General features: G+C 40.0%; 3 protein-coding genes across 9 annotated transcripts; 1 reads left to right on the top strand and 2 right to left on the bottom strand.

Annotated features, from left to right (window-relative positions):
* Positions 1 to 22,562: 22,562 nt before the first annotated feature.
* On the bottom strand, positions 22,563 to 45,738 carry zbtb41 (zinc finger and BTB domain containing 41). Of its 2 annotated transcripts, none has more exons than XM_072573895.1 (11): positions 45,662 to 45,738; positions 40,740 to 42,049; positions 40,003 to 40,210; positions 38,853 to 38,922; positions 38,560 to 38,707; positions 36,677 to 36,806; positions 35,166 to 35,261; positions 31,355 to 31,461; positions 30,856 to 30,961; positions 26,079 to 26,167; positions 22,563 to 23,579 (listed from the first exon to the last, which is right to left on the bottom strand). In XM_072573895.1, the coding sequence occupies exons 2-11, from the start codon at positions 41,872 to 41,874 to the stop codon at positions 22,927 to 22,929; spliced, it is 2,742 nt and encodes a 913-aa protein (XP_072429996.1). In that variant the 5' UTR covers positions 41,875 to 42,049; positions 45,662 to 45,738; the 3' UTR covers positions 22,563 to 22,926. The 2 variants fall into 2 exon arrangements, with proteins under 2 accessions (XP_072429996.1, XP_072429995.1); XM_072573894.1 differs by lacking the exon at positions 45,662 to 45,738 and adding an exon at positions 45,139 to 45,574.
* A 38,772-nt stretch (positions 45,739 to 84,510) lies between these two features.
* Positions 84,511 to 209,194, top strand: crb1 (crumbs cell polarity complex component 1). 4 transcript variants are annotated; one of them, XM_072573892.1, is made up of 13 exons: positions 84,512 to 84,740; positions 113,872 to 114,456; positions 119,263 to 119,458; positions 121,251 to 121,390; positions 125,598 to 125,780; positions 139,673 to 140,635; positions 142,990 to 143,540; positions 146,513 to 146,678; positions 158,355 to 159,261; positions 174,626 to 174,751; positions 177,407 to 177,533; positions 199,313 to 199,365; positions 201,330 to 201,485. In XM_072573892.1, the coding sequence occupies exons 1-12, from the start codon at positions 84,659 to 84,661 to the stop codon at positions 199,322 to 199,324; spliced, it is 4,038 nt and encodes a 1,345-aa protein (XP_072429993.1). In that variant the 5' UTR covers positions 84,512 to 84,658; the 3' UTR covers positions 199,325 to 199,365; positions 201,330 to 201,485. The 4 variants fall into 4 exon arrangements, with proteins under 4 accessions (XP_072429994.1, XP_072429993.1, XP_072429990.1 ...); XM_072573889.1 differs by lacking the exon at positions 199,313 to 199,365 and having other exon boundaries at positions 201,330 to 201,927; XM_072573891.1 differs by lacking the exons at positions 199,313 to 199,365; positions 201,330 to 201,485 and adding an exon at positions 201,767 to 209,194 and having other exon boundaries at positions 84,513 to 84,740.
* A 6,483-nt stretch (positions 209,195 to 215,677) lies between these two features.
* dennd1b (DENN/MADD domain containing 1B) lies at positions 215,678 to 515,858 on the bottom strand. Of its 3 annotated transcripts, XM_072573886.1 has the most exons (23): positions 515,603 to 515,858; positions 507,708 to 507,772; positions 411,981 to 412,024; positions 377,376 to 377,425; positions 375,476 to 375,595; positions 352,427 to 352,496; positions 349,888 to 349,968; positions 338,330 to 338,386; positions 335,947 to 336,000; positions 333,053 to 333,163; positions 314,636 to 314,736; positions 309,858 to 309,903; positions 299,538 to 299,639; positions 293,484 to 293,609; positions 277,019 to 277,120; positions 264,882 to 264,972; positions 263,992 to 264,032; positions 257,328 to 257,396; positions 254,556 to 254,612; positions 253,859 to 253,972; positions 228,258 to 228,331; positions 220,195 to 220,411; positions 215,678 to 219,630 (listed from the first exon to the last, which is right to left on the bottom strand). In XM_072573886.1, the coding sequence occupies exons 1-23, from the start codon at positions 515,806 to 515,808 to the stop codon at positions 219,088 to 219,090; spliced, it is 2,541 nt and encodes an 846-aa protein (XP_072429987.1). In that variant the 5' UTR covers positions 515,809 to 515,858; the 3' UTR covers positions 215,678 to 219,087. The 3 variants fall into 3 exon arrangements, with proteins under 3 accessions (XP_072429987.1, XP_072429988.1, XP_072429989.1); XM_072573887.1 differs by lacking the exon at positions 338,330 to 338,386 and having other exon boundaries at positions 515,603 to 515,857; XM_072573888.1 differs by lacking the exons at positions 411,981 to 412,024; positions 515,603 to 515,858.
* Positions 515,859 to 567,310: the final 51,452 nt, after the last annotated feature.

Raw genomic sequence — 567,310 nt, 5'->3', positions numbered from 1 at the left:
AAACTCAACAGTTCTGACAGCATCTGTGGAGCAAGAAACAGAATTGACTTTTCAGCTACCAGGTGATGCTTCCTTTAGGGCTGGTTAATCTGCTGAGTGTCGCTGGAATTTTTGAAAAATTTCATTTTGGGAGTTTTATTCATGAATTTCAGTTCTCAAAGCAGTTCCTCTAGATGACTTGCACTCACTCTGCTTCCATGGGTTCCAAGATAGCTGACAATGGATAAATTTGATAATGATCTGCAGATTCTGCCATATGTGGAGCAGTAAGTGCTTGCAGGTTTGGAGAGATGAGTTTCTCCTCTTCATATTACTGACAAAGTCTCTTGAGTTGTTTTGGTGTTGCCATAAATGAATCTTCTTCATTTTTGGTCAGTCAGAAGCCAGGGATGCCCACGAGTTAGAAGGATGTTTTGACATCAGGGATGACCTCCTACTGGTTTTGTATTGAGACCCATTTCCAATTGCTGCAGGAGTCTGTTGTTAAGTATACATGTGACAGCTACTGAATTTTGATGGATTAGTCTCTCAGTGTTGAGAATGTTAACTTCAGAGATACTTTGCTTTTGGATTGTCTTTCTTGTCATCAGATATGGAAGATCTTGTGAAGGTCATAGAGTTGTACAGCATGGAAACAGACCCTTCGGTCCAACCCGTCCATGCCAACCAGATATCCCAACCCAATCTAGTCCCACTTACCAGCCTCCGGCCCATATCCCTCCAAACCCTTCCTATTCATATACCCATCCAAATGCCTTTTAAATGTTGCAATTGTGCCAGCCTCCACCACTTCCTCTGGCAGCTCTACCACCCTCTGAGTGAAAAGGTTGCCCCTTAGGTCTTTTACATCTTTCTCCTCTCACCCTAAACCTATGTGCTCTAGTTCTGGACTCCCCCACCCCAGGGTCTATTTATCCTATCCATGCCCTCATAATTTTGTAAACCTCTATAAGGTCACCCCTCAGCCTCCGACACTCCAGGGAAAACAGCCTCAGCATGTTCAGTCTCTCCCTATAGCTCAAATCCTCCAACCCTGGAAACATCCTTGTAAATCTTTTCTGAACCCTTTCAAGTTTCACAACATCTTTCCGATAGGAAGGAGACCAAAATTGCACGCAATATTCCAACAGTGGCCTAACCAATGTCCTGTACAACTGCAACATGACGACCCAAATTCTGTACTCAATACTCTGACCAATAAAGGAAAGCATACCAAACGCCTTCTTCACTATCCTATCTAACTGCGATTCAAGAAGCTATGAACCTGCACTCCAAGGTCTCTTTGTTCAGCAACACTCCCCCGGACCTTACCATCAAGTGTATAAGTCCTGCTAAGTTTTGCTTTCCCAAAATGCAGCACCTCGCATTTATCTGAATTAAACTCTATCGGCCAGTTCTCAGCCTATTGGCCCATCTGGTCCAGATCCTGTTGTAATCTGAGGTAACCCTCCAATTTTGGTGTCATCTGCAAACTTGCTAACTGTACCTCTTATGCTCGCATCCAAGTCATTTATATAAATGACAAAAAGTAGAGGGTCCAGCACCGATCCTTGTGGCACTCCACTAGTCCACAGGCCTACAATCTGAAAAACAACCCTCCAATACTACCTTCTGTCTTCTACCTTTGAGCCAGTTCTGTATCCAAATGGCTAGCTCTCCCTGTATTCCGTGAGATCTAATCTTGCTGACCAACCTCCCATGGGGAACCTTGTTGAACGTCTTACTGAAGTTCATATAGATCACATCTACCGCTCTGCCCTCATCAATCCTCTTTGGTACTTCTTCAAAAAATCAAGTTTGTGAGACATGATTTCCCACGCACAAAGCCATGTTGATATCCCTAATCAGTCCTTGCCTTTCCAAATACATGTACATCCTGTCCCTCAGGATTCCCTCCAACAACTTGCCCACCACCATGCCAAGTCTCTGAAGCATATAGGAGCATGGGGCTCAATCCAGTTCAGTAAACCAAGACATTATTCTCCAGTTTGAGATCTTGTCCTCAGATATTCATTTCCTCTGTCAGCCAGAAGTGGAGCTAGCACATTGGAGACAACATTATATTCTAAGTTTGGTAGAAGATTTGTAGCTCGGGTGCTCATTGTTGTGGTTCTGTTCACCGAGCTGGGAATTTGTCTTGCAAACGTTTCGTCCCCTGTCTAGGTGACATCCTCAGTGCTTGGGAGCCTCCTGTGAAGCGCTTCTGTGCTGTTTCCTCCGGCATTTATAGTGGCCTGTCTCTGCCGCTTCCGGTTGTCAGTTCGAGCTGTCCGCTGTAGTGGCCGGTATATTGGGTCCAGGTCGATGTGTTTGTTGATAGAGTCTGTGGATGAGTGCCATCCACAGACTCTATCAACAAACACATCGACCTGGACCCAATATACCGGCCACTACAGCGGACAGCTCGAACTGACAACCGGAAGCGGCAGAGACAGGCCACTATAAATGCCGGAGGAAACAGCACAGAAGCGCTTCACAGGAGGCTCCCAAGCACTGAGGATGTCACCTAGACAGGGGATGAAACGTTTGCAAGACAAATTCCCAGCTCGGCGAACAGAACCACAACAACATTATATTCTGCCACCTCTGCCTGCTTTGATTAAAAGGAGGCTCCCAAAACCCTTCCATGTTTTCCAGGATTTTGGCAGACTGCTCAAAACTGCTATTCACTGGAGATCATAGTGTTGCTGTGCACATGGACATGGTCTGTTCCCAATAGCTGGGATGATGGTCACATATCCAGATGGTGGCAGCGGCCACACTGGGGCAGTCTGAACAAGTGTCACTGAACTCGAAACATCGACTCTGCTTCCTCTCCTGGTTGCTGCCAGACCTGCTAAGTTTCTCCAGCAATTTCTGTTTTGGAACACCCTTAGGTTCTAGAAGGTACAACAGAAATGTTAAGTCTTTCTTAAAGTGGTGGGTGAAATACAGATAAATCAGGTTACTTTGTCTTGAATGGTGCTGAGCTGTTTGTGTTGTTGGAACTGCAGGCAAGATGAACAGTGTTGTCAGGATTGGAGAGCCTTTTGGGAGTGACAAGGTGAATCACTGAAAAGAAGGGTATCACTTCACTCTTTATATAGCATTCTGTTTCTATTTAACATGTACATAATACTTCCTGTTGTAATTTGTTATGTTAGCACATCATGCTGCTCTTCACATACATTTCCACACTCTTCACCAAATCAGTGTTGGTCACCTGGTTTGAGAACAATGGTCGAGTGATATGAGTGATGTAGAGTAGATATGATGCTCTATGTGGTTAGAGAGTAAGGTGGAATATAATTCTGCATCGCCTACATATCTTTAGCTGTATTTATGTTGTACTTAGCTGACTCTTAGGCAGCTTTTGCAGCAGATGGCTATGGTACCTAGTTGTGGAAGAGATTGACCAAGACTATCAGTTTTGCTGCTTGAAAGTGCTGTATGCAGAGGTGAATGAATAGATTCAAGGAGAACACCTCCATTTTGTGATGATGAGTGGAAGAATTCTAATTTGAGCTTCAAGCATTGTACATTCTTTTATGAATTTGAAACAGAAATTTATGTTTGAAGTAATCTAATATACCTTTGAATATAAAGATAATAAAATGTTAAGTCAAAATGTCATTTCACAAATCCACGTTAATAAACAAATGTAATCATTTTCCAAAACTGTTTCAGAAATTTCAGTAAGCAGGATTTAGATTAGATTCCCTACAGTGTGGACACAGGCCCTTCGGCCCAACAAATCCACAGCGACCCTCTGGAGAGCAACCCACCCAGACCCATTCCCCTACACCTAACACTACGGGCAATTTAGCATGGCTAATTCACCTAACCTGCACATCTTTATTCTGTGGGAGGAAACAGGAGCACCAGGAGGAAACCCACGCAGCCACGGGGAGAACGTACAAACTCCACACAGACAGGTGCCCGAGGCAGGAATTGAACCTGGGTCTCTGGTGCTGTGAGGCAGCAGTGCTAACCACTGTGCCACCATACCATCCTGTACATCATTGACAGATACTAGAAAAATACAACACAAAAGAAGACTGTTCGTCCCTTTTGTATCTATACTAGTTCTTTGAAAAAGTGAACCAGCAGCCCTTAGTCCCACTCTTCCAAAGGTTAGTCCTCTTTAGTAAGTTATCACTGAATCCTATTGGGCAATACAATTAAATTATAACTTGCAGAGTAAAAAATCTATCACAAAGCTCCTGTCCTCACTTGGCTCTTATACCCATTATCTTGAAAATGTTTCTCTGATTACCAATTTTCTTTCCAGTTGAAACATTACTACATTTACTCTAAGAAAGTACTACATGAATTTGAACATCTCTCCTTTTGAACCCCACTGTTCTGCAACCCAAGTTTCTAAAACAGTATGACATGTTTCTAAAATGTTTCAAAACAAAACATGCATAATTAAGATCCCTTTTTTTATTGTTCACAATCTCCAATATTTTGACTACCTTACAAAATTGTGATGCCCAGAATCTATTTTGTCCAGATTTGTCATGGGTGTTTCAAATTCTGTCAGGGCTGAGATTTGTTCTGGCCTGTACTCATGAGTAAGATGTAGCAAAGTCAGTTGGTGGTAGGGATCTATTCCTCAGATGATAGCTGGCCAAATACATGCAATGTTAGATTAAATGGCAGAGCTTTTTGACCACAAGACTTTGAGTGAGATATGCTGAAGAACAGGACAAAATGAGAGTTGAATCACACTATCATCTTATAGTGTTGTCTGAAGATTATAGGTTATAGTATGTGATCATATAATTAGTAACTAAAATCCAATACAAAAAAAATCAAGTTGCACAGGATTACTACAAAGGTGTACACAGGCTATGTACAATGAAAGATTAGATTAGATTAGATTAGATTACTTACAGTGTGGAAACAGGCCCTTCGGCCCAACAAATCCACACCGCCCCGCCGAAGCGTAACCCACCCATACCCCTACATCGATATCTACCCCTTACCTAACACTACGGGCAATTTAGCATGGCCAATTCACCTGACCTGCACATCTTTGGAGTGTGGGAGGAAACCGGAGCACCCGGAGGAAACCCACGCAGACACGGGGAGAACGTGCAAACTCCACACAGTCAGTCGCCTGAGGCGGGAATTGAACCCGGGTCTCTGGCGCTGTGAGGCAGCAGTGCTAACCACTGTGCCACCGTGCCGCCCACGGTGTGATGAAAGATGTTTCAGATATTTGATATAGTTTTAAGAGTTTGAATTTAAAGTAGTGCCATGTGGAATTGCTTATTTTTCTGAAGAGTTTTTTAAAAAGTCAGCAAGAGAGGGGAAAGATATCAAAGAGACCTAAGGGGCAACGTTTTCACACAGAGGGTGGTACTAGTATGGAATGAGCTGCCACAGGAAGTGGTGGAGGCAGGTACAATTGCAACATTTAAGAGGCATTTGGATGGGTATATGAATAGGAAGGGTTTGTTACCTCAGTTACTAAGTGACCTCAGCAGGAGCATTTATTTGGGAAACATTCAAATCCAGGAGTGTTTTGGTTAGACATTTTATGGGTACTCATGTATAAAGAATTCACAGTTCACAGGAAAGAACTGGAGAGATCAGATTAGTAGAATTTCAATAAATGATATTGTGGAATAGTTTATCTGAATTTGAATTGCTGTAAAGTGATGATTTTGGGGAATAGATTGAAACTTTGTGTTGTTGGATGCATTAAGATTTTTCTGTGTTTTTAGAACAGCGTAGCTTTTTAAAAGTTTGTCTTTTGTCTGACAAACTTCTATCATTAAATCTGCAGTCTTGTGTAACCGTTTCAATGAATAAGCAACAAATTTAAAAATTTTGTAAAAGGTCTATCAGGCCAGATTTCATCGTGGGATTTGACTTGTCTTGTAATTCCATAAACTGGGACTCTAATATGTTTAAAATCAGTAAGTACCTTGTCACTCTCTGAGCATCACCTAAGAAAGCACAGACGTTATGGTGTAAACTAAATGATGGCATGAAAGATTGTCCCACTGGCATTGACTTAGTATTAGACTGTCACCCAGTATTTACTGCACAAATTGCTGACGGAGCCAGAAAAGAATATCGTCACTTCAAGTGGAGCTACAATTTCGAAATAGATAAAAGATTTTTCAAATACTTTGTTCAGATGTTGCATAAAATGATAGAACTAGATAAATGGACTTTAATTCCTTCACATTTATGAAATCACAAACATTGTTGCAATATGAGTGTTACTAGAAAATATCATAAATTATATAAAATTACTATTGTTTTGTGTCACTGCTTAAAAATGCAAAACGACAGATAAGAATATAATTTGGTATCTTTCAAAACAAACATTTTTTGAACTACTGTGGTTTGATATGTGGAGATAATTAGGAAGTATTTCTCTATATGAGCGGGAGGAATTTGGAACTCTCTTCTGCAAACATTTATTAGTACTGGATTATTTTTTTAATTTTAAAACTGTGATTGTTTGATGTTTGATAGTCAAGTATATGAAGAGATGTGGGCCTAAAAGTAAGGATATGGTGTTCAATCAAAAATAAGGGGCTAAATGGCCAACTTACATTCCCATGCTCATGTATTTTTAAAACTAACTCTCAGTATGTGAACATCTGTGACTAGTCTAGCATTTATTGCCCATGAATGTTACATGCTGCTTCTCAACCCAAGCCTGGAAGTTGTCCAGATCTTACTACTGATGGATGCAGATTGCTTCAATATCCTGGAAGTTATGAATAGTGCTGATCATTCTGTAGTCATCAGTGAACATCCCCATCTCTGATCTCATGAAATGGGGAAAATCAGTGATAATGGATCTGAAGATGCAATTGCTTAGGACATAATGTTGAAGAAGTCCTGCAGTGATGCCCTGTGGCTGAGATGATTGAGCTGCTGTAAGTTTGCTTGCTGAGTTGGAAGGTTTGTTTTCAGATGTTTCATCACCATATGAGTTAACATCATCAGTGAGCCTCCAGTGAAGCACTAGTGTTATGTCCTGATTTCTATTTATGTGTTTAGTTTTCCTTGGGTTGGTGATGGTATTTCCTGCGGTGATATCATTTCCTGTGTCGGTGATGTCATTTCTTGTTCTTTTTATCAGCATGGTGTGTTGGATTTGTCCGGTTTCATTTTTTTGGATGTCTCATCGAAGAAACCCAGCAAATCATCAGACAGACAGGCGCACCAACATTATGTAGGAAAAAGGAAGGAAATACACTCAATACACAAGAAAGGAAAGCACTAGAAGGACTCAAAAGATAAAAACATCACTATCCTACCTGCAGACAAAGGACGCTTGATGGTCATTTTAAACCAACCAGACTACATTGAGAAAGTAAACGCACTGCTTGCAGATACTAACACTTACCAACAGATGCGATAGACCTGACCCCACAACTAGAGAACTGAATCATAGCCTTAGTCAAACTTCAGAAATCTGGAGAATTAAATAAGACAGACTTCCAAAAATTGAAAGCAGACAGATCCAAACCACCATGCTTCTATGGATTACCTAAAATTCACAAACCCGAAGCCCCCCTCAGACCCATTGTCTTGCTACCTGGAGCACCAGTGTACAGATTAACCACGGAACTACACCAAAGACTCATGCCACTCTATTCTCTCCATTTCTAAACACCAAAGATGCCAAGATAGAAGCGGATGAAATAATGGTCTCCTTTGACGTAAGAGCCCTTTTTACATCCATCAACATCAACCTAACCAAAGAAACATTGACAACATGATTAGAAGTATGAAAGACACAGACAGCAAACACCACAAACCTCATTCGCAAGGCCAACATCGTCGAGCTAGTGGACCTATGCCTTACCACTCACTTCACTTTCAATAACAAAACCTACAGACAAACCAACAGACCACCTATGGAATCTCCGATATCAGGGTTCTTAGCAGAGACAGTAATGGAGAGGCTCTAACAACAGCTCTGCCAACCATCCAACCCAAACTTTGGGTCCACTACATGGATGACACCTTTGTCATCACTAAATGAAACAAATTAGAGGAAACCTTCAAGACCATCAATAATATCCTTTACAGGCATAAAATTCACAAAAGAGGAGGAAAACCACAATAAATTACCATTCCTAGATGTCACAGTAGAGCAAACAATCAGTCAATAGGGAACATCAAACCAGCATCTACAGGAAAACAACACATACAGACCAAATACTGAACTACAGAAGAAATCATCCCAACACCCACAAATGAAACGGCATTAGAACATTTATTTCAATGAGCCACTACACATTGCAGCACCGAGGAACACAAAGAGCAGAAGAGAACCATCTATACAGCATACTCAAAAAGTATAGGTACCCAATGAACATAGTCCATCGATTTCTCAGCAACAAACCCAAACAAGCAGACAAAACGTGCCCAGAAACCCTAGCCACTCTCCCCTACACCAAAGACATCTTGGAAATGACTGCCAGACCACTCAGACCTCTTGGCATCATAGTAGCCCACAAACCCACTAACAGACTAAAACAGCAGCTAATGAACTTAAAAGACCCTATACAGACAACAAGCAAAACAAATGTCATTTACAAAATTCCTTGCAAAAACTGTAACAAAAACTACATTGGACAAACAGGCAGAAAACTAGCCACCAGGATACATGAACATCAACTAGCCACAAAAAGAATGACTCACTATCACTAGTATCCTTACATACAGATGAGGAAGGACACCACTTTGAATGGGACAACACAACCATCCGAGGACAAGCCAAACAGAGACATGCACGAGAATTCCTAGAAGCATGGCATTCCAACTAGAACTCTATCAACAAACACATCGATTTGGATCCCATCTACCACACCCTGAGAAAAAAAAAGGAAATTACATCACCAACTCAAGGAAAATTTTAAACACATAAATAGAAAGCAGCACATAACACCAGTGCTTCACTGGAGGCTTACTGACGATGTTACCTAATATGGTGATGAAACATCTGAAAATGACACCTTTGTAATCATTAAAAACACAGAAATAGAGGACACACACCGGATCATCAACGCCACACTCACAGGAATCCGATTCACTAGAGAAGAAGAAAAGGACAACCAACTCCCATTCCCAGACGTGATGGTACAAAGAACACCGAACGGAGAATTCACCACAAAGGTTTACAGGAAAGCCACACACACAGACGAAGTCCTAAACTATGAAAGCAACCACCCCAAAACACACAAACGAAGTTGCATCAAGACACTATTCAAAAGGGCCACAACACACTGCAGTACACCAGATCTGCAAAAAGAGGAAGAGGAACACCTATACAAGGTATTCGCCACAAACGGATACCCTCGCAATTTCATCAACAGATGCCTAAGAGAAAGACAACGGAACGAGGACATGCCGCAACCCAAAGGACTAGCCACACTACCATACATCAGGAGCATTTCCGAACTGACAGCCAGACTACTGCGACCACTAGGACTAATCACAGCACACAAACCAACAGCCACTCTCAGACAACAACTCACCAGAACGAAGGACCCGATACCCAACATGAGCAAAACCAATGTAGTGTACAAAATCCCATGCAAGGACTGCACAAAACACTACATAGGACAAACAGGAAGACAGTTACCGATCCGTATACACGAACACCAAATAGCCACGAAACGACATGACCAGCTATCCTTAGTAGCCACACACACAGAAGACAAGCAACATGAATTCGACTGGGACAACACTACCATTATAGGACAAGCCAAACAGAGAACAGCCAGGGAATTCCTATAGGCATGGCACTCATCCACAGACTCTATCAACAAACACATCGACCTGGACCCAATATACTGGCCACTACAGCGGACAGTTGGAACTGACAACCGGAAGCGGCAGAGACAGGCCACTATAAATGCCGGAGGAAACATCACAGAAGTGCTTCACAGGAGGCTCCCAAGCACTGAGGATGTCACCTAGACAGGGGATGAAACGTTTGCAAGACAAATTCCCAGCTCGGCGAACAGAACCACAACAATTGTTCATAATCTGCCACAGTCCACGGCCTGTTGTAGCAATCTGCCTAAAGGCAGGTCCTCTGCCCATTTCTCCACATCTCACAGCCTTGCACTTTCCTCTTGCTCATTACGAGCCTTCCATTTTCAAACTGTCTAACATCATCAATCTCTAATATTCCTTCAGTCACTTTTTCAGCAGGCTCTCATTTCTTAGAATATGATCAATTCAACGATATTGCCTTTTTGTTTTATTCACTAAGGACCTTTCCTCCTGTACAATTCTGAAACCTTTTCATTGCTCTTGTGTGCACTTGTGTCACCTACTCCATTCTTCTCTGGAATGACATTTCACAACTTTTTCATCTTTAGATATCCATTTACGGTCTCGTTTTCAATCTTTCTACAACAAGACACTCCGATACTTAATTGTGATAGTTATTTCCTTGGACCTCTACTCAACCCTATGCTGAGCAGTTCTTTGCATATTTTCAGTTGCCATTCTATCTGTTATAATGGATTCTCTGAGCTGGCTGCTTCCATTAACCAAGACCTACTGGTCTTTAACATCTGACAGAAATATTTCCATAACTTCACTTCTACTGTTCCTCTTTGCAGAATGTCAAAGCAAATCACCTACTGGTGTCCTTTTATGATTCACCAGAAATCGTGAGGGACGTCTCTTCCTCACCTCAGCATTTAACATCTTCTGACAAGATGTTCCCAATTACTTAAATGACGATACCTGATCCACCTTTTGATGATTTATCTTGACTGCTACCTCCCACGTAGATGCATTATTTCTTCCAATATTTGTAATGGTTTTATTTTTTAACATTACTTGACACTTTGGATGCTGTCACTATTCCAATTATTCTATTCAATGGTATCTATAGATTTTCTGCTACACTAACCAGCAAGACCTGGTTGTCTGCAAATCCCATACTTCATATGACTTCCTTTGACACCTTTCTGTACTTCATCTAGTGTTTCTTTTATCACGGCTCTTGCATTGATGTTAAAGAGCGATGTTGACTATATAGAGTTTGTCTCACCCAATGCCCAGTTATACAAACTTCAGATTCACCGTTTGCTGTCTGATTGTTGCTTGTATATGCCAGATTGCTGCAATCATTCTTTTATCTTTCTGGCCACCTCCAACATTTTCAACAGACTTTGCCAGTTCACCAGGTTGAAAGTTTTTTCATGACTCTCAATATCAGGTCAACAATATGTTAACTCCTTGTTTGAAGTTCCACCTCACTTCCAGGTTTTGGTGGAAGCAATAGCATATGTGTTTTGAAACCATAATAAAGGAAGGAATTAGCACCCGATTCCCTTAAGAACCATTGTAAAAGGTTAAATCTTAGGATGAAAGAAGTATGGCATGTGGATGGTGTCATAGCAATGTCACTGGAGCCTTAGGTTGTTCAAGGACAATGGATCAAATTCCAGAATGGCAAATTCTAGAATTAATGTATGATTTGAAGACATCGGTGTTGGACTGGGATGTACAAAGTTAAAAATCACACAACACCAGGTTATAGTCCAACAGCTTTAGCTCTTTAATCAGGTGGTTGTGGAGAGTAAGATTATAAAACAGAGAATTTATAGAAAAAGTTTACAGTGTGATGTAACTGAAATTTTTGTATTGAAAAAGACCTGAATTATTTGTTAAGTCTCTCATTTTTTGAATGACCATGTTGGCTTCAGTTCTTTCATACATAAATTATGAAACTTTTTTAAAAGTTACATTCTCAAGTGAACTTTAACAATTGGTGCCATGTCGGCCCAGATAATGTATTGAAGGTGTGAGCTTCTCTGTGTGAGGCTATATGTGCCACAATGGTCAGGCTGATTCTAATCTAAAAATAGATTTACAGAATCCTATGTGGATTCATGCAGTTTTTGAGTAAAGTTAAATGTAATTCTACAAGTACAAATTCACTTCACAAACTTATGTGTATGTGTGTGTTGGGGGGGGGGGGTTATGAGTGTCTGTGAGAGAGTGTGTGTATGTGTGTGAGCATGAGTGTAAAGGGGTATAAGTATGTGAGGGTGTGTGTGTGGGAGTGTGTATGTGTGAGCATATGAGTGTGTTTGTATAGTGCAATGGGGTCACCTGTAGTGTGACATGAACCCAAGGTCCCGGTTGAGGCCATCCCCAAGGCTACTGAACTTGGCTATCAGCCTCTGCTCGGCTCGGCTCGGAATTAATGTAACCATTGTCAATTATTGTAAAAATTCGTCCATTCACTACTAGAAATAGCTAACTGGTACTTTGTGACTATAAACTGACATCAATGTGAATGACTAACTGCCCTCTGAAATGGCCTGAGACAAAAAAAAACCTGCAGATGCTGGAATCCAAAATAGACAGGCAGAAGGATGGAAGAACCCAGCAAGCCAGGCAGCATCAGGATCTGGGCCCCTCCCTATCCCTTCCATTGCTCCTTGCCACCAACTGAATTCATTCCTCCCATTGACCAACCAGGTTGTACCCTCTACCTGTCTTCACCTATCTCCACTTCACCACACTATCCCTGCCACCCCCTTTATCTGCAGCTTCCCCCACACCCAACCCCAGTACTGAAGGAGGGTTACACCTGAAACATCAACTTCTCCACCTCCTGATGCTGCCTGGCTTTCTGTGTTCTTCCAGCCTCTTGCCTGTCTACTCTGAAATGGCCTAGCATGTCTCGGTTGAATCAAATCACAACACAATCAAAAGAAGGGATGAAGCCAGACAGACTATGTGCCATTGACCTAGATACCAAAATGACATGTCAACACCACAAGTCCTGTTTACTTATTTTCCAAAGTTAGGAAATCTATCCAACAGATTATCACAGAACAATCTGTTACAACTGTTCTCACAGAATTATACCATATACATAAGACATCATTTCAGGATATGTCTTGTATCCAGAATTGGTGTGCAGTTAAGAGGCAGTTGCCTTGGGAGACCCCCAGAAAGTACGTCCTGTCCTATTGGCAGGACACACCCACCTGAGATGGCACAAACCGTCCTGAACTGAATTGTTTAAAGTTGATATAATGGTTTTCTTCAGCTTTCAACCTTTATGTTCGGAGACAATATTTAATGTTGCCTTGGATGCACATAGTCAAAGTTACATGCAATGCTCTTCACATGTCATGGTATTTGCCTTCACTAATGGAAATACTGTGCTCCTTGAAACATCTTTTGATGATTCTCTTACTGATGATGGCAAAGCAGTACATGTTGTTTATTTGGATTTTAGTAAAGCTTTTGACAAGGTTCCACATGGTAGACTAATTAGTAAAGTTAGGTCCCATTGAATTTGGGTGAGCTTACCAATTGGATATATAATTGGCTTAACGGCAGGAGACAGAGTAATGGCGGAGGGTCGCTTTTCACACACCATCAATTCACTGACCTTTCATCACAGGTAAGAGAAAGTACACATCTGATAGCTTTGTACCAATGGCTTGCACAGGATAAGCGCACAACCACAAAAAATTGACCTTTGAATTGAGTCCCATTTGAGTTCATCCAGATTACCAACTCTGGCCAGGTTTGTTGGCACCAGCCAGTACAGCTGCTTCACTTAAACAGGCTTTTCCTCGCTAAAATGCCAACACACTGGGTAAGCCAGCTTTTATTGCCCATCCCTAATTGCCCAGAGGGCAGTTAAGAGTGAAATACATTCTTGTGGACCAGGAGTCACATGTAGACCAGATCAGGTAAGGATGGTAGATTCCTTCCCCACGCCTGCAGCATGGATAGGTACCTGGGACTTCAATGTTGTGGCCATTTCAGAGACATGGATAGAGCAGGGTCAGGAACGGATGTTGCAGGTTCCAGGGTTTAGATCTTTCATTAAAATCAGGGAAGGTGGTAAAAACAGGGGAGGTATGGCTTTGTTAGTCAAGGACAGTATAATGGTGGCTGAAAGAACTTTTGACGAGGACCCGTCTACTGAGGTCGTATGGGCTGAGGTTAGAAACATGAGATGAGAGGTCACACTGCTGGGAGATTTTTGATAGACCTCCGCAAAGTTCTAGGGATGTGGAGGAGAGGATTGGCAAAATGATTCTGGGTAGGAGTGAAAGGAACAAGGTAGTCATTATGAGGGACTTTAACTTCCCCAACATCAGCTGAAAATGCTATAAATCTAGTACATCTGATGGATCAGTTTTTGTCCAATGTGTGCAGGAGGGTTTCTTGATACAGTATGTCGAAGGGCCAACAAGAAGAGAGGCCACACTGGATCTGGTGCTTGATAATGAACCAGGTCAGGTGTTTGATTTAGTGGTAGGTGAGCACTTTGGACAGTGTGATCACAATTTGGTTAAGTTTAGTTTGACGATGGAAAGGGATAGGTATATTCCGCAGGGCAAGAGTTATTGATGGGGGAAAGGGTAATTATAATGCAATTAGGCAAGACTTAGGAGGTGTAGAATGGAGCAGCAAAATGCAAGGGACGGGGATAATCGAAATGTGGAGCTGATTTAGGGAACAGATATTGCGTTGATACCTTGATAGGTATGTCCCTGTCAGGCAGGGAGGAAATGATAAGGTAAGGGAACCGTGGTTTACTGAAGAAATTGTATCTCTTATGAAGAGGGAGGCTTATGTGACGTTGAGACAAGATGGTTCAGATGAGGCGATGAGAGTTACAGATTAGTTAGGAAGGATGTAAAGAGAGAGTTAAGAAGAGCAAGGAGGGGACATGAGCAGTCTTTAGCAGGTAGAATAAAGGAGAACCCTAAAGCTTTCTATAGGTATGTGAGGAATAAAAGGATAACTAAGGTAGGAATAGGGCCAGTCAAAGACAAAAGTGGAAAGTTATGTGTGGACTTTGTGGAGATCAAAAAGGTGCTAAATGAATATTTCTCATCTGTTTTCACTCAGGAAAAGGAGAATATTGTAGAGAAGACTGAGATACAGACTATTAGACTAGAAAGGATTGAGGTTATTAAGGAGAAGGTGTTATCCATTCAAGAAAGTGTGTAAGTAGATAAGTCCCCTGGGCAAGATGGGATTTATCTGCGGATTCTCTGGGAATCTAAGGAGGAGATGATGGAGCCTTTGGCCTTGATCTTTGAGTCATCATTGTCTATAGGTTTAGTAGCAGAGGACTGGAGCATTGCTAATGTGGTGCCCTTGTTCAAGAAGGGCACTAGAGATGACCCAGGTAATTATAGAGCAGTGAGCCTTACATCTGTTGGGAAATATTTGGAAAGAATTATAAGAGATAGGATTTATAATCATCTAACAAGCAACAATTTGATTGGAAATGGTCACCGTGGTTTTGGCAAGGGCAGGTCATGTCTCTCAGTTTTTTGAGAAGGTGACCAAGCATGAGAGTGAGAGTAGGGCAGTTTATGTGGTGTACCTAGACTTCAGTAAAGCCTTTGATAAGGTTCCACATGGTAGGCTTTTGGAGAAAATATGGAGACATGATATTGAGGGTGATTTAGCAGTTTGGATTAGAAACTGGCTTTCTGTAAGAAGGCAACAAGTGGTGGTTGATGGAAAATATTCAGCTTAGAGTCTGATTACTAGTAGTGAGCTACAAGGATCTGTGTTGGGACCACTGCTGTTGTTTGTCATTTTTATAAATGACTTGGATGCAGGCATAGGTGGATGGGTTAGTAAGTTTGCAGATGACATCAAAGTCAGTGGAGTGGTGGACTGTGTAGAAGAATGTTGCAGGTTGAAGGGGGACTTGGATCAACTGCAGAACTGGGCTGAGAGGTGACAAATGGAGTTCAATGCAGATAAATATAAGGTGGTTCACTTTGGGAAGAATACCAGGAAGGCAGAATACTGGGTCAATGGAAAGATTCTTCAATGTGCAGAGGGATCTTGGTGCCCATGTATGTAGATCCCTGAAAGTTGCCACCCAGGTTCATAGTGCTGTTAAGAAGGCATATGGTGTGTTAGGTTTTATTGGAAAAGGTACAGAGGAGATTTACCAGATTGTTGCCTGGTCTGGAGGGAAGGTCTTGAGGAAAGGCTGAGGGACTTGGGTCTATTCTCATTGGAGAGAAGGCAGCGAAGAGGGGATTTGATAGAGACATACAAGATGATCAGAGGATTAGATAAGGTGGATAGTGAGAGTCTTTTTCCTAGGATGATGACGTTGGCTTGTACGAGGGGGCATAGCTGCAAATTGAGGGGTGATAAATTTAAGACAGATGTCAGAGGCAGGTTCTTTACACAGAGTGGTAAGAGTATGGAATGCCCTGCCTGCCAATGTAGTTAACTCAGTCCCATTAGGGGCATTTAAACAGTCCTTGGATAAGCATTTGGAGGATGATGATGATGATGATGATAATATAGTGTTGGGAGATGGGCTTAGATTAGTTCACAGAATGGCGCAACATTGAGGGCTGAAGGGTTTGTACTGTGATGTATTGTTCTATGTCTTCTTAACTAATTCTCGTTCTGTTGGCATACAGCTATTTGATCTATTCTTTGCCACCTCAGGTCTTATACCCAGCACAACTACTTAACTATTTATTCCTACTGGCATTTGATTGCTTTTCTTTCCTCCACTTACAAGAAAGATATGTAATAAATATTATTGTTTGGATTTTTAAAATAGAGACAGATGGGTTTTGTTTGTTTTGTGAAGGCAATCTTTTCAAAGAAATCAGAAATTCTTCTGGAAAAGTGATCTATTTACATCATTAATAAGAAAGCATACGTTAAAGTGCCTAACCAGATACTTGAGTGAAAATTGATGAAGTGTTCACACTGCAGAGTTTATGTTGGATAGAAAAAGAAGTACAGAAGACTCAGACACTTAGCTGAAGCTTAGTTCAGAAAAATCAAGGTTCAGTTTCATCTTTGGAGAAGAAGAGTTTTATTCCAGCAGGAGACAAAGTATTCAATCTAGAAGAGCAGCAATTCGAAAGATTTATAGAATTTCTAGGTTGAAGGAGTTGGTAGAATTTAAAGACAAGACAAAGTGCTGGAGAAACCTAGCAACTTTAGTGACATCAGAGATGTGAGAAAGAGTTAATGTTTCAATTCCAGTATTACTGTTCTTTAGCTCCACCTTGGAAGAAGTCAAAGCGGAAAAGGAATTTAACGCATCCAAACTGGAAGGAATCTTAAATCTATTTCAACAGTACACAAAGGAAAACCAGGAAGAATCAGTTAAGTAAAAAATTATCAAGTTAGGAGCAGTATTTCTCTTTGCTTGATTATTTGAAAAGGATAATCCTGTGGAAGGGATTGACTCTGTTTTGGTTTATCTCAGGATCTTTCAAAGATTTGCAAACAGACTTCCCTTCTCTTTTTCATTAAAATGAAATCTGCTATCTTGTGTCAACGTGTAAAGTTACAAGCCATCACTGTAACCAACTGCAAAAATAAGACTATCTTGTCAGATTTCATTCTAGAATCGGATTTGTCTGGTTTTACCATCAGCTGGGATCATAACATAGTCAACTATTTTAATTTCTCATAAGGAGTGACCTTTAATTCTTTATTTGTAGTCTTTTCAATTTTCTGCACCAACATTCTCACAGAAGTCAGTGTCCCTGTCCTCCCAGGGATAACAGGGTTGAGGTGGACATTTTATTTTTAAAAACTGAAAGAACTGTGGATCCTGGAAATCATACATAAAAACAGAAATTGCTGGTAAAATTTAGCATGTTTGGCAACATTTGTGGAGTTCTAAAGAGGGGTCACTGCACCCGAAAAGTTAACTCTGCTTTCTCACCACAGATTCTACCAGACCCAAGTTTTTCCAGCAATTTGTTTTGAGTTGTAAATTTGATTACCTTCAGTACAGTCATTTCTGCTACAAACGTGTTTCTTCAATGCAAATTGGCTTAAATGCAATTGAACATTTTAGACGTATTTGTAGAATAAGAACATTCCTTACCTGTATTGGCTATAACACAATTCTGGCTGATTAGTTTAAATGGCACGGCTATTGTGTGATATTCTTAATGTGAGATTACACTTTAATGGAACTGGCATTATAATCAGAACCTACTGTATTTTAATTCTTAACTGTTTTAATTTCTAGTCACAGCTCAGCAGTCATCTAAAAGGGTTTGCTTCCATACTTCCAGACCATTACCTCTGGGGTCTCCCAAAGATCTCTCCTTGTCTACTTTTTAATTATCTACATAACACCTCTTGGTGACTTGATCCAAAAATAATCTGTTTCCATTGACAATACCTGGCTGAAATATACGTCCATGTTACCTCATTCTGTGTCAAAAACTGCCTATCCAGAGTACTGGATCAACAGATGTCCTCAAAACAAAATATTGGGAAGACAGAAAACACTGTCTTCAATTTATTACGAATTCCATTCCTTTGCCAATGACACTCACTATCTCTAGTGACTAAGGCTGAACCAGACTTTTGTAACAATATTATATTTGACTCCAGGATAAAATTCCTGGAACATAGCTGCACCATCATGATTTTCACTTCCATACCTTGCTTCTGAAATCTTTGCACACATCTTAGAACTGCTATACTCAACTATCTTAACACACTTCTGAACAGCTCCCTAATTCTATCATTCATAAACTTGTCATAATCTAAAACTCTGCTGTGTATGTCCCCCATCATACATATCTCAACTCTACATCAGCTTCTGGGAAAGGGGCGTCTTGGTGTTACAACGGTCACCTTTGTTTCCAAATCCTTCTATGGCCTGATCTCTCCTTATCCCTAATTTTCTCTAGCCTAATATGGCATTGATATCACTACACACTCAACTTTGTTCCGCTTTTAATTGTTCTACAGCTGGAGTTTGTGCCTTCAAGCTGCCAAGTTCCTAAGCTTTGATATTTCATCTCTAAATCTCTCCAGCTCACTATACCCTTTCCTGGACACTACTTAAAAACCTATCTCAATCTTTTGGTCATCTGCCTTCATATCTCAAAGTGGCTGAGTGTAAAATAGTGAGAGATACTTGTAAAGTGGCTTGCATTTAGGGTGTACCTTCGAAGTAAATTGCATTTAATGTACCATTGGTTGATCTGAAAGAACTTTGAAGATACTTAAGTGGTATGATTTAGAGGAAACGGTACATGATAAATACTAACTTCTAAAAGGAAGTCCATTACTATAGAACTCTACACAACAACTTAGTTATAATTTCGTAAAGCTCAATGAGCAAAAACAAGTTGAGGCCTACAGACAAATGTAAAACACTATTGATTATTTAAGTTAGAGGGTCTGCCTTGCAACAGTTGTTTCTGTGCCAGCAAGGTTCAAAAGATCACTATTGATATAATTTGAGGGAACAACCAATGCTGCTGCGACACAAATTTTAAGGGGCTTCACAACAGAGTTGCTGAGTTAGACCAAAGTAAATTAACACTCCATGGTCTCCCTTCTTCACAACAGTGTCAGTTTTTTAAACTCAGCTAAAAGACTGTCATCTATCTTGAACTTCATTTCTTAGTTCCACACTAACTTTCATTACCTCACCCTGCAGCTACAGATTTATATCAAACAGCAGCTCACCCAAAGAGCTGTCATGTAGTTGTTCCTCAACTTGCATTTTGGTGCTATCTCAAAGTATCCACTTCAATGCTTCAAAAGCCACCACTTAATTATTCCAGGATGTACAATGTTTCTAGTATTTCAGCTGTGTAACACTCCAACATCCGTTTCTACTTAGTCCAAAAATGAAAAATATCTGGTCCTTTAAAGTGCACAAAATAGGGTTCTAAATAAAATGGTCTATTTATGAAATCCTTCTTGCTGGCTTTCCTAATGCAAACCACAAGTGAACTTAAATATTTGTAAACTTTAATATTCAAATTTTCCTTTATTAGTGCAGTATAATTAATGAGCTGGATTTTGCAGTGTTTGGACATCAGAGAGGCCACCAACTTCTGCAATGCACATGAACAAGAGTGCACTAATTCACTACTCCTGAGGGTCAGCTACTTTAAATGCCAGGGACCTAATATGAATTTTGGGCTAATTGCTCACTAAAAACAAATTAATTACATTAAAACTTTACAACACTATTTTCAGATATAAGCCCTCAAATTTGCAAATACTTAAATTAAAATGGAAAGATTTTGTGAAATCTTTTAAAATATCTGATACAATTTGTCAAAAAGTAGCTTTATCCTATAGGTAGATTTCAGATCTTTTAAACAGTTTAATACCTGATCTAATACTTCATTTTGAAAAAAAGTGTTGTAAAAAACTGATTTTCTGACATTTCCTTCCTTCTTGTTTGTGGTGTAATGACTAAACTGTGACTCCTGCCTGCCTGCTGTTAAGCCTCTTTGCAATCCAGAGAGAGAATCTTTCTTCAAGGCCACTGAAATTCTTGTCACCAGAACTGCACGATATGTAGACATTCGTTCAATGTTCATGGGAAGCCCTGCTGCTGCATGCAAAATTCCAGTCATTATTTCTTCAAGCCAATCAATTTTATTCAGAGTTGCAATTTTTTTTAAACTAAAGTGCACTGTGCATGCATTCTTTAAAGTATGATCTAAAATATTGGTTTTTCTTCCATTTCCAAAATAGTTTTTACTATTCCCTAATTTCACTTTAAAAAAATTTTTAAGCAAGGAAATTTAAAATGTTGCATTGGTTTTGTAAATGAGGTTTGTTCGATTCATTTCAATTTAACATTAAGTTAAAACAGGTAACTTTACAACTTAAAACTACTGTCAGGTATGTTTTTCAATTGGAAAAACCATAGATGTCTGTGCCATTAAGATATCTTGAGTGTCTGCATCATTGCCTTTATTTGACAACTTTTAAATGTATTAATGATATATCATTTGAAAATCCTTCATTTCCTGTTATTGGTAAGAGTCACAAAAGCAAGTACTTATGCAAAGCAAATATAGTATTTTTTTCCTCTGAAAAAGTTAAATGTTTTAACAAGTCATTTGGAAATTTATTACATATATAGTCTCTATTTTTCAATTCTGCATATGTGCCGAACGTTTGCAAGTTAATCGTGCACTAGGTGCCTCTGGTGTCACCGCTCTGAACTTTTGAGAATGGAATAATTACAGACCACATGCTCAGAAATGGCAGAAGTGATTGATCAACATTAAAAGAGTATTGCTCATCCTCAGTCTCTGCTGAAATATTGAAGCCCAGAAAAGGCTAGGAAGAGGAAATAATTCTGAAACAAATTAAACACACTAGGGAACAAACATTCTCTTGGGAAATACCTTTAACTGACTTCAATATGCTTCAACTGTTTTTAGTTTGGAGGATGTAAGTGTGGTAACGAAAACTGGGAAAACTTTCAAAATTAGTTGCAATGATAAGTTTTACAAGATTAAATACACAGCAATTATATTCTTTTTAAGACTGTAAACATTATGATTACTTCTTATTATAAAATACTACAACCAAGTGATAAACCACATTTTAAAAGGACTGGTATGAAATCTCCAAAATATTCTTCATTTCTTCCACCTGCCATTTCAGTTTTCAACTGAGGTACAGATTCTCAGCAGGTTTTATTAATCAGAGGCTCTTTCAATAACCCAGAAACTAATCAGTAAAAAGTCAACTGGGAGACTTCAGTAGCATTATAAGCAATTTTGCCCATCAATAAAAGGACAAAATAGGTTGCCATCCATCAGCTTACTTAGTGCTATTACAACAAACATAAATTTTAGATGTACATTTTGATGAGCTATCCTCAACTCTGCAGGTTGGAAAGGCTTGTGTGAAATAAAATCAAAAAAAGGCAGATGTTCCATGTTTTAGTGTGCTAGTTATAATTACTCAAATTAAAAATTAGTAGTCTTTGCCATGATGGATTCATCTGTAGGTTTCTTGTTAACATAACTTCCTTCTTTTCTAATTACAGATTAGCTTTTCTTGTGCGGTTTAAAATCTCACGTTTAGATGCATCATATTTCAGTTTATTTTGATTCACCAGCTGGTTTAATACTGAGATTTCTCATTTCCCATTTTCAGGTTATTTAGTTATCCAGCAGTTTCTCATAATGGAAAAAGTGAAATTTCAATATGATACCAAATACTTGTGTAAGAAAAGTTTTCCATTTTCTTTTTAATGGGACTGAAATGAACTGCAGAACCGCGAAATCCTTACACTGGAGAAAGAGGCCATTTGTACCACTAAGTCTGCACCAACCCTACTAAGGGCAGCCCACCCAGACTCTTACCCGAACGATGTAAGCCTACAGCTACTGTGTCTTATCCACTTAGCTTACACATCTTTGGATTGTGGGATGTAACTGTAAGAACCCAGTGGAAATCCATGCAGACACAGCAGAATGTGCAAACTCCACAAAGTCATCCGAAACTGGAATCGAACCTGGGGCCCTGGTACTGAGAGGTAGTGGTGCTAGCCACTGAGCCACCGTGACATCCAATGAATGCATCTGAGAGCAAGGTATTTTCTCAAGTGAAGCTTGGGAAACCTAGGTTCTTTTGAAAATGTTAAGAAATTTGGCATCCTTTTTGATAATATCAATAACTCTAAAATGCTTCTTGAATAATATATCAATAACTCTAACCATGATTAAACAAACAAGGATGACTGAGCCTAATGCTGAGCCAACTATTCAACCAAGAATGAAGACATGGTCAAACAATAAATATGATCAGTTTAATAATTTTCAATATTATTCTTTGGATTTGAATAGGTTAAATGTTTAAAATCATTCAAGTCATCTGAACCACGCCGAAGCATAATTTCAGTTATATACAAGCCTTGCATTGTCCCTCAGTAATCAGATTGGAAAGACCTGAAGCAAATGTAAACATAACAAATACATGTGTTTTTAAAAAATACATTAAAACATACCCAGGATCCCAAAATGTGGATAATTAAAGGAAAGCATACCAATTTACTACATAATTTGGAATCAATATAAAATTAGCTTTGACATAAAAGCTTGTCTTTTACTTTTCTGTGTAAGACAATGCCATCACAGAGGGTGTACTTGTTCATTACAATTAGTGGCCTGCATTGGAAATACTTTGTACTGGTGTACCTGTGTCAAGTCCAAGTAAAGTCCCAAGATATGATTGCTCTCTTGGATCTATAATTTGATCAGCACGAACAGGATGCACAATGTTGGCAGGTTGTGGTGTAAGAGTGTACTTCTCTAGAAATGCAAGATCTGTAGCTCTTTGATAATCAGTTTGCTGATGAGGCTGTTGGGAATGAAGGAGTTCATGAGATTGTGGTGCCAAGGTTGCAGCATGTTGAGCTGCATCAGACTGAACAGTACTATCAGCAATCTGTACTGGCACAAGGGTCACCTCTCCATGAACGTTCTGAATTGTCGTTTTGCCATCTCCTTGGTAAACCTTATTTTGATCCAAATAAGATTTTGCTTCAGTTTCGTACATTTTGCCATCTTGTGTAAATAGCAATTGCTGGGATACCATTTTCACTTCAGAAGCAGTCACAATTGATTGTTCTGGAGATTTAGTGCTGTGAACATGATCCATATGATACTTTAACTTATCTTTCCTTTTGAATGTTGCATTACAATGATGACAGTTGAAAGGACGAGCATCTGAATGAATAACCATGTGTTTTGTTAATGTCTTCTTAATTCGAAATGCTTGGTTACAAACTGGGCATTTATAGGGCTTTTCACCTGTAATAATAAAGAAAAACAGACCTTGACTAGGTTTTAATTCGAGACCTGACGTGCTTAGACCAATTTGCCAACACTAACCTATTCAGTACTATTGTTTTCCCAAAAGGGCGTCACCATTAGCCCTACAAAACCTTTCTGAAATGAAGTATATTGCTAAACTCAAAGCAAATCAACTCATTTGTGAAGAACTGGAATTCAATGTAAATTCTCAGGACCCTCATTAAAACTTTGAAGCAGGGTTAGAAATTTCTCAGAAGTGATGGCTATGCCTCTGCATGAGAAAGCCAATTTTCCATAGATGTTGATGGACATTAAGTTTAATCATTAAATCTGTACCTCAAGTCGGAAAAAATATAAATGATTTCACTTTTTCTAGAATTAGTAATAAGCAGGTATATATTCTGCATTTTGGGCAGTATATGAATAGTACTTTAATGTTAAACAAAACAAAATTATCCCATGCCTTAATGAGTTATGATGCACTGCATAATAGATTCTGCATCATAAATAGGAAGACAATTGCAGGTACTTGGCATAGATTTCTGATCTGACTTTGGAAATTCCAATGACATTATTCATTGGCAGGGCCTTGGGTAATGCAATTACATAAAGGCAGATGCTGAATTTGGATTCAGGAAGTATGTGATCCTAAAAGTTGCCAGGAGCCTTGATTAATATCTTTTAGAAATCTTTCCATTGCGAATGGAATTGTCCTATTCAGGGTCAGCAGGAGTTTAGACAGAGTTTGATCAAAGAAATGGCTCATACATCTTCTGGTGTCTTTCCACCTGCAGGGATAATCCATGCCATGTTATACTGAAGGACAGGAAATGGCCCACAATTTAGGCCTAATATTATGGAATATGCGCATTATGGCTGTTTGATATTGTTTTTGGCAAATATCAGACCCTAGAGACAGTCTTAGACATGATTTCTTATACTGAGTTCATGGAACTAACCTGAAATAAAGAAGAAAATGGTGGAGAAACACAACAGGTCTGGCAGGATATGTGGAGGGAGAAACAGAGTTAACAGTCAGATCGTTTCTCCAGAAATGTTGCCAAACCTTCTGGGTTTCTCCAGCACTTTCTTTTTGTTATAAATTTCCAGCATCTGCAGCATTTTGCTTTTATTTGAGTTTACTAACAAACTGTAAAAACAGATTTCTTGATCATTGTGGAGCAATTTGCCCATCCAGTCAAAATCCTTATTAAATTAGGGACAGAAATCACTAAGTCAGCATTTCCGAAAGATGAAACTACATCAGTGTGACCAAAAGGTTGATGAGATCTTCATACAAAACACCTTACAATCTTCGCAATGTTTCAACATGACAATGGAGAAAGGGTTTCGTATTGCTTGGCATTATGTGTCTATCATTATTAGTCTACACACTCCCAAGACCAAAATGATCATATCCACAATTCTTCAAAGAAAGCCAAGCCTCTATGAATACACTGCATTGTAATCTATAGTGATTTTGAATCTACACTACTGTGAAGATGATAACATCAAATTACAATGTTCAGAACAAGGAACTTTGGATCCTAAATTTAATACTCAACAACTGAAAAAAGGTAAATATGTTTGTCACTGGGTGCTGTGCCCAGGATATGTTTTATAATCCAGGTAACTGAACCAGTACTTACAGATCACTATAACTGCCATTTGCAAATTCCCATTTAAACAAATAACGTTCCAGATGTTCAGAGAACTCACTGAAAGTTCTCATCGTCAACCACCATATTTTCCACGGAAGGGGAAGAAAATGTTCAAGAAAACCACTAAGGGAAATGTAGAAAAATCTATGTTTTTGGCATAAATGTCAGTGAGGCTGACAACCAGCTCAGTGTGTGCTGATCAAAGTAGCTACAATTATGTTTTCCGTTGGGTATGCGGGTGGTGTTTAATTAAGGCAGGTTGTAACGGTTGTCATCATAAGGTACCAAAAGGTGCAAACAATACTCTTTAACAAGTATTTGTAATGTTACTACCTATGATACAAACTTTAGTATTACCCACAGGAAAATTACAGAATAATGATCTTCAGTGACAAAGCTCACTGAGTTTAAGGAAGAATGTTGGGAAACGTGCAGAAAGATCTGGTGCCAAGGATGAGATACATCTATAAATTTGGAGACAGAAGAGAAGCTAGGATTGGTGTTCCCAGATCAGAGAAAATTGAGGTGACTATTAATTAAAAGGTGTTCAAAACTGTGACGGATTTGATGAGAGGAGATAGGGAAAGATTGTTTCCACTGATAGGAAGGTTAAAATTCAGACCATATAGTTTAAGAAATTGTCTAAAGAACCAGAGGAAAGCAGAGCATTGAATTTTTTTTAATTCATCAAATTAAAGTCCAGAATGCAGTGCCTGAGAGGATGGTGGAGCAGATCGAATAACAACTTTCAACAGAGATCTACTCAAAAAAGTGTGAGGAGAAGATGGAAATGATTTCTGATTTAATGGATGTCACAAACATCTTATCAGGATACCTGAATGTGTCCTAAAATGCATATCCAAGCTTGACTTCCCTTTGAATTCTTTTTTGCAAACTTCACACTGATGAAGAGTCGCTTTATACCTGTAATCCATAAAGATAAATGAGAGGTGTTTTGTTGCCTTCATTTTAAAAAAAATTCCTTTCAATTCAATAATGATTTAAAAAGACATTTACAACAAAGAAAGAGGACTTTTTGCCAATAATGTCTGTACTGGTTGACAAAGATCAGACTGCACTAATCCTATTTTCGAGCTCAGGGGAACGCAAGTGAACAGTTAAATAGTAGAAGGGGGCTGCTTTCTCAGAAGGAGATAACGAGTGATAGGTTAACCTGAGAGTCACCACATCTCAGGCAATAGGAGAACCACAGAATCCTTACAGTGTGGAAACAGGCGCTTCAGCCTATTAAGTCCACATCGACCCTCCGAGAAGTAACCTACCCCAAACCATTTCCCTACCCTTTTACTCTACATTTACCCCTAACTAATGAACCTAACCTACACATCCCTGAACACTATGGACAATTTAGCATGGCCAATTCACCTAACCTACATATCTTTGGATTGTGGGAGGAAACCGGAGCACCCAGAGGAAACCCACGCAGAATGTGCAAACTCCGCACAGAGGTTAGAATGAAACCCGGGTTCCTGGTCCTGCGAGGCAGCAGTGCTAACCACTCAGCCAACGTGTTGCCCCAAAGTTGAGAAGAAAAGCCCATCACGGTAACTTCAGTTGGTGCGGCAAATGAACCCACGCTATTGGAGTCAATCTTCATCACAAATCAGCCATCCAACCAATTCAGTTAATATCAAAATACAGAAGAACCTCGATTATCTGAATATCAATTATCTGAATTTCAGATTATCCAAAGAAGATCTCAAGGTCCCGATAAAAACATTGCATCAAAGAAGTGTTTCCAACACTGATCACATCTTTTGTTTAAAAGTGAACTCGGCTTACTGAAACGCTGCTGAGAACAGCCCTGGACATTGACGAGAGCCCAAGCACCAAATGACTGACCGCTCATGCTCGCTCGCTCGCTCTCTCTCCCCCCCACACTTTCCCTGGAGTTCTATACAGGGGTTTACCCTTAAACCCTCCTTCCCCAGATAATCTCTCCAACATTGTCCTATACAGGGCAGAGGTGGAACTTGTCAAAACGTTGCAGTAAAAAGTTGTCTCTGTGCACTATTTTGAGACTCACTCCCCAAATGCAGCACCAGTCTTGCTGTAGGTGTCCAGTCCAGCAGCCCCAAAAGCAGGGGGATGGAGAGCGCTGGCAGGGGCTGATTGGGGTGGGATGGGCAGGGAGGATGGGTTGGACAGGTGGCGATGGGGGGCACGATGTGCTGCAGTCTAGACTGCTGAACAGGGAGCGGATTTAGCAAGTGGTAGCTGTGTCAAGCGCATTGAATTGATATGGGGGGAGGGGGGGAAAAAAAAGAGGAGGTGGCGGCTTCAGCAATGCTGTAGGTCCCTTACACACAAGTGTGTGTGTCTGCTCAGAAACAAACCCTGAGACAGAGAGGGAGTAAGGCAGGCAGAACGAGGAAAAAGGAAACTTCAGAGTCCTCGAGGAGAGGCACTGAATCAGTTATGCGAATAATCAATTATCTGAACAAAATTCTGCCCATCCATCTCGTTCAGATAATCAAAGTTTCTTTGTACTGCTTAAAATGTTATGAGTGTTTCTAACAACGACCCATTCAGGCATGAGTTCCACTTCCCACTACCCTGAGTGAAACAATTTTTTCTCGACTGTCCTCCTAGCCTTCCACCTCCTACCTTAAATCTACACCCCCACTTACTGATCTCTCTTCAAATAAAAAAAAAGCCTTCTTATGCACTTATGCTTCTCATAATATGAAACACCTCTGTCACATCCCCTCTCAACTTTAAATGCTCCAAGCACATTCAAACTTTCCAACCCAGGAACCATCTTGATAAATCACCTCTTACCCCCGCTGGAGCAATTATCTCCTTCCTACAATGTGGTGACCAGAACTGCATGCAGTACTGTAGCTATGGCCTATCAGGTATTCTATACAGTCCAGCATAACATCTCTCTGTTTGTATTCCATGTCTTGGCTAATATGCCTCTGGTGACCTTGCCGTATTGAGCCCTTAGTATCAAACAGAAGTCTCTTTTTTTTTTAAAACTTCTAACCTTGAACATAAATTTGCATCAATTTACATATTATTCACCCTACTTCAGTGGAATTGATACAAAACATAAAATTCATCCTATTAACAGGAACCATTCAAAGCAAATGTTTTTACTTTTCTTTTGCCAAAAGCATTGAAAACTATCATAGCAACTTTCCAGGTGTTGCATCAACAAATTCCTTAGCCACTAAGCGGTAATTCTGCACTTTTTTTTCCCGCACTGCACTTTCTGATTATATTGTGGAATTGCATGCACTACGTAACTGCTTCATCATTGGTTTGCTCACAATATGTCCATGTTAGATTCAAACTATTTCCACTTGTATGCAGTTGAAACAGCTTTCAACGCCTTCTTTTCCTTCATATTAGATTTCCTGTCTGATAAGCTATGCCTTCCTTGATCTCAGTCTGGCTCCCATTCAGGATATATTACCTATGTCATAGATGCCACTCACCAATTTACTACCAGAAGACAAATGAAATTATTTGACTCGCCATTAAAAAGACATATTTTCAGAGATTTCATGGTGCAGCAGTAGCATTAAACCTCTGAGGCCCAGGTTCAATTCTCATCTGTCCTAGAGGAGTGTAGTAATATCTCTGAACAGGGGGATTAGAAAATAGGTTTGAAAAAACATTAAAAGACATAATCTTTAAGGGTTCTAGTGGTGATGTAGTGTCCCTACCTCTAAGCCGTTTGGGGGGGGGGGGGGGGGGGGGGGGGGGGCAGGTTCAAGTCTCATCTGCTCCAGAAGTATGTAGTAACATCCCTGAACAGGTTGATTTGGAAATATCTTAAAAAGATCACCCACTAGCTTCAGCTCATCCAAATCTCAACTGCTTGATTTCTAGCGCACGCTAAGTCCCTTTCACCACTGCCTCAGTGTTACCTACACTGAGCGTTTGGTTACTTCCTTTGGCTGACTGGCTTGTCATTCTCAGTAAATTTACACTCAAATTGGTTCTATATAAAAGACAACATATGAAAGCAAGTTCATGTTGATTGCTGATCAGGAATATGCATCTAGAACAGAGTAGGAAAATTTCTTTCTACTCGCGGGTGGCAAGGTGGCTCAGTGGTTAGCACTGCACTTCACAGTGCCGGAAACCCAGGTTTGAATCCCATCTCAGGCAACTGTCTGTGTGGAGTTTGCACATTCTCCTCATGTCTGTGTGGGTTTCCTCTGGGTGCTCCGGTTTCCTCCCACAGTCCAAAGATGTGCAGGTTAGGTGAATAATCATGCTAAATTGCCCATAGTGTTAGGTGCATTAGTCAGGGGTAAATACTGCAATGAATCTGGGTGGGTTACTCTTTGGAGGTTCAGTGTGGACTTGCTGGGCCAAATGGTCTGTTTCCATGCTGTAGGGAATCTAATCTAATCTTGAACATTTGTTGCCTTTCACTACAATAGTTTCTGCTTAAATCGGTCAGACTGTTTTATCTGTGCATTGAAGTTTTTTGGCAATTAGAAGCATCATCCACATCTTGAGAAAGCCCTCTATAGGCAAACCTAAATAATTCTCAGAGCTTCAACTTTTCACAGATTATGGAGAAATGTCTGATAAATGACATGGAACTATATGGCAAACTCAATCATGGTCATCTAGACTCGAAAAGGTAGCTTGCTGTCTCTCCATGGATGCTGCCTGACCCACTGTGATTTCCAGCATTTTTTGTTTTCAGTCATGCTGAGTTATATCTCTACGTAAAAGGAATTTCTTTGTATTCTTTGGCTGTCTTGAACAACTTGATTAATCAGCATACTAATGAACTGCCTTCCAATTCAACATGTATTTGGGACAATTATCGACTGTCCAAGACTACAGCAATTCTTTAACTATTTTACAATCTGAACCCATTTTAACTCACCAGCACCTTCTCAGAGGCAATTAGGGATGAGTAAGTGTTGACCTTGGACAGCAATGCCCATATTCCAACAAATATATTTAAAGGACACATGAAAATTAATATACTTCATATAGACATGAAAATCTGTGTTTTAAAACTACTTTGTAATAGTGTCATCATTTTAGACATAATGTTCCATAGTCCCTAGTGACAGACAGACAATGAAACTCATCTTCCACACGCACATTAGTCCCTAGAAGATGCCAGTAGATAAATACTGCAATCTTGTAAAGACTGTATAACATAAGTCCGATGCCTTTACAAAATGAGGGAACATGGAAGATGGTTAGTTTGTGGATAAGAACTTTAAAGGTGGAAGGACGCAATTATGGAAATTAGTGGAGGTGTCAATATCATTTATAGCAGACCATGGAAAGTGACTAAAAGAAAACAGCATGTTAGGACATTTTTCTTGTGACATGTAAAACTAAGAATCAACAAACAGTTGAGGATAGGATGGGGGTAGTGGAGGGAGGGATGAAGAAAGAACGTGTCAGAAGAAATGAAGAAATAGGAGGAAAATGGGACAAGTGGAAAAGGGATTGGAGGGAAGATTTGCATTTAGTCAGAAAAATAAATGTAATTATCCAATCATTTGAATGATGCAATTTAAATTTCACTATTTTCTTTCTCCATAATTTAATTCACTGTTATTTCGACAATTAAGAAACTCTAACAGCAGTACTTGACTTACTTCTGCCAGACTTTTTCTCCCAAATGGACACTTCTGTAATGAACACTGAGATGATCCCGACGGCCAAAACATTTTCCACATTCTTCACATTGATGGGCTTTTTCTCCTATGAAGAGAAAACAGAACAAAAACTTGAACATCATGATGTGAAACCAGTGGCTATGAAAAGAAAAATTGCATCCTTTTATATGAACAGAGGTTCAATGCCAAAGGCAAAATAAATGTTGTAAAGACAGTAAAACATTCTTGTGGGAAACCACAACAGATGGAGTTGTTAAAACATCTAGTAAATCCATTACACTAAAAGGTTGTCTCTACATGAATTAAATAGGCAATGCAAGAAACAGGTTTGTGAATTACATTAGTGCTGACAGGGACATGGAGATACGGAGGGTGACTCTTCCAGCAAGCCAGCAAACAACAATTGAAGTGATTCTGGAGCTATCAAGTTATCCATTTCCCAATTGGACAGTCAACTCAAGCTATTTGAATACTTTACCTGAATGGGTTTTTCGGTGTTTTGTGAGATGATCATGGCGAATAAAGGTTTTTCCACATTCTTCACATTCATATCGCTTGTCATCATGGTGTACCCGAAGATGTAGTCTAGTTATAAGGTGCAAATTTATAAAATATTCAATGGTATTTCTTGTCATGACAAATGACTTTATGAATCTTAACAGCACATCAGAAATAAGGAATCAAAATGCTTTTTAAACGAAGAATGTTGGTAACCATTGCATTTATTATTATAAGTAAATTTTTATTTACAAAGATTTTAACACAGCTATTAGCTGCTCCTGTAATAAGTTTATGATATCAGATAGAACACAATATAACTGAAAATAATTGATGTTTTTTTAAATAAGCATGACAACTATCAGATTTCAGCTAATATCTCTAAATATTCATAGAATACACTCTGATATCATCACAAACTTGATTGAGTTTTTTTGAAGAAGTAATAAAGAGGATTGATGAGGGCAGAGCAGTAGATGTGATCTATATGGACTTCAGTAAGGCTTTCGACAAGGTTCCCCATGGGAGACTGCTTAGCAAGGTTAGATCTCATGGAATACAGGGAGAACTCACCATTTGGAGACAGAACTGGCTCAAAGATAGAAGACAGAGGGTGGTGGTGGAGGGTTGTTTTTCAGACTGGAGGCCGGTGACCAGTGGAGTGCCACAAGGATCGGTGCTGGGTCCTCTACTTTTTGTCATTTATATAAATGATTTGGATGAGAGCACAAGAGGTACAGTTAGTAAGTTTGCAGATGACACCAAAATTGGAGGTGTAGTGGACAGCGAAGAGGGTTACCTCAGATTACAACAGGATCTGGACCAGATGGGCCAATGGGCTGAGAAGTGGCAGATGGAGTTTAATTCAGATAAATGCGAGGTGCTGCATTTTGGGAAAGCAAATCTTAGCAGGACTTATACACTTGATGGTAAGGTCCGGGGGAGTGTTGCTGAACAAAGAGACCTTGGAGTGCTGGTTCATAGCTCCTTGAAAGTGGAGTCACAGGTAGCTAGGATAGTGAAGGTGACGTTTGGTATGCTTTCCTTTATTGGTCAGATTATTGAGTACAGGAGTTGGGAGGTCATGTTGCGGCTGTACAGAACATTGGTTAGGCCACTGTTGGAATATTGCATGCAAATCTGTTCTCCTTCCTATCGGAAAGGTGTTGTGAAACTTGAAAGGGTTCAGAAAAGACTTACAAGGATGTTGCCGGGGTTGGAGGATTTGAGCTATAGGGAGAGGCTGAACAGGCTGGGGCTGTTTTCCCTGGAGCATCGGAGGCTGAGGGGTGACCTTATAGAGGTTTACAAAATCATGAGGGGCATGGATAGGATAAATAGGCAAAGTCTTTCCTGGGGTGGGGGAATCCAGAACAAGAGGTCATAGGTTTAGGGTGAGAGGGGAAAGATATAAAAGAGGCCTAAGGGGCAACTCTTTCACTCAGAGGGTGGTACGTGTATGGAATGAGCTTCCAGAGAAAGTGCTGGAGGCTGGTACAATTGCAACATTTAAGAGGCATTTGGATGGGTATATGAATAGGAAGGGTTTGGAGGGATATGGGCCAGGTGCTAGCAGGTGGGACTAGATTGGGTTGGGATATCTGGTCAGCATGGACGGGTTGGACCGAAGAGTCTGTTTCCATGCTGTACATCTCTATGACTCTATACCATTAGATAACTAAAAAAGCATGATGATCAGCATGCAGATGCAAAAATGCTCAATACATGGCAAATAAAATTAAACATGAGAAATACACACATCCTACTACTGTATGCTGTCATTCTTAATGATATGCGAAGATATTGCTAGCTTGGTAAATTCTCTCTATCAATTTGATTCAGTTGTAGTAGGATTGACTAGGTAAATTTCACACTAATAAACAAGAATGTTAAAACACAAAATTAACAAGCTTTGTGCAAAGTTTAAAATATTTTAATCGTATCAATTACTTTCAGTATATTTTATTCATGGTCTTTTCAGATATATAAACAGACACACACAAAGTTCAATGAGAACTGCAGATCTCAATTCAATAATTTCCATTGCTCCTCTCAAATAGAAGGGACTGATATCAAGGTTTGAGGGAGTAGAAATTAGATCAGGAAACAAACGGTTGTGACATACCCACGGCAGAGTCCCCAGCATGAAGGGAGTGCTGAGGAAGGACTTGTCATAAGAGGCACAAGTCCTAGGGTGCAGAAGCCCAAGATCTCCATGAAGAGCAGAGACAACGTTGCCTTGAGCATCTTAATCTCATCTGTCCTACATATATACTATTTGCACTGACTTGAACTTACAAAGGACTGGCGAAAATATTTTATATATTTAGATCAAAAAGTTTATTTCAGCAATTATTTTAAATCAAGCCATTGGATGGGAAACCAAATGAGGAAAAATATTTGGTCAAAATTCAGTTTTACATCCCATTTAATGCTGGTCTTCATCGATTTCACTGCAGAAGGCAGGCAGGTTCAAAACCAAATGTTCCACCTGACCCTATACATTTTCCAGTCGGGGACAGTTAGGTTAAAACTATTAAATTTATAAATATATAAATAATGTTGAAAATGAGAGGATTCTGAGGCAGAATGCGCAAGAATGGGGATTGGGTTAATATTATATAAAACATAGAAGATTATAGCATTGCAAAAGGGCTTTCAGCCTACTATGTCTGTACCAACCATGATACCATTCTAAATTAATCCCATCTGCCTGGACAAGATCCATATCCCTCTATTTCCTGCATGTTCATGTGTTGTCAAAATGATTCTTTTACTTTGCTAATGTATCCCAATCAGTGCATTCTAGGCACCTACCGCCCTCTGCAAAAAAAACACACCTATCTCCCTTAAAGTTTCCTCTCTCACCTTAAACTTATGCCCCCGAATTTTTCGCATTTCACTGGGTAAACACTCAGAGTATCCATCCTATCCGGTGGTAAAAACAATGACTGCAGATGCTGGAAACCAGATTCTGGATTAGTGGTGCTGGAAGAGCACAGCAGTTCAGGCAGCATCCAAGTAGCTTTGAAATCGACGTTTCGGGCAAAAGCCAGGGCTTTTGCCCGAAACGTCGATTTCAAAGCTACTTGGATGCTGCCTGAACTGCTGTGCTCTTCCATATCCATCCTATCCCATCCATCTCATCATTTTAGATACAGGTCATCCTGATTCTGCTCAAAGACATGAATATCTATAGAAAAGTTGATTCATACAGAATCAATGCATTGTGGCATAAACATTCATGATTGCACAGTTTGTATCCATTATGGTTGTGATTAGATTGTTTACAAAGTACACAACAATCTAATCACAACCATGATAGTGAACGAAGTGTAAGCAATGCTGGCTCACTTCCACTCGCCTTCACAGGGCAGTTGCAGCATTAATGTGGTTTACCTACTGATTTCTTGGTCAGAAATTGTTTGCATTACACATCAACATTAAATGAGGATGAACAGAAAATATATTTTAAAAATAGTAACAAACATGATAAATTATCTTGAAACAATATTTAAGACACAAACCCAGAGTGCTTCACAGGACATTTTTTAAAAAAAATTGACTGTCACCTGTATTAACATAACGCTGAGTGGAAAACAAAATGCCTTAACTTGTTTGTGGTCCAGGTTTACTGTTTAAGTGGACAGTAAGTAACAGATGGACAGAAGAAATGCAGAATGGATGATCATTCTTGAGTTTTATTGGATTACATGTAGAAAAATATTTAAGTAGTGATTAGGCATCAGTGATAGATTTTACAGAGCCAGATGATTCTTGCATGTTCTTACCTGTATGAGCTACCATGACGGAAACTCTGTCCGCAAATGCTGCACAGATGTGGCTTTTCCCCACTATGGATACGAAGGTGTTCTTTTAATGTAGTTCTGTTCAATTTTTAAAAAAATAAGAAATAAATAAATTAAGGTTTCCTTAAAAATATGTATTATGTTGACTTTTGCCCTTTTCACTGCTGAATATTTCTGTAATTACCCTGTTTGTGAACAATTCATCTCAGTAACTAGTGGATGGATTTCACTAAACTGCATTGATAGAATATAGCCCAAGGAAGTATTGATTCGTGCTTTTGTGATGATCAGGATCCTGAATTCTTCAAAAGGATTTATTCACACTGGGAGATAGGACAAAATTTATATTTTTTTCAAAATTGTGTGTTCTTTTATCAAGAATGATGATTTTTAGAGTCATAGACATGAACAGCACGGAAACAGACCCTTCGGGTCAACTTGTCCATGCTGACCAGATATCCCAACCCAATCTAGTCCCACCTGCCAGCACCTGGCCCATATCCCTCCAAACCCTTCCTATTCATATACTCATTCAGATGCCTTTTAAATGTTGCAATTGTACTAGCCTTCACCACTTCCTCTGGCAGCTCATTCCTTACATGTACCATCCTCAGAGTGAAAAAGTTGCCTCTTAGGTCTCTTTTATATCTTTCCCCCCTCACCCTAAATCTATGCCCTCTAGTTCTGGACTCCTTCTCCCCAGGGAAGAGACTTTGCCTATTTATTCTATCCATGCTCCTCATGATTTTATAAATCTCTATAACGTCATCCCTCAGCATCTGACACTCTGAACAGCCCTAGCCTATTCAACCTCTCCCTATAACTTAAAACCTCCAACCCTAGCAAAATCCTTGTAAATCTTTTCTGAACGCTTTCAAGTTTCACAGCATCTTTCCAACAGGAAGGAGACCAGAATTGCACGCAATATTCCAATTTGTCGAAACAATGACAGTTTGTCAAAACTGTTCAGTTGACAGCTAGGTTTTCAGTGTATGTTGTTGGATGTGAATAGGCCTGAAGCCTTCTAGCAAGATGGAAGTTCTTAATAAAAACATTAATTTTTTTTAAAAATGCTGTCATTACACAGCATTAACCAGATTGGGAAAAGTCTCAAGGAAGAGCTAAATAATTATTATAATGCTATAACATTATTACAATTACAACATTGGCAGAGATCAGCAGAGTATCCTCTTCACTTATTGTATTATTTATTGATTTCCCAAATTAAGAGCATAGACTTCAAACTCACTTGAGAAAGAACAAAATAAGATGAATACTTACATAAAGATAAATAAATATTGTCCTTTGAACATGACTATACATTAATTGCATCATCAAGTATTAACAAAATAGCCTAATATTAAAGTAGATTTATAAATACTGTTTTTTTTTTGTTAAATTGTAAAAGTAAAAATTGTAGTCTTTTCTCAATGAGCTTAAAAATTGCAACTATTTGTATTTCATTTATTTCTAATAGCCATATCTAGTGTTACCTTTCCCTTACTGACTTCCCACAAATAAAGCAAGTCCACTTTCGTTTTCCTCCATGAGTGCACTCAATATGACGCTTAAGGTTCCCAGTGTCATTAAACTGGCGACCACAAATATCACATGGAAATGGCCCTAAAATGTGAAAAATAAATTGGTAGTGTTAGTTTCAAATTGTAAGTCTTGGATCTGCAAAGTCTGCAGTTCTGCAATACAAAGTGGTTAAAAAAAAACTGCATTAAATTGAACTCCGTTCAAATTAGAAAAATGAACCTGCCCTGACAGAATGATCTAGGCTGTATCTCTGCAGTACATCATCCATGCACTTTCTTTCCTTGCAGGGAAAAGGACCACAGTTTAACCTTTATTTTGGTGTGGCTGAAAGAAAGGATGATAAAATAAAAAAGTCTATTTATTATAATCACCGAACGTTTTGCTTCAATATTTTAAACACTCACTGCTGTCTCAGTCATCCTTTATTCGGTTATGTATTAAATTTGCTATCCAAGGATAACCTGAGAACAACCAAATATTTTGTTTTGAATATCTCCTTCAAATAACAAAGTTATGTTTGATAATTTGTATGGACTGTTAAATATGAACTTCATAATTTTACTTCACACAAAAGAAAGTGGAGAAACTCAATAGATCTGGTAGTACCTGTGGAGACAGATATAGATTTAAAGTTTCAAATTCAAAGACTCTTCTTCAGAACTTGAAGCATCACCAGACTTGACACATCAAACTTTCTCTCTCCACAGATGCTGCCATACTTGCTGAGTTTATCCAGTATTTTGTTTTGTTTATTTACAACATCCCTTGTCAAATTGGTTAGCAATCTACTCCTCGAGATCAGATTAAATAGCACAATAAGTTCAAAGGGTTGAATAGATTACTTCTGTTCCCTTGTATTTATATTCCTATGGCTGTACAATAAATGGGGAGGAGATCAAGGACAAATTGACATGATTCTTTATAAAGAAAATGACAAGAAATCTGATCTCAGAGTATCAAGTGGTGCAAAGTTGATAACAATGTCGATTGAATAGGCAGAAAAGAGAAACTTCAGTTCACTTTAAAGATAACAAAAGAGGTCCTAATTGTTGAATTTACTACATTCCCACAAATGACCGGCAGCACTTTATATCTAATGCAAGAACAGCTACTTCATTCTTTCTCATCCCAGTGTCATGGGATCTTTAAAGTTCACCTAAGCAGGCACACAGGACATGTGATTTGACATTTAGTCTGAACATCTAATTTCAAAGATACCTTTAACATGCAGCACACTCAAGAGTTCACAAAGGTTAAAATTAGCTATGTGCTCAAATCCATCAGGGGTCTTTAACCTATATTTGTACGCATCATAATCAAAAGGTGCCACCAAACTCAAAAGTATATTCACAATACAACAGGCTGAAAACTACATAATGTTTGCTCGAATTCACTTGAGATTTCTGAAAATTAGACAAGAATAATTAATTTTTTTTTGAGATTTCATACAATGTATGTTTCATATCATTGTTAAATGTAAGTACAAGCATTGGTTATTTGAGCCTAGGTATCTGAATTGTTACTTGTTAAATGCAAACTGTGAAAACTAACACAAATACTATATTTAATGTCATAAATTATTTATTGTACATGGGGCAATTGTTGACCCATAAGTCTAATAATTTTAATTAATGTATCCTTCAGCATAACTTCTGAATTCTAAAGATAAGCAGGTGTACAGAGCAAGAGTTCTGTAAGTATCAAATTATAACAATTAACAAAAAAGAATTTTCAGACTGAACTACAAAACTAGATGGTAAACTTTGAAGGAAACAATCCGAGGTTCCACAGCTAATTTTTCATTTAATGTTTTATCTTGCAGACTTTTCCATACCCAAATGAAACTTTTCCTGATGCTTAAGTCTTGCAAATCTCGATTTGAAATGTTCTTCACAATAACTACATTTAAATGGTTTGTCTTGTGTGTGAAGGATCCTGTGCTCCTCAAGATGAGGTCTCCTTGTGAAAGTTTTGTTACATACCTATGGCCAAATAAAAGCAATAGGGAATCATCACAATAAGTTCAATACTGCAAGACACAAACACAGAAGGGTCAGGGCATTTTATCTCAGTTACTACTTATGTACATTACTTTTTGGGACTTGGAGGATACATTAAAGGACTTACGTCACACTTCCAGGCTTCACTCTTCTTCTTTCTGGCAACAAAAAATTCTTGTACATTAGCTGGATGAAACCTGGAAACATTCCCAAACTTAATTAATTAGCACACTGTTGCCATCATAAATGAAAATAAGAATGAAAGCATTATTAAAAACCTAAACTATATTTTTGAAAATGCCTTCCCATGAAATCTGTGTTCTGAATCACAAATCCTCAACATCATAAAAAGATGCCTATTCTCTGTATTTCAGCTTTCCCGCTAATTGTGTTTGGTATTTTATTTTTTATATAAACTATACTTTATTTGGGGAATTATGAGAAGTACCTCGCTATTTCAGTAATTGATTTGGCCATACATCTCTCATCTTAGAACAGCAATAGTAAAACTTAGTAAAAAATAAAAACATACATTATTCAATATGGCCATAAAATGAGACTATTGATTGTACTATACATTAAAGCGCATTGTTTATTCAACAATTTCTGACAGATATATTGTTATTCTTTTCTGGTCTCTCCTGAATCTTTTGCTGGTTGTTTACTTCTGAGCATTAACAAACCAATATTCAATTGTACTGGAAGAGATACTGATGCAATCATGCAGTACTGAGGAAGCTCCGCAATACTGGAGGTAAACAGATAGAATATCTGTCTTCTCACACGGATGTAAATAATTTTGTGGCACTTTTCTATGTAGGCCCGTGTCCTTGCTAGTATTAATGCCTCAATGAACATTGCTGGAAAATTATCTGGTCATTTTCACACTGCTGCTTCAGAAAGGTGACTGTGCAAATTAGCTTCAGTGTTTCCTCCATCACAACTGTAACTACACTACAAAAACTAGTTTACTGGCTATAAAGTATTTTAGGACACCGATGAAAGGCTTTATCTAAAATTGAAAGGGAACATTTCTGGTACTATTTATTTAATAATAACTTTAGTGTTTGTTTGGGCATATTTGTTTTTATTAAATTGACAAATTATACAAAAGCTACATTTAAAAAAAAATTTGGTACTAACTTGACACATCCAAAAAATGGTAAATACTGTTTCACTTTTGACAATCCAAATATAAAATGGCTACCAGAAGGCTACAGGAAACTAGAGGGGCATACAAATATTTTAACAGGATATAATCAGCAGTTTACACTTACCTCCTCACATGCTTTGCCAATGTTTTTTTGCTGGCATGTAGCTTGTTACAGAATGGACATTTTTGTTCTTTTCTTTGAATAGCAACTTGCGCATTATGTTTCTTTCTGTGTGCAGTTAAGTTGGATTTGGTGGAGTAACGTTGACTACAAATATCACACTCAAAAGGTTTTTCTCCAGTGTGCACACGAGTGTGACATTCATATTTTCCTATAAAAGTCAGGATACAACATTAAGACAAAAAGATTCCAGTAAAAAAAAAAACTGGATTATGACTGATCATGTAAATGCACACAAATAAAGCAGCACAGTGAGCAGCATATAGCTTTCACTCTCAATAGCCCTCACTGTTGAAAGCTTTTGATCTCAGATATGCCATTACCAGGAGGTTCAGATACTACACAAAAAAATAGAAGGAGGCAACAGCTTGGAGGAAAGAGACCAAATAATTAATCAATAAATCATACAGGAAATAAAATTTCTAAAGCCTATGCTTTCATAACCAGTCTTTTTAGCTGGAGAATGGAGCACAGAGGGAAAAGCATAGAAATTTGTAATCTAATTATAATTATTCAAACATTTAATATTTGAAAATGAAATAATGTCGAAGTACAGAACATCTTTTGTATAAAATTTGAAATTATTACAAACTCAGTTTCCACAAGGGATGCATATTTACTGAATGGCAGAAACAGTCAACACAACTGACCAAAAGACCAGGTATTTTGATCTTACCAACCTATTCGATCAAACGTTTTATCACATTTGGGACAGTGAAGTGTTTTCTTGCTGCCAGTCTGTGATACGACTGGATCTAGTTCCCTGGGAATATTTTGCTCAATTTCTTCTGCATCCAGAGGCTCATCCTCATTGGTTTCTTCATCATTTTCTTCCTCTCTTTCAATTTCTTCCTCCTTTTCCAATTCTTCCTCAAATTTTACTTCAACTCCTTCCGTTTCATCTTCACTTTCGATAGCTTCACAATCATCATGTTTCTCTGCATCACTCCCATTTTTACTGGAAGATTCATCTTCAGAGACATCTGTGACTTCATTGTTACTTTTACTTTCAAATTTTGCTGGACACTTACGAGTGCGAGTTGACCACCTCCTTGTGGAGCGTGCCAATTTTGTTGGAATAGCACTCTCTTCTTGCACACGAACATGGTCACTGTGAGCTCTAGCAATGTGGTTTTCTAAGGATTTTTTATAACAGAAACTTTTACTGCAGAAGGTACATACATTTTGTAATTTGGGAGCAGGTTCAAGAGAATTCTTTTCTTCCAAACACTGATTATTTTCAGTGAAACTCTCTGATTGGGTTGACCGAGAGACATTTTCATTACCAGACAATAATTTAACTGCATCTATAATGTCTAAAAATTGTGCTGCTTCCAAAACTGATGGGATATCATTTTCCTGTATGAAGAATTCAGACGTATATAGAAACTCCAACAAGTGATGGAAAACATAGTAACTTACATGGTCCAATTGGATACTATCCATGTTTGGGTTTTTGCTTAAACAAGCATAGAAATAACTGCTCCCCACTGCAACGACCACCTTATGGGCACAAAAATGCTTTCCTTCTACCATGATAATTAAGTCACAGAAAGGCGATTGCTTGAGTCTATCATCGTTCATATATTTCAACAGATTTTTGTTATGTACCAGTGATCTCAGGTGTATAATAGGTGAGGATGGACCTAAAGGAACATCCAGATTATCTGCAACACTTGAAAGGCCCTGAATTGATCTGGGACCACAGCATCGATTTTCAAATTTTGCAGTCTGTAAATCTAAAAAAAAGTCTTTGCAAGGTGTTCCCATTAAATTTGAACTAGTTTTATAAGAATTGTCAGTATTCTGAGACATGATGTTTATGAAAATTGCAGCAGCTGTGTAACTTTTCTCAGTTTGCTGACAGACATTGGAACAATACTGGAGAACAAAAATTTGTTTCAATGTCAGTTGTCCTTGTAGCCTTTGTTGATATTAGATGATTTCATTTTGCAAAATTTTCTTAGTATAGTCACGATATTCATCGGGCCTGCAACAAAATCACCGAACCAGGTTATTACAATTAAACAAAACTGCAACATGTTTAAACTATATTTGTTAGATAGGCTCGTGCAATAAGTGAATACTACAAAAAAAAAACTGGTTAACTAAATTAAAAACAAGTCCGCTTATGCCAGGTTGGCAAATCGTACAATATTGAGACATGATGAGCTCGTGATCTCATAGTAAAGGAATCTTTAGGGCACAGTGATCATATTATGATTGAATTTCAAATTTGGTTTGAGGGTTAGAAATATTTGCCAGAAACTATTGTCTTAAACTAAATCAAATTGTGGAGGTGCCGGTGTTGGACTGGGGTGGATAAAGTTAAAAATCACAACACCATGTTATAGTCCAACAGGTGTATTTGGAAGTACAAGCTTTCGGAGCACTGCTCCTTCACAAGGGTAGCAAGTGGGATAAGATCATAGGACACAGAATTTATAGTAAAAGATGAAAAAGTGTCATGCGATGTGTTGAACAAACCTAGATTGCTGTTCAGTCTTTACTCACTTATAATGGGGATGAAGGTTTCGATTGATTAATATGTAAATCCCAGAACTTCTTTCAAGTCAGTCCCGAGATAAGGTAAGGTTTTATTTTTAAAAAGTGATATCTCAGCTCAGACAATGCATTAAAGGTGTGAGGTTGGAGTCTGTCTGTATCCCAACCTTGAGTCAGACTGGTTCTATTTCCAATGTAGGAATTTATAAAATGTCACATGGACTGACTGCCTACAGGTTGTGTGCTTTTTGAACAAAATAGAATGTATCTGCAAATGCAAATTCACCCCATAGACTTATATGTGTATGCGTTAGGTCTACCAAATTTACCAACTTTAGACAGGCGTAGGAAGAAACTATTTAATATTATTGCATACTGTGCACAGAGGAATATTCTGATGAATCGGGTGTCTGAGAACCCGCTGGGCTTGCTGGGATGGCAGAAATTAATTATGGAGCACATTCCCTTGGGCTATTTTACAATAATAGTGCACCATACAACAGACCATTTTTATAAGACATGGCAGCCCTACTTGAGTTATTTGGATATAGATTTGTCAGTTATCTTAACTAGGGCGTTTGTCTAACCAGGTTGGTTAGATTTGTCAAGCCCTGGAGGGGTCTCCTGAGGTAATACGGGTATATATACACAATGCTCCAGTTTCCTTTGTTTGGGAGCTTTGTGCCGAGCATAGCTGTTCTGTATTTTGTGGTTTTTATTTTTTTTTTGCTTTTCTTACTTTTTTTGGTGTTGCTTTGCACAGTGTTAGGGTTTGTTTGTTTTGTATTATAGGATAGGTTAGTAGTTGGTAAACAGTAGTTATATTGTAATTTGTGTTTTTTTGTTTTTATTATACTGATGTTATTAATTGTATTTTTCAATAATTCTATATGTTTGTAAAGTTAAAAAAATTGCAAATAAATATATTTACATAAAATATATACAATACTGCAGTTGGAGTAAACCTGTAAATTGTATTTATTTGTCGATAAACATTATTTCATTATGTATGTTGAAGAGGAAAGGATTCATTGTGAGTGGATTTAAACAGAAGTCATGAACCAAAAATACAAAAATTCAAAAAGAATTTAGTTAGTTTGTTAATTTATCACAATGGCTTTCTGAAAAGAATTAATCTACAATATAAAACCTAATTGAAATGTGGTGTTTAGGAAAGTTAAAGCTTTTAAACTATAACTGTAAAATAAATAGTAAAATAAAATGAAAATGAAATTTGAAAAGTTATATAATATTTTATAGTGTCAAGCCCATATACAGGAGATTGAAATAGGATTACTGGCATCTCTCTATGTTCTAAAAGTGTCTAAAACTTATAATTTGCAACATTTTCTGTTTTTAATCAGCTGAAGATCTGGCAATTGGAGACAGAAACACAGTGACTGTTTCAGGACCAAGTATTCATTGGAACCAGTACTGATGAAAAGTTATTCAATCTAGAAGATTATCTATTTCTCTCCCCACAGTTTCTGCCAGAGCTGCTGAATATGTCCAGTATTTTTATAACATTTTACATTTTCAAAACTGAACCTGAAGTATGTTGCTTTTTCTAAAGTGAATACGTTGTACCCTGAAACAAAACAAAGGACTATGCGCAAACTAAGCAGTCAAAAGAAACACTGAAATCTCACTGAAGGCAGCAATCTAGTTTGGGGGGATTATTTTCATAATGGAGACCACAAATAACACCTTAGAGTAGACTGGGACCAATAAATTGTGACCTACAGATTCCAATCTAGTTTGCACCTCACTGAAGTGGTAATACATCACAAACACCTAACAATCAACAAACCAGACCATTCATCCATTCCAAGCCCAATCAGGATTTGGAGATGCCAGTGTTTAACTGGATGTACAAAGTTAAAAATCACACACCAGGTGATAGTGCTTCCAAGTAAACCTGTTGGACTAGGGAGTAGCACTCCAAAAATAGTGCTTCCAAATAAGCCCATTCAGGTCCTCACCCAATACCCAGAAATGTGCATTCCAATGAAGAATAATGCCTGATGGTAACTAGCTCTCTGAATATACATTTCGATCGTCCTCAGCACAGACAGTAACTGAAGACCAACAAACAAGACATACATAGGCTTGCCTGATTTGATCAAAATACCAAATTACAACACCAAAGCCAAGAATCAGGAACCATCCAGAAAAATGCACACTAAATTCATTTTTAAAAATACTGTTTACAACGGAGGTACTGCTCAATCAGGAGTCAAAGCAGGGCTGTGATTAGTAAATAGGACTCGAGCAAGTTAGGACAGAATTACAGATGACCTCAACTTACACAGGGTAGAAAGACAAAGGTCGGTCAGAAGTGCGTTAGGAAAGTCAAAGTAGATGGGTTTTCGCAGAAAAATTAGCCTAAACATGGGTGGAGTCATTATAGAGTGGAAATAGACAAGCGATGTGTCAGAGGCTTATTTTGGAGTCATATGTATCACCAATATCACGAACAATTGGTTCAGTCTCAGACAAGCCGCCAAGAGGAGGGATGGAGTCAGCAATCTTCTTACAATCTCTCCGAATAAAAGTAGCTTTGCAAAAACCCACCTGCAGTACAGAACTGGGTTATGATTCTTCCCCCTCTCATTTCCGCCATCAGGCAGTCAGATTTTCCATCCCCATCAGATTTACACCAAAGTCAGAGAGCAGGTGGCTGGCCCACTGAAACCAGCAAGCCCAAGCTCAGTGCATCCCCTCATACTGATGTGAAAGCCATGGGTTGGTTGTCAGAGCCCCTCTGCCCCAGAAGGGCCCAACCAGAGAGGCACTGTTCCGCAAACGAGGAGAAGTAGTCTCTCAGGCCGCCAGCTCCTGCTCTGGACTGTGAGCTGGGGCCACCGCACTCAACTGACACTCCCGGACCACGGGACATAGCGCCATCCAACCTACTCCCGGATTAGAGTGCAGGAATCAGTAAAGGAATGGACCCAACACAGGCCCGGTCTCCCAGGAACCCCTTTCCCACTGCCGACCACCCCGCAGTAAACCCCTCTCTCATTGGTTGCCCTGCCAAGCCCCAAGCCCCGACCTTCGCGTTCCCCTTTATCCGTTTTTCTTTAAATTTTCAAACCTTTGTTTCCGCTCGTGGCCAGAACCCGAAGAAAGTCGAACTCCCGCACATGCGCAGTGGGCCGGCCGCCGGGCGGCCAGTGATCCTTGCGCACGCGCATTGCCTATCTGCCGGTCTCCCCGTCACCTTTGCCTCCTGCACATGCGCAATTGCCGGCTGCTGTATGTCAATCGTAGTGGGAAGATCATGCAGTGAAGTCCAGTCAGTTTCGGAGCTGTGTTACCCTGAAGTTGCGTTGGTAGCACCTATTGAATGGGTACATCATAGAAAGAGGAAAGTCATCAGGTCTTTGCATGCTATTCCTCGTAGACCTGTATATTCGTTCTCTCTTCAAGCAATGGTCTAATTTCCAATTTAAAACCACGGTGGAATCTACAACCATCACCTATGTCGGGAATTGCAATCCATATCCGAACAACTAATTGCCTAATTTTTTTTCCCAAAAAGGACATTTATCGTTTTGTCTTAGGTCCTTTTCCTGCACCTCTTATCGGGATCATCTGTTTCTTAATCCTTCAAGCAGTGATAATTGTTACTTTCTTTCCTCTATCAGGGTCCTTTTTGAAGCCAGTGCATTTGAGGAGATAACAAAAACTCAAAATATTGCAGGATTTGGAAACGCCGGTGTTGAACTGGGGTATACAAAGTTAAAAATCACACAACACCAAGTTATAGTCCAACAGGTTTATGTGGAAGCACTAGCTTTCGGAAGCTGCTCCTTCATCAGGTGATTGTCAAATGCTGGAAACAACCAGCAGGCCAGGGGTAAAGCAGTTAGCACTTAAAATCTGTGACCCTGCGTCAGAACTAGGAAAAGTTAAGAATAGTTTTGAACATTTGAGGACCATGGCTTAATTTATTAACTTTCCCTTCATTTTTGCAGCAAATGGAATCTAGAGTTAAAGATACCAGATATTAAAATATGCTTGCAACCCAAAATCAGTACCAGAAATAAAAAGAAAATGTTCAAAGTAGCATGGAGGTCAAGGAATATTTGATGGACACAATTTTAACTCCTTCAATCTATTTACAAAGCACTAAGAAATGCTTCAGACATTTTATTAAATCTTGATGTTGAGGTAAACATTAAAAAAATGCAAAGTCAGGATGTGATGGATGATGCCTTACCAGTTGTGTTTTCCAGAATATTCTGCTTTGATGTCTGATTTCTGGATCTGCATTATTTTATTTTAGCCCTTTTAAAAATATTCTATCATGGGGTGTGGGCATTGTTGGCAAAGCCAGCATCTATATGCCACATCTAGTTACCCTTAGTAAAATGGTGTAAACAGGCTTCATGAACCACTGCAATTTGTGGTTGAGGGTATGCCGAAACAGAACTTTTAAGAAGGAAGGAAGTTTCAGAATCTTGACCTAGAGAAAGTTGGAAGAGTTTGGTGATTTAAGTCAAGCTATTGAGTGAGTTGGAGGAGATACTGTAGGTGATGTTATTCCTGTACTTTACTACACTAAAATGGCAAGAGCAACAGAGATCACAGATTTGGACAGTGATGTCAAAGATGCTTTGGCAAGTTGCTGCAGTGCATTTTGTAGATGGAACATACACTTCCTCCACCAGCACAATGGCAGCAGTAAGTTTAAAATAATGAAAAGATACAGATCAAATGGGTTACATTTTCCTGGATGGCAATGAGGTTCAAGTGATATTGGAGCTGCACTCCTCCAGGCAAATAGAGAATATTATGTCATACCCTGACCGATGCCTTGGAGATAGATGACTGATTGATTAGAGATTCCCTACAGTGTGGAAACAGGCCCTTCAGCCCAATCAGTCCACACTGACTCTCCGAAGAGTAACCCAACAAGATCCACCTCCCTCTGACTAATACACCTAACACTATGGGCAATTTAGCATGGCCAATTCACCTGACCTGCACATCTGTGGACAATGGAAGGAAACCCACGCAGACACAGGGAGAATGTGCAAATTCCACACAGTCACCCAAGGCTGGAATCGAAGCTAGGACCCTGGTGCTGTGAGGCAACAGTACTAACTGCTGAGCCACTGTGCCACCCGCGATCTCTTTGTAATCTGAGTTAACCTTCTTCACTGGCCACTGTGCCGACAACTTGTGTTATCTACAACATACTTTAAGTTAGATTTCCTACAGTATAGAAACTACAGTATAGAATCCTGTTTTTTCAGGCAGGATTCCTGATGAAGGGCTTATGCCTGAAATGTTGATTCTCCTGCTCCTCAAATGCTGCCTGATCTGCTGTGCTTTTCCGGCACCTCGACTCTGACTTCTAACATCTGCAGAACTCACTTTGCCCCAGCCATTCTGATATACCAATTTCCTAATTCTAACCTTGTAAATAGAAGAATATTCAACAATTGAATGTGCAGTTCTCCCTTATGTGTTAAGCTCCTGTAAATTGGTTACCAGTAGGAGCATGCATTTCTAAATAAGGAGTAAATAATATTCCTTTAAGGTAATTTGCTCTACACACCTTAGGAAAAAGGAAATATATGTTTGATTTAGACATTTTCACACAGGTGAGGTGATACTTGTGTGAAGAGATGTATTAAATTGTTCACAATAATTGCAGTAGCAAGCTTTGCCATGAGAGAGAGCACTATTACCACATTATAGAACATTTTGTCTACTCTGCTACCTCTGGGTGGCAATGTTCAAAATCATAGAAGGTTCAAAACAAAAAGTGTGCGTGAAATAGAATCCACATGAGAGTGCAAAAACAATTGTGGTTTTGGAATGACAAATTGAATTTCTATTGTAGCATAAATACTTCTTCAGAAAGCAAGCTTATCTTTTGAGGAGTGGGGGTTCTGCATCCAGTTTCATTTCTAGCATCTTTCATGCCACACTGATCCAAACCATTTGCATCACATTAATTATTTTAGACTTAACTGAAGTTGTCTTTCTAGGACTACGAAAGAACTTTCATTTTAATTCCCAAACTTTGTCTTATTGATGAAAATTCAATAACTTATGTTAATCACTCAATTCTCTGCTTGGTGATAACAAATGTAATAGACTATCAGAAAGATTTTAAGAACAGTTAATGAACTTGGTTCCATTGACATTGATAAAAATTGCAACAGAAACTCTTGGTTCAACAGCTCTATACCTAAGCAGGATTTATTCCATATAATAAGGACATAAAATACTTCAACAGGTAAAACATGGTCAACTTTCTTAGTAACCCTATAGTAATCTCAATAGAACCATTGTTAAAATTTTTAAACATATCTTGTTGCAGTGCACAGATGCAATTCCTATGCTAGCAATAAAAGTTGAAGCACTGTTCTTTGTTTGGTGGATATTAATCTTCACTCCTGTTCTGCAGCCCTATAATAATTTTTATAAGTTATGTAAAGATAAATGAGTATTAGCCTAACACTAATTAGTATAGATCGATGTCTTTTCTCACCTTTTTCATTCTTATATCCTTTAATCATTTTGGAGAGATATCCTTCTTTGTGACAATTATCCATGCCTTTCTCCCTTTTAAGATCCGGATCTCATCTAATTGTATCTTCTTAAGATACTGGGAACAGTAAAAAGTCTCTCATCTTCATGATGGATTGCAATGTCAGCTTCCCACTCTATCCCTTACTCTTATTAGAAATGTAACTAATTGATTTTTTAAAAAATCCAATTTATATTGTCCACATTGTGGGCCCACCTGGTAACTTCATTGAAGCTGGCAAAACCAAGTACTATCAGGGTCAACAATAATAAATTGATGCAAAAATGTATTTACTGCATATTAAGGGGAAGATGTGTCTGTTAAAGAGCAGTGTTATGCATACATATTTTAAACAGGAAATCAGAAAATGGTAGGTATTGTAATGAATCCTTCACACCAAAACAAAGGCTGAAAAATTAAAGATCTAATTTTAACTGCCTCAGGAATAAATATACAATGTGTAGAAGCAATTTGCTTCTATTTGTCAATAATCTAAAAGTAATATGTACAAGCCAACCATTGTAAAGTACTGTGTAATATTTCTCAGAGGTCTTGAAGCTGGATAATTTATTTGTGATATAATCTCTTTCTTACTTCAGACACAGGAAAAAGCTTCCACAACTGATCCAACCAAGGTCAATAAACACATCACAGACTAAATAGTGTTGTGGTCTGCATGGCTAAGTTGCTGAAGTATACAAATAATTTGCTAAATAATCAGTAGGGATAAAAATATATTTTAAACATCTTCTGATATTGGACAACTTGCCAAATTAGCAAGAGGATTCAGGAAATTAGGTTATGATCACTTATTTCATATGTAGGTATGGAGAATAAGTTGTAACACTGACGTGTATAAATGCAGTCTGGTGGGTTACAAAATACTATTAGTTTTATACAGATTAAAGTGCACTTATTACAATTCCCATACTTTACTATGCAGGTGACTCACGTTATCTTTTGTTTTCTCAGTCTTTCATTGGCATTGTCTGCATTTCACCCAAGGCTAGCTCTACTTTGCTGAAAATGCAGCTCCCATACTTTTAACTTCTTATAGATTTAGCATGCCTTCATACATCTGTAGATCACATTACTTTTCCAATATGACAAAAGATTTAACCCTTAACTAATGGAAACTAATTCCACCCATTCACACCCAAAGTACAAGATGTTCCATTGTTCTCTTCTATTGTGATAATATGAAATTGAAGAGATTGCAGCTTGTACTTCAAGCTACATGCCTACCATGAATATAAATTAGTCAGATATTTGTGCATCAGCACTGCAAAGTGAACTTTGAATACACAGTCTGAGGAAAATGTATTTTTAACAAGCTCAAATAGCAGAACATATTCTATTTTAGAATTTATAACTTGATGGTAAATACAATTGACATCTGTGCAGGTTCAGTAAATTCATCAATACATACTTAATTTGCACAGTAAACAACCCAACATCTCAACTGGGCTTTAATTAATTCAATTAATTTATTGCCTGTTGAAAATGAGGCCAATATTGGCAACAAAATGCTTGATTTTGGTTGGAGATTTAAAATGAAACAACTGTAACTCCTCTTCATACTACCTTTATTTTTAAATAATAATTTACAAGCATAGGAGTATTTTATATTTTCTCAAAGAAGACAGGCAATTATTTTGTCCATTGCTGGTCTAAGTGTTTTTTCACCCCACAAGAGTTCATGATATAACCTGCGCTGCATTTTCTCATAGTAACAGTTGTCAAGGCAATCAGAGCAAAGCTCTTTTCAGCTTTGTCAAGGGTCTGAAGGTTTCTATGTTCAACAATAAAAAAAATCCATATTATCTTTACTGATTCATTGTAGCATCTGAAAGCTTTGCTCAATTTAAATTAATTGAATTATGGCACATTTTTTTTAAGAACATGTTATATTGTTGGAAATAATAATCTAATCTGAAATAAAACCAAAATAAGCATTAAAATTAATCTACAGAGGTTGAATAATTGATGCTTGTAATGTAAAGAGTTCAGTGCGGAAGATTCCAACATTAATTAATTCCTTTTAATATATTCAGTTAAAAATTACAAATTGTAGTCTATCAAATATTTCACAAAGTTACATTGTCTCAAAAGGAAGATCATTTTTTGGAATGTGTAACTTTTGTACATATTCTGCCACCTTGATGTTATGGTGACCCCTGACCCACACAAAATGAGTATGGAGTATTCATTATGATTAGCCTGTAATTATCCGTATACAGTTGTTCAGCATGTGTTGCTAGTAGGACATGGTTCTGCTTTGCCAGAGTAAAAACCAGAAAAGTTATCTTTCAATGTTATGTTCCAATTTCTGGTTAACTTAATTTCTTTTGGGTTGGAAATCCTTCTGGATAAGATGACTAAATTTACATGATAACCAATGACCAGATTGCCCAGTTTGTATCACAATCCCATTAAGATCTAGTAACTTTTTATTTAACAACAGATAATATTTGAAATCAGAAGTATTTACTAAGATTATAAAGTGTTAAGATTCCATTTCTTCTAAACCAAAAAAAAAAGGCTTTACCATACAAAGTCCCAAAAAAAAAGCAAATTAATCTACCATAACCAACATTTCCTCTCACATTCAGAAGTAACATGAATTATACATAAATTATCAAACAAACAAGGGTGAAATACAACAGATAAGTATAGATGGATATGATAAAATGAGATTACGGAAAAGTAGCTGTAGGGTGACTAGGGTCGCGAACTGTATATCTGGGGTATTCAATTCTTATGAAGGACAGACAAAAAAGGAAAAGGAAGTGTGGTACCATTGTTGGTTGAAGAGGAAATTAATACAATAATAAGAGAAGGATGGTGAAGTGGGATTTACTAAGAGCAAGCTCAGAAACACCTTGGGGCAGAAAATTGTGGGGAGGTTTGTATGTGCACCCCTAAACTGTAATGGTAATCTTGGGGAAATGCATTAAAGAAATTAGACATTCAAGCAATAAAATGGTACAGTGGTAATTATGGGCAACTTTGATCTGAATATAGATTAGGCAGATCAAATAGGTAAAATGTGCCACATAGGAAGAATTCCTAAAGACTGTATATGATGGTTTTCTGGATCAATATACTGAATAACCAACTCAAGAATAAGCCATCCTAGACTGGGAATTATATAATAAGAAAGGAATAATTAACAATCTAGCTATGTGTGACCATGGAGAAGAGTGATCAGAATATGATCAAATTTTTCATGAAAGGTGGAGAGTTACTTTGAGAGTGGGAGAGCATAAATTGATTTGAAATTCTGAATAAAAGGAAACTATAAGAGTGCGAGGTACGACCTAGCTATGATAAATTGTGGAATGTTATTTAAAAGGAAAAATAGCAGATAAGCAATGGCAAACATTTAAAAAGAGTGCATGGAGAAACTGCAAAATTGTTCAATCCTGTCAAGCACAAAATTGAAATGGGTAAGGAGGTCCAACTGTGGCTAGCAAGAAAAAATAGGGATATTATTGAATCCAAGGAAGGAGCAAACAAATTGGCCAAAAATAAAGCAGCAGAATTGAGGACAAAGTAGTTTAGGTTTCAGGAAAAGAAAAAGAGGACAAAGGGGTTGATTAAGGGGGAAAAATAGAATATGAGATTATACTTACAAACCGATTGTAAAGGTTTCTATGTGCAAAGGAAAAAAAATATTAGTCAAGAAAATGTCAGAAAAAGGGGAAGTTATAATAAGAACAAAGATAGCAGACGAATTAAATATACAGTTTGGTTCTGCCTTCATAGAGGAGGCCACAAATAACATTCCAAAAATGTTGGGGAACGTGAAATCTGGAGAGAAGAAGGAACTGAAAGGAAATGGCATTTGAGAAATTGATGGGATTAAAAGCTGATCGATTCCCAGAGCATGATAATCCACATCACTTAGAGCAACCCAAGAAATACTGGTGCATTGGTGGTCATCTTTCAGTATCCTGAAGAATCCTGAACAGATCCTATGGATTGGAGGGTAGCTAATGTAACCCCACTGTTTAGTGTGGTATTTAACACAGTCACAAAGCCAGGAAGCATATTATTGTTGTGAGCTGTCCTCAGTCCAGTCGAGAGAGATAGTCTTCACTCAATGAACCCCAACACAGTACATACAAACAAACAAACAAAGCAAAACAAAACCAACACCTTCTAGAATGAGAGATAGGCAGGTGTTTGGGAAGATGTGCAACCCAGTTGGTGATTTGGGGAGGTGTCCCACATAAGTGAATAAGCACCACAGAGGACATATAAAAAGGTTAGTAGTTTTAATGGTAGGGGTGGGCATGAGAGATGGGCAGTGCTTATCCAGATGCACAATGTCTGTCTATCTGGAGCTGCTTTGCACGATACTAACATTTGTCCAGACATTGCAGACAGAGGGAAATTGGCATCTTGCTTTGCAAACATGATCACCACTAAAGCCAGCAAACTTTGCTCTGATAACTTACACTCACCAATTCTGCTACTGTGCCCATCTCCCATTGAGGTTCATGCTCTACCCACTCTCACTTTTGCTGCAATTTCATCCATACTCGCACTCACACACCCCTATCCATAACACTACTAACCCTGTATGTCCTCTGCAGTGCTTACTCAGTTATGTGGGACACCTCCCCAAATGACCAACCTGACCACCCACTTTCATCTTCCCAAATACCTGCCTCTCTCTCATTCTAGAAGGAAATTGATTGATTGATTTTTATTTTGAGTAAAGAGGTTGAATGCTGCTCAGCATTCAACTCCTCATCCCTTATAAGTAGACAGTACTGATTGACCAATCTGAGCAAGCCGTGGACAGGTATCGGAGGCTGCCCTTACTGTCTTAAAACGGAAGACACTATTTTATGATGCAAATTACAGAATGGGCATAACCAGAAAGATGGAAATAAGCATCCAGGCATTTGTGAACCATAACCCATCTGATTGCTTAAAATCAACAGAGTGCTTCATAGTGCAGCAATGGGTATAACAATATGATTTAAACCTAACAATTGAAATCACAATCAAAATGATTGTGACAAAAATTTCAATTCAGCCCACACAGAATGAAATGGACATAACACAAGCTTATTATCTACGAACATACCAGTTTCCATAGTAATTTTATACTGCAAAGTTAACTGTCCTCGGAAGTCTGCTTTGATTGGCAGGTTCAAGTGATTTATCCCACAAATACAGCCAACACTTAAGAAAAGTATGCAGAGAGTTTAAGGGAAAAAAAAAAGAGAAGTTGAGAAATTTGAAACTCAAAACCTGTAATTACAAGTCAGAAATTAGGGTTGGTCACTTAAATCTTTTCACTTTTGAAATCAGCCACCAGCTATGACAGACCCATCTGTCCCATTTAGATTCTGAGAATTTCTAGCACTTTTTAGTTTGCCAGCACTGTCATAAGTTTCTGGTTTCTGGCACCATTTATAGGATTTCTACTGATATAGGATAATTTATCAAGTGCCCTATTTCCTAAATCTATGACTATTCGAAAAATAAAATTCCTCTTTTTGACTGTGCAAATACTTACATTTTGTGAAATCATACGTAACTCTGCATAAACTAGGTGTACTTCTGGTTTCCTCATTTTATTGTGTGCATTGTTTGCTGGAGATATGTAATGGAGTAAAGCCAAGTTGCCTAATATGGTCATTTGATCAAAAATTGAAGGGCTGACCATTCAGGTTCATCTATCCAGAATGACATTACCATTGAAAAATTTAAGGGCGAAGAGAATAAAATGAGGTAGTTAACAAGTTATAATTAGTGTGGAATATAAACAACAGGTTTGACCTTATGGTCTGTTTATGTGATGTAGATTTTATGTAATTCATCAACTGAAGGGGTAGAAAGCACATGCAAACCATGCCCAAAAGTAGGTTCAGAATTCATGATATGCCCATTATTATAGTGAAAAAAATCACAGTACAGTTCACAGAGAGGGAGAGTCTGCTCACATAGACAAGCTTTTGGACTGAACATGAATAAAAGGTATTAAGAAGGGAATTCAACTGTAGCTCTGGTAGCAGATAGCCTAGGTCACCCAGAGGTTCATTAGATTCCCTCTGCTCCACTTAAACATTGTACCTCAATCAGACTTCAGAAGTCTGCTTGTTGTCTTCAAATATGAATTTTCTATTTTGCTTCTTGACTCCTGTTGTGCTAGCTTGGGCATTCAGTCTTAGCAAGGACTCAATGCCAGCAGTTGGTGGGCAAGCAATTCTTAATCCATTGTACACACCTAATGCTGTTTGTAATTAACATTGAACTAATCTCTAATGTTTAGTTTAAAATTTGCAACCCTAACCAATGTTATAATAGAGTCTGCGCTAAAACTCCAGTCAGGCTTAAATAATTCAAGTCGTAGCTGAAATCAGTTCCTCTGTAGCTAGGTCAGATCAGACTTTCGTGTTAGGAAGAGATATAACTAGCAAACATAGTGCGACTTGTCACGTGAATGCAACTTACAAAGAAGTACAAACATTGGGTGATTAAGGGAGTTGGGTGGAAGAGATGAACTGCTCTATTACTTTTGCTTATTTCTAACTTTTTCAGCCTCCAGAAATTGATTCATATTCTGCTACAGGATAACAAGTTACTTATTTGATAAGGATCAGAGAGGTGATAAAGAGTTATTCTGTGCCTAAGGTTCACAATAGTATAGCAGCTGGTAGTAAGAATAATAAAATATTTCAACCATAACTTAAGTTTATTAAAACAATTGTGTAGTTAATTGTAACACCTTGAAGATGACAAGGCAGATTTAGGTGTCACAGCTACAGGATGTGCAAGGTCTTTAATGCTTGTTTGGTCCAGAGCAAACATGTTTGCACTCAGTATTTGAAGTTCCAGCAGATTTGGATCATAGTTTATGAGAATGAACTACAGATCGTGCAATGCATTAGGCAGAGGCAAAAGTTAACTCGACGCTTAGCACTAGGAAGTAGTCACATTTTTTAGAATAGAGTCTTCTGATCTGGTCAGTGTTCAGGGACAAGGAAGTGTATTGCAAAGGAGGCAAGTAAGGGAATCCAAAAAGCAAGATACTCAACACCTGCAATTGCCTAGGTTTGAGGTTCATTCATTCAGTTTGTTTGGATGAGAGTAGGGGTCACAGAGTGGATAAGTTAACTGACTGTGGTTCTTGGGTGCAGGAGTCAGGGGAGCAAAAAGGAATGTAGCAGTGCTAAAGGAGAGAATAATCAGAGAGACTGGAACCATTCTCTGTAGCAAAAAGTATGAGTTGAGGTGCCGTTGTTACCTATCTGATGCCAGGGTTCAGGACATCTGCTAATAGCTAGAGATGTAGTGGGGAGGGAGAGGCCATTCATTGAGGTGCATGTGGTACCAATGATAGACGCAGAATAACAAAGGAGGTTTTGCATGTTCAGTAAGAGGAGCTAGGCACCAAATTAATAAGTAGAATCTTAAAGGTCATAATCTCTGGATTATTACCAGGGCCACGTACAAATTGGCATAAGGAAAATCAGATTAGGGAAATGATTGTGTGCTTTGGAGACTGGTGAGGGAGAAGTAGATTTCAGGTTATGGGGAAGTTGGGAGAGTGTTGTACAAGCCCCGTAACAACAGCCACGTGAAGTGTAGAGCTTTTCAGAACAACATAGCAATAATCAGGGGAGATTTTAATTGACAGTGAGTCTGGAAAAAAAAAAATTAGGCAAAGGCAGCCTGGATGGGGTGATCATAGACTGTTTTCAGGATAGTTTCTTAAAACAGCATTTCTTGGAGCTGACCTGATTCTCCAGACCTGGTATTGTTACGGCAAGATAGGATTAATTAATAATCTCACAGGGAGGATGTCTGTAGGTAGCAGGGACCATAAGTGATTTGAATTCTGATTTAATTTGAGTGAGAAATGAGTGAGTAAAAGGTATTTGTTTCTGTTAATTTCAATTATTGTAATTATGAGTACATAATTCCCTCCAACAATTTGCCAAATTAGATTAAATGATAAATCAATAGAAATGCAATGTCACACTTTGAGAAGGATCTCTCTAGAAAAGGTATGTACCAACAAGAAAGAAAAATTCCAAAGTACAGTCCCACCAACCACGGTTAATCAGAAATTGCAATAGAATCAGAGATGCACAGCAAGGAAACAGACCCTTCGGTCCAACCCGTCCATGCCGACCAGATATTCCAACCCAATCTAGTCCCACCTGTCAGCACCTGGCCTATATCCCTCCAAACCCTTCCTATTCATATCCATCCAAATGCCTCTTAAGTGTTGCAGTTGTACCAGCCTCCACCACTTCCTCTGGCAGCTCATTACATATACATGCCGCGCTCTATGTGAAAAAGTTGCCCCTTCGGTCTCCTTTATAACTTTCCCCTCTCACCATAAACCTATGCAGTCTAGTTCTGGACTCCCCGACCGCAGGGAAAAGACTTTGCCTATTTACCCTATCCATGCCCCTCAATTTTGTAAACCTCTATAAGGTCACCCTTCAGCCTCCGACACTCCAGGAAAAACAGCCCCAGCCTGTTCAGCCTCTCTCGTTAGCTCAAATCCTCCAACCCTGGCAACATCCTTGTAAATCTTTTCTGAACCCTTTCAAGTTTCACAACATCTTTCCGATAGGAAGGAGACCAGAATTGGATGCAATATTCCAACAGTGGCCTAACCAATGTTCTGTACAGCTGCAACATGACCTCCCAACTCCTGTACTCAATACTCTGACCAATAAAGGAAAACATACCAAACACCTTTTTCACTATCCTATCTACCTGTGACTCCACTTTCAAGGAGCTATGTCTCTTTGTTCAGCAACACTCCCTAGGACCTTACCATTAACTGTATAAGTCCTGCTAAGATTTGCTTTCCCAAAATGCAGCACCTCGCATTTAATCGGAATTAAACTCCATCTGCCACTTCTCAGCCCAGTGGCCCATCTGGTCAAGATCCTGTTGTAATCTGAGGTAACCCTCTTCACTGTCCACTACACCTCCAATTTTGGTGTCATCTGCAAACTTACTAACTGTATCTCTTATGCTCACATCCAAATCATTTATGTAAATGAAAAAACGTAGAGGGCCCAGCACTGAACTTTGTGGCACTCCACTGGTCACAGGCCTCCAGTCTGAAAAACAACCCTCCACCATCACCCTCTGTCTTCTATCTTTGAGCCAGTTCTGTATCCAAATGGCTAGTTCTCCCTGTATTCTGTGAGAACTCAACCTGCTAATCAGTCACCTATGGGGAACCTTGTCAAACACCATACTGAAGTCCATATAGATCACATCTACCACTCTGCCCTCAATCATCTGAGTTTTTTTTGAAGAAGTAACGAAATCAAGTTTGTGAGGCATGATTTCCAATGCACAAAGCCATGTTGACTATCCCTAATCAGTCCTTGCCTTTCCAAATACATGTACACCGTGTCCCTCAGGATTCCCTCCAACAACTTGCTCACCACTGACGTCAGGCTCACTGGTCTATAGTTCCCTGGCTTGTCCTTACCACCCTTCTTAAACAGTGGCGCCACTTCAGCCAACCTCCAGTCTTCCAGCACCTCACCTGTGAGTATCAATGATACAAATATCTCAGCAAGAGGCCCAGCAATCACTTCTCTACACCCTCTTCCCACAGGGTTCAAAGGTACACCTAATCAAGTCCTGGGGATTTATCCATCTTTACCCATTTCAAGACATCCAGCACTTCCTCCTCTGTAATATGGACATTTTGCAAGATGTCATCATCTATTTCACTACAGTCTATATCTTCCATATCCTTTTCCACAGTAAATATTGATGGAAAATACTCATTTAGTATCTCCCCCATTTTCTGCGGCTCCACACAAAGGCTGCCTTGCTGATCTTTGAGGGGCCCTATTCTCTCCCTAATTACACTTTTGTCCTTAATGTATTTGTAAAAACCCTTAGAATTAAGGAGGATCCAATTTGCCAAAGCTGTCTCATGTCCCTTTTTGCCCTCCTGATTTCCCTCTTAAGTATATTCCTTTATACTCTAAGGATTCACTCAATCTATCCTGTCTATACCTTCCATATGCTTCCTTCTTTTTCTTAACCAAACCCTCAATTTCTTTAGTCATCCAGTATTCCCTGTACCTACCAACCATTCCTTTCACCCTAACAGGAATATACTTTCTCTGGATTCTCATTGTCTCATTTCTGAAGGCTTCCCATTTTCCAGCCATCCCTTTACCTGCAAACATCTGCCTCCAATCAGCTTTTGAAAGTTCTTGCCTAAGACCAAAATTGGCCTTTCTCCAATTTAGAACTTCAACTTTTAGATCTGGTCTATCCTTTTCCATCATTATTTTAAATCTGATAGAATTATCATTGCTGGCCCCAAAGTGCTCCCCCACTGACACCTCAGTCACCTGCCCTGCCTTAATTCCCAAATGTAGGTCAAGTTTTGCACCTTCTCTAGTAGGTACATCCACATACTGAATCAGAAAATTGTCTTGTACACACTTAACAAATTCCTCTCCATCTAAACCCTTAATACTATGGCAGTCCCAGTCTATGTTTGGAAAATTAAAATCCCCTACCATAACAACCCTATTATTCTTACAGATAGCTGAGATCTCCTCACAAGTTTGTTTCTCAATTTCCCTCTGACTATTAGAGGGTCTATAATACAATCCGAATAAGGTGATCATCCCTTTCTTATTTCTCAGTTCCACCCAAATCACATCCCTGGCTGTATTTCCAGGAATATCCTCCCTCAACACAGCTGTAATACTATCCCTTATCAAAAAAATGTCACTCCCCCTCCTCTCTTGCCTCCCTTTCTATCCTTCCTGTAGCATTTGTATCCTGGAACATTAAGCTGCCAGTCCTGTCCATCCCTGTGCCATGTTTCTGTAATTGTTATGTTATCCCAGTCCCATGTTCCTAACCATGCCCTGAGTTAAATCTGCCTTCCCTGTTAGGCCTCTTGCATTGAAATAAATGCAGTTAAATTTATTAATCCTACCTTGTCCCTGCCTGCTCTGACTGTTTGACTCACTTCTGTTCTCGACTGTACCAGTCTTAGATTGATCTCTTTCCTCACTATTTCCCTGGGTCCCACACCCCGACAGTTCTAGCAAATTTCCCTACCAGTACATTAGTCCCCTTCCAATTTAGGTGCAATCCGTCCATCTTGTACAGGTCACTTCTACCCCAAAAGAGATTCCAATGATCCAAAAATGTGAATCCTTCTTCCATACACCAGCTCCTCAGCTATGCATTCATCTGCTCTATCCTCCTATTCCTGTTCTCACTAGCTCATAGCACCGGGAGTAATCCAGATATTACTACTCTCGAGGACCTCCTTTTTAAAATTCTGCCTAACTTCCTGTAATCTCCCTTCAGGATCTCAACCTTTTCCCTTCCTATGTTGTTGGTTCCAATGTGGACAATGACTTCCTGCTGGCTCCTCTCCCTGTGAGAACATTCTGCACCCTCTCGGAAACATCCTTGATCCTGGCACCAGGGAAGCAACAACAAAGCATACAAGTTTGTCAAAACAGGTGACAGGTCAGAAGATTGACCAATATACTTCAAAAATCAAAGAATTCCTAAACAAAAAGGGAAAAAGTGGAATACAACAGAAAGCTAGCCAGAAATATAAAAACAGACATAAAAAGTGTAAATATTTTTTTAAAAAAAGAAAGAGAGCGTGTTAAAATTGATTCATGGTTCTATAGAAAGTGTGTCTAGAGAATTAATAATGGAAGTTAAGGAGATGGCAGATAAATTGTACTTGTGGTTTACATCAGTTTTCACTGTAGAGGATGCAAATAATATCCTACAAACAGCAATAGATCAGGAAGTGAAAGGAAGGATGGAACTCAGGAACATCTCAATCGGAGATTGTTGGAGCTGTGGGCTGATGTCATCACAGCATCTTAAAAGTAGTAAGAAATTAGATTGTTTCTAAAACTCCAATATATAAACTAATTATTTTGGGAAAGGTCCCCATTAGGTTGGAAGGTAGCTTATGTAACTTCTTACTTCAAAAACAAAAGGAGGGAGATAGAGAGCAGAAACCTACAGGTCAGTTAGTTAACATCTATCTTGGGGAAAAAGTTAGGAACTATTATAAAAGAACTGATATATGGGCAATTAGACCAGTTCAAGGCAATCTGGCACAGTCAATTTAGTTTTGTGAAGGGAAGTTATTTTTGACCAATCTATTAGCGGTTTTGAGGAAATACTCAGTGCAAATTACTGTCATAAATTCAACAATGTCTGCCAATAAGATTCATGATATAGGCATAAGTAGATCTTTCTAATGTTGGCAAGACGTAATAAGTGATATGTCCCAGGGATTAGTTCTTGAGACTTCAACAATTGTCAATTGTGAGTTGGATGAAGAACAAAAGGTTTGGTTGCCAGATTTGCTTATGACAAAGTTAAGCAGCAAAATAAGTTGGGGAGTCTACATAAAAAGACTGCAAAATGTTATAGCTAGGTTATGTGAATGTGTAAAAATCTGGCAATTGGACTATAATGTGGAAAAATGTGAAATTGTCCATTTTGTAGGAAGACTTTAAAAAAAAAACATGCTTTTTATTCACTCGGGAGATATGAGCATTCTGTCTGTGTTAACATTTATTGTTTAAGCAGACCCACAAATGAACAGTTAAAAATTTCGAATTCCCTCTTGGATGATGAATTAGTATTCCTCCATGTTGAGTACCACTTGGAAGAAGTACTGAGTGTGGCAAAGGCACAGAGGTCATCTTTGTGTTGAACCTCATGGAGATGGGAGAGATATTAAAAGAATATTTTAATGTAAGTTTTTACTATGGAGAAAGAAATAGAGATTAGAGAATTCAGGGAAATAAATATCATGTTTTGAAAACAGTTCACATTTCAGAAGAGGAAATGCTGGAACTCTTAGAAAATAAAGGTGGATAAATCTCCAGGACCTAATCAAGTATACCTCAGGGCAATATGGAAGGTAATTGCAGGGCCCCTAGTAGAAATATTGGTATCATCTATAACCAGGGGTGCAGTGTCAATGCTCAATACTATGCCTTCATTTGAGAAAGGCTGGAAGGAGAAGCCTGGGAACTATAGGCCTGTGAATCTGACATTGGTGGTGGATAAGTTGTTGGAGTTGATTCTGAAAGATAGGATTCACATGCATTTGGAGAGGCAAGGAATGATTAGGGATAATCAGCATAGTTTTATGTAAGGAAAATCATGTCTCACAAACTTGATGAGTTTTGATGAAGTAACCAAAAAGATTGATGAGGGCAGAGCTGTTTACTCAGACTTCAGTAAAGCCTTTGATAAGGTTCCACATGGTAGACTAATTGCTAAAATTAGATCACGTGGGATTCGAGGTGAGCTTGCCAATTGAATACAAAAATGGCTTGACGTTAGGAGACAGAGGGTGGGACTGGAGTGTTGCTTTTTGGACCGAATACCTCGACCAGCAGGGTTCCACAAGAATCAGTATTAGGTCCACTTTTGTTTATCATTTATATAAATGGTTTGGATGAGAGGATAGGAAGCATGGTTAATGATTTTGTGACTGACACCATAATGGTTTAGTGGGCATGAAGAAGGTTATGTAAGATTACAATGAGATTTGATCAATTGGGTCAATGGGCTGAGGAGTGGCAGATGGAATTTAATTTGGATAAATGGGAGGTATTGCATTTTGGTAAAACAAACAAGGGCAGGACTTATACAATTAATGTTCGGGCTCTCAGCCTAGAACAGAGACCTAGGGGTTCAGGCACATAATTCTTTTAAATTTGTTTCATATGTAGGAGGGTGGTTAAGAAGGCGTTTAAAATCCTTGCCTTTAGAATTTTCAGTCTAGGAGTTGGGATGTCATGTTGAGGTTGTACAGGAAGTAGATGAGACCTCTTCTGGAGTACTGTGTGCCATTCTAGTTGCTCTGTTATGAGAAGATTATTATTAAATTGGATAGGGTTCAGAAAAGATTTACCAAGATGTTGCTGGGAATGGAGGGTTTGAGTTATAACAGCAGCTGGGAATTTTTTCACTGGAGCGTAGCAAGTTGAGGAGTCACCTTATCGAGGTTTATAAAATCACGAGGAGCATAGGTAAAGTGAATAGCAAAGATCTTTTCCCAAATGTGGGTGAGTTCAAAACTAGGGGGCATACTTTGAAAGTGAGAGGAAAAAGATTTAAAAAGGACAGGATAGGCAACGTTTTTTTAAAAACAACACAATGGTTAGTGTGTTGAATGAACTGCCAGAGGAAGTGGTGGATGCATGTACAGTTATGTTTAAAAGATATTTGGATAGGTTCATGAATAGGAAGTGTTTGGAGGGACATTGACCCAACCCGAGCAGGTGAGATTAGTTTGAGAGCATGATTGGCATGAATTAGTTGGACCAAAGGGTCTGTTTTCACGTTTTGAATTACTATGATTCAAATATACTCTGGATTGGAGACTTCAATATCCACCCCTTTTCTGCTGACATCTATGTCCAGGACCCCATATTTTTCTGCCATGCTGAGAATTCTGAAAGCAGATGTCAGACTCACAATGAGCATTAAGTGTTACTGAAAAAGTGAAGGAAACATAACCAGCAAATTGAGAAGGAGTATTTGCTGTTTACAATTGGCCTCTTTGCCTTGCTTGGTGAAATTTTGTAGGTTCATCTTGCAAATCGTATACATTGCTACTACTCAGCATTGGTGGTGGAGAGAGTGAATGTAGTGGCAAACAAGTGGGCTGCTTTATCCTGGATGGTGTTGAATTTCATGAAATGTTGGAGTTGCACATATCCAGGTTAGTGGGGAGTATTCCACCACATTCCTAATGGTGGTTGGGTTTGGGGATTCAGGTGGTGTGTTGCTCACTATGATTTTTAGCTTCTGAACTGCTCTTGGAGCCAGAGTATTTATATGTATCACCTAGTTCAATTTCTGATAAAACCCTACTTTCAGCATCCTGAGGGATTACGATTGGAATGATGTGAGATTGCAGATATTTGAGATACTGAAGAATCTGATGTCTTCATGTATGAATTATAAAAGACTAACGTGCAGCAAGTAATTATGAAAGTTAATAGATAGTTATTGTTTATTGTGAGGAGAATCTTGTACCAAAGTAAGACTATTTGCTTCACTTGTACTGTGCACTGGTGAGGTCATATGGAGTATTGTACAGTATCAGTCACCTTTGTGAAAGAGCAAATTAAAGCATTGGGAGTGATTCAAAGAAGGTTTACTAGATTAATTCTGCAATTGGCAAGTCATCTTATGACAAAGGGCTCGACATGCTAGCTTTGTGTCTTGCTGGAATTTAGAAAGGCAAGAGGTGGACTTGATTGAAACACAAGATATTGAGGGATCTTGATAGGATGGATGTGTTAGATGTGGAGAAGAGATCTTGATTTGTGGAATAAGCTAGAATTAGAATATGGAAGAGTACAGTATAGGCCCTTTGGCTCTCAATGTTGTGCCAGCCTTTTATCCTACTCTAAGAATCAGACTAACCTACATACCATTCATTGTACTATCTTCCACATGTCAATCCAAGAATCACTTTAGTGTCTGTAGTGTATCTGACTCTACTACAGCTGCTGGCAGTGCATTCCATGCACCCACCACTGTGTAAAGAACCTATCTCCAATTATTTTAAAATTATGCCCCCTGGTGATAGATATTGCCACCCTGGGAAAAGGTCTCTAGTTATCCATTCTATCTGTGCCTCTCAGCATCTTGTACACTATCAAGTTGCCTCTCATCTTCTTTATTCCAATGAGAAAAGCCCCAACTCCCTCAACCTTTCTTCATAAGAAATTCCCTCCAGACTAGGCAGCATCCTCGTAAATCTCCACTGCACCTTCTCTAAAGCTTCCACATCTTTCATATAATGAGGCAACCAGAACTGAACACAATATTCCAAGTGTGGTCTAACCAGGGCTCTATAGAGTTGCAGCATAACCTCATGGTTCTTAAACTCAATTCCCTACTAATGAAAACCAACTCACCATATGCCTTCTTAGCAACCTTAAAAAGATGGGTGGCAACTTGGAGGGATTTGTGGACATGGATTCTGTTCCTCCATGCTGCCAAGTCTTTAACCCGGTGTTCTGCATTCAAATTCAACCTTCCAAAAGGTGAATGACTTCACACTTTTCCAGGTTGAACTTCATATGCCATTTCTCAGTGCAATCCTGCATCCTGTCAATGTCCCATTGCTAAAACAGCCCTCCTGCTAACCACAGCTCCATCAAACTTTGTCATCAACAAATTTACTAACCCACCCTTCCACTTCCTCATCCAAGTCATTTATAAAAAAAAAACACAAAGATGAAAAGGTCCCAGAACTGATCCCTGCAGGACACCACTGGTCAGTGAGCTCCAGGCTGAATACTTTGCACGTATTCCACCCTTTGTCTTCTATGGGCAAGTCAATTCTGTAACCAGACATCCAGATTTCCCTGTATCCCATGCCTGCTTAATTTCTAAATAAGCCTACCATGGAGAATCTTCTCAAACGCCTTGCTAAAATCCATGTATACCACATTCACTGCTTTACCTTCATTAATGTGATTTGTCACATCCTCAAAAAATTCAATAAAGTTTGTGAGGTATGACCTACCCCTCACAAACCCATTCTGACTATCTCTAATCTAACAATGGTTTTCCAAGTAATCATAAATCTTGTCTCTTAGAATCCTCTAATATTTTGTCCACTACTAACGCAAGACTGAATGGTCTGAAATTCCCAGAATTATCCCTCTTCCCTTTCATTTGCCACCCTCCAGTGGACAGTGCGGATGCAAAGATCATTGCCAAAAGTGCAATCTCTTTCCTTGCTTCCTGTAGTAACCTATGGGATATCCAGTATGGCCTAGGTGATTTATCTATTCTTAAATGTTTTTCAAAGTTTTCAGCACATCCTCCTTCCTAATAATTAACCTGTTCTAGCATTATCAGTCTGTTTCACACTGTCGTCAGAAACATAAAGGTCCCTGCCAGTAGTGAATACTGAAGCAAAGTATTAATTAGGGACCTCCCCTATTTCCTCCAACTCCAGGTGCAAGTTCCTCCACTATCCCCCGATTGGCCCTACCCTCATTCTGGCCATCCTCTTGTTCCTCACTTAAGTGGAGGACACCTTAGATTTTCCTGAATCCTACCTGCTAAAGCTTTCTCATGTCCCCTTCTAGCTTGCCTAAGTCCATTCTTCAGTTCCTTCCTGGCTACCTTGTAACCCTCTAAATGCCTGTCTGATCTTTATCTCCTCAATCTTAAGTAAACTTTCTTCTTCCTCTTGACTAGATGTTCCACATCCCTTGTCAACCCTGGTTCTTTCAACCTATCATCCCTTCTTTACCTCAGTGGGACAAACCTGTCCAGCACTGATTAGCAAATGTTTCCTAAACAACCTCCAAGTTTCTGTCATGCATTTCCCGGAGAACACCGGTTCTCAATTTAGACGCCCATGTTCCTGCCTAATAGTATTGTAATTTCACCCCCCCCAAATTTAAAACCTTTCCTATATTATCTGCTCCTATGCCTCTCCATGAGGATAATCAAAAGGTCAGAGTTGAGATCACTAATTACTGAAATGCTCTCTCACAGAGAGCTGACACCTGGCATGGTTCGTTGCCAAGCACCAAATTCAATATGGCTTCCCCTCTAGTCAGCCTATCTACGTATTGCAACAGGAACCCTTCCTGGACATACTTGACAAAAACTCCATCCAAACTATTTGAACTAAGAAGGTTCCAATCAAAATTTGGAAAGTTAAAGTCACCCAATCTGCTCCTCCGTGTCCCTGTTGCTATTGGGGGATCTATAGAAAACCCCCAATATAGTGACTGCTCCTTTTCTATCTGACTTACACCCAAATTGACTCTGTAGACAACCCCTTCTCAACGACCTCCCTTTCTGCAGCTGTGATACTATCCCTGATTGGCAATGCCACTCCTCCACCTTTTACCTCTCACCCCATTTCTTTTGAAACATCTAAACCCTGGAACATACAACAACCATTCCTGCCCCTGTGATATCCAAGACTCTAATGGCCACAACATCATAGTTCCAAATATTGATCAGTGCTCTGAGTTCATCACCCTTATTCCCAATACTTCTTGCATTAAAGTAGACACACTTCAACCTATCACACTGACTGCACCTTTGAAGTATCGAGTGCCTATCCCTCCTCACAGACACTCTGCACACTGCATCTGGCTGTTCACTACCTACACCTTCCCAAACCCCCTGCCAATCTAGTTTAAACCCTCCTGAAAAGCTCTAGCAAACCTCCCACCCAGCATATTGGTGCCTCCTACACCAACCCTGCAGCCACGTATTCATCTGCACTCACTGTCTACTTGCAGCCTCATGAGCACGTGGAGAAAACGAGGACTGCAGATGTTGGAGATCAGAGTCAAGAATGTGGTGCTAGAAAAGCACAGCAGGCCAGGCAACATCCAAGGAGCTGGACAGTAGTCATCCAAAACATCTGTTCTCCTGCCCCTCTGTCCTGCCTGGCCTGCTGTGCTTTTCCAGCACCACATGCTCGACTCACTAGCGTTTGGCACTGGTAGCAATCCGAAGAGATTATTACTCTGATCAACTTGCCTTCTAGCTTCCAACCTAACTCCCTATGTTCTCTTTTCAGGTCCTCCTCCTTTTCCCTACCTATGTCATTGGTATCAATATGTACCACAACTTCTGCTGTTCTGTCCCAGCTCAAGAATCCTGTAGATGTGATCAGAGACACCACTGACCCTGGCACCCAGGCGGCAACATACCATCTGGGAGTCTTGCTCGTGACCACAGAATCTCCTGTCTGCTCCTCTCACAATTGAATTTCTATCACTATCACTCTCCTATTCTCACCTGTTCCCTTCTGAGCCACACCTCCGCATAATAAAAAAAGTGGTATACTTATTAAGAGGGAATGGCCACAGGGGGTCCCTGCACTCTCTGCCTATTCCCTTTCCTTCTCCTGACAGTCACTCAGCTTCCTTTATCCTGTAAGGCAAGTGTCACTACCTCCCTATAACTCCTCTCTATCATTCCCCTAGCCTCCCGAATGATCCAAAGTTCATCCAGCTCCCTAATGCTGTTTGTGAGGAACTGGAGTCAGGTGCCCACCTTGCAGGCGAAGTCAGCAGGGACAACAATGGTGACCCTTACCTCCCACATCCTGCAAGAAGAGCATTCAACTGCCCTAGCCTCCATTCCTTCTGCTCTAAAGTTGCCAAGGGAGATTGATTCAATTGAAAAAAAAAAGCCCAACCTTACCAACTCTGCTCACAGTCTTTTTCTTTGGTTTGAAGAGGATGACTGGTGGGAAACACTACACGTGTAGTGTCTCAGGTTTAGCCACAGCCCAAATATATCAGGCCACATGCCCAGCAATCCCCAGGGGGTCACTGTTTAAAAATAAGAGGTCATCCATTATTTGGCAGTAACTACACACTGATCCAATTGTTGCAATTCCTCTATGTCTCCCTGTTTAGAGAGAGCAAGAACAGGACCATGCGTATGCAGTTGATAGTACCATTGGGAATCTAACTATTACTGGTAAAGCCATATGCCCTCTCTTCCTGTTTCTTCATGCTGAAGCAGAAAACAACAAGCTTGGAATTCCAGGCACAAATTGTTTCCAGCACCTCCCAGAGGCATCGCTGAATGGTGTACCAGGAAACATTACTTGGACCCAGGATACAAGAAGTTCAATGCAATTATAATCTTTACAGTCACCAATAGTCTCATTCTCACTTGAATATGAGGATCTAGATCATATTGAATGATGCTGGAACCGCCCCATTGCCTGAGGCATTGTTCCTGAATTAGGCATGGAAAGTGCTCCAGAACTTCCATGATAAGCAGGGTCTTCCATGAGAGTTTTCTTTCTTCCGCCATACCTCTTTCTACAGTCTTTGTTTTCTTTTCTGGTCCTGTTGCAGACTCAAAGGCATTGCAATCACATGTAGAGGAGTTTTACAAGAATGTTGTCAGGTATGGAGGGAAGGTCTTATAGAGTCATAGAGATGCACAGCATGGAAACAGACCCTTCGGTCCAACTCGTCCATGCCAACCAGGTAGCCTAACCTAATCTAGTCCCATTTTCCAGCACTAGGCCTATATCCCTCTAAACCCATCCTATTCATATACCCATCCAGATGAGTTTTAAATGTTGTAATTGTATCAGCCTTCACCACTTCCTCTGGCAGCTCATTCCATACACGCACCATCCTCTGCATGAAAAATTGCTCCTTTGGTCTCTTTTATATCTTTCACTTTCCCCATCTTGGCAATTCTTTTTTAAACCATCTCTCAACCAACTATCACTGCCCCATATATTTTACACTATTTTATTTTGTCTGATTTCCCCCTTATCTAACTTAAGGCCATCTAACCTATTTGCTGCATATATTATCATATTAGGAAGCTTTGAAAACAACGAGCAAACCATTTTGTTTTTTGTCCTGCTTCTATATTCTCTGACCTTTTAAGGATTCAAATAAATTAAATCTACTGCTTTACTGTTGTCTATTTTATTACCTCAAATTCAGTAAGTTTGGTCAAGCAAAAATTTCCCTTTTGAAATCCATGGCAACTATTTCTTATATTTCTAATTTCTAAGTGAATGAGACAAGGCTGAGGGACATGAGGCTGTTTTTGTTAAAGAGAAGAAGGTAGAGAGGTGACTTTATTGAGACATACAAGATAAGAGGGTTAGATAGATTGGACAGTAAAAACCTTTTTCCTCAGATGATGATGATGGCTAGCACAAGGGACATAACTTTAAATTGAAGGGTGATAGATATAGGATAGATGTCAGAGGTAGTTTCTTTACTCAGAGTAGTAAGGGTATGGAATGCACTGCCTACAACAGTAGTAGGCTTGCCAACTTTAAGGGCATTTAAATGGTCACTAGATAGGAAAATGGACAAGAATGGATTAGTGTAGGTTAGGTGGACTTCAGATTTTTGCACTGACCTGTGGAACCATCGAAGGCCAAAGGGCCTGTACTGCACTGTAATGTTCTATTCGAGATCTCACCTGTTGCCTCTTACTGTATGCAATCATTTCCAAATATAACCCACACTAACATTTTCTACACAGAAGTAAGTGCAAAACACTCACCTAGCATGGTTTGGTCAGGTCCTTTATGCTACTGAATGTTGTAGGTGATTATCACAGATATTAAATGAACATTTGCTGACAGAGTTGGGAAACAAGCATATCAGCTGAACATTTGGTATCATGATCGGACCAAAACTCAGGCGGTTGGCCTGAGTAGGCATGCCAGTATTAGCACTTTTCATAGCATCACATGGGCCAAACTGAAAAGGGATGAGAGTGTGGCAGAGCCATTTGAGGCCTTGGCTGTTAATTGTACATTAATTTCAAGTTCAAGTAGAGGACATTAGCTGTGGGTTCACATACTACAATGTAGGGGAACAGTTGCACAGAAACAGACCAATATGGTTATTTTCATGGGACACCTGTTCATAATTTGTATCTGTCATTAAAAGTAATTATAAAATGTGTAAAGATTAGGTTTAATTTTTTATCCTTTCAACTTAGAACATTTACAGCTTCTGTGGTGCTTTTCTATATGATCCTATCAAATTTTTCTCCATCATCATTTCAAATCCCTACAGTGCAGATAAAGGTCCTTCGGCCCAATAAGACCACACTGACCCTTTGAAGAGTAACCCACCCAGACACTCCCCTACCCTATGTTTACCTTGACAAATACACCTAGCCTACACACCCCTGAACACTATGGGCAATTTAGTATGGCCAATTTATCTAACTTGCACATCTTTGGAATGTGAGAGGAAACCAGAGGAAAACCAAGCAGATACAGAGAGTGTGCAGACTCCATACAGACAGTTGCCCAAGGCTGAAATCAAACCCAGGTCACTAGCTCTGTGAGGTAGCAGTGCTAACCATTGAGTCACTGTGCCACCCCAATTATCTACTTCAATATCATTAGGCAAGACATAGCAATTATCTATATAGTATAATGAGAACTTTATGGTAATGATGATGCTAATCTGTAACCCTGATCTCAACAGTCAGTGTTATAGATTCTGAGAAGAGATGAACAGAATTGTACTAGAAAGTTCAAATCAATATTCTGTATATTAACACGTAAAACAAAATCACAACATCTACTGAGAATGAGACTCGTAAGCAAGATAAAGGCAAAGGTTCAGCAAACTCAGGACATGAACAGTGTAGCTCGGTAGAGCAACATCATGAATGCAATGAAAATACCTAGTGTCCAGACCCCACGGTAGGCAAAATCCACAGGAGCAGAACAATACAGACTTGAGTCAATTGAAGCACTATGACAGCAAACTAGCACAAATCAGCCTACTCACTAGTGATGCATCTGATTTCACACAAAAGGCTGAGCAAAAAAAAAATTTAGGCATTCTCTATGCAGAGTAATTTCACTCCCCAAGTCATTAAATTTGCTAAAATCTGTTAGAATAAATGACATGATCAAGACAAATTAAAGCATTTCACCGGCTGTTTCAGTTTCTCTCCAGATCTGGTAACATCTGCTGATAATATTATTCCCATTTAGCAGAACATATGTCATGAGGAATTAAAAGGCTGTTAGTATCACCTGATACTAGTAATCACTCGCTGGTTTTATTTAATGAAGCTGTTAAATAGATCTAAAGGAAGCAATTAATACACATGTCTAAACAAATAAGAGGTCACATTCTCCCACTGCAATGGGTAATAAACCAATAGGGTATTTGCAACAGATTTCTCAATGAACACATGGTCTATCATGTTTTATTAGAGTTCAGCTGGTCATAACCAATGGCTTTCCAGTTTTCTGATTTGCTTATTTCCACATAGGTATATACCTCCCATTGAAGGATTCAATTGTTCTGCTCCATTCCACTCGTAAGGCTGGCCAGAACATAAATCCCAGGAAAGGGGAGACATTTGCAGAGCAATCTCAAAATGCTGCTTACAATTGGGTTCACTTTAGAATTCTAGACTGGTGGTGAAAAAGAAATTATTTAGTAATACCTCTTTATTAACAGTTTAACTGAATGCAAGCTTGCTTTGACAATTTTAAATGTAAGTTCTTTCAAGTGAAGTGGATAGTTACAGCCTGCACAGATTCTAAATAGTAACAAGCTGTCCAACTTTATTTGCAAGGAAAACAAATGGATCAAGAAAGAAGAAATTAAAATCTTGCATTTGTTTAGTACCATTCACGACCGCAGGGTGTCCCAAATATTTTACAGCCAAATGTGTAATGACATCTCTGAGCAGGTTGATTTAAAACTATTAAAGAGAAATTTCTGCAGTACAATCACTCTTGTAATGTAGAAAATACACCAATTTCTACACACTAAACTTTCACAAACAACACAATGATGATAAGATAAACTTTTAGTGGTGTTGGTTGAGGGATAAATTTTAGCCAACATGCTGGGTGGATCAGCCCTGCTCTTCTTGAAAGCACATAAGTTGCTTCTCCCACCTTTAGAATGTGAATAAATTGAAATCTTATTTCAATTATCTTTATATTTCTTTCAGATATTTTGGAACATTAATCTTTCTATTCAAACATAATTATGGACCCACTTGTGTTTTTACCCTTAGCAAGCAGTTGACTTGGTAACCAGTCACTAATAGAAATAAACTAATTTGATCGGTTTCCCATAAATTAAGTGTTAACCATTTATTTCTCCACAAAATTCATTAAATGAAATGGCCAGGAAGAATATAACAAAATTAAAAGTTTCCCAGATGAGGGTTGGCAACAGATTGTGAAAACAAGACTCAAATAACAAAAAACTACTATGGATACAAAACGATTCCCACATACATGGTGGAAATCCAATTAAACATCCACCAAAATGCTCTAAACAGACTCTCCATGGCATGTTAACATGTGCAACATTATTCATAGTTTTCTGTAAACAATACAAAATCACTTTGTACGGTAACAGTTTAAGGGTTTACCTGGATTCACACTGCATTATCCAATTTTTCAATGTCTACCTTAACATCTTGGTTGTTTTGTGTGTCTGAATTCCATTAGTGGCTGGCTGCATGCCAGGTTGTCTAGGCCACCCGCAGGAGTGGGCTCATGCTGTCTGGAAAGATAAGGAACAGCTACAAGTGCTCTTATTGTAATAGGAGGCAAAAAAAAGAAGGGAAATTAGCATTAAGAAGCAGCTTGGTCTCTGCCAATTAATTAAAATGTAATAATTATAAACTCCAAGCATGTGTCTGTTGCAAATGTCTGTCACCTGAACATAGTGAGCACATGGCAGAATGGATTTCCATGATTTAGGTGGCACGATGGGTGGTTAGCATTGCTGCCTCAAAGTGCCAGGGACCTGAGTTCAATTCCTGCCTCAAGTGACTCTCTGTGTGAAGTTTGCATATTCTCCCAGTGTCTGCATTGGTTTTCTCCGGGTGCTCCAGTTTCCTCCCACAATCCAAAGATGTGCCAGTCAGGTGAATTGGCCATGCTAAATTGCCCATAGCGTTAGGTGCATTAGTCAGAGGTAAATGTAGGGGAATGGGTCTGGGTGGAATACTCTTTGGAGGATCGGTTTGGACTTGTTAGGCCAAAGGGCCTGTTTCCACACTGTAGGGAATCTATCTAATCTTGATATAATTTTGAATTGGTTGGAACGGAGGTCATATTTTTGTGAAAAGGTGTATGTAAGGAAAACATGCTTCAAGCACCAAAACCAAACCAGAAGTTTAAGTTAAATATAAATAACACTTTTAAGTCAACAAAAGATCAAGTAAAAGTCAAAAGTTTGAATTACATATTGTGGTGATACTACAGCTATAAGAGATGTATTTTGACCTGTTTCTATTTATGAAGAAAGCTTGAGAAAGAGGTGAAAAGCAATGTATTCAAAGCCAATAAAGTAAACAGCTTGTGAGGCCTTGGGTTTTTAAAAAAAATGTTGGAACAATCGAAGCTGCCTGAATGGGTTGAGTCAAGCTTCCACAGCACCAAATTTTTAGTTTTAGCTTTCAGCAGTTGCTGAGGTCTTGAAGCTGGATGTGGGTATCTCTTATTCCTCTCTCTGTTACAGCTAAAAGCTGGGGTTCTCTTCCTGCTGGTAAAATTGCACGTGAGGCAATCTATTTTACTGAATTTGCCTGTACCATGGGTATGACTATGGGGTATTACTATATTGGAGTAGTTCATGAGTAGTTTGTGATTTTGTTCGGTTTTTCGATAGTGTTAAGTAAAGCCAATTACTTTCATTTATCTTTATTTAGTCTGTATTTTAACTGTAGTGTATGAATAAAGTGTGTTTTGCTTCAAGCCTCGTAGTTTAACCGATCAAATTTCATCCGGAATGCAACGCCTTGTATTTGCCTTTAAAGTAAGAAAAGGTTAGGGTCTAAGCTATCTCCTTGGTATGTTTTGATGAGGTTTGATCCTATCCATGCCAATATTGTCTCTGGTATCCATTTAAATTTCCCAAGCTGGTTGAGTGAGAAAAAGCAATAGGGTCAATTTTTGTCAGCTCCTTTAGAGACTAAAAAGCTTCCATGATGAAATCGATGTTACCTTGAGCTGAATTGCCTCTTTAGCTTGCATTGGGCCAAAGATGGATACCAATTCCCTTATTGGACTGGAGGATTCCATGATGAAGGGTAGCTGAGAGGCAACAGCAAGGGCATTGGAGGCTGGCAGTAACGGGAACCAAGTGTTCTTGTCTTAAGAGAAGACTGCAGTTTCATGTTCCACATTGTCAATGCAGTTTCCAGAATTGGATATATTGGGAGATCTCAACCTCTGCTAAATGGAAGTAGTTGAGGTAGCAGCCAAAGTACACCGTATGGTGTCTGCTGTGAATTTCTGTACCACTTCCACAGTGAAAAGAATGAGCTCCAAACTCCACATGATACCCTCTGCCACATTGGAGTCAGACTGCTCCCTGTTTCCAGCTAACACAAGCTGATGTGTTGCCTGGCTGCAGTGATTCATTCTATGCTAGTCCTGACTCCAAACCATTCTCTAACATTTGTGCTGTGCCGATATTTGAGCTGCCGGTTAAGATTGTACAATCAAGTGACAGTGCCTCCTCTTCAGTCCGATGAGCTTGTTCTCTTTCTTCCACCTGGACCTTTGAAGGCTAAGCCAACATCAGTTGCTGATCATCTGAAAACACAACAGCTTAAAGATAGGGTTGTAGTGAGGGAAGGGGCTCCTGGATAAAAACAGAAATTTCATAGTCACTCCATCTGGAAGTCCACCACATGGTGTATTCCAGGATAAGGAATGAGTGAGTGAAGAAAGTGAGTCGGGAAACAACTTAACCAACATCTTCAAAACTGAGAGAATGTGACAAGATGAGTGATGGACATTGAACTTCCAATTGAAGAAGGAGAAGAGGAAGGCCTAATATCAGTTGGAAAGGACTGATGAAAGGACTCACATAATCTAATCTAATCTAATCTAATCTACTCTAATATACAAGGATGAGAAAATGAATGAATGAATGACTGACAGGAGATGATGGAGAAAGGTGATCAACCAGCATATGGGTGAACCCAAGTAAAATGAGAGAAGTTGAAAGTAAGTTGAAAGTGTACCATTAAAAAAGAAGGCAGCCAAAAAAATCCAGTTAATTCCAAATGTTACCTACTCCCCTGCAGTGTGTGAAAGATGCTGGCAGCACCACAGCAGAGATGTATAGCACAGCATCTGCTCTAGGTCAAATTAAAATCACGGAAACAAAGCAACCTATTTAACATGTTGCTACCTTCTTTTGAAATAGGTACATGACACCTGCACCCAGACAAGTTAGGCTATCTACCTAATAAATTTTACAGGCATTAGAAGCAATGTGAAGCCCTGGCAATACTAGTCACATACAAGGATATCTTCACTCGCTTTGTGGCTTTGTCTTCATTGCTTATATTAATTTTCTACCGTCCTTTAGCCCCTACAACAAAACTTTTGGAACTTAGATAGCCAGTATCCTTTTGTTTTTAATAGTTCAAATACAAATTTCAACATTTCTCCAGTCATCTGAGCAGGCACAGTTATCACCTATGTAGCAAGGAAGAGGGAGTACATCTTTATTTACAAGCAAAATTAATTAATCAAGAGACAACAAAAGCATTTGAATCAGACAAAATGTAGATTCACACATTGCACAGTGGATTCTCTGTGCTTGTTTTAACTACATCTTTATTTAACATTGTGCACAAAGTTTAAAAACCAATTTCCATTTTCTTGAGAAGTACAGCATTGCAAATGGCTTCAACCACGACACATTTGCTGTTTTCTGATGAAGGGCTTATGCCCGAAACATCGATTCTCCTGCTCCTCGGATGCTGCCTGACCTGCTGTGCTTTTCCAGCACCACATTCTTGACTCTGATCTCCATCTTCTGCAGTCCTCATTTTCTCCTCCCTGTTTTTTCTTCTGACCCTCTCAAACCACTTCAATAAAATATACCAGTCAAGCTCCTGATCGCTAATGTCCAGTAGGATTTTACAACCCAATGCTCTCTATTTTCCTCTTCGACCTATTCCTGAAGGATTTAACAAACTTCACCAAACAAAAATCAGAATATTTTCAACACTGTCTCAACTCACACAATCTTCATCAACCTTCTGGTGTTTTTTTGTGCCTATGTCTGGCTTCCAATGTACAAGTAATTGCTTTAGTTCAGAACACAAACTCACCAGAAAGGATACAGTGCTGATGTGAGTTTGAGCATTTCTGAAAATCTATTTAACTATTATTTTGACCATAAAGAACATGAAGGGCAATTGCGAACTCCACAGGTAAGAAAACCTATGAATGTGGTTACAACTGGTAAGGATCAGTGGGCTATGAAACAATAATTTGCAAACTCTACAAAGGGATTTAAATATTTGCTTTTACTATTCAATTTACTCATGAAATGGCATAAAGTGCTGTGTTATTTGATCTCAATTAGACAACACTCACTTTTCTGTTATTACAAAAGACTCTTTGGGAATAATTCTTATTAATATTTCACTCAGATACACATGACCAATTAATCAGCCCCTAAAATTATAGCAGGATTCATTCAATGGCCCAGATTTGGTTTTCACTGGTGAATCATCAGCACTCACCATCGACCTTGGGAAGAAAAACTGACCATAAATGAATTTGTTTTCTGTGGTGTAGAGTTCCCACATGCTGACTCAAATATGAATCTGGTGCCAAGTCAATGGAATCTCCAGGCATTCAGAAAGAGTTACATCATCTGGCAAGGTAATCTGCCAATTATGTAGAAGGATTCTCATCAACAGCAAACATAAAATGAACTGATTGCCCTTCACCTTGTATATTTTTAGACAGTGAAATAGAGATTGGAACAAATGTGCTAGAACTGAAGTTTAAAACTTATTTTCATGTAAGCAAAACTATGGAATTTTCAATGATAATGGAATAATTTGACAATACACAAATTATATTAGTTTGTTAGGGCCATAAATATTCTTTAGAGTAGCTTTTACATATTAGATAGTTTAAATACCCATTACTGCTCATTAACAGGGCATTACATTTTAATTGGATGGGTTATTAACCCTAATTTTAGCACAAAGATGAGATTTCAGTGTTAACTAACATTTTGCTCTCTGTGGGACAGCAGCAAAGTTGAAAGAAGGGAATCGTTAACACCAATCGTCAGATTTTATCCCTTCACTGCCAGCACTTGGCCATTTCCTTCGAAACCCTTTCTATTCATGTACCCATCCAGATGCCTTTTAAATGTTCCAAATGTTCTAGCCTCCCCAACTTTCAATGGCAGCTCATTCCATAGAGTACAATGCCCTCTGCGTGAAAAAGTTGCCCCTTAGGTCTCTTTTAAATCTTCCTCCTCTCACCCTAAACCTATGCCCTCTAGTTCTGGACTCCCACACCCCAGGGAAAAGACCCTGTCTATTTACCCAATCCATGCCCCTCATGATTTTATAAACCTCTCTGAGGTCACCCCTCAGCCTCCGATGCTCCAGGGAAAATAGCCCCAGTCTATTCAGTCTCTCCCAATAGCTCAACTCCTCCATCCCTGGCACCAACCTGCTAAATCCTTGCTGGACTTTTTCAAGTTTCACAAGATCCTTATTTTAAAACCATAGGATGCAGTTTACCAATCCCATTAGATTTCTTCACACCTTTTCTCCAGTGATTGTGATAATTCTAAGTTGCTCCATATCTTTTCTTCACTGATTTATCATTACTATTGGAGTTCTTTTGATGGCTCCTGTTGTAAGAACTGATGAAGAACATTTATTCAATATCTCTGCCATTTCCTGGTTCCCAGTCTCATCCACTAAAGCACTAATACTCATTTTAGTAATTCTTCTACTATTTATATATTTCTACAAGCTTTTACTATCTGTTTTTATATTTCTTGCTAGTTTTCTCTCATACTCAGGTCTGATGAAGAGTTATCTAGGCTCAAAATGTTAGCTTGCTTTCTCTCCATAAATGCTGTTTGACCCACTGTGATCTTCAGCAATTTTTGTTTTCCGTACAGATTCCACAATCTGCAGTAGTTTGCTCCTTACAGGATAATATGTTGATTCCATTGTTAATGCTTGACCAATAAATGTTGCCCAGGATGCCAAGAAAACATTTCTGCTCCACACCAACTAGCACAATGAGATCGATATTACAGTGTCTCAAAGCCAGCAACCTCACAACCTAGGTTGGGTCAAGATGGAGATATTACTGGGTCTCGAGTTTGGCAATTTGGCAGTGGGCATTTCAATCAAACCAAGTTGAGTGGGGTGAAGAATCTCTCTGTGTATGGGTTAGACTGGTAAACAGTGGTGGAGTAAGTGGATCACTAGTCTGGAGCTTATACCTTACCAAATTATGTTTTTATTCTATATTATTTGTTTAAAATTGAAACTTGTCACATTGTAACAGAGTCTGTTTTCCTCACAATCCTGGTGTATGGATTTGAGACCGTTCCCTGTACGACATTTTTCGTAGAGATATCAACTGTCTCTTTCTCAAGTCATGATTTGGAGGTGCCGGTGTTAGACTGGGGTGTACAAAGTTAAAAATCACACAACACCAGGTTATAGTCCAACAGGTTTAATTGAAAGCACTAGCTTTCAGAGAGCTGCTCCTTCATCAGGTCATTGTGGAGAACACAATTGTAAAACAGAGAATTTGTAGCAAAAGTTTACAGTGTGATGTAACTGAAATCATATATTGAAAAAGACCTGTAACAAACAATCTGGGTCTTTTTCAATATATGATTTCAGTTACCTCATACTGTAAACTTTGGCTATAAATTCTGTGTCTTACAATTGTGTACTCCACAAACACCTGATGAAGGAGCAGCGCTCCAAAAGCTAGTGCTTCCAAATAAACCTGTTGGACTATAACCTGGTGTTGTGTGATTTTTATCTTTCTCGAGTCAGGATTATCTTAATCTTGTCAGATTTCCATCCTTTAATTTTTTTCTAGTCTGTTTTCCTGTATACTTTCTCAGGTAAGGACCATTATGACTGTTATGAGCTTCAGTTCCTTACTATTCACAACATGTTGCAAAATGACCAAGTAATACACACACACACACACACACACACACACACACACACACACACACACACACACACACACACACACACACACACACACACACGCGATATACGGTAGTTGTTGCATTTCAAATAGAATTGATTCTAGCCAGAAACTCCAATTAATTACTGGTTCCTCTCACCCAGTTTAGGAACTATCTGTAATGTCAGTCAGTGCATAGCTGCTGGCTGCTAAAAACAGCTGACTAATCCTTTATCAAATCTAGTCAGCTACATTGTGAATTTGCCTATTAACTAATAGGAGGACTGTAGCAAGCTGCCCAAAGTCTTCACACAAGGTGTACTCAAAAGCAACCACAGGATCATGGCCTCCTTCTGGTATCATGACATGGTCTTCCTTATTATGGCTTGTGAGTTGCCCAATGTTGTCTCCTTAAGTTCACTGATTGGGATCTGTTACTTTAAAAGTTGACATGAACTTCACCTGACAAAGGAGTAGCACTCCAAAAAGTTATGATTTCAAATACACCCCCTACTGGATTCTGGTGTTGTGTGACTTCTGACTTTGTCCTCCCCAGTCCAACACCAGCACTTCCACATCATGGCTACCATTAAAAGTTGATAAGAGAGGAGAAATGTTCTGATGTGGCATCTTGGGCAGGCCTGTCCCCCTGGCATCTGCTATTCTGGCCCATAATGGCACTAAAGTAATTAATATGAAGTGCTGTCCCTGTGTGACACACATCAAAAAATTGATTATGCAACTGTGTGCATTGTTTGTTCTATCAGTTTACCTTGGTGTCTGAGTCAATCGGAAGGGGTTCAAAACATAACTAGTTGGAGAGTGCCATGGCTTCCTCAGCTCTTAGCCTTATACCACTCTGCCAAACAAAATGGTCCAGAGGAGCTTCTTCTTTTCAGAGTCTTAATTTCTTAACGCTTTCCCACCTCAAATCCAGTAAAAGGTATAATCTGGTCATGCAAGGGCAGAAATGTTGAAGCTTGAAAGTGACTGACTTGTGGAAGGCAGAGGAAATCAATGACAATTAAGCTTGACAGGTATGAAATACACTTGGAGAGAAAGATATAGTTGTGAACACGTATCAATCAAAACATACATTTTCAGTATTCAGCAGAGTGGTACTCATATGTGTTCTTGTGTCCTTTTCATTGTACTATTAGCTGCAGCATTACGGATTTTTTGTCAAAATTATTACTTGTACACTGCAAAAATAAACTTCGATCTCATTTGCAGCATTGTTGTTAAACGTTTGACAAGGGTATAAATAAGCCAAATATCCACACCAAAATGCTGTTTCTCCTTCCATTCAGATGTATTAATTATATAAAATGCAATTCGAAATGTACAATTCCTCTGGGAGCACACATTTGTAGAACCAGCCTTGATGGCACATCTCTATTATATGAGAGATATTTTTCTCCAGTATAAATGTTTGAAAGATTTGTTCTGAGAATCTGTTTCTGTTTTTTACATTTGGTTTTGTAGTTTTACACACCCAATCAACTCAAGAAAAGAAAGATCTTTAGCCTTGGTAGATAAACTTAAGGATGATCCAATGAGATTTCCCAAGTACATGAAGTGCAAAATAGCAACTAGAGAGGGAATATAGCCTCTTAAAGATCAACAAGGTTGTCTTGTGTTGAATCTCAGGAGGTGGGCGAGATATCAATGAATATTTCACGTCAGTTTTTACTGCGGAGAAAGAAATGGAGGCTAGAGAACTCAGGGAAATAAATATTGATGTTTTGAAAATAGTTCATTTTTCAAAAGAGGAAGTGCTGAAGGTCTCAGCAAATGTAAAGATGGATAAATCTCTGGGACCTGATCAAGTGTATCCCAGGATGTTGTTAGGGAGAGAATTGTGAGGCCCCAAGCAGAAATATTTGTATCATCTACAAGCACGGTGAGGTGCAGGAGAACTGGAGGGTAGCTAATATTGTGCCTTTATTTAAAAAGGTTGAAAGGAGAAGCCTGGGAACTATAGCCATGTGAGTCTGACATCAGTACTGAGTAAGTTGTTGGAGGTGATTCTGAAAGATAGGATTTACATGCATTTGGAGATGCAAGAAATGATTAGGCATAGTCAGCATGGTTTTGTGTCTAGGAAATCATTTCTCATAAACCATTTTTACTATTTTTCAGATTGGAGGCCTGTGACCTACGGTATTCCAAGGCATTGGTGCTGGGTCCATTTTTGTCTGTCATTTATATAAATGATTTGGATGAGATTATAGGAAGTATGGTTAGTAAGTTTATAGAAGACACCAAAATTGATGGTATAGTGGGTGGTGAAGAAGGTTATCTAAGATTACAAAGAGATCTTGATCAATTGGGTCAATGGGTTGAGGAGTAGCAGGTGGAGTTTAATTTGGATAAATGTGAGATATTGCATTTTGGTGAAACAAACACGGGCAGGACATATATAATTAATGTTAGGATCCTGGAGAATAGAGAGTGTTATAGAATAGAGAGAGACCTAGAAGTTCAGAAACATAATTCTTTGAAATGTGCATCATATATAGACAGAGTTAGGGTTAGGCTTAGATAGTGTGGTAAAGAAGGTGTTCAGCTTGCTTGCCTTCATTGCTCAGACCTTTGAGTATAGGATTCTGGATTAGTGGTGCTGGAAGAGCACAGCAGTTCAGGCAGCATCCAAGGAGCTTCGAAATCGATGTTTCGGGCAAAAGCCCTTCATCAGGAAGGGCTGTAGGGAATTCCTGATGAAGGGCTTTTGCTCAAAACGTCGATTTCAAAGCTCCTTGGATGCTGCCTGAACTGCTGTGCTCTTCCAGCATCACTAATCCAGAATCTGGTTTCCAGCATCTGCAGTCATTGTTTTTACCTCTTTGAGTATAGGAGTTGGGACATCATGTTGAGGTTATACAGGATGTTGGTGAGGCCTCTTCTGTGTGCAGTTCTGGTTACTCTGTAATAGGAAGGATATTATCATACTGAAAAGATTCAGAAAAGGGTTCAGAAAAGATTTACTAGGATGTTTTCAGGAATGGAGGATTTGAGTTATAAAAATAGGTTAGATAGGCTGGGGCATTTTCACTGGAGAGAAGTGACCTTAGAGGTTTATAAAATCATAAGGGACACAGATCAGGCGAACAGCAAAGGTCTTTTTCCCTAAGGAAGTGGGAGAAACTAGGGAGCATATTTTTAAAGTGAGAGGAGAAAGTTTTAAAAAGAACGAGGGGCAATGTTTTATACAGAGAGTGGTTCCTGTGTGGAATGAACTGCCAGACAAAGTGGTGGACATGATTAGAGTCACAACATTTAAAAGACGTTTTGATAAGTACATGAATAGGAAAAGTATGGAGGGATATGGGTCAAATACAGGCAGGTGGACTAGTTGGACAGAAGTGTCTGATCCCACGCTGTATAACTCCATGACTCTATTCATTTTGGATTTATTTGACTTTGCGTCATCTCCTCTGAAGGAAACACTGAACATGAAGTAAAATTAATTTTTGTAGCAGCATTTATGGAGAGAGGAAAAACAAGGCTTTTGGATGCTGACCCTTCATCATAACTGGAAAAAAAATTAGAGATGTAGCAGACTTTAACCAAGTTCAGAGGCAGCAAAGGAGCAGGGTTGCAGAACAAGAGGACAAAAGGTCAATGATAAGGGAAGAGCAGGAGACAGGATGATCCAAGACAAAAATCAAATAGTAATGCAACAAGTAGAGACACAAAAAATGGATCTGAAGGAGTTATACATGGGAAAGTAAAATCGGCACCAACAACAACCTGAACATGTTAAAAACATTAAGTCTGGGAGGTTGTGAAGTGCCTAACCCAAGAGAATCTGCTTCTCTTGAGAATAAAAATGCTGGAGAAACACACAGGTCTGGCAGCACTTGTGGAGAGAGAAACAGAGTCTGATATGCCCTTCAAAACTGCAATCTGTCTATTGGAATCGATGTACCTCTGTCTCAAAAATATTCAAAGATTGTTTTTCCAAGACCTTTTTCTGGAGGTAGAACACTGTGTGGTCAAGGAGGAATGCATTAGAGAATTGAAACACCAGGAGATCGGGAACTGAAAATGAATTGAGTAACTCTGGAACACAAAGGCAGTAGGACAGATTGTTATTTCATAAACAGCAATAATAATAATTACATGGGTTTGATTACAAGATTTATCAAAGAACTCATAAGGATTGACACAGGTCCAAACATCTAAATCATCATTTCCAGATTGACATTAGGAATACAAATGAAATTCCAGAGGAACTCATAAAGTCATAGAGATGTACAGCACGGAAACAAACCCTTGGGTCTAACTCGTCCATTCCAACCAGCTATCCCAATCCAATCTAGTCCCACCCGCCAGCACCTGGTTCATATCCCTCCAAACCCTTCCTATTCATATACTCATCCAAATGCCTTTTAAATGTTGCAATCGTACTAGATGCCACCACTTCCTCTGGCGGCTCATTCCATACACGTACCACCTTCTGTGTGAAAATGTTGCCCCTTAGGTATCTTTAATACCTTTCCCCTCTCACCCTAAATCTATACCCTCTCGTTCTGGACTCCCCCACCACAGGGAAGAGACTTTGTCTACTTATCCTAACCGTGCCCCTTGTGGTTTTCTAAACCTCTGTAAGGTCACCTTTAGCCTCTGACGCCTCAGGGAAAACAGCCCCAGCCTATTCAACCTCTCCCTATAGCTGGTCATAATGTTCGGGCAGCGCACAGAGAAACAAGGGGATCCTTTGTTTTGCCGGGATTAAGACTGCGGACGGAAAGGGCAAACTCGAATGAACTCCGGTCCGCTGAACATTGAGATCTGTAGCGGGTTTGGAAAATCGCCTGGGTCCTTCCAATGAACTGGGAGAAGGTAGTGAGTGCCGCCTGTGGACTGACACTTCCACAGCAGCAGCAGCAACATCCCTCAAAGAGCTCAGTGCGGATGTCGGGAGAACACTGGGCTCTGGGAGAACACCAGGATCGGGTAAATCTCGCACTGCTCCCACAGCTACAGGATGGTTTCCTTTCAAAATGATGGCTTTCTGTAACACATCAAGAGGGAATAAAAAGCCCGCCAGGCCCCTGTGTTTGTTACTCTTCATCGCTGCCCAGTGTAAGTACAATATTATTTCTGATATTTAGCACGAACGTCATGTGTGGCTATCTCAACCTTCAAATAGTTAATTCCGCTTTCAGATATACCTGACCATTAAACACTAGAACACCAAAACAATTTAACTTTAAAAGGAAACACCTTAACTTCTGATCGACCGTAAGAGCGATGCTCTGGAGATGTCTTTTGGCGTGCGGTTCAGATTTGAGTTGAAACCTCAGCCAGGGTAAGATTGGGGATCTGTCTGAATGACATGGGAGGAGGCAACAAATGCGACTTTCAATTTGTGGGGAATGGTTTTGAGGGTGAACTCTGCCCATCCCGGCCAGGAGAGGGGTCTGTTTACATCAAAACTCGTCTGACTGAATACGGTATCATTTGGAGCCAGTTCACGAAAGAGCCAGGGGGAGGTTTGGAGTAGTTTGTCCCGCCCGTGTTTGTGTAATCTGGGTCACCTTCTGCCGCGCAGATCAAAGAAGGTGGGTTGGAACAAGAAGTCCAGGTTTGGCTGTTCTGCCGCCCCAATTTCTGTTTGAATCGTTCAAAGGCAAAAGAGCAGGTCTGCAGGATGGGCAGATGATGGAAAGAGAATAAATTGGAGCGCGATTTAGATGATAACGTGACCTGGTTGCCTGAGCCCACTGTTTCCCAGCCTCTGGGAGCTGGAGAAGTCAGCCAGTGCTTTAGTGCCGGAGATTTTGTTATCACAGGACGGGAAGGAGTTTGCGATTCATTTCACAAAAGTTTTGAGATATTAACGGAGACCTTTTTTTTTCCTGACACGCATCCTGCACTATAAAGATGTTCACTTCAAGTCGAATCGAATTCGACTACTTAGAATAAATTCACCCGTCTATCAATTTCCAATAATGACAGAGACCTAATTTGAGCTAATTTCTGAACATTTGGGAAGTTAGTATCTTATGAATTACTTGACTATTTCTTGAATCCTTCTTCTTGAGTCCGGTGTATTACTTGCCCTAATAGTCGAACAGACGTGGGGAATTACTTTGTTAAAGACATGGTGCTTTAATGGACCCTGTCTCTAAAGTGGACATCAGTGCGTATTCCCAAACTATCTCGTTTAGTTACCAAAGTGCTTGCATTCCAAACAACAGTTCCAGTTTCTTTAATCAGAATTGGAAGATTTTTTTTCCCTGAATTTAAGAAGATTAGATTCCCTACACTGTGGAAACAGGCCCTTCAGCCCAAGAAGTCTTCACTGACCCTCCGAAGAGTAACCCATCCAGACCCATTTCCCTCTGACTAATGCACCTAACACTATGGCCAATTCACCTAACCTGCATATCTTTGGGCTGTGGGAGGAAACCGGAGCAAACCCACGCAGACACGGGGGAGAACGTGCAAACTCCACACAGACAGTTGCCTGAGGCTGGAATCGAACCTGGGACCCTGGCGCTGTGAGGCAGCAGTGCTAACCACTGTGCCAATAGAAGAAACTAAAAATACTCCTCGTAGGGAGTAAGCAAACTATAGTGAGACCACATCAAGAGTATCTTGTGAATTTTGGTCACTTTACCGAAGGAGGAACATACTTGCATTGGAAACAGTTCAGGAAAGGTTTACTGAGCAGATTCCTGGAATGAAGAAGGGTTGAGCACATTGTGACTAGAGTCATTGAAGTTTACAAGGATGAGAGGTGATCCTATTGAAACATACAAAATCCTAGGGGCTTCACAGCATAGATGCTAAAAGGAATTTGTCAAATCTGGAAAAATGTGGATCTAAGCTTCAAAATAAATGATTTCCTACTTAAAATGGAGGTGGTAATGCTTTTCTTTTCTTAGAAGGTGATTAAAGCCTGGAATTGCCATCCCCAGCAAACAGTGGATACTAAGTATATTCAAGATTTGGAGATGCTGGTGTTGGACTGGGGTGAACAAAGTTAAAAATCACACAACACCAGGTTATAGTCCAACAGGTTTAATCGGAAGCATACTAGCTTTCGGAGTGACGCTCCTTCAATCACCTGATGAAGGAGCGTCGCTCCGAAAGCTAGTATGCTTCCGATTAAACCTGTTGGACTATAACCTGGTGTTGTGTGATTTTTAATTAAGTATATTCAAGACAGAGTTATATGGATTTTTGATAGACAATTGAAACAAGGATTAAGGTGAACAGGCAGGAAAGTGGATACAAGATGACAACCAAACTAGCCATCATTTTAGGAACAAATTACTGCAGATGCTAGAATCTGAACTGAAAACAAAAAGTGCTGGAAATCACAATGGGTCAGGCAGAATCTGGAGGAGAGCAAGCTAATGTTTCGAGTCTAGATGAATCTCCAACAAAGCCATCATCTTATGGCGTGACACGGCAGGTTCAGGGGGTGAATGGTATACTCGTCATTCTATGTCTTACATTCTTATGTTATCTTCTGCTTTGCTTTTAGGCAGTGCACCCTTTATCACAATAACTCACCCATACATACATTTCATCATGTTACTGCAGGTTCTTTTGCTAATTTCTTTAAATCTGTGTCCCATGGTTACTGACCCATCTACAACTGGAAACTAATTCTCCTTCGTTATTGAATCAAGTTGGTTTATTTTGTCGGAGCTACTCCCACACTGACCCTGTAACTTTGGCAGATGTTAGGGTGAAACCAAACCAAAGACTTGTGTTTCTATAATGCTGTTCACAATGTCAGGAACACTTGATACTTTATTGGTAAAAAAACTATCTTCTAAAGAACAATTTCTGATGTAATGTAGGGAATGGGACAGCCAATTTTGTGAACAGCATGTACTTAAATAATCTTTTTAAGTTATGTTGTCTGAGGAACAAATATAAGCCAGGACACCTGAGAGGTTTTCTTAGCTCTCCTGTGAGTCCATGGGATCATTTATGTGTAGGCTTCAGGTTTAACATTTCATCTAAAGGAAGAGCTTTATACATTACAGCATTGCACAGAAGTGCTGGACTAGATTGCATGTTCAAGTCTTTGGAACTGGGTTCTATTGTGAAACCAATACCTTTTTTTAAAGTAGTCAAAATTATAGATCTAGGTACCTACCAAGAGCATAAAGCCACAGGATTCCACAGTTTTGAACAAATAATGTTAAATTTATCATATAAAGTTAGAACCATACTGTAAGCTACATTACATGCACCATTTATGTTTTAAAATTCAAAATTACCCTGAGATAAATATGGTTAGCAGGAAAACTGTTAACAGGAAGACAGGAAAAGTGTGTTTAATAAGAAATACCCACCGAGCACAGATCTAATTTTGGAACTCCTCCAAAACCCACCTTGTCATGACTGTCACAATGGCTGCTTGTGCTTTGGTAGTTCACTCTCCCATTTGGATCTGCACTTCTGGATTCTGAAAATTGCACTCCAGTACCTACTAACAGGTACAATTTCAGCCTTTCTCTAGCAACTAGCTTCACCAAGCTGGCACTACTCCAAATTTCTCCAAATACTAACATTGTTTAGCTGCACATAGAAAATATAGGCTTCTTTCACCCTTGCTGTCAGTTGCACTGAGCTGTGAATGGCATATGTCTTCGCCTGAGCTGCCACAGCTTCTGGGTTTTTTTCCTGAGCCCTAGCCCCAATGTATAGCTGTACCTCCTGACTTCCTGGACTTCTTCTGAGCCCTAATGCATTGTGTCCATTTGGGGATCATCTCCTTCTGCTCCTACATACCTGGATGAATAGCAGGAAAAGGTATTCTAATTTCATCCAACTGATATCAGGGTTCCTTGCTCCTGGTATGGCCACACATTTTGCCATTATTAGAGGAGGTTCCAGACAAGGTGAAGTCTGAACCGTCACCATTCAGCTGCTATTCCATCTCCCTAACCAAATAGCAGACTCAACCCTTTCATACCAGACACCTGAGCCTATCACCCATACATTTGCCATCTTACTTCCGCAAACAGGTAGCTGCCATTTGGCGTTCACACCCACCCATCATACCCACTTACCAATCATGCACTTTCAGCACCTACCTGCCATGCTACCCTACAACCAACTGGCACCATACCTATTTATACATCTGTCATCCCAAACCCTGAACCACCAAACTGCCAATATAGCCTCTTCGCCCACCGATTTGCCACTCTACACCCCCATCCACTTACCTCCAATTATTTCTTTGCCCATCAAAACAAATCTTTATCATATAAAACTGTTCAATATTAAATTACCAATTGATAAAATGTTCATGACAATAACAACAATGATATTTCTCCCTCATATAGTGGCTACTGAACTTGTGTAGCATAAACCTAGAGATTCTACATGCACTTAAAAGTAATTCCTCAATGACTTAAAATGTTCTGGTTTCCCAGTTAGCTAAGTATTCCAATATCAAAAGATTGCAAACCATTCTCTCCCCTTTGCAATTGCTCTCTCTCCCCTTCACTCCCCGGTGGCTCAGTGGTTAGCACTGCTGCCTCACAGTGCCAGGTACCTGGCTTCGATGCCAGTCTTGGGCAACAGTCTGTGTGGAGTTTGCACATTCTCCCCGTGTCTGTGTGGGTTTCCTCCGGGTGCTCTAGTTTCCTCCCACAATCCGAAGATGTGCAGGTTAGGTGAACTGGCCATGCTAAAATTGTCCATAATGTTCAGGAATGTGCAGGTTTGGTGCATTAATTAAGCGTAAATGTAGAAAAGTAGGGTAAGGGAATGTGTTTGGGTGGCATACTCTTCAGAAGGTCGGTGTGGACTTGTTGGGCCGAAGGGCATGTTTCCACACTGTAGGGATTCTATGATTTACAACTCCTCTCACTCCTCTTTGTAGCTTCTCTTACCTGGCCCTTGGTAGAATCTCACTTCCCTCTTTTCCAGCCAACTCCACCCCACCCCACCCCAATGCAGCCACTCTCCCCACTTTTGAGCTCCTCTCTTGCATTCTTCCTGTTTTCATCACACTCCACCAACTCCCAGGGAAGCACTGGCCATTATCTGGCACCTTTTCCAGATAGCTCAGTTGAAATCATCAACTCAACAAACACGAGAGTACTTCATAGGTGTGGTCTTGCTGCTCACAACATCCTCATTTGTGCTGTGTAGGGAAGACAACTCTTGCTGGGCATATTACTGGTGGTATCATCGCATGTCTTCCAACTTTGGCCAGTCTTCCTTCCCACCTCTAATACTCATACAAATTATAGACCATTGGTATTTAATGAAAAGAAATGTTTCCGAGTTCCATGGTTCCATGGCAATTGCACAACTATTTGGAGTCTACTTGCCAACCAGTTAGCATCTCTTCTCGTGAAGTATAAAAAGGTTGTTTTCCCTTTAGATTGTTATTATGATTTATCCTGATGAGTGCAGGTTGAAAATCTTCAACAGAGCATGTATTCATTGAAAATTTCTTGGTGACTATAGCTGTTTATTTAGAAGATGGGTTCCATCCTGTTCGGACTGGGAAAATGAATCCAGCAGATTGTCTTTGATTACTTGTCCAAAAGCTTTCATATCCTCCCTTGAATTACTCATTTTAATATTTATTTCTAACGGTTCTTTGAGTGGGTGTGCCTTTCATAGTCATCAATGTTGAATACTCTGCATTTGTTGATGTCTCCCTGAAACTGCGATTGTTTTTGATGGGTGTCTAGACTGTGGAAGTTTCTCTTTACACACCCTGACACTCCTCGCTTATTCCCTTTATTTTCTCACCTCCATTTTGGAAGGTGATCTAGCATTGTGAAGCAGTCAATTTGCAACAGTTAAAAGGAACCATTACAAGTTTATAGAACTGTATCTTCAAAAAATAAAGAGTATATTAAATACATTATATGTGTGTGATTGTTAGAGTTCAGAAGCAGCATAATGTATGTAGCTATTGATTTTTAAAAAGCTTTGAAAATTTGTCAATGTTTTAATTCAGGACTTTCACCAATAGAGCCCAACTGAAGATGATGAGAGTTTTACACTTGTTTAATATATTTACCACTTGAAGAACTTAATGACTTTTAAAATAAGCATTTTTATTGCGCAGAAAGTTTGAAAAATCATTTTACCAAGTTGAATTAATGAAAGGCAATACAGAACATTATCATATACTTATAAGCAGCTCTATACAGAAATAAAATGGAACAAGTTTTTTGTCCTGCAATTTGTTCTGCATTGAACTGACAGTTCTGTTCTAATAATTGCAGCACTTGGTTGTCACGCTAATGCTTCTAATGGATCAGTTTAGCACCACACCAAAACCTACAGCAACCAACCTACCTTATGCTGCTAAGAAGACTGAAATAATTCTGTAGATCTTACGTTTTTTTTCAAAAAAATTGGCTTTTAAATTTCAGGGAGTTTCATGGAGCACTTCTCTTTGTGAGCTCTAGCAAGTTATCTCACTTAATTCTCCACTGCTCACCTGATTTAAGTATGCATCAGGACTCTATGGCACCATTTTCACCCTACATGCTCTAAGTTGGTGGCAAAATCCTTGAAATGCTGCCAACCTGGTCTGAATTAGCCATCTGGGTTAGTGTGATGTTGAGGAACAGACAGCAATGCCACAAGAAGGTCAATAAATGTCTGTGCAATGAAGGTTAAGTGCCCCCATTCTCTCTGCACCACCATAGACTCACTCTGATTCTGCTCTTATATCCATGTCTCACCAAGGCTCATGCTCTACCATTCTCAATATTGCACACAGCATCTTCCCTTTCACCAACATCATACCCCCAGACAATTATCCCTTCTTGCACTCTGCTTGACTGAAGAATGACCCCAACCCTTGGGTGTTCATTGTCCCTCTTGAACAATCAACAATCAACAGTCAGGAGTGTTCCTTCCCAGTCGGAAAACACTTCAGCAGTCCAGGACATTTGACCTCAGACCTTTGGGTGACCATCCTCCAAGGTGGACTTCAGGACAGGCAACAACGCAAAGTGGCTGAGCAATGGCTGATAGCCAAGTTTGGTACCCATGGGGATGGTCTCAACTGGGATCCTGGGATTCATGTCATCCTACAGGTGACCCCACTACCCTATGCAAACACACACACACACATACACACACACACACAACTCTCTCCCTCTCTCTCTCTCACACAGACACTCATAATCCCCCCCCACACACGCACACACACACATATAAGTTTGCGGGGTGAATTTGTACTTGCAGAATTACATTTTATTTTGCTCAAAAACTGCATAAATCCATGTAAGATTCTGTAAATCCCTGTTTTAGATTAGAATCAGTCTGAAAATTGGAGCACAGACATCTTCACACAGGGCACCTCACACTTTCAATGCATTATCCGGGCCAACATGGCACCTATTAAAGTTCGCTTGAGAATGTAACTTTAAGAAAGTTATGGAATTTATGTATGAAAGAACTGAAACCACCATGCCCATTCTCAAAGCTGAGAGACTTAACAAACAATCCAGGTCTTTTTCAATATATAATTTCAGTTACATCATACAGTAAACTTTTGTTATAAATTCTGTGTCCTACGATTTTATACTCCACAATCACCTGATGAAGGAGCAGTGCTCTGAAAGCTAGTGCTTCCACATAATCCTGTTGGACTATAACCTGGTGTTATGTGATTCTTAACTTTGTCCACCTCAGTCCAACACCGGTACCTCCAAATCTTGAATGTTCATGGCTGTCAAACATGACAAGGTGCCTAGCTTTCTGTACCAAAAGGCAAGGCAAGACAAAACAGATCCTGTGAGCTTTCAAGTTGTCACAAACCAAGTCAGGGCTAAGAAAGCAAGCTAAGACCCTTGAGATGTACCGTGTTCTGATGCATAAGTTGGATGCCTGCTACTGTGTGCAAAGTGGTCTTGTCAGAGTATTGAAGTGCTAATGCATGCAAATAGGACTCATGGTGCTCAGTAGTGAGATTCTCACCTCACTGGTAAAATCATGGATGGGAAATTGGGCTTTTTTTTCTTACCAATTGACACACCATTGCCCACTTCATTTAGGGGCTGGGAATATTTCCAGCCATGGTGTTTTTTCACAGCATTAGTTGAAAGAACAAAATAGTTACGTAACATTGACTGTGGTTATCAATTGCATATTGGGAATTACCATAAAAGATGTTTGGAATCAGTGTGTAAATGATGACTCAAGTCAGCTATGTCTGTGAAGTCGCATATATGAACTGCTTGTAGTGTGACAATACAAAATTTTTGAACATTCAAAATTGCACATGGACCATATGACAATAAATGAGATGGAGCAGGATAATGATAATTTTATTCTTTAAATTTTATCAATCTGAATGGGAGGAAAGTGAAACTCGACTTATTGTAGACAAGATCAATGACAAGTTTTAAAATCCTGGTTGCATCATTCACTGAGAAATACGAACCTTAAGATTACATTTCTGCTGCCCTTACAATTACAAAAGATGATAGAAATTTAGCAAATTCTACATTTCTGTATGGGGAGGTGGGGGGGTGGTGGTGCAGGATATCATCACACAATGCACCTTTGCTGATGACTGAAGTTGTCAGTCCTTGAGAGATCAATTCTGCCACATGTTCTACCTACAAAGGTACTAAGTGACATTGTGGATTGTCATTAGCAGTGTTGGTATCTATTACCAAGACACTATACCCATTGGCCATTGTGATGATGCACAGCAGCTCATAGGAGATGTTGATATTGTCCTCCGTCATCAGCTAGCAATTCCTGAATACAATAATCATTCTTTAGGACCTCCGTGTCATGCTTGTAAATATCCTTGACTGAGTACTTTGGGTGTCCTATTGGTCATTTGGGTCCCAATACCTCACCCAGTAGAAAATTCCTGGGTGTTGCGACTGTCTTCCATTCTGTGAACATGACTAAGTCAATGTTACCACCTCTGACGACAGCCCACAAATGTTGAAAGTTGTGCCTTTGTGAGGACTGCCACATTCATGATTGTGTCCTGTAATTATTCAGGCAGCCCCTGGCTTGTGGAAGGGTTGTGTTCTGGAGCATACTTATAAGTTGATTTGTTCGCCAGTCAGAGGACAATGCAGAACAATAGAAAGCAGCTGTTTATAAATGCAGGAAATGATCATATGTCAGGTCATTAAAATTAAAACCACTTATGGGAACATATTCTTAATAATAAGTTTTCATAAGTTGAAATTTTGTAAATTGCCCCCCCCCCCCCCCCCCGGATATCCATAGTAAACTACAGACAATTGGAAATTGTTGAACTGGTTTTCATGAAAGCTGAAAGTCATCCATCTTTCACAACAATCCAGCAAGGTGTGGAGGGCACAGCTCTTATAAACAGTGGGTTTGATCATAAGGGTCAGCTTAATGTTATTCCATACATACTTTGTGAGTTGGCCATTGGTGGTTACTGCCTCTCCTACACATTTATCAAGTTCTTCTTCAAGGCACAGATTGTCTGTCAACTTTGACCTGAGCCAAGAAAATTCGCTAACAATTTACATCAGGGTGTAATTTCATGTGTTTGCAGAGGACGTGCAATATCTGTCCCATCACCATGATTTTTTGACACTTATGGTCAGGGAGAACAAATCACAGTCTGGTGCAGAACCACAGTTCATAGCTTTGAAGACAAGGTGATTAGTGATACTGCCAAATGCTGGCACTTTACACTGTTGTTTGAACAGTTGCTACAGATTCAAGGTTTATCAGCAGTTTTGTTATCGATGAAGCTTGAAAGCCACGAAGTTCAACACCTGTGAAGCAGCAGAAGCATTATTTGCTAAAGGTAAACCTGCAACAAAAATTATTTGAGACCTATTGCAACTAAGATGACATTTGGAGTACTGCATGCAGTTCTGATTGCCCAATACAAACAAATGAAGTAGAAAGAGTACAGAAAAGATTTACTAAGATGCTACCTGGACTGGAAAGTTTGAGTTATAAGGAGAAGTTGGATCGGCTGGGAGTTTTTTTCCCTGGAGCATAGGAGAAGGATGACCTATTAGAGGTCCATAAAATCATGACAGGCATAGCTAAGATATACAGCCAACAGCTTTTTTCCCATGGTAAAGGAGTCTAAAACTGGAGTGTGTATGTTTGAGGGAAAGGTGCAAAAGGGTCCCAAAGGTGCAATGTTTTTACAGAGGGAGGTGAGTGTCTGGAATGGGCTGCCAGAATTGTTGCAGAAGTGAGTTTAATTTTGTCATTTTGTCAGCTATATGGATGGGATAGGTATAGAGGGATATGGACGCAAGCAAATGGGACTAGTTTAATTATGAAAACTGGATGGCATGGACAATTTAGGCCTTGGGGCCTGTTTCCATGCTGTAAACCTCTTTTTGACTCTATCTGCTGTTGATTCAATAGCTTAAATCCAACATCTAAAACACTGGTCAACCTGAAACTAGCCAAGATAGGATGATAGTACACAAATAAATCTGGATCAACTTATGCTCAGAAATCAATCTGCCAGTGACAATACAAGTCTGCAAATGATGTATGAAGGGATCAACAGGCTGTGGTTGCTCCTTTTGTCACCAAAATTACCACCTGAGAACCACAGATGATGAAGTACTCATCTCACAGAAGTAAACAGATGCCTCTCTGGGCTGAATACGGAGAGATGGACATCTGTCAATCTATGTTTGATGCTCTTCCATAGCTTGTGCAGGGGAAAGGTCACAGACTGCTGAGCCAACAGAACACCCAGCAAGGGTGGAATCCCAGCTAAACTATTCAGACACAGCATATAACAACACTTGCCACAATCCTTATAACTTCTTTCTCTGCTCCACTCCAAAGAAGATGCTTGATGCAAAACTTATACCATACAAAACGAAGGTGATAAAGGAGATTATGACCACATTAAGATTATAAATCAAAATATATTAACTCTACAGTTAAAAATTCTCAGTTGAATATCATGTGATACAAGTCTCCCACAAAAGCAATTTCTGTTTTTTTTTAATGAACTGGTTTCCATGTGCCTGCTATAAAATCTAATTCTAAAAAATTAACTTGTTGGCTGTCAGCGCACTTATGCTCCGGAAATTATGATTTCCAAAGTACCCTGGTGAACAGAACACTAAAATGAGGAGTAAATCTGAGAATCCATTGTGAGTATCAATATCAGTTCAAGTTAGCATGAAGTAGCTTTTTATGTAAAAGGGCAATACAACTGCAGATTGTAAAAGTGAGAGTTTTTAAACTCCCCTGATGCCAAGTCAAAAGTAAATGAGCTATTGCAAATTGTTAAATTCTTCTACTTCTGTACTTGGGAACTTGATATTTAAATGTTATGGTCGCACATGGGGCAGCCTATAAATGTAATCAATGTCTTTTCCATTTTCTTCACTATAAAATTCACATTATATTTATAACTTTCCTAAAATAATAGTTTACCCATGAATTTAAAAGCGTTTATGAATAAGGCAATAATTTCAACTAGTCACATTTTAATGCTGTTACTTATGCCTACATGCATTTAATATCATGTATGAATCATGGTTTTTGTATAATTATTATTTATAACATGATTAAAATTGTCAAAACTTCTTCATTTCATTTCTGTTGCTTTTAAAACATATGAATTAAACATGGATTTTACAATTGCTAGTGTGTTTAAATATATGATATATAATCCACTGAGGAGGAATTCTCCTCAAATGTTCATTAAATAAATCATTCTTTCTGATACAGAATTGTGTCAGCACTCTGGCAATACACAGGGAGAAGGAAAGCCTGACAAAGTGACAGGGGAAGGTGTTTGCTGTGGGTGGTCAATGTTTTCCTGCTGTAAGGTTGGCAGATGTGTCACTCTCGCAAAGGCCAATTCAGTCACTTAGCAAGTGAATTGGGGGATACTTTCCACATCCTCAGACATTGTACCTTTGCCCACGATGAGACTGTTGTGTGAAACCACCCAGTGGATTCTGTGCTACCCTCTCTTATGGATACTGTATGGCTCATGGAAGGGCCCCCAGACAGGAATAGCAGCTTCATGGCATTGATGCTGAGGTGCCTCAACATCCTTCCATCATCCCTTCCACAAAGCTCTGGAGCCTCCCTGCCCACAATCCAGCTTGTCCATCTTCAAGAGCTCCTAATCATTGAGGTGGAGTGGGGGGAAGGGTGTGATCACAGTTAACTTATAAAGGCTATTTGTATCAATTGTTCGATAGTTTATTAATTATGTTAAGAAGCAACAGTTTCAATATGATACATTAGTTAATCAGATAAAGAAGGCATACAAGCTTGAGAGTTGGGGGTGGTCTGCTGAGACCAAAGCACTAACAGGTTGTTAATGTGGAATTTGTAATCTTTTTAAAGCTGTGAAGGCAGAAACCTGCTCTCTATCCAAAATGTGAGGGAACTCTTCTCTGGATGTTCCTACTCATTTTCTAGTCCATTTTCATCTGGAGAAGACGGTAGCCTATCGAGAACTGCTGCCTTTAAGAACTGCTTGATGAGGACTGCCCTCTGCTTTTCAAACTTGGGTTGCGTATGAATTGTATGAGCCTATCTTTCAGCTCAGTAACGACTAAGAAATTAGACATTGCTTCCCAAAGGGAAAGCACAACACACGTGATGCAAAAGCCAAGAATATTGAAGACGAGCTGACTTAAATGCAATATTTGGATTTCAGGTTTTTTTTGTGGCACTGGAATACCTTCTAAGCTGGTCCTAATTGAGCATAAAGGTCTTCACAATTAGTCCATTACTGTTGACAGATGCTTGAATTCGGTTCCTTCTTTGAGAAACAATGAACAGGGCAAAATCAGCAAAATGTGGAATTTGACATTTTGAAACTGTCCCCATCCTTTTTTTGGGGGGGGCAGTGGAAGGTGTTTCTTGGGACAGTAAAAGGATTTTTAAGCCAGCATAAGAATTCAGCACCAGAATGTACAATGGATGCACGTATGGAGAGAGTAACTGAGCCAATTATTAGGGTGATACAGGTTACTGTAGCTTTGTGTCTGTGAAGTATGTGTGTGATCAAGTTAATATTAAGGTTGTTTCCAATCAAATCAGTATTTCTTTTGTTTATTTGCTCTCCTGTTGCCTTGCAGTTTGTCATGCAGAAGCACCCATAAATCCATAGTTTAACTTGAATCATGTGACACCGCATTATGAGTTCAGCATTAGAACATATGATGCATGGTACAATTTAAAATTCTATAAGGTAAACAGATGGTGCAGCAGAATTATCTTCCTCAGGATAATAAATTTGTTTTCTGATAATTCTTTTGTGTGGATTAACCCAATGTGAGTTACCCCAAGAAAAGTCAGTGATTAAGAATGGCCATTCATGTGATCAATGATGTTTCTTTAATCGTGGGTTAAATGAGATCTATTAGTGTCCAGTTGTAGTTAGTGACAGTCACTTTAATCCACTCAGTGTGCATAAGCTTATAAAAAAATGTGCTAAAGCATTGTTGTGGTGTCTGTACAAAATTTACTTCAATATGCTGATTGATTCAATCTGACTTTCAAATAAAAAGATATGGAAAAGTACTAAAATAAAAAAAATGAAAGGAAAATGGGAAATAAAAATAAGAGTGCTCTGAATACTCAGCAGATACAGCAGCATCTGTGGAGAGAGGAACAAAGTTAACAAGCGGATTTTCACTCCTGAGGCAGATAGCAGAGGTTGGGAAGTTTCCCAGCTTCCACATCTACCTCAGGAGAATGAGCCCTAATAATCATGGTTTCCACTCTGGTGAGTGGGCACAGGGATGGGATGGAGTTGGACCTGTTGCCTCTGGATGTAGATTGAACACAGTTGCCAGGCCTGTGAGTGCCAGAGAGTATGCATGAGAAGGCCCACTTTAGTTCTCAAAGATGCCAAGGGATTGAATTCAAGAGTCGTGAGGTGATGTTGCAGCTGTACAGGACTTTGGTTAGGCCACATTTGGAGTACTGTGTGCAGTTCTGGTCGCCTCACTTTAGGAAAGATGTGGAAGCTTTGGAGAGGGTGCAGAGAAGATTTACCAGGATGTTGCCTGGAATGGAGAGTAGGTCATACGAGGATAGGTTGAGAGTTCTCGGCCTTTTCTCGTTGGAACGGCGAAGGATGAGGGGTGACTTGATAGAGGTTTATAAGATGATCAGAGGAATAGATAGAGTAGACAGTCAGAAACTTTTTCCCCGGGTACAACAGAGTGTTACAAGGGGACATAAATTTAAGGTGAAGGGTGGAAGGTATAGGGGAGATGTCAGGGGTGGGTTCTTCACCCAGAGAGTGGTGGGGGCATGGAATGCGCTGCCCGTGGGAGTGGTAGAGTCAGATTCATTGGCGACCTTTAAGCGGCATTTGGATAGGTACATGGATGGGTGCTTAATCTAGGATAGAAGTTCGGCACAACATCGTGGGCCGAAGGGCCTGTTCTGTGCTGTATTGTTCTATGTTCTATGTTCTATGCCCTTGACAGCCTATCATCCCCATCCTTGCCCTCTCTATACCAACTTAATGCCAACTCATACCAATTCACCCATCCTTTGTCCTAACACCCTCCATGCCAACTCCTCCAGTATCCACCATGACCAAACCTCAGAAGCCTTGGGAGGATGAAATATAATAGAGGGTTAAATATCTATTCTAACTGTGCTGACATTAAAGGAAAACTCCCATTCATGAAAGTCCACTCAAAACATTAAAAGACCAGATACTTAATACCTTAAGGAAACAAACAGATGTGAATTCATAAATTAAAATCAAATGCAGCTAATTCTTTAGAAACATTATTGAACTGTGAATCTAACAGTCAATTTAGGAAATCCACTGGAATAATCCCAGATTGTGGAAATCAGCCAAAGTTTAATAATGATATAATGATAGTCCTCGTCAATAAACAGATCTTAAAAATGCTAGATCAGATTTTTTTTCAACACCCACTGGCATCGGTCTTCTCTTGAAAAAAACAAACTAAAGGGCAGGTAATGTAAATAATTTCATGGTTTGACAATTCTACAGACCGTATTCACACCTCATGACCATTTACATCTCCTTCATATATTCATGATTTCTATACTGCAGATTAAATCTCTTTGCATAGTGAAAGAAAACAGTTTTGTTTTAACTCAGCACTGAGTTCACATTGTCCTGCTGAATTTAGATTTCACTCATGCTTGAGTTGCACCTAGTCCCCTTTCATCTTCTGTGGGCGGCACGGTGGCACAGTGGTTAGCACTGCTAATTAACAGTGCCAGAGACCCAGGTTCAATTCCTTCCTCAGGCAACTGTCCGTATGGAGTTTGCACATGTGTGGGTTTCCTCTGGGTGCTCCGGTTTTCTTCCACAGTCCACAAATGTCCAGGTGAGGTGAATTGGCCATGCTAAATTGCCTGTAGTGTTAGGTGAAGAGGTAAATGTAGGGGAATGGGTCTGGGTGGACTTGTTGGGCCGAAGGGTCTGTTTCCACACTGTAAGTAATCTAATCTAAAAGTTAGATCTGACAGATCTAATGGTGGATCTGGATTCCATCTACCCTTTTTAAAGAGGCCAACATTGTCAAATATGACTCTTGCTTGGAGAAAAAAAAGTGCTCAGTTGGAAACAACTCTATCTCTCGCTGCAGATGCTTCAGACCTATTTCCAGCACTTTCTACTTTTATTTAGGAAAAGTACCAAGTTAGCTTGTATGGTCTATTCATAATAATATACAACAGAAAATTAGTTTGAACACAGCTGGCATTTCAAAGGTACTCATATAAACAAGATCTAATGGATGAATCAATTCATTGGTTGATCCAGTTACAAAGAATAAGATAAAGTAAACTAGGAGAAGGTGAGGACTGCAGATGCTGGAGATCAGAGTCCAGGGTGTGGTGCTGGGAAGGCATAGCAGATCAGGCAGCATCTGAGGAGCGGTAGAATCGACATTTTGGGCAAAACCCCTTCATCATTCCTGATGGAGGGCTTATGCCTGAAACGTCGATTCTCCTGCTCCTTGGATGCTGCCTGGCCAGCTGTGCTTTTCCAGCACCACACTCTTACTTAAGTAGACCAGCCAACTTCTGCTATTAGAAAACACTGAAGGAAAAAAAGATTGTTTTTCAGAAAGAAAGGTTACTACTGATTAGCTTAGTACTGGATATTATTTTATGTGCGTATTGTTTATTATGTATGAAACAGCTGCTTGATATTTCAAACATGAAAAGATATTTCATGAAAGAAATAACTAGGTCTAAGATGATGCTCAGATGAAGATCTTCATGACAAGGGAAGGACAGCCTGCTTATCACGCCAGAGCTACACATCTGCTTCATGGTGTCAGCTGGGCAATAAAATAAAAATGCCACATTTGTCATATTGTTTTAGAAGCTCCTTAGCCCATATTAATTACCCAAATGGCTCTTCTAAGAAAATTGGAGTATTATGGTCTAGGTGGGTGGCACACCAATGTTTCTGACGTACAGTTGTTATTTTGTTTGAGGATTAATATATAAACAACATAAACAGAAACGTAAAAAACAAATGGTCTGTTATCCTTTCAGCTTGTTTCTTTTTTTTACCCAACACTTTTTAAAAATGTGTTTTATATTGCGACACCATAAAAAGACACCATTGTACAAAGATTTTATTATATATTTTTTCCACCACCAGCAAAACACCCATGTGGCTATTGAAACATTGAAAAGCACAGCCTGTGAAGCTCAATGCTGTCATAGAAAAAATAAGGGGGCGGGGGAGCTGGTTCAGGGAAAAAAGGAAGAAACTAAATCAAAATGGAGTTGGAGGAGGGAGAAATAAAGCACTCCATCCTCTCACTAAAGGTGTCGAGAATATTGGTGGCTACCATGAGCTCCCTGTCCAATGACACCCAGGCTCAAACGTAACTGTGGAAGAGAGGCAGGCAGTTGGCAGAGAAGAATCCCCTCCACAGCCTGCTGCCCAAACCTGTTTATTGTCAGCCTGGCCAGGCCCAGGAGCAGATCTAGGAAGTTTATCTCAGTTGGCTGAATGGCTGGTTTACAGCACCAACAACATGGATTCAATTCCCACACCATTGGAGGTTGCCTTGTAGGATTACCCTTCTGAACCTCTTTGCTTTCCTGAGGCATAGTGACCCTCGGGTCAAACCACCATTGTCTCTCTGTCTCTAATGAGAGAGTAGCCATATGATCTGATAAATCTATGGTGACATTATGCATGCATCACATGGTGTTCTATTCTAAAGTTTCTACTTACAAGCTTTCTTTTAATAAATTAATTTCATCATAATTTATTAATATTCATAGCTTTTCTAAAAATAAATGGATCAAAGTATTATGAATGTCAAGATAAGTATAATAATTTTATCTTTCCTTAAAAAGAAAGATAAGAATGTCGTTTGTAGCAAGAAGTTGTCAGTGTATGCAAAAGAAATAACCTTGGACTCCTGACATACGTATGGTGGAACCAGACTATAATTGTAGCATCATTGAATGAGTGCCATAATTATATTGTCAGGATCTAGCTGGGGCTTCATTGAAGCACTCCTGACTTAGAGCTGGAATGTTGTAAATTTATGTCCTACACAAAATAGAGCACAAAATCTGGACAAATATTCCAATGCAAGACCAAGGGAGTGTTACACTTCAGAGTTCCCATATTTTGCAAGAAATGGCAAGTTGAGGCCCTATCTACACAGTCAAACACATATAAGACCTCTGATAGCATTATTGTAAATAAGAGCACAGGAGTCCTCCTTGGTGATCAGCCTAGGTTTTCTCTTTTAATCAACATCACCAAAGAAGATTCTGTTTTTGTCACATTGTTGCTTGTGGGAAACTATTGTGTGCAAACTAGTTGCCACATTTTCTGCATTCCAACATCGGCTGCGTGTAAAGAGTGCTTTGTTAGTTGAAAGTTGCTTTGAGATGTTCCAAAGTAGCTAAAGGTGGAATCTAAATTTAAGTTCTTGTCTTATTTTAAATGCAACTTAAATCTGGCATTGCAGATGTCAGCTGTCAACACTGGAACAATCAGGATTGTGCTATCTTATAGTAGGTACCCTTTCTTTCTTTCAGGGTCAGTTCAACTCTCACTCCCAAAGGACTGAATATAAGTTTGGTGTTAACGGGAAGTCTAATTGCTCTGCACCAAAGCTGAATTTATATAATGCGTATGTGGCATTGAGAGACAGGGTCAGCCAATATCCTAGTGCATGGTGGAGCAGGCTTGATGGGCAGAATGGCCTATTCCTGTTTCTGTTTTCTATATTGAGAATGTCTTGTCGAACAAAATCTGTAAAAACACCTCTGGTAATTTGTTCCAACTCTGTGCAGAATGGCAACCAGTGCAGGGTAATTTCAACCTGGCAGAAAATTCCATTTTAACAGCACCCAGGAATTATGATAGCTTTCCTGCAATCTTGATCAACAGTCTTCAGTTTCATTTTTAATTTTCAGATAATCATCCTCTCCTATCCTCCTTGCTTGTCAAATAACTAGGATTTTCTTTACGGTGGGAAGGCCAGTGGACAGGCAGGTATCTGAGTTGACATTCTTCTGGTTTCCATAGAAAGACAACAGATAAATCCATCATGGAAATACCACTTTAAAATGTTTTGAGCTTCTACTAATTACTTCCATTCACAAGATTTTTATTTTTGTCAAGAATAATCTGACAAACTCACAAATCCAGTTTTTAATTGTTTTTTTTTGCAAGATTATCTGATATGTCAGATTAGTTTTACTTAATTCAACATGAAATAATCCATCTGAGAAAAATTAAGCCCGACAAGCAAACATGACTTTTTTTTTCCCCGCATTAATGCAATAAGGGGATTAATCAAATACAAAATAACAAATGTGGCAACTTGAACACGGACCTGCAGCTTTAAATATAGCATGGATCGTTTGAATATCGTACAACAGGACAACGTCAAATTTGGATCTGTGAACAAAACGAAAAAAATTAGAATGGAATTAGAGGCAGACAGTAAACAGTGTGCACACTGAATCTCCCACCACAACACAAGAGGCACATCACTCACTTGACTCAAATCTTGCTGTGCTCTGGCATCGGTCCAGCTCATTATTTTTGAGTTTCAAGAGAAATTTCAATCTCCAACTCAAGTTAAATGGAATACACAGAGCTCTCCTCCAATCTCCAGTTCTGATCACATGGTCTGTTTTTAAAGCACTTCATCAGCACACAGTGACAATCAGCATTGAGCACTTTGTGCCTCACAGCCTGCATTGCGTATTTTGTTGAAAGCAGTTAAAAGACAGTGTTTATTGAAAATCAAATTGAATATTGTTAAAGGCTGTTGAAACCTCTATTTGCAGCAGTACGTTATTCTGTTCAGAATAAGATTCAAAAGAAACCTGATATTTTATCCAACGTCTGTTTCATATTCTGATAGCTGGTTTCTGGTACATATAATAGTTTCCTTGCAAAAGAAAACGTTTATATCAATGTTAAAGTGCCACTGCTAACTACAAAGGAATGTTATCGGGGGGAAACATGGTTCTAATTCAAGTGCCGGGATTGCTGCTTTTTGGCCATTCTGCATGTTTGTGGTGTTTCCATTTGACCTTGCACTTTAATGCAAGGTCATCTCATTATAATAAGCATTCAGCACTTCCAGCAATTAGCACTGGGTATGTTGAGAGCCCCACAATTCCAGAAGCAGATTATCCAAGAGCCCTTGAAGGGGTTGCTGCTTCTCCTAAAAGCACATTTGTAATATAGTGGTGGAATGCTTTGAGTCAGCTAAAGGTATGAAATCTGTGTTTTTTGAAGAAAACTGACTTAATTTTCAAAAGTTGCAGCGGACAGTTTCAGGGGCAGCTGCATGAGCCACCCTTCTGGATTCAGGAGGCTGGTTGCCTGGCCAGTGTACTCAGATTTCCATTCATGTTCATGGGAAGTACCAGACAGAGTCTGTGAACTGGCCACTTTAGAAATTAGGCAAAAGTGAGGACTGCAGATGCTGGAGATTAGAGTCAAGAGTGTGGTGCTGGGAAAGCACAGGCAGCATCTGAGGAGCAGGAGAATCATCATTTTGGGCAAAAGCCCTTTATCAGGAATGAGGCTGGGAGCCTCAGGGGTGGAGAGATAAATGGGAGGGGAGTGGGGCTGGAGGGATGGTAGCTGAGAGTGTGATAGGTGGAGCGTCATTTCCATAAATGACTTCATGCCCGCTCCCCCCACTACCACACCCACTGTAGCCACAGACTCTGCCTCCACTCGTAGCTCCAGCCCTATAACAATTCCTAGATCCCAACCCTGCCGAGTTTTCACCATCCCCCCCCAGACCTCCCCTCTACTGACGACAAATGATCAGTCCTCAGCAAAGACCTTACCTTCATCCCCATCTGCTCCCGGATCAATTCATTCAACACGTTTTGTGACATCGAACACTTCTTCCGCTGTCTCCGCCTCCGAGCTTACTTTCTCCATCATTCTCCCCGTCCATCTTCCGAGGACCCCTTCTCCCACCTCCAAAATGCTCCATCCACCTGGACACCCCATGCTGGCCTATTACCCACCCTCGATCTCTTTATTTCCATCTGCCACTGGGACTTTGACCGGCTCAACCTCTCCACCCACCTCACCCACTCCAACCTCTCACTGCCAGAATGTGCAGCTGTTCACTCCCTCTGCTCCAACCCTAACCTCACCATCAAACCAGTGGACAAAGGTGGGGGGGCGCAGTGGTAGTTTGGCGCACCGACCTCTACACTGTTGAAGCCAGGTGCTAACTTGAAGACACTTCCTCCTACTGCCCCCTCGGCCATGATCTCACCTCCCATCACCAAACCATCATCTCCCAGACCGTACACAACCTCATCACCTCAGGAGATCTCCTACCGACAGCTTCCAGCCTCATAGTTCAGAAACTCCTCACCGCCCAGTTCTACCTCCAACCCAAAATCCACAAGCCTATCCCGGCCGACCCATCATCTTGGACTGCTCCTGCCCCACCGAACCCATTTCCACATACCTTGATATTGTCCTATCCCCCCTGGTCCAGGAACTCTCCACATACGTTTGCGACACCAGCCATGCTGTCTACCTCCTCTAAGACTTTTGTTTCCCTGGCCCCCCCATGCCTCATCTTCACCATGTACATCCAGTCCCTATACACCTCCATCAGCCATGACCAGGGCCTCCAAGCCCTCTATTTCTTCCTCACCCAATGTCCCCACCAGTACGCTTCCACTGACACTCTGATTTGTTTGACTAAACTGGTCTTCGCCCTCAACAATTTTTCCTTTGAATCCTCCCAATTCCTCCAGATGAAAGGGGTAGCAATGGGCACCCGTATGGGCCCCAGCTATGCCTGTCTCTTCGTCAGCTATGTGGAACAGTTCATCTTCCGTAGTTACATCGGCACCACTCCCCACCTCTTCCTTCACTACATTGATGACTGTATCAGTGCCACCTCGTGTTCCCATGAGGAGGTTGAACAGTTCAACTTCACCATTCAACTTCACCAACACATTCCACCCCGACCTTAAATTCACCTGGACCATCTCCGACACCTCCCTCCCCTTTCTGGACCTCCATCTCCATCAATGGTGACCGACTCAACACTGACATCTTCTATAAACCCACCAACGCCCACAGCTACCTGGATTACACATCCTCCCACCCTGCCTCCTGTGAAAATGCTATCCCTTATTCTCACCTCTGCCACATTTGCTCCCAGGAGGACCAGTTCCACGAGATGGCCTCCATCTTTAAAGACTGCAGTTTCCCCTTATATGTGGTTGTTGATACCCTCCAGCACATCTCATCCATTTCCTGCCCTCGAACCCCACCCCCTACAACCGCAACAAGGACAGAACCCCCCCCCCCCCCACCCCACCCCGGTCCTCATCTTCCACCCCACCAACCTCAGCATTCATCACATCATCCTCCACCATTTCTGCCATCTGCAAACAGACCCTACCATCAGAGATGTATTTCTCTCCCCGCCCCTATCCATTTTCCGTAAAGACTGTTCCCTGTGCGACTCCCTCATCAGGTACACACCCCCCCCCTCCCCACCCCCCACCAACCCACCCTCCCCTCCCAGCACCTTCCCCTGCCACCGCAGGAATTGCAAAACCTGTGCCCACACTACCTGCCTCACCTCCATCGAAGACCCCAAAGGATTCTTCCACATCCATCAAAGTTTCACCTGTGTCACAAAGCTGGTTCCTTTTATTTTGTAAAAGCTGTTCCTTTTCTTAAGGATATTCTGTCCTTGATTATTTTTCAGAGGGGTCATAAACCAGGCCAGGCTCTGATCAGACTGGTTTGGTACAGAGATGAAAAGATTTTGAGAGACCTTTTGTTTATATGTAAGCAGATGAAACATCAGGCCAACGTGGTCATGTTTTAGAAGTGATCCGTATAATGAAAGGGGAGTGGTCAGCTCTCTAGCTGAGCAGTTCAGTCCAGAACTAGTTGGGAGTTCAACAGTGAGCTGTGTGGACCTTCTCTCTCTCTTTCTGTCCTGCTAACTTCAACCTGTAAGCATCTGTTCCATTCATGTATACTGGCTTTTAAGGGGTTTTGCTTATTGGGACTGTTGTCTATATTTGGAACAGCACAATTAAGTCCAGTTTGGATAGACTGAGTTCTGTAGGCGTTCTTTATTCTGTCCTTTGTGTTTCATTGTGTAATTTTGTGAATAAGTATCTATCTGTTTTAAAACCTAATAGTCAACCTACTCCAGGTAATTTACACTATCCACTTACCAAAACAAATTGCAAACTTATGGTCTGAGTTGCCAGCTCAAGAATGCTTTGAGTGGTCCAGCTGAATCCATAACAGATTTGGGGCTCTCTGTGGGATTTTAAATAGCGAGTGGTAGGTGCTAGTGTCTTTATTTCGGATATTGGTTTGGTTGGGCAGACAAAGTTTGGGATAGTAATGGTTCTCTCAGTCGCCAAGAGTTTTCTGGAAGTAGATGCGGTAACTTTGGAAGTTTTGCAAAAAGTGAATAAGACCAAACTGCAGGAATTCGCAGAGAAGCTGGAATTAGAACTGCCTACTTCTGTGAGGAAAGGAGAGAATATTAGAGCAGTAGCTCAGCATTTAAGGTTGCTAGAGATACCATCAAAATCTGTAGAGATGGAAAAAATTCAATTGCAAATGAAGCAGCTTGAGTGAGAGGCGAGAGATAAGGAAAGGGCAGCAGAAATGAAACAGTCTGAGTTATGATTAAAAGCAGAAAAGGGGGAAAAAGAGAGTGAGCAGCAGAACGGAGAGAAAAAGAGAGAGCAACAGAAGAGAAAGAAAAAGAGAGAGCTTTTGAACTTCAAAACTGACACTTAAAAAGGAAAGTCAGCTTAAAAGGCTGCTGATAAAGGCTGAGGATAGGCTTAATGAGGAAGAGAGTGAGGATGAGCAAGCCCCTGATAATCAGAAGTCCAGTAAGAAATTGTTTAAGTATGTTCAAGCCTTGCCTAAATTTGATGAGAAGAATGTGGAAGTCTTTTTCATCTCATTTGAAAAGGTGGCTAAACAAATGCAGTGGCCAGTGGCAATGTGGGTTCTGTTGATCCAAACCAAACTTGTAGGTAGGGCTAGTGAGGTATTCGCATCACTACCAGAGGAGGTATCTGGGGAGTATGTGGAAGTGAAAATGCCATTTTAATAGCATATGAGTTTGTACCAGAAGCCTATAGACATTTCAGGAATCTAAGGAGGGACCTTGGTCAAACCTACATTGTGTTTGAAAGGATCAAGCAGAGTGATTTCAATAGATGAATAAGAGTTTTAAAAATCGAGCAAACCTATGATGCCCTGAGAGAGGTATTTATTTTGGAGGAATTCAAAAATTCACACCTGAAGTAGTGCAAACTCATGTGGAAGAGCAGAGAGTTAAAACAGCAAAGTTTAGTGGACCTTATCAAATCGAGAGTCATAAAGTCATAGAGATGTACAGCATGGAAACAGACCCTTCAGTCCAACCCGTCCATGCCGACCAGATATCCCAATCCAATCTAGTCCCACCTGCCAGCACCCGGCCCATATCACCCCAAACCCTTCCTATTCATATACCCATCCAAATGCCTCTTAAATGTTGCAATTGTACCAGCCTCCACAACTTCCTCAATTGAGTGAGGTGAGCTACTTGATAAGGACTCCAGACAGGAAGAAATCTCACAGAATGTGTCATGTGAATATGCTAAAAGGTATTTGGATAGGGAAGGAAAGCAAGAAGAGAAGGTGTTAATGAATACAGCACAGAAGGAAGAAACAAATTCAGAGGATTCTGAATTGGAAATTCCTCAAATCAAATTGGACAATGAGGAAGTTGTCAAAAATTGGGACAAATTATTGAGTTACTTCCCACAAGAAAATCGAAACGACCTGAAAGAGCTATTACTATCAATTGGGGGAAATGTGGGAATAAACTGGGAAGTACTTAGGTAAGTTGTGCATGATGTAGATATAGGAGATGCTGTTCTGATTAAGCAACATCCTTATAGGCATAACCTTCTAAATTTGGCACAGGTTCAGAAGGAGATAGAGTGCATGCTCCAAGATGGCATAATCAAAGTGAGTTACAGTGACTAGAGCTCACCTATTGTCATGGTGCCAAAGCCAGATGGTACCCAACGGCTCTGTGTGGATTATTGCAAAGTCAACACCGTTACAAAGACTGATGCATATCCAATTCCACAGTTGGAGGAATGTGCTGAAAAGGTGGGACAAGCAACTTACATTTCTAGGTGGGACTTGCTCAGAGGCTACTGGCAAGAACCTCTATCAGAGAGAGGAAAGGCAATTTCGGCTTTCGTAGCCAAATGGACTATATCAATTCAAAGTTATGCCATTTGGTACAAAAAACACTCCAGCCACTTTTCAGAGACTGACTAATAAGGTCATTGCCAGATTACCCAACTGTGTGGTGTATATTGATGGTTTTTAGTCACTCATGGAAAGAACATTTACAGCATTTATCGGACTTATTTGATCGGCTTCGGAAGGTAGGCTTGGTGGTAAATCTAGCTGAATGGGCATTTGCCAAAGCCCAAGTCACCTTCCTTTATTGGACATGGACAAATGGCCCCACGGGATACAGAAATGAAAGTAATTGGGGAATTTCCCACAGCATCAAAAAAAAGTGGTGCTACGGTTCCTGGGATTGAGTGTATTTTACCAAACATTTGTGCCTAACTTTAGCAGTGTGGCTGCTCCACGTACTGAAGTGTTAAAAAACGGCAAGAAGTTTCAGTGGACAGTGGACTGTCAAAAAGCATTTGACAGCCTAAAAACTGTTAACCATTGCCCAAGTATTAGCCACACCTGTTTATACAAAGCCTTTCAAGGTGGCTATCGATGCTAGTGATGTGGGTGTTAGTGCGATGCTCCTGCAGGAGGATGGCGCAGGAATAGAAAGACCCATTAGGTATTTTTCCAGGAAGTTGAATGTTCATCAACAGAAATATTCAACAGTGGAGAAAGAGACTTTGAGCTTGGCACTACAACATTTCAATATTTATATTATCAGCAATGCATCTGAGACAATCGTATAACCCATTGCCATTTGTAGAAAAATTTAAGGACAAAAATGCCAGACTGTTTTGATGGAATTAGTTGTTACAGCCATTCAATTTGGCAATTGTGCATGTGGCTGGTCTTGAAAATGTGATTGCCGATATGTTATCAAGACTCGAATGAGATACGGAGGCATTCGGTGGTGGGTGTGCCATGGCCTGAATTTGCATGTAGTTATAGATGTTAATAATTAGTATAGTTTATATGTGTGTTTAAACCACTAACCGGGTTTTTGAAAGGTTTTTAAAAATGAAGCCATCTTTTGCTATTGATGTATCAAATGTATCCGTTGCTCCCGATACAATTTTCTCTATATTGGGGTGACAGGACACCTACTCGCAAAGCGCTTCAGAGAACACCTCCGGGACACCCGTACCAACCAACCCCACCACCCTGGGCCAAACACTTCAACTCCCCCTCCCAGTCCACCAAGGACATGCGAGTCCTGGGGGCCGCCTCCATCGCCACTCCCTAACCACCTGATGCCTGGAGGAAGAACGCCTCATCTTCAACCTTGGGACCCTCCAATCTCTTGGCATCAATGTGGATATCACCAGTTTCCTCATTTCCCCTCCCTCCACTTTATCCCATATCCAACCTTCTAACTCGGCACCGCCTTCATGACCTGTCCCACCTGTTCATCTTCCTGCCCACCTATCCACTCCACCCTCCTCTCCGACCTATCACCATTACCCCCACCTCCATCCACCTATCGCACTCTCAGCTACCTTTCCCTCAGCCCCACCCCCCTCCCATTTATCTCTTCACCCCCAGGCTCTCAACCTCATTCCTGATGAAGGGCTTTCACCCGAAATGTCGATTCTCCTGCTCCTTGGATGCTGCCTGACCTGCTTTTCCGGCACCGCCCTCTCGACACTTAATAAATAAAGCAAGCTTGTTGGCAGCTCGCTCTGAAGGCAGTACGTAATCTTCGATTGCAGGAGTTGGGAGTAGAGTCACATCATGGGGAGAAAGCAGTGTCATTGTGAAGAGTGTTCATTGGCACCAGGACAGAGGGATACAACAGTCACTGTTTGAATGACTGTGAGGTGGCCCTTTCAATGCCAGCAGCAGAATGACTGTAAAGTTGGCAACAGACACAAATTGCAAAGGAGCTTCAGAGAAGGAGAGCAAAGTGCAAACCAAGACAGTGATAGAAAGTGATGATACAGATCTGGCAAGTCCATCAGAATTTGAAAAGAGAAAGAGCAGGTTGACATGTAGATGGAAGACAATTTTTATGCCCAACCTCTCCTTTCTCTCCTCCTTTGGCTTATCATTCACTTCTCATAACACAACAGTGTAGGAAGTCTCCCTACACAGAAGAAGTTGTACAATTTGAAGAGTTTGTGTGCTTTGTAACGTTTGTGATGTTTGGCTGTCTTTACCCTTTGGGAGGGTTAATGGACCTTTTCACACCACTACACTGTTATATACCCCTTCTTGCAATTCTTCTCATATAACGTGCCACGCTCAAAAATAAGAATTTTTCAAAAATGTCCACTTGTGTCAAGGGGAGTTTTTTTAATGTAGGTATTGGGAATGGGGGAGGGGGGAGCGGAATTGAGCAGAACAGGTTCCGGCGAAGGGTCATTCGACTAAAAACATTTTTTCTGTTTTTCTCTCCATAGATGTTGCCAGACCCAGCATTTCTGTTTTAGTCAGACACCAACAACTTTATGTTCCCCTGCTACTAATAACCTCTTAGAAAGAACACATTGTTACAGAGTAAAAGACATACTACACAATGATTCCTGCCTCAAGCCTGTGTACATTAATAAAAGTTGGTTTCGGTTGGAATATGTTTCCCAAGTGCTTTTGCTACCAAAAAGACCCTTTATCGAGAAGGTATTTTTGGTCCCTCTGAAGATAGCTGTTATGCACTGAATTTATAGAGTACTTCACAAGATATTTGCTTCGTGGGACCCTGATGAATGAGTGTCTTGTTCTATCTAATTGTCTCCTGATAGGGGCTCAACTCCTTCTTGTGGTTTGCTTGACTCAGACTGTGTTAGGAGTGTGTGTTGTATGATGCTGCTGTGCAAGTTTTACCCTTGGATTGAAGAGTAGACACCAGCACAATTGCAGTGTATATTCCTCCTCTCCAGCATTCCTTCCTGCAGTCTTTAAAGCTCTTTAACTGACATTGATGATCAATAAAATGAATTATTAAAGCTGCCAGGTAACAAAAGTTCATGTTTATCGTTTTGGCCCGTTGGTCACAGTTAGGCTGAACATTCCTGGAACAGTCGCTGTTTTCTTTTCGGGAGTTAAATAATAATGGAATCCTAAGTGGTCAGTCAAATACACCTGCAACTGGGAACCCCTGCCGCACTGTAGAATACTCTTTTCTACTTCGGCTGTTTTCCAAGAAGTAATTAATGATTGTTTGGTCTTGATCATTGCCGCATCAGTGAGCTGCCTGATATGAATGCGTTCTGACAGAGAACTTCTGTGTTGCTCGACACATAAACGTTTAACACAATGGTTAGTTTCACTGTGACTAACCAAGCTATCATTGTCCTGGAAGCTGTTCCCAAGCCTGGCTACAGGCGTATGCTTAGTTCTGTTATGACCTTATTTGAAAACGTTGTTCTCCAAATGAAATTCTTGAGTGGCTTGACAAGATACGAAGATGTTTCTCCTGACTTGGGAGGCTAGAATTAGGAGTCCCCATCTCAGAATAAGAGATCAGACATTTAGAACTGAAATGAAGAGCAATTTCTTCACTCAAAGGGTTGTGAAGCTTTGTAATGTTCTATTGCAGAAAACTTTGACTGTCAAATATGTTCACCAGAAGAGATTCATAAATTACTGGATATTCAAGGAATCATTTCAGGACTTTGAGTTTAGTCCAGCAATGTGTAGCTGATGTAGATATTAGCTATGATCCTATTGATTGGCGCAGCAGCCCAGAGTTACTGACCAAATGACCTCTATCTGCTCCTATCTTACATACAGGTACCCAGATAGTACAATCAGACCTATATATAGATGGTGGTATTCTAAGGATAGATTCCAATATTTAAAATACCTGAAAGTGGTTTGTGTGGTGGTTTCCCCTGCACAATCTACAAGTAATGGAAGTCCGTCCATAACTATGCAAATGCAGTTCAGCACACAATTACAGTAACAGTGTCAATGTCAGTCATAGATAGGCAAATCAGACTTGGTGTAAATTGGGATACAGACAGCAGGGTTCCAGATCAGCTCAGGTTTGTGGAAACTGCAAGGTGGAAGACCAGCCCACAGATCATTGGAATTGTTGTTTCTAGTGGTAACTAAAGTTGCTAAGATCTTCAGCAGCCGCTGAGCTGAGACAGGGGCGGAGACTGACATCTCAAAGTGCTTCATAGTCAATGAGCCATTTTTAAATTGTGATCAATATTATTCAGGGTTGAGGTCTGGCAGCCCATTTAAGTAAAGCAAGAACATGCAAAATTTTGATGGTCTTGGCTGAAGAAACGTTGAACAGGTTGAGGCCATTCAGTCTGCTCAACCAGGTGCCTGAGCCCAATCCTATAAAATGTCACATCACCAACTTTCAAGCTCTATTCATAGTAAATACAAAATCGCACCAGATTATCTTGCATGGCCAACTATTTTATGAATGGTTCAGAATCCAAATATTACTTTTAATACTTACTGACTACTGTGAAAACTACCAACCTGCTTCCTTTATGGTAACCTTGCGCCATATTTTGTCATTTCTAACTTTGCCTTTTTTCTTCTTACCTTCTCTAGGTTTATATAGCACTGCAAATCTGAACAAGTGCCTCTCCAAACTCTGCGAAAACAATGCAACCTGTGAACCACACTCCAAGACCTACGTTTGCTATTGTCCAGATGCACCAGTGCCATTTACAGGGAAGAACTGCAAGGAGCTATATGACGTTTGCACTTCATATTCCTGTCTGCATAACGCAACATGCAACAGTGTTTTAGGCACAGTTGACTTCTCCTGTGATTGCCCTCCAGGTCAAATTGGCCCCAGTTGTGAAACCTATCTCGGCAAATGTGCCAACACCTCCTGCATGAATGGTGCCATCTGTTTAGATGAAGCTGCAGGCTCTAGCTGTGTTTGCCCACCAGGTTACACCGGCGCCAACTGTGAAACCAATGTGAATGAATGTGCATCAAGTCCATGTGAAAATGGAGCTGTGTGCAAGGACAAGATTGATGGGTTTTTATGTTTCTGTGTGCCTGGCTACCAGGGCAGACGTTGCGAGATTGAAGTTGATGAATGTGCGTCAGAACCCTGCAGGAATGAAGCCAGGTGCATGAATGAAATAGACAAGTATATCTGTGCCTGCCCACCTGGTCTGACAGGTAAAAAGTACTTTTTAGCCAGTCTGACTATTATTTGGTCAACTGTCTTGAAGGAATTCTGCTATTATCATTCCAAAAATGCCCATCTGAATAAAAAAAAATCACGTGTTTTCAGTTCTGGCGTTTAATTTGAAAAGTTAGCCTATTATTTCACAGAAAGTTCTTGGAATTTTACACCAAGAAAGGAACCATTTGGCTCAATGAGTTTTTGCTTCACTCTTTGAAGAATTATTGGTCCCATTCCCCTGACAGGTTTTATGTTTTCAGTTTTTATTCAAATAACATCTCAAAGTTACTTTGAATTTGCTTCTACTATCCTTCCAGCCAATGTATTCCAGATCATATCCCAGATTTAGCACATCATCTATTCATTAATTATTAAAACAATTACATAAGTCAATACCTCTATTCCAACAAGTCCATCTTGTATTGGTTAATAATTTTTAAATGCTGCAGGTATCTTTTTTTTTAAATGAGGTCTGTCAAATTATGTAAGATAGTCCAGTTACAAATTGTGCCAGTTAATTGCAGACTTTGTTTTGAAGTCTTTTTGATTCCCAACTTTGACAGCACCACTTGCATAATTCAGATGGGCAACATTGTGTCACTCTGCTTTTCACATTTCAGGGAGAAGAGGGCAAAGAATTCGGAGCTAGAAATTCCGAAGGCATAAATTTTAAAAATAATGAGGAGTAATAGACCCGCAGAAACCAAACCAAACTGCTGCGACGCTTAAACTCACTCAATAATTCACAATGACTGTATCCAATTTTTGATCGTTTCAGCAACACACACCATTACCTTTGTGGTCTTTTTCATAATGAGAGTCATCCAACATGCTTCTCACTCACTGGGGCCATGAATCAGGGAACTTAGGAAAAGAGAAGCTGTTCCCATTAGCTGATAGCACAAGGATGACAGGACATGGATTGGGGATGAGAGGAAGAACCTTTCTTATGTAATGAATGATAATAACCTGGAACTCTGCTCACAAGGGCAGTACAAGAGAAGATGAGGACGATTTCCAAATTAGATTGGATGAACTCTTGAGGGAAAATAAACTTGCAGGACTACAAAAATAGAACAGGGTAGGGGGAGACTGACTAGATTGCTGAACTATAGAACTGACATGGTATCAATGGGCCAAATGCCCTTATTCTGAACTGTAAGTATTCCATGAATCTAATTGCAGTTACAGCTGGATTGTACCCCAACCTATTTCTATAGATTCTTCATGGGCACTGCCCTGCCAATAAATATTATAAAAGGTGAGAAAGTACCAAGTAAGAATTTACTAGATTCACAAATCATCATTTTTCTATTTTTAAGAGGTACTACATAAATGCAAGTTACTGCGAGTATGCACAATTTGACAAAAGGGAATTCTGAGATTTCATCAACACTGACAATCAAAAGTAGTTTGCAGATAACATTAAAATAGGCAGTATCACAGACAGCGAGGAAATTGCAGCATGACTGGCTGGGAAAGTGGGCCGAGTAATGGCAAATGGAATTTAATATTGATAAGTGTGAGGTCTTGCATTTTGGAAAGTCAAATCAGGGTAGGTGTTCCATGGTGAATGGTAGGGCCTTAAGAAGTGTAGTGGAACAGAGGGACATGGGATTTCAGGTACATGGTTCTCTGAAAGTGGAGTCACAGGTAGACAGGGCACTGAAGAAAGCTTTTGGCTCACTGGCCTTCATCAGTCAGAGCATTGAGTACAGAAGTTGGAAAGTATGATGCTGTTCTACAGGACATTGGTGAGGCCACACTTGGAGTGTTGTGTTCAGTTTTCATTACCTTGCTATAGGAAGGATGATCCTAAACTGGAAAGAGTGCAGAAGAAATTGAAAGGATATTGCCACAATTAAACGGTCTGAGCTATAGGAAGAAGCTAGGACTTTTTATTTAGAGCATAGGAGACTGAGGGGAGATATTATAGAAGTGTATAAGATCATGAGAGGCATGGATAGGGGTTAATGGATGATACACATATGGAATGAGCTGCCAATGGAAGTGGTTGAGACGGGTATATTAACAACATTTAAAAGGCATTTAGACAAATGCATGGATAGGAAAGGTTTAGAACAGTATGGACCAATTGCAGGGAAATAGGGTTAGCATGGATAGACATTTAGTTCGGAATGGACCAGTTTGGACCAAAGGGCCTGTCTCCATGCTGTAGGACTCTATGACTGACTCTAATTCATAATGCCATATGTCCTATTATTAAAAAAGCAGGATAAATCCAACCTGGCCAATTACTACCCCATTATTCTATTCTCTATCATCAGTAAAACAATGGAGGGGGTCATCAAAGGCACAATCAAGTAGCATTTATAAGCAATCACCTGATTACTGGCACTCAGATGAGGTTTCACAAGGCCAATTGGCTTCTCAATTTATTAAAACCTTGGTTTGAACGCAGACAAAAGAGCTGAATTACAGAGATGAGGTGAGGTTGATTGCTCTTGATTCAATTCCTCCAACCACTCCCTTTCCGATATGACCATCCTTGGCCTCCTCCAGTGTCAAAACAAACCACAGCGCCTATAAGAGGAACAACACCTTATCTTCCGCCAGGGCACCGTATAACCTGGAGGACTCAACACTGAGTTCTCCAATTTCAAATAACCTCCCTCCCCATCCTCTGACTCCCTTCCCAGTCCCTCCCCCTCCCTGCCACCAAACATATTCATTCCTCCCATTGAGCAACCAGGTCATACCCTCTATCTGTCTTCACCCATCTCCACTTCACCACCCTGCCCCCGCCACTCCTTTTATCTGTGGCTCCCCCCCAGACCCACCCCTAGTCCTGAAGAAGGGTTACACCCAAAACTTTGATTTCTGATGCTGCCTGGTTTGCTGTATTCTTCCAGTCTCCTGCCTGTCTATTTTGGATTCCAGTATCTGCAGTTCTCTCGTCTCTGCCCTTGATATTAAGGCAGCATTTGAGACGGTATGGCATCAAGGGGACCCAGCAAGTCCATCAAAATCACAGAAACTGGTTAGAGTCGTATCTAGCACAAAGGAGACCAATCATCCTAATCCGAGGACAGCACTCCAGGAATTCCTCATGCTGCTGTCCTAACCCCAACCACCTTCAGCTGCTTCATCATGATCATCCTTCCATCATAAGTTCAGAAATGGGATACTCACTGATGAATCCATAACATTCAGCACCATTCAAACTCCTGAGGCACTGGAGTAGTCCATATGGATCAAGGCCTGATCAAGCTTCAGATTGACAGTGGCAAGTGACATTTATGCCAATCAAGTGCTAGCTGACAGCAATAACAAGAGAGAATCTAATCATCCTCCCATGACTGTTAATGACATTACCATCACTGGATCTTTCCCATGTCAACATCCTGGGGCTACTTCTGACCAAACATTTAACTGGACCAGACACGTAAATACTGAGACTAACAGAGCAGGTCAGAGGCTGTGAATTCTATGGCAACGTATCTCCTGATTCCCTGATGCCTGTTCACAATCTATGATGCAAGTTGGGTGAGTGCAACTCAAACCACACTCAAGAAGCTCAACACCGTCTAAAACAAAGCATCCACCTCAGTGGCAGCCCATCCACCACCTTTGACATTTACTCCCATTCACCATACTGGCAGCAGTTGTGTATGTACCATATACAAATGCAATGCAGCAACTTATCAAGGTTCTTCCAACACTACTTTCAAGCCCTCAACCTTCACCACCGAGAAGGACAGGGACAGCAGATGCACTACTGCCTGCATGCAGTCCAACATTCAGATTTGGAAATATACTAGTGTTCCTTGACTGTCCCTGGGTTAAATTCCTAGAACTTCTTTCCTAATAACACTATGGTTGTCCCTACACCAAATGGGCTGCAGTGGTTTAAGGAGGTAGCTCACCATTACTTTCTCTGTGGCAATTAATGATGAGCAACAAATTCTGATTTAGCAAATTATTGCATCCTGTGAAAGAACAAATTTAAAATGAAATTGGTATGGCCTAGCCAGACTCAAAGAGAAATTCAAATTCAAATCTTATTATACAAAATGAAAGAAGAGATGATAATATAAGGAATGAAAGCAATCCAGATTCATAAGGATCAAAGGCTCAGAGTACACCACATGTTTATATGACATGGTTATTTCGAAGAAGCAGTGATTACTTTATATCTCTCCTTTTATATTGTAATAGTATTAACTAAGTGTAAATATAAATTGTAGCTATTGCTACAGTTATACCAAAACCAGAGGTTCCCAAGCTGTCTGTTATTTACAATGCTTAATTCATATCTTTTTGTGTGTCTTATCATGAAGATGTTTCTTTTCTAAGTGCCATGATGATCGTCCCAGTCGCTGATGCTCTGTCCTATCAATCTCTTTGAGTGTTGCATCAGCTTATTGGAACTAATTTTGGAAACTACTATAAAATGGTAATACTGGATCAGCCTATTGTTCAGCACCTCTCCTGACCTGAATTCCCATTGATTTTCTGTTGTCATATTATTGTCACAGACTGCTTTCTCAGCGAAAGCAGTCGAGGCAGCAGTTCATCATGCTGGATGAGGAGCAAATGGGATTGAGAGAAGAACAACTTCCTTAGTCCTCCTGAAGTCTTCCTGTCCTTTTTTTAGACAATGGGAAAATTTGACAAATGTGAATCCCAAGTGGGATTCTAACCAAATCTCTACAAATCTTAGAGCTTCCAGATCACTGGGAAGTTGTAAGCTTAATTTAAAATAATTGAGGGTGTCCAATAGTTGACTCTTTTGGGGTACTATAATCATGTATTCATTATTGGGTTATGTATTGTAGGAATAAATTGTGAGCTGGAAATCAACGAATGTTTGTCACAGCCGTGCCTGAATGAGGCAACCTGTCACGACCACTTTGCCAGCTACAGCTGTACATGCGCACCAGGATTCAAAGGCAGGGACTGTGAAATAAACCTCGATGAATGTGCTAGTCAGCCATGCCAGAATGGAGGGCAATGTACAGACAAAGTAAATGGGTAAGTTATAAAATCAAGGCAACTGTAGGTACAGGCAACAGCCAACAAAGGACACCAGCTGCTCAATTCATGTACACATGGGCATTTACACCTGAATATACAGCAAATTGAATACAAAACAGTATGGTGCTCTCAAAAAGGGAACTGGGGTGTGTGTGAAAGGACAAGCAACTGTGCAACCCTGTAAGTGGTTAGAAGAATTTTAACTAAGGCATACAGCATCTAAATGGAGCATGAGGTAGAATATTGAGTCCATGTAAAATTGTGTGTAGAAAGCAAAGTAATGAAAGGGAAAGGAAAAATATACAAAGAGAAAGAGATAAAAGACAGAAATAAGTAAAAGTTGTGAAGGTCAATGGGTACATATCATAGAAGTACCCAGCTTCATAGGTTCTACATGTTTAAACGCTGAGACATGATATAACAAAACTTTAGGAGGAACAGAACAACTCAGGCAGCAGGTTCCTGATTTCTGGGTTTAACGGCAGATGTGGCTTGTGAAACTGGCTGTTTCATATACATTTTAATAATCGCAAACCTCATTGATATCCTCACTGTAAAATCCAAGTTCTGACTATTAATTGGTCACAGGGGGTACTACTCAAGTTTAACAAAATATTCCAAAATTTTCTGAACTTTGTGGTCATCTTGCACTTCAAATTTGCTGAACTTTTTTTAAAAACCTAAAGCAAAAATTTTGCAAGTTTGAACATAGAGTTTTCGAAAATTAAACATTAGGGACTTACAGATCTTGAATTACATTGAAAAGGCTATGATGCTGTCACTTTGTAGCTGTATAAAAAATGGAGGCAAAAGGAGGCACTTGGAAAATTTTACTTTTTGAGACAAATGGTTGCAAGTGTGAACTCAAAGTGTCAGCATTCAGTGCTTAATTTATGCCTTTAAAAGTAGCAGGAAGAAAGCATTTGCAAAATTCTTTTTATGTTTGGGACAAATGCAAACCATTTGTCACAGGGTTCACAGCATCAACTGCAAATGACATTGCTCTGTCTCCATTTGATTTACATGGGTTGTATCAAGGACCTGTAACCAGTCAGAAGGCGGTTGGCAAACACCTTTGCCATGATGATAGTAGTCATCTGGGATGCTGCAAATATATCTTATTTCAAACAAAGTCTGTCTGATGTGATAAGCTCCTGAAAGAGAACAAAGAGTGAAAGGGCTGATTGCCAGTCAGAACAGTTTACCTCAGTTGAGCTTCAGCAGAGGGCAAAGAATTATTAGTGTGTCAATAAATCATCATTTTTTTGTTACCTTCTGACTGTCTTTGATCAATTTTCATTAATTTCAAAATCTTTCCTAAAAACACTTGCTGTATCTTAGTTCGACTATTACTGCTTTAAGTGACTTAGAATATGGAAATAGTGAACTTCTGAATTTTCTACAGCTGCATATTTTCATGTATAGATTACATTTTATTCCTTTCAATGTGAAGTGGGACTACGTATTGTGTAATTTGGTAAATAAAGCATTGTCAATCTGCAAGTAATTCTGTTACGTGAGCACTGGGACATCGATAGGTGAAAGAATCTGGTTCTATTTGGTTTCAATTCAAAACTGAGAAGAATGATTGAAAATTTGCTGAGAGAGGAGAAAAGGTTTAAAATGTTGCAGTCCTTAGTCAGGCATAGATTACACCAAACAACCCAAAAATAATAACCATTGATTCCAACAATAGATTTCTGCCTAGACATTAAAAACTGTATTCTCACTGGTTACTAATCCTTAGCAATATCCAAATCAAACTAACACTATATTGATCATATTGCAGATATAGCTGTGACTGTGTGAACAGTCAATTCACAGGTGTACACTGTGACATCTATGTTCCAGCTTGTCTTTCACATCCCTGCCTCAACAACGCCACCTGTCAGGACAATATTGGAAACTACACTTGCCACTGTTGGACAGGTTTGTATGAACCCTTTAATTTATATGGCCAACAATATCAACAAAATTTGACTTACAACAAAAAAATTGTCTCATGCACATAAATTTACACAGACTTAAAATAAACTGATTTGGGGAAATTATAACCGAATAGTTTTGTGTGCATGGTGTGGTCATCTGTTTGGGGGAGAGGGAAAGGGATGAAATCTGGTGAGGCGAGTGAGACTGAGATGGGGAGGAAGAAAGCCCAAGGCCAGATGAAAAACTGAAGTAAATGAGGTGCTTAGATGCAGCAGAATGGAAGGGAAATGGGTGACTAGAGGCGATGGAGAAGGGTGATCACCATCGGCATTGTGACGACCCCAGTCAAATGGGAGAAAGAGGGTATTGTGTTTGTTCCTGAAAATGCTCAGATTGTTGCCTTGGACGACCTTGCTGCTGTTTTACAAATGGAGGGTGGAGAATTTTATGAAGGTGACTAGTGTCTCAGCCACCAGATAGGGAGCCAGTAATGGAACCCACGGTGCCTGTGAATTATGAGCACATAAAGTAGCTGACATGGAATCAAAACTTTTAGACTGGCAAGCCCTGCTCAGGCAGAGCCGCCTGCCTATTTGAGGCCCTTTTGCTGAGCAGCGCCACTGGGAATACGGTGTCTGCTGTGGGAAGTACATGCACTGGAGGCCCAGAGTCACAAAGCGATCCAGGCCTGAGGAAGTGATAGTGGGAGGAGTTTCTTAGGGCTCAGGTCACAGGGCTGGAGCTCCAAGATGTCCTCAATGTAATTCAATGTAATGATTGTAACAAGGTCATAGAATATGTGTTCCCCGATTGGGGCTGTTAATTTGGTCCAAGCTGTGATTAATCGATGGATAAAAAGAGGAATGTCAGAGATACTGACACTCCACAAGCTGACTCTGAAGAAACAGTTCTAATGTGGTGTGTAAATAAAAGCTGACTTGGTGGATACCAGCCTCTTTGGAGTTATTTCACTCAGCATCAAACTTGCAAATAACACATACTGATCTAACTTGTATACCTTAAAATGAAAGTCCATTGTGACCAGTATGTTTATTATTGATTTTTACCCGTTTTTCTCTCTGGACTTTCAGTGGGACCTAGCTCAAGTCCCACCATGATAGGGTCTAAAAATATCTGGGATTATGAGTTTAATGATAATCGTGAGACTGTTGTTGATTGTCAGAAAAACCAGCCTGGTTAACTGGTGTCCTTTCAGGAAGAAAACTGCCTAGATGTGACACGGGACCCACAACCATGTGATTGACTCTTAACTGCCCTCCTAGCAATTAGGGATGGACAATACATGCTGGCCTAGCTAATGAAGCTCACATCCTATGAACGAACACAAAAAAACTGACTCCCAACTCTTTTCACAATGTTGGCCCCCCCTCAATCAGCATTGAGTGCCTTTCAATGGGTGACCATTACTCCTATCACAACCCACCATATGCCTAGAACCATGGGAGACCATAAACAACCCAAAAGAGCCTCCTTGTCATGCATGGCTAAAGGCCCACTTGCCTGTCGAAGAGGTTTTTAAGTGAGCATTAATAGACAGCAGATGAAGACAGCTGTCCATGGGCCTTCTCACCACAGACTTAATCTGCGTGGAGGTGGGAAGGTGATAACTTTTCCATCCAACTCCATCCCACCTGACTAAATGACATTCCTACTTCTAAACACACTCAGGTGAAAGGGTATAAAATACTAGAAATGTGTGACCTGTGTTTCACTCAGGCAGACCAAGTTGTTGTAGTCACAGAACATGACTTTCCATTTGTATCTATTTGTAAACATGAAATGCTATCAGAGGGAAGGCAGGTACTTGACCTATACAAGGTGAGTCAGAAAGTGTGGTGCTGGAAAAGCACAGCTGGTCAGGCAGCATTTAGGAGCAGGACATTTCAGGCATAAGCTCTTCATCAGGAATGTGGGGAGGCCCAAGCGAGTTAAGAGATAAATGGAAGGGTTGTGGGGCTGGGGGGGAATGTAGCTTGAAAGGCGATAGGTAAATTCAGTTGAGAGGTGATGGTGATATCTCAAAGTGGGGGGGGGGGTGTGGGAGTGGATAGGTAGGAAGGAAGATAGATAGGTGGGACAGTTCAATAGGGTGGTGCAGAGTTGGAGGGTTGGATCTGGGATAAGGTGGGGGGGAGAGGAAATAAGGAAATTAGTGAAGTTGATGTTGATGCCGTGTGATTAGAGGATCCCAAGGCAGAAGATGAGGTGTTCTTCTTCCAGGTGTCAGGTGGCTAGGATTTGGCGGTAGAGGAGGCCCAGGACTTGCATGCCCTTGGTGGAATGGGAGGGGGAGTTGAAGTAGTCGGCAACAGGGCAGTGGGGTTATTCGGTGTGTGTGTCCCAGAGATGTTCTCTGAAATGTTCTGCAAGTTGACCACATCAATATTACATCTACCTACTTCTCTAGCAGTGGTTTAGTCACTGAGTAGCTCAGACACATAGCATGGGACAGTTCAATCCCTGCTCTGTGTGAGCTGGTTGTTGAGTGCAGGTCAGATTGACAGAATTGCTCTCAGTAGCATTTAATGTGCCTTAGAGGAGGAATGGAAGGCAGTTTGATCAATATAACATTACAGTCCTACTTCTTTGCAGCAGCTTTTTGAAATCAGTATATCACTGAATTAAATACCTCCTAAAATATTTTAAAGTTCATAATTTTGCATCTAAATTAAATCAGGATCCGGCTCAGTTCTACACCATAAGCTGATATATTGTAAAGTCTACAGTTACTATTTCAACAATGTCAAAGCAAAAACCACAAAATAAGTCCATGCGCATTTTGGATAAATGTGCATGTTGATCGATAATTCAAGTCTCACCTGCACAGGATCTGATTTTCTTTTCGGAATTTCAGATCAGAACACAGGTCCATTTTATGGAGTTCTTACAGACACTGGGCATATAGATAGGAGGATAAAGCTTATACGAATGTGTCTGGGAAACCTTGATTATTTTAAAACATGCTCGCAAACAACACAAGTACAAAAGGTGAATTTTATCATTTTAAAGAGTTACCTGAATCATGCAGCAATGTGAAATAAGAGCAATACTGTCTTGGTCTATCAACTCCACCATTATTAATATATCAATGTTACAGTGGGTGATTAGTAACATAAGCTGTTCCCTATCTCCAGAGCAGCCGTATGTCCTATATATCACTGCTGTGTTGGATTCTAATGAAACTATCAGCAAATGTGCATCTTATTGTTTGCCAATACTCAGACACTGTCAAAAGAACAAGTGAGGCTGAGCATTCACAAAGATAGGTTTGACAGAAGGATAGTTTTTGAGTTGAACTTTTCTTCTACTTCCCAGCCAGTACTACCAACACTCTCCTGCATCAATTTTGAAAAAAAAAACAAAGAAGTGTTTTATCCAGCTCAAAATGTAAGACAAGAAAGGTTTGTTTGGACTAAAACTAGCAGTGATGGTCAAGTATCATTCTGGGCATATCCTCTTGTGTACGTATACCTTATTCTGAGTCAAGGCTTTTCTTTTTGTGAAACGGTGAAACGTCACCAATGTAGCATACAGCAGAATGGAACATCTGATTCCTAGGTTCTGGAATAGCAATAGTGGAAGGGTGAGAGATGGAAGAATTGATGATTTTGTCACACAATACAGATGGAAAGCAGACATAGACTCAACAAAAAGAGGTAGAGACAATCAACATTAAGACAATTAAGACAGCAAGATTACAGAAAGGAGATTAAGAGACAATGTATTAAAAAGAAAAAGGACATGCAAGAAAAAGCAGAGGAAGGGTTGGAAATATGAAGCCATTCCTTGTTGCTGGGTCAAAAGAATTGGAATTGCAGAGCAGCATTGTGGGTGTACCTTCACCCCATGGACTCCAGTGGTTCAAGGAGGCAGCTCACTCCCACTTTCTCAAAAGCAATTAGAATGTGCACTAAACATGGGCCTCTTCATCCATGTCTGCACACCATGACCAAATTAAAGAAAAGGAAAATGATAAAAAGAACACCCATGCAGTTCACTGTTATTTCTGTAACTCAATTATCAAAAGTTTTTAAAAAGTTAGAATTTAGTTGCACTGCTCATCTTTTTCCCTTAAGCTCAATTTCACCTCACAACTCTCAGATGGAAATGATTGTCTCACCATGTGTTCCTGATTGGTCTATCAGTGGGAAAATTATTATAAATATGAATTTTGTGATTTATGCAGGTTTCACAGGGACACACTGTGAAATTGATATCCATGAATGCTTCAGTAATCCTTGCCTCCATGGAGGGGAGTGTATTGAGCTCTCCTGGAAGAATATGTATGGAATTGGACCAGAATTGCCTGCAGTTTTCAGCTATGAGCACGCTGCTGGCTACATCTGTAAATGTCAGCGTGGATTTACCGGTAAGCTCACATTATATTATCACAAAAGTGTATTCTTTGCTTTGTTCCCTGACAAATAATGCTCTCCTGTTGGTTTTACATGGTTTAGACATAATTAAAACTTGTTTATTTGCATGTTAATTTCACAATGCATTCATCTTTTTACTTAATGCTGCTGCCACAGTATGTATCGTGTAAAAAAAAAAATTGGATGTACATGGAGCTCTTTGCAGTGTAATTTATGGCCAAACACAACAAAATGTAGTTACGACCCTTTCAAGAGATAGTACAATAGCCAACGTAAAGCCAACAGCTAAAGTATGACAAACTATACCGGTCATTATTCCGTAACTCATTGGCTTGCCTCTCCTTGTAACCATCATTCAATTGGTGAGACATACCAAAGTTATATTGTTGGTCAGACTAGAACTATGGTAAAAGTTTGTACGGAATTAGTTATGTGAAAAAAAATCCCAAGTAGAAACTGGATGCAGTTCATTACAAAATAGATATGCTTGCAAGAGTCACTTGATATAAATGGATTAACTTCACTGTTTAGATTGTTAATGATCAGAAGCTCACTATATCTATATTCATCAGTGGCTTTATATCAGTGCAATAATTTAAATAGACTATAATAGTGTAAAACCTGTTTGGGGGATGTCTTGATTTAGTATTCCAAAGAACATAATCACTTTTACCTCAGTAGAAATATCCAAAAGAAGAAACATCTACCAAGAGTTCTCATTTACTTCATAAATCTCAGATTCTTCCAACTCGGCACCGGCCTCTGAAACTGTCCTTCCCACCTATCCACTCCACCTTCCTCTCTGACCTATCACCTTCACCCCCGAATTCATCTACCTATTGCATTCTCAGCTATCTTCTGCCCCAGCCCTACCCCTCTCCCACTTATCTCTCAGACCCCTTGGCTCACCCCCTCATTCATGATGCTTATGCTCAAAACGTTGATTCTCCTGCTCCTAGGATGCTGCCTGACCGGCTGTGCTTTTCCAGCACCACACTCTTCAACTTATCTCTCAGCAGAAGCAGATCACAACGTAGAACAAGCTCTTCACCCAAATTTATAAAATCCTAAACACAGATTAAATCAGCAGCAGCAAATTGAACAGTGATAAAACTATTGCAAGTTTAAAGAACCTCAACAGAGACACATCTTGGCTGAAATAGGAAGATTAAATCACTATTCAATCCCAGGATGACAAGACTAATTAAAATATTTCAAATGCTGATGAAAGGTATTTAAATAAATCTCAACGACATTACAAAATTGATTAGCTTCAACCTCTATTAGTGTAAATAGTATTGCAGGAAACTGGGTGAATTATGGGATTCCATTACAGCAGGTTAGTTAATGTTAATTGCAGATGGATGTTTGGAAGATCGACTGCACTTGGCCTATTGATGTGCCCTTGGGATGATTCATACTTATGTCAGTAATTAGTCAAGAGTTGCTAATCAACGAGAATAAAACAAGTTGGAGTACACAGGTGAGTTTGAACGCTACAGATGACAATCAAAGCTGTTAAAAATTTAACATTGGTTGTAAGAATTTAGCTTTAGAGTTCAGCTTTGATCCAATATGATTTGTATGCAGGACAGTGCAATGGATCATCTGATTTATTTGATGACTGTAACACTCATGACAGCAATTGCCACATGCTTGACCTGGAATTTCACATTGTGCAGTGCAACAACAGCATTTTCTATTGGCCTGGCAAAGCCAATCCTTCCGATGAATTTTGTGGTGCGGATTTCCTCTTTTTTTGTTGTTAGTTTAAATCAGAGACCAAGTCAAAGGGATCTCTAAGAAACTCAGCAGTCATGTTATCAGGCTGTATAGGCATTGAAGACTTCTCACAGACTGCCAGAGGAAGAGCTGATGCCTGAAGTGTCAACTCTCCTGCTCCTCGGATGCTACCTGACCTGCTGTGCTCTTCCAGCCCTCCACTTTTTGACTTCTCACAGACTGCAAACCAGGAAGTTAAAGACATTGATTATTCTTTTTTATGAATTCTACAGAGAGCAGTATAAAAGTTTGGGACATGCATGTCAGAAGCTGAAGCATCATAAAAAATAACAGGCAGAATCCTATAGGGGTCTGTGAGACAGGCTACAATGAGATGTGGGAAAAGTCAGGCAACAAGTATGGCAAAGCCCATCCTGATGGCTAGATCATCTCATCCATCTTTTATTCTTTTCACAAGTGGCACGGCAAGACTCGTTCAACAGTGGCAAGTACATATGGATGTCATTACTGAATGTTAAATGTCTTGTTGATGCCACAATTCAGACTCCTACCTCACCAAACAAACTAGACAACAGGGAAAAAAAAAGATGTTGCTGGACAAACTCAGCAGATCTGGCAGCCTCTGCAGAGAGAAACCAGAGTTAACGTTTTCAGTCCAGAACAGAAGAGTTCTGAGGAAAGGTTACCAGACTCTGATTTCTGTTTGCAGATGCTGCCAGACCTGCTGGGCTTTTCCAGCAACTTCTGTTTTGTTTCTGATTTACAACATCCGCAGTTCTTTCGGTTTTTTACTTAGACATCAAGAAAATCAGACAAGGAAACCAGAGTGGGTACCTGGGTGGACTGAGCTCTTCACTTGCTTCAAACTACCTCCATATTGAACACCGGGCAACACATCAGGCCATGAGCCATGCCAAATGTACTCCTCCTCCTCCTCCACTATGCGTGCTTGCATCTACCATGCATCATAACCATCCAGGCACTTCTGCTATGCAGTAAGGTCTGGAAGCACAGACTGGCGTTGCTGGGTGAAATTGAAAGAGTGTAGTGAGGGAAATTTATGCATAGGGGATGGGTAATCAGCTCGCAGACTGGACAAGGCTGTATCTCAGGGTTGATCCCTTGCTCTCTTAGTGCTCACTCACTTAGCCTACTTGCTCAGAGCATCCCTGCCATGCCATGCCACATAAAATTGGTGCAATCACAGAAACAGAATAGAATCCCTACAGTATGGAAACAGGCCCTTCGGCCCAACAGTCCACACCAACCATCCAAAGAGTAACCCACCCACACCTATTCCCCTGCCCTATATTTACCCCTGACTAAGGCACCTAATCTACACATCCCTGAACACTATGGGCAATTTAGCATGGCCAATTCACCTAACCTGCACATCTTTTATATTGTGGGAGGAAACCCATGCAGACACAGGGAGAATGTATAAACTTTACATTGACAGTCGCCTGAGGCTGGAATTGAACCCGGGTCCCTGGCGCTGTGAGGCAGTAGTGCTAACTGCTGAGCCACTGTGTGGCCCTAAAGCAGTTTGCCTTGCTGGTCAACATTCCCTGGTCAAGAGGGTGGACTTTTTGCTGTGTGCAATGTCAACGTCACACCCCAGCATATGCCAGCAGCTTTACACAGCAAACACACTACATATGTAGCTGACAGTTAGCGGTGTATCCAACTCCAAACAGAGTGTTCGTCAATATAGTTCATGGAGGCACCAGTCAGTCAGGGCTAGAAGGCAAAGGCATCCTCCCATATCAACCCAGGGGATTGCTGCAGTCTGGCAGGTGGTCAGAGAGGACTCTATCTCTGTAGTGAAGGGAGTGGGTCACATACAGTCTGTTGGCTTTCTAGCGGCAAGTCTAGGGACAGGGGTAGGACTGATGAAGCTGGAGAAATATATAGGCAACAGTCAGTGATCTGGGCACATCCTGCTCTGTAACATCACGAGAAGCACTGGGCCACATTGGCCTGAAGGGCGCATCCACAGAAACTATGGTGCAAGTGGGTACTGGGGGAGGAGGGGATGGGATTAGAGGCTGTAACCACTGTACTGACCCTCAGTATCTTACTGTTCAGGAATGGGGGCAGTCAATGACCACTCTGGACGTGGGCCAGGGTCTGGAAACAAAGTTCGTATATGGATTTGTTAGGCACATTGGGAAGGTGATGGCGACAGGCTCTGAGGAAGAGGATGTGGCTATTTAGTCAGGGGCCTTAGTCAGGGGTAATAGCCACATAGTCAGCGAGAGAGCCTTTGGCAAGGGACCAGTCTCTGTCATTTTCTGTCAATGCTGGATTTGAGGGTGTGTAATGTGTAGAAAGTGACTGCAATCACGCACAGACTGGATGGAGTAAGTGACCAAGCCTGTGATCGAGGGGTTGCACCAATGCGCATACATTGGGCCTTGAAAGGATAACAACATAGGTTACAGATCCATGAAAGGTGGAGCACGCAGGCTTGAAGGCTGTTTATTTCCTTATAACCTTGATCTTCTCTGGGTGTGGCACCTCCCTGGCAAAGTCATTGCTGGACAAACCTTTCACAGCTATGTCTTTGCACACAAAGAGTCAATGTTGGAAATGTTGACCCAGAAGGGCCAGAGTTGTCAGCAGCACCTAATGTCACATGTACCCATTGTTCCCTTTGTTTGCAGGTGCTGCAGTGAGCTGTTAGTGCAGATACCATCTAGTATGACTCATGAACCACCATGAACCATAGCTGGCTGATTTGGAAATGCATGGGCCCCAAGGTGAGGGTCATAGTGCCCCACATCCCTGCCTGCTGCTCCTGCCCCTCCCTGTGCATGGGGACAAACTCCCTGATTGCTGAGCCCACCAGGAGGCTGCTCTCCTGCCTGGGCCTGAGCAGGATCCTGGTCCCCTCCCAAGAGCCAGCGTCCTGGGCCATTCCTTCCTCGGCCAGCTGTGGGGCTGACCCAGTGAGGGGCTCAGCAGATTGGGAACCCCTCGCACTGTCCTAGTGAGGGGCTCAGCAGATTGGGTGCCCCTCACACTGTCCCAGTGAAGGGTTCAGCAGATTGGGTACCCCACACACTGTCCCAGTGAGGGGCTCAGCAGATTGGAAACCCCTTGCACTGTCCCAGTGAGGGGTTCAGCAGATTAGGAACCCCTCACACTGTCCCAGTGAGGGGCTCAGCAGATTGGAAACCCCTCGCACTGTCCCAGTGAGGGGCTCAGCAGATTGGGAATCCCGCACTGTCCCAGTGAGGGGTTCAGCAGATTGAGAACCCCTCACACTGTCCTAGTGAGGGACTCAGCAGATTGGGAACCCCACACTGTCCCAGTGAGGGGATCAGCAGATTGGAAATCCCGCACTGTCCCAGAAAGAGGCTCAGCAGATTGGGAACCCCGCACTGTCCCAGCGAGGGACTCAGCAGATTGGGAACTCCGCACTGTCCCAGTGAGGACCTCAGCAGATTGGGAACTCCGCACTGTCCCAGTGAGGGGATCAGCAGATTGGGAACCCTGCACTGTCCCAGTGAGGGTTCAGCAGATTGGGAACCCTGCACCGTCCCAGTGAGGGTTCAGCAGATTGGGAACCCCCCGCACTGTCCCAGTGAGTGTCTCAGCAGATTGGGAACCCTGCACTGACTAACATCACAAAAGGGGGCAGTTTGTGGGCTGGTGGCAGGTACAGCCTTTTTGCTGCTTCCTCTGCGTCGTCCGTACTCTCATCTTCAGAAGTCAAGGGTTCAGAGGCCATAATGTCCCCATGAAGCTTAAAGAACCTGCAAGATATAAAAGAGAGGTGTTGCATCATTGATAGTGGTGTGCAATGATTGAGAGTGGCAGCAGAGTTAATGGGTGAGTGGCAGTGGTGCGCAAAGTGGTACTTACTCATTTGGTGGGACATAGATGCCTTGATACCCCTGCACAAAGGAGGTCTTGATCTTTTTCCTGCAAGGGGTAGGATTCTTGCCATAAAAGGGAGGAGGGCTGAAATGTAGGGCACTCTCGTGTCTTGCCGATGGAGTGGGTACAAAGGAATACTGGGGTTTCTGTGGATATTGAGTGAGTGGCATGTTGTTCTGAGAATGGAGTATGGTAAGCTGGGGTGGAATTCAGACATGAGCGACCCCATGTGGGCACAGTGGGCAATTAATATAGTGATTTTGGATGAAAACTCATTCGGCCTTATGGTGAAAATCCCACGAAAAAATCCAACGCAATTCAAACTTGTAAGATTCAGCCCTACATTTCAGAAGTTCATATAAAACAACTACTAAATTATCATAATGAAAACAATTGACATAGCACATACGTAAAATGATTTCCAGGTAAAGAGTGGTCATTCAGCTTCAATTTTGACTTAAGTGCTCCTAGAAATCCACTTACACATCATCAACAAAGCACAATCACAAATATTAAAAAAAAGAGAGGTCACAGTAATTCTAAGCATTTTTTTAAAGACTGCAGGGATTCCAGTAACACATGTAATGCAGGCCTGTTTTGTGCCTGTGTAGAGAAGTCACAGTACTAGATTCGAAAGGATACATAATGAGCAAGTTGAATCTTCTGATCAGCTGTGTACAAGGTGCAGAAGCGGAAAGAAAAGACAGAAAATCTTAAACTTAGTTTCATAACAGCTTGAGGCAAACACTGACAATCCAGTTAGCTAATTCATTATTTAAATTGAAATCATTAAGAGTGGCCTTTTTTAATGCTCATCTGAATAATTCTGCAATATTTCACGCCAAAGTTAAAATTTGAGTGGCTCTAAATAGATATGTTATTTTAATGTAGAAATTGTTACATGTACATATTTTAACAATTTTACAAAGAGATCATTTGTGAGGATACTGTCAGTCAATGGCTCTCCAAAACTCATACTTATAACGTTGTACATAATTAATTTCTCTAGTCACAAGTGTAATTCTAATCATTTTAAGGAAGCAATGTCATTGCATCTCAAATGTTTGATCTGAACAGGTAGACAGTACCTTTGCATTAAAGGACAAGATTCCACCTTCCAATTTATATGTAAAAAAATTTAAATTTTCCTTAAAATTGACAAGCTAGCCTCTTATCAAATTGGATTCTTCCTGCATCTTTTTTTTTATTTCAAAAATATACTTTATTCATAAAATGATTTGATGGTCTGTACATTTGATCATGCCATACATATGTCCACATTTACAAACACAGATTCGAATTTATCCTTGTCATTTACAATCCTGTGCATTTTTCAATCTTGTACATATATTTGGCTGAGGCATCAGTAGAGCCCAAAAAAACGTCCGCATGGGCCCCCTGTTCTTCTTTAGGCATGCCGATCTTACACGGTGGTCTTTCCCCACCGCGCCTTGGCGGCAGCTGCCCCAAGCTTCAGCGCGTCCCTCAACACGTAGTCTTGGACCTTGGAATGTGCCAGTCTGCAACACTCAGTCGGGGTCAACTCCTTCAGCTGGAAAATCAACAGGTTTCGGACCGCCCAGAGAGCGTCCTTCACCGAGTTGATGATCCTCCAGGCGCAGTTAATGTTCGTCTCGGTGTGAGTCCCGGGGAACAGGCCATAGAGCACGGAGTCCCGCGTCACGGCGCTGCTCGGGACGAACCTCGACAAGCACCACTGCATTCCTCTCCAGACTTCCTCTGCATAGGCACATTCCAGAAGGAGGTGTGTGACAGTCTCGTCCCCCCCGCAGCCACTTCGAGGGCAGCGTGCGGTGCGGCAGAGAGTCCGGGCGTGCATAAAGGATCTCACAGGCAGAGCCCTTCTCACCACCAGCCAAGCCACGTCTTGGTGCTTGTTGGAAAGTTCTGGCGATGAGGCATTCTGCCAAATGGCTTTGACAGTCTGCTCAGGGAACCGCTCGACAGGATCCGCCCTCTCCTTTTCCCGAAGGGTCTCAAGGACGCTACGTGCTGACCACTTCCTGATGGACTTGTGGTCAAAGGTGTTTTTCCTCATAAATTTCTCCACGAAGGATAGGTGATACAGAACGGTCCAACTACTCGGAGCGTTCCGCGGCAGCGAGGCCAGGCCCATCCTTCGCAACACCGGGGACAGGTAGAACCTCAGTACGTAGTGACACTTGGTGTTTGCGTACCTCTTCCTGCATCTATTTCACCCATAAAGGAAGAACTTCCATTTATAAAGCACCAGACATGATCTCTCAAAGCACTTTACAGCCAATGAAACACATTTGAAATGTAATCGCAGGCATCCAATCTGCAAACATCAATGTGGTAATGACCAGATAATCTCTTCTAGAGATATCTGTTGAGGAATGAATATTGGTTCGGACCTGAGAAAGCATGGGTTTAGCATCTCATCCAAATGACGAAACCTCTGATAATGCAGATTACCAGCTCAGGTCTCTGAAGTCAAATCTTAACCCACACCCTTTGACTAAAGACGTGAGTGTTATTCATTAAGCCATAGCTGACCCCCAACAGCTTATCTATAACCGCCTTTAAAGAACAGAATGGTCAAATCTGTAGAAATGTACGAATGCAGATTTTTGTCGAAATTAAATGCTGATTTTATGGGGTTTTTTTGCCTGATGGAAGGAATTCTAGTTAAATTGGAAAGGAAAATGGAGGGTTCTTTTCCTGTCAGGTGACATGTTAAACATTTCACAATAACTGGTACTATCCACCTTTTTTGATCTTTTTATACATCCAAAAGTACTACTAATGAGGGTAATCAGGTAAAACTTGACACAGTACCAAATAAGGAGATATTACAACAGATGACCTAAAGCTTGTCTGAAAAGATAGGTTTAAGGAGCAAATAAAAGAAAAAAAAAGAGATTTAGAGAGGGGGAGAAGTCTAGGAAGGTAATTCCAGAGTTTAAGGATCTGTGAATGAGGATATGCCTTCCAATGATGGAGGAATTAAGACCAGTGATGGTGTAGAGTGATTGGAGGATTTCACCCTCTTGGAGGGTGTGGAACTGGAGGAGTTTGGACATATAATGAAATAAGACATAGAGAGATATGACAAGAATGGTGATAGTTTTCAAGATGTTGCTTAACCAGGAATTAATGCAGGCCAGCAAGCAGAGGAGAGATGTATAACATGTCGCCTGACAGAGGAGAGATGGCTTAGTGTGAGTAATGACACACACAGCAGACCTTTAGATTACTTCAGGTTAACAGAGCATACAAAGTAGAAGCGCAATCAGGAGTATTTGGATTTGACAACTCTACAGTCAGTGAAGGGATGGATGAGGGATTCAGCAGATGTGTTGAGTCAAGGAGGGGATGGAGAGTTGGGTGATATTATGATAATGGTGGAAAATGGAGTCTTAGTGGTGGTATAGATAGTCTGCTGTTCTACTTTGTATGAAGCATAACAATATAAAAAATGATTTGGAGGTACCAGTGTTGGACTGGAGTGGCCAAAATTCAAAATCACACAACACCAGGTTATAGTCCAACAGATTTATTTGGAAACACTAGCTTTCAGAGAAGAACCACCTAATGAAGGAGCAGTGCTCCGAAAACTAGTGCTTCTGAATAAACCTGTTGGACTATAATCTGGTGTTGTACGATTTTTAACATAGAAAGTAGGAGCATGAGTCGGCATTTGGTTTTACTCCACCATTCATTATGTTCAAGATTGATCGTTTAACTCAGTACTGAACCTGTTTGAGCCCCACGTGCTATGTCCAACTCCTTGTTGAAATCATACCATACTTTGGCCTTGACAGCTTTCTGTGGTCATGAATTCCACAGGTTCACCACACCCTGGATGAAGAAATTTCTCCTCATCTCAGTCCTTAATGGTTTACCAGGTATCTTTAGACTGTGACCCCTGGTTCTGGACACCACTGCCATCGGGAACACCTTTCCTGAATCTACCAATAGACAATAGGTGCAGGAGTAGGCCATTCTGCCCTTCGAGCCAGCACCTCCATTCATTATGATCATGGCTGATCATCCTCAATCAGTATCCTGTTCCTGCCTTATCCCCACAACCCTTGATTCCACTATCCTTAAGAGCTCTATCCAACTCTTTCTTGAAAGTATCCAGAGACTTGGCCTCCACAACCCTCTGGGACAGAGCATTCCACACACCCACCACTCTCTGGGTGAAGAAGTTTCTCCTCAACTCTATTCTAAATGGCCTACCCCTTATTTTTAACCTATGTCTTCTGTCTACTCCTGTTGGAATTTTATCAGTTTCCGTGAGATCCTCCCTCATTCTTCTAAATGCCAGTGCATACATTCCGCACTGATATTGGTTTGAGCTGAGGAGTTGGGAAAGAAAGCAGAAGTCTTTGGAAGTTGGCAAATATTAATGTTTATTTAGACATGGTAAAGTTTAACTATGTACAGGTCACCTGTCTCCTGAGTGATTCATCTTCTAGAATTTATGAGGTCTTACATTAGATCACAATGATAACATAGACTCTTTTACTTCCTTGTTCACAATAACCCTTTCTAATACAAAATATGATCAAAACCTCACTTTGAAGTAGATAGTTGTTTGGTATTTTAACATAATCATCTAATAATTTGTTTCAAGCAGAGTAATAACTGGATTAAAATAGCATACAAAGTAATTTGATGTTTGCAAACATATTAAGCAGTGTACTACCAGAAGATATTAAACATTCAAATATGCAAATCATGATTCACAATGTTTGCTGTAACATTATATCAACCTTTCAGTTTGCGGAAGTAAAAGTTAAACACTGATTAATTGTAAAGTTACAAACACATACGCAACATGTTTGTGAAAAACAGCTTTTAATAATGTATATATCTTCTAAAATCATTCATTCCTTCACTGGGCGTCCCTAGGAGATGAGGCGGACTCCCTTCCACTGTTCAGGCAGAAGATGGTTGTGTGAAGGGGTGGGTACCACATTCAAAGTAGAAGGATTGGAAAAGGGTGCACAAAGAAACTAAGATGATGGTCGGACTACCTAACAGCAAAGGTTGAACAAGTTGAAGCTCCTAACTCCATAAAAGACTGAGGGCTGACCTAACAGAGGTCATTAAGCTGGTAAAAGGGGCTGATATCATAGACCTAAAGACAAGATATTTTCATTTGCAGTGAACTAGTGACAAAAATATTCGATAGTCACTAATACTTTCACTTGAGAATTTGAGAAAAACTTTAGTACCCAGAATAACTGGTAGAAGGAGAAACCTTACTGAAGGAAAAGTTATGATAAATAGCAAACAGACATTCAAGGAGAATTGAGTTAAACAAATGAGAGGAATAGAGGGACATATTGTTGGCTTCAGATGAAGATGGTTGGGAGAGGAATAGAGTACAATCACCCATAGATCTGTTGAGCAGAATAGTCTGTTCATAAAATCTAAATGTTTTGTAAAACCCTCATTATATTTTCTGATTTGATTGCTACTTGCCTTAAGTGAAAATGGACAAAGATTTTATTTGGACCATTCCTTACAGGTCATTTCTATGGCAAATACAAGAGAGACAATACTAAAGTATAATTTAGCGGCTTAAAGTGTATTCATTCCTTATTTTTAAATGCTTCTAGTTTTGTTGTAGTTGATGGGAGCAACCTAAATGGGTCACAGAGACTGACTGCATAAAGTATTGTGTAAGCAAAGAATTTACTGATTCTTAAACTAAGCCTTGCTGATCTGGCTTTCAGAACATTTCACGCTGAGCTGAGTCAGCAGGCATTGCAAACAAAGGAACAGTATGTGCAGTTAGCACACAAGTTAACAATGAGAAATGAACTACAATCAACGGGTGTTCAATCGACATTGGACTGGAGATTTTTTGCATCTTATGGCAAAGAGTTTGAATGCAAATCTTTGTATTTTAATCACACTGGGAGCAATGGTCTCATCAGTACATAAGACTTGCTTCATTTTTATGATTGTCATCACAGGTAAATTTTGCTAAAAATATACTGTTCAGTTAAAACCATAAGACTAGCTACTAGTGCTGATAATTTAAAACTTGGAGGGTATGGGGAATAGCTGATAACATTACAAATAGACAGGTGACCTTTTAAAGGTTGTTGCATTATACATGGCTATTGTTACTTCTTAAGGTATTAAATTTTAATGTATTGTGCAAAAGCAATAAGCCAAAATTGATACTTTTAAGAAAACCATTGTTGCATGAATCTAGATGAATCATAATCACAGACGATTAGTATAGTTTGAGTTCAAAAATATTTACCAGTTTTAGAAATCTTCCAGATCATGGATATGAATTGCTTTGCTGTGTTATTGAAGGGGAAATGTTTTGTTTGAGATTAGCTTCAATTAATTTTTGAAGCAAGTATGTTATGTTCATAATCAAGAATCACCAAGATATTTGTCTTTTATGTATTGTAACTAATAATAGCCCAATCTTCATAATCCACTAAACAGCTTTCCCTTTAGTCTGGTAGGCATCAAACACATCATTTCCTGTTTCCCTGCAAAATGTCAACATTTTAACCTGGCTGGCTAAGACTACTTCTATTTCACCAGAATACCATTTTTGCAAATGTTGGATGTTGGAAATCTGAAATAAAAGAGGATGTTGAAATGGTCAGGTAGCAACTATGAAAAGAGAAACCTGGTTAATGAATCAATCAGAAATCAAGCTGAAATGTTAACTCTGTTTCTCTTTCCACAGATGTTGCCAGACCTCCTGAGTATTTTCACCATTGTCTGGTTTATGACTAACATAGGTCAGTTGGACGAAATAGCCTGTTTCTGTATGGTTCATTCTGAAAACATATGGATAGAGGTCACCACCAGAAGGCACTGCAGAAATTCTCTTTTATGCCTGCCTTTCCCTGTTGGTGCTGGGAGGTTCAGTTTTGTTGTGTTGCTAGTCCTTCTGTTGTTGTTGGGCTAGGCAATTAGAGTGAAAGTTGATAATTACTGGATGTGTAGGAGTATTAATGATCAGCCATGTCCAATGGAATTACGTATCCTGACAATCCACAACAACATCACATGAACCAGACAATAGGTCAAATAACATTTTTGGCCTAAAGTCAGCTTAAGGCTAGGATTTGTTTTTAAAAATAGGTTTAAGGGAACCAGAATTTCTATTGGAGTGTTTTCAGTACAGCTGAAATAAGTCAGAAGAAAATCCTAGCATATGATCTCCTGTTTAAGGTGCTGTTTTTAGAGACTCAACATTGTGAAAGCCTTCCTGAATTAATATCCTGCTAATGAAAATTCAAGAAATAACTATATACTTGCCATCATGGAAAGACGAGGAAAGAATATCCTTTTGTAAATACAGTTGAATAAATACAATATGTGCCTCTTCACCACCTTCTGAATTAACAGGCACACTGTCAAAAATGCAAATTCCAGGGTACTGCAAAAAAGATTAGTGTCATACCTTGGACATACCACCTTTGATATGTGCCTGAAGGAACTCTTTTACAGCTGTCAATAGAAGAGTTGAATTTTTTTAAAATGTTCAAAACCATAAGAGGAAATGTGGTAAACGTTTCCTAATCATCTGGTTCAGAGATATCATTAAACACTTTTGGATCAAGTGGGACTTGAAACCAGACAAGCTGGCTCAGAGGTAGGAACATTGCCACTGCACCACACATACCCTGCAAAATGTGGTATTGTAATACAGATACCTTAAGCAGTAAACCATTCGTGTCAGTCAGTGAGTAAAAATGGACCAAACATCTGTCATTACATAAAAGGTGAAGCATCAGATACTTTGGGTGTACCTTGTGTTAATTTCATATTGTCATTTTTTGGTGCAACTCATCACAAATTTGATAGAATTAATTCACGTACAACAGAAAATAAAAAGAATTAATACAAATTTGCACTTTATTTCATTTGATGACAAAATGTAGACATTTTAGTTAGAACAAATAGTAGACCAATCACTTTCTATTTGCCAATATTTTCCAAATTTACACCTCAATCAAATGACTATACTATTTTGCCTTTTTGCTAAGGAATCATGATTATGATGGTGTTGTGTACTGCGCACAGGGATACATGGTAAACTGATTGTAAAAAAAAATTGTCCTCAAAGAGAAGTTGTTGTACAGCCTGTATAGGTGTTATGGAAAGTTTATTTCCCATAACTAACGTGAACAAATGGTAAATATGATACATGAAGGAAGTGCATTTTGTGTACCCATATTTACAGACAATAGAAGACAATGGCGTATGCTTTGTTTTGAAGGTTCCCACTGTGAGATGGATGTTAACGAGTGTGACTCAAATCCATGTCAAAATGGTGGAACATGTCAGAATACCATGGGGAGTTACATCTGTCATTGCCCAGCAAGAAATGAACAAGAATTGTTTTATGGAGGCAAGAACTGTACAGACATTCTGACAGGCTGTGAAAACCATGAATGTCAGAACGGAGCGACATGTATCCCTTACCTAAAGGATGCACAACATAGGCACAACTGCCTCTGTGCTAATGGTTACACTGGTTTGAACTGTCAATTATCAACGACCTTCTCTTTTGAAGTCAGTGGATATCTCAGTGTTAAAACAGCAAATGCCAGCAAACATGAAGAATCAATGGATAAACCTCTCTACAGTGTGTTCCTGAGGTGTAGAACTGTGCTGTCTAGTGGAATTATATTTCGTAGAGGGAACAAGGATACATTTATGAAATTGGAAATACTCAATGGACATTTATTTGCCTCTTTGAAAGTGAGAAACCAGCTGGTTGCAGACCTTGAGATTTTTAAGAATGTTAGTGATGGTGACTGGCATACTGCGGAAGTGACATTAGGCAGTGACTTTTCTGTTAAGCTCTTGGACAATCCATGTTCTGAAGAGTGCATGATCAAAAGGTTTGTTGGACTGGAGACTAAGCAACTTGCTTCTGTGTTTGAAAACACCATCTTTGGGGGCACAGAAATTGAGCGTGGACATTTTTCAGAAGTCACCAATATCATCCAGCCTCAGCCTTATTTTATTGGTTGCCTCCAGGATGTGGAGATAGATTCACAAAGAATTGATATCGCAAATCTTTCCGTTCAGTCAACGCTGAATGTCAAACTAGGGTGCAACAAGGATGATTGGTGTCAGAGGAAGCCATGTCAGAGCAAAGGTCAATGCATTGATTTGTGGCTAAGTTACAAATGTGAATGCTTCAGACCATACATTGGATTTAACTGTTCAGAAGGTAATTAGCCCAAATAATATTTCAAGGTTTGAAGTTTCTCCTTTCCATTTATTTTGGCATTAAAAATCTTTGTGGAATAAGCTATTATACTGTCATTTAGGTCCTGAGATTTAATGGTAAAGTCTACTATGAAACAATTGATAAAGCAGATCAAAGAGCAACAGAAACATCCTCATTTCAATGTAAAATATGTGAATAGTTCTTTGATTATATCAGATTAATGATATAACAATTACAAGCTACATATTGTTCCATGGCACTACTGTCTAAGACCAATGTGTGCCCCATTGGTTAGGTATATCTTTTTAGATTTCAGTTAAGTCTCTCTCTAGTGCAAGCACATTGGCTTCTAAGCATATCTCAGTAAGAACGTACCTAATCTGCTCCACTTGTGAGTGGAATATAAAACGTGCTTCGTATCCTACATTATGCTTTCACACTTCAGTCTTCTTTGATTGACACTGTTTACTGGATACAAGTTAATATTTGCAGCAAAGATATCCAGGTACTACTGTAATATCAGGCCAGTTCTGCACGTGTTTGTAAACATTCATTTTCCAGCAACTCTTGCAACAATTAAAATATAATTATTCAAAGATATCTGGTATTATCATTAGAGCTGTCTAAATATTTGAATGAACTGCAGATGGATTTAAAAAGGTTTCAAGAAATTCCAAGCATTTTTAAACCTAGTTTTCCATTGCACGAAATGTGTGGTTGAGGATTTCCTCTGACCTTCTCCAGATTAATTGCTTTTTATTGAAGTGAGTTTCAAGCTATCTCTTATAGCAAGAGTATGACAAGCACAAAAAAAAGTAGTCCTAAATATGTTTGTCAGACCTGTCCATTTTCAATCCTTTGTCTTGCATTCATCAAGTTAGCCTAACCTTGTGTTCTTAATTCTTTTTCAATTCTGTAAGTTAATTCTGAGTCCCTTAATTCTCTGCACGAAGACTCTTCTTTAGCTGTTTTTTGAATCAATTATATTTAATCTTGCAGTTATGGTCTCTGGTTTTTGACCCCTGAACTTTGAGAAACAGTTTGCTAATATCCACCCTGTATGATTCTTTAAGCATTTCCATTACGCAGCTGTGTAATTAGCACCTTTTTTAACAAAACATTTTTCAAGTTTGTCTTTGCATTTCTTCATGCAAGTTTGAGTAAATCTGCATTGTAACACCGCCAAGGTCTTACATTTCTATAGTGTGGAGCCCATTCCCGCACTTTGCATTGCAACAGCAGTTTATTAAGGTTTTATACAGGCTTGTGATTAGCTCCCGGCTTTTGTATTCTAAACCTCCAGAGATGAAACCTAGAATCTATTAGCTTCTTTACATCATTAGCTACCTGATAATATTCTGTGAACCATATCCCTAAATCCCATTGTGCTTCTACAGCATTGAGCTAGTTTCATTTGGTGTTTGATTACTGCTGCATTAACCAAGATGGACCATCTCATATAAATATGAAATTTCATCTGCAGCTCCTTAGCTCATCCCCCTCTTATCAATATTCCTTTATAGTTTCCTCTGGTCTTTAAAATATTAACCTATTTTGGTTTCACCTGTCGTGGATGCTCCATCCTGTCAATCTAGTTGAGGAAGAAGGATCGGTCCTTGAAATTAAGGCAGAAATTTATTTTAGTTTACCTGGAGGAATATGAGTACCCTTCTGTGTTTCAAAAATAGAGTCTGGGTCACTGATTCGTTGGCCTTATCCTGTCACTATTATTTAGTCAAAGATGTCTAAATTTTAATCACGAACCCCACCAGTATTTACTATAATGCTGCCTCCATCCAGAACCATCACTTTGAATTGCATACCACTGACCTGTTGTTTCTATCCAGACATTTCAGATGGGCAAATGGATGATAGATAGTAGACGAGGTCCATGGATTAAAAAATTAGGTTCAACTTGATGGCATTGTTAGGTTTGATGTCACTTGCAGCTGCCACATAACCTCTCCCAGCTAAACTCCTGCCCAATATTCTACCAAACATTCAGTGAAGTCAAGAAAGGGGAGCAGTAGCTGTTTTTCATGAAATTCACAACCCATCCAATAGATGGCAAATCACCTTGATGCAAATACTGGGTCAACAAATCACATGGTGATAGTTAAATTCATCTTCATGGGCTTTCAAAACCTTCACTTCCATTTTGAGGGAATGATTGTATTCTTTTCAAATATAACTTGGAGGTTCATTTAGATGAAGTTAGTTACAATAGTCAGGCAATTATGAGGAGGTAACACTCTATTCAATGTGTTAGGACAGTTTAATATTTTATCTTACCACTGTATAAATGTACACATTTTTGTCCAGGCTTGTAATCTAATTTCTTTGCCTTTTATCAGAATTAATATCGGGCAGATTTGGCCATCAAGATTCTAAAGGCTATGCTATGTTTATCATTGATGACAATCCAGGTGAAGAGGTGGAAATATCAATGTTCATTCGCACACAAAAGCCAAATGGTTTGTTGCTTGTCTTGAAACATAGCCATACACCATATCTCCAGATAGGATTGGACACTGGCAAAATTGTTGTCCAAACTCACTTGTCCAAACCCCTCATAGGCGGTCACTTCACTCCTGACAGCCCTTTTCATTTAATAACAGTGAAGATAAAGAATAACAGTTTGGAACTTGTTCAGGATGGACAGGTGGTTGGTCACACTCATATTCTTCCGATTCGAGTTCAAGCTGGAGATGCACTGTTTGTTGGAGGCTTGCCAGATCGGTTGGAATCAGCTCATGACAGAAGAAACTTTAAAGGATGCATCCAGGACTTAAAAATGAACAACAAAAGACTGGAGTTTTATCCCATTGGTGTCTCTGAGGATTCCTACAGTAACAGAACACTTGTAAACGTAACAGTTGGCTGCAATGACGACAATGCATGTAAGGTAGAGTATATGGTTTTTCAACACACATCCTCTTGAACTGAACCCTTTATGCAATCTTGTGGATGCTCAGTATGAGAACAACAGATTTTAATGAAAATCAGCAAAAGGTCATAACCTCACGTGCAGAACAGATAGTTGTCATTCAGGTGGCACTGATAGAGCTCATCATTCAGACTCAGACACGGAACCCTTACAGGTGAACTTTAAAAAGCTCTATTAATATAACAATCTACAAGGCATAGTAAAAGCAGATATACTTCTGCAATCTTACAGTCACTGGCTGCACTCCCAGATAGTGTGAAATCACTGTGGTATTGTTGCCTTTGCACATGCTCAATAGCTATTCTTGGGTGAAGATACAATTAACCTTGAAATATACACAGACATTTTCCTTCTCCAAAAATCACCAGAGGATCACTAAGTAAAATAAAGGTGAAAAGCGGATTGTAACTAGAGGACTTTTTTTCTCAATTAAATCGTATTCATTTTCTCAAAACAGAGCTTACTACCTATGTGTCATGAATTAGAATTTGATCTCAAATCTGTGTTCTAACCCTGAATGCACTTAACTCCTGGAATGTCTTTCAGAGTTTCAATTTCTTCATCAATGAGTCTAAAGATTCTCTGCAAAGATTTTCGATTTACTGTGATATTAATATTTTAAACAAATATTAAACAACTGTCTTCCAAACAAAGTTGTTTTCAGTGTAATAATACAAGGGAATTATAGGCATTTTTGAAGGTCAATTTAAAAAAAATTTTTCATAAGATAACGACAATAGATTAGATTCCATACAGTGTGGAAACAGGCCCTTCGGCCCAACAAGTCCACACCAACCCTCCAAAGAGTAACCCACCCAGTCCCATTTCCCTCTGACTAATGCACCTAACACTATGGGCAATTTAGCATGGCCAATTCACCTGACCTGCACATCTTTGGACTGGGGGAGGAAACTGGGGTACCCGGAAGAAACCCACACAGACACAGGGAGAATGTACAAACTCCACACAGACAGTCACCCAAGGCTGGAATCGAACCTGGGACTCTGGTGCTGTGATGCAGCAGTGCTAACCACTGAGCCACTGTGCCACCATAAACAGGACAGTATAGCACAGAACCAGCCCTTCAGCCCATAGTGTTAGGCAGAAAATGATGCCAAATTAATCCAATCTCTTCTACCTGTCCTTGGTCCATATCCTTCCCTTAAATTCCAAAGTTGCTTGAGACTGTGATCAAACCCGGGTCCCTGACACTATGAGGCAACAGTGCTAATCACTGTGCAACCGTGCCACACTATATATTTTATAAATTACATTTCCTTGTTACTCCCTATCGCATTACCATCTTTAAGTTCTAAATATCATCCTCAGCTCAGCAATTTAGCTGGACACCTGGCCCATTTTAGTGCCTCAACATGGTACTGAAAGGTAGATGTTCCATCCTTGGCACCTCATGGCCCACTGTCAGTATTGTTGGAGAATCCAAAACAGTGTATCAGGCAGCCTGCCCTCCCCCGCCGCCAACTCCTCACCTCCCTGCCCCTTCCGCCAACATAAAGTGCAGCAACTCCTAATCTCAAGCATTCTCAAGATGTGAAATATGGCTGTCTTGGAAGAAAGGTTAAGCAGATTAGACCCATATTCATTAGACATACAATGAATGAGATGCAGTCTTCCTGAAACTTAAATTGTATGGAGAGATCTTGACAGGATAGATGCTACGAGGATGTTTCCTCTCGCTGGAGAAACAAGAACTATGGGATACAGTTTAAAAATAAGGAATCTCCCATTTGAAATTGAACTGAGGAGCATTACTTTACTCAGTGAGTCATTTGTCTTTAGAACTCCTTTCACAGAGAGTTAAAAACTTGATTTTGACAGGGGCATTTTACAGTTTTGACAGGTCCATTGACAGTTCAAATGAGCTTGACAGGAATGTGTTTATGTCCTTTATGCACATTTAAACCTGTTTTTAGCAGTTTATAAGGGTGGTTTAATAGTGGAATATCTTTCTAATGACAGATTTGACATGTAAACCTCCACTTCTGTACAGATCAAAAAGGGCAGAAAACTTTGGGCAAAGAGGGGAGGCAAGAAACAATGGAGAGGGAATCCAAATAAGTCCACTTATTTGTGGACTTTGATTGTAAGTGGTCAGTCCACTTAAACATCTTTGCAACATTCATTTTTGTTGCACTGCGGGTTTGCTGAAACTAAATTGTATCCCATTCCCAATAAAATAAGGGGCAATTTCGTAAGTTTCAACATGATAAACTCTGTGCTGTTATGAAGAGAGGTGACTTCCTGCCTTTGTTGTAGCAGCAAGGTAACACAGAGTTCCAGTAACTAGATTTGGCTGAGTTTTACATAACTGTAAGAGAGAGTCTAATGCTGAAGGGTGTACTCACTGATATAGTGAATGTGAAGTGAGAAATGCTTAATTATGGATGAGTAGCAGTCACTTCTGTTGTTAGCTTTCAGAATAGTTGTGCAATTAATTGTAGACCTTTGTTCACATCATATGCATCTATTATTGTGCTCACCTTAGGCTATCTTTATATACCAAACAGAGGATATATGATGTTGGATACAATTTATATTTTACATCCAGGCTGAGTGTAAGTTAAAGTTCATTCTATCAATGGAACATGGAATTGTCCATGGCTAATTGTATATTCAGTTTCAAAGGCACATGAGCTAATTAATACCTAAAACTAATATAAATATTAAAGACAAATTATGCTTAGTTTGTTCAGTGACTTCCCTGTTCCTTACAGGTGACATCAATTCCATGTATTGCAACAATAATACAATGCAAAGAAAGACACGGGAGCAAGATTTCAACTCAATGCAAAACCCATCCACTTACACATTGGGCCCTGCATGTAGCATGAAAAACATTATATGTTTATGATTCTATTGTTTTCCATTCTATAATACGTGGCTCACTTTCCTTTTGTAAATTTATCTAGTTAAACCTGTGTCTGAATGGTGGAACCTGCTCCTCCATCTGGGATGATTTTGTATGCAAGTGTCCTCCAAATATTTCAGGAAAAACTTGCAACTGGGTGAAGTGGTGCCAGCTTAATCCATGTCCTCTCTACACAGAATGCGAGTTGCTCACTGATGGATTTGATTGTAAGTGGACAAGTTTTAACCATTTTTGTATTTCAACAGACTGCTCTTGACAAAATATTTACATTGCTGCAGCAAAAGCGCTTGGTGTACAGGTTACAGTCATGGTTTAGAAACAGTGTGGGATTGAATCCAATGTGAACACCTCCACTTGTATTAATTATACAGTTTGTTCTCCTAACTAAGAATTGATTGCATGTGTGAGTATCATCTGCTGATAAACATCAGCCTGAAATCTCTTGAACCCTTTCCAACACAATAGGGAAGGTGATGATCGGGTGGTATTATTGCTGGACTGTTCATTCAGAGACCTGGGTAACGCCCTGGGGACCCAGGTTCGAATCCTGCCACAGCAGATGGTTGAATTTGAATTCAATTAAAAAATAAATCTGGAATTAGGTGTATAATGATGACTATGGAAAATCTGTCAGTTGTTGGAAAAATCAATTTGATTCCCGACTAATGCCCTTCAGGGAAGGAAACTGCCATCCTTACCTGGTCTAAATGTGACTCTTGACTGCCCTGTTGCCAATTGAAGTTGACCTAGCCAGTGATGCCCACATCCTATGATAAGGACCGTGGCTGCTTGTCTACCTCATGTTGTACTGATCCCAATTATAGGGTTAGAAATATTTTACATAAAGAGGGATCCTTGCTATAGTGGATTACCAGGAATATCGCAGTGGCACATTGCTTCTTGGTTGCATTATGTTGGGAATGTTGTGGCTGAGAGTGTGATTAGGGGAGAAAAGGCACCCACAAGTTGGACACTCCAGCTTCATGTATCTAAGTTGTATTTGACCCATTCCTTCCCATCTATCTGCTCCACCCTCCCCACCAACCTATCACAATTATCCCCCATCTGCATCGACTTATCACCTTCCCACCTACTTTCCCCCAGCCCCATCCCCACTCTCTATTTCCCTCTATCCCCCTTCCCCTCCATATTCCTGATGAAGATCTTATGCCAGAAATGTCGACTCTCCTACTCCTTGGGTGCTGCCTGACCTGCTGTGCCATGCTTTTCGACTTCAGTCTGACCATTGACAATGGATTTGGAAATTGACTTATTTTTATCGCTGGGGATTTCAAAAGTAGTGTGCATCCTTGCCAATGCTTGAAAAGAAAAGCATAAACCAGATGAATGGTAGTGAATACGCTAAGCAAGAATATGGTTCTCCCAGAGGCTGAACAATAGTTGATTCATTAGCTTGTCTGTATTTTCAGAATGACACCTCTCATTGGGGTGTTGGGAAAATCCTTTGAGAAAGGTATTTAAAAATAAGAACAAAGACATTATAATTTCTGACTGCTTTTCAGAAACAAGACTGCACAGGAAGTCAAACAGCAAGAGACTGCGAAGTGAGAGTGGTTCTATCCTGGGACTATAGAACAGAATGCAGAAAAGCTATTCTGTTCAACTTAAGTAAGACAACTTACAATGGATAGCACTGTGAATTCTTTTTGTATTTTGCATCACTAACCAAATGTGAGTCATACGAATTGAAGTAAAGACATTCTAAGGATAGTTGTTGTTCTACATATTTCACCTTACTGCAGAATAAAAGTGCTCTGCCTTGAAGCCTTCTTTGCTACAGTTAGTGATAGCTCAAACCGCTACTGGAAATATTGAGGGAATACACGTATAAAAGTCAATGGACATGACTATCAAAATTTGTAAAGGCGAGGTTTGAGTGCTATGTTTACCAGAAATCTTTGACATCTTTTGACGTCGGGTGGCACGGTGGCGCAGTGGTTAGTGTCACAGCTCCTGAGACCCAGGTTCAATTCCAGCCTCAGATGGCTATCTGCGTGGAGTTTGCCTATTCTCCCTGTATCTGCATGGGTTTCCACCGGGTGCTCTGGTTTCCTCCCACAGTCCAAAGATATTTAGATTGATTGGTCATGTTAAATTGACCATAGTATGCAGGCTAGGTGTGCTGGCCATGGGGTGAATAGGGTTGGCTGCTCTCCAGAGTGTCAGTGTGGATTTAATGGGCCGAATGGCCTGCTTCCACTCTTTATGATCATTTGTGTATCACTTAATCTAAATTGTGTCCAATTGCAATCAATCAGCTGTCATTTGAATCAGTTGAACATAGGCACAATTTGAACTCTCAAGTAATTATATTTTTATTTATTTAAGAGTCTCACTGGCTCAGCCAGCATTTATTGTCTGTCCATAATTGCACTTGAGAAGGTGGTGGTAAGCTACCTGTTGAACTGCTGCACTCTTTTTGATGCAGGTATGCCCACAATGTCGCAACTCAGAAGGAATAGTGATATATTTCTGAGTCAGGGTGATGAGTGGCACTGGAAGGTGTGTGCGTGTTTTGTGTGTACACGTGTTTATGTGTTGCTATGGACCAGAGCAAACCCCCTCAAAATTTTCAAAAGACAGTCCAGACCCTAAATTTTTCTTATTTTAAAAGTAAATGCAAAGTGCTGTGTTCCAGATGCAATTTGGTTGGTCAAACTACTGGATTCAAAGCAAAGAACACTTTGTTCATCCACGATAATTAAAATACAACAAAAGAAATAAGGAATTGATATGACTTAGCTCTATTGGAAAATTTAACAAAGTAATACAAACAGTTTTTCTGTGAGTCTCACTTCTGTTGTGGGCAAAGTCTTAGAGAGAATTGTAAGGGATAGGATTTATGAACATTTGGATAGGAATAATGTGATCAAGGATAGTCAGCATGGTTTTGTGAAGGGCAGGTCGTGCCTCACAAACCTTATTGAATTCTTTGAGAAGGTGACTAAGGAGGTAGATGAGGGGAAAGCGGTAGATGTGGTATATATGGATTTTAGTAAGGCGTTTGATAAGGTCCCCCATGGTAGGCTACTGCAGAAAATACAGAGATATGGCATTGAGGGTGAGTTGGAGGTTTGGATTAGGAATTGGCTCTCTGGAAGAAGACAGAGGGTAGTAGTTGATGGCAAAGGTTCATCTTGGAGTGCCGTCACTAGCGGTGTTCCGCAAGGATCTGTTTTGGGACCATTGCTGTTCGTCATTTTTATAAATGACCTGGAGGAAGGGTTAGAAGGTTGGGTGAGCAAGTTTGCGGATGATACGAAAGTCGGAGGAGTTGTAGACAGTGAGGAAGGATATGGCAGGTTACAGTGGGATATAGAGAAGCTGCAGAGCTGGGCAGAAAGGTGGCAAATGGAGTTCAATGTAGCTAAGTGTGAAGTGATTCACTTTGGTAAGAGTAATAAAAAGATGGATTACTGGGCTAATGGTAGACTACTTGGTAGTGTGGAAGAGCAGAGGGATCTTGGTGTCCATGTACACGGATCTCTGAAAGTTGCCACCCAGGTAAATAGTGCAGTGAAGAAGGCATATGGCGTACTGGCTTTTATTGGTAGAGGAATTGAGTTCCGGAGTCCTGAGGTCATGCTGCAGTTGTATAAGACTCTGGTGCGGCCGCATCTGGAATATTGTGTGCAGTTTTGGTCGCCATACTATAGGAAGGATGTGGAGGCACTGGAACGGGTGCAGAGGAAGTTTACCAGGATGTTGCCTGGTATGGTAGGAAGATCCTATGAGGAAAGGCTGAGGCACTTGGGGTTGTTTTCATTGGAGAAAAGAAGGTTTAGGGGTGATTTGATAGAGGTGTACAAGATGATTAGGGGGTTAGATAGGGTTGACAGTGAGAACCTTTTTCCACGTATGGAGTCAGCTATTACAAGGGGGCATAGCTTTAAATTAAGGGGGGGTAGATATAGGACTGATGTTAGGGGTAGGTTCTTCACTCAGCGAGTCGTAAGTTCATGGAATGCCCTGCCAGTAGCAGTAGTGGACTCTCCCTCTTTATGGGTATTTAAGCGGGCATTGGATAGGTATATGGAGGATAGTGGGTTAGTGTAGGTTAGGTGGGCTTTGATCGGCGCAACATCGAGGGCCGAAGGGCCTGTACTGCGCTGTATTCTTCTATGTTCTATGTTCTAATTAACTGTTCCAATAAAGCAATATCCCATAAACACACCCTTGGGAAAAAGGCAAATTCAGAACACAAATTGTCTCACATGCACCTCCCCATGGCAGGCAGAGAACTCCCAGCTTTTGGCTATAATTGAGAGAGTGAAAAAATAGCTTACACTTCTTCCTGACCCAACAGCAACTGCTGAAAGCTAACTAAAAATCCTGGCTCTGTAGGACCTTGCCCATATCCACTCATGCTGTTTTCCTGTTCCAATTTAAATAAAAACCCAGTGCTTCACAAGCTATTTACTCAAGTGGTTCTGGTAGACTACTCACTACCTCTGCTTTAAAACCTCTCTTCAAATGAAAAACTAGGACAAAATAACTTCTTAAAGCCATAGCATCATCACAATATGCATTGATGTTTTCTGATTTAAACTGACCAGTGTTCAAAAGTTCAGCACCTACATTCAGATTTCACTATTATTCACGCTTGAGGATGTTTATTGTTTGGCTCTTAACGTATTGACGTAAGTTTTCTTATGTCCTTGGCTATCCTGCATGTGTACAGCATTATGACTGTTTTGGATGAACATCAATGTTTTTGACTCAAATATTGTGCACTCGTATAAAATGACCTTTTTCACTTTGAGACAGCGCACGGTGGCACAGTGGTTAGCACTGCTGCCTCACAGCGCCAGAGACCCGGGTTCAATTCCCGCCTCAGGCGACCGACTGTGTGGAGTTTGCACGTTCTCCCCGTGTCTGCGTGGGTTTCCTCCGGGTGCTCCGGTTTCCTCCCACACTCCAAAGATGTGCAGGTCAGGTGAATTGGCCATGCTAAATTGCCCGTAGTGTTAGGTAAGGGGTAGATGTAGATGTAGGGGTATGGGTGGGTTACGCTTCGGCGGGGCGGTGTGGACTTGTTGGGCCGAAGGGCCTGTTTCCACACTGTAAGTAATCTAATCTAATCTAATCTAAGGTCTCATAATTAAACGCTACTGTTAAGAAAAGCACTGTTTGCAAGAACCAAGACCCTTAAAGAGTTTGCTGCCTATTACAGTATAGATAATGTTACTTCTCTGTTATTTAGAAATGTCTGGTTTAATTTTAAATGCATATACACTGACATGAAGAAACATTTAGCATAGTCATACATAAGTATGATATGAGAGTTTATGTTCATCCCAGAATTAAATAAATGGTTGAATGGTGAAGAATAGAGTTTGTGAGTCTAGCAATTAAGACACTGTATTTTAGTCCAAATAAATATTCAATATTATAAAGTACCTTCAGGGTTAGACCAAATGCTTTAGAAAAAAAGATCTTTTATTCACCAAGATTATGTGAAACAGGAAAAACGAGAGCAGGATTTCTTTATTTATGAATACTAACCTATTGCCTTGTTTCAATGTTCAAAAACAGCTAGAACACAATTATCTCAAAAAGAATAACTGTATGTGGATTAAATTGAATTTCTCTTCCCTCCAGAAACAGAAGTATCCCAAAGATCAGTAGATAAATTTACTAAATATATTAATCATTAGGTTCTTATATTGCATTAATGCTCTTAAAAAGCTGTAATGATGCACTTTGTTTACTCTTGCTTTCTTCTCCTCTAGCCTCCTTAACCCTAAATATTCAACAAGATTGTCTTGAGCCTCCAATACCTCTAACTGAAAGAACTTTTATCTGAGTCAGTAAATTATCAGACATTAGAATCCAACCTACGTCTGTGTCAATGTATTGTATACAGTTTGGTGTTTCTGGCCAGCTCATTGCAACTGTGATGTTCAGAACCAGCTTCTTCGAAGTGGTTTTTCAATCTCTCACAAGGTTGTGAAGTTAACAACTGCTGTTGGAAGGCCTTACAATGTTTCTGTCTGCTTCCCACCCACTTTCCAAAATTCATAAAGGCTGAGAGTGCCTTCATCATGGAAATTCATTATGATATACCAAAAGCTTTTGGGAGATTCCTATGGAAGCATACCATGAAAAACCTGGTAGAATATCTTCTCCACCCCTCTGTCCCCACCCCCCCACCCCCCCCCCATAATTAGAATGACCAGAAATAGCAGTCTAGCCCCCCTGAAGAACAACACAGATGCTCTGCATGACTACACAAGGGACCAGTTTAATCCTCCCCAAAAACATCTGGATCCTTGATATTCCAAGTTTCAGTTCCAGCTTGGAATCCGCCATTTAAGGTGAAATCAAGATAAAGGTGGGCAACTTCTAGATATCAGCCTCGGGTTACTCCTAATTGCTGTTGGGAATGGCTGTACCATTCCCATGATAAAAGCAAAGGTAATGAAGAAATAGAGGAGAGGCAAAGGAAGAGAGAGTCAATAAATGAATGGGCAGGAAACCAGTTGCAATCAAAGGGAGATAGAGTCCACAAACCCTTCAGTACAACTCATCCAGGCTGACCAGATATCCTAAATTAATTTTGTCCCATTTGTCAGCATTCGGCCTTCTAAACCCTTCCTATTCATACACCCATCCAGATGCTTTTTAAATGCTGTAATTGTACCAGCCTCCACCACTTCCTCTAGCAGCTCATTCCATACATGCACTACCCTCTGAGTGAAACAGTTGCCCCTTAAGTCCCTTTTAAGTCTTTCTCCTTACCTTAAACCCATGCCCTCTAGTTTATGTCTGCTACCCTGAAGAAAAGACCTTGACTATTCACCCTATCTTGCCCTTCATGATTTTGTAAACTTCTAAAAGTTCACCCCTCAGCCTCTGCTGCTCCAGGGAAAGTAGGTCCAGTTTATTCAGCATCTCCTTTTGGCTGAAACCCTCCAACCCTGGCAATATTGTTGTAAATCTTTTCTGAACCCTCTCAAGTTTTACAACATCCTTCCTATAGCAGGGAGACCAGAATTGAATGCAATATTCCAAAAGTGACCCAATCAATGTCCTGAACGGCTGGAATATGACTTCCCATTTCCTATACTCGATGCACTCATCAATAAGGTAAGCATACCAATCGCCTTCTTCACTATTCTGTCTACTTGCAACCCCACTTTCAAGGAGCTATGAACCTGCATTCCAAGGTCTCTTTGTTCAGTAACACTGCCCAAAACCTTACCATTAAGTGTATAAGTCGTGCCTTGATATGCGCCTCCAAAATGCAGCACCTCACATTTATCTAAATTAAACTGGATCTGCCACTTTTCGGCCCACTGGCCCATCTGATCAAGGTCCCATTGGTACTCTGAGGTGACCTTCTTGGCTGTCCACTACACCACCAATTTTGGTGTCATCCACAAACTTACTAAACATCTTACTCACTTCCACTGTTCACATTCAAATCATCGATATAAATGACAAAAAATAGTGGATCCAGCACAATCCTTGTGACACTGCTGATCACAAATCTCCAGTCTGAAAAGCAATCCTCCACTATTACCCTCTGTCACCTACATTCAAGCTAGTTCTGTATACAAATGACCAGTTCTCCCTGTATTCCAAGTGATCTAACTTTGTTAACCAATCTACCATGAGGAACCTTATTGAACACCTAACTGAAGTCCACATTGATCACGTCCACTACTCTGCCTTGATTAATCCTCTTTGTTACTACTTCAAAAAACTCAATCAAGTTAGTGACACACGATTTCTCACTTTTAAAGCCATGTTGACTATCCCTAATCACATTGTGTGAAACACATGTGGAAAGGGAATGAAAAGAAGATGATACAAAACACAAAAGAAAAAGCAGAAAAACCAAATGGCAGCGTAAAAAGATTATGAAGGAGGATAGCTTCCTGCAAATAAAGTTCAAACTGTCCAGACGAATGAGTAGGTAGATTGAATGCAGTTCTTCAGGTACACAATAAATGCAGGCATGAGTCCTCAGACATTGGTAAGTTGGAACAATTAGCTAACTGACATTTGGTGACTTCTGCCTTCAATGACTTTCCTTCACTTCCTCCTCTTCATTGATTTTTTTTTGGCAGTGGGATTGGCTTGAACCTTTCTTACCTTAAAATTATGTGACATTTAGCAGCTGGTGATGATTGGTTACTAAAGTGTACAGTTGCACCAACAATCCTTCCTGGCAAGTGAGTTGTTACTAACTAACTAACTAACACTGTACGCAGCACAATTTCAGTCCACAGCGTGAGGCTCCTTTCATGAACAGTCATTTGGTGTTCTGGAATTTTGGGTTAATGGCTCCCAGGTGTGGAGCTATGGTGGAGAAAGGGTGATGATTTGTCAAAACTATGACGCATGCTCTGATCTTCTGTCCAGTATCCCTGTCCCTTTCAAATAACTTTGTCAAAATAGACAGAAACATATAATCCTCATCTTGCAACCAGGAGATTTGTTTGCTTTATAATATTACTTTGGTGCAATTAATGAGCATTAATGGAAGCCTATAATCTTTAGAAAGATCATTGGGCTTGTGTGTAATGCCAGGATGATAGGTTGTCTACCATAAATTGCTGCCCAGTAAAAGCTCTGTAGCCTGATGACCCAAATGGAAGGTTACTATTGCCAGGGAGTGAAAAAAAAACTGTCCCGCACATGCACATGTCATTAGCTTGTACTACCAATGGAAAGCAATTTGGTTGATTCACCATATGTTCCTTCTGATGGTTTTGGAACAAGCCAGTTGTACAAAGTTTTAACACAATATTGAGCATCCTTGTCCGATTCTTGTCATCAATGCTACTTGAAAGTGAATGTCAAAGTGGTAACATACTCTGTCTTCTCTATGGAGCAGAGACAACAAAAACATTCTGCATACTCAGATGCTGCTGTAAAAATAGATGTGCATATAATGTCAAAGCTTTGTATGCATTTGCGTTTGCATCCCCTCATGTATTAATCTTTTTCCTTCAAGTCTGACAATAATATTTGAATCTACAATAGAATTTTGGTCCTCATAACTTTGCCATGGCTGTGGGTGGCAATTAAACATCATAATTAGTGCACAAATGCAAACACAATTCTAACAGAAAAATGAAACTGTACATTGAACTTTTAGGAAGTTCATATGTCAAGGCTGGGCTTTTTATTAAACAGTTATGGGTTTTTTTCATAGAGGTTAGCTATTCTATTGGTAGAAGGCAGTGCAAATGCAGAGAAGTCAACTGTGGGATCATTTAGCATATTATTCCAATGTGTTGGTGAGATTAACCTTGTATGAATGCATGGCATTGAAAAACCAGCAAACAACCTCTCTGAAAAATGCCCTGTGTTGAGCATTGAGTACATGGACCCAAGTTTATAATACCTATTACTAACATGCCACTAGCATAGCCTTGGGAAATGTATTCTGATGTGTCAAACATCCTGATGAGCACTGTCAAGCTATTCTACTGCTCTGAAAGTGAGACATGTAATTGATTTTCAGACTTGGCCTCCCTAATCAACATTAGGTAAAATGTGACAGTTGTGTAATGTTTGAACCCTTTTGCAAAATAATTACATTTGGATAGATGGAAACCCGCAGTAGCTATATACAGTCGTGAAAGTAGTTGATTGTTGAATCCATAAATTATAGTTTTAGTCTGTACTCGAAAACTCAATGTCTTCAGGCTCAAGATTTACTTTGCATCACTCTCATGCATGTGATATTTGGTAATGGCTCCAAAAGGGTTAATGTTGGAGACTACAATAGTCTTGAACAGGGTTCCCTTTAATTTTATCAGCTGCGAGTGCCTCCAAGGCTGAAGTGCAGCAGCAACTTCTGAAACCGGAAGTTAGTGCCACAAATGAGATGCCGATGCTGATCGTGGAACATTGGAGCAGCACCCAGCTTAGAGGGAATGTTAGTCTTCAACCAGCCTTAGGTGCAGAATCAAAGTGAGCAACCCAACATCTTAATGCGACATTTTTGGCACCTGATATTCTTTGTAACTATGTCTCAGTAGCGAATGCAACGTACCTATTCTTATCATTCAGTGAACTACATCTTGATGTTAAGACGAGTACCTTTTCTTGTTCAGATTGTATCAACATTAACAAAGAAACCCATAAACTCAGGACAGAAAAGCAGATTAGAGGGCTGTTGTGGTACAGCGGTAGTGCCCTCACACCTGAACTAGGAGGCCTTGGTTCAAGTCATGTCTGCTCTAGAGGTCTATAATAACACCTCTGAACATGTTCATTAGAAAATATCTCTAAAAACAGATTACAACCTTTTGTTTTTGTTACTGTGCCCTAAAAAGGGCTGTTGAAACTGATTAGAGCTTTTCTTTTAAAAGAGTAGAAAGGCAGATTAATGGTAACACATTTCCCCAACTCCACAGACATACAGCAACATATATTCAAAATCATTAACAGGCTCAGTCCCCATATTGCACCAATTAACGCTGATGACTAGATATTGAAAGAATATTTTACAGATGAGTTACAGGTTCTTATAAATTCCAGAATCCATTGCTATTTTTCACTGAAAACCCAGAACCAAGAATATGCTTGGTCAAAACTGGATCCATTGATCAAATTCCCAAATCTCATGTGCTGTGAAAACATGAATCTCCAGCAATAATTGCCATAGGGCCCATTAAACCTGCTCTGAGTCCAAAATTTCTTGCTGCAGGAGATGTTTCAGTTATTAAAGATTCTGGAAATTAAGGAGACATGTTGGAGGACATCTTCTAGACTTAACCAATTCAACATTCACAAAACATTCATGTCTACTTGTATATTGAAAATCTTAAATCTGCACGCAGGTCCACTCAACTTTTCCTATTTTTCTATCATAATAAAACTATTACTTGCCATGTCCATAGTTATAATGTGGTCAGACTGTAAACCCATCAGACTAATGTGTGGATGGTTAGTTTGTGATGCAACCAATAGTATGGGTTCTATTCCTGCATTGGCTTAGATTACCATGAAGGACTCTCCTTCTTAACTTCTCCCTTTACCTGAAATGTGGTGACACTCAGGTTAAACCACCTGCAATTGTTTCCCTCTAATGAGAGAGCAGCCCGATGGTCCTCAGGGACTATGACGACTTTATTTTTACAACATTGTTCCAGTACAGGCATTCCACTATGGAGACAACATGACAAGTCACTATTGCAAATGTGCCCATTTGAGTTCATGATACAAACATCAATGCAAAGACACTAAAATGGAAACAGAATTATGCTTGCGTGACACAGTTTGATTCTCTGCTGGCCTCCAGCCTCAGTCTATCTGACGATCATGCTTCATCATAATTCCCCATGTGCAATGATAAAGGAGCTTGTCTGGTTTTAGACTGAAACAATTCCGACTATAATTTGTCAGGAAAGACTTTTTCACAATCTTAACAAAACAAGAACAGTTCTCCAGTTTGTATTTAAATGCAATTTAAGTCTTCCAATAGAGTGGTCAGTGAAATCTATTCTATGGTAATCTACTAGCTTAATATATTTATGATACTATTCTTTGAAATGACTTCTCTCTGTAGAATGCTTCTACACTCACTCACTTTGACCCTTGCACATTACTGACTTCAATTCAATTTTGTTATCAATCCAGTTTGTTGAAAGGACAAAAGTTCCGTCTTCAAATTTGGGGATTCAGAAAATCAATTGAGTGTGAAAATCAGAAGTAATAGTTATTGTATGCAGCAATATTTAAACCAACATAATGAACATCTTCACATTTTGAAACTGTTCTATTATTGGGTCTAAGTTACAATTGGCCAATAACTGACCAGGATTCATGCAATGTCTGAAATACAGCTGAGCCCTTCAGTCCTAGCCTTATGACTTTGCTTCCTCTTGTTTTAAATACAGGTCTTGTTAATGCAACTTTTACTGGACGGAAAAGTGATCTGGCTTTCAGGGGAAATGGCAAGATCAAGCGTGAGCTCACCAATATTACATTTAGTTTTCGAACAAGGGACTCGAATGCTGTTATACTCCACGCTGAAAAGGAGCAAGACTTTATCACAATTGCTATCCAGCAGTGTCATTTAATATTTACGATGCAAAGTGGGAACAGCCTGGGAAACCTGAGTATACTCAGCTCAAGAGCAATAAGCGATGGTTTCTGGCATGATGTTACACTTTACATAATAGATCCCTTTCTTCAGTATTCCAGGTGGCAGATGGTAATAGACAAGAAAGAAGAGATGGTGACAAGTACAGTCATCAGTGGGAACCTGAACTTTTTGTTAGAAGGAACAGACATTTACCTTGGGAGCGGAGGTCCTAAAAAAGGAGGCAGCCTCGCAGGATGCCTGAATACGTTGAAACTTGGTGGTATCTCCTTACCATACTTTGCAAACGACAATATGCACATTATCCAGCCTCAACAAGAACAGTTTATAAAAATATCCTCCAGTCCTGTAATAATGGGGTGCCCGACGAAGAATATCTGTGTGTCCAATCCCTGTAAAAACAATGGGAGCTGCGAGGACATGGTCAGTTACTACCACTGTAATTGTGCTGCAGGCTGGACAGGTCTGAACTGCGATGTCAACATCAATGAGTGTGAGTCAGGTCCTTGCATTCACGGCAACTGCACTGACAAAGTCTCAGCATACAAATGTACATGTAAATCTGGCTTCAAGGGCACCAATTGTGAAATAAACATAGACAACTGTTGGAAGCACAAGTGTGCAAATGGCGCTACATGCATTGATTCCATTAACAGTTACACATGTAGTTGCCCTGATAATTTCACTGGAAGATTTTGTGAGTAAGTACAAATCAATTGTAAACTAATGTGCTCTTTATTTTGCAGCAGTTCCAGTCTTGAATGCAAACCAGTATAAAAGTAAATAATTCATTCAGTGACTATGTCCAAATGATAATTCCAGACACTTCCATCATTTGAGTGATTCACTAAGACTTTATACTCACTGTGACTCTGTGGTGCATTTGTATCTCATCGATACTATTGGGCATGGTGCATGCCATATTATTCACTAAAATGCAGCAGGAAGAAATGACAGTGTTTCCACCCACAATGCTTCAGCCAGGACCACTGATAATGATTATGATATTATTTCAAGCCCAGCCATGTACAAAAGATCAAGGCTATCTCTTAATATTGAAACTGGTATTTATCAAGTTAATATAGAAATAATATTGACAATGATTGGCTTAAGCCATCCATGTGATCACACCTGTTCTACCAGCTGTAATCTTGAGGTCATCAAAACGTCTGCTGCCCATGTCCTAACGCGCAGCAAATTGCATTTACGAGTTACCTCTGTGCTCACTGATCCTGTGCTGGTTTGTAGTCAAGCAACATCATAATTTTAAAATGTTCATCCCAGTTTTCCAAACCCTCTGTGCACCTGTCCTTCCCTCTCTGTGTAAACACTTCCAAATCTAGAAACCTCTGAGACTTTTGCATTCTTCTAATTTCCATAGGAATCATAGTCACCCTACAGCGTGGATGCAGGCCAGTTGGCCCATCAAGTCCACACCTAACCTCCAAAGTGTATCCCACCCACACCCACCCTCCTTACCATATCCCTGTAACCCTGCATTTCTCATGTCTGTGTGGGCTTCCTCCGGGTGCTCCGGTTTCCTCCCACAGTCCAAAGATGTGCAGGTTAGGTGAATTGGCCATGCTAAATTGCCCATAGTGTTAGGTGAAGGGGTAAATGTAGGGGAATGGGTCTGGGTGGGTTGCGCGTCGGTGTGGACTTGTTGGGCCGAAGGGCCTGTTTCCACACTATAAGTAATCTAAAGAAGTTAACATATAGTCGGAGGGAAATGGGTCTGGGTGGGTTACTCTTCAGAGGGTCGGTGTGGACTTTTTGGGCTGAAGGGCCTGTTTCCATACTGTAGGGAATCTAATCTAAAAAAACAACCCACCTAACCTACAAATCCATGGGCAATTTAGCATGGCTAATCCATATAACCTGTACATATTTGGAGTGTGGGAGGAAACCTACACTGACACATGGAGAATGTGCAAACTCCACACAGACAGTCACCTGAGGCTGGAATCGAATCCAGCTCCCTGGCAATGTTAGGCAGCAGCGCTAACCATTGAGCCTCCGTGTTCTGCTGAGCATCCCCAATTTTAATCATTGATGGCTGTGTCTTCAGTTGTTTAGCATGCAGGATCTGAGATTCTCCACCTATACATCTCCATCTCTCTTTTCTCATTTACGATACTCTCCAAAACCCACCTCTTTGCCCAAGGTTTTGGTCAGCTGACCACACGTCTCCGATATGGATTTGTCATTTTTCTCTGTTTTATAATGCATCTGTGAAGTGCCTTGGGATGTTTCATCATATTACCAACATTATATAAAATCAGCTTTTGCTGCTGTGACTCCTGTTATGATGTGAAATTGTGCAAAGTAAACGGTGCAGTTTTGGCAAACGGCCAGATGATGTTGCATTGTACGTAATTGAGGCAGAGCAATTTGGGGAAGGAACTCGAGAACCTAAGACTTTAGCAACTGATGGCCCATGCCAAAGATGGATAAAGGAGATGAGGGGTGTACAAGAGGTCAGAACTAGAGGATGTGAGGTTTTTGATGTCACAAATAGGAATTTAAACATTTGTAAGGGCAATGGGTGAATTGGACAAGGCACAGAATCAGGTCACCTGGCCCAACCTGTCCATTTACACTCCACTCGAACTGTTATGATCATTCCTCATCAAAATCTAGCTTTCTAATCTCCTTTCCCTTCTTTCTCAGATACTGACCTAGCTTCCCCTTCAACACATCTACATTTAACATACGAAGGGGAGGCATGAAGCAAACATGGTTGACAAGGGAAGTCATGGACAGCATAAAAGCACAAGATAAAGCAGACAATATGGTGAAGATTAGTGGGAAGTCAGAGAATAGGGAAGCCTTTTAAAAAAGCAATAAGTGGGGAGGACATGAAATATGAGGCTAAGCTAGCTAGTAATATAAAAGAAGGTTGCAAGGTTTTTTTTCAGACATATAAAAGGTAAAAAAGAACAAAGAGTGAACATTGGACTGCAGGAAATTGAGGCTGGACAAGTAGTAATGGGGAACAAAGAAATGGTGAAGGAACTGAATAGGTACTTTGCAACAGTGTTCTCAGTGGAAGACACAAGCAACTCACCAGAACTTCAAGAGAGTCGGGGGCAGAGGTGAGTGGAGTGACCGTCACTAAGGAGAAGATGCTGGGGAAGATGAAAGGTCTGATGGTGGATAAATCACCAGCTGGACAATACCCCAGAGCTCAGAAAGAAACAGCTGAGGAAATTATAGAGACTTTGGTGGTAATATTTCCAGGACTCGCTGGAGTCAGGGAAAGTCTAAGATGACTGGAAATGGATAACGTAATATCCCTGTTTAACAAGGGCGGGAGGCAGAAGACAGGAAACAATGGGGCGGTTAGCCTGACCTTGGTCATTGGTAAGATTTTAGGGTGCATTATTAAAGCTGGGATTGCTGAGTACGTTGAAGTGCATGGTAAAACGGCTGTGTCAGCATGGCTGCATCAAAGGGAGGCTATTCAAGACAAGTCAGTGAGACTTCTGTGAGGAGGTAATGACCACATTAGACAATGGTGAGCCAGTGGACATGATCTATTTGGATTTCCAAAAGGCCTTTGACAAGGTGTAGCACAGGAGGTTGCTCAATTAGATAGGAGCCGATAGGGTTAGAGATAATGTACTGGCATGGAGAGAGGATTGGCTGACTGGCAGAAGGCAAAGAGTACGGATAAAGGTGTCTTTTTCAGCATGGCAGCCCGAGATTATTGGAGTTCTGCAGAGGTCTGTGTTGAGACCATGACTATTCATATAATACATTACCAATCTGGATGAAGGAACTGAGGGCATTGTTGCTAAGTTTACAGATGACACAAAGATAGGAGGGGGGACAGTTAGTGTTGAGGTAGCAGGGGCACTGCAAAAGTACTTGGACAGGCTAGGAGAGTGGGCAAATAAGTGGTAGATGGATTACATGGTGGGAAAGTGTGAGGTTATGCACTTTGATAGGAAGAAGAGAGGTGTAGACTATTTTCTAAATGGGGAATGGATTCAGAAATCTACAGGATAAAGGGACTTGGGAGTCCTAGTTCAAGACTGTTTTAAGGCAAACATGCAAGTTCAGATAAATGTAATGTTAGCATTCATTTCAAAAAAGCGAGCATACAAGAGCAGAAATGTACTGTAGAGGTTATAAATAGCTCTAGCCGGACCACATTTGGAATATCATGAGCAATTTTGGAATCCGTATCTCAGGAAAGATGTGTTGGCTTTGGAATGGGTTCAGAGGAGGTTTACAAGAATGATCCTGGGGATAAAGCATTTGTCATATGAGGAGCAGTTGAGGACTCTTGAGTCTGTGCTCGATGGTGGTGAGAAGGAAAGGGGAGGGGGATCTGACAGACTCTTGCATAATACTGAGAGGCCTGGATAGGGTGATCAGGGAGAAGAGGTTTCCACAAGTAGGAGAGACTAGGATCCAAAGAAACAGCCTCAGAGTGAAGGGATGACCCTTTACAATTGAGCTGAGGAGAAATTTCGTCAGCCAGAGGGTGGTGAATCTGTGGAACACATTGCCACAAAGGCTTACAGAGGTTAAGCCATGGTGTAAATTTAAGATAGATAGATGGGTTCTTGATTGGTAAGGAGATCAAGGGTTATGGGGAAAAGAGTGGGATTGAGAAACTTATCAACCATGACCGAAAGGTGGAGTAAACTCATTGGGCTGAATTCTATTCCCACATCTTACAGTGTTATTTGCTTCAATGGTCCCTTAAGGTAGTGAGTTTCATATTCTAACCACTCTTTGAGTAAAGAAGTTTATTTTAAATTTCCAGTCAATTTTGGGATGACTCTCACATATTGAGAGCTCCTCTTCACAAGAAGGTCAGTTTTGGATTCACTCTTACAAAACCTTTGATCATATAAAACACTTCTATTAGTCATATCCTCATTTTTCTTTTCTCAAGAGGAAAGAAACCCAGTCTAAACATCCTTTCCTGATATGTACACCCATTTCTAGTATGATCCTTCTGCATCTTCTCTGCCTTTTTGTCCTTTTATTAATAATATAGCAATCAGGACAGTATTCAGAACTCTAAATCTGGTCAAACCAAGGTTTAGTGCATGCTTAGCTCAATCACCTTGCTTCTCAATGTTACCGTTCTAGAAATGTTAAATGTTACCATTCTAGAAATATAGCAGATTGTTTATTTTACCTCCTGCATGACATGGGATCTTTTAATGGTTGGTTTATTTGTATTCTGAGATTGTTTTGTTTGTCTCCCCCACCTAGACTTGCACCCTCCAATAAGTGACCTGATCTTCCTACAAGATTTTCCCATTCCCATTTATTGGTACAAATAGGATATAAACAGTTGAGTTTTGGCTGAGCATCAAACTGGCTTTACAAGTTTCTGACCCAACCCTGAGTTGATGTATTTTTTTTAGAAAGGGCAGACACCCTCATACACACCTTTTCTCACTCCACAAACCTTCATCCCATTTCTTTCTGCTCCACCCTATGTTCTCGAAACATTTAAGCGCTGCAAGTTGTATTGTCATGTTACTGCAAATCCCCCTCCTGGCCAAGCAGGTTGCTGTTGGAACTGGGCCATATGAACAATGGATTGCCTGATCAGACAAGTACTGAAAGATCTTTGTGCTGATATCTACTCCCAATTGAATGCAAACGTTGTTGGAAATCATATAAATCAAGTTCATCATGTTCTTGGCACCAGTTTTATCTTTTGATTACAGAAACTCAGTTTGAGTTTTACAAAATAGTCAGTTAGGCTGAAAACATATTTTAAAAATCTGCTCATTACTATTTGGGCTCTAGTTCTTTAGCTGGGTCAATTCATGGGCTCATAGATCATTAAATAATCTCAAGTGCTGCTATGAAACTGTGACAGATTTGATTAGTTAAGTGAAAGAAACCTTAAGCAAATCTTCCTTGATACACATATATGACCTATTTCAGAAGACTACGTCTCGTCATTAGCTCCCATTTGATTCATATAAACCATGATTAATATGACTAGGAAATTAAAAATATAATGTTTCTGGAATACCATTCTTAAAGAACACTTCCAGAAATCTTCATACTTCTTTGGAGCTGATTAGACCTCTCGTTGTTTTGATTCTGATATTTCATTAATATTTGTAATGTATTACAATTCAGGCTCTTCCAATACTGACTCTTATGCAAACAATCTGACAATAGCCAAACCATCACATGAAATCCATGTTCCTTCTTTTTTTGTAATCCTGAGTTATCGTAGTCCAAGGCTAATAATGGTTTTGATTAGATTAGATTCCCTACAGTGTGGAAACAGGCCCTTCGGCCCAACCAGTCCACACTGACCCTCTGAAGAATAACCCATCCAAACCCATTTCCCTCTGACTAATGCACTAATACTGTGGGCAATTTAGCATTGTCAATTCACCCTAACCTGCACATCTTTGGATTGTGGGAGGAAACCAGAGCACCCTAAGGAAACCCACGCAGACACGGGGAGAATGTGCAGACTCCACACAGACTGGAGGCTGGAATCAAACCTGGGACCCAGGTGCTGTGAGGCAGCAGTGCTAACCACTGAGCCACCATGCCACCCCTCTCAGAGATGGGAAAAAACAAGGTGAAGGTTGCACTAGTCTCCCATTGAAATGTAACTGGGTGGTGAAAAACAGTTAAAAACTAGATTTATTTCATCTAAACCCAATTATTTCCAGTCAGTTAATTGACATACCTGCTAGAATCATCGACTTTAGTAACACAAAGTGAGGAACTCTACCTAGCGATTCTCTGCTGCCTTGAAAAGCAATCCAGCTAGTACTAATTACCTCTTGATATATTATGCAGCAACAGAGCACTTGGCCCAATCAGCCTGTTGGAGAGAATTTTAAAGAGGAGTTTTGAGCCCCGTGTTCAGCAGCACAAATCAATCTTTATATTGAACTTCTTACCTCGCAACTTGGAAGAGGTCACTGGAGACAGACTCTAAGACATTCCATCTCTCCCAATGAATTACAGGATATTTATATATTATGCTTTACAATTGCTACATGCAGCATTAACACCACCACTTGCCACCTCCACTCTGCCCGTTATGCCCCTCCCTCGACATTTGCCAGCTGCATCATACTGAGGGACTACTGTTTGTTACCTTGTGAACCTGCAATTATTTATTTTCACGAGGTCATAACAACTGAATAATGTTTTGTAATTGCCCCCTTATAACACTATCTGTTTTCTGGTGTCCCTTCACGAGATTTTCTGTTTATACTCTTCATTATATATCATTTAGTTCTTGGTGTTTACACTATTTGTCCTCAATCCCCCCTGTTGATGGGATGAAGGTTTCTTTCTACTACTTACAGCTATTTGTCAAAAGGAATTCAACTAAATTCCTTAATGTTTGTTTGTTATTTGTACTTATAATTTCAATATATACCTACATATATAATATGTAATGACAATTACTTAAAGAAAACCCATTGATTATGGTGGGATCAGACTTTTCCTTCTACACTTTACTAAATAACAAGCTTTCTTTTTCTCATGATGATTTTTTAGAGACACTTCATTATCTGATCTGGTTGCCATGAGTACGAAGGCTGCGATTCTGACTGGAATTGCTGCTTCAAATAGTTCTCTTCATTCATGGGCAACTCCAACACAGTCATTTCACCTCCTCCAACCTATGTTGTTCCAAATTTATCTAAAAGCATCCAATAGTCATGGCTTAAGTCACTTGCTGTATTAGCAAGTTTCACATTCCCACTGCTCTCTAGACAAAGAGATTTCTCTTGAATTTCCCCTTTAATTTCTTGGTGACCACTTGATACAGATAGTCTCTAGTTTTGCTTTTCCCCATACGTAGAAATATACTGTGAAGCCATTTAGAAAGCATAATAATATTTATAGAAATAAATCTACCCTTTTCAACAAATGAGTATAGTGTATAATGGAGTTGAGTACAAAACAGGCTTTCATGAAATCATTCCAGTGAGTTAATGCCTTGCTAATCTAGACAATAGGAAGCGACAGTGATTTTTAACTTCACATGTCAGGCTATCAGTCACATTCCTGCCTTGAGCAGGGGTGAAGAGGGGTCAGCCTGTAAGGGAAGATCAGGCAGCGTTTGACTTGTGAGTTATTAAGTGGAAAGTGGAAGATTTCAGGAGAAGCTGAAGAGAGGAAGAATGGCGAAAGGGAACTGGCTTTCTTTCTGAGGTCTGAAGGAATACTTTTGTTCCACTTGACCCAACAATGCAATTTCTGACTTCCCCAAATGGCTCCTTTTCCTTTTGTCCTTTCCTTGATGGAGTGTTCATAATCCTCTGGGTAGAGAATTTCAAAAGTGATAACTTTTCAAGTGAACAAGTTACCCCTCATCTCAATCCTAATTGATTGACTTCTTATGTTTTAGACTCCCCAGTCAGGGAAAATAACTTCTCAAAGTCTACTCTGTCAGTCTCCTTCAGAATCTTGCATGCTTCAATGGGATTACCTCTTATTCTTCTAAATTCTAGGTGGTATCTCCTCAGCCTCTCGTTTTAAGTCAACTCTTTCATCCCAAGAACTAATCTAGGGAACCTCTGCTAAACTCCCTGCAAATAAATTATATCTGACCAATGAGTAGAGAAACCAAAACAATTCCAAGTATGGTCTCACCGAAGTCTTGTACAACTGTAGCCAATCTCTTACTCCCAGGCAGTGAAGGCAACTTCCCTTTTGCTTTCCTAATTACCTGCCATACCAATATGCAAACTTCTTTAGATTACTTACAGTGTGGAAACAGGCCCTTTGGCCCAACAAGTCCATACCGACGTGCAACCCACCCAGACCCATTCACCCCTTCACCTAACACTATGGGCAATTTAGCATGGCCAATTCACCTAACTTGCACATTTTTGGATTGTGGGAGGAAACCAGAGCACCAGAGGAAACCCACACAGACACCGGGAGAATGCACAAACTCCCCACAGAGAGTTACCTGAGGCGAGAATTGAACTCAGGTCTCTGGCACTGTGAGGCAGCAGTGCTAACCACTGTGCCACCGTGCTGTCCTTGTATAAGTGCTTCTTGTATAAGTATACCCAAATCTCTATGAACATCCAAATTTGTAAGCCTTTTAAAAGATATCCTACTATCATTCGTATTACCAAACTTCACACTTTCCCACATTCTAGTTCACTCCTCGAACCTCTATCATCCTCTTTGTACCTTCCTCATAGTTTACATCCGTATCTGACTTTGTGTCAGCAGCAAACCTGGACAGATTATTCTTAACCTCTTTACCCACATCATTAGTGCAAAATGCAAGGGGCTGAGGCTCCAGAACTGATCCTTTTGGCAACAGAATTGATACCACCTGCCAGTTTGAAAGTAACAATTTACTTATAATCTCTGCTTCTGGTCCATTAAACAATCTTCCATCCATACTATTTCCCCAACATCTGTGAACCTTTATCCTGTATTATAGCCTGTTGTGTAGCAACTTATCACATAATTGTTATCGTGCAGATAGAGTCCATTCAGCTCTTTGAGCATTTTGACTTGATGCCAAGCTCTTATCTTTTCCCAATAACATTGTACATTGTTTCTATTTCCTTAATCATCCAATAGTCTCTTGATGACTTAATTGAACCTGCCTCCACCACACTGTAAGGCAGCGGATTCCAAACCCAGACCACTTGGTGTGTGAAAAAAGCTTCTTCTCACTTCGCATTTTTTTCTTTTGCAAAACACTTTTAAGCTGTGCCCTGTGATTCTTGATCTTTTATGAACAGAAATAGAATTTACTATCTCCTCCATTCAGACGCCTCAAGATTTTGAAAACTTCTATAAAATCTCCCCTCAACCTTTACCTCCTCAGAGAAAACAATCACAACTCCTCTAATGTATCTTCATAACTAAAGTGTCTCATCCCATTCTTGTAAACCTATCCTGCAGTGTCTCTCTAATGCATTCACGTCCTTCCTAAACTAGAATTGGAATTAGCTTTATTGTCACATGTACTCACATGAGTGCAGTGAAAAGTTTACGAAGTTGATATTAGGGTCGAAGGTACCCAGGTACAGGATGTTAGGAACAAATTTTAAAAATAGAGAAATAAAAAGTTCAGCATTACAGTCCTTAAATGGACCGCACTGGGCCTCACCATCAGCCTGCACTGGGCCTCGCCTCCAGACTGTGCCGGGATCTCACCTCTGAGATCCACCTATGCTACGCTGTGGCCAAGCGCAGCCCCGCTCCAAGCACCAAGTTACACCGCAGCCAATGGTCCATCGACTTCCTGAGTCCAGGCTTAGGCCCTACTGAAGTCGAGAGTGTGGAGCTGGAAAAGCACAGCAGGTCAGGCAGCATCCGAGGAGCAGAAAAATCAACATTTCGGGCATAAGCCCTTCAGAAGGAGGGCTTCTTGATGAGGGACTTATGCCTGAAACATTGATTCTCCTGCTCCTCGGATGCTGCCTGACCTGCTGTACTTTTCCAGCACCATACTCTCGACTCTGATCTCCAGCATCTGCAGTCCTCACTTTCTCCTCAGGGCCTACTGAAGCCAAGAGTCCTCGATCTCATCACCAGTGCTGCCAATGACCCTCTGATGTTGCTCTGGCTTTCCCAGAACATCAAAAGGTGAAAGAAAAGAATAAGAAAGAAAAAGAAGGAGCATACGGGCTCAGGAGCCCTAACATTCCCTATCATGCAAGTGCAACCATCTTGAATCCAGAACAGTACACAATATTGAATGTCTTACATAAGTTCAACGTGATTTCCTTGATGTTGTACATGCTAAATCCTTATTTATGAAGTCTAGAATATTGGATGCTTTACTAACAACTCTCCCCATCCATCCCGTTCTATTTTTAATGACTTACGCACATGTAAACCCATGTCTCTCTGCTCCTGCACACCTTTCAGAAAAGTACCCTTCATTTTAAGTTTGTCTCCTTGTGATTTGTACTAAAATATATCACCTCATACTTCTCTGTAATGAACCTCACCTACCAATTATCTGGCCAGTCTAATTGTGTAAATATTCTTTTAATGTTTTTAACTGTTCTTCTAACACTTTATAATCTTCCCACATTTTATGTGTTATCTGCAAATGTTGAAATAGTCCCCAGCGCATTAAGATTTACATCATTTGTGTACGTAACATCTATATATAGAGAGAGAAAAAAACCAAGGGTCCCAATACTGACCTGTGGGAATTCCACTCTTCCTCCATCCCAAAAAGAAACACTAACCATTACTCTCTGTTACCTAAACAAAAAAACTCAAAAAACTGTAAATGCTGGAAATCAGAAGCAAAAGCATAAATTGCTGGACAAACTCAGCAGGTCTGGCAGATTTGCAGAGAGAAAGGAGAGTTAAAGTTTTGGGTACTGTGAGCCTTCTTCAGTTATGTTTTGTACTCTGTTTTCTGACGCTCAGCTAATTTTGCATCCACATTGCTACTCTTCCTTGTATTCTATAATCTGTGCCCATATAGCTCGCGAACCTATTGTGTGGTACTGTGTGGAATACAATTTGGAAGTCAAAGTACATCATACCAACAGCCTTGTCCTCATCAGCATCTCTGATACTTCTTTGAAAAACATCAGGAAATTAGTTTGATACAATTTTCTTTAACAAATCCATACTGATTCTTCTGAATTAACACACATTTTTCTATAACGTTATTAATTTAATATGGAAGAATTGATCCTCAAAGTTAATCTGAGTGATCTATAATTGTCAGGCCTATCTTTTCAACCATTATTTTTGAACAAAGGCATAATCTTCAATTTTCCAGACCTCTGACACGCATTCAGAGTCCAAGGAAGATTGAAAGATAATTACCAGTACCTCCGCAGTCCACTCTCACTTCCTTCAATATCACTGAATGCATTTCATCTGGCCATGGTTCTTTATCACCTTTAAGCACTGATAGGTTATCCAATATCTCCTTATCAATTTTAAACCCTTCCAACGACTGAGTTTCATCCTTTATCACTATGACCTCGGTAGCAGAAACCTCATAAAAACTGATGTTAACCTTCAGTTAAGACATCAGCCATGCCTCTCACCTCCATGTGTTAAACACCTTTTTCAGCCAGAGAGTGGTGAATCTAAGGAATTCATTGCCACTGAAAGCTGTGGAGGCCAGGTCATTGAGTATATTTAAGATTGAGATAGATAGGTTCTTGGATATTAAGGGGATTATGGGTTAGGGGGAGAAAGTGGGAGAATGGGGTTGAGAAACTTATCAGACATGATTGGATGCATATTCAATGGGCTGAATGGCCTAATTTCTGCTCCTATGTCTTATGGTCTTTTGATCCCTAATCACCTCTACTCCTTTTACCACCCTTTTGCCATTGATGTGCTTATTGAAGACTTTGGAATTTCCTTGTATGTTAGTTGCCAGTCTTTTTCTCATAATCTCTTTTAGTAAGTTTCTCTTATTTTCTTTCTCACTTCCCTTCTGAATATTCTGTGTTCAACTTGGTTCTCAATTCTATTTACTATCTGACATCTGTCATAGCACACCTTGCCTCCTTTAACTTAATTTCTATCTTCTTTGTCATTCAGGAAACTTTGAATTTGTTTGCATGTGCTGTAGATAAAGGGGAGCCTATAAACATACTATACTCTCAATTTCCAAAAGGCATTTGACAAGGTGCTACATTAAAGGTTATCAGTTGGATCTCTGGCGGAAAACAAGAGTAAATATAGGTCTTTTTCTTTTGGAAAGGAACAGATGAGTGGAGCTCAGGATTTTACAACTTATGATTTAGCTGAGGGGACTGAAGCCATGGTTGGTCAATTTTCAGGTGACATGAACATAGCTAAGAAAGTATGTTATGAAGACAAAATCAGGAGGTGGCAGATATATATAGATAGTTTGATTGAGTGAGTAAACACTGGCAGATGGAGTATAATGTGGAAAAATGTTCAGTTATTCACTTTGGCAAGAAGAATAAAAAAAAGGAGAGTATTAATTAATTAAACAGAGAATGAATGCTGAAGGTGCAGAGAGATTAGCTTTCTAATTTGAGTCACCAGGTTAGTAAGTAGGCACAACAATAAGCAAAAAGACTAAAGGAATGCTATCCTTATTATGAGAGGAATGGAACATAGAATTAAGGATGTTATGCTTCAGTTATATAAGGTATTGGCAAAGGCACATTTAGAATAATGAGTGCAGTTTTGATTTCCTTATTTAAGGAAGGATATAAATACATTGGAGACGGTTTAGAAGAACTTTACTAGATGATACCTGGAATGAGTGGGTTGTCAAAGGTTGGACAGACTGAGTTTTTTTTTCCACTGGAGTTTGGAAGAGTTAAGGGTGACGTGATTGAAGTATATAAGATTTGTGTAAAGATTTGTAGCTCGGGTGTCAGTTGTCATGGTTGTGGGTATGTTTGCTGAGCTGGGAACATACCCACAACCACAAAGTGTATAAGAATCCTGAATGGTCGCATTCAGGACAAGCCGCATATGAAAAAGATATTTTCTCTTAGAGGTGAATCCTTACCAAAGATTAAATTTAAGAGTCACCCTTTTAGGTCAGGGGTGAGGAGAATTTTTTTTGTCTCAGTGGGTTTGACAACTTTTGGATGCTCTGCCTTAGAAGTTGGTATAGACAGGATAATTTAATAGGCAGGGTCTTTTATTGTGGAGGGAGGTAGATTTTATTTGGCAAGAGAATCAAATGGTGTCGGGGTAGATTGGAATGTGAAATTTGAAACATAAACTTTTAAAAAATCTTGCTGGAGCAGGCTCAGGGGAGGGATGAATGGCCTACTCCGAATTCTTCTGTTTCCCTCACAGGATTGATATGCTTTCACTGGAAAGGATACCCTGAAGATTCACAAGGATGTCTCAAGAAACGGAACATTGCCTCTGAACACAGATTAAATATGTTAACTTTCCTTGGATAGAAGCAGCTAAATGAACATTTAGTTGAGGTATATCAAAAATGAGGCCAGATAGAGTGCATAGAAAGTGCCTATATCCATTAACAAAGAGATTAACAACAAGGAGAAAAAGATTTAAATAATTAACAGAAGCATTAGGGGCGAGTTGAGGGGAACACGTTTTCACCCAGAGAATGTTGGGGGCAGCTCAATGGCTGCAAGATGGATAGAAGCAGAAATTCTCATCGTGTTTCAAAACTGCTTGATATGTAGTTAACTGTAACTGACAGAGCTGTTGACCAGGAGTTGGAAAGTGGAACTTGGCTGGATATTTTTTGTTATAGTTAAGGAGTCATACAGCATGGAAACAGACCCTTCAGTCCAATCTGTCCATGCTGAATATATTTCTATTGCACTGTTTTCATATGCAATAGATGGATTGAGTTGAACGGCCTCCTCAGTGCCATAAACTTTCCCCATCTCTATTGCCCATCTGAATTTATAAAGGACATCATCAAAAAGTTTCCCAATAATAAACTCCCCTGCAATGTCCATTTAAGTTATGATCTGTTTTAACTAATTTTTAAGATTTAGTTCTAATGCTTCAGTTTAAATTGCATGTGATTTGGAATTACCTTCAGTAATTCTCATTCAAACTGTGTGACTGATCAACTCTTTCAATAAAGTCTGCAAAATAATGTTCAGAAAAAAAATTCTTAAGGTAGAATCAACTAAATATTTTAGATGCATAATATGGTTTAAGAAAATAATGTTATGCTTTTATTAAAGTATGCATATCTTGATATTGGGTGGCACAGTGGCACATACCCATGAGGAATCTTTTGGGGAATAGTCAATGTTGAAACTGGATGCAAAGTACAGAAAATGTTCTATACCTTTGCCATAGGTCCTTTGAAGTTAAGTCTTTTTCAAGTGAACTGAAGGCAGAAATCCAAAATGAAAAAATAATTTCTCAGAGCACAAGAAATGGAGATTGCAGCAGTAGTGCCTGAAGTTGAAATAATTTACTGGAAGTTTGCAAGTTGAGCAAATTTATTCATCACTGCAGAGGAAGCGAGCAAGTCATTATTGTACTATTGCATTGATCTCAGAAAGACTATAACTTTCAGGCAGCTAGATGTCACACAGCATTTGATATCTTAATACAAAAGGCCCCCAGCATACTCTGAGATAGTCAGTTAAGCAGTCAGCCAGTTGATCAGCTACATATATAATGTAACAGTAACTTAAGTAAATAAAGAATCTAGATTGTATGTAAGTCTGAGATATCATAACAGTGTACATAGTTAAAACTTAATAAACTTCAGGATATCTGTCTCAACAAGAGATTAGTCTTTGTGGTATATGTTAGCTGGGCTATCGCATAGGGGAGCCCTCAGACTATATTATACTGGCAGTGGTGCCCACACCAATATTGGTGATTTGTCGAACTTGGATCAGAAAAATAGAAATAAGGAATGGATGAATTGCCGTGCATGAAATCTGAATAGATACGGCTATCATAAAAATTACAGCCATGTATTGTTCAAGTGGCACGAATCAAATACAAAGATGGTGCATCTTCCCCTCACATGGAAGTATTACATGGTCACTAATGAGACATTGCCCACTGTGCATATTTTACCTGTAGTTTTGCCTACTACCACAAAGATAGGGAATCTATTGAATTCTCCACTACCAATATTCCTCACTTTTGTAAACAAAAACAGAGGCGATGAACATATTTGTATATGTAACTGAACAGATATAGTTGGATAAATATAGTATGGGGAGGCAATGGGCCTAATGATATTATCATTGGACTATTAATCCAGAGACCCAGGTAACGTTCTGGGTACCCGGGTTTGAATCCCATTATGGCAGATGGTGGAATTTCAATTCAATGAATATCTGGAATTAAGAATCTAATGATGACTGTGAATCCACTGCCAATTGTCAGGAAAAACCCATTGATTCACCAATGTCTTTTCGGGAAGGACTGCCATCCTTACCTGGTCTGGCCTACATGTGACTCCAGACACACAGCAATGTGGTTGACTCTTAACTGCCCTCTGGGCAACTAGGGATGGGCAATAAATGCTGCCTACTCAGCGATACCCTCATCGTGTTAAAGAAGAAAGAGAAAAAAATAATATAATCATAATTGGTAATTAAAATGGTAATTCATTCATGTTTTGTGTCATAGATATCCCAGATTATCTGCTACATTCTGCACTGAGGAGAAGAAAAATTGGACTTGCTATAATGGGGGAAATTGCACTAATGGGAAGACTACAAGGTGCACCTGTCCCATCGGATTTACTGGAAACAAGTAAGTGAAAAACAAGTTGGAAGTGCTCACAAATATTGTGGGGTCAGTCAGCACTATTGGGAAAGTGATATGTAGAACTAAATCACTTCCTGAAAAGCAGACCAGAGAAGGGAGAAATAATATTCAGAGATTAAGATTCCAAGCTGCTCTTATTACACTCAACTCTGAGCAACTAAGTTTAATCCAGGGAGTAGCTTGGTTATGGTTCATCTGCATAGCCACTCAAACAACTAGCAGTATTAGATACAAATACATGCAAAAAAAATCTGATAAAATCACAATTCAAAGGAGATCATTGTCTTCTAGAGATACACAAAACATGTAAGATCTCAGCAGCTTTTTTATGAATGCATAGTGTGCCATATGTTGAATGTCAATGAGCAGAGGGTAAATTTTTCACCTATTCTGAATAACTTCACAAGAAATATTGTTCAAAGTTTGTGAGAAGATTTGTAGCTTGGGTGCTCGTTGTTGTGGTTCTGTTCGCCGAGCTGGGAATTTGTGTTGCAGACATATCTTCCCCTGTCTAGGTGACATCCTCAGTGCTTGAGAGCCTCCAAACCACTGTAAGTGCCGGAGGAAACAACACAGAAGCGCTTCACAGGAGGCTCCCAAGCACTGAGGATGTCACCTAGAGAGGGGACGAAACGTCTGCAACACAAATTCCCAGCTCGGCGAACAGAACCACAACAAAGAGCCAACTGTTTCAGTTCAAAATTAAAATAGGAGTAAAGAGTTATATGATGATACACAAACCATGATTTCACTATATGCAATATAATTTTCAGTGGCTGTTTTATCAGAGGAAATTATAGTTTTCTTAGTTTTTAGATTTTTAAAATTAAAAATGTAGAAGGATATGTTTGATCCCAATTTTTCCTTCTCTCCTTCACTTACATTTTGAATGTTGCCACATGACCCTTTTAACTAAAGAAAGTGATAGCAATAACTTTCTCAATACCTACATGCTGAGCGTTTGGAGAAGGCAGTTCTGGCAGTATCGTTAGGATGCAGGTTAGAATTAACGTCAGGTTCTACAGTCATTGCCAGTTCCACTGTAGAACAGTTACAATTATGGGAAAGCATTGTCCCAGGTTTGTCAATAAGAAGGATTCGGATTATTGTTACATGTGTATGACGGACTTTAAAGCAAGTTGTATTCATATGTTTCTGTTAAAAATGCTGAAATTAATGTTGTTAACAAACTAACATCTAAGTCAGTGATTCCCAAATATTTTCCCACTGCAAATCCATTGAGATTTGAAAATTGTTGCAACCTCTCAGTGAGAACAGGGTTGGTGGAGAGTGTGTTGCTGGAAAAGCATAGCAGGTCAGGCAGCATCCAAGGAGTAGGAAAATCAACGTTTCGGGTCAGAGCCCTTCATCACTCTGATCTCCAGCATCTACAGACCTCACTGTCTCCTCCTTAGTGGAGGGTGGTCAGGGGTGGGGAAGGAGCACAGCAGGGGCCTGTTGGATGGGGAACACAGTTGTCGTAACTTGGTGAAAGCTTCAGAGCAGACATTCCTGCTTCGCAGCTCACAGCTAGAAATTTCAGCTGGAAGCTTCAATTGGAAACCTCAGCTGGGAAGCCCGAGGCTCGGTGTTCAAGTTGCTTTTCAAGGAACCTTTAACAATAAGAAACTTGCTGACCTCTCAAAAATCAATAAACATCCCAATCTTTTGGAAGAACCCTGTTCATTGGTAGAAGCTCTCTACCTTTTAGTGCTTCCTTGAGGTTGTGAACACCAGGAGTCAAAAGTAGAGCCGAAAACATTCAATGGTAGTCAGGGTTTCAAAGCAGTGCCGCAGGAATAAGCTTTCACTGGACTCAGTCGGTTAAAAAGCAAGAGGTGATTACAAACTACTTGAACACAAATTATGTAGGCCCAAATGAATCTGATATTGCTTACTCTGTACATTAACGCAATGTAAAAAGCAACTTCATAATTCATATCTGGCCTGATCTTTCTCAGTCAACCTCTGAGAAGGTGACAGAAATTGGAATGGGTATATGTGAACAACATAAACATTCAAGGTGATACTTACACTGTTATACAATTAAGTGTTAAACAGTATTGGTAAGCAATAAAGTTTAAGACATTCAGATCATATTGAGCAATGATAAGCCTAAAAAAAGTCTTAGATTCGAACTCACAATACTCTCCAATATAGCTATAATACAGTGGTTTGAGAGATTTATTAAAATAGCAACCAGAACGGGATCTTTCAGCACATTTTACCATCCATACCATAAAGAAGCAACTATATTTTTCTGAATGCCTGCTGTTATGCAGTCAATGCTAATTTATAGAAATCTTAATTAAGTAAAGTTAAGATTTACTTAATTAAGAATGCTTAAGCTGCCAAGTACACTGCAATTGAAATCACATTTTGCGTTCGTTTTCATTTTGTCTGAACAAAATCCAAAGGGCAAGCTGAAAACCAAAATGTTTGAAAGGCTTGCGACTTGCGACTATTGAGATACAATGCTAGATGCACTCATCAGGTCAGGCAGTAAGTAGCTCATTTACCTGAAATTGATGCTAGGTGATTCACCTGGAACACTAATGCTTTCTCCTTGTTTGACCTGTCATGTATTTCCAGTACTTTACCTTTTTTAATAATTGTTTTATAAATCTGGACATTCTGCAGATGTGAAGTCGACATTGATGAATGTGAATCGGACCCTTGTCTTAATGGAGGCTTCTGCCAGAACTTACCCAATAGGTTCCACTGCATCTGCGACATGAGCTTTGCGGGTGACCGCTGTGAGTTTGATGTAAGCGATCTCTCCTTTTTCATCTCTCTATTGCTCTGGCAGCATCTTTTTCAGCTTCTCTCCTACCTCGTAATACGAATGGACGATGAACCAGCAGTTGAGTGGGGTTGAAGCTCTTGACTAACCAAAGTAATATGTCAGTTTATTGAGAAAGGATGGTGCAATTATGAAATGCCAGTATTGCTCTTGATAATTCATATTGTTTGGAAACCAACACATGGACTGAATTTTTATTAACCCTGGGAAAATGCAAAGCCCTTCTTGGCTATCAAAATATAGAGCATATAACAGAGGTTATCTGGAGGAAATGATTTTCTGTAAACATTAAGCATTAGATATTTTAAAGCAGAATTTAACACTTGTAACTATAAGAATGAAACAAGATACTGTGGAGCCTAAAAGTCTGAAACAAAAACTGAAAATCTTGGAAATACTCAGCATCTGGAGAGAGAAAAGGAGTTAATGTTTCAGGTTATAGTTTGAAATTTATATCCTTTGGGACCTCTACAACTATTTTGCTTGCATTCTCTCTGCAGTTTACATGTTACCTTTGTTTTCCTGTAATTTTTGCTTTCAGATGGCATTGGTTCATCATTTGCACCTTCACAAGCCACATCCTTTGTCCTTTACCTGTCCCATTGCCATTCCCTTTGGCTTTGAACCAATAAGTAGTCGGCCAATTAATCTTTCTTCCCTTTCACCTTATTACAGACCTTATCCTGTGTTCTTTTACCCCAACTCCTCCATTTCACTTGCGTATGAACTATTATATCTCCAACATTTTCCGGTTCGAATGTGAGAAAATCATTCTGAAACATTGGGCAGAATCTAATGTCTCTCACTCCCACCTAGCACCAGAGAGGTCTGTGAACCAGCTGTGAATACAGGCCTTGCAAGAGGTACAGGGAGGAGAACCCATAATTTCCGGACTAATTTCGATGAAGTGAGAGCTAGGGATGGTTGACATTCCCATCCCGAGATAGGTGTAGAGACAGGGAGGCGCAGAAGGACTTGAACAGGCTAGGACTCCCAAGTCCCTTTGTGCTTCAGATTTCTGAAGCCTTTCCCCATTTAGAGAATAGTCTATGCCTCTATTCTTCCTACCAAAGTGTATACCTTCACACTTTCCTACATTGTATTCCAAGTGCCATTGTTTTGCCCACTCTCCAATTTATCCAAGTCCTTCTGCAGCTTCCCCACTTCCTCAATACTACCTACCCCTCCACCTAGTTTTGTGTCATCTGCAAACTTAGCAACAATGCCTGCAATTCCTTTGTCCAGATCGATAATATGTGCCGTGAATGGTCGTGGTCCCAACACAGACCTCTGTGAAACTCCACTAGCCACCAGCTGCCATCCTGAAAAAGATTCTTTTTTCCCTATCTCTGCCTTCTGCCAGTCAGCCAATCCTCTATCCATGCCAGTACCTTCCACTTAACATAATGGGCTCTTACTTTAATTAGCAGCTTCCTGTGCCTTCCTTGTCAAATGCCTTCTGGAAATCCAAATAATTCACAACCACTGGCTGTCCTTTGTCTAACTTGCTTGTTATCTCTTCAAAGAATTCTAACAGATATATCAGGCATGATTGCCCCTTAATGTAACCATGCTGACACAGCCCCATTTTTATCATGCACTTGCAAGTATTCTGCAATCTCATCCTTAACAATGGATGCTAAAATTGTACCAATGGTTGAAGTCAGGCTAATTGGCCTATAATTTCCCGTCATCTACCTCCCCCCGTTCTTAAATAACGATGGACCATTAATATTTTTCCAGTCTTCTGGGATCCTCCCTGATGCCAGTATTTCCTGAAAGATCACCACCCATCTCCTCAGCTATGTCCTTCAGAACTCTAGATACAGTCCATCAGTCCAGGTGACTTATCCACCTTTGGACCTTTCAGCTTCCCAGCACCTTCTTCTTGGTGATGGCCACAACATACACCTCTTTCCTTTATTGTCCTGAAGTTCTGGAATGGAGCTAGTGTCTTCCATCATGTATACTGATGCAAAATACCAATTCAGTTCCTCCGCCATTCTTTGTTCCCCATTACTGCTTCTCCAGCCTCAGTTTCTAGAAGTCCAATATTCATTCTTGACTCAATCTTAAGTTCTTCTATATCAAAAAAAAGCTCTCGTAACCTTATTTTACATTACTAGCTAGCTGACCTTGATATTTCATCTTCTGTCCTCCTTATTGGTTTTTAGTTGTTCTCTGCTGGATTTTAAAGGCTTCCTAATCCCCAAGCTTCCCATTAATCTTCAGCATAATGTATGCTTTTTCTTTTGTTTTTATGTGCTTGACCTCCCTTGTCAGCCTTAGCTGCCTCGTACTCCTCTCAGTATGCTGCTTCTTCCTTGAGATGAATTTCTGCTGTGCCTCCTGAAGTACCTCCCCAAACTGCTACTATTGCTGCTCTCCTTCCTTCCCTGTTGGGTTTCTCTTCCAATCAACTCTGACCAGCTCCTCCCTCATGTCTTTGTAGTTACCTTTACTCAATTGTAATACCGTTACATCTGATTCCAGCTTCTCTCTTTCTCGACCTGCAGGGTGAATTTTATCATGTTATGGTCACTGCCCCTCGAGGTTCCTTCACCTTAGGCTCCCTAATCAAGTCTGCCTCATTATACATCACCAAATCCAGAATCACATGTTCCCTCGTGGTTTCTACTATAAGCTACTCAAAAACAAACCCATCTCGTAGACATTCCACAAAATCCTTTCCTTGGGATCCACCACCAACCTGATTTTACCAGTCCACCTGCAAACTGAAAATCCTGCATGATTATTGTGCCTTTTTAATGTGCCTTTTCTATCTCTTGACTTATCTTCTGCCCCACATCCTGACTACTGCTAGTGTATAACTCCCATCAGGGTCTTTTTCTTTTACGATTGCCCAACTCTACCCACACAGATTCTCTACTTTCCAATCCTGTATTGCTTCAGGCTATCGATTTAATTTCATTTCTTATTAAAAAGGCAGCACGATCCCCCATGTCTGTTTGCCTGTCCTTTCACCAAATGAGGCTTTAAACTGGCCGGCTAAAGGCCATTGAGGAGCCTCAATCTCAGTTCCGCCAAAATGACATATGGACTGCAGAAGGCCCATCAGTGGCAAGGATCAGCCCTTTGTCCTCTATACTGGCCCTTCTCCACTCTTTGTAAGGAACTGCATGACTGACCCTGGTGACCTGTCACCACTCAACCCTCCTCCATGAGTTCCTTTACATCTGGTTCCTCATCCTGGCCCACTGCAGTTACAGTGGGCTGGTTGGAACCAAACGCATCAGGGCTCTCAAAGGTAGCCACAGCAGAATTGCCAGTCAAGCCATCACTTTGGCTTTGAAATGCAGCTCAATAACTCTGTTTCTCTCTCTGTAAATGCTACTTGATGCACTGAGTATTTCCAGCATTTTCTTCTTTTATAATTAAATGTTGGCTTATTTTGTTGTAGTTTGGAAATATTAATACAGTGATGCACATTGTATTACAATTTCCAGTGTGGGCAAGATAAAAAAGAGATAGTTACAGCAAATTTAAATTCTTGGTTTTTCCCAGGGTACACAGCTCAATGATTTGCACATGTTCAATTATTTCACTTTATATTGATAATTAACAGATAACTTGCCAGATTGTTCAGTTCCCTTTCAGCTAAAAGTGATTAACAATGAAAAATGAGAAAGGAACATGTTAAAAAATGATATTTTTCAGCTTATTTTTAAAAATTGCACATTTACAATTTTGAAGTTGAATATTTCTATAGATTTCTGAACTAGTAATACATTCTACTACATACCTTGAGTGCATAGAATCCCCTTTTCTGGGATGATACATAAAGCTCTCGTCAGCTTTTTTTTGTTTGAAAAGATTTTAAAAATGTAATAGTGCAAAATTCATGCAAAACTAACCAGCTTTTGCAAACTTGTGAAATATGAAGTACAGCGTAAGTGACTGATGTTATTTCCAAACATTTGATGTTTGTATACAAAGGTGTATATGTTAAATTGAATTACATAAAAGATAACAGCACAGCCACTCATCCCAGTTAGTCTATAGCAGTGTCTGTGTTCCACAAAAGCATCCTGCCATATTGCTTTATCTCAGCTCTAGAAGGATGTCGTACCTATTTATCCCTCTTTTGCACATCTACCTTCCACTTAAATGTATCTGTTACTGAACGCAGATCACTCCATATGATAACATATTCCGCATTCTCACCACTCACCCGTGAAAATATTTCCTCTTATACTCTCTGAGATTTATAAGATATTATCTTATATTTATGACTCAGAGCTTTGGGCTAACCACCAGTGAAAGATTTCCCCACATTTTAGCCTGGCAAATGTATGCATGATTTTAAAGATCTATTCATTTTTTCTGGAGAAATTTGCCCCAAGCTTGGTCATAAAAGTAAATTGAAGCAAAGAGTACAGAAGCAGTATAGTACTGTTATATACTAAAACAACTAAAATGATCTCCCAATGCCACATTGTACTTGAACTTAAGGACAGAGTAATGGGACATTAAGGATAGTAGAATAACTTCACTGGATGCCCAAAGCAGGATATACACCTTAACAGGATTGCATGTATAGCTCTTTCAAAAAGCCAGCACAAGCACTATTGGATGAATGACTTCCTTCTCTGATGTATATTGATATGATCTTTACTTTTAGCTATGGATGGTAGTTGGCAAAAAAAATATCTCAGAGAAAACAGGAAAACAAAATTAGACATAAACCATACTGCCTCTCAAACTCTAAACCTTTAATTCAATTCACAAACTGGCAAGGAAAGGAAAAGAGATCTAGTATATCTGAAATAAACACAAGCTTAGGTGCTACAGAATGAAGTCTAGTTATCTCAAATTAAATTGACCTTGAAATCAAACTCCTATCCGTTACTTATTAGCTTACTCACAGTCAATTTGACCATTAATAAGTCACAATAGAAAATTGACAACAATCATTTGAGACAGTCAGGTATTTAAAAAATGGAAAGTCAAAGTTTGCCTTCAGAGGTCCTGCCATGAACCAGACATGAAAGTGAGGTTTCTTCCAACCAGCGACAAGTAATTCTGTTAAAGCTATAAAACAATATACCAACTAAGAGATCTGTTGCAATGTCAGTCATGGAAATCCTCTGCTTCTGCTGCAATTATTTTATTTTCAAGAAAAAGGTTTGTGGATATATTGAGATTTCTGCTAACGCAGGTGGAAACCTTCAAATCACAGCTGTGTGTATTGCAGAAATTGATACAATCCAAAACTGTGCCTGAATCAGTGGCTTGACATGATAATTACATTTGAGGTACATGCCACAGCAATTTGCAGTGATTTTCACCTTTAGAGCATGGAGTAAATCTTTCACTTTAGATGTACTTCTTTGACATGAAATAATTTATTTTAGCATGGTTCCACTGAACTTTAAATAGTAAATAGCACAGAACAAATTAAGGCCTTCAGAAAAGTTCTTAAGCGGACGTATTTGATTCTAAAAGCTTGCTCACAAGATTTTACTTTAGCACTTAATCATAGAACAAGCTGAGCATCAGTATGAAGTTGCTTTCATTTAAATTGGAAGTATCAACATAAATTCAAGATGGAGTGGAATGAACTACCTCCTTGAGGGAGTTCTACTCCACTTTATTTAGTTCCAAGTTGAGCACTGATATCAGATTGAGGCCACATTTATTCGTAATTACAGCAACAACTGCAAAAACACTATAGTTGGTAACTAAGCACACTGCAAGTATCATAGTCCTATGAACTATGGAAATTCTGCCTGCAATTTGCAGTAATCAAGATTTGGAGACATCAGTGTTGAGCTGGGGTGTACAAAGTTAAAAATCACACAGCACCAGGTTACAGTCCAACAGGTTTATTTGGAAGCACTAGCTTTCAGAGCGCTGCTCCTTCATCAGGTGGCTGTACAGTATAAGGATGAAGGAGCAGCGTTTCAAAAGCTAGTGCTTCCAAATAAACCTGTTCAGTTATAACCTGGTGTTGTGTGATTTTTAACTTTGCAATAATCAAGGGCAAGTAAGCATTTGCAGTCTTTTGATGGTGGTTGTAATGAGCCAGCCAAGTATCTAAAACATCCGTCTAGCTGACCAAAATTGTCTTGATTTCCATTTTAACATTTTGTTAGTGGTTTAGAACTGATCAATAAGTGGTTTACAATTCTTATATCCTGTACTGAATGCTAGTCTTATTGCTTCTTTATTTTTGAACAAGATTCAAACAATAATAAATAAAATTGAAGCACAGTGGCTATTTTAAGCACTACCTCTACAAATATTCAAATCTCAGATTTAAAAATGTTCTGATCATTGCTTATTTCACAAATATGCATTTCATATATGCCTGTGCAATAGATATTTTATATTTTTTCCTGTTTTATAAGCTATATTTTTGATTAATGATGAATAATAAAAATGAAATAAATAAAACATTTTATGCAATGGCAGTGCAAACTGGAGGAGTTATATGGTAAATCTCCTCCTCTCGCTTCTATGTTCTTATATGTAATGGAGCTGCCCTGGTCAGAAAACACAGACCAAGGAAATTATGAAATGCACACAAAAGGAAATATGATCACTGGTTGATCAAAATAAAATTAAAGATAAGGGAATACCTAGATTGGGCTTGATCTAATCCCACAATTTCATATAGATTTACTGAAGTGCATTTTCAGAAACTTGATACAATACAGTTCCTAAATAACCATCAAATCTAAAAAGTAGGAATGCCTGTTGACATGATTTCTTAAGGGTTACAATTTATTGCTCATAACTAACTGCACCAATCATTTATAAAATTTCATGTCTCATCACTTGATTTCTCTGTGTATGTTTCTTTTGACTAAAACCTCATTATCATTTGACATAACTCCATAAGATCAACAACTCCTCTAATTTCTGATACATGATTTTGTTCTACTTTCTCTTTGTGTACAAATTCCAACTCTTTGGGCATTGCCCACTGTTGTCATATGAAGACTTAATAAATATCATCATTGTTATATCTTTGTCTCTCTGTCCTTACACTTTATTTAATGGAAACATGGATATGTTTGTTAAAGAAAACAAAAGGACGTTTACTCCATGCGAATGTACTCATTGTGGTCTTTTACTGAAATATCAGTAAAACCTTTGTCCACATTTCCAAAATTTCTTCCTGAACCAAACTCCTTTAACTCACGCTACTCTTTCTATTATTGCTAAGGGTTCAGGAAGACAATGGGAAAAAGGAATTTGAACAGATCATTCCTGTGGGGAACCAGCACTGGTACAGCAAGAGGGCCAGTGTACCCAAATTTCCTGTGATTCCATCACTCAGAAATCCAGGGTTAAAATTCTCTCTTGGACACAAAATTAGGTAGAAAGGCAAGTTGTGACAGGTACATAGACAGTTTACAGAGAGATATTGATAGGTTAAATAAGTGGGTAAAATGTTGGCAAATGGAGTAAACATGAAATTGTTCATTTTGGGAGAGAAAATAATAGAATGCTATTTAAATGGAGAAAAACTGCAGAAAGCTCTAACACAAAGGAACTTGGGGAGGGGGGTACTTGTGCACAAAACACAGAAAGCTAGCACACAGACGCAGCAGGTAATCAGGAAGCCTAATGGAATGTTGGCCCTTATTTTGGGGAGGGGGGGGTTGGCGTGTAAGAGTCGGGAAGTCTTACTGCAACTGTACAAGGTGCTGATGAGACCACATCTGGAGTGTTGTGTGCAGTTTTGGTCCCTTTATTTAAGGAAAGATATAATTGGAGGCAGATCAGAAAAGGCTCACTAGCATGATCCCTGGTATGGAGCGATTGTCTTATGAGCAAAGGTTAAGCAGATTCCATCCATTGGAGTTTAAAAGAATCAGAAGTGTTCTCATTGAAACATGTAGAATCCTTAAGGGGCTTGACAAGGTAAAGTTGAGAGGCCTACGCCTGTTCCTATTTCTTATGGTTTTATGGCTTGGAAAGGGGTTCTTGGTTATTGACGAAAGGTACTGAAACAATGGAATGTAATTCAACATACATATCATATTTATAATACTCCTCATTATACTTACATTGTTAAGACAATAGTGTGGTTATTGTAGGTCTAGCATGAAACAAGGGAGAAGATATTGTGAAGAAAGAGCCAACTATTTCAATTCTGATAACAGCAAGGTGGCATCAATGAGTTGAACATCACCGGATCCATGTGGGGGTAGGAAGATGATGATGGCTAGGGATGTTAATGATTCTCAAGGCCACGAGGGTTCAGTGATGTTCCAGGCTTGTTGCCTACCATTCAACAGGTCTAACTCAATCTCACAAAGGAGTAATATGTGACGTGTTTGTGGTACATCATGGAAGCTCTAGGTGCATTGTTCTGTATCCTGGGGTTACACTGAAGTATCAACAACTGCACCATTTTATTGATAATGGGAAGATTGATAAATAATAGGCTCATCCCGAGAATACCTAAGTTTCATTTGAGCATATATTGTGAATATATTACCATCAACAACAGTATACAGCAGCAGCAACAGCTAGACAAAAGGCTGTACAGTCGAACATTTCACAATCAGGGTATTTACATAACTTATGGAACTGCACTGAGTAAGCTGCTTGTTAACCATGAATGGTATCTCATGGCATGCTGCACAAAGGGATGCAACTTATTAATATCTACACAGTCTGTGACCACAACCAAATTTTGATTCAGGTGAATGCAGTTGTGAGGGAGCAGCTATTATACCATATCAGGGAGTCTTGTGAAAACTTGTAACTGGTTGAAAATAAGTTTGGTGGTTAGCTTTGCAGTGATCTGGGTTAACCACTTCAAAAGTGGCTCCTTACATATACCATTAAGCAATCTCAATAGATCTCATCTAATAACATGCAGTCATACACTTGTAAGAAGCAGTAATATTAGCAGATAGACATGGATTACCTTGTGCCTTTGTTGTAGTTACTTACACACAAGTGCTTTCAGTAAAATACAGAGGGTAGTTCAAAATTGCTGCAAGGATGTTTACAAGAAGAAAAATTGAACTTGTGCTTCTACTGTACAGTTCATGCACTGAGTATTGTACTTATTGTGGTTGTATTGGTCAAGTGTCAGTACATGTTTTTCTCACACTTCCAAAATTCCGTCCTTCCTTTATTCGCCAACAAGATTGAGAGATGTTCTCACACTAGAGCAAGATCGGTTCTACTGAGCTGAACTTTTCCCTGGCACTATGTTAGTCCAGTAATCTGTTGCAAATGGATCAGCGAGGAGGCTAAATTTAACAAAGGAGAAGTCAATTTTCATATTAACAAGCTTTCAGGCTAAGAATAGATATTAGCTTTAACAATTAAATGTTGTTACGTTCTGTAGTTTAAACTGGATTATTCAATATAAACTTAAAAGGTGGGAAGACCTGAGTAAGTTCTTTTATCCTACCTCAATATAATTATCATTAAGTTTTTGTTGCGAAATTCATTGCTTTATGGAATTGCAGCATCACTAGCAAGGGAAGATTTCTTGCCCAATTGCTGTTGGGGTGAGGATCAGGTGAAGACAGCAGATTTCCTTCCCTTAAAGGACACTAGATGTTTTACTTTTTAAACAACAGTCAACAATATTTTAATGGTCATCATTTCGGAGATTAGGGGCAGAATCTTGTATTTTTGATCCTGGATATGGAGTCTGACCTAAAATTAGGACAAACTTCCACTTGGTATTGGGTCATGTCTTTTCTCATGATTAGGTTCTTCTCAGTTCATTACATATGTAAGCAAACTCCAAATTTTATGCACAGCAAGTTCTGACCCCTGTGCCCTATTTAAAAGGCACTGTGTCTCAGTGATGCTGCAGCATCAGTACTTTGCTCCAGTGCCACAAATGGATGAATGCATTCACCAGGGTATGAACTACTGGCTACTCAATAGTTCATGCTCCTAAGAGCATGAGTTAGCATTGCAAGGTCACACACAAGGTTGGGTATCAGGCATCTCCATCAGATGCTTCATATACAATCCAACATTCTAATAACAGAACTGAAGAGTCCTGCTCTAGAACCTGCTTTACCCTATCCAAGTGGGGCAATTTTCCACATTGTCAAGTAGAAGCCACTGTTGGAGTTGTACCAGAACAACTTGGCTAGGGTATGGCAAGTTCTGGAGCAGAAGTCTTCAGTTCTGTTGCTAGAATGTCATCAGGGCCCGTTGCCTTAATGGTATTCAGTTCCTTCAGCATTTCCTGATGCTACCAAGTCAGGTGGATATCCAGGAGCCAATCCAAAGCCTCCTTAGCCCTTTTCTCCTTTTCCAGCTGTATACTTCCACTCTTTGAATGGGGAGGTATGAATTAGAGGTGTCTCCCTGTCACCATAGCTAACCAAATCTTCCCAACTTAACTTATAGACTCTGATACTTCGTTTCTTTTTCCATCCAAATATGAACTCCTATCTGCATGCTGCATGGTGAACAATTAAGACTTGCTGTCTCTATCACTCTGGTCTCTTTCTATTTCTTCTTGATTTTTTGGAAAGAAACTGCAGTCAATTCTTATAATAGCTTCTCTGGACACTTTTTCTCTCAAAGCCCATCTCAAAATGAATCACAGGAACCTTCTATCCAGGTAGACACACTGATTAACTATTCCCAAAACCATCAGCTCCATTCTGTTCTGGAATTGCATAGACAGTTTAAAGTGTATCGTTTACAAAATCTGACATTTATAACACCTCCCTGGAAATTGTAGACGAACTGTCTATAAACTGTCAGTACATTTGCTCTGGTCACTGCTTATTGTGTGAATATCTCACACTTCCTTCCCAGTAAAACAACTTGGGCCCACCTTTCTCCTTTAGCAACCAAGTCACCCAAGCTTGTTGCCAGGCAGATTTCAAATCAGTTCACATGATTTCCTTCATTTTGGGTCATAGTGCTTCCAAGGTGCCAGAAATTTTCATTTGAAATTATTTTGGAATAGACCCATTTTCTGAATTAATTTCATGCTCTAGCCCATCCTAAATGTGTATAAACAGGCAACTGAGATTAATGGATTGTTTTTTATAACCAGCTGACATAGGCATATTGGATGGAAGAACTTCCTACTGTGCTGTCTAACTCAATTTAGTGTAGTATGTTCTATATATTACAGTCAAAGGGTGTGCTATTTCTAACTTGTCAGTGAATAGTAATAACTGGTGCACATTGTGATCTTCACAGTTAACCTTAGCTTTGGCTTTTCGCATCTATCTGCAACTCTATGATGACTGTTCTCTTCGGCTGCTTGTTCAACTTCAAATCCTTGATCAGCCAAACCTTTTTTTCCAAAGTAACATTTGCCCTTATGCTCATCTACCAGGTAAAACTTCAGACTATTGTCCTCAATATGTATGGCCTCAGGGCTGTATTTGCCTTGGTGAAAGTTATCAACCTCCTGGATATTACAACTGACCAGAAACTGAACTGGATTAGCCATATAAATACTCAGGCATCAAGAATTGGTCAGGGACTGGGCATTCTGTGGTGGCTTACTCACCTCCTTACTCCCCTGGGTCTGTTTGCCACCCAGAAGGCAAAGTCAGGAGTGTAATGCGATATTTAGAGGAAGAGGCAATGATAAATAAAGGCCTGATAATCCCCTATTGGTAGTCTTGCTCGATTCTTAATCCAGAGACCCATCTCATGTTGTGGAGATGCAGATTCGAATCTTGCCATGACAGATGGTGGAATTTGGATTAAATGATTTTTTAAAAATGGATTAATCTGAAAACCCTTGTTGATTATCAGGAAAGTATCATCTGGTTCACAAATGGCCTTTAAGGAAGGTAACTGCCATCCTTACCCAGTCTGATCTAAGTGTGACTCCAGGTTGAGAGTTAACTGTGCTCTGGGCAAAAAAGCCTAGCTAATAAATGTTGGCCCAGCCAGTGACAACCACAAAATTTCTGCATATACCTGACTGAGTGCAACTCTAACAACACATAAGAAGAAGCTTGACAACTTCCCACAGTCCAAAGATGTGCGGGTTAGGTGGATTGACCATGGGAAATGTGAGTCATGGGAATAGGGTTGGCAGTAGGTTTGGGTGGAATGCTCTTCGGAGGGTTGGTGTGGACTCCATGAATCAAATGGTCTCTTTCCACACGATGGGATTTAATGATTCTACAATGTGCTAGATAAAACAGACCGCTTGATCGATAGCCGAGCAACCACCTTCAGCATTCACTCTCTCCATCGCCAGCAGATACTGACAATAGTGTGTATCACTACCTGAGACATTGCAGCAACTCACCACTGTTCCTTTGTGAGACCCCTCCAAACTGCTGACCCCTGTCATCGGCAAAGACAAGGACAGTACTTGAGTGGCAAGTCCCATCAGCTACAAGTTACCCTCCAAACCACACCACACTCTGATTGGAAATATCCCTTTATTTCTATTTGATCAAAATCTCAGAAATATTTTCTCAACAGTATTCTGGGTGCACCATTTACTGCAGCAGGTTAAAGCAGGTGAGTTATCATGAGCTTCTGACAGACAACTAGGGATGGGCAATGAATACTGACTCAGCAGTGACACACACAGTTGAAGCAGCTTCACATCTCATTTCCATTCATGCCAAGACTAAATTTTGTGTACATTGTGAATCAACTACAGTGGTAGTCGTACAAATGAAAGCTAAGAACATTTTGGGTTTCTCTAATGTATCTAGACATAGTTGGTGAAAACAGCAGGAATATTAAACATTTGATCCATTTTATTAATTAAACATTGCCTCTCCTTTGAGCTGCAGGTACAGAGTTGAGGTATGTTTTTCCAATACAATTTGAATAGTTAGTCAGGTCTTTAAAGAATTACAGAGCTGCTTAAGACATCCTAGGGTATCTGCCCATGGCTCAAAATATCCATTGAAGAAGAACGATGAACTTTTGTTCAGACCAATTATTGTCACTGTGACAGTCATCGTAACACATGTGGAGAGGATTTTTAATATAAACAACACTCCTATTCTGGAGAGGAAAACACCCCTCAGATTCAAATTTTGAAATTTAAAAATTAATATTACTTTTCAGGCAATCCAAAGACAGCAATGGGGACCTAAGAAGAGATTACACCACAGGTTAAGGTATTAGCTGCAGGGTTCAGGTGTGGTTGTAACCTGACACCTGACCAGGTATCGTACAGTGCCGTATAGGAATTGCTAGTTTTTGAAAGCTATAAACAGAAACTAGCAGTAATACATTAAAGCAGTTAACTGCAGAGAAAAGGGATATGTTTACAATTAAGCTCACATTTTACTAGTTTGAGTATCAACAAAGCATTAAGGATTAGTTAGTTGGAACAGAGATACCTCGTATCATGGAGTTCTCAGGGTGAAGCAGTTTTTTGCATCAAACCAAAGCACAGGTATTTTTAACGTAGTACAGAGAAATTTTAATTTAAAGCTAGGTTTCCAGGACTAATCGCTTGAGGAATATCACAAAGTTTTGAATTTCAAGTTGTACAGCAATGCACTGTTAGAATGGAAGAACGACTGCATCTCAATTTAGGCTGGCTATCAATTACAATACTTTTACTAAAAGGAGGATCTTTGCTCACACAAGGTAAATATGCTTTTTGTTCAAACTGTTGGAAAAGAATAGAGGTGGAATTGAACATTTTCAGGCTGTGCTGGATAAAATTAGCCCAGATACAATGTTTTGCTAGTTTTGGATAAGAAAATGTAAAGTCTTGTCAAACCTAAGTGTGTAATGGAGCATCAATGCAAGGTTTGGAACAAGAAAAGTTTTTATGACTGACATTTAGCAATTAGACTGAGGTGATGGTTTTCCTGTTGTTGTTTGTGGTTATATCAATGACTAAAAGGAGCCTAAAATTGAAGAAATGCAAGTACAAAGGAAAATATAAGTGTTTTTTAAGTGGTCATATTTTTGAATAGAGAGAGAAAAGCCAGTGTTATTTTTCATTATTTTAGCATAACTAAATTACGATAATTTTCTGAGGATATATTTGTACCAAACAATAAAGTTCAGTTAAGTACTGAAGCAAAAAAATGTCATTACTTCATATTATAAATGCCAATGCTGTTTCAGGAAAAAACATAAAAATTATAGTAAAACTGGGATAAATGTGTGAGGCTAGATAATTGTAAGTGGCAATTTCTGTGGGGAAAAATGTGATTTGAATACATTTGAAAATGTCAAATCTGTGAATTACCTTGTTTTCCTTCCAAGTAGCTCAAATCATTTCTTGCCGTCCTAAGATTTAAAAACCTGACTGTTGCATGACACGTAAGAACTAAAATGGCACTGGGTCTTAAACCTACTGAAGGATGATTGATGCTATATTAAACCTGTCTGCAATAGTATTAGTCTAACCTTATCTTTAACCCTATCGCAGGCAAAATAATATGGTTAAGAAATTAATTAATTCAGAATTAATTGAATTTTGAGAGTCAACGCATTGTTTGTAACTACTTGTGAAACAATCAATGAGGCCAATTCAAATTCTGAAATTAATGGTTTCATGCAGATGTCTGCAGGGCAATGATTTACATTATTGATTGTTTATAGAATATGAGTCATTAGAACTTACCCTTTGCGGTGGATTCCAGTTATGATATGGAGCCACTAAGTGTATCAAAAAACACAAATATGGGAGCAAACATGCTCAGGACGGATATTTGGTCCAATTAATTCTCATAAAAAGAACCTTTGCATACCACAGATATCTTTTCTTAAAAAAGCCATACAGTTCACAGTGGAATCTTCCTGCAGTGTTATTCTGAGACTGATGATTTTTTCCTGCTCCCATCTAACAGCAGTAATTAAACCAATTGTCCATTCATTTCCCATCTTCTGCTGCATTATTAGATTTGCAGTATTTGCTAACTGATTTATCATGTCTTTGTTTATCATCACACTTTCCCATCTCTGCACTGTAATTAATTTTGTAGAGTTATACTTAAGTTACCTTGCTTCACTTTCCCAGGTATGACTACTTTGCAAACTCCCATGCATCTTGAAAGTATTGATCCTCTGCTTTTCTCTATTTATGTGGTCATACTTCTGTCTCCAACCTTCAAAACACACTCCTTGAACCTGAGACCCTTGGATGCACTCTTGCCTTTCTCTGTTGCCATCCTAACTCAATGATGCTGTGATCACTTTTGCTGAGGTGGTAACAGGCTCAAATTCAGTTTAATCTTCAGCCATTGCGGGTTCCATTTGTTCTGAAATTTGTAGCTGAACAGAATTTGCTTCAAAATATATTTTCACCCATTATAGATTTCTGATTGAATTCAAATCATCAACAATTATTTTTGACCTTTAACAGTCTAAAATCTGAATATTATATTCACAATCTATTCCCTCTCATTCATAAAAGGAATTCTAGTATGAGTTAATATATTCATTTATATGTCATTTGGATTATTCCACAATATCTTACTTTATTGTGAAGCCAATCTAGATTTTCTGATCTCCGCGAACATCATGTCTTCTTTCACATTAAAAAAGCCACTCCCTCCTGTCAAGTTGTCTTTTCTGTCTCTTTGCAGCAGTTTATATTTTTACAGACTTACCCCTATGTGGCCTAGCAATTCCTTGCTTTGCTTTGTAGTAAATTTCTTAAAATTTCCTTATGTCCTTATGCAGTTGTCCTGTTTCACATCTGACTTCTGTACTTTTTATTCATGGTGACTCTTTTGTTTGGTCTGTAAACCACCAGGACTCCAACAATTGCCAATGTACTCCTGCTGTGAGGACATAATACCAGTCCAATTCTCCTCAGAACAGCTTTTTCCCACCCTAAAAATCTCCAGTGCCAGAAACCCTCAATTTGATATCACTTTTTAACATACAAATTCATGCATATGACCTTTCCACTTCAGCATTATTTCTAAAAATATTACACTCAAGATCCCTGTCTTAAATATTGTACTTTGCTCTTTAAATTCACCTTCCAAACCTTCATCTTCCTTCTTAACATATTGGTTCCTATCAGCTTTGAGCTGGTTTCTTTTCCCATCGGGAGGTTTTGTCCTCCCCAGCTGTTATAGAGTTATAGAGTCATAGAGATGTACAGCATGAAAACAGACCCTTCGGTCCAACCCGTCCATGCCGACCAGATATCCCAACCCACTCTAGTCCCACCTGCCAGCAGCCGGCCCATATCCCTCCAAACCCTTCCTATTCATATACCCATCCAAATGCCTCTTAAACTTTGCAATTGTACCAGCCTCCACCACATCCTCTGGCAGCTCATTCCATGCACGTACCACTCTCTGTGTGAAAAAGTTGCCTCTTAGGTCTCTTTTATATCTTTCCCCTCTCACCCTAAATCTATGCAGTCTAGTTCTGGACTCCCCAATCCCAGGGAAAAGACTTTGTCTATTTATCCTATCCATGCCCCTCATAATTTTGTAAACCTCTATAAAGTCACCCCTCAGCCTCCGACGCTCCAGGGAAAAAAGCCCCAGCCTGTTCAGCCTCTCCCTGTAGCTCAGGTCCTCCAACCCTGGCAACATCCTTGTAAATCTTGTTGTCGAACTTTCCTTATGATAGATCCGAAAAAGGACTAGGTTCTTCAAAATTACTAGTCATGCTTGTTAAATAGACAGCTTTTCCCATAAATATCACTTCGCTTGACATATAACACCTTATTCCAATTAGTTTATCCCATACTGCACTCTGTAACAAGCCAGCCATTGAGCTCAGCATTTTACCTCAAACTATACATGTTCTTCTCATGTACTCTTCCACACCATGAATAGTTAAACCATGCATTTCAAAAACTTCACAAATTTAACTATACTGCCTGCCATTCCTATATGCAGGACTATAATAGGTTTCATAATAACTGCCTTTATGTTGTGCTTGCAATGGCCTTTTGCTCCTCTTTAGTAACTTAACACACGCTATAAATATTTTGCACATCTTGACTTCACCACAATCTTATATATGTCTTATTTTAACATAATAAATGATAACTATATTTTAAAAATGCCTAGTGTAATGCGTCAACACCAATTAGAATAATACTGTAGTGAAAGTGCTACCTGATTAGCCCAGGAATTAAAACAAATTAAATCATGCGAGAGTATTGTAAGAAGATTTGCACACCAGTAGTAGTTGGTTTATTGCAACATAGCCCACTAGAGATAAGGATTTTTAAAAATATGCTACCAGTTTCTAAAACATTTTCAACAGAAAATAACAACTATTTGTAGGCACTTCCATGTATCCATTCAAACTTTCAGGGAAGAGAAAGATAAGGATCTGAGTTACTGTACTGATCTTACATAGACGTAAGGGAGATTCGGTTCCTCATGGGAAAGATATAATCATTACAAGTACAGCAAAAATGCATGAAACAAGCTTTTGTGTGATCTATAACAGAGATTGAAAACATGAGCAGCTCAGCAAAGAAAGCCAAACAAAGAGGAATGGTCAGTAAGGGGATTAACTGAGACCTTCTTAGAAATTTATCATTTATTCTTTTAACATTGTGTAACATTCACTAAACCAAATGTGGACAATTCTTAACAGGCAAAGGAAAAAGAAAATCAAAATTCCTTTCTGGTTAAACAAACGTAGCAACATTTCAAGAAACAAAGTTTCCACCATTTCTTTCTTCAAACGTCGGTGTCAATTTAACAAATTTTTAAAAGGTATTTTGTAACCTGCAGCCGAAAGATACGTTATTTACAAAAAAAAGAACTTGCAGACCTCAAAATTTTGAGGGAGCATTTAATTTTCAGAGTCTTCTGAGTCTAACAGACATTCCCATAGTCAATAGGAGCTGAATGTTCCTTCAAGAGGCAGGAGTAGGATGGGGTGAACAGTCACTCAGGGTATATTTTCAGATGGGCACCAACGTAGTTGGGCAGGTGGAAAGATTCCCCATCCAATTAAAGCTGACGGGTGGCTGCTACAAGCTGGATGGCCAACTGAAAGCCTTCCAGTTTGAGATAAGCATCAGTTTGCATTGCAGGACAAGTGGCACTGAGGGTTCTTCAACATGAAGGTGCCCTCCTCCCATCGTTCTTGCAAACTTTAAATCATAAACCAAGTGAGCAGATAGGCCACCACGATTTGAGGGAGGGGTTGGGTGGGGGTGGGGTGGGGGGTGCTGGTGAGTGTATTTCCCTCCAACAAGACTGCCTATTGGCTGAAGCCACACTCGGGCAAGTGGGGAAGATCACTAGGCCAGTTTGGAGAATCAACCACATGGGGCCTTGCCTCTGGGTGCCTGCCTACAGGCCATTGCACTGCTCCCGCAAAGGAGAAACAGAGTTTGCACCAAGCTTCCTTTAGTCCTGTTTGTCAAGGCATTGAGCCTGGGATCCGCAAAGACCGTTCCCTCCGTGACTACCTGGTCAGGTCCACGACCGCTACAACCCACCCTCCCATCCTGGCACTTTCCCCTACCACCGCAGGAACTGTAAAAACTGCGCCCACACCTCCTCCCTCACCTCTATCTAAAGCCCTAAAGGAGTCTTCCACATCCATCAAAGATTTACTTGCACATCCACTAATATCATTTATTGTATCCGTTGCTCCCGATGTGGTCTCCTTTACATTGGGCAGACTGGGCGCCTCCTAGCAGAGCGCTTTAGGGAACATCTCCGGGACACCCATACCAATCAACCACACCACCCCGTGGCCCAACATTTCAACTCCCCCTCCCACTCTGCCGAGGACATGGAGGTCTTGGGCCTCCTTCACCGCCGCTTCCTCACCACCAGATGCCTGGAGGAAGAACGCCTCATCTTCCGCCTCGGAACACTTCAACCCCAGGGCGTTAATGTGGACTTCAACGGTTTCCTCATTTCCCCTTCCCCCACCTCACCCCAGTTCCAAACTTCCAGTTCAGCACTGTCCCCATGACTTGTCCTACCTGCCTATCTCCTTTTCCACCTATCCACTCCACCCTCTCCTCCCTGACCTATCACCATCATCCCCTCCCCCACTCACCCATTGTACTCTATGCTACTTTCTCCCCACCCCCACCCTCCTCTAGCTTATCTCTCCACGCTTCAGGCTCACTGCCTATATTCCTGACGAAGGGCTTTTGCCCGAAATGTCAATTTCGCTGCTCCTTGGATGCTGCCTGAACTGCTGTGCTCTTCCAGCACCACTAATCCAGAATATGGGAGCAGCTGGTACTCTCAGCCCTGACCCTGCCTCAGCAAAACAAAATTCTGGCCGTGGAAATAATGTCGGGGAAACTGACATGCCAGCTGACGGTGGCATCTGGGGGCCTCAAGAATTCAACTCTACAGCTACAATTTCCCACACTCATTCTGTTTGAGTATAGGCCTGGGCACAAAGAAAGGCTTGTATTACTCAAACTTTATCGTTTAAGCATATTTTTATTGAAGGGAAAAATAGCTACATTGTTGCACTGCACTGAATCCACTTCTGAACTATTTTTGCTATTTATAGGTAGATCTCAGCTCTTTACACAGTTGTCCACAGGCAAACAATATTTCAACTCCTAAAAAAGCAGCAGCTAAAAATAATCTTTGAGGCACTTAATTAGACCCAAGCTGAATGATCAGATAATTTGTTTTTCCTTCTTGTCTTGCAATTCGATATTTATTTTCACCCATTCTGGCAGTTGCATAACATAATAAGGAAGTAGTTTTTAATTAATCACATAACATCCTGACTGATATGATACTGCACTTTAGGATAAAATGCAGATACACTAAATTGACAAAGTTACTGGAGATAGGTCACATCACACACCACAATCAACTAACCGATTCATCTTTCCATGATAAATGCTAACACAACCAAACTAAGAAAGCTCCTTCCTTGGTCTAAATAATGCAACTGAATATCCCATGGGAATCATTTCATGAGTATGAAATTATTACCTGTGTTTCAGTATCAGTTCTACCCTAGGGTATAACTTTGCCATTGAGAAAATGGTGTTCAGATTTTCTTTTCTTTCTGTTGGTAAGGATAAGCCAGATGAGTCATGTACAGTAGTAAATAAGCTAAGTAACCATAGAATCATTACAGTATGATGCAAGCAATTCGGCCCATCAAGTCCCTCCCAGCTAGACCCACTGCTCTACCCTATTCCTGTAGCCCTGCGTTTCCAATGGCTCATCCACATAACCTGCACAGCCCTGGATACTGCGCATAATTTAGCATGGCCAATTCACCTAAACTGCACACCTTTGCACTTTGGGAGGAAACCAGAGCATCCAGATGAAACCTACGCAGACACAGGAAAAATGTGCAAACTCCACACAGATGGTCACCCAAGGCTGGAATCAAACCCAGGTCCCTAGCTCTGTAAGGCACAGTGCTAACCACCGAGCCACTGTGCCACCTGTAGGTGTTTTGAATCGACCTGTTGAGAAATATTTCTGGTGGTGAAAGGTGAACCCAGACCTTCAGACCAGTGTGTGTTGTGTTTATGTTATTGCATTGCATACTCTCAATCTATACAGGATCGCCAGTTGTTTGGTTGGGAAAATTATATACCTTGATGGGTTTATGAAGGTGGTGCCTGGTTTCTGTTGAACTGGCTTTGTTAGATTAGACCTTGGTACTGATCCGATTTAGACCAAAGTTTAAGCATTTTGTCATTTTGTATTAGAAGAATCTTGATTTGCTTCTCACTGTTGGTAATTTTGCAGCATTTAGACTTAGTCATTGCTGCATCATCTCAGCCTGTACTGTCTGAGAGTGCTTACAGGTACGTTTAGAGAAGGTGGGACGCAAACCCAGGCCTCCTAGTCTGGGTTACTGACACCACACAAGAGCCCCCTTGCCCAAAAAAAAGGCCCTGTTCCAATATGCCATGACCCACCTCTGTAGCTGGTGGGACCTCTACCCACACTTTGTAGCCCAGAGAGGTTTAGGGGGGACATTACCACTGCCCTCCAAGAGAGGTTATACCCCTATTATGGGTCATTTCTGTTTGTGCCCTCACTAAATAACTATAGTCAGTTCAGATTATTTTAGTGGGGTGAACAGATATCACACCAATTGTAGGTTTTTTCACATTCTATAACTTTCACGGTGACTGGCATTGTCCTATCACTAGTGCCAAACCAGCATGAAAAACAAGGGCCCAAACCTATCAATCTCCCATGCACACAAAGAACCTCCTACGGAAGTAAGCTTTGAATGGGCAGGAATTCAGCTTTCGGGGGTCTTTCACAAAAGTCACTTGAGCCAGTTACATGCCACTTGCTGCATTCTTCTCCTGGATGGTCTAACCAAGTGGTCACCTAACTGAGCAACACAGCCAAACCCACCCCAGTCATCTCCTCAGCCTGAGCTAACTCTCCTCCCAACACTTCCCCATCCACCATCACCCCCAATCACTCCAGTCCCGAGCCAGCCTGATAATATTGATAAAGATTTGGCAAGTCCTGTTTCTCTATGAGAATATCCCCAGCTCTATGACAATATACCACTAAAGAGAGTTCTTTGGTTTTCACATTTCCATTGCAAATATTTGCAACATTAACAATGTTTACTAAAGAAGTTAGCAACTGGTCATGGAGTCGGGGGCATTTTAAATTATTAATTGGGCAATACATCACCTTGATTTAAAAAAAAAGACTGCAATGAAAATAAATTGGTTGGTTGATTGTGGTGTGAGATGTGACCTATCTTCAGTAACTTTATCAATGTACACAAGCTGTAGCAATGTCAACAGAATAGTTGCTAAATTCTAATGAGTAATTGATAGATTTGTAGCAAGTTGCGTACTTGCAACATTTGGTGCCATCTTCATGTTAGTGTTGGTTCCTTTACAGCAAAGAATGTAACAGATTCTACACAATCAACGAATGCTGGTAGCACACCATCTGTAAGTTGATAGATTTAACTTGACCTAATGTTAATATAGACTATGGTTTCATCTCACTCAGCTTTTAAGGTACAACTCACAAAGGATTGAATTTAAAAAAAACTGTTTCCATAAACCAAATACGTTTATCTTTGAAATCGCAATTGATCTTCCAATTATTGCTGACAGGATACTGTTAGATTAATACCATGATCAACACTATAGCTATTAAGAATCCTTTTCAATTAAGATGAAGACACATTAGTGCAATTATATGCATTATCCTGGTAATGCATCCATGTAGAAGTGCCACTTGAGAGAATCTGACTGCAGTTTTGAAAGCTTTCGTGCTTTTGTTGTGGAAATGTTTTTGATATAGAAGGCCATGGTTTTCATAACAAGTATTGAACTAGTTACAGAAAGTGGCAATTCATTATGCATGAAACATTACATTAGGCTTTAATCTAGAACTCGGCCATTGTATGATCAGTGTTACATAACCATGGAAGCAGGGTCTGATGCATATAAATAAGGAAATGAAACTACAGAAACATAATTGTAAACATTTAAGATGGAAGAGTGTCAGATGTTCTGGTAATAACAAAGTTGACTGCCTTGCTGGTGACCAGAGCTCAAATTCTTATCTCAGTGCCCCTTGAGCTTGTCCTGGCCTTGCCTGTGTTTGGGTTATAAGGAGATATTGGATAGGCTGGGACTTCTTTCACTGGAGTGTAGGAGATTGAGGGGTGACATTATGAAGGTTTATAAAAATAATGAGGGGTATAGATAAGATGAATAGCGGATATCTTTTCCCTTGGGTGGGGGGATTTCAAGACTAGGAGGCATATTTTTAAAGTGAGTGGAGAAGGATTTTAAAAAAGCCATGGAGGGCAATTTCTTTTTCCACAGATAGTAGTTCATGTATGGAATGAACTTCCCATGGAAGTGGTGGATGTGGGTACAGTCGCAATTTTTAAAAGACATTTGGATAAGTACATGAATAAGTAATATTTGGAGGGATGTGGGCCAAATGCAGGTAGGTGGAACTAGTTTAGTTTGGGATTATGGTCAGCATGGATTGGTTGGACCAAACGGTCTGTTTCTGTAATTTTTCACGGGTTAGTGGAGACGTCCCAACCTCAGTGGAGTGGTCATATTGCATTGTTTGCAGTAGATGTTATTCTGAAAATGGAAATTAAGGGGAAGACCACATTAGAATACCATTTCACTGCTCACTTCAGTAAGAAAACAGCTGGAATGGAATAGAAATTGAGGCTTAAAGATTATTGTTTTAAATTTTAAGCCACAAGGAGGTTATGCATATTTGTAAAAATTTGATTATGACCAAAATATTGCATAAGGCTTGAATTTAGGATTGGCCCATTGTGTGATCAGTACTACACAACCGTGAGAATGTGGGTCAGACATACAAGGGGGCAAGTGCAGCTAGTGCAATGTAAATGTACAAGTTTCCAATCGTCCAGTAGTTCTGGGGATAAAGTAACAGATTCTATAGGTGAGGTTGAAAGTGCACACACGGAATTGAGGGTGATGGAAATAGCCTAGTCCTACAATCAAATGGCACATAAAGGGGGTATATTGTCCATTGTACCTGTGCTGGTTCTTTGACAGATCTGATCAATTAGCGCCACTCCCTTGATCTTCCCCCGTAAATCTGTACTAACATTTGAGTACTTATCCCATTCCCCTTTTGAAGGCTGTGCATTCCTGTTCACAATTCCTGCATACAAACATGCGAATTAAGAGCAGAGCTCGGTCGTTTGGCCCCTATGAGCCTGCTCTGCCATCCAATGGGATCATATGTGATCTGATTGTGGTCTTAATTCGTTCTCAATACTGTAAAAAACAGAAACACACTAGTTAATCAAATTGGGCCAACTTTTAACTCATTCGCGCTGATTAGATTAGATATGCCCCACTTGAATGAAGCTTTCTAATAACAAAAATGTGAATTATTTTTACAGACAACTCCACCACCTAACAAAGTTAACATAGCAGCCATTGTGGCCCCATGTGTCATTGGCGGGGTCATAGTTCTAGCTGTCATTCTGACTTTTCTCATTTTAAAAGTGCGGGAGAAACGTCAGACTGAAGGCAACTACAGTCCCAGCAGCCAGGAGCAGACGGGATCTCGGATGGAAATGAACAATACCCTAAAACTACCACCAGAAGAGCGCCTTATCTGATATGCACAGGCTCTGTCATGCACACAAGACTTAAGGTTTCATGGCGGAAGGAGTAGAAATCAACAGTATTCCCTACTCGACTTAACAAGTTAGCGGGAGGAGAAATGCTACAAAAGTGTGCGTGGGTGTGTTTTGCTTAAACCACGGCAGCTTCAGAGGTAACCCTGCACGGATTATCCGTGAACTGTTTTAACCGTCTTGACTCTTGTCAGCAGGATGGGGAAGCCTGGCGCTCCGAGCTTGTGCTGTATGCTGTGTTGGTTACCGTGGCGTTGTTGCTCATTTTCTTCCTAATCCTGACTGCCACTGTCGTGACCCTGAACAGAAGAGCGAGCCACGGCGCGTACAGCCCTAGTAGGCAGGAGAAGGAGGGATCGCGAGTGGAGATGTGGAATATGCTGCAGCCGTTGCAAGTGGAGAGGCTCATCTGAATTAAAGCTTGGTAAATTGTATTTTTGTCATCGAAATGCCTGGGGAAAAATGCCTCATTTGGAATTAAAAACCCTTACACATTCACTCCAAACTACCATTAAAATTTTGTTCCATTTTAATTATTCTTGTCCACTAAACAGTAAAGACCCGTTTTACAGTGCAGGGATGTAACTGACCTGGGGAAATACAGAACACACACAAATGCAGGAAGAAGATTACTGTCTCCAGATATTAACAGTAAACACACGGTCTGGTTCAGAAATGCCCTGTGGGTAACTGGTCTTCTTCATTTAGGGAGATTTCTATTTTTTTAAATATAAGATATCTGGGATTGGAGATTCGAACTATGTACCACAAATGATCCTTCGGTGATAGCTTGCCTCGAGTTTCCGCTTGGATGCGTTGTATTTCCAATTTGCTCGGAAGCGAACAAGAACTATTGCACAGTTTCAAATTCAATTTGTGTCCCCAGTGACTGGAATTTCTGCAATATTTGGGCTGCTTTCAAATAACATAATGGCCCAAAATTCGATGAAATGCCAATTGCTGGGGCGGAAATTTCAAAGCAGCCAAATTTAAGAGATGATTAGCGCCCGAAAAGCCAATTGCACCTTCAGATCAAACTACCCCAGTCGGTTTATTTCAGTACAATTCTACTCATCAGCAAAAACATTGCATCTAAACCAACTACACACGGCGGTTTCTGTTCATCCTCTCCACAAAGCCACATGCCTTCACAAAAAAAGTCACTAGACAAAAGTATCAGTTCCTGAACTTCATGTTTCCCAATGATCCAAATTTGTCACAAAGTTTCTAACACAGGGCCAGCAGCAGTTGTCGTTCACCGCCAGAATCTTGGATTGCCCAGTTTACTCCTTAGTTGCTCACCAGAACAACAATCAAACTTTCCTCACAAAAACAACGTTAGATCCCAGGACTCAGTTTTAACTGGAGCCCACCAGGAGACCACCCTAGAACGTAAAGTTGGATAGGATTTAAAAGCAGCATCCGACTTGAACTTAGCCTTTTTGTCTGCAGACATCCTCAATTAAAAACAGGAGTCTAATCGCCTCAGAGTTGAAAACTTCCCCTGTTTAAGTTTTTTTTGTGAGAAAAATAACACAAAATATAACTGCAGCTGGAGAAGTTATTTTTGGATCACATGAAAAGCATCTACAGTTATGCAGTTCTAATAGATTGATTTCAAAATTATTTTTCAAGAAATTGAAAAAAATTGTTAATATAAATCTTTGAAGGACAGATCCTTGTGTTGACCTGGTTTGTCATTTTTCACTGGTTTCTTTACTTCTAACATGCAGTTATTTTTGTTATTCTGTTATTCATTCATTTTAACTCCAAATTGTTATTGACACCAGTTTCGACCTTAATTGGGTAATATCTTTTTTAAAAAAAATCAACTGATTACTGGGCAAAAGGGACGTTGTTGTTTTGAGAATGGAATGGGACAGTTTTACTAAAATATGTATTTTTAAACATGTACTTTCCACAGTTCCTCACAAATTTCACCTCTTTCTGTTCTGAATGTATATTTCAAGCTAAACATGTTCATCAGAAAAACAGGCAAGATAAATAATTTTTCTACTTGTCAAATGCAAAGCATTATATAGAAGTAGAAATATTAACTTGAAAAATATTTTTTAACTTAAAAAAATTTATTTTTTACTCTTGCGCCAAATCCTCTTATAGTTCTCCAAAGGATGCAGGTCAACTGCCCACACAGTCTTTCAGCAGCTACAGCTGGAGATAGTAAATGTAAAGAACAAGTATAGCTGAAAAATGAGATCAATTTGAAGTAAATATGTAATTTTATGTGTGGTTAGGATGAAGGTGAATGAGCAGAAGTATCTCTTTTTTTTGCTGTGGCATGGTCAATGGTGAGTAAGTTGGGAAAATATGAAGACAATGGAAAAAAATCAAAATTTCAACATCAAGAAAACATTTCCTGATCTTCCCCTCAAGCATGAAGGGGCAACTTCAGAATATTGCTGTTGCACGGCAACTATCTTATTTCTATGTATTTGCATCTCGTGATTAGCCCAACTCAACTTATTTCTACGTCACTTCTGATTCTCTTCTTACCTAAGAATCTAGACAGTGAAAATTCCTGACTCATAAATTAGAGTGAGGAGCTGGATAGCTGCAGCTCACTACTTGTTATGTCTGAGCCATCAGTCAACTCTGTCTTCACCTGCATGATCCATGGTCACCATTGTCCTCCATCCTGTATCAACACAAGATGGCAGCAGCCTCACTACACTACATCATCAGGCTGGCTTCCACACACAGCACTTCAGCCCTTCAACACTTTACTTTGGAACTCAGGGACATTGATGACTTGCGTGCTTCTTCCAGGTTGCTTTGTGTGCAGGAACACTCACACCTCATGCACCTTTTGACATCTTACAGCTGCTAGCTTGCTATCTTAGCGCTTAATCACTTTGCTGTTCCTTGGAGGCCCATAGCCTTTGTCTTCTTCACATGGCTTTCTTAGTGCTGAGGGAGAGGTAGGCAGCTTGGGACAGTGGGGAGATCCAAAGTCAAGCAGATGGCCATGTCATTTTACAGGCACTGGATTAATGTTAACACCACACCCGAAGCATGTATAAGCAGCTGATACAGCGAATGCAGTTTGTGTGCTTCAAGCAAGTGGGTCATAGTTGAAGGCCAGAGGGGAACAGCTTTTGTGGGTGTTTAGGGGGACAACAGCAGGTCAGAGGACACTGCCACAGTTAGTCAAGTGGCTCATCCAATTCTAAATCAGAGGATTGTTCACAGTCAGTCAGGTACAAGGTTCTGTCAGAGTCCAGATCATGATCAGTCCTGCAGATCAAAAGAAAGAGGATTTCAGTCTGTTGGAATACTGTGGAGGGTGAGGGAGACAAAGGGCAATTTTTCCTGCAAGCATACAAAGATGGGATTGAATGTGATGGAAGAGGAGTTAGAGTAGGAGGTAGTGAGGTGTGCCAACTGGGAGAATAAGAATCACAAAATGCAGGAAGGGTTTAGTAGTTTGGGAGGATGAGGTGATGAGAACCATGGAGAGTGGATGTGCTGCATGCAAGACGGACAGTTGTTGTCCATGAGCCATGGTGAGAGGTGTATGCAATGGTAGAGTTAGAGGAGTGGCCCTGTGAACATCAGGTGATGCTATCATTGGGGATTGCTGAAGATCATTAATCTTCTTCCTGCATTGCTGGGTTCTCCTTTTAACCAAGGACTCAATGTAGGCCCAGGATAGTGGTGGCTGCTGGCAGTCAGAATGATAGAGTTTGCTTTAAAGGTCCCTTTCTCCACTACTCCATTCACCAACATCTCCATGCCCCTGAAGTGAAGCTGGAAGTGAATGTTCCTTTCAGGGTCATGTCCTTAGTGATAAAGACTAAACATCACAACATGTGGAGTAGTTCCTGGCTTGCCTCATTTGAAATGGTGTGCAAATGGGCTTTAAACATGACATCAGTATTGTGAATGCTCAAGGTCCCAGTCATGGTGAGCACTTCACTACCTCAGGCTGCAAGATTCCACAAGAAGGCCAACCAAGAGTTTGTTGTGTCATTAATGATGTGCAGAGTGGAAGGCTGCATGAGAAGCATCAGTGAGAGCCGTACTATACTTGACACCCTGAGTCTTATTCCACAAGACATTTTAACTGAAAATGGGAGCTTGCTGCCAAATGTATTTTAATGTACTGTATTTGCTTCAATGAAAACTCCACAAGGTGGATGTTAGAACAAGGCCATTAAAACAAGTAGCAGGGCAAAACTAATAAATGATGCATGGGAATCACACATCAGATTTCTTATTTGTGTAAATTACAGAGAATCTTACAGATCATTCAGTCCCAACAGGTCAGTGACAAGCTTTCATCGTTGCCATGAACTCCTCTGATGCTCCTTAAACTCACACTTTCAACGTATTTTATTCTTGTTTCTTATTCACTCATTTATCTAAATTTGGACCCTCCCCAACAAAGAGAGACTTTCTTTGTCAATGCTCTCAACCCATTCCTCATTTTAAAGATCTTTATCAGGCCACCTCGCAGTCCTTTATTGCCAGAATAGAGAGCCCTTGCCCATTTGGTCTTTCTTGAAACAGCAGTAATATCCTCTCAGTTCTTTTGACTAAATTTGACAACGTAACTCAGACGAAAACGTGGAGAAAGTGAGGACTGCAGATGCTGGAGATTAGCGTCAGGGGTGTGGTGGTGGAAAAGCACAGCAAGTCAGGCAGATTCCTGATGAAGGGTTTATGCTTGATCCATCGATTCTCCTGCTCCCCGGATGCTGCCTGACCTGCTGTGCTTTTCCAGCACCATACTTCAGACTCAAACAAAAACATGCATTGCTTCTTTGAAAACTGGGATTGCACACCTGGAATTAGGACAGATGGTGAAGTAAATTACTTCAGTGAATTTGGGCAGGAGCAGAGGCACTTTACTCAGCACCTTACTATTCTGTATATGAGCTGGGAGTACTTGATGAAGACATTGGAAAATAAAGCTGAAAATGTATTCCATTTTTAGCTTTTAACAAACACTATAAATAAAACGTTTTTCTTTTAAAAATGGATTCAAAAATGTTTTGTACCAAAATTGAGGCCTAAGTGAAAAAGAACCCAACCTTTGGGCAGGTATAGATTTTGAACAATAGTACTCATAGCAACCATAAAAACAAATTGAAATACCACATATTTTGTCACAAGGTTATGTATTCAGATATAAATGGATTTAGGTAAGAAGCTATAGCATTTTGTGAGTGAATGGGAAATATCACATTTTTGAGACAGGACATGCACTTGACAAAATACTTGAGAAATGAAATTATGTAAATTGTATTAAAGTGCACTCTCACATCTTTCATAGATCGCATGCCAACAAAAGGTAATATAGAATGTTTTGACTATTTGGCCTCTATGATGAAAAGGATATTTGGCAAATACTTTGTAATAAAGAAAGTGTAAATAATAACAGAAAGTTTTGGAGAGACTCCTCAGATAAGGCAGTATCTGAGGAGGAATGTTTCAGTTCTTTAATAAACCTCTTGAGTATTATTTAAAATTGAACAGTTAAAATTTATAGTTAAATTAATTAAATTACTTGTTCAAGGGTAAGAATAATTGTGCATTGAAAATTACCTTAAATAAATCTACGTTGTTGAATACTGTTGTTGGGACAATATTCTGATTCCTGAAACTTTGGAAGAGTATTAGAAAGTCAAGAAATGGCAAACCTGCCTAGATTACAGTTACAAGTATTATGTGTTTTAATAAATGTTCCAATGGGTTTGGTACATCACTGAAAGATTTTCATCTAATGGTGTGAGCCAATTGTTTATTACGTTTCAGTGTATTTTTCCCAATTGTATGACTTTACTTGTCAGTATTACAGAGAAAGTCAACAGTCGCCTATGATTAATTCTGGTCAAGTTAATGTAAGCAATAAACTGAAGCACTTCCAAAGGTGGGGACAGAATACAGTTATCAGCTCAGTTTAGATTAGTAATTGCAGGTTGTGCACTTAATGTTTGTCGGCTGATTGTGTATGTAAAATCATTTATTTAATTTTCAATTTTCTAAATAAGTTGGTTTAAAAAGACCCTGAAATGAAACTATGGGATGTTAATGTGAAAATGTTTAATGTACTAGTTAGTGTACAATTTCATCAATTTTATGGGAGTTATATGTCTGCTAAAAAAATATTTTAATACCTATGCTAAAAATGTACCCACAATAGAACTCCATTGCTGTAAGGTCTTAGTTTAATGGTAAAATAGAAAAATTACCTTTTGCTGGATATTGTGGTGTACGGCATCATACAGGAAGATTGCCAACTGTTTTAAATCTGGTAGCTATGCCATTGTCAATTAGTCACATCAGTTAGAAATATTGTAGTCAATATTTCATTAGTCTGTGAATGTACAATTGTTCTGGAGATTCACAAGTTACCAAAGCTACAATTCTGCAAAACAAGTTTTTCCTTGTGGCTGTTATTTTGTCAGACTGACATATCTTTGTATTTGTGCATGCTGCTCCATCAGATTTATGCTACTGATGATTGAGAGAATGAAATTGGCGGTTATTTTTCATGCATCTAAACAGAGTCTGTATAGATATTTTAACAAGTTATGAATAATAGAGAATTGAAGTCAAAGTCTACTATTTCCTCCAACCATTATGAACTTCACATGATATTTTAAACTGAAACTTTTGCCTACCATATTTTGAACCATTCATTAATCAGTTAGATTGCAATATCACAACGCCATTTTCATTTCAGGCACTAGACTCCAGTGCCTAATTTGCTTGAATAATAAAATAATTAATTTGACAGAGGGAAATGTTAGGAATGGTGGATGGGTGAAAGGAATATGAATGTACAAACTTTTGGGAAAAGAAAATGATAGTTGTTTGTTTAGAAAATATTTCCTCTAAAACTTTAACTGACATTTTGTGAAGTCATATTTAATATTTAACCCTCTCCTGATTTTATGCTTAATTGTGTATTTCTGTGACATTTCTGAATCTATGAATGATGAGTTTAGAAGAGTGAATGGGAAATATGTAGAGAAATGAGATTCACCTTGTGCCAGTTTATTTCTTGAGTTGATTTTTATCTTCTTTGTGGCCATAATGAGTTTATCCTCTGTAGTATCATTGGGATTGTATCACAGTTTTCGCCCTGTGTCTATATGGTTGATCTGCACCTGCTATGAGAAATAATCTTTAATTGAGATTGACCGTACAATGCCTCAGGGCTACTTCACAGCACTAGGGACCTGGATTCAATTCCAGTCTCAGGTGACTATCTGTGTGGAGTTTGCACATTCTCCCAGTATCTGTGTGGGTTTCCTCACAGTCCAAAGATGTGCAGTTTAGATTGATTGGCTATGCTAAATTACCCATAGTGTCCAGAGATATGTACTTTAGGAAAATTGGCCATGGGAAATGCAGGATTACAGAGATAGGGTAGCAGGGTGAGTCTGGTGGGATGCTCTTTGGAGAGTCAGCATGGACAGGTTGGGCCGAATGGCCTGCTTCTACACTGTAGGGATTCTATGATTAAACAAAATGCTTTTGACTTCTGTTGGAATTTATTTTGTTCTGTGATTAAATAATTTTTATTAATAGCCCAAATGTGTTAATCAGAACAAAACTAAAAATCACACAGCACCAGGTTATAGTCCAACTGGTTTAATTGGAAGCACACTAGCTTTCAGAGCAACGCTCCTTCCTCAGGTGATTGTCCTGATGAAGGAGCGTCGCTCCGAAAGCTAGTGTGCTTCCAATTAAACCTGTTGGACTATAACCTGGCGTTGAGTGATTTTTAACTTTGTACACCCCAGTCCAACACCGGCATCTCCGAATCAGAACAAAGCTAGTTTCACTGACAGAATAAATTTAAAGTTCACAGAATATTTTTAATCTGTAGCTTTAATGTTTCAATTTAAACATCAATGTTGTTATTAATATTTTACTTTGGATCATTAAAATTATAAATTTTCTCCAGAGGTGATCTCCTTTGATTCAATTTTTAAATCAAACTTGAGGAACACATGCAAGTTCTTAATCTAGACTGAGGAGCTTGAGAAACAAGCACATCTTTGCATTTGGAATCATAATTTTTTCTAACTTTTCTCTACAGTAATCTGTCCCTCATGCAGTCCATTTTGTATTTCACTCATTATTCTGAATGAAACCTCAAAGAATTCAAATGAACAAATAGATTATTTAATGATACAAATTGATCATCACACGTTCAGTCGAAAACTGCTCATTGTAATCACAAATGGGAATTTAAAATAAAATTGAATTTACAGTCAATGCTCTGCATTAAGTCTATGAACTGAAGAATGGGAGCTTGCAATTGTAAACTTTCCTATTCTGGTTCTGCATTTCATGCAAAACAATTATGAAAGTAAAATGGAATGAATATACCACAGATAAAACATATTTTACATTATTTCCTCAGCAAAATAAAAGTCAATTGTTTTTGCAGTTTAACATTCTTCAGTCCATGAAACGTCAGTAAGAAAATCTTCTATTTTGTGCTTTTGTAATTGTGGCACTGTAAATATCTTAATGATTTATAAAAATGAATTGTTAGTTGGTTGAAAATCTTTAAATATAATGCCAATCCTCAACAAGTTACTTTACACCATCAGCAATGTGCCCAAAATTTTCTGTATATTGTAGATTATAGAATGATGCCTCAACTTTGTACTTCACATTAGAAATCAAATATATACACAACACCTTGTTACATGTAGATATCTGTTCTTTAGATCAATTAATGTCAATGCAAATATGTTGTGAAGCTAAATAAACTGTTTCTTCAGCGTATGAATTTGCATTGCTAATTTATTTACTTGTGATGATCTTCTGTGTTTACAGTGAATAACTTAAAGACTTATTGAACTAACTGTTGTTTCCCATTTGGATAAATGATTAGTAAGTTTGTGGATGACACCAAGGTTGGTGGTGTAATGTTTAAAAGAACTTTAGTTAAGTCCATGAATAAGAAATATTCCAGAAAAATGGGCCAAGCGCAGGCAGGTGGGACTAGTTTAGTTTGGGATTACAGTTGGCGTGGACCAAAGATTTTGTTTCTATGTTGTATGACCCTATAACTCCATAACTGGTTCATATTCTATCAGTTTAATGCTACAAGTGGATAATTGCCTAAATCACTTAGCTTAGTTTTCATAAAGTTAAACTGAGCAATTAATTTATTCAGTTTTAATAATTGGTATCTGCATAATACTCAACAAAGACAGTAACTTTTACTAATGGTTGTGTTATTTCTTCATCATTAAACATTTAAGAGTTGGGGAAAATGATTAAAGGGTAACAACAGGCTCCTGTTTAAGCAAAAGGTAAATTCCAGTGGGAGTGAAATTCAACTAAATTCCATTCATGCATCTCCATTTAACTTGGTTCTTTATTAGGTGCATTAATAAAAATCTATCCTCGAATGACTCCATGCTTACTTACTTATATTATGTATTCTGAAGAATAATTGGCAAAAAATATCAATGCAAATCTATGACTGCTGAGTAAGGAAATGTATTCGCTCTGTTATATAACACGACTAAGGACCCATTTTTAATTATATAAGTCCTGCCTTTGATTGTTTCACCAAAATGCATTCTAAATGGTAGGATCTGAACGATTACAGAGCAACCTTGATTATCCAGTATTCGATTATCCGAATTTCAGATTATCCAAACAACATCGCAATGTCCCAATGCATGGTCAAACTACGTTATCCGGCATTCAATTAACCGAGCAAAATACTCCCTGCCCATGGACTTCAGATAATCCAGGTTTCTCTGTATATCCAAAACATGGAAGAGTTTACTGTTGCCAGGGCCAGCTGAATTTCAAATCATTTAAGGGTCAAATGAGGAAGTTGAATAAGCAGAAGAGAAATAGGGCTTGCAAGTGGTGTAGTGGTAATGCCATTGGAATAGTAATCTAGAAGTTCAGGCTTATGTTCTGGGGATATGTGTTCAAATCCCATCATAACAGATGAAAAGCTTGGCTTAATGGTGACCATGTAACCACTGTTGATTCTCATAAACACTCATAGGGTTTACTAATGTTCTTTAGGGGAGTAAAGACAAAAGATGGAAAATTATAGGCCAATTAGCCTAATGTCGGTTGTTGGTAAAATTCTAGAATCCATCATTAAGGATGAGGTTTCTAAATTCTTGGAAGAGCAGGGTCGGATTAGAACAAGTCAACATGGATTTAGTAAGGGGAGGTCGTGCCTGACAAACCTGTTGGAATTCTTTGAAGAGGTGACAAGTAGGTTAGACCAGGGAAACCCAGTGGATGTGGTCTATCTAGACTTCCAAAAGGCCTTTGATAAGGTGCCACACGGGAGGCTGCTGAGTAAGGCGAGGGCCCATGGTGTTCGAGGTGAGCTACTGGTATGGATTGAGGATTGGCTGTCTGACAGAAGGCAGAGAGTTGAGATAAAAGGTTCTTTTTCAGAATGGCAGCCGGTGACAAGCGGTGTCCCGCAGGGTTCAGTGTTGGGGCAGCAGCTGTTCACATTATATATTAATGATCTGGATGAAGGGACTGGGGGCATTCTAGCAAAGTTTGCTGATGATACAAAGTTAGATGGACAGGCAGGTAGTTCTGAGGAAGTGGGAAGGCTGCAGAAGGATCTAGACAGTTTGGGAGAGTGGTCCAGGAAATGGCTGATGGAATTCAATGTGAGCAAATGCGAGGTCTTGCACTTTGGAAAAAAGAATACAAGCATGGACTACTTTATAAACAGCGAGAAAATTCATAAAGCCAAAGTACAAAGGGATCTAGGAGTGCTAGTCGAGGATTCTCTAAAGGTAAACATGCAGGTTGAGTCTGTGATTAAGAAAGCAAATGCAATGTTGTCACTTATCTCAAGAGAGTTGGAATATAAAAGCACCGTTGTGCTACTTAGACTTTATAAAGGTCTGGTTAGGCCCCATTTGGAGTACTGTGTCCAGTTTTGGTCCCCACACCTCAGGAAGGACATACTGGCACTGGAACGTGTCCAGCAGAGATTCACATAGATGATCCCTGGAATGGTAGGTCTAACATACGAGGAACGGCTGAGGATCCTGGGATTGTATTAATTGGAGTTTAGAAGATTAAGGGGAAATCTAATAGAAACTTACAAGATAATACATGGCTTGGAAAGGGTGGACGCTAGGAAATTGTTTCAGTTAGGTGAGGAGACTAGGACCTGTGGACACAGCCTTAGAATTAGAGGGGGTAAATTCAGAACAGAAATGCCGAGACATTTCTTCAGCCAGAGAGAGGTGGGCCTGTGGAATTCATTGCCGCAGGGTGCAGTGGAGGCCCGGACGCTAAATGTCTTCAAGGCAGAGATTGATAAATTCTTGATGTCACAAGGAATTAAGGGCTACGGCGAGAATGCGGGTAAATGGAGTTGAAATGCCCATCAGCCATGATTGAATGGCGGAGTGGGCTCGATGGGCAGAATGGCCTTACTTCCACTCCTATGTCTTATGGTCTTATGGAAATCTGCTGTTCTTACCTGGTCTGACTTACATTGGACTGCAGATCTACAGCAATATTGTTGACTTGAAACTAGCTTTAAAATGACCTGACAAGCCACACAGTTGTAGAAAACCATTAAAACATAAAACTGGATCGACCTAAGCACTTGAAACAACAATGGTGAAAACAGCCCTATGGATCCTGTAAAGCGTTCCTTATAAACATCTGGGAGCTGGGCTTGGATCCCTGGAAGTGATGTGTAAGTGAATGTTCTTGACATCAGTCAGGACCTGACAGAGTATGGTGTTAATATCACTAGCAAAATTGTAGTCAGTGGGATGTGACAGAGGGGAAGGTTGGGTGGGGTGTGTGTGTGGATAGTTCTTGCAAAAATTGGGAGAAGATAGAATCTCAGAATCGTACCTTAGAGACTATATCCAAGGTACCATAATAACTATTCATGTATATGTTCTATTCCTAAGGTAAGACAGACCAATAAGTTCAGAATTGGTGATGTTCACTGGTGACTGCATGTTGGGAAGTATCATTTTCAACACCTCAGATATTAAAGCAGCTTGTATCTATATGCAACTAGATCTGGACAACATCGAAGCTTGCATTAATAAATGGCAATCAATATTTGTTTTTCCCAAATGCCAGGTAATGGCCATCTCCATAATTGATGTTGAATGGAGTTATTTTACTGAATTCTCTACTAACACTATTCTGAGAGTTATAATTGCTAGAAAATGAACTGAATTAGCACTATGATTCCTTCAACAAAGTGTGCTGATACTTGATACTGCTGGGGTCATCACAAAAGTTAAAGATTTAATCAAATTTCTCAAAACCCCAATGTACCTGTCTGACAGGATAATATAAAATACTGAACAAGTTTATGCACTTAATGAGAAATGACTACTTCTTACAAATAAATTCCAACCATGAATCAACAACTTACAACTCTAACTTAAACTTACCTCTTATTTAACCCCTATACACATTCAGACAGCCATTGACAAACATATATAGTTATGTTGGACAATGGGGTGGAGGGAGGAGAGGAAAAGGGGAACACAGTTCAATAGCACCAGTCCACAGAATTCGATGAGGGGTCCTTACGTTCTTCAAGTCTTTTTGTTCTCTGGCCTTCTTTCAAAGTTCATTCAGCTTTTTACTGCAGAACAGAAGGCAGTTGGCACACTGATTATTCAGTCACAGTCACTGCTTAAAGAAAGCAGTTTATAGGTAAATTGTGTGAGAATAGCTAGCTATCTTTCAACTCTTAGATACTTCTCCACATGGAGAGAGGATGTTTTCATTTCAGAGTCTGAAGGCTTTCTGCCATTGAATTGTTCTCTCTCAGGCTCAGGAGTCTGAATTCTCCTGCAACAAGAACGTCCATTAGAGACCTCAGTTCCTATGATTTTAAGGATACAATCCAAAGTCATTGAGAAAACTTAAACTGCATATTTGGGGTATCTGATCTTGCATATAACAAATTATGCATTCTTTCCATTTTTTAGAAGGCAGGATGAGATGAAATCAAATATAAAGAAGTAACCAGATTTAGTTACAGTATATGAACGTACTGAAGTTTTGATATCAAGACATTGCATTTCCTAGCAATCACTATATCTTGATAATTAATGGGTTTTGAAATTTGCCTTATCCACACAGACACCATTTGCTAGTCAGTAATTTTTTAAATGACTGGTATTCACGATTTACACGATCTCTTTCCAGAAAGCTTGATCTCTGACGTTTTACCTTTTCCCATTAAGAATTGTTTTGAGAAGCTGCCATCTCAAATGGAAAACCACCTTTTGATGTAGAGCCCATTGCAGCTACATCACTTAAATAACAAAGTGCCCTGGTGAGTGTAAAATATGGAAACAGTTATTGCATTGCAGTGAAAATATGTTTGAAATGTTTTGGAAAAAACCCATTGTCTCAAATTGGTATTTGAAGCCCATCTGAGGAGATTTGCATTTAGCTAACATGTCCTAAACAACTTTCCAGCTGGATAGAGAGAATAACAGAGCTAACGTTTTAAGTTTCATGTGCTTTCAACTCTTCATTCTGATGAATAGTCACTGGACTGAAAGTGTTAACCCATTTTCCTCTCTACAAAAGCTGCCAGACCTGCTGAGTTTCTCCAGCGCTATGTTTTATTTCAAATTTCTAGCATCTACAGTTTTTTGTTTTATTATAACATTCCAGCTAGCTTCTCTACTTTGTTCCTTCTCCCAGAGTTAGCTTTTTATGAATAGAATTTAACTTCATAGAAACTTCACTGATTTTACAGTGAAGGTGGATTGTTATTTTGAACTAAATGAATGAGTTAGCTTTGCAATTCAAATTGCTGAAACATACCCAACTAACTGCCTACATTTCGATTGACCTGAATGACATTTGCAGAGTATTAATAGCATAGGCCTGATTAATTGTGACACCCAAATAATAATTCTTTGCCACTATTTGGAAGAGGAGAAAGTGAGGACTGCAGATGCTGGGGGGTTTTGTTTTGAGGATATTCCTGAAGAAGGGCTTATGCCCGAAACGTCGATTCTCCTTCTCCTTTGATGCTGCCTGACCTGCTGTGCTTTTCCAGCAACACATTTTTAAGCACTATTTGGAAGAAACAACTTAAACAGAACATCTCAACATAAAATTGAAACTTTATTGTTCGGCAAAGGCAAAGCACAGCTCTGCAAAGTCTGAAGAATAACTTTATTCGATTTTTTTGACAATTTCTCTAGATATTTTACAGCAGAATAGAGAACCATCAAAACATCAGGTTAGCCAAAGACATCAAGTATCCTAATTTGTCGCTCTGGTGAAATGGTCACTGGTTTTCATTTTAAACAGATATATCCTTAATTGGTACAGTGCTCACATAATTGTCACAAAAATGCTCTGTTGAATATATATGCCAGCAGCTTTTAATTTGGAATTTGTACATCAAAATCTGGGTCAGTTGGAAATTAGATTCAACTAGAAAGCAGAAAGTCCAACTTTCTCAGTACATTTTGAATCAGAAAGGCAAGTTAACGCCACTAATAGGGTAAGATGCTGTGGAACATAGCTTGTGTTAACCTAGTTAAAAATGGATGGCCTCTATAAATGATCCTCCACAATGAATGCTGACATTAAAATTGATACCAATGACACTTCTGCAGATTAATCTTAACAGTGACTTGGTGCTTTAAAAGTCAAATTACTGCCAATTCTGTTGGACTTTTAAAACAAACAGCAAGATGACAAGATGCACAAAAAAGCCAGATTCAAGTGGGACACAGTTAAAATGCATTAACATGGAGGAATCGAAGCAACAAAATGCTTACTATTTACAACATTTTGATAGGTTAGGGCAACTTAAATGTATTATATTAAGTTGAATTGGTTAGTGATTCATGGATACTAAGTGTGTTAACTAAATGCTTAAATGAACAAATAATTTTTTGCATAAATTAAACATGCAAGTCACTTATTTTACTGAACACGCATATATACATATTTTGCAAGCAACAGGTAATGGCAATATTCAATTTTTAACAATTAACACGTAAATGTTTCTGATGTAAGCCATTCATTAGGTTAACAAAATGCATATGGAAAAAGTGCACTCTAAATTATGAAAATTATATAAACTACAGAGCATTAAGGTCAGAGTGGACTTCTGACCAAACAAAATGTTAAAGACAGAGACTGGAAAATTAAAAAAAGCACTAAAAGAGAAAATTTAATTCCACAGCAATCTTTACTCACAATGATCTCCTGATCATGTTACTTAACTTTGCACTTGGCATCGAGCAAGTTTTGATGGTTAACTCAATCCATATGCATTTTAGGGGCTTCTCTGTATTCCACATTAAAATTTATTATTCAAAAAAGCTTGGTGCAAAGATTTAACTTGAAAGCAACATCTCAAATATAAAATGAGTATCTAGAATTCATATTGCACAGAGTTATTCTAAAAAAGACAAAAGCAAAGAGGCTGCTTTTTAAATTATTTGCAATATCTAAACCAAGGACAATAATAAGAGTAGTTGAATTGACGAGAAAATTTAAAACACAACTCGGCTCAATTTGAGTTTTTTTTTGGAAGTCTGAGGTATATCAAATAGGATTATCCTGCTGATTTTCAGTTTTGATATACAGCCTAAATAATGCAACAGCAATGTTGCAACTTGATACATCAAGTATGTGCTATCTTTTCATGCACGTTATATGCTTAGTTTCGAACCAATATGTTATCATTCCCAAGGTAAAATGAAGTACCAATTTGTTTCCATTAAGGCACATGTTTGAGCCTTTGCCACAGTGATGTTTCAGGTATTTTAAATGCCTGAAAAAGAACTAAAGTATTTTTATATACGTGTCTCTGAATGACAGAAACAGTCCTTTAATAACATCCAGTTTTAAGAAAAAGGATAGAGGAACAAAGAACCAATAGCAATGCCTCCAGTAACAAAATAGAGTGCAAAATGGTGTCTTATTTAAAGTAATCATCAAGTAACCAAATGTTATCCAAAGATTTTAAATTATTAAACATTAGTGTAGCACATGTTACTGGAATCATCAGATTTGTGTATGTTGCCATCTATCCACATATTCATTATTCTGTTTATACAGACTTAAGTACCATTAATGAATCAAGAATACCAACAGCCTGTCCTTCTTCCTCTTTATATCCCAGTGTTAGTTGCCATTTACATTACACCAGTCCTATTACAGTCACATTCTAAAACACAGCAATATTTCACTATTAACATTTACAGCTTTTGTGCACATTTGTTCAATACAAAAAGAAAACACTTTACAGCAAGGGTACATAGAAAATTGATAACACTTACAATTTATCAAAATGTTAACAATTGTATTTTAGGTTCGGCCAAAATTCTCAAAGAAAGTCTCAAGAAAGCTGACTCACTTCTCCTAAAAACTGTTTTGTTGCAAAATTATCGCTCAAGAAAGGTTCAAATGAGCTATCATTTATGGGGTTGAAGGTAACAAACACAATTCAACTTCTTTCAGGAAGACATGGATTGAATACTCATTGGTACTAACAGACTGCTGATTAAATCAAATACAGCATTATCTCCATACAGACTTCTATTCTCCCTTTATAAACCACAGTTTGCATTGCCATTCTTGATAATTATTGCCTAGTGACATGTTTTCAAGCATTTTCAGGATTACACTATTTAGACACTAAAGAATCTTTATTTCTGTGACAGTGGTCTAAAGGAATTCAGAAAGATGCTACATAATGATGTCAAAGGACTATGACTTGTAATTTTAAGGCAGTACCTTTGATTATTTGGCATTAACTTACTGCATATTTCATTTATAGACATGGGTGAAAGAAAAAAATGAGTGGAGTGTTTAAACATTTCAGAATGATCAACTGGCTTGCAGAGTTATACAGATGAACCAGGAGATTTGAGGAGGGCTTGAAATGTAAGGATTCTCAGAGAGTAGTACCATTGTACCCTCCTCAAGTGCTTGTAAATTCAGACAATGCCATCTCATCCATTCAATACTATATAAGATATTTTATGTATAGCATGCAAGAATTTAAACACCACAAGGCATTTGCCTTGTTACCCTTTTTTGGGTGGAATAATGCAGGGAAATCTCACTGACAACAACATTTCGATCTCCCCATATGATGTAGAAACATAAGTTTATTTCTTGTCTCATACTTAAAATTGATTATGTTTCAGCTGACAACAGCTTAAATTAAACTTTTGTTGTGTGCATGCATTCGTGATTGCTGGTTTGTCAAATCAGTACCTCCATTCCACGCAACAATGTGTAGTCAAATGTTAAGCCCAAGTGTATAAAGCAGAAATGTTTCCAATAGTCCACTTTAGCAGTGAATCAAAATTTAAATTTGAAAGAAAAATCTATATTTGATTTTGCATAATACAGTTCACTTCTTTTGCACTTAAAAATGTCAAGAATGCCTTTAGTTACTGCGGTATCACTCTCAATTTTTCAGTTTCTTAAATAGTTCTTTGAATGAATCAAAGCTTAGAAAACTCCTGTACCTGCGCACTTAATTCTAAGTATTGGTGGTGGAAGCATCAATACTGGAAACACTGTGACTCGTTCCAAATCTGGAACATAAACAGTCAATTTCTTGGAGTAAATCTATTTCACTTGGCCTTATCAATTCAGCCTCAAAATCTTCTTTCTCCCAGGGGATTAAAACTGATGTTTGTCTTGCTGTACTTTGACACGGCTCTTCACAAGTACCGGCTTCACTGGTTAGTGTTCGTTTTGACTCCTTTAATTCGGCTGAACTTTTTTGCTTTGGGTTTGATTCTCGGCTGGAGGCAATTGTTGCCACTGAAGTTTTAAAAGTTGAGTCACTCTTGAGTTTAGGAAAATGTGTCAACTCATCGACAAACACACTGGAGCTTTCATAAGGTGAAGCTTCAAAGGTGGGTGGACACTCAGTAACATAAAATGATTTTCTGGGAGATGGCGGAAGGGGCCGTCTATGGACAACAGTATCATCTTGTCCCAAGTGCCAACTCAGATGATCACCATATCGTTCACTGAATTCAGAAAGGTTTCCTTCACTTGGAGTATTGGACTTGTTCTAACAAAATAGGAAAAGACATAATCAGTACGAGCCATCCCAAAAGCTAGAAAAGTAATTTAAAAATAAATCAGAGAATGGTTACAGTGCAGGAGAAGGCTATTCAGCCCATCACATCTGTGCCAGAAGAATCTATTGCCAAGTATTAACGACAGTTAAACACTATAGTAAATCTTCTGTACAAAATAGCTATTTCTTCGCATCATCTTTTGTTATTTAACATTTTCTAAATCCTCAAGATTCAAACTAGGCAACAAACCTGTTAAGGTTTTTATTTCCCTAAATTAGTTCTCAACAGGATTCCGTGCCGGAATAAGATGGGAGCCACAACACAAGTCTGTACAGCAATTACACCAATAGAATTCATGCATAAAGTGCACATGATAAGATTAGGAAACAAAATAGTCGGTCCATTAAGCTAATGAATTAAGCTGAGAAACGTTAGTGTCAATGTAAAGCCTGATTGCAACCGTGATTGTGATGATATTTTGAATTAATATACCTAATGAACTTAGGGTCACATTGTATTACCATAATCATACAAGTATAATGTAGAGTACTCACTACAGCTTTGTAACAGAGATCATCCATTGACTTGAAGAAATCCAGGCTTTTTGCACTACATAGCTTTCCTTGATCTGAACTGTTTGTACTGAGGGTATCTAGGATCTCCCCTAATAGATCCATCTGTCCTGGAGACTGTGCCTCTTGTTCGGTCTGTTCAGAATCATCACTGTCATCAATATAGGCACATACATCTCCACTGTCTTCAGATGATATCCTAAGAATTGTGAATATTTTAAGTAGTTCAGTTCTGCATGATGGAAGTCCTTATAAATAAAATTACCCATTTATCAATACATTTGAAAAGTTAATTAAAGTGATAACTTATACCATGTTACAACACATAGAACTAAATTTGCTTCATAGAATGTCAAACCACAAAGGATAATTTATGCTGAATGATGGATGAGCAGAAAATTCAAAATATACACTTGACCAAATCACCGACACTACTTCTATTCATTACTGCATGTATGGGATAAAGACAAGATAGTTTTACTCTGTGCAATTAGGGAGCTGCAAATATGAAATTCAAGTACATCTGAGGTGTTAAAGCAAATTTCAATATTTTAACAAGTATGTTAGAAATGGCATTGATAACTAGTAACACAGATACCTCCAGTTATAATTTGTAAAAAGTCATTTGTGATACCATCACCATGAATTATACAATTGTTCAAGACTTGGAGTTGAACTGACTGACAAATAATATAATGGTGCTAATTGACATCATTGTCGAAAAGTACAGCAGGAAAAGTACAGCAGGTCAGGCGGCATCTAAGAAGCAGGAAAATCAACGTTTCGGGCATAAGCCCTTCATCAGGAATGTCATGCTTGTATATGCTAGCACTACGGCTATTTTTCCAAAGGAAACAGCAGCAGCCAAAAGGGCTAACTGCCCAGGACAGAAAATTGTCAGTTAAGGGGTAAATAACAGCCTATTGAATTCTATTCTCAGAGGATGAATAGTCTTTGTGATGCTGGGGTACTGTCCCTGCCTCTGGACAAGAAACACAACTAATCACTGGGAAAGAAAACTCAGCAGATCTGGCAGCATCTGTGGAGAGAAATCAGAGTTAACATTTTGGTCTGTTGACCCTTCTTCAGAACTGAAGTTCAAGTCTTGGTTCAAGTCACATCTGCTCCAGAGATGCATCTTGCCACCTTTGAACATGTAGTTTGGAAAATGTGTGGTGGTGTCTCCACAGGCATGGTGGTCAAGGGGCAGTTCCTAAAGGCTGCAGACCAACACAGGGGTTTGCAGTCTTCCCTGCTTGGTATGTGTAACAATTACCAGCCATATATTATTGTGTAGATGATGCATTCCAACGTAGACAAGCAGGAGGCTGGAAGAATACAGCAAGCCAGGCAGCATCAGGAGGTGGAGAAGTCAACATTTCAGGAAGAAGGGTTACACCTGAAATGTTGACTTCTCCACCTCCTGATGCTGCCTGGCTTGCTATGTTCTTCCAGCCTCCTGCCTGTTTACCATACATTATTGTATAGCAACTGTATCTTTAACTGAAGATAAAATAAAGAGGGTCACGGGTCCTGCTCTGAAGTCTGACTGGAGGGTTTCATTTTGATTTTTTAATTTTAATTTTGAGAGACTGAAAAAGGGCAGGCTGTTTTTACTGAGAAAGGGGATAATGGCAACAGCCTGAGAGATAACAATGGTTAGACTGTGGGTCTCCACAGTCCCCAAAATGTTGAGAACTTTGGGTGAAGAACAGTTGTGCTGTAAACTGCCAGTTCACTTAGAAGCTAAAAGAAAGCTCTCAGAAACAGATAATCAGAATTTCTACTTAGTTACAATGACCATGTGACCCACACAGCAGTACTGATAGGCTTTAAGAAAGGAAGGGTCCAAGGTACCTCTGAAAATTCTTGGACAAGATTAGTCTGTTGGGATCCAAGAAAAGGAACAGTTTCAAAATGGTGTGGTTCACCACACAGGAATGTGAAGGGGAACTTGTGTTTACACTGAAAATATTGAAATAATGGTGAGTTAGAGTGAGATTGCAGGATTCAGCTAATTTCTATTTGAGGGAAATAGCATACTGTGAAAGAGTTGTAAAATTAAAAGTTCCCAGACAGAGGAAGGAAAAGAACAGAATTAAACACTTGTATTAATTCCATGAGAATTGAATATCTACTTAAAACATAGTATAATGTACACTTGTGAAATGCTTTCAGTCATGCTAAAAGGAAAAAAGGGGAATATTCTGTTTTGTGGTCTCAAGAATAATTAACATACACTACAGAGAATATTTAATTTGGATTGCTTTCAGTCTTCTCCTACAGTAAAGATCTTAAAATATGAGCTCTTCTTGTGTTACCTTTCAGTTTTACAAAGAAATTTGACATTCTAATTAATAAGTTATTATCTTCTTGAAAATTGTAATCCAATCATAGAATCCCTACATTGTGGAAACAGGCCATTTGGCTCAAAACATCCACACTGACCCTCCCACCCAGACCCATTCCCCTACCCTACTACTCGACACTTCCCCTGACTAATGCATCTAACGTACACATCCCTGAATACTCTGGGCAATTTAGCATGGCCAAGTCATCTAACCGGCACATCTTTGAACTGCGGGAGGAAACCGGAGCACCCAGAGGAAACCCATACTGACAAGGAGAGAACATGCAAACCCCACACAGGTAGTTGCCAGAGACTAGAATTGAACCCGGGTCCCTGGTGATGTGAGGCAGCAGTGCTAAACACTGAGCTTCCTTGCCGTCCTTAATGCTGTGGCCACGTGTCACTCTGTGATAATGTTACCTTTGAATTTACAATTTATAAAGGTTAGAGACAGAACATGTCAAAACGAAGGTTCCCTTTCTCAGATTTGAACTGCAGGATGTAACTTCCTCTGAGCTGGTCGACCCTCCAGTGCTGAGAATCCGTTTATTGGACGTGAGCCTTTCCTCTGGTCACTCCATGGTCAAATTACTAGCATGTGACTTCATCCTCCCTGCTCATCATATCTGGGGGTTATGATCCCATTTGACTTCAGTGTCAGGATCCTTGCTCCCCGAGAAATCAGATAAATGGTGAAATAATTGAAGCTGTTACCACAAAATATATTGGCTCCTGGCTTACTCCAAAGAAGAATTCCAAAGGTTGAAAGATAAAGGGATAACAATTGAAACAACATTGACTCCCATAGGTAGGTATGGCACATTCAATAGCTGTCAATTGATGGTAATGCAGGTAGGACAATAGAAAATATGTAAGTGACCAACATGTAAATATGAAGCTCCATTGATGAGCATTCAGATCATCACAATGCCAGGATCCATTTATAAGCTACTTTTAGATCTCAAGTGTTAACTGAAATAAAGGATGTGGAGGCTATAAAAGGTGGAGTAACATTTTCTGATGATACTGCTTTGAGTCTCTCTGATAGCAGTGTGGCTTTTATCAGGGGCCTTCCCCAATAGCCTCTGTATACAGGCATATCACTGAAGTTAAATCAGTTCGGACTGCATTTCTCATGAGGAATGATGAATATACTAGTTCTTGACTGGATCATCCTCATACCTGGGGCATTGCCTTGCAGGGTTATATAGAACAGAAATGGAAGAATATCAGCACCATGTAAAAGTTTAACACTGCAGGTTTCTGTAAGAAGCCAGACTGGCTGGTTGATTATTATTAAGTGTTCTGCAAGATGTTGACCTATCTAATTAAGGCAGTTACTAAATTACTGACGTGACCATAATAGTTTGATTTGGTTTTGAACTTACAACACCAGATTTGTCACCTCAAAAGCCTTCATCTCAAAAACTACCTTGCCACAACCTCAAGTGGCATAGTCATTTGGCTGTTATTAAATAACTGACAAATACAGCCTTTGACAGGCAGATGGAAAACAGCAAGAGTTCAGCACCAGGGCACAGTGTGGCAGCAATTCTCCACTAAATGTATGACAGCACCATCCTCCTGACTCATTTCCTATCCCAGAGAATTATCTCATCAGTGAAGGGATCCACTGCTGTTTGTCATTTATACCAGATTTGGATGGAAATTTAGAAGCAATGGTTAGTAAGTTTGTGGATGACACCAAAAATTGGTGGGTGTATTGGACAGTGAAAAGGATTATCTAAGATTACAAAGGTATCTCAATGTATTGAGCCAATGGACTGAGCAGCAGCAGGTACAGTTTAATTTGGGTAAATATAAGGAATTGCATTTTGTTAAGATGAACAATGTTAGGGCTCTGGGTGGTGTTGTAAAACAGAAACCCCTAAGGGTTCAGGTGCACAGTTCGTTGAAAGTTGCATCATGGTAGACAGGGTGGTTAAGGAGACATTTAACATGTTTATCTTCATTGTTCAGACCATTCAGGATAGGAGTTAGGATGTCATGTTGAGGTCGTACAAGACGTTAGTGAGGGCCAGTTTTGGTGTACTGTGTGCAGTTCCGGTCAATAGATCTGCTATTGAAAGGATACTTTTGAATTGGAGGGGGCTTAGAAGAGATGTTCAAGGATGTTGCTGGAACTGCAGGGTTTGAGTTAATAAGGAGAGGCTGGGACAGTTTTCAATGGAGCTTAGGAGGCCGAGAGGTCCCTTATGAAGGTTTATAAAATCATGAGAGGCATAAATAAGATGAAAAGCATAGGTCTTTTCCCTAGGGAAGGGAAGTTTAAAAACTGGAGAGCATATTTTTAAGGTGAGAGGAGAAAGATTTAGAAGGGATCCAAGGGGCAACTTTTCCCACAAAGAGGGTGGTTTGTATGTGGAATGAACTGCCAGAGGAAGTGGTAGAAGCAGGTGCAGTTACAAAATTCAAAAGACATTTGGACAGGTACATGAATTGGAAAGGTTTAGAGGGATATGGGCCAAATGCAGGCAAATATAGTTTGGGAAATTTGGTTGGTATGGGTATGTTGGATCGAAAGGTCTGTTTCCATGCTGTATGATTTTGTGACTCTACGACCAGGTAATTGTTGCTTCTGAAACATGGTCATATGAATTCTTATGGTTTACCTCCTGCTAATGCTTCAGCAGTAAGTCTTAGATATTCCTGCCTTCTACCTGGAAGTAATCACACAGGGCAGCTGGTCAGACGTTTGACACGTGTGGTGAGATGGGACACTCCCCATCCACAGGGGGATGTGAAGGTGTGTATGCAGGCGTGTGCGTGTTAAATTCAACTGCTTGTCTGCCCACTGCCTGTCTACCCCAGCCCTGCCCCCACCATAATCATACCAACAGCAAAATGGCATCTGGTAACTGCCAAACAAAGTCCTTAAGAGGGAATTGAGGGAAAACTGCTACCTTATGACATCCCCCAGAACCTGGGTGAACCTCTCCAGCACCGAAATTTAATTGACGGTGAGAAATGCCTATGCCAAGTTGCCAGCCTGGCAGGATCTGTGCACCAGCTGATGGTGGCCAGTGAGGGTGACGGACTGGAGTAACAGGCCCTCATTGTAGTACTCCCTAGGCCCAGAGGGCACCATCTCATGCAAGCTGCAATCATCATAGCGTCCTCGCCCCAAAAGGTGCCCTTGCCCTGTATGTAATTCCTGAGCCCCAGCCCACCTACCCACTGACCTCTGAATACACTTTAACCTCCAATCCATCACAGCTCACATCCCCCACCCACCCCGCCAAGTCCACCACTGCCCATGTGCAGTGCAGTTTTGCCACTGCTCCCATTGGATAGAAGGTAATCAGGAGCAGTCCAAGGGCAGAACTGCTGCCTCCAGCCAACTTACAGCTGATTGGCCATTAAAAGGGGGCAGCTTCCATTCTTTCCCAGGGCCAATTTCACCAATCTATATTTTGTAGTCAGGGAGGGGCCACTGACCCCTGTATAATTCAACCAATAGATCTTATTGTCAAAGGTCGCTCATTCATTCACATCTATTTTGATGCTTTTGCCCACTTGTGTTACATACTGCCTTCAAGTGACATTGTAACATAATCACTTCTGAACCCCATTTTCTCTGATTTGCAGTTCCATCAGCAGCTCTAGACTCCTCTGTCCTTATTCCTCCTGCTTGTCAGAGACGACAAATTTCTGCTCCCTTTCCAAATGAGGAACATGCATGACAGAAGAAGTTGCAGGAAGTGGAATTTATTCACTGCTTCTAAGCCGGTGAAAACTGCTAACATAAGGTTACAAAGCAAACTGACTAAATTAGAGAGCAGTTAAACTCCAACTATTGGAGTAACTGTAAACAAAAATGGTTGTTTTGCTAATGGAAAGTTAAGTGCACACAGTTAAGTGTATTCTATAGCCTGCTGAGCTCAGTAACTGAGGCTGAATTAGCAGCATCTCCACATCTGAAAATAATGAACACCAACAATGAAATATATTGCGCCATTTCACATCTCTCATTTGTATTGCTGTGAGTGAACTTAACTGCATTATGCTGCCATTTAGCCATCAAAGATGAACACTGGAACACAAAATGCCAATCCAAATCATCATTAAATAGACTTACACTCTCCCCAAGTACACATAGCTTGATAGTTTGAAAACCAGCAGAGGTCAGCATTGATGCATATATTTTTGACACTGCACATTTATTATCCAATGTGATCATCTCATCAAAAAGAAAACATAACTAACTGCAGAGTACAACCAATCAATGCAGAAATGCTAACATTTGGATCTTTTCCCAACTTTATGAATACTTGTTTTCAGTTTAATTTTTCCGTTGCAAATACTTTAGTAAGTTGTGTTAAAATGGATGATTGAAAAGAAATGAAAATATGTTAACCTACAGCTGCAGAATTATACACAATCACCAGTTTAAATATCTTAATATTTTCATTATACATCCTGCAAGCATTTAAGGATGTTTTCGATTCTCGCCTCCTTGCTATAGGAAAGTTGTGAGATTTGAAAGATTTCAGAAAAGATTTACAAAGATGTTGCCAGGGTTGGATGGATTGAGTTACAGGGAGAAGCTGAATAGTCTGAGAGATAACCTTATAGAGGTTTATAAAATCATGACGAGCTTGAACAGGGTGAATAGCAAATGATTTGTTTCCCAGGGTAGCTGAGTCCAAACCTAGAGGACATAGGTTTAAGGTGAAAGGGGAAAGATTTAAAAGGCACCTAAGGGGCAATTTTTTCACGAAGGAGGTAGTGCATGTATGGAATGAGCTGGCAGAGGTGGTGGTGGAGGCTGGTACAGTTACAACATTTGAAAGGCATCTGGATGGGGATATGAAAAGGAAGAGTCAAATGCTGGAAAACGGGACGAGATTAATTTAGGATATCTGGTCAGCATGTAGGTTTGTTTCCATGCTGTACATCTCTAAAACTCTAAGAAAATAATAAATTTCTTAGGGCTTTCGGACATCGATTTACTGCTTTGTAAAAGAAGTTGTTTTTGAAATGAAAACAAGTGCAGTCATACATGAGATACTGTATGGAGAGGTACCTGTGCATATACTAAGAAATTAAATATCCAGTGAGCCACAACTATCATTCACTTGAAATGTATCAAAAATAGTGCCATCCTGAAATACTATATGAACCACTTAGTTCAACTATATGAAAATATATGTGGTGCTGGAAAAACACAGCAGGCCAGGCAGCATCCTTGGATGCTGCCTGGCCTGATGTGTTTTTCCAGCACCACATTTTTTGGCTCTGGTCTCCAGCGCCTGCAGTCCTCACTTTCTCCTATATGAAAATATAGTTGAACATTGGGTATACATCAATACCCGACCAAGAGATGTGGTTCATATAATACACTTGGCACACACCTCAAATTTAACGTTTTGTTAAAACTTAACTGATAATCATCCGTCCGGGAAATACTGGATTGACAATAAAGCATAAACAATACCTACTAAAAGACACAACTAAAATGATTCCTTGATAAGCTCAGCAGGTCTGGCATCATCTATGGAATGAAATCAGAGTTCATGTTTCGAGTCGAGTGACCTCCGATCTGAAATGTTAACTCAGATTTCTCTTCACAGATGCTGCCAGACCCACTGAGCTCATACAGCAATTTCTGTTTTTTTTTTCTGATTTACAGCAATTGCAGTTCTTTCAGTTTTTATTTAACATTGTTCCTTACTTGCTTGCTCTGTCTGTCTCATCAACATCCAGTGGCGAAACAATCCCAGCGTGTGATGATCGTTGAGGGCGAATCTAAAGGCAATTAGACAAAAGTGATTTTTATTTCTAATGTTTCACTCCTATTCCTTTTGATTCTGAGGATGGCATCAGCCTGTTTAAGTAGCCAATTCAGTGTGTGTGCGATTTAAACAATTATGTCTTCAGTTAATATCCCAAGTAAGCAACATCTCTGAAGAGGCCACAGGAGACCAATCAGGGGCTGCAACTCAAGACGTTTTTGCCCCTTTTCAAGGGAAATGTAGATATTAATGCAGAATGGTCTTTAATCAGCTAAACACTGATCGTGCTGGGATAATGTTGACATGTCAGATTTCCAGCAAGACAATTTGGGTACACAATTGTCACAAATTGAAAAGTACTTATTTTTACTGTGAAGTCACTATGATTCTAGCAATACAATCGACAAGAGTACAAAAATGCACACATCAAACAATCTTCATTGGTTAAGCACATTCTTGATGCAACATTAGTGCACACATTTTAATAGCTTGTCTTCCACATTTATTTTTAGTGGGATTAATCACACCGCTGTCAAAAATGGGACTTCACGATTATTGCAATGCAGCCCACTCACAAAACTTTGATAGTCAGCTAACTCAACATGTTACGTACCACAGGTCATCTGGAGTGCTGTTCACTGCATGGGGATGATGCACAGGTGTGTGACACCATGCATGCACAATGTATATAGTGTTGTGGCTATGCTGCAATAGTGCTATATTGGGTCCCTCTATGAATGCCAGGTAGGATAACATGATTTTAAGGTCAGGTAATGGTTTGAGCTTTCAGATGGCCACAGCCTGTTGTATTTTTACCTCTCAGTCAGAAAAGAACCAGCATGAAATGTCTTTTCTTTATTATATTTACAATAGTACCTCAAGGGAGGCGATGGCCTAGTGATATTATTGCTAGGGTATTAATCTGGAAACTCAGCCAATGCACTGGGTTTGAATCCTGCCATGCTGATTAAGAATTTTTTGAAGACCATGAAACCATTGTTGTTTGTTGTAAAACTCCACCCATCTCACTAATGTCCTTCAGGGAAGGAAATTTGCCATCCTCACCCAGTCTGGCCGATATGTGACTCCAGAGCTACAGTAATGTGGTTGACTTTCAACTGCCCCTGACATGGTTGAGCAAGCCACTCCATGTATCACCTGCTATGAAATCTCGACAAAGAAATGAAATGGACGGATCACCTGGTATTGACCTTGGCACCTGACATGACACTGGTAAAATCTGCCCTGTTGACCATGCAAAATTCTCCTTACTGACATGTTGGGTAGTGACAAAATTAGGAGTCTAAGAAACACCATGATATTATTACACTCACAGAATGATACCTGTCAGAAAATGTCCAAGACTACCATCCCTAGATATGTCCTGACCCACCGGCAGGAGGGACCCAGCAGAGGTGGTGGCAGGGGATATACAGTTGGGAGGGAGTCACTCTGGGAGTCCTCAGCATTGACTCTGAACCCCATGAAGTCTCACGGCTTCAGGAAAAAGTCTTCATGGCTTCCCATGGGCAAGGAAATCTCCTGCTTATTACTACATACCGTCCTTCCTCAGCTGGTGAATCAGTACTCCTACATGTTGAAGAATACTTAGAGAAAGCACTGAAGGTGGCAAGGGTACAAAATATACTCTGGGTGGGGAATTCCAACATCCACCATTGAGAAGGACTCCGTAGCAGAGCTACTGATTGAGCTGGGTTGAGTCCTAAAGGATGTAACTGCCATTCTGCAGCAGCTGGTGAGGATACCAACTAGAAAGAAAAACCCACTGGATTTTATCCTTCCCAATCTGCTGGCTGAAGATGCATGCATCCATGACAATGTGGGGTGGCACAATGCCTCAGTGGTTAGCACACTGCCTGGGACCCGGATTTGATTCCAGCTTCAGGAGACTGTCTGTGTGGAGTTTGCACATTCTCCCAGTGTCTGCGTGGGATTCCGCCGGGTGCTCTGGTTTCCTCCCACTGACTGAAGATGTGCAAATTATGTGGATTGGCGATGCTAAATTGCCTGTAATTTCCAGGGACATGTGGATTAACTAGGGGGAAAATGTAGTCTTAAAGGGATAGGGTAGGGGTATGTATCTGGGTGGGAAGTTCTTCAGAGAGTCGGTGTGAATTTGTTGGGTCAAATGGCCAATTTCCACACTGTGGGGATTCTATGAAAATAAAATATTAGTAAGAGTGATCACTGCACAGTTCTTGTGGAAATGAAGTCCCATCTGCACTCTGAGAATAACCTCCATCGTGTTGTGTGACACTATCACCATGTTAAATAACATAGACATCAAACACATCTAACAACTCAAGACTAGGCATCCATAAGGCAGTGTGAGCCATCAATAGCAGCAGACTTGTACTCCAGCATAATCTGTAAACACATGGCCCATGTATTCTCCACTCAACCAATACCATCAAGCCAGGGGATCAACCCTGGTTCAATGGAGAGTGCAGGAGGGCATGACAGGAGCAGCACCAGGCATACCTGAAGATGAGGTGTCAACCTGGTGACCAAGCAGAAAACCCATGCATGTCAAACAGCATAAGCATGGATGCCAGACTTCAGCCAATTCAATTCACACGAGGCGATATCAAGAAACAATTGGAGACACTGGATACTAGAAAGGCTATAGGCCCTGACAACATTCTGACAATAGTACTGAAAACTTGTCCTCCAGACCTTGCTGCTCCCCAAGCCAAGCTGTTCCAGTACAGTTACAACACTGGCATCTACCCAACAATGTGAAAAATTGCCCACATCCTGTACATAAAAAGCAGAACAAATCCAACCCAGCCAATTATTGCCCCAACAGTCTTGCTACTGTACCTCGAAGAGAGTTGAAAAGCTAGCAAGGACTTAAAGACTTAGTCCAGAACAAGATAACAATGTAACATTTGGTCAAAACAGTTAGAGTATCCATGTTGTTATGAGACAAAAACAAATTCAAATTGGGCCAATTGGCTTAAATGATGCCCCAAGATACCAAACTCCAATCAAGTCTGAATTTAGTATTTTGATAATATTAAAACTAATGAAATGATCCAATGTTTTGGGGTATAAAATCAAACATTTTGAACAGTTAGCCAGAGCAGCAAAGAGAAATGCCAAAAGACCAACAGAGGTAGGCTATTAGTAAGAGCTCTCTGAGGGGTACCTGTCAGGAGGAAAACTTTGCACAGAGAATAACATTGAAACTGACCTGGAGAGAGAAACTACAGAGGAAAATCTACAGATGAAACTTGGCAAAGCTGATCGTTTTTCGAAAGTGATTATTTTTCTGTAAATCGTAATTGGGATTTTTATTTTTAATCAGACTAGTATTGTAGAGGGAGAGGTAAAAGATAGGTTTAAAAGAAAGGAGTTGTAAATAGTTGTGAGTTAATATTCTGTGTTAGACTTTAAAAAAATCAAGTTGACAACTTTTACTTTAAAATAGTGCCTCTCGGATATTAACAGATTACAGCACCGAGTGAATCTTATCGGTGTTGCTGGTTTAAATTAGCAGAGGGGTTTACCCCGTGTCATAACAGTCTACTCTTGATTATCAGTAAAGTGTTGGAAGGTATAGTCAACAGTACCATCATGCAGCACCTGCTCAGCAATAATCTGCCCAGTGTTACGCAGTTAGGGTTCCACCAGTGCCCTTTAGCTCCTGAGCTCATTAAAGGCATGGTTCGAACGTGGCCAAGACAGCTGAATTCCAGAGGAGAGGCGAGGCTGACAGCCCTTGACATCAAAGCTGCATTCAACAGAGTGTGGCAGAAAGGAGTCCTGGCAAAACTGGAATCAATGGGAATTGGGGGTGGGGGTGCAAACTCTCTGCTGATTGGAGTCATACATGGCACATAACAAGATGTTATGGTCATCTCAGCTCCAGGACATATCTGCAGGAGTTCCTCAGGGTAGTGCAATATGCCTAACCATCTTCAACCGCTTCATCAATGATCTTCCCAGCATCAGAAGGTCAGAAGTGGGATGTTCAGCTCCATCTCCAACTCTTCAGATACTGAAGCAGTCTATGTTCAAATGCAACAAGATCTGGGCAAGATCCAGCGTTGGGCTGACATGTAGCAAGTAACATTTATGCCTCACAAACACCAGGCAATGACCATCTCCAATAAGAGACAACCTATCCACTGCCTCTTGATGTTCAATGGTGTCATCATCACTGAATTCCCCACTATCAACACTTTGGGGGTGACCACTGACCAGAGACTAAACTGGTTTTGCCATTTAAATGCAGTGGCTGCAACAGCAGGTAAAAGGCTAGGAATACTGCAGTCAGTAACTCACTTCCTGACTCCTCAAAGTCCATCACTTACAAGACACAAGTCAGGAGTGTGATGGAATGTCCCCTACTCGTCAAGCATGGGTGCAGCTCAAGCAACACACAACAAGATTGACACCCTCCAAGACAAAGCAGCCCACTTGGTTGGTGCAACATCTACAAATATCCTCTCCCTCCATCACCTAGGCTCTGTAGCAGCTGTGTGTACTATCTTCAAGATGCACTGCAGAAATTCACCAAAGATCCTTAGACAGCACCTTCTAAACGCATGGCCACTTCCTTTTAGAAGGATAAGGGCAACACGTACATGAGAATACCATCAACTGCAAGTTCCCTCCAATCCACTCGACATCCTGACTTGCAAATGTATCACCATTATTTCACTGTCACTGGGTTAAAATCTTGGAATTCCCTACCTAAGGGCATTGTGAATCTACCCACAGCACATGAACTGCGGCAGTTCAAAAAGGCAACTCACTGCCACCCTCTCAAGGGCAACTAGGGACGGGCAATAAATGCTGGCCAGCCAGCGACGCTCACATCCCACAAATGAATTTTAAAAACCCATCTTGTTGGAGGATTTATGATTTGCATTGATTGAAACTTGAATTTTCATAATGACAATATCTCTAGGCACCTCACAAAAAATGAAAAGTCAAGATCATTATGGAAAACACAAATATTATTTAGTTATCCTGTAAGCAAGCAGTTTTATTCTTATACAGTATAATTCAAAATAATTATCAGTTCAGTTCACGTAACAGTCAATAACAAGTCTACAGGCATTATAGCTCTGGTACCACTGTAGGAACCCGAGTATAAAAGTGAGAGTAGGTTTCAGCAAATGAACATGGTAGCTCAGTAGTCAACACTGCTATCTCACAATGTCTGGGAGACAAGTTTGATTCCAGCCTCAGGTGACTGGCTGTGTAGACTTTGCACATTCTTCCCTTGTCTACATGGATTTCCTCTGGGTGTTCTGGTCCTCCCACAGTCCAAAGATGTGTAGGTTAGGTGGATCGATCCTGATAAAGTGCCCATAGTGTCCAGAGATGTGCAGGCTAGATGGGTTAACCATGGGAAATATAGGGGTACAGGGTTATGGGATGGGTCTGGGTGGGATGCTCTTTAGAAAGGTGGTGTGGATTTGATGGGCCGAATGGGCCTGCTTCTACACTATAGCGATTCTGTGGAACAAGATAGAGACTGCCACATACTTTTCAAATTCGAGCAGGTCCTAAGTGATCTTCTGTTCAAAGTTAAATCAGAGTTACTTCAAAGAAAGAGAAAGTCTCAAAAGAATCTTTAATCTGTCTGTGATGAAGTGTTCGTGATAAACTGCATGCATGTTAGAATGTGACAGTTTTGGCTCTTCAATATTTCATTGCCTTACAATGATCAATTTATTACAATTGCAGATTAAAACTGAAAACAAATATCAATGGAAAGTTAGAATTTTATGAAATTGAATATTCCACGCTATTCGTCATCTTTAGTCCTGATTGTGGCAACCAGAAGTTTTAAATTCTACCATGTCCTCTTTCGTGTTCCACAGTTTTGTAGTTGACAAAAACAGCAGCTAGAACTGCTGAATAGAAGGACCTGTCAAGTGGAAGATGATTCAATCTGCCCTAGAATTAATAAATGCTTTCTTCCTATCATGTCACTGCTTCGGGAATTCTGCTGTGTTATTTTCTTCTCTCTCTTAGATATCACAGTCCAGGGCAACTAACTGTTTTGCAAAATGGGGTGGTGGTGCAGATGAAAAATACACAATATGCAAACTGCATAATATTATCATGTGAATAAAACATCAGCATCAGTTGGTAAAAATGATTCCTTAGTTAAAGAAGATGAAACTTCCCCAGACAGATCTTCACTTGAAAGATTTGGGCGTGGCTTTGGAATTTTACATTGATAAATGTTTTGCCCTTTCTCCTGCTAAAATTATCAATCATAGAAACATAGGTGACTAGTCATTGACTTGTAAACTTAAATCCCTTATCCTGTCTCACATTATTCAGTTTCATCACAAGCACACCGTATTCAAACCAAAATCAACTTCAGTGTGCCTGAAAATCCTGAACCCCAGCTTTACAGCAAAACTAAAACTGACATTTACTGTCAAGTATCAGACTTCATTGCACGTGCGTTAAAGAAATCATACCTGTACCTGTCTGTTAAGTGTATATGCTGTACAATAAAGGGCATTTATCTATCTCTTCGAGAAATTCCCAACAACTGGCAAGAAATCCCAATGTAAAACGTCTTTTAAAAACATGCCTGTATGATAAATTGCAATGACTTGCTTTTCTGCAAATTTGGATCTCTGCATGCATCAACCACAGTCAAAGGGGTCTCAAGCCTACATCTGCACCACTGTGAAAAGGATTAGAGTTTTGCTGATGTCAGGTGGGGTGAGGAAAGGGGGTCAAGGCTAACTGTGTTCATCATATCTTTGTAACTCACTGCCTACATGAAGCGCTTAACCTCCAATGAGGCACCTAACCCATTCACTTTGGATGTAATTTCCACTGACATGTTCACATGCTCCAGAAGTAGACCATGTAGTATGCTGGAGCACAATGACATTTGGTGTTTGGTGAATGGTGAATTTTATTGGAAATGTACACAGATGCAGCAGGTAAACCAGAACCCTAATCCCTGATCAAACGGCAACTGGCCCTCAGTGTTCAGTTTCAAGTGACAATTTACAATGGAGAGACAGGAGAACAATTGCACCCTGCAGACCTGCAATGAGTAGAAGGAACAAGAACAAGAAGCCAAAAGGATGTAACATGACTTGTAAATGCAAAAGACTCATTATTTCTCAGCTATGTAAGTTGCTACGTTTTTTTCAGAATGAGTATTCCTCTACATTTCTCTATTCATGAAAGGAGAAACTTTGACAATCATTTTAAAAAGTTAATTTTGGAGCCTGATGGCAGATTTCTGATAATTATTTTTCAGTTGTTACACAGGAACCTTTTTGTAGCAGCATATTTACTCCACACAAAAAGTCTTTGTTGCCAAACTGCATTTGAACAGCAGAGAAAGAAAACATATTTATAATCAGTCCATACTTTATTTTTGAAATACTCATTTAAATACAAAGGTAATTATCAGTAATGAGCACTGTTTGATCTTTCTAGAAAAGACAGGCTTTCATGTCCCTCACTGCACATTTTGTTCCAAGTAGCACTGAACATTTCTACTGCCTGCGTTAATAATCTATTTTGTTTCAGAGAACTTTTTAATGATTCCTTTTTTTTAATGGCAGCATCAATGGGATAGAACAAGCTGCAAAAAATGCTCTGGGTGATACATCTGACAGACTCAAAAGGTGCCTAGTGCCATTTTTAAAGCTTCCACAACTTTAATATGAAATATATAACACAGAATTTTAAAACAAGTGATGGTACCACCATGGGTAAGAAGCCATTGCAAGACAATTAGACAAGATTCCAACTTCCAGCTTCAAGGTATTCTGTTAAATGTAGACTTCAAAGTCATGAAGTTGTTCAAACAATTTTCATTCAATAGCCATCTGTAATATTTGTCTAATTCATGCATGTATCAACAAACCCAAACTTCCTGCTGCTTGCAAAAGAACAAATGACTGGAGCATTTTGCAGTCCTCTCAGTTAATAACAGACAAGCAACAATAAGCTATAGAGATACCAATGTTCTATTCTACAAATATTCTCAAATGAACCATCTCACTCTTATTAATAGCATTCCACTATCTCAGGGATATAACACAATCTTTTTGGTAATCCCAATAAATAGTAATTCAGAAATGCTCAAACCTACAAGATGTGCTTTGGCAACTTGTCAAGGTTTCTTGAATAGCTCTTCCAGAGCTATGAAATTACCACCTGAAGGGTCAAAGACATTGGGTGTATGAGAATGCTGTCCCCTGAAAGTCACACACTATCCTGAGTTGGACACAAATTGCTGTTTCTTCATCGTCACTGGGTCAAAGTCTTGGAACACTCTATTTAACATCGCCATATGACAGACCTCCTCTGCTCACAGTCGCAGTTCAAAATGGCACGTCACCATAATCTGTAGAAAGGCACCAAGAGATGGAAACTACACAAATTAATAATTTCAAAAATATTTCAAAAGCAGATATACAGTTATTTAAAATAACCGTTTTTCACTCTATAGACTGATTAATTCTGTCCACCTTTTTGAAACTAAATACTCTTCAATGTAAATCCATGACCTGTAAATAGCCTGCAAGAGGTTCCTTCAGTTTTAAGTATATTGAGTTGATTGGCATTCTGATTAAGAAAAAAAAAATCAAGATATTAAGGATATATTTCACCAGGGTCAACTGGCAAAAAATTGTCCTTTTTCATATGAAGATGAGAAAATGTGAATATGCAAACATGTTGCCAATATTTTCATTTCACACTTTGATCTCTATTCAGGGATATAAGTAAGCTGCTTGAACAGTTCAGAAACAGATTGTATTCATTGCCACAACACCAGCAACGATCAGCAGAATACAGAAGTGTTTTGTAGTCCATTGCATTTGGGAGGAATTGTTTTGCACTTTCTTCTTATTTTATTGGCCCCATTGAAGATATCAAACCCCATTCAATGGGGTGGGCAGGTAATTGGACTTCATATTTCACAAGTTGTTCTGAAAACCCGTTGCTGGGTGACAAAAGAGAATGGCTCACAGTAATGTTCAGTGCAAGGTAGAGAAATGTTTAGCCTGTCCACCAAAGAGAACATTTGAAATTGTTAATACATTGAAAGACTCTACACTACTTATCTTACTGCTATCTAGCACCACATTGGTGCTGTTGGAACAATACAAATGAAACTCGTACATAACTTTATAAGTATCATATTCAGCTAAGCACTTATTTAACGATTAACTAACACTTCTCTATTTCCTTTGTGCTCCTTAAAGCACTTAAAATCTATTTTAAAATCACTCTCAGATCAAAACATACATCATGGATTTACAATGCACAAGCTATTGTTTATTCCCTATACTTTGCCTATTTTCAAAATGCAATGGAAATATATCTAAAATTATTATTCTGTAATCCTGTTTCTTCCAACACAAGTGTAAGTTATTGCAGAATTAGTAAAGACCAGTCATTTGCAAAATAAATAAAATAAACGGGGCCACTAACATGTATGTACTTCAAAACAAATACTTATTCCTGATTCTTAATATAAACTTTATTTTAAGCATCCAACACCACACAAATGGAGTTCCAGGGAATTCCCTGATAGTCAGAAGAGTGCACTTGTTAAAGACTGTATTGCATGTCATTGCTTGCTCAGCATTACATAAACCTTCCCTGCGAGACAGAAGCATGGTGAACAGGCTCATTAATTAGCAAGGTGAGAATTCAACAGCCAAAAGAATATGTATTCAATCTGTTTGCTGAAATATACAACAAAAAAACTTCCATTCACCATAAACTTTAACAAGGCTTGAGAATTAAGATGTGTGCACTTTCTCTTCTCCCATGCCCTCCCATTGTAGTTTATTTAGCCCAAGGCTAGCCATCTGTTATCACAAGAAATGTTCTATAGTTAAGAAAACAAACAACAAAACAGCTAACCCAAGCAATTACAGGGGCAGCACACAAATACAAAGACGCAAAAATCCAAAGAGTTTTTTTTTAAAAACCCCAAGTGGTCAACCACGCCTACACATTGCTGACTCTGTGCTCAAAAAGGAGTAAGGAAGCAATTTCTTTTAACTTTTTGCAACTGAAGGAGCAGCATGCAGATTAGAAACACTCCGTTACACACATACACAAGCAAAAGATCAAAATTTATTTACATTTTTCGTAAACACATTTTCTGCTATGTGATCAACTGGTCTTGAAAAAGTAATATTCAGATCCCTGATTTTCACATTACTCTCAAAAGCCACGAATATTCCGTGAATCTTAAAATGTTCCAATACAAAAATGTTATTGCAATTTCTGTTAGCAACTTGAGTGGTTTAACTGTGGACATGGACAAAATCAGCCTTATTTTGGTGTCTCATTAAAATGACTTTTAGACAGGCCTTCCAGTTCGGCTGTGCTACAATAGGATGCAACATATTCAAAGGCACCCAGTTTTGGTGAAGAATAATTCAATGGTTTTGTTTTGGGAAGTTTAATCAAAATACTGAAAGCTAGACTCCACCATGGCATATCAGCGAGGCCTATCATTGACTGGCTCTTTTATGTATTGTCCAAAAATAGGAGCTAATCTGGGGCGGAAAAGATCTGCACAAACCAATATCCCGCAACCATGCACAAAAAGTCGTGCAAATTAATATTCCTTATTCTTGAACTGTTAAGCTATAGCTTTCAATAAAAAAAACAAGTACCAATTCAACTGAAACTATTTGGACTGTGGCCAGGCAGCTGGTTAAGTTCCACAAAGTGCTTTGGAAGGCCAAAACAGCTCCTATGACTTTAGAATGTTCAGAACACACCGCAGCAGAAATGGATGTTTTGAATTATTGGATTCAATGGGAATGGGAGGAAAGTAAAGATGAGATAGCAGGTCATCCATCAGACAAGGCTCAAGAGGCCATATGTCTGTTGAGGTTCCAAGTTTTCCATAATGCTGATATGGAAAAGGACAATTATTTGCCAGTTGATCCTGGTGAAATGTATCCATAACATCTTGATTTTTTTTCTTAATCAGAATGCCAATCAACTCAATATACTGAGCATTAAAACTCTCAATAAAACTGAATGCTGTGAAACCTACAAATTATGGACACATTGAAGACATGTAAAATGTGTCTTTTTTTGTCAGTGTCCTTGTTTTTAAACTGGTCATTGTATACAGGAGTTTTTTTTTGCTCCCAGAACAATCTTGGAGCATTTTATTAGCTCCAACAAAGCTATGAACACTGGTGTGGCGGTAGAATGAACCAAATCTGAATAACAAGTTCAGCATCTGTAAGATGGAATATGCTTCTAACGATACTCAGATACCAAATCGTGGTAAGTGCAGACTTGAAAGTGTGCGTATCTTCTGGGTCCACTTGAGACAGAGTATATGATTAGGTTCATCTTCCGAGTCCACATAGGTACAATATAAGTGCATCTTTTGGCATATGTTTTCAACAAGGCTGTGTTTGGAAGTAAGGACAGTAGTTTGCAGAGATGATTCATGCCCTGAGACCAGCACAAATAACAGGTAATTTAATAACTCAATGGTCATCACGATGATCAAACTGTGTTACAGTACAAACTTGGAGCACTTTATTTGATGTGCTTTAAAATCTAAAACTGCTTTGTGCACTGAAGCTTCTTGGAGGTTTGTAATTTGCCAGTGTCTGTGGTATCAGAGGGACTCTTGTAGTCTTTCTTTGTAACAATTCAAATTATTTTGGTTTTTCAATGAGTGTCTATTTAATCGGGGTTTTTTCTACTTCACTCATAATGACAAAAGGAAACATCATCTGCTTATCAAGTCCGTTCTCATTTGCCACAATCAACAAAATATTAGATTGAGGCATCAATTTAACAAAAAAAAACATGACATGCACCATATGCAAAATGGGATTTGTTATTAACTCAAAATATAAGCTCACAAAAAGTTTAAAAGTTGACACTTTCACATGTTGTAATTCGCAACCAAATAAAAAAGACATCAAGAGGTAGGTAGACCTAATCCATTTGTATAGAATTTATACATTACACTCTTTTGTTCTCCATTAGCATTCTCATTGTCTAGGGTTGCTAGTCATAGATTATACCATAATTTAGTTTGGAGAAAGTTGAGGCAAATTCCAAGTACCATGAGGCCTTATAGCTGCTTTGCTGGTAATGTGCAGCACCACCTAGTCAACTAAGCGAATTGATCCAGAACAACACATTAAATACTCAGGGTAGACCATTCAACCCATTGAACTCACTATTCAATATGACCATGGTAGAGTTTGGCCTTTGGTTCCTCTTTCCCACCTGCTCTCCACTGCCCTGGAGTCTGGCAGATCAAAAATCTCAGTCTTAAATGTATCCAAACAGGAAGCATTCACAATCTCCTGTAGAATAGAATTCTAAATATTTTCCAGCCCTTTGAATGAAGCATTTTCTCCTCGCCTCAGTTCTAAATAACTGGCTCCTTAGTTTGAGAGTGTGCCCCCATGTTTTAGATTCCCCAACTAACAGACAGAATCCTTCCATGCCAAGCCCATTCAGAATCCTGTATATTTCAATGAGAATGCCCCTTATTGTTCTAAACTGTAGATCATATCCATCCAATTTACTCAGCCTCCTATCACAGGGCAAATCTTTCATCTACAAATTTTCGCTCTACCACCTCCAATGCTTCTTTCAGAATGTAGATCAAAATGGCCAAATTCAATCCCAAAACTTCAGAATTATGTCAGGTAAATATTCATCACACAACCATTAGCTTGACATCCTGTCTTATTCCTCCAGTTATTTTGTTTTGTATCCCTTTCAAACGTCAGCAACAATTTGGGGTTATGGTTTCAGAGAACTGGGTAGCCTTCAAATACTTGGCTAAACTTCATTGTGATTGTCAGTGTGGACAATCAGCAGGCCAGATTACTGCTGGGCTTATCCCAAGCAAGTCTGACCCTCTTCTTTTCTATAATCCACATTCTGGCAGACATCAATGGATATAATGCCCTATTATGTGAAAAAGTAACTATTTTTAAAAGAAAAGCAAATCATACAACATCTTATAAATACAACCAGTCTAAATGATCCATAATAGCTCCCTCCTTTTCTAACATGTCACATAAAGACCAATAATTACTTGGAAATCTAACTGCTTCACATTCATGTGTTCTTAAGGACTTGAGTACTGCACATGAAGAACTTTGATTCAAAACTAGCTCCGAGAGAGAAAGTAATAAACATTGATGAACAGTGATAAAATCAAATAGTGACAAAGGGCACACCTAATTGCAAATTCAATTTTGATTTGCTCCACATTTACACCCCCTACACCACCCCCGCCCCGCCCCCGGCCCCCCGGCCCCCCCACACACACACACATCATAGTTCCACAGAACTGTGGTTCATTTGAAAATCAGGTTATCAGCACTTGGCATCGATTACACAGATTCATTAGTTTAACTTCAAATTTTGATTTAAAATAGGCTTAATTGCCATGACACAACTAAAACGTACCAGAGAATTCTCATTTTTTTGGAAGCAGTGTTGCAATTTAAGGATCTGTTTCCTCAAGAAAAAGGCCACAACACAATAGCTGAGTGTTAATTTAAGAAAATCATCTTGCTGTAAAGCACTATTGTAGAGCTCTGCTGTGTGGAGTAAGGAAAGCGAGTTGTCAAATGCAGAAATTAAATTTTCATTGGGCCATCTGTGTTACTGAGCATAAGCCAAGCTGTTTCCAGTCAGAAGGTATCTGTAAATGCCATGTATGTGCAGAAGGTGATGATTTTCCATCATGAGATCATGGCAAACTGTTTAAACTCCTTTTACTTTAAACACAACAAAATACAATTTCTTGTGAAAAGCCGTATTGAGGCAATTAAAAAAATCACCTTAAACATCAAACCTTTTACAAGTTTCCTTTTCTTGCCAATAAAGACAAATGACTGAGCAACTGTATCAATGTCAACCGCTTCACTGAAGGGCCTCTGTGAGAAAATCAATGGCAACATGCTCAGCTCCAACAGCTTTCACAGATATCGATGTTTCCAGCGCAAAAAGTCTGAATTATCTATGGAAATGTGTAAAGGATCATTCTTTCTGGATGATCACAGTCCAGTGTTCCAAGAGAGTGTGACATCCAATAGAGATGTGGAAGGTATGCTGCTGTGCACAGTGCTAAGCTACAGGCCTGTTACTGTCAGAGCATGGCTGATTGACAAACCCAGGTACCCACTGTTTCTTGAATGTCAATATGAGCTTGAAAATTTCTGTCCGACTTGACAAAAGAAAGTAAACCTTCGTACTTTCATGTGCTCCTCAATCAATCACAGAAGTAGCAGCAATCTTGAACTCAATAGTTGTCTCAGCAAACTTTGATTCTCCACACAGATTCACTTTTACAAAATGACCCAGCCAATTATTGAGCAGTTGTTACACATCTCCAATGATTCACTTTTGACAGTCCCAATACCACTCCAAGATGTACTGACTTGTAGCACAAAGCTTGTAAACTCATTCAGAGGGACCTACAAGGTCAATTGGAACAGAATTGAACATATTCAGAAAGACAAGAGAACTAGGTGCCCAGAATACTTGCCCTGGCAACCTAGGCTTCAAAATTCAGATCAATGTGAGATTATGGGACTTATTACCTGGGTTTTTAATGCTTCAGTTATTCCTGGATGATAATTTAGTTCTACTACTGCTTTATCAATGAATAGACAATAGACAAAAGGTGCAGGAGTAGGCCATTCTGCCCTTCGAGCCTGCACCACCATTCAATATGATCATGGCTGATCATCCTTAATCAGTATCCTGTTCCTGCCTTATCTCCATAACCCTGGATTCCACTATCCTTGAGAGCTCTATCCAACTCTTTCTTAAATGAATCCAGAGACTGGGCCTCCACTGCCCTCTGGGGCAGAGCATTCCACACAGCCACCACTCTCTGGGTGAAGAAGTTTCTCCTCATCTCTGTCCTAAATGGTCTACCCCATATTTTTAAACTGTGTCCTCTGGTTCGGCACTCACCCATCAGCAGAAACATGTTTCCTGCCTCCAGAGTGTCCAATCCTTTAATAATCTTATGTGTCTCAATGAACAATTCCCAAATCAAAACACCAAAATGTAAGGTATGGAAATGACAACATTTAATCTTTTGAGAGAACCAACAACATTGAACATTTAAACACACAGTAATCACTTATTATTAATCCAAATTCCATGGAGTTTTTATCTTGGTTCACAGAATCTCCACAGTGCAGGTAGAGGCCATTCAGTCCATCGACTCTGAACTGACCATCCAGACAGTCTGTCAGGGTGTGGGAGAGAGCAGATGAATGCCCAAGGTCTCTCTGATTGGCCATGCAGGGATGCAAAGGTGGAAGCTAGCACTTGGATTGTGATGATTAAATTAATGAGGATTTGATACATGACTGATTCATCCAGGGAGGCACTTCTCGGGGAAACCATCGCCCTGGAGGACAGCTCTGAGGTTAATTGTTGCCATGATGGGAAAGGGAAGGGACAGAAGTAAACCCTTGTAGACTATGAATCACTTTGGGCTAAATCCAGGGAAATCAAGTCACTAGTTAAGGGAAGTATCCTTGTGAGATGAGAGTTTTATTCCCCATTTTGTTAATGTAAAACAGGAAAGTTTTGTTCAATCGTTTAAAGTGTAAGTTTCCAACAAAGCATTGTTCAGTCAAAATTTTTGCTTTAAGTCTGATTGTTACAGTGAAAGCTTTTAAATATGAAATATTGTCATGACATCCTTTCAGCTGTCAACTGGAAGTTCAAATTTTTAAGTTATTGGTTTCTATGGGGATTTCTTCACAGATAAAAGACATCTGTACCTTGAGGTGTGCTTCACTGTGCATTCATCCGTGGGAAATTACACACTAAGTAAAAATTCCAAGTCACGTTATATTCAACTATCTGTTGATGCAGCAATCTATTCAAATGGTTAACTAGTACTACCACTATATAGAAACCTTTGGCTCTTTGTGTTATATAAAATGGAATAGGAAAAGTCAAGCCAAAGAGTTATGTAGCTTTGAAGTTTTTAAACTGGTACAATGAAACAATTCTCACATTATCAACTTTTCACCTTTCAGTATTGCTTTTGAATACAAATACGGCAAAATTTTGACATTTCATTAAATTTCAAAGCAACTTAAGTAATGCTGTCAGATAAAAGATCTTGATGGTCTTCTGAGTGGGAGTAGACTTCAGTCTTTGCATAACAGTTCTTGTGAGGTTTATTTTCCTGCTGTGAACCCTTTGAGAACTGCAAACCTTTCAGAGGGTAAAATATGCAGATTAATCCAAAACCCATTAAATTTACATTCTGGATCCACATTTTTTGAAAATAAGAAATGCTATTCTAGTACTCATATCTGTCACTGTTTCTTGAAATGTGGTTATTTTGTTCTATTGCCCTGTGAGGAATAAAACATAGACTAGCAGTTCTTGGCTTCCATCATTTAATTTTAATATTTGAGACTTCTGCGGGCTAAAATGGTTTCACAAAGGAAAAAACACTGATTTTAAAATGTCCATAGTAATTATCTGAACACAGGTTGAGCTTTGCCTTATGAAATCATAACTGAACAAGTCTGAACTGAATTGAACATCTTTATGAAAAGAGACTTAAATAATCAGTTATTAAGAAATCTCTCTCCTATTTTGATTTACACCTCTCTGACAAGTTTCACACATTGGAGATGAAAGCCATTGCCCACTATAATACAGCTTGAAAACAAGGAACTCAGATATTGGAAAACACAAACTAGCTGTATTTCAGGGAGCTTCTTCTGGCAGAGTAAAGGAAATGGATTTGTGACTGCAACTGGTAAATGTTCTCTGTCTGCCATCTCAGGAAGGACTAAACATGGTGATAAACTGAATTGAAGAAACAATCAAACATTGGGAACTCATTGCTGCAATATTCATGGATGCTCTTGAACTAGGACATCACTAACCAACCATGGTCTCAGATTAAAACTTAACACCGCAAGGATTTTGCAAGGATTTTAAACTGAAAATTATTTATCTGACCTACAAGTTAAATAGGTGAAGCAAATCAGACAGTTTAAATTTTGATACTGGATTAGTAGTGCTGGAAGAGCACAGCAGTTCAGGCAGCATCCAACGAGCAGCGAAATCAACATTTCGGGCAAAAGCGTTTAAATTTTGAGTTATGCCACAGGATTATAGTAAAGCTTTGCTTTTCTTGAAGTGGCTAGCGCAATTGACTTCTAATTTATAAAAACGTCTTGCACTTACCAAAACATAACACTTCCATGAAATTTGCATTGACACATGACGGTAGTGTTGCTGAACCAGCAAAGTGCAAAGACAGAGCTATGCTATGTCAACAAATAATGTGAGACACAAAAACATCTATCAACAAAATGAGCTCAATCAGAGTGCAGCACACGGGAAAATGTTACACCATAACATTAAGTCAGTGAGAGCTAGTTTGAAATGATTTCTTTATTAAACTACTGACATCATAGTATTTTTTGTGACCTTTTAGTGTTAGATCTACCATGTGCACTACGGTCCCTGGCTACCTACCCAACAAATTCCAATAGTTTTAATTTCACCTTCCTACAAACCATGACAAACATAGTTATGCCACAGACAACCAAATATAAATATTAAAAACTACTTGGTATTTTTGTGATTTGCCACATTTTCCCTTCAAACAGTATCATAGTGTCTGGTTCAAACTGACATATGACTTCAATTAGTAAATTAAGATAAAATGCAGTTTCACAAAATAATTTGTTCTAAATTTTACTATATGCATTTAAATTGGGAGTCACAGTTATGTGGACCAAGCTAATTTTTGAAAACATGAGCATGCATATATCTATAAAATAAATAACGTATTAGGAAATTTTATTTCAGAATTGCAGATGAATAAATGTTCCATCAAAAAAAGTCATTACCCGAACAAAAGATTTGTCTGTGTCCTGACAAAGGATGCCAACAAAAAGTAGCATTGTTCAACTGCATGGCTGAATTCAAAACCAGCTTATACTATGAGTGAAAACCAACACTTGCAGCAATGAACCACGTATTGTAATGCAAACACCACAATTTATTAGCTCCGAATACACAGTAGAACACTAAATTGTGTTTATTCACACAGAACAACTTTTCCATTGGGAAATGCATCCTCTGCAGCAAGCATTCAACTGAACAATATCACAAGATACTGGAACTATTATAGTTCTTGGCTTTGAGGAGATCTCACAAATAATACAGCAGTAAATCACAAACTGGAATACATTTTAAGCACTTTTGTTTATTTTAGTCATGGGATACATCCACCATGAGGAAGCCAAGTTGTAGTGTGGGGGCAGGACTTCAGAGAAGGGATTGTTGGAAGACAGTGCAGACTTAAAGAGGGACAACAGCTCCTTTGCCTATTGCTAACTGTTAATTTAAGCAGAATGAAGAAGTGGTCCATTTGTCAATTTAACCTACTGTCCTCCTGATACTGACTAATCTGGCACATTCCCATTTCTGACTGTGTTTACTGAATACTACTTATTTCCATAGTTATTATCAACATTAATATTTTATAATTTGATGATGTGGCTAGCAATGCATTACCTTCTAAAATAATAAATTGGCCCTGAAGTTTTCAAATTTGTCAGGAGTTCCAATGGATTGACACAGCATCTTTTAAACGGCTTTGCATCTCACTTGTATTAGACACAACAACTTGGATCTCAAGCTGTGACAGATGCCTTTCCAGCGAGGAGCCTTGCATGTTATGCTCTGAGGGAAATGTTGGAACCAAACTATAATGCAACTCTTACATTATGTCTCAACCACCTTGTCACATGCAACTAAAACCACAAGAAACCAGAATGACAAAAATAAACAGCAGTAGAACTTCATTGCACGTTTCCAATTACTACATTTTTCAATATAATCACTCGAGCTAATACTCAGAATTACAAAGTCATAAATCCTCTAGTCCAACTCGTCAACGACACAGTTTCCCAAACTAAACTCGTTCTATTTGCTTGCATATGGCCCATAAACCTTTCATGTATCTGTCTAAATGTCTTTGAAATGTTGTAACTGCACCTGCATCTACCACTTCCTCTTACAGTTCACTCCAGATACAAACTATCCTCTGTGTGAACATGTTGCCCCTTCAGGTTCCTTTTAAATCTTTCACCTCCCCCCTTAAAAATATGCCCTCCAGTTTTGAACTCTCCCACCCCAGGACAAAGGTCATTGCTCTTCAGCTTATCTATGTCCCTCATGATTTTATGAGCCTCCATAAGGTCACCCTCAACCTCCTACCTCCAGGGAAAATAGTCCCAATCTAACCAGCCTCTCCTTATAACTCAAACCCTCCAGTCCTGGTAACATAACAAATGAACATAAGAAATAAAAGCAGGAGTGGGCCATTTGGCCCATTAAGCCTTCTCTGACATTCAATAAGTTCATGGCTGATCTTTTCATGGACTCAGCTCCACTTACCCACCCGCCCACCATAACTCTCAATTTCTTCACTGTTCAAAAATCTATCTTTGCCTTAAAAACATTCAACGAAGCAGCCTTTTCTGCTTCATTGGACTGGGAATTTCACAGATTCACAATCCTTCAGGAGGGGTGAAATTGCTCCTTAACTTGGTCATAAATCTGCTCCCTCTTATTTTGAGGCTACATCCTCTTGTCCTAAATTCAGCCATGAATGGAAACAACCTCCTTGCTTCTATCTTATCTATTCCCTTCATAATTTTGAATGTTTCTATCAGATCCCTCACCGCCCTCCATTCTTCTAAATCTCAATGAGTATAGACCCAGTCTACTCAATCTCTCATAAGCCAATGTTTTCACTTCCAGAATCAATCCAGTGAACCTCCTCTGCGCCCCCTCCAGTGCCAGTACATGTTTTCTCAAGCAAGGAGACCAAAACTGTACACCCATTGCTGGGAATTGTGACCCGGCCAATTATTGTCATGGACTGCAGACATAACGTTTTCTGTTATTTATAAAACAAACTCATCAATGGGTTTCGCTTGGTCGTCATGTGGACAACAAAGCATTTGACCACAAGATGGCATAATTCAGTTATGCAGAGAAAGGCTTTTGCTGCACTTCAGTTCATGAGTAACAGACTTCCATGAAATCTCATCTTGACTTAAAACTTGATTACAGATGTTTTTAAAAATCCTCGCTATTTGTTGCACATCTGCATTTCACGGCATGAACTGGAATTTCACAAAACAACTTGTACATTGGTAAAACAGGGAATATTGCTAATGTAAAGGACTGCATTTCCACAAAGCTTTTATCAGATATTACAACTATGTTCTGGTCTACACTGCTGAGAGGTAAATGTTAGCTTCAATCAGGAGGAAACAAAATGTATGACAGAGCAAAGGTCTTCCTTTAACATGACAATTCACATCAAGACACAGATATTAGAGTGTTCCTCACCAAAGGTTGCTCTCCATCATTTACTTTACCACATCCAAGCAAGCTACCTTCACTAAAACAAAGACGTCACAACAATAAAATGTCCCACTGCCTGCCTCATGGTGCCATCTCTGTAAAGTAACCTAGCCACGGCCAGCTTCCCAAAGTAGTATGTGGAACCAGAAGACTGGGATTTTGGTAAAAAAAATCATCTCTAGGTTTTTGCAACTGAAGAAACTTATGATTTTGTTGACTTTTCAAAATTCCATTACTTTCGTAGAAAATGAAGCAATTGCACAAAAAAAGGATAAGACGATGAAATGCTAAGTGAGAACAAGATTATAAACGGTAAATGTTAATTTAATAAACCATTTAGAAAAAAGCTTCTAGGAATTCATCTGCAACATAGAGAAAGTTTAGTTGATACAGGTGAATGGTCTAGAAGCAGGGTCACTGTGACATTGGGATAGGCACTGAATATCAGGTATTCACGCCTCACTGCTGTCAGCCTCTTCAAACTTGGGAAACTCTGCAAAATCTCTCATTCCAGACAACCATTAGGGAATTCTAAGACCTGTTTTTATGCTAAAAAATGAAGAAGGAAATTGTGATTTGTTTTTGAAAAGCAATATTTCTGAGAGATGCCACTGCACAATTAGTAAATATATTCCTTTAATAACTATCAAGAATTGTTCAAACAGACCTCAAGTATGGTCTACATTTGAAGTGTCAGAAAACTCATGGCAACTGTCTCCAAGGATGACACAGGGAGTCCATTAAGAATGTGAGCTGAATGAACAAAACCAACAATTTTTTGGCAGATAATTAAAATGTTATGCAAGACTGGCTATGTTAAAAGAGATAGCAGGCAGAATTCATTTTAATTTCTGTACTTTTGAAAAGCAGTTGTATTCTTTTGTAAAGCAATAATAAAACTTAACAGACAGCCAAATATTTCTCCGAATCTACAGCCTGAAATAAATCAGTTGACATTTTCCCCAGTTACAAAGTGACAGACAATTTATTTAAAAATTCCACCGATCAATGAGATCTAACATGCAACATAACAGAACAGTCTATGATGAACCATTTAAGCATAAAATGTCAGTCATTTTTGTTGCCAAAATAGACCACAAAGTTTTTGGCAAATAACCCATAATTAGAAACAACTCATATTTCTTCAGCTAGAAATAGACATTTTCTGCAGACTAGTGTCAGACCAGTATGAAAAACATATTTTTGTTTTACTATAAATTGCATTTTGGTCCTATGACAAAACTATTACAATTTATTTGTGAAGAATATTTATTTTGATCATTTTTTTTGGCAACCCCACATGGTTAACTAGGTGAAGTTACACCATTTATTTTCAAATCCAGAAAATAATTTCCATGGAAATGCCTAAACACCAAAATAGCCAGTGTACAAATAAAATTAATCTTGATTCCAATAGAAACAAAATTCAAAGGGTTTACATCACAAGGAACTATCCAATTTTGATCCTTTTCAAACTTTCAGAGCCATTGTGAAACAGGAGTCTAGAAATGGCTGAGAACCGTGTTCCATTACATTAATGATCAATGTTTTTGCATCAATTGCCTCTTTCTATTTTAATACAATGCCAGTTCAAAATAAAAGTGGGTTTATGGCTCAGTTGGAAGAACAGAGATAGTGACTTCATCAGACATATTGAACAGGCAAATGTCATCTATCCCTGCAATTTTCAAATTTTGGCTCATTTCGTGGCAAATTTAAGTTTTTGTGTGAAATATAATTGAGCCTTATATAGTGATAAAATTATTTAATAAATATTACTTACCAGCGACAATGCTTAGAATGAAACTTTAAAAAGGAAGCATTGAAATGTTAATTTATTTCTCAGCAAAGACGACAGTGATGTCGTTAAAGAAATGTTAGCCAGATACATGGTCAGTCAGAGAAAATCTGCCTGAACAGTTTAACTTTGTTATTAAAGAAAATGCCTGCTCTTCTGTAACAGTTTGTTCATTTTACTGAATCTGTCTTTGAGCCATATTGTCTCTCCTACACTGTCATCTATTCAAAATTCTCAACCTCCCTCCCTATGATCACTGTAACTATACCACATGGAATGGAATGATTAAGGAGTATGTTCACTACCACCATTGTAAAGGCAATTAGGAATGGGCAATAATTGTTGGAATTGCCAATGACGCTTACATCACAATAAAGTTTTATTTTAAATGACGAAATTTAAAGGTACGCCTTTCAAAATCAGGACCGTCAATATTCACATTCAATAAGAATGTGGGCATTGTGGAGAGACATTGTTACTAAAATTTACTTAAACTTTAAGTTAAAGAGGCCTTTAACCACACTTAAAGTCTTTGCATAAAGGAAAATCCTCTACTCTATTCCTTGTTATCTGATGGAGGAAACTATTTGGTTACTTGGGCAGCTGCTATTGGTACTCATTCATAGAACTAACTTTGGTAAAGAAGACCTCACAGCAAGCACGTCACACTTTCTCAACACATCCTGGAGCCCTGTGGTTATTGTGCAGTCTGTTTTTATGAATCAGGATTCTGAAAAACCTCTTGCAGCTTGGCCACAATGAACATATGAATGGTCATTACATCATCTCTTCCCAAAAGCACTGCACAAACAAGAAATGATGATGCTCACAGGAGAGTGGAACAAGACCATGGAATAAGATACATTTCTACACAACAGCAACACTGCTCAAAGCAGTTGACAGGGACATGAATCTGGAAGCGAGCTTGAAATCTTAAGGATGGAAATCTTGTTTAATGTTTGTAAACAGAGATGCTTACCATCTGTTTACTTGTGCCCAGTAATATTTTCTGGCAATCGCAGCTAAAACGTACTGCTTTGATCATCTCCCATACACATACAAACAAACCTATCACCCATAGTTACATGGACATTAAGCTTCTTGTTAACTATGTGGCAATATTTCCAATCTAACTTGCTGGAACTTCAAAATGTCACATACATGATTCCTGACCAATAATTTAAATTTCCAACAGCTGAATGCATTATAAAAAGGATCATGAGAAAAATGAAGTTAAAAATCACACAACACCAGGTTATAGTCCAACAGGTTTAATTGGAAGCACACTAGCTTTCGGAGCGACACTCCATCATCAGGTGATTGTGGAGGGCTTGATCGTAACACAGAATTTATAGCAAAAATTTGCAGTGTGATGTAACTGAAATTATACATTGAAGAATTGAATGTCTGTTAAGCCTTTCATCTAACAGACTATCAATTCTTCAATGTATGATTTCAGTTACATCACACTGCAAATTTTTGCTATAAATTCTGTGTTACGATCGAGCCCTCCACAATCACCTGATGAAGGAGCGTCGCTCCGAAAGCTAGTGTACTTCCAATTAAACCTGTTGGACTATAACCTGGTGTTGTGTGATTTTTAACTTTGTACACCCCAGTCCAACACTGGCATCTCCAAATCAAGAAAAATGAAGCATTAGTCCTGTTTTAACAGACATGCCTAAAATTACCTTCAAATATGACAATGTAATCAAAAGACCCAACTCACAGGAAGGGAGTGGAAGAGGAGGTATACTGAGGTTCATTTAATATCTTAGATGACTTCCAAACAATGTTTTGCTATTAAGTCATACCAGCATAGATTGAGCCGCATGAACCCTAGAGCAGGACTTGCTTCAGGACTTCCCAACTCAGTCACAATTGTGTCAGCCTTTCAGTTAAATAAGAGCGACTGAAATAACAGCACAAGTTTAGAGTACTGACACTTTGTGTCAGCATACTGTACTCAAACAAAATAATGAAAACAAACAGGTTAGTCATGGTGATTCTATTCCAGCATTTATGCTGCTGAATTCAACTTCTTTATTCGAGTGACGGACTCAGAGGAATTTAAAGCTACATTTACCTATCTGTTGTCAAAATGAGGGAATCAGCTACAACAAAGTAAACACTGTCAAAAATTTAAAGTACAAAACTGATGGTATATAGTGAGCTTCTAATAAAGTATTACGGCTTATTTTCCTGTTGTCACGCGTCTCTTTTCAAGTGAACAAAATCTAGGCCATATGGTGCTGCAGAACTCACGATGCGGCGAAAAGCGTTCACCATCATTTGCAGTGAAATTAAATCATAACTTCTGCTGACCACACAGGCAGAGTTAAAAATGGAAATCTGGAGATTGTTATGGCGACATGGGGTTGCATCTAAAAGTTCCATGAGAAAGGAATCCAGTTGGCTCTTTCTTCAAATATTTTGAATGTTGTGAAGTTGACATACTTAGCTGATAGATAGGACTAAGTTCAGCAGAAATAGTTGTGGCTTGTCTATTCCAGTGTAAGTGCAATGTTCAATAACGTAGCAAGTACTATTTACTGCCAAACAACATTTCAACCCCTAAATATTATCTTTCATAAGCACAAGTCCTTGTCTTTTGAAATTTAATTATTGTTGGACATTATGAAAAGTAAAAAATAAATAATTTTGACTTTCTTCTCTCTAAATCCCATATTTTATTGTCTTGCTTTATTTCAATACCTGTGCCTTGTTGTTGCATTGATGGGTCGAACAGACACTTGCTGGCTCACACTGTTTCCCACTCAATAATATTCTTCAATCTCAATGACTAGTGAGATATACAGATACTTGCTCTGTTCACACAGTTCCCAACTGATGTATAAAAAAAATAACAAGTAGGTCCTACAGCTGCTCAAGCCTGCCCACCACTCAGCATTGTCATAGCTGATCCTACTCCACTCCTTATATCCCTAAATTCCTTGAGAAATCAGAAGTCTACTTTAAAATTTAACAGCCAAAGTTTAACATAAGGCAAATCTGGCCAAAATTTGTGGTTCACCTAATCTAATGCCGCAAACTCATTTTTTTTTCGTATTATAAATTACTTACGAGGTTGGATGTCAGTCGCATGCTGATTTGAGAGACAGATTATGTGCAATGCATGGCACTGCCAATAATGCAACATTCAGTATAAATAAGAACTAATTCCATGAGAACTAATTCGCAAAGGTTTTCAAAACTAAACAGATTAAAAACAAAGTACAGGCAACTGGTGTTGGAGTGTGAATATAAATAGAAATGAACAATCAATACCACTCCTTTTCCTACCCGTTTGCGTTTTGTGGCTGGAAGACGGTTCTGTAATAGATCAGAGTTTGATCGTCTTTGCAGGTTTGGAGATAGACTTTCGTTATGATGCAAGTCTTCTTCCTCAGTTGATTCCTACACAGATATTAAAATCACTCAGTTAGCAGTTCAACTTCATCCTTTGATTTGAAGCAAGCAAATACTTGTAAACTAATTACCATTTTCTGGATTTGCATCCAGCCCCCAATAAGAAAGAGCTTTCTCCAAAATAAACTTGAATATCAGTTTAGAGACATAAGATCAGACTGTAGGAATAATGATTTTTGTTGCCAATAGCAGATGTTTTTACATCTTTAGTCTGCTGCTCGTTTCGTACAAATTTTGCATGCAAGTCAAATTGATTTCAGTCCCAATCTGACATTTAACTGTGATATCAAAACAATTGATTTGATCAAAACACACATTTTGTTCCAAGCAATATTTAGGACATCAATATTTCTGTAATAAAATATGCAAACAAAAAAAAAGGGTTCATTCAACCTCAGCATGAAACAATAACAGATCAGGATAGCCTGAGGGTCAGTTATGAAAAATGTATGTTATTGAACAAAGAATGAAGCAAATTTCACAAATCATTAAGAGACAATGTCTCTTGTAACTTCCCCATTTTAGATATTTCAAAGACTACGATGTCACTGAAGTCAGAAATGTTATGTACCTTCTGTTTTAACATGCTCTTCACTTCTTTGATCCCCATCTTAGCTTGGTTCTTAGCCTTGAAGAAAAAAAATGGTTTGATACAGCCTTCCCATTAAATGTGATACAAGTTTCTCAAAATGAAATCTGAACAGTCATAAGAGGTTTTCTTTAAAGTTACTACTAGAAACAGTTTGTCTCACCGTGATGGCACCCTTCATAATTATTTGGCTGAGCCAGCCAATTCATGAGAGACACAAAATAGAAAATTATGATTAAGTTACTATATGTATGCATTTATTAAATAATAAAACCAAACCTTTACTCTTGGATTGATAATTTAAAATTAAATATTTTTAACTTTCAGCTATTATCCATCTGCTTTGATTGCTTTCACTAAAGCACCTTTGTCCCTTTTGACGTGTAACAATGAAAGTAGCCGACAAGTGACTCTTAGATGTCAATGAAAAATTATGTTTATCTTCAATTTTTTCCTTAGGTATTAAATTTTCAATACCAAAATGCTTTATAATGGCAACTCACCAAGTTAGAAACATTTCTTGAAAGAAAAGCTTAATTGAGCCACCTCCTGCCAATTGCATGGTTTCCTTCTTTTAGTACCCGACAACAAACAGCACTTCATGAAACCAGAAGCCAGTCTATTCTGGAATGTGTCTTTGAAGTAAATTCTCAATAAAAGGGACAACAGCACTATTCAAAGTTAATATGAAATCAGACAGGTAGGTGCAGAAGAAGCAATCTTGAGCAAGTTTCTCTTTTAGTACATGAGGTTTGTCAGTGATAGCTCTTCAGTCTTAAAGACACTGTGCACTTCTCCATGAGGAGAAGGCCAAACAGCCTGCTCCTGGCCTTGAGTCAACACCACTCAACAGGACAAACAGCTTTGCGTGATTCATGCATATTTCAACTCCATGTGAAATGCACCTGGCCTCCAGTCCACACCAGGCCCAAATAGGGAAGTAGTCACGTAACTCATTCTACAGGTAAACCTCATACAATTACTCAGCTGCAAAGCCCCTTTGGGACAGTGTACTATCTCACCAGATGTTAATGACAATTCTGATCTTACAATTAGCAATACAAACTCAAAAATGAATAGTCTAATCTAATTTGTGCACATTACAGAGTTTACAAAAACACATTCTCTCAAAAACCAGTGAATACTTATTGCAACATTTATACGGGTGGCAATAGGTGGCTGAACATTATCTGTGAAACCATTGTTGAAATATTTGCAAACAATGCTATTGACGTGGTAATGATTACATATTGGATCCCGTTCTGTTCCCAGTTTGCATTCTCTGTCAATTTTCAGATATAACAGATGAACTTTTGAATTACCCTTCACCCTTAATGCTAGAAAGACAGCTATCCCTGCAGTCACTGATGTCAGTTACCATTGTGCAACAAATTGAGATCGTGTTTCAGCTCGGATCTTGATTTTCCACGGGCAATTTGGCCAAACCAGTGCAAAAGACTGCGGAATTTCAGTTGTAAATTATGTCCCTCACAAACTGAGTGCTTGCAATCTTTTGTGATGAAAGCTTCCTCTACTTAGATCAAATTTATCAGTATGTCAGCCTTCCACTTGAGGTCCTTCAAGAAGGCTCTTCAAATTGAGATTTATTTTGAGAGAAGGGCATTCGTGACTAGCTTTTGAATTAAATTTATTTTTTATGTTTAAAGGCAAAGAAACTGACTAATGTACATGAATGAGATTAGCAAATGGTTCTGCATTTTAACTTTTAGTTAAGATCAGGTTACTTAAATGGTGAATGAGATACTATCAATCAAAATGCTTTAATATGCTAAAAAAAATTTCCTGTTCGAATAATAACATTGTACCAGCCTACTACTCTTAAATATATTAAGGATTATCTTTTAATATGAGGGAATAAATAAACAAATATGTTCTAAAATGTTGCTTGATTGCTGATGGAAGATTTTATAAGATTACTACACAAAATTACACAAGTGATTTTCCAAAACGTGAAAATAATTTCACTTTGTGAATCATGATTGTCGTAAATTATCAAAGAAGTGCTAACTTTCAAATGAATGATAGGAGGCAATGTGGAGCAATTATGTTTCAAATATTTTCTCTTTTGCAAAGCCATGAAAGAGATTGCAGCCCACGATTTCCCCAGTTTTCTTCTCTCATCACACCAAAAATAAATTCCCAGTTCCAGGGATAAAAACATATGCACATAATATTATGAAGAAAGGTCCAGTTGCAGCCTTAATGATTAGATTCCCTGCATTGTGGAAACAGGCCCTTTGGCCCAACAAGTCCACACCGACCCTCTGAAGAGTAATCCAACCAGACCTAACACTATGGGCAATTTAGCATGGCCAATTCACCTAACCTGCACATCTTTGGACTGTGGGAGGAAACCGAAGCAACCGGAGGAAACCCACGCAGACACGGGGAGAATGTGCAAACTCCACACAGACAGTTGCTTAAGGCTGGAATCAAACCTGGGTCCCTGGCGCTGTGAGGCAGCAGTGCTAACCACTGAGCCACCGTGCCACCTCCAGAGATTTCAACATTGGTCTCAACTAAAGATTTACAATCAATAAAAGTGATCATAGATTGTCCTTAAGGAACTCAGAGTTTAATTTTAAACCAGATATATCAACAAAACACAAGCATAACCCTGAGCAAAACATTAATCTATTCCTACTTATGGAATACATTATTTGCATTCTCACAGTCTATCTATAGTACTGCAGCACCTCTTTGAACATGTTGGCATCCACGTTAGGGACTTACAAATTTGTATGCGGTCTTCATGGCAGGATTGGCTTTTGTCATCACTGTATTTATCAAAGCTCCACCTTTCTGGAAAGGAAAGAAAATCTGACTTAATTTAACTGTTTTGGTTAATGCTTTGCATCTGGAAACTTAGTCTGGTACTTATGCAATCATTAAACTTAATTTTGTTGATGCACCTATGCCTTCTGTTGTGATGATATAAAATGTGGACAAGTGATTTTTTAAAAAACTCTGTCTTCTGACTTAACAACTGGGAATTTCATGGGCTAAAATCATTTTTAAAAAGGAACGATAAATACTTACTTAAAATGGCCACAGTTTTCACCTGACAATATAGATTGGCCAAGTCCCATGAGGCTAACAGAGGTTAAACAAGAGACAGCCTTCGCTAAAAATGACCATTTCTCCCAAGGATAATGAAGCGAGCTAGCAAGCCAATGTGGAGAGGCATGAAAACACCCTCACTTCCTATTCTGATTTGTACCTTTTGGAGAATATGTACAAGTTGGATATGAAGCTTTACATACAGTCTTAAAAAAAACCCTAAAAACAGAGGCATGGATTTTCTGCTGACCAGACAGTCATCCTGTGAACGTGAATGGGAGGTGCACATCAGGACCCTGTAGAATTCCCATCAAAGCACACTCCAAAGAAATTTCTTTGAAAACAGAATTTTCCACCAAGCAATTCTTCTACTCCTAGAAGTTTCAGAATCTCCATTCAAATTGGAGACTTCACAGCAAATTATTTCCTCAAAAAAGTTGGGCAATGACATACCTAGTTTGACTCTTCAATAACTATTCAACTGTTCTCATACGTACCTCACACACCTTCAACTGCACTACCCCCAGACCTTGACTTGACTGTTCTCCCTTCCTCATCTGCTGAACTGGACCCAATACCTAATCCCTCGGACATGACTTGACGACCTTTGCCACCAGACCTGAGCCGACTGCCCCTCACTCCCTTCTTGATCAGGATACTGAGAAATTCAAAGGGTAACTACAATATTTATGATTGCTGATGATTCAAGACAACAACTAACAAACTGTGGTCTCAGGCTAATCGTCGTGTGGCCATATTCATACTAGAGCAGAGGCGCTGTTCTCTTATTAGTAATCTCAAACTGCCGATCAGAATTGAGCCCATGCTGTTGGCATCACACTACTCTGCAAATCAACGATCGAGCCAATTGAGCTAAACCAATTCGGGCTCTGGCCCAAAATATTGATTCTCCTGCTCTTCGGATGCTGCCTGGCCTGCTGTGCTTTACAAGCAACAAACTCTCAACATTCATTCTTTACATCTCAAGGGTATTCTAAAAGTATGTGCGTGTGCGTGTGTGTGTCAAGAGTGAGAAAGCGCACGATTCCACAGGAGCCAAACATTTGATCTTGTGCAGGAACAAATTACTGCAGATGCTGGAATCTGTACTGAAAACGACAAATGCTGGAGATCACAGTGGGTCACACAGCGTCTGTAGAGAGAGAGCAAGCTAACATTTTAAGTCTTCATGACATTTCTCAAGATTAAAATTCCCCACTCTCTCACAAAAAAAACCTTGTAACTGACTTCCTATTGTTTATGGTGAAAACAGTTAATGACAGTTTAATTGTGGAAAGGTCGAGCCACATTCGGAAAAGAACATAAACCTTGCTTGTGACTAAGAGTGGGAAAGGTGAAAAGCTAGTTCATCCTTCCTCACCTGGTTGTAAAACACCTCTGTAAAGTGCCCGACAAAGGATCAATTCTATATAGTTTTTATTTCTTCAATGAATGTACTGTTTGTACCTGTTCCTTCAATTTCCTTCTATTATTAATGTAGTTATTGATTATACAGTCATTTTCATAGCTTTCTCATATTTTTCCCTCAATGCTAGCACTTTTGTCCAAGTCATGTTTGAAGTTGAAATCTTAATTCAAATCGGGTACATAATCTAGACTGAAAATTCAGTGCTGCATTGAGCAGGCAGTGCATTGCATGTTTTAGATCAGATAGATAACCAAAGAGATAACCACTGAAATGTTCAGAAGGTCCGGAAACAATTCAATTACTCTTTCTCGGAAAAATAAGAAGATCTCATGATCTCCTGCCCAACAGTTCCTTAATCAAATTAATCAGAACTGAGTGACTGATCCTTTAGTGGAGCTATGAAACCTGGGTGTGCCTACAAATGCAAACACTCTTCTAAATATAACCAACTGACTGCGACACATTGTGAAAGAGTCTGGAAAATAAAAGGTACAGCTCAAACACAAAAATAAAACAAAGAACTGTGAATGTTGGAAATATGAAACTAAAAGAGAAATTGTTTGAGAAACTCAGCAGATCCCGCAGCATCTGTGGGAAAAAAAGGCCGAGTTGATGTTTTGAATCTTGTGGTCCTTGCATTCAGAAGGAAGATCACTGATTTTGAAATGTTAACTCTGCTTTCTCTCCACAGATACTGACAAACCTGCTGAGTTCCTCCAGCAACATGTTGTTGTTCTAATGCAAGTTGATCTTCCCTAATTTCTTCAAATGCTCTCACTTTGTTTTATGGAAATCTAAATTTTTGCTTTGTTTCTATGAATTTGATCGATTATTGTGCTGTACTCCACCATTAATACCCTGGGCACGGAACAGCCCGAGGCCCTGTTTATTGTAACTGGCAACTTCAGTCAAGCCAATCTAAAGAAGGTGTTGCCCAAGTATCACCACAACATTACCTGCCCCACTAGGGGCCCGAGCATTTTAGACCACTGCTACATCACTGTGAAAGATGCCTACCACTCCATCCCCCGCCCTCATTTCAGGAATTCAGATCACAATGCCAAGTTTCTTCTCCCAGCTTATAGGCAAAAGCCCAAGCAGGAGACCCCCTCGCGGATACAGGTCCAGTGCTGGTCGGAGGAGGCAGAGGATCATCTCCGGTGCTGTCTGGAATCAGCTGATTGGGCCATGTTCAAACAGTCCACAGGTACCTTGGATGAGTACGCCACCACCGTCACAGACTTTATCAGCAACTGTGTGGAGGACTGCATACTGAGGAAGTCAATCCGGGTGTTCCCTAACAGGAAACCCTGGATGAATCAGGGCATACAGAACCAGCTAAAAACCAGGAGTGAGGCCTTCAGATCAGGAGACCCATTCAAATAAAAGGAATCCAAGTATAACCTTCGCAGAGCCATTAAGACAGCTAAGGACCAATACCGATCCAAACTAGAGACCCAGACAGACACCCAGCGACTATGGCAAGGACTGAATGACATTACAGGTTCTAAAAGGAGACAGTTCAAGATAGTAGACGATGACATATTACTCCCAGATCGTCTCAATGCCTTCTATGCTCGCTTTGAGCAGACTTTCGGCAGAGAGATAACACCTAGTCTGACAAGTCCTGATTAATCTATCCTAACAGTCACTGCATCAGAGGTCAGAGCATCAGAATCCAAGGAAAGTGATTGGACCAGACGGAGTATCAAGTCATGCACTCAGTGTATGTGCAGATCAACTGGTGGAGGTCTTCTCGGACATCTTCAATCTCTCCCTGAAGCAGGCCAGTGCCCCTGCCTGTTTCAAGAAGGCCAACATCATTGCTGTGCTGAAGAAGCCTCATGCAGCATGTCTCAATGACTACTGCCCAGTGGCCCTAACTTCGATGGTCATGTATTGCTTTGAAAGGCTGGTCATGACATTAATCAACTCTAGCCTCTCCACTACTCTTGACCCACTCTAATTTGTCTATGGGACCAACAGATCCACATCTAATGCCATATCACTTGCCCTCTACTCCTCCCTAGAACATCTTGACACCAAGAACAGCAACATAAGAATCTTACTCATTGACGACATTTCAGACTTCAACACCACTATCCCCTCGAGACTGATTACTGAACTTGGTGATCTTGGACTAAGCCTCACTCTCTGCAACTGGATCCTCAGTTTCCTGATCCACAGGCCACAATTCATGAAGGTTGGGGACAATATTTCATCCTCACTAACACTCAACCCTGGAGCCCCCAGGGGTGCATATTCAGCCCCCTACTGTACTCACTGCATACCCATGACTGCACTGCCAAATACCAGACTAATGCCATTTATAAGTTCGCTGATGACACCACCATAGTCGGTCAAATCTCAGACAACGACGAAACAGACTACAGATAGGAGGTGGAAGACTTGGAAAAATGGTGCACCGAGAACAACCTCGCTCTCAATGCCGGCAAAACCAAGGAACTCAATATTGACTTTCCGCTGGATGTTACTCATGCCCCTCTACACTTTATCAGCACAGAGGTGGAACAAGTGGAGAATGTCAAGCTCCTGGGAGTGGTCATCCACAACAAGCTTTCTTGGACTCTTCATGTGGATGCACTGGTTGCAAAGGCCCAACAACATCTCTTCTTCCTTAAGCAGCTGAGGAAATTTGGCATGATAGCGAATACCCTTGCCAACCTTTATAGGTGCGCCATCGAGAGCATTCTGTCTGGATGTATCACTACCTGGTATGACAACTGTACCGTTCAAGATAGGAGACGGTTACAGAGAGTAGAGAACTTGGCCTGGACAATCACAAAGGCCAACCTCCCATCTACAGAATCCATCTACCAGGCCCACTGTCAAGGAAAGGCCGCCAGCATTCTCAAAGATCCATCCCACTCTGGCGATGTTTTTCTACAACCTCTACCATTTAGAATGTACAGAAGCCTGAATACATGCACCAGCCGGTTTTGTAACAGTTTCTACCCTACTGTCGTTAGAATACTAAATGGACTCACAAACTCTTCACATTCGCCTATAGCTGTGTTCTTGTTTTTGCCGCTGTTTACCTATTAATTACTATCTATGCTACTTAACTCTGTGATCTGCCTGTATTGCTCGCAAGACAAAGCTTTTCATTGCACCTTGCTACAATTAAATTAAATTAAATTCAATTCAATTATTGTGCTGGTTCTTTAAATTATTTTAACCTCCTTAGAAAGCCATTGATTCAAGTCTTTCTATATTAATGTTGCTAAATATGGTTTTACATAGTTATTGGATTCAGCCAATTTACCGGATTTATCATAGACAATGTGCGAGAGACTCAGGAGGTCTGGCAGCATCTGTGGGGAAAGAAACAGATTTACCGTTTTGAGTCCAATATGACTCAAGTTCTGAAGAAGTGTCAAACTGGACTCAAAATGTTAACTTTTGTGTGTCTTTCCGCAGATGTGGCCAGACCTACTGAATTTCTCCAGCATTCTGTGTGCTTGTTTTAGAATCTGGGGGGCAAGGTGGCTCAGTGGTTAGTACTGCTGCCTCACAGCGCCAGGGACCTGGTTTAATTCCAGCCTCAGGCAACTGTGTGTGGCATTTGCACATTCTCCTCATGTCTGCATGGGTTTCCTCCAGGTGCTGCGGTTTCTTCCCACAGTCCAAAGGTGTGCAGGTTAGGTGAACTGGCCAATCTAAATTGCCCATAGTGTTCAGCGGGGTGTAGGTTAGGTGCATTAGTCACGGATAATGTAGAGTAATAGAGTTGGGGAATGGGTCTGGGTGTGGGCTAGTTGGGCCAAAGGGCTTGTTTGCACACTGTAGGGATTCTAATTCTAATTCCAGCTTCTGTAGCATTTAAATATTAGACTTATCCTCAGTGAAAAATATTTAGTATGGGCAGTCAAGGGTAAATGATCAAGTTTAATATGTATGTATACTGTACATCAAAACAGTGTCACCTACAAACAGAAGCAATTCTAAGGCCAACCAAAAGTTTGCCTGCCCAGGTTAAAAATCCTGACTCCCAATTACTTGATGAAAAGTTTGACTGTACTCACTTTATCTCAAGGATATTTCAAATTATGTACTATTTACAAGTACATTCATTGAGTCTCAAGCTCCTTTTAAAATTCAAAGCAATTACAATATCTTATAGATGGAAACACTCATTGCAATTTCACATAAGAAATTTTCATTGACAACACCATTCTCGTAGTTAAGATCTCAGCTCTCTTTCATTTCACTAATTTTGGGCCTTATTATCAACAGAAATTTGCAACATTGAAATTTCATCCTGAATTCATAATTCATGTAATAGACTTTGAGTTTCAATGTCAAGAAAGTCGTCTGATGTACTTAGTGGAGCACAACGTCTAATCCCTATTGAGGGTTTCCATTTATAATTGTTCATGTTAAAGATTAATCTGCTGATAGCAGCATATGAAATGTCATGCTACACAATATGAAGAGTTGACTACTCTTTCAATCATGTCCTTATTTCAGAATACTAACTTGTGCTTTTTTCAGGTATTCACCGTTCATTTCAGCAATGGTTATGGATTCATTTGTAGAGTTTGCAAATTTCCCAATAACTTCTGTTAAACTACCTTCACTTTTTGATGCAATGAATCCATGTTAATATGTACGCCTGTCACATCATCAGGAAAGCTTTATGTAGGATAAAGGTTCACCCTATCAAGCCTAGGATGGTTCAGAGCCCAAAGATTAAAATAAAATGTTCTGAATAATTAGGCCAAATCCTCAAATAGCATTTTGAAGATTATTGCTGCAGAAATATTTCAGTTAATCACAATTGCAGCTCTGGGTAAGCATCATTATTCAGCACAGTAAAACTATAATGATGTAACTAGAAATAAGTGTGTGCTCTGCTGATTTACATCAATAGGCATATTGACTCACCTTGACTGTGTGCATCCATTGCTGGTAAGATTTTGAATTTCCTGTGGATAATTAACAAACGTTTGACGGTTACTCCTTTTGTTACAAGTAAAGATATTCAAGTAACATTTCATGTGGTGAAGTAGAAGAGTAAAAATAGCCTTTAAATATATTTCAGATTGTGCACACAGCATTTAAAGGGAAATGTGCATTAAAAAACCTCATCGAATTTGAGCTTGAATGCTAGTTTAGTTTTCCATATTCTGCAACTTTTGCATGAAGGCTCATTACTCAATTATTCTACAACCTGTTTTCCACTAGTCAAGGTCAATTACCTCAAGTGGGCAAAACACTTTAGTCTTTATACTGACTTTCTCTTTCAGGCTTTCTCCTGCTCCTGATCTCTTCCTACATGGATATTCAACATTAGAATTGAATTTTGGCATTTCTTTCTCATCCCCATACCCACAATAAGTTATAGAAAAATGCTCATTCAAGAGTTTTTGCTCATGGGTGAGATGACTAAAATTTATTCCCCCTCTCTCAAATAAAGGTTTTATATGGACATATTATAATGCAAGTCTTTCCATAATTAGGCTTCAGCTCTCTCACAGGGAAAAAAAACTCAATTCTTCAGATAAAAGCAACAGAACAAAGAATTCAGAATTGACCTCTTAGGTGCAAGAATATCAGTTGTGCTTTTTTAAAACAAATGCATACCAAATAATAAGCAAAATATAGTTCAAAATTATGATCTGGTTAGTGGAAAACTGATCAATGCAAAGCCCAGACATTATCCTCAACTAAGGATAAGACAGAGAAGAGCAGAATTGCGATATCTGGAAGAATCCTATCTAAAGGAGATAATTAGCAAACAAAATGGTACATTTCAATACAAGTTCATGCCTTACCTCCACTATAGCCTCCCACAGTTATCTCATCTTCGAAAACATCAGAAAATCCTTTCCCTGAATTTAACTTTTCCAACCTCCCGTCGATAAACTAACAAAAAGATAAAAGTAATATAATTCAGTGAAGAGGACAAGTAAAATCTATGGCAGTGACACCCATTTTGGTTTACTCTTTAAAAAAAAGTATGATTAGGGCAATTACAGGACTATTTGCAAATCTATAGGTAGTTAGCTGATATTGTTTAGCAGTGCGGGCACCACAGTTGGTCGCATTAGCCTTTGATGAATGGGGATAAAGCAGACAATGGGTTTAATCTCCTGTTGGTTTTACATGTGCATGCATGAATACAGAAGCAGACAGAACTTGACTGCACATTAACACAAAAGCAAAATACTGCAGATGCCACAAAATTTGAACTTAAAACAGAAAATGCTATAAATATTCAGCAGGTCTGGCAGTACCTCTGGAGAGAGAAACAGAGTTAATATTTTAGAGCAATGACAATGATCTTCATCATGATTGGCTGTGTAATTCTATCACCTAAAATTAAAAGATGAAAAGTTACTGCCCAACTTGCACAAAAGAAACGAAGATCACTTCCATGAAACAAGCCAATCCTACACAGTTCATTAAATTCTAAACAAACATAAACAGGAATTGCTGGACAAACTCAGCAGATCTGGCACAAGCTGTGAAGAGAAAACAGAGTTAATATTTTGAGTCCAGTGATCTTTCTTCATTAAATGACTCAGAGAACCATCATGAACCTCAATGAAAAGTAATTTTTACAGCTTCATGACAGAAAGTAGCTCGACCTTCAAATCCAGAGCATTTAAACAGTATTCTTTCTTCTCAAAAAGTTATTAAATTCATGCAAATTGAAAATAGAAAGGAAATCTTGCATTTATATAGCATCTTTCAGGATCACAGAATGCTCCAAAGCATTTTGCAACAATTGAAGCAACTAATTTGCACACAGCAAGCTCCCATGAACAGTAGCCATCTGCTTTTGTGATATTGATTCTCACATTAATATTGGCAAGAATTAAGGAGAATTAATAGAATTAAGGAGAATCTAAAGAGTTTTTACATATACATTAAGGACAACAGGGTAGCTAGGGAGAGAATAGGGCCCCTCAAAGATCAGCAAGGCGGCCTTTGTGTGGAGCCGCAGAAAATGGGGGAGATACTAAATGAGTATTTTCCATCAGTATTTACTGTGGAAAAGGATATGGAAGATATAGACTGTAGGGAAATAGATGGTGACATCTTGCAAAATGTCCATATTACAGAGGAGGAAGCGCTGGATGTCTTGAAACGGTAAAGGTGGATAAATCCCCAGGACCTGATCAGGTGTACCCGAGAACTCTGTGGGAAGCTAGAGAAGTGATTGCTGGGCCTCTTGCTGAAATATGTGTATCATTAATAGTCACAGGTGAGGTGCCGGAAGACTGGAGGTTGGCTAACGGGTGCCACTGTTTCAGAAGGGTGGTAAGGACAAGCCAGAGAACTATAGACCAGTGAGCCTGATGTCGGTGGTGGGCAAGTTGTTGGAGGGAATCCTGAGGGACAGGATGGACATGTATTTGGGAAAGGCAAGGATTGATTAGGGACAGTCAACATGGCTTTGTGCATGGGAAATCATGTCTCACAAACTTGATTGATTTTTGAGGAAGTAACAAAGAGGATTGATGAGGGCAGAGCAGTAGATGTGATCTATATGGACTTCGACAAGGTTCCCCATGGGAGACTGATTAGCAAGGTTAAATCTCTCGGAATACAGGGAGAACGAGCCATTTGGATACAGAACTGGCTCAAAGGTAGAAGATAGAGGGTGGTGGTGGAGGGTTGTTTTTCAGACTGGAGGCTTGTGACCAGTGGAGTGCCACAAAGATCGGTGCTGGGTCCTCTACTTTTTGTCATTTACATAAATGATTTGGATGAGAGCATAAGAGGTACAGTTAGTAAGTTTGCAGATGACACCAAAATTGGAGGTGTAATGGACAGCGAAGAGGGTTACATCAGATTACAACAGGATCTTGACCAGATGGGCCAATGGGCTGAGAAGTGGCAGATGGAGTTTAATTCAGATAAATGCGAGGTGCTGCATTTTAGGAAAGCAAATCTTAGCAGGACATATACATTTAATGGTAAGGTCCTAGGGAGTGTTGCTGAACAAAGAGACTTTGGAGTGCAGGTTCATATCTCCTTGAAAGTGGAGTCGCAGGTAGATAGGAGAGTGAAGGCATTTGGTATGCTTTCCTTTATTGGTCAGAGTATTGAGTACAGGAGTTGGGAGGTCATATTGCGGCTGTACAGGACATTGGTTCAGCCACTTTTGGAATATTGCGTGCAATTCTGGTCTCCTTCCTAGCGGAAAGATGTGAAACTTGAAAGGGTTCAGAAAAGACTTAGAAGGATGTTACCAGGGTTGGAGGATTTTAGCTATAGGGAGAGGCTGAACAGGCTAGGGCTGTTTTCCCTGGAGCATTAGAGTCTGAGGGGCGACCTTATAGAGGTTTACAAAATTATGAGGGGCATGGAGAGGGTAAATAGGCAAAGTCCTTTCCCTGAGGTGGGGGAGTCCAGAACTCGAGGGCATAGGTTTGGGGTGAGAGGGGAAAATATAAAAGAGACCTATGGGGTAACTTTTTGACACAGAGGGTGGTACGTGTATGGAATGAGGTGCCAGAGGAAGTGGTGGAGGCTGGTACAATTGCAACATTTAAGAGGCATTTGGATGGGTATATGAATAGGAGGGGTTTGCAGGGATATGGGCCGGGTGCTGGCAGATGGGACTAGATTGGGTTGGGATATCTGGTCGGCATGGACAGGTTGGACCAAAGGATCTGTTTCCATGCTGTACATCCCTATGATTCTAAGAACGTGGAGGGCAATTTTGCTACCTTCAAAATATTAATATGAGTTCCTTTACATTCACTTGAGGGGCAGACAAGGTCTCAATTTAATATCCTATCTGACAGAAGAAACCTCAGATTGTATAGCAGGTCCTCGATAATACACAAGCACGTCCGCTTTCATTTTTGTGCTTAAATCTTAGAGTGGGACTTGAATTCACAATGTTTTCTAACTCCAAGCATGAGCATGTTGCCAGCTGCAGATAACAAAGTCACAGAAAATACAAACTATTATTACTGATTTCAAGAATGTCAATGTGAAATTTCTCTTCACTGGTTATTAGGTCAAAGTTTTAAAGTCAACTTCTCCTTGCAGAATATCTTTTACAGTTATTTCCTCCTCCCCAATATGTCTTTTGTAAAGTGAACATTGATCCAAATAATCAAATAACAGGTCAAAAACCTGAAAAGCTATCTCAATCTCTTGGCAGACCAACCACAAATCTTGTCTGCCTTATACTATTTAAATTCAAACTATATATCATTGCTTTAATGAATTGGTTTTGTTAACAATCAAAACACTTAAGTATTAAAGCAGTTAGTCAACACTATAAAATTACAAAGGGACAATTAAACAGCTAACACCATTCTTACTGTACTCTGCAAATACAGATTTTTATTAGAAAATTAGCACTGCATTTGGGAAAGAAGTCCGACTCATGTCTGAAATGCTATCAAGGTACTAATGTATGTGCATCAGTTGCTTATGCCTTCAATATTCAATCCAAGATTTCCAATTAGTATGACTTCATTAAAAATATGAAACATTCGAAAAAAAATGAAGAATTAGTAATATTTTTAACAGAAATAAATGAACTGATCACTGAATTCCACTATCTAGAGAATGCTAACTCACAATTAGATTGTTAATTTGTTTATCAATTTTTTTCAGATTTTGTTTTGTGAATAATTGAACTGCTTCAAGACACAAATGTTCTGTATGAAGTATTAACCATACAAGCATCATTTCTGATGGAATGAATTTTAATGCTGGAAATATCAAGCCGGGACTGTTTAAAAGAAAAATACACAGAAATATTCAACGTTGGAAGTAATGAGCGAATTATTACAAAAGCAGAACTAGGTTCCACTATAATTCCCCACAGCTAGCCATGTTTAAACACAAAGAATAAAAGATATAATCTTGCAAATAAAGAATACACTGCAGTTATCTGTAAAACAATTCAATTTGTACATTCCTTTTTCAGTTTGATTCTCAGTTTAAACAAAAAGATTCAACTATGGAGTTACTTGTTTTGCAAATGACAGTTATTTGCACAATTAATAGAATTGGGGAACTTTTTAAAAATCATATTACAAGAAAGTAAAGTGGGTACTTTTTCTGAATTACATGGAAGGGTCAAATTAAAGCAGGATGTTTACTGGCCTGCCATGACTGTCTGTATAAATTATGCCGTCAGTGGTAATCTGAAGGCTATAATTCAGTTGTTGATATGGAACAAGCTGAATTCCTATAAATTAAAACAATGGCAACAGCACATAGGGTAGAAATGATAGAAACCAGGCAGATAATCTGAAGCGTAATTGGACAAAGTCCTATTTATTCTGAATGGGCCTTTTTCCAAGATCCAAGGCCTTGGTTCATGGTCAGATCAGTATTATTTACTGGATTTCATGTTAACTAAAATGAGATAAAAAAAACAACTGAGCTACTACAGAACAGAAATGTCTTTGAAGTGTAGGTTGCTATCATACCAGAAACTCAAGAAATTCTGCTGTCATAAGATAGCACTTGATTCATTATCATTCTTCACAAACTACTGAGCTCAATCAGTCAGTTACAAGACTGTGCAAATCATCAATAGTCAAATCTCTGTAGAAAAAGTATTTCAGAAACACAGGTGCATATCATCCTCAGAAATTGGGATAATTTGTTTTATCACAAACTTCTTCAGCAAAACGTGCAAGGAATCAGGATTGTAGCAGAGTTTCTCAGACTATGTCCTTGTTATCATTGTGGAAAAACTAACCATCAATGAAAGAAAGAATCCTCAAAAGTTACCTGAATGACTGAGCACCCCAAAATACGATGAGGCAACTTTTTCACGCAGAGGGTGGTACGTGTATGGAATGAGCTGCCAGAGGATGTGGTGGAGGCTGGTACAATTGCAACATTTAAAAGGCATCTGGATGGGTATATGAATAGGAAGGGTTTGAAGCGATATGGGCCAGGTGCTGGCAGGTGGGACTAGATTGGGTTAGGATATCTGGACAGCATGGATGGGTTGGACCAAAGGGTCTGTTTCCATGCTGTACATCTCTATGACTCTATAAGTGCAAGCTCACAAACAGAAGTCCAGCTTTTCAAAATATGATTCTAAAGCATAGAAATAAGGCAGATTTAGCAATCTGGCCTGTAGTCTGCAAGAGCATACTTGATGCTATTATAGAGGCAATAATCAGGAAACCCCGATTAGCAATAGTAATATCTTTGCTGACTTTTTTCTTTAGAACTTGAAGGCCTTTATATTTCCCTCACATATTCTTGTCCAGATCGATCACTTAGGCAGCTGAAGACAGAAGACCATCAGAAATAGAAACAGAAGGTGGCTGTTCAGCCCTTTCAGGCTGTTCCACCATTCAATAAGCTAAGATCTGACACTTCTTACGTCAACTTTCTTGCCCTTTCTGCATTATCCCTGATTCCACTACTGATCAAAAACCTAAATACCTATTTCAGCTTTAAATATAGACAAGGACTTTGCCACCACAGCTCTCTGTGGCAAGACTCAAATTTCTAACAAAAGGATTTCCTCATCATAGAGTCATAAAGTCCTACAGCACAGAGACAGGCCCTTTGGCCCAAACCGGTCCATGCCAACCACAATGTCCATCCACGCTAACCCCACTGCCATGCAATTGGCCTATATCCTTCTAAACCTTTCCTATCCTAGTACTTTTCCAAATGCCTTTAAAAGGTTGTTAATGTACCTGCCTCAAACACTTCTGCCGGCAGCTCATTCCATATGCATACGACCCTCTGTGTAAAAATGTTGCTGCTCAGGTTCCCTTTTATTCTTTCCCCCTGAGTTTAAACTGATGCCCTCTAGTCCATGATCCTCCAACTCTACATTCTAAAGAAAAAAGTCCTAGCTTGTCAAACCTCTCCCTACAACACAGACTGTTGAATCCTAGTAACATCCTGGTAAATTTCTTCTGCACTCTTTCCAGTTGAGTGACATCTTTCCAATAGCAAGGTGACCAAAACAGAAAACAAGACACCAAATGCGGTCTCACCAGTACAACTGCAACATAACTTCCCAACTTCAATAAACAATGTCCGGACTGCTGAAGGCCAGAGTGCCAAAGCCTTCTTCACTGCCCTGTCTGCGCTTTCAGAGAACTGTGCCCCTGAACTCCAAGGTCCCTCTGTTCCACTACACTCCTTAAGGCCCTACCATTCACCATGAAACCCCTACCTGATTTGACTTTCCAAAATGCAAGACCTCACACTTCTCTGTATTAAACTCCATTTGCCATTTCTCGGTCCACTGCCTCAGCTGATCAAGATCCTGCTGCAATTTCTGATAACCTTCCTCACTGTCCACCATACTTCCTATTTTACTTACTAATCATGCCTCACACATCCTCACCCAAATCATTGGTATAGATAACAAATGGGGCCAGCACCAACCCTGGAGTCACTCCACTAGTCACAGGTCTCCAGCCCAACAAGCATCCTCCACTAATACTCTCTGCTTCCTACCATTAAGCCGAATGTGTATTCGATTAGCCAGCTCCCCCGGATTCCATGCAATCTAACTTTCCAGAGCAGCCTACCATGTGGAACCTTATCAAAGGCCTTACTGAAATCCATAAAGACTACGTCCACCGCCCTGCCCTTGTCCTACTCACTTCATCAAAAATCTCTAACACCATCTTAGTCTTAAATTGACACCCCTTTATATTGAAATTATATTCTCTGGTTCTAGACTCTTCCATGAGGGAAATTATCCTCTCAGCATTTACCCTGTCAAGTCCCTTAGGATCCCTATGTTTCAATGAGACCACCTCTAATTCTTTTAAATTCCAGCAAGTAGAGTGCTAACCTGTTTAGCTTTTGCTTATAGTACAACCCCTCCTTATTGGGAACAAAACAAATTGCTGGAAAAGCTCAGCAGGTCTGGCAGCAACTGTGAAGTGAAATCAAAGTTAACATTTTGGGTCCAGTGACCCTTCCTCAGTTCCTCCTTACTTGGATCACTCTTGTGACTTTTACCTGAACTGCCTTCAACTGAATGATATATTTCCTTAAACACAGATACCAAAGCTGCTCACAGTTCTCATGATGTGGTCTCACCAGCACCTTGTACAGTTGCAGTAAGGCTTCCCTACACTTATACTAAAACACCGCCCTGCCCCCCACCAAAAATAAGGGCTAACATTCCATTGGCCTGTCTGATTATCTGCTGATTATTGGCTAGCTTTCTCTGTTTTGTGCAGAAGTATCCCAAAGTCCCTTTGTGTTCCAGCTTTCTGCAGTTTTCCTCCATTGAAATAATATTCTGTTCTTTTGTTATCCCTTCCAAAATGAATAATTTCACATTTTCTCATAATACTATCCATTTAACAACTTTTTTCCCCCACTTACTTAATCTATGAATCTCTCTCTCTCTGTCTCAATTGTTTGTATCCCTCCCAAAACTTGCCTTACCACCTATGCTAACAAACCATGCACAATTCCCGGGATGCATCAGGATAGCCAAGTAACAAAATGATTTGCTCCCCCTGTCCAATTTCTTTGCATAAATGCAAGGAATCTTTGCCTTTCACAACCAGAGCCTGGATAAACTTCCCAAAGTTATTGCTGTTACACCAAATTGTCAAGTTCTGAGTGAAGACGGATGAACCGGCTTCCTTTCTTCATTTATTTACCCTCTTGCATTCTGACAATTAAACATCCAGTTGCACCGTCAGACACTATGATAAACTCCCACTCTAGTAAAAAGGTGGGTATGTAAGAAGGTAGGGGCGATGTACGGACACCAGTTGGGTTAGTGTTATGAAGTTGAAGGCGTGTACTGTACCTTTCAGAGAGAGTGAAATTGAAAATATGCAATATTTGGCAATGAAATGGATTCCTGATTTGGTTGCTGTTTTGCCAACAATTCGAATTTGACAATTTGAGTTTAAATTATGCCCCAGGATACTAAAGCCCAATCAAGTTTGAATTTATTGTTTTGCCAACATCAAACCAATGAGACGATCCAATGTTGGGGATATAACAAAAGACAGGTATTTAGACAATCAGGCAGAGCAACTGCCATCGAGAGAGAGACCTAAAATATTGAAACACTCTCTACCAAAGGGACCTTTTCATATGAAACATCTTCACAGTAACCAGAAAGACGACAACCCAGGGAGATCTTCAGCCAGAAGAAGAAAGACACCGAAGACGACAGTGACTTTATGGTTTTGAAATCAAATTGATGTAGTTTTAATAAGTGTTTTATTGGAACAGTATATTTTTATAGTGTTGAAGGCAGGTAATAAGCAGTTAAGAGAAAGGGGGGCTTAGAGTTGTGAACAGTTGTTGCTTAATGTTCACTTTTAGAGCTAAAGAATAAATTGAAATAATTTTCTTTAAATAATAGAATTTGGGAGTTCTGCGTCACTCATATTTTAACAGGATTAGGAGGGGAGTTGAGCTTTTCTTGGCGTTTAGTTTAATTAACAGAGAAGTTCACCACCTTGTCGTAACAGTTAGGTACCAAGGCACAACATGGAAGGGTGCCAGGTAAGTGATGCTTTGTTCTGGATAGGTTGGTAGTATTGGGTCTGTTGGAGAGAAGGGGATCTGACAAGTCCTGGGGGAGCCAGCTCAGGGTCAAGGTCCATGGAGTATAAGAGGTCGGGGGAGATGTAAATTGAGTATTTGTATTCTAAATTAGTAGGATCAATTTCATGGATATCCAGAAGTTTGACTAGATTTGCAATTGTCCAACTTTACCTTGTTAACTATTAACAGCAGCACCATTCTCTGAATTCTTTAATCTAAATGGATACTTTTGGAGGGTTTCATGTGCAGGGGATTTTCCCAGCAGAATCTCTAATTTCTCAGACTATCCCATTAGAGTCTGCTGCATCAGGATTCCACAGGGTCCTGACAAACAATTCCCATTCATGTCCCAGAAGCAATGGCCGGACGTTAATAAATCAGTGTCTTGAACAATACACACACGCACACAGATTAGGCAGAAGGATTGAGTCCAAAAATGATAATAGGTTAAAGATAATGTGGAACAATCTCCATTGGTCAGTCATGAAGAGTGGATGGTCAAATGACAATGGTTGAATAGTCGATTTTGGGATTTTTGACTTTGTAAGCAGTTTGAAATCCTTGGGTCCAGTTTTGCTTTGACTGGCTTGCTGGGTTTTAGCCCTCAGGCAGAGTCTTTGACCTGCAGCACTGGTTTACTTGGCTGGTTCTTCCATTGTGACCTTCATAACACACGCGCGCTTGAATGTGAGCAATTACAGATGAGTACCAAGTCCCATTGGCACAAACACTCAACTCACAAGCACATCTTCTTCAACTAGCACTCACAGACCAGGATTGAGCTGGCTTTCAACCTCTGTTCTTGTGTACTTTTGAAAGGAGAAAGGTATAAAACATGTCTCTTTCCCAGACTGCTGTCTTTTCTCCAGTTCAAGTTCACAGTATGAGGACCTAACCCTTACAGCTCAGCATGTACTCATTTCTGATGAGGGGCTAATGCCCGAAATGCTGATTCTCCTGTTCCTTGGATGCTGCCTGACTTGCTGTGCTTTTCCAGCATCACTCTCCCGACTCTGATCTCACTTTCTCCTAGCTCAGTATGTGCTGTCTTGTTCCCAGTTTAAGTCCACCCTTGGAGGCTTCTTTGTCACCTCGTTAGGTGTGACATTCTGGGGATCTCCCCCCTTCTCTCTCTATGCCAGTGTGTTTACATCCACTGTCATTGTGGTTATATCAATCCCCTCTTCTGAAGAAAAATAATGTTGGAACTCAAATTTGGTCTGACGATTGAGATGACAACCCGGGGCAGTGACATGTCAAACCTTTATAAACACTGATAAGGTTTCAGTTGGAACGTTGTTTAGTTCTGAATACTGTAAAGGTTTGAGATATTATAGAGAGAGTTACTGTAAAGGATACTACAGATCAGGCACTTTGGCTGCGTGGAGAGGTGGGAGAAGTTTGGAATAGAATCTGAAAGTGCTAGATAAAATCAGCAGTTCTGGAAGCATCTGAGAGAGAAACAGTTCATACTTCAAGTCCAATATGGCTCTTCTTTGGATGTCACAGACCTGAAGAAAAATGTTCTAAACATGGGCTGTTTTTCTCTCTCCACAGATGTTGCCAGACCTGCTAAGCTTATTTTGTTTCAGATTTTCAGCATCCATCGTATTTTGCTTTTACTAGAGAAATTTGGGTTGTTTTCCTTTGAAGGAGAAGGTTAAGAGAAGATTTTAACAGCTGTGTAAGAAATCACGACTGTCTTTGGCACAAAGAAAAATGAAATTGCTTTGAGCGTCAGAATACACGAATCTACAATCATGCTCAAAAGAATTAGAGTTGACACGAGGAAATAATGCTCCTTCCTTACACAGAAAGTTCTGGAAGTGCAGTGAAAGGATATTGCAAACAGATTCAATAATCACTTGCAAAAGGAATTTGGAAATACCAGAAGGGAAAAATGTACAAGGCTATTGGAAGAATGAGGGAATGGGATGAATTAGATAGCTCTGCTAAAACAGAACTTGAATGGAGCCTTCTTTTTTTAAAAAAGGGAAGCTTGTATACAAGAGAAATACTGACTTCTCAGCTGTAGTTTAAGTTGCTGTTCCAATTCTGAATGTACTGGCAATTTTCACAGAGGTCATTCGAACAAGTGGGAGTCAAAGTCACAATTTAAAAGGAACCCACCAAATCAAATTTAATGCTTGCAAAGATTGTTTGAGAAGTTGCAAACCATTATTGCTCAATGAGTGCTGGCACTTCCACTTAGCTAACTGCTCATGCCCTCTTACATCCCTCAGTGTTGACAGACATCAGGGGTTGGGTGTCCATTTTATAATTTGGTCAGGAGCCAATTTGGGATCCTGGCGCTGCAGGGTATTTTCCAGACACTCCCACCAGGATGATAAAAGAAAGGCTTATTGAATACTTAGACCCTTCTTACTTTTAATTGCCTGGTTGTGATTGACAGCAGCCCTTCAATGGGGTGGACATTGGTCACAGAGCTATGACCTGGACATGTTCCGAGCTCAAGCCCACTGCCTACAAGCTGACTGCAACTCCTAGTCATTCCAGGTATAGAGCCTGAACACATTCCTTTCTAACTTTAAATTTATCGACATTGGCTCCTCACTGCTGGTAAGATGGTGGTACCTCATTACCTGACCCAACCTCTTAAAATGGCTTGGGCTGTCTTCATGATGCAATGAAGACAAAGGCTGACATTACCAACTTGTGGGTCTGTTAGCCCATGAACCCAAGCTTGTCTGGAAGTTCAGCTCCTGATATGCATCAGCAAGCCAAATGTCACATTCCACGCTCACTAGTTCGACCAAACTATTTCCATTACTAGGTCACAGACACCCACTCCATACCGATGTCTGTTCATGGTGCTCCACTCTCCGACCCTAGGAGGGCCACTTATGTTTCCCAGAAACCTCCCTCTTACCCTCCAACAAACATAGAAATAGTTTGAGAAACTCAGCAGGTCTGGAGAGAAAGCAGAGTCAATGTTTCTGCTCCGGGGACCCTTCTTCAGAATTCCTCCTATCCCATCCTATTAGCATTTTCCCCTTGTAACTTTATCTTGTTTCCCCTTAAATGCTAACTGCCTGAACTATTCATGTGGTGGCAAATTCCACATTCTAACCAGTCTCCTAAAACCTCCACTGGATTTACTGCAACTGTCTTGTACTTAAGATAATTTCTTCTGGAGTCTTCCATCAATGCAAGTATCATCTGCATATTGCAAAAGCAAACCCCTTCATAAACCCTCTTCCATGCGACCACTCAGCCTTTGCTGACTGAGGAGAAAATCTCAGCCAGTCTTTCCTAACCATTACAATCTCTCAGTTCTTGATTGAAAATTAATACTCAATATTCTAATTTGAGACATATGCAGTACAAAATAGTATTGAAAATAAATTTTCCCCAGCAACATATCCACACCATTTTTATATGTACACGAATGCTTCACCTGTTTGAAGAGCTGAAGCTGTACTGCATTTTGAAGAAACTGTTTCATAGTGCTGGACCGATGTGCAACGTAGCTCTCCTCGCAAAATGTGATTGGCTCTCCCTGAAATTAAACAATATTCATCAGATTAAATACCTGAACATTAGTTAAGTACATTCTTGCTCCTAATCGTTAGTTTTTAAATGCTTTTTATTCCATCGAACAGCACTGAAGAATTGAAGCAGAAGTACATGTTCGAACAGTAATAGACCACGAGAGCTGGTTTATATTTTAACAATAGACAATCTATCCATCTGCTTTCTCTTACCCTGAACATCCCATGTTTTCCATGTTCTGCTACCCCTTACAAGTTGCCAGGGCATGGTTTCACTGGAAGCTTTTGCTGAACACTACCTCACTCAGGCAGACCTGATTTATGCCTGAGCTCTGACACAGTACTGCTTGGCTGACAGGTGGAGCTTACATCTCAGCCTGACTTGATCCTCTCTCAGCACCAAACACACAAAGTGTATTATGAACTGGTGGGTTTTAACCCTGCCTGATCTACTTCACCATAACCATCAAACTTGCAGAGAGCTCCACTTCCCCAACTGATGATTCCAAAGACATCACCATTTTGGCACATCCTCGGGATCCTTTTCGTCAGTATGGCCTAGGAATGATCATCCTCTCTTGGATACCAACATCATATCTCCAAAAAATGAACAAACACAAAAGCTTGAAAATGACTCCATTAGGAAAAACAAACTTGGTTAACAACTATCTTTATTGGTGCACATTGACACAGAATGTCATTTCAAAGCATGGTCTAGTTTCTTGGCAATAGTCATTAGGCTAATATGCATTGGATATCATTCCCTGTTCTTATGTTGTTTTATTCAAAGCAAAATTGGAAACACTTGTTGATGATTCAGAATAGAATGCCTAAGGTCTTATGGCATTGGTTTGAATGTATATTTTCACAACAGATCATTTTAACTGCTGATATTTCAATTTTGTTGGTTCAGGCCATTGTCTTGTGAAGCGTTTTCAATCTGTTGATTCAAACTGGAGAGAACATTCAAAGTACTTGGACAGGGAAAGACCAGAGCATATCTGTGGCGAGTGAAGGAAATAATAATACCACAAAAGCCAACTGTATATATCACAGATATGCCTTTTTTTTAAGTAGAATAGCTTCTGCTCAATCAGCAGCTTACTAACTATTGCAAAATCTAGTGTCTCGGCCATTGTTTCCTTTGGATTCTGATAAAAAGAATTATTTGCCTGTCATAATGCATAAACCCTACTGATAATACTGATGAACACTGTTAGCTACATTCACATTTATATGTCTGTCATAAACCATTCACCTTTTGCCTGTTAAAATTTGAAGATAATCATGCCAGACTGCATGACCAAATAAAGAGAAGAGGGTTCTCCATTGGAATTTTGCACAAATTCCCTTGGATGATCAAGTTAAGAAAAAACTTGCCAGTATGGGATGCAGGATCTTACTTCGAGAGATGGCCAGGGATGCTGACTATTCTCCCTGTCCTCCCTCGTCTTTCCCACTCCAGCTTAAAAGGAATGGGCTTAAAAACAAGATCTGTAGCAAATTGCCAACCAATGTAAATTGCTGCTCTTATAGATGTAATGAAGGTTTATGTCAAAATATTACTAATTTCTTTGTTTCTGTAATGCTAGCATACAAGAAAACAGTGCTTCAATTCATACCTGACAGGACCATCGATCTTTGACCTCTATAAAATAGTGTCATTTGAATTTAGCTTTGTTCACTAGTGTTATATTTTTGCCTCCAATTAACCGAACACACAACTGCTGCAAACTTGACGGACAAATAAAACTAGAAAAACAAAATTTGTTAATCATGAGACCAGCGAGAGTACAAAACTAATTTTAATGTACTTGGTAAAGAATTTTAACCAGCAGAATTTCTTTCTTCCATATTACAAATACTAGGAATTACAGATATCACAGATGCTGTAAACTCTTAAAATAATCAGTGCAGACATTACAGTTTCGCCCAATGTATTAACAAAACAATTCATTTTCTACATGAAAAAATACCCAAATGGGACATGAGACACAAGATTCACATTCTGGAAATATATTCTACTTGCACGATACAATATACTACTTTCTGAGGAAAAGTAGCATAAGTTTGGCATGCTTATCATGAAGCATTAATATTAATGAACACTGTTAGCTACATTCACATTGATTTATTAACAAAAATTGAGTTTTGACGGGTAAAGTGAAGCAATCTAACGATCTGGTTATATATTTTGAAAGAGTTGCTGCCAATTATGACTTTTCGTACACCAGTAAAATGCTGAATATTCAATAAATAATACAAAGGAGAAATAAACTAATCCAGAAAGATTTTAATTTGGATGTTGTAAAATGATCAACTGTAAATAACCTGGAGCTCAGCTAAATGAAATGGACACTCTCATACATCAAATCCCTTCTAACATGAAACAACTATTTAGATAATATACATACCTTTTAATGTCCTTGAAATGCAAATTTAAATAACATACAAGGTAAATGCATAAGAATAGGATTATGAAGAATTCTTTGAATTATAATGTTTATTCATGGAACATTATAATAATTCATTACAAAATCCCATATTTCTGTCAGGTAGTCAAGACCATGCTAATGGAATGGAATCTGCAAGGACTCTCTGGAGTACAGTTTTGATAGCTCACTGTACACAAAGGACAAATACTACAAGTCATTGCAGAACAATACAAAAATCTACCGCTGACATTCACAGTACTTTATGAAAACACAGAGAAAACTGCATTAAGAGCAATTCTAATCACTACTCTGGATCTCCCTCTGATCTATCAAAACAAAAATCAACAGTTACAGGTCAGACAGAAATTTTTAAATGGAATCAGCAAAAATCCATCTTATCTGATACGACTGAATCCCCAAAGCACAGATATACTTTTTAAGTTGCTGTGGTCCAGGATTACAAGCATGTGGCTATTTTATTTCACATCATAATTACTGAAAGATCTTCAGTGGAATAAATTAAATGTTGTAATTTAATAGGCAATACTAAATCACAACATTAGATTATGGCAATTCTTCTGATGCAATAATAAGCTGCAATAAAACCATTCAGAAGAACACAGGAACAGAGGTAGGCCATTCAGTCCATTAAGCCTGCCTCACCATTTAATATGATCATGGATGACCATCTGTTTCAATGCCTTTTTTTTCCACACTACCCCTTTACAGGATTGGAATTTTGATATCTGTTAATCTTCACGTCAAACATAACCAAAGATTGAGCTTTCACAGATCAATGGTGCCGAGAATTCCAAAGATTCTCAAATCTCTGACAGAAAACAATTAATCCTGATGCTGATGCTAAGCAGCATACCCCTACTTTGAAAGCGTCCTCTGGTCTATAATCAGGGGAAACTCCATACTTGTATCCATCTGTACATCTCTTAAGTATTTTACAAATTTCAATCACATTAACTCTTATTCTTCAAAACTCTAATGAGTACATACCCAATTTGCCCGATCACTCTTTCTATGACAGTCCTGCTGTTGTCTTTAATGATCCTGCACATGGGTACACAGAACCAGATGCTGATACAGATGGAATGGGCTACCAATGAGGTTATTCAGCCCTATTGCTGCTGTTTAGTTGACATATTGGTATTTAGTAGCATTGTGGTATGAAGTTTTTACAGCAATAAGGCATCCTGGAAACAAGTCTACTGCCTTGTATGTTTGAACATACATTGCATGCACTCTGTAGCAATAATATTCTTCCCAAGATAAAGGGCCCAACACTGTATAGACAATTCAAGGTGCAGTCCAATCAAGGTTCTTTGGTATTGAGGAAAGAATTTATCATTTCTGCACTCAAATACTCTTATGGTAAAGGCTAACATAACATTAGCCTTCCTAAATGCTTGCTGCATCTGCGTGTTAACCTTCAGTGACTTATTGCCAAGGCTACTCAGGTCTCTTTATCCAACTATACTTCCTAAACTCTTACCATTAAAGAAATACTCTGCAGATCTATTCCTCCCACTGAAATGGAAAACCTAATCTTTCCTCATTATATATACTGTCTGCCTTGTATTTGTCCACACAGTGAGTCGGTCCAAACCCTGTTGAAGGTATTTTGTTTTTTCTTCACAGCACACAATTTCACCTAGCTTTAAGTTACATTTAAACTTGAATGTATCAATTGGACCATTCATGTATCAATTACAATAGATACTCCTCCTCCTCCTCTCTCCATCATTTATTTAGGTCCCTCTTGACTGTGGATTCACTATACTCAATTGAAAATTCATCGATAAATTGATTCAATTGTTGAATGACAGACGGGCTTTCATTTTTTCCACACAGAAAGCGTTAAATTTAAACTCCTGCCCTAAGTGTAAAAACATAATAGCTTAAAAAAACCCTGAAAATTATTTAATTAAAACAGGGTGTTAGAATGTACTAAGCCATAGAGAAGTTTTCATAAGTAATTTTATAGAGGTGTGTGCAATCACTTTTCCTTTGTTGATGCCAGATATCATGGCCAATGCTGGCTGTGATATGGATCAGTTTATGTTTCATCTGAACGCGAATTTTGAATGTGAACTTCATATCTCAATGAATGTTAGGACTTAGAAGACTCAAAGAATGGATAAGGAGAACAAGGTGCAATGCTTTAAAAAAGATGGAAAGCCAATGGAATTTTAAGCATTTATTTCAAGAAAACAGAAGATCCATGGAAGGTGGTTTGGGAACACTCATTCTTTTGGCTCCTTTAAGGGCCAGTAAATTCTCTGGTCTCCCTCCTATCGGAAGAATGTCATGAAACTTGAAAGGGTTCAGAAAAATCATAGAGATGTACAACATGGAAACAGACCCTTTGGTCCAACCCGTCCAAGCCAACTAGATACCCCAACCCAATCTAGTCCCACCTGCCAGCACCCGGCCCATATCCCTCCAAACCCTTCCTATACATATACCCATCCAAATGCCTCTTAAATGTTGCAACTGTACCAGCCTCCACCACTTCCTTTGGCAGCTCATTCCAAACATGTACTACCCTCCTGTGAAAAAGTTGCCCCTTACATCTCTTTTATATCTTTTCCCTCTCACCCTAAACCTATGCCCTCTAGTTCTGGCTATGTACCCTATCCATGCCCCTCATAATTTTGTAAACCTCTATAAAGGTCACCCCTCAGCCTCTGACGCTCCTGGGAAAACAGCCCCAGTTTGTTCAGCCTCTCCTTATAGCTCAAATCCTCCAACCCTGGCAACATCCTTGTAAATCTTTTCTGAACCCTTTCAAGTTTCACAGAATGTTGCCAAGATTGGAAGTTTTGAGCTATAGGGAGAGGCTGAATCTGCTGGGTCTGTTTTCCCTGGAGCTTTGGAGCTGAGGGGTGATCTGATAGAGGTTTATAAAATCATGAGGGGCATAGATAGTGTAAATAGACAAGATCTTTTCCCTGGGTTGGGGGAGTCCAGAACTAGAAGGCATAGATTTAGGGTGCGGGGGTGGGGGGGGGGGGGGGGGGGAATATAAAAGGGAGCTATGGGCAACTTTTTCATGCAAAGGGTGGTGTGCGTATGGAATCAGCTGCCAGAGGAAACGGTGCAAGTGGTACAATTATAACATTTAAAAGGCATCTGGATGGGTTTATGAATTAGGTTTCAAGGGATAGGTGCTGGTAAATGGACTAGATTAATTTAGGATATCTGGTCGGCATGGACGAGTTGGATTGAAGGGTCTGTTTCTATGCTGTACATCTCTAAGATACTTTACAGCGGCATTAGCAAACAAATTTGTTTGAAAAACGGAAGCAGCTAGAATGTCTTTAATAATCTTGCGCATGGGTAAACAGAACAAGAAGCTGATTGTGTCCAAAGAAGTCTTGAATTCACACTGTTAACAGTGATGAGGTTATTGATGCAGTAGACTACCAATGAGTTTATTCAGTCTTATTACTGACAGATTGGTATTCAGTAGCATTGCGGTCTGAACTTATTACAGCGATAAGGCACTTCTGATGTGGAAACACTTTGATGTCAAAGTAGCTTAACATCAACTTAACCTTATACTTCATTGCAATGCAATATAAACTAATCACTATAAGCGACTTGTAAACTATCATGATTAACAATCATTTTTCAGAAATTCGATGACACACATTAAAAATAAAGCTGTAGACTTAAGAATTCTCAACAAAACACTTATTGCAATAAGTGGATTAAAATAGTCCTAAATAGAAAGCTTTAAAAATATGACTTTAAAAAAAAATCATATTCCTTTCTCCTTATAAAATCTAGACAGCTTTATCAAAGACAGCTGACTCTGATCCTCAAAATGGAAACATTCAAGTTTGAAGTGTGTCAGTCTTATGAACACAGACAATGCCCCTTTAATCTTTGAAAGGATGAAAACTTTACATGTTGTAACATTCTGATACAAATGGATACATTCTTTGGCTGTGTTTCAGAGTACTGGCAGTTAATAGCACTGGGAATAACTGCTGCCAACAGCTATTAAACATGACTTCTTTTCCCATTGAGGAATACTAAAATGTTGTCAGTTCAAACTCTGAACTGTAGATCAGGTTATTAAAAAGAAAATCATTAAAAGCAAACCACAGTTAGTAGTTTTCTCCGCTTCTAAATTTGAGATAACAAAGGTTTGCAAACAAACCCACTTCCCTTGAGTAAAAATGAGTGCTGAAAATCAACATGCTCAAACAAACCCACTGTAGGGCCATTAAAACTTTCAGTGTATTTAATGGAACACTATAACGAGGGAAACAAGATAAAGTTGTGTGATGCATTGATACAGCATGCTGTATTCTCATCATTTGGATTCACGCCCGCATGGACGGATATTCTCACCATACGCAGCATATAAACATTTAAAGCAGCATTGATCATGGTCCAGTGTGTTTTCAGAACATTAAATTCACAGCAATTGACACTCCCAATCTCATTCAGAGGCCACACGAATGGCAGTGACTTGGACAATAAAATGGAGTTTATGATTGGTCTTGAAGGAGCAACAGAAGTGGGAAAAACAGAGCGGGATTGGATAAGATGTTCCTGAGTGTCTGCCCAGATTGGCTGAGGCCAGGGACACCAATAATGGGGCGAAAGAAGAATGTTTGGATAAGTAAGAGTACCATTAAATGAGGATAGGGCAGATTAAGGCTGGATAATGCATCATGGTCAGTCAACGGTCCCTTTGTTCTCAAAGTAATCAACCTGAACCAAACTGTAACTCTCAAAATTGCTTGAAATCAAGGTGTGAAACCCATGGAAAATCAGAAACCATCAGAACAACAATTTCTTTCAGATCTCCTTTTATTCTGAAAAGCAAGTCCCAGCTCTACACTTTACACGCTAAGGCAGGAGGGAATATTCCTAACGAAGGACATATGCCTGAAATCTTGACTCTCCTGCTCCTCGGATGCTGCCTGACCTTCTGTGCTTTTCCAGCACCACACTTTCCGACTCCGACTCTCCAACATCTGCAGTCCTGACTTTCTCCTAGTAGGGAACCTTCATGGGGTGCTCAGTTGCATGGATATGGCATAGGAAGCAGCCATTCGGCCCATCATGCCTGCACCAGCCTTAAAATGAACACCATTGCCCTGTGCCAGAACAATCATTCAATGTGGTCTTGAATGTCTCAACTCAACTGTCTCCACTCTACTTGCAGGCAGCGCACTCCAGACCCAAACCAGTTGTTCTACCTCACTTCACCTTTGCTGCTTTTGCACATCACTTTAAATCTATGCCCTCTTCTCCTTGTCCGTTTTACAAGTGGGAACATTTTCTTCCTGCTGACTCTATCCAGCCTGCTCATGATTTTGCAAACCTACCCTCTGCGCCTTCTTCTCTCCAACGAGAACAATCCCAACTTCTGCAATCTATCCTCAAATCCCTGGAATCACTCTTGTAAACTGTTTTGACACTCTCTCCAATGCATCCACCTCCTTCCTGTAATCTGATGCCCAAAACTGCACATATACAGTTGGATCAAACTCTTGCATTGATTTAATGCTTCGCTCTAAGTAAAGCGAATGCAAAAGGGCCTTGGATCTGGAACTAGGTAACAAGGTTTTGAACTGTCAATCTTCACGAGATGTAAAATGTGGCTAAAGTTAAATTTCTAAGTGGAAACTGGAAGTACAGGTAACATAATTATCTTTGTGCTTCATGCATTTTATGTGCTTTGCTCAATATGTGAGATGACATTAACTTCATCCATTGGGTTAAAAAAATATGAACTGCATAATAAAACAAGATGATTCTACTATTCTGGCAACTACAATTCCATTTTTCAGTCAAAAACTAGCGACTTTCAATAATCTGCATTCTTTCACCCTTGTTCTCCAAAGGCCGCAATACTTGAGATGCACAATACAAAGGTAGACGGTTCTTACCTGTTAGCAACAGTATCAACCTGGCATCATTAGTTGATTTTTCTTAAAACACTCAGGATATTTGTCCAACTGGAGGTAGGTTTGTCCCTCAGAAAAAATGCAGAAAGACGCATGGCCTATTTTAATGTGGGAGTCTGAATAACATCACACAGTGCACTGCCTGCTTGAGACTGGGCCTCAGAGACTGCCATCAGACCTTCACTCTGCAGCACCTGATAAGTCATTGAAAGTGAATTTGCAGGTAGTTTAGGAAACAGGAGATGGAGTCATGAGCAGGATAGGGAAGGTCCAAATGTCCCTCACAATTAAAATTTCTACACTTCACTTCAAAAGTCTCAACTCCTTGCCTGCCAGGTCTGACTGAGTACATAAGAACGAGGAGCAGGAGTAAGCAATTCAGCTCCTCATGCCTGCTCAGCTATTTGATCCTGACTGACCTCATCTTGGCCTCAACTCTACTTTCTTCCACTGTCCATAAGCCTTCAGCCCATTACTAATTAAAAATCTGTCTATTCCTCCTTAAAGTTACACAACGTCCCAGTATCCACCACATGAATCTATGAATTCTACAGATTCATGACCCTTTGAGGGATGTAATTTTTCCTTCATCTCTGTTTTAAATCTGCTGCACCTTATCCTAAAACTATGACCTTTTATTCTAGATTGCCACACGGGGAAACATCCTTTCTCCATTTGTTTCATCAATCCCCTTTAGCCTCTTATATACCTGAATAAGATCTCCTCGCCTTCTTCTAAACTCCAGACAGCATTGGCCTAAACTGATCAATCATTAACGTTATATATTAATGATCTGGATGAAGGGACTGGGGGCATCTTAGCGAAGTTTGCTGATGATGCGAAGATAGATGGACAGGCAGGTAGTACTGAGGAAGTGGGGAGGCTGCAGAAGGATCTAGACAGTTTAGGAGAGTGGTCCAGGAATGGCTGATGAAGTTCAATGTGAGCAAATGCGAGGTCTTGCACTTTGGGAAAAAAAGAATACAACCATGGACTACTTTCTAAATGGTGAGAAAATTCATAAAGCCAAAGTACAAAGGGATCGGGGAGTGCTATTCGAGGATTCTATAAAGGTAAACATGCAGGTTGAATCCGTGATTAAGAAAGCGAATGCAATGTTGTCATTTAACTCAAGAGGGTTGGAATATAAAAGCAGCGATGTGCTACTGAGACTTTATGAAGCTCTGGTTAGGCCCCATTTGGAGTACTGTGTCCAGTTTTGGGCCCCACACCTCAGGAGGAACATACTGGCACTGGAGCGTGTCCAGCGGAGATTCACACAGATGATCCCTGAAATGGTAGGTCTAACATACGAGGAATGGCTGAGGATCCTGGGATTGTACTCTTTGGAGTTTAGAAGGTTAAGGGGAGATCTAATAGAAACTTACAATATAATACATGGCTTGGAAAGGGTGTACGCTAAGAAATTGTTTCTGTTAGGTGAGGAGACTAGGACCCATGGGCACAGCCTTCAAATTAGAGGGGGGTCAATTCAGAACAGAAATGCGGAGACATTTCTTCAGCCAGAGAGTGGTGGGCCTGTGGAATTCATTGCCGCGGAGTGCAATGGAGGCTGGGACTCTAAATGTCTTCAAGGCAGAGATTGATAAATTCTTGATGTCACAAGGAATTAAGGGCTACGGCGAGAATGCGGGTAAGTGGAGTTGAAATGCCCATCAGCCATGATTAAATAGTGGAGTGGACTCGATGGGCCGAATGGCCTTACTTCCACTCCTATGTCTTATGGTCTTAATCTCTATTCTTCAAACAAACCCCCCATCTCTGGACTCAAATCTTGTGAACCTCATCTGAATGGCCTCCAATGCAATAACATTCCTCCTCAAGTAAGAGGACCAAAATTATACACAATACTCAGGTGTAGTCTCACTATTGCCCTGTATGGTTGCAGGAATTCTTCTCTACTTTAAAACTCTATGCCTTCAGCAATACACGCCAAAATATAATTTGCCTTTCTTCTTATCTGCTTGCTCATTTTTTGGTGATACATTCTCAAGCTTTGCATCGAAGCATCTGAAGTTCCTCTCTATTTCGACGCTAAGTTGCCTTTCTATTCCTCTCACTAAAATGGACATCCTCACATTGATCCAAGTTAAATTTCTTCTGCCAAGTTGTGACCCATTCATCTAACCTATCCAGAGCTGAAAAATGTGTTGCTGGAAAAGCGCAGTAGGTCAGGCAGCATCCAAGGTGCAGGAGAATCGACGTTTCGGGCATAAGCCCTTCCTCCTGAAGAAGGGCTTATGCCTGAAACGTCGATTCTCCTGCTCCTTGGATGCTGCCTGACCTGCTGCACTTTTCCAGCAACACATTTTTCACCTCTGATCTCCAGCATCTGCAGTCCTCACTTTCTCCGATCTAACCTATCCAGTTCCATTTATAAATTTCTTATTTCTTCTTTGCAATTTACTTTCCCACCGACTTTAGTATCATCAGCTAAATGGCTAATCGGCTGTTGTACTTTCTAATTCTGCAACCAAGTCATTACTATAGATTATAAATAGTCTGAACCCTGTGACAACCCATTAGTTACCACCTTACCAACTGAAAAATGCACATTTATCCTGCTTTCTGTTAGTTAGTTAACCCTTTATCCACGCTCATACATTACCCCAACCCCAACCCCATGTGATCTTCAGTAATGTGAGATAGCCAGCTCAATGGCCTAACAGCAATTAAAATGCCAGTAGGACCCTATGTACGTCACTGTATCCTAATTTACATGTACTCACAAGGCTCCTACTAGAGTCAAAAACAGTCTCAACTGCCTTAAGAAAATCATAGTGGTAAAATGGTTACAGAATTGTAAGAGTACAGTGGCTAGAGCTTATTTGATATTAATATGCTTCCATCCAGTTTTAACTGGTAGAGTATATTACAATTCTTCTCACTATCTTTCTGTTCAACGGACATTGTTTGTGGTGTTACTTTCCCCACCATAAGCATGAAAGGATAGCATCCCTCCCCCAGCAATCCCCCAAATTATCTGGTAACCCCCCACCACAAAAATCTCCACAACCCCTCCACCTGATCGCTGCTTTCCATAATCAGTTCTGTAGATACATTTATTATTAAAATATACGTACACAAAATTCAGTTGTCCAAATCACAAAGGGTTTATCATCTGAATAGTTGAGCTGCACAGACCACACTAGTCCTGGAGCATGGTCAACACGATGGTGTTGCAGCCACAGGTCATCTCAATAGACAATAGGTGCAGGAGTAGGCCATTCTGCCCTTCGAGCCTGCACCGCCATTCAATATGATCACGGCTGATCATTCCTAATCAGTATCCCCTTCCTGCCTTATCTCCATAACCCTTGATTCCACTATCTTTGAGAGCTCTATCCAACTCTTTCTTAAATGAATCCAGAGACTGGTCCTCCACTGCCCTCTGGGGCAGAGCATTCCACACAGCCACCACTCTCTGGGTGAAGTAGTTTCTCTTCATCTCTGTCCTAAATGGTCTACCCCATATTTTTAAGCTGTGTCCGCTGGTTCGGCACTCACCCATCAGCGGAAACATGTTTCCTGCTGCCAGAGTGTCCAATCCTTTCATAATCTTCTATGTCTCAATCAGATCCCCTCTCAGTCTTCTCAACTCAAGGGTGTACAAGCCCAGTCGCTTCAGTCTTTCAGCGTAAGGTAATCCCGCCATTCCAGGAATCGACTTCGTGAACCTATGCTGCACTTCCTCAATAGCCAGAATGTCTTTCCTCAAATTTGGAGACCAGAACTGTACACAGTACTCCAGGTGTGGTCTCACCAGGGCCCTTTTTACAGCTGCAGAAGCACCTCTTTTCTTCTGTACTTAATTCCTCTTGTTATGAAGGCCAGCATGCTATTAGCCTTCTTCACTACCTGCTGTACCTGCATGCTTGCCTTCATTGACTGGTGGACAAGAACACCCAGATCTCTTTGTACTGCCCCTTTACCTAAATTGATTCTATTGAGGTAGTAATCTGCCTTCCTGTTCTTGCCACCAAAGTGGATAACCATACATTTATCCACATTAAACCGCATCTGCCAAGCATCTGCCACTCACCTAACTTGTCCAGGTCACCCTGTAATCTCCTAACATCCTCATCACATTTCACCCTGCCACCCAGCTTTGTATCATCAGCAAATTTGCTAATGTTATTGCTGATACCATCTTCTATATCATTTACATATATTGTAAAAAGCTGCGGTCCCAGCACGGATCCCTGCGGTACCTACTGGTCACTGCCTGCCATTCCGAAATGGAGCAGTTTATCACTACCCTTTGTTTCCTATCAGCCAACCAATTTTCAATCCAATCTTTGCCCCCAATACCATGCGCCCTAATTTTGCTCACTAACCTCCTATGTGGGACTTTATCAAAAGCTTTCTGGAAGTCCAGGTACACTACATCTACTCATCCATCTTCAGAGTTACATCCTCAAAAAATTCCAGAAGATTAGTCAAGCATAATTTCCCCTTCATAAATCCATGCTGACTCTGTCCTATCCTGTTACTACTATCCAGATGTGCCGTAATTTCATCCTTTATTATAGACTCCAGCATCTTTCCCACCACTGAGGTCAGACTAACTGGTCTATAATTTCCTGCTTTCTCTCTCCCACCTTTCTTAAAAAGTGGTATAACATTAGCCACCCTCCAATCCTCAGGAACCGACCCCGAATCTATCGAACTCTGGAAAATAATCACCAACGCATCCACGATTTCCCGAGCCACCTCCTTCAGTATCCTGGGATGTAGACCATCAGGCCCCGGGGACTTATCAACCTTCAGACCTAACAGTCTCTCCAACACCAAATCCTGGCAAATATAAATTCCCTTAAGTTCAGGTCCTTCAGCCACTGTTACCTCAGGGAGATTGCTTGTGTCTTCCCCAGTGAACACAGATCTGAAGTACCCATTTAATTCTTCTGCCATTTCTTTGCTCCCCGTAATATATTCCCCTGTTTCTGTCTTCAAGGGCCCAATTTTAGTCCTAACCATTTTTTTGCCTTGCACTTACCTAAAAAAGCTTTTACTATCCTCCTTTATATTCTTGGCCAGTTTACCTCCATACCTCATTTTTCCTCTGCGTATTTCCTTCTTACTAATCCTCTGTTGCTTTTTAAAAGCTTCCCAGTCCTCAGTTTTCCCACTTATCTTTGCTATGTTATACTTTTTCTCTTTTAACTTTATATGTTTCTTAACTTCCCTTGTCAGCCACGGCCACCCATGCCTCCTCCTGGGATCTTTCTTCCTTTTAGGAATGAACTGATCCTGCAACTTCTGCATTATACTCAGAAATATCCGCCATTGTTCCTCCACGGTCATCCCTGCTAAGGTATTGCACCATTGAACTTTGGCCAGCTCCTCCCTCATAGCTCCATAGTTCCCTTTATTCAACAGAAGTACTGTCACTTCCGACTGTACCCTCTCCCTCTCAAATTGCAGATTGAAGCTTAATGTATTATGGTCACTACTTCCCAATGGCTCCTTCACTTCAAGGTCTCTGACCAATTCTGGTTTGTTACACAATACCAGATCCAGAATTGCCTTCTCCCTGGTTGGCTCCAGCACCAGCTGCTCTAAGAATCCATCTCTGAAGCACTCCACAAAGTCTCTTTCTTGAGGTCCAATACCATCCTGATTCTCTCAGTCTACCTGCATGTTAAAATCCCCATAACAACTGTAGTAACATCTGTGCGACAGGCCAATTTCAGCTCCTGATTCAACTTACATCCGACATCCAGACTACTGTTTGGGGGCCTGTAGATGACTCCCAAGAGCGTCGTTTTACCTTTAGTATTTCGCAGCTCTATCCACACTGACTCTACATCCCCTGACTCTAGGTCCCTCCGCGCAAGGGACTGAATATCCTCCCTTACCAACAAGGCCACCCCACCCCCTCTGCCCGTCAGTCTGTCCTTACGATAGCACGTGTAGCCTTGAATATTCATTTCCCAGGCCCTGTCCACTTGAAGCCACGTCTCAGTTATCCCCACAATATCATATCTGCCAATTTCCAAAAGAGCCTCAAGCTCATCCATCTTATGTCTAATGCTTCGTGCATTCATGTATAGTATTTTTAATTTGTTACTGCTCTCACCCAATCTCAACAATTGCTTCCTTGGTTTGGGGCGAGAACAAATTGTGTCAGGGATCTCAGATACAAGGCATGTGCTGGGATAGAATACAAGTTTTAAATGGAAAATGAGAACACCAATATGTTTAGTTGTAATACTTCCAACATCTGCATAGCCTGCCAGCATTCAACAATAAAGGTTATATATCTGGTTCGGATACAGGTTCTTCTGTTATAACGCATGTGTTTCATCAACGTGAATTTGTTATAAAATGATAGGCAAATTGGGGACATTGTTTCTAAAGGGCGTGCTTTTAAAATGCATATTGGCTATTACATAATTACATCGCCAACACTAAGCACTGTGTCTAAAGTGGAATTTTTCTATAACGTGGAGTTGCACAAGAAAGTAACCATTGCATGATAGAAGGACTGACTGAATTGAAGGGCAACAAATGCCTGAGGAAGAAAGAGAAACTCAAAATGTAAAGCCAAACTGCTTGAAAATGCAGTTTCAACTAGTTACCAAAAATTCGTATGAGATAACAATCACAAAGGAATCTATATACAAAGGTCCAGACAAGGGCAGTAGGAAATATGGTACATTGAGAACAAATTTCAAATAAATTCACATTATTCTTCATGGACTATAGCAATGCTCATTGAAGATAAAAAAAAGATTTCTTATACATTCATAAAATTCTGTGCAATTTACTTTGTAATTACAGTGAAAAATGATTGGCAATAATGTGGGAATTCTTTACATAAGTTGTTTTATCAGGGCTCTCTCTTTTCTTCAATTAGCAGAAGTCATATCCCAAACTTATCAGTTCTGATTTGTAATAAATTAATCTTGTTGTAAGTTAACAAATTTTGTTTTCCTCATTTTCTTGGAGCTCCATATGTCATATCAAGTTTTCTCTCCATGCATTGGAACCTACATAGTTATCCAAACTTTCTTGGTCAGGCTAAATTCAGACATGAATCCAGTTTCAGGAGACACGGAAATTAATATATTCCCTGATAAATTCAAATCAGAGGGCATATTACTTGACTTTGCAGGCTGACCTTTCAGATGCAGTGAAACCTTACATCCATCCCTGATTAAAATCGTTACTTTGTTCTCCTATGGACTGGAAAGAACACAAAGGAAACAAGCAATGCATCAACATCATTGTGACATACTCTTTTAGCGTAATATTTTGCCATCTCCTCCATAGCCAAGCATTTAATCAATTAATGCATTAAGCCTCAGCATCGAGTGCCTTCTTGAAACCTTGATGAAAAGAACTTATACTGCCTCCATCTCTGTTCACCAGATTGTCAAGCTCATTAAAGAAACCACTTTCTTTCACACAAGATCATGCTGAAATAGATCATCCTTTAACCATCCTTCAAAGTCTGCAACACTTACCCAACAACTTAGATGAGACTCAGAGGTCATCAATTTTATAGAATAATACACAAGTCTGATTAAGAGGAAGCCTTGTACCATTGTAGAATAGGGTCAAGTATTGAACACAATGTCTATCTGATAATTAAACATGTCAAAATAGCTTTCTTCAGTTACTAGACAGTTCACACTGAAAGATTCAAGCAAAAAAAAAGGCATTTTAATGATTGTGAAATTGAAAAGTTTGTCAGGTATCGGTCAAGACAAATCCCTAGCCAGTCACAAAAGGCAGCAGATGACAACAGCAGAAGCTAGCAGAATAGATAATTCTGTCTTCACAGCTGCAGATTGAAAACAGTGAGAACAAGTGAGAATGATAAAATCTATACTGAACTCTAAATGTGAGTTAATAACAGGAGAGAAAAACGTACGTAAGAAAGTCATGGAGACCAATATCAATATTACTTGCTTGTGTAATATGTGTTATAGTCACAGAAAAATAAAGATTCTTGAAATACTTACAGGTTTATAACGGAGTGCATCTCTATAGGAGCCAAATAGTGCTGCCTGTGCTTTAAGAAAAGCCCTTGCTACCCCATCACCAGTAGCTGTTGACTGCTTCTTCAGTTTGTATTTCAAGGATGAGACCTACACAAAGGAAGAAAACATGAAATTCACATCTGTTCAAGAGAACAAATTCTAAAGGTCATGCACAATATCAGTGTGCAAGCTCTAATACTTATCAGAACACCTGCCTCTCAGTTCCTACATATATAATATATGTATTGATAAGAATATAGAAAATAGTGGGACAGTTTCCTCAAGACTTATGAATGAGAATGGACTTTCAAGAGTTGTACACTTGCCACAATGTCAAGAGAGTGGCAAACATGACAATATCCAGACCCAGTGAAAATTTCCTTTCATTAAATACAATTTCTTATTGCTCGGTGTACTGCTCAGCATAAATTCCTTGCTGTAAGCATAACTCCAGAGATACAATCTTTTCTTCAAAAAGCCTTGAAATTATTCAGATGACAGCAAAGTAGAAATGTAATAGAGTTCAGTTAATTGCAAGAAACACCTGCTGCATAATAAAAAAAAGACCAAATTTCCACTAGGAAAATATAATTAAGAACCAAATTGCATGCTAAAAAATGAAATATATGGTATTGAGAGCAAAATGACAACAGTATCAAACACAAGAGAAGGGTAATTAGAAGAAATACCTATTGTTGTTAAAATATTGAACACAATTTCCTTTTCTGCTTTAAATAATGATTGCTGTCTAATTACTCATTATACTTCTTTTAATAACGATAACCAGCACAGTACAAGGCATCAGAGAAAACCAAGCTCTACAGGTGATAAACCTTTACAGCAGTGACATTTTTCAGTGTAAAGTCACAGTTACTGTGATCTGATCAAAGAAATGGGCCCCCACAGGGTCCAATTATAGCCATATTTTTATGGAAAAATCATTGAGTTATGATGTTCATAATCTATGCAGAAAGGACTTTACAATATAGGTCTTTTCCCAATAGCTATGATCTTTTCAATTTACATCAAGGCTTGATTGCTACAGATGAAAGTCTAGAAATCCAATTCATTTAATGCTCTGACTGCATATACCAAGGCTCATTAAGTTTTTTTCAATTAACTTCAGCACAGGTTGTGAAGTACATAATCTATATTGCTGTGGCAAGAAAGGTTAAAGAACATACAAATTCACTAAATTCTCCATGCTCCTTTAATTGACACTCGACGGTGGCTTCATTCTGGAAACCATCAAGCAATTAAACATCAATATCCTTCAGTTTTATTTCATGGATGCAACAAAACAATACCTATTGTATCAAATGAAGCTTCTTTCACTAAAAGAAAGGAGAAGCTTCCTAGGTTCCACAACAGACAAGTATAATGATTTTATTGGTAACTCAAATGACTTAAAAATTGTACCCCAAAGCCAAATTGGAACTTTCAAAATGTACTGTATATTCTGCCTCAGAACTTCCCAATAGCAAAACAATGCTCCTTTGGTCAGAACTGCCTCCAATAAAAATGGCCATATTATCAGTGGCCATGTGGTATTGAAAATTTTTCTTCAAGTTACATTTGACCGCATTCGTAATATTAAAAGCCATCTTTCCACATCCACTCCATTATTTTTCAAAGGTATAACAGTCCGATTGAAACAGTCAAGAGGCAGTAAACAAAGGCAAATTGTCGAGATGGTACACTGCTTAAACTTCCCACCTGAAAACTATGGAGACAGTTGTCTTTATGAAAGGTTCTGACCTGAAACGTCGATTCTCCTGCTCCTCTGATACTGCTTCATCTGGAAACTATCCCATGATGTTCAGCAGCTTTCACTTGCGGCAATATCCCCAGTAGATTTATGTTTGTTTGGTTTATGTCTCCTTTGACTATGAGGTAGGAGGGCAGACCACACCACAGATCCCTCTGGAACTTCATAACCATCAGAAAGAGGAACGCAACTAGCTTCTCATTTATGTTCCTCTGAACACAGTAATTTTCAAACTAGTACACGCTAAAAACCTTAACAAGTTGTAGTCATTTGAATCAAATCTACTGGCTAGTGACTCCAACAGTGTGGGTTCAATTCCCACACCAGCTGAGGTTACCATAATGGACCTTCTCTCTCAACCTTCCCCTTCTCTTGAGGGCATGGTGATCAGGATAAGGGTCTTTTGAATCTGGGACTATTGAAATCATTTTGGTTTGATTGCTGATTTCTCCAATGTTCTTTTGGTAAAGCCTGCTTTTGGAAGCCATTCCAGGCAGAGAGATCAAATTACCATATTTGTCAGATTTTTCACAGTATTATGACTATGATTCAAAAGGTGATTTTTTTTTGGGTGTTCAATGACTTTAAAGAAGTTGTGTTCTGAAGGTTGCCTGACAGCAAGCCTGAGTGGTTTGATTATTAAAAACCAAAGGAGAGGCAGATTGTTTTACTTGGAAGTGGATGGTTACACTTACAGACAATGGCAACAGCCAGTGTGCTGACAAGGGAAAGAGTAAAAGTCTTCAAATTCCATAAACATGAGAGAAAGTTGCATTGTAAACAGTTGTGTTTTAAATTATCCATTTACTTAAAAGACAAAAGGAGTGTTGGGGGTGTCAAGGTTAGCTCATTAGCATTTCTTCCTGGATATAAGGCCCCTGCAGTTTGTATTATCATGGAATAGATATTGAAAGGGGAAAGATATAAGATATCCATGAAAACACTTCGTGAAAGTTCATCTGCCAAGATGCCAGAGCAGGAGAACAGCTAAAGACAGAAAGATGCTTTGTTTTAATCACACAGGAATATAGATGTGAGCTAATGCATAGATTGAAAGGACATAATTCACAGAGTCAAACAAGGCTGCAAGATTTGTCTAGTTTGTGCTAGAGGAGGAATCTATGCGAGGATAAACTAACTTCATTGTGAAACTAAAAGTTCTGAAATTAAAAGGGCGCAGTTAGAGAAAGGAAAACATCCTTTCGAGATAAAAATCACATTAGCATGGTTTCAAGAGAACTTAATACTTTGAAAGAACAAAGTAAAATGCAACTGGAAAGTATGTTTCGATTGTGGAACTAAAAAAGGGAAGTTCTGTTCTGTGATTTAAAATACTACTTGGATAATCTACAAAGATAGTGTTTCATCAACTAGACATTCAGCATTTAGTCCTTTGTTCAAGTAAATATCTTAAATGGTAAAATCTTGTATCAACTTTCCAGCTGGCAAATGGGAATTCTAATTTCTTCCCGATAGTCATTGGTCTATATGGAAAACATATCAGTAGTTAGATTCAATACTGCAAGAACATTTTCTGACATACGTTAACTTGTTAGTTGGTCAGCCAGAAAAACAAACTGTACTGAATTTTGGGGAAGATCTTAATTGAAGACATCAACTTGATCATCAAAACAAAAATCTCAAGAGAAGGAAATTCCAGGGATCAGTAAGGAGTTCATGAATACCTTACTGGATAAATCTGTTGGAAGACTTGATCACTACAATCCAAATATGACAAATTGAGTTGGGTTTGTTGGCAGGTTCACTTATGTGGTAAACAGTTTCATATGAAGCAGCTCACTAACATCTTTTACTTCTTTTTCCCAGAGGCGCTATCACCTTACGCATTGTGAAAATTACTGCTAAGTTCACTACACGCTGTTCTAATCATTACTGTTAGTATTCAATGGCATAGACTCATTCCAGATTATTTCAGAACATTTTCGACATAGGATGCGGGGCTGCTGCAGGGGTATGAAAATTGGAATCCTGGATGCACCTTAACTCCACGAAATTGAGAATAGATTCTCAGCAGATACTAGGTTTTACGAAAATTTCAAGAGACTTATCACAGAATATCTGACAACACCTCAGATTAAGACTGAAAAGGTGCTGCCTCTTAAGAGCATGTGCGGCTCTCCATCTCTTCCCAGAAAATATGCAGACTCGACTAAATTCTATGAAGCTAAATCAGAAAGGACACCAAATAACAGCAGTGCATGTTATTAACTTCAAGGAGTTTTAAAGGGGAAAGTTTACTGAGTTGTCAGAACATTCTTGATGATTTGGTGAAATCATGAACAAGTGAATTTTTCCTATGCATCATCACCTCATTCAGCAATGACCACAGAGGAAATTGCCAAGCCAGAAGAGTTTTGTTTCATAGAAAACACCAAAACGTGCAGTGCCTCAGTGGCAAGGATAAGTGGGTTTGCATTTCCAATCCCCCAACAAATCATTAAGCAATCAGAACGAATAGTCATGAATTATGGTGGAAGCAAACTATTTTTCTTTAAGTTATTATGGCCACAGCCCACTCCCTGCAGTGAGGCTGCAGAAATGGCTATTACAAACTGCCAACCAAGGGAATACACAGTGGTACAAGCGAGGAGGCCTGAAAAACCTGCAACTAACAGGAAATTTCCATAAAATTCATTTTATCAGAGTTCCATTCTGCACACTAGAAGTGGTAATATTACCTTTAATAACAGGGCAAATCCTTTGTTAGCAGGCTTATTAATGCAACAAAAAAATTAACAAATCAAAATTCGCTCTGTACATTATAAATCTACGTGGCCACAGCAGTATTTCAGCAGGAACACAAATAAACACTTTGCCAGAGGGCAAAAACGGGAATTATGTTTCCATCTGGAAATCCACAGTGTTTTTCAAAGTAGCATCGCTATGAACAAAACTAACATTTCTAATAGGCAATAACTCTTAAATATTATGTGCGAGCATCTGACAAGAGATCATTATGAAAATGACAGCACACACCATATCAGAAAGTCTACTTGAAAACACTTCAGTAATTCAGGACAACTGTGACCCACTGACCTTTATGACAACTGAGACCAATACAAAAACTGACCTAATAATAGACTCCATATGGTCTAAAAGCCTTGTGACATGAACTCACATGTAACTAAACATATCTTGTAGCAGCTTTACGCAAATCAACAGGAGTCCAACTCATAATATTTTTACAATTACCTTTTCTGCCAGTGGGGGTGGATTAAAGAGACCAGAAGGCACAAGAGAAACCAATGTAATCAAAACACTGGACATAAATGATCCTGGTTGATTACCAAGTTACTTGGCAATTGCAGAGAAAACAACATGGTGGATGTTTGGAAGTGGGCATGACATAATTCATAGAATGTTGGTGCTATATTGTTTGTAGCTTGCTTAAATTAAAACATGGAATACTAAGCACCCTGAAGCATTAGTAATCAGGAAAAGCAATGCAAGATCAAAAGAGAGATGCAGCCAACACCTCATTTATCAAACTTCATTGGCAAATACAAGACCTTTATTTTAACTACCTCTTCCTACTGGAGTACACGTTTGAAATTGTCAGTTTCTTCCAAAACAAAAATAAGCAACAGAGAGCAGTCAGTTTTAAAACAAATAATGTGTTTCCATTGAAAACGCCTGTCAGAAGACAAGAAAATTAAAATGCACCGGAAAACTAATAATTCGCGGAAACAAATGTTTCAGCATAGTGAAGATCAAAGGATCAATTTTGTGACCCCAACTGTAAAAATATTTCTTATAGTATTGACCAGTGCCATCTGAACATTAATTAGAGGAAAAGGAACTGGCAGGTGGCAGGGAAACAGGAGCTGATAATTGGCTCCCTTCTTCTCGCTGCCTTCACAACTCAACTCATTCTTCGGAAAGAAATGCCACTAGGCAGACAGAAATGCATACTTTGTAATTTAATGATTAAGTATAAGATGAAGAGGCTTACATTTTTAAAAAGCTACAGCTAATGAATGCAGATATCTTTCTGATCATGAACTTCATTTCCGATTGGCTGCACTGTTCAAAACCTCTCCTCAGCCACAGTCAAAATCACGAAAATAATTTCGCTTTTGTAAAAGTCAATTTGCGGTTCCTGATTTTCACAGGATGGAAAACAGCAGACTAGGTCCGGCTCACCCCCAACCCCTTATGTCTTCTAATCTGTGATTACAAAAGGAAAGATTTCAACATGACAAAGAGCTAATAAATTTGAAAAAGCACACAGTCACATTTTGACTTACCACTTCACTTGGTAGGTTGTGAAGGTCATCAAATGGTGTTTCCAGTGTGTTTGTATCTACGTTTAATATGATTACATCTTCATCAGCTTTATTCTTCACCTTCTGTTGAAAGGGGGAGAGAAAATGTTCAGCATGGTTGTAAATAGAATGGTTTTGTTTTCTAAAAAAAAGGTACTTGCTGTTGTGGTTGTGAAAAGAAAAATTGTATTTTTATGTCAACAGCCCACAATGCTTTCCCAGAGGACCAGATATCCAACAATCAAGTGCCTATATGGAGGCAGTCTATCTCTGTTTATGTGCCTCATGACAGTAATACTGCTTATGAATTGTTCTGTACCAAAGGCCTGAAGTCATATCCACATAGTCGGTATCTATGTATTTGAAGAAATTTTTAAAATCAAATGTTGGTTGTCTAAATCATGGACTCTCAACTTGATTCAGCACAACAGTCAACATTTGGAGTGAAGATAAGTTTACAAATTTGAAGCTCTGACTACGGTTACATGGGAACACTGATTAAAGTTGAGTAGCAGCACAAAAAGAACTTAGAGAACTAAAAACTGTCGTTGTTCTGTACGTATGTTGGGGACAAAAATAAGGTGCAAAAGGATTATTTACCAGTACAGATGGAGTATGAAAATAAGTGAGGAATAAAAATACTTATTCATTATTCAGTGGTCATTGAAATTGCAGTAGCATGGCAGAGTTAAAATCAGAGTATAAAATGGAACAGATTGGAAACCCCTTTAATCAGAAGTAAATTTATAACAGAGTGCTTTAGGGAAGACAAAGGTGAAAAAACAGCCCCCGGCTCTATCAGTTTCCATGCACAGTAGGAGTTGACTGAAGTTGTGAATTGACTCACTGAGCAGGCTGCTGCTCTAATGGTGTAGTGTGCAAAGTCAAAGAGGTTAAGTCATACGTCTTTCCACATTGAAATGAATAGATAAGTACTCGTTGAGGGCACCAAGGGATAGGAATCCAAGCTGGTACATGGAGTTGAGTACAGATTAGCTATGTCTTAAGTTTCTGAACAACCTACTTCTGTTCTGATGACAGCTTTAGAAGTTCATTGTAATTAACCAACATCTCAGTTAATGTCCTTTGATACAAAGAGGAACTTACGGACATGATGGATGAGGATCAGGCAAGTGATATTTGTGAACTTTCATGTTGCCAACATAACACACTAATTAATAAGGTTATTTAAATAAGTGTGTTGAAATATTCACTGCTGTCAGATTGACAGTCAAGGAGTGAGACGCATTCAGAGATGTCAGAATAGAAGTGGGCTACCATCAAGTCCTGCAAGGGTTGGAACAGGGACTATTGTTTCTGTAACGTTTATAAATAGGTTGAAGAACAAAACACTGCCAAGCTTACAAGTAATAACAAATGAGACACGGTGGCTCATGGTGCGAATCAATGTATAGTAACTTAAAAGGATCTAAACAAGAAGCAACAGAATATGGTAGGTAGCAGTGATACCAGATATAAAAGATTCAGACAGTAGAAAAGTGATTGGAGCTGTCTACTTGCTGATGTCATCAATTTAGTGTCTTTGAGAGCATGGGAAGAAAACAAATAAAATCATTAGACAGCTAAGGATTCTGAAAGAGGCACCTCACGAAGACTGCAGTACTGTTCTGGATCTTAATATTACAGGGATGTTGCAAAATCATAAAAAGGAGTCCAAAGAAGATCAAAAACACCAGAAACACATAAATTAGGAACAGAAGTAGACCATTTGGCTCCTTGCATCTACTCTGCCATTCAATAAGATAATGGCTAATCTGCTGGGTTTCTAATTCCACATTCCTGTCTGCTCCGGAGAGCTCACCATTTCCCTATCTAACAAGAACATCTGCCTTCAAAATATTTGATAACCCATCTCCACTGCCTTGTGAGGTACAGAGGTCCAAAGTGGCATAGCTGTCGGGGAAGAGATTTCTCCTCACCTCTGCCCTCTAAAGTTTAAACAGTGCCCCCTGTTCTGAGCAGACGCACAAGAAATAACACCCCCAATCTTTTCAAAACTATTTAGGATCTTGAACACTTCAATCAAGACACACCTCACTGTGCTAAATTCCAGTAGAAACAAGTTCAGACTGTCTCTAATGCACTCATTCCATTGAGTAAACCTCCCTGAACTGCCTCCAATATATTTACATTCTTCCTAAAATTAGGAAACCAAAACTGCATACATTGCTCAGGGTGTGGCCTCACCAGTATACTGCATAAATGAAGCATAACTTATTTTTGAGTTTAATCCCTTCCATGATAAAAAGTAGCATTCCATGAGCTTTCTTGACCACGTGCTATACCCAGTGCTAACTTTTAATAGTTTTGTTTGCTTCTGTACCCTTGGAATTCTGCTGCCGTTCTCCTTTCAAGTAATACTCTGCTTTTTTATACCTGCTGCCAAGTGAACAACTGCAAATTTTTCCACATCATACTCCATCTGCGAGATATTTGTCCATTGATAATGTTTCTATATTTGTCTGCAACTTCTTTCTGTCTTCTTAATAACATACTTCCCTACTTCTCTTGGTGTCACCTGTGAACTGTGGTATCATGCCTTCACTCCCCTTATCTAAGTTATTACTGTAAATTGTAAAACATTGAAGTCCCAGCACAGATCCCTGCGTCACTCCACTTGTCACATCCTGAAAATGAGACGACTCATGTATGCACACTCTCTGACTTCTGTCAGCCAGCCAATCTTCTATCCATGCAATTATGTTACTCCCTATACCATTTGTTATTTTCTGCAATGACCTTTGATGTGACACTTTATCAAATGCCTTATGGAAATCCAAGCATAGCATGTTTACAGGCTCCCGTAGATCTCCTGTGAATGTTACTTCTTCCACTGTGATGAAATTGTGATGAAATCATGTAACTCTATCCAATTAGCTTGAGTTTTCTAAGTGCACAGCTATAATCGCTTCAATGATAAACTCAACACCTTCCCCATGACCGATATCAAGCTAACTAGTATATAGCTTCCTAAACACAAATAACTATAATACCAATAGTTGTGGTACATGATAAGCAACTGCAGCAAATTGAGATACTGGCTTGTACCAGAACAGATAACCATAAAAGCAAATAGATTCTTGTAAAAACTCAACTGATTCATTTACTTTCACCTGTTATCCAAAGTTACCCTAAGAATGGGCAATAAATGGTGCTGTGTCAGTAACAACCACATCCCAAGAATGAATAAAGATGGTAGGCCAAGATATTATTTATCTTAGGGGAGAGGAATGCATACAGGAGATACACAAAGCAGGGAATGGATAAAAATAGCGTGAGGAACATATGGCCTACACCACTTTCATTTGAGGACAGCACTTGACAGAGGCAGAGCTGCAGGAGATGAATGGACCAGTGAAGGAGAAATATACAGAGTTGGAAAAATAAAGCAACCTGGAACATTAAAGGAAATTTGTGAGTTGAATCATTTGGGGAATAACTGCTGTTGGAGACTGTGCGTAAAATGCTGAAATTAAGAAAATCCTGGATTGTTAAACCAACTGGGACTATGTAGTTTATAATTAGTTAAGAAGCTCTCGCAGAAAGGAAGAAAGGAACAAGTTATTTCATTACTTATCTTATCCCTAACTGGTGAAGTTGATAAGATTCTAAAGTTTAATTTAAACCAGTAAGTGGCAGTGAGAGAGACATCAATATATGCAATAATTAATCATATAATTAATTATTTAATCAAGATGTAATAAAGGTTGCAGCCCATATGATACTGCAGAATGTGGGAGCTCCTGGATTCCAGTGAAATCTGCAACAAACATGACTACAAATAGGTGTGTGTAGCGTGAGCAACTTTGGCTGAGGCCAGAACAACAGACATTGTAATACACAGGGAGGGGAAAATTTACATGGACGTTTTATTCTAGGAGTTAGTCGCAAGGATAATGCCTTTTATTTGGTCAATGGTCAGGAAAGGGAAGAGTGCGACTATGAGTGATGCTGCCAAAGGGACACACGATGAAGGAGTACAGCAAGTTCAGCCTTTGCAATTGTCCAGTAGGTCTGAATTTCACCTTGATCAGATGAGAGTAAGGGCTGCAGTGTGGGAGTGCCAACTGACCATGGCATTCTAGAAATCATTCAAGTGTAGGGAGCAATGAGGAAAGTCAGGGTCAGTATAGTGAAGGGATTGGCACTGTTCTCCACACCAAACAGCAAGAGGCCATTGAGCCTCTGGAATTTGGGAAGCTGTTTAGGGCTGGAGAAGAACTGACAGAGGGAGGGGAATATTGCAGAAAGGATGATTCCTCTTGCAGGAGAATCTACATGGAGATCACTACTTAAAAATACCCATTTAAGACAGAATCTAAGAGAAAATCTATTTCAGAGGACTGAGTCCTTGGAAACCTTCCACAAAAATGACAGAAGTGGAACTTTTGTGTATTTCTAATTCGGACGCAGGTCAATTCTTGAAAAGACAAAGAGTGAGCATTTATCAGGGATAGGCAGGATTGTGGAATAGTCAGATCAGCCATGATAATCTTTGATGGTGGGGGAGACTTTACTTCTGCCCCGAATTCCTACATTTGTTTGTATGATGAAGGATCATCCACTTGGTTTTCCAAAGGGGGAAAAGAGACTTCAATATTTTCAGGTGTACAGAAAATTTGATTTTTTGTTTGATAATCTCTTTTCTTCTGTTTGCTACAGGATTCAAAAAGTTAGGTGACACAGTTGATAGCTGAATTTGTGAAAGAAACCCAGGAAACTAACTTCTCCAGTTGCAACAGTAACACAAAGTGGACAGTGAAAAAGTTTACCAGGATCTTGATCAACTGGGCCAATGGACCGACAGATGGAGTATAATTTAGATAAAAGCGAGGTGTTGCATTTTGGTGAGGCAAACCATGACAGGACTTACACAGTTGATGGTAGGGTTCTGGGGAGTGTTGTCAAACAAAGAGATCAAGGTTGGGGGGGGGGGGCAGGGTGCATAGTTCCTTGAAAGTGGCGTCACAGGTAGACACGGTGGTGAAGAAGACATTTGCCACGCTTGGTTTCATCGGTCACAGTATCGAGTCCAAGAGTTGGGACGTCATGTTACAGCTGTACACAAGACGTTGGTGAGGCCACATTTGGAGTACTGTGTAGAATTCTGGTCATCCTGCTATAGAAAGGATGTTATTAAACTGGAAAGGGTGTAAAAAAAAAGGTTTACAAGGATGTTACTGAGATTGGAGGCTTTGAGTGGTAAGGAGAGGGGGGATAGGCTGAGGCTTTTTTCATGGGAGCATAGGAGGCTGAGGGGCATAAATAGAGATTTATGAAATAATGAGGGGCATAGATAGGCTGAATAGCTAATCTCTTTTACCTGGGTGGGGGTCCAAAACTAGAGGGCATAGGTATAAGGTGAGAGGAGAATGATTTAAAGGGACCTGAGGGGTATTTGTTGCACACAGAGGGTGGTACGTATACAAAATGAGCTGCAAGACGAAGTGGTGGAGGTGAGTACAATTACAACATTTAAAAGATATCTGGACAGGTACATAATTAGGAAAGGTTTGGAGGGAAACAGCAAAGAAAATATAATAATCTTAAATCACCTGAAAGGATGGAAAAGAGATTCTGGAATGATCAAAGATTCTAAGAAAGAACAACAGAGCAATGATAGCTACCTATGTAGCCCTTGAAGGTCTTGAAACTTTATACAGAACTGAGCTCCAATGTCTTTGGGAAAGAAGAAAGAGTAGACGACCAGTTCTTTGTCAGTGTGCTGATCACAGAATAATTACAGTGCAAGGGGCTATTCAGTCTACTGTATCTACACTGGCTCCTTGAACATCTTATCGTAGTGCCAACCTCCTGCCTTTTCCTCATAACCCTACACATTGTTGAAGTCGAAACAATCATTCATCTCCCTCTTGAAGGCATAAATTAAACCTGATTCCACCACACTTCCAGGCAGTGCATTCCAGACCCTAACTACTCACCATGTCAAAAGATTTTATTCTACCTCACATTTACTACTTTTGCAAGACACTTTGAAACTGTGGCTGCTGGTTCTCTATCCTTCTACAAGTAGGAACTCTTTTTCCCTTTCTGCTCTGTGCAGAACCTTTATCATTCTGGAAAAATTCCATTAAAGCTTCCCCCTCTTGTGGTAAACAATTCCAACTTCTTCAATCCATCTTCAAAGCAGAAGTTTCTCATCACGGGAATCAAGCTTGTAAACCTCTTGCTGCACGACCGCCAGTGCATTCATCTCTTTTCTACAATGTGGAAACCAGAATTGTACAGAACATTCAAACTGAGGTTTATCTTAAGTAGATTCAGCTCAATCTCCCTGCTAACTTCTAAACTACACAAAAGGCTCACTGTTTAGCAGATTGATTCATAAAGTGACATGGTTATCCAAAAGAAAAGTTGTATGTCCAGCTCTTTTCTGGGGTCTATGTACGTATGTTGCAAAAGTAAAACCAAATACTTCTGATGGCTGGAGTCATTTCAGTTTAAAAAAAGAAATTTCCAGTCACACAGGAGCTACAAAAGGTTGCGAAATCTAAAGTATTTCATACTATGTTGAGATTTTCATAATTAATGAAGATAAACTCAACTTTTACTTGTTTCACTTCTGTCAACAGTCTTCTCAAAGTCATGCGTACAGCCATTTCATTTTAAAATTTGAGAAGTCCGTGCATAAAACAGAACTTATGCAGAAGTTAAAGCTAGCGTACATCTGAAATACATGTCTACAATTAAATCTTAATTAAATCTTAATTTTCAGGAGTTACTGGAATAAAATTAACTTTGACAACATTCAGCACAGAGCAGCACTTGCTTTGCTGCAGGTTCAGCGGATACAGATTAATTGGTGGCAGTAGTAACAACACCACCATGGAGTTCCTTCCACGTTATCAGAACAAATTGCATGATTTAATAGGTCACAGCATTTTGGACAAAACTGTAATGCAACCAAGTGCTCTGCATAAGTGAAGCTCTTCCCTTTAACCTGCAACTGCATTGACTCTGAAATGCCTTTACTTTCCAGTTGTGCTTCTACAGAAGGCACCTCTTAAATATTGTGGAAGGACATTGTGGAAGGACATCTGTCATCCTTACCTAGTCTGGCTTACATGTGACCCCAAATCTGCAGCAATATGTTGACTCTTTAACTATCCTCTGGGCAATTAAGAATGGGCAATAAATGCTGGAGGGCAGTTAAGAATCAGCTATGTTGCTGCGGGTCTGGGGGCCACCTTTGGCCAGATCAGATAAGGACAACAGATTTCCTTCTATTATGGATTTCCACATTAGTGAACCAGATGTATTTTTACATGATTGCCATTGAGCCATTTTTTTTTGTGTTCCAGAGTTTTATTCACGTCTCACCATTTGCTGGGAGGGATTGAATTTACGTCACCAGTACATTAATCTACGGTTCTGGATTATCAGTCCATGACATTACCACTATACCACCATCCCTCCTACTGACATTGCCACAATGGGTGCTGATTAAGTCCTCAACTCCAGGCAACACATTTTTACCCTGTATAGAGTACAGATGATGCTAAGGTGGGGTTTTATCAAGGACTGAGCTGGACTAGCTGGTTCTCCCATAGTGGTTCGATTTAAGATGTATGCTAGCTTGACTGTGGTGGAATGAGCACAAGATTAAAATTTCCCCAGATGTTATAGTTTTAGGAATGCAACATATGCACATGAGAAAGGGAATTTTTTTTAAAACTTGAGATTCTTTCCTCAAGATGTTCGCAGCAAATATTGTGCTCTCAATTCGTCTCAGCGAAATGTAGCATGGTGGTTTCGATTCAACTAGGCCCGGGACGGTCATGACTGGAAATTGGAGGCATCCAATTGAAATTTCAGGCATCCACTACTAGCAGCGGACATTTCCAGCTCGGTTACAGCACAGCCAGATGCCAAGGACATTCCTCTTTCTTCTGAAATCATCACATAGTCCAGTACCAATCTCAGAATATACCCTCTGAGACAAATTTCTTTTTCCCACTGATTTCCTCCATTGCCCATCCTTGTTCCTGCCAACAAGTAAATGAAGCAACCAAAATATATTTTGCACAGATCCCTAAAAAGTCAACAAATGGAGCTGGCTTGAATCTATTCCATAAAGTGAAAGTCCAGGGCCTCAAGCACCATATTTCTCAGTTCCCCATAGTTATATTTTAATTCAGATTTACATGAAGAACACAATTTCACAAATGAAAATATAGACAGTATCAAAATGATTGTCTAATTCCATTAAAGATAACCTGAGTATTTGCTGCTAATAACAAACATAACCATCCCATCCTGAACACAACCATTCTCGACCTTGCTCTGCCATTCAATAGTACCACAACTATTCCGTTTGTGTTTTGATTTCCACATTCCCATCTACCCTGGATGATCTTTGAATCTGCTGCCAAACAGGAATCTATCCAACTCTATCTTAAAAATATTCATGATCCAATTCCCACCATCTTCTAGGGCAGAGAATGCCACAGTCTCACCCTACACTAAGAGGAAGAAATTTTCCTCCCCTCTGTCCTGAAATAGTGTCCCCTGATTCTAGACTCACCAACTGAAGGAAACAACCTTGTCATGTCTACCTTGTCAAGACCATTCAGGATCTTATAACGTTTCAATCGAGTTACCTCTCACTCTTTGAAACTCCCATGGAAACAAGTCCAGCTGTCCAACCTATCTCATTCCAGCTGTCCAACCTAGCAAGCCTGTTCTGAACTACCTTCAAAGCATTCACATTCTTCCTTAAATAAGGAACCCAAAACCAGAGTCAGTGTTCGAAATGTGGTCTCACCAATGAAGTGCATAAGTGACCTATAACATCCGGACATTTATGTTCAATTTCTCTTCTAATAAATACTAGCATCCATTAGGCTTTTTGATTACTTGCTGTACTCGCGTAATAACATTTTGCAATTGACAAAGCAGAACATCTAGATCCCTCTACACCTTAAAATTTTACAGTTACCTTCTGCTTATGTAATACACTGCATCTTTATACTGCCTGTCAAAGTGAACTATTTCACATCTTCCATCATTGTACTCCATCTGCCAGACTTTTGCCCATCACTCTCTCTATTGCTATCTATCTGCAATTTCCTATTATCTTCTTCCCAACATCATTTCACACCCATCTTGGTGTGGTCTGGGAATTTAGCTACCATAACTTCTCTTCTCTCTTACAAGTCATTGATGTATATTGTGAACAGTTGAGCCCAGCACAGATTGTCATGGGACACAACTCATCACATCCTGCCAATTAGACAAGGATCAATTTATGCATACTCTCAGATTTCTGCAAGCCAATCTTCTATCCATGATAATATGTTACCTTCTACACCATGAGGTTTTATTTTCTGCAACAACATTTAATGTGGCATAGTACATTTATGGACTCCCTATTATCCAAATTCCACATTAGTCTTTCAAAGAATGCCAATAAATTCATTAAATATCATTTCTCTTAAACAAAATCATGCTGCTTCTTCCCAACCACCTTAACTTTTCCTAAGTGTGCAGCTATAATTTCTTTTAATCGGTTCAAACGTCTTCCCCACAACAGATGTCAAGCTGTCTGATCTATCGTTGTCTGTTTACTGCCTCCCTCCCTTCTTGAATAGAATGGTTATATTTGCTACTTTACATGCAAATGAAATCTTTTGTGAATCTAGAGCAAGTTTTGCATATTTAACACCAACCCAACTACTAACATTAGGACATTCTTAAGACTTAAGTATCAATTAGGGTTTCAAGAAATAATCATCTTCGCTGCGTTTAACTTCATGTGAAAAGTTAGATATTGATTCATATCACTGACTTCATCGCCAATTCATTTTTGTACACAATTTCAACTATATAAATCTTTAAATGAATCTCAAAAGGACTCCAGAAAGAAAACATTGCAGGATGCACTGTTCCTCATCTTACCAATAGGCAGCGCATTCGCAAACTGTATATACTTTGAAAATTTCATCGTCAAAACATTTAGCTGAATGACTAAATACTAAGCAATACCTACTGTTTAACAAACTTATTTCCTCTAATTGAAATATTTCCTCTCTTTTCCCAAATATCTCAAAAATATTCCTGTGATTTGTCCATTTTTCATCCGTTTGTTGTATTAATTGATCATGTTTTCAACTTTTATAACTAAGACTGCAACAACATCAGTACACTGTGACACTGACATTCAGTAACTTCATGCGCTGTCTGCCATTTAAGCTGTGTAATAAGATCTTTACACTACAAGTCAGCACAGGTTACTAAAAATAGCAAAAATATGCAACTTACATCCATTAAGCTCAAGTGAACTCCAACAAGATAGGGCATTGGGGCACTGGGGAAGAAAAAACAACAAACTTTACATGTTGAAGGAAGTATTTATGCTCAGAACATACACACTAAAAATCAAGAATAGCATAGTTTGGTAAACATTACTATGTGCCATGGAGGGTACCCTGCTTACTTATAAAACCTTGTGTCATAAGTGTCTCACCTCTATTCTGCCATCATTGGCAAGAGGAAAATGATTCTGTGCAGGAAACGAAAGATAATTACAAAGCAAGAGGGAAAAGGGAAATCATTTTTATTTATCATTTAATCATTTTTTAGGCCTTGTTTTAAACCAATGAGATAAAGGGAAGCAACTGACACATATGCAAAAGATTTGAGCATTTACAAAAAACATAGGATACATTACACAAAACAAAAGTAATATTTAATCAGGATATGATGGAAATAACTAAAAAATTGAGTATTATTTATTTCAGAATGACTTCACATCTGCGAAAAACTTTCACATGTAACATAGTGCAAGCCAAAACTGTGCACGCAAAACACACATTTGCATTTAATGGAAAATATGATAATTTATGAAGTAATGCTTCTTTGGCACGCAAAATACAATTGTTAAAAAGGCCTGCTTTTGTAGAAGGATTTTATTTGTAAATATGTGATTTCCTGTAGCAATTACTGTCTTTACATTATGCAGAACAGGCAAGTTAAGTGACAAATAATTGCTCCCATCTCACGAAACCAGGCTTGTGGAAGTACTGCTGCTGAATATGGGTTATCCTGGAAACAGCAACTCCACTGTAATAAACGGAACTGTAAAACTGCATCTGGATAAGGACTACCAAGTGATCAATTTAATGACGGATTCTGATACTGTGTTCCCATCGCAATACTGCATTGACAACTCCCTCATTGGTTTCTATGGATAACATGATAGTGGCTTCTGAAAAACATGCTGTCTACACATTAAGGATTAGCATTATCAGTTGCCCATCTTTGAATGAAGGATGGATATTTCAAGCATAAATATTATGCAACTGAATTATTTATGCCTTGTTCATCACAAAATATGGGGAAATGCTTATAAATATTTTCATCGTTCAATTATGGACTAGAGGAAAAGATGAAAGGTGCAAAAATCAGTCTGCACTTCTAGTTCGTTCTGTTCTTTCAGTAACAGTTCTTTAGTGCAGGAAATGGGGACTACAGAAGCTAACATAGATTTTTATGAATGGTTCAACTGTTTCTCCCTCTTCTACCATGCCCCCACTATTTACAACACATACAATGTAGTCTCTAGCCAATAACATTTTAATCTCAATTTCTGAATAGTCATGACTAGCTTAATTTGTGTAAACAGCAGCATAAACCTTGCCAGAAATGTAATCCCCAGAACACTTCACCAGTCCCCAGTGAATTTGGAAGACTGGCATATAATACTGTATGTATTCTAGTGTTTAAACACAATAACTTCATTATGTATTTATATATGCAATTCAATTCTTTTGAGTTCTGATCACGATGCTTATATTCCTTTTGTAAAATATCTACTGCACCAACAAGCTTATTGTAAATGGGCAACTTGGCACAATTATGATTATTAATGCTCTTGTAAATAAAAGACACCCATTTCATTTTATTTTGTGAAATAATTAGTATTCTTCAGAGCAGTAAATTTTAAAATCTAATTTTAAAATTTTGTGAAGCCCATCAGTTTGGTCTTAACCTCACTAACTATCCACACAAGTACATGGTAGCCAAAAATCCGTTCAGTTCAATGAAATCAAAACAAATCTCCTGCAGCAATTATACACAATGCTGTGCCCCTAAGCATATTTGACAGTATTCAATTATAATCTGATGCATGTGCCATATAATACAAAAAGCAGAACACTTGCCAATTCAAATCATTCTGATCTACAGCTAAGACAACCCTGATCAGAAAGTGTCTTTATATTTCACAATAAAAGACAGACAATAAATTTCAATTCTTCACATGAGGCACCTTAATTTTCAACAGCTGGAAATTCAGTACAAAATCAATTTAGCAGCTGTTACATTTAAAACAAACTATTTTTAAATTGGCACATAGCGTCAGCCTTACCTATAAAGCAGATTTCCCAACAGAGAATTAAATGTTTAGATGTCGAATAATCGTGACGCTCATTTCACAAATTGCCGTATTTTTGTTGAAGAATAAAAGGTGCACCAATCATTCCTTCAAAGCTTTCCCACTTTTAAAGGAAGTTCTCATGATTTAATATTGAAAATTGGCTGAATAAGGAGTTCAAAACTGAAGTCAAACAGAAAGTAAACAATGGCATCCCACAATTTATCATTGAACTATACCCCAGAGAAGAATACTTCAGAAGAAACAACTTGGAAAAATGTTTGCATCAAATACCCTAGTCCTGCTAACTACATATCCCCCATTCAGGGTGACTGCCATGACCTAATCGAACATAACCTGAATAAGCTTATGTGGGCACTTTATGTTTTAGACATAACTGATTGTTTTACCAAGTAGAGTATGGTAAGATCTATAAAAGACCAAAACTATCACTGTCAAGATTCTGCTGCAATATGTTCTATCCACTTCCGTGGCTATTCAGTCCAGTTACAAAAAGCTCCTTTTATAACACGTACTTTTATCGTTAAGAGTATTAAAAGCCATTCAACTTGCTGTCCTTGATGGAATCCAAATGCAAATCAACTTTTCTCACCAAGCTCAAACTCCTTTACCCAAATCACTCACTACTCCAAACCAACAATGTTTCCTCCCATGCCAAGTGCCTCCAGGAAAACTTGTCGACTTCCTCTTCAGCTTCACATGTGAGAACCTCATGAATTGCTTATGCATTTAGACAGAGAGCACAGCTGCCTTTCCTCTGCTTTTTGCCCACCTGTCCAAATTTCAAAAGACTATCTTGCCCATCTTGAATTTTCATTTGTATTCCCCATGCGTCTGCAGAGCTCATGGGTCAACACTTTGCTTCTTTAACTTGATGATTACTGAGTCACTGATCAGCAGCCTTACTTCCTTCCTGGTCTAAACTGATCCTGGTTGCAAATAGTCTCAGTCCTTCAAGCACAATCACCCATTTCACCTGTAACCTCCTATTTGAACTTTTATTCGGGTTTTCATTCCTTCTGAAAAGCTCAGCATGTCATTTCAGCTCCTACGACTGAATGTTGCTTTTTAAAATCCTTATATGGCCTTATCCATTCTTAACTCTTTAACATGTACATGTACATACACATCCTTCTTCAACAATCTCGACTGTACAACTGATTCTTTGTTCTGAACCACTTAAGGTTAATTCTAAAATTATCTACTAAAACCTTTCCATCCTCTCTTCTTTCAAGTCTTCTCACAAACCCACCTCATCCAGTACATTTTTGGACACCCTCTTAAATCGAATTCTTTGGCTCCTGTATCCATTTCTTCACAATTCCATGAATTGATTTTACATTAAAGACTACTTATATAATTCGAGAAAAAATGTACACAGCTTCCTGTCCATAATGAATGAAGGATAGACCCAGTGTGTGTAGGTATCTGTAGAGAATATGTGGCTTGTGATCAATGTGCATCCACCAATAAGAAGATTATCTATAATATTATTTTTATTCAAATTTGTTCATGAGAGGTGGGTATGGCTGGCTAGGCCAACATTTATTGCCCATCCCTAATTGCCCAGAAGCCAGTTAAGAGCCAACTACATTACTGTGGATCTGGAGTCACAGGTAGGCCAGACAAGGTTAGGACGGCAGAATTCCTTCCCTCAAGGGCATTAGTGGGAAAGAGAGGTTTCTGGTGGCAATAACAAAACCAATTCTTCTCCTTAAATTTGTCTCAATGATCAAGAAACTGGAGAAATGGAAAAGGTGAACAATTGGGTGCATTATTCTATTTTTCCCAATAACATATTGCAAAAAAGCTTTTAGAATTTTGAGTCAACATCAATAGTTGGGTGGGAAGGACTCCATCAGAGGTACTACTGGTCTCAAGTAAGTGCTGAAGCCCCTCTGTACATTTAAAGGACTTAAATCCTGGTTCAGGACTGACACTGAACACCGATTTCTCAGCCTTTACAAACAACGATTGGTACATTTCTGACTCAGAATGAGCAAGAGTTTCCTGTCTGCTGACCTTAGAGGCCACTGTTTGTCATCTTTTACTACATTCTTTCTATTTTCCCTGATATTAAATACCATGAAGCAATGATCAAATGCAATCGAATTACAATAATCTCTGGTTTTTCAAAAGTGCACAAAGGATTTTTTTTCTGAGCAGTTTGTATTGAAGGAATCCTTTAACTAGGTGGTACTACAAATCATTGAGTTGGAAAATGGTCATCTGGTTTTGTGGTCCATCCACTTAAAACAGACTGGTCGTGTTTACAAAAGATCCCGTATCCATCAACTGCGAACATCACACATTCTTATTTTGCTGTTGAAATAGAAGTCAGATGAATGGCAATAAATTAACAGCTTCTGAGCCAGTTTATTAAAGATTTCTACAGAAATCAACATTTCAGATTAACAAGCCATAGTTCAAATCCTCATCCTCATTAAAGAGCACGGAAAAGAAAACCAGGATTCCCTGGGAACTTGCACGGCAGTCATTTGTAATGATTCCACTGTGGATGGGGTATTGCTGAAGGCTCTTTAAACAATAAGACAATGTCATGTAATGTACTGACTCCATGTGTTGTTTGGACTTTTAAAATGTGCAATAGCAGGGATCTCCAAGGTAGATTAGTAGGCCTTACCAGCAATAGTCCAGCAGGTGGGGAGGGAGCACTGGGATGTAAATATGCTGCCAGTACATTGGATAAAGCATGGCAGCTGATGCATGAACACAAGCCGTTAACTGGAAAACAAGAAGATAATATTGAATCAAATTCCAAAATCAATTGATTAAACCACAGCAAAGTGCAAAATAATCGACAGTAAACCCTTATGTTAAAAATGTTTCACAATAAAAACAGAGTATAACAGTGAAAAGGTCACATCTGCACCATAATTTGCTCATCCTCAGGATTAAAACAACATGATTAAATATGGAAAAGAACAGGGTCTGAAGGCTCCTGAGGGATATCATTAGGGCAAATTGCCAAGAATGAAACATGAGCCAGCCAGGAGAGTCTCGAGGCTGAAAAAACACTGAGGGATTGAAATGTTCGACAGTTGGAGCTATGGTGATGTGTGAACTGCAGCTTTAGGTATCAAGAGAATTTGTTCACTGACACATGGAATGCCACTATTGACCAGCAACTGCCCGAGCTAAACAGCTGTACAGTTGAAAGCATAAATATATTATGGCTTTTCATCTGCAGCCAATGCTCTTGAACTGACTTACTTGCTATTGTGCTGTGATATGGGCTGCACACAAAAACAATGAATCCTGCACTTGTACAGGTAGATCGAAAACTCTGCAAAAAGGCAATTTTCTTGCTCTAAACATGCCTGCATCCTTCCATCTATGAAAGATCACAGGCACACTGCAAATAATCTATCTTGGAGGGGTAGTCTTCACATGGGACACCCTGACTGCTGGCTGAAAAGGCCAATCTTTAAGAGGTAGATTTCTACCACGAAAGCACAAGTATTCAAGAATCAGTGTGCGTCGTTGCTTTCAGCATTGGCTTTTGTTGCCAAGCTGCTGCAGCCACTGGTTATTACGGTGGTACACACAGCCCAAAGGAGGTGTCGCTATTTCTTTCTGACAGAGAGTGACTCACAGCTGCGACCATTATGTCCAAAGCCTTCTTGCCATATTTGTACCTCACCATTATAAACATCTTTTAGGACGCTACCTTCTACCATCCTGCACACATATCTTCACCAACAAACCATCTCTCTGTTCGATGAGTGCAATCCTGGCAACTCTACATTTGAGAAGACTGCCAACATTTGTAAACTTTGCCAGAATATACCCATAATGTGCTACAGGCAGCCAAGGCTGAAATTGGTGAGCTTATTTTCTTGAATGCCCACGTATCGCAGCCATACAGCACGTTGCAGAGATCACAAGCCTTATAAGCCATTAACTAAGGGTCAGTGGTGGTAGCTGCTTTCCTTATGAACGTGTCAAGCTTTGCACTTTGATAGGTGGTTGATCACTGCAGACCTGAGCAAACTAACTACTTCTAGGGGGATGTTACGTAGTGTGAACAGGGGAAGAGATACACCATGTTTTTCTTGGCACTTATGGTCAGCGCATTAGAGTATAGCACGGCAGAGACAAACCAGATGTCTTTGTGGCTGGCTTTCCAAATGTGTCACTAAGATCAGTGACAAGGAATTCTCTGATAACGTAATGTCACTTTGACTTCACTTTCAGCCTTTCTAAATTGTACATATATTAGACCTCATCATAGTACTTCTAAGATTGTATGGCAATGCAGACCAACTCAATATCCAATTCTGTAAGTAACAAACAACCCACAGTCTTTGTTACCAATGATACATCCCAATAGCATGTGTCATCATATTTGCTTACTACCTACCACATACAAAAGACTGATGCCTACAAAAAAGCTCACATTATTGATCTAAACAGAACACTCTCCACTTTAATGAACAGAACCTAAATATGGAGTGACCACATTCAAGCTGCTTGATAGAAAGCTTATGCATAAAGAGGACTCAAGATTTAAAAATTTAAAATTACTTCAGGATAGGAAATATTGAGCAAATCGCCATATGCTTTCTCAATTCCCAGCAGAAATAACTAATGCTGCTTCCATTCCAATAAGCATTGGTTTTTATGGTATTTAATCCCTTATAGGACTTGCATACATCTTAGCACTTGGTGTAAATTGTATTTCTGCCTCTGAATACACTAGCATTCCAGCAGAAAGCATATCCTTCACTTTGAAGGACTTGTATCAGCCAACACTGCTATGCATTAATATCTTGTTTGTTTTAAAGTTCTGCTCTCAGTCGCTTTGTATATCAGCTACACTGACTTTACATCTCCATGTTGGGACGTCGCTTTGCAATGTTACATACAGTGAATGCCCAACTTAGAAGGAATGCTTTAGCTTCTAATTAAGTTCTGTAGGAAGGACCCAAGGTGTCAAAATTCATAATTTTTCTCAGACAATGTTCCATTATTAGATCACTCTTAAATTGAAGACTACAAAACACCAAGAAATACCAAGTGTAGATTAAACGTCAATAGTTTCTTACTCCTAGTACATCTCCGAATTTAATTTTGGACGTGTAATTAAGTGTGACAGACCAGAAATTTATTTTTATAATCTGAGACACAGCAGACCTGTAAAGTAATTTTACATAAATAAAACATAATTTGAATAATTCCAAGAGTACTGAATGGAGCAGATTTGACACCATGTGGAGTTAGAACACTTTTTAAAGAAAAATAGAAAAAAATTGTCACAACACAGCTGATTCCTCTTGTACTTTGGCAACTTATGCCATGTTTCCTAGCAACACTCCTAACGAAGATCAATTAAACAAATGTAAATCATCTTCTAAGGACTATTACATAAACACAACCCTACACTCCATAAAAAGTTCACATAGGGTTCTGTTGCTAATAAATGTATTTTTAAAGCAGAAATAGAAGTTATTCATTATTCATAATGAAATAAACATTACGGAGATTTCTTTTATTCTTGGGAATTATAATACAATTTTACGATGGTACACAAAGCTATTTACCACTACACTGAAAATGCCTTTGAGACTTATTCAAAGGTTCTAGAGCTGGAAAGACATTAGCCAAGCAGCTCTAGTGTTCAGAAGGGAGTTAAGCATTCAACACAGAGGTAAGTACCTCCATAAACAATCATAAAATTGTTATAAATAATAATAATAAAAATGCACTCGTAGCTTGAAGGTTGCGGTTGTACGAGGATTGAAATTTGCATTGAATACAGATATTAACAGATACTGTTGAAATTGAACAAAATCTGATTAAAGTGTGTTACAATCATCTCCCAAAACACTCTAAGGGTCTTCTGACATGATAATACATGCTGCTGATGAGTTATAAGTTTCCATGTGAAGTGCACAAATCTGATAAAATGTAAACATTGATTATTCCTACCATCTTGTTGAGAAAGTATTGAATGAACTCACTCACAGATAGCAAAAAAAAGGTTTAAGGAGTTCAAAAAATATTTATACCACAGTGATTACCCTGTTGACTTGAAGCTGCATTTACAATTACAACTCTATAATTCCGTCTTTATACAAGTCCAACTCCTTTGACCAGAACAACATTCTTCAATGAATGTTTTGAAGGAACAGATACAAGTGTCCAAAAACTCTAAAGCACTTCAATTAGTTCCTGATAAATGTGAACAGTGAACAAAATGATCAAAGAACAGAGCAAGATCTATCCAGAATGGTTGAGGGGTGAGCTCCACTGGCTAATCCCACATCATTCTTTGAAGTTACATAATTTCTGAGTTGTACTGCAAATTTAGTGTTATCACTGACCTTTGCAGATACAACACCTTAATCTTAGTACATTTCATTTCTAAATGCACAGAAAAGTCCTTTGTCAAGTTTAAACTCTGAAAAACCCAATCTTAAACCATGACAACTTTAACAGCAGTACCACTGTGTGTGTAGGTGGTGCTGTGACAGTGTTTTTCAACATTTTATGCAATTAGCAGCTACAAGAGAGTACATTGAGAGTTAATCTGAAGCGTGTTTTTTTAACATGCAGTTGCAGACACTAGTCTGTGCATGTCACTGTGGAACAGCGTATGATTCTGACTCATCACTGAGGTAGCCAGCAGCCATGTTTAGCACAGGGTGGTCAAATGAATTAAAATAAAGATTAACTTTGCTGCCCCTCTCAGGATCAAATATGCCTCACTTTTCTAAAAATCGCACCTTGCTGCCACAGTATTGATCAAAATCCTACTTTTAAAAAAAACTGCTTTTCCAATCAAGTCTTACCACTCTTGTATATCCTTGCTTTAGCACCTTGACTACCACTTGCTCCACCCACCTCATTCTATTCCCTACCGGATGATCCAGGTCACAAAGTTCTGGCCCAATTGACATGACTAATGCTGCAGCTAGTGCCTTGGCTAACTTCCGAGCAGGAGATGGAATGTTGTTCACTCAGTGGACAACTGCACAATACTACTGAAGAAAGAAACAGACCAAACATCAGTTCAAATCTTTTTTTAAACTGCATTTCATTATTATTCTTGGACAAGTTAAACTGAATAATCTTGTAGAATAAATACTTCAAAACACATCTGCTGGCCATTTTTATGGTTGTCGTGATACAAAATCATCCCACAGGTTATAGAAATGACTGACAATGTTATATATAACCTGAAGTTGAAAGCTAAAATTTTTACTACACACTGGAGCTTAGTTTCTCAGTTTTTTTTAGGCAATATTTTAGAACTAATGTCCATAAAACTGTAGTCAATTGTTGGTGATATACAGTATTTTATTCCAACCACTTTCTGGAGGCTCAGTGATTCACTGAAATATAAAACTCCTGTTCATTCACAGATCAGTGAGATGGCAATATATTTCTGTTCCATTAATAACCAATGCCCCTTAGAGAGCCTGTTAACTTCCTTCATTGAGCTTGTGGGCACAGCATTAACTCCAATTATGGACCAAAACTTTTAACATTGCTCTCTAGAAACAATGTGTTGTGGAAAGCAATCTGTTATTTCGTTACCTGTTGATTTACTTCAGCTAATATCAGCTACTCTTATTTCTATGCCAACAGAGGACTAGTGAACAAAAATGGCCACTGAGAATTCTCAGTCGGCGAGGCATTCACTCATGCTGCTTATAAAAATCTGATTCTTTCACCTCAATGTCAATGTTAGGTCAAAATAAAATAGTGGCCAAAGTACACAGAAAATCTTTTAAAACTAAAGGAATTTCCTTCATTCAGAAACCGTATTTTGTATAATTGCCCCACCATGAGCACTCCTTGGGATAAAGCACACATTAACTTCTTGGGACAAAGCACACACAATTTCTTGCGGTATCTCCAAACGACAGGCAACTGTCCACCATCTCACCACACCTCTTGTATGATCTCTCTGGCTTCATAGCTCATTGAGATGTCATGTGCAGTTCTCAGCCCAGATTGACCAAACCCATTTTGACGGTAATGAAGACAGGTTTGTTTCTTTTCTGAAACTTTTGCTAACATTGTATTTGTGAGAAAGTATAATACAATTCGCAAGTTTTGTTAAAACCTATGAAATTCTGTTAAAATGTGTTTTGAATGTGTTTTTTGTTAAAAGAACAACACTGTGGTTCTGAAGATATTGTCTTTTTGACTAAATTTTTACAATGACTTGTGTTATTAATGTTATAGACTGTTCGTCTAAATAATGTCTGTTGTGAGCATGGACTGGCATTGCTTTTGGTCTACAACCGAAGCATTGGTGCAAAGTGGAACTGCTTCGCAGTGGTACTATAAACAGTGTCAACCCACCAGACTGAATTCATTTTAACAACTACAACACTAGATTAATGCACCAGCAATCTATTTCATCTTCATATCAATAAGAGACAAAAGTGTTCATCTTGCTTTTTGCAATCAATAGCAAGGAAACAAATGTCTGCTTTGGTGTTTGATTGAAACAGATAATCATCAAATTAGTCCTTCTATAGGGAAATAATTGTTGACAAGAGTTTAAGTATTTATTGCCCCAAATTAATCCAGGAAACTTGCTGAGTTTGCAGGAATTGTGTTTTATTTTTCAAGTGTGAAGGATGTGTAACTGAAACTCCACAGGGGTGAGTCATTTTCAATCTAACAAGAAAAATAAACTCCCATCTCTCTCCTCCATAAGCAAGTCATTTCCAAACCTGCATTCATGTCATTTATGAATTTCTGTACTTCTTCCTTCCCATCAAGCAGCATAGTTGGAGTTAGGTTTGCTACTGCAGAATGGGCAGATATAATTTTGTTTGTCCAGCATTTATAAAAATAGCAGGTATTCACATAATTTGAGATTTCATGGTTTCAGATCTGTTGGAGGATTACCAATATAACATTAGAATTTACTATTTTTGCAATTACATGGCTGTATATTTTTAAAATTTCAAAAGAAGAGCAGAATTTGGCAATTAGAATTTTAATACAAGTAATATGTTGTTGCCTGAAATCGATTTTCTGATTAAGTGCAGTGATGTAATAGGTGCGGTTTAGTTGCAATAATTCTCATTAGGCCCAACCAGATATCATTAGAACACAATGTGCAGTCAGCTCCTGACCCAATGAAACTCTCTGTGGCAGCATGACATAACCAACCAGCTTCAGAGGCCACATGGACACTGCAAACAAGCTGCTGTCTTGTCCCCAAGGAAACAACCTTTCAGCAGTCAGCGCTATGAAGTAATGGCTCAGAAAACTCCTGCAACTGACTCCAATTATTTCAACAAGGCCTCAAGGCCAAGAAAATGGTCATGATTTATTTATAAACGAGGCAGAGGTTTTGAGAATCCAGACAAAAAAGTGCCGTAAAGAGATTGATTTAAAAGATGAAGAGCTTTTAACTGATTTCTTTTTTGCCAACTCTCTCGTTCTGCCAAGACATTGTCCTGTACATAACGCTGGACCTACTAACCATACACATATTGACAGCACGTCCATGTATAAAACAACCTGCTTGGGTGCCACTGTAGGTTGCAAATGATACACCCTGGTTAGCATACATCTGACAGGATGATGAGAAGCCTCTTGTCAGCTGCAGGCCAGCCAAAGTCTCCTAAACAAAATGCACGGCCCCAGCTGACTAGTTAAAGAAAGCCTGGCATGGTACAATTATACAGGCATATGACAAGCCTTCACGGCTGACTGACTTGAAAACTGATGACATGGCTTTAAACTGTGGTAGTCCTTACCTATTGTCACAAAACACCACTAAGTCAGCTCATGCACTGTTGTAAAACCATGACATATTCCTCAGCCTCGAGTATGTAAGATTGCAGCTTGATCTTCAAAACGACTTCTGTAGCATGTTCATACACAGCTAAAGCCTGAACACTGCAAGCAGAAATCAGTATTCCTGCTCGTACCACAGGTAACTATCATCTCACGCCTGAAGAAAGCATGATGATCGGGCTCCTCAGAAATAAAGGCATATCATTCCAATTGAAAGCATTTTTCCCTCCTCTACACTTCTACATTTTGTGTGTCAGCAATAAAAAACATCCAGACAGTGTTTAGAGAATAACTTGAAACATGAAGAACAAATCTGACCATGTTGTAATTTTAAAATAATAGTTAAACTTGATCGGATTGCCAGCATCACTGCTCTCAAATAATAATGGTTGCAGCAATATGCAGCTACTTGCCTGACTAGCACTGGGAATTTTGAAAATTCTAATTCAGGCTCCAGTCACAGTATATTAGAATGCAGATTCTAACACAACCAGCGGGATGCAGTTTAAACTAATATGGAAACAAGAACAAGAAGGGTCTCCTTGCAGAATTAGCTCTAAAGTTAAGATTGTCAGCAAAGATCACCCAAAAGCAACAACTTTTCAATCAAACTATGAAGATAACAGAATGGATAACATTTCTGTGATGGCTAAACCCATCTTTAAAATGGTTAGCATTCTACCTGAGAGTAGATGTCAGCCTACATTAAATTCACATGGACGTTTTTGAAATGTAATGTCCGAGTTGATTGAAAACCTGGCTAAATTTTGAACGAATTAAGTAACTGTCGATTTGAAATTGGTACAAATTGGAAAACAGTCAGGTATATTCACCTATGTAAAATATTACAGCACAGCAAGCTTCATAAATGCACATGCTGAGTTTATGCTTTATTCTCCTGCCTCGCCATTTTTGTCAAACACTATTTTCAACATTCTGCATGTTTATCATTTTAACCTGCATGCACAATTCCCTCTTGTTTATCAAAATGTTTAACAGTATAGGTGTCCTGGATGCTAAATTTCCCTGTTCTGTTCCTGCATTTTGTACATTAGGCAACATGGAAACTAAGGAAAAACGGTCAATTTTCTGGGTCCAAATCATTCTTACCAACATTGTGAGCATACCTACATTACATGGACAGTAGAGGTTCAAGGCCACAACTTACAATCAACATCTCAAGGGCAATTAGAGGCAGACAGTAAAGGCTGGCCAAGCAAGTGATGTCCATATCGCATGAGCAAAGACAGTAAAACCCTCAGATCCATTCCACCATTTACTGGAGTTGACCTACACTTCAAACCGAACTCGCATTTTTCTCTATCCTTTGATACCCTGAGTAAGTAGGAATCTTTTTCAATCTTGAAAATGGTATTGGCCTAGATTTTGAGGAACCAAGTTCCAACTTCTTATTAATATACGGGCAAACTGCTTCTCATTTCACTCCACAATGAAACCTGACTTTAAGACTGTGCTCCCCTCCATTCTGCATTTTCATCACTAGAACACAGTATCGCTGAATCTCCTGTTACAAATTCCTGATTAAAATATAAACACTGATATTACATCAACTTTCTATACTCGAGGCAGTACAGAACAAGCTTATTCGAATTAACACTGTAGTTTCACCCTTTGCATTTTCATTCTGGCTAATCTGGAGGCAAATTCTATTACAAATTTGTGGAAATTTTAGATGACACCCATGCAAGATTTCTTCTAAATTAATATGATTTTGTCTCATTTGAAATCCAGCCATCAGTATACACTGCTGGCATCTCTCTGAGCTTGACTTTTTTTCTGTTATAGAACCCAGATTAACTGCACTGCATTTGGTATTTTGTTGTGCTCTCCAACTGACCTTCTTTCTCACCACCATTGGAGCATTCATTGCTACCCACATGCCCTCCCCTCATTCGCCTGCCCACAAGATGACATTCCCGGACACTTTTCTTCACAGGTTTCCCAATAGTATGTGGATTAGAAAATAGAACAGTTCAGCCCCTTTGGCCCTTGATGTTATGCCTACTCGAAGAGCAAACTAACCTAAATACCCTTCATTTTACTAACATCTATGTGCCTATCCAAGATTCACTGAAAATGTCCTTAATGTATCTGACTCTACTACCACTGCTGGCAGTGCATTCCACACACCCACCACTCTCTGTATAACGAACCAACCTCTGACATCTCCCTTAAACCATCCTCCAATCACCTTAAAGTTATGCCCGCTTGTGATAGCCATTTCTGCCCTGGGAAAAAAGTCTCCGGCTCTTCATTCTAACTCTGCCTCTCATCAGTCTTGTAGACCTCTATCAAGTTGCCCCTCATCCTTCTTTGCTCCAGTGAGAAAAGCCAGAGCTCCCTCAACCTTTCTTCATAAGACATGCCCTCCAGTCCAGGTAGCATCCTGGTACATCTCCTCTGCACCGTCTCTAAAGCTTCCACATCCATCCTATAATGGGGCGAATGGAATACACTATTCCTTATGTGGTATAACCAGGGCTCTACAGACCTGTAACATGTTGTGGACCAAACATGACCACTGGATGTGCATGCGAAGATGACCATAACAAAAAGGAACAGAAATAGGCTGTCCAGCCCGTTGAGTTTGCTCTGCTAGCAGAGTGGCGCAGTGGAAGCGTGCTGGGTCCATAACCCAAAGGTCGATGGATCAAAACCATCCTCTGCTATTTGAGTTCTAGCAATGAGTGTTACTTTGGGGCAGCACAGTGGTTCAGTGATTGGCACTGCTGCCTCACAGCACCAGGGTCCCATGTTTGATTCCAGCCTTGGGCAACTGTCTGTGTAGAGTTTGCACATTCTCCCTGTGTCTGCATGGGTTTCCTCCTGGTGCTCCGGTTTCCTCCCACAGTCCAGAGATGTGCAAATCAGGTGGATTGGCTATGCTAAATTGCCCATAGTGTTAGGTGCATTAGTCAAAGGGAAATGGGTCTGGGTGGGTTACTCTTTGGAGGCTCAGTGTGGACTTGTTGGGCCAAAGGGCCTGTTTCCACTTTGTAGGGAATCTAATCTAGTCTAGTCAATGGGATCATGGCTGGTCCAACATGCCTCATGTCCATTTTCCTGTAACCCTTCATTCCCCTACTGACCAAGAATCTATCTATCCCATAGTTAAAGATACACAAGGACTCTGCCCCCACAGCTATCTGTGGCAAGGAATTCCAAAGACTCTTAACCTTCAGAGAGAAGAAATTCCCCTTCATCTCAATATTAAATTGGTGCTTGTTTATTCGGAGTTTATGTCAGAAGCCCCTGATCCAAATCCCCTGTGGAATGCTCCTCCAGCACTATGTGGGAAATCAGGGACATTTCCAGTCTCCATGGTGACCACGTATGCAGGACATGTGCTCAACCTCTGCTCCTGATTTGTCACATGGAGCACCTGGAGCTGCTGATAGAATCACGATGGAGGATCCATGAGGCTGAGGATATTGTGGATATCACGTTTAGTGAGCTGGTCACACCATCAATAAAGGCTACACAGACAGAGAAGAGTTAGGTGACCACCAGGAAGATTAGCAAGCATGGGTCAGCAATGCAGAAGTCCCTGTGGCCAACTCCCTCTCTGACAGGTATACTGTATTAGGTACTGTTGGAGATGGCCCCTCAGAGGGACGCAGCAACAGCCAAGTAATGAGGGAGGATGCCCTACAGGCCATCTGGGTACAGCTTAGTAATAACATAAAGGCAATTACCTAGCTGGGATTATACTACAGGCCTCCCAGTAGTGACAGGGAGTGTGAGGAGCAGATACTCTCGGCACATCACAGAAGGGTGAGAGAAAAAAAACAGCATTATGGTTGGAGGGGATTTCAACTTTGGTGGCATTTACTGGGATAGCCATAGGGTGAAAGGATTAGATGGACAGCATTTTCAAAATGCATCTAGGAGAACTTTTCATGTCAGTACATAGATAGCTCTAATAGGGATGTTGCAATGTCAAATCTAGGGAATTAAGCTAGTCAATTTAAATTTTGGTTGAATTTTTAGTGGGTGTGCATTTTGGGGCTCATGACCCCACTGTTAGTTTCATTGTCATTATAGAAAGGGATAAGGATAGTGCAGAAGTATCCAAAAAGGCGGGGGGGGGGGGGGGGGAGGCTAATTTCAATAACATTTTACAGGATCTAGCAAACACAGACTGGGAGTCATACATGCAGGTAAGTCTACATTTGGAATGTGGGGGCCTTTTCATAGTTCTATAATGAGAATTCAGGTCCAGCATTTCTGTGAAGGGCAAAGGTAGCAATCAAGGGATATTGAAAGTTTAATAAAGAACAAGAAGGAATCATATGCCAGATATAGTACATTAAAAACAGGGGAGATCCTTCAAATGTATAGAGTGTAAGAAGTTCCTTAAAAAGGAAGTAAGAGAGAGGACAAAGAGGAGATACTTTCCAATGCCCTAGTATATTTGACATAAAGGATTAAGGAAAATCCCAAAGCTTTTTATAAGCATATTAAGAGTAAGAAGATTATCAGGAAAGAGTGGGATCTACTAGAGACCAAAGGGGCATCCTGTGTCTGGAGCAAGTGGACATGGGTGAGGTCTCAAATGAATAATTCTCATCTGTATTCACAGAGGAGGAAAATATTGTAGCCAGGGATTTCAGTTGGGACAGTGAGGTTCTAAAACAAGTCAAGACTTCTTTAGCTTTCTTTTTCCTTAGCTTTCCTAGCAGACATACAGGTACCAGATGGGATCTATCCCAGGCTGCTGTGGGAGGCAAAGGAGGAGACTGCCGGGGCCCTCGTGGAGATATTTAACATCTCACCGGTCACAGGTGAAGTTCCAGACAACTAGAGGATGGCTAATGTAATTCCTTTGTTCAACGAGAGCAGCAGGGATAAGCCAGGTCATTTTAGGCCAATTGTGCAGTATGCCTCTATGAAACTAAATTCTTGCAGCTTGCAATACTCTCTTGAAAATGAACTTTCCAACCCAATCCTTAACCTGTGCCATGTAGCTAAAAATGTTTCTGCAGTTCTTGATGACTTTCTTCACCACCACAACAGGAAGGAAAAAGAAAGCTAAAGAAGTCAATGGAATGGCATGGTGACACAGTGGTTAGCACTGCTGTCTCACACCTCCAAGGACCCAGGTTCAATTCCAGCCTCAGGAGGAAAGAAAGCAGGAAATGTGATCACAAACTGTCCAAAGGATCTGAAAAATATATTTAAAAATTAGGTGAAATGTCATGAGGTCAAGTCAGTCTCCATTCTTCCGATTCCTTCCAAAAAACAAACACAAGCCAGGATCAGGTCATCAAGCCTGCAAACCTCAAGTCTACACTGGCATTTGGAACCCAACCCAAAATATCAGAACACTTCTGAATGAAAGAGGCAAAATATAACCAATTCCTTTCTCTATACCTTTGCAAACCCTTCCCAAAATGCAGTTGGACTTCAGCAGTGGATCGCCCAAACTGTACACCCTTCGTATTTCCCCATGCCCTAGATTTTTAAAACCTCAATTCATCAGATCCTTCTGATGCATACTCTTACTTGTTTGCCAGTTCCCAGGATTGCCACATTAACGCTTCCAAATTCTACAACTTTGACAATCTTGTCACCAGTATCCTTTTATTCAGCCTCAACTCCTCTGTCGGTCTAACACAAACCAACTTCTCCATTTCTTCACATCACAACTACTTGCCTTGCAAACATTCGCATGAGTAATCTCCCCCATCATAATGCTCCCAGACACAAGAAACCCACTCAGTCTGTTTTCTGGTCCAGCAAATCTCCCGCAACTAATGCTAACAATCCCTGAGACACATTCTAATGCTTCAAGACACCAGAAGAAGCTGCTCCAAGCTGTTCAAACATGACCCCAAGTCTTGATCCTCTCGGCCATATTTTCACCAGCTAATGCCACAGTTCACTCCCAGAACATCACTCAGTACCTTTATATTCAGGAACTGCTTTCTCAGAATCCCAGATTCAAGGATTTCCCTTTCCCAATATTGCTACATCATAACCTCCTCTGCCATCCTGTCTCACCACACAAATTCCTGAAGAAGGGCTTATGCCCGAAACGTCGATTCTCCTGCTCCTTGGATGCTGCTTGATCTGCTGCGCTTTTCCAGCAACACATTTTTCAGCTCACCACACAAATGTATGGTGTATGCACAGTCTAAAACTTGAGGTAAACCGAAGTAACAAGCTGTATTTTCACCTTTAACATAGTTAACCATCAAGAGTTTCACAGGAGTGTTATCAAACAAAATTTAACACCAAGCCCTCTGAGGAGATATTAGGACAGGTTCATATAAGCTTATTCAAAGAGCTAAGTTTCAAGAAAACTATCAAAAGTAATAGAACCAGATCAATTTATGGAAGATATTCCAATTGTTAAAGTTCAAGCAGTTGAACACATATCCACCAATAATGTAGAGATTAAAATTAGGGATGCACTAGAGACCAGAACTGGAAGAACACAGAGATCTCACTGTTTTAGACCTGAGTGAATTTACAGAGGTGAGAGGAACAAAGCCATGGAAAGATGCTTCATATCGTTTTCTAGCTGTGCTAGTTTTACTTGAAGAGAGAACTGTTCCAACTGTAGACTGGTGCCAATATTTCCATGCATACATTTTCACTAACCCAGTTTATTATTTCAGTCGTGAACATCAAAAATGAAAGACAGATTCATTGCAAATCAAGCTAAATTTCTGAGAATGAATGATTAATAAAAAATAACTCTTTGTTTGAGGACCTTGCATATAAATATTTCAGAAAGGTGATCAATTGTATTTTTAGACACCGTTAGGTTAGCATAATTTACATCCAATTTTACATCAGTCAAAATCATCAGATTGACACAAGTTGAGTTTTATTTGCAAGCAATTTCAAACTCCTAGTCCTGTTAGAATAACATTGACAATGTATTTAAGTTCTAGATTTCCTGACAGTGCACTGCCCGTCGCCTGGCGAGTCGGTAGAGCACTAAACAGTGATCTATAATTTATATGACAATACTAACTCTATCAACTCTAGTAAGATGCTTTAAATAATTCTAAAACAAAAACAAAAATCAGGGTGGGATGAGGGAAAAGACTTCTGCAAAATTTGTAACATTGAACAAATTAGGGCTCTTTTCTCTGAAAAGAAAAGGATAGAGGTGTTATCTTAGTGAACTCAAAGATTATGAAAGGGTTTGACAGGTTCAATGTAGAGGAGTTGTTTTCACTTGTGGGGAAATCAAAGTGAGGAGCCATAAATCTAAGATAGTCACTAATAAATCAAACAGGGAATTCAGGAGAAACGTTTTTACACACAGTGTGATTAGAATGTGGAATTCTTTTAATATAAGCAGTGTAGTTTCACAGAATTGTTACAGTGCAGAGGCCATTCAGCCCAGTGTGTCTGACTTAGCTCTCAGAGAGAGCATTTCATTTCGTGCTAGACCTCACCTTCATACATATTCTTCCTTTTCGGATAACAATCTAATTTCCCTTTGCATGTTTCAATCAAACGTGCCCTGATACACTCTCAGGCAGTGCACTCCAGATCTTATCCACTTGCTCTATGAGAAAAGGTTTTTCTCATTATGCTGTTTGCTAATTGTGGCAGATAGCATAGATTAATTTAAGGAGAAGCTAGAAAAAAATTAGGGAGAAAATAGTGCCAGAAGCTTATATGGTCAGATGAGATGGAAAAAGTGCCATAGACCAGCTGGGGTGACATGGTGGGATTCCTTTCTGTACACTCTACGTTAAAAAAAATGGTGTCATGAATAAACAGGATTAATTAAATAACCTTGCACAGGTACATGTACAACTCTGGTGAAGGAACAGACTATTTAATTTGTGGAGTGTTTAAATGGGCAAACTGCACCATCCCATTATGATTCCAGCAAACTAGTATGAGATGAATTCACTGCTACACAAAGGACATGGTGATGCATGAAATTTTTGGTGCTTAGAGCACATGGCAACATATCCACAAAAAGAAAAAGAACCTTTTCTTTAAAAAAGGGTCATAATATGCTGTCAGATTTAGATGATGAGCAGGTAAAAATTATACCTAATAAAAGTTTGGGAGAAGATTTGTAGCTCGGGTGCTCGTTGTTGTGGTTCTGTTCGCCGAGCTGGGAATTTGTCTTGCAAACATTTCATCCCCTGTCGAGGTGACATCCTCAGTGCTTGGGAGCCTCCTGTGAAGCGCTTCTGTGCTGTTTCCTCCGGCATTTATAGTGGCCTGTCTCTGCCGCTTCCGGTTGTCAGTTTTTGCAAAACCAATGTAGTGTACAAAATCCCATGCAAGGACTGCACAAAACACGACATAGGACAAACAGGAAGACAGTTAACGATCTGTATACACGAACACCAACTAGCCACGAAACGACACGACCAGCTATCCTTAGTAGCCACACACACAGACGACAAGCAACATGAATTTGACTGGGACAACACTACCATTATAGGGCAAGCCAAACAGAGAACAGCCAGGGAATTCCTAGAGGCATGGCACTCATCCACAGACTCTATCAACAAACACATCGACCTGGACCCAATATACCGGCCACTACAGCGGACAGCTCGAACTGACAACTGGAAGCGGCAGAGATAGGCCACTATAAATGCCGGAGGAAACAGCACAGAAGCGCTTCACAGGAGGCTCCCAAGCACAGAGGATGTCACCTAGACAGGGGACGAAACGTTTGCAAGACAAATTCCCAGCTCAGCGAACAGAACTATACTTAATAAAGTTGAAAGTGGAAATCAAACACTGGGATTTGTTGAACATCACTTGTTTGGTTTGAATTTGTGGGTTTTGGTGGCAAAAAAAATGAAAACAACCATTTTCTGTTCTCTATTTCCCAGTTACAAAGCTACATTTACTTTGGTGTCACATGGCAAAATCCAAACTCTCAAACCTGCTAACGGCAGCATTCCAAACATCCAAGAATAAAGGAGCACAACAAAGGTTGAAAATCAATGTGAACTCAGCAAACACAAACCAACCTGGTTTTACAAATAAAGACCTATTACAGAATCTATGGCACCATAAATCTCCAGGATAGATTTGAACAATGTTTCTCCCTCCCATCAGGAAATCTTGGAGCACAAGCCTTGAACCACTCAGGTTCTTATCACCTGTTACCCTCTGATACCAACTGTAACTTGACAATAATTGTAGAATGACATCACACTTCAGTCTGTATGAAAGGTTGTAAACATTTCACACAAAGTTCCAAGATAATGACCGTTAGTACTCCCTGTGGGGAGCAGCCTTTGGGAAAGTTGGGGGAGGGGGCAGGATGAGTAGAGGAACATTACACAGTACATGAAAATGGTTTTCAGGCGAACAAAGTATGAGCAAAGAACAAAATAGGACTGCAAATTTTAAACAGAAACAGAAACTACTGGCAGCATTCAGTTGGTTCAGCAACATCTACAGTCAGAAAAGGCAATGTAGCACTTCGAAGGGCAGACTCATTTCAATATTAGAAATGTTAATTGGTTTGTACTCTCCATTGTTGCTGCCTCACCCACTCAGTGTTTACCAGGTTTTCCACTGCTGTTTCTGTTGCCAAATAGCTCGAGTTCTGAAGTGCATCTTTGCAGCATAATTGCTAAGATTGTACATTTGTTTTTTCATGGTCACAGCAACCGATCTTATCCTTAACTCTTTTTAGGGAAGCTAAGGCTATTGAATTCCACCAGCCAGGGTGAAATATTTCCACAAGAGAGCAAAACAAGTGGCAATCACACAAGACTCACAAAGTAGTCCATCAGTCCAACAGTAAGTTGTGCCTGAACTACGGAGCACTCTGAAAATAATTCAAAACTGAGGGAAGATTAAAACTCATGCTACAGAACAAAGTTGGGGGCAAGGATAGATGTAACAGGGCAAAAAAGAAGGCTTGTTAATGAACTATTACAGAGGATCCCGACATGCAAAATTTTTGTTTTATATTTAACCCTGCACCAGAAATTATAACGACCTTAGTGATCTGGAAGGGAGACTCTTTAAAAATGATGAGAGAGGTGATTATCTTAATTTTAGTGGCAAAGACTGCAGCTAGTAAGAGGCACGTCAACAGAAAGACTGGAGCGGTATTTAAATGCTTCAATGCATCCAACAGGTTTAATTGGAAGTACACTAGCTTTCAGAGCACCGCTCCTTCATCAGGTGGTTATGAGGACACAATTGTAAGACACAGAATTTATAGCAAAGGTTTACAGTGTGATGTAACTGAAATTATACATTGAAAAATACCTTGATTGTTTGTGGAGTCTTTCATCTGTTCGAATACCATGATCGTTTCACTTCTTTCATATGTCAATCACAAAACATTTTTTTACAAGTTACATTCTCAGGTTAACTGTAACAATTGGTGTTAGCCAGATAATATGTTGAAGGTGTTAGCCCCCTGTGTCTACTGGAGTAAATCAGTTGCAATCCTCAGAATTTATTTGCAGGTGCAACTCCTATGAGGTCTATTACTAAAAGCTGTTCATCATTCTCAATCATATCATTTTGGGCATTAGAAATCAAAAGTTCTCTAGCTGATCTGCAATTGCACTAATCTATGGAGACAGTGCATTTTGTCCTATAAAATGCATAAAATACTAATTTCTAATGAGATATAAGACCTATCTAGAAATAAGCCTTTTTTTCCCTATGCTTAAAGGCCTGCTCATTTTAGCTGTCAAGCAAATAACTGGCTTTGAATTACTGAAGAACTATAAACAGGCCTTCTGGACACTCAGTTCCATGATGAGTGCAAAGCCTTTAAACCTGATCGAAATAGCCCCACTTCAATCACAAAGCATTAGCAGCCTTTTTCTAAAACAGTAATTTCACATCTTCTCAAGCTGCCACTCAGAAGCAGGAATCAATTTACTGATTGCAACTTGAAGTAACCATTATCGTGGTCTATTGCTTTCTCTGAAGTAGTCATGGCAGCACATCATTCAAGTGAGCAAAGAACAAAAACGCCCTCAGGTAACTTCTACATTAGCTAGACGACAGTTAAATGAGCTCTGAAGAGTCAAAAAAAACCTCTCAGCTCCTGAAAACAAGCAATAATTAATTTATCTGAATATAGCTCAAGAGACTTTGTACAGATTAAACTTTTGTACATACAAAAGTCATGCCAAAGCCATCTCTCACACCATGCTTTGACATTGACTAACAAGAATCAAATGGGATACAGCTTTTGTGTGGATATCACTTTGAGAGAAAATGCAGTCAATGATAAAAATCCCCCTTTCCATTAGACGGCCCAAGTACTCACAGTGCTAAGTTTACTGGAGGTAATAATAATACGTCGTTCGTGCAGCATACTGGCATAAAGTTGCAACATGTTGTTGACATCCACAGCGACAAAATATTCAGTCATGTTTCTCTGCATCATGTAAATGAGATAATGGTAAGCAAATTATGCAATAAAAGATAGTCCTGCTTCATTTGAACATTTCGTTGTTTGAGTTATAAAATCTGCAACTCCATTTTTAAAGTGTGCAGATTTAATACTGTTCAATGTTCATGAAAATAGCCAACTAATATTTATTTCAATTTTTTTCTCTTCCTTAAAGTGAAATGGCTCCGAAGTGTTATTTATCAATCAACACAAAATCATTCAGTTATCCTCCTTTTTAGTTGAAATAGGAAAGCATTAGAAATCGACATTCTTACATTTCCAGTTGACTGAAAATATTGTAGGAATTACGGCATGACAGCTACTGTAGAAAATTGGAATTGGAGGCATTTGTGCACCATGTGCTGAAAACCACCATGTCCAGCAACTATGATTCTTTGGAGCACCAAAGCGACCAGCAACTTTCTTCAATTCCATGGTTGAGTCTGACAACAGGTTTTGGCAGCTAACTTAAATCACACATTGGTACTGACACAGGAGGCAGCTGTGCCAGCCATCCTTTCTGGGCTGGCCCTCTGAAGGAGCAATTCACTGAATGCCAATCCCCTGCTTTTCCCCCATTACCCTGCAACATTTCTTTCCAAATAATAACCTGACTCACTTTGAATGTCTCAATGAATCTACTTCCACACACTGGCTGGCAGTACGTTCCAGATGCACTGCAAGAAACAGTTTTACTTTGTGTCGCTTTTGCTTCTTTTGCCAGTTACATTTGCCCCCAGCTCTTGATTCTTTCATTAGTAGGAATTGTTTCTATGAAGCTTATCTGAAGAGACCCCTCATGATTGTAAACATCATTAACAACTTACCCTTCAAACTTCTCATCACAAAGTAAAACCATTCAATCTTTCGAATCTATCTTCACAAATAAAGTTCCTTATCTTGGGAGCATTTGCACAAACCTTTTCTGCACTTTTCTAAATGCCTTCATATCTTCCCTCAAGTATGGAGTTTAGAACTGTATGCAATACTCCAGCTGAGGCTAAACCTGTATTTAATATCGATGTTACACAACTTTCTTCTTTTTGTTCTCAATGCACCAACTGATAAAGCACAATACCATAAACTTTATTAACCAGCCTTTCAACCTGCCCTGCACACCTTCAATGATTTTTACACAGATAAATGCAAATTCCTCTGCTCCTATAACAACTGTAACTGCCTTATTCCACAGTGTGTCGCTGCAATACCCAATGTATCAACTTATGTCCTTTCAAACTTCTTTGCTATTCTCATGGTTCACACCAATTTTACTATCATCTGCACATTCTGAAATTGAGACCTGTACGCCCAGGTCTAAACTATTAATGTTAAGCAAGAGGAGCAACAGTACAAATACTGATCTTCCACAGAACACAACTATACATTTTCCTCCAATCTTATTAACAATCATTCACCACAACTCTTAGTTTGCCCCTCAGCACTTGAGCTAAAGTGGTTCTGTTACATAAACCCACCGTCCAGCATGCTTTACTGTTTAATGAGCAGGTATTTCCCCTGGAAGCAATATCTTTGAAGAGACAAATCTACTTACTTACTGGTTTCATAGTCAAGAATGTGGTGCTGGAAAAGCACAGCAGGTCAGGCAGCATCCGAGGAGGAGAATTCCTAGTGAAGGGCTTACGCCCAAAACGTTGATTCTCTTGCTCCTCGGATTCTGACCTGCTGTGCTTTTCCAGCACCTCACTCTCGACTCTGATCTCCAGCATCTGCAGTCCTCACTTTCTCCTTACTGGTTTAATACATGTGTTATTCATAGATTTAAACTGCCAACAAACTACAGAGGAGCCTTGATTATCTGAACAAGATGGGCAGGCACTATTTCATTTGAACCCTCCAACCACAAGGGATGAACTCAGAAATCTCCAGTTTCCCCATTTCCCCTCCCCCCACCTTGTCTCAGTCAAATCCCTCGAACTCAGCACCGCCTTCCTAACCTGCAATCTTCTTCCTGACCTCTCCGCCCCCACCCCCACTCCAGCCTATCACCCTCACCTTGACCTCCTTCCACCTATCGCATTTCCAACGCCCTTCCCCCAAGTCCCTCCTCCCTACCTTTTATCTTAGCCTGCTTGGCACACTCTCCTCATTCCTGAAGAAGGGCTCATGCCCGAAACGTCGATTCTCCTGTCCTTGGATGCTGCCTGACCTGCTGTGCTTTTCCAGCAACACATTTTCAGCTCTGATCTCCAGCATCTGTAGTCCTCACTTTCTCCTCAAACACTTCTTTGATGTAATGTTTCTATCGGGAACTTGAAATCTTCTTTGGATAATCCGAAATTTGGATAATTGATATTCAGATAATTAAGGTTCCTCTGTACACTTTAAAGCTGAATTCCAAATGAAATGATACTCTACATTCTCCTCGTTTTTCACACTTCACTAGCCTTTCTCATTCAAAAATTTGATTAGACTCAATTCAGCCTATTTCTTCTAATTCATATGTTAAACGCAAGTCATTGGCTAACCTTACTACATCATTTACAGTGCTGAATTATACTTCAGTTCAGCATTCATCAACATTGTTTTTTTTTGTTAAAACTCAAAAGGATGGTTAAAATGTTTTTTTGCATTTCTGGTGTGAGACATCAAATCCTGACGACATACAGGAAATAATTTGGCCATCATACAATCAGGTGAGCTCAACACAGACACTGCAAGCTTAAGGTTGATTTGCAAATTTACAATTTTTAAGTGCAAAAATGAGTAACCTGAAGTGAAAATCACACACCATTGTTTACAGTACTCACACTTTCAGGTATTGTGGGCAGTCCACTTGTATCAGGAGTAATGAAGTATGATCGCTGCATTGAAAAGACAAACTGTATTAGTCAAGGTCAATCCACACACAGCACAAAAAAAAAGGAAAAAAAAATCTGAAAACGATTCAAATATATCCTACAATCAGTAACTAGTATCATGATAAAAGGATAAAAATTTAAAACTGAAAAGGAAAAAAGACAAAAGGCAAATAGAGGCATAAATATCAAATAAGCTTACAGTAGTTCCATTGAAAATTTACAGAAAATAGTGTGAATAAATTTGGAGAATATTAGTTGCACATCAGCAGACCAAAAAGTTCTATTCAGTATCCAAAAATAACAGATTCTAAACAAAAGATTTTATGAAACATCAGTAATTTTCTACTGTACGTGTTCAGATAACACTAACTGGACTTTTATTGTGAAAAATATGAATCACATACCAAAGACAAGGGACACAGGGTACAAATGTTTAGGATTGGTCAAGAGGTAATCCGCTAATAGGATACTGATGACAATGAAAATGATTGATTGCGCACGTAGAATACGTTTTTACCGACTCTGAATAGAACTGTAGGTGGAACAATATTAGAACAAATTTATGCAGACATTGAGTACCTCCACTAACATGCAGCATTTTACATAATACTGACAACCTTCCTGATCCTCTGAAAGGTGCTGTGGTGATTGGGAGGGAGGGGTGGTTCAGATTTAATCCCCAGTGAGATCCACCAAATTGTGTATCACCACTGAGCCACGTACCACTGATTCCAAAATGAAAATAAAATGACGGCCATCTAAACTTCTCAATATACATTTTGCTTTCAAGGTGAGATGGGATACTGACCAGACAAGAGAACGGGCTTATGGTGGGGGAATGATCACTGACGAGAGTCACTAAGGGTGCTGCAGAGCCACAGCCCAGCAGGAAGCAATATTTCATAAAAGAAGTGAGGACGGAACTACAATGGGCACATTCATCAATGCCACTTTGAAAACAATTATATTATCAAATTTCTGCAAGGTGTACGAAGATGGGAAGAAATTGAGATCCAGATAGTACCTGAAGTCCTAGTGTTCTCTCCTTCAGGCAATGAAGGGGTTCAGAGTTGCATAATGATTAAAATGGTAAATGGTCCTTTTGGGTTATACTGGCCTGCAAGGTTTCGATTAGCATTTGACAGAAAACATATTTGAGCTTGTGAGTTGCATATATTTATATTTTACGATTTACAATACCCTACTCCATGGTATTTTAACATCAATGAAATTGGGAGAAACACTTCACTAAAGGCAGGCAAACTGCACAGCAGATCTGCGTTATTAAATGTTTCTCCCTTCCTCCAGATCAGTCATTAGTGAGGTACATACTTTTGTCACATCTTTAAAGAACTGATTTGTAAAAGCAATTCTCCAATTGTATCATAACAATGGCTTCCCAAGTTCAGCGTTAATGTCTCAAAATCAAGATTGAAAATAAAATTGTGGGTTCTGAAAAAGTGACAAAACAAAAGCACACACTGTTCATTTTGAGTTCACTGGTAAACATCTCATCTCTGGCTTCAGATCTCTTATTTTTAACTTGAACACCTAAATCATTACCTTTATCAGCACTGCTGCTTCTAGGTTATACACTATCACTTGATGCAATACAATAAGGCAGTAAACAAACATTAATAATTATTTGTACATAGTTTGTTTCAAATAGAAAAGATGAAAAAAAGGAAAAGAAAAGAATTTAGATAAACTAGTCACCACCCAATAATAATCATTTGACACACGGGATTCTGATTACAAGTCAAGTACCAATACCAAAGTAAAGAACATTGCAAGTGACAGCATTTCTTTGTTAGTCAATTCACCAATTGGAAATACTTCCTTCTCAGTATTCCATGCTTCCAATTTTGGATAACAGTCAATTGCAAAAAGTAATAATCAGATCAGCAATATGTATTTAAAAATTAAAGTTAATACAAGATTTTTTTTTCCCCACATTGCAGTTAGTCATTTTCAAAAGAGTCCTCCAACAAACCAAATGACATCCATACAAAGTAAGGCTTCAGGAAAATTCCCAATTGGTTACACACGATCAAAGAATATCTGAATAAGGGCAATCCTCAGGCAAGAACATCGCTTGCTTAATTTTGTATTTCCTGGTAAGCAATCACTTCAGAAGGCAGAATATGTTGGCAGCTTTGCAGAAATGTTATCACAAATCAAATCTTCATTCAATGACATGCATTGAAATTAAGTTCTATAGGGCAAGACATATTATTTGATAAGAATTAAGGACACTCATTGCTACCCAAAGATTGATGGAGGCTTCGATTAGACAGGTATTTCAAAGATGACTCCCAAATTTTAAACTCACCAAACCCCGTTTTGGCAGGTTTTTCAGTTGTCCACTTCTAATGCATATCTGTTGGTTCTTTTATATATAGAAAAAAAGTTCAACGTTTTTCACATTTGATGAACTGGCAAAGTTAATTTTCAAGTGTAGCTAACCACAAATTTCTGATGAAAAACAACTTAGAGCTATCAACATTTATAGAGGTCTCTATCCATCTCTATATGATGTATATTTGTTGCATATTTTTGAGTTATTTATGATTTGTGTTTCTTGTTCCTGGATCCATCCGACTTGGAATGATGCCATCATTTCTTCACTATAGTTGGGTTGAAATCCTGGAACTCACTGTCTAAGGGCACTGTGGGTGTACTTACACCACATGAACTGCTCAAGACAAAGTGACTAACCACTACATTTCCAGGAGTAAATAAAGATTGGCAACAAGTGCTCTCCTAGCCAGTGATGACTACACCCCACAAACGAATAAAAAGAAATGAAGTTTTCTGAATTACTTTATACTCTTAGCTCAGCTCTCTGCGCTCATCTTTGAGTCTTTCTAATTCTTTCCGTTTCTAAAAATCTGGCATCCTTCTTGCATGATTCAATTTCAATTTGCTTCAAACATTTGACTTCTCCCACATCCATGCCCTTCCGATTCCACCCAGACCCTTTCCCTCGATACAAATGGATAGGTTTCTTCCCCCGATTGCCAGGTTTTCAAAGTGCTATTCTGCTAAAGTCAAAAATCAAATGACACCAGGTTTTCGTCCAACAATTGCAAGGTTTTGGAGCACTGCTCCTTCCTCGGGCATGGGGAAGGAGCAGATCTTCAAAAGCTTGCAGTTTTAAATAAACCTGTTGGACTATAACCTGGTGTCATTTGATTTTTGACCTTGTCCACCCCAGTCCAACTTTGGCATCTCCACACTCTGTTCTGATGAAACCAACAGCAAGCCTGCTGTGAAACTGTTGAAATTTGTATAACTACTGGCCTGGAAGATCAACAAAAAAATAGGGTTTCCCAAGAGCAAAAAGTGCCAATTTTACAATTGGCTTGCAACAATAAGCCAGTAGCATAAATGAAGGCTTTCCAGAATAATAAATCTCCAAACAGTTGTTTCTTTTACTTTCTAATTATATGAGATTCTCTAGATATCATAGATTTACTTTCCTTTTTGCTATCTTTCTTCCCCCCAGTGTTTACCTCATACATTCCCATTTCTTCTCATTGATGACAAAAACAAAGTAGTGGGGATTAAAACTCTGGACTTCCAATAGCCAGAGAAATTAGTAGATGTGAGTGTTACTTTTCTCTTCTCAGCTGTTCGTCTCCCTTTATTATTTGCTCTATCCGTACCACTCATCTTTCTACCTGAATATTTTATTTTCTGCCTTCAGGTGCTCCTGTGCTTCTTTGCCATTTTGGGATTTGTGACTACTTGATGTTGGAGGAATTCCAGGTTAAGTTTATCACATAAGAAGAAATAACATGCACAAGGTTTTGCGAATCCAAAATAGATTCAGATGAACTGGAAGCAACACTTTCCAAATACCACAACACTTAAGATAATGTAAGTTCATTAAGACATTTCAGTAAACTATATGTCCCTAGAATCACTTCATTCACAGGTAGAGGAGCAACTAGCATAAGTTAACAGTGAGTAGGACAGTCGGGAATGTTGATTAGCTGCTCAACTGGTTAGACCTCAGACAGCTGAGGGTGAAAGATGGGTCATGTTTTGAGCTTGGAAGTCATCATGTCTACAGAAGCTCTCTTTAACATTGACAGAGACTATTTTGAGATGTTTTTCAACTTGACTGTTAAATCTTCCAACAGGTGGTAACCTGTAACCAGTCATATTTTAAGGAGCATGCTTTATTATTCTATAATCAGCTTCTCCTCACAATTGAGTCCATTAACCTGCTTTCCACAAAGAGTAAGTGGAGGGACACATAGGAGATGGATAAAGACAGCACACGTACAAGATTATGATTTTCACAAAAACATCTTTAGCTTTGTCGTTACACCAGACACAAAACATTAACTTCTATATCTCTTTGTTGCCAGACCTGCTACATTTCTACTGCATTGTCTGTGTTCGTTTCATAGTTCCAGCATCCGCATTTTGCTTTTATCTGAACACATAATAAGGTGCTTTGTTTATAATGATCATGCACTTAGATGGCGAGAGACTCAATTGTACAGGACAACTCCAGATTATGGGGAGAAGGAACTGTTTTCTATGTACCTTAGTTGTTACCCATACAATGTTATGGGAGAGAATCAGTGTCAACCAAGGAATTATGGAAAATGATTTATCGGATTAGGAAACTGGCTGAATGGCAAGAGACAGATGAAAGGGATATTCACTGGATACTTTAATTCTTGGGATGCAATTACACAAGTTGCCTCTAAGTCACCTGGTATCCACGCACACCAATCATCATGCCAACACCATTCCCAGCATTGACTGCTCGTGTTGGAAGTTGGTGTTATGCACAGACCTCAAAAGATCCCCACACTAGAAAACAAAATTAGAAGGAACAAAGGTGATGCTCCACAGGAGAAGAATGTGTTGAGGCCTCACTTATTCACTACTTATTAATGCCTGAGGGCATCCAACAGAGAGCTACATCCCTCAAATGGATTGATAACACAAAGGGAGCCTTATAAGCAAAGGAAATGGAAACATAATGCAGGTGCCACCCCCATATCCATGGGTGATACGTTCCAAGGCCTGCCGCGGATGCCTGAAGGATAGCAGCGAACCCTATCATTTAAATGGGAAACCTACCTCCTTGGCAGCCCCTTGGAATTATTTCTGGAGTGTTCCATGAAATATTTTCAGGCCGCAGTAAACTGCGGAAAACAAATCCGTGGATATGGGGGTTCTACTGTATTAGGCACAGATACAAATGGCTTAAGTGTGTGTGTCCAAATGATGTTCCATTCCAGCAAGTTAGAGTTCAAAAACTCTGGACATAGAAGAATTGGAAAAAAGATGCTGAACAGCGAAAATCCAAAGAGGCTTGGAGATCCCAGTATATGGATCATAAAAAGTGTTCATGATAGGTCAAGGAAATTATCAAAAGTCTAATTAATTGCTGAATATTATATTGAGAGCACCAGAGTGGAAGATTAGATTCTGTCTGGATTAGATTCCCCTACAGGGTGGAAACAGGCCCTTTGGCCCAACAAGTCCGCAAGACCCTTCAAAGAGTAACCTACCCAGACCCAGTTCCCTCTGACTAATACACCTAATACTACGGGCAATTTAGCATGGCCAATCCACTCTAACTTGCACATCTTTGGATTGTGGGAGGAAACCGGAGCACCCAGAGTAAACCCATGCAGACACGAGGAGAATGCTAGATGATTTGTTAGTTTTGCATCAGAAATGGAGAGATTTTTATTCGTCAAAAATATTAATGAGATATGGGGCCAAGAACTAACATGGAATTAGATCAAAGTCATCACAGATCTCATTAAATGATACTTTCTTACACTCCAAATTTTTGTCAGATCATGTATCTTGAGACATGTTACTACATTAAAAGGCAATAGATGATATTGTCGACACAGCTATTAAGGGCATTTATGTGGATCAAAATCTTTACCTTAATGGCAAAGGTTGTTATGTTCTGAAATCTCAAAACTCCTCTCTCACCACAGATGCATACTCTCCTGAACTATTTCTAGCATTTTGCTAGTATTTCAAGCCTCCAGCATCTTCAGTAACTTGCCCTTTCTCACCACTAGTTTCTTCTCATTTGCCTCTGCAACACTGGTAAGGTTAATGATGTTGCAGTGTTGTGGAATGGTTTGGGAGGGCTAAGATTCTTTAATGCACCATAATACGAGTGCAAAGTGTCACCATTCCTGGACAGATAGTGAGAAGGAGAAGCCCATTAAAACTGTTGCATTACAGAGAAGGCAGAAAACGATGGATCTTCAGAAGCACAAAGAGTAGAGGAAAGGAGGAGAGCAACACAGTGAATGCAAAAGAAGCAAACATCTCAAACACTAAATCCACTGTATGGTGGCATAGTGGTTAGTATTGCTGCCTCACAGTGCCAGGGACCTGGATTCAATTCCACCCTCAGGCAACTGTGTACGTGGAGTTTGCACATTCTCCCTGAGTCTGTGTGGGTTTCCTCTGGGTACTCCAGTTTCCTCTCACAGTCCAAAGATGTGCAGGTTAGCTGGATTGGCCATGCCAAATTACTCACAGGTCTCCAGGGATGTGTTGGTTAGGTGGATTAATTGTGGGAAATGAAGGGTTACAGGGAAAGGAAGGGGATGAGTCTGAGTGGGATGCTGTTCAGAAGGTCAGTGTGGACTCAATGGGCTGAATGGCCTGCTTCCACACTGCAGACATTCTATGAACTGTACATCATTGCTGACATGTTGGGACGCCATTGTGTGTTGGCTCCTGATAACTGTCATTGTAGAAATCAAATGTTTTTTGTTCATGTACATTTTCCTTGTTCCATCAGGGTGAGGACTAGATGAAGAAGGATGCAGTCAGGAGTTCAAATGTGCAGAGACCAGCTGGTGAGCTATCCCATGATGTCTACACAAAGGGAAATGGTGGATTACACTCAGCATGTGGCTAACTGGATACTTCAAATTTTGACAAGTCCTGCATATGAAATTTTAAGAGAACCAATCATTCAAATCACAAATATGGACAAACAATGGAACCAAAGTGATAGCTGGAGGAACTGTTGGCTTGCGATTCTACATTCTGAATCATTAGGCGACTTTACATTACTAAATTACAGTTAATTAACAGACAAGGTAGTTTGAAGGAAATCAGTCCCCAAATGAGATAAATTCCTTTAAAGCTTGCACTGAAATTTCATTGTGTACAAACATCTGACCCTCGTTAAATTGCTATCTTCCTTGCAACTCTCAGTGGTTGACACAGCAAACTGCAAACCATATAGCTCAACATATTGTTTACCTATACGTTTCAGCAAGATCAGGCATTGCTGAATTAAACAAATTTCTGTCCTGAACAGGGCTAGTGTTGCGATTCACTCATGTTTAACCTTTCATTTCTTTCTATATTAGTGATCAATAAATACAACCTGACACACTTACGTTGCCACAAAACATTCATTTAACCATGGTTGTTGACAAGCAGTGCCCTGTTTCTAATGATGTACTGTACCATTACGCCCTAATTTAAATAAAACATGCAGAAAAAAGCAGTTAAAATTTCCAGTTAACAGCAATCAATGCACGACATGAAAAATGTCCCCAGGCAGAACTGAACACGTTGCAACAAATAAAATTAGCAAGCCTGCTTTTCAGGCTCACAGTGCTGAAGTCTTGGATTGATCAGTGAAGTACACAGCCTGCAAAGGAAGATGGCACATGATAATTTGGGTAGTGTCCAACTTTCGTCAAAGTTCATGTGATTGTGACCAGGGGCCTGGTTAAGCTTTCCCTCTTCATAGCCATTCTGAGGTGCTTTTCCATATTGACCCTGGCAGCCTGCACAAGTGGATGACTGCTATAGAACATAGCGCCTGGAAGACGAAAACCAATTTTTGTGGGTGGGTGGAGGTTTGGGGAAATAAAAATTCCTGTACACCCATGTCAGGGACCCTCTCTTAGCCTGTGCTTCAGTCACTGATGCTTGAGTTACTGAGCAGATGGATTAGGGGGCTGTCAAAAGCTTGCCTCTAGCTGAAATACTGATGGAAAAGGGCCATATTTGGAGGCAGAAGGAGACACTCCTGATGGCTGGATCACTCAACCTGACCATGGAACATCAGACCATATAATGCATAGCCATGTTATATTTATTCGTGATCAGATTCCCCTATCTCTCACCAAGAAACCATCGCTTAATTGCTCTGACAAGTCCCTCACAGTCCCTTTCTACACCTGGTCCCTCAGTTTCTACTGCGCCCCGAATTCCAGCTCCCATCTGCCAACTCCATTGCTCCCCTCGACTCCTAACCTTTGACTGTTCCTATCAACTGTGTTTCAGGCACCTAGATTTTTCAACAGCCAGTTCTATTTGTTGGCCACAATGAAAATGACATCACCCGACGAGTGTCAGAAAATTACACTCCCCATTACAGAACCTCAAACAATGAGATGTAAACTGAAGGCAAGGGAGAAGACCAAGTTCTTTGTCAGAGGACAGAGAAACTCCTCTATCCTTGCAACAGGACTGCGCAATCACATTATCGCTGGAATTCATTGATCTCTTGATTTCAACAGTAATTTCTTTCATCCATTGTCCCTTCACCGCTTACTTGCCTGTCCTGTAGTTTAAGCTCGAAATGGACTTAGTTTATCAAAGTTTGCATGGTCCGTGATTGTAAAGTGCAGTTTTTATCTATTGCAATGCATGTTATTTGGATGTAGAGGTGCCGGTGTTGGACTGGTTTATTTGGAAGTTTTCAAATAAACCGGTTGGACTATAACCTGGTGTTGTGTGATTTTTAACTTTGTTATTTGGAGATATCAACATGGCAACACAACAGCCATTTTGTCCTTGTGAAGATTATTAAACAAGAATGATAATTCCACACACCAGAAATCAAATGTATAAGCAAACAATACAGAAATTGGCATTTCTTAGGGAAACATATGACCACAAAGTGACCTCATTCAAGTTCTCAAGGTTATGGAAGTTCACTGTCAAAGTTAATTGATGTAAGTTATTTGATTATGATTCCAATTCCTTTTTGAGAAACAAGCACGAGATCAAGTTGCAAGTAAGAGGATACCAACAAACTGTTGAGTTGATGACCATGTAAATTGGAAGAAAAGCACAGGCTTCAACAGTATGAAAACTGTAAAATTTAAAGAATAAACAGAATGTGGTAAGGGCCAATGAAAATCAGTGCAAGAGAAATGAAATGGGTGCAGAAAGAAAAACAAATCAAAGGTTATAGTGAAGTGCCAGAGAGGGAGTGCAACAAAGGTTCACTAAACTAATTTCTAATGGAGGGATGGTCCTATCAGGAAAGATTCAATAAACTATGCCTAGAGTGTCTGGAGCTTAAAATAATGAGAGTTGATCTAATTTTAACAGACAAAATGCCCAAAGAGATCAACATGGTAGGCGCAGGAAGAAAGTTTCTTCTAGTTGGTGGAGACTGGTCCGGAATCATGGAATACCATCGCAGAATAGGGGTTGGTCACTTAGGACTGAAGTGAGGAGGAATATCTCCACTCAGAGGGTGATAAATCTTTGGAATTCTGTGCCCAAGTGGGCCAGAGAGAGGATTAAACACTGGGTGTTTGCAAACAGGATCAAAAGGTTTCTATATGTTAGAGACATAAAGTAAAATGGGGATAGTGAAGTGGAAGATCAGTCATAACCTTACTGCAAGATGAAAGAGATATGTTTCTTGTCTTAGGAGTCCATTGTAGTGTCAATAACCAAGAAAGCTTGCAATTAAACAAGGTCAGAAATGAAATAATTTACTGTCCAGACATTAAGCACTTTATTGTATGCTGTCCATAGGGATAAGAAATGAAAATTCTCACAAGGCCTGCAAGTTCCTGATGAGAAGCAAAAGCAGAAGTCAAGCAGAAGGTTTCCAAAATAAGGTTCAAACACTTGGAGAACAGGTTAGGTTCCTTGACTAAGCTCAGGTTTGTGTTATTTGCAAACCGTACTCATCATGTAATTTTGATTGTTCCAATTACCGAATTTTTAAAAGAATCAATTGTGGGATGTTAGAAAGCCAGCATTAAACTGCTCCAAGCAAGTGACAGGGGACTTGTCTGCTGAAATTTTCATGATAGAAAACCAATTAGTTGCACAAATCTAAGTCAATTTAGAAAACAACTAGGAGTCAGCCACATTGATGTGGGACTGGAGTCACATATACACCGGACAGCTGAGGAAAGGTCACCTGTATCACGAGTGGGATGCTGGAAAAGCACAGCAAGTCAGGCAGCATCCGAGGAGCAGGAGAATTGATATTTCGGGCAAGAGCCCTTCATCAGGACTGCTGCCTGACCTGCTGTGCTTTTCCAGCACCACACTTGCGACTCTGATCTCCAGCATCTGCAGTCCTCACTTTCGCCTAGAAGGATTCCTGTATATCAGTTCTCTCCTGGAAGTGACAGTCTGGTTCTCTTGTCACTATTTCCAGCTTTCTAATTTCAGATCTTACTTTCCTCAAACTAAAGAAACAACTACATAAGTTTGGTACGTCCAATTACAATGTAAACAAAACTAAACATACTGAGGAGGTTCTATAATGTGCAAGTTAACCTGAATACGTTCGTCCACTTAGACTGCAGATCAGCCATGTCCACTTTGAACAGCAAGTTGCTGGTGATTGACAAGGTGAATTCAATAATTTTGTTCCCTTGTATCTAAGTGTGCATCATCTCCAAGGCAAAAGTCTCAAGTAGAGAATTTAAGGGCGAACATTCTAGCTGCTTGCCTGACAAAAATCAAAATTCTTCGGTGAAAATGGGACCAGAAAAATTCATATCTCCTGTAAGAAACCAAGGAAAATCAGTGAAATGGATGCAAATCATGTGATTCTGAAACATTTATGTGTATCTCTTGAGGGAAAAGCTTGAAGGAGGAGGGAGTGAGTCGGTGGAATTACAGATCAAAAATGAAACAATGGGGACAAAGAACAACAGACAATACTTGAGAACATTGAGTCATGATTAAACCTGAACCACAAACAATTTATAAGAACACAGGAACTCAAAATTAGAAAGATTAATAACTATTGAATATTTTCAGAAGGAGGGATGGCAGTGTTAGTAACAAATATGATCACAGCGTTTGAGCATAAGGATGTCTCTGAGTTGCATAAAGACAGAATTCATGTAGATAGAGACGGAAATGATTCAATTACTATAAATTTTGGAAATTACCAGATGGCATATAGGAGTTTGAGGTGTGTATACAGTTAAATAGCAGGTCAAGATGTTCAGTGCTTGAATGCAACAGGATGGACTGGAAACTAGATAATGCATACCATTGCAGGTACCATTGAGAACACATGCAAGATTGCAATTTGATTTGGGCCAGGATTAGATTTTTGATTCAGTCTAGCATAAAAACCTTTATTGTAAGCCAAAGAGCCTCCTTCTGTGCCCTAACTTTTATACAGTTGAGCTCAATGAACTTAGTGATTCCTTCCTATTTTCAAAGTCTTGTATGTTATTTCTGAGTAATTTTTCTCACATTTTTGTACAGGTCCATGATATGAGTCATTGTGATTTACACAATTCTGCACTTGCATTACCAATTGTTGGTGGAGAAGGATGTAAAATCTCCCTGCATCCATAAAGTTGTGTTATGATGCACAACTTGTAACATGTGCCTATGGAACTGCCACCTTGGCAAGTCCTTGTCATAATCAATTCAACAGTGAGCAAAGGCAGCAAGTGAAATGCTAAAACAAAAGCACAATATTATTACACTGGGTACAAAACTACAAGTAATAAAGCATGGTAGGAAAGGTGAACGTGCAGTTGACATTGGGCGCTGTTTGAATCTTTCTCCAACGAGCGGCAAGTATGATTATAAAGAATGCTGATGAAATTGAATATAAAGCTACACACATTTTAAAGCACTCAGACATTAAAGGAACAAGGAAAAGGAATTGGAGGAGAATGATGTTAGTGATATTGAGCTGGCAGTTGATGACTCTCCAACTACATTTCCCTCCTACACCAAAACCTCCCCAGCACAGAAGATAGGAAACTATAGTTGGCCTGACTTCAACTGTCAGTAAGACTTTAGACTCCATTATTAAGGATCAGATTGCAGAGTACTTGGAAGTGCATAGTAAAGTAGGTGTGAGTCAGCACAGCTTTGCCAATGGGAGGTTATGCCTGAAAGGTGCGTTACAATTCTTTGAGAAGGTCACAACTAAGTTAGACAAAGGAGTGCCAGTGGACAAGATCTCTTTGGATTTCCAGATGCACTTTAACAAGGTTCCAAACGGAACATTTCTAAATTTGTAAGAGTCCACCGTGTATGATGTGGACAAAGGAACGGAGGACATTGTTGCCAAATTTGCAGGTGACAGAAAGATAGGTGGAAGAATAGGTAGCATTGAGGAAGCAGGGAGGCTGCAGTAGGACCTGGACAGGCAAGGAGCGTGGGCAAAGAAGTGGTGGAATACAATGTGAGAAAGTAAAGATTTTGCACTTTGGGAGGAAGAATAGAGGGGTAGACTCTTTTGTAAATGCAGAAGAGCTTTGTAAATCTGAAGCACAGAGTGACTTGGGAATCCTTGCTCAAGATTCTTTGAAGGTTAACATGCAAGTTCAGTTGGCAGTTAAGAAGGCAAGACATTAGAAGTCAGTTTAAGAGGGATGGAATACAATAGCAGAAATGTACTGCTGACACAGTAGAAGGCTCTGGTCAGACCACATTGGAATATCATGCGCAGTTTTGGGTCTCGTATGTAAGGAAGGATGTGCCAGCATTGGAGGAGTTCATAGAAAGTCTACAAGAATGGTCCTAGGGATGAAGGGTTTGTCATACAAGGAGCTGTTGAGAACTCTGGGTCTGTACCTGATAGAGCTTAGATGGATGAGGATTCTCTTACTGAACATGCAGAATACTGAGAGACCTGTACAGAGTGGACGTGCAGAAGACATTTTCTCTGGGAGAGACTACAACCCGAGGGCACAGTCTCAGAGTAAAGGGACGACACTTTAGAACTGAGATGAGGAGGAATTTCTTCAGCCAGAGGGTGGTTATTCTGTGGAACACATTGCCGCAGGGGGCTGTGGAGCCCAAGTTATTGAGTATATTTAACTTTAAAAATTCCTCAATATAAATTGTTTTGATAGCAGGTAGACTTCACTGTATTTAAGCCCAACTTATATTGAGGACTCCCTATATTAGTATTGATTTAAACCTGCTCTTATCTTTAAACAAATCAGTTGACCTGAGGATAGCTTTACTTCTAAGCATTACGGATAGCAAAATAAAACTGAACTGAATGATATGCAGCAACTATTTCTAAAGACAATTGTTTTTATCATCTTCAACTAATGATTGAATCATTAAACAAAGTTATACCATCTGATTATTCTTCAGAGGTAGGTAAATTCTCTTGACAAAGTGCAAAAGTTTCTCATCTGTTTGCTTTCACCTAATGTCGCATTCATACATGTATCACCAGTTCTCATCTGTTTTCCAATTCAAGTGGAAGACAAGGTCAAAATATCTGCTGAACATCATCTGTCTTTATGTTCATTTCTGAATGGAGATTTACACGCATTAACAACTAAGTTTCACTTGACTTCTTGAAAATGTGACAGTTTATGTGACACAAGACATTTTCTTGTTCACAATGCAAAGAAATATGCCTGAATACTTTGACACAAGATAAAAGAAAACAAATAATGTCTCAATTAGGAGGCATACTGCCAAATTTGAAATCAAAGGCTCAAGCAGTGAACAAGAGGTCGATTCTTAACTTTACATCATAACTTAGAAAAGTGACTATTGACTTCTCATTTTGGTCCAGAAAATACTACCCTGTTATCAGACAATGCTGGAATACATAACGCCATATTATCACTGCTAAGCAAGTAAATTAGAAAAGCCTACCAGACTGAGATTGACAGGAGTATTTGGCACTGGTACATCGTGCTCGTACAAAGTCTTTAAAATATCATTCAAGTCATTTTCCTGGAAGATAGACAGAAACAAAACGTTCACTGGAAACTTATCAGTTAGAAATGGACTTCAAAAAAGAAAATCCTGGACTGAAAAGAAACAAAGCTATGACAATGTTAAGTGAATCATTTCAAAATACATTTTTGACCTAACTTGCCTTCCTAACTGAAATATAACCTAACTCAGCATCAAATATTTCATTAGTCAAAATCAAATGTGCAGAGGAAAAGAAAATTTAACAACCATTTGTTTCTTAGTTTTGCAAATTAAACCTGCATTATATATGGGAGTCTAATTATTTGAAACAACTTATTTGCTGTTTTAAACTTAATAAAATGTCTCACAATTCTTCATAGGAGTGTTATAAATAGGAAGGTGATAAATAAATATCAGACACTTGAGCCACAGAAGGCAATATTCGGGCAGGTGGCCAAATGTTAAGGAGCATCTTAAAGGAAGTCGAGAGAGGGAATTTCATTAAGCATTGGCAGGTGAAGCCTTGACCACCAGTGCTGCAGTAACTAATATCAGGGGTTTTCATGAGGCCATATTGCTCTGATCAATTTCAGTCTTTGTAGACACACAGGAATTCCTGGAATCAACAGATTTTTTTCACACTTTGCACTCTGAGTTAACGCAAGCAGTAACAAAATCTAAAATGATATGGAAGTATTAAGTAATATTGCTAAATTATGTATTACTAAAAATGTTCCATTCCTTAAAATAATTAATGCCCAATGCTTGGTGCAGTTCAGTGAACTGGAATCAAAATAAAAACAAGGTTTGATGTCTGGGAGACTGATAAGCAATTTAAAAGCACATGCAATCTAGGGTAACTTGGCAAGTTGGATCCAGATTTGGTTCAGTAGTGGAAGACAGATGGAAAACAGAAGGCTATTTGTACGACTGGAGGCTGGTGACAATGATCACAGTGATCAGTGCCGGGGTCCCTTATTGTTTGTGATATACATATAAACAACATAGATGCGAGGGTGGGAAGGATGATAAGTAAATTTACGGATGATACAAAAACTGGGCTGGATGGGCATCAGGGATGAAGAATGTCTTAAGTCAAAGGTGGATATAAATAGATTGGTCGGATGGGCAGATCAGTGGTGATCAAATTTAACTCTGATAAATTCTTGGAAGGAGGACTTTCCAAGAAGGAACAAGACAAGGGAGTACTGAATGAATGCAGGACACTAGGAAGCTCAGAAGAATAGAGGGATCTTGAAGTGCTTGTCCAGAGATCCCTGAAAGGTGGCAGCACAGGTCCATAGGGTAGTTAAGAAGGCATACAAGACACTTGTCTTCATCAGGCATGGCACATGAGAGCAGGGAGGTCATGTCAGAGCAGGACAGAACTTTGGTTCAACTGCAGCTGGACTACTGAGTGTGTTCCGATCACCACATAAAAGGAAAGACGTGACTGAATTGGAGAGGACGCAAAGGACATTCACCAGAATATTGCCTGGGATTGGGTATTTCAGCTATGAAGAGAGGCTGGATATGCTCAGGCTGCTACTTTTTTAAAATGAGCAGAGAAGGCTGAAGGAGTCCTGGTCGAGGTGTATCTGATTTTGAGGGGCATGGACAAGGTAGATAGCAAACAATTACCAAGGGTTCAGTAACAAGGGGCATAATTTTACTATCGGGTTGAGATGTGATTTGAGGAAAACTTTTTTCGCCCACAGGGTAGTGAGAGTCTGGAATGCACTGCCTGCAAAGGGAAACCTTACTGCCTGAGATGGGAAACCTTACGACCTTTAAAAAGTACTTGGATCAGCACTTGATGTGCCATAACATTCATGGCAATGGGTCTAGAGCTGGAAGTGGGAGGAGTGTAAAATTAGAGCAGATGGTGCAGATTCAAAGGGCCTTTTCTGAATCATATGATTCTAATTTACTATCATTTTACATAAACCATAATATACTGATTAACAACTGGAAAAATGCATCAATGAAAATAATCATATGGGAGCTTTTATAGCACATGATTTTGAATATCTGTCCTGAGATTTCCATGCTCAAGTTTATTGCTCTTGACTACAGATGAAGTTAGTCAAGGTAAAGTCGACATGGTCCCAGAGGACCAGAGGGAATGTCCCTCACTCACTCAAGAGAGGCGATAGGTGCTAAGTTTAACCTAAGCGTTACCACGCCTCAGGGGAGGGGCAAGGTTGAGAAAGTGGGATCTCAGGTGGTTAAGGAATTGGTATCACTCAGTATTACAAACCAGTCATCCAACCAACTGAGCTAATCGACCTTGGCTGGGGGCTACAAATATGTCCTCCATTTACACCTGCTGTTCCTTGAAATTTGTGGTTGATAATTTTACACCTTCGCTCCTTGATAACAGTCACATTAATTACAAGCTATTTTTTTGAAAATTAACAATTGTTTAATTATTACTTAATTTAAAAAGTTGGGTCAAACCTGAAAAAAGGTATATTACAAGTTTAAGCTTTACCTGCTCCTTAACTAAAAGATCTGCCAATGTATTCAGTAGCTTGTAGTAAACTTCAAACCAAGGCAAATAGCTGGAAAAGAAAGACATTGATTACGTCACATGGATTGCAGAATATAATGACCCTTCTTTCTGATTTGGGTAACAGAGGATGATGTTAATACAAATAGCATCTAACAAACTGGAACGAAAAATCATGTATACACAAAAATAAGCTCTGTTCAAATATGTCTTTTATATTAAAAACACACATGCAGATCATTTCTTGTGTGTGTTCTTCTCAGCACCCATCATTGTATGTTATATCGAGATGACATGGCCATGAAAAACATTTTCACCACTTCAATGCAACATTTCTTCAGGTATTTAAGTTTTTTTAAACATCTGAGCCACTGAATACAAATATAATGTACCACGAACAAGCTACCAATATTTTGACATCACTACTAATTAAAAATGTTAATATATTTCCCATCAATGATAATTCTAAACTTAAAACATCAGAAACGTTAACCAAAATGGAATCTTGTCACTTCCCATCTAAAACTGTTTAACAACTGATTAAAATCAATTCTCCTATTCACTTAGAAAGTGTATTTGCATTCCTGTAAGTTGGTCTGTGCAGTTTCATTGGATTCAAATTACAAATCTGCATGCTTCATTTTTCCTAACTTTTCCAACACAGTTAATGAATAGAACGATTATGATATTAAGTTTCAGCCTGCAATGATTGATTGAATATTTGTTCCTTGACAGCTCCTGAATTTACCCAGTCTCCATGAGTGACTCCAAACATGGGCACAGGTCTACACTGCAATATAACTCCAAGTTGCCAATAGGACTACTGCATATGACTAATAGGGGCTTCAACTTAAATTTTAAACTATTTCATTTTGTTACATTCCTTACCTTGTTTCAAAACCATGATAAGTCAAATCTCTGTCATGTCCATGTCACTTGAATATCTCTTTTCAGTTTCTGTCACAGGCACAACGCTCAGATTAATGTTGCCATCTGTTTTCTTGCAGCTCCTCCTCTTCCTCATTCAGCCATTCCACCTTTCAATTTTCTCTTTTCAGTCACTTTTCCCATCAATCATGAATTAATTCCCCCTCTATTCCTCTGCCTTCTTACTTGACTACCACTGTCTGAGACTCAAAATTCTCTTGAATGAATTTGCAGAGCTGATTGAAGGAACTTCCACTGTCTGTTCAGGAACCTCCCCAAGTGCTTCATCTTTCTATTCCACTGAGCTTCCACTCAGCAGACCCAGGGGAGACGAACCTCACCAACACTTCTCCAGATTCCACTGGATCTGATGGTGGATCAATATGATGGGCGGCACGGCGGCACAGTGGTTAGCACTGCTGCAGAGACCCGGGTTCAATTCCCGCCTCAGGCGACTCTCTGTGTGGAGTTTGCACATTCTCCCAGTGTCTGCGTGGGTTTCCTCTGGGTGCTCCGGTTTCCTCCCACAGTCCAAAAATGTGCAGGTTAGGTGAATTTGCCATGCTAAATTGCCCATAGTGTTAGATGTAGGGGAATGTGTCCGGGGTGGGTTATGCTTCGGCAGGTCGGTGTGGACTTGTTGGGCCGAAGGGCCTGTTTCCACACTAAGTAATCTAAAAAAACCTCTCAATGTAAATCCCCAGAATAGCTACGGACACACACACACACCTGCAAGACACCTGCAAAACTGTGCTAATTCAACACTAATTAAATGGAAAGGATTCAAATCTCTGGAGCCCGTGTGAAATGGTCAACCAATAACATTCAGCTTAAATTAAAAAAAAGAGAAATTGCTGGAGAAACCCAGCAAAACAGGCAGCATCTGTGGAGAAAAGATCAGTGTCAATGTTTCAAGTCCAGTATACCTTCTTCTGAACTCCAAAAACATACAAGCTGAGATATCACAGAGATAGATAAAGGTAGGTAAAAGGATATAAACTAGGGTAGGTAAGCATGCAAAAATCTGACAAATGGAATAAAAAATGGGAAAATGCAAAATGCCGAATTTGGCAGGAAGAATGAAACAAAAGTATAATATCTAAATGGTGAGAGATGGCCGAGTTCGGAGATTCAGAGGAAAATGCTCATGTCAGAATTAGAAAATGTTAGTATGCAGGTGCAGCAAGTAATTCGGAAAATTAATAAAACGTTGTTGTCTATTGCAAGAGGAATTGAATATAGAAGTAGGGATTTAAGATTCAGCCGATGGGGGAAGGGGGCACAGTGAGAGCATATTTTGAGTGCTATGTGTAGCATTGGACTCTTTATTGAAGGAAGAAAGTAATAGTAATGCAAGTGATTTAGAGAAAGCTTACTGAACTAATGCCTGGAATGGCGGCAATATCTTGTTGCATACAGGTTGGACAAGCTCGGCTTGTATCCACTGGAGTTTAGGAAAATAAGAGATGACTGATTTAAAAAGACAAGATCCTGAGAGGCTTTGATAGGGTCGAAGAAAAAAGGAAATCTCCTCTTCTGGGAGAAATGGGGCGGGGGGGGGTGCGATGTGATGTGTGTTTAGAAAATAAGGAGAGTCCGATTCAAGACAGAAATGAGCATTATTCTTTTGATCTCAAAGGATCTTAAATCTTTGAAATACCCTTCCTCAGATGACAGAGATGAGGAGAATTCTTTTGATCTCAAAGGACCTTCAATCTTCGCAACTTTCTTCAGCAAGTGCAAGCAAAACGCATGGATCTTTTCAAGTCAGAAGTGGATAGATTTTTTTACTAAGCAAGGGGGTAAAAGATTAGCAAACATAGGTGGGATGGTGGACTTGAGGTTAAAATTGATTAATTGTGATCTCATTAAATGGTGGTGCAGGCTAGAGGGATTAAATGGTCTCTTTCTGCTGCTAACTTAGATGCTTGCATTCTCAGCATGTTAATGCATGTTCTTCTGAGATATGAAATAAACTTCAGTTTGTACTTCATCACGTCTGAGAACCTTAACAGTGACATTGGCTAGAGGATCTAGAACTTAGTGAGTTTTGAGAAGATTTGTAGCTCAGGTTGAGGCTCTGGATGTAGGCTAGTTCACTGAGCTGGAAGGCTTGTTTTCAGACGTTTCGTCATCATATTAGGCAACATTTTCAGTGAGCCTCCAGATGAAGCACTGGTGGTGTAGTCCGCTTTGTATTTATGTGTTTGTTTCCTTGGGTTGGTGATATCATTTTTTGTTCTTTTTCTCATGAACCTTCCAGCTCAGTGAGCAAACCTACATCCAGAATCTAGAACTGTTTTATTCAGAAGCATTAATTATGCTGCAAGAAATATTCAAGAAAGCCAAATACATATGTCCTTTAGAGGTGGACTGCCAGCCACTGATGAATGATATTTCATACTTTGCAGTCAATTTGTTATAATCAGAGCATTTTATATCCACAAACTATCCACATTTTACTCAACTTATCCAAATTTTAAAAATAATAGAGTCACACAGAAACTGACCCTTCCATCCAGCTCGTCCATGCTGACTAAGTTTCCCAAAGTAAACGTTTGGCCCATATCCCTCTAACCCTTTCCTACTCATGTACCTGTCCAAATGTCTTAAGTGTTGTAACTCTACCTGCATCGATTATTCCACATTACAATTCCCCCCATGTGAAAACGTTGGCCTTCAGATCCCTTTCTCCTCTCACCTTAAAAATATACCCGACCCTAGGAGGAGAAAAAAACCTTTGTTATTCACCTTAGCCATCTCCCTGATGATTTTATAAACCTCCATAAGGTCAATCCTCAACCTCCTATGCTCCATGGAAAAAAGTCTCAGCCTATCCAACTTCTTATAACTCAAATTTTCCAGTTCCAGTAACATCCTTGTAAATCATTACTGAACCACCTCCCATTTAATAATATCCTTCCTATAGCAAGACAACCGGAATTGGCATAGTACTCCAAAAGTGACCTCACCAATGTCCTCTACAATCCCAACATGATGTGCCCTTCTAGCAACAATGCTACTTCTAAGTTATGGCTAACACATTTCACAGATCAGAAGAAACGGGAATAAGATAAAATCATTCAGCTCATCAAACCTCCCATGTCAAATCACAAATTTGTAAAATTTCAGCCTTCAAAATACTCAATGACCTTGCCTCCAATGCTAACTGAGGAAAAGAGTGCCAGAAATTAACAGAAGGAAGAAATGATAGAATCATAGAATTTTACAGTACAGTCCATACCAGTGCCCAAAGGAGCTACCCAGTTAGTCCCATTCTCCAGACCCATCTCCATAGCTCTCTAAATTCACCATGTTCAAACATCTGTCCAGCTCTCTTTTGAAATCTTCCTGTGATATCACCTCCACCACTTTCATCGGCAGGGCATTCGAAATCCTAACAACTTTCTGAGTAAAGAAGTTTCTCCTTATCTTACTCCTACCTCCCTTGCTAACATTCTTGCATTGAGAGTCCTAACTACTGACAAACCAACTAGCAGAAACAGAATATCCTTCTTTACCCTGGCAACTGTGTTCATAATTTTGAACACCTCAATAAGATCACCTCTTAATCTTCTCTGCTCTAAGGACAGCAAGCCCAAATTCTCTAATCTTTCTCTGTATCTAAAATCCCTCATTTCTTGTAGCATTCTAGTAAATCTTCTTTGCACTCTCTCCAGGGTTTTAACATCTTTCCTTAAACAAGGTATACAGAACTGAACACAATATACCAAATGTGCTTTCACCAATTATTTATAGAGTATATCCTTGCTTTTATACTGTATGTCACTATTTATAAACCCAAGGATCCGATGAGTCTTCTAAAGAACAGTTTTGACTTGCCTAGCCATCTTTGGAGAATTATACTTCTACGCTCTTGTACTCCCCTCAAAGTGATACAATTGAATCTGTTTTGTATTTTCATGTTTCTTCGACAAAAATGCATGACCTCACATTTCTCTGTATTGAACTTCATCTGCACAGTGTCTGCCCACTTAGGCAACTTGTCAATGTCCCTGTGAAGTTGCTCAGCATAATCCTCACAATTCACTATTCTCTCTAGCTTAGTATCATCAGCAAATTTAGAGATGTAGCCCTCAATTGCCATCTCCAAATAGTTCATATAAATCAAAAAAAAAGCAAATGTCACAACACCGATTCCTGGAGAACACCAACTTCAACTCATCTCTTGCCTGAGAAATGTTGATCCATACCTACCCTGTGTTTCTATCTTTTAGCCAACTTCTAATCTATTGCTACCCAAACATTTCTAATTTGTTAATCAATCTGCCACGTGGCAACATATCCAACGCTTTCTGAAAGTCCAAACATAACAACATCCTCTACCTGTGCCACCTCATCAAAGAACTGGACCAGATCCGGCACAGCTTCCTCCCTGGTAGTACCGGAATTCTACTATTCCAGAAAAGTTCTTCTGCATACACTGCAAGAATTTCTACCCTGCTAAACATGCTACCTTTTTGGCTCTAGGATAATTGAAATCTCCAACTATCACAGCATTACTTGTCCTGCAGATTTTTATAATCTGCCTGCAAATGCTCTCTTCTACATCCTCACCACTATTTGGAAGTCTATAATAAAAACTGAACAGGATCACTGCTCCCCTCCTGTTTCTCACCTCCAACTGTATAGATTCTAATTCAGGGACTACATCTCACCATAGGGATACAATGCTGCTACACTGCCTCCTTTTTTCACCACAATGTTTCTACCAAAAACCTTATAACCCAGGATATTCAGTATTCAGTCCTGTTCTGGCTTGAGCCACATTTCTATTGATGATAATACTTTATACCCCCCTACAGCAACTTGTGCTTCCAAATTTGTTGACTATACTCTCTGTCTTTTACATACAAACAATTTAACCCTGCCGTTATCACTTTCTTGACCTCACCTCTTTCCTAAACGGGAGACTTCCTATCTTAAAACTGTATCCTCTAGCTCCCCCTATTAGAAGAAATATCAAGCGTGTCCTCAGAATTATTTGTTTTATAAGTTCCCCATGAAATTCATCTAAACTTGAACGAGCATAGGTCAAAATTACTCAACCATTCCTCATGCAACAACCCTTTCATTCTGGGAACATAATCTAGCATAATTTATACAATGGATAAATTTTCATGGTGAACTTAGCTGTACTTAAAAGTGTTAATTCAATCTTAAATTTAACACTTATATAAAAGGTAAATACTACAAATCTTATTTTGGTTCACACCAGTTAACACTTTTCAATGACTAAAATTATCATAGGATGGAAGCTGCATTTTCATATACTTAATAAAACAAAGCCATTAACATTATTTAGCCAGTCACCATACTCAATGTCTGCATACTCTGAGTTTCAAATACAGCTTTTCTTTCTTCAGATTCCTCTTTCGACACTAGGTTAGCCTGTTTGATTTATGCCTTAAGACTTACAATCTTTCATTTTCTACCTCCTTCAAGGATATCACATAAACAAGGACTTGCATTTCAATGTCATGTTAAGCTGTCAAATTTTATCTACCGCTATATTTATTTCATGATTCTCTCCTACTGTAAAAACAAGGCCTAGCGGTTGTAAAGTATTTTAAATTAGATGAAACTGTCAAGTTTATATACCATAACTTTTAAAAAATAAATTAAAATGGTCTGCCTTTTAGGGAGGGTACTTTCAATGTGAACAAACATTTTTGACAGCTTTAACATTATGGAGATATTAAATTTAATTACCAACACGAGGTTCTACCAAAACTAATTTTAATTCTCCTTCACTTTTCTCAAAGAAGAACATCAAATTTTCCATTCTTACAATGTGCACTAAATTTAGATTAAGATTATAAACAAATTCTAATGGTGTTCAGTTATCAGTGCACTCGTCATGTTGTGGCAACATCTTATCTCAGAAAGCAGCAGGAATGACATTCATGCAAGTCAACTGTGCATCCTTTGTCTCCATTATATTTTCAGATGTTCTCACAGCACATTGGGTTAAAATAATAACACATTCCTGAAGTTTTTTTTTAAATGGAGAAAAAAATCCGACTTTAATTCACAGTTTTCGCAATATGGTAGTAAAGTTCAATTGCAATTCTGTACACGTTAGACTTGCACAGTTATGCACAACAACACATGCATAAGTAGACCTAGATATTTTTGCACTCATGACTAGTACAACTGTATTCCTTCCTAAAAACTCAATGAAATAAATACAGGCTAGACAATTCAAACACCTCTTAGCTCAAAAACATAAAATGGTGGTGCTTTGTCAACAAAATTAATAAATCAAGCATTAATACTAAAATTTGTATGAAGTTCTTGCAACAGTTTCAAATATCATGTTTCGCTCTGTATGTTAATGTATTCTAAAGGCCATGCTAAAGGGACACTGCAGAATATCTTTGACTGAAGTCTCACCTCCAAGAATCAAAGGATTCCAAGTTCATTCTGCAATGTCACTATTCAAAAACTAGCACAAAGCTGTTAACACTGGAATTCTATCTTATGTTGTTTCCATTGGCGTAATTTTTCTATTTAAATTTTAGCTCTGCTACTGTAATTATTAGAGGTTTATAAATCTTCAAAGAGTCACTGGAAAACTTTAAGAAAGGTTAAATTTTCTGCATCCTAATGTCTGTCTCCATCTTTAAAGTTGTGACTTTGTAAATTATGTCTGACTGCAAACCATGTGATTCATCACCTTCTCAAATAATTTATACAAATTATCTTTCTTATGTATAAGAGAACCTATGCTGATATCTCTACTCACTTAATTCTCTTCCCCAAACAATGATTCTTTCTTAGATTCTCAAACATTTGGTGAATGATGCTGTAATCATCATTCTGTACTGACCCTATTCCGCTATGATCCATACATAATTGTTTGAAAATTGGCATTTTCTGCAGAACCAACATTTGTAATAGGTCTCAGCTGGATTTTTTTTTCCCTAGCTTCTTGAGCTAAAGAATCATTCAGAAATGAAGCACACCATTCAGGTCCATTAGGGCTTGTTGGCTCTTTGGAAGAATCGCCTGGTTCGCTGCATTCCTCTGCCATTCACCCTTTGCCCTGGATGACCCCAAAGGGACAGACATGTAATAGTCAAGGATATAAGTAACAAAAGGCATGGATGAGAGTTTTTAGCAGCAGATGAGCTGAGACAGGGCCAAGACTGGGTGATGTCACCAAGATTGAAATGGATGGCTTTATTGACAGTGTAGGTAAGTGGTTGAAGGCTCATCTTGGGGGCCACACGTAACACCAAAGTTGCATATAAGCTCCTTGCTTCTGCATACGACATTTTGTTTCTAAAACCTACAATCCCAAATGTGGTGTGGCCAGGTCCAATTCAACAAATATGAACTGCAGTTCTGTAATGTCTGCTGTCCAATTGGCAGAACAGTGGCAACCAACTTTGCATGGTTCACCAGCAAAACCTGAAAAAAAATCTTTCTTCCAGCCGTAACTGTAATCCTACTTTACTAACGGAATGATCCACTTGGTTGCCATTACATTTTTCAAATGAGGATAAACTAATATTTTCATCAGGAGAATTCCTGATGAAGGGCTTATGCCTGAAACGTCAATTCTCCTGCTCCTCGGATGCTGCCTGACTGGCTGTGCTTTTCTAGCACCACACTCTTGACTCTGATCTCCAACATCTGCAGTCCTCACTTTCTCCTCCGTGAACCAGCATCTTATACAGGTTTATCATTACTCCCCTGATTTCATACTCAATGCCCATATTTTTGAAGTTCAAGTTTCCATATGCCTTTTTAACCAATCTGTCCTGCAAACTTCAAAGGATTGGACACCTATTCCCTCAGGTCCCTGTATTCCTGTAACTCCTACAGAATGATATCCCTTATTTTATACTGGTTTTCCTATTTTTTCGCCCATCAAAAAGGACCACTTAACACATCTCCATATTAAATTTAATCTGGCACTTATTGGATTCCCTACAGTGTGGAAACAGGCCCCTTGGCCCAACAAATCCACACCGACCCTCCAAAGAGTAACCCATCCAGACTCATTTCCCTATATTTACTCCTGACTAATGCACCTAACAATTTAGCATGGCCATTTCACCTGACCTGCACATCTTTTGGAATGTGGGAGAAAACTGGAGCACCTAGAGGAAACCCACGCAGAGAAGGGGAGAATGTGCACACTCCACACAGACAGTCGCATGAGGCCAGAATCGAACCCAGATCCCCAGTGCTGTGAGGCAGCAGTGCGAACCACTGAGCCACCATGCCGCCCTCATGTGTACCTTGTGTGCCTTGTGTACAGTCCATCAGCCACTCTGGGTCACCTTGAAATTTTACCATTATTCTTCTCACATTTCACAATATTTGCAATTTTTGCCTCATCCAGAACTTTTGAAATTGGGTCCCATTCATCCAAGTCTTTGGCCATTAATATATCTGGAAAAACAGAGGTCATAACACAGAAAATCTGTAATTCCTGGGGAACCCTTCTACAGTATATATTTTCTCCAATATAAAAAAGATAATTATTCACCAATCTTATCACTCCGCCAATTTCATATCCCTGCTGCCACTGACCCTCTTATGATAAGGGCTCTAACTTTGTTGAAAACTCTGTTTTTTATATCCCCTCAACTCATATTTTGAGAGGTACACCATAAAGCATATCAATCACATCACTCTCATCAAATCTCTGTTACCTCATTGCAATTACTCAACCGAGCTGTAAAACAAGATCTGTCCATGTTTTTTTCAATGCTGGCCTCCCTTAATGAATTTTCATTTCTCCAAGTGACTGTTAAGCTTTGTCCAAACTATAGTTTTCTGAAAGTTTTTCCATTTTTGAAATTCAACCTACTGGTCTGAGGTTGCTTGGCTAATCATTGCACTCTTTTCTAAATAAGGGAATAACAATCTTCCATCTCTGACATAAAATTTATATCAAAGAAAAATTGGAAAACAATGACTACTGCCTCCACAATTTCCTTGTTTACCTCCCTCAGTGCACTGGATACATCTCATCTGATGCTGGTGACTTACCAACTTGAAGTTCAACCAACCTATCCAATATCTCTTTATTTATTTTTAGTCCATTCTGTATTTCAATTACTTCTTCTTTCATTGTGACTGGGCAGTGTTTTTCTCCTTGGTAAAGAGAGGTGCAAAGTATTCATTTCACACTTCAAGCCATGTGTCCTTTCACCTTGAGTAAATTCCTTTCAGATCAGTAATTGGTTCCATTCCTTGTTTTATGACTTATGTGCTTCCAGATGATATTTGGATTCCCTTTTTAAGTATGATGCCAAAGTCTTCACATATTCGCTTGGGTTCTTTTCTTTGCTTTTTAACACCCCCCCACCCCCACCCCATCACCCACCCGCCTTCTTTTATAATGACCCTGATTTTCAATTATATTACCAACCTACATCTGTCACATGCACTCTGTTTCTGCTTCATTCTAGTCTGTGTTTCCTCTTCTAGGAAGTGTTGGATTAATTTGCCCTAACTCTAACCTTTGTAGGAATGTATCTTCAATGCTCCTAATCTATCTCATCTTTTAAGGGGATCATTATTCAGTTATCCAACCTATCTTTGATTTCAAACGTACATAATAATCAAACAGAAAAATATCAGACAAGCTATTGTCTATAACACCAGATCTTAAAATGGAAATAATCATCACCAGTTTAATTTGATGCACAAGAGAGGTAAATGAAACCATGGGGCCTTTCTTGCAGGTGTGCTTAAACGGCAGGATGTGAGCATAAAAGGTACAGTTAGTAAGTTGCAGATGACACCAAAATTGGAGGTGTAGTGGACAGTGAAGAGGGTTACCTCAGATTACAACTGGATCTTGACCAGATGGGCCAATGGGCTGAGAAGTGGCAGATGGAGCTTAATTCAGATAAATGCAAGGTGCTGCATTTTGGGAAGCAAATCTTAGCAGGACTTATACACTTAATGGTAAGGTCCTAGGGAGTGTTGTTGAACAACCTTGGAGTGCAGGTTCATAGCTCCTTGAAAGTGGAGTCGCAGGTAGATAGGATAGTGAAGGAGGTGTTTGATATGCTTTCTTTTATTGGTCAGTGGATTGAGTACAGGAGTTGGGAGGTCATGTTCTGGCTGTACAGGACATTGGTCAGGCCACTGTTGGAATATTGCGTGAAAACCTGGTCTCCTTCCTATCGGAACGATATTGTGAAACTTGAAAGGGTTCAGAGAAGATTTACAAAGATGTTGCCAGGGTTGGAGGATCTGAGCTACAGGGAGAGGCTGAACAGGCTGGGGCTGTTGTCCCTGGAGCATTGGAGGCTGAGGGGTGACCTTATAGAGGTTTACAAAATTATGAGGGTCATGGATAGGATAAATAGACAGTCTTTTCCCTGGGGTCAGGGAGTCTAGAACTAGAGGGCATAGGCCTAGGGTGAGAGGGGAAAGATACAAAAGAGACCTAAGGGACAACTTTTTCACGCAGAGGGTGGTACGTGTATGGAATGAGCTGCCAGAGGATATGGTGGAGGCTGGTACAATTGCAACATTTAAGAGGCATTTGGATGGGTATATGAATAGGAAGGGTTTGGAGGGATATGGGCCAGATGCTGGCAGGTGGGACTAGATTGGGTTGGGACATCTGGTCGGCATGGACGGGTTGGACCGAAGGGTCTGTTTCCATGCTGTATATCTCTATGACTCTATATGCTTCCAATATTCAAAATTCTCCTTTTCTCTGTAACACCATTTTTAAATCTGTAAACTACAACTCTAAATTTTCCAACACTGTGCCAAAGAACACAGACTGTTGAACAAAAAAACTTCTGGATTTAGGAACTCCCATTGTCTAATAAAGCATTGAGATGTTACAATTTCTTTGTACACCATTCAATGGCAACAAAGAAAATTACTCTTGGCCTGCAAATAAAAATTCCTCCAAAATGTTGATGATTCACTGACAATCGATGCATGGTGGATTTTGTTTTTTTTAAATCAAATGAACATCTCTATGATCAACTATTGTTTGTGAGAAAAAAACATAAAAAGGAAATAGCTAACATTTGCAGAACTCAATAATGAGAGAAATTATTGACATTTATGTAAGAAAAGTTTTGTAGTCCATTTACAGATTCCAAGCAGTAATTTGCGCAGAAATATATTTTACGCATTTAAGCACTGAAGGAAAATAATGTTGGGTTTTGTGTACAATTATATATTATGTCTTGTTGCACAAGATAAAGACAACATAATTCAGTATTTCCTTCTTGCAAAATCATTTTAACACTTGAATCACTGCTTGATTTTCTTTTATCTTCCATCACAATCATTTCAATATCTACTTCCTGTACTTGGGTCATGGCATTTGAACACGGTTTCTCAAGTTCTAATAAAAATGTAAATGCAAGGACAAGCCGAATTGCTCAGTTACTAAATTTGGCATGTAAGAAAAATGCATGAGAAGTGTACGGATTAAATCATGGTCTGGGTTTTGGGAGCTTTGCAGACATGTGAGATAGGTTCGGATTCAGCTGGAATGGCCTGTGAGTGAGCTGTTTACCAACAGTTAGAATTTTTTAACATGAAAAAGAGGGGCCATTTGGCCCCTCATGTCTGTACAGAAACAATTTACTTCAGGCCACACCCCTCGTTCCTCCTTGTAGCTCTGAACATTGCTTCTTTGCAAAGAACAACTCAAATGCACCTTTGATTAGCTTCACATGCTTTATGAACAAACTTCTCTTCAAGTTGCCATTGCTTCTTTTGACAATTATCCTAAACTTGAAATACGAATACACCTGAACAGTATTCGCCTATTGCTTCTCAAAAATTAGTATTGCATTTGAAATCTTGGCCTGCAATTTGCTAAATATTTAACTAAAATTTGAATGGAATACTTCAGATAAAACACTGACAAGAGCCATCACTTGTCACATTCTATTTCCAAGAAAAGGTGAGGACTGCAGATGCTGGAAATCAGTGTCGAAGAGTGCAGTGCTGGAGAAGTACAGCCGGTCAGGCAGCATCCAAGAAGCAGGAGAGTTGATGTTTCAGGCATAAGCCCTTCATCAGGAATTGAAGGACTTATGCCCGAAACATCAACTCTCTGGCTCCTCAGATGCTGCGTGACTGGCTGTATTTTTCCAGCACCACACTCTTTGACATTCTATTTCCAGGATGCTACAGAATGATTTTTGAGGATTAAAAATAACAATCATACTTTCAAGTGTCTGCCCAGTAAAGAAAACTGCAATTCAAGAAATCAGTGTTCATTCATACTGTGTGTTCCAAATATGCATTTATTCCCATTAACTGAACTTGAGCCCATTCATAGCTATATCAATGTCGGCTCCTGCTCTTGCTCAAAATTGGAAACATTTGTTAATTCTGCTTCCAATTTACACCCTCTTTCACCATCTCACAGTCCATTTCCAACAATTCCCTTCCTTGACTTCTGTTTTCACTTCTAGGATGGACAGTCTGCTAATTTTTTTTTTCCCAAGCCCACTGACCCCCACTGCAAGCTTGAGGAATTGTACCTCATCTTCCAGTTTGATGCCTGACAGTCTTTTAGACTCAACATTGAATCCAACAACTGGAGACCACAAACTCTGTCTTCCATTTGGGATTCTTTGCTTTGTCAAAGCACCATGTGTTTCTTGTTTTCATGATTTAGCATTCCAACCATTTTCATGTTTTAGCATTTCAAAATTTATTTCCTGCCATTAGCAATTACGCTGCACCAGTGCTTTGTTTCCTTACATAACCAGTGGTCACTCCCTTTGCCTTTTGTTCAATGATGATTTCACCTCACTTGCCACTATGCTTCATGTCCCTTTTTGTTCTCCCTGACTCATCCCCATTTTCAAGGGAATCTCTCCACAGATCTGCAGAAGAGACATTTTTTATTTGAAGCATGAACTCCATTTCCTGCTCTACAACACTATCAGACTAGCTCAGTTTTCCCAGCATTTCCTGTTTTTATCCAGCTGATCTCATCTTTCCATCTTTGCTGTCTTTCTTTTTTTTTGCTTTAGACTCTCAAACGACGAGACATACTTAAGCAAACAAAAGTAACCTCAATCTGAAAATGTATCCCTCCCTCAGCATAGTCTTGATTATCAGCTTAAAACCATACATTACATCATGCAAGATACTCTCAATACTCCAAAGCAATGACCCAGAAGCAAGAGGTTGGTCAAAAAACCCAACAATGCGTCAAGGATCCAAATGAGAAACTTCAACAGCCAAAAAGTGCACTTCTTTTTCTTTGAGAGCTATGCACTTTATAAGGGGACTCAGTGGTTAGCCTCACAGTGCCAGTCATCCGGGTTCTATTCCACCCTCAGGCAACTGTCTGTGTGGAGTTTGCACGTTCTCCCAGAGTCTGCATGGGTTTCCTCTGCTGTCCTGGTTTCCTCCCACGGTCCAAAAATGCAATGGTTAGGTGAACTGGCCATGCTAAATTGCCCATAGTGTTCAGGAATGCACAAGATAGGTGGGTTAGCCATGGGAAATGCAGGGCGACATGGATGGGGTGAGTCTGGGTAGGATGCTCTTCAGAGGGTCAATGTGGACTCAATGGGCTGAATGTTCCCAGGCTGCACAGATTCTATGACTCCATGAACCATTACAAGGAAATGTACTTTCAAGGAAAGCTCCATTAACTGCATCATCCCAACCTAAGCACATCAATGATTGATTTCAAATGCTGTCAGACCAATTTAGTAAATGGCACTTGTAAGTGGGAGCATTTAAAAAATTGAAAGAAAAATAAGAGGTTAGACAAAAGTAAAAATGTGGAGTCACATGATTGCAAGAACGTGCATTGACTGCATCAACTCAGATCATCATTTCACCTTCCCAGCAATGCAATTTCAACTTCTACAACATTGATGCTGGACTTCAAGAGGCCTCATGGTACTAGGTCAAACAGGACCTTGGAAACCTCCTGATTACCAGCTCCCATTCCCCTCATGAGTCACTACTCTTCCACGATGAACACCATTTGGAAGAAGCATGTGGGGCAATGGCACACAATGCACTCTGGGTGCAGGACTTCTCTGTACATCATGCAAAGTGAGTCAGCAGCACCAGTATTGACTAAGCTAGCTGACCCATAAATGGAATATTTTTCCCAAAGGCAAAACAAACTTGACCTTGTACTCACAAATCTGCCTGCTGCACATATATTTGTTTGTGACAGCACTGATAGGAGGAACTATGGCAAAGTCCTTGCACATCCAAAGTCCTGTCTTTACACTGAGGACATTTTTCATCATGCATGTGCTGCACTACCACCATGTTAAATGGGATATATTTCAAACAGATACACAACTCAAAACTAAGCATCAGTAAGGTGCTGCAAACCAATGGCAGAAGTAGAATTATGTTCAACCTAAATATGCGACCTCATGGCTTGGAATACCTCCACTTTACAACTACCACCAAGCCAGGGGATCAACCCTGGGTCAACAAAGAGTGCAGGAGGGCATGGCAGGAGCAGCAACAGACATAACTGAAAATGAGATGTCAGCCTGGGAAACTATAACATGAGACTACTTGCTTTCCAAAAAGTAGAAGCAGTATGCAATTGACAGCATTAAGGAATCCCACAGATCAAATCTAAGCTCTGCAGACCTGCTGTATCCAGTCATGAATGATGATGCACAATTAAACAACTCTTTGGTGGAGGAGGCCCAGCAAGTATCTCCATCCTCAAATACAGGAAAGCCCATACCATCAGTGCCAAAGACAGAGTGGAAGCATTTGTAATCAAATTACAAAGTGGATGATCCATCTCAGCCTTCTTCCAATGTCCGCAGCATCAGATGCTGGTCTTCAAACAATCCAATTCACTCCCCATGCACTATCAAGGAATAAGTGAAGGCATTGGACGCAAAGGATATATATCCTGACATCATGCTGGCAATTATGTATTAGACGTCTACTCCAGAACTAGTCAAATCCTACGCCAGTCCAGTAGTTACAGAATTGCACCTATTCAGCAAATTGGAAAATCACCCAGATATGTCGTGTCCACAGGAACAATTGCAAACCACCCAATCACTGCCCTACTAATCTATTCTCAGTCAGCCAGATAATGTAAGGTGTCATCAACAGTGCTATGAAGCATCACTTACTCAAAAACAACCTAGTCACTGATGCTCAGTTTGGGTTCTACCAGACCCACTTGGGTTTGACCACATTATTGCCCGAACATGGTCAAAACAGTTTAACTCCAGAAATGAGGTAATACTGACTGCCCTTCGCATCAAGGCAGCACCTGATTAAGTGCGGCATCAAGGAGCCTAAGGAAAAATTTAGACAATGGGAATCGGGGGAAACCATCCTGCTCGGAGTCACAGCAGCACTAAAGATGTTGGTTGCGTTTGTTGGATTTCAATCATCTCAGCGCCAGGACATGTCTGCAGGAGTTCCTCAGGATAGTCAGCCATATTCAGTTGCATCATCAATTACCTTCCCTCCATCAGAAGGTCAGAAGTGGGGATATTCACTGATGATCACACCATGTCCAGCCATGCACAATTCCTCAGATACTACAACAGTCTGTGTCCATACACAGCAAAGACTGGGCACTAATCAAGGATCAAACTAATGAAAGGCAAGTAACAATCACTTCACGCAAATGCCAGTCAATGGCCATCTCCAACAAAACAGAATCTACAGAATGTCAGTACCATCATTGAATCTCCCATTATCAACATCCAGGAGGCTACCATTGACAGAAACTGAACCAGTCTAGCGATATAATTGCTGTGGCTACAACATCAGATCAGTGGTGAGTAATTCTGCAGAGAGTAGCTAACATCCTGACCTTTTAATGTCTCTCCATCTACAATGGTACAAGTCAGGTATGTGATAGGATACTCTCCACATGCGTGAATGAGAACAGTTTCCAATAACAGCCAGGACAAAGCAATCCACATGATCGGCACCCAATCAAAACATGCATTCCCTTCACCACCAGTGCACAGTGCCAGCAGTGTGTACCATCTACATAGTGCACTACAACAAATTAAAGCTGCTTAGAAAGCACCTTGCAAACTCGCAATCTCTATCATGTAGAAGGACAAGGGCAGCAGATGCATGAGAAAACCACCATTCGCTGGTTCCCCTCAAATTCTGACTTGGAACTACATCGCCATTCTGTCACTGTTATTGGGTCAACATCATGCATCTTTCTTCCTGACAGCACTGTGGATGTACCAACAAGAAGGCAGCTCACCAATAACTTATTCAAGGTAGTTAAGGATAGACAATTAATACTGGTGCAGCCAGCGACACCTATATCCCATGAATGAATAAATGAATTCAACGGCTCTCCTTTCACGGAGACCCAATGGATTTGGACAGATATTTATTCATGCAATTTTAAAAGAACTTCCAAATCAATTGTCATGTTTCTGCAGACTTAAATTGATCTGGTTCTCACCCCATTTTAAAATAACAGCAAAACCACAGTAAAACTTGTTAAGATTTCCACCTGGAAAGAGTCAAAAAGCAGTCTTTCAAAGTTACATTTACGGACCTGCATCAACTTTATTTGCCAGCTGTGGACTTCCACCTTAGTCCTGCTTCTACTTAGGTTTTGATTAACTTTTACTTTCAAAAGTCAAAGGTTAAATAAAGGAAAGGAAATGTTTTCCGTCAAATAACTTACTGACCACTGACACCAACTTCCAGCAGGAACGCAGCTCTTAGCAATCAAATCAAACAGAGGAAGCTGGTTTGCCAAACTTCAACTTGACATGTCTAGGGGGCTACTTTCTTGTTCAGAAAATTGACATAAAATGTGTAAAATTGAAACATTGTGCTTTTAAGGGGATTTGCCTTTGGCAACTGATGACTTCACTTCGATTGGAGCTCCACTGCTACAAAGGTTTACCTCTTCTGAGAGAAAAAAACAAACTGAGTTTGCTTGTTAGAACACTTCCTTTTGTAAGTGAAGGTGACAATTTAACAATCGCAATACTTTAAAATCAAAAGCAGACCAAATATTTTAATGATGGTGATGTGTCACTGCTGGATGAAAGGTGTAGTGCAGTCTTGCCCCCACAGATTATAATGTCTAAACTGTCGACAAGAAACAAAGCAGGAAGATAGCATTTTTCATATGAACTAAGTTTCAAATAACAAACTTACCTTCCATTGATATAACCACGACTCTGTATATCCCATTAATGTGAGCACCATTTAACTTTCTGTCCAGATTCAGAACGTATGATTTTAACATGATTTATTTTACACAGATTATTAATTTTGATATGTCTAGTATAAACGTAATACAACAGAACATAAACACCACCTTAAAATAATTTTTCTCATTAGGAATTCATAGGATCTCTACCAAGATGGGCAATCATTACCCATTCCAAAGTTCATCCTGGTGTTTTAGTTACTTCTCCATTTCTAACGCAGTATTGGGTTTTCTAAATTTAAACAAATTTTCTTTTCTTTGTTGTCCAGGTCTTTCATGTACCTCCTCCTCCAACATCATATGTAATAGAGACAATGAAGAATGGAACGGCTTAGAGACTGCACAGATGCTCCTCTCACTATTCTTATCCAAACAGAAATGCTTAAATCTACCCTTGAATAGTTTTCCCATTTTCTCATCCTCACACAATGGGGAAATACTTACTCACAACAATATAGTTTAAATACTAACTTATAATGCTAGGGATTGGGTGCAGATGTGTGTGCACAACACAGTGCCACAGAACTGCAACTCTTCCATAAAAAACATACTTGAACAACAATTTAGAGACATACAGGGACTGCTTATTTAGAACAGAATCTTTGGTATTTCAAGGCTTTTCTAATGGAGTAAAGCTCAAGTTGTTTTTAAATTTCAAAATAAAAGACTCTCAAACAAACAAAATTTATCATATTTCTACTAAATTCTGATACATAATTTAAACTGGTTAAATTTGAATTGTTGTCAAAACAGCAACCAACTTAGGTATCCGTTTCACAGCCACATGTTACATATTTGCAATTTTCCAGTTAGTAATTTACAAAAAGAAAAATTCTCACCCAAAATTCATGAAGTACAATAACTTTTGTAGTTTTTAAATCATTTTGATTATTCCTATTTTGAGGAACCAGACATACATAGTTTAAGAAACTACGCTCAAAAACCAGAGAACTGTAAAATATAAAACAGTACATCTATTGACCATTCCGATCACAATTCAGCCTTGTTAAAGACGTAATTTCATTTAAGCCTTCTCTGTGACAGAAAATGCTTACACTTGTATAGTGCTTTTCATGACAACTTGAGATATCAAAGTACATTACAGACAGTGCAGTATTTTTGAAGTGCAGTAATTGCTATGAAGTAGGAAAGAGAACATTTCCAATTTTATAACAGTGTGCATAAATATCTCTTCAAATAGATTTCCATGAAGGAACTAAAATAATGCAAAATTAAAATCCTGGGATGTCATGGATTATGCCAATTTCCAGACGCACAGATAGCAACTGATTAAGATCGTTGTAAATTATAATGGTTTCGTTTAGAATCTTTCAAGGATCTGGGTGAAGAAAGGATCAATGCAGATCTCTGAAGTCTGACTTTATTGCTGAGTAATAAAAATGATTCATGAAAATTGAGCTGATAGGATTTATTCTTGTGCTTGATGTCTAAGAAAACCAGCAAGAATATCTGTTTTTATTTTGAATATTATACCTAGAGAAAACAGAGAAAAGCCAAAACAGGTAAAATCATTCAGACAGTTCAAAGAACCACATTTGAGAGACCAAATAGCAGTTCCAAAAGGGCTAATAAAGTTACATAAACCATTTTAGCAATAAAATACATATATAGTTCGAGCAAATTAACTGTTTACTGAAAGCTTGTTGAAAAGGGATATTTCAAGTAAAACATAGCAACATTTTATTTATGTGAATCATGGCTTTTTAAATATAAAATCAGAATGAAATATCATACTATTGCTAATATTCAATTTTGTACTATGTGCTGTATTACAGTCAATGCATGCAGTGCATTGGTTTTGTTACTAACAGCTGTGGTCCTTATTAAGACTCATCACCACTCATCCTTACATTACCTATACAACACGTATATGCCTCTAAAAATAATTCAGGAATAAATTGGTGGAAGTTGACAAAAAAAATTATCTTAAAGTGTCCTTGGGATCAAAACTGTAACTTGACTCACCAGTATACATTCTCTAACTAAAATGGAGAAAATACTTTATCCTGAATAAAGTAAGATATCTGCTTTATATTCTATTAATTATTTCAGACATCATGGAGAACAGTCAGTCAACAGGATTTACTGAAAGAAAACTGTTAATTACAACAAATTCTAATGCTCTGAGTTAAGAGGTGCTTAAGAAAGCAAAACACTGAAATCTTGAATGCTCAAATCTTCAAGATTTTCTTCATTCTCACATTACAACTCAATTTCTTGAAGCAAAATATATTTTTTGACAACAGCTAATTCATATGAACAGAAAGTAGTGAAAAACATCATCTATGGTAACTACCAGAACTGGATGACCTGAGAAAAAGAATCGGTTGACAAACTATAAGCTGTAATGTAATCGTAAGATAAAACATAAAGTCAGCTCTTTCTGAAACAATAAGAATTTCAAGAGTATTCAATCAGTCAATGAGAAGCACAAAAATTACCTTGGCCTTGCATCAAGACCAAAATCAATAGATGACACAAAAGCTACAGCATCCACACCAGCCAAAAAAAGTAAAGGTTGTGACCGACAATGTGACAATTTTATTCTTTTAACTTTGATATGCTCGCAAGTAGCAATGAGGTTTAAAATGCTACCCTGCAAAGCGCTCCACTCCCATCAACAGATCTCCAGTTTTTTCCAGTTTTTGACCCCGACAGATTTTCTCAAACACGAATGTTATTAGAAATTAAAATCATCAAGAACATGGTCACAAAATTGGAAAAGTCTGAAGGAGCTGTGAACTTCATTACATCTTCAGGAGGTTCAAATGGACTTCATCAGCACCTGCCATATTCTTGCTGTACCTTCCAGTCTGCTCTTGTCAAAGGTGATGAAAATCCAAATTTGCGTTAACAATTACAATTTACAATATTTTTTCCCTAAGAAAACCTCCTTGATGCGTTATCAAAGATGAAAACCACAGCCTTAAGTGTAAGCGCACTGTTCTCCGCAAGTGGCAACATAATTGTATTAGGTTTTAAAGAAGGCATACTTTGTTCATTGATTGGGGCACTCAATGTAGAAGTTGGCAAATCATGTTACAACTGTATAAAACTTTAGGAGAAAGTGAGGACTGCAGATGCTGGAGATCTGAGCTTAAAAATGTGGTGCTGGAAAAGCGCAGCAGGTCAGGCAGCATCCAAGGAACAGGAGAATCGACGTTTTGGGCATAAGCCCTTCTTCAGGAAAACTTATCCTGATCTCCTGAAGAAGGGCTTATGCCCGAAACATCGATTCTCCTGTTCCTTTGATACTGCCTGACCTGCTGCGCTTTTCCAGCAACACATTTTTAAGCTCTGTATAAAATGTTAGTCAGGCCACATTTGGAGTATTACATGCAGTTCTGGTCACCACACTATAGTAAGGATGTGGAGGTTTTGGAGAGGGTGCAAAAGAGGTTTACCAGGATGTTGCCTGGATTGGAATGTATCAGCTATAAGGAGAGATTGGGCATCTTTAGGTTGTTTGTGTGAGAGTATCACAGACTGAGGGACAACCTGAGAGAAGTACAGAAAATTGAGTGGCACGGATAGGGTGAATAGCCAAAGACATTTTTCCAGGGTGAAAATGTCAAATACTAGGGGGCATAAATTTAAGGTAAGAGGGGGAAAGTTTAAAGCAGATGTGGGAGGCAAGTTTTTATTTCAATGCAGAGGATGGTAGCTGCCTGAGACACACTGCCATGTGAGATGGTAGATGCAGATACAAAAGCAATGTTTAAGAGAGACACGTGAATAGGCAGGGAACAGAGGGACATGGATTGGATGCTGGTAGTTGAGATTAGTTTAGAATGGCATCATATTCAGCACAGACATGGTGGGCCGAAGGGTCTGTTCTTGCGTTGTACTGTCCTATGTTTTATGTAAGCCCATCAGATGACGATATGCAGAGTTAGAATTAACAGCAAAGGCAATAGATGGCATTTCAGGTAGAAGTAAGTTAAAGTTGAAAGGCACAGGAAAGGAAAGGTATAAGACATCTAAATTGCAGAAATCTGTGGAAACAGGATGTGAAGTAGTTTTTCAAGGACATGTGTGATAGGTGAGTAGTGAAGATCATGCAGACCAAGCTTTGGTGAGTTTGAAAGTGGATAGGGTAAGATAGGAGGTCTCCCGGCAGAGTCAATTACAGAGGTCTTCAATACGTAGCTGAAGGATTTGGCAGCAGATGGACCAAGGCAATGAAAATAGATGCTGTTTCTAACAAATAGCAAACATGATCAAAAGATTAACTCAGGTTTAAATAAGATGGTAACAGTGTAGGTTTTCCTAAGGCAGTGGCCAGGAAGCAGGATAAAAATAGAGGCCAAGGATTTTTTTAATATACATATTCATTCATTAGATGTGGGTGTCACAAATCAAGGCCAGCCCTAACCACCCTTGAGAAGGTGGTAGTGAATTGTCTTCCTGAACTTCTGCAATATAGTTGACAACTGAAGCTGAAGATGGTGACTTCAGCTTTACCAAGATTCTACCAGAAGCCGTCTCAGAACAGAGGCAGTGAAAGGTCAAAGAACAAAACTGAAACGAAGAATTCAAAATATGGTGAACAAAGTCTCACAAAATTACTCATCATGATCAATGAGCAATTCATAAAAAAAGGCCAATGGAATTAAATGGGTGGGATTCAGGAGAAGGAGACAGAAATTTAAACCCTCAGGATAGTCAGGGAAGGCATGGCTGATGTGTGATTTAACCCCATATGTCCTCTGCCTTTGCTGTATATCACTTAATACCTCAGGTTAATCAAAATCAAACAATCAATCAATCTCAGTGCCAGAGCATGAGCCTCAAGACTTGCTGCAGAATTCATGACATCAACTGCTCTCCAGCACCATTTGCATATCTGGAACATGTCTGCAAATCATTTTAGTTCTACATACCTGAGGATACAGATGCAGACTCTACATCCTGAGGTTAAGCGACAGAAACCGAACCTCTGTTTGCTTTCGATGTCTGTAAGCACAAAAGTGAAGTGCTGTCCCACTTGACTCTGTGAAACCCTGAAAAATAACGATGTGCATCATTAACTGGCAAATAAAATCTTAATGATCAACTGCTATCGGCACAAAATATTATACTACAGTGGTGAAGAAGGGCTAAACTGAAATATTATTAAAATGATAATTCAATAAAAACAATTGCTGGAATTTTCAAATGGAAAGCAAGAAACAGTTCAAACTAGATTGGCCAACAACTGAAAATGAGGGAGGCAGGTGGTTGACTTGCATCTTCCATCAGACCTGGAGTGGCAGATAAGCTAGTGTCTTAGCAACATTCAGGAGGACAGAAAATGGGGGAAGAAAAGCAGTTGGACAGGCTGACCTTCTTCAGTGAAAATCACAATGCTAACTACAGATGAGTACTGCAATAATATTCATGATTTGGAGATGTCGGTGTTGGACTGGGGTGTAGAAAGTTAAAAATCACACGACACCAGGTTATAGCCCAACAGGTTTAACTGGAAGCACTAGCTTTCGGAGCGACGCTCCTTCATCAGGTGGTAATGGAGGGCTCAATCCTAACACACAGAATCATTAGGATTGAGCCCTCCACTACCAACTGATGAAGGAGTGTTGCTCCGAAAGCTAGTTTGCTTTCAATTAAACCTGTTGGACTATAACCTGGTGTTGTGTGATTTTTAACTTTGCAATAATATTGGTAGCTTGGGCTTGAAAGAGTCAGAGAAGGATTTGTGTTTTCAATTTGCACTGTTTCGTATCCATGATTTACTGGCAATTGACCACTAGAACTTGCCAAATTCAGCGAAAGCTTCTAATTTCAAACAGGGATATCAATCTTCAAGTCAAACAAGAAATTTTGCATTTTGCTTTAAGTTCTTAAGAGTGTAGTGAAGTACCTCCAAACACAATATTATTTGTGCAAGATCTTGCTAAGCAAGATAGCCTTACGCTTATGCAATTGGATATAAACCACACAAAAAATGGAACCTATTCTATACAAAAATAAGCCTCGGTTATCAATCCCTAATTAATGTAATTAAAATGTCTGATCATATAACAATTTCAAGAAATCTTTGCCTATTTTAAAAAGGAAAATTGCCAATGTTCATGAAAATATACAGAGAAACATTGCTGTTTAAGGTCAGAGTGGGCAAAAGGAGAAAGTATGGTCAAACTGAAGATGACCAGCTAAGGTACATTAATTTAACAGAGCAAATAAAAACGTGAAGTCCCTTTACAAATTTGGGAATAACATCAAAATTATATTTGAAGGTAGCTAATATTTGTCAGTGGTGGTGCACTCACTTTGTACAAAACCAATTCTATCAGTAAGCGCACCACTGGATGGCAGCAATGGAGCCTTGTTTAACATGCAGATCAAACCTTCAGCCAGGCTCATTTAAAACCCACCCCATCAAATAGAGCAAAAGCTCATTCTTAAATGCTTACAAAAGTATTCACAATAAACTGGAAGACTCAAGCGTGAAGACTCAAGAGGATGTCGTTAGTTAAAAGGTCAATGTTGGGGCTTAGATTTTCAAAAGCTGCCGCTGCAGAAAAGGCACCAACACATCATTAACTGCAGATAGGGTCTCTCAAAATGAAAGATTTATCAATTTTTTTTAAAATGAGCATACGTCCATTCTCAAGAATCAACTGGAACACGTACAAGCATCATCTGCTATTCCTTCATTTAAAAAAACCCTCAAATGTTCACGTTTCCTCCGTGCTGGATTTTTAGGAAGTTCTCTCTTAAGATGGGAATCTATTTCAAAGAGTGGAAAATGCAAAATGATTGGCTTATTAGGCAATACTGTACCTTTCAACATCAAAAGGAAAGCAAAACTTCGGCACAGTCTGTAGCACTTCCTGTGAAGAATAATAAAAAACGTTAGACTCATGCAAGACTTGGATGTGAATCACTACTGTATCTACCACAGAAAATCTGAGTATAGCCTTCTGAATTAAAACCATATACAAATAGCTGCTCCTGTATTGAAATAATCAACTACAATGAACTTCATTGATTATTAACAAGAATCAAATTTATGCTCCAGCAGGCTGTACTGACAATGGGAAAGGAGCACCAGGAGGGAATAGCTTGGCCTAAAGGGCATTAACACCCCCTCTCATCCCCACTGGGATCCCCTTCAACAGGACCATATGGATTTTACAAGCAGCACTGCACCATATGGGTAAGCCACGTCTGCTGATACATGCATCACAGACTAGCCACCAGTTTTTTTTTAGTCAACACAAGGGCTTCAGACGCAACATGTGCTGACAATGCAAATTGGAAAAAATACTAAATGGTAGCAATAAAAAAATGCCAAAACTTAAAATAAATGCACCATCCTCACTTGTGCTATAAAATCCCAGTAGGTTTATTTGAATCACAAAATAACTACATGCCACATGCTTTGAGGCAAGCATTTCATCTTGCATGCTACACTTCAGTAAATCTAGATTTTAATAAATCTAATAGCTTCATGCCACAATAATGAAACACGAGATGGTAACCACAGCAGCCACTTCATTTACAAGATCTAAATACACCACAAAAAAGTCATTTTATATCTTGCTATAAAACTTTCAGGAATTTGTAATGATGCTGATGCACAGTGATGAAATGTTTGCACTCTCCACAACTGCGCAAGCAAACAGTGGGGGAAACCTTTGAACTGGTTTAAGGATTTGGTTTACATAGCAAAGGATGCAGCGAGCTCAGGTTCATTGAAAACTCACAATTTATAATAGAATGAACTTTTAATGAGAATAGAGTGATCTCCACTTGCAAATATGAAGTGATGCGTATATCAAACACAAATCTTACTCTTTGCAGGAATAGCTGAGTGAACAGTACCTGTTAAACTGCTCTGGTTGTGTAATCAGAGCAATTTGGGCTTTAAAAATCCTCAACAACTAAATCTAGTGCTGCCTTCCTTCAGAACTTTACATTATGCTGTCTTGCAATTTCTAAATCTACTACGATGTATTACACTGGTTTGTACACATTTTTAGCCACTTCAATAAATGGGAGGCCATGTTTTTGTTTAAATTGCATAACTGATTTGATAGCAGATTAAAAATACAACACATCATCCAAAACAATGCTTCTACCAACAACAAAAATACTTGTGGATTTCATTGTCTCAGCTACACAAGGTATTTTTTTTAAAATTCACTGTTTTCCAAAAGTTTCAAAATCACTTACTATCACAAGAGTGAATTATTAAATCAGTTATTTAAAACAGACAGACAGATGGAAATTAAATCACTTGTTAGTTCGATGGTTCAGCTGTATCTGGACAAAGCAGGAAATATTGTCTCACCAAACACAGTATTCTGTGTATATCACGCTCTGCAAAACAAACAATTTTCGTAATACACATCATTTTAAACCTGATCACCACTGTTTAAAATTCCTCTCTTTTTCTTCAGAATAGAACCCAAGCTTTCTACTCGCTTCCCAACTGGCACAGGCATCCCTCAGGGAGGCTGCATGTTTTTTTTTAAAAAGCTCAATGCTCTTTTAAATTCATGCAGCCAGCAGGTCTATAGACTCAAAAACAGTTCAGACAAAAATTGTTTGCACCACTTAAGGGACAGACTAGTTCAGCTGACGACTGGGACTCCCATGACAGGATAGATGAGGTTACTTACATCAATCAATGAGGCTCTCTATCAGCTCCCAAGCCAGATATCATGCTAATTAAAAGGCACCAGCTCGCACCTTAACCTTATTAAATACTATACACATAAACCTAAGATATCCTTCAAAACCAGCCTCGGCAGATCTCAGTACACCAGTAGTAAACACCCCACAGTTAACAGTCAGAGCAAAAGTATCAGTAATGCTGTACATCAGGACATGCATCACACAATTTCAAATATTGACTATTTCAGCTGGAAATGTGCGGTCTATCAGCACAACAGCATTTGTCTACAAAATTTAAAAATGGTAGAATGGGTTCCAAAAATACATTGCAAGAACTGAAAAATTCTTAAACTTCTCTCAAATGTAAGGTTCAATCATTTTTCTCAGTAACAGTAAAGTAAAACATTTACTGAAACAACCACCTTATTTTCGCCTGCTTTGTAATGGAATAATCGCTGTAGATACATTCTTTATATAAAAATTATCAATGTCTTCATGGTAGAGGGATACTACCCACATGACTCTCCATGCTTTCACTGTCAGTAGAAAAGCAGATTTCCTGAGTTGACAAATTAGGTTTTTGTTTGAACAAGGCAGCAACAAAAATCCAAACTAAGCAAAGAATACTTATTAAAATTGCTGACAATAAACTCTCCATAATGACTGAAAAACAGTGGTAGATGGGAGATATTTAATTTAACAGAATGAGGATAATCTTCAATGTAGGAAATCTAACACATTCCTTTAACAAAACACCTGCAAGAGTTTTGAAATCAGAAATTTTGAGGGTGATTCTTAACAAATTCAGATTAGACAAGCTCGTTTGAAATCATTAGCCTAACTTCCACCAGGTTTGGTTGATGAATCCAGGCGAATGCAACCACTGGGCAGTCACCTACAGGGTAGCAATTTGGTATGACTGTGAAAACTGAAGGAACTATTCATGAAATTAATTGCATCAATAAACAAACAGGCTTCAGCAGTGGGAATGAATGTTCAGATCTGCTGACATATTTTATATATATATACATAATATATATACTTATGCTGAGACATAGAAACTTCGATGTAATTGCAGTGCAGTCTTTCCCAAGATTTCACATTATATGCCCCATTCTACTGATGCAAGTTTTACAAACTTGTTCATCCACATGAGTATTCCAAATCTTTAAAGGGTAAATAATATCAATTTAATTCACTACACTCTATCATAATGAGTATTGACTGTGTAAGTCATGCATAAAGTCATCCATTAACTATTGTAAGAACAGCTAATATTACATGTGAGTCACATTAAACATTATAATATACATTTCTTCTATCTTGTACATAGCCTTTGGAAAGTATAGAATGGTCTCATCTCTGAAGAAATAGAAGGTTCATTCCAATACTGGGTTCACAAATACTAAAAAAAATAACCTTTTTGACTTTATCCCAAAGATCAATTCGATTTTCCTCCAGGCTTATCCAAATATCTCACATGCATAAAAAATGGGAATTACAAAAATATTCATTAATTATAGAATGACACTGCACTACAAAATATAGTATACCACTTTGCTCAGTTTTGTTTGGAATTGAAAGAACCATCTGGTACCTGCACAAGTCACTATGACCTGATCAACATTCATTAAACTTAGTTCACAGAAAACTAAAGGAAAGCTCTCCAGTTTATGAATTTCCTGTTGAAAGTAATATTGGAAGAAATGAAGTTAAATTAGAAACAGAGTCCTTATGAACAGGCTCAAAGGGCTGAATGGCCTACTCTTGTTCCTATGTTATTTTACATTCTGCAGTTCATAACTCCCTGAGGTAAAGACACCATAGTTCCAGAAGACCACAGGGCTGCTGCCTCATTAGAGAGAATGACTGGTGGTGAGTTTAACCTGAGGGTCACTACACCTCAGGCAGGGGGCAGGGTTGAGAAGATGAGACCTTCATGGTGACCTCATTTGGCACGGAATACACACCCACACGCTGTTGCCATCACTCTGCATCACAAATGCCACCTCCACCCTCCCCCCCCAACCCCCAACCCCCAACCCCCACCCCCAGCCATCCAACCAACTGAGTTAACTGACACTCCCCTCCTTATCAATAGTTGTGCAGTCAAATAAGTTTTCTGAATTGTGATGGACAGTGTTGAGCTGCAACTTGGACAACTTGGCCCTTATCTGCAGTGATAACCCATATTGGTTAAAGGCAATTCTCTCAATCATGACAGAGGGGGATGAAATTCCTCAAGCAGTGCTTCCCAAAGCCTTTTCACCTGGAACACCAATTTGAGGTTTGAACACTGTTGCAGTTCCTCAGTAAGAAAGAAGTGTGAGAGAGAGAGAGCAAAGCTGGCAGGGTGTCCTGTGAAAATGGAAGCCTGCCTGTTAAGAGTTAGAAAGCAGCTGGTTTAAGTTAGCGAAAGCTCCACAGCCTAGACCTTGGGACTCCTTTAGGAGTCTGGGTCCCCACTTCAGGAAACACTATCCTGGATACAGACCAGCACAGGATCGCAATCCACATGCAGTAGAAAGGAGCGAACAATTGGTCACCATCACAAACAGGGCAGTTTTGAGAAATTGCTGTCTAAAAAGGTTTGATGACACTATACACCCAATCAAACCTTTAAATAGGTAAAATAAATATTGACTTCAGAGAATAAATGCCCACACCAGTTGACTCATGCTAAATTTGGCTGAAAACGTCAAGCTGTACATGACAAATTATTCAATTGGAAGTACACTAGCTTTCGGAGCGCCGCTCCTTCATCAGATGGTTGTGGAAGACACAATTGTAAGGCACAGAATTTATAGCAAAAATTTACAGTGTGAAATTTTTGCTATAAATTCTGTGCCTTATAATTGTGTCCTCCACAATCACCTGATGAAGGAGCGGCGCTCCGAAAGCTAGTGTACTTCCAATTAAACCTGTTGGACTATAACCTGGTGTTGTGTGATTTTTAACTTTGTACACCCCAGTCCAACACTGGCATCTCCAAATCATGCCAAATGATTACCACCTTCATTGCACCACCTTCCATGATGAAGCAAGACGCAAATCCTTTTGGGCCATGGTAGTGCTCAGTTCCAACAGCCAAACTAAAATGCACACCTGCACATTTCTAAATGAAACACCATATTATCCCTATAGCAACATATACACTGGCTGTGACTGAAAGCACGTCTGAATGTCAGGTATGACACTAAAGTCGGTGGAGTAGTGGACAGTTTGGAAGAATGTTACAGGTTGCAGGAGGGCTTGGATAAACTGCAGAATTGAGCTGAGAGGTGACAAATGGAGTTCAATGCAGATAAATGTGAGGTGATGCACTTTGGGAAGAATATCAGGAAGGCAGAGTACTGGGTCAATGGAAAGATTGTTGGTAGGGTGGATGTGCAGAAGAATCTTGGAGTCCATGTACATAGATCCCTGAAGGTTGCCACCCAGGTTGATAGTGGTGTTAAGAAGGCATACGGTGTGTTAGGTTCCACTGGTCGAGGGATTGAGTTCCAGAGCCACAATATCATGCTGCATCTATACAAAATGTTAGTGCCGCCGCACTTGGAATATTGTGTACAGTTCTGGTCGCCATATTTCGGGAAGGATGTGGAAACATTGGAAAAGATGCAGAAGAGATTTACCAGGGTGTTGCCTGGTCTGGTGGGAAGGTCGTATGAGGAAATGCTGAGAGACTTGGGTCTGTTCTCATTGGAAAGAAGAAGGCTAAGAGGGGATTTGATAGAGACACACAAGATGATCAGAGGATTAGATAGGGTAGACGGTGAAAGCCTTTTCCCTAGGATAATGACGCCAGCTTTTACGAGGGGGCATAACTACAAATGGAGAGGTGATAGATTTAAAACAGATGTAAGAGGCAGGTTCTTTACTCAGAGAATGGTAAGGACGTGGAATGCCCTGCCTGCTAATGTAGTTAACTCAGCCACATTAGGGAGATTTAGACAATCCTTGGATAAGCACATGAATGATGATGGGATAGTGTAGGGGGACGAGCTGAGAATAGTTCACAGGTCAGCGCAGCATTGGGGGCCGAACGTCCTATGATTTGGCTCAAAATCACATTCCTCATACTTACCAAGAAAATACTGAACCATTATTTTTCAGTCTCTCCAAGCCACCCAGAAAAATCAAATCATAAAACAAAGATCGAACTGAGATTGTGGGCTTCCTCTGTCAAACTGCTGGCGTGCCATTCCGTGTGATTTTAGTGGTTGCTCCAGCTTCCACATCAGCAAATGAAGCTCCTTTACTCATGCAAATGAAATTTGGGGACCTCAGTTGCAAGGTAAAACATAACCCTATGTTCTCTCTAGTCCATGAGTATATTGGAATACTCCATCATTGTAAGTCAACCCACCAAAGGGAACTTGCTTCCACTCCATTCCCTGGTTGAACCAAAACAAACTTATATCAGCAATGGCAGCGAAATGACACACACATGCTGTTATGTTTAAACGTTGTACTGCTGGGCGACATGGGGCCTCAGTGGTTAGCACTCCTGCCTAACAGTACCAGGAACATCGGCTCAATTCCACCCTCGGGTGACGATCTGTGTGGAGTTTGCACATTCTCCCCGGGTTTGATCATGATTGATTGAAGACTTCAATGCCTTTTGTCAAACCCATCCCCACAATCTTCTATGCCAGGCTCTGTGTAAGAGTCATAACAGACTAGAAAGATTAACTCTGTTTCTCTCTCCACGGATGCCATCAGACTTGCTGAGTCTCTCCGGCAGTTTGCTTTTATTTCAGACTTGTTGCATCCTCACGACTTTATTTTTATAAGGGAAGGAATGTTTCCAAGCTGACACATTAGCTGCTTTCTTACGCATATAGCAGGCAATATTTACATTAACAGACCATTCAAAGTTGAAAAATGTCTGGCACAAAACTTTGGCAAATCTACAAAGTTGTTGTTTTTGCTTATATTGTATAAGTTCAGTTATTTGGACTTCATGGCTGATACCTTTCCCAGAAAACTAGGAATAGCAACAAGCCACTTAAGACTTCTCACTGAGAGTGTTAGTATGTCTAATTCAGAGGAACCTCATGCTAGGTTTGGCTGAAAACATCAAGCTATACATGACAAATAACTACCACCTTCCATGATGAAGCAAGACGCAAATACTTTTTCAGATAATGGTAAAATCTGTCTTATGTCAAAGTTAGCAGCATGGATATATTGTGGTAGTCATGCCACAGGATGCTCCAATGATTGCAACATTCAACTTTGCCAAGGAACAAGAGTGGGACATGGTAAGAGTGTTTTGGATAGGTCATTCAAAATAGTCACGTGTCACGAAGCAGCAGTTGGCTCAGTCGGTTTGTCAGTAATAGAACTAGAGGAGGTTATTTCATGTGCTATTGCCGGGCTCCATGCACATTGTGGCAAAGTCAAACTCATAGGGATCTGCTTAGAGCATCTAGACAGTGGGAATTATGCCAGTGATTAGATGCTGGAGTTCAGCTTTTTGAAGCCAGCCTCGGAAAAAGCGAGCAAATATTTGGGAGGTGAGCTGGCAACAGAAAAGGCTAAGGAAATAGGACTATATCTGTACTATGTCAATGCAACATAGCCTAGCCAAACCAATCAATGCAATCTCAAACCGGGAAGATCAACTTAAAAAGATCAGGTCTGGGAGCTCAAGAGCAGCACCCTTCACTTGAGCAGTGAAGCTGAAATTGTGCTGATAGTTAGATAGCTACGATCAGTCCCCAGAAACCCTGCGCACGTATTTCTGAAAGAAAAAGTTGAACTACCAGAACTTGGGCCACCACCACTGCCACTGCCCATGACAGAGAAGCTTTGATGGAGTTATGAGTCTAAATTTCAAATGTGGTGAATTGGAATCCTTTGAGAAGTAGGCAAAATTTCAATGAGATTTGGTGACCCTTGGCATCACAGAACTCTGGTTGATTTGATATGAAATCAGTGAAACCTGCTTCTGCTATTTGATGTTCTCAAAAGGGGTGCTCAACCACAATATGTTGATTAATCCATGTTTACCTCATCTTAGTTCTGGATGCCAGAATGCAATTGTATATAGATAAATCGTTGATTGTTTCACTTTCCTAACCTTGGAACATAAAGTTTATTTGGTTTATTCTAAAGTATGTAAACTTGTTGGCCTAATCTCAAGTTGAAGCAAAACAAAAGGATGAATATTTTATGCAACGTATCTGGAACATAAGGATCTAAGCGAGTCATTACAAACATTGTCAATATTGAAGCCTTAAGTGCATCTCCAGCATCAATTATAATTTTAAAATGAATTCAACTTTCTCCTTCAGAGAATCCGAACCTTGAATCACAGAATCCTAATGAAAGTATACAAGAAGAAGAAAACTTATTTCAGAATGAAGGGGAGTACTTCCTTAGTAAGCTGGTGCGTACCCAATGGGCTGATGAGGAAGGGAGATTCACGAAAATGTTGTCTGGGATAGAGCATTTCATATGGAAAGAGGCTTTGTTAGCTCGAGTTACTTTCTTTTTGGTGCAGAGAGGGTTGAGGGGCAACCTGATAGAGGTGTATAAGATTAGGAGGGACATGGAAAGGGTGAATTGAAAGCAGCTGTTTCCATTGTGCAAGGTTCAATAAAGGGGAGAGATGGCCTAATTTTAACGTCAAAGGCAGGCAGTTTAGAGGAAATTTGAAGGAGAGCTTTTCCACAGGGTGCTAGGCAGGAAATCTCACAGAACACATGGGTAAGTACTTGAAATGTCACAACATTCGATGGTTTGGATTTAGTGCAGGCAAATGGGACTAGTGTACATAGTAGCATTTTCTTTGGTAGTACAGACTTGATGGGCTGGAGACAGTCTTCTGTACTGGATGAACCTAAGATTCTATAATTAATCTGCTTCTCTAGACAGGGACAGAGTGTTTTTAGGCCATCATCCACATGTCAAGATTCCTGAAAGGAGACCATGCATATTATGCTGCACTGTAATGTCAATTTGACCTAAATTCTATTTATGGAGAATGCTTTAATGAAGATATTGGACAATGTTTTATATCAGCAAATATCCTGGCAAAACATTCACTGCATCTGCATTTTCTGCTACAAATCAATTCACTCGTCATTAAAATTAGCATCTAAAAACTTCTCTCAAAATATACCCAAAGTACTATAAATACAAATTGCTCAGTTTGGTTTGCAATTTTGACTGGCTGACATTTAAACCTCATACAAGAAAGAAACCGAGACATTTTTCCCAGATTAAAGTTTAAACAAGTAATACCAACATTCAAAAATGAAGGGCTCAATTAGAAAGTGTTTAAAATACTTCCAAAACTCAAGATCCCTTAAAGAAGTCATCTGATTGCATTTCATATTTCTCTTACAGCTTTATCAAGGGACGTTTGTGCAGGCAAGTATAGTTGCATTTCTAAGCTGATAATGCCACTAATATCTGCGCAGTTTTTAAATCTTCCACAATGATTCAACATAATTGTTAATATTTACATGGGTAATCTTTGAAGCCCACTGCAAAAGTAATATACTACCTAATATTATGCAGCAGTTTGATCTATTTCATGAATTGAAGTAAAACTGAAGGTGAACTGCAGATCCAAGAAAAACAACTAAAACAAATTTATAACATCTTTCAGTTCTAACACAAGCTCTCTGGTGTATTCCAAGGTATATGAAGAGATGACATTTTATCACCGGCACAACTGATAATCAAAAACAAAATTCAAATGTTAAAGATTGTAGTGAGAATACTTGAATATTTGCAAACTTCTTTGTGTTGAAATTCAAAGTGGATTTCAGACACTACAATAGATCTTCATAGGATTTATTTCAAGTGAAGCATTACATGCAAAGATGATACGTCTTTGTAAGGCCTATGCCATAAACATTAATCTTTCGCTGTGCACATGTGATCTGTAATTCTGATTTTCCAACATACTTGGTACTTGAATATATTTTTAACGTTTGTTCATCAAAATCATTCATTTACAATACTGGAACTTTTTGGTCAACTAATCAAATATCCCATATGAAATGGACATATAACCCAAAACCTTTGATACAAACTTTAAATGCAACATTTGCTATTTTGAAAATATGGATCTAGCTGTGTTTGTAGATCACAAATGCATAGAATTAAGTTGAAATGTAACTTAGTTTAGGAGATGTTCTATTAAAAGAAACAGGACAATCAATTTGCAAGTGTGAAGTATTTTCAACAAAATGCATGGATTCAATCTGGAAAATAGCATCTTAGTAACTGTGACAGCAACCCAATTGTGATTTTGACATGCAAAAATGAAATGTAATTGACTGTAATTTTCACGAAGTGTTACTACTTACTTAATAACTTTGGGATGCAGCAAATGTGTTTATACTCTCCTCAAAATTGAGAGAACAGCTCTCAACTTCATTCAACAATGCCTATGTCAAAATGAAGTGCCAACTTTCATCAACAAACTGTACTCACCCCAAACACACCCTCAGCTAACATAAATGGATAATCTCTGTCAAACCCTGTTGCGTAACGGGTTTACTGAAGTCCCACATAGACTGAAAAGATTAGATTAGATTACTTACAGTGTGGAAACAGGCCCTTCAGTCCAACAGGTCCACACCGACCTGTCGAAGCGCAACGCACCCAGACCCATTCACCCCTTCACCTAACACTACGGGCAATTTAGCATAGCCAATTCACCTAACCTGCACATATTTGGACTGTAGGAGGAAACTGGAGCACCCGGAGGAAACCCACGCAGACACGGGGAGATATTTGCTTTATACATACAGTTAATAGTATACATACAATTCAGTAAGTGGCTTAAAAACAAAATAAAACGTGAGGTTGAGGATAATGTTTCAAATCAAGTTCAAGAGATTCCCAAACGATATTCCAAATAAGATACGATGGATTGATCACTGATATCCACCTGCAATAAGTGCACGTAAAGGGGATCATTTTGAGCAAAACTTAGCGATCCTTTAACTCTGGTGGATCACTAGCAGAACACAAAAAACACTGCTCAATTTTTTTAAAATGCTGGACGCTTTTGGGAGACAAATTCTACAGCTACTGACAGGAAACAAAGATGCACAGAACAAAGCAAAAAACACGACACAGAATGAGGTTTATTATAAAGAGACTGGATAGAAGACACCTTGCCTTGAGCATGACACAAAATTATTTTTTAAACAATTAGCTCTGAGGACGCGGACATCACTGACAAGTCTGCCAGTTATCATCAGTTCTGACTTGCCCTGAAAACCTGTTGGTGGGCTGCCAACTTGAACTGTGTTTGTGCAGGGGCTCACATGATTAGGGAGGAGACTCCAGCCATGATGAGGTAAATGACTTAACATTTCCAGATGACAGGATACATAGAAGGAAACTTGGGAAGTGGCGATGCTCCCGTGCACATGCTACCGATATCCTTCCAGGTGATATCGAATTACAGGTTTTGGAGATGCCGCTGAAAATGTTTCGAGCAGGTTGCTGCAGCATAGACTACAGATACTATACACTTCAGCTATTTTATAAAGGGGTGAATGTCTGAATGAATAGATAATGTGCTAATCAAGATAACTGATTTGTCTTAGACTGTTTTGGGTTTTAGTAGTACAGCTATGCCCATCTAAATGGAAACTGAAAACCGATAGCAATTCAAAACACAGCTCTTTTTTCTTCCTCAAATTCCTTGTGAGTTGTATGATGAAAGTTTCTATTTGTGTCTGCATGTCAAACGAACAAGTATAGCCAATATATTAGGCAAAAAATTTCCATCATAAAAGTGCAAACTGCCATTTGGTAGAACAAAACTTGAGTACTGTTGGAAAAAAACACACTTTTCTTTCTTTTTTTAAGAAAAATCTTAAACATTGAAAGGTGAATGCTGCAATTTTTTTTAAATCGCCAGAAGCACTATTTTCAATGAAGCCTCAAATCAACACAGTAACAGGAAGTCAATTAGGAAATCTCTTAAAGCAAATGCAGGAGTAAATTGCAGCAGCATAAATTCTCAAACAGTTTTTGGCCAAATGCAAACATGCACAGTTATGCTCAGAACACATTATCAAACTTCTTTCATTCAGATGTAAAGTTGACAGTTAAAAACGGTTGAGAATCACTGAGTCTTGTCATACCCAATCAAGCAAAATATGCCTTGCACAATTGTCCCGCAACGAACAATCTGTAGTTCTGTAAATTCACTCCAAATGTCTTTCAATAAAATATTACAGCAAGGCGAGAAAAGAAAATTGCATAGTCTGTTGCCAATAGAGGGGAACAAAAATTATGGTAGTTTTCTCCATTTGCAACAAGTGACATGACTGATTGGTAGGGAAAATGGAAGAGGTCAATGAGCTTACCAGAAACCCCTTTTCTACAGAGAATTGTTGAGTCACCCAATAGGACTGATTTTGATATGCATTTCAACCGGTGTTATTTCACAGTAAGAACCAAAAAGCTGTTGGGCTTACAAGTGAGAATTAATTTGTGATGTTCCAACCAGTGTCAGCTGAAAACCTCCAACCAGCAAATTCCATGAGTGTTTAAACATAGAGTACAGACTTTAACAACATTAATGCCCAAAACTATCCTGGCAGGTGACATCAATACTCCTTTTTTGCACCACATGACTATCAATGTCATCACTAACGGTTATGGGAGAAACCAGAGTCGAATTCAGAGCAGCATACAAGAACTGTAGTGCACTACCCTCAAGGATATTGGCTTAAGTGCAACTTTTCATGACAGAACACTGGCACTAATGCGTCAAATTGTGCCAACATGAGGTGGTGATGTTGTCTTGGCTATTTCCTAAATGAAATGGTGATGACATTTTTATTTTGACATCTGAAACAATTTGAAGAGGGACTCTGTTATCTTCTAAAAAGTGTATGGAGCACAAGTTCCATACCCACCCACTCTCTAACCCCAAAAATCCAAGCTGTCTCTCCAACACCAGAAAATAAACATAACAAGAAATATTGGAATACAGACTATGACTAAAAAAAAAGAGCCTAGTGTTCCTAAAAGACAAAATTACCAATGCTTCTTACTTCTTAATTGCTTGGTTATTCCAATCCCAAGGACTATTTTGACTGATGATTTGCTTAAGATTGAACATGGAGAAAGTGAGGACTGTAGATGCTGGAGATCAGAGAAGGGAGTATGGTGCTGGAAGAGCACAGCAGGTCAGGCAGCATCCGAGGAGCAGGAAAATTGACGTTTAGGGCATAAGCTCTTCATCAGGAATGAGGCTTGTGGGCCAGGAGGTGCTGAAAGATAAATGGGCAGGGGTTTGGGCTTGGGGGACAGAGAGAGAGAGAGAGAGAGAGAGAGAGAGAGAGAGGGAGGGAGGGAAAGAGACTCACTGAAATCCTTGTAGAGAGAGGAGAAGAGCCTCTTCAAGGTAGGTAACCTTGGAAGAGGCTTCGCAGTAAGGTTAAAATCAACTAGGAAAAATGTATGAAGTGTTCCTTGCTCATGTCTGTCGCTGAAGTTAATCTCTTGGATATTGTGCTTGAAAGCTAACATGGAAGTGCTGATTTTATAGGAGGAGAGCAAATTGATTTCACTGCAAAGAGTACTTTTAGAATCAAAAGTGGAGGAGTTAGCATTGCTGTCTCAAAATAGCAAGAACCAGCCTCGGGTGTCTACCTGTGTGGAGTTTACATGTTCTCCCCTTGTCTGCATGAGTTTCCTCTGAATGCTCCAGTTTCCTCCCACAGTCCAAACATGTATAGGCTATGTGGATTGGCCATTGATAAATGTCCCCATAGTGTCCAGTGATATGTAGGCTAGGTGGATTCACCATGGGAAACATGGGATTATAGAGATGGAGTGGGCGGGTCTCGATGGTATACTCTTCAGAGGGTCAGTAAAGACTCGATAGTCTGAACAGCCTGTCTCTGTACTGTAGAGATTTCATGATTCTAAGGCAGGAAGCAATGTCCTGTGCTATTTTCAATCCATAATCCAAGAAGTGTACTTTGTTTGAGCCACACAGATGATAGAGAAAATAGTCCCCTGAAGTGAAACACTGTGAAGTGACACATAAACACTCTCAAACAATTTCTGTTTCTGATGTCTCCCTCCATGCTTGGATCTTAGAATGTGTCCTCCCTTTTTATTATAAGAGAGTAGATTTCCTCTAAGCAGAAATAGGAAGAGAAGCCTTAAATAGAATCACTGTAAGCAGTTAAATGAAGTTTATCTTTTTTTAAATTGGCTAACGATTCCATGGTTAGTGGACCTCAGTGGTCAACAATCCAAAATGCTCTTGCCAAAACAATCCAATTTTCAACAAGATGAAATCCATGATCACGTTGTTGGTGCATGCTGCAAGATGAATCAACACCATCATCATGTTGCAAGCACTATCTGGTGGATTTATTGCCACTATTCTCTTTTCTGGTCGGATCTACGAGGCTTGTTTGGGTTTATGTATTTAAGGAATACCACTTGGTAGTTTACTAAGAGTCTCTTGCCTTGTTAATTGCATGCTAGCAACCAGGTATATGTTACATTAATATATGATTGGCATTATAGAAATTGTGAGGAAGACCTGGATGGTAGGACTTACTCCTTCAAAAGCTGAAGTTATTCTCCCATCAAGTCCATATAATATCATTAGAATGTGTGGGATTTCAGGATGACTTCGGCATTGACCCTTTCAGGCCCTTACACAACAGTGTGCCTTCCAGAGTTCAAATGGGAAGAGTGCAAAATGTGGCCTCTATACCATTCACTTCACTGGAAATCTCAGCCACAATATCGTCAATATAATTTGTTTTAATGTATTTTGCCAACTAATACTCAATGTTCCAGCTGGTATTATTCAAAACAGTAACGAGTATTCCTACACATAACCAAGGAAGGTCCATATGAGGTACTTATACTACAATTGGAAAGGCTGAACAATATTACAAAAACTTGGAAGCGGACACAACATTGCCATTGAATTGATTAATACAACTCCTGAAGCCCATCTTCAAACAACTCTTGTGTAGTCCAAACTTCCAACACATCGAGAGGCTAAGCCTGGAATGTGGCTTCCATATTAAGGATGATATTAATTATATGATGAGCATGGCCCAGTGTAGACTTCCCATAGCTGATCATTTTTTTTTCATAATTCAGAATTTCTTGAGAGAATGTTAAGGTGTGTTGATGCAACAATTTGCATTTATCTAGCACCTTTAAAACAGAAGTGAGCTGATGGTGGTTTTCAGGAAGAGTAAAAAAAAAAGATTGGACAGGAGATGTCAGGTGAACTGATCAAAAACAAAGGTGCGTATTTCAAGGTGCATGACAGAAACAGTAGAGAGGTGGAATAGTTTAGAAAGGCATTTGCAGAGTTTTAGGTCAAGACAGCTGAAGCCAAAGCCATCAATGATACAGCAATTAAAATTAGGTCTGTACAAGAAGCCAGAATTGAAGCACATAAATCAGTATGCTAAACATATATCATCATTTTGTGGTCATCATCACATCATCAAAACAAGGGCTACAGAATACATAAAAAGCACCAGGGTTTTGTTTTCAATTGATCACGTTGTTTGAGAAAGAGTCCATCATGATTTTGAACTGATTCAGATTTGACCAATCAATTGCTTGAACCAATTGATTACCCAATGAGCTGCCAGAGGAAGTGGTGGAGGCTGGTACAATTGCAACATTTAAGAGGCATTTGGATGGGTATATGAATAGGAAGGGTTTGGAGGGATATGGGCCGGGTGATGGCAGGTGGGACTAGATTGGGTTGGGATATCTGGTCAGCATGGATGGGCTGGACCGAAAGGTCTGTTTCCATGCTGTACATTTCTATGACTCCATGACTTCATGACCTCATTAATTTTGCTCAAGTTTAGTGAACTGTCTTTTAGACGTAACAACGGGTCTTCTCAGAAGAGGCTGGGAAATACTGGTACAGCAAAGTACGCATTTCCCAAGATAATGAATATGGTGATTCATGCCACGTCTAACCCAATCAGCTCTATAATCAAAGTGTCATGGATCCCTGAGCAGTTAATTTGGTGGAATTTCTAGAGTGAGTCATCCACATTCTAGAGTCACAATCTTTTAACTAATTCCAGCATTGGTCAACCACAAAAAGTGCAGATTCAGATTTCTCAGATTCTTACTGTCACAGGGGACAAGCTTATTGAATTGTAGGAATGCAGAAATTAAGTTTTAAAACATGCTCTAATTTAACTTAGTTTTGCTTGATAGATATTTTAAACGTAACAAATGATTGCTTCAGCTTTTCAAAATGCTCAGAGGTGCATTTTCCTGCAACATTTGCAGGTTTTACAAAATTTCAACAGTCTCTTATATACTACACCTTTAATGAACTAGAGACATCCATCTGCATTTCTGTGTTCGTGCAATTGTTGATCCAGCAGATAGAAAAACATTAGCTCTAGACACAGCTAACTGAAAAGAAGGGTATAACATAACCTCAAGAGAATGCTGCTGCAAATCTGAAGGACTGAATTTTAGTGAGAGAGTTAGGACCCCAACATGGATGAAAATCTGGGCCCAATGACTGCACTTGCCAGCAGCACTTTGGCACTCAATGCTGGGGAATTAATCCTTGCATGACTTTGCCATCCCAGAAGCTGGCAAAATTCTGAAAATGGAACTTAAATCTCAAAATTATGAAAAGCAAATTGCACAACACTAGACTCACCGTAAATTTGTCTTCACAAACTCCCGTCAAAAAAGATCTTCGCACAATTCATTCAATCTTATTTTGCACATTTCCTCTAAATCTACACCTTCCGTGAGGTGACAGCACAGCTGAATACAAGCAACAGCTAAAGATAACAACAGCAACTATTCGACTGAGTGAAAAGACTAAAGGAAAAGAAAATCACTGACATTAGGGAAGAAATGGGAGAAGTCTTTGCAGTCATCAGTCATGGAAAGAATCAAAGTCAAGAATTTTAATTGACCATTGAAAACTGTTCCAAGGGCAGACTATTAAGGACTCGTTGGATATAGCCTTTGCATCACATTTTACATAAATATGGTACTCAACTAATAAAATTGAATGATGTCAAAAAGTATTAATACTAAATGAAATTAATTTTGTGGTTTTAGAAGGAATTAAAAACTCCATAATAAAAAAATAGTTCGGGTGGATGATAACTTTTCAAGGGTTCTTAGGGAGATAACACTATACAGTGAGGATCCACATCCCATACACTAAAGCAGCTCATTGTACTCTTCCATGGTGCTCAGACTGGAAAAGGGCTAAAGGAGCACATGGCTTTTCTTTTAAAAATTGACAAGACAACAGATCTGTTAAAATACACTCCTATTAATTTGACAACAGGAGTAGGAGAGATGTTCAGCAGAATTGTTAGCAATGCAAGAGACAATTGCTGGGATTGACAGAGACATATTAGGAACCATCAATATGGCTTCATAAATAAAAACTTAAAAATCAAACTGTATGGTTTTGAAGTTGGTGGATGAGTGGTGCCAAGTAAACATTCTCCACCTAGATGTTAAGAAAGTTTTTGATAAATTACTGTACTAAAGGATTCATTGTAGGACTGAACTCTCTGATAACGGTGGCCACATACTGGGCTATATTAAGGAATGGTTGGCAAGAGATGGGCAAAATATGGTTACAGCTATGGATCAGGATCTTTTTAAGAGACCCACAGGAGTCACTCATAGGATCACAGTTCCGTTGTGCTATTATTAATGCTCCTAGCATCAGTGCTGGGGTCACAATCCACCAGTCGTGACCCTGTAACCTGTGAGAATGTTCGGAGTGTCAATTCATAATTGGAGATTGGGAGATTGGCCTTGTGTAACAGATTGTATTTAACTTGCAATTCTCCCTTTTTAAGGAGGATTTGAAAATTTGAAAATCTCCTCCTGTCTTCTCCAGTAGTGTGGAGTACATCTCACCTGGGTCTTATCTAAATTTAAGCCTAAAAGTGATAACATATCCTCCGTTTGAATTGTAATTTGTTCAAGTCTGTCACAGCACTGTTCCCTGATTTCTACACCTGCATCCTTCTTACCTATCGTGAACACAGACGTAAAGTACTCATTTAGACTTTACCTGTGGATTCCAGCTGCACCTACTATTGCTACTTATTTCTGTAATGGGCCCACTTTTTTCCTATGCATTTAGATGTTCTTTTACTTTAATCACCGATCTTTCTTTGTGCTCTCTCTTCCCTTTCCTCATTTCTTTTTTCAAAAGGACAAGCACGAAAAAATAAACAAGTATTGTCATTAAATTCTACCTATCCATTTACTGCAGTGCATCTCATAGATGAGCAACTGCAGAAACAAATTGTTAGTGAAAACAAATAAGGCGAGATACTGGGACAAGATTTCCTCATTGCTGCAATTAATGATATAGTCAATAAAATTCTTGTGATTAGTATTCTACTCCATCACACACTGCACACAAACATTTGCTCATCATTTCTGTGCTGGACTGAGAATTTAGATTAGATTAGATTACTTACAGTGTGGAAACAGGCCCTTCGGCCCGACAAGTCCACACTGATCCGCCAAAGCGCAACCCACCCATTCCCCTACATTTACCCCTTTACCTAACACTACAGGCAATTTAGCATGGCCAATTCACCTGACCTGCACATCTTTGGACTGTGGGAGGAAACCGGAGCACCCGGAGGAAACCAATGCAGAACGGGGAGAACGTGCAAACTCCACACAGTCAGTCGCCTGAGTCGGGAATTGAACCCAGGTCTCTGGCACTGTGAGGCAGCAGTGCTAACTGCTGTGCCACCGTGCCGCCCACTAGGTCCTACAAAACTGGACTGCATATGCACAAATATTGTTTGCACATTGCCCCTCTACTCACTGATGTCCAAATAATTACAGTCCCACTTTGAAATTCTCCTCTGTTTTTAAACCCCTCCGTGACCTGGTTCCTTCCTATCTCTGTAATATCCTTCATGATGCAAAATCTCTGTGCTCCTTCAATCTTGTCCTTTTGATGTGCGACATAGAAGGACAGAGTTTTTATTACATTGATGCATCACACCAAAACAAATGCTATAAATCCCATATGCATACTCAATAAAAATCATTGTAACTTGTGTGAAGTGTATAAGTTAACAGGGGAATATGAAACACTTGAAAACTTAAGAGCGTTACTTTTCAACTACATTTCAACTGTGTTCATTCCCAGCAATATTAGTGTGGTGAATATCGTTGAGGAAACATCCTCTTTGTTATGATTATGCTCGGATCTCTGTAGTTCTAACAAAAATCATAAATATTTTAGCTCTGTCTGCTATCAAAGCAGTGGATTCCTCTTAAGGTTTCTACCACAGGAACCTTCCCAGGAGATATCTTGCCTAGCTGAGGTTAACAGTGAAGAAATACTCAATCAAGCACTTTGTCCACGAACAGTAGACTCCATTATAGAGAATTAACTCTCAGTACTTCCACTTTTCCATTACATTCTCAAGCATAAGGAAAGCAGAGCAATAAATTTTAGAGGATTAAATAACTGGGACAAAGGTACACTCCTTTATGACGTCAAATTCAGAAATCTCTAAACAAAAGGTTTAGAAGGAGGTTAAAGACCTACTTTGTCATAATGCAATATATGAAAAGTCTAAATCAATGTATAATTGACCAGCTCTTCCAAATTCAGAAAAAAACTAGTAAAACAGTAAGTCTTCAGAATGAAAACTGCGCATCATAAAAGGACACACACATAAACTAAGTCTTTTGGGCTCGTTGGGTGGGAAACATTTAAGCATCTTACTGAGTGGAGGGAGCTGATTAGTGAGGTGGTTTTTATAGTTCAGGTAAGGAGGAAGGAAGCGGGTATGCTATCTCTGAGAAGAGCTCCAAACCTACGAACAAACATTTGAAATAAAATGGGTTGCCCTCTCCCGTATGCCTGCCAATGCCAACCCTATTATACCAGAGTAATATTATGGTCAGTTAGGCTCTGCTTGTCAATGCATCACTAAAGTCAATTGTGCAGGAATATATTGGCAAAGACTATGGTGCTCCATCTGTTCATATCCACTGGCCCTTACCAGAAGCTTTCCAGAATGGCATGATTTCCAACAAATGCTTCCCATGTGTCCTCTTGGCTATTCTAGAGCAGACCAGCCCAGCAAAACCATGGAACAAGCCAGAAATGCAAATTTATCAGCCTGTGCCAATTCCCAAGGATGCTTTACCCACTCATTCCATCCGTTGCTTGCAATGGAATCTCTCTTGGATGTAAAACATACTCTGCATAACTGGAGAATCTTGGCTCCAGAGGAGTCAGAACTGAAGCACTGGTGTTGCAGCAAGTAAACAGAATGAAAAAATACTCATTACTATAATCATTTCAAAAGGATGTAAAAAAAACCTTCCCTAAAAACTCTGTTCCATTAAAATAATGCATCTGAGACAAGAAACTTTTGCCTGTTACAATTTGTTTGAGACATAATTAGGGCGCACGGGATTGGGGGCAAAGTACTAGATTGGATAGAGAATTGGTTGGCTAATAGGAAACAAAGGGTAGTGATTAACGGCTCCATTTCGGAATGGCAGGCAGTGACCAGTGGGGTACCGCAGGGATCCGTGCTGGGACCGCAGCTTTTTACAATATGTGTAAATGATATAGAAGATGGTATCAGCAATAACATTAGCAAATTTGCTGATGACACAAAGCTAGGTGGTAGGGTGAAATGTGATGAGGATGTTAAGGGATTACAGGGTGACCTGGACAAGTTAGGTGAGTGGGCAGATGCATGGCAGATGCAGTTTAATGTGGATAAATGTCTGGTTATCCACTTTGGTGGCAAGAACAGGAAGGCAGATTACTACCTCAATGGTATCAAATTAGGTAAAGGGGCTGTTCAGAGAGATCTGGGTGTTCTTGTCCACCAGTCAATGAAGGCAAGCATGCAGGTACAGCAGGTCGTGAAGAAGGCTAATAGCATGCTGGCCTTCATAACAAGAGGGATTGAGTATAGAAGCAAAGAGGTGCTTCTGCAGCTGTACAGGGCCCTGGTGAGACCACACCTGGAGTACTGTGTACAGTTCTGGTCTCCAAATTTGAGGAAAGACATTCTGGCTATTGAGGGAGTGCAGCGTAGGTTCACGAGGTCAATTCCTGGAATGGCAGGATTGCCTTACACGGAAAGACTGAAGCGACTGGGCTTGTATACCCTTGAGTTTAGAAGACTGAGAGGGGATCTGATTGAAACGTATAGGATTATGAAAGGACTGGACACTCTGGCAGGCGGGTACATATTTCCGTTGATGGGGGAATGCCAAACCAGAGGACACAACTTAAAAATACGGGGTAGACCATTTAGGACAGAGATGAGGAGAAACTACTTCACCCAGAGAGTGGTGGCTGTGTGGAATGCTCTGCCCCAGAGGGCAGTGGAGGCCCAGTCTCTGGATTCATTTAAGAAAGAGTTGGATAGAGCTCTTAAAGATAGTGGAGTCAAGGGGTATGGAGATAAGGCTGGAACAGGATACTGATTAGGAATGATCAGCCATGATCATATTGAATGGCGGTGCAGGCTCGAAGGGCAGAATGGCCTACTCCTGCATCTATTGTCTATTGTCTAATGTTGAAAATTTAAAGCAACCTACTTGAGAACGCTTGCTTCAAGTTATTGTAACAGTGCACACAGTATTGCTCAAACACTGCTGCAAACATACGGTAGCCTTAGCATTCGCAAAGCAGTGTGTAGCTAAACATTCTTTAATGCTGTGAATTCCTTGTGGGATATTAATAATTCCTAAGCTACTCAACAGAAAGTAACAGTTTTATTTGCATGCATCAATGTTAGATATGATTACAGCTATTTTCATCTCTCGCAGTGTTTAATAGTGCATACTGTGAACGGAGGTCCTCTGAGAATCCAACAACAGTTTCTAAGCAAATTACAACCATGCAATAGTGACTGGTTCAATGCTACAGGTGGTAGAACTGGCAAGTGCTTTCATTCATCTCATGCTGATAGCTTTCCATTAAAGACAGAAAAATCTTGAATTTATGCCAGTGAAATATAACTTAAGACATGTGAAAACACACCCAAAAAAACCTCCAAGTTTACTCATACCACAGTGGATCAGTTTTCTCCTAAAATAGCTCTGAATTCCTTTTTAAGGAATGCATAAGGACAGAGATGGTTTTTGATAAAGTCAAAGAGTAGCTAGTTTTCTACTAGGGGCAGCTGGCTTATGCGGAGATAGATATTCTCAAGTTTTATTCAATCACCTTTGGGAATTAAGAGGCATTTACACAACATGTTCTCTGACGGAAGTAATTTGTCAGAATGGGGTCCAAGATAGAATGTGAATGCAGTGTAGAAGTATTAGATTTCATTACCTATATTAGACTTATTTATCTCATTATTGCCTCTGCTCAAAGACATTCAAATATTTTACTTAACACAGAAAATATAGTCCAGGTTTGTTCAGTCTCCTCAATGAGAATCCTCTCATGCAAACCTTTCCCCTACCCTCTACCTATTGCAGGAATGTAGTGTTAATTTGGTCCTCAATGAAGAGATTGGACAAGCAGTCTAATGAAACCAGGACTTTCCTTGTCTAAGCTCAGTAAAATATATGCATATCTTTGCAAAGAAGCAAATATGAGATGAATCAAGCAAATACAGGTCATGACCTCTAATGTTTCTCTTATGAGATTTAAGCTTCTGATAACAGAGCCAAAAAACATTCAACTGCGAATTAGTTCAAAGCTTACAGGTTACTGATGGATTTGTATCTTACAGAAGACCAGACACTGATAGTATCTGGATTTTAAGACCATTGCTGTTTAGCAAATCTAAGCTAGAAGTCACACAACGCCAGGTCATGGTCCAACAGGTTTATTTCAAGTCACAAGCTTTCAGAGTGTAGCCCCTTTGTCAGGTGAAGTGAGAGAGAAGCACACAGGTGCAGAATTTATAGGCAGAGAGATCAAAAGATCATACAAACAGCGTGAGTGGAGTGTTAAATAATAAGTCTCTGCATGTGATCAAAAGTGTTAAACGGTGTGAGTAAAATGTCAACAGCTGAATAACCGGCAAAGGGACGACCTATAATCCAATTAAATGAGGCAGAGAGATAATTATAAAAAGTTAAAAATAAGATGGTGCTGGAGACAAACCAAATGGCTGGAATAACATGATAGGTATAAGAGTTGCATGCTGAGGGTCTAACCAAAGTGACAAGTAATCCAAAACTGAACAAACTAATTAAGGTAGCAAGATCATAACAATTCATCAAAGTGACAGTGTCAAAACAGGACAGTGAGGAAGATTTTACAGATACAGAACAGTGTGGTGGGGTCACATTTAGCGCAACGTGAACCCAAGATCACAGCTGAGGCTGTCTTCATGGGTACGGAACTTGGTTATCAGTTTCCGTTTGGTGATTCTGCATTGTTGTGTGTCTTAAAGGCTGCCTTGGAGGATGTGTACCCGAAGACTGGAGGCTGAATGTTCTTGACCACTGAAGTGTTCCCGACTGGGAAGCATCACCACTGTCTAGCAAATGCTGCGCAGTCTCCATTCATCTGTTGTCATAGAGTCTGCATGGTCTCGCCCGATATAACATGTTTCAGGGCATCCTTGCCTGCAGCATATGAGGTAGACAACTCGTATGACTCAACCAATAGACAACTCGGCCAATGATGTCTATCTCATACACTGCAGGAAGGATGCTCCGAGGCATGGTATGTAAGTGAGACCATGCATACACTACAACAACGGATGAATGGACATGGTGCAGCAAAAGCCAGATAGGGGTGTTCCTTCCCAGTCGGGAACACTTCAGTGGGTCAAGAACATTCAGCCTCCAATCTTCAGGTAAGGATCCTCCAAGATGCAGACTTCAAGATGCATAATAATGCAGAATCGCCAAACAGAAACTGATAGCTAAGTTCCGTACCCATGAAGACAGCCTCAACCGTGATCTTGGGTATGTGTCGCACTACACACGACCCCAACACACTGTACGGTATCTGTAAAATCCTCCTCCCTGTCCTGTTTTGCCATTATTACCTTGAAGAATTGTTATAACCTTGCTACCCTAATTACAGTTTTGGATTACTTGTTACATTGGTTAGACCCTCAGCATGCAGTTCTTATACCTATCATGCTATTCCCTCTATTCAGTTTGTCTCCAGCACCACCTTATTTTTAATTTTTGTAATTATCTCTCTGCTTCATTAATTGGATTATAGGTAACCCCTTTGATGGTTACTCAGCTGCTGACACTTTACTCACATCGTCCAACACTTTTCATCACCTGCCGAGACTTATTATTCAACTCTCCAATTACACTGTTTGTATGATCTTTTGATCTCTCTGCCTATAAATTCTGTATCTGTGTGCTTCTCTCTCACTTCATCTGATGAATAGGGCAATGCTCTGAAAGCTTGCGATTTCAAATAAACTTGTTGGACTATAACCTGGCATAGTGTGACTTCTGACTTCTTCCACCCTATTCCAATACTGACATCTCCACATCATTGCAAATCTAGTTCTTTCATTGAAAGTAATTGTTTGGGCAACAATCTCCAAATTAGCAAACTATACGAAATTATACGAGAGCATTGGGACTGTTATTGCTGATCAAATTTTACAAACTGATTCAGATGTATAAAGGCATTCAGCCATTATTGTTAAAAGAACGCAAGAAAAAAAACATGTTTTAACTTAGACAAGAGCAATGTTATATTTGCTGACTCAGCAAACACTAAATACAAATGATTGCTTACAAAAGGAGTACTATAGTCAGGAAACAAAACAGACTTGAATTTTCTGGTGCATAGGTGTATAATGATTTATGACCATAGAACATTACAGCGCAATGCAAGCCATGTACTCCTCGTTGACCTGTGGAACCAATCTGAAGCCTATCTATCCTACACTATTTCATTTTCATCCATATGTTTATCCAATGACTAGTTATATGCCCTTAAACATAGAGAGTCGACTACTATTGCAGGTAATGCATGCCACGCCCCTACTATTCTGAGTAAAGAAACTACCTCTGACATTTGTTCTATTTCTGCCCCTCAATTTACAGCAATGTCCCCTCGTGCGAGCCATCACCAATTGAGGAAAAAGACTCTCACTGTCCACCCTATCTCACCCTGTGATAATCTTATAATGAGGTGATGGTGGCCAGAGCAAATCAGTCTTTTGTGGATATGGATCGGAACGTTTTCTTGAAGATGAAAGACATCTGTCCGTAGGCCTCAGTAGAATATTGTTCAGTTTATATCTCCTGACATATTGAGGCTCTGTAATATAAGCATTTGCAGGGATGACACACAAGATTAATATCCAGGTTTGGCTAGAAAGGACAAGTGGGTCACAATTTTAGGTGGGGTAAAGTTAGAACAAATGATGGGAGATGGTTCTCTACTCTGCAAGGAAAGGACCTGCGGAAAAACATTATGCACCAACCACTAAATTTCTTCAAAGATAAGCCTGATTTCTTTTTGGCCAGAACAGAGATCACTTCATCAAAAATGTTAATACAGCATAAGATTTATTAGGGTTAGGTTGCTCTGCTAGAATATGATGCCATCAATAAAGGAATTGGTCAGGGGTTAGTTTTTTCATTCACCTTTACCAGCTGATGATGTAACTTTCAGGCATGATGAAGAGTGTTTACATTGTAATACACGAGCCATTGCCGTTGTATGGGACAAGCCAAGTGGACCAGTTTTTTTTTTAATGATTCATGGTATGTGGGCATTTCTGGCAGGGCCAGCATTTCTTGCCCATCCATAATTGTACTTGAGATGATGGTGCCGACCTGACCTCTTAAAAGTCTGCAGACTTCAGTTGAGGAACGCCCACAGAACTGAATGAGAAAGAGTTCCAGGATTTTAAGGCAGTGGTAATGAAGGGGCAGCAATATATTTCCAAGTCAGGATGGTAAATGGCTTGGAGGCGAACTTGCATTCCCTTGTATGTGCCGCCCTTGTCCTTCTAGATGGTAATGGTTTTGGATTTGGAAGATGCTATCCAAAGAATCTACTCTTTTTTGTCATCATCAGCCATGATACTTTGGCTGACAATACATACCCATTGAAATGCAGTCCAACTATTTCCAGAAGATTAACAGCAAGAACACGGTGGCACAGTGGTTAGCACTGCTGCCTCACAGCGCCAGAGACCTGGATTTAATTCCCACCTCAGGCAACAGTCTGTGTGGAGTTTGCACATTCTCCCCATGTCTGCGTGGGTTTCCTCCGGGTGTTCCGGTTTCCTCCTACAGTCCAAAAATGTGCAGGTTAGGTGAATTGGCCACTACAGGTAAATTGCCTGCAGTGTTAGGTCGGGGAATGGGTCTGGATGGGTTGCTCTTCAGAGGGTCGGTGTGGACTTGTTGGGCCTAAGGGCCTGTTTCCACACTAAGTAATCTAAACAGTAAAGAAAATCATGAACAGCAGGGATAAAAGAAGTCTCAATGCTTAAATATACAATTCAAATTTGAAAATGACTTGGCTTTTCCTGCTGCAAACTTCATTAATTTTCAGAATGATAAAGTATTGAAAAGCTGTGTGATGATGCTGAAATCAATCCTAAAGGCTTGCCTATAAAAACCAGTTTAAATCAGTCCTACTCATTTCTATAATTTGATTTTTTTTTGCTTTTCCTGTTATAATTCAGCTTAAAAGCAGTATCAGGAGCTACACACATAAAGGCAGTTTCAAATGCTGGCTGGAAATTAAATTGGCTTGATTCAGTGAAACTAGCTTAGACTCGGGAAATTACATTTGTTACTCCAATGGATAGAAAAGCTTGAAGCAGAATCAAATGCGAAAATTGCTTTTATTAACATGTCAGAGAAGACACAATCAAAACTCTTAATTTGATATAAAATTTGTTGAAACACAGAGATGTAGATATCCCATTTTAGACAATGTTCAGGCAAACAAAATTACAATGTAAAATTCTACACTTGTACAAGTTAGATTATGTTTTAATAATTATGATATCAAAAGTGCAAGAAACATCTGAACTAGCACAGCAAAAAAAAATCAAACGTACAAACCAAAGTAGCTGCAAAAAAGACTAAAGGGAATAGATTCACTTCCATCTGTCTGCTCTATTTGTCCCTTTAAGCCTTTTTTTTTCTGATGAGCTAAATATATGCTTTTGCTCCCAATGACAGCAGCTGTGAATGTCCAAGACTTCACAGTATTATACCAGTCATTTTCACATCATATTCCAGTGCTGCTGCCAGCTCCCAGTCTGTTTTCCTTTGAGCCCCATTCTACAGCAGCAGCAATTCTTATTCAATCAATTCATATTTCCATAATCCACAATTCTGCTGCTCCTTCACCTCCCTAGGGTGGACTAACCCCTTTGCCCCAAACTATGGCCTACAACTGTTATTAAACAGTGCAACAATAACGAGATAAACAAAAGAGCCAGCGGTACAGAGGGTTGCTGCTGCCATATGCTAGCTAACTTAGAATTCTTCAACTACCGCAGTAGCCCAACAAAAACATGAAAAAAATAATCCTAATCATGAGCAAACTGAATAGGCCTTTTATGCTGTTGAGCCAGGGGCCAAGCCATCTGTACACAAATCCTCAGAACGTGTAATCTCATCCAAGGAATGCCTTCATTTATTTATTTCGCTGTTTTTTCCACCTTCCACCAGTTAAGCCTCCCCCACCAATTCCAAACAGACACACCAAAATCACGAGCGTGAATTGATATTACCTCATATGATGCTCCATGCCTCACCTATAAAGAAAACAGTCTTCACACTTAACAAGATATTGAAGCAGCGTTGAGCCTATGTTCACCTGGGTGATCCAGCTGAGACAGCAGTGACAGTGAGCCTCAGCCAAGTTTACGGACTCCCAACAAGTTGATCGTGACAAATGCAGATTATTATCAACTTTTGAATGAATGCTTAGAAGGAAAGCAGCAGTGTTGGTCAACAGCTTATAATTTTGCTGAGCTGAGTGTGAAACTGAAGGGCAAGATGCAAGACTGTTTTCAACAAACCATTTGTAAATACTTGGTCGAACACCATTCAGCAAATTGAATGCACGTCTTTTTTTTTCATTTTCGATCAAATGACAGTGCCAAGGTGGGCACCAAGAAGGCACACTCAGTCAACAGCCTGCCATTGCTCTGAGTAAGCTACTGAGGGTTTTTTAAGGGCAATACAGCTGTCGCCAAAAATGAGCAGAAAGGAAGAAAAGAGATCATTTAAAATGCAGGATGGAAAAAAAAGGTCAGTGCAAGGCCCTTAGTGTGAAACAATATGCAACTGCTGCAATTATCATTCAACATGCAAGTACAGAGGAAGTGTATCGATGAGGCTGACAGAAAATGTGTCCAAGGATGAGGCAGCTTAGGTCACGTGAGCATGGAAACAAACCTGGCAAAGGAATTCAGAAACATAGCTTCTGGACTGCACAGATAGATTGTGTCTAAATTCTAGCACAGAATCAAACATGTTAGATCTCCTCACTCTGGAAACGAGGAGTGTTCTTTTCCAAATGAAAATCTGCTGCAATTTAGTTGCAACTCCAGAGGTTATAAGCAACTGAACAGACTAGGAGGTGTAGAATGTAATACAATCACTGCCATGCAAAATTGCGGAAACCATGCATATAATTGTTGCATGGTTACTTAGAAAATGTAATACCCCAACAATCATTACTCTGCTGTGTACAAATTGGAATCATGCGAGCCTTTTGTATATTTGGAGTTTTCATTTTTAAATTACAATCACAAGGATCAGCAGCCACAGAGAGGCGAAGGGACAGTCATGAAGGAACAGGAAGAGGGTCTTGGAGGGTGTTCAGTAGGAGTTGGGGCATTGGAGGATGTGATTTGTGGAGGGCAAGGGCCATTGACAGGCATGGAGGGTGGGGAAGGAAACATCTAAAACTCAACCACACAAGTCTTTGTTTATGTTCACGTCTCTGACCTTGTGTCCTGCCTCTAAGTTCAGTACCAGCTCTCTCGAAAATCCCTGTTCAAACCTCTGCCCACCTGCAGCAACAGTCCTGCTGTGGATGAGGAACTACATGACACCCTATCTTACTACAAGGCATTATTCTTCACTTCTTCAGTGTTGGATATGGTTGACCATGCCATTCTCTTGAAAACTGCCACAGAACTCAGTTGAACTTACTGCCAGCAGTCCCAACTCCCACAACTCTTTCGGCAGACAGTACATCATACCTTGCTCTCAAACTGTCACAGAGCTGTTTAGGGATGAATCCTCAGCCCAGTGAACAGCTTCACATGCATGCTACATCTCTGTCATTTTCTGAAAGTGGGGATTCAGTTCCTCCTTTCAATACGCTAACTGTTGGTTCCATCTGACAGCTGCTTGCCTGGATCCTCAAGCTGCAGGGATACCAGTTTATTCAATCATTAATATATCAACAATTCCTTCAACTGATTAGCAAGTGAGAAAAAGAGACAGCGATTTCATCCTCTGGCCTAAGTGCTACTTCCCTGCCACTCAGGCTGAACCAGCGCTTGTGAAAGATCATCAACCTGCCTAGTTTCAAATCCTAAGACATCACTTCACCTGAGAACAACATTAACCTATGGTTAAAACTTGGAATACTTTTCACAGCAAACTGTTATGACGTAGGATAAACCCTCCTGCTTAATTTAAATCAGCAACACAGAAAAAGATTTATCCCATGCAGTAATTTGTGAAAATTTGAGAGGCCGAAAACTATTTAAAGTGAAGTAAACAACTTTATTTCTTATAAGTATAACAGAATAATTAACAACTATTTACAACTCTTTCCTCGAACCTATCTTTTACTCTCCCTTCTATAATACCAGTCTGATTAAACCGCATTCCCCCACATCCCCCCAACCGAGTATGATTTACTGAAAAATTCAAATTTCCAAAACCAGCCAGCTGTCCAAACTTCCGTTTGCAGATTTGCTCTGAAGGTCAGTGTCAATGTCGCTCTCTGTGCAAACACCTTCTCTAGACAGTTACCTCTCAGACAGTTCTGACTAGCAGTCTACATCTGTTGGTTTTGTGGCAATTCTCTTCTCAACTGTTCAATTCTCCCTGGTTTTGGACGCCCAAAGCATCAGATTGTGTCAGTGGCTTTTAAGGTTGCCTATATACTCAATTCAAACTTGATTGGAGCTTGGTATTTTTGGGGGTGTATTATTTAAACAGATTGGCCCAACTCAAATCTGTTTTTTATCTCCAGCCAACCAGCTACCCTGGTTACCCCAGTAGCTGGACTACATGTTATATTGTATCTTGTTGAGAACACTTGGTGCTTTAAGGTAGTTCTGCTAGCTTTTAACTTTCTTAAAGGTACAGTACACCCACATCTTCACAACAAAACCTATTCAGCATCTTGTTCCTATCGCAAAGGTTTATTTGTTTACTTCACATTTCAAAACTTGCAAAAAAATCAAATGGATTGATTGATTTCAAGTATCTGGTCATATCCCCAATCTTGGTGTGGCTTCGATGTTAAATACAACATTAACATGTGAGGTTACATGGTTGGAAAAGCAGAAGCTGGAAATAATATCAGAATGTTAGATATTTCTGAAATGTCACTGATTAATACACCTCACAGGAATGCCTTGAAAAAAAAGGAAAGGATGACATTTCCATGATGTTCATTATGTGGAAAGAAGCACTGCTGAAGAGTTTTACAGGTCCATTGTCAGGCTAAAAGGCGAACAAAAGTGCTGTCCAAGGTCTTGAGGCCACTTTCGAATGGCTTTGAATGAGAGATTTCAGTGGGGGTGGGGGTGTTGGGCAAGACAAGAGAGAATGAGAGATGGAGAGCAAGAGAGAAAGTAAGAGAGAGAATGAACAAGAGGGGGAGAGAGAGAGAGAGAATGAACAAGGGGAGAGAGAATGAACGAGCGTGAGAGAGATAGAGAGAATGAGAGGGAAACAGAATGGAGGAAGAGAATGACAGCGCGCAAGAGGGAGAGAAAGAGAGACAGACAGACAGACAGATACTGTCTCTGAACAGAGGTGGTGCAGGCAGGGACAGGTGGCTAACTGAATACAAAGCAGAACAGCAGCGACATCATTGCACTGTTAAAATTACAATTGTGATTTCACCTCATAAAAAGCTTGAACACGACAAAGCAAATAGGGATACCAAAAGACCTCAAAAGATGGCATTAAAGTGGTAACTTTTCTTTTGTAAAAATGAATTCTGTGGACCCCAGGAAGCCAACTGGACTTTGGAACAACAAGAGCAATGAGGGTGTGCACGAAGTGCAGTCAGAACATAGCCTCCAGCACAAAATGAGGTTCACTGTGCTGGCATTGATAGCAATACCTTTTACAGAAAAAAAAACACAAGCAGAAGCTTGCTCATAACTAAAAACCTGCTGCAGACTTTTGCTTCCCTAAACGGTTTGAATCTTCCTCCATTAAATGTGATAAAGAAATCATTTGATTGCTTGCACAGACAATATTAATTACACTTCACAGTGTTGTTTAGGCCAACATACAATAACATTGCACCTTTATTTCCAAGTTGTTGTTATCTCTATCAACGGCTCATGTTGGGGCACGTTGCAACTGGCATCAACACACTTTCTAAAAGTGACCTTTCTTCATATATTCAGGTCTAAAGTGTAAGCAATGGTGGGTTATTTAATGCAAATATTGACCTTATCAACAAGAATATAAAAAGATAAAATATTTTTTGAATGAATTGAAGGATACAAAAACTCCTGACAATATATGTTTCCATGTTAATCTGTACTCTTATTTCAGTGTTTGAAATATAAGGCACTCTGATAGCCCACAAAGCATCTATGAGAAAACACTCTTCAGTGTCAACCAATTAAGGAAAACAGTGGCCTGGCAGGAGCCGAAGGACTCTCAGAGGAACTGCTTTTCCAATCACCGGCTGCGTCGCTCCATACTTAATACTGCCAAGCTCACTCGTGAGAGGTGGAGGGATTTGTAAAGAGTGTCCAAGCAAGGATACTCAAGGCAATCTGCAAAGGGATGGAGGAGATGGGGAAGAGAGAGAGAGAGAGAGAGGGAGAGGGAGAGGGAGAGGGAGCGAAAGTCTGCAAGATATGGAAGAAAGATTGTGTAGGGGAAAGAGGGGGAGAGGAGGCTGCAAAACAGCCGGAACACATTTTAACCAGTCTAATGAATACTCAGCTAAGTAAGATTCAGGAAACTTGAAGTTACTGAACTTGAAATCTTTGAAAAATGAATGTAGGCTGCATAAGTTCAAGAAAAATATGTTGGTTGCTAACTGTTAAATTCAAATCCAAGATTGAAATCTGAGATGCAGTAAGGAAGGTCAGAATGGGGTGGCTGGTTAAAACCTACCAGCATTGAGCATTTGTAATGGAAATGCATTAGATGTGGTCTCTCTAGTTTTTGCAAAGGTGTGTGTTTACAATGGTTTCTTGTGTGTAGATGTGCATCAGTTATTTTGGAAAAACTTTTATGATGCCAACTTGTGAGCGTGTGATCTTGTGCCAATTTAAATACTGTTGTTTTGAGAAAATTAACACTTTTCTTATACTTTGTGGCTTTAAGCTTAATGGAGGGGGAATGATTATTGATGACAGCGATGAGTTCTTCTAATCCTGCTTCTGTGCCCCATTTGGCAACACAAATGCAGAACATAATGTTACTACCCCACTCCAACCAACGAATAATGGAGTTATTGAGAATGAAAAAGAAGCCCTTGAAAAGCAAATTTTTGATTCTTGGGAACTACAAGTAGCCCTTGAGTAAATGTCACATGCCCTCAAAAATAACACGTTGATGCCTATTTTATCTGTAAATGATGTTCAGGCAGCACCCCAGTTAAACCATTCTGGTAGTGTACCATAAGGGCATAAGACATACGAGCAGAAGTAGATCAGTCAGCCCATTGAGTCTGCTCTCATTCAAAGAGATCATGGCCGAGTCAACAATCCTCATCTCCACTTTCCTGCTTTGCCCATAACCCATGATTCCTCCACGGATGAAAAATATATCCATTTCAACCTTGAAGATACTTCAGGATTCGGCCTCTACAGCCCTGTTCAGTAAAGAATTCCAGAGATCCATTTCCCTTAGAAAAAAGAAACTTTTCCTCATCTCTGTCTTAAATGTGAAACCCCTTATTCTGAAATGATGCTCTCTAGTCCTAGACTCTCCCACAAGTTGAAACAACATTTCCTCATTTACCCTATCAAGACCCCAAGTAATCTTGTTGTTTCATTAAGGTTGTCTCTCATTCCTAAATGACTCAACCTCTTCACATAAGACAGTCCCTCTATTCCTGGTATCAGCCTACTGAACATTCTGCATTGGTAGTGTATCATTCCATTGGTAAGAGGTCCAAAACTGTTCACAATATTCCAGTGCAGTCACAGACCAGTGCTTACGTAGTTTTACAAAACCTCCCTATTTGTATACTCCAATCCCTTTGAAATAAAGGCCAATATTCCATTTGCCTTCCTTATTACCTGCTGAACTTGGATACTAGCATGTTTGTGTCTCGCGGATGAGGACCCCCCAAATCCATCTGTTCTGTAGCTTTCTTCAGATTTTCTCCATTTAAATAACCTTCAGCTCCTTCATTCTTCCTGCCAAAAAGTGTATAACCTTGCATTTCTTCACATTATATTCCATCTGCCAAGTTTTTGTCCACTTGTTTAACATGTCTCTATCACTCCATAGACACTTTGTGTTATCCTTACCACTTGCCTTTCCATCTATGTTTGTGTCATCTGCAAACTTGGCTATTGAATATTCACTTTCACCATCTAAGCCATTAATTTATATTGTACATAATCCCTATATACAAAATCATTGTACATATCTAGAAGTTTCTTTAATGAGTAATTTAAATGATTAGATGAATGTTAACATTCGTCTATATGTATTTGAAATGCGAATAGCTGGACGTTATATTCCAGTTACGGAAAATACTTTGATCAGGTCAAATCTACAGTGAGGTCTAGAGTTCTGGGCACATCTCCGGAAAGTTATGTTGGCCTTTGAGTGGATGCAGAAGAGTTTCATATATTGGAGTTATATGTTGCCCAGATTGTGCTTGTCTTCCCTCAAGTACAGAAGGGTAATGGGTAAACCAACTGAAATGATGATGATGTCTGAAAGGAATTGATAGGACAGATACAGAAAAGCTATTTTCTCTGATGAGAAGTCCAAAACAAGGGACCCCAACCTTCAAATAAAATCTAGGTCCAAGAGTGGTGTCAACAAGCACTTGATACAAAGGGTACTGGTTAATCTGGAATGTTTTCCATCAAGAAGCTGTTGAGCTTAAAACAAAGATACATCGATTTTTGAGAGGCAACCTTGGGTGACAGGCGTGACCTATTCCTGTTCCTTACCCAACATCACCAGTTAATGCGAGCTATCCAGCTGGGAGGAGCAAGTTAACTGTTGATGTTTCAACTAATAATATTTGGTGTATTTAGAATGACAAAGCAATTTACTGCAATGAGATTGACTGAATTACATTTTGAAGAGCATTATAATTTGTTTTCCAAGCTCAGCAATTACATTTTTTTTTCTAATCAGGAACCACCTTCATATGGAGATAAAATAAGGGTGCTGAGAAGATCAACAGAATTCCAAGACTCAAATAAATATTAAAATAAGAGACCTATCATTAATCAAGTATAATGTTGCCTGTACTGCAGTTGCTTCGGGTTATTTCGAGGAGGTCTGCTCATTGACTTCATTCATCCCTATCTTGTCACAGGAAACCGTATTAAATTAAAACAAAAAGTTAATCATGTTTCAAACCTGGTCTCTGAAATCCTTTGGGAACTTCCACACAACCACTGGATCTGTAAATAATTGACAGATAGTATAAATCAGCTGTGAAGGAATAAAGCATTTCAGTCAGAGCACATTAATATTCAAACAGCAGCCAGTTTTAACTTCTCAGGCAAGAACTGAAGCAGCCGTCCAAAAATCACTGTGCAAGGTTTCTGAATTCCTACTGACATTACACCAATATCTGTACATTTGTATTTTTTATTCATATTGCTTTACATGTTTTGCTGAAACAAGGAGACTTTGTTTGTCAATTTAGAGCTAATTTATTTAATCACAAAATATCAATGACCAATAAACCACTAATTTTACCCTCATTAACCTACAGGGCTGGATTTAACCAACCAGTGTTTACTGAGTGCAGCAATGCTTTTAAAAGAACAAGGTCCAGTCTAGAAATCACATTAACCAAATTAAAATTAGCACATAGTTAAAAGTTACATTAAGAAATTTATCGTGTTTCATTTAGTGTTTATCTCTCACATGAAAACTCTCCTTTCTTGGCATGGAATCAAAAAAAAGAAAGTTGACATTACCAGCAGCTTCTGTACTATAAGTAGCCAAGATGCATAAAACACAGCCAAGACCACTTTTATATACACACTGTTCCAATTTTGTTAAATTCACTCTCTGGGATTAACAAACTGGTTCACATGTAATGTAGACACTGGAAAAACTGTAAATTGTTGTGTGGATCATGTTGGATATGGAGTAATCTGTAACCAAAGATGAGCTTGTACTATTTCACTCAAGGCAATCTTGCCTTGTATTTTTTGTGTGTATGCTTGGCTCCATGAAGAAAAGAAAGGTGTTACTTTATGAGGCCAGACACATACCATGGCCTTGAACCAACAGGCCCCATGATATCCTGTAAACTACTGTAGTCAATGGTTTATGGGACTACATTTACAGCTCAGGGCAAACTCCAAACATATGCAAGGGTATTGCAAAATCAGTGGATATCAATTTGCACACAACTGAAAACAGTTTCCATAAACTGGAAGATCCAAGTCAAATTAGTGTGTAAATACTGATGCATAAATCCAGCATTGCTCCTGAGAATTTGCTTCTTGCTCATGTTCAACAAATTTACAGGTCGAAAAAAAATTCTAGGGCAAATTTTAAACAGAGCCAGAAACACTTATTTCAATCAGGCAGATACAGAACTGTACTGGTTAAATGTATAACCAGAGCTTAAAGCAACACTGTAACCACATTATTCCATTCAATTGACAAATATTTAGTAAAAATCAGTGCATAAATAAAACAAAGCACTCATTAGCCAAGTTAACTCATCAACACAGAATAAACAAGGAACCAGAAAAGGTAAATCACTGTTCTCATGTATTCCAGTTAAAAGAACAAGAATTGGCCTTATTGCCAATTCTACAAGAAATTACATAAATCGTGCAATTTACATTGATTAGATATTACCACATGTCTTGCTATATTTTCTTTTGTTAGTGGTAAATTTGAACTCTCAAAATTTAACTTCCTTCATCTGATTGTTGTACCCAAGACTTCTAAGGGACGAAAATGCTTTTTACAAATAAAGAAGTTTGTACCGAAAAAAGCTACAGTTGTTCACTGATTGAGGTTAGCAACAAGAGAACCATTAGAATAAATGAAGGCATCCGCACTTAAATTACTATTTTAATCTACTTAGGCAACTAAGCAACTGTACCAACATCAAGACATTTGCATCTTGCCTTTCAATTATCATACACTTGTATGATAATTTTACATATTCAGAATGCAAGAATTGTCTACTACGTAGCCAGCTTGGGAAGACAGGGGAGCTAGACTCAGGAATACAAATTGATCTTTACTTTAAGAGCAGCTTTTAAACTGCAAGGCAAAGAGAAAAGGAGAAATGGATTTGTACACAAAAACTAAATGACTCTTTTACTCCCCTTGTCCCTGCTTCTCGGAATTATTATGCAATATAATGTCCAGTAGAAAAGCAAATCAGGCAACAACCATGCACTGAGACTACAAATGCATCTACAGACATCTCGACTGCTGAGAAGAACAAGTCAATAAGTAAATAATTGTGGTCTCAACTGATGACACCTCAAGAACACTCAGGAGTTTTGAATTATGTAACCTTTATTCTCATGGTCTGTAACAGACACATACTTTTAAAGGTATCGCCTGTGATTGCGATTATTCCATGACATACTTATCTCTATTTTCTCTCAAGGAAAACTGTGAAAACTGGCCCCCTCATTCTTTGGTGAACTATGCTTTGAATCATGTATGATAGATGTGTGATACAAATATTTGTTATGACTGACTATATCACTCTTCTTTTAAGAACTCTAATTTGGATAGTCTATTCGTATATGCAAACTTCAAGTGTGTATGTGTATATGTATGTGAGCACGCACAAGTGAGAGAAAGGGGTAAGAAAGTGAGACAGAAAATGGATCCAGCATTGCTCCTGAGAATCTGCCTCTTGCTCATGTTCAACAAATTTACAGGTCGAAAAAAATTCTAGGGCGAACTTTAAACAGAGCCAGAAACACTTATTTCAATCAAGCATACTTTATTATTTCACTTTGGCTGGTTTTGCTAAACTCAAAAGAAAATATATTATTTTATGATTACAGTAGATAATCTATTAAACACTCAGAATTAGATAGTGTAGACGGATTTTTTTAAAATCCTGTTGAAATCAGATGAAAAGGGGAGTCATGAGTCACTCCTCACGTGGTCCTGGTGGATTCATATATGTATAGGATGTATTCTACACCCTAAGATTCAGAAGCATCAGTTTCAGACCACTTAAACAACTACACATATAGCCATCAAATATCACAATTAAAATTCTTGGTCAAGCTTCAGTTATGCCACATGTATATAAACTAATCAATAAATTTTATTCTTTGTACTGGACACAATGTACAGATACATCCATTATATATCTCTCTGCTTTGTACTCTTGAAGGGGATGAGAAGCTGGAAAATCAGAATGCAGAGTGCACTTAAAGTGTCCGCGTTGAACATATCCAAGTAAAAATTAAACCACTGGTGTTATTTAGTGCTTTACTGTACAGTGGTACCAATGAGTCAGATGTTAAACTGGATCATTTATCTAATTAAAAGGGTACTTCCAGTTGATTTCTCCACACGCTTCAAAGTGAAGTTGGTATAATTATAAATAAATGATTGCAAATTGACACTGGTCATAGACTACAACTCAAGAACTAGAATTGCTAAGTTGTTGATGTTGACAGTTTAAGTAACCTGGTTAATTGCACAAAGTTTTACTTCAACACCCATGGGTTAAAATGCAGTGCCAGAATGTGCGAAGTGTGAAGTTTAAATGTACTGTAAAAGACCTATAATTTCAAACACTCATGGAAAATATTACGCTTGCAGTCTGAAGTATAAGCTATGTATAATTGCTAACACTGTATAACAGATATAAAGTCACTCCATTGAGGCTTAAAAAAACAATTATTGGAAAAGGAATATCTATGATTGAAGAGCAGTATAAAACTGTACCCTAACAATGTTGTCAACAAACAATGTACAGATCTTCAGACATTTGCTTTAAAAAGATTAAAGCAAAACATTTTTTTAAATACAAAGGCAATCCAATTTTAGAGCTACAAAACAAGGAAATACTACAGATTGAAAATAACTGTATTTCTCAAACATCTCGATGGACATCATTAATTGGTAGTGCAATCAATGCTGCTGGTATATCAGCAAACCAGCTTTTGCAATCCAATTTATCACCGTGGGACTTTGCACAGAGAAAGTCCTACAAACATCATTGTAATGAATAACCAGTTAATTTGTAATTTTTATATTAAGCTCTGTACTTTGGGATATCGTGATGATATGACAAAGAGCTTGTGAATACATGTGCATTCTTGAACTTGCTTTTAATGTAATATGAGGGAAGAATGTTGCCCAGGATACCAGAATGACTCTGGGAAGAAAAAAAAAGCAGAAAAGCAGATGGTTTAGCATCTCATTAGAATTATGGCACCTCCAGCAATACAACTCGTGCCATACTGAGGGACTGTGAGTCAAGCAGATTTTGCACTGAAATCCTGGAGTGTGGCTTGAACCCACAACTTTCTTAATTCAAGAGACAGAAGTGCTTCTAACTGAACAAATTGACACTTTAGATTAAGATGGCTGATACTTGACTGTAGCTCATAAATTGATTACCTTAAGTCCCCACAGTGGGAATGCCTTGCAGCACAACTGACTTGTCAAATGATGTTTTACTGTGATCAGCTTCATAGCTAATTTATCTAGGTGAGACTTTTTCTTTTAATCAAATGCAGCATGCTCATTGTGTGAAGGCAGAAGACACAAATAAAACATTTCAAAATAAACTACTCTGTCGGCCATATTTGGGGCTGTTCTTCAAAGAAATACCACAGACTATTTGTTAGACTTGCACGTGCCCACTGGGTTTAGCACAGCATGTTGCTGTCAATAAGCCATGAAAATGGCCTGACACACTCTACATGGCATCTGGGACCTGTATGAAGAGGACAAATAACTGCCCTACTCCCCAACCTGAATTTGGAACTGTAAATGAGTGGACAATTTAACGTTAAATCAGATACAGAAGTGAAATAAAGAGAAAGAAAGAAAAAAAGAATTGCTCTCTCTTTCTCACAATCCAAATAAAAATGATTTTAAGAAAGGTTGCTTTCTTTTAAATCTCCGATAATAATAAAAAGCATTTAGAAGGTTAATTTTCAGTGTCTGATAGGTGTCCTTGGCTGTAATTAAACTTCGCAAACCATTTAAAGGGTATGCAGAGTAACAAACTTAACTACTGCATTTGGCTTGCAGTCCATAGCTGCAACATTAGCATAGTTCAATCATTTGAATGAGGAACCAAAAACAGAGATAATGTATCTGCACAGTTTACATTAGACCGCTACATCTCATAAAGGAACTTTCACATTTCTGAATTTAATTCTGCAAGCACATAACCAGACTATGCGCATAAATGGTGAGCACTGTTACCATTCACTGCTATTTTGAAAACATAGTCCAATCCATAATGTCTTTTAACTACATATGTTAAAAGGTAGAGAGAGGGTAGTGCATCACAAGTAAATGAGAAAAACAGCATTTTTATCTTGATTAAGGTGCTGTACCAATTTGCAACTCAAGGCATCTTCCTTCCCCATTGCAACTCAGTAGTTTCACTTTTTCTAAACTGCCCTCATCATAGTGAGCCCTGTGAACCTGCCTTTACAGGTCAGTGATTTCTAAACTATTGGTTTATGCATCTTGGTTTGGGAAGGCTCTCAAGGTGAGAGAGAAATTACACAAGAGATTCACTGTGAACACATCAGAGATAGGTTTTTCTGTTGTAAGAGAAGGCGACAGAAACCTTTTAAAGATTTAGCAACAGCTTAAAGCTATATTCAACATTTTATGTGGAATTCTGATGGCACAAGTCAGGAAAAAACATTCCAATGGCCAGTGAACTGGTAAGAAGAAAGCATCAATTGAACAGCCAAAAAAACAGCAGGACAGATAGGTCATTTGCTTTTTACCCAAACATGATTATTTGAGCAGAAGGTGGTAGCTTGAAATTATGCTAACTACCTCCAAAGGAGAGGAAATGGCCTAGTGATATTATCACTGCACTGCTAATCCAGAGACCCAGATAATCTTCTGGGGACCTTTAGTGAAGGAAACTGCCATCCTCACCTGGTCTGGCCTACATGTGACTCCAGACCCATAGCAATGTGGTTGACTCTGAACAGCCCTCTGGGATTTAGGGATGGGCAATAAATGCTGCTGACGCAGCAATGCCTTCTTCCCATAAATGAATAAAGAATAAAGAAAAAATGGCATTACTTCAACTCAAGATCCCAAAGCTTGTGATTGAAGACAACCTGACATATCAGAGAAGGTGCATTGGCATAAATGCAGTTATTCTGCTTTTCTCTCTAAAACCTCATGAGCTGTCATTACTATTCCCATGAACCCTCTCCCAACCACTGCCCAAACAACTCCAATGCTGCCCCTTTTTAGCCACCACTATCCCCAAGAGCTCTTTCAGCCCATTTTCCCCAACTGTACAAAATACAGTATGCCATCCCTCAATACTGCTGCACTCCTCACACAAAGAACAAAACATTTACAGACCACGAATAGGCCCTTCAGCCCTCTAAGCCTGAGACGATCCAAATCCACTGTCTAAACCTATCACCCAATTCCTAAGGATCTGTGTCCCTCTGCTCCCCACCTATTCATGCATCTGTCCAGACACACCTTAAATGAATCTACCGTGCCTGCCTCTACTACCTTTGCTGGCAATGTGTTCCAGGCACCTACCACCCTCTGTGTAAAGTACTTGCCGCGTATATCCCCCATAAACGTTTCATCTCTCATCTTGAGAGTGTGACCTCTCGTTATCGAATCCCTCACCCTGGGAAAAAGCTTATCGCGATCTACTCTGCCTATATTCTTCATGATTTTGGAGACCTCACTCAGGTTCCCCCTCAATCCCCTTTTTTCTAATGAAAACAATCCTAACCTATTCAACCTCTTTTCATAGCTAGCACCTTCCATACCAGGCAACATCCTTGTAAACCTTCTCCAAAGAGTCCACATCCTTTTGGTAATGTGGTGACCAGAACTGTACACAATATTCTAAATGTGGCCAAACCAATGTCTTGTACAATTTTAACATGATCTGCCCTGCCAGCTCTTATACCCAATACCCCGTCCGATGAAGGCAAGCATAACATATGCCTTCTTGACCACACTATCCACCAGTGCAGCCATCTTCAGGGTACAATGGACCTGAACTCCCAGATCTCTCTGCTCATTAACTTTTCCTAAGGCTATTCCGTTTACAGTATACTTGGCTCGAGAATTAGATTTCCCAAAACGCATCACCTCACATTTGCTCAGATTGAACTCCATCTGCCACTTTTCCACCCAACTCTCCAGTCTATCTATATTCTCCTGTATTCTTTGACAGTACCCTCTGCATTCTGCTACTCCACCGATCTTTGTGTCATCTGCAAACTTACCGATCAGACCAACAAAGCCCTCTTCCAGATCATTTATGTATATAACAACAACAGTGGCCCCAACACTGATCCCTGTGGAATACCACTGGTCACCTTTCTCCATTTTGAGAAACTCCCTTCAACTACTACTCTGTCTCCTGTTGCTCAACGAGTTCTTTACCCATCTAGCTAGAACACCCTACACATCATATGATTGCACTTTCTCCATCAGTTTACCATGGGGAACCCTGTCAAATGCTTTGCTAACGTCCATGAATACGACATCAACAGCTATCAACTTGGTCACTTCCTCAAAAGAACTCTATTAAGTTGGTAAAGCATGATCTACCCCGCACAAAACCATGTTGCCTTTCACTGATAAGCCCATACTTTTCCAAATATAAATGGACATGGACTGAAGACCAGGAATCTGTTGATTTATTTTTTAAAGCATAGATCAGGCATAGAATGAATTATCATAGCGAACAGATAATACTCATTGCTACTGACTAGGAAGTGCTTCAGAATTTCAATCAGACAACATTGCTCACACTCCCTGAATACTTAAAGCCAATGGTGCCTCTCAGCTGCTCAGTCATCTGTGCAAGCCAAGGGAATCCTGTGCAATGAATGGACAGTACACAACAAAGCAAACTGGAGGGAACATTGCTTAGGATAAAGTGAAATCATATGTTATTGGATCTGATTAGACAGTACATCCTCTGAGTAACAGAATGAGAGTGCTGCCAATAATTAAACAGTGACAATGCTGTGACAGGACACCCCTATGCTGCATTGGTACTGTCCATACCTCTGAACCATAGGCTGATGTTCAGATCCCATCTCCTCCAGAGGTATAGAATAGAATAGAATCCCTACAAGTGTTGAGCCAAGTGGCCTGTTTCCACAAGTCCACACCAACACTCCGAAGAGTCACCCACCCACAATGATGAAATAACATCATTGAACAGGTTGATTAGAAAGTTTATAAACAACGCAGTGATAACCCAGAACTCAGCAGCTAGGCACCAATGAACAGATCTGAAAGTACCAAGCAATTACAGAGAAGCAGCTTACGACTTCATTTTCTTTTAATTGCATTTGTCCTCCACTGACCAGTTCACAACAAAGTCTAGCAACTGCATTTTTGTTTTGCACACCCAATGTGAAAGAAGTTATACTTAGCAAGAGGGTGCAGTTAAACCATATCATTGAATCTACGCAAAGCCAGGTAGCAAGCAACATTAGTGAGGGTGCTCATTATAAGACCGAAACAATTTCCCACTTCAGAGAAATTAACAAAATAACTAATTTGAACTGAATATTATTTCATTCTATTCCAACTACTCACTATAGAATGTTCCACACAATTTGTGCTTTTTCTTGATAAAGGAGTCACACAGTTGCAATTACTCTTTTTTTTGTGTGATCATCCAAGTCAGGAATAACTGGTCCTGTACCTTCTACATCTTGATCACCATAAAATTTCTTCATCCTGTACCCAACTCACTGTCAGAAATGTTCATTGATTAAATCAGAATTTACCACACAAATGGATTAGACTGAGATTTCAATATAATTAGAATGAACCTCTACTTCAGCGATACTTGCACAAAATTGTCATACTTTCCAAACCCTATAGCCCGTATGAAGTTAAATACTTTGGTGTCTAACCTCCCATAATATCTCAAGATAGACTAGGCATGTGGAACTCTCCCTGCCTTTTATGTGTAAGCCACTGCAGGAGAATTTCTGAAACTATACAACTTCTGATTCGTTGTGAACTGTGCTTTCAGACAAATGGTTACACAAACTATTTCTGACATCTATCAAAGGCTTGGGTTAGTACACAATCCTCACAACCCCGACGTGCTATAGGAATTGTGCATATTATTTAAGTTTAAGAATCACACTTTTATTGACTTAGTTTTGAATCTCATTACATACTCACATCAAACACCTCCATCCACCGTTCCTCCCCGTTTTAGGTTCTGCTCTAGTCAAGTTAGCATTCTGGATCAATGCGTTGATTACATCCTTACCTCACTCTATGACCAGCCCTTTCAGTACATTCTGCTTGAACTACAATGCGCTTGCTGCTGTTTTCCTACTGCTAACATGTCAAACACAAACTAATTTATTGTCAAATTTTCCATCAGCTCAACTATACCAGTGGAGTGTCGATGGAGAAATGACTGATAATCACTTCTGATCCAATAATTGCAAATCTGCAATTATTAGTGCAAATGTAAATCTGAAGTCAGAACACACAAGCTCTGAATGGCTTGGCCAGTGAATTCTAATTCCTGTGTTATTCCACCCTGTGAAGTGTCTGTTTTAGCTTTGCCCAACCTCTCTCTGTTACCAGCTCACAGTGTGATGTGCTCACCGCCTGATCTCTGGCTGTGCATTTGGCATGAGCATTGTCTTTTTCAATTGGATGCACCCAATAACAGCAAATAGATCACAGCAGTGGAAAACTTGCTGAGGAAAGATTGTCTATCTTCGACTCTACTACGTGACTAAGAGTTTGAATCTTTTCCAGCTATCTGCAAAAAAAACACAACTTATCATAATTAAAACCTGAATGTACCCAAGAAACATTCTTATGAAGAAAAAGGAATGAAGACCTAAATCACAACGAGAACAAATACCCTTGCTCGCCAGCAGCCTTCCCTTCCTGCTGACAAAATATGAAAGTTAAAAATTTCATCGGGCAGTGTGCTTTCAACTAATTTATTAAATGTTAAAAGAATCTGTTTTTGCCAAAAAGAGGATATACCCTTCCAGTTATCAGTTAATCTGTCACTCATCCTGAAAATCTACTGATGCATGATAAGACTGCACCATCTCCCTAAGGCCAGCTCTTCGTCAGAATATCTGCTTCAAATACTTGTGAGAGAGCTTGCAACTTTGTTTTCCACAAAAAGTTAACAAAGTTGCTCAAATATAGAGGAAAAATTTAGAAGAGCAATTTATTCACATAATTGGAAAATATCTTATTCATGGTGTTTGTACAATTTTACGTGTAGCCCATAATCGCCATTACAGTGTAAAGATTGGCAGACAAAAGAAATCATACAGATTTTGCCTTTAAGTATTCAGTCAGGTGGTGTGTAACCATCAATGGCAGCCTTCATTTATTGACCATCTCTAAATGCCCTTCGAGAAGGTGGTGCTGATGAGCTGCCTTCTTGAACCGCTGCAGTCTGTGATGCTGTTCGTACCAACAAAGCTGGTAAGGAGCAGGGGTTCCTGGATATTGACCCAATAACAGTGAAGGAATGATAACATATCCCCTCAGTCTGTACGATATGCAACTTGGAAGTCAACTTCAGGTAATGGTGTTCCCTTTCCTCTGCTGCCTTCATCTATCTAATTGGTAGACTTTGAAAGTTTGCAAGCCGCTGTTGATAAAGCCTGCGCAAGTAACAACACTGTACCTTCGGACAACACAGGCTGTCAATCAAGTCACTGCTTTGTCCTGAATGGAGTCAAGCTTGAGTGCTGTTGGAGCTGAGTTCATCCAGTTAAGGGAAGAGTACTCCATCTGGCTTGCAATTTGTGGCTTATAGATAGCATAAAAGATTCAAAGAGTCTGAAGGTGAACCACCTGCCAGACAACTCCCAACCTTCTGATTCCGTTGTCTCACTTCTTTTATTCACATATCTCTAACTCATCATCCAGCATTGATTTTCTTCTTCCCCCTACTCACCACAGTAGATGCTTTATTAATTGAACCACTTCCTCTATTTTTCTCAGGCTCGAACGAAAGTTCACTGATCTAAATCACAGAATTGTTGCAGTGCAGAAGGAAGTCATGGGACCTCTTGGAGTCTGTACCAGCTCTCTGAGCATTTTAACCTAATCTCCTCACTGGTCCCCATAACCCTGCACATTGTTTAAATGGAAACAATCACTGAATGCCTTCTTGAATGTCTACACTGAATCAGTCTCTACCAAACTTCCAGGCTGTGCCTTCCAGATCCTAACTACTCACTGCATGAAGAAGATTTTTCAAATTTTGTATTTGCTTCTTTTCCAAAACACATTAAATCTGCACCCCCGGGTTCTTCATGCATTTTTGAGTGGGAACACTTTCTCCCTAACTATTCTGTTGAGTCCCTGCATGATTTTGAAAACTTCGAGCAAACGTCCTCTGAGCCTTCTCCTCTCAAGAGAAAAAAAGTCCTCCAATCTATCCTTTGAACTGAAGTTTCTCATTCCTGGAACCAATCTTGGAAATCTCTTCTGGCCTCTCTCCAATGCATTCACATCCAACCTGTTCTGCACTACCTAGAACAGTGCACAATATTCCAGTTCAGGTCTAACCAGCATCCTGTATGTTCAGCATGGCCTCCTAATTCACGTTTTCTCTGCCCCTATTAATTAAGGCAAGAATATTATAGACTTTACCAACAGTTTTCTCTAGCTGTTTGGCATTTTTAATAACTTATAAACATATACACCCAGACCTCTCTGCTCCTGCACTCTTTTAGAATTGTACCCTTCATTTTACACCATCCCCCCATGCTTATTGTACCAATGGATCACATCATAATTCTCCACATTGAACTGTCTGCCTGTCACACAGACATTCACTCCACTAACTTGTCAATAACCTTTACAAGTTTGACACCGTGCTCCTCAAAGTCTACAATCCTTCTGAGATTTTCACTGTCCACAAATGTTGAAATTATCTCCTGCACACCAAGGCGTGAACCATGTGTACCAGGGAAGTGGCACTTGGGGAACTCCACTACAAACTGTCTCCCAGGCTGAAACATACCCATTAATCATTACTCTCCCTCAGCCAATTTTATAATCATGGTGTTAGTGCCTCTATTCTTCCATGACCTTTAACTTGCCTCAAGTTTGTCATACCTTTTGACAGCCCAAGTACACAACATCAACGTCTTCGACCTCATCAATCCTCACTATTACCTCTTCAATAAAACTTCAACAAGTTAGTCAGGCATGATTCTCCTTGAACAAATCCATGCTGCCCCTTCCAAATTAACCCTCCTTTACCCACATGACTATTAATTCTATCTGAAATAATTGCTTCAACAAGTTTCCCCACCACTGAAGTTAAACTAACTAGTCTATAATTACTTGGGCTATCTTCACAACTAGTTGGTTAGCTCAGTTGACTGGACAGCCAGTTTGTGACACAGAGTGATGCCAACAGCGGGGGTTCAGTTCCCACACTGGCTGAGGTTGCTATGCAGGATCCTCCCCCTTAATGTTTCCCCTTGCCTGAGATGTGGTGATCCTCAGGTAAAACCACCACCAGCTGCATGCCTCTAATGGGAGAAAAGCCCAGCTCTGGGGCTGTGGTGACTTGACATTTAAATGCTTCCCCCATTGTCACTTGACCTACTGCCCACCTCATTCCCAATAACCAGGTCTAGCAGTGCCTCCTTTCTTGTTGGTTTGGACACAACGTAAAACGCTTGTTCCTTACTGTCTCTAGCAGTATCAATATTACAGTCCATACATAGGTACCTACAGTTCCCTATTATAATGACTCCATGATGTTTACACTCAGTTATTTCCTTACACATTTATTGCTCTATATCCTTCCATGAGCTGTTGGTCTATGCATTACATGGAGAAACGTAATTGCATACTTCTTATTCCTTAGCTCTCATCCAATCAATTCTGTCCTCTGAAACATCCTTTCTCCGGTACTGCAATGCTTTCCTTAACCAGAAAAAACTGCCCTTCCGCCATTTTATCATTTCCTAGCTTTTCTCAACATCTGTAACCAGGAGCATTTAACTTGCAGCCCAACCTTCCTTACGCCAGATTTCTATTATCACCACAACTTCAAAATCCCACAAGGCAATGTGCGTTTGGAACTCCCCAGCCTTATTAACTAGACTCTCTGCATTCACACATTTGCATTTAGATTTTATCACTAACTTTGTTATCTCTCTTTTAGTGCTGTCTCTCTCACCTTCTTGTGCCCTGATATTACTTCCCAAAATTCTTTCCAAATTCTCACAACCCACTGAGCTGGTTAAAACCTTCCCCAATAACATCAACAAATCCCCCCACCAGGAACCTGGTCCAAGCTCTGTTCAGCTGCAATCTATCCACCCTTGAAAGATGCCATCTCCCTCAGAGGCAGTTCCAGCGTCCCAGGAATATGAAGCGTTCTATGCCATTTTTCCAGCTGCACACTCACTTTTCTCATGTTCCTATTTCTGCACTCACTTGCACACAGCCCTGGGAGTATCCAGAGATTACACTTTCAAGGTCCTGCTTGCTAATTTTCTCCCTAGCTCCCTAAAGTTTGGTTGTGGGACCATATCTCCAATCCAACTTAATGCGCCAATATGGACCATGACCTTTGGCTGTTCACCCTCACCCAGAAAAATTCTCTGCAGCCACCTTCTGGCAATTGGACCCCAGTGAGACAACAAACACCCTGGAGTCACCACTTGCCAACTAAATGCCTATCCATTGCCCTTAGAATTCCCTATCATCACTGCCACTACAGTCTTCTCCCTCCCCTCCTATACAGTTGGGCCACCATGCGGTCACAAACTTTCCTCTTACTGCACTCTATCAGGATTCACTCTCTCACCAATATCCCAAATGAAAAACTGCTGAACGCATGGAACCTCCATGGACGCCTGCCCTACCTGCCTCTTTTCTTGGACTGTCTGGTGGTCACCTATTTCCTCTGTGCCTTATTGCTGCTAGCATGTGGTCTGATCATAAATCTTTCCACACGTCCAATTACGGGAGCTTTGAAACTCAGAGTTAAAGTTTGTGCAACCAATGAGATTTCCTGCATGTAGGTTTTCGTGGGTGACAAGAAGTGACCAAGCCTTCCTGCACGCGATAGACTGGGCATTCTGTGTGGCGGAAGTGGGTACTGCAGATGCTGGAGATTAGAGTGGTGCTGAAAAAGCACAGCAAGTCAGGCAGCATCTGAGGAACAGGAAAATCGACGTTTCGGGCAAAAGCCCTTCATCATGAAGAGCTGATGAAGGGCTCTTGCCCGAAACATCGATTTTCCTGCTCCTCGGCTGCCTGACCCGCTGTGCTTTTCCAGCACCATTTTAATTTCGTATGGCTGAGCTTCCTACCATGTCCTAACATTAAGTAATTAATTTACTTCAATTTTTTAAATGTTAATTACTTCAACTTTATTTTTGTACTCTCAACTGTAAATTGGAGATTAGTAAAGATACTTTGCACATGCTCATAAATCTGCTCCCTCTCCAATGCCTACAAACTTGCAGTTTTGCAGGGCTCATCTAGAAATTTACATTTTTGAAAATTACTGGATTTGAAACAGTCCCCTAACAGCAACTATCCAATTTTCCTGTGATGTCAGTCTAAAGAGTTTTTTTTCAAAACGCAGCCAAGCAACTCAGGAAAGGCACTACTTTGCAAATCTAACTCTTCTCACCTCCCCTCCACCCCAGAGAAAGTGAGAGAGAAGGCCTGTGCCACAGCCTCTCTATTTGCAGTCCTCGCTTGCAGATCTGACTCTTCATGTTTTGGAAAGAGTCAATCTGTGAGAAACAGAAACTCATATTCAGAGAGGTGGTCACATTGAATTTAAGGGCAAGAAGCATTAACTCTGCTTCCCTCCAATTTCCTCCCACAATCCAAAGATGTGTAGACTAGGTGGATTAGCCATGGGAAATGCAGGGTAACAGGGATAGGGTAGGGGATGGGTCTAGCTGAGATGCTTTTCAGAGAATCGACTTGGACCCAATGGGCCGAATGGCCTGCTTGCACACTGAGGCAATTCTATGATTTCATATATTGTTTCATACTACACTGATGGAGCAAAGTGGAGCTTTTGAATGGTACAGGATACAGGATTTGCACATAGTTAAAGGGGTCTCACTTTCTTTCAAGACATGGTGGTTTCCTTGAAGTGATGGCAGTGCCAGGTCGGGGCTACATGGATGGGATTAGTAGCATCTTTAGGTTGGTCTTGTGGACAAGCAACCAGCTAAGTTTCGACAATGTTGGGAAGAAGCAGCAACAGACAGACAGATTGAAGCCAATCTCAGAGTCTGCCACCATCATGGAACAAGGTGTGACAATTTGTTTGGAACACATTTTTCAATGTTACTGAAGTATGCCACGTGATACGGTGCCAGATCTAAAAAGCCATCGACGTTCCCGATTCAATTCTGAGGGAGTGAGAAATAAAGGGCAGGATCTTATGCGGGCCCCGAGTGATCTGGGATTTGGCAAGAAATCTGGGAGAATCACATGGGCAATTAAGTGAAGCCTATCAGAGTATCAGGAGCAACAAGCTGCATTTTCCAACACCGTTCTGGAAGTTGAAACTCAGTAATTGCAGGTCTCGCTTTATTAGCATGCAGGCTCCTATCGTACCACCCGTGGCAAACAAACTAATCACCAAAACATCTCCATATCCAAGCCTGAATGACACCACCCCATTGCTTACTCCTAAGGTTGTCGATCTTGGGCACCCAATACCAGCATTTCAAGGCCACGCTCCATGGACAGCGATTTGCCCATCAGCCACATCAACTGACTGCAGTATCAGATACTTGCCTGCCCCTCTGCATCATCACAGCACATCTCTGAACCACTTGGGAGGCATTGGCTTAGTGGCACTATCGCTGGACTGTTAATTCTGAGATCCAGGTAATGTCCTGTGGACACTGGTTCAAAGTCCGCGGTGGCACATGGTGGAATTGAATTGAATTATAAAATCTGGAATTAAAAGTCTAATGATGACCATGAATCTATTGCCAACTGTCAGAAAAAGTTCATCAGTGTCCTTTAGGGAAGGAAACTGCCATCTTTACCTGGTCTGGCCTACATGTGACTCCAGAGCGACAGCAATGTAGTCGATTCTTAACAGCAACAAGGGATGGGCAATAAATGCTGGCCTAGCCAGTGATGCCTACATCCCGTAAATAATTTTTTTCTGCACTTCAAAAGCTACAATGCAGGGTGCACATCCAACTATCATTGCAACGCTGCAAAGACTCTAAGAGCAGGGACAGACACATGGCTCACGGATTGGCACAGGCTGCATCTCTAGACTGCTCACTTACTCTCATGGTGCTCACTCTCTTTTGAGCCTACCTGGATACAAACAGCACCTGGATCACTATGCCTTGGTTTTGTCAGCCTTGCACCCCCGCCCCGCCCATGCTCACACAATTTGTGTGTTGCCTTGTTGTTCAGCACAGACACAGGAAGCTGGACTGAAGACTGCTGACATTGGCAACAAGTCAAAGGGGAAGGTGGGGAGGGTATGGGCCCTGACACAGTCAGTCAAGGGAAGCCTCCAATACTAGTCTTTGACACAATCAAATGGCCATTTGGGGTGAATGGGGTTGGGGTTCTGTGCATACCAATCGGTAATCTTGCAGGTCTGTGCAAGGGGCTGCAGGAATGAGAGGTAACATCGATGGGTAAGCAGTACAGAGGGCACATTAGTAATGCAGTGGTTTGAGGGGAGTGAGAGCTGGTGAGGGAAGATCGTGCATGCAATAATGAGAGCGGTCGAGCATAGAGCCTTGCTGAGAGTGGTACAGCATGGAGCCTTTATCAGAGAACAGTGTAGTGGCAGTGAATGGGAGGTTGCAGATTATCACACCTCCCTAGCCTGAGCAGATCACTGCACTCCTTTCTGGACTGCTGGGCATTCCTCCAGAGGGTGGAGACCACACTGACCCACGGGGCAAGTTCAAACCAAGTCCAGTGTCACAGCCTCCTCTAGCAGTCCAAGTGGAAAGAGAGAGAACTCTCCTCTGCATCATCCCAATGAATACAAAGTTCCAGCTGTTGTCCACAAGGCAGGGCGCCATCTTCCTCTTCTCTGTCACGCCCATGACAGGGGAAAATGACACAATTCATGCAGGATGGTTCTGGACTGGTGATGCTTGTCCAAGTACAAAATGGCTTTTTAAAGATAGCACCGTCAACAAGTCCATTCCAGGATATCCAGGCAGTAGCGACTTCCTCCAGCTACAGCCAATGGTGTAACTGGGATCCCATCAGATGGGAGGAAGACAATAGCATGGCAAAACCCACCAGGCCTCCCAGATACAAACCCTCCAAGAAACTCATCAAATTTGACACTTTGCCAAGATTCAGTCGAAAGTCAGTCTGCCAGAAACCTGCTAACTCCTGCAGAAAATGTAGATAAGTCAGCAATATTGGAGACAGCTGCACCATAACAGTGTCGAACAATCACCACGATCAGAAACGGCAAAACAAAGGCTTAAATTACAAACTACAAACGTACCAGCTGAGTGGAGAGGGTGTTGACTGAAAATAACATGACAGTTAGCATTTCTGTAAATATTATCAGCTTGGACAAGTAGATCTATATTTTAAAAAGCTCGAACAAAAAACATGAAAGGATTAAAACAGAAAGGGCCACAATGTTCAGCACCTTCCTGTGAAGGATTAACTCTTCAAATAATTCCTGAGGTTCCTGCAGACATTGCTCATCAGGAAGAGGAGCTGGTCAAACTCATATTTCACCATACCCACTGGCCAATGTGAAACTAATTAACCATGAAACCCCTTGAGCAAAATATTAAAATCTGCTAGAGCCCAATAGGGACTTAACAGGAAGCAATAAAAGACAATGTAAAATTCCTGTAAGGTCAAGTTCAAATTGTGGCGTCACTGACTGATTTTTTTCAGCAATATAAAAATGGTGCATTATCATTCAAACTACAAAATATTTAAATGACACCACAGTCTGCTTGCAAGTTACCAAACGTTCGTAGAATGTAAAGTAACTAAAATTATGATGAACGACGTAAAAAAAATTAATTACTATTGGTAGCACAAGGTTAAATGATAATAATGATACATCAGGAAAACTGCAGCTCAATACTGTCACTTATGCTTCAAGATCAGATCCACAGTCCTTCAAACTCTCAGGCAGTTATACTGGCTCAGTACAGATCGACTTCAGTAAATCAAACCGCAAACACTACTGAAATAAAACAAAATTATAATGTATTCAGTTTGGAGCTTTTCCCTCCACAAGCAACAAAGGTCCCTTGACCAGCCTCCAAAAGAAGTCAAACTGTTTCAGCTGAATAAGCAAGCTAACTCTTCCTCAGCTTTTACAAATGCAACTTGACAACACATCGATGCCCTTGATTTCACTCCTCCTCAAAACGTCTGATGTGTCCCAAAACTCTTGTCCACAAAACTGCTCAGAGACAGAACTGGGAATGGGCATTTGAATCCATTTGCACAGGATTTATACAAAAAAAAGGCCAGAATTCTATGCAGTGCCTTAATTATTCATTCAAATACAATTATTTATGGCAGATGAAATGCTATACAAAGAGAATATTGACAGCTTTCAATACAAAAATAATTGTATTGAAAGATCACATTGAAATGCAAAACAAAAAAGAGAAATCTCCCAAGAGAATAAGTATGTCAATTTCATGAAAAAAAATTGACTGTAACTCCTGCTGTTGACCAGAGAGGAACAGTTACAAACATGCACTCGGAGCACATTGCGGAAACCAGCCCATACTCAACTGCTCCTGGCACCTTTCTGGTCTGTGGCTTGAATTTAGATCTATCAAAGGCCATGTAGTTTCACACTCCAATGGAACTTGTAATATAAGCATTGCCCAAGGGAATTCCAATGTTGAAATTCAATACTTACATGTGCGTACATTGCCAGTAATAGCAGCAAGTGGCATTATAACGGGAATTCCAGTGTAATATTTCAGCACATCGCATAGAAAAAAAATTTGTCGGCAATAGTCTTCTCCAGATCCTAATCTGTGGCGTGATTGCAATTGCAATGAGATTTTATACCAGTGCTACTCCTTGGCTTCACAGGGCATTTCTACATAGCTGAGGTAGCTCAATAGGAGAAAAGTCTCTTAAGCTGTGGGCGTTGCTTGGGGTCCCACACTGAATCAGATTAGATTTATTTTGTTAAAAATACTTGTTAAACTGATTTTTTACCAAAAAGATATCCTTCAACTAAATATTACAATCAATTCTGCACATTAAGTTGAGAATCTCATTGACTGAAATTTCTTCTTCATTTACTGAATCATCAGAAACAAAGCAAGAGGGAACAGTCGAGAGGGAACTCAAGTAAATACAAGAACTTGCAACTTAGGTAATGTGAATATTGTTAGTCTGTGTCAAGCCAACTCATTTGTTTTTAATGCTGCCAGCTGACCATCTGCCAGTAAAATTGAGCACGTGCAGGCAGTGGTCCTCTTGTGCTGTGACGCAAATAGACAGAGAGAAAATATCATAGAAACAAAATTTAGAAAAGTATAAAATTTAATACTTATCAAGTGAAAACAGCAATACAAATTACCAAACACAAACACTTCAGATAGACTGGGCCTTCACAGCGCCAGGGGCCCAGGTTCAATTCCAGCCTCGGGTGACAGTCTGTGCGGAGTTTGCACACTCTCCCCATGTCAATGTGGTTTTCCCACAGATGCTGTGATTTCCTCCTTCAGTCTAAAGATGTACAGGCTTGGTGAATTGGCTATGCTAAATTAAACAATGAACAATATAGCACAGGAATAGGCCCTTCAAGCCTGCTCTGACACATTTTGCCCTTCCATACTAAAACAGCCTTCACTTATAGGATCCGTATCTTTCTATTCCCTTCCTATTCATGTATTTGTCCAGATATTTCTTGAATGCTGCTATTGTATCTGCTTCCACCACCTCCTCTGGCAGCATGTTCCAGGCACTCACCACCCTTTGTGTGAAAAACCTGCCTCGCACATCTCTTTTAAACTGCTCCCACTCCTCCCCCCACACAGCTTGAACCTGTGTCACCTTGTAATTGACCTGTCCACCCTGAGAAAAAGTCACATACTTTCCACTCTATCCATGCCATTCACAGCCTTATACACTTCTATCAGATTGCCCGTCAACCTCCTGCATTCCAGTGAAAACTAACCCCATCTATTCAACCTTTCCTCACAACTGAAGACCCCCATACCAGGCAATACTCTGGTTATCCTTTTCTGAACCCTCTGCAAAGCATCCACATCCTTCTACTAGTGTGGTGACCAGAACTGTATGCAATATTCCAAGTGTGGCATAACTGAAGTTCTATATACCCGCAGCATAACTTGCCTATCCTTATACTCAATGCCCCTTCCAATGAAGGCATGCACGCCACAGGCTTTTTTTTTACTACCTTATCGACCTGCACTGCCACCTGCGCTGCTACACATCTATATGCCTAAGGGTTCTGCCATTCACTGTATTTTTTCCACCTGTGCTTGACCTTCCAAAATACATCACCACACATTTGGCTCCAACTGATCTATATCCTGCTGTATTCTCTGCCAATCCTCCTCACTATACGAAACTCCACCATTCTTTGTATCCCCCACAAACTTACTAAGTAGACCAGCTAGGTTTCCCTCAAAATTATTTATGCAGACTTTTCCTCCAAACCATTTACGTAGACTTATGTAAATTGCCCATAGTGTCCATGGATGTGCAAGCTAGGTGATAAGCCACAAAATTCAGGGTTACAGGGAGGGGGAGGGGAGTGAGGTCGGATTGGGATGGTCTTTGGAGGGTTGGTGTGAACTTGATGGGCCAAATGGCCTGCTTACATGCTGTAACGATTCTATGAAGTACTGTTGAGATGCTGGGAAAGGGAATAAGGAGCAACAAACAAAAGGGTTGTACAATAACATGGAAGGCAGGAAAGGTGACATGATAAAACTGGTGAAGGTGCAAGGCCAAACAGCATGGTAATGAGGTAACAAAAAGGCACAAAAGATGACGTCTCCAAAAGAGGAGTTGTAAATGGGACTACCAGAGCCATCAGCAGAAACTGGAATTTGAACAAAAATAGGACAGTAGCTATGACCCGAAATTAATGAATCTGAAAAATTGTCAAGTGCCCAAATCAATGCATCAAGTGCTGCTCCTCCAGCTTGTACTGAGTTTCTTAAAACAATGCAAGAGGCTGAGAACAGAGAACCCAGAAGGGAGAGGTGAAGTAAAGTAACAGGCAACAGTTCAGGGTTACATCGTGAACTGAAAGGAGGTACAGTATATTGTAAAGTGATTACTCAATCACATTATCAATACAGCAAGAACCAAATGCAAGTAGAGAAGATAGCATACAAAATAGGAGGTTGAAGTAAACTGTTGCTTCACCTGGCGAGATAGCTTGGGTCCTTGATGACAAGAAGGGTAGAGGAAGAAAGTGCTACATCCATTGCTCAATAGGAAGGATATTAGGAATCTAGAGAGGTTCAGAAGAGATTTACCAAGATGTTGCTGGGAATAGAGAGTTTGAGCTTTGGAGAAAGGCTGGATAGGCTAGGATTTTTCGCTGCAGTGTAGGAACCTCTTATAGAGGTTTACAAAATCATGAAGGGTATAGGTAAGATGAGTGGCAGGCACCTTATCCCGTGATAGGGAATTTCAAGACTAGAGAGCATATTTTTAAGGTGAGAGGAGCAAGATCTAAAAAAGACACTTTTTTTTAAATACAGAGGGTGCTGCATGTGTGGAATGAATTTCCTGAGGAAGTGGTGAATGCGGGTACAGTTATAATGTTTAAAATACATTAGATAAGTACCTGTACATGAAGAAGAAATGTTTGGAGGGATATGGACCAAGTGCAGGCAAGTGGGACTAGTTTAGTTTGGGATTATGGTTGGCATGGACTGGTTGGACCAAAGGGTCTGCTTCCGGCTGTACGATTCTAGGAATGAATTGCCTTTCAGATGAGTGGAGCTTTTTGAAGTTCGGAAGCATTTCTTCTGCTGCTTAAACATACAAATAAACTACAGACTTCAAATAAAAATGCCCTTCCAGTTTTTGAACCCTGTGATGTTCATGTGATTCACAGGTTATTTATAAGTTTACTTGAAAACTTGGCTGCATTACTTTGTAATAGCGCACATTAAATGTAAACATTCAAAATGTTTTGGAAAACTGTTCTTTTTCATATTTGGCCAGGACAGTAAAGTTGAGGAATGGAGTCCTTAAATATGATGGTTAAAGGAATAAAAGCAGCCATGTGAGTTTAAATGTAATGCAAATGTGGCCAAGTTGGCTTGCACAGCACAAACTACACATTGCAATTGGCTAACGTTCACACAGTGGTATTTCTGTCACACACAACCACTTGCCTGTTACCACAGGAAATTCATGTGAAATTACTGCATTTATGTGGCACCACATCACATCTTCCACAACAACCTTGAAGCACTCGGCCTAAATTTATTGCAGTACAATGAATGCTGTTTCATCAGCAGGCACAGCACCAGCTTTTCCATGCAGTAAGCCAGCATAAGTGAGACATGCGAGTTAAATGGCCAGTTAATCTTTTTCTTTGGCAATGCCGTTTAAAGGAAGAATGTTCAATGGAAAACTATAAAAAGAGAGTCAGACTGCCACTTCCTCCAGAAAAATAATACATTAAATTCCAGTGCACTAGGAATTCAATGAATCAGTTATAACAATACCCAGCGTGGGCTCATTTATTCTGCACAGACTAAACACCAATGATGCACACATGCATGTAACATACATACAATGAAAACATTATCCTGCCCCTTATGTTTATTTCTGATTTGGGTTCAGTTTTTGTTCTCACCAAATAACCCTTCTTTCCGGCATAAGCAAAACAGTTTGACCAATTGACTGACCACTAACTTTAACCCAACATTGAACTTGGAATGTAATGTTACAGATAGGCATGAGTGAAAGTGAGGGGTCGGTCAATGCATTTAATGCATGCTGTCAATGCCAGATAAATGCATTTCTGAATGAAATGTAATACTAAACTAATGAAATCATTACTTTCCAGTTAAATCACATCATATAAAATGGTTACTATTAGCAGAATTTTTCTTTGATGCCAATTAGAATACTGTTGATCCACCACTGATTTTCTTGTACAATATAATGACCATGAGGTTGCTGCAATACCACCTCCATTGTGACAAGTTGGATCTATCAGCAAATTCTAGAATCTGCACATGCACAGTTAAATCTCCAAGTGCAGAAGCTGACGCCAGAAATATCCTGCTCCTCTATCACAAACTAATGAGTCCTCAACATTGGCTCAGCATCAAAGTTAAAAAGCTCTCAACGTCAAGTTGAAGTCCAACATGTTTATTTGGAAGCACTAGCTTTCGGAGTGCTGCTCCTTCATCAGGTAGTACATCAGGAACAACCACCTGATGAAGGAGCAGCGCTCTGAAAGCTAGTGCTTCCGAATAAACCTGTAGGACTATAATCTGATGTTGAGAGATTTTTAAACTTTGTACACCTCAGTCCAACACTGGCACCTCCAAATCATCAGTATCAAAATGGTTGTTACATGCTGTACGACCCAGCAAATTCTCAGAGGAAAACAAAAGTTGGAAAGTTACTAAATAAAAACCGAAAGACCTACGAGAGGATCACTCGACCTAAAACAATAACTCTGATTTCTCTCTATAGATGCTGCCAGACCTAAGCTTTTCCAGCATTTCCTATTTGTGTTCTGAAAAACTACTGGTACTTTCTGTACTAAGTATTAAAAACAATCACAATGACGCTGAAAAATTAATTTAAGAAATGTGAGATTCCACTTTTCTAGGATTTATTTTTCATTAATTCATGTGATGTGGGTATTGATGGTTGAGTCAGCATTTATCATCCATCCTTAATTGCCCTTGAGATGACACTCGTGAGACCTCATTGAACTGCCTTGGTCCATTGGTTATAAATATGTCCACAATGTTGTTAGGATTTTGACCCAGTAACAGTGAATTTGCTCTAAGATAGTGTGTAGTGTGACTTGAAGGAGAACATGCAGGAGGTGAGATTCCCATCCATCTGCTTCCTTGTATATCTAAGTGGCAGAGCAGCCCTGGTGAGTTAATGAAGTACAACTTGTAGATGTTATACACTGCTGCTATTTTCTGTCAGTGGTAAAGGCAGTCAATGTTGAACGTAGTTAATGGGGTACTAGTCAAAGAGAGTGCTTTACCCTAGATAAGCACTATTTGAGCTTTTTGGGTGTTGTCAGAGCTGCATCTATCCAGGCCAGTGGACAGTATTCCACCAAACTCCTGATTTGTGCCCTGTAGATGATGGGCAGGCACTGGAGACATCTTGAGTAAGAGATATGAAGCATTAAGTGTCTGCCACTGTTTTTCTGTCATGCTGCCACTTAACCTATTTTCTCAGTTTAGCCAACTCTAACTTCATGAACTTAAATGAAAACAACTGTACAGCAAGACTCTAGTTTCAAACACACATTTTACACAAAAGAAAAGGGAAAGAGGCAATTTTTGATCATTTGGAAAGATCTGATCAAAAACAGCAAAAAGAAAGATGCAATTCTTTTCCCAGCCATATGCGTCATAGAGGTTCAATCCCAGTGAAGTATCACCTTACTTTCATTCTTTAATTTCCTACTCCAATGACAAGGTCACAAGCAGTCCTCTTCAGTGAGTTTCTGTCCACTCATTTCATGTGATTGTCTGTGTTTCCGAGAGATGCCTTTCTCTCTGAATTTTAAGAAAAACTGAGGTCTATTTGGACTGTAAAACAGATAAGGACTTCTTTCCAGTCTTGATGGCCTGGAGACTGTCCTTCTACTTGGACTGATCTTTTCCTCTGAACCGAACTGACTTGTGGCCTCTCTCCATCTGCCTGTCTCTGGGACTTAAAAGTTTCTCACCCTTAAAAAAAAAGTTACCTTTGAAGTAAAAAACAAAAACCTATTTATCTCCAAGTTCCGAACACTATAAAATACTATAAACCTTCCATCACAAGTCCTAGTGGATACGTTGGTGGGTTAATAATTCCCTTGACTTATGTTATATTGAAAATGAGAATTACAAATTTCAAAATATTTTAGGTGGCTAATTTCATAAACTTGACCACAGTACAATTTGGCCTTTATTTTCAAGTAAACAGAAAAATATTATCATTGTTAAGCATGTCATTGCACCTGTATGTTGGAAGCAAAGTGGTCACTTTAGAGACAGTGCCATGTGCACAGCACAAGCAACAAATTTGTAAAATACATCTCAAATTCAAAATGCAGATTTGCCTTTTTATAAAAACATGTTGAGAGTCGCCATCAGCTGAACACTTACTCAGTATTTCAAGTTGCAAACGAGGAAGAATCCAGATTCCACCATCAACATAGCAAATGACAAAGCAGCACAAGCGACAGAAGAAACACACATTATAATCCAATTAGGTAATTTAATGGTCTTCATTTTGAGAGAATGAACAAATATTCTTCTTTTAGGGGATTAATTATTTTAAGCAGCCCTCAGTGTTTGGTAACCTTTATCCAATTTTATGAGTGAGAGGATGGGAATCAAGCAAGTGAAACAGCTCAGACTAACATATGAAATGTCAAAATACCCCATTTATCTTGAAGTTTGGAGTTTGTGCAAATGTGCTACAAAATGGATCACTGAGGAAAAATGGTGTATCTGTTGCCGCAAGTGTAAGCTCTGTCAAAACGCTTCAGAGTGCCACCCAGAAGGCTGCTAAATAAGAGTAGAGCCCATGGTGTTACGGACAAGGTACTGGCATAGACAGAGGATTGACTGACCGACAGAAGGTAGAGGGAAAGGGAAAAAGGGGTCTTTTTCAAGATGGCAGCTGGTGACTAGTGGAATTCCGCAGGGATCTATGTTGGGACCACAACTGGTCACAATATACACTAATGATCTCGACGAAGGAATGAGGGCATTGTTACGAAGTTTGCAGATGACACAAAGATAGGTGGAGAGGCAGGTTGTGTTGAGGAAGCAGGGAGGCTGCAGAAAGACTTGGATAGGCTAGAACAATGGACAAAGTAGCAGATGGAATACATTGTGACAAAGTGTGAAGTTATGCACTTTAGTTGGAAGAATAGAGTCATGGACTATTTTCTAAATGGGAAAAGGCTTCAGAAATCTGAAACACAAAGGGACTTGAAGTCCTAGTTCAGGATTCTCTCAAGGTTAACATGCAGATTCAGCTGGGAGTTAGGAAGACAAATGGCATGTTAACACTCAATTGAAGAAGGTGAGAATACAAAAGCAGAGATGCACTGCTAAGACTGTACAAGGTTCTGGTCAGATTGCATTTGGAATACTGTGAGCAGCGTAGGAACCTGTGTCTAAGGATGGATGTGCTGGCATCGGAGGGGATCCAGGAGGTTCACAAGAATGATCCCAAGATAAAGAGCATGTCATGTGAGGCACAGTTAAGGACTCTGGTCTGAACTCGATGGACTTTAGGAGGATGGGGGTGGGGGCAGTTGATTGAAACTGACAGAATACTGAGATGCCTGGAGAGAATGGACAGAGACATATTTCCACTCGTAGGAGAGACTGAGAGCTGAGGGCACAGCTTCAGAGTGAAGGACGGCCCTGAGACGAGGAGGAATTGCTTCAGCCAGAGGGTGGTGTACCTGTGAAACTCATTGCTGCAGAGGGCTGTGGAGGCCAAATCCTTCAGTGTATTTAAGAGACAGATATATTGGTTCTTGATTTGTAGGGGGAAACCAAGTGTTCCAGGCAGAAGGCAGGAAAATGGGTTTGAGAAATAGATCAGTTCTGATAGAATGGCAGTGCAGACCTGATGGGCCAATAAGCTTAACTCTGCTCCTCTCTGTTAGGGTCTTATGGGTTAAAACAAAAGATGGTTGCCATTGCAACTCTCAAGAAATGATCACTTGCTACTTACATATGTTATCATCGTATTGCCAGGGCCCATACGAGTTTGAGTCACATCAACATAGTAGCACCCAAGACTCCATTGGCATGAAGATCCATCTTCAGAGGAGGTTTCTCCTCAGCTGGCAATTCAGTGCCACAACACAAAGACATGACGGCAAGAGGCAGCTTGCCATCATTTTGGCCGAGCTCCTTGGTCTGTAGAAATTCCCCTGCTTCTGTCCAACATAGGATGGGGGAAGAAAGTGACCAAAGAGAAACTTCCACCCCAACTCCGCTTTCCCACCCAATCCCCATATACCTTGCTTCCAGGGGAGTACCAATATTTACCATCTCAGAACATGCTCAAGACAACCAACATTCGTGGCTATCCAGGATAGAACATTCCACTGCAATTCCTCTCCTTCTCGCTGTACATGACCAAGCGTGAATCCTGAGATTATGCAGCTGACTCTCCAGTTTTTGTCTACCCTGAAAGATCCTTTTCCTTGCATCCATTACACCTTGAACTGCAAATTATCAACATTACAGGAGTGAGGTGGTTGGCCAAGCAAAGGTGCAGGTTCAGGTCCCACTCTCCAGTTGCTGAACTGTGCAACCAGAGGAAAAGAAGAATTGACAATCGCAGTCCTAGGCATTTCCTGGCTAAAAAGGGCAAATAGACTCAGCTATAAAAACTCCACACCACCAGCATGGAGATCAAGAATTTTAACGAGCTTATTGTGTCCTTTTTTAACAAAGATAGCAACGATTACAACCACAGACGGGAAAAGAGGGATTTCAGAGAAGCCACTGATTAGCCTTAGACAGTAGACCCCACTGACGATATTGAATAGGGAAACTTCATTTGAACACCATCTTTCTAAATTCCCTTCAGTAATGGCATGACCTGCTGCAAAAATAAATCTCCTCTACATTTAGCATCAATATACATTTAGATTTGATTTGATTTACTGTTGTTTTGTGTTACCACTCTCTGCCATCATCTTAAAAATGCAAAGAAAAACCCAAAACACAGAATCCAGAGCTAGAAAAATAAAATAGTAAAGTTAGTCTTATTATGGGCTTGTCTCAATAATGTTCAGTGGTCTTTGGAACTGCTCCTGCTTCTAGCTCAGCTATGGGATCCTCCAACCCCGATGCCTCTTGTCCTTGCCACTAACCAGGGGATGGCACTACAACTGCATTTCATGACGTCTTTGCTGTTGGAACAAAGTCGTCACTCCCCAGGGCCATCTTGCCTCTACCAACACCGCTGCCATGAGCCACAGCCTGTGCCACAGGGTCCTGCACTGGGACCAAACGTGCTGCTATGGCTGCCTCCACCCAGGCCTTGCCACGGACCTGAAACCTTGGTTCAATGGGCAAATATGGACCAGGAGATTAAGGTTGGAGACCCTGAGATGGGTGGACCCCCATCTGTCTCATCCTGGCATTGCTACTGCCACCACTGGATGCCTCCTCCTCTGATACTCACTTGCCACTCCATGGGCCTGCGCTGCCATCTTTGTCGATTATTTCAATTTCCAGCAGGAACTTGCCCACAACATAAAATGCACGACTAAACCGTGCCAGTCAGTCAGATGAGACCAGAGGGTGATGAAGACACATCCTTGTGTGTTATGCATGAGAAAATAATCAAGCTAATTTTCACAAACGGGCACTGAATATTTTCTCAGAAAGCTCACAATGCAATCTCCATTTTCTCCCAAGTCTGGCTGGCACAGGCAGTGGAAACATCGTGCTGGCACGGTGAATTTTGTTCCTTTCATGAATCAAGCACAGTCCAAGAAGCTTTTTTTTAATACTTGCAATTTGTTCCATCCTGAGCTAAGTGTACTAAAGAGCAAATAATTTCTGTGCTCGAACCATCGTGTCCTGCAACTTGAAACATTCAACCTTCAAAACGAGATGCTTCTAAAAGTAACTTAGATTTTTAGGACAAGTAATTATTTAAATTTCTGTAACAGGAGGATGGAAAAATATACGTCACAGAAATATTATTCTAAATAAAAATTAAAGCAAGCGACTTCGGATGCTGGAAATCTGAAGTAAAAACTGAAAATGCAGGAGGACTACAGTAGGTCTGAGAACATCTGTGGAGAGAGTTAACATTGAGTTTGATATGAACGTCAGTGCTGAAGGAGTGTCTGAACTTGAAACAATTGCGCTTCTAGGTTTGCTGTGCTCCACCTACCAGGATGGCACAAGCTGAAATTTTGTTACCATTAACCTTACAACACTGAAGCACACTGCCCTTTATACGCTCCTCCAAGTAAACAATGTGTCTATGTTTTCAGACTTCATGCACAGAGTTCCACATAAACTTACAAGTGAAATTAACTGTTTGAGCATGGCATCACTGAAAACAAAGTAATGCATGGACTTCACAGATTCATTCCACTGATTCTTTGAATGAGAAACAAACTAGTGTACAATACAATCACAATTTAATTGGCCCAGGCAGCACACATGATGAGAAATCAGGTAACTTTATCAGGTCTGAAACAGTTACTCAGTAGAAACAAAAAAGGAATAATTTGAGTCCATGAGGTAATATTTACTATGATGTGAAAGGCCACAACGATATTTATCAGTTTAATCTAAAAATGAAGGGCTCCAATGAAGGGTTTCATAAGGCTACTGCAGTAACTGGCAGCCACAATTTCAAGATTGTCAGCAAGACAGTAAGGAGTGAAATGAGGAGAAACCTTTTCACTCAGAGTTGTTAGGGCATTGGAATGCGCTGCCTGGGAAAATGGTGGAGGCAGATTCAAAAAAGAGCTGGATATATATTTGAAAGTGATGAATTTGGATGGCTACAGATCTAGGGTTAGACAATGGGACCAGCGAGGTAGCTGTTTTGGGAGTTGGTACAGCCAGGATGGGCCAAATGGCCTTGCTCTGTACTATAAAGTTCTAAGTTAAAAATCACACAACACCAGGTTATAGTCCAACAGGTTTAATTGGAAGCACACTAGCTTTCGGAGCGACGCTCCTTCATCAGGTGACAATCACCTGATGAAGGAGCGTCGCTCCGAAAGCTAGTGTGCTTCCAATTAAACCTGTTGGACTATAACCTGGTGTTGTGTGATTTTTAACTTTGTACACCCCAGTTCAACAGCGGCATCTCCAAATTATAAAATTCTATGATTAGATGATTCTACTGCATTGGGAGGTCTGTCACTAGGGACAGTATAAAAGGCTGGAAAATGAAAGGCACCTTCACAGGTTTTAATTGGGGTCAACACCAATACATCTGACATTGCCCATTGAAGCCATGACCGATTGGTAACTTCAAATATGGCACTGAGTTCCAGACATTCCTGTAGGGACAGTCTTTATGTTTTAAAATGGACACTGATGAGCTGTTAAGGTGGCTGTCTGAGTCAGGCTACCTTTCTTTATTCAGCATAGATTATCTCAAACCTTCAAAACATTCCTGTTTGAATAACCATGGATAGCAACTTCACTCATGAGTTATCACATCCAAATGGAACCTATCTATCTATGGAATTTATACTTGTGTTTTTTGATGAAGTTCCAAACAGCCGCAAAACATCGTGACTTGGAATTGAAACATGAACAATAAGTGTTGTTTAACTTCATGGTTCAAAAAGAGTTCATGTTGAGATTGCATTGGTTTGACCTAATCAAAAGGTGTTACAGTCTCTGGCTGGAGGCAAGGAGATCTACACAAGATTTTGCAGTGAGCAGAGATATTCTGTAAATTAGATTAGATTAGATTACTTACAGTATGGAAACAGACCCTTCGGCTCAAAAAATCCACACTGACCCACCCAGACCCATTCCCCTACATTTACCCCTGCACCTAACACTACGGGCAATTTAGCATGGCCAATTCACCTAACCTGCACATTTTTGGACTGTGGAAGGAAACCGGAGCACCCGGAGGAAACCCACGCAGACACTGGGAGAATGTGCAAATTCCACACAGACAGTTGCCTGAGGCGGGAATTGAACCCAGGTCTCTGGCGCTGTGAGGCAGCAGTGCTAACCATTGTGCCACCGTGCTGCCCACTCCGGAGATGCCTCATAACCTAGTTTGCAATTATATTTAATGATGTCACACAATAAACCATCCTGTTAACATTTTGGTGAAAATTCCTTCACAGGATGTGGGGGTCACTGCCAGGCCAGTACTTATTGCCCGTCCCTAATGGCTCAGGGGACTGTTATGAGTCTACTATGTTGCTGTGGGTCTGGAGACACATGTAGGCCAGACCATGTAGGATGATAGGTTTCCTTCCCTGAAGGACCTTCCCAATTCCAGTTAGGTTTTTCCAACAACTAACAATGATTTCATGATCATCGTCAGACCCTTAATTCCCGATTCTTTATTGAATTCAAATTTCACCATCTGCCATGCCAGGATTTAAACCCGGATCCCCAGGACATGAGCTGGATTTCTAGATCAATAGGCTAGCGATAATGCCATTAGGCAGTGAGAACACTGTCTGATCTATATGTTCTATATGGTTGTCTAGCCTGTCTACTGGTCATTAAAGAAGCCCTTGACACAGTACAGGCAAATGAAGATTGGTAGCAAGGAATTACCTCAAACAACCCTCACTTTGGATCACATACCAGCAGTGACGACAGATACCACAGTGGCCATGAGAGTAACACCATATTGGGCAGAAACAAAATTCATTCTCAAGTGTGAAGAGCTCATCCATTATCCCTATTTTATAGCAATACTTTTTAGTTAAGCCCTTCTGGGTGGGTAGTACCAGCATCCAACATAGGGACCCTCAAAACACCTGGCTAGCATGCAATTAGCCACAAAAATCTGCAAGAAAGTCTGTGCCAAAAAATGCAGAAGCTCCCAAGTCATATTACAAAATTCCTGATCCATGTGAAGAAGTTGGACCTCCTGATAAAAATGCTCAACTCTTCAAATAAATCCTACAATAACCTTGATATCCAACCTCAATGATCTGAATTAATCCATTCTACAACTCAAAAGCAGAACATACAAACAAGTGTGAAAGTACACCCCTTGAGCCTACTCTGTCATTTAATAAGACCATTGCTGATCTAATTATTACATATTCCTGAAATAATTTCCATCCCTTGCTAATCAAGGATGCATTGATCTCTGCCTTAAAACAGTTCAAGAACTCTGCTTCCATCATCTTTTGAGAAATGACATTGCATGGACTCATGAACCTCAGTGAAAAAAATGGCTTTTTCTGTATTAAATGGGTGATTCATTATTTTTAAACAGTGGCACTTTGCTCAACATTATCCCACAGTGGAACATCCTTTCCATTTGCACCCTGATAAGATCCCTCAGGAACTTACTTGTTTCAATCAAGTTGCCTTTTACTCTTCTAAACTGCAATGGACTCGAGTTGACCCTGTCAGTTTCAGGCAATATGAGTACATAAGCCTCTTTCTTGAAACCCACAAAAGTCAACTGTTACTTAAAATTACCCAGACACTGACAGAGCTAGGAAATACAGACATCCATCTTTCCAAAAACTAGCGATCGTGAACAGTAAGGGACAGGAATTACAGAGTTTGTTTAGTTCAAATCCTCAGTCTTTAACAATATGCTGAAGCAAGGGTTCCCAATCTATGGGTCAAGTCTCCCAATGGGGTTGCAGTGGTCATATTTGGGATTGTGAGCTCTCCTCTCCAGAGCAGCATTGTCAACTGTGATGAGCAGACAACTCAACTGAGCGGCACTGATGGGAGAGCCCTGAACCAACTTCACCCAACAGCACAGGCCCGACAGTGAGCCTAAAACATTCTTCAACCTGAGAACACATTTTGAGTGGTGAGTTTGAGTAGCCGATGATGCTTTTGTACAATTAGAGGCCCAAATGTGTAACTAGCCACTGGGTAACTGCAGGAAAGAACTGTGAGATGATGCAGTGGAGCCAGGAAAGTGAGAGGTAGCTTCAATTTTTACTGCTTTGTGCACCAGTCTGCCTGCTGTGTAGGGCTCCTTATTCTGACTTCACTTCATAGATACAAGCAGCTAGAATGAAAGGTAGAAGGTGAAGTCCTTTGAGTATGTTTTGAGAAGAGGGTCTGGTGTCTGTGTGTGGGCAGAGGAGGGATATTGAAAAAAGGGTGCGCTTGGGTGAGAGACAGGTATTGATTACAATGTGAGAGTGGGCATAGGTGATGGTTGTGTTTCATTCAATGTTACATCACCAGACAACATGGAGAGCTTGAAATCTACAAGCTCACAAAACAATCAAGTTTTTACAAAGTGCCTCAGGTCACAGATTTTTGTATTTGCATAATCGATTATTACATTTTGATCCATAATACTTGAGTCATTATACACGAATATTACTCTGCTGCTTTATCACTGACTTGTTTTCGCTTAAGTTACATTCACTCCCAGGTGATAAAATAGGGTCACACTGGAAAATGAGAAGTGCAGTGTTAATGCAAAATTAGACAGAAATTTAAATGCTAAAATACAGGCTTGTTAGGAGAATGCAGAACAACGGGATTAGCTTCAGGCTGCTGCAGTACAACAAGAGCAGCACAACACGATGAATCAAAAGACCTCCTTCTGTGCTATAAACTTCTCGGCCTCTATTTTTAACAGGGCTGCCCTCAAGACATGATACTTGCGTCTCCTCAAGTTTGATAACCATTATTCTAGGAATTAGAAAGCTGACGATAGAGTAGGCCTCTCACTAAGCTGACTTCAAATGTCTAGGACTCTCCAATAGTTTGGTGAACAACATAACTAACTGTAAAGTGTGCAAATACATTTTCACTCCTGGCCAGAGAGAACATGGGCTGGTACCACACTCCAATTTCACAAGTTAATGGTGTCAAGCTACAACAAACATTACTCACACCTGCATGTCCCAATTATTGGCAGTCACATTATATAAATTGATCAGCAGCATATAATTAACATCACTATGCAGTTTATACCCTCCCATAGATGCCCGAACGACATTATTTACACTGGAAGAATAATTTTCTTGCTTCAAAACACAACATTGAAGGCTTCAATGCAGGTCGTTTTAACAATTCTACAAATTGCATATGGAAATGACTTCCTTCTTTTCAACTACCTCCTCCGAACATTATAAATATACTTTGTCATACTGAAATTTTACTTAAAGCAGTGTGGGTGGAAGGGACTGGGCCAACTCGCAGATGGGCACATATGGGTCACACATTATCCTGGTGAAGTCTTGCTGGAAAATTTACATTTCATGCTTTCAGTCTGTCATGCTGTCACTGGATGTGACATTTAGATCAATAGATCTGATTCCAGTACTATTCTTGACCCTAACAAGCTGAATACTTATGGCACTTCACATAGATAACCTGAAGAACACTATTCCTGCAGATATATTTTTCCAAGATTTAAAGTGGAAAGTACTTCAAATCAAAAATAAACTGATGACATTTCCCTAAAGCTTTGGCATGTCACTTTTTTGTCAATTTTATTACACATTTCAAGTTTCTCAAAGCACACTGCTGCAACTTCCACAAATAAAAATTTACTTCAGCATTTGTAATGGCAAAAAAAAACCTGATATAACTGTCCCATATTTCATTGTTAAACATATGAAGCACATATATTTAACATCTATCTACTGAAGCAAATATTAGTGATTATAGGGTCAGCATGGTGGCTCAGTGGTTAGCACTGCTGTCTCACAGCACCAAGGACCTGGATTCGATTCCAGCCACTGCAGACTGCCTGTGTGGAGTTTGTACATCCTTGTGTGTGGATTTCATCGGGTGCTCCAGTTTCCTCCCACAGTCCAAAGATGTGCAAGTTAAGTGAATTGGCCATGCTAAAATTGCCCATAGTGTTCAGGGATGTGTAGGTTAGGTGCATTAGGAGAGTAGAAGGGCAGGAGAATGGATCTGGGTGGGTTAGTCTTCAGGAGGGTCGGTATGGACTTGTTGGGCTGAATGGCCAGTTTCCGCACTGTAGGGATCCCATGATTCTAAATGACTGTTGTGATATAAGGTATGTGACTTACATACATTGTAATATCATTTATTTTGGAGTTTTGAATCTTGAACCTTTAGTGGCATATGGGTTTCCTGTGTCTGAAGGGGTTAATGATTAACTCATTTGTACTTCTGCAACCACGGTGATTTCTCATAAAACACAACATTAAGCAGACGCCTGTAGGATAACAGGGTTTTGTATATAATAGGAGAGTTTACCAGCAAACAAAATTAATAGTGTAAGTGCATTAGACTTTCAGGTAGAGAATTATGGAATTTTGGGAGGCTTAGGGGAAATTACATACTTTGGAAGAAAGCTTTTAAGTTTCAATTTGGGCAGTTTTGTAGAAGCCTTAGCTGCAGCTAAAAAAGTTGGTCCTGAGAAAGGAAGGTAGTTTAGGACTGTTGAGAAAGACGTCACCTCAGTCTTAGGAGTTTAGTTTAAATGGTCCAGACCAGATGCATTTGGTTGAAATTCTGACTGAGAAAATCTAAGCTTAGTTATAGGACTCTATAACTATGACAAGTTAAGGAAGAGGCTATCAAATTCTCTCAACCAGGATTTGAAATCACAGCTAAGTCAAACTCAATGTTGGACACAGAAGGGAATTCTCTTTGACATCTGGGGATTGTAATGGGATGCTGTTGGGACCCAGAAGGAAAAAAAGCAATAAAAATCAACAAATGATCCAAAATGGTCTGACTTGTCCTGCATTCTTTAAAATAGAGCTCCAGACTGACCAGTACAGGTCGTTCTGTTATAACGTGCGTTTCATCAGCATGAATTCACTATAACGGTTGTTGATTTGGGGATGCTGTTTTTCCAGTGTGAAACTTTAAAACATGTGTTGGCTGTAATATGATTACAGTGCCAACACTTTAAGCACTGTTTTTAAAGCGCCATTTTTCTATAACACAGGGTTAAAAAATAACGTATCCATTGCGCTATAGAAGAACTGACTGTACAGTCATTTACAAGTATTACTGGTTTTCAATGCAGAGATTTATAGAAATGCATTCTTATTTTGTGTTCTGAAATATTTAAGTGTGTTTTGCATGTTAATTCTTTGCTTTATTCTTTTTGTTGAGTAATATGCTTCTGTTTTTGGATTAAAAACAAATCTGTTGCATTGTGCATTTCTGTTCCAGTGAAAGATTAACTTGCTTATGCTAAACATAAATGAAATATGATCTATCAAGCCAGAATTCAATCTGGGATCTAGCTTATCCAAAAATAACTGCAGGTAGGATCATAGGATCATTTCACATGTGAAATATAGAGAACACTCCACACTGTTTCAGTTCCAGTCATAGAGATTCTGTAGTTCATTGTTTGGAAATGGATTGAGCAGCCAGGACTGACATTCGAAAAATTGAATGCCCACTGCTAATATTGGTCTGGACTAGGACATTCATGTACAAAAGACAATCAAATTGCTATTAGTATCTCTACTCATTTGTCCTCACTGCAAATTGAGATGTACTGAAGTTTTTAAAAGATGCTGTATTTAAACACACAATGCTAACCATACTGTATTAATGCAGGTCTTTTCTTTTAATACTTGTTTTTTGTTTCATTACGTGATTGAGTGTCAAGGCTACCAAAACAACAGTGCAAATTGCCAAGTATTGAAGCCAGTTGTTTAGTGAACAGTTTTTCTTCGTCTAAATGCAGCGTTTGATTTAACACTACCAAAACACTGCTTCTACTCATCATCAGGTGTTGAATTTCAAATTCTGGCTCTTCTTACACCCTGTCGCTCACTTGTAACTTTCCCTAAATAAATTATGTTGGCCTATTCGCATACTGTCCCATGCCTCAGTCCTTTCCCTCTATGATATAATCTCTCTCCAGTTCGTCTTACTTCTCTCTTTCCTCGTCTTGCTCTTATGCCCATCTTCTCTCCACTTGCTGTTTTCTCTTCTCTTCTGCAAACATGCTTCTCTCCAATTATGTCCTAACCTAGATCACAAGAATATGTAGCCAACCAGCTGGAACTGCACATGCAGGGCATCATTTCTCATGACTAGGCAAATTTGACTTCTTCTGTCATATCATTTCTACTTCAACAAGTCCAAGATCTTTATATTTAGTGTTGTTGAAATACTAGTATGTCATTTGCAAACCTACTGCTTTTATGCATATATTTTTATTTTCTTACTTTATTTGGGCCCATTTTGGCTGAAGCAGCGCAGCATTTGGTACCAATTCAAAAATCAGCAAATAACCCGTTCGGAAGGTACTGAAACTTGAAAGGGTTCAGAAAAGACTTACAAGGATGTTGCCAGGGTTGGAGGAATAGAGCTATATGGAGAGGAATTGAGCTATAGGGAGAGGCTAAGACTGTTTCCCCTGGAGCATCAGAGGCTGAGGGGTGACCTTATAGAGGTTTATAAAATCATGAGGGGCATGGATAGGATAAATAGATAAAATCTTTTCCCTGAGGTGGGGGAATCCAGAACTAGAGAGAATGGGTTTAGGGTGAGAGTGGAAAGATATAAAAGAGACCTAAGGGCAATGTTTTCACACAGAAGATGGTACGTGTATGGAATGAGCTGCCAGAGGAAGAGGTGGAGACTAGTACGATTGCAACATTTAAAAGACATCTGGATGAGTATATGAATACGGAGGGTTTGGAGGGATATGGGCCAAGTGCTGGCAGGTGAGACTAGATTAGGTTGGGATATCTGGTTGGCATGGATGAGTTGGACCGAAGGGTCTGTTTCCGTGCTGTACATCTCTATGACTGACTCTAAATCACAAACATACTTCTTGGCAGCGTGATTTTGTACACAAAATGAAAAGGCTAAGACTTTGATTAAGTGCATCAATGTTCTTAGAAAATTAAAGCAGGCATTGGCAGCATGAGTAAACAGGCTTTTTTTTAGGAGTACTATATATGTATGTTGCTTGAAACAAATGCGTCGAGAACGTACTTGCAAGAAAGGCTTTCAAGTTGTATCACTGTTTCAGCTATTTGCTATTAATCCTTTCCGTCAGCAATTTAAAGCACACATCTTTTTCAATGAAAAAGCCTACATTAAAGATAATGACAGGTTCTTCTACTGCTTCAGAGGAGGGTTCATCGAGGTCGTCAATTATTCACTACCAAGTTAAATATATGAACAGTAGGTGCAATGATCTCATTGCTATGTGGTTGTGAAGCTGGGATTTGGACAAAGGTGATAACAAATTTTTTCAATGGACCTTTTTAACCACCACACAAACAAAATTGAAGTTACCAGTTCAAAATATATTGCCATCGGGATTAAAGTAAACGCAAGGATCAATGTAACCCAATGACGGTTGGCATGCTTTCACTTAGAACCAGGGTAATATGTAACAAGATCAACAGAAAAGAAGCAATTGTGGGTTGCACTGTATGTTGAAGGCCTGCTCGAGGAATAGAAGCATTGGAGTTAAGATCTGAAAGGAGATTTGACATGGTGGTAAGTGAATTGCACTACAGTTCCATGGTCATCCAAGGACTGAGTCTGAATCTGAATCTGAGTCAGAGTCTATCTCATGTACCCTTAAAGTGAGCAGTCTATTTGAATAAAAGAAACATTTTTTAAAAAGGGATTTCAGATTGTAAGACAGATGCACAGGGTCGCACAATCACCATCAACCACAATGTGCTTTTAAAATGCAACCTGAGTTGCTAAAATTGCTTGACTTTTCAAAAAAAAAACACCTTAGAATCTATCTTGCAATTCTGAATTTAACCAAAGAGGATTAATGAGTGTGAATTGAATTGAAAACACCTTGGCAGTTAAAGCAATTTCTTTTATTCACACCCCTCTGAAGCTGTGGGTGTTCGCAGTAATCAAACCATCACTGGTGAGAAGGTTGCCAGTCCCCAGGGTTTGGAAAGCAAGTAACCTTCAACATAAAGACTGCAGCACCACAGATGTTGTGCTTTGATAGGTCCATGACAAGCTCCAAAGATCCAGACTGACTGAAAATCAATGTTTTGACGTTCTTCTGATGCCTGTCTGTGAAAGTCTACACTGAAATTTGAAAAGAGCAATGGCGTCTTGGTTGGTTAAAAAGGTTGCCAGTCGTAAATACCTGTGTTCCAACAATTAAATTGTCTTTTGCCACTAAATTCTAAAGATCCCATATATTTGTTTCTTCCCTACGGGGCAAAATCTAACTTACAATCATTCATAGAGCAGGGAATATGTCTCACAGGTTGTCACTGCAGAGTGAAAGCTAACCAGAAGTATCACATTAGCAACTATAGGTTCCACATATTTGTATCAAGTGTCAAATGCCGATGCATACAATCATACACAATGATATTTTCCTTGAAGAAAGCTGATTTCATTTGCTAACAAAACCGTACCTTCAAATTAATTTCACAATTCTGATCTTAAAAATAAATTGGACAGATACATCTATTAAAGGTGAAAACTGCTGAAATTGCCTTATTGCCTTCACCCCTTGACATTTGGATGTGCAACGTTGAAAAGAAGGTTTCTGTGTTTACATTATGGATCCTAAGAAAAACACATTTCTGCAATTTTAAACTGCTCGAGCCCAGAGAAAAATCACATAAAATGGCTCAAATTAAAATTAAGATGGTAAAAGGTGGTGCACTGCCAGGTTTAGATCCGATGGACACCATGAAATGACCAATTAACTCTCAACTGATGCATTTATAATTTACATAATATATATATATGCATGTAGGATTATGGCACTTGTTGAAAATTGGTGGTACAATTTTGGGGTGTACTTCCATACAAGTACTGTTTTATGTTATACAAATGGCAACCAAAAAAAACAGTTAAGCCAGCTGACGTTTGGTAAACCTACTCCTGCTTGAAAACATTCCTCTTGAAATTTATTTTTTCTTGATATTTGCAAATTACACAGCACTACCTACGACATTCAGTGAGGGAAAATAAAACTTAACAAAAAATTAGAGATAAATGTGCACATATTACCAGAAAGCAAAAGAATTTCCAACAAATGTACATGCAAGTTTATTAGTAATCAAATACCGAAGTCAAACTTCAACCAATCAAAAGTAACTTGCAAAAATCATGCATTCTTTAGACAAGAGGTGAAAGTTTTAAAAAGCCACAAGCCAAGGAGCAGTATAAGTAGTTTATACTCAATTCTGTGCACAACTCCTTGTATAGCCCAGGTATTTAACAAGGGGAGGAAAAGAAGGTTTAACCATCCTAAGTGACCCATGCATCTCATATTAGTAAACTCAATAAACAATACCCTCGACTTACAAGTCTACACGTATACAAGATCCGTATACACGAACACCAACTAGCCACGAAACGACACGACCAGTTATCCTTAGTAGCCACACACACGGATGACAAGCAACATGAATTCGACTGGGACAACACTACCATTATAGGGCAAGCCAAACAGAGAACAACCAGGGAATTCCTAGAGGCATGGCACTCATCCACAGACTCTATCAACAAACACATTGACCTGGACCCAATATACCAGCCACTACAGTGGAGCGCTCGAACTGACAACCGGAAGCAGCAGAGACAGGCCACTATAAATACCGGAGAAAACAGCACAGAAGTGCTTCACAGGAGGCTCCCAAGCACTGAGGATGTCACCTAGACAGGGGACGAAACGTTTGCAAGACAAATTCCCAGCTCGGCGAACAGAACCACAATTACAAGTCTCCAGCCTGCTTTCTTGGGTAGACAAGGTGTTTGACAAAAAATCTAAAAGAATTGGAAGTTTGGGGAGAAAAACAATCCTCAGAGAAACCATGCACAAGACACCAATCACTTGACTTGGATAATTAAGAGAGTTTCAAATAATCTGAACTTTCACTGATGCAACAATTGACAGACATCTTAGAAATTAAAACTCAAAGTAGAAGTGCACGTGTGCGAGTTCAACATTAAAGGTGAAAGTTTGATGTGTAAAATACTCTTTATTGTAGCTTTTATTTCCTCAAAAGGAACTGGCTGACAAGCAGTACTATTATGTCAACTTGGAGCAAGTAAAATGCATTTGTCTTGTGAGGAAATACATCCTTTAGCTTGTTAAATGTTTGTTCATCTGGATTTCTTTTTCAGCTGTACAACATCTCATTGGTTGCATTCAGTATTTGGGATAATGCATGGATAACAATGGTGATTATAGAAGAATTACTTCAAAACCATAACTGTAAAGAATATCACCTTCTAATTCCACTCCTGCATTGGTGAAAATTAAATATATTTGTATTTAACAATTCATAGTCAAATGTATTTGTTACACTTTTCTTAAGAACTAGCAAATTTTATTACTTTTCCATAATAATGTCACTCAAAGCTAGACTTGAGATTCCCGTCATTGAAGCTGTGCTAATCAATCAGTCAATTCTTGATATATCACTGCACTGTTGTTGATTTGTTCAGTCTTTCCTCTCATACTGCTGTCTGTTTTGTGTCAGAAAATATCTGCTCACAAACCAAACAATGCAGTTTGCTTATTAGCACAAAGCCCATTTAGACTTTGACATCATACATGTTTTACTAGGACTCTTGTAACCATTCCCGTCAGTCATCTGTTTAACCTGCCTTTGAGAAACAAGGCAAGTAGACCTTAGAGAACTTTCTTCTCTTGTTCTTCTCCACAAGTTTGAAACTCCCTTGCCCTCTTATTTTCTGGTCAGAGGTTAAACTGCTGACCTTTCACCTTCCACTCATGGATTTTTTTTTGTAAAAGGTTTATTTCACAGCCTGCATCAGCCCGGATTAGCTCCTCTTCATGAACAAAGGCAAAGTCTTTTAACCAGCAGTTTGGCCAAGGAGCCTGCACGTCAGGGGAAGCTGCTCCTACTTAACATTCACAATAATCGCATTGTGAATTCCCAGTAAGTCCTGCATCTCTGTGTCTAGACTTTCACCCAGCTAGACAGCAATGGGAGAAAATCCTGTAAGGCACTCAAGTGAAAGCAAACTAAAGCAGCCTGCTGTGAAATTGATGAAGATGTCAGTTCCCCATACAGCAAAACTTTCTATTGTTCAAAAAAAAAGGGAGGCAGAGCAAATGATCCCGAGTCAAAAACAATGGCTGTGATTTTATTACTAGGTAAGCATAAACATTTTTTTCAGTGGTACCCAGCTCTTCCCCACCTTCTCATAAGAATCATCCAATGAAAATGGTCAAGATTTGTAAATGGTAAACACAGCTAATTTTTATTGGAGTTATTCCCCTCCTTTTCCCTCAAATTAAGCTAAGAAGTTTCCAGACTCTCCCAAGGTGAAGGAATTATACTTGACGGAACATGCATTTAGACTCCTCTTTGACTCTTTACTGACTGCATAAATTTACATGAACACTTACAGCACTGGGTTTGAAATGCAGAACTTAAATTCTGGCTATGAGGAGAGATAAACAAAAGTACTGAATGCTGCTACAAGGCATACTGCTTCTTTTCATTACAAAAATCAGGCACAGGGAAGGAATGGTAAGCACGAATAAATTTCTTAAGATAACCATATTCAGTGGAATGAAGCTCAAGATGTTGAAATAAATTAAATCTGAGCAATACTGCAGGCTCCAAAAACTGAATCTATAGAAAAGGTTACTTCAATCATTCAAATAGCTGTCAAAATACCAGAAAAGAATTGACTATGAAAAGTCTAGAAGATAGGATTATAACAATCAAACACAATAATGTTAATTTGTTCAAACTAGTCTTTGCTGCAGAATATTTGAAATCGACTACTGTACCTTTTCATTTCAGACATTTGATTTTCAACTCAAAAATCAGAAATTTCTAACGAAACTCAACAGATAAACTTTCATGAAAACATAAGGCATTATTCAAAAACATCACAGTAACACAATTCCTCTCCCATTCTTCGCTCTTTTCCAACAGGGAGGTAGCAATGAAGTGGAGTTCTTCTCAGTTCCGTACTAGCTTTGCTGCTGTTCTTGATTGGACTTAATGATTGGATACAGGGCAGTATTTCAAAATTGCAGATTCCCCAGAACAGGAGTAAAAACATGAAAAACAAGATAATAACAGGCTGCAGAAGGACAGAAGCAGTATAATGGAAATGGCAGACACATCAACTTGTGAAGGTATACAATGTATTATTGTTATTATTTCAGAACTTGAGTTCTAAAGTAGAGGTAAATGGGCTTTTGGTTGCTACTTCTCTGAAGGTGACTACTTCTCTGCCCACCCTCTTACCCAGCCCAAGTGTCAGAATCCTTTTTTCAGAAGTGGGTGAAAACAGCATTTTCAAACAACCTGGTCACTGAAGTTTAAATGACTAGACAAGGTACCTGGTGAGATATATGCTTGTGTATTTATTCATTTAGGATGTATAACTGAGAGACAGACAGATGGAGAGAAGCCACAAGTAGGTTCAGTTCAGATGGAAAGATACCAGCAGAAGGGTAGCTTCCTTTTGGCAGTATCCAAGGCCAAAGCTGAAAAGAAGTCTGAAATTGTTTCAGTAATCAAGACTTGGAAAAGCCATGAGTGTTTTCCTTAAAGTCCAATGAATTAGCTTGTGTCCCAGGGAAAGATGCTAATGGAGGGAATCACATTTGTTGAATGGTACAAATTTGTTGACAATCTCATCAACTGATAAGTAGTTAAGCATATGTAAAGAACATTATTGGGAGGAAGAGCTGAATCATTCTTTCTCCTGTTTCTGCTAAGACTTTTCCAACATGTATCATGCATATACAGCTTTGCTTCCTCTTTTGCTTTTCTATTCCTGTGTAATGACCTGATGACCGTTTCTTAAAAGAACACTGGCAGTCTCTTGTGAATATGCTCAGTAACAGACCACCAGAGTGACCAAATGCAAAATATTAAACTTATTATCTATTAATTATCTATTAAGCTGAGTTTCACTCTGGGATCTGACTTGTTGAGTATCACTGTCAGCTGGAATCTAAGTGAAAGCCAATGCAAAAAAAAATGATGCTCAAAAGAATAAGGAGAGAAGAATAAGGAGTGAGCGGCACGGTGGCTCAGTGGTTAGCATTGCTGCCTCTCAGTGCCCAGGGTCCTACGTTCGATTCCAGCCTTCAGCAACTGTCTGTGTGGAGTTTGTACATTTTCCCCGTGTCTGCGTGGGTTTCCTCTGGGTGCTCCGGTTTCCTCCCACATTCCAAAGATGTGCAGGTCAGGTGAATTGGTCATGATAAATTGTCCATAGTGTTAGGTTCATTAGTCAGAGGGAAATGAGTCTGGGTGGGTTACTATTCAGAGGGTCAGTGTGGACTTGTTGGGCTGAGGGGCCTGTTTCCACACTGTAGGGAATGTAAATATCTGTGGAAAATAGTGCAATTTTGAAGGGGTATGAGAAAGAGAGACATGGGATGTTTCTGTTTCTGCACAAAGCTTTAAAGGTGGAAAGATTGGTCAACACTACCATTAAAGCATATTGGATGCTAGACTTGATAAGTAGGTGCATACAACAGTACAAAAGTCAGAACTTTATAGTAAACCTACACAAAACTCCAGTTCATGCATAGCTAGTGTATTCTGGCTATTCTGAACGTTGCCATTTTGGGACGACATGACTGCTTTGGAGAGGCACGGAAGAGATTTAGGAGAGCGGTTCTGGGAACAAAGATGATTGTTACTGTTTAAATCAGGTGTTGGATTCAGAATCAATAACACTGTTCAAAAGGGCACTGGATTAAGAAAATTGCACATTAATTTGGTAACAGCAGGGAAGTGAGACAAACTAAATTGCTCTTTAAAAGTGACAACATGGATGCAATGGGCCAAATGGCTTCCTTCTGTGCTGTACTATTTTAGGAATTATTTGATTTCTCTAATACCCATCATGTGCAAGTATATTTCTATTGAAGCAAAAGTTGGGAGAATAAAAACTGAAAAATAAAGAGCTGCAATCATCTATAATGGAAATTGTTAGCCAGTGAAATACAACAATAATTCAATTTTATTCCAATTCTCAAGTGGTTATCAGTACTTCATGTTGCAGAATAGCCATGCAATCATCAACTCTTTCAAAAGAACAATCCAGTAAATCCCACTCTCCCTCACTTTCCCCATATCCATACAAACTTTTCTCCTTCAAGTATTTATAGAGTACCCTATTGAAGCCCAACTATGATATCTGTAGCCATAACCATTTCAGGCAGTTCATTCCAAATCCTAACCATTTGTTTCAGTAAACAGTTTGCACATGGCAACTCTAGTACTCTTGTCAATGTTATCAGCTCTTCTGTCATTTGAAAGTTTTATTTTATTTACTCTATGCCACAGTGGTATTCAGTTGGTAGCAACCATGTTCCAACAACCTTCTGACACAAGACAAGTCCCACTCCACAGAACTGAGCATAAAAATCTAGACTAACACCCAGTGGAGTGTTGGTGGGGTGCTGCATTATCAAGATACTGTCTTTCGAACAATACACTGAAGAAAGGCCTCATCTGGCCCCTCAGATAGACCGATTTACAGCATTATTTAGAGCAGAGGGGTTTGCCCTCATGTCCTGACCGTTATTTCTGCCTAAGGTTGAGACAGTCTTTATCATAATGCTGTTTGTGGGGACTGGTATACAAATTGGCTGCCTTGACCAAAGTGACTACACTTCAACCACAATTTATAGGTTTTAAAGTGCCAAAGAAAAACCTGAAGACATGAAAGTGTCACAAGAAATGCAAGTCTTTTCTTTTGCACCCTTCCTGACATTAAACACCTTGATCAAATGTCTCTTTTGCCTTCTCCACTCTAACCACACAACTGCCATCCTCTAGTCATGGAACCATTCTAGCCAATCTTTTTTGTACCATCTCCAAAGCCTTCACATCCACTTTGAAGGTTACCTCTATTTATAAAGGTCAGGATTACATATTCTCGATAGACTGTTGTGTTTACCTGGATTAGTGGTGCTGGAAGAGCACAGCAGTTCAGGCAGCATCCAACGAGCAGCGAAATCGACGTTTCGGACAAAAGCCCTTCATCAGGAATAAAGGCAGTGAGCCTGAAGCATGGAGAGATAAGCTAGAGGAGGGTGGGGGTGGGGAGAGAGTAGCATAGAGTACAATGGGTGAGTGGGGGAGGAGATGAAGGTGATAGGTCAAGGAGGAGAGGGTGGAGTGGATAGGTGGAAAAGAAGATAGGCAGGTCGGACAAGTCAAGGAGACAGTGCTGAGCTGGAAGTTTGAAACTAGGATGAGGTGGGGGAAGGGGAAATGAGGAAGCTGTTGAAGTCCACATTGATGCCCTGGGGTTGAAGTGTTCCGAGGCGGAAGATGAGACGTTCTTCCTCCAGGCGTCTGGTAGTGAGGGAGCGGCGGTGAAGGAGGCCCAGGACCTCCATGTCCTCGGCAGAGTGGGAGGGAGAGTTGAAATGTTGGGCCACGGGGCGGTTTGGTTGATTGGTGCGGGTGACTCGGAGATGTTCCCTAAAGCGCTCTGCTAGGAGGCGCCCAGTCTCCCCAATGTAGAGGAGACCACATCGGGAGCAACGGATACAATAAATGATATTAGTGGATGTGCAGGTAAAACTTTGATGGATGTGGAAGGCTCCTTTTGGGCCTTGGATAGAGGTGAGGGAGGAGGTGTGGGGATGTGGAATGCTTTAGGGAACATCTCAGAGACACCCGCACCAATCAACCAAACCGCCCCGTGGCCCAACATTTCAACTCCCCCTCCCACTCTGCCGAGGACATGGAGGTCCTGGGCCTCCTTCACCGCCGCTCCCTCACCACCAGACGCCTGGTGGAAGAACGCCTCATCTTCCGCCTCGGAACACTTCAACTCCAGGGCATCAATGTGGACTTCAACAGCTTCCTCATTTCCCCTTCCCCCACCTCATCCTAGTTTCAAACTTCCAGCTCAGCACTGTCTCCTTGACTTGTCCGACCTGCCTATCTTCTTTTCCACCTATCCACTCCACCCTCTCCTACTTGACCTATCACCTTCATCTCCTCCCCCATTCACCCATTGTACTCTATGCTACTTTCTCCCCACCCCCACCCTCCTCTAGCTTATCTCTCCATGCTTCAGGGTCACTGCCTTTATTCCTGATGAAGGGCTTTTGTCCGAAATGTCGATTTCGCTGCTTGTTGGATGCTGCCTGAACTGCTGTGCTCTTCCAGCACCACTAATCCAGTATTTGGTTTTCAGCATCTGCAGTCATTGTTTTTACCTTGTTGTGTTTACCTGTCCTGCCACCATCAAAGGGGTCAGCTGTCCTCAAGTGTCACATCACTACTTCAAAAGACTTAGAATGTTGAAGGTTGAAGTTTCACTCCTGGGACTTGAACCTAATCATGCAGGCTGAAACTCCATCAGAGTACTGAGGGAGTGCTGCACTGTCAGAGGGACCAACTTTCAGATGAAAGAGGAGGCAAAGCACTGTATGGCACTAGTTCAAAGTGGAGGAGGAGGCAGAGAAGGAAGAGTTTTCCCAGGTGTCCAGGCCTATATGTATCCTTCAACCAACATCACAAAAGAAAATTCAGTGTCAGATTGCTATTTCTGACAATTTGCAGTCAACAAAGGGGCTGGTGAGCCTCCTATATCACAATATTATACTTCAATTCTCTAGAAAGAGCTTTGCAATGCACTGAGATCATGAAAGGTGCTATAGAATGCAAGTATTCCCTCATTTTAAAGACTTGAGCTCAAATTCCCTCGGTTCCTTTTCTTCCACTCGCTGCATGAAAATTAAACCAAGTAGTTTGTGTTACTGCAATTTATTTTTACAACCAAACTGCCTCAGCTCAGCGATACAGTGCTCAATTTTTGTCTACCATATGGTTAACCATTCCACCAGACAGCCTTTGTGACTGTGTAGTCCCTGTTGCAATGTAGCACATGTGGTGAACAAATTATGCACAAGTTCCCACAAACAGCAATGAGATAATTAACAGACAAACTACTGGTTATGTGATAAATATTGGTGGTTATGTGATAAATATTGGTGATTGTGATCTTTTTACATCTGAGAAGGGCTTCTGTTTAATGCCTGATCCAAAAGACTGTATTTCCAACAACTGTATTGAAGCATCAGCCCTACATTTGTCTGTTGACAAATGGTTGCAGGGAGCGGCGGTAGTTTCCCTGCCTCTCAGCTAGGAGGCCAGGTTCAGGTTTCACCTGCCTCAGTGGTGTGTAATACCTTCTCTGAACAGGCTGATTAGAAACTGTCACCAAATGGCGATTAATCATCTCCAGATTGTTTCTCTCTTCTCCCCCACCACCCCTCACTTTACATCCAAGGAGGATTTCAAGATTGCAATGACCTCCTCCACAATTTATTTTGTCACTTCCCTCAGCAATCGAGAATGTATCCCAACCTCCCACTCTCTTCACCTGATCTCCATGCATTTTCAGCATACAGGAACACCACACCAAGGCAACATGAATCACTCTGTGCTGGATTTAATGCCTCTTTTCAGTGTCCTCAACAGTACTGCCCATCTGGTCAAATGTTGACTCTCTATATCATTCAACCTCTCTCTCAAAACCTGGTGGACTCACCCCATGGCTGAAGAGTTCAACTAACAGCCTCCATTAAAAAACTTCACACCAGGAAAGAAGGACAAACAAAAAAATGCAAACCTACCTCTCACAAGTTGAGAAGTGAGCAAGACAGTTCCTGACCCGAAGAACACAGGCCTAGTGAAGCAACCAGAAGGTTCAGTGGACAGTACGCAATTACCACTTGGAACAGATCTGCAAACTCCAGAAGGTACTCGATGCTTTTAAACTATTGAATCTGACTCCAATCAGTGATAATAGTGCGACTGTACCTCAACTTTTTTTTTTCCACATCAGGTATATACAAAAGCACAAGAACAGAAAGAGTTTTTCTAATCTTTACTGTACCCTACACCTCAAGCAAAAATGGTCTGTAGGAAGCATTTCTCGTTCTTCACAAGACCAAATATTTCTAAAAAAATAATTTCCCTGAATTTCATTTGGTGTACAGACGCAGAGTTAAATGAAAACAAGTTTCAATACTTGTCTCTTTACAAGTCATAGAGAGACTGTGTAACAGTAGCTGCGCCATTGAAGAGTGGCAGATTGTCCTTTTGAGAACCAGTCCATCAAGATTGTGTGGCCAGTATAATCAGACTTACTTCAATGAAACTATGTCACTTTTTTAAAAAAACTGTATCTTATGTCTCTTTTCGGAAGGAGAGCTGCCATTCTTAACTGGCCTGGGCCATAACTGACAAGTCACATACTAACATGTTGACTCTTTGCTTCAGAAATCAAATTATGCTGACAAATAAAAGAACAAAATTGAATTGGGAATTGATGAAGGAACATGAAGTCCAGTTGACCATGCAAAGCCCTCCTCACGAATCATGGTTTTGTGCCAAAATTGAGAAAGCGGCCTAAAAAAAACTGATGAATTGATCAACATGACATTGACACACTTGGATCTATACCTATCAGATAATATTCCAGAATCCTCTATCATCACCATTGGGTATGTTCTACCCAATTAGCAGGCCAAATTAACTCCAGTTTTAACTGGGGTTTGGGTTAGGGAGGAAGTCAAGGACAGCCCCAGAGAGCCAGACTGCCTGCTTTTATGCCATCAATGATTCAATACCTCCTCTACGCATTTCACATGTTTCCTGAACATATTGCAACTGGGAATCTATTGCCTTTCTGGGAAGTGATTGAGAAGGCGTGATGTTAATAGAAATCCTTTTGCTAAATCATTGAACAATTATTTTGTATTTGAAGGTTTATTCCACAGCTTACATTTCCCCAAGAATGATTTTAAAATTCCCACTCTTTGACAATCAGGAAATCACATTTAGAGTTCATAAAAACAAGAATATTGCTGTTGTAAAGTGATGTAAATTCCTCCTGGAAACAATCCAGAATTCCCTCAGAGTTAAAAAATGTGTCAAATGAAACCGTATGGAACTGCATAGCTATTAGGATTTTGATTTGGTATTAGGTACACAAATATCTAAGTGCTGTTTTTTAAAAATATTATCACTGAATATTGCAAAAGCTATAAAATGTTAATCTAAGAAGTTGACATTAATTCTAACAGTTGAAAGATAATACGTGATGCCACATTAGATCACGCACAGAAATGCATTGCCATTCAATAAGTGCTACACAACATTAACTGCAATACATACTCTAAACAGCAGAACATCAGGCGATAGGTGAGCCTTCAGGCACTGAAGAACTTTTACAGCCTTTCATAGGATTTCCTCTTTTCCTGCATCATTCAAAAAGGATTAAACAAAACTGAAGAAATAGACAAGAACCACAGTGCTTGGTATTAACCCATACGAAACTAAACCCAGCTCAATTTTAAAATGCTACAGAGTTACAAAAGCAGCACTGTAAACTGGTTGGAAAGCAACAATGTTCTTGACTTGTTTATTTCAACCACCAAAATACAATTCACAGAGTTGTAACTTATTGCAGCAAAGTGCCTTACTTAAGTTTAGGTTACAATACGTGCACATTAGATATCACATATGTTTAACTTAAAATGAAAAACAAAGCAAAACTCAACAAATCAGAGCAGAAACGTCTCCATGCAGATGAAAAATCCATGTTCAAGAGAAATGGAGATCTCAGCTGCCAGCACCGAACATTTATTGCTTCATATCACTAAACTGCACCAAATGACATTAAAAAATTTACAGAAACATTTAGCACAATTCAAAATGGACTACTTGGCATTTATCAAAATGCATCTTCCAACCAGATGGTATTATACGGCACCAGATAGTTTTCAAGCTCCAAGCTGTTCTACTTGACTGTTGCTGCTAACCCAAAACTTCCACATACCAACATAAAAGTCACAGCGTCACTGCATTATTGAAAATTCCACTCAATCGACTTCTACATTTAAAGGATGAATCAACAAATTTGCAAGTCAATAGGTCATCATGACTGATAAACACTGTTATACTGACCACTTCCTAATTACTAGCATTTGTCATTGTCTCTGTTGCAAAGAACAGGAGAAAGAATACAAAAGCTGATTTTTTTCTGCTGACTTGCGAGCCATATATTTGATCGTTCCAAAAGATTTGAGTCCACTTGTTTTACTGGTCAACTCAACATAAATGGGATGAGCTGACTAAAGACTTCAAACCTTGTAGATTTAGGATATATCCAAGAGAAAAAAAATGTCAAAACTGAATACAGAAAAAAGATAAGAGTCCTTTGTGGCATGGTATAGAGCTAACAATCTATCTCCCAAGTCAGCACAACAAAAGTGCTGGTCATTGACTTCAGGAAGCAAGGTGGAGGGCATGCCCCTTCTGCTATCAATAGTGGTGAGGTGGAGATGATCTAAGGTGTCAAGTTCCTAGGCGCGATGATCACCAACAATCTGTCCTGGTCTACCCATGCCGACCCGACAGTCAAGAAAGCACATCACTGCCTCTACTTCAGCCCATAAAGACTTACTAATTCTTATAGGTGCACCATGGAAGGCATTGTATTGAGACGCATCATGGCTTGGTTTGGCAACTGTTCTACCCAGGACCATAAGAAACTATGTAAAAACAATGACTGCAGATGCTGGAAACCAGATTTTGGATTAGTGGTGCTGGAAAAGCACAGCAGTTCAGGCAGCATCCGAGAAGCTGTAAAATAGACATTTCGGGCAAAAGCCCTTCACCAGGAATACATGAAGGGCTTTTGCCCGAAACATCAATTTTACTGCTCCTTGGATGCTGCCAGAACTGCTGTGCCTTTCCAGCACCACTAATCCTTAAGAAACTATAGAGAGTTATGAATGCAGCCCTGCCCAGCACACAAGCCAACCTTCCATCCATACTTCTGTACTTCAATCCAATGATCTATACTTCTCACTGCCTCAGGCAGTCAGACTGCATAATCAAAGACCCCCCCAACCCCAACCTCTTCCGTCAGGCAAAAGGCACAAAAGCCTAAACACACAAACCAACAGATTCAAGAACTGCTTCTTCCCCGCTGTTATCAGATTTTTGAATGGGCCTTTCAAATTTTAAATTTAATGTTGATCTCGCTCTTTGTGCGCCTTTTCTGCAGCCGTAACATTGTATTCTTTGCTTGGTTCGATTACCCTTACATGGTGTGATCTGCTTGCACTGCACACAAAACAAAACCGTTCACTGTACCTTGACACATGTGACAATAATAAATCACATCAAATAGAAAAAGATTACTTTTCATTCAATAACGTGATAGTAATGACAGGGCACAAATTTACATTAATAAGAGACTGAATTGAAGCAATATGTAGGGCAAGACTACTTACATAGAGGGCAGTTGTTAAAACACAGCATATATGTACATCGTATGATCTAACCAGAAGAGCTAATAGTTGAAGAGTGTGGTGCTGGAAAAGCACAGCCAGTCAGGCAGCATCTGAGGAGCAGGAGAATCGACGTTTCGAGCATAAGCTGTTCATCAGGAGTGAGGCTTGTGGCCCAAGGGGGCTGAGAGATAAATGGGAGGGGGTGGGGCTTGGGGGAAGATAGCTGGGAATGCAATAGGTAGATGAAATTGGGGTGAAGATGATAGGTCAAAGAGTGGTTGGAGTGGATGGGTGGGAAGGAAGATGGACAGGTGGGATAGTTCAAGAGGGCGGTGCCGTTGGATCTGGAATAAGGTGGGTGGAAGGGAAATGAGGAAACTGGTGAAATCCACATCGATCCCATATAGCTGGAGGATCCTAAGGCAGAAGATGAAGCGTTCTTCCTTCATGCGTCTCGTGGTTAGGGTTTGGCAGTAAAGGAGGCACAGGTGGAGTGGGAGAGGGAGTTAAAGTACTCGGCTATAGGGAGATGGGGTTGTTTCGTGCGTGTGGCCCGAGATGTTCTCTGAAACATTCTACAAGTTGGCGTCCTGTCTCCCCAACGTAGAGGAGATCATTTTGGGAGAAACAGACACAGTAGATGACTCTGAAACATTCAGCAACTTTCCAGCACCACCATCTTCGACTCTGATCTCCAGCATCTGCAGCCCTCACCTTCTTCTAGGACGGTTATTAGTTTAGGTGACTCATTTGTTAAAGCTCAAAGTACATGGTTTTTAACAATCTACCATATGCCTCAACATCAATTAAATTTTCATGACACCTTTCCCAGCAAAATACCATTTCCCAGAAATTTTGAAATGGAAATTAACAAGAAGAAAATCAGGAGCTGTATAAATCAATTGTAGAATCTGGAAGACCAATAAAGTCATTGCTGCCATTAATTTATTAGTCAAGACTGGTGCCTCATTCACAAAATAGTCTTAATTTTGTCTTCGATGTGAGAACATGCTGCACCACAATCACCCTGTCCACATGGTCCTTAGAATATTTAGCTGACAAGGTGACAAAGGGAGAGCACTTTCAAGAGCACATTTATAATGTTGTTTTGGCTGTAAATTAGGATTTAATGACTCTTTAACAGATCACATACAAATAAAAATATCCTGATCAGATGACAAGAGTAAGATTCTGTTCATTCACAGAATTGTTACGGGGCAGGAGAGCACTCAGCTCAGTCCGCTATTCCATATTATCATGGCTGATCATCTACTTTGGTGCCTTTTTATCCTCCGCACCATTCCCCAGATGCCTTCACATCATTAAGGCATTTAGAAATCTATCCAAATCTACTTGAGATATGCTCTGAGCTTCAACAGCTCTCTGGAACAAAGAATTCCAAAGAATCACAACCATCTGAGTAAAATTTCTCCTCACTTTGGTCGTATAAAGCTTCTCCATTGTTTCAAATGTCCACAACAAGGGGAAACATCTTAACTAAATCTAACCTGTATGCACCTTTGAGTATTTTGTACATTTCAATGATGCAACCTCTTGTTCAAAACTCTAGAGAATATCGAACCAAAGGACAGTTCCACTATCCTAGGAACAAGTCTGCTGAACCATCAGCACACTCTCTTTGTGACAATTATATTTTTCCAATGGTAAGGGGTCCATATTATACACAGTAATCCAGGTGCAGCCTAACCAAGGTCCGATGTAATTGAAGGAAGACTCCTCCTGCACTGAAATCCCCTTGTGATAAAGGTGAACATAATATGAGGCTTCCTCAGGTGACTGCGTGGAGTTTGCACATTATACCTGTGTCGGCATAGGTTTCCTCCATGTGCTCTGGTTTCCTCCCACAGTCCAGAGATGTGCAGGTCAGGTGGATTGGCCATGCTAAATTGTCCAAGAATGAGCAGGTAGGTGTGTTAGCCATGGGAAATGCAGGGTTACAGGGAGGGGGTAGGATGCTCTTTGGACGGTCAATGTGGACTCAATGGGCTGAATGACCTGCTTCCTCACTGTTGGGATTCTGAGATTGTTTATTGCATCTCCATCTCAGTTTTCAATGACTTATTGATAAAGACATCTAAATCCCTTTGTACATTGACACTTTCTAACCTTTTGCCATTAAAGTGCCACTCTACACATCTGCTCTTCCTATCAGAGTGGAAGACCTCACAGGTTTTCCACATTATATTGCATCTGCCTTACTCTTGGCAACTGACAGACTGAGTTGAAGTCCTGTTGAAGCAGCTTTCACCTCTGTCCAGGCCCGTCATGATTTTGAATAAAAAAGATTTTGATACTTTAAAGAACAGAATTATAAATGTTGCTTTGGCTGCAAATTAGGATTTAACAACTTTCTAACAGATCAGGCACAAATAAAACTATCCTGATCAGATGGCAAGAGCAAGATTCACCTTTCAGCTGTTCAAGAATCAAAGAATTAAATAATCAAATAAAATATTTTGCAATGTAAAATTGTACAGCGTACACTTCAAAGCACCATTCTTCAGGAAGGATGTGAATACACTGCAGTGTGCGCAGAAGAGATTTATGGGAATGGTTCAACAGTTTAGTATGGGTAGGGAAGATGACAGATCCAACAGGAGAGCAGTGAACAAATAACAGGAGCAAATGGTGTTGGCTTCACTCTTCCTAATGTTTCATTCCAAGAAACTATCATTCTTCCCACACTGGATATTGAGAAATAATGTGGCAACGCCTATGTAACGGAAGAGGCTCTAGACCTGGAGTTCAGATCAGCAGAGAGATGCAAGTTGACTGACAATATCATTACCAGGAGGCAGGAGATGATGAAAGATGAGGCCACCCATTCAGCAAGAGGGTGCCAGGCAAAGTTCATTAATGGGATTGTACTTAACCGATAAGTAGATGGATCCATGAAAGTGAGGCGGTTGGACACAGATCGAAGTGAGGGAGAAACATGCAGTGTTCATAGCTACTGCAGGAATGGCAGAGGTGAAGTAACAGAGGCAGCTGAACAGGTACATTTCTTGATCACTAAAATGGACACAATGAGCTCCTTGCACTCACTTTTGAAAGGCAATGGGTGAAGGGAACAGGGAGGGATGCTGACAGAAAGGATCTGTAGCAAAAAAAAAAGTTAAATAGCAAGGTTATCTCTGCTTTCCAGAAAAAACCTGAAGAAATGGGAAGTTTTAGATAAATGCGAGGTGCTGCATTTTGGGAAAGCAAATCTTAGCAGGATTTATACACTTTAATGGTAAGGTCCTAGCGGGTATTGCTGAACAAAAAGACTTTGGAGTGCAGGTTCATAGATCCTAGAAAGTGAAGTCGTAGTTGGATAGGACAGTGAAGAAGACATTTTGTACGCTTTCCTTTAACGGTCAGAGTATTGAGTATAGGTGTTGCGAGGTCATGTTGCAACTGTACAGGACATTGGTTAGGCCACTGTTGGAATATTGCATGCAATTCTGGCGTCCTTCCTATCGGAAAGATGTTGTGAAACTTGAAAAGGTTCAGAAAAGATTTACAAGGATGCTGCCAGTGTTGGAGGATTTGAGCCATAAGGAGAGGTTGAACAGGCTGGGGCTGTTTTCCCTAGAGAGTTGGAGGCTGAGGAGTGACCTTATAGAGGTTTATAAAATCATGAGAGGGAGGGATAGGGCACATAGACAGGGTTGTTTCCCTGGGGTTGGGTAGTTCAGAACTACAGGGCATAGGTTTAGGGTGAGAGGGGAAAGATATAAAGGAGACCTCAGGGGCAACCTTGCACACAGAGGGTGGTACGTGTATGGAATGAGCTGCCAGAGGAAGTGGTGGAGGCTGGTACAATTGCAACATTTAAAAGGCATCTGGATGGGTATATGAATAGGAAAGGTTTGGAGGGGTATGGGCCAAGTGCTGGTAGATGGGTCTAGATTGGGTTGGGATATCTGTTCGGCATGGACGAGTTGGACCAAAGGGTCTGTTTCCATGCTGTACATCTCTATGACTCAATGACTCTATGAGCAGTGAAGGTCCAAAATGTGTGATGTGGGCATGTCAGTCTGATACTGGATGGTTCAACTGATTGTGTAGCATGTATTCAAGACTACAACCTTGATACTTAAGGGAGCAAAGATGGGGCCCACTCCAAAGGTAAACAAGCCTGTCTAGAAATACAATATCCAGCAAATTACGCAACCTTACTGAAAACTGCTACTGGTGCTGCATTTTGGGAAAGCAAATCTTAGCAGGACTTATACACTTAATGGTAAGATCCTAGGGAGTGTTGCTGAACAAAGAGACCTTGGAGTGCAGATTCATAGCTCCTTGAAAGTGGAGTCACAGGTAGATAGGATAGTGAAGAAGGCACTTGGTATGCTTTCCTTTATTGGTCAGAGTATTGAGTACAGGAGTTGGGAGGTCATGTTGTGGCTGTACAGGAGATTGGTTAGGCCACTGTTGGAATATTGAATGCAATTCTGGTCTCCTTCCTATCAGAAAGATGTTGTGAAACTTGAAAGGGTTCAGAAAAGATTTACAAAATGTTGCCAGGGTTGGAGGTTTCAAGCTATAGGGAGAGGTTGAATAGGGCGAGAGCTGTTTTCCCTGGAGCATCGGAGGCTGAGGGGTGACCTTATAGAGGTTTACAAAATTACGAGGGGTATGGATAGGGTAAATAGGCAAAGTCTTTACCCTGGGGTCGGGGAGTCCAGAACTAGAGGGCATAGGTTTAGGGTGAGAGGGGAAAGATATAAAAGAGACCTAAAAGACAACGTTTTCACACAGAGGTTGGTACAGGTATGGAATGAGCTGCCAGAGGATGTGGTGGAGGCTAGTACAATTGCAACATTTAAGAGGCATTTGGATGGGTATATGAATAGAAAGGGTTTGGAGGGATATGGGCCGGGTGCTGGCAGGCAGGACTAGATGGGGTTGGGATATCTGGTCGGCATGGACAGGTTGGATCGAAGGATCTGTTTCCATGCTGTACACCTCTATGACTCAGATTTTCGCAAGAGCATTTCCTCTCCATAATGTAGATACACAGATAATATGTTAATAATTTGCAAGTTTAAGTCCCTTTTGAACAGAGAAGACATTTCTCAATTCAGGTCGTAAGGTACAACTTGAGTGTTATTTGAATTCTCAAAGAGTTTTAAAATCAGCGATTCAACAATTTCTTCTCTACCCTTGCTGAGGATTCTCATGTCCATTCTATCTTGCCCAAGTGCAATTGTAATAGTTCACATCTCTATTTTGATTCCATACTCTTGAAAATAGTATAAAACTTATACACGGCTTTTACCATCAAAAGCCAAATATGACCCCAAGCTCTCCACAATCTTCGATTTCCTTGTGTAGCCATCAATATCTCCAGCACACTTTTCTCTCTTTTCACAGTGATGCATTTATGCACACATTTCTGAATCATATTCGAAAACGTTTAACATTTCTCCTGCTCTGTTTTCTAGTTTTAGGTCTCCAGTCACACATTTGCTTGCAGTTACTTCAAACCTCAGCCTTTTGTAGACTTTCAAAGCTAAAGGCACAACCATTACTACAAATTGGTTGCCCATTTCCCGGTTGAAAAGCAGAGTCAGAGGTTTACGTAAAAGCTAATTGAATACAGTGTGTCCTATAATAAGCAATTACTTTCATAAGTGTTAATACAGCCAGATGATCTGGGAAGTTTGGAGAGTCAAGTTTTAACGAAGGTATTTTCTATTTTATCAAAATCAATTTTTTGCTTATATTGCATCTTTAGGGGGCATTATGAAACAGGATCAGCCACTGAACCACTTAAACAAAGTTTTAGAATAGGTGGCCAAGATCACAGTCAAAGATATTGATTTAAAGCTGTGCATTCGAGGTAGAAAGTGAAGTGGAGCTGCAGAGGGAAATCCAGAGCTTCGAGGGTAAAAAAAAACATATATTTGCTTGATTTTTAAAAAAATATAACTTCATGTTTTTTAAAGTCTTATTTGCAGTGGTCCTGCAGATAATAAACGGGGAACATGACTTTGGACCTGTCAAATGCAAAACAAGCCTAAAAAATTACCCTCTTGGCTTAGGTCTAAAGTAACTTTAAGAATAGTGTTCATTAGGTTACTTTAATAGACAGTAGGTGATGAAATCTGAAAAAATATTAATCTTCAATGAACGATGATCATTCACCCTCAGTGAACACAAAGCAGTAGTTTAAAAAAAACTACAAGTAGTATAACAGTGGCACCAGTGTTTTACCACTACCAAATACAAAAGAATATAAACATCTAATATCAAAAAGGCAGTGAAAGCAAGCATAGATGCCTGAGAGGCATGCAGAAGAAAGAAGAATGGGGAATAAGAAAATGTCAGAGACACTAAATATTTGGTATAATATTCTGTTCAGATGCAAGATCACTGAAGTCTAATGTTAACTCAGCTAATGACTAGCTGAGAATTTCCTGTACGTTTCATTTTTATTTCAGGTATACAGCAGCTGCAACATTTTGCTTCTATTGCATTACTGTTAGTTATTCTTTGTGCCTTCACAGCAGGGGACAAAAGCATTTGGTAGAGTAGTCTGCAAGAGTCTAATGAAAGTGAGAAACTTAAAAACTTAAAGACTTAAAGGCCAAGTACCAAGGAAATGAATAGTACTGAAAAGCAACAAATTCTCTTAACTTCATGACCTGCAACAAATATTTCTAAAAAAGCAAATGCATACATAATGGAAAGTTAAAAATCACACAACACCAGGTTATAGTCCAACAGGTTTAATTGGAAGCACTAGCTTTCGGAGCCCTGCTCCTTCATCAGGTGGTTCTAGAATACACAATTGTAAGACACAGAATTTATCGCAAAAGTCTACAGTGTGATGTAACTGAAATTATACATTGAAAAATACTTGATTGTTTGTTAAGTCTCTCATCTGTTAGAATGACAATGTTAGTTTCACTTCTTTCATATGTAAATCACAAAACTTTTTTTTGAATGTTGCATTCTCAATTTAACAAGTGGTGTCAGCCCAAATAATGTGTTGAAGGTGTTAGGCCCCTGCGTGTTGTCGTCTATGCCATAATGTTTAGACTGACTCTAATCTAAAAAGATGAGTTAACAGAGTCTTACATGGATTCATGCAGTTTTTGAGTAAAGTACAATGTAACTATGTAAGTAGAAATTCATCCCACAACCATATATATGTGTATGTGTGTCTGCATCTGGGGTGGGGGGGTGGGGGCTTTGAGTGTCTGTGAGAGAGTGTGTACATATATGTGTGCGTGCGCGCGTGGGGTTGGGGGGTTATGAGTGTCTGAGAGACACAGAGAGAGAAAGTGTGAGAGAGAGTGAGAGTGTGTGTGTGTGTGTCTGTCTGTCTGTCTGTCGTGGTGGGGGGGGGGGAGGGAGGGGTTATGAGTGCCTGAGTGTCTGTGTGTGAGAGAGAGAGAGAGAGAGAGAGAGAGAGAGAGAGAGAATATGTGTGCATGTGTGTGTGTCTGTGTCTGGGGTGGAGGGGTTATGAGTGTCTAATTCTGTGAGAGGGTGCGGCAACGGATGAATGGGCACCGCACAACAATCAACAGACGGAAGTGTTCCCTCCCAGTTGGAGAACACTTCAACTGTCCAGAAGATTCGACCTAGGACCTTCGGGTGGTCATCCTTCAAGGTGGACTTCGGGACAGGCAGCAGCGAAAAGTGGCCGAGCAGAGGCTGATAGCTAAGTTCAGTAACCATAGGGACGGCCTCAACCAGGACCTTGGGTTCATGTCACACCATACACACATCCTCTCACAGACTTAGACCAAATGATGATTGCAAGATATTCTGAGTTTAGACTTGTGTTTCTGTTTCAAAGGTGTGAAGCATAGGTGAGCAAGATTCTTCCTTCTTCAGACTGTTATTATGAAAAACCAAGTTACAATAGCTAGTTTATCAAGAGCAGACAAAGGAAATTACCTCAGCCTAGATTTTGCATTAATTACATTGGCAAAACTACAAACATGATCACAACTATTGATCCCCATTTTTGTTCAGCTCAAAGCAGAAATCTAAATGTTGCTGTCAATGATTCCCCTTGTCCTCTGCAGTGTACACCATTGAAGTTCTTGCAAAACAAAAGTTACCTTAAAAACAATGAATGGACATGAACTTCCATTTTTTTGTGCTATTACTCCCAGTATAAAAATCCTTGAACAAACTTGTTGATTGAGATGCAACTAAGGTTTTAACAGTATATTGACCTGATTACCATGAGATCATGTCTCTGGCACTGAAAAAGACTAATGTTTCATTGTGGAATGTAGACATTCTCCATGCTAGAACAAGAAGGAAGTTGTAAAAAGTTCAACACTTGAGCTTCTAACATAATCCCTCAATTATTTCTCACACATTATCTTTTGTTAAGTTTTTTTAAAAAGTGAATGAATAGTGAAGCCTGATTTTGGCTGACTAGCTGATTTTGAGAATACAGAGTCATACAGCATGGAAACAGACTCTTCAGTCCAACTTGTCCATGCTGACCATGTTTCATCCAGTTCTAGTCACTCTGCTGTAAGAAGGATATTATTAAATTGCAGAGGGTTCAGAAAAGAGAGTTACCAAGATGTTGTTGGGAGTAGAGGGTTTAAGTTATAAAATATAGGCTGGGATTTTTTTTCGCTGAAGTGTAGGAGGTTGAGGGGTGACTTGATAGCGGTTTATGAAATCACGAGGGGCATAAATAGGTGAATGGCAAAAGGTCTTCTCCAAATACGTCAGTGCAATTGGCTGCTTATCCTGTTGGATAGCTTCAATTTTGCAAGATATTGGATATCCCCTATAGTTGCTCCCCAAAATGACATTAAGTCCAGGAAAGATGAATGCATTTCACATTGCTTGTTAAAGATCTGATAGTTGCTTTTGTCAAGATCAGAAGCAAACAACAAAAGTCACCATTAAATCCAGGCCATAGAATAGCAATTAACAGTATTTCAATCTTCCACAAAATCACAAGCAAGTTCTGTTGAGTGAAATGAACTAAATAACTAACTCAGGGCAACTGAAAACTGGACATCAAAAACTTGCTTGCCACTGTACTTAGAAACGATAAATTAGATGGGGATATAGGATAATATCCTATTGCTAGTGTGAATATCAATGGAATTTATAAGACCATAAGACCATAAGACATAGGAGTGGAAGTAAGGCCATTCGGCCCATCGAGTCCACTCCGCCATTCAATCATGGCTAATGCGCATTTCAGCTCCACTTACCAGCGTTCTCCCCGTAGCCCTTAATTCTTCTAGACAACAAGAATCTATCAATCTCGGCCTTGAAGACATTTAGCGTCCCAGCTTCCACTGCACTCCGTGGCAATGAATTCCACAGGCCCACCACTCTCTGGCTGAAGAAATGTCTCCGCATTTCTGTTCTGAAATGACCCCCTCTAATTCTAAGGCTGTGTCCACGGGTCCTAGTCTCCTCGTCTAACGGAAACAATTTCCTAGCATCCACCTTTTCCAAGCCATGTATTATTTTGTACGTCTCTATTAAGTCTCCCCTTAATCTTCTAAACTCCAACGAATACAATCCCAGTATCCTCAGCCGTTCCTCATATGCTAGACCTGTCATTCCAGGGATCATCCGTGTGAATCTCCGCTGGACACATTCCAGTGCCAGTATGTCCTTCCTGAGGTGTGGGGACCAAAACTGGACACAGTACTCCAAATGGGGCCTAACCAGAGCTTTATAAAGTCTCAGTAGCACAACTGTGCTTTTATATTCCAACCCTCTTGAGATAAGAGACAACATTGCATTCGCTTTCTTAATCACGGACCTGCATGTTTACCTTTAGAGAATCCTCGACTAGCACTCCCAGATCCCTTTGTGCTTTGGCTTTATTAATTTTCTCACCATTTAGAAAGTAGTCCATGCTTTTATTCTTTTTGCCAAAGTGCAAGACCTCGCACTTGCTCACGTTAAATTCCATCAGCCATTTCCTGGACCACTCTCCCAACCTGTCTAGATCCTTCTGTAGCCTCCCCACTTCCTCAGTACTACCTGCCTGTCCACCTAACTTCGTATCATCGGCAAACTTCGCTAGAATGCCCCCGGTTCCCTCATCCAAATCATTAATATATAATGCAAACAGCTGTGGCCCCAGCACCGAACCCTGCGGGACACCGCTCGTCACCGGCTGCCATTCTGAAAAAGAACCTTTTATCCCAACTCTCTGCCTTCTGTTAGACAGCCAATCCTCAATCCATCCCAGCAGCTCACCTCGAACACCATGGGCCCTCACCTTGCTCAGCAGCCTCCCGTGTGGCACCTTATCAAAGGCCTTTTGAAAGTCTAGATAGACCACATCCACTGGGTTTCCCTGGTCTAACCTACTTGTTACCTCTTCAAAAAATTCCAACAGGTTTGTCAGGCATGACCTCCCTTTACTAAATCCATGTTGACTTGTTCTAATCAGACTCTGCTCTTCCAAGAATTTAGAAACCTCATCCTTAATGATGGATTCTAGTTTCTGAACCGATGCAACAAATTATTTTATGAGACTAATTTTGCAACATTGGTATATAGTGTCTTCAGTCAATTCATTATGTTGCACATACAAAGATTGGCATCAAATCTGGCACAGAGGAAGATGGTTATGAACGTTAGAGCACAATCATCTCAGCCCTTGGACACATCTGCAGGAGTTTCTCAAGGTAGGAAAGCAACTTGTTCAGACAAGAAATAACACACCTCTGGAGGCTGAGAATTGAACCCAGACTTTTGGCTCAGACATAGGTACACTGTTACTGCATCAATCAAAGTGTCCAAGGCCTAATCATCTTGAATTGCTTCATCAATGACCTTCCATACACCTTAATGTCAAGAGTGGGGACGTTCACTGATAATTGCACTACTTCAGCACTATTCTCAATTCTTCATATCTCGAAGAAGCACACATCCAAATGCTGCAAGACCTGGATAATATTCAGGTATGGTTTGACAAGCAACATATAGCATGCCTGCCACACAACTACCAGGCAATGATCATCTCCAATTATCACCCCTTGACATTCAATCACACAACAATCACTGCATCCCTCTCTGTCAACATCCTGGGGTTATCATTAGCCAAAACCTTAACTGGACCAGACCACCAGACATATCAATACTGCACAAAAGCAGGTCAAAGACTGGGACTTCTGTAGTGAACCATTCGTCTCCTGATGACTCAAAGCCAGTTCGCCACCTACAGGGTGTATTATAGAACACCCCGACTTGCTAAGAACAGTGCGGCTCCAACAACACTCAAGCAGTTTGACATGATTCAGGACAAAGCTGCCTGGTTCAGTGGCATAGCATATAATATGTTAAACATGCACTTCCTGCACCAATGCACAGTGAGATTGCTATGTACTATCTATAAGGTGCACTACAGTAACTCACCCAAGGCTCTTCTGATGGCACCTTAAAACTGATGAACTTTACCCCATAGGACAAGGCCAGCAAATACATGGGAACACCACATCCACCTGCAAGTTTCCCTCCAAGCCATTCACCATCCTAAATCAGGAACATATTGTTGGTCCTTCATTGTTACCAGTGAACTCCTGATGCTCCCTTCCTAATAGCATTGCATGCACACTGACACTACCTGGACTACAGCAGTGTAGAAAAGCAGCTCAAAGGTTATTAAGATGAGCAGTAAATGTTGGCATAGCCAACAGTACCCACATTCTGTGAATGATCAAAAATAAGGACACAAGTATCTAATGTCACTACCTGAGGCAATTATTTTGAAGTCACCACAATTAATTTAGAGTTGGAAAGGCTTATGTAGCCCAAAATGATGAAAAGTTTGAAATATCTAAATAAAACTTTTGAGAGCTTCATAAATATTTACAGCTCTACTTTGGAAGACTTATTTCTTCTCAAGTTTTGCCAATATATGAGGGATCTGATTCTTGGATTTGCAGAAGCTCAGTTCATGGACATTATTGTGGACTGAAGATGCAACCAAAATCTTTTTAAACTAAGTACTGTTATACAACTCGCAAAATCCTAATATTCAACTTGCAAAAAATTTCAGACTTTCAAACATTTCTGAAGAGACAATACTGCAATGTGAAACAAGCAACTTTCACTGTACACATATGAAAGATAATAGTTATGTTTCATAAAAATTGTCATAAAAATTTTCAACAAGTAAACTATTCTTACAAGAAGCGTTTCTCAGTCCTCCAGCAGTCACTTAATATGAACACAGTCGTGACTTGACCAACTTATTCCCAAAAATTATTCCTTCTCCCAGGGTAACCAAATTACTTCACTGAAGATAGCTGTTCCTTCCTGGATGTTTTCTCCAATTTAGAGAGGTGATCAGAACCTTGAATGAGAATGTGGTACCACAGTGTTATCCAAAAGGTACACCATGGCAGACAATATAAAAAAAAATCTATTAAATGGAATTGTCACATAAGTTCAGGAACAATAGAGAAAGGCAAAGTTTGCACCTAATTGACTGTATTTTCAGCATTCATCACTTGCAATCAGCTTTCTGCCAAGAAACAAACCATGAAGTTGTCTTTATTTTGAAAAGCACGCATTGATACTCAATATGAATTTCCTGGTGTGAAAACAAAAATGTCACTGTTCCAAGCAAGTTTACAATTGACTCAACTGTTTGTGTCAGCTAGCAATGAAATTCCCTCAGCTATGGTCTTGATCAGTAGCTGTACTATGCAAATTCTACTTATAAATCAGTCTCACTTGTTTTAGTATGAATCCAAGCAGACAGAATCATTTTGCCTCACTATTTGGTCTCTTGCAGCTGCAGTTTTTCAGCAGTTTGCATGCTACATACTGTCACTTCAGAAGTGTAATTAAAGATTGCAGTCTGAACTTTTTGAATTTTATATTGGAGGATGGGACTGACAGTACAACTGCTAAATTTGCTGAGTATATAAAGATAACTAGGAAATTAAATTTGTTCATAGGATATAAGGAGGTTACCAAACGCTATCAACAGGTCAACAGTGTGAGCAAAGATCTGGCAAATTGAGTATTTTGCAGGAAAATGTGCAATTGGTCATATTGGCAAATTATCTAAAAGGTAAGTCATTGGCTATTTTTAAGGCAGAAGTAGATGAATCCTTGATAAGGAAGAAGGGGTGAAAGGTTAACAGGGTAGACAACAATGTTCAGTGATAAGATCAGTCATGGTTTTATTCAGTTGTGAAAGATACTTAAAGCTCTGAGTGATCTACTCCAACTTCTAATTTATATAGTGTATGATTCTAACTTGGAGCTCCCATTTCCAAATCAGACAATTTCTTTTTCCATTCTTTCTCGGGGTGCGGAGGTATCCAACCAAGCCAGCATCTGTTGTCCATCACTAACTACCCTTTAACTGAGCGACTAGTTGGAAGTCAACAACATTGCTGTAGTTCTGGAGTCCTATGTAGAATAGACTAGGTGAGTTCAGTAGATTCATCAACCAGACAGATTTTTACAACAACAGTCAGAGTTGTCATGATCGCCATCATCAAAAATAGCTTTATGTTCCAGATATTCAACTGAACTTACAATTCCACCAGCTGCCATTGTGGAACTTGAAGCCCACTCTCCTCTGGCTTAAAACGCTATCACTACACCACCACCATATCCATTATAGGTACAAAGACAATTTCCACTACCTTATGAAATGACTTTCAATTTGCAATGATAATTACCTCCATTGCAGCAAGTAAATTAAAAATTGCAAGCATAGACTGAGAAGAAAGAAACCATCAAAAAGTTTTCTTCTGCTCAGATGGTACAAACCTCACATTTTTTTCCCCAGGGAATGTTGCCATTTCAAGTGGCACAGTGGTTAGCACTGATGCCTCACAGCACCAGGTTCAACTCCAGCCTCTGGCAACTGCCTGTATGGAGTTTGCACATTCTCCCCATGTCTGCGTGTGTTTCCTCTGGTTTCCTCCCACAGTCCAAAGATGTGCGGGTTAGTGGATTGGCCACACTGAAATGCCCATAGCGTTCAAGAATGTGCACATTAGGTGTTTTTTTTTTAGATTAGATTAGATTAGATTAGATTACTTACAGTGTGGAAACAGGCCCTTCGGCCCAACAAGTCCACACCGCCCCGCCGAAGCGCAACCCACCCATACCCCTACATTTACCCCTTACCTAACACTACGGGCAATTTAGCATGGCCAATTCACCTAACCTGCACATCTTTGGACTGTGGGAGGAAACTGGAGCACCCGGAGGAAACCCACGCAGACACGGGGAGGACGTGCAAACTCCACACAGTTAGTCGCCTGAGGCGGGAAATGAACCCGGATCTCTGGCCCTGTGAGGCAGCAGTGCTAACCACTGTGCCACCGTGCCGACCATGGTGTAGCCATGGGAAATGCAGGGGTAGGATAGGGTAAAGGAGCAGGTCTCGGTGGATGCTCATTAAAGGGTCAGTATGGACTCAACTGGCCGAATGGCCTGCTTCCACACTGTAGGGATTCTATGAAAATTGAGTCACTGTTCAGAGAATCCCAATGTTAGGCGAAGGGCATTTGCAAAACCATCCAGACCTTTAATATTCAACTCTGCTAAACATGGCTGTGTATTGCATGATCACACCATACTTTTAAATAACTTGCCCAGACTTCCTCTGTCTGCAGTCATTCACAACAACTAGAAACACACTTTACCACTTCCACACCTAACATAGCACTTGCTTTCCATTGGGTAAAGGAGCATTTTTCCAAATCCAGGTGAAGTATGACCTGAAAAGTATCAACAGATAGAAACAGTGAAAGATGCTGCAAATTGTTCAGTTACCCTGTAAGGGAGCAACACAGTTAATATGTTAAGATTCCACCACGATGCAGGAAAATCTAAGCCATTAAAAGACAAATGCTGGGACATTGTGAGATTTATTTTAAAACCAACTCTTAGAACACCGGGATCTGCAACCAAAGAATGATGTCTCAAAGGTAAAACATATTACTAACTACCCTGGAGGTTCTCAAAAAGAGGGTAGAATATATCAATTTCATAATTTGCCCTCACTCTGGCAGGCCTTGGTCACCGAATGTCAACAGTATAAGCATTAAATATTCCCTAACAATAGCAAAGCAAGTGCACCAGCCTTTGCAAAATCAGTTGCATTCATCATATGGAAATAGCAGCTGTTTAACCATTTCCAAGGCATCCCACAACTTGTGTCAAGTGGGTCCTTCAGTCACCGCGCAGGAACATGCACATATTCACGGAAAGCAATTACAGCACTGGAGGTATCCACATCCTAATAATCCTCAACGTTAAAAATTATTTCTTACCTCTTGCTTAAAATTCACAGCCATTGGTTACTGACTCACCAACTTGTTTCCATTTACAGTTCAAAAACCTTTTGCTTTTCAGTACTGCATTAAATCAGTGAGCATGTTGTTGCATTGTTCAATGTTTCAGCATTCAGAGCAGATTTGAAGCAGGTTGCCCACCTGTTTACTCATTATGGGAACTCACCCAGCATCACAGACAATATCCCTTCCGATATCACCAAGGTGTGGCTTGCTGGGGCCTTAATCTGCAATGAATTGACTGACAAGTTTGCCTATGTGAATATAGTTAAAAATCCCACAACACCAGGTTATAGTCCAACCAGATTTATTTGCAAGTACAAGCTTTTTACCCACCCAACACCGGCACCTCCACATTAAGTGAAAATTAAAAATTGCATTTCAGAAATAGAAATTTGATTCCAAATTGCTTAGACTTGCAAGGTTTGTTGCTCAGGTTGAGGTTTAGGGTGTAGGTTTGCTCGCTGAGCTGTAGGTTTGATATCCAGACGTTTCATTACCTGGCTAGGTAACATCATCAGTGGCGACCTCCAAGTGAAGCGAAGCTGTTGTCTCCTGCTTTCTATTTATATGTTTGTCCTGGATGGGGTTCCTGGGGTTTGTGGTGATGTCATTTCCTGTTTGTCACATCACCACAAACCCCAGGAACCCCATCCAGGAGAAAGATATAAATAGAAAGCAGGAGACAATAGCTTCGCTTCACTTGGAGGTCGCCACTGATGATGTTACCTAGCCAGGTAATGAAACGTCTGGATACCAAACCTACAGCTCAGCGAGCAAACCTACACCCCAAGTGCTTAGACTTGCTCTGAAGACATAGTGAGATTTTGTTTTAAATCTAAAGTTTCTTCTTTACACATGAAAAACCAAACAGGACATCAACATAACACCTAATTTGAAGAAGGCTGTCTTTTCAACGACGCCCACTGTATTTCCAATCAGATTACACACACACCCAAGCTTGAACATGGCACTTGAAAATAAACAAATCCATGACTTTTACACTCTTGCTTAGGAGGAGGTTTAAGGCAGTGGACTGCAGCAAATAAATCATGGGGTCATCCAAATATAATCGTGGAATAATGACCAGTTTTGGAAAAGGAGCAAGGTTCGTGCTTTAGGCAATCAAGGGATGAGTAGTTAAAGTAGTTGACAATCAGAGACCTTCAGGACTGCATACCTTGGGCTCAATGGGGCAGAAGTATGGGCAGAACCAGGATAACAATAGTAGTGGGTTTAATGGGAATCATTAGTACAGAAGAAAGTGTGGCTAAGTTGTAGAAATGCTATGAGCTACTGAGGGCAAGAATAGGAAGATAAAGCAGATGAATGCATTGCTGAGGAGCTGGTGTATGGGAAAAGGAATCACAGTTTTTGATCATCGGAATCTCTTTAGGGGTAGAAGTGACCTGCAAAAGAAGGACAGATTGCACCTAAATTGGAAGGGGACTAATATACTGGCAGGGAGATTTGCTTGAGCTGCTTGGACAGATTTAAACGAAGGGGGGGGACCCAGGGAGATAGTGAGGAAAGAAATCAACCTGAGACTAGTACAGTTGAGAACAGAAGAGAGTCAAACAGTTAGGGCAGGCAGGGACAAGGTAGGACTAATAAATTAAACTGCTTTTATTTCAATACAAGGGGCCTAACGGGGAAGGCAGATGAACTCAGGGCATGGTTGGGAATATGGGACTGGGATACCATAGCAATTACAGAACCATGGCTCAGGGATGGACAGGACTGGCAGCTTAATGTTCCAGAATACAAATGCTACAGGAAGGATAGAAAGGGATGCAAGAGAGGAGGGGTAGTGGCATTACAGCTGTGTCGAGGGAGGATATTCCCAGAAATACATCCTGGGAAGTTATTTGGGAGGAACTGAGAAATAAGAAAGGAATGATCACCTTATTGGGATTGTATTATAGACCTCCTAATAATCAGAGGGAAATTGAGAAATAAATTTGTAAGGAGATCTCAGCTATCTGTAAGAACAATAGGGTGGTTATGGTAGGGGATTTTAACTTTGCAAACATAGACTGGGACTGCCATGATGTTAAGGGCTAAGATGGAGAGGAATTTGTTAAGTGTGTACAAGAAAATTTTCTAATTCAGTATGTGGATGTACCTACAGGAGAAGGTGCAAAACTTGACCTACTCTTGAGAAATAAGGCAGGGCAGGTGACTGAGATGTCAGTGGGGGAGCACTTTGGGGCCAGTGACCATAAATCCAGTGGATTTAAAAGTAGTGATGGAAAAGGATAGACCAGATCTAAAAGTTGAAGTTCTAAATTAGAGAAAGGTTCACTTTGACAATATTAGGCAAGAACTTTCAAAAGCTGATTGGGGGCAGATGTTCGCGGGTAAAGGGACGGCTGGAAAATGGGAAACTTTCAGGAATGAGATAGCGAGAATCCAGAGAAAATATATTCCTGTTAGGGTGAAAGGAAAGGCTGGTAGGTATAGGGAATGCTGGATGACTAAAGAAATTGAGGATTTGGTTAAGAAAAAGAAGGAAGCATATGTAAGGTATAGACAGGGTAGATCGAGTGAATCCTTAGAAAAATATAAAAGCAGGAGTAGTATACTTAAGAGGGAAATCAGGAGGGCAAAAAAGGGACATGAGATAGCTTTGGCAAATAGAATTAGGGAGAATCCAAAGGGTTTTTACAAATACATTAAAGACAAAAGGGTAACTAGGGAGAGAATAGGGCCGCTCAAAGATCAGCAAGACGGCCTTTGTGTGGAGCCACAGAAAATGGGGGAGATACTAACAGAGTATTTTGCATCTGTATTTACTGTGGAAAAAGATATGAAAGAAATAGAATGTAGGGAAATTAATGTTGACACCGTGAAAAATGTCCATATTACAGAGGAGGAAGTGCTGGATGTCTCGAAATGCATAAAGGTGAATAACTCCCCAGGACTTGATTAGGTGTACCCGAGAACTCTATGGGAAGTTAGGGAAGTGATTGCTGGGCCTCTTGCTGAGATATTTGTATCATCGATAGTCACAGATGAGGTGCTGGAAAGACTGGAGGTTGGCTAACATGGTGCCACTGTTTACGAAGGGTGGTAAGGACAAGCCAGGGAACTAAAGACTAGTGAGCCTGACCTCGGTGGTTGGCAAGTTGTTGCAGGGAATCCTGAGGGACAGGATGTACATGTATTTGGAAAGGCAAGGACTGATTAGGGATAGTCAACATGGATTTGTGCATGGGAAATCATGTCTTATAAGCTTGATTGAGTTTTTTGAAGAAGTAACAAAGAGGATTGATGAGAGCAGAGTGGTAGATGTGATCTATATCGACTTCAGTAAGGCGTTCGAAAAAGGTCCCCATGGTAGACAAGTTAGCAAGGTTAGATCTCACGGAATACAGAGAGGACGAGCCATTTGGATACAGAACTGGCTCAAAGGTAGAAGACAGAGGTTGATGGAGGGTTGTTTTTCAGACTGGAGGCCTGTGACCAGTGGAGCACCACAAGGACAAGTGCTGGGTTCACTACTCTTTGTCACTTACATAAATGATTTGGATGTGAGCATAAGAAGTATAGTTAGTAAGCTTGCAGATGACACCAAAATTGGAGGTGTAGTGGACAGCGAAGAGGGTTACCTCAGATTACAACAGGATCTTGACCAGATGGGCCAATGGGCTGAGGAGTGGCAGATGGAGTTTAATTCAGATAAATGCGAGGTGCTGCATTTTGGGAAAGCAAATCTTAGCAGGACTTATACATTTAATGGTAAGGTCCTGGAGAGTGTTGCTGAACAAAGAGACCTTGGAGTGCGGGTTCGTAGCTCCTTGAAAGTAGAATCGCAGGTAGATAGAATAGTGAAATAAGCGTTTGGTATGTATTCCTTTATTAGTCAGAGTATCGAGTACAGGAGTTGGGAGGCTATGTTACAGCTGTACAGGACATTGGTTAGGCCACTGTTGGAATATAGACAATAGACAATAGACAATAGACAATAGATGGAGGAGTAGGCCATTCAGCCCTTCGAGCCTGCACCACCATTCAATATGATCATGGCTGATCATTCCTAATCAGTATCCTGTTCCAGCCTTATCTCCATAACCCTTGACTCCACTATCTTTAAGAGCTCTATCCAATTCTTTCTTAAATGAATCCAGAGACTGGGCCTCCACTGCCCTCTGGGGCAGAGCATTCCACACAGCCACCACTCTCTGGGTGAAGTAGTTTCTCCTCATCTCTGTCCTAAATGGTCTACCCCGTATTTTTAAGTTGTGTCCTCTGGTTCGGCACTCCCCCATTAGCGGAAATAAGTTTCCTCCTGCCAGAGTGTCCAATCCTTTCATAATCCTATACGTTTCAATCAGATCCCCTCTTAGTCTTCTAAACTCAAGGCTATACAAGCCCAGTCGCTTCAGTCTTTCCGTGTAAGGCAATCCTGCCATTCCAGGAATTGACCTCGTGAACCTACGCTGCACTCCCTCAATAGCCAGAATGTCTTTCCTCAAATTTGGAGACCAGAACTGTACACAGTACTCCAGGTGTGGTCTCACCAGGGCCCTGTACAGCTGCAGAAGCACCTCTTTGCTTCTATACTCAATCTCTCTTGTAATGAAGGCCAGCATGCTATTAGCCTTCTTCACGACCTGCTGTACCTGCATGCTTGCCTTCATTGACTGGTGGACAAGAACACCCAGATCTCTCTGAACAGCCCCTTTACCTAATTTGATACCATTGAGGTAGTAATCTGCCTTCCTGTTCTTGCCACCAAAGTGGATAACCAGACATTTATCCACATTAAACTGCATCTGCCATGCATCTGCCCACTCACCTAACTTGTCCAGGTCACCCTGGAATCTCCTAACATCCTCATCACATTTCACCCTACCACCCAGCTTTGTATCATCAGCAAATTTGCTAATGTTATTGCTGATACCATCTTCTATATCATTTACATATATTGTAAAAAGCTGCGGTCCCAGCACGGATCCCTGCGGTACCCCACTGGTCACTGCCTGCCATCCCGAAATGGAGCCGTTAATCACTACCCTTTGTTTCCTATTAGCCAACCAATTCTCTATCCAATCTAGTACTTTGCCCCCAATACCGTGCGCCCTAATTTTACTCACTAACCTCTTGTGTGGGACTTTATCAAAAGCTTTCTGAAAGTCCAGGTACACTACATCCACTGGATCTCCCTCGTCCATCTTCCGAGTTACATCCTCAAAAAATTCAAGAAGATTAGTCAAGCATGATTTTCCCTTCATAAATCCATGCTGATTCTGACCTATCCTGTTACTAATATCCAGATGTGCCGTAATTTCATCCTTTATTATAGACTCCAGCATCTTTCCCACCACTGAGGTCAGACTAACTGGTCTATAATTTCCTGCTTTCTCCCGCCCACCCTTCTTAAAAAGTGGCACAACATTAGCCGCCCTCCAATCCTCAGGAACCGACCCCGATTCTATTGAACTCTGGAAAATAATCACCAGCGCATCCACGATTTCCCGAGCCACCTCCTTCAGTACCCTGGGATGCAGGCCATCAGGCCCCAGAGACTTATCAACCTTCAGACCTAACAGTCTCTCCAACACCAAATCCTGGCAAATATAAATTCCCTTAAGTTCAGGTCCTTCAGCCACTGTTACCTCAGGGAGATTGCTTGTGTCTTCCCCAGTGAACACAGATCTGAAGTACCCATTTAATTCCTCTGCCATTTCTTTGTTCCCAGTAATATATTCCCCTGTTTCTGTCTTCAAGGGCCCAATTTTTGTCCTAACCATTTTTTTGCCTTGGACATACCTAAAAAAGCTTTTACTATCCTCCTTTATATTCTTGGCCAGTTTACCTTCGTACCTCATTTTTTCTCTGCGTATTTCCTTCTTACTAATCCTCTGTTGTTCTTTAAAAGCTTCCCAGTCCTCAGTCTTCCCACTTATCTTCGCTAAGTTATACTTTTTCTCTTTTAACTTTATATGTTTCTTTACTTCCCTCGTCAGCCACAGCCGCCCATGTCTCCTCCTGGGATCTTTCTTCCTTTTAGGAATGAACTGATCCTGCAACTTCTGCATTATACACACTGCGTACAATTCTGGTCTCCTTCCTATCGGAAAGACGTTGTGAAACTTGAAAGGGTTCAGAAAAGATTTACAAGGATGTTGCCAGGGTTGGAGGATTTGAGCTATAGAGAGAGGCTGAACAGGCTGGGGCTGTTTTCCTTGGAGCGTCGGAGGTTGAAGGGTGACAGTACAGAGGTTTACAAAATCATGAGGGGCGTGGATAGGATAAATAGACAAAGTCTTTTCATTGGGGTCAGAGAGTCCATGACAGAGGGCATAGGTTCGGGATGATATGGGAAAGATATAAAAGATACCTAAGGGGCAACTTTTTCACACAGAGGGTGGTATGTGTATGGAATGAGCTGCTAGAGGAAGTGGTGGAGGCTGGTACAATTGCAACATTTAAAAGGCATTTGGACGGGTATATGAATAGGAAGGGTTTGGAGGGATATGGGCCGGGTGTCGCAGGTGGGACTAGATTGGGTTGGGATATCTGGTTGGCATGGACAGGTTGGACCAAAGGGTCGGTTTCCGTGCTGTACATCTCTATGACTCTATGATGTGGTGAATTCTAAAGGCTTAACAGTTGCAAATTTTAAAGTGCAGCTCTCAGTGAATTGGGGGAAGAGAGATTTTCTTGTTCAGGAGGGGATACAGAAGTAAGTCTTCAGAGGTGGCTTTATCACTGATTGACACTGTGAGAATTGAGAGGTCACATGGGACAACAAGTTCAGGGATATGGCCATAATATCAACTTTGAGGACAAGAGCACAGCAAACTCAGAGAAGTCATAGCCAGTGCAAAAGCTAAACTCACAAAGCAGTGGTACTTGGATGGATGGAAGAGAACAGGGATTTTAAATCAGACACAAGTAAACTGGAACAAGAGGAGATATTCAAAGGAGCAGAAGGTACCGGAGGAATGAGACCAAGACATAATGTGGTGTTAACAACGATACATCATCACAGTGGCTTGGCCAGGTTTTGGAAGGCTCATCCCGAAAGGAAGATTTCATTAAGAAGAGGAGATGTCATTACTCAGTCAGTAGTCAGTCAACATCATGTTGTCAATGCAAGCATTCACAATATGTTCAGGGATAGGGAAGAGTCCCCAAGTAAAGAGGGGTGAATAGAGCTGATCTGCCGGCTGAGACCAGAAACATCTCGGGTCTAAGCTGATATGGTCATGTTCAAATGGGACAGTACAATGGCTCTTGTTTGAAGAACAAATACCTGAACAATATTTAATAACAGTGGTGCAGCAGATGTTGAATTAGTCATTAGTTGTGAACAATGAATAGCTTCCGGCTGATGCAGGTACACAAACCTGCTTTTTAAATGGAGAGCAAGGAGAAACTTAATTAAAGTACATGACAAGTTCCAACTGCTTCAGTAGTCAGTTCAGAAATGAAGTTCACTGGCCATGCTAAAAAAAAACACAAACGCAACCACAACAACAGGAGTCAGCAAACATCACAGAGGAAATTGCTGCTTACCTCCCCCACACCACCCCCACAACATAATGGCCCAGATTTTCCACTGGCCAGACATTATTCCGGCATAGATAGGAGCATCAAGACACTATACAATCCCCAATGTTGCAGACTCCAAAAGAAATCCCTAGCAAATTGAAGAATCCATGGGGCAATTTCCCTCTACTTCGAATGCTCAAAGCTTCCACTAAAATTGGAGAATTTGGAGGATTTCAATGAAATTAAGTAAATGCTTACTCAGGGAAGGTTAAGCCATTAAATACATAGTCCAACTCATGAGTAATTATTCAACAGATGCCATCTCCCACAGTCCCCTCACTTGTCCATCCTCTCTGGACCCAACTAACATCTACTGTGGACCAGAGAGCCAAAATCCCTTCAACCTCCACGAGATGCAAAACCACTTTCCAGACCATATATGACCATCATCCTTTATCTGTTCTGGAACAAATCCACCCTCACCAACGCCACCTCCCCCACCCAACCCCTACACTCCCACTCCCCACTGACCCCAAACCTGCCACCTGACCTGCTGCATATCCAACTTGCCCCTTCTGGACTTGATTCACTGGGAATCCTGCTACTGGTGTCTCCTCCCTGCCTACTTTCATTTCTCCCACCTCCAGACAGCTCTCCTCCCTGTCCCCATATGAGACTAACACCCCTTGAAAAATATGCCCCGATATCTTTTGATTTTCCAAAATGTTTCATGTAGGCAGGACATGGGATATCCTCTCAAGTGGTGCTTCTGACTTTTGACCTGGAGCAGATCAGGGTTAAATGATCGAAAATATGGCTGGCTTCTTGGCAGAAGAATTCTGCCCATTACAGCAGTGAAATGGACCTTTTCTGATTGATTTCTCAGCCATTGCATTGAAGTTTCTGACTACTGCACTCTCATGAGTAACCTGTTTCCTCGCAGTTTCATTTGTTGTTTGATATGGTGTTAATAAATGATGATCACACTAACTGGACCCTTCAACTTCATTCAGGGGTCAAAGGCAATGATGAGTGGCAAGCAATATTTTTCTCTCAGGTAAATGATTATAATTCACACATACTGTTTTTACGATAATTATGTTTTTATAAGGGTTTCTACCCATGTGGATCATGCAAAAGTTCTTCTTGACAGGTTACAGATCCATTTTGAAATTGAGGATCGAGACGTACAGCCAGGAGCCACTATAAAACTATTATCAAAATCATCAGCAGAATATGCTGCAATGATTCCTCAGACAAGTAACTGTACGCTACATAACTTACTTTCATGTTTTATTGTAAATTGGGTCATCTTTAACAAATCTCGAACAAAAATCACATTATGTTGAGCTGAAAGCCTTCTTTACAATTAGCAAACTACCAAGTGGCCAAAGGCTTCTCTGGGACTCATTTTGATGTTCTGTGCATGGTTATTTGCACCAAAAGCTGAACTGTGAACACAAAATGTATTTTCCAACATGTGTTTGACCCCTGTCAGAAATATAACACATCCTGATTTTAAATACCTATATTTGATCCCTCCCTCCAGGAGACACAGAGTCAAATGGAGGAGTGCTTCCAAAGGGAAGTGGGTGGTGCAGTAGATTAAATACAGGCCTTTCATCTCCAGGATCCCAGGTCAAATCCAGGCCCAGACAAACATGATCCAAATCTCCTCTCTCTGCTGACACGCAATTCACAATTGTGGTTCTGCAGTCAGAGCAGCCCCAAGCTGACTGACCTCAGAAACAGGAAAAATAATCACATTTCTCAAGGGGAGGAGACTCTTACCAAGTGGAGGTTGAGTGACTTGGTTGGGAACAGTTTATTCTGCATCCCTCCTGTGTGACAGCCAAGCACGAAGTGACTGATTCTCATTGTGAAATGCAAAGACTACATCCTTATTCATAACATCCCTTAGTGCTGGCTGCTCTCAAAGTTTAGGGTAAATAAGGAAACAAAGGCCAAAAAATCAATGACCGATGCCGTACTAACAAGGGAAGAGGGCACTCAGTGGACAGCGTAGTTTTGCAATATCATGTTAATTCAACAGTAATGCAATTCTCTTCGTAAGCTTTTCTCTGTCTGATGGGTTTTTTTTCCAGCCTTATAGGTGGAGAGCATCAACCATTTTATTAAGAGTATCCATCTCACTAATCAGGCTTCTGGCCAATCCTACATCAAGCAACCTAACCTTGAAAGCTCTACTCTCATTTTGACAACTATGACGAACACCATCGCAATCCACAACGTTTTAAACCAAACAATATTAGCAATAAAAAAACACTCAACATTTTTAAGAAAAGTAGGTTTACTCTGTCATCCAATGTTTTAAAAATTTCCAGACCTGGAGTCAGATTCACGTCTTTGCCCAAAGGCAAGCAGCTCTTTCTTGGGTCACACTCAGTTGAAATTCATCTTTTATATTCTGTCAGTCATTGAAGTAATATGGATGCTTCACCTCATGACAGACTTTTTTTTAAATGAACTTTCTGGTGCACAAGAAACAGATAGGAAAAACTATAAAGTTTTGGACCAGAACATTTTATTTCTGTAGCTCAAAATACTTTACAATCTGCATACATGCAGCTCAACTCCATCATCAATTCAATTTAAGAATTGTGAGTTTGTCCAGAATTCAGGATGACTATTTATGATCGATTATAAACCAATACAGCAGTCAGTCTGAGTCCAGAACTGTAAACATGCGTGACAGAAAAAAACTCTCCCAGTTCATTCAGCTGGTCCATGTGCAATCTTCAAGCCAATGCATATACAGAGTCCACCCAAGACACAATATGCCAGGAGTTGCAAAAATGCAAATAAAAACAAGCAAGTAATTTCAGACCTCTTTACATGAGCAAAATTGCTCAGAATGTTTCTCATATTAGGAGGTGCTTTATACTGGTGCTTCTCCAGAGTATCTTTGGGGTCCATAACTAATTTTTGTTTTGTAAATGGCCTAGACTCATGCATACACAAAAGTATGAAATGCTTGATCCATGCAAATTCACAAGCCGCTCAGGTAACTATGCAGAGCTTCAAATAGGTCAAGCTGACCGCAGATTTAAATATGTGGTTCAAAGAATAATGTGGGAGGAAGGGGGTTCAGTTGATGGGGAACTGGCACCAGTACTGGGGAAATACAGCACTGTTCTGTTGGAATGGCTCCACTGAAACTGGACTGGTATCTATGTCCCAATGAATGTTGTAACAAGATCTGTGGCTGGAAGAGATGGAGAAGGAACAAGATGAAGGAAGTTTTTGAGATTTAAAGAAAAACACTGAAGAAATAGTACAGTGTAACAATCTGGGTAAAGGCAAGAAGAGTAGGACAGGGAGGGACAGAGTTTAATGGTCATTGTGCACACCAAATAAGATTTGTGTAAAGACTAGGAGTAAAGAAAAAGAGGCTCTTTTTAGTTATTAACAAAAAATGTACTGGAGACAGAAATGGAGAAAAATGGTCTGGATCTAACTGCCATTACAGAAACAAAGTTGCAAGGTAAACAATTTTGGTAAATAAACAAAAATTCTGGGGAACCTAACTTTTCAAGAAGGCAAGCAGAACAGAAGAGGAGATGTAGCTCTGTTAGTCAATAACAGAGGGTTCACTAGGGAAACAGTACCATGCAAACTGATGGAGCTAGGGACTGACAAGTCCTGATGGACTTCACCCAAGGATCTTAAAGGAGACAAAGAAGTAGCTAACACTGATGTGTTGGTGTTGATTTTCCAGAATTCTGGAAAGGTTCCATTAGGCTGCAATGTAGCAAATATAATGCCCCATTCAAAAGGGGAGGGAGGTAGGCAGCAGACAGGAGATTATAGTCCATTTAGCTTGACATGTCTCAGAGGACTGTGCAACTTTGAACTCGCTGCTTCAGAAGGTGGTGTTGGGATCAAGGAGTGTTCTAAGGCAGAGGTACATAAATTCTTGATAGGCAAGAGAATCAAGGGTTATCAAGAGTAGGTGAGAATGTGAGATTTAAAACAACAGAGCAGGCTTGAAGCACTGATTGGCCGACTTCTGCGATTAGCGCGCAAATAACGGACAGCAGGCTGTACTCAAAGCTTCCGGTAAGTAAGGAAACAAAGGCCAAAGTATCAACGGCCGATACAGTATTAACAAGGGAATAAGGTGCTCAGTAGACAGCATCGTTCCACCACAACATGTTAATTCAACAATTATGCAATTATTTCCATAAACTTTTCTCTATCTGATTGATGCTCCCTAACTACAAGGCTGATAACAAAAAAAATCAATCTTTCTATTAAGAGTTTCCATCTCACCAATCAGGCTTTTGGCCAATCTACATCAGGCAAGTTTACCTTGAAAGCTCTGCTCTCATTTTGCCAACTTCAAAATAAAAAAGGAGTGGCTTATGATGTTATACGTAGGAATAAGATGAGAAACTGACGAAGGCAACCAAAGGCATAATGGAAAGAGTAAAACATAGTAAATTAGCCAAGAATAAGTGAACACATTTTAAGAGGTGGAGACCAGTTCAAGTACATATTGGTTCCTTGGACGCTGACAAAATTATCATGGCTAATGAAGAAATGGCAGCGTAATGGAACAAATGCATAGTGTCCAGTCTTCACAATATAACTACATGCCAGAAATAGACAGCACCAAGAGACTAACAAAGAGCGAGGAACTTAAGGCCATTACCATCAACCAAAATAAAAATTTCTCTGGACCCAATGGCTTAAATCCAATGAGTCTGAAAGAGGCAGCTGCAGACATATGGGATACAATGGGAAAATGTGGCAAAATGCCAATGTCAGTGGGCTGGTCATTCCAAGACCCAGGTTAATGTTCTGGTAATTTGAAGTTCAAATCCAGTTGGGGGAATTTAATTCCAATGACAACTAAAATCTCAAGCCAGTCTCATTTATGGTGATCATGAAATCATTATTTAATGCAGCATAATCCCATCTGGTTCACTAAGGTCCTTTAGGGAAGAAAGTCTAAAGTATGCCATTAGAATCACAACAAAGTAGTTGACTCTTAACTGGCCTCTGAAATTGCATGTCACTCCATTCAAGGAGGTGTGGTGCTGCATTTTGGGAAAGCAAATCTTAGCAGGACTTATACACTTAATGGCAAGGTCCTAGGGAGTGTTGCTGAACTAAGGGACCTTGGAGTGCAGGTTCATAGTTCCTTGAAAGTGGAGTCACAGGTAGATAGGATAGTGAAGACGACATTTGGTATGCTTTCCTTTATTGGTCAGAGTATTGAGTACAGAAGTTGGGAGGTCATGTTGCAGCTGTACAGGATTTTGGTTAGGCCACTTTTGGAATACTGCATGCAAATCTGGTCTCCTTCCTATCGGAAGGATGTTGTGAAACTTGAAAGGGTTCAGAAAAGATTTACAAGGATGTTGCCAGGGTTGGAGGGTTTAAACTATTGGGAAATGTTGAATAGGCTAGGACTGTTTTCCTTGGAACATCGGAGGTTGAAGGGTGACCTTATAGAGGTTTATAAAATCACGAGGGGCATGGATAGGATAAATAGACAAAGTTTCTTCCCTGAGGAAGGGGAGTCCAGACTAGAGGGCATAGGGTTAGGGTGAGAAGGGAAAGATATAAAAGAGACCTAAGGGGCAACTTTTTCATGCAGAGGGTGCTACATGTATGGAATGAGCTGGCAGAGGATGTGGTGGAGGCTGGTACAATTGCAACATTTAAAAGGCATCTGCATGGATATATGAATAGGAAGGGTTTGGAGGGTTATGGGCTGGGTGCTGGCAGATGGGACTAGATTGGGTTGGGATATCGGGTTGACATGGACGAGTTGGACCGAAGGGTCTGTTTCCATGCTGTACGTCTTTATGACTCCATAATTGTCATGGGCAACAAAAGTTAGCCTTGCCAGCGATGCCCACACCCTTGAAAGAATTAAAATGGGCGTGATTTTCCAAAATTCCCTAGATTCTAGAATTTGCCAACAGACTGGAATGTTGCAATGTGCAAGGATGGAAGGAGAGAGGAAAACAAAGAACTCAGAAACAATTTACCTGACAGCAGTTAAGGGAAAGTACTAAAATCCAGCACTAATGGAGTCCTAACAAAGCACTTTTAACAAAAAAAATCCTATGATCAGACAAACTCAATGAGTTTACAAAAGAATATTTGACAAAATTAGTACAGTATTTGAGGATGCACCTGGCAAGAGTAGGCAAAGGGGAAAATCAGTCAATACTGTATTGTGCACTTGTATTTACAAAATGCATTTAGTAAATTGAGACAAAAAAGATTAGCACCCAAGATAAGTACATGTGAAATTGGGACAGATATAGGAGAATGTATAAAGGTCTACTAATGGACAGGAAGCAAAAAGCAGGGTAAAACAATACATGATCAAGTTGGCAGGCTGTGAGTAAGGAAGCACAGCAAGGATCAATGCTGGAAGCTCAGCTATTCACAAACTATATTAATAACTTATACAAAGAAATCAAGGTCACTATATTCAAGTTTGCTGATGATGCAAAGCTAAATGTGAATTCACGCTGAGAAAAGTGCATTAAGAAGGAAGCTGCAAAGGTTAACTAAGTGGGCAAGGTAACAGAGAGAGTACACTGTGAGAAGGTCTGAGGTGACTCACTTCAGAAGAACAGAAAAGCAGAATACATTTTTAACTTCTACAGAGTGATATTCATAGAAACTTGGGTCGACTCATACAAGAAATACAGAAAAATGAAGAAACACTTCTTCACTCTTGTAGAACTCACTACTGCAGAAGGCTGTGGAGGCCAGGTCACTGAGTATATTCAAGAAAGATGTTGATAAGCTTTTTAATATTCAAGAGATCAAGGAGGATGGAGGGCAAGTAGGAATATGGCGTTGAGATAGAGGCTCAAAGGTAAGCGTGGTGAATGGCAGACCAGACTCAAAGGCTCAAATGGCCTACTCCTACTGTTAGTTTCTATGCACAAGAGCAAAACATAATCTTTGTTTCATAGTGAATTTTCTTGTAAATACACCCAAACATCCAATAAAACTTCAATTAAAATATTGATTACGGGTAATATTTTTACACGTTGCTCACTTCCTCAGGTGCCAGTAAATAATGTATTACAAGAATTAACATGGAACAGCATTAGGCTATGTCTTTGTCAAAGGCTCACATTACACCAGGAGTGGATGGAGGGAGATAGGGGAAAGAAAAATTTTATGTGAACCTGGGTGGCAAAGTTTGTGAACATGGAGGAGACAGACTGTTTCACAAACCTTTAGCTTGTAATTTCATGCACTAACTTTGGATCCTTTCAGCAGAAGAGTTGCTGCAGTTAGCAAACGGGCATGCATAACAGACAACTATATTTCCTAACATTTCTTAGCTCTGATTGCCCATGTACCACTTCCTCTGCTTGTCTTAGGCACCAGATTGAATTGTCCACCATGCCTGTGGGAGACACAGTACATCACACAGGGTTGCAGATGCGCACAATCTGAGATTATGGAGAGGTGCAAAGCCTCCAAATGTTTAATACTGAATATCGAATGTGTCACCTTATCCTCCTTTCTCTTCCTCAACAACCTGCCCAAACGTAGGGCTAAACATAATCTTTTGTGTGAAATCCACAAAAGATTCTGTATTGTTATGACTAAACAGGAGGAATGCACCACCCTTCTGAAGTTCCACTACTGCCCAGGTCACAATGTTAAGTTAATTATTTTGACCAGTTCCTAATATTGTCAATCATATGCTTTCTCTATGTTATTAACTTTGTATTTTTATATGCAAAACAATGATGATGCAAAACTAACTAACTAACTAACACACACACACACACACACACACACACACACACACACACACACACACACACACTCTCACTCTCTCTCTCTCTCTCCAGTATCCCTCTACAGAGCTTCGCGTCTGGAAAATAAACATTTCTAACCAATAAATCTTCATTCTTGAAAATGAAAGGTAAAATGACACAGCATGGAATGATCACTTGGCGGTCAATCTGATATTACAATGCACAAAGGCATCACCAAAAACATGCAGTTGTGGCTGGGTTCTTTCCCAAAGCTTGTTCAGGAAAGACAATATCAAGAATTCGTCTAGTTGATAATCAGGATTGAGATTGGACTCACAAGAGTTTTTTCAGAAACAAGAGAGCTGGGCTAGGAAGCTCTTCTCCTTCTCAGGGTTGGCCACCAACAGAAAACGTTCAAACTAGCCTCAAAAGTAAAGCGCTGCAAGCTCTAGGCAGGTGCCTACAATAAACAAACCCATGTCACGAAGGCACACGACTTTCAAGAAATGATCAGTTTAAAAAGAAGTTGACCTCTTTAAAAGAAGCCAATCTGATATCTACAAACTCAAGTCTACAAGTTTCATTAAATGTCAAGCCGCTGAAACACAATCGCCTTCAAAGCTCAATTCTGGAATGTGACTGAAGCACATTATTAGTCTCTCAGAGGGCATGAGCAGCACCCATCATCCAAGATGATCCAGGTCAAAGCAAACTGATTAATTCGCACCCCTGCTCCAATACTGACACCTTCTATTGCCAGCACAGTGCATTTTGCCACAGTGCAGAAGATAATCAACCTGTTCAGAAATATTATTACACACCTTTGGAGCAAGCAAGACTTGAATCCAGGCCTCCTGGCTCAAAGTTTAGGACATTGTTGCTGCACCACAAGAGCCCTTGAAATGTACAGATGCTCTAGGCTACCCAATGAGTTTATTTCTTAAACAGCTTCTCAGTCGATAATCTGAATCAGCTGGAAGGCCAAGAGCAGCAGCATCTTGAGAGTACAAGCGTTTCTGGCTTGCCCTTCAAGTCAAACATCACATGAAGGGAGCCATCATATCGCCAGTCTCTCAGTGCTATTAACTCTCCAATTCCTGAATTGCTACCCCAAGACCACTCAGAAGTACAATCACCACAGAAGACTCCAGCAATCTTAAAAATGGTGACCCAATACCACAACTAGGACTAAGTAACAGAAACAACATTATGAAGGTAACCTGCATCCTGAAATCAACAATATAATTTTCAAAAAAAATCAGCATGTCAAAACAAATCCCATATTATGACATAGTTAACATGAAGCCAAAATACTAAAATTAATTTCTTGAACCCACTGTATAACAACCATCTTGAATCACTGAAGAACAGCACATGCCTCACTAGATCTTAGACACTTAAAAAACCGTCAGTGGAAAGTCCACACCTCCAATGATGGGTTTTACAGAGAAAGATTTGTGGAGCATGCACATCAGACTCTGCATCATTAGTTTATTTTTAACCTTGGAATTATAGACAAACATCCAAAGTCTGAATACACCACTCACATTTAGAAACCCTGAGGGCAGGGTGACTACCACAAGCTGCAATTGCCTGACTATCTCACAGATAAGTACATATTTAACAATGAGGATTAAACATAATTACTCTACCCCACCAGCACAAACCTCATGGTTAAAATTTTGCTTACAGTGATTGTTGTATCAAGTGAAACGTGACAAAAAGAATCTTCCACGCCTGGTCTGAAGGCACAAACTTGCACTGGGATGAATCCCCCAAAATGCCAAGCCAAAAAGAAATTTAACTGAGTCAAAACACAGGAAATTATTGAGCTATTTGACTGAGGGGGGCATTAAAACCAAGGCCCATTCCAGTTATAAAATCACCAGTTAGTTGAAACCAGTTCACTCAAGACATATCAATCATCAGATCTGTGCATGTCATAGAGTTACACAGAAGAGAAACAGACCCTTTGATCCAAGCAGTGCATGCCAACAATAACCCCAAACTAAAACAATCCCACCTGCCAGCACTTGGCCCATATCCCTCCAAACATTTTTTTTTATTCATGTACTTATCCAAGTGTCTTTTAAACGTTGTAACCATACCCGCAGCCACCACTTCCTCTGGAAATTTATTCCACACACAAACCACTGTCGGTGTAAAAAAAAGTTGTCCCTCACATCTTTAAATATTTTTCATTTCACCTTAAAAACATGCCCCTTAGTATTGAAATCCCCCACCTAAGGAAAAGACACCTAACATTTATTTTACCTACACCCCCTCATGATCTTATAGATCTTTATAAGGTCACCCCTCAACCTCCTATACTGCAGTTAAACAAAGTCCCAGCCTCTCCTTATAACTCAATCCCTCCATTCCTGGCAACAGCCTAGTTAAGTCTTTTCTGAGCTGTTTGTACTGTGAACAATACGAGATGCAATATTGTGCAAACCCCATTGTGTATTTGAGAAAAGAAATGATGCAGTAAAGTGTTAAACACAAACTTCCGGATAGTCTTGTCTGTAGTAGAAATACTCAAACTGCAGTTTTGCGCATAGCCACAACAACCACATTACAGAGAGGGAAAAAAAATGAATACTGCTGTACTACAGTAATCTCCTGCTGGCTTTTAATGCAGGGAAGAGATCACCACCTTTCTTCCCTCATGAACTATTGATCAACATACAATGGACTTGATCTTTTTGGACATCCGAACATTATCCCCAGTATAACATCTGGGACAAAACAATGTGGTTGTACAGTACATTTCTCATCACAAGATGCCTGACCCAAACACTGTCAAGAGAGCCGGAAAGTTGTGGGTGTGTCTTTCTAACTCTGCATTTACAAACACAAACACTTGGGGAAAAGAAAATTGAAGATCAATGTCTTAAAAAATGCTTAAGTATAATACCACTCCTCCAGTCGACCATAGCCCAACCTTCCAAGGAGTACAATTTTGGATTTATCTTGCAGGCCTGGGATGCAGTGGGTGCTGGAGTTAGGAAGGGAAGGATTAGGTAAAAGTAGGAATACCTGAGCAGGAGACATTTCTGGATCAACTGATTGACAATTGCGTTCGCACCACATAATTGTTAAATCACAGCTCTAACATCTGGAAATGCTCTTTCACATACCTATCTCAATTTGGACACCTTCAAAGAAAATTCCCTCTGAAGGGAAACCATTCTCAGCTCTAACCAGCAACCAATTTCTCTAACATTACAACCTTTAGTCCACCAAGTATGATCACTTTGACTTTGAACTGCTTGCTTTCAATGTTTAAGTTGCCAATGCGCTACCTTTATGTCCTTTCTTTCCCCTCCACTTCAACTATGTTTAGGTGGAGACCAAATGCTTCATCTCCTGGCCACTGTCCTAGACCCTCACAAGCATGGAATTCTTAAGCTTTCTTATGCAGCTGCCTCCCCACCCCAACCTTGTTCCTAAAACCAGTTAGTTTTTAAATAAAAAGCCAAGTGTGTTATTACCAAAAACTTGAATATTTTACAAACAAGTATAATATGGAAAAGGGACTAAAATTGTTTAAAAATTCTTTAATGAGACCTAATTATGGTGTGTCAAACAGGAGATTTCAAAACTATCTCGGGAAAAAGGCATTTTTAATATCAGGTAATCAGGCAACCTTTTTTTTTAAAATGCAAGGGTAATCGTGTTTTGCTCAATCAATTCATGTCCTTTGAGGTGGTAACAACTGCTGGAGCAAAGATTATTGTGGAAAATAAAAACTCACGTTTGCAAAGACTGAAAGATGCCTGGCTACCAGGGAGCAGAGAGCAGGGCAATGATGGTATATTGGTGAACATAGCTAGCTTCCAATCAGCTAACCCGGGTTCGATTCTCGGCCATTACACTATTGCGGTTTTAAACCGACTTTTAAAGGAAACCCCCCACGATAAGCCAAGAACATGAAAGTTTCATTTGTGGTAAAACGGATCTATCAGTTTGCTCCTTGCTTTGGGGCGTCATGGTGGCTCGGTGGTCAGCACTGCTGCCTCACAGCACTAGGAATGCAGGTTCGATTCCAGTCTCGGGTGACTGTCTGTGTGGAGTTTGCACATGCTCTCCGTGTCTGCATGGGTTTCCTCCGGGTGGAGAAAGTGAGGACTGCAGATGCTGGAGATCAGAGCTGAAAATGTGTTGCTGGAAAAGTGCAGCAGGTCAGGCAGCATCCAAGGAGCAGGAGAATCGACGTTTCGGGCATCAGCCCTTCTTCAGGGTGCTCCAGTTTCCTCTCACAATCCAAAGATGTGCAGGTTAGGTGAATGGGCCATGCTAAATTCCCCATATGTATTCAGGGATGTGTGGGTTAGGTACATTAGTCAGGGGTAAATGTAGATTAATAGGATAGGGGAATGGGTCTGGGTGGGTTACTCTTCAGAGGGTTAGTGTGGACTTGTTGGGCCAAATGGCCTGTTTCCACACTGTAGGGGTTCTAATGATTCTAAACGTAAATGGGTATTTTTCAGGTTAGCAAGGCGAAAGGGGTGGTGTTGCTGGGACTTGAAACGTTTACAATTTACAGAAAATGAGCTAGAACACATGTCTCAAATGTTTTCAATCATATGTGATCTGCCCTTTTCTAAAATGCAGAATTGACTAATTTTATTTCTTCACTCATGAGGTTTACTCTGGAAAACAAATGTAAGGACTCAACATACTGACAGCAAGACAATGTTAGATTGAAAATAGTCACTTTGGGCCAACAAGGATGTTAATCCTGAGAGACCCAAGCTGACTAAGTGAGTTGCAGCATGACCACACATACCTTGAAGCCATGTCATCAAAGTGCTTCCTGGCGTGGGATCAGGTTAAACACAAGTGCTTACATGTAGAGTTTCTCAGGATTTAAAATTTAAAATGTTAAAATCCAAATGAAGGGGAAAATGCATTTGGAAATCCCTTCAAGCAAATGTTGTGTCTGAATGTTAAGGGGGGGGGGGGGCGGGGAAGAGTTCTTATTGGACTGAAGGAAAGGGAGGAGGGGGTGGGTTTGGAGAGAAGTGAGATGAAATGCATTCTTCATTTCAACCAGGCTAGACCAGGTTAACTGGATGCAGCACACAAACTACAAAATAGTCAAAGGCACCACTTCAGCTAACTCGCTCTAATCCATTCATTTACTCTGCCACAAGATACACCCAGTCTCTGCCAATGACATAGATTAAAAAAATGAGACAAAGCTTTTAATTTCAGCTATTACGCATTCGCTTTCTTATCCAGATTACAATAACAACACAGCAAAGCAAGTGCACTGCCAGAGACAAACACATCAACAACACAGACCAGAAAACTCAATTTAAAACATAGGAAATCCAATGAAACATTTTAGGGAACTGGAAAACAGACAAAGTCATTCACCCAAAATTTCTCACTTCCACACTGTACTTCACTCATTTTAAGCCTTTAGGAACAGAAAATGCTCAGCCTCACGATTCCTTCCACTTGCTATTTTACTAAAGATATGCTTCCCATTAGTTGGTGGTTCACATTTTCAACCCAGTCAAGCATGCACCAAAATTAGAACTGTGTCCACATAAGATTAGAGAAAGTACAACATGCAAACATGCTCTGCAGCCCAACAATTGATGTTCATCCTTTATGAAGAAGTAATTCTCATACTTTGTACTATTAATCTTCAGAACTTTCAAGATTTCAAACATATTACCCAGAATAGCATTTATTTCAAAAGTCTAACAGCTGCAGGGCATGTTCCACCATGCTGCCACTGTGTGCCAGTGATGGAGGTAATGAGTGTTTAAGGTGATGGATGTGGTACCAATCAAGTGGAAACTGTATTCTGTTTGATATCAACCTTCTCATTGTTGGAGTTGCGCTGAGCAAGGCAGTACCCTGTGCCTTGTAGGTACTGGAAAGACTTTGTGGAGTCCATCCTCGAATTCCAAGCCTCTGTCCTGCTCACAGTATTTATGTGGTCTTTTATGATTGGCTGGTCCCATTTAATTTTTGGTCCATGGTAACCCTAACCTTACAACTGCGTTGCTTAAACACAAACTTGTAGTTTGTCAGTCCAATCCTGAACTTTATCCAGTTCGTGCTGAACAGAGGTTGGACTTCCACATTAACTGAAGAACTGCAAATGGTACTGAACACCATCCATTCAACAGTTAACAATAAACAAGATGGCACAACATGCCCAGAAATTCTAGCTACTTTGTCACACATTAAAGACATTTCAGAGATGACAACCAGACTACTTCGATCCCTAGGCACCATGGTAGCCCACAAACCTCCCACCACACTGAAATAGCTCCGAATGAATTCAAAGAACCCCATACCAACAACCAACAGAAAAACCATCATTTATAAAATACCCTGCAAGGACCACAACAAACGTTACATTGACAGGAGGGCAGGAAACTAGCCACCAGGTTACATGAGCACCAACTAGTCACCAAAAGACATGACCAACTATCACTGGTATCCACACAGAGACGAAGAAGGACATAGGTTCGACTGTGACAATACATCCATGCTGGGACAGGCTAAACAAAGACACGTGCAGGAATTCCAAAAGGCCTGGCATTCAAACCAGAACTCCATTAACAAACACATCAACTTGGACCCCATTTACCAAACTCTCAGGAAAAGAACCAGACCAAGACAGATAAATGGCAAGTGGGACAGAACACCAGCGCTTCAAAGGAGGCTTACTGATGATGTTACCTAGCATGGTGATGAAACATCTGAGAACACACTACCAGCTCGGAAAGCAAACTTACAACCTGAGTTAACAGTCCCAGTTTTGACCCCATTGTGCAGGAAAGATAATTGAAGATAAATGGGCCATTTAGGTCACTAACCCATGCAACTGTTGCATCAAGGTCTCTGGGATGAGATGGTTTGTTATGATTGTTCAAGGCTAATTTCCTTTGGGCTCAGCATGTCTGCAATCATTGGAAGGTAGGACATAACTGGACAATTTTTCACAATGTCAGGAGAATGCCTGTGTTCCAGCTCTATTGCAACAGCTTGACTAAAGTTGCAATTAGTTCTAGTCCAAGAATTTTCAAAATTATCCTGCCATTGAAAGTGGTTGAGATCAAAACATTGAATGTTTTCAAGGAGGGAGATATAGTTCTTAGGGCCAAAGGGTTCAAAGGGAATGTGGAGAAAGTAGAAATACGGTACTGAGTTGGATAGTCAGCCACAATCACACTGAATGGTAGAACTGGCTCAAATGGCTGAATGGCCTCTTATATTCGATTTGTCTATGTCAATAGAGTCTGATGTTGTAGTGACGCATGGCCAGTGCTTTCAGCTGTTTCTTGATATCATGAGGATTCCATCATATTCGCTGAAGAATAGTATCTCTGAGGCTGGGCAAAAACCGAGATTTGTCATCCATGTATTACTTAGAGCTGATGACGTTTACAAATGCTTCAGCCTTATCTCTTGCTCTTACATGCTGGAATCTGCCAATACAGAGGATGATTTTGGAACCTCTGCCTTGAATTAGTTGTTAAATTTGCCACCACTATTCACCACTGGATGTAGCAGAACTGCACAACATGATTGGACCTGTTTACGGGTTATCTACGACATCTGTTGACAGCACGCCACTTCTGTTTGTCACATGTAAGTACTGTGTCATAGCCTGACAAAGTCAGCACCTTTTTTTGACACTTCTCACACTATCTGAGCCATAATCTCCTCCCCTCCTCTTTCATTTCACAGCACTGTCCAAATGAAGTTGTGGTTTCTAAGATCCTACAAATCTAAAACCCAAAATGCTGCACTCAATTTAATATGCAAATTTAGTCACCTGTATCCCAATTCCACATTATTGACAAAAATAGAAATTGCTGGAAAGGCTTAGTAGGAGGACTGGCAGCATCTGTGGAAAGAATCAGAGTGAACATTGTGGGTAGAAAAAATATTTGGGAAGATGCCTTGTAAACTGCTTTTAATTCCTGCTTCATTTCCTTCCTTCTGTTTTTATTAATCCAATTTGTTACCAGTCACCTACATCCTTACACATTAAACTTGTCATTATAACTTATAACTCCTCAAATGTGCTCTGTAAGTACATTATATTGACTGCCTTTGGACATCACCATATTAGACACCATTCGCACCTTAATAATACTGGTTCCCAAATCAGTGCAAGCTTCTCCCAAGAAACAAGGAAAAGAACAGCTACAATAGACCATTCAGTCCATCAAGCCACGCTGTCATTCAACATGATCATGGCCAATCCTCAATCTCAGTGCCTGACCTCCATATTCTCCCATTATCCCTCAACACCTTTTAAGTTCTAGAAACCCATAAATTTCTTTCTTAACTGTATTCAGTGATTTTGCCTCCACAGCCTTCTATGGTAGAGAATTTCACAGGCTCACCATTGTGAAGAAATTTCCCCTCATCTCAATCTGAAATGATCCCTTGCATATCCAAAGACAGTGACTCTGTTTTCTGGATTATTCCAGCCAGAAGAAAACATCAACCCTGTATTCAGCCCTGTCAGAAGTTCTCCTCTTTAAGATCCCCTCTCATTCCTCAAAGTTCAGGGCTAATACAGGGCGAGTCAACCCGGTCTTTCCTCATACAGGAATCAGTCTAATTTCTTTGCTATACTCTTTCTATGGCAAGTCTATATTTTCTTAAGTAAGCAGACCAAAATTGCAAAAATGTTTAGGTTCACAACTGCACAATATTATTCAAAGTGTGGTCTCACTAAGGCCCTGGACGGCTGCAGTAAGACATTCTTGCTCCTGTACTCAAACCCTTGTGTAAAGGTCAACATAACATTTGCCTTCCTAACTGCTTGCTGCATCTGCATACCTGCTTGTGATGACCGATGTACAAAGACAGCTGGGTCACTATTTGTTTTAAGCATAACGCCATCCTCAATCTACCAACATTTAAATAATTCTGTTTTTCCTACCAAAATGGACAAGTTCCCACTTTTGCACGTCACACTGTACCTGCCACGCAATTGCTCACTCACTCAATTTGCTTGGATCACTCTGAAACCTTCTTAGATCCTCCTCACCGCTCACACTCCCACCTAGTTTTGTGTCATCAGCAAACTTGGAAATATTACACTCAATTTCCTCAACCACTGATATATATCAAACATAGATGGAATCCAAACAGTGAACAACCCCGCAGTAACCCACTTTTCGCCACCTTTCTTTTTCAAAAATGACCAGAAGGTGTTTGGTATGCTTTCCTTTATTGGTCAGAGTATTGAGTACAGGAGTTGGGAGGTCATGTTGCGGCTGTACAGGACATTGGTTAGGCCACTGTTGGAATATTGCGTGCAATTCTGGTCTCCTTCCTATCGGAAAGATGCTGCGAAACTTGAAAGGGTTCAGAAAAGATTTACAAGGATGTTGCCAGAGTTGGAGGATCTGAGCCACAGGGAGAGGCTGAACAGGCTAGGGCTGTTTTCCCTGGAAAGTTGGAGGCTGAGGGGGTGACCTTATGGAGGTGTACAAAATTATGAGGGGCATGGAAAGGATAAGTAGACAAAGTCTTTTCCCTGGGGTCGGGGAGTCCAGGACTAGAGGGCATAGGTTTAGTGTGAGAGGGGAAAGATATAAAAGAGACCTAAGGGGCAACTTTTTCACGCAGAAGGTGGTACATGTATGGAATGAGCTGCCAGAGGAAGTGGTGGAGGCTGGTACAATTGCAACATTTAAGAGGCATTTGGATGGGTATATTAATAGGAAGGGTTTGGAGGGATATGGGCCGGGTGCTGGCAGGTGGGACTAGATTGGGTTGTGACAGCTCGTTGGCATGGACAGGTTGGACCGAAGTGTCTGTTTCCATGCTGTACATCTCTATGACTCTATGACACTGTTTCCTGTCTACAAACCATCTTGTTCTTTTATCTATGCCAGCACCAATATCTTGCACTTTGATTTTACACAATGACCTCTTCTTGTATGGGACTTTATCAAAAGCTTTCTAAAAATCCAAATACACCAAATTCACTGCTTCACTCTCATCTGTTCTGCTTCTTACATTCTCAAAAACAAGGCTCCAGTAAGTTTTTCAGCCACTGTTTCCAATAGACAATAGGTGCAGGAGTAGGCCATTCTGCCCTTCGAGCCTGCACCACCATTCAATATGATCATGGCTGATCATCCTTAATCAGTATCCTGTTCCTGCCTTATCTCCATAACCCTTGATTCCGCTATCCTTGAGAGCTCTATCCAACTCTTTCTTAAATGAATCCAGAGACTGGGCCTCCACTGCCCTCTGGGGCAGAGCATTCCACACAGCTACCACTCTCTGGGTGAAGAAGTTTCTCCTCATCTCTGTCCTAAATCGTCTACCCATATTTTTAAGCTGTGTCCACTGGTTCGTCACTCACCCATCAGCGGAAACATGTTTCCTGCTGCCAGAGTGCCCAATCCTTTAATAATCTTATATGTCTCAATCAGAACCCCTCTCAGTCTTCTAAACTCAAGGCTATACAAGCCCAGTCGCTCCAGTCTTTCAGCGTAAGGTAGTCCTGCCATTCCAGGAATTGACCTCGTGAACCTACGCTACACTCCCTCAATAGCCAGAATGTCTTTCCTCAAATTTGGAGACCAGAACTGCATACAGTACTCCAGGTGTGGTCTCACCAGGGCCCTTTACAGCTGCAGAAGAACCTCTTTGCTTCTATACTCAATCTCTCTTGTAATGAAGGCCAGCATGCTATTAGCCTTCTTCACTACCTGCTTTACCTGCATGCTTGCCTTCATTGACTGGTGGACAAGAACACCCAGATCTCTTTGTACTGCCCCTTTACCTAAATTGATTCCATTTAGGTAGTAATCTGTCTTTCTGTTCTTGCCACCTAAGTGGATAACCATACATTTATCCACATTAAACTACATCTGCCATGCATCTGACCACTCACCTAACCCGTCCAGGTCACCCTGTAATCTCCTAACATCCTCCTCACATTTCACCCTTCCATCCAGCTTAGTATCATCAGCAAATTTGCTAATGTTATTACTAATACCATCTTCTATATCATTTACATATATTGTAAAAAGCTGCGGTCCCAGCACTGATCCCTGGCGGTACCCCACTGGTCACTGCCTGCCATTCCGAAATGGAGCCGTTTATCACTACTCTTTGTTTCCTATCAGCCAACCAACTTTTAATCCAAGTTAGTACTTTGCCCCCAGTACCATGCACCCTAATTTTGCTGACTAACCTCCTACGTGGGACTTTATCAAAAGCTTTCTGAAAGTCCAGGTACACTACATCTACTGGATCTCCCTCATCCATCTTCAGAGTTACATCCTCAATAAATTCCAGAAGCTTAGTCAAGCATGATTTCTCCTTCGTAAATCCATGCTGACTCTGACCTATCCTGTTACTACTATCCCCTTTCAGAAATCCATGCTGACTTTTGTAATATCAATGGCACTCTTTTAATGTTAGCTCATCACATCCTTTATAATACATTATATTATTTTATGTGTTATCTATGTTTAATAAACTCCAGCATTTTGCCTACTGATGTTAGGCTAATTGTCCTGTAATTCCCAGTTTTCTCCCTCTCTCTCTCTCTTTTTTTGAAACAGTGAAGTTACAATTGCCACCCTCCAATCTTCTGGGACTGTTCAAAAAACGTTGTCAATTCTGGAAAATGATAACCAACATATCCACTTTTTCCATGGCCACTTTCTTTTGTTCCCTGTAATGGAGATGTTTAGCCCCTTGAGATTTAATAGCATTTTATCTCCAGCACTTTCTTTTTTACTAATACTAATTTATTTCAATTTCTCTTTCTCAAAAGACTCTTGCTTCCTGAAGGAAGCTGTACAAGTCTTCTGTGAAGTCAGAACAAAACTGGTTAAGAATTTGCCATTTCCTTGTTCTCCATTATCAATTCTGCTATTTTAGATCGTAAGAGGCTTGCATTCATCATCACTAATCTTTTCCGTTTCAATGCTTATAGAAGCTTTTTCAATCTGCTTCTATATTTTCCCTGCAAGATAACTCCCATCCTTCATTTTCCTCCTCTTAAATCAACCTCTTAGTCCTCCTTTACTTAATTATAAACTGCTTCCAGCCAGACTTGCTACAGTTTTGAGCAACTGTATTTGACTTCATTTTGATCAAATGTTATCTTTAATTTCTTTAATTAACCACGATTGAGCTATTTTTCCTGTTATTTTATCTTAAAAGAATATGTAACTGCTGCAATGAAAGCACGTATTCCATAAATAATAACCATTGTCTGTCATGCCATTTAATGAAGTCACAATCTATCACAGCCGACACTCAGCTCAATTTGCTCCAGCGCAAACTCTCACAGAAAAATTATTAATCAAGCCCTTCTTATTCCACAAACCAAATGTAGGATAGCCTGCCCCCAAGTTAGTTCTGCAACATGCTGGTCTAAAACTCCAGGCCAGGAATTCATCCACCACGCGATTGTTGCTGATGTAGCTTGCCCTGACTAAACATACATTAAAATCACTCGTGATTACTTTAGCACCCTTGTTGCATGCATCTCTAACTTCCTGTTTAATGACACCTACTACCTTACCACTGTTTGAAGGCCAAAAGGAAACTTCAACGAATGTTAACTGCCCCTTGGTGTTTCTTAGCTCCACCCAAACTGATGGCACATCTAGATTAATTGCACTAATATCCTTTTTTAACTGGTGCAATAACTTCATCTTTAACTAAATGCCATCCCACTTCAAACAACAAAGGCAGAATTGGTGACTCAAATTAGGCCAGCTATTGAATATTGCTGGCCACACATCCAATCTGCTTCAAAATAATCTTGGGGGAAAAAACTAGCACCAAAAGGTGACACTTGTAATATTTAAATGTTAGTATGTTATCTGTAAATTCTCAAAATAATTTTCAACTAATGTGGTTAGAGATAATCAACCGGAGAAAATGATTAGAGGGAGAGTTTAATTTTGTCCAGACCTAACTACCTAAGTTGCAACTTTGAATCTGGATAGGAGGCTCTTCCAAAGTTCTCACCTGAAAGAATTTTCACAATGAACACAATGTGGATATGGCATAGTAATCCTATAAGAAGCTAACTGTGTTAATGAAATGAAACAGAGCCACAAAAATAAATCAAAATAGTTGTGTCAATAGCAGACAAACAAGTTACTGGCAATTCTTCAATGCTCAATCACTTAGGCACAAAATATCAAATCCATGATGGAAGATAAAATGAAAGCTACCTTCATTGTCGGAAGCTGGGCAAGTCACTTTGAATACCAGATCAAAGGTTCTTTCTGGGCTCTCTCTGTTAAAAGAAAATAAAGGAAAAAGTTTAATCCTCTGTTACAGCATGTTGCATTGGTACTGACATGAATACCTGTTATAAATGTGAAAACTAAGAGAACAATAAAATCTCTTTCAAGGAAACAAATTAAAAATTCCAAAACTATCCAACACCCTATTCTAATTCTCATCTTTCACAACCAAAGTATTATCTTACAAAGAGGTTTAAACACATTTAGAATTGCGTAATATATACATGCAATCGATACTACAGATTTACAAACAACTAACAGCACTCAACTGTACTTCAATGTAGGAACAAGAGAAAGTCAGTTAGACACCCTCGTCCAATTCATCGTTCTGATGATCTGCACCTCAACTCCACTAATTTATTTTAACCCATTTTCTTTGGTTCTTTACTAAAACAAGACATTTTCAATCTCAGCTTTGACCCATCATTAACTATCTTTTAGTGAGAAATAGTTCCAGATTTTAACTATCCTTTCTTGGAAGAAGGCCATCCATATTACACAAACAAAATATTTGCATGAATATAACTCATCTTTCCTTGAGCTGTCTTCTTAGGAGACAAACATTATTTTGACCCCCATCACTCCTCCAAAAATATCCTAATCATTCTGAATCTCAGGGTTTTCTTAACTAAAAGTCAATGCTTCAAGTCATAGTTTTCACAGCATGGAAAAGGCCCTTTGGCCCATAGTCATCAAACATCTACCTCTTCATTCCCATCCCATTTTCCATCACTTGCTCTGTAGTCTTGTCTGCAATGGCATTTTAAGTGCTCATTGAAAAAGTTTTTAAGCTGTTGAGGACTCCTATCCTTTTAGGCAGTGAGTTCCAGATGCTCACCACTCTCTGTGTAAAAAAGATTTTCCCTAAATCCCTTCAAACCCTTCTGCTCCTCAAAGCTGTGCTTGCTACTTATTGACTCATCTACTGAGGGGAAAGATTTCTCCCTACCCACCCACTCTCTACCTATCAGAAATCTGTATACCTCTGTTTATGGGCAGCATGGTGGCTCAGTGGTTAGCACTGCTGTCTCACAGCACCAGGGTCCCAGGTTTGATTCCAGCCTCGGGCGACTGTCTGTGTGAAGTTGGCACATTTTCCCCATGTCTGCGTGGGTTTCCTCCGGGTGCTCCAGTTTCCTCCCACAGGTCCAAAGATGTGCAAGTCAGGTGAATTGGCCATGCTAAATTGCCCATAGTGTTCGGTGCATTAGCCAGAGGGAAATGGGACTGGGTGGGTTACTCTTCGAAGGGTAGGTGTGGACTTGTTGGGCCAAAGGGCCTGTTTCCACACTGTAGGGAATCTAATCTAATCAAGTTTTCTGGATCCACAAACAGTTTGCCACTTTAGTCCCAAATGAGCCCAACTCATTCCCTGTTATTTTCTTGTCCCTGATGTATATTAAAAAGTCCTCGACCGAAAGCAAGTGAAATGTCTTTCAAGGTTTAATCCCTGTCATAAATCCATAATATAAACCAATAATCTTCCATCAACACTGCAGAAGCTCGCAGTCACCTACTCTCTAACAAAGAGTGCGGTGCTGGAAAAGCACAGCCAGTCAGACAGTATCCAAGGAGCAGGAGAGTCGACATTTCGAGCATAAGCCTTTCATCAGGCATGAGAGGTAGGCCCAAGGGGGCTCAGACATAACTGGGAGGGGGTGGAGCTGGGGTGGAAGGTAGCTGGGAATGCAATAGGTAGATGAACGTGGGGGTAATGGTGAGAAGTCGGAGAGGTGGGTGGAGTGGATAGGTGGGAAGGAAGGTGGACAGTTCAAGAGGGTGGTGCCAAATTAGTAAATTTGGATCTGGGACAAGGTGGGGGGAGGGGAAAATGAGGAAACTGGGGAAAATGAGGAAACTGGTGAAACCCTCATTAATCCCATGTGGTTGGAGAGTCCTAAGGTGGAAGATGAGGCGTTCTTCCTCCAGGTGTCAGGTAGCTAGAGTTTGGCAGTGGTGGAGGCCCAGGACTTGCATGTCCTTGGCGTAGTGGGAAGGGGAGTTAAAAGTGTTCAGCCACGGAGCAGTGAGGTTCTTTAGTTCATGTGTTCCAGAGATGTTCTCTGAAACTTTCTGCAAGTTGGCATGCTGTCTCCCCAGTGTCAAGGAAACCCTCGCCCACTCTGCCAAAGAGATGCAAGTCCTGGGCCTCCTCCACCACCAAACTCTAGTCTGCCGACACCTGAAAGAAGAACGCCCCATCATCCGCCTTGGGACTCTCCAACCAAACGGTATCAACGTGAATTTCACCAGTTTCCTAATTTCCCCTCCCCCCACCTTATCCCAGATTCAACCTTCCAACTCGGCACTGCCCTCTTGAACTGTCCTACCTGCCCATCTTCCTTTCTACCTATCTGCTCCGCCCCCCTCACCAATCTATCACCTTTATCCCCACATTCATCTACCTATTGCATTCCCAGCCACCACTCCCCCAACCCCTGCCCCTCCCCTTCCCATTTATCTCTCAGCCCCTTGGGCTACCCCTCACTCCTGATGAAGGGCTTACGCTCGAAACATTGACTGTCCTGCTCCTTGGATACTGCCTGACCAGCTGTGCTTTTGCAGCACCACACTCTTCAACTCTGATCTCCAACATCTGCAGTCCTCACTTTCTCCTACTCTCTAACAATTACATTTGGTCACAGTTCTGGAAGCACTCTCAGACCTTTTCTTAAGGTCTCTTCATAAAAGGAACCAACATCCAAATGCCAGCAGTTTGAATTTCAAGCACAAAAAGACGATAGTTTACAAAAATGACATCTTTGATTACAAAATTCAAGTAAAGTATGAAATATTCAACACACAAGCCCAGCCACAAACTGAGTCCTGTCATCATGGTTTCATTCTTCTAACAACATTGCCCAGGCCAGTTTCACCAAGCTCAGCTATGTTCCATTTGATCTATTGAGGAGACTATTCATTTATACACATTCAACTTCAAAAGCAATGATGAGCCTGACAATCAGAAAAGCTTCACATTTGCTCTCCAACAACAATCATCATCAGAAAGTGAGTCTTCTCCTCCCACAAGAGAAAGGTGTCTGTGGGAGGAATGTCCAATCAGATACTTGATTTTTATTAATGGCATCGATGTGGGAAACTGCGAGTCTCCTTACTCCAAGTAAAAAACATATTCTCAAAAAAAAAAAGAAACATTAATTGTGTCCATCTTTAGTGCATCTTGCCTCATGGGTGAGGTTTTTATCAATGCAGTGAAAGCTGAACAGCAAAAATAGTAAACAGCTAATTGCATCTTAATGAGCTGTGAATAAAGGCATCACCTAAAATAGTACTGTTACTAACCGGACAGTGATGGTGAATTTCCTTTTATCTTCTTTCGTGGGTTTTGAGTTTTGCATTGTTGCACATTCCTACCTTCCTCTGACAACATAGTGGTGACAGGTCTTCTTGAATATCTACAATTCATGTGGTGTAGGGCCACCCACAAGGGCTGTTAGGAAAGAAGTTCCATTGATCACGAAAAATAAGTGAAAAAGCTCCATCTTAGGTTAGGGTTCCATCATAAGGCCAGAAAGACGGAGGTTTGCCAATAATTACACAAGGTTCAGTACCATTCACAAGTCCTCAGATACTGAAGCAGTAGTGTTCACATGCAATAAGGTATGGACTGGCAATTGACAAGTAACATCCAAGCCACATAAATGCCAGGAATGTCCAATCAGAAATAATATAACCAGCATCCTTGATATTCAATGGTATTGCCATCACTGAATCCCCCACTATCAACATCCATGGGGTTACGTTTGACCAGAAACTGAACTGGACTCACCATGTAAATATAATGGCTACAAGAGTAGGTCAGAGGCTAGGAATACTGTGACAAGTCACTCACCTCCTGATTCCCCAAAGCCCGGCCACCATCTGTAAGGTCCAAGTCAGGTGTGCAATGTATGAGTGCAGCTCCAACAACACTCAAGAAGCTTACACCATTCAGGACAAACAGTCCAATTGATTGGTATGACATTCAAAGACAGCCACTCTCTCTACCACCGATGCTCAGTAACAGCAGTCTGCTATTATTTACAAGACGCACTGCAGAAATTCACCAAAGATTCTCAGATAGCACCCTCCAAACTTAATAACACTGCCATCTAGAAAGACAAGGGCAGCAGATACACAGGAACACCACCACCAGCAAGTTGTCCTCCAAACCACTTTCTGATTTAGAAATAAAGCACTGTTCCTTCGTTGTCACTGGGTCAGAATCCTGGAATTCCCTCCCTAAGGCAGGTCAATCTACACAGCATGAGGATTGCAGCAGTTCAACAAGCCAGTTCACCATCCCCTTCTCAAGAGCAACTAGGGATAGGCAATAAATGCCAGCCAGCTAGTAATGCCCATGTCCTAGCAATAAATAAAAATAAAAGATTGGTGAGTGACTTTGAGGAGAATTTGCAGATATTCATCCACTGCCCTTGCCCATCTAAGTAACAGAGGTTGTGCATTTGGAAGATGCTGTTGAAGGAGCTTTTGATCAGTTGTGTATTATATATAGCACACACATGTAGTCACAGACTTCAAAAGAATCTGTGAAGTTGTGAACTAAACTGAATACAGTTTCCTGATAATTGCACATGACTCTTTCTGACATTGTACTGGAAAAAAGGGCTTTGATGGAGCAGCTTCAGATGGTGGGACCTCAGACATCACCCTGAGAAGCTCCTACAGAGATATGCTGGAGCCTAGTCCTATGCTAGGTACAACTCCAAATGGTGAAGAGCTTTTTCTCTTATTCAAACAAATTAAATTTTGTCAAGGCTGCTTGATGCCACATTCAGTCCAATGATATCAAGAGCAGTCACTTTCACCTCAACCCTCTGGTTCAGCCTTTTCATTCATGTTTTAACCAAATTTTAAAGCAGGAATTGAGTAGTCCTGTTGGAACCCAAACTGAACACTGATGACCAGATTATTGCTGGGCAAATGCCACTTGATTGAATTGTCAATGATTTTTTTTAATGACTTTGCTCATTGTCAAGCATAGTCTGATGGGCATTCATCGACTTGGTAGAATATTTTCTGAGTTTTGTAGATAGCACAGAGTGTTCCATATTACTTAATATATGTGTGTGTGTCATTCATGACTGGATATGATAGGACTGGAGTGCTTCAGTCTGGTATTACTTAGCATTAGCTATTTCTGCTGTTTGGTATGTAGGTAGCCCTCTGTTGAACAGGCACCAGAATAACCCCATGTTTTTAGGTTCCCTATTGCTGCTCCTAGCATTCCCTCCTGCACTCAACAAGGAGCCAGGGTTGATGCCTTCATTTGATAGCATTACTCGAATGCAGGATATGTCAGGCATTAAAGCTATAGATTTGAGTTTGAACACAATTCCACTGCCGTCAATGGTCCACAGCACCTCATGGCTGCCCAATTTTGAGTTCATAGACAATACATGGAATCGATCCCATTTTGTACAGTGGGTATTGCCATATAACACAATAGGTACAGTGGCACGGTGGCACAGTGGTTAGCACTGCTGCCTCACAGCGCCAGAGACCCGGGTTCATTTCCCGCCTCAGGCGACTGACTGTGTGGAGTTTGCACGTTCTCCCCGTGTCTGCGTGGGTTTCCTCCGGGTGCTCCGGTTTCCTACCACAGTCCAAAGATGTGCAGGTCAGGTGAATTGGCCATCCTAAATTGCCCGTAGTGTAGGTAAGGGGTAGATGTAAGGGTATGGGTGGGTTGCGCTTCGGCGGGGCGGTGTGGACTTGTTGAGCCGAAGGGCCTGTTTCCATACCGTAAGTAATCTAATCTAATCTAAAAAGGTAGTATATTCAATGTAAAGATGGGCTCCATCTCCACAATGACTGTGAAGTGCTCACTCCAACCAATACTATCATAGACAGGTGCATCAATAACACCTAAGAATAATTTTGTTGCATTTATGACTGCTAGATTGGCGGTGAGCTGATCTAGCAGATATTTGCTCTTTTGTTGATTCCTATACCACCTGCTGTAGGCCCAATCTAGCAGCTGTATACTTCAAATCTCAGTCAGAGCTGTCAGTGATGATATTATCGGGCCACTCATTGTCACGGACTTTGAAGTCCATCAACGAGAGTACCTTGGGTGCCCTTGCCAATGTTTGTCTGTCCGCCCTGTATAGGATGTTCAACATGGAATTGTACTGATTCATCAGCTGAATGGGTGAAGGGAGATGGGAAACAGCAGGGGGTTCACTTGCCCATATTTGACCCATTGCCATGAGGCTTCATTGTGTCTGAATCGATTTTCAGGCCTCACAAGCTGTGAACCTTTTAACTGCACACCACTGTGCTGACAACTCAGGTTGGCTGTCCTTCTGATGGGACAAGACATACTCAGGGATAATAATAGCAATATGTGGGACATAGTCATACTCTTCCCACTGCATTTGCTTATGTGCTTAAAAGGCTAATTTAATCCATGTTGTAAATCCTTCAAAACAGAATGAATTTCCTCTTGCTGAAGTTAATTTATCTTGGGGCTATTAGATTTTGGGATAAACTCTGCAAAATGGCATACTAGGCCCGCACTAATGTCCTGACAAATCCGCTTCAGGATATAATTTCCAGAGATGGATGGGAGCAGCCAGTAAGATTCTCATCTGCTTTCTACCTTTCATTGTTGTACAGAATGCCTCACCATGTCTGGTTAGGGACTGAAAAAGAAGTGACACTGCATGAGGAAATGAAGTTACCAACACCCTACTCTTCTCTTGCAAACCACAAAGAAAGAACACCGGCTGTCATTTCAACGCAACTTCAAATTCCACAATTTAAGATCAGATTCAGCAAAAATGCACCAAAACTGCATCAACTTATTTTGTTCGCTAGAATTTCAAATTGCATTAGCTAGTGACCCCTTCTCACATTTTGTTAGAATTGCTCGGGTAGAAAATTACCACAGCAGCACTTCATGAAGCAAGTACTGAAAGTCCGTTGTATGAAGTGTGACAGCGGGTGTTCATGGCTGGTTCTCCAATCCAATCTCCTTTTGGTGATAGCCTAACCAAGTTGTCGGAAGAGAACCACTTCTTGTTCTTGTTCCCACACTGGTGGCACAGCTCAGCAGTGCAGTGTACTGCCATTCATAAGTGGTTTTCCAAACACTGGCACCCGAGCGGTAAGATGTCAAGACCACTTCTGTAACTGGTGAAACTTCTCATACTACTAAATTCCAAATACTTCTGTTTTGGAATTTTCACATTATCTCTGGTTTTGTGGCCACCTTGTAAAAACCCGTTATTTATATTACCATAGACTGAGTTTACATTATCTTTAGTTTATTTGTTCATTCAGTCAGTGGCTTATCACCAACCATGCAGGTATATTTTTTGTAGGGAAAGCCACAGGAGCATGGCATTTTTCTAAAGAACAACAGACTTAATTATTTGGCCGTTTTCTTGATCTGGGTAGTTCTGTTTTTCATTTCATGAATAAAAAAAAGAGTAAATGTAAGAATTTGCACGTCATGCAAGATAAAATCGCAAGTTGATAGGGAGAAATGCACCCAACCCCCTTTTTGTTTTGTAAACCAGGCAGTGTACAGTATATCCTGGTTAGATATGAAATGTTCAGCCTTCACCGTCAGCAATCAGATTTGGCAGAGAGAGAGAGACTGAGTACAGGCCTGAAGCCTCCAGATTTCAACAAAACCAGAAACACAGGCGCTTCCACTCTGCAACAAAAGCCAATCCTCCCAATGAATGTAATATCTCCCAGGCCCAACCCAACCAGGTGCTTCGACCTTGCGGAAGTCTCCAGCTCTCAATCTAGCCACCCCAGGGTCCCGACCTTTCCCAGTCACTCACTTCAATCTACAGTCCATGGTTACGGCATCTCGGTGCGGCTTCCCCCCCCCACCTCGGTGTCTCCTCGGTCTCTGTGTCCCAGCCGCCGGGGCAGCCCCAGACTGAGAGACTGCGCTGCGGCTAAAGGAGCAGCGCGGCTCCTGAGTTCGATTCGGCTCCTCACTGAACCATTGCCCCCGCTGCCGCTGTTCTTCCTCCAGCAACATACACACAGAAGACAAACTAGGAAGTTAGCACTCACTGACAAGAGAAGGTTACCAACGTCACCTGACTGAGTGCCACTACAGGAAGCTTCCAGGAGAGTGATCTCACAAAAGTGGATGAAATGTGAAGTTTAGGTTTGTAACGAGTGCATTGACTCCTACTGTTAGTGAGCATCAACATTAGAAAACAAATTAAGCAAAATAAAGCGTCCGGACGAGCACTGTGGTTAGTTTTGTTTTCGTAATTGTCTTGTTCGTTTATTATTTTTTGACCCAACAGTATTATTTATTCCTTCAGTTTCAAATCCCAATGTAGACAACCTCTCTGGACTGCCTTCCACATCCACCACCCCGTCCCCAAAACCAACAAGTCATAAAAATGTTTGTTTTTAAAAAAAGAGCTGTTCCGACCAATATCAGTTAATGCCGAGGGATTTCCCTTAAATAGTCACCATCAGGTGAAATAATATGCTCAATCCTGTGTGATATTTCGTCAGAAGGATCCCATGTCATTGCAATTTTCTACGATCATGTTGCCATAATTCTGAACAATGATTTGGCATATCACTGTTGGCACATGAATTTCACTACAGCAGGATGGGTGTGAAATTGCCCATCCTCTTGTACTGTGAAAAACGAGTTGGATGGAAGCTAGAGTTTCTTTCTCTAAATATGTCACAACAGATTTGAAACTATACAACAAGGAGCACAAAGTGCTGCTGCTAACAATAACGTGAACAATATACTGTGTGACAATGGCTGGTAAATATCGACCAAGAGGCATACTGACACACAATAGTAATGCATATATATATCCTACTGCAATTTTTTCTAAGCACAATGTTTGCATGAAGACTGCTGATGCCTGAGAAGTTGTCTCGAGACTGCTGAGTTCAGAGATGAGTTTATGAAATGGCATGCAAGAACCCACATTACACTCACTCAGTATGACTTGACACATCTGAATATTCATGAGTTATCAAATATAATGTCAAGCAGCAGTTGGAAAGAATTATTAGAATAGGGAATCAAATGCTTAGCCAAAGAGTTTTAAAACCCGTCTTAAAATGTGAGGGTTACAGAGGAATATATGTGGGTCTGTTAGCCCTCATGATAGGTGGCTCGGTGGTTAGCACTGCTGCCTCACAGCACCAGGGACCTGGGTTTCATTCCAGCCTTGGGTGACTGTGTGGAGTTTGTATGTTCTTCCTGTGTATATGTGGGTTTCCTCTGGATGCTCCAGTTTCCTCCCACAGTCCCAAGATGTGCAGGTTAGGTGGATTGGCCATGCTAAATTGCCCATAGTGTGCAAGGCTGTGTGGGTTAGCCATGGGAAATGCAGGGTTACAGGAATAGGATGGGACTGGATGGTCTGTCCTTCAGAGTGTGTGGGCTGAACGCCTCACTTTCACACAATAGGGATTCTATGTTGAAGAGGGGTCTATTTCTCAAAGAAATTGTGAGTGATTTGCAATCTGACTCTATGTCCCATTTGTTTTTTATTGATTCATGGGATGTGGATGTCACTGAGTGGGCCACCACTTATTGCCCATCCCCTATTGCTGTTGAAAAGCTACTGCTGAGTTCTCTTCTTGAACTGCATCAATCCATTTGCTGTAGCTGAACCCTTAATGCCATCCAGGTTTTTGATTCAGCAATAGTAAAGGAACAGTGATATATTTCCAAGACAGGATGGTGAGTGGCTTGGAGGGGAACTTGCAGGAGGTGTATTGCCATATATCTACTGCCCCTTGTCCTTCTACATGGAAATGATCCTGATTTGGAAGGTGCTGTCTGAGGAATCTTAGTGAATTTCTGGTGAATGGTGGAAAGAATATTTGTGGATGTGATGCCAATCGAGAGTGCTGCTTTTTCTGGGATGGTGTCAAGATTCTTGAGTGTTGTTTCCAGTAGGTTTTACCAATCCACATTGGATAGCCAATTATTTTAAAGGACTAGTGACTCTTAATTGCCTGTAGCAATACAATCTCCTGTGTCGAGAATCTCGCGGTGTAAGAGAACTGGCCTCATAAAGCGAGGTCAGAGAGATGGCATCAAGATTGAATCAGGTATAATGAAAGCCAAAAGTATTCTTGCTCCCTCCACATTGATCATACACACAACTCTAAGCCTTTCCACATTACTTCCATTTTAATGTGCCATTGCAATTCCTATCTATCTCAGAAGCACCTACCTCTCTCAAAGGGGTGAGAGTCAAGTCTTCCTGAGCCAGTGACATCAACATCCCAGTTGTTATCTTTTATTGGAGAGAGTAAGTTTATTTGGCCTGTTAATTGGTTGTCCAGGATGCACTTCCAACATGTGTACACGCAAATGGTTCCACCAACATGATTTTTTTAAAAGTAGAGCAGATTCCACCTTTGTGTGTTTCCCAAATTCACTCCTGAAAGGTCTGACTAATCTTGGGACTGTGCTGTCCTACACTTGACAATCATTAGAATATCAACTCAATCTGTTTCTCTAATATCTTGAAAACTTTGATCAAATCATCCGTTGAGCTTGTAAACCCAGAGAATACAACGATATGATGTAGGTGCAGAGTTAGGCTATTGGGCCCATTGAGTCTGATGTGTTTCAAAAGCCCACTCTCTGCCCTCTGCCCTCTGCCTGTAACTTTTGATCCCCTTTTGATCCCCTTACCAATCTGTCTTAAATACACTCAATGACTTGACCTCCATGGCCCTCTGAGATAGTGAGTTCCACAGATTCACCGCTCTCTGGCTGAAGGAATTCCTCCTTCATTTCTAAAGGATTGTCCTTTCTCTCTGAGGAAGTGCCCTCGGTTCCTAATCTCCTCTACTTGTGGAAACATTTTCTCCACTCCACTCTACCCAGACCTCTCCATATTCAAAAAGTTTAAATGAGATCCTCCCTCGTTCTTCTAAACTCCACTGAATAAAGACCCAGTATCTTCAATCACTCTGCATATGGTAAACACTTTATCCTCAGGATCATTCTTGTAAACCCCCTCTGGACCCAGTCCAACACCAGCACATTCCTGCTGACACATGGAGTCCAAAATTGCTCACAATAATCCAAATGAGGTCTGACCAGAGCCTTACATAACCTCAGCAGTACATCCCTGCTATTGTATTCTAACCCTCTTGAAATGACTGCTAACCTTGAAAGAATGCTGAACAAGGACACCCACGCTACTCATTCCTTTGGATGGATTTCTGCTCTGTCTCCTGAATCACCCCCAGAAATTCCTGCCATTGTTGCTTCACCATCTTAGGCCATAGAATCGTTACAGTATGGAAACAGGCCATTTGGCCCATCAAATCCACATCAACGCCTGTGACCCTATCCCTGCATTTTCTATGGCTAATCCACCCAGCCTACACATCCCTCGACATTATGGGCAATTTTAGCATGGCCAATCCACCTAACCTATACATCTTTGGACAATGGGAGGAAACTGGAGCACACGGAGGAAACCGACACAGACACGGAAAAAATGTGCAAACTCCACTCAGTCGCCCAAGGATGGAATTAATCCTGGGTCCCTGGTGCTGTGAGGCAGCAGTGCTAACCTCTAAGCCACATGTCACCCCTTCCCTGCTAGGCTCCCCTTCCAATCAACTCCCCTCAGTTTCTCCCTCATGTTTTTGTAATTACCTCTACTCAATTCTAATACCATTACATCTGATTCCAGCTCCTCCCTCTCAACCTACTGGGTGAATTCTATCCTATTATGATCACTGCCCCCTCGGGGTTCCTTAACATTCAGTTTCCTTATCAAGTCTGCTTCATTACACATCACCAAATCCCGAACTGCCAGTTCCCTGGTGGGTTATGCCACACATTGATGCAAATAAAAATCTTGTAGACATTCCTCAAATTCCTTTTCTTGAGATCTGTGACCAATCTGATTTTCCCAGTCCACCTGCATACTGAAGATCCCCCTTGATGATTACAATAATGCTTTTCTTATGAGCCTTTTCTATCTCCCAATTTACTCACTGCTATGAGGCATACCCATCAGGATCTTTTTTCCTTTGTAGGTCCTCAATCTACCAAACATAGATTCTATGCCTTCAGACTCTATATGACTTCTTGTTATTGATCTCATTTCATTTCTAGCTACTAATGAAACTCCACCCTTCTGCCCATCTGCCTGTCCTTTCAATATAATGTGTATACTTGGATATTTAGTTCCCAGCCCCGATAACCTTTCAACCATGTCTCTGTGATATCCATAACATGGTATAGTCGGTTCTGTTATAAAATGATAGTTCCATTCTCATGCGATTTTGCATTATAAGAAAATCATGCAATAGCCGCACCATTGAAACCAATGGGGCTGGAATCAAGTTGCAACCAACACAGGTAAGGAAATATTGCATTCTATGAACAACAGTCTAAATTCTTCATGAATTTGCATTGAAGAAACAAATATTTTCGGAGAACTGACTGTACCTCCCAATTTTAATCCACTCTACAAGCTCATTTACCACATTTTGTATACTGTGTGCATTTAAGATAACACTCTCAGTCCTGTGTTGACTGACCCCTTCTCATAGTTTTCCCCTTATCTGCTGTGCCTGAAGGTGAACTTTTTCACACTCTCTGTCCTATTACTGGCTCTGGAAACATTAATAAGCTCTGCCAAGTCCTCACCCCTTTAACTTTTGATGTAATTTTCTATGGGACTGAACCCAGTTGCCATATACACAGCCTAAGTTATGCACTTTGTCAGGACTCTGGTCCCAGTATAATTCAGGTGGAGCCCATGCCATTAGAACAGCTCCCTCCTTCCCAGTACTGTTGCCATTAATTCAAACCAGTTTTTGCCATGCCAATCTTTGAGCCCCCTCTTTAATCTTGTTGAATCTGTGCCAGTTTGCTCATGGCCCTGGTAGTAATCCTGAAATTATTATCTCTTTGGTTCTGCTTTTTAATTTTAGCTCCTAGCTGGTCATATTCCCTCAGAAGGAACTCTTTCCTCTTTCTACCCATAACATTGGTATCTATGTGGACCATGACAACTGGGCTTTTCCCCTAAGATCCTCTGCATCCCAGATGAGATATCCTGAACCTGGGCACCAGGCAGGCACACAGCCTTGAGGGGTCTCGATCCTGGCCACAAAGAACAGTATTTATTCCCCTGACTATACTCTCCCCAATTCCAACCACATTTTTCTTTTGTCCTCTCTGTTGAATGTCTCCCTGTACTTTGGTGCTATGATTTATTTGTTCATCCTCCCTGCAGCCCACACTCTTATCCACAAAGGGACAGCAAGAATCTCAGATCTGTTAGACAAGCTCAAGGGCTGAGGCTCCTTCAGCATTACTTCCTGGATCCCTCTACCACTGTCACTTATAGTGACACCCTCCTGCCCCTGACCACTGACTGAATATGAGAGTGTGACAACCTCCTGAAACACAGTGTCCAAGTAACTCTCCCCCTCCCTCATGTGTTGCAATGTTCAAAGCTCAGACTCCAGCCAACTCTGAGCCAAAATTCCTCAAGCAACCAACACTTGCTGTAGATGTGGTCGTTATGAACCACAATGGGGTCCACCAGCTCCCACTTCATGCAGGTACAACACATTGACATTACTGGCATTACAATCTTTAATTACGACTTCTTAATTGGATTTTTAAAGGTTTGCTTGTAGACTTTTAGTTTGTAGCCTTAAAATATTTCCCCTATTGATCTCCAATCTGAAAGTAACCTATAATAGGTAGTTAAATGAGAAGCTATCACCAACCAATGAACCTTCGGTTTACCTAGGATGTCACTCTTTTGTGATGGGCCCCTGATCCCAGACTTCAATTTAGCTTATTAAAAAATCCTTACAAGCCATCAGCCAAAAAAAAGCAAGGAAAATGGACCTCTTACCCTCTGCACCAAATTCCCACAATGCCACCAATTTCCCCAAATTATACTCACACTCAGTTTGTGTCTCATTCCAGATGTGTTCTCACTAAATTGCCCATTGTGTTCAGGAATGTGTAGGTTACATGCATTAGTCAGGGTAAATGCAGAGTAATAGGGTAGGGGAATGGGTCTGGGTGGGTTACTCTTTGCAGGGTCAGCGTGGACTTGTTGGGCCAAATGGCCTGTTTCCACACTCTATAGATTCCATGATTCTATAATGCTCCTTCTTGACTGTGCAAAGCTTATGAATCAGAGATTGTGGAATTGCCCCTTGTAAGAGCAATGTCCCTCAAAACAATGATATTTCTAGTCAAATTATAGTGCAGTGCCTCCAAGATCAATATATCTTTCCTATCCTAACCCGAACCCGAACTCTCACTCTAACCCTAACCCTAACCTTTCCTAAAAGGTGGTACATAGAACTGCTCACAGTACTCTAGACCCAGTCTTTTGAGAGCATAACATCCATCTCCATACAATTATACTTTTTCAAATATCAGGACCAACATTTTGTTAGCTTGCCTGATTATTTTCTGTGTTTGTTCATAACACCACTTGGGGAGGCAGTGATACAGTAGTATTGCCACTGAACTCATAATTCAGAGGCCCAGGCTAATGTGGTTGACACTTGAGTGTCTTTGAAAATAGCTGAGCAAACCGTGCAGTTGCATGTTAATACTGCAAAGTATGATAAATGAAACAAACAACAACAGAAATTGCTGGAAAGGCTCAACAGGTCCAGCAGAAACTGTGGAGGGAAACCAGAGTTAACGTTTCGGGTCAAGTGACCTTACCTTAGAACTGATGGTCATTGGGAATTAGTTATCATCAGTTCTACAGAAGAGTTACTTGACCTGAAATGTTAACTATGATTTCTTTCCACAGATGCTACCAGACCTGCTGAACTTATCCAGCAATTTCTGTTTTTGATTCTGATTTCCAGCATCCATAGCTCTTTTGGTTTTTATAAAAGAAATAAAACTGGACTGACTAGTCGGCATTGACCAAGGCACTAAAAATGTCAACAGCAATCGCAGCTCCATTGAACCTATGCAATCCAACCAATTACCATCCCAGTATTCTCTACTCAATCATTAGTAAACTGACTGAAGGTGTAAACTATAGTGCTATCAAGCAGCACTTACTCAAAAATGACCAATTTACTGATACTCAAGTTTGTTTTCAACCAGGTCAGTTCAGTTCCTTCTCTCATTACAGCTTTGGTACAAACATGGATAAAAAAGCTGATAGGTGGAAAGGAAGATAGGCAGGTAGGACAAGTCATGGGGACAGTGCTGAGCTGGAAGTTTGGACCTGGGGGGAGGGGGAATGAGGAAACTGGTGAAGTCCACATTGATGCCCTGGGGTTGAAGTGTTCCGAGGCGGAAGATGAGGCGTTCTTCCTCCAGGCATCAGGTGGTGAGGGAGCGGTGGTGAAGGAGGCCCAGGACCTTCATGTCCTCGGCTGAGTGGGAGGAGGAGTTGAAATGTTGGGCCACAGGGCGGTGTGGTTGATTGGTGCGCATGTCCTAGAGATGTTCCCTAAAGCGCCTTTCTAGTCTAATAGCCTGTATCTCAGTCTTCTCTACAATATTCTCCTTTTCCTGAGTGAAAACAGATGAGAAATATTCATTCAGCACCTCTCCAATCTCCACAGGGTGCACTCAAATCTTCCCACCTCTTTCTTTGACTGGCCCTATTTCATCTACCTATCGCATTCCCAGCTACCTTCACCCCCACCCCCACCCCCTCCCATTTATCTCTCAGCTCCCCAGCCCACAAGCCTGATGAAGGATTTATGCCCAAAATATCGATTCTCCTGCTCCTCGGATGCTGCCTGGCCTGCTGTGCTTTTCCGGCACCACACTCTCGACTCTGATCTCCAGCATCTGCAGTCCTTGCTTTCTCCCAGAGCCTCTATAGGTCCCAGCCATTGTCTGTAACTACTTTCCAAAGTCTTGTTCCTCGTAAATCTCCACCCATCAACAGAGGCCTGTTGAAAATCTTACAGTTCAACCATGTTATCAATCATCTCCCAAGTTTTATATCACTGCCACATTGTCCTGTGTGGTACTGTAGGTATTATATACAGGTTATGTGTTGTATTTGCCAACATTGTCCTAAGAATATAACTTCACTTTAAGTTTCAAAATGCAAACTGAGTTAGATTTCATTTCATTGGACTAGTGAAGCTGGAGTTAAATTTGTAAGTGGTTTTGTGTCAGTATTAGGGCTTAAGAACATGGAATATAGAACATTACAGTGCAATACGGGCCCTTTGGCCCTCGATGTTGCGCTGACCTGTGAAACCAATCTAAATCCCATCTAACCTACACTATTCCATTATCATCCATATGGTTATCCAATGACCATTTAAATGCCCCTAATGTGGGCGAGTCCACTGTTGTTGCAGGCAGGCATTCCACACCATTACTACTCTCTGAGTAAAGAACCTATCTCTGACATCTGTTCTTTATCTATCACCCCTCAGTTTATAGCTATGGTGGTGCTGGCTCGAAGGGCCGATTGGCCTACTCCTGCACGTATTGTCTATTGTCTATACCTGGCCTGGTCTACATGCAACTCCAGACCCAAAGCAAAGTTGTTGACTTTTAAATGCCCTCTTAAATGAACAAGAAGGACACACAGTTGTATCAATCACTCAAAAGCCTCAAAAAAGGAATGGATGGGCTATCTGGCATTGACCGAGGCATCGGAAATGACAATGACAAACACTGCCCTGTCACCACTGTAAAATTCCTCCTTCCGAATTTGTGAGGGCTAGTTCAAAATTGTGAGAACTGTCTGATTGACCAATGAAGCAACAGCCTGACATCCTCATGGAATCATATCTTAGAGACAATGCCCATGAGACCACCATCATTATCCCTGGCTATGTCCTGTCCCACCAGCAGGAGTGTATACTATCTACAAAAGGGGAATTTATCACAACTCCTTCAATAGCACATTCCAAATCTACAAACTCTATCCCAGAAAATCAAGGGCAGCAGGAGAATGGGAACACTATTACCTGAAAGACCTTCTACAAGCCACAAGCCATCCAACAAATACTTGATGGATTGAAGCAATTAAGGAAGGCACCACACCACATCCTTCTCAAGGACAAATAAAGATAGGATACAAGAGCAGAATTTTAAAATGTATGCGATCTGCTGAAAGGCCATGAGTAGTGTTGAGCAGCTCAACTGGTTACTTCAGCAATTTTCTCTTCTCCCTGTAGGAGATCGCTCCCTCATGGTGGTCTTTAGTCAGGTCAAGCCTGAGTTTCAATCAAATGTCTTATTTTGAGGACATCAAAGATGACAGGCAAAATGAAAAATATCCAACAAAAAGGAACTGAAACTAGGAACTTTCAGAATGTAAAAATGAGAATCACATCAGCACAGAAAATGAAGTTTCATTTCCAAATTCTTTAAGCTTGGAATAAACAATCTCACTGCGTAGTCTTGTCACATCACAATGCAAATTCCAACCACACTGTTTACACTTATGAATACATGCATTTCTGTAATTCAAACCACCTATAACAATTACGAGCAGTTTAGCTGGTAGTCTAAAACATCATCTCCTACATCAGCCTCATTGCTATTGCAAGCTCTTGAAAAGCTTCCATTGACCTAGTTGCTGACATTTGTCATCAACCAAATTCCAAGAACTATTAGATTGAAACCTTAACTGCTGTAGTGATTGGCTGTGCAAGGAATATTTGATACCTGTTTTCCAAAAAATAAGAAAACCTTAATGACCATCAATTGACAGGAAATTCATTCTGAACAAATTTTGAAAAAATTCTTTATTTTTGAGAGATGTGTTCATTTTAATTTCAAATTAGGAATGGCATGGAAACATATTTAATTAGAATGTAGAAAGTCTCGGATAACATAGCAAATATCTCACATGCATTCATCTATTCTGTGTTGTCATAAATTGTATTTGACTTTGATATTCATAATTAACAAATCTTCATCAGTTTATTATTAATTTGCTAGGTTACCACACTTGGAGTATTGTGTACAGTTCTGGTCACCGCATTATAGGATGTGGAAACTTTGGAAAGAGTTCAGAAGAGATTTATTAGGATGTTGCCTGGTATGGAGGGAAGGCCTTCTGAGGAAAGGCTGAGAGCCTTGAGGCTGTTTTTGTTAGAGAGAAGAAGGTTGAGAGGTGAATTAATTGAGACATATATGATAACCAGAGGGTTAGATAGGGTGGAGAGTGAGAGCTGTTTTACTCAGATGGTGATGGCTAGCATGAGGGGATCGAGCTTTAAATTGAGGGGTGATAGATATAGGACAGACATCAGAGGTAGTTTCTTTACTCAGAGAGTAGTAGGGGTGTAGAACGCACTGCCTTCAACAGTAGTAGACTCGCCAACTTTAAGGGTATTTAAATAGTCATTGGATAAACATATGGAGGAAAATGGAATAGTGTAGGATAGATATGCTTCAGATTGGTCCCACAGGTCGGCGCAACATCGAGGGCAGTAGGGCCTGTACTGCGCAGTTATGTTCTATGTTCTATGTTGTCAATTATCCATACAAATAACATGAATGCTGTACACTGTTGGTTCTTCACAAAGCACCCAATCATTGGTAATCCATCAAGCTTTTATCAAAAACAAGTAAGAATAAATCAGAAAATATTGTTGGAACCCAATGAGTATTGATGAATTGTGGTACAGCCAATTGGACAAAATAAAAAGTCCTCTCAGGAACATTTCACATTCAACCTGAAAATAGCTGACATTATTGATCTGTAACATATGGAACAGAGATACCAGCCCCTCAAAATGAGATTAGATTCCCTACAGAGTGGAAACAGACCCTTCGGCTCGACAAGTCCACACCAACCCTCCGAAGAGTAACCCACCCCGACCCATTTCCCCCTGACTAATGCACCTAACAGTATGGGAAATTTAACATGGCCAATTCACCTGACCTGCACATCTTTGGACTGTGGGAGGAAACCCACACAGACACAGGGAGAATGTGCAAACTCCACACAGACTGTCAACTGAGGCTGGAATCAAACCTGAGACCCTGGTGCTGTGAGGCAGCAGAGCTAACCACTGAGCCACCGCGCCATCACATCTCAAAAATAGTCAGGAGGAAAGATTGCTCAGAATATTCTTGGATGTGACTTCAAGCAAATAACAGACTAATCTTCGCAGAAACAAATATGTCCAGTGGAGCAGCATAACCAAGAGATTGACTCTTCATTGACCATGAATCAATGAGTTCTCCAATACCCTGAATTCAAATTTGTAAAGTGATTCAATCAAAGGCCAATCTGAATAAGATATAAATATAATTAGAGAAAGTTTCAAAGAAATTCTTCATCAGAAGGCTTTGTAGAATGTAAGTCAATAATTGTTCGACCAATTATGATTGTATCTCTGAAGTTGCTCCTTTACACAGGCTTACTTAAACAATTTTGAGAAAAATAAGTTACTTGAAGTGTGGATATCTCAACAAAATTAAATTACAATTGAGAAGCTAGTAAAACACACAAAAGCTTTCATGTTTTCAGCATATTGAAGAGAATTTTTCTTGAATAAACATCAAAGTAGCAACTTGATCATATTTGGGAACAGAATTCATTGATAATGAAGCAACAACAGAAAGTGCTATAAAAACTCAGCAGGTCTGGCAGCACCTGTCAAGAGGGAAACAGAGTTAATGTTATTTTGAATCTTTTTCAGATCTCCTGCATTTGCAGTAATTTGCGTTTGTCACTTATAATGGAGTTCAAAAAGCTTTTTACTCGTCTACCTGTGTGTGGCAGCCAATTTGGATTTCAGCTAAAATGGGTGTATCAGTGCAGAGAAACCACAAGATAAACTTTATATGAAGCTGCACACAATGTTATCCCAGCAATTCCTGCTGCGTGGCAGATAATTAGGATCATCTCCATCTTTGTGATGTATGGAGAAAAGTGAGCAGTGATAGACAGGTTGGCTCAGCATGTTGGTTAAAGACAGCCAAGATGCAGAAGTTGCTGCAACACTCTCAGATCTGTATGTTAATCTGTATAGTTTCCAGCATTTTATTTTTGTCATTTTCCTTTGCCTTTTTAAAATTCGATATAAGTGATTAAAACATACAGTCTCGGGAGGTGAACATTGAACAAGAGGTACAGAATGGAAATGCAGGAAGTTTGTAATTCTCTGAAAGTTTGTCTGCTTGGTATTACATATGGTTTACTAAGGTCAGGAAACACGAACAGTCTATTCATTATTCTGAAGAAGGGACACTGAACCTAAAGCATTAACTCTGCTTTCCCTCTACAGATGCTGCCAGACCTGCTGAGTTTCTCCAGCAATTTCTATTTCTGTTTCTGACTTCCAGCATCCGCAGTTCTTTGTATTTTTTAGTTTTATGCTGATCTCACAAAGCAATGCTGACTGAAGTGACACCAGACTTTCTAAGGTGGATGACACAGACCAACAGAACAAATTCTCATATTAAATTGTAAAGAAGAATCACTGAGCTGCAAACTGGACCCTGAAACAGACCTTTTAAAGTTTCATGTTCCCTGCTTGCAAGCAGGTGAATTTTGAAGAACTGCTCTCGCAAACTGATTGAATGTGTGTGGAGTGTTTTGTGGAGGTGTTGTGGTGAACATTGGGACTTGGCAGAGATTGTTTGAGCATCCTCAGAGATGGAGTCTTCAATGGGAATGGGGAGGACAGTGGCAACATCTCTGACTCTGCAGCACAGCAGAGAAGTTGACAAGGTGCTGGGGAGAGGGCAAGGTCAGCACAGTGCCCTTTCCCAATTTGGAGCCTTGATATTGCTTGAGAGTGATGGGGGTGGGGTGGTGGGGGGGGGGTGGTGTGGGTGGTTCTGCTTGGTAGGTCAGTTGTTATGTCTTAGTGCACATTTTCATCAATGTTGTTCTGTATAGTGCCCCACTGAGCTCCTTACTCTTCTTCTGCAGAGAAACATCCCCATGACCTTACCTACTGTTGAGTTGACAACAAAATCATCTTTTACCCCGAGCAGATTGCAGCCACTCATGCTTGAAGTCTGGCATGCTGAATACAGATTTACAGTAGTTGTTCACGCTCCATGCAGTACCAATATTTCAGCTGGTGTTTGCAGATGTCAGATTGAATGATAAGCCTCTTGATCACTGATGTTATATTGCCTTTTCTCTTCCTCCTTGAGTGACACAGTGGCTCGGTGCTTAGCACTGCTGCCTCAAAGTGCCAGGGACCATGGTTCAAGTCCAGCCTTAGGCGACTGGCTGTGTGGAGTTTGCACATTCTTCCCGTGACTGTGTGAGTTCCCTCTAGGTGCTCTGGTTTCCTCCCACAGTCCAAAAATGGGCAGGTTAGGTGGATTGGCCATGCTATATTGCCCCATAGTGTGCAGGATAGGTGGATTAGCTACGAAAAATGCATGGTTACAGGGATAGGGTGGGGGGCTGGGTGTGGGTGAGATGGTCTTTGGAGAGTCAGTGTGAAGTGGATGAGCCGAATGACCTGCTTCCACACTGTAGGGATTCTATGATATTGTGGGTGAGCAGCAGCTGTTCTTGAGTGCCTGAAAGCAGCAAGTTTAGAAGGAGAAGGTTGGTATCAGTGAAACAGGGTTGCAAGAGGCTGTGGGTTGGGGAACAAGAAGTCCATGGCCACACCATCAACAATTGGATGTTGAGCTAAGGGGTTGAGGAGGGATATAATGCAGGAATGGATCATTTTCCTTAATGTTCTCTGCAAAGTCAGAATACACAGATTCTATTGGAACTGGCTCCATGATGCTGAGCCATCTCCTCTGTATGATTCAGGAAATTCTGACTTCCTTGCACCTGACCAATTTTGCTTTGCTCCATTCGAGTGATTGAATAGCACTGTCTTTAGGCAATATGCCTGTCATGGTTGAATAACTGGATGCTCGAAGGTAATTCACAGCAACTCAGAGGGCTCTTTAGAAGCACCTTCTAAATCTGTGATTCCACCGTCTGAATGACAAGAACACTTTAACGTGTAAGTTCCCCTCTGAGCTACACACCAGTCTGATGTGGAACTATATGGCCAATTCCATTTCTTAAGTTTAAATTTGCTGCAATATTAATCCGTGAAAATTTTCATTAGGAGGGACCACCTTTAAGAACAAATAGCCAGGTGTACGATGTGTTGTTAGCGTAACACAGTGTAGTGGCCCCACTGCAGAGGGAGGAGGCTAGCCAGTAGTATGGCAGATATTGTGCCCTGCACTCCAAATCTACTCTGGTTAACTCCAATCGGACCCAGTTGTGAACCATGACTCGTTTAAAGTTAAAAATCACACAACACTAGGTTATAGTCCAACAGGTTTAATTGGAAGCACACTCCTTCATCAGGTGGTAGTGCTGCACTACCACCTGATGAAGGAGCATCATTCTGAAAGCTAGTGTGCTTCCAATTAAACCTGTTGGACTATAACCTGGTGTTGTGTGATTTTTAGCTTTGTACACCCCAGTCCAACACCGGCATCTCCAAATCATGACTTGTTTAGCCCTCCATGTTTCTATTGGCATCCCTTATCATCTACCATGCTCCACCCTCTATAAACTTCAAAATGTTCAATACTCTGCTGCCTGAATCCATGCTCACCCAATTTCTGTCCAACACTGGCACCCTGATAAGCAACTAATTGTCTTTAAAAATTTTCATTCATGTAACTTATCTCCTTGTCTCCAACTTCTAAGCCTTCATCTTTGTTACATCCCCTTCATACCCTGTGGCCGTATATCACAATGTTCAGATTTCCTACTATGTCACCAAGAAAAGATAAATGATTGCATTGTCGATGTATCACTGATATTCTTACCTAATTATTTATTATCCACTGTGTTCATCTATGCACTCATTTCCTGTTGAGAAAAAAGCGAATGCACAGAAAGAAAAACAGGAAGTGTTCGAAATAAAGCTTCAATGTTAAATGCATAAGTAATCGTGTCAGAGTCGTTGTTGCTGTTGGATTATTTCATATTTAAATCACCTTAATTCAGGTTTGCTTGAAAAAGCAGGAAAAAGTCTTTGAGTTCAATGGTAATTAACCATCATTCTCTGGGGATCATAAGCATCTCTCTCTGTTGAAGAAAGAGACAAGTGATGGGTAGATTGAGGAGGACCACTCTGCATCAAGCCATGGGCAGGCCAAGGAGACAGGCCTCAAGAAATCTCCAAAGCCAGCAGAGGGATCAAACCCATGATGTTATTCTGCACCATGCTCTAGGCGTTTGTCCAAGTGAGCTAAACAACTCTCATACAATGTTAAGTATGCTGTACAAACCAAGTGCAAAATTATAATTGGCAAAATTACTAAAATGCAATGTGGCTATTATCATTGTCTTCAAGCATTAGGTAGGCAGCACCTATATAGACCATGGGCTGCATTTCAGTACTAACATGTACTCAACATGACTATTCAAGACTGGCTGAGATGGATGTCTATTCCATGGAGATGCAGCACAGTTCTCTGCCTGAGCTCTAAAACTCAATATACCAAACTAAAATACTGGGGGTACTGGAAGCATTGCTGCCTCACAGTGCCAGGGAACTGGGATCAATTCCAGCCTCGGGTGACAGTGTAGAGTTTGCATGGGTTCCTCCGGGTGCTCCAGTCTCCTTCCACAGTCCAAAGACATGCAGGTTAGGTGAATTGGCCATGCTAAATAGCCCATAATGTTCAGGGCTACATAGGTTGGGTGCATTAGTCTGGGGAAATGTGGAGTAATATGGGACGGGAATGGGTCTGGGCGGGTTACTCTTCGGAGGGTCGGCGTGGACTTGTTGGGCCAAAGTGGCCTGTTTCCACACTGTAGGGCTTCCATAAAAATAAAGTCCAAAGGATAGACAGAAAATACTGTAAATACCCAACAGGTTAGGTAGCATCTGTGGAGATAGAGTTACTGGACTGAATTTTAACTCTCAGACCAGGCTCACACCTCTTTGAATACAAGAAAGTTCTAGCAGGGCACTTCCAACCAAGAAGGATGAGCAGCCATATTGACAACCTGCATCAATCTCTTTCAGAACCATCATCTGGAGGGACCTTGCGAGCGGTAGAATTGAGGTGTTGTAGCTGAGCTGTGACAGAAGCAGAACTACACAGACGGAGGCTCAGCACAGCGAAGCGGCAGCACATTTCCCCCTTACATCCCTGAAATATCAGGCTGTGAGCTCTCAGGGCTGGCATGAGAACGCAGCCTGAAAACGCAAGCAGTTGTGGCTGGAAATGGCATAAGACGTGTTCAGCAACAGCAAGGTGCCTCGTTCCTGGATAGAGTGCCTGAAGAGGTCTTAATGACCTCTGGAATGGTAATTAAAATGGCACACTCAAGCTTAGACGCCCTCACTCTGTCTTGCTTGGCCTCTCCTGCACTGGAGTCCTCACACTAACACCTCTTGGGCATATATAAAGGATTTGTAATTGCATTAGAGTACTCAATTTGGTGGCAAACACAAAGTTAGACTATCACATTCTGTTTTCACAGAGTCACAGAATAGTTATGGTGCAGAAGGAGGCCATTTGCTCCATCATGCCTGCACCATCTTGTTCAATGAGCATCATTATCTAGTCCCAATCTCCTACCTTTTCCTCAAAACTTTGTATGTTATTTTTGTCCAAATAATCATCCAATGCCCTCAAGAATTCTTCATTTGAAACCACCTCCACCACATTTCCAGGCGGTGCACTAGTGACCCTAACTACTCACTGTGTGAAAGGTTTTGCCTCACTTCATTCTTATTTCTATTACAGACCTCTTTATGTCTATGCTCTCTTGATCTTGGTCCTTTTACAAGCAGGAACAATTTCTTACTATCTACTTTATTCAGCCTGCTCATGATTGTGAAAACCTGTATCAAATTTCCTCTTATATTCTGGTGGGTGGCATGCTGGCACAAGTGGTTAGCACTGCTGCCTTACAGTACTAGAGACCTGGGTTCAATTCCTCCCTCCCAGTCCAAAAATGTGCAGATTAGGTGAATTGGCCATGCTAAATTGCCCGTAGTGTTAGGTATGGGGGAATGGGTTGCACTTCAGCGGGTTGGTGTGGACTTGTTGGGCTGAAGGGCCTGTTTCCCTACTGGAAGTAATCTAACCTTCTCTCTAAGGAGAACAGTCCCAATTTCTTCAATCAATCCTCAGAACTCAAGTTCCTTATGGATAGATTGATTTTATCCTTATGAACCATAAAATGAATTTCGAAGTTGCATTTTTATGTCTTCCCCACTGTGAACAGCCTTCTGCCTTGAAGAAAAATGATACAGAGAGGGATGACTGTTGCTGTGGGGTTGCTTCATGCTCTGTGGATGCCACAATGGGTTAAAAGTAATTCTGCAGAATACTGCACTGCCTCACGGAACCCAAATCTTTCTTCCTGGATACGTCTGGCAGCAAAGTGGGCAATTACAGATGCCTTTACTCCTGCTCCTATTGATCCTCTTCCTCTGAAAATGCATAGCGTGCATTATCTTCTAGCACCGGGACCTCCAGTCCTCACCAAAGTGTAATGTTGTATAAAGTGTCAGAGACTACTACCATTCAGAAACTCTAGCTGGTGCATACTGGCAGATGCCCCAGGATCTGCCCAGTATCTGAACCCATCTTCAGCATCCCAATTTGCTGTTTAATGAGAACTCTGGCTTGGTATGGTATGTTGTGACTTATCTGATTGCCAATGATAGAAATCTCCACAGGTTTATTCATCACATCTTTAGAGGGTAGCCCAAAATTACAAAGGGCATCTGGTGGCACTGCTTCAAGATGTGAATCTCTGTGAGGAACTTGACTAAAGCAGGGTGAACACATTGCATCTCCCTGGGTATTTTACATGTACAGGCATAATGATCTTCAAGTGATCGTGGTCTAAGTGAACATTGATGGTGTGGAATCACTTTGATTGGATGAATGCTGGGGTGTGATCTGGTGATATTTTGATTGATTTGTCTGTGCAATGACTGAGTCCTGGAGCTATCAAAGTCTCAAGCAGAAAGGCAAAGCACTTGCTTATTCTGAGCAGCCTTAGAATCCCTACAGTGTGGAAGCAGGCCATTGACCCATCAGGTCCACACCGACCCTCCGAAGAGCATCCCATCCAGACACACCCCTATCCTATCCCTCTTACCCTGCATTTCCCACCTAGCCTGCATATCCCTGGGAACTATGGGCAATTGAGCACAGTCAATCCACCTAACCTGCACATCTTTGGATTATGGGAGAAAAACAAGAGCACCCAGAGGAAACCTACGCAGAAATGGGGAGAACATGCAAACTCCACACAGAAGGTCGTTTGATGGGAATTCAACCCAGGTCCTTGATGCTTTGAGGCAGCAGTGCTAGCCACTGTGCTGCTTTATCAGTCACAAAGTGCACAGATGTCAGTTCTGGCAAACACGGCATCCTTTGCATATGAGATCCACTTCAGGGCCGCGGTTTGTGTCATTCAACAAATTTCACTTGCAGAAGGAACTCAAGGTGAGGAGATTCAGGGCTGAGGTGAATTTGACAGCCCCTGACAACACCCTCTTGAAACAATTGAAATGAAATGTGCTTCCAGCAGGCTGCAAACATCAGTGACTGACAAGAAAGTCCGAGCCTCTTGAGGGCCTGATGCTCCAGGAAACTTGTTCTTTATCTCTACACCCTGTGTGGGAGGTATCACTTCCTGTGAGCTGGAGGCCTGCGGCCATTGAAAGGTTTCCACTGCTACTGATCCTGCTGGTGCTGCTCCTGTCAATGTTAAAATTACTGCTTCCCCTACACCTCATTGGACGTCCAAGCTTGAGTTATAGAAGTAATATATGAGCAGCTGACATGCTTCACCGAAGGCTAACCCTGGGTAAGGGCAGATCCATTCCAAAACAGTCATAAAGAGTAGAAATCACTCCAAAGTGTTGGAAATCAGTTCCAAAACCGTAAAAACATACAAAGAAACAAAACCCATGGGAGCAGGTGACACTTCTCCACACTGCAAACTTTTAATTGCAGTGTCAATGTTGGCATTCCTCTAAACATGTTTTACCTGTCAAGTTCCAGGAAGGCTGAGAAACACATTTACACATTTGAAGTTGGAATAATGAGTTAAGACAGGATTTATTAATCATTTAATCTGTGTAAATTGCAGACCCGCCCTGGAGTTTCCTAACAATGAAGAATGTGCTTGGGGTTAAAGGCAAAAATCAATAGTTTCCTGTCAGCTTTTCATCGTTCCTTCATGGGATTTGAGCATCCCTGGCTGGGCCAGCATTTATTGTCCAACCTGAGTTGCCCTTGAGAAGGTCATTGTTACTTCTTCAGAACACTCAGTCAAGTTTGTGAGACATGATTTCCCACGCACAAAGCCATGTTGACAATCCCTAATTAGTCATTGCCTTTCCAAATATGTGTACATCCTGTCCTTCAGGATTCCCTCAAACAACCACATCAGGCTCACCGGTCTATAGTTTCCTGGCTTGTCCTTACCACCTTTCTTAAATATTAGCGCCACATTAGCCAACCTCCAGTCTTTTGGCACCTCACCTGTGGCTATCGATGAAACAAATATCTCAGCAAGGGGCCCAGCAACAACTTCCCTAGCTTCCCACAGAGGTCTAGGGTACATCTGATCAGGTCCTGGGGATTTGTCTACATTATGCGTTTCAAGATAACCAACATCTCCTCCTCTGTAATATGGACATTTTTCAAGTTGTCACCATCTAGTTCCCTACATTCTATATCTTCCATGTCCTTCTCCACAGTAAATACTGATGCAAAATACTCATTTAGTATCTCCCCCATCTCCTGCGGCTCCACACAAAGGCTGCCTTGCTGATCTTTGAGGAGTCCTATTCTATACCTAGTTACCCTTTTGTCCTTAATGTATTTGTAAAAACCCTTTGGATTCTCTTTAACTCAATTTACCAAATCTATCTCATGTCCCCTTTTTTCCCTCCTGTTTTTGCTCTTTAGTATACTCCTACTGCCTTTATACTCTTTAAGGATTCACTTGATCTATTCTGGCTACACTTAACATATGCTTCCTTCTTTTTCTTAACTAAATCCTTAATTTCTCCAGCATTGCCTACACCTAGCAGCCTTTCCTTTCATCCTAACAGGAATATATTGTCTCTCAACTCTCATTATCTCATTTCTGGCTTCCCATTTTCCAGCTGTCCCTTTACCTGTGATCTTCTGCCCACAATCAGCTCTTGAAAGTTTTTGCAGAATACCATCAAAATTAGCCATCCTCCAATTTATAACTTCACCTTTTAGATACGGTCAACTTTTCTATCACTATTTTAAATCTAATAGAATTATGGTCGCTGGCCCCAAAGTGCTCCCCCACTGACACCTTAGTCACCTACCTGCCTTATCCGCAAGAGTAGGTCATGGTTTGCACCTTCTCTAGGATGTACATCCACATACTGGATCAGAAACTTTTTTTGTACACACTTAACAAATTCCCCTCCATCTAAACCATTCCTCTCCATTTTTTGAAGAAGTAACAGAGGATTGATGAGGGCAGAGTGGTAGATGTGATCTGTATGGACTTCAGTAAGGCATTTGACAAGACTCCCCATGGAAGACTGGTTAGCAATATTAGATCTCATGGAATACAAGGACAACTAGCCGTTTGGATACAGAACTGGCTCAAAGGTAGAAGACAGAGGGTGGTGGTGGAGGGTTGTTTTTCAGACTGGAGGTCAGTGAAGTGAAGTGCCACAAGGATCGGTGCTGGATCCACTACATTTCGTCATTTATATAAATTATTTGGATGTGAACATAGAAGGTATAGTTAGTAAGTTTGTAGATGACACCAAAATTGGAGGTTTGGTGGACAGCGAAGAAGGTTACCTCAGATTACAATGGGATCTTAATCAGTTGGGCCAATGGGCTGAGGAGTGGCAGATGAAATTTAATTTAGATAAATGTGAGGTGCTGCATTTTGGAAAAGCAAGTCAGAGCAGGATATATACACTTAATGGTAAGGTCCTAGGGAGTGTTTCTGAACAAAGAGCCCTTACAGTACAGATTCACAGCTCCGTGAGAGTAGAGATGCAGGTAGATAGGATAGTGAATAAAGCGTTTTGTATGTTCTCCTTTATTGGTCAGAGTATTGAGTACAGGAGTTGGAAGGTCATGTTGCAATTGTCAGGTCGTTGGTTCAGCCACTGTTGGAACATTGCGTGCAATTCTGGTCTCCTTCCTATTGGAAAGATGTTGTGAAACTTGAAAGGGTTCAGAAAAGACTTACAAGGATGTTGCCGGAGCTATCGGAGACGCTGAACAGGCTGGGGCTGTTTTCCCTGGAGCATCGGAGGCTGAAGGGCAACCTTGGTGAGGGGCATGGATAGGGTAAATAGAAAAGTCTTTTCCCTGGAGTCAGGGAGTACAGAATGAGAGGGCAGAGGTTGAGGGTGAGAGGGGAAAGATACAAAAGGGACCTATGGGGCAACTTTTACACACAGAGGGTGGTGCATGTATGGAATGAGCTGCCAGAGGAAGTGGTGGAGGCTGCTACAATTGCAACATTTAAAAGGCATTTGGATGGGTATGTGAATAGGAAGGGTTTGGAGGAGTATGGGTCAAGTGCTGGAAGGTGGGACTAGATTGGGTCGGGATATCTGGTTGGCATGGTCAAGTTGGACCGAAAGGTCTGTTTCCTTGCTGTACACCTCTATGACTCTCTGATTCTATGGTGAGCTGTCTTCCTGAACAGCTTCATTTTGCTGTAGGTAAACCCACACAGCCATTAGGATGGGTGTTCCAGGATTGTCACCCAGCAACAATGAAGGAACGGCAATATATTTCTGTGTCAGGATGGTAAGTGGCTTGGAAGGGAACTTACAAATGCTGGTTTTCTTTTGTTCTTCCAGAAGGTTAAGGTCATGGGTGTGGAAAATCCTGTCTAAGGAAACCTTGGATATTTAAGTATTGTATCTTGTGGATGGAACATGCTGTTGCTGCTGAGCTTCAATAGTGGAGGAAGTGGATATTTATGGATGTAGTATAAATGAAATAGCTGTTATAACCTGATTGGTGACAAGCTTTTAGAAAGTTGTTGGGAGCTGCAATCATCCGAGCAAGTGGGGATTATTCTATCATACACTTGATTTGTGCCTTGTAGATGGTGGACAAGATTTGGAAAGTCAGGAGGTGAGATACCCACTACCAGATTCCTAGCTTCTGATCTGCTCTTGTGGCCATTATATTTATGTGGGGAGTCCAGTTGAGTTTCTAGTCAATAACGAACCCTCGGATTTTGATAGTGAGTGGTTCAGCAATAATAATGCCATTGAATGTCAAGCGGTGATGGTCCGATTGCCTCATGTTGGAGATCCCTGACATTTATGTGACTTGCATATAATTTGCCATTTGTCATCCCAAACCTGGATGTTGTCCAGGTCTTGCTGCATTTGGAGAAATACTGCTTCAGCATCTTGGAAGCTGGGAACGGTGCTGAACATTGTGCAATCATCAGTGAACGTCCCCACTTCTGACCTTATGATGGAGGGAAGGTCATTGATGATGCAACTGAAGATGGTTGGGCACAAGACATTTCAAGGATACATTGCTACAACTTCTACAGTTCCATATTGATGATAAAAATTGTGTTTATACCTCTAGGTTAGTACTGAGTTTTGAGGTGTGAAATTTATTCAAGTGATTAAGCACGGACCATTTAGCGCCCAGAGACAGGAATTAACATTAAGTGTAGTTAACCAATGAATGTGAAAGCAAGGATTTTCTATGATCAGTAGATATGTGGCTGCATGTGGAGATACTGATTATCCAAACCAGTGAGTTTGTTAAATTTGTACTAAATTTGCAATAAATATGAAAAAAAAATTATTCTCAAAAGTTCACCTCCCAATTGTAAAAGTAAAGACAGTATAGTTCTACCAGACCACACAGCTGCTCTCTCATTGGAGAGAGATGACTGATGATGGTTGAACCTGGGAGTCAAGAGGAGAGATTGAGAAGGAGGGACCTTCACTGTAATCTCATCCTGTGTGAGAATGCAGTCCAGACTGTTGGTACCACACTGCATTACAAACAAGCCATCCAGCCAACTGAGCTAACTATGTTGTCAGCAGCCTGATTGTATGCTCCACAATAGCCCTAGCTGCAGCATGCACCAAAGTGCCACATCACATCAAAAGGAGTACCTGTGAACTCTGATCCTTTTCCCATTCCAGACCCATATTAATCATTGAACTTTTCATTTCATTCTGCAGAGTCCATTGTGTACTTAGATGACATATGATACAGCAATATCCCCTTCCTCCGATAGCACTTTTGGAAGTTTCACAGTGATGGGATGCTTTTCGTCAGCATTCGGTCTTTTTAACTCATTGTCGCTCTGTGCTGAATCACACAGCTAGCAAAGTTGGACTTGCAAGCACCAGTGGCATAATGCAAATCACCTTTGACCAGCATTTGGAGCCTGACACATTCACTCTGCATGAATTGCAAAGAGGCAAAGAAATAGTAGCAAATGAAATGTCATGGTGGTTTGCAAATGCAAATGCATGCTTCATGTATTTGGGCCTTCAATGTCCTAGTATCCAGTAAATGTTCCCCCATCACTGTCCTTGCCCAACCTTGACATGGACAACTGCTTTCCTCCCCAAACCTTGACCCTTTTGACAGCTGTTTCTCCCACTGCTCCTTCAAGACTTCTTTGCACCTCCTTCAACAAGCAATAAACGGACTGTAATTGTCACAGATATTGACAAGCAGCCCTCAACACAACAGAGCCAGACCACTGCAACTCTCTATTGGATGATACATGACTCTCCTGAGTGCCTGTGATGGCTCTTTAGAGCTGATGTTACCTACTCCCTGGATTGGAGGCTGACAGATCCTCTGACCATAATTGGCTCAAACAAATAACAACTCTGGCAAAGCCCCTGGACAGTGTGCAGTCTGCATTCAAGACTGATGCATCTGGAACCCCTGCTCATAAGACAGCAGCTCTCGCTTGAATGGACTGAGGGCATGTGAAATATTGGAATGATAAAGTGTACTTCTGTTTCTTTATTCTTTGTCACACAAGCTTTACCTTGCATTTATTCTGCTCTTTGGCGACATTGTCTGAAAATACAACATCAGATTGCACATGTGTGATGATGATACCAATTGAGTTCTACCTCATTTCAACATCTTTTTCAATCCTTCCACGAGACTGAATTGTCAAGCTGCTTGTGTGGTATCAAGAAATAAATGAGCATAAATTTCCTCATTCTGAATTTTGGATTGAGCAAACTTTCAGTTCCCACCATGACATTGGTTCCCTAGCCAAGCCTGAACCAGAAGTTTATATCATATTTGAACCTTATATAATCTCCGAATTTGAGATCACCCATTTCCACAACATCAATAACCTCTCCACTCCCTCTGCTCATTTCCCACTGAAACCATTCATCTGTCTCTTTTCTTTAACCTGAAGACTTCAATCCAGTACCTCCCTTGCTGGTCTCCCACATTGTACCTGCATTGAAGTTGAGTTTAGATTAGATTTCCTACAGTATAGAAAAACCAGTCCACACCAACCATCCGGAGGGTAACCCACCCAGACCCATTTCCCTCTGACTAATGCACCTAACACTATGGGCAATTTAGCATGGCCAATTCACCTGACCTGCACATCTTTGGACTGTGGGAGGAAGCCCACACGGACACAGGGAGAATGTGCAAACTCTATACAGACAGTCACCCAAGGGTGGAATCGAGCATGGGACCGTGGTGCTGTGAGGCAGCAGTGCTAACCACTGAGCCACTGTGCCACCCCTAAAGTTTATCTAAACATTTGTTTGCAGTATCTTGTCAGGAGATCTGTTTACCCATTTGTGCTGTATTCACTAAACTAAATTGGTTCATGGTCCAGCAACATTGCAATTTTAAAATTCTGTCCACATGTTCAAATCTTTCCATGTTCTTGCCCCTCCCTATTCTAAAGCTTACTGCAGCCATGCAATTGTCCAAAATACTACCTTCCTCAAATTCTCGCCTCCCCTGCATCTTCAATTTTAATTACCTCAACAGGGTGGCACGGTGGTACAGTGGTTAGCACTGCTGCCTCACAGCGCCAGAGACCTGGGTTCAATTCCCAACTCAGGCGACTGACTGTGTGGAGTTTGCACATTCTCCCCGTGTCTGCGTGGGTTTCCTCCGGGTGCTCCGGTTTCCTCCCACAGTCCAAAGATGTGCAGGTTAGGTGAATTGGCCATGCTAAATTGCCCGTAGTGTTAGGTAAGGGGTAGATGTAGGGGTATGGGTGGGTTGCGCTTCGGAGGGGCGGTGTGGACTTGTTGGGCCGAAGGGCCTGTTTCCACACTGTAAGTAATCTAATCTAATCTAATCTAATCTCATGGCCTTTCTTTCAGCAGACCATGGTCCTTAGCTCTGAAATTCCATTCCTTGGTCTCTATGCCTCTAGTACCCCTTCATTTCAGTTGCTCCAAAAGACCTATCTCATATGGTAACCGAGAGCTGCAGCTTCACAGTTAGTTGTTGCAGATTCTCCCACAACATGTAGAAAAATTGGAGAGACTGACAGCATTGTTCCTGTGGTTCCTCTGATTGTCACTCGCCTCTCCTACATCTTGATGTAGTGAGCCTTCAGTGGGTGTCACTGTTAGGTAGGGCTGAATAAAATAAGATAGCTGCCTACATATGTCTGAAGCATTTACTGTTTTAGATCAAGCTACATAATTGAGTAAATTTGACATTACCTTGCAGATCCCCTCTGATTTCTGCTTTTCTGTTATAGAGGATGGCAGGTGCATGAAGGTAGGTTTAATGATTTGAATGACTTGCTTGTGATTATTCTGTTGGATTCAGTAGCACTTTGAGCATTCTGCACATGCATTTTTGTTTTGTAGTAAGGTTCCTCATCAAAACTAGGATGGCACAGTGGCTAGCACTGCTGCCTCACAGTGTACAAGTGTTCAATTCCACTCTCCAGACACTTCCTGTGTGAAGTCTTCACATCCTCCCTGTGTCTACAAGGGTTTCCTCCCACAGTCCAAAAATGTGTATGTGAGGTGGATTGGCCATGGGAAGTGCAAGGTAATATGGATAGGGTAAGGTAGGTGGGTCTGTGTGGGATACTCTGGTGTGGGCTGAATGTCCTGCTTCCACACTGTAGGGATTTTAAAACCTGAGTTATGATTGTATTGGATCATATACCCAAAATATCTCCTTTTGTGGCTCAGTATCAAATTTTGTGTGTCAATACCTCTGTGCACTGCCTTGGGACATTCTATCACATTAAAGATTGCCCGGTAGTGAATGTTGGAATATGTGTGTAGCTAGTAGAATGTGGGGAGACAATACTTTTGGAAGTCATCTGCACTCCTGCAGTAGGCCATCTGCAAATCATTATATGTATTAAGTAATGGTGTCAAACTTTCAAATGTTAAACACATGGAAAGCTTGCAGTAACCTGTTCAATCTATTCTCCATGCCAAGCTATTTGACATACACAGAAAACATAAAGAGCAAGAAATGCTCAGCAGGTTTGACAGCATCTGTGGAAAGAGAAATAGTTAACATTTCCGTTCAAATATTGAACATGACTCTTCTTCACAACTGAAGGAATGCAGCAATGTGATGGGTTTGATGCCTTTGAAAGGAGGGAGAAGAAAAGGGAAATAAAATAGAGTTGACGTTTCAAATCCAGTGACCCTTCTTCAGAGGTGTTTTCCCTCTTCAGACGCTGCCAGACCTACTGAGTTTCTCCACCACTTTCTGTTTTTGTTTCAGAGTTCCAGCATCTGCAGTTGCTTGTTTTATTAAAGAGAAAGGAAAGGTCTGGAATAGGGTAAAAGGTGGGAGGAATGTCATGGGAAAAAATAAGGCAAACAAGAGTGTGGTACAGTTGTAGTACAGAACAAAAGCATTTGTCCAGGGCAATTAAATTCAGGGATGTTCAAAAGCCCAGTAAGAGAGAAGTGCAGATATCTTAACGTGTTATTTCGCAGAAGGTGCTTGTAGAGCAAGGGAGGGGCAAAACTGTGGGGGGAATTGAAAACAAGGATGGGAATTTTTAAATTGACGCCTTGCTTAACCATGCCCAGTGCCAGTCAGTGAGCGCACAGACGATGGACGTGCATGACTTAGTATGAGTAAGGCCATGAGCAGCAGAGTAGCGGATGATGTTAAGTTTCTTTAGAGGCTGGCCAGGTGTTTATTGGAATAGTTAAGTCTAGAGGTTACAAAACCTGGGGGTGTTCTTCAAATAACTTTTTTCTCCATTTTAAAACATTTAGAAGAATGTGTGGGCAGCTGAGAGAGCTTTTCGCCTGCCAGTTTCCACGTCGCCACAGAGGAGCTCTGTGGAGCTAAAGCACATATGTTACATTCAGTCCCGATTAAAATATTCTGAAAAGGAGGAAGGATTTTGGATTGTCCCCATTTAAATTATAGCTTGTGTCAAGGATTGCCTGACTTCTTTCACCTCCATAATATTGCTGGTCTCGACTCAGCCTCAAATTATCTCCTGATCACTCCTCAGTCAATGTGTTTGTTATCTTCAGACTTGGTCATGCAGTGGTCTCCCATACGTCTTCCACCTTCCACAAGCCTCAGCTCATTCACTTCTACAGTCTTACACCACCTTCCATTCCCTCATCAGCTCATTGCTGACAAACCTACCTCGGCTGGCACCCAATTCTAGCAATACTTCCATTTTACAATTCTCCTCCTTGTTTTCAAATCCTTTCATGGACCCATTTGTTCCTACCTCTGTAACTGGCTCCATCCCTACAGTCCTCTGAGATCACTGCACTCCCCCAATTCCGGCCTCTTGTACACACTCGACTCTCTTTCCCTCAACATTGTAGGCTGTGCCTCCAGTTGCTTAGGCCCCGATAGCTGTAATTTCAAGGCAAAGTCCTTTCCAAAACAATCCAAAAAATAAAGGAACTAAGAAGATGTGGTCTTGACATTACTGACTGGGAAGTCACAGGTTGTCAGCTTAATTGGAGGAGCAGATGCAATAGGGCTTAAATTCTTTGCCACCCAAAACAGAATTCCATTCTGCTGGCAGCCAGTGATGTCATGCTACAATAGTAAAGCGAAAAATAAGTTCACCCTTGATCCTCATTAGTATAAATCAGGTAAAATGTAGATAGAAATCAGGCATTTTTTATTCAGCTCACCTACCAAGGACAAATGAAGTTCGGCAGACATCATGGTCTGAACATGAACCTTGAGAGGATGAAAGGAATTGGGTGACGGCAAGCCATTTAGTCAAAATTAAAAAGGATTGCCAGATTTTGAATGCCTGCCGCTATTCTTTTCAACATGGCTGGTTGTGTTTTACAAGTGCTGACTTAGACAAATAAATTCAGGTCTGAATTGAGTGAAAGAGATTCTATCCATTCTTGAAATGAATGTTATTTCAGGCTTAATGGTGAGGCATAGCTAACCAAAGGCCCTGACCAATTTAACAGTATGCCAAAATCCAGTTTAGGCTGGACATAGACCTCGATACTACTAAATTGGATGTGGTTGTGTTCATTTTGGTGCAACAGTGGTAAATTTAACTCACAATTTGAATAAAGACCAATATCAAGCCATTGTAAGGGTAAGATGAATTTTCTATTTAATACATAGTGACCATAAACAAATCTCCTAAGACTAGGATATGTAGAGAGTAAACAAGGGAGACTAAAGTGATTTCATAGTGTTCTGGTATTTGTCCTGTTGCCACCGCTGGCACTTGACTGGTATCTGCTATTTCTACCAGTTTGTGGCACGGAGTAAGGGTTGTTTGAAGTAGTTCATTGCGGAGAAAGTGAGGACTGCAGATGCTGGAGATCAGAGCTGAAAATGTGTTGCTGGAAAATGTGTTCCTGAAGAAGGGCTCATGCCCGAATCGTCGATTCTCCTGCTCCTTGGATGCTGCCTGACCTGCTGCGCTTTTCCAGCAACACATTTTCAGCTCTGAAGTAGTTCATTGCCAATAATCCTCCATTGGGTATACTGTGTGTAGGGCCTCCCTAATAATCAGTGGTACAGGGTACACCCTGTAGAATCTTGACAGAGGAGACACATCTTGTTATCTGATTCAATGGTTTTTGCACAATAGAAATAACAATTAAATTATTCGTCAGGCATCATGACTATGACTGGATTAGTAGTGCTGGAAGAGCACAGCAGTTCAGGCAGCTTCCAACGAGCAGCGATTTCGCTGCTCGTTGGATGCTGCCTGAACTGCTGTGCTCTTCCAGCACCACTAATCCAGTATTTGATTTTCAGCATCTGCAGTCATTGTTTTTACCATCATGACTATGACTGCTGAGCGATACAGAATACAGCAGCTCCCTATGAAGGGTTGTGTAGGCCTCCTTGTCTCCAGCCAAGACTGTGTCACATCATCGGATTGGGTGGAATTAACGCAACTTCAACATTAACTCATTTGGAACATTCACCTTATGGAACAATTCAGTTTATCATTAATACTGGAGGTCCTTTTGGAGATGAATGTGTACAAGACCAAAGATAATGATAAATGTTTACTAAAGCAGACAAGCAGAATGGACCAAAATGGGGTGGTGGAGGAGTTCTTTCTTATTGTCATTGTAAGTTGACTTGAGGGGGAAAGTGAGCCATCAATGTTATCTGGGAGACATAACAATTAAACCAATTAAATCAAGATAGGAGAGAGCCGGAAAAAAAGGACTTCTAAAGAAGAAACAATCAGTTTTTGCAAGGGTTCAGCAGGACCGTCCACTGTAAGGGCAGAAAGTCAGCAAGTGAAACTTCTTTTCAATGAAATCACATTTAGCAGCTCTAATAGAGAATTTGCAGCAGTTACTAGTGGGGATAAACTTGGCTCAGAATGCTTCAGACGATCAAGGTGCCAGTTGCAAGCAGCAAAATTTACATGAGAGACTGCAGCACAACAGACACGATCCAACCCAAAGTGTGGCACCCGACATGACAGAAGGGAAAGGGTGCAATGGGAGATTTGCCATGCCAGTTAGAAATAAATCAGCCATGTCTCTGGGACAAAGTGGAAGGGTCAAGTTTTTTTTAGCAAGCTATCTATTTTTATCAGCAGTTTCGCAACACTTCACTCATTTCTTGCATATGCCCATGACACTGACTTGTTTTGGAATTGATCTCAGTTTGCATCTGCTGTATTGGCATTTGATTTTCCATGTGGGCATGTTGTAACTGTTCCCGAGTGGCAGACTGGGATTGCTGCTGAGACTTGGCTTAGGTTAGTTACATTTGTTTGTGAGTCGTAGCATGGGCTGTTGAGTATATGTCTGCGCTTGCCATCCAGTCTCTGCTTGGATTTTTATTTTTCTAAATCGTTTTCCTGACATTCTGGAACAGGTGTAAGAATTGGCACCTCACTGTGCGACGATCTTGTCAACTGGCACGATTTATTTTATTCAACTTTCTTAACACTTTCTTTAGCGCTGGCACTTAAAAGTGGGAGCAATTTTCTTCTTTTCTCACCTGGTTCAGCACTGGTTGGGCTGAGCACGTTGGAAACCGGCCCGATCTGGTTGTGGGTCAACCTGAGTCAATTTCCAGATGCAAGGGGCCGAGCAGGCTCTCATCACTCCAAATTCCACATGGATCCTGGGCCTTTACATTGCTGCCTTATGCAGCAGTGAGATGGTTTTGAATCCTCTCCATGTCAGTCCTGCTACAGTGGGGAAGGGAAGATCATTTAAATGGAATGCTACAATATTAAAAGGAACACTGACAATGGCAATCATCTGTCCATTCTGAGCTCTTCACGTGTTAGTTTGTGCCTACATTCCTTGCAGTTAGGTTCTGTTGCCATCAATTAAAATATTCACAGAGCACCAAATCAAGCTTACAATGTCTCGAGTGCTGGGGAAGCTTGGGTGTCTTGGGGCTCGGGAGTCAGTGCGATGGGTGGTCCGGCTTCAAATGTCTTGTAAGGGGTTGGTGTGATGTGTCAGTGGGAGATGATCAAGTATTGGGGCTGTATGTTCAGGAGCTTGGGGCGCAAGATGTGCGGAGTGACTGTACATCCAAAGGATTTCGCAGGGAGTTGATTGTCGCGAAGAAGGATGATTGGTGTCTTTTGGCGTCTGTGGAGGGGGTCATGTATCCGTATGGGGTGGGGGGAATGGCTAGGTAGGGGTTGGGTGTCTGGGTGTTTGGATCTCTAAGCTAAGTGAGTGGAATACTGTTGGGTATCTGATAGAGGGATAGCATGTCTATCCAGATCAGGTATCTGCAGGATTGAGAATCTAGGGGTGGCGATCCGGGGGTTTAGAGTGTCCATGAGACAGAATCAGTATCTGGGGGTTGCTTGGGAAACCGGGAGCGGTTAGGTCACATGAGTGGGTGGGGGTTGATGGCCCAGCAGAGAGGTTGGGTGTCCAGGGGAGGACATGAGTATTGAGAGAGGGGTCAATATGAGTCATCCATGTTCCATTTGAATAGTTACTGAGGTGTTAGAGCAGGTTTCTATCTCTGAGCTTACCTAGGTAATTATCCGGATAAGTGTTTGATTCTAACTCAGAAGTTTGGAGAGTTCCAGCTGCTATGGAATTGTCAATTGGAAGTTTGAATTTGCTGGGCACATCCCTTTTAGTCAGGAACTTAGAAGTAATCCTGATGCAGATCTTTCAGGAAACATTCAATTTTCAATTATCCAGATACTGGAAAATCTGAGCCTACATTTCATAAATACTTGTACTTTACAATCAAACATCTCAACAGACAATCCATATTCTACATTAATTTCCATGTAAGAGTCTCCCTGATACTTTACAGCATCTTCGAGGGTTCTTCCAATTCTCCCAGATCCCAATAAAAGTGAGCTATAGGCCTCAGCAATTCACTTTAATGTTCTTCAGCATTCCTACTTTGGTCTGAGATATCTTTGAATCTTTCTGTTAGTGTCCAAAGAGGGCAAATGTTCCAAGTCTGCTTCAACACCTCATGTTAGTGAACTCTCCCAGTTTATGACAGCCCTCTGCTACAGATCCATACCTCCTGGCAAATTCTCTCTCTGCCCATTTTAAAGCTGCTTCCAGGCTGACTTCAAGTCACCGTCTGGAATCTTAAAGGGATCTGAGCAATGTGGGCAATGACAAGATTTGTTGCAGAACTGAATGAGAAGGCTAGTGATGCCCATCTGGGAGCACCTCGCTCCATCTTTTATGTTTTCAATCAGTGGCATGATGAGTTCCTCACTTGGCAGAAATTGAGAGGACTATTGCTTGATAAACACCTCGCTAATGGACTAATTTGCCTCATTAATATTCAGTTTCCTATCTTACCAAACATGTCAAGTAGACTAGAGGGATAAGCAGATGAGTGAAAGATCTACAGTGAAAAACCTCAACATGGAAATCAAAACTGGTACTTGGCAACTTTAGCTTGCTCTCAAGAACCTCCATGTTGCTTCAGACCAAACAGTATTTCAGGGCATGATCAACAGGCACTATCTCACATCTGCAGACAATGGTGACCTGATTTGCCAACCCTGCACGGTACCTGGCAGAGCGCTCAAGATGCACAAGTAACTCACATCGATAGGTCGCCTCAAGGCCACTTTGTGTGCACTTGGCAGATTGAACCAATCTGAATACCAGGACTGCCCACTTGCTCCCTTAGTGCTCGCACACTGAGTACCGACTGCTTGCTCGCAACATCCCTGCCTTGCTGGCAGCAGTCCTTAGTCATGGAGGCAGATATCTTGTTGTACAGCAGTGTGCTCGAGTCAGTCTTACACCAGCAAACACTCTGAATGTGTAGCAAGAAAGCAGCCAAGAATTAACATCTTAGGAGACTGGCCCTCACCAAAGTCCATGGAGGTAACCATCAGTCAAAAGGTCACCTCATAGCAAGTCAAGGACAGCTTGGGTGGACTTAGTAGTAACAGGCAACATGGTTCTGTAGGAGGGGGGGAGGTTGTGTCTCACAAACATGATTGATCTTTTTAAGGAAGTGACAAAAATGATTGATGAGGATAGGGTGGTGCATGTTATCCATATTTACTTTGGTAAGACCTTTGACAGGGTCTGTCATAGTAGGCTGATACAGATGAATCACATGGGATCCGCAATGACTTGGTAAGATGGATACAGAACTAGTTCAATCACAGAAGACAGAGAGTAGCAGTGGAAGGGTGTTTTTCTGACTGGAGGTTCCATAGAGATCTGTGCTGGGACCCCTGGTCTTTCTAATAATTATAAATAATTTGGAAGAGAATGTAAATAGTCTGATTAGTAAGTTGGAAGATGACACAAAGACTGGGGAGCTGTGGATAGTGTGGAAGATTGCCAGACTATATAGCAGGATATTGATTGGCTGGTGTCTTGTTTGGAGAAATGACAGTGGAATTTAATCTGGATAAATGTGAGGTGATGCACTTCTGGAAGGGCTAGTGCAAGAGTGAAATGTAAAGCAAATGACAGAACCCTGAGAAGTAAGAACATAGTGGAATTAAGGTATATAGGTCCACAGTTCCCTAAAAGTGGCAACACTGATAGGTGGTCAAGAAAGCACATGGCATACTTGCTTTCATTGGTTAGGGCAGTCAGTATAAAAATTGGCAAGTCATATTGCAGCTTAACAGAACTTTAGTTAGACCTCATTTGAAATGCAGTGTAGACTTCTGGTCATCACACTACCGGGAGGTTACGGAGGCTTTGGAAAGGGTACAGAAAGAGTTTACCAGGATGTTGCCTTATTTGGAGGGAATGTTCTGTGAGGAGATATGAAACAAACATGGTTTGTTTTCACTTGAAATTCGTAGGATGACCTGATAGAAGATCACAAAATTAAAAGCATGGATAGAATGGAGAGTTGGAGTCTTTTACCCAGGGTAGAAATGTCAATTCCTATGGAACATGGGGGTAAGTTTAAAGGAAACATGAGAGGTAGGTTTTTACACAGGGGACACTAAGTGCCTGGAATGTGCTGCCAGAGGAGATAGTGGAGGTGGATACAATAGCGATGTTTCAGAGGAATCTTGAAAGATACATGATTAGGCAGGGAATAGAGGGATGCGGACCACACAGAGGGCAAAAGGTTTTTAGTTTAGAAAGGTTTCATGTGTTGGTGCAGGTTGGTGAGCCGAAGGACCTGTTCCTTTGCTGTACTGTTCTTTGTTCTCCTGTAATAAGAGTAACTGAGTGAGATGAAAATGGGTGCCATGGCATTAGCGGTGGTACAGGTGGAGAAAAGGTGTTCAAAAGGACTGAGCAGGCAGTGCAGCAGCCATGCTGGGCCAGTGCTCCGGAAAGTTGGGGTGAAGGGGTGAGAGTGACTGAGGGAAGATTGAGCTCGCAATAGTGACAGTGGCAGGGCATGATCCTTGGTGTGAGTTGGGTGCAGTAACAGAAGGAGAGTGAGGGTGAGATAGCAGAGGGAAGAGTGTAGCCGTTACCCACATACCTAATTATGCAGCAGATAAGGTTATTGACCTTTTTGTGGCCAATCTTTTGCGGTGTGGAGATGGCAGTCACCTCTGGCCAGGCTGCCAGGGTCTGATGGCGCAGCCTTCCCTGCCAGTTCTCTGGGATGAGGAATCTTCTTCGTTGTACCACCACGTCCACCAGAACATCCATCTTCCTGTCGCAGCGCCATCTTCCTCTTCTCCAAGATGTTCAGAATCTGTCACTCAACAAGACAGGTTTGGAATGTCACAGCTCACCTGGGTGCACAGGGGCCTTTTAAAGATGGCACAAGTGGCAGGGATTTTCGTCTTTCGTCAGATAAGAGTGAATGTTGCGTGGTTCCAGCACATGCTAAGATGGGGTAGGCAGTTAATGACATGAGTTTGGTAAGATACGGCAAGCGACCAGGGATGGACAATAAATGCTAGATCCACATCCCATAAATGATTTTAAAAACTTACCAAAGCTCACAATGAGAAACCCTCCAAAAAGACTAAACACAAGTTGTCCTTTGCCAAAAAAGGTAAGATTCAGCCCATTGTCTGCAATTTTGTAACTTTCCCTTTTAGGGGAAACCACTGAATAATTTAAACCCTTTATTAAGACAGGTAGCTTCACCAAGAAGCTTAGGAAGTTAGCACATTGTTGAGTGTCCAAAATTCCTCACTGTAACCTTACAAAATAAACTCAAGCTACCTTTCAGTTTCCATTTTCTTTGGGTCTGTTCACCAGCTTTTCAAATGACCTGTTTTAATTTATCTCACATTTAATAATTTCATTCCTCCAAGCTATAAATTACATTCAAAAACCATATAAATCATAAAGTTAGATATTTGTAACAGCACATGATTGGATGATTAGGCAGATATTTAATTTTAGGACAAAACGTTATTATTTATCCTTCTGAATTTGTAACTATTCTTGTCTACTGGCCACCATTTTTGAACAGAATGCAATAGGTATGGGGCTTTTTAAAAAAAAATTAGTAAAGGGAAAGATGATGGAAAAGAAAAGTGTTCTGGGGTATAAGATGAAATCCATCTGTCCTGCAGATCTATGGCATCATTGACGGTGGAAGTTGACAGAGAAATAATCTTTTTGCCCAAAGGTTAAGGAACAGTTTTGGTCTTTAGTTAGCTATCGATTATACTCCAGAATTACTAACTGTTTATAAGATATTGAGCTGAAAGAATTGAAAATATTTTCTTGCATTTTATCTTAAATGAGCATTCTTAAGACTGGAATCAATTATTGGAGGTGACATAATTTTTCATTAATAGTTAATGACTTTGTTAAAATCATAAATAGTGAACTAAGTGACTTAATCTACTTGAATGAACATTCCATTTACTCAGTTTTAATCCTATGGGAGGCCTTCAATGCAATAATTAGAAACAGTCATTAGTGCTCCTGAATCTTGAAATATGGATTAACTGAGGAATTAAAGGAATACATGAATAAACTGGAGATGGCCTAGAACTTGCCAATTGATTGCATCTGTCAGAACCTGATGAACAGAAAGAGTTTAATCATATTCTTTCAAAATAAATTGAGTTCTGTTGACCATTACTGAACTGCTCCAGTGAATCAGAAGAGGTCCAGTTCCACCTTCAGGTTTATACTGAGTTATATCTTGAAAACATCAGTTTTGAATACTGCAGATCACTATCTGCTCAGTTTATTCTTGCGCACTGAAACTGCGCAATCTGTGATCACTATATTTTTGTCAAAGCATCTACCAGAGGGACCACACCGGTTCAAGAAAGGAGCTCTACCACCATCCTCTCATGGGAAATTAGGACTGGGCAGAAAATTCTGGCATTGCCAATGATGCACATGTTCCATCAAAGTAAATCAAATGTATCCTATACTTTTCTAGTAAACGTATACGGTATAAAAGTACTTTTTCAGAATGCCAGTTGAGAGAAGCAGAGAGCATTACCCGGAGCTCGGAGCTAAACCTGAAGCAGGCAAGGGCTGCATTGAAAAGCCCCAGGAATCTGAAACATAAATCGCAATTATTCTATGCACATTCATTGTAGCACAGACAACATGCCAACTTTCTACTGCCTGCTGAGTGCGAAGTCAATTGATTTCAGAATCCAGACTGTGTTAACCGCAATGTCGATTGGTTGGATTCATCAATAGTGGGCCAACATTATGAGAGGCTAGTACTATTTAAAGCTGGACTGTTTAGCTCAAAGGCATGGTGTGTTGTGGCCAGGATAGGAAGTTGTAAATAGTGAATAACTTTATTTTCTTCATTTATCCTTGGCATCAAACAAGTATGCTGTTTTGAAAAATGTAGGGGGTGATGGATTCTCAGGGGAACATAGCATGAACAGCCAAGTTTCTGGTATTGAGACTGGTTCTAATGTAATGAGAGGTACGTCAGGTTTCAAGTGATCGATTGTGTTAGGGGATTCTCTAGTCCGAGGTACAGACAGACGTTTCTGTGGCCAGCAGCAGAAAATCAGAATGGTGTGTTGCTTCCCTGGTGCCAGGATCAAGGATGTCTCAGAGGGGGGAGAGAGGCCATCAGAACGTCATTGTACACATTGGAACCAATGATATAGGAAGGGAAAAGGTTGAGATTCTGAAGGGAGATTACAGAGAGTTAGGCAAGAACTTAAAAAGGAGGTCCTCGAGAGTAGTAATATCTGGATTACTCCCAGTGCCATGATCTAGTGAGGGCAGGAATAGGAGGATAGAGCAGATGAATGCATGGCTGAGGAGCTTGTGTATAGAAGAACGATTCAGATCTTTGGATCATTGGAAGCTGTTTTGGGGTAGAAGTGACCAGTACAAGAAGGACGAATTGCATCTAAATTGGAAGGGGACTAATATACTGGCAGGGAGATTTGCTAGAGCTGCTCGGGAGGATTTAAACTAGTAAGGTGGGGGGATGGGACCCAGGGAGATAGTGAGGAAAGATTTCAATCTGAAACTGGTACAGTTGAGAACAAAGGTGAGTCAAACAGTCAGGGCAGTAAGGGACAAAGTAGAGAACAATGTAGGACTGATAAATCAAACTGCATTTATTTCAATGCAAAAGGCCTAATAGGGAAGGCAGATGAACTCAGGGCATGGTTAGGAACATGGGACTGGGATATCATAGCAATTACAGAAACATGGCTCAAGGATGGACTGGACTGCAGCTCAATGTTGCAGGATACAAATGCTAAATGAAGGACAGAAAGGGAGGCAAGAGGGGAGGGGGAGTGGCATTTTTGATAAGGGATAGCATTACAGCTGTACTGAAGGAGGATATTCCTGGAAATACATCAGGGAAGTAATTTGGGTAGAACTGAGAAATAAGAAAGGGATGATCACCTTATTGGGATTGTATTATAGACCCCCTAATAATCAGATGGAAATTGAGAAACAAATTTTGTAAGGAGATCTCAGCTACCTGCAAGAATAACAGGGTGGTTATGGTAGGGAATTTTAACTTCCCAAACATAGACTGGGACTGCCATAGTGTTAAGGGTTTAGATGGAGAGGAATTTATTAAGTGTGTACAAGAAAATTTTCTAAATTCAGTATGTTGGATGTACCTATTAGAGAAGGTGCAAAACTTGACCTACTCTTGGGAAATAAGACAGGGCAGGTGACTCAGGTGTCAGTGGGGGAGCACTTTGGGGCCAGCGACCATAATTCTATTAGTTTTAAAATAGTGATGGAAAAGGATAGACCAGATCTAAAAGTTAGAGTTCTAAATTGGAGGAAGGCCAACTTTGACGATATTAGGCAAGGACTTTCAAAAGCTGATTGGGGGCAGATGTTCATGGGTAAACGGACAGCTGGAAAATGGGAAGCCTTCAGACATGAGATCATGAGAGTCCAGAGAAAGTATATTCCTGTTATGGTGAAGGGAAAGGCTGGTAGGTAGAGGGAATCTGGATGACTAAAGAAATTGAGGGTTTGGTTAAGAAAAAGAAGGAAGCATATGTAAGGTATAGACAGGATAGATCGAGTGAATCCTTAGAAGAGTATAAAGGCAGGAGGAGTATATTTAAGAGAGAAATCAGGATGGCAAAAAGGAGACATGAGATAGCTTTAGCAAATAGAGTTAAGGAGAATCCAAAAGGATTTTACAAATACATTTAAGGACAAAAGGGTAACTGGGAGAGAATAGGGCCCCTCAAAGGTCAGCAAGGCAGCCTTTATGTGGAGCCCGCAGGGGACGGGGGAAGATACTAAACGAGTATTTTGCATCAGTATTTACTGTGGAAAGGGACATGGAAAATATAGAATGTAGGGAACAAGATGGTGACATCTTGATAAAATGTCCATATTACAGAGGAGGAAGTGCAGGATATCTTGAAACACATAAAAGTGGATAAATCCCCAGAACCTGATCAGGTGTACCCTAGAACTCTGTGGGAAGCTAAGGAAGTGATTGCAGGGCCATTTACTGAGATATTTGTATCACTGATAGTCACAGGTAAGGTGTCAGAAGACTGGAGGTTGGCTAATATGGTGCCACTGTTTAAGAAAGGTGGTAAGGACAAGCCAGGGAACTATAGACCATTTAGCCTGACATCAGTAGTGGGCAAGTTGTTGGAGGGAATCCTGAGGGACAGGATGTACATGCATTTGGAAAGGCAATGACTGATTAGGGATAGTCAACCTGGCGTAATGCATGGGCAATTATGTCTCACAAACTTGATTGAGTTTTTTGAAGAAGTAATGAAGAGGTTTGATGAGAGCAGAGTGGTAGATGTGATCTATATGGACTTCAGAAAGGCGTTCAACAAGGTTCCCTATGGGAGACTGGTGAGCAAGCTTAGATCTCATGGAATACAGGGAGAACTAGCCATTTGGACACAGAACTAGCTCATGAGTAGAAGACAGAGGGTGGTGGTGGAGGGTAGTTTTTCAGACTGGAGGCCTATGGAGTGCCACAAGGATTGATGCTGGGTCCACTATTTTTCATCATTTATATAAATGATTTGGATGTGAGCATAAGAGGTATAGTTAATATGTTTGCTGATGACATCAAAATTTGAGGCGTATTGGACAGCGAAGAAGATTACCTCAGATTACAACAGGATCTTGATCAGATGGGCCAATGGGCTGAGAATGGCAGATGGAGTTTAATTTAGATATCTGTGAGGTGCTGCATTTTGGCAAAGCAAATCTTAGCAGGTCTTGTACACTTAATAGTAAGGTCCTGGGGAGTGTTGCTGAACAAAGAGACCAGGAGTGCAGGTTCATAGCTCCTTGAAAGTTGAGTTCCAGTTAGATAGGATTGTGAAGAAGGTGTTTGGTATGCTTTCCTTTATCAGTCAGAGTATTGAGTACAGGAGTTGGGAGGTCATGTTGTGGCGGTACAGGATATTAGTTCGGCCACTTTTGAAATATTGTGTGCAATTCTGGTCTCCTTCCTATCAGAAAGATGTTGTGAAACTTGAAAGGGTTCAGAAAAGATTCACAAGGATGTTGACAGAGTTGGAGGATTTGAGCTATAGGGAGAGGTTGAATAGGCTGGGGCTGTTTTCCTTGGAGTGTCGGAGGCTGAGGGGTGACCTTATATAGATTTATAAAATCATGAGGGGCATGGATAGGATAAGTAGACAAAGTCTTTTCCCTGGGGTGGGGGAGTCTAGAACTAGAGGGCATAGGTTCAGGGTGAGAGGGGAAAGATATAACAGAGACCTAAGGGGCAACTTTTTCATGCAGAGTGTGGTATGTGTATGGAATGAGCTGCCAGAGGAAATGGTGGAGGCTGGTACAATTGCAACATTTAACATGTATCTGGATGAGTATATGAATAGAAAGAGTTTGGAGGGATATGGGCCAGGTGCTGGCAGGTGAGACTGGATTGGGTTGGGATTTCTGGTCGGTATGGACAAGTTGGACCGAAGGGTCTGTTTCTGTGCTGCACATCTTTATGAGTCTATGACTCTATTGTGGGCACGACCAACATCTGTAGCTTGCTCAGCCATTTCAGAGGACTGTCAACCACATTTGTATGGGTCTGCAGTGATGTGTCATCACTTCATGGAATTATATAGCCGGAAAGGCAGAAACAGTCACCACTGCCAGGACCTTCCAGAGTATATGCTGCTGACACCCAACTTAATGTCTAGCTGCATGCCCCTGAAAGGCTGAAAACCAGGAACTGGACATCACACTGTTGCACCTGACCCTCTCCATTCAGGATATAGCCCAAAAAGGGAGATTATGTCCTTGGTTCACTGACAGAGACCTGGAGGTGTTGGCGGACGTTGTGGAGGAGAGCAGGGCAATGCTATATCTGGCTGACAGGCAAAGGTCATATCACTTGACCTACCTAGCATCCCCGGATGCAGAAAGGTCCAAGTCATACGTACCCCTGAGCTCCACAGTTCTGAATGAGTGAAGTGGTGTGACAGGGAGCTGGCACGATGTAGTGAGGTGGGAGATTTGGTAATGCTGGCTTGAGTGAATGCGGGGAGGTGGGAGAGGATGATGTCTATGCTGTATGCAATGATGGTGTGGTGCAGATGGAATTGAACTGGAGGAGCATGCATCAAGATATGGTCACCAAGTAAGTGCTCTGACTTTCACATCGGGAATTGCTTCTCACAGAAGGAGAGGAGAATTGGAAGCACAGACGAGGAAAGCTGAGCTAGTAATGAGAAACAAGTGACTGAAAATAAGGTTGTCACCATTTGGTAAAGAGTCTGAAGTCACCAATTAAAATGGAATAAAATCAGGAATTTTTTTCTCAATGTCAGGTTTCCAATTTTTTTTCATTCTCACCATAATCTCTCAATTTTTTCACCATTGTCTACGCCATTTAAGGGAATGTAAAATTTCACCCTTAGTACAGAAGCTGGAAAGGAAGAGAGATAGTTTGCATCCACAGGAGCTGGAGATCCTCCAGACACATGGTCAAGAGAAAACGGGAATAGAAAACTGTAAACATCATTGTCAGCAATGAAACCACAAAGATACAATGTCAGAAGAAATACAATCACCTTACCTGAGCAAACTTCATGGTTTTAGAATGAAGGTGTATTGGCTGTTCAGTGTATTCTCAACATTGACCAGAATGATTCTCTGTCTTTGGCCACACAGTTATTACATGGTGTGAGAGTAAAATCTCTTCTGGTTTTGGTAGAGAGTAAATTTGAATTGCGCTACCTGCAAAATAACATTTGTGCAGTATCAGATACATTGCAGGCTAAAATTCTAGTGAAAGCACGTGCTTGCACTGTCTGCTGCATTTTGGTAAATTAGAATGGAAGGTGGTTATGTTCCTGAACAGAAAACCTGAGAGACTTTCCTTAGACAACAATGGATGGCAGACTGCAAGATGATAAATATTTCTTCAGCCTTGAGCCACTTGCAAAACAAAAAAAAATGTTCATCTACATAGCAGCTAGCAATGCAGCTTTCACCCTGATCTGAGGTTATAGTTCTGCCTCCAGTGCATGGCTGATTTCAGTGGCCTTACTGAATCAGACATCTCACAGATTGTTCATTGCCGAGCTTCATGTTTGAGAATTGCTCTATGAATGAAATTGGTGGACATGGTCTCCTTCTATAAACCATTGTTTCTCATTCTCCTCCTCTATCTTCCAGCAGCTTTTCCTATTCTATTCCATCCTCTACTTATCAACGAGTTGTAGTTCAAGGGGAATATTTACTGGTGTACTTCTGTCAAGGAACAACTATTTTCTGTAGGAAGAGAGCAGGGTATGAAAGAACATTCACTGAAACTGAGTTCAAAATCACATTGCTGTTGTCAAATCATCATTGGAAACTGATTGCTGTCACAATTTGCCTGCACTGGATACTGCAGGTGAATGCTCATTACATTTGCACTGACATCTGTACCAAATGTTGTCCAGTGTGATCTGCCCCATTTAGTCTACAAGAGTGTGTGTATATAAGAGTTTGAGATTCTAAGGTCAAAAAATAATCATCAGGGCTAACCAGAGAAAGGTGTTTATGTTACTTCTCCTGTCAATTATTTGATGAGGACAGTGGATCTGCTGAGTTGAAGTGCTCAGGTTTCTCAGATTCTGGTCTTAGCCAAAGTCCCTTGATAGCACTATAAAGAGAGCAGAGAAAAAGATTAACCAAAATTTCACATTGGCTTGCACCAGTACCTGCCCCAACCCCCATTTTGATAATTCCACCTTCAATGAGACTTCCCTCACGAGATTAATCGATTGTGTCAGTGAATAGTGTCAAGTTAGAGTGCCTAAAAATTTCCAATATCCCAAATGTACTGGTTACACATGTCAAATGAATGAGAAATGAACTGCTCCTTTAAATAGTTGGATAATACTTGTTGCGAGGATTCTTTCTGGACTTACATCAGCCAGATAAGGATTGAGTTATATCTCAGAAATGCAAATGGCAGCAAATCAATGTATGATCAATTATGAGAGATTATTGTCATATATTTCTTCCAAAAACTTACATCCACCTGCACTACCTATTTACTTTGTTTCGTTAGAAATAATTTTGCTTACATTTATAATGGAAACAGCCTATGTAAACTTGTCATGCTATAATGACACCCTTCAGCTGGTAGTTATGCTACAGTGCTACCACTGGCAGCAGGGTGCAATTACAGCATGATCAGTTCAGCAGTGACCATTCTGAAAATAGATAGAGGAATCTAATGTGAAAATATACGAGTCAGGATAGAATGTATGACTTCCAAATAGGAAGTGAATTGAACCAAGCAGACAAATTGTCCCCTATTGCTTTACTTGAACATATAGTATGCATATCCATACATAAATTGAAAAACTACTATGAGATTTCTTGTAGGAATCTTGTAGGTTGAGCTCTGATGAAGATTTATCCAGACTCAAAACATTAGCTTGCTGTCTCCATGGATGCTGTCTGACTCACTCTGATCTCTGGCATTTGTTGTTTTCAATGAGATTCCTTGTGTTCAGATTGATTTCATAAGTTTGCTGCATGCAGAATCTATGTTTAACCTTGTCTGTAATGTCAGTAACCCCTCAAAAGGATTGAGTGACAGGGTAATTTTATTTTTAAAGGTATTATTTCTAGTTTTCAGCCTACAGCACAAGGTCTGTGGGTCCACTTATTTAACAATAACGAAGATTAGGAGGAAGAAAGAAGATTTGCTGTCAATTCAATTAATGAAATACAATCAAATACATTATTCTGGTGGATCCAATGTGCAGTTTTAGATTTGGAGGTACTAACGGAAAAACTCTACCCAATTTGCAGGGAGTGTACTTGGATGTGCACTAAATGCAAAGCATTAACAAAATATCTAGTGAATCCCTAAAGATGTAACAGATTAATACAACTACTATCGCCATGTTCCTTCACAAAGCTCCTGTCCATCAGCCCACAACATATACCTTGGTAGGTATTTGTGCATTTAGATAAGTGGCACTGGGCGATGATCATGGTGCTTGTGCTGGAGATGCCAGAGCAGAGGCAACTGCCGTCACTTTACATCAGAGGGTGAACAATAATCACAGCCCTCTTCAGCCGTTCACAGGAGTCATAAGGAAGGAGGTTCCACTTTGAACTGGCTGTGAGCCCCTTCAACCCCACAAGCCCACGTGTAGGGTTTCCCTGAGCAGGGCGGGCTCATGTGCAAATGATGAAGGAATTCATTCGGCTGACTTGTGCCTCCTGAGCTATGAACATGAGTTGTTCCACTGAGGGAGTGTCAAAATGCTGGGGGTGCAAGGCACTTATATCCATGGAAAGCATGAGCCACCATACAGCCTGGATTGCTCAGTAGCACTGGCATCGCGGAGATCTTTGGCACCAATGTGACCCAGCTGCTTTCCTCCTCCAGGTAGGCAAAGCATATCTGTGGATGTCACAAAGCAGATGAGGGTGCCGCCCCTCATTGTCACATCATCATCTTAGCCTCCTGACTGACAGACCATCTGCACAGCATGAGCAAGTGACAAGATCGTCCCTTGTTGCAAACAACCTCTAGACTTGTTCCACAACCTCACTCAAAGCCAAAGAGAGCGCTGGAGCACAGAAGTCATCACTTTGAAAGGATCATTAAGTGCTTTTTTTAACTGACTCTGTTTATTATTTTATCATGTTTACATTGTACAAATAATGATAATTTAAGGCATATGTTTGAAATTCCTATTATTGCTACCATCTCCATGGTGAGTGAAACGTTACTGGGCAGTTGTACTCCCTTCAGTAAGTGATTAGATATCCCCAGCTGTGTTAGCACAGGTAGTAGGCACCATTACCATTGATTTTTGTTCCCTCACTTTGGGGGATGTTCTGATAGCTGCTCCGGACGTCGCTACAAAGGTTGAAACGAGTAATTGGCAATGAAGTGAATTGTAAGGGCAAACCCAAATCCGGCCGTTACATGTGTAACGTCTCAGTGATTCAAGGTTCATTATCACAGAAGTAACTACGGCAATTACTGATACTTCAATCATACTCAATTAGCCACATGAACTTTAAAAATAAATTCACAAAGCAAATGAAGACCATGGGCGAAATGACAAGAGGAAACAATCATGAAAAGGGAGAATGAAATTAGGCAGGATGAAGAAGTAAGAAGAATGTTACGCCAATGCTGCAAGACAGTAAGAAAAGAAATGAAAGGATTATCTCAAAGGTCAGGGCTATTTATAAGCTAATGTATTCCTTGAAGAATAGTAATAAGGTTATTTACAGGGCAATTCACACCCAAACTTTATTTAGGTGTGCTTCTCTTTTAAATTAAGGTAATTTGTGAATGGCATTAAACAGCACCTATTATCAAATGAGTTTGGATAAATTATGTTGTCAAGCAGAAAAAAAACGCTGCCTATAATTCCATGCTAATTGACAGTCTCTTTCAGAGAGGACAAAAAGGATGGATGATATGCGAAATAGAAATGTCACCCCAGTGCAATAGAATGCATTCCTTGAGATTGGCATCAGGGCACTATTGCAGGCATTTCAGGTCCCAGCTAACCTGTCCTCTGTGTGATCTAGGAGTGTTTGACATTGATACTAGGTGTCAGAAGTGGAAAAGTCTACAACAGTCCTTCCAGTATACTGAGGCACTGCATTTTGCTCAGCAGAAAACTGGCCTAATTTCAATAATACCAAAAAAAATTGCATGGATAATTGGAAATGAAATTAAGTTTTATTGTACACTGTTAATTAATATTTACAAGTAACACAATTCTCAGCTTGGTATTAGCAGGACCCCAATAAAAATACTTCATTGTATTAATCTGACAAAGGAAGTGGATCTTTGTTGTGGCAGTACTATCAACATGAATCATGCACTGAAATTAATAGTAATCTAAATTAATCACATCCTAAACTTACAATACCAGTGCTTGAATGCTTCATGGGTACAAATGACCTTTCTCTGCAATTTAACAGAACAGTTAACCTGTTTACCATGACATGTCAAACAGCAACTCAGGGGCAGAAAGTATTTTAGTTGAGTGAGTGATAAAAGAGAACTGAACATATGATGTATTTAATAATTAGAATTAAACTTCCTGTGCATTAGTCAGGAATATTCTTATAAAGATAATTTTAGGACATTTTGATAGCTGGCTACCAGCGATTTTAATCATAGAAATTGCTGCTATATTCAGAGGTACATACACTAAATTTGCATCTATGTATTGTTTTAACTTTAATGCATCATGTAGTTTTCCTAAAGATTCCTGAACTGAAAAGTACTGAGAATTTGCAATTTGAAGGTAAGCTCTTACTTACTCACTCATAATTTGTGAAGATGCCTTTTCTGCTTTTGAGTGTATCTATCTCTTTGATGTTCCTTTTCAACCAGAAGGAGATGCATCACCTCCCTGTTCACTGCATTTCTAAATTAAGCAATAATGCCTGGCATTGAGGAACATAATAAGCCTAACATTTAAGTGCTTTGCTAACACTCAGCTTTAAAGATACAATATAATATATTTTATGAACTAAGAATTTTGTTAGTTGCATACTTCGGATTATACCAGTCAGTGACATAACATTAAAAACAATGGCATGACTCCATCACTTACTAAAGACAACTTGTCTCCTTTAAATTACAATGTCTTGATTCACTCCTCTAAGAAAGGAAGCAAATATTTGAAGTGGAGGGAGCTCTTTGCCAAAGCACTTGTGATTTGTTGCGAGGATCTGGAGAAGAGTTGACTCATCCCTCCAATTTCTCCAGAGTCTCAAAGCCTCCTTGTCATAGCTCAGCCAAAGAATCTGACATGAGAAAAATCACACTTGAGAACTTGCATTGTGTTGCTCCTCAGCCATGAATATGCTTATCAGATCTTTATCACAACCTGTGCTGCATCTCAGAGTGCCATTCTCAACTAAAAATTGGCAAAGAGAAAATACTTGCAACATGATATACTTGTTCAAGATGCTGTCAGCTGAATTCAGCACAGCCAAGACAGTTCAACATTTTTTGTTTGATTCTGAAGAAGGGGTCACTGGACCTGAAATGTTAACTCTGCTTTCTTTCTATAGATGCTGCCAGACCTATTGAGTGTTTCCAGCAATTTCTGCTTTGTTTCAGATTTCCAGCATCCGCAGTTTATTTTTGTCTTTTTTTCATTCTGGTACTGTTCTGGTTCTTTACTAGTTCTGACAGTTCGTCTTCACTTTTAAGTTAGTTTATATAATTTGCTTCAACAGAAGACCATGCAAATCTATTGTCCAAATTATTATTTAAAACAGTTCTGTTATTCTCAGTTACGTTGTACAATCCACTGATCTGCATAAAATGCAGAATTTAATGGCTTGACAGAAACATAAACAGTAAGAAAAATATAATTACTTTGAAGTGCTTGAAGAATTTGTAATTGTTATTAAAAATGTTTGATCACTTTGAAAATTTGTGTTTCCTATGGAAGTAGCAATTTAAAAATTTAGATACTAAACAGTATTGTTGCATGACCTGGCAACCAACCCTCTACCAACAGGAACAATGTTAATATACAAACGCTGTGTGCAGACAGACACAAAGAGAAACAGAAGATCAACAAGCCAATTTAAGGGTGCCAAATCCATATGAGGATGACTACCAGAAGCTGAGAATGGAGAATTCCCTAGAAGGCATCGCATCATAATTAGAAGATTGCATTCATCTGTTTGCATGGAACCTGCTACAGCAGAAAGTTAGCTAATTCCTTAAAGGAAAGGCACTGGGGAAAAAAGCATCAGCAGAAGAGCTGGACAGAAGTAAGTGTGTAATATAGGGAAGATTGCATTGAGCGCATCACTGTTTATATGAAAGCTACTGCTTGCGGAGAAATAGCTGAGTGTTTGGTGGAATGATGCTGCAATTTTGGGATGAACTGTGTAGGTAAACTGGGCAGAGTGCACTTCCTAGCAAATCATTGAATTTATCTCTGTTGTATCAATTATTTTTTGTATAATTTAAAGTTCACAGTGACTATGATTTGCTTGTAATTTATGTCAATTTCTGATTTATGTTAAAATAAAAGTGTCAAAAAGTGAAATCTCATTGGTAGTTATTGATGGCAATGTTGGGAGGAAAGAAAAATTCATTATTTTGGTTTGCACTTTCAAACTGGCTCCAGAGTTTAATCTCTAAGGAGTCTTGGGCTTTACCTTTGAGAGACTATACATTGTCCACCATTTTTCCAATCATGCTGTTAAACCTGGCCACACCCAAACTTCTGGGTTTTGACTTTTCTGTCCTACTTTCTAGCCACGTTCTTACATTTGCTCATACACCAAAATCCTGACATTTTGTCACAATCCTCTCATAGGACAAATAACTGCCCCAATTACAAGAACTAATCTAATAACAAACATTCTCATTACCAAAATGAATATCTTCACATTTACCCACCTCAGATTTATCTATAACCTTGTTATCTCTCCAATACAAACTGATCCTTCTTTATGTTATGATCCAGACACAATCTTTAAAAAGTACTTGAATGAGCCCTTGAAGTGTCATAACACTCAAAGCAGGAACAATCAGACCTTTGAGTGAAAATACTCTTGTCACCTCACGGGTTTTAGTTTTCCAGTTTGTTTACCATGTGGTCACTCACTGAATATATTACATGAAGCCACCAGTGATCATTGAATAAGCGAACATAAGTAAATTATGCAAAAGAGAGAAAACAACAAATCTGTCATAATTTAGAAAGATTATAAATAAACAGCAAAAAGAAAGATTTAACTTTTTACTAGCAATATCCTCATACACAATAATAGTGAAGAATCACTTAGATCATTCTCTTTAATTTTTTACTCAAATTACTTTTTCCAGCCCTTCTGCGTGGACTGTTTAAGCAGCTTTAGCTCTGATAGACTGGATACTTCTTTCCAATTCTGTGAGCCTGGAGATTTCTATGAATTCTCATAGTCTGACGATTTCAAAAAACTAAACTAACGCACTTCTGATGACATGCATTCTCTTTATGTGAACTCAATGCTTGACCATCTGCTTCTGTATCATCAACCCTGCTTTGTGAATATTCTGTAACTAACTCCCCAGGTAGGTGATTGCTTCATTGAATGTAATTAAAAAGCTTTATTGATAAAGATTATCTTAAATTTCCAATCTTCATTAAAAAGTGACCTTCACAGAACTCAAACGTAAAATCTATTTTTCCTCCATCTTTGAATCCAAATTCTTAAATAATGAAAATATATTACAAATGTACATTGTACTTAAATAAGGAGACCAAATCTGTGTTGCAGGTGTTGCTCATTAAAGCCCTGTACAGCTGTTACAAGACCTCCTTCTTCATTTACTCCAATCCTCTCGCAATAAAGGCCAACATGCTATTAACTTTCCTAACTGCTTGCTGTGCCAAGATGCTACCTTATTGTGTTCTTTGTATGAATACATCTACGTCTCTCTGAACATTAAATTATACAAGTTTCACACCCTTTAAAAATGTAGGTTTTTAAAAAAAATTCTTATTACCCAAATGAATATCTTCACATTTACCGACTCATAATTCATCTGTATCCTTGTTGCTCAGTTAAACAGCCTATTTATATTACTTTCAGCTTCTTTTTGTACTTGTCAGCTTACATTTCCAACTAGCTTTGTATCATCAGCATATTTCGGTACATTACTTTCTATGTCTTTATCTCATACATTTTGTAATTAGCTGAGCCTCCCATACTTATTCTTGCGGCATTCCATGACTCACACACAGCCAGCTTGAAAGTGCCTTATTTATTCCTACTCTTTGCTTTCTGTTGGTTAACCAGTCTTCTATCCATGCTGACATATTACCTCTGACTCTATGAGCCTTTTCTAGTGCTTTAAGCTTTCACGTGACACCTTATTGAAAGTCTTTTGGAATGCCAGGTATGATACATCTGCTGGTTCCTCTATACCTACCCTACTAATTGCATTCTCAAAAGACTAATACATTTGTCAAACACAATTTCCCTTTTGTAAAAGGCTAACTTTATCTAACCATACCACATTTTTCCAAGTGTATTGTTAAGACTTCCTTAATCATAGATTCTAACTTTTTCCTGATGTCTAATGTTGGACCAACCCATTTGCATTTCATGATTTTCTCTCCCTCTACTTTCTTGAATAGTGCTATTTCATTTGTTAACTTTCAATCTGCTGGGACCATTCTAGTATTTAAGGAATTTTGGAAAATTATAGCCATGTCTCTGCAGCCATCTCTAAGTAGCCTAGTCTGACAGATCGTTCTGGTTTTAGTATCTTTAGTTATTCATTGTACATGTTAATGACCTTAAGTTCCTTAGTCTTGCTAGTGTCTTCCACCTTCCTCTGTTCCAGGACAACTGGTTACTGTATATTTTCTAATTCTTTCAGCTATTTCATGTTTTATGTATAAAATAGAACTAAATTAATCAAGATATTCTTCCATGACATTCCCATAATAGGTTTAACATAGCAGTGGGAGAAGGTGCAGTTATGAAGTACTGGTGGGTGAGAAGTTAAACTGAGTAGAAGTTAAAGTTAAGAGGGGAAGCTGGAAGAAGTTAATTAATACAGTGAAATACATTCCCATCACCAGACTGGAAAAAGGACACTTCTGAAACCTTTCCAATTGTACCTTAATGCCTTGTAGTACTTTTAATACTTTGATGCTGCCTGTAAAGTTTATGTCAAAGTGGAAATATGCCCTCACCACCTTTGCAACGAACATCTTTTATTGTGATGTGGACATGCAGGAATGCTTTTTCATCAGACCCAGTGTTGTTTTAATGGTTTGTTTTAATGCCAACTTTGTTTCTCAATCCCAATTTCTGATTCTCTTGCAATCTGTCTTCCGCCTTTTGCTTTTAAAGTTTTAAGCAATGCAGCCTATATATTCACTTACACATGTCGTGTGGCAGCACGTTTTGACACTGTTGTCCTACAGTTGTTAAACTCTTTCATCTTAACTTTGGAGAAGTGCATTCAGTAATCTGCAAGCTGCAGATTAGAAGTGGAGGACCAGAAAAATGAGCCAGTCATTGAGCATGAACTTTGCAACCATACAGATGTTATTAATTGTACCTAATGAAAACAATCTGTAATAGTTTCCAATATCGGCACTAAACAATTGTGACATCAATTATTTAAAAGAGAACATATAATCAAGGTTGAACATGCACAATCATTACTTGGGTACCTTTTAAAGAAGTTAAGTATTGGGTGTTTGATGTAATTACTTTTTGGTTCTTTCCTTTCTTTTATAGCTTCAGGCGTTAGAATAATCACCAAATAGCTTCGCAAGTTTATCCTGGTTATTAGTGACAGAACAGAAAGACACAGTGGACTAATATTTCAATACAAATGGGCAAAATAACTATTTCAAATTTATTGAAATAAAATTGAAACAATTGTGATTTCAGTTGTTCACTCAATGTTCTCTCTAGGCTGCACAATAACGTGAAAGCTCCATGAAGGTCATACATGAAGTTAAAGAGTCATAGAGATGTACAGCATGGAAGCAGACCCTTCAGTCCAACCCATCCATGTCGACCAGATATCCCAACCAATCTAGACCCACCTGCCAGCACACGGCCCATATCCCTCCAAACCCTTCCTATTCATATACCCATCCAAATGCCTCTTAAATGTTGCAAATGTACCAGCCTCCACCACTTCCTCTGGCAGCTCATTCCATACCCATACCACCCTCTGTGTGAAAAAGTTGCCCGTAGGTCTCTTTTATATCTTTCCCCTCTCACCCTAAACCTATGCCCTCTAGTCCTGGACTCCCCGACCCCAG

This window comes from Chiloscyllium punctatum, chromosome 7 (genome assembly GCF_047496795.1).
Source record: "Chiloscyllium punctatum isolate Juve2018m chromosome 7, sChiPun1.3, whole genome shotgun sequence".
Taxonomy (NCBI): Eukaryota; Metazoa; Chordata; class Chondrichthyes; order Orectolobiformes; family Hemiscylliidae; genus Chiloscyllium; species Chiloscyllium punctatum.
The sequence above is the reverse complement of the archived record's forward strand: the minus strand, read 5'-3'. Positions and strand labels throughout refer to the sequence as shown.

Coding starts and splice junctions, on each gene's coding strand:
- zbtb41 (XM_072573895.1), bottom strand. CDS start 41,874: ATGTCTCAGAATACTGACAATTCTTATAAAACTAGTTCAAATTTAATG. Junction 38,923..40,002: donor TTGGCAAAGCATGTGAGGAG/GTAAGTGTAAAC, acceptor GAATGTTTCCAG/GTTTCATCCAGCTAATGTAC. Junction 38,708..38,852: donor GTGAAGCCTGGAAGTGTGAC/GTAAGTCCTTTA, acceptor ATTTGGCCATAG/GTATGTAACAAAACTTTCAC.
- dennd1b (XM_072573886.1), bottom strand. CDS start 515,808: ATGTTGCTGGAGGAAGAACAGCGGCAGCGGGGGCAATGGTTCAGTGAG. Junction 293,610..299,537: donor ACAACCTACCAAGTGAAGTG/GTAAGTCAAAAT, acceptor TCCTTTGTGTAG/GTCTCATCCTTGAAATACAA. Junction 220,412..228,257: donor GAGACAGACAGAGCAAGCAA/GTAAGGAACAAT, acceptor CACAATTCTTAG/GATATCATCTGAAGACAGTG.
- crb1 (XM_072573889.1), top strand. CDS start 84,659: ATGATGGCTTTCTGTAACACATCAAGAGGGAATAAAAAGCCCGCCAGG. Junction 143,541..146,512: donor ATGACGACAATGCATGTAAG/GTAGAGTATATG, acceptor AAATTTATCTAG/TTAAACCTGTGTCTGAATGG. Junction 174,752..177,406: donor ATCGGATTTACTGGAAACAA/GTAAGTGAAAAA, acceptor GACATTCTGCAG/ATGTGAAGTCGACATTGATG.